We start from the raw sequence: 513,617 nt of genomic DNA, 5'->3' as shown, positions 1-513,617 counted from the left end.
AAAGATCTAACGATTTAGCAATTTTCTTCTCAATATAAAGTAACACTAAGTTATTCAACCTCATGAGTCATTGACTTGCGTATACAAGTCTAATCTTTTCAAAGAAGAGAATGACCTTTCACATGTAGCACTAGAAACTGATATAATCACAGAGATGATACCTAGCTTGTAGGTTTCTAGGAATGCGTTTTTGTAGACACAAAGATGATCAACGAAATTCGTTAAGGAATCAGCTTTCGTTTTTTTCTCGTCTTCATACAACTTAATTGTTAGAGCAACCCACATTATGCTTTATTTCTTGTTTAATTATGCTTTTTTTAAAATTATGCTTTATTGTTAATTTCAATGATTATTTTACATTAATCGTGTATAATGTATATTTATTATACATCAAATATTCTAAATATCTTGATCTATTTATTGATATTTTTTGCAACTAGTTTCTCTCATATTTAATGAACTTTCTACTTAATTCATTGTAAAGAGATGTGCTTTGCTCGAATAAATTTTTTCTATCATTTGTGTGCGCCTTACAGGTACATATATACAGAAAGGGAAAGTAAAAGATGCCACCAAAAAGTACAGAAAGTGCTTAAGTTCAAAAAGTAAACATAACAATACAGTGATGACGCCAGAGGGGGGCAAGGGGGGCGAGCGCCCCCCTAGTAGCTACTTCTGCCCCCCTGACTGCCCCCCAGACTCGTACAATCTTTAAACATTTTTCATGTAGTATTATATATCAGTATCATAACCAATCTCATTGACAAATTGTAGTCTACTTTCCATGAATTGACTATGTGGCAGATTAATCCTCAAGCTTTCTTCTTTGAGCGTCTGGGTGTGCACGCATATTTCTGTTTTCTAATTTAGCCCATTTTGAGGTAAATTTTAGTTATACTTCTTTCTTATGATTTTTAATAATTGTGCCTAGCGAACAATAGTAGATTTGGTCGACTTGTTTTCTTCTCATTGGATCAACTTCGATTGGAAACAAAAGAAAGGTAAAACCAGTTACGTAACTTGTTTGTATTTGTCCAGGTTTGAAGTTTTCAGTTTCATATTTTGTTTTATTTAAAACTTCTTTTTTCTGAAACATTATTCTCGGCTTCCAATATTCAGAGGATGTGCTTATAACAGCTTAGTTTGCAACTACCAGGGCTTAATTTTTTGAAGGAGATAAAAAGAGTTGTGTTTTCCCTTCCTGCAAATGATAATAATAAACTTATGGAATGAAATTGATTCCCAATAAAATGTATTGTCAGAGTGCTGATCTTTAGTTAGTAATTGGTTTATACTAGTGCTCCTTTACTTATTTTGTTTCAAAGTACTGACGTGACGTCTACCATATTGACTAGGAACTGCTGAAAAATTCGTAGCCCAACCCAGAAGGAGTGCACGTGGATTGGTGAAGTTTTACTTCTTCTTCTCTTCCCCCGAGAGTGAATATACTACCTTGTACAGTGCTACAGCTTTTGCAGAAAAGTTAAAAATATCTAAATTTCCTCGCACCACTGTTCGTAGCACTACCCCTATCAGATCTAAAATGGCGTCTTTCAAGTGTTATTTAAGTTTGGAAAATAAGTACACGTAATAGTTAGACGGAGCTAAATCTGCGGAATAAGAATGATGATCTAGACATTGAAATCCTAGATTATGCAATGTCAGTTATGTTCGCAGGGGATCGATGGACAGGTGTATTCTCCTGAAGGAACAGAATTCCTTTCTTTTCATTTTCCGCAGCGTTGAACTTTGAATTTTTCTTTCAGTTTTGTAAGTAATGTAGAGATTCTGGATTAAATATCTGACCATTGAGGAGGTAGTCTACCACTCCATACTTATACCAGAAGAATGTTCCAAACAGTTTCTCAACCTACTTCTGTGTCTTGAACTTCTTGGGGTGATGGAGAAATGAGTGCTACTACTCCATTGACTGTTGTTCCGATTCAGGATCATAGTGGTACAACCATATTTCATCTATGGTTACTATTCGTCAGCGAAATTGATCAGCATTACACTCAAATTGGAAGAATACTTCTCTTAATGCCGTTACCCTTTTATTCTCCTGACATATATTTTGGGAACCCATTATGCCGAGAACTTGCGCATACCCAAGCCATTCTGAATTATGCTACCGACGAGTTCCAAAGAAATGCCCAGAATCCCTGACATAAGTTTTGCTGAGAAGGTAAAAACTGAGAAAGCGGGGTGCAGACCTCAGACTATAATAAATATAAATAGCTTAAATTATTTTTGTCACACAAAAACTGGGGTGGCCTAGGCCCTCCGGCCCCGGGCTATATCCACCACTGGCTGAAATGCTGCAAGAATAATGTCACAAATTGCATCCATGATTCCAGGAAGAGTCATTGCTTTTAATCATCCTGGATGTAAAGCATAATTTGTTGAGAAATTGCTACGTTTATACTAAGCCACTTACTTCTTCACCACTATATATAACAGAGGAGAGTCCCGTGGTGTTTCACTGATTTCCTAATTAATTTACTTCGGTGACTTTCCTTGGTGGAACAAAAATGTTATAACAGTAAGGATCTGGATGTTCGTGAAATTATCTGTTTGGGCACACATAATCACTTCAGAGGCCTGAGGAACAATAAGAATTTCATTATTAATATGAAAATTTATATTTGTACATACAGAGATATGTTTTTCTAAACTACGGTTTCATTTTTCTATCTAGTACCTACACTCCTTCTGGATTGGACTACGACATTTTCAGCATCTCCTCGTAAATTCTCTCCCTGGCTCTCTCTCTCTCTCTCTCTACATATATACATACATACATATATATATATATATATATATATATATATATATATATATATATATATATATATATATATAGAGAGAGAGAGAGAGAGAGAGAGAGAGAGAGAGAGAGAGAGAGAGAGAGAGAGAGATACGTAGCATATAGACGAATGTGTTACTTGTAGCATACGCGCGAAAGTAATTCAATTTATGTTTAGGCTTCAAAAGTTTCATTGAAAAATATTTCATGTGCAGACGTTACTTATTTGTTAGTTACAAATTTTATTTGAAATAAGTTTAATGTATAATCATATAGATCTAACATAAAAACAGCAACGAAATACACAATGTAATGTAAAATAAGTCAAACGTAATAAAAATGTTATTTTTGGTATGGCAAATAGCCGCCCCCCAAAAATGTATCTGCCCCTTCTTCCCCCCCCTAAGAACTTAAAGCTGGCGTCGTCACTGTAACAATATAGTATGGAGTTCTTGCATACTATTCATTGTTGGCGGAAAGATTTCTTCTTTTACTTTCTTTTCTCCACATCAAAGGATTACACCGAAAAGTTTATAGAAATGAAAATAAGCTTTTCATTGTTGCATTGTTATGTTCTCAATGATTTTGCATTGTAAATATTGGCTTTAAAAATTATTAACACAGTATGTTAAACTTTCAGTTAAAGAGAATTTTCCAAGAATTGTGCTCTATTTTTTAAATTATGCTTTTTGCTTTATTTCCTAAAATTATGCTTTTAAAACTAGTTTCCCAATGTGAGTGCATTTTGGCGTTCACCCAATGTCGTGATCATAGTGCTCTCAAACGGGTCGGGTTGACCCGACCCGACTCGGATCGGGTCAGTTCGGGTCGGGTTACGGGTCAGGTCAATCAGATCGGATCACGGTTCGGGTCATCGGGTCGGGTCGGGTCGGGTCGGGTCGGGTTGGTCTTCAGCCCGACCCGACCCGACCCGTTGAGAGCACTAATAACTAGTAAAAGAACTATGAAAGATTATAGCCTACAACAAAATGAACGGAAGATCAGAAATGTAAAACCAAAGTAATGTTTTCGTTCATTACTGCACACAAACTATATTTCCTTTAACATACCGACTAGACATATTTGGTAATATCAGATATTTAAAAAAAAATGAAAATTAAAATTTAATTTTGGAAACTTCTGACCTTTAAACGAAATTACCAATGGAGAATAAAGTACGTATAACTTGTTTTTCTTTCATCTCAGATATAATATGGACCCCGTTTGGTCTAATGGCTAACACGTTTGCTTTTGGTGAGCGTGATCTCGGGTTCAATTCCCGGTGAGGGTACAGTTGAACGAAAAAAGTGGTTCGGATTCCACTGTAATCAGTAGGTCCATGTCTTCTTTAGCCGTTCTGGCACAAACGAGGGACGTTAAACAAACAAATATCATATGTATAACACAGTATATAACTGTTTATTAAAAATATAATATAGACTATAGTTTACCGTTACACATTTTTTACGATTGTAGTTGTGCCCTTTTGTTTCAGTTAAAGTTTTTTTTTAAAAAAAAACAAGCTTTTTCAAGAACTTTTTCGAGTTCGTCCATCTTTCTTGATTTTGTTTGCGATTCAGATACATCCAAGGAGTTCAACTTTAGACTCGCTCATGACTTTTGGGTAATGCCCAGGAGTTGAAAATAATTACAGGCAAAAACCACGACGGGCCGAAACCACACAACTGCCTTAGTCACCTTGCAGTCCATCTCTTTGAAAATTACAGCACAAACTCAAATCTACGTCCTGTCTTGTTCCTGGCAAATCTGTCGATGACACAATCGTAATCTACGTTTGTCTCTGTGCGTATATAGAAGTGCCAGGTCGCAAAGTCGATCTGCACCCATCCGGGACAGGTACCCATGCCTTCAACCTTTTTAGTGTTGAAAATGTTCCTTCGGCTCATGCTCTATATAGGGTATTTTGTCCGAATATACCTCTTTTGTAGTATCTAAAGTTAAAAAGCATTAGACCAGACTAGGAATAGGAGGTTGGAAATTGGCTCTATTAGGTAATTTCTTAAATTTAGTTATTAGAAACATAGTATAATTATAGCTATGCTTACAACAACAATAAAATTATATTATACCAGCCTTCGTCTTGGTGGGCTTCGCCCTCCGACTCCCAATTTGCTTGGCATACGGTCTCGCACAATATAGCAAATGCTCCTACGTGCTAATGTGGCACAACATTTCGCGTTCTTCCATCTGTCTCTTTCATATAGAATTGGATTAAACTAAAACTCTGTCACGAAATTCAAACACTTCAAAAGGCATTTTAGTGAACCACCTCCATCTCTTTTCTTTCCCTTCTACGTTAAGTGGCAAAAAAAAAAAAAAAAAAAACGCTCAAATACCGTACGTGTTTAATTATTTTAAATGAAAAATCAAACTACCAACTTTCATGTTTCTAATCGTAAGGGATCCCGAGATATGGGCATCTTATAATAATAATAATAATAATAATAATAATAATAATAATAATATTATTATTATTATTATTATTATTATTATTATTATTATTATTATTATTATTATTATTATTATTATCATCCCTTTTCTTTCCTTCTAGGTAAAATATCAAAAACGCTGAAATACGTATTGAATTATTTTGAGTGAGAAGTCCTTACACCAAATATCATGTTTCTAACCTTCAAAGATTCTTAGATATTGATATCTTATTATAATAATTGCAATCCTCGTTTCGTTCTCTTTCCACCTCTTTTTCCCCATTTTACTAAAGTATCAAAAAAAAGTTGAAACGCGTGTCAAATTATTTAAAATGAGAAATCCAAATACCAAATTTCAAGTCTCCATCCTAAGGGATTCGGAGAAATGGCTACCCCCTTCCTTTCTTCGAATTCCCAAGAAATCCTTCCTTAGTGATACCCTATGTCACAAATCTTATATATTGTCCGAATTCCAAGTTTCTAGCTTGAGCGATAAATCCCTGGTCTCTTCCTAATGTTTCCGTGTTTCAACCGCAAAAGTCACGACTCTCTTTGTTGATCTAGTAGGTAGCGAACGTATCTTTCATCTTTGATGCACGAGGTTCTTTGGTTTGATTCCCAATGAGTGAGCATCGAACGCACCACAGTGGCTCAGTTCCAACTTTAAACTCTAGTTCTCGTTCTGTAAAGCATCACATTCGACAAACGACGTAAATATATATCAATCAATCTACCAACCGAAAAGTCTGAGATTCAGAGAGCTTTCCTGTAAAGAGCGCTGAAGATTCCATATTTCTCTTTATTCAAGGTAAAGATACTTGAAGTTTCGGGATTCGGGGAAGTATACTTCCCTAATTGTGGGCCCAGTCGGACATACAGAAGCATATGCGTGGATTACGTTAGAAGCCAATAAGCAGTTGTCTCAGCTCCTTTTTTGCCACTACCGTTGTGACTTGAAAACTTGGCCCCGCTGTTGTATGAACACTGTTTTCAGTATAGTTTCTTTTATTTATTTCTCGTGGGCAACTTCTTTCTCCGCATATCATACTTCAATTTCGTTCTTTAAAATATATATGTCGCCCCCTGGAAATTTGTCATCTTGGGTCCGGACCTCAGACGCCCGTTCGTGAATATGGGCTTGAGTGTATATATCATTTGAAGATGCAGATAGAAAGCACTTAAAACAACTCTGGAGGCCTGTTTCTGTGTGTGTATTTCGTTGTCAGATATCCAGATACTTAAGGGCTCAAGGAATCTTTGCAAGGGGCGGGGGATGCTGGTTCTCTTGACCTACCAGGCCAGTGACCACATCGAGAGTAGGTTTTGCACCTCGTATAGAACTTCGTATAGAGCTTCTGCCACAGTATGTTTTGCACCTCGAGGAACTCTGCGTAGAACTGGTGTTGATGATTTTAATTTTCTTATGACATCATTATGTTTGGGAAGAGGTACCTTATTGCTCACGTTGATGTTTTTTGCGTTATTATTCTCGGTATTAAGAGAGGTATTGAATACAGAGTATCTCACGTTGGAACCAACTAATTTCTTTTCCTTGTTTGCTTCGTTGACATTTACTATTACGTATTGACAGACCTCTTGAATTAACGAAATATTTGTCACATTTGGAACAAAAGGTCACATTATATTTGGTGTTTTTATCGTTTGTGTGTTCGATTCCTCTTGGTTACTTGGAAATACATCTATGGTGTCTGGTTCCGTGATTTCTTAAAGGAGCAGTTCGAGTTAAAAACAAGTTTGGTGCAATGGAAAGAGTAACAAAAAATAAGATACGTATTTTTTTATATATCTTGATAGGCCGTCTCATTCAGCTTCTATAGGCATTTGTTTTTGATGACTCGTAAATGCTGACGTCACGCGTGGGATACGCGAGGAACTCAGTGTGAGACAGCAACCACTCCCTTGTATGCAGCTGATAAACCTTTAATAGTGCAGTGGATTTAATAGATTGTGTTTTAGGTTTGTTAGCAGTCTTGTATTGTGTTGAATTCTTGAGGGACATTTTTGTTAGTTGTTTTTCCTACAGCATTAGTGTAAAAAAGAGTACAGAGAGAGCAGTAAGTACGTAGTGTTGTGCGAAGGAGTGTTTCTTCCAGACATGTTTTTATGGGGGGATTATCTCCCGGAGCTCTGAGAATGCACCCCGGAGGAGACCAGAATAATACGTCTATAATATAATAAAAATAATAGTACTGTGTGAAAATAATGTGCCTCCCGGAATTTTTCTGAAAGAAACACTTGTGTGAAGTAGAAAACACGTGTTAGTATATCGCGTGCTGTGTCTGTGAAGTAGAAATGCGTAACGCCTGCTGTGTTTTCGGATGTAATTCTCGTGCGATTAAAGCTGAGGACATAAAATATTTTTTCCTATTTTTACGTTTCTAAGTCGTAAGAAATCACCAGATCGATATAAATTATGGCTCAAGAAAATCAATAAAAAATATACCAAATAAAACCACTCGTGTTTCAAACATCTTGAAGAGCCTGCCTTCGAGAAGTCAGATTTACTGAAAGAAAAGCTGATGCCAGTGGTCGGAGGGCTAGGCCCCCAATTTTTTGAGTGACGAAATTGATTTAAGCTATTATTTAGATATTTTTGAAAGTTTTTACTAAACATGATATACCTATCTGATCTGGGTTCTGACTTCGCCTCTCCCCAGTTTTTACCGTCTAGATCCACCTCTGGCTAATGCCAGGAGAATTATTTACACGCAAACTGAGAAAGAATGCTGTTCCAAGTATATTATTGAAAGGTTTAGAATCCGAGCCATTGAACAAGCGCCGATCTATGTCCAGTTACCAACGTAAAAATATTGTACAAGCCGCAATTGACGGTTGTAGTCAAGACGAGGCATTAGAGGGTAATAGCGACGATGTCACTCATGATTCTGAAGATACTGCTTTAGAAATAACCTATACAATGTGAATTGCGGAGTGAAATATACCGGCTTGTAGAAGGAATCAGAGACGATGACTGCTTCTCAAGACATTGATTCATCGTTTAATTTTTCTGCATCAAGTACAATGATGCTGAAACGGGTGATGAGAATTGTTCCGCGGAGAGCGATGCGAATAAGAGAAATTTAATCGGTAAAGTGGTTTTCGTAATCTGGCAAACTTTACAGATGTTATTTCATTTTTGCCTCATATGTCGCGCTCCTGTACCTACCTTAAAGCACAAAATTATAGGGTCAGCGTTAAAAATTGCAACAAAACATGAAAATGAACATACTTATGTTTGGAAATCGGAGGAATGACTTAAGAAAAGGTACTTAGGTGTTGTAGCAATCTCGTCCGCCATCTATTTACATGGTATTGGTTTCGAAATTGTAATTCCTTTTTTGAAACATGAACTTATGCTTTGTAGGCTACGTTTTATAATATTATATAAACTTTTGTGCATTCTACCATCAGATAACATTTCTACATGCAGATGATATTTCTAAGTCTTTGCAATCAGTTCTGAAAAAGGAAACCGCACTTAGAACGTGCCTCTCACAAACGAAATGCTTGGCACTGTGTATCGAAGCCTGCTCTCGCTGCTTGACCATGTGTGATGTCATCACAAAATCTTTCTTCCTCTATTACTCGCTAATAGTGCTGTTGAATTTTTGTGACATTTTCGGTTTTCGGTTTTTGAGAAAACCGGTTTTCTGAAAACCGAAACCGCAAATGCGGTTTTCAAAACCGAAACCTCAAAACCGAAACCGCAAAAGCGGTTTTCAAAACCGAAACCGCAAAAGCGGTTTTCAAAACCGAAACCGCAAATGCGGTTTTCAAAACCGAAACCAATGTTTTTAATTACACCTTTTAACAATTGTGAAAGCATCTATCGATCGATACAATTGTATTGATTTATGTCTGTGTTTCAACTTTTTTTTATTTGCTCCCGTTTCCTCCCACTTTCTTACGGTTTAGAACTCCGTAAGTACTGATGTGAACTTGTGTGTTACAAATACTGACCTGGGATCATTTGCACTTTTTTTTAGTTACTTCTTTGATGACACTTCCAAGGTACTTTTCGGTTGCAAGGAAGCAAACTGGACCCCACCTGATTTTTATATATTTTGTAAAGTAGAGCACGAGGAACACGAATCTTAAGGAATTTTGACATTCCGATTTCCCGAACTCGAGATACTAGAACTTATACAGTAGTTTTACATATTATGTATAAAATTAACGAAGAAAGTTCTGTCGCTTTTTGACCTATCACCTTAGAACATCGATATGTCACCTAAGACCAGGTGTGTAGCCAGCAGGTTTCTGTAGAAGGGGCCCGTCGTTTTTGAAGGGGGGCAACTACAATCTTAAAAAAATGTGTTACAGCTAGTGTTTTTGAAGCCTGAAAAAAACTGGAAAATTTTGGTTTCCTTCCGGAAAACTAAAAACACTGTTTTAGCTTATTATTATTATTATTAATAATAATAATAATAATAGTAATAATAGTAATTTCATAAATTATATTACAGATAGTTTGTATTATGTTTAACCAAGAACTACTGCCTCCGACCAAACATTATACCTTTGTGCATAACTATTTCAATACACAGAACCGATCTATATAGGTAAACAAGAAAGTTCTATCGCTTTCTCACTCACCACCTCCGGACATTCATATGTCACCTAACACGTATCTGGAAGATCAAGAATAGATCGACAACCTTCTGCAAACGTTCTGGAGGGCCATTTATTCCATCGCGGCAGAGGTTGGTGTTCCGTGAAGTGAAGAAGTTATCAAGTGCATTTTTCACCTCTACTTGGGAATTGAGCTGGCATCCTTTAAAGTGATTGTCCAAGGAAGGGAACAGATGATAATCGGACGGTGCAATGTCCAGGGAGTATGGCGGATGCAATAGTGTTTCCTATCCAAGGCGTAAAATGGTGTCCCGGGTCATCCTAGCCACGAGGGGCTTAGCGTTGTCCTGTAACATCTCTAGAACACGGCTCAACTGCTGACAGTACACAGTTGGATTGATGCGATGACCAGCTGGTAGCAGTTCCCGATGCACAATGCCACGAGCAGTTCATCAACACACAGGAGGACTTTCTTCTGGTGTAGTACTGGTTTCGGCTGTCTTGGAACCGTTCATGGGATGCTAACCAATTATGACGGCGCCGTGGAACTTCGTACAGGACCCATTTCTCATCACATGACAACACCTTGTCCAGAAATGGCTCCTTCCTCAGACGAGACAGCAAAGAAACACAGGTGTCTGCTTGCGTTGCCTTTTGACCCGGAATCAAGTTATGTGGGACCCATCGACCCAACTTCTAGTGTTTCCTCAGTTGAAGGTGCTGCTGAATGGTTTCGCCACTCACACTGAATTGTCCCCATGCCGTAAGCGTCGGTGGACCACAAATGGGCAATTAGCGACATCACGCCAAACATTGGCGCCAGAGATGCGACAAAACGCCAATGAACCACAAAATTACTCCCCCAAAATGTTAAATCGGCTAAATGTGTGATTTAGTTACATTAAGGTGAGTCTAAAAAACACTTTTAAAAAGTACAAAAAAATTACCCCGAAGGGGACTCAAACCACCAACCTTATGATTACTAGGCAAGTGTTCTTCCTACTTCGCTACGATGGCGATGAAGGAAACGTTGCTTGTAAAGGGATAAAACGTTAAGATCTTTTTAATTTGGTCAATCACAGTGCTCCTTTAACCGTGTATATTCGACGATAACTGTTTGGAGTTAGATAAAATGTGTTCGCCATGTAATTTTGTAACAAATGACGCGTGTCTATTTACTTTATTTCATAGTTCTCGCATACTCACTTTCTAATGATCGACGACAGTTGTCATCTAAATTCATACAATTATCGCACTTATCTCAAGATTTTTCACGTCATGATGTTGAGGCAGAGGTTATTCTTGACCCTCGGAGCTCACTTTAGGAACAATTCGTCAGCAAAAAATAATATATAATAATAACCGCATGCACATGACTGGCGACAGTTCGTGTTGGTCCCTTCACGATTCTCCGCGAAGAATCTGAGAAGTGCGGACCAAGACGAAGTTCTCGCTGGTCGCTGCTACGCGGTGGTACTTCAACACCCCGACGCGAGATATATGTTTCGACTCGACGAAACCCGGCCGCCAGTTAGGGCCAACTATCGCAGACCTACGCAAAAAGCGACAGAACTTTCTTGGTTACTTTTATACATAAGACTGATTTTCTTTGAAATTGAACTTAATTTAAGATTTTCTGAAAAAATGTTTATTTATTATTCGTGACTAAAAAGACATAATTATTTTATTAACAGTTATATCTCACTTCCTGTTTTACACGAAATAGCATTTTAAAAAGCGAATGAAATCCAGACTGAAAAACTGAATAAAAACGTTGCTTTTCACCAAATTTTCCATCTGATAAAAAGTTTTCTTGAAACACTAATTACAGCATATAAATAATATAATGTACTTACGATTTAGTATAGTACCATTGTTTTATGATAGAATTTATAGTTGGGGGCGCGGTGGCTCAGTGGTAGAGCGTTCACCTCCGGTGCTTGGGGTCCCTGGTTCGATCCCAGCTCGCGCCGTGTGGACTTTGTGGTGGACAAACAACCGTGCTCATGGGTTTTCTCGGGGTTCCGTTTCCTCCCACTTTCTTCATTCCACCATTTCATTCATTTCTCATAATCACCGTCTCCTTTGGCCTAACCGGCATAGGCGTGGGACGTTAAACTCAAAGATTTCATTTCATTTCATAGAATTTATAGTACCTTGTCAAAACGTTTGTCTTCAAACTGTCAAATACAAATCGCCGTAAATTGTGTAATCTGCTGTCACAAAAAGTATACCATACTATTTTCGGATTGCTATGAGGAAGAAATACCATACTATTTTGTGATCGGTATGGTAAAATACTATTTTTCCATACTATTTTACCGTAAATTATTAATTATATGTAAACATTGTTATTTTTAAATGACTGAAGCGAAGTAATCTCACGATGATGTTTTAACATCTGGTCATTAGGGGGGCCAGGAAATCATTTGGGGGGCCTGGCCCCGTGGCTACACCCCTGCCTAAGACGTACCTGGAAGATCAAAAATAGTACCCATCAGTATCAACGGACCTTCTGAAAACGTTCGGGATGGGCATGGATTCCTTCGCGGTAGAACTTGGTTTGCCGTGAAGGAAAGAAGGTATCAAGTGCATTTTGCACCTTTACTACGGAGTTGGACTTTAGTTCTCTAATGTGAGTGTCCAAGAAATGGTTCAGGGATAATTGGACGGTGCATTGTCCAGGGAGTATGGCGGTTGCAATAGTGTTTCCCATTTAAGGCGTAGGATGGTGTCCCGGGTCACTCTAATCATGTGGGGCTTAGCGTTGTCCCGTAACGGTAGAACCCCTTAGCGATTGAGAAGTGCTGGCTCCAGGGTTTTGAGTTTTTCTTGAACACGGCTCAACTGCTGACAGTAGACAGTTGCATTAATGTTCTGCTCTGACCAGCCGGTAGCAATTCCCGATTTTTCTCCAATCCCAAAAAGCGGGTGGTTTTTCGTGATTAAGATAGCGAGGGACGAATATAGAACCTGACAATCGGGTGGTACCTGCAAAAATCGGGTAATATGACAACACTAAGCTAAATAGAAAATAAGGTATATCCCTATTTAAGATCACTACACCTGCAACCCATGAAATCCAATTTGAAATCTCATCCACTTAGACTGAGATCTTTTATATTATCATTACTCTTTCACTTTGTTTCTACTCATTACTCTTTCTTAAAAAAAAAGAAAAGAAAAAAATTAGATCGCAATACACAATTTTATTGTTGATTTGTTGCCACTCCGATAAATGTGAATGTTGTGGTTTTGCATGTGTTGACTGGTTTCTTATCGCAAGTCCCAGACACCTGCAATAGTTCATACGTGAAGGGAGCACCGATCATATTTTATTCTATATCTTTTTACTTCCCAATAACGATAGCCGTGCCTCTTTGTGAGAAACTGCAACTTATTTTTTTTATTCTGCCAATTGTAAAAGAATACTAAACAAGAATTTCCCTACACGTTAAGACATTTTAAGAAAAATATCTTCTTTCACCTCTGCAAATTTTGAGCATTTTTCCCCTACGTCGGGGGAAATTTCCCTCCATCTGGCAACTGTGAGCCGAAGATGGGAAAGATTCTTTGCTGTTTCCTCGTCGTTACTTGATAATAGTGCTCTCGAATTTTTGTGACTTCTGCAGTTTTCGGTTTTTGAGAAAATCGGTTTTCAAAACCGAAACCGCAGATGCGGTTTTCAAAACCGAAACCGCAAAAGCGGTTTTCAAAACCGAAACCGCAAATGCGGTTTTCAAAACCGAAACCGCAAATGCGGTTTTCAAAACCGAAACCGCAAATGCGGTTTTCAAAACCGAAACCGCAAAACCGGTTTTCAAAACCGAAACTGCAAATGCGGTTTTCGAAACCGAAACCGCAAAAGCGGTTTTCAAAACCGAAACCGCAAAAGCGGTTTTCAAAACCGAAACCGCAAATGCGGTTTTCAAAACCGACATTTCGGTTTTATGAAATTTCACTTTTTTCAAAAACCGGTTTTCGGTTTTTTCAAAAACCGATTTCGACAGCACTACTCGCTAACGACTAAACGTATCGCGATCAAACAAACACCATTCCTTTTAGAATTTTCAACTGTATAAATGGAAATAATTTGTAAAAAAATGCATTTCTAAGTTGAACTGCTCCTTTAATTAGTAACATGTAATTAGTTAACTGGGATGAAAGAATTTATATCATTTTCTGTTTCACCCTTTGTTGATATTAATATAAATTGTATGTTATTGTTAGAGAAATCTAAAATTTAACGAATTTTAGCTGAAAAGAGTCAAACAAGTATCACAAACCAGAAAGGACACTACATCAAACCGCTACCGAGAGGCGTTGCTGCAACGTTCCAAAGGCTAATCGGCACCTCCGCACTCAAGGCACTGAAGTTCGAGGCCAAGCCACGGCTCCCTCTCCCTATCAAGAACAGAACTTCCATCAAAACAGAATGTCAAGTAAACGAAATGTGAGTCAACTCCGTACAAAAAAAATCACGAATAGTGGGATAGCTAAACCTCCGAAGTCAGGAAAATATTTCACTTCCGGATACCAGTCTGTCCTTTTCAGCGCAGTAAGTATAGGTCATAAGAAATCGAAAAAGACCGGGACACAGGTTTTCCCTGGTCTAGGGTGGTCGTGGCTGCCATTTTCCAAAATGGCCGCCCTGTACCACAAAGTGTAGGTATAAGTCAGGTGCAAGTATCTCAAATGAGCAATATTGGTGTCTATTTATTGGTTTTTGATGACGCTGAGTCGATTGGAATAGTTTCATAACATGTAAAATACATAATGAATGACAAAGCCGCCATTTTTAAAGATGGCGGACCTATAATGCTATTTATGGAAGTAAATCAGGTAGTAAAAGTCCTACAAGTGTAAATTTGGTGTCCATTTATAGGTTTTCGAGGTCACTGAGTTGATTGGGACAGTTTTTGGAATGGTCAGATAAATTCCTTACAATCTGACATTTATCAATATAGTCTCATTAGTAAAATTGCTTCACATCTATTTTTGGTAGTAAAATGTCAAGGAAATCAATATGGTGTGGCATGACCGTATTTCCCTGGCGTATCTTTATTATTTATCAGGGTTTTTCAAGAAAATTTTTATAACTGCACATTGCTCCCTCCCAAATATATACAATGACAATGACATTTCTCAGTGTTAAAATTTCTGGAATGTAGTCATGTAGCTGGAAAGTTTGCTTCTATGCTTCATTTTTTGCATCCAAACATCTAATTACCACATGTTATTTTAGACAGTAGGATTTATATGCCCATGGGCATGGACATTTGCCCTGGATGCTGTTCATTATTCTCGGTGGTTGCCTGTATTTGTTCGCACTCTGAAGGAGTTGCCAACCTGACATTCAGAGATTTACGCGGAGTTCTGCAACGGCCATTTTACTAGTTCTAGAACTGGAGCATTGTTTTCATCTATCCCCGATGACCAATACCACAAACAAAAGAATAAGCTTGTGAAAGGAAATGGAGGTGCCATAGAAATTCTGGATAACAAAGACGCTTTATTGAAGTGGATGTTGGCAGGTCCTACACTTTTTGCAGTGTTATCCAATTCCGAGGAGAGTATATTTTTCCAAGCGCAATCAACATCATCGCGACCACTGGATCATCACGAAGATACTAATGTTCATAATGAAAGATTTCGGAAACACGTGAAAAATTTTATTGCTCCTATAAATGAACATGGAAATCCATTAGAAGGCAATGTGTTGGTATCAATTGACATTCGGCAGATAATGCCAAAAGATGAAATGAGACAGAAAATTAAAGAATTGCATGAGAAGGTACTTCAGCAGTATGAGGAATACGTAACAAATCGTCTCGATTATATTAAAATCTCGATACACGATGTCATTCCGAAAAACAATATTTCAATATTCAACACACCCGTGAAGAAGAAATGTGCCACAAACGAGAAGACAGTGAATTTGCGAAGAGATTCAAATCTCTTTTTGTAAATTGTTCATCGCATTGCAATCACGTGAAAGTGATATTTATCAGTACTTTGCTCACGAGAACCAACCATGTCCCCCCTCTCTCTCTCTCTGACAACGGAAGACTACGTCAATCTTCTAACAAACAATACGTACTGGAGTGTATTAACATCGAAGAGAAGGAGAGATTTGACGCACCTGACTTCAGTGCTACTGTTCTAGATGGTGCGGCTATAGTGCACATTCTTAAGGTCGGTAAATCTAAGACGTTTCAAGACTACTTCCACCAAGTTTTTAAACCATATATAAATTATGTGTTGAAGACCGTAACTCGAGTAGATGTCGTCTTTGATACGTACAAGTCCACTTCTCTTAAGAGCGATACCAGGCAGAGAAGAAAATGCAATAGAGGCGTTTACGTACGTGTTCGGCCATCTACTAAAGTTTCTAGAAATTTTAGTGACTTTCTGAAAGAAGGCAGTAACAAAGAACAGTTATTTACGCTTCTAACGGAGCTGCTCATCCAAGAAATATATGATGGTAAAGAAGTTGTGTGTACTGTTGGCGAGAATGTTGTGACTTGATCCTTAGTGCTAGATGTGAGTGGTATTTCACCATCATGACATAAGGAAGCAGATGGACGACTTATGTTACACGTCAAACATGCAGCTGAGCATGGTCACAGAAAAGTATGTATTCGAACTGTAGACACAGATGTTGTAATAATTGCGATCGGTGTGTTTAGCAAGATACAGCACCTTGATGAACTATGGATTGATTATGGATGTGGAAAGTTCAGGCACTATATCGCAGTTCATGATATCTGTTCCCGCCTATGTCCCCAGATCCAGAAAAATCTACCTGCATTTCATGCTTTTAGTGGGTGTGACACTGTGTCAGCATTCTGTGGAATAGGCAAACGAACGGCGTGGAAAGCATGGATGCAGTACAGAGAAATGGATTCAGCATTTCAACATATGTACGAAATGGGTTTTGAGGTAGAGGAAGAGATGCTTGCTGTTATTGAGCGGTATGTCGTTCTCTTATATGATAGAACGTCTCGCTTGAATGATGTGAACGAGTGTAGACGGATACTGTACGCGAAGAAAAATCGCGCAATAGAAAACATACCACCTACGAAGAATGCACTTATTCAGCATATAAAACGTGCTGCTTTCCAAGCAAAACCATGGCACAATTGTACAAATCATGAATATATGGCACCAGATCCAGACAGCTATGGATGGAAACGAAGTGGAGATCAGTATACCATACTCCCAACTGTGCACATGCGAAGGACACTGCTCTACAGCTGATTTTTCGTAAAATTAAGTTCAAATTGTTCACAACTTTTTCCTTTATTAACTATTGTAAATGCACTTAATAAATGTAAATGTATTTGTTTCAGTATTAAACAACTTAAAAATATTCTAATAAACTGTCACCTCTTAAACCTATAAATGGACATGAATTTTACACATGTAACGCTTTTCCTTCCTGATTTATGCTCAACTTGAGCCTTATACGTCGGCCATTTTTGAAAAATTGCTGCTTCCGGCAATCAAGCATATGTCTCGCCATTCCAAAAACTGTTCCAATCAACTCAGTGACCTCGAAAACCTATAAATGGACACCAAATTTACACTTGTAGGACTTTTACTCCCTGATTTACTTCCATAAATAGCATTATAGGTCCGCCATCTTTTAAAATGGCGGCTTTGTCATTCATTATGTATTTTACATGTTATGAAACTATTCCAATCGACTCAGCGTCATCAAAAACCAATAAATAGACACCGATGTTGCTCATTTGAGATACTTGCACCTGACTTACACCTACACTTTGTGGTACAGGGCGGCCATTTTGGAAAATGGCAGCCACGGCCACCCTAGACCAGGGAAAACCTGTGTCCCGGTCTTTTTCGATTTCTTATGACCTATACTTACTGCGCTGAAAAGGACAGACTGGTATCCGGAAGTGAAATAATTTTTCGCTAAGCTATCCCACTAGAAGTGTCACATTTCACAAACATCACCATCAGCAATAAATCCCTAAACACATAAAATTAACTAGATTTTGCGGAGTAATTCAAAAACACGTCCACAATGCTCAACAATAAAATTGTGATAAATACAAGCAAACAAATATATATAATTATGTAAGAACGGTACAAAGAACTCTGTATTAAGCATTTTACTTACTATGTTTAATAACAGAAGACAGGACTCTTAGAAATTAGGCTTGTGTTAGGTTCTTAGTACTTTTATAATATTTTATCCTGTTATAACACTTCATACATGAATTTCTTTCATAAATAATTATATTTATTTTCTTCACAATTGATCAAATTCCCTCTAAACATAGTATTAAATAATATTGCAAAAAATTACAAATTATAGAATATATAACACGTATATCAAGTAATATTCCAAATAGGTGTAACATTACATGTCTATAGCCACATATACATAATAAGAATATGGCACATCCCGATATTATTAATATATCCATTTCAGGGTATCTTGTTTGGAAAGCTAGTTGCATTAATGTAATACCTCAGATTGCATCCTCCAAATTACCGTCGTGTCATGCAGAATAACTTACTCTGGTCCTCTGGTCTCACACATTTTGCATCATACATGCAGTACATAGTTAGTATCTGTACACACACACACAATTAACAAAAATATAATTATCAAATAATATACATTACTGTGATAAGCTTAGCAACAGCACTTTCAAACTTTGGCCGAGATGATTACAGAAAAAAGATCTCCTCCAGTTCCTTACCGGTTCTAAACCTGATGCAATGTTCCCTCTTTGTACTGCCATACTGATGCGTTGCAGTAGAAAAGAGGTTGCTCTAACGTCTCCTGACGATAAATAAATGCGGTGATCGACTTCTTTTATGAAGTGAAAGCCTTCGGGACCCCATGAACCAATAGCTATAGCGACAAAATTTTATTTGTCGAGTAAATTGCTGTACTTCTTACGTTTTTCTGTTTCACGGCGAGCAGCCACATTGCCAGCTCGTGCTGAGGAAGAATGTAGATTTGAAGGGGTGAAGGTATCGGAACAAGTAAAATCCCATAGAAGCTCTTTTCCTTTCGTCCACGGTATTAGGGTCATACCATCTGGCCTCTTACTGTCTGCACGACTGCATTCCAACGGTTCGCGTATAGAAGGAACGCATACTGAAATTAGTGCCCTCGTGATAATGTCATTGACGCTGGAGTGGCGTGAATGTTTGCCCGCACTATTGGCACAGGAGAGTCCATGAAGGCCCTTCTTGTTTACGACACTTCTACAGGCAGGAGATTGTGTTGCTCGCTGCTCCCAAACGCAGTGCACTGGCAATTCGAAAACTGTCATTGGGAAGATGTAATCCTAAAGAAGGTGACGGGATAGCATGTAGCCAAGCTCCTGCTTCTGGAAATGATGTAGCTAGGAGTCTGGCCTTATCTTCTTGGTTATCGGATGACTGAAGTAGAGCTGAAAAGTGATGATTTATAAGAAGATCGTCCCAAGAGGATTGTAGTCCTCTCTTATCAAGATCAGGGGGATCTGATCCCACTATAGATGACCACTTAGCAATGCTATCGTTGACATCCGAATCCGATACTAGGCTAAGATCTTGTTGGAGAATGGTCTCGATCAATGGTTTAGCGTCATATAATTTCAATACGTTTACTTGCTTGTGGTAGTTCTCTCTTAACCTTTTCCGGACAGCATTCATTTAGATATGTAGCCAAGGTACGCATAAAAGCTCAGAATTGTGGAAGTTCAGGAATTTCCTAGGCTTTGCCCTGGGCTCGTAACGCACATCTTTGAAAATTATAGGTAGAATTGTCTTCTGAGTCTTTTGTAAGAATATTTTTGTAACAAGTGTCTTTATCCTCAAAGATATGTCGAACTTTGTTAACACTAAGCGTGGAGACAAACTGTTTGAATATAAAGATTATTTATACCGGATTAACAGGCGTAATTGTGAGAAGACTTACATGAAATATACTGTACACTCGAATGCAAAGCCACTGTTGTTCTTCTTGGAGATAAACCCATAAATCGTCAGGTATACATTCGCACGGACCGCAAAGAAGATCAATTGAAGCCAGACGTTTTGCGGATAAAATGACGAACAGTGTAATCGAGGATCCAATTCAACCACTTCCAAAGATTTACAGGAACGTTCATTTCTTTGTTGTAAGGCACAACACAGTGGCATTTAGTTTTTTTTTTTTTCGGGGTGTTATTGCTATCGTAGTGCAAACCATAGGCTTTCGTAACCATAAGCACAGAGTTGATTTGTCATATTTCACCAATGAACAGTGGAATAGCCAAGTGGAAGAGTGAAGAAAATTTCAGTCACCCAACTCACCCATTTCTTTTTATTGTATTGTATGAAATATTATTAGCAAATGTGATCAAGGGCAAGAACGACTAACAGTGTAAAGGGATGGCATTGAAAACTGAATAAAAATTGTCTAATGATCATCCCAATATATTTATATTGTTGGAGTTATTGAAGCAAAGACAACAGGAGAATGAAAGTAAAATATTGTTGTTGGAGGTAGGGAACCGGCAAAAACTGCAGAAATTGAAGTACAAATGCTTACATCAACGAATTAATACTTTGAAAGAGAGATTAAAATCTAGAGCTATAGGTTTAATGGATTACGTTAATACTGTATCCTTTTGCATACATTTGAAAAACTGAGTATGAATGTACGACAGAAAAAAGTATAAATTATTGAACATGTACGATAACATAGCTCTTCTCTATTTTTCATTTCTTTTAATCTTATCGCTTAGTTTTACACAGGTTGTTCAGTCTACATTTGGCCAATTTCGACTTACCTAAAAATTTAAAAGAATCCATGGCGCCAGGTCCGTAAGTGCTCGATGTGTTTCCCTTGGTTCCTAACAATAGCCCGACAGCGTAATTTCCACTGTAATAGGCTTCTCTGAAGAACTGGGAGGGGAATCTTGTCCCATTCCCTTTGCACAGCTTTCCAAAGTCCTTCCACAGTTGTCACACGCCGTTTTCCCAAAGCCTGCTTGAGCAATCCAAATTAACAATAGTCCATAGGACTTGCATCTGCAGATTTAACAGGTACCTCATTGAAAGGTATCACCTCCTCCATCTCCCTGTAGAATGCAAGGGACGATCGTGAGATATGTGATGAGGCCTTGTCCATATGAATGCACACCAGATTGGCGTCATTTCCGTACATTATTGGAATCTCATGCTCGTAGATCGGCTGTATGATCTGCTTCTGAAAGTGCTGCGAATTTATTTTGCAGTTCTTCGCCACCCTACGAATCTTCAGTTTACCTCGGTAACAGTAACCAGTAACGATTATGAACCCTTTTGGGAAGGATTCTTTACAGACACAGACCCACCTTCTGAAGTTCTTGGCGCTTTTCTCTCGGTACATGATGGCTCCCGGTTTGCCGCAGTCGGAAAAGTAAATCCATGCTTCATCGAGCGTTACGACGTATATCCACCTTTGTTTTGCCAGATGCCATTCGTACAGCTTCCGGGCGTTACACTTTCGTACCTTTCGATGGGCATCCGTGAGATGGCCGCGAGCTTTCATGACTTTTTCCAACTTGAGTTGATGGTGTAACGTCCGGCTCACAGTACCCAAAGACACGTCAAGACGATAAGCCATACACCTTTGTGTTGGCGGATTTTCTTGCATTGCCATTTTGCGAAGTTTCCTCTGCATGGTGGAGGTGGCCTTGGTGCATTCCCGCTTCCTAGGCAACTTTGTTGATGATCCAAATGGTGGAGCTTCGTTGCCCTTATACTTTTTAATAACATTTTTTATTCCACTTAAACTGATGTTGCAACCATTCTTCTTGCACTATTTTCTAATGACAGAAACACTAAAGTGGGCATCATAAAGAGCCGCAACGTAGCCCTCTAAAAACCGGCTTAGTTTGGGAGGCATTTTGGTCACAGAGCGGAAACCCACACACTTGGAAACAAATTTAACACTCACAACAATGATCCTGTTTCGTGCGTTATTGTCGTCCGCACGGAAAAACAATTCCGTTCCCAGAAAGCCACTGCACAACACTGCAGGACGCCATGAGCCAAGTCGGGTGAGTCCATTCTGCCCGGGAGGGGGAAGGAACGAAATCGGCCAAACGTAGGCTCAACAACCTCTGTATTTCATGCTAAAACGTTTTTACTTCCTTTTGGTGACTTACATTAGATCAATATCCTGGATAAAGCTAAAATTCCCAAGAAAAATCCCCAGCTCAAAAATTTCCCTTTGTCTTAACAGTAGGCGACACAGGAATAGGAAAAACAGGAATTCCTGTTTCGCTTACAATTTTGATAACGTTGAAATATTGATAAATATTGCTGGGAGGCTAGTAGGCGAAACAGGAAGGAATCTTTGGGCCATCCTGGATTTTGTTTTATACGTTGCTATGGTGATGTTAGCCATGGTCAAGGAAATGTTTATGGAATACAATTGTGTGAGTCGCCATGATAGTTGGATGTATAATTTTGAATTGTGATGTAAAACAAGTTATTCTCATCAAATATAGTGTTTTGAGAATTTGAGACTAGTGTATGTTTCTTGAAGTTATCGCTAATATGCGTAATAGCTAAAACACAAGTATGAACCAGCGCCGTAACTTGGATTTTTTTCGGGGGGGAAGCATTAATACGCTTATTTGGGTCCCCTAGAAAAGTTTTTTTTTCTAATTCTTGAGACCCCTCTTTCCATTTTCTCTTACTCTTCATGGGCCACAGGAGCCTGTGGGCCGTCCTGCACGGCAAGGTCTACGGGGCCGTTAGTTCCGTCCCTGGGCCCGTTCCATACATAACAAATTAATTAAGGGGACAATATTGATAAATCTCAAAGCCATACGAATAAATATTATTTCTAAAACCCCTAATGGTAAACTTTTTTTTTTTTTTTTACTTACTGAAATGGGCTCAGTAGTCATTTTTGTTCTATTGACTTTGGTGTGCTGTTTTGTTGATGTAATGTAGTGAACCTGTTTGATGCTTCATTTATAATTTCACATTCGTATCGTATATGGAGTAAGAAAATTTTGTCTTAAAATGGGTCCCCCTCGAATAGGGGTGAGCTTCCCTGAAGGGACAGTTGCCCCCCTGCCCCCACAAGTTACGGCCCTAGTATGAACTGAGGTGTTATATGTTAGATAACATTTGGTTTCCACTCCAGGAATTGGTGTAATCTGAAGAATAGTAAGATTATCCAAAGTAGTTTTCATGTTATTACATAATCAGCGATTGATTAATACCAATCAGAGAATGGAAAACAGAATGGGAGATATTGGAAGAAATGCACCGATTTCAGAATTGCCAAATTCTGAATTTCAGCTTTTTATGCAACAAATGAAAGAACTAATTGAAAGCAAATTGGAATCTCAGAATGGTCAATTATCAAGTCAAATCAAGCGATTAGAACAATCATATGGTGCAGTTAGAATAAATCACAAGTAAATTGGAATCTCATAATAGTAAATTTGATCAAATAGCAAGTAAATTGGAACAATTAGAACAAAATCACAGTGCTAGATTTGAATGATTAGAACAAAATCACAATGCCAAATTTGAACAACTATCGCAACATCTAACAAACAAGTTTAACGAAATAGAAGAGCGGGTTGATAATAACTCTGCTCAAATTCTTGAATTGCAACGAGAGTTCTTCGATTTCAAGAATAGTCACCAGAATGATAAGGAATCCAACCGGAATCTTCACACTAGAGAAGCCTAATATTACAGTAATAGGTTTGGTAATAATCGAAGTGGGATGAATGGCGGAAATTTTCATATTGGAAGTCAAGCAAATAATGAATCATATTCTACACGCAATATTGCACAAGATTGTGCGGTGCATGTGAACAAATTGACACAACGTACAGGACTACTTTAGCCTACCGCCTCTTGGCGTTAAACAGATTGAAGATCATGTCACCAACTAAAGCTCAATGTTATAAATTGATATATGTATCAACTAGTGACAATGTTTTAAACTCTTAAAATATATACTTTGTGTCGTACTGAAGAAAAGACTGAAAATAACGTTTCATTTTTCTGATCGATTCGTCTTAATAAAATAATCCTATTTTATATATAACTTTAAGGTAATACCAATTAGTGTTTGTTTCTTTTTCTTTAATTATCGTTATGTTTTATTGTAATTTTTGTTTTATTCCTTGACATATCAATTATACTTTCTGCTTTTATAATAACTGCGCCCGAACGGAAGAACAACATTAAACTTTATTCTATTGCCTGGAATATGAATTATACAGGGTGATTTTTTTAAAAACTCGCGGATTTTATTTGGAAACTGAAGTCCGATTTTCATGTAATTTGTGGCAAATGATCAAGGAAGGATGGGAGATTTATGGGACTATCTTTACTGGTAAAAATTCACCTGGAGTAATATCGACCACACCTCAAGAGAAACAACAAATATTCGCCAGTGTACCTTACAATTGGAATGAAGTTTTGGATTTTTGAAGCGAAATTGCAGAATACAAATTGTGTTAGTGGAAATATAAGTTAAGTGTTAGTGGTAACACCCATAAATCACATGCTGAATAGCTATAACTGTTTTTTTTTTTTTTTTTTTTTTTTTTTTTGCGACAAACAACGGAGAGATTTCTTAGGTGAACTAAGAAGTCGATAACTCACATCTTCCACACCACCTCCCTGCGGGGTCTGATGCTTCCCTGTCTCACTCAAAAGCGATCCTATTTCTTCCAATATATTCACTAGCGATCATATTATGTTCTTGTCTGAGCAGAACGTGATTCAAATTAGTTTCTAAATGTCTTTTGCATAGCAACAGCAGATTCTCTTCTCCAAAAACTTTTAACAATAAATTAATGCTGCTCCAAAGAGCACACTACTCTCACTGTGCCCTGTTCAAACTCACACATTAGCACAGACCTGTACAGCACAATTCCCAATACAATGGCTCAGTTTCCTGTTCCTTATTGACCTTGGTGAGGTTGCCATCTAACGAAGAAAACTCAAATCTTCACACTGCACCGCACCTCATTCCAATTGTAAGGTACACTGGCGAATATTTGCTGTTTTTCTTGAGGCGTGACCTATATTACCCCGGATGAATTTAAACAAGTAAACATAGTTCCATAAATCTCCCATCCTTCCTTGATCATTTGCCACAAGCCACATGAAAATCGGACTCCAGTGAGAAATTCTACACCCAAATGAAATCCGTGAGTTTTAAAAAATCACCCTGTACTTTCTAATTTTATAACAAGTGCGCCCGAACAAAAAGAATATAGTTACATCATATTGTGACTTTTAATGGCTCAAATGTTAATACCAATTATAATACCTAAGAAAATAATTCTATTATGGACCTAGGATAAAGAACTGAAATTTCAAATTTTGAATATGTCCTATTTCTTAGTTACTTAAGTAAAATATAATTAATTATTATGAAAAAGAATATAAGAAAGTGAGATATTTAAAAAATGTAAAGCAATTAATGAATTTGTAATTTTATTATGTAAGGGTAGTTCAAAAAGTAATAGGACTATAAGGTATAGATGTCATGTAAACTAATGTACGGTCCAGGATTCTTTCTTAAATTAAGAACAATTTAAGAATTCCCTTTGGTTCAGGAGCCATATACAACGATAACGTTGTATGTAGTATATTTCGTTAGTTATCAGTTCAGCAGTGCTCAAGCACTTGTCATCTCTGTCATCAGAGAAAATAACTTGGAACACAAAATTGTTGGTTTTTGTGGCGAAGATTGCGATACGAACTTTGGGGAAGTGAAGAGAGGAGGAAGAAATAACGTATTCACTCTTATCAAGAACAAGCTCGGTAGATCTATTAATGATATTGGTGTGGTGCTCACATTGTACATAATTCTTGTAAACAACAGTTGATGTCCTTCCTATTAAATTGGAAGCATTAGTAGTTAAAATTTATAAATACTTTCGCATCTATGCTGTACGTGTAACAGCTGAAGAATTCTGTGAATATGCTGAAATAGAATATCGTAAGGTTTTGCAGCATGGAAATAAAAGATTTCTTTCACTGATGCCAGCAATTGAGAGAATTTTGCAAATTTCTGAAGGCCTGGAAGACTTTTAACTCCTGAATAAACGAAAATATTATCTTTTCGGATAATATAGAAAAAAAAGTGCAGAAAGATAAACGAACATGTTGGTAAAGCTATGATAAATATAGATTAGCTTTTTGACGAAGTTGTCGTTACTAAAAAAAAAAAAAAAAAAAAAAAAAAAAAAAAAAAAAAATGGACTTCTAAAGTAGGAATCTGGGAAAGAGAAGGGAAAAAAACGACAAAAATCTATCTAGTGAAGAAAAATGGATGCAACTCTTCAGCCATACTAAGCAAAATGATATCCCAATATGCAATCTTCAGCTGATAGTTGGGTACATCTTTTGCTTTCCCGGAACGTCAGTTCCAGTAGAGAAAGTTTTCTCGTAGATAAATAACGCTTGGGCAAATGACAGAGGTTTGATGCATGAGTCAACAATACGTGCATTGATGCTGTGTAAAGTAAATTTTGGACTGACTGACAGTAAATTTTATAACAAAATAAACGCAAAAAGGATATATTGAGAAAGGTATAGTCAAGTAAAATGTGAATGGTTTTAAAAAGACTGTTTAATAGCACTGCTCTATTGCATGTCTGTAGCCGACAGATGGCTGGCAAGCCCTTTGGAATTAGCTTTAATTGGAGATCCCAATACTGTATAGACGTACCCGATACTGCAATAGAAAAAGTAGCAATGCAATAATCATTGTGGTGCATTTTAATCCTCCCTTTTAGTGTCCCGGTTAGTCAACAAAAAAACATGGCAAGCCTATTCTTATGCAACCAATTATCAAACACAATAACTTACACAATGAAATTGAATATTTTAACTGTAATTAAAGATATGAGATTTATTCCAAAAACAGAATAAGTCACATACATAGGTAAAGCTGTAACTTTCCACTGACAATCATTGGCAGTTGTGGATCAAGTTTACTAGTTAAAATTATCAACTGCAATTTAAAATGTTCATTAGTTACCTTTGATCTGTAAATATTTTTGTATACCTGTATTTCATTTTTGAGAATGTTTCTTTCACACAAGAGAATGCTTTATTATTTTTTTTTTTTTTTAATTGTAGAATCCACTACGGAAAAACAAAGATGGTACTTGAAGAAGCAAATCATCTTAAAGAAAGAGAAAATTTCCGTTTTCCTTAAAACTTCCTTTTTATGGGAAGAAGCCTTTCATCTCCCCTCTTCTCCCCCCCCCAAAAAAAAATAGTCGCCTTTTTTGCATCTGTATTTTGGCTTATGACTTTTATACTGATTTAATTGATTTTCCTCTGTTCTTGAATGTTTCAGAACCAGTGTCGCAGAGTAAACAGAGAGGCCATGTGAACAAACCAGAATTGATATGTAGAGATATCTGGAAAGAAGGCAATGCAACGTTGATTATGCAGTGGACGGAGCCAACTAATAAATCAACAGTGGTTTACGTAGTGCAGCTTCAGAGTGAAAACTCGTCACATGGCTGGCTGACTAGGGGAGAGGTAAGAACAAGAAGTTTACATAAATTTTAATCGTCAATATTCTAGTATATGCTTACGTATGTTCTTTACTTCAATCCATAAACAATGTGACGTATAAATATTGTATAGATTGAAATCGTATCAGACTGGAGGTCAACAAACTTTTGACTTCTAGAACTGAAAGATAAATAACGTAGAAGTTTCTTATTTAAGAGAGCACTTTGATAACAGTATAACAAATAGCCTTTTTATTTTATCAATTCGTGTCTTTGTATCTCATAAATTTTCCCGTGGGTGTCTTAAAATAGAAGAGAAATTAGTGGCAGGTTACATTGTAAGAGTTTTCTTCTTCCGGGTTCCGATCTTTCTTTTATAATCATAAAATATCGATAGCAACTTCCCTTTGAAAGACTGGTGTTACTAACGCTAACTAATGAGAGATCCCTCGTAACGTACACGTCTTCCGCGCGGGAGACATGGATTCGATTTCCGGGAGGAACTAATATGCTTTGAATCACACATTCAGCTGTAGGTTCATGTCTCAAATACGTGCTTTACTACAAGGGACGCTAAACTCAAATATAATCCAACCCAAAGTAACTAATGAAGTCATATTAATGTAGTAACGCGTTTTTATTGGGAGTTAAAACGTCTTGTAAATTCACAAACAATTGCAGTTTTGCTTTTATTAGTTCACAATAGCTTCTGTTTCTGACATCAGTATATTCTGGTTTTATTGGTTCACAATAGCTTCTGTTTCTGACATCAGTATATTCTGGTTTTATTAGTTCATAGTAGCTTTTGTTCCTGACATATTCTGCTTTTTTTTTTTTTTTTTTTTTTAGTTCACAGTAACTTGTGTTCCTGACATCAATATATGAACTGTTTGTAAGCCAAGTGGCCTACATTTAAAATTGAAACTTTTGAGAAGAAAAAATTCAACTTCAGTGCCAGTTGAAGTTAGGGGGGGGGGCGATCCAACAATATTATAGTTCATCACCTTATTATAGTTCATTTGCAAGCCTACCGTGAAAAGTTTAGAGGGGGCAAGCAAAAATTTAGGGGGGTGCCCCCCCCTACACCCTTCCTGGATACGGGCCTGGTTAGCAACCAAAACCAAAGCTTTACAAAATCATCTCAAAGAAGTGAGCATATAAAGAAGTGAGTGATGGCGTTAGTCCTCTGGATCAAAAGATCCAATGTATTTCAGTCAAAAATGTTCTTGTACGCCTTATATCTGGAGAACTACATATAGTGTAGCCGAACCCAAACTATCACGTGTTTATTCCGTAGAAAATCCGAAAACTCGATTCAGGGACCGTGCAAAAATTTTGAGGCTCCTGATCTAAAAACTAATTATTGGCCAAGATCACAGTTTGATACATTTGTTTTTATCATTCCTAAAATTCTTTTTTTTTTTTTTTTTCATTCTTTGGATAGGGCACTTGGTATCCAATTGATCGATCGAAATGTGATAAATCGAAACGGCGTTGACAGACGGAGACTAAGATGCTAAAAATGAAATTATTTTTAAATGTAAGATTGGAGTGCTAGTTAGATAGAGGATGAAAACGCAACTAGCATTTTCTCTCTGAATAATAAGTTACATTGGTGGGTAACGTTGTTAACAGTGTGTGATATATTTGCAATCGCACTAATTAAAAAAAAAATACGTTTAAAAATGCCCAAGACTATAATTTATTATATTTATTTTTTTTAAAAAAATGAAAGAAATGGTTTTACGGGAAAAATAAAAACCTATAAATAAAACGTACCAGGAAAACGTAAAACTTAACAGAGAAAACGTTAAGATCTAATAATCCTACAAGTGGGACAAACTCATATTTTTCGGAAGGGGAACTCTGTAAACATTGGAAATTTGACAATATTTGGATTCTTCTCAAGACCAGTCTCAGTGCTTCTCTTGCCAAAACAATTTAACTGTGTCCTGACAAAAGTAGATGACCCATTGCTCTTTGCCTAAAGATTGTTTTGCCAAGTTTTTAATGGCAGCCGTCACAAGTATGTAACCGTAGATGCGTGCGTGAGAGATCCCGGTTCGATTCCTGGCAGAGCTCATGTGGTTCGGATCCCTCGTTAAGCCGCAGATTCACCTCTCATATAGCCTCGCTGCTGAAAGAGACGGTAAATAAATTCAACTCAACAAGGAAATACTTTTCTCTGCAAATTATAAGTGTTTTCTGGTTAAAGAAATCGATGTGTCTTGGAAATTGTACTTACATCAATTGGATCCAGAGAAAGAAGAAACTGCTTGATTTTGTCAAAATTCTTGCACAAGGAACAGTAAATTTTCCGATCATCGTGGATTGACTGTAGAGTAAAATTTTAATAAATATCAGTAAAAGAAATAAAAGGTTAGAAAAAAGGGCTGGAGGCTATTTAAGGGAACAAAGGGATGGAGCGTTTAGAAAGGAGAAAAAAGTTGCTGGAAAATTGTTTCTATTTCCAATGGAAGCAACAGTTGACATCTCGGGTATTTCCGGAGAACTAGCTTCTGCTGTAAGGGAACCTATTACTATTGTTTCTTATTTTAACCCAGCGAAATGGGTAACTGACGCTAGTAATAAATAAATAAATAAGTAAAAAATTATGAACATGTCGTTTATTTACACACAAAAGTCCATTACCCAGCAACATTATTCAAATACAATGTAAACAAGGGAAATTTCAAATGTTTTAATAGCAGTGGAGAAAAAAAAAATCCACTCAGCACACTTGCAACGTTTAATTACATTACTATTGTTTGTGTTGAACTAAACAAAAAAAAATACAACGCCATTGAATGTTAACGTAATTACTTTTATTTGTTAATTTATAATAAATTATTCCTATTGTGTATAATTAAATTTTCAAGAACGATAAATATAATAACATTAATCATTTCACAAAGTAATACAGAAGCATTGCATATTTCGTTTGATTGTTTGTTTGTTCTATATAAAATTACCTCTGAGTAGTATTTGTACAAGTTCAACAACGTGTTAAATCTCTGTTTAAAAAATCATTAAATAGTAGGGTTGCCATTTGTCCCGGAATCGTCGCCGGGACCGTCACGAAATCGAGATCTGCGTCCCGGCGACCCGAAAATATTTCTCAGGACGCTTAAATGTCCCGGATTTCAGCGAAGAAGAAAGGAAGGGAATACCATAGTTTTTTTTGGGGGGGAGGACAGGATAGGTACATATCACGAACAGACAAAAAGTGTGAAAGAAAATATATCTTGAATGAGCTAAAGCAGACTCTGAAAGCCACGAAACATAGCAGTTCCTGAGAAATTAAAAAAAAAAAAAAAGCTTACCAGGGGGAAGAGAGTAAATCTGCTCACATTTGCTTAACTAGGGGGGAGAAGATCTACTAAAATGACTAAAAATGTGATTACGTAATACTTGAACAACTCTATTTAATGGAAAAAAGTAAATTAGTATATAACACTTCTTTTCATTTTAAGCATTTCAAAGATTCTCGTAATTTAGTAGCGTCTTAGATTTTCATTTTTGAAATATGACAACCCTCTTAAATGGAGATTCACTGAAAAACCTCCTTCCTCCAGTATTCCCTTTTCGGTTCCGTGCACGTAGCGCCCGTAGACTTAGCGCCCAGTGTTTCTGGCTCACAGAAGGAATTTTATATTGATTTTATCTCACAATCAGGGATGTCCAGTTCATTTTACCACTCTTTCCACAGGTCGTTAATTCCTGTTATTTTCTTACATCCATGTTCCGTGTACTTAGCGTCCACTAAGTAAAACTGTTATGAAGAGGGAGAGAGAAAGAGCGAGAGAGAGACAGAGAGACCAGCCAATAGCACTGATTATGACGCTTCAATGAATCATAACCTCCGGGGGAAAGGGGGAAACGCAGAAACGTAGTTATATATATATATATATATATATATATATATATATATATATATATATATATATATATATATATATATATATATGGTGCCTTCCATTTCAACTCAGGCAAAAAAATATAAAATTGTACCATCACCATCTCAAATATTGTTGAAACTTTTTTTATAGCAACTAGACATGTTTTTAAGAGACCCATATTTTTTTGTTTTGTCGAAAAAAATTTTCCCGCCAAGTAATGGGCCATCAAAGACGGGGAGTACAAGTTATGAATTGTAGAAGACATGGAAAATGGTCAACTTCGGAGCCTCACCATTCGGCTATGGAGACAGGTAGAGCTATAATTCTTGTTGTGGTATGTACATAGGGATATAAATAAACTATATTTTATTATAGTTTGGTTTGCGCATGCGTATCTTTTTGTACATAAATTAACAAATGAACGTAAATTTATCTGAAAAGTCGAAGTTTGCGAATTTTTTTCGAGCACTTCCGGTTCGAATTTTAAAATTCTGTTTTCACGGTTGGTAAGACCTGGTTACCCGCTTTCCGAAAAAAATTTTGTATCGCTTCTGTGTGCGACCGTTTTGTAGCAAAAAATTCGAGAAATTGTAAAATTTTCAAAAATCGCCATTTTTGGGCGCCATTTTCTCGAAAACACCATCTTTTAAAATTCTGAAAGTTTGTCAGATGGTTCAACTTTACATGAATAATAAACACACCAAATACCATTCTCGACCAATGCTTCATGAATTAACTGCAGCCTTTTAAAGTTAGCGAAGTTTCGTTAACTTTGATGTCACAGTTAGCAACACTGGGAACAATAAAAGTGCAATGATTTGATGATGTTTGTGGTTCACATTCATTAAATGAAGAATAAAAGGTTTTCTTGACTGTTTTTTTTTCATTATTTTGATCCAGAAGGCTCTCAAATAGTAAAATGGGCCTCCTCCTACTCCTCCGTTTTCTTACACCGAAATAATCTGAGGTGGAAATTACGATTGCGAAACGCACAAATTTCAAGTTCACTTATCTAAAATGGTCTTCGGAAACAAAATTTCACTGATTTTTTTTATTTTTTACATGGACCAATCATTTGCTTGATTGGTGTCTAATAGCATGTAACCGTGCAGGTGCTCCATAGGTGTTGGCTCACTCACAACTTGTCCAGGAGTGGATCTAGGGGGAAGAAACTTTTTTTTATTTTAAATATAAATAAAAGCGATCTCAGAGTTTGGAGCTCGTAGCTCTAAGTAGCAGTATACCCCCCTCCCCTTCCAGAAGTCCGTCCTGGATCCGCCTCTGCGTAGCACATTGTCTATAGTCACAAATGCTGACGTCCATGTTGAAGCATAAACAGCACTTCAACTTTACGTAAGTCATGATTTATTCATAATATTTCTGCTACGCACCACTGGTTATCATACATATATGTATGCAACAAAAGTTCCTTTTTGCAGATTTCTTAAATCTATACTTTGAATTGCAGAAGTTCGATTTTGGGGAAAGCATGAAGTTAGTTCATGGTGACCCATTACTGCCATAAAAACTTCGCCATTTTCCGAAAGCCAAAGATGACTTCGTTGAATACCAGTTACCGGTCGCATACTTTCCCTTTTTTTTCTTCCGGAAGTCGTCGAATTCAGTTCCAGGCAACAAAACGAGAGTAATACCCGGAGTTTGTACTTGCACTATACTCACGAATTCTTCTGCGGTTTTAGTGGGGGCGCGGTGGCTCAGTGATAGAGCGTTCATCTCCGGTGCTTGGGGTCCCTGGTTCGATCCCAGATCGTGCTGTGTGGGCTTTGTGGTGGACAAACATCGTGCTCGTGGGTTTTCTTGGGGTTATCCCGTTTCCTCCCACTTACTGCATTTCATTCATTTCTCATAATCACAGTCTCCTTTAGCCTAACCGGCAAAGAAAACGTGAGACGTAAAACTTAAAAGATTTCATTTCATTTTTTGCTTCTGCGGTTTTAATACTGTGTATCTGTATTTGCCTAAGGTTATGCCACGTTGCCACATTCTTTACACCTCCCACCCCCCTCAATACCGTCGCAGAGACCATGCATGGCCGGTTTCACTGCAAAACCACTGCTTTATTGGACCTGTCTGCATCTCGAACATCTTAAATCGATTTTTAAAGTGGGATGCAGCACCATCAGAAATCACTGACACGGTTTGGGAAATTGTAGACACTTATTTTCTCGTATTCAAACCTTTTTTCGCTTTTCTTCGAGTATTTTTAGAATCTTGTCTATGGTTATGAGTATATGAGCCGAATCGTGTGTTTTATCGTCGTTTATTACAACAAAACTGTCAGGTGTTTCATATTCCGGTGATAACTCTGAATTTCACTTTGCAGAATAACAGTCCAGTTTTCAGTGAAGTCCACATGAAGTAAAATAGAATTTGTATCTTGAAATTTTATATGGTGCTTTTCGGTAGCAATTAATTCTTGATGTAGTCATGAATTACAATTCTTACAGTTAAACAAGCAATGTACGATACGAAAACAGAAAGTGTCAGTTTTTTTAACGAGATTATTGTTTTTCCATATGGCATACGTAACACTTTCATTTTTATCAGGATCAATAATTAAAGATTCCACACTTACTCCTTCCATTCCAGGACATTCACCACATTCTTGAAGAAGACAGTTGTCATTTTCTTAGGATCATACTACTAAAGGAAATAGGTCACTCATGACAGCTTCAATACAGGCAGCACCTTTGATTTGTAGCAACGCAGTAGCAGCTAACTTAAAATTTGCACAATACACACTTCCCTCGCAGGTTGCGGACTGACCCACTTTAGTCGAATACTGTAAAATTCCGAGTGACCCATTCTTATGTTGGGATTGTTCTGTTTGGAACGCGTAAGAAAACGTTTCGATTTTTTTTAACTTTTTGCCCTTTTTCGATCACTGTAATGACATCGCACTTAATTGAGACTTTATCTGGAGCATTCCAAATCATCATTGAGGTAATAGTTCAGGCTTTTTGTAGATCATCAGAATTTATTGGATGGCCATTTCAAGTAAACTTAAAATTTGTGTTTTTCGTAATCGTAATTTCCACCTCAGATTATTTCGGTTTAAGAAAACGGAGGAGTAGGAGGAGGCCCATTTTACTATTTGAGAGCCTTCTGGATCAAAATAATGAAAAAAAAAACAGTCAAGAAAACCTTTTATTCTTCATTTAATGAATGTGAACCACAAACATCATCAAATCATTGCACTTTTATTGTTCCCAGTGTTGCTAACTGTGACATCAAAGTTAACGTAACTTCGCTAACTTTAAAAGGCTGCAGTTAATTCATGAAGCATTGGTCGAGAATGGTATTTGGTGTGTTTATTATTCATGTAAAGTTGAACCATCTGACAAACTTTCAGAATTTTAAAAGATGGTGTTTTCGAGAAAATGGCGCCCAAAAATGGCGATTTTTGAAAATTTTACAATTTCTCGAATTTTTTGCTACAAAACGGTCGCACACAGAAGCGATACAAATTTTTTTTCGGAAAGCGGGTAACCAGGTCTTACCAACCGTGAAAACAGAATTTTAAAATTCGAACCGGAAGTGCTCGAAAAAAATTCGCAAACTTCGACTTTTCAGATAAATTTACGTTCATTTGTTAATTTATGTACAAAAAGATACGCATGCGCAAACCAAACTATAATAAAATATAGTTTATTTATATCCCTATGTACATACCACAACAAGAATTATAGCTTTACCTGTCTCCATAGCCGAATGGTGAGGCTTCGAAGTTGACCATTTTCCATGTCTTCTACAATTCATAAATTGTACTCCCCGTCTTTGGTGGCCCATTACTTGGCGGGAAAATTTTTTTCGACAAAACAAAAAAATATGGGTCTCTTAAAAACATGTCTAGTTGCTATAAAAAAAGTTTCAACAATATCTGAGATGGTGATGGTACATGCTCTGCCTGAATTGAAATGGAAGGCACCATATATATATATATATATATATATATATATATATATATATATATATATGTGTGTGTGTGTGTATGTATGCATGTATGTAACTGTACTCCGTGGTATGCAATGCTCTACAATATTTAAATGTACTGTAAACTAAGGTTACATATTTAGCTTTTAATGTGAAAACTATGTAAAACAGACGTAATCTAGAATACCGCAATGAGGATAAGGCATACAGAAAACGGTGAACATATTCTCACGACTGAGAACCGGGACAAAATGTAAACTGGCGAAACACCGGGATAAGAGTCTTCATGGAGGTCACGGTGGTTCAGTGGTAGAAACACTCACATTTGGTTCATAGGATCCCTGGTTTTATCCCATCTTGCGTCAAATGGGCTTTGTGGTAGTCAGACGCTGCGTACATGGATAAACTCGGGGTTCTCTCGTTTTCTCTCACTTTCTTCATTACACCATTTCATTCATTCTCACAATCACCGTCTCCTCTATCCTACTCCTATCTCCTTAATCGTGGGATGTAAAATCCAACGATTTCATTTCATTTCAAGAGCTTCCAAACCGGGACTGTCCCGGTAAAAATCTGTCATATGGTAACTCTGACTATATAACAACATCGGGTTTGATACTAAAAAAGAAAAAAGTCATATTATCATATGGTATTACAAAGTTTCAGAAAAAAAAATCTAACAAGCTATCCGCATTAAGTCTGATACATATTTCACAGCTTTATGCGTAATATAAATCTATATAGTTAAGCAATTGATATCATACACTACAAGCACTGAAAAACAACGTAACGTTCTATAATAAAAAGAACGTTGCTTTACGAACCAATAAGTTAATCGCTCTACGAACCTTATTGTACACATTATACTCTGAAGTTACAGCCTTATGCAGTAATCAATTCCAATCAGATATTCAACGAGTATGGTGTTTCTTTGAGAATAATCCATCACTAAGTTGAACAAACGCCTTTGAAGGTTTGTCGTCTTCCATTTTACCCTCTTCTTCGGTAAGTCATATCGCTGCTCTTGTTCGATGCAGTTGAAACCATGGCCTCATCCTTTTGTAATGTCCATCCACAAGGAAGGATGGACAGGTTCAACCTTTTGGAATTTCAAATTCGAAGCTTCTATCAATTTACTCGTTCGTGTCTCTTTCTGTAATTTTGCTATATGAACGGGTATGTTGCGAGGAAACAAAAGAGGCTAGCAAAGAAATTGAATCGTAAGATCACCGTAAGATGAAAGTCGCATACTCCAGATACTACCTGATGCGTAATGTTGATCAAAATAAATTAGGAATTCTTCAGTTTCTTCTGGTACGATTTGCTGTAAGTAATCCATCACTTCTGACCCTTGTCAGAGAGAAGGAAAACAAATCCGTCCACCATTCCATAGAAATCGGACTTTCTCATTCTCCCTGTAAAAATTCGCCTATCCCAAGTGCTGCAGTATGTACTTCGTGTTCGTGTGACTTGTCTGAAACGCTTTGGCTTACGACTTCCCTCACTAGCCACGTCTGGTTGTGAGTTTAATTTACATATTCCTATATATGTTTGTTTTATCCCTCCTCGCTGGTCTAGTGGCAAGAACGCAAGCCTTTGGCGTATGAGGTTCAAGATTCGATTTCTGGTGAAAGAGCATTGAATGACCAAAGTGGTTCGGATTCCACTATAATCAGTAAATTCAAGTCTTCTTTAGCCTACCTGGCAAAACCATGGGACATAAAACTAAATACAAACCTATTTATTTATTTATTATTTTTATTTATTATTATTATTATTATTATTATTATTATTACTTATTTTTTTTATTTTTTTTATTTTTGCAAAAGGGAGGTTTTATTATGAAGTAAAACACTATTCAGAAGTATAATATTGAAATTTGCAAGAAGAAAACTTATTTCTGCGTAACAAAATTTAAAAATTAATTAGTCACAGGTAATTGTTTTACAATTCTCCATGTCTTTTTAGGTACTTTTCACTACACTAATTAGCACTTTGATAAATCGTAATGAAATGTAAACATAGTTTCGTTACAATTCTCCATGTCCAGTAGGCATTTTTGAGGTACTGTTATTAGCGCTTTTGATATTTCGAGATCAAAGGTTTGAAGGGGTCTCTGCCCCACCCAACCATTTTTCCCAGGAAAATACGAAACACATATTCCATCATTTAACGTTTATAATATCTGTGCACAATTTCATTCACTCCGGCTAACTTCTTCTTGTCTTTCGGACCTCAAATTTCTCCAAATTTTGGGTGGAGGCTTTTACCCTTAAAACAGTTTTCCCCAGAAAAGAAAAAACACGTATTCGTTTATTTCATGTGTAATATCTACCTGCCAAATTTTATCAAAGTCGGAGTGTTACACTTCGAAAATGTTACATGTCAGTACATTCATGTAGCTTGCATTTGCGGCAGAAAGTTCTTGTTTTGTGCTCCCTCTTTGCTGGAGAGAATTTCTTAGACTGTTCCTCTTCAGTATGCAGGGAAGCTTCCATTCTCCGCGATTTTTTCTCAACGTTGGCGAACTGCTAACCAGACGAAATGAAGAATTTACGGCATTTCAAACTTTTTAATGTCTGTTTCTCGTTTGAAATTACGCTTTGATGACACAATACCATAAGTGTTGAGTCCACATCAGTTATGTAAAATACTGTCATAGGCCATTTTGTTCATTGTTTTGTAATCTAACAGCGAGCCATATGATTTTTAGTGTGAACGTGTGATTTTGTTGTGTTGTAATATATGATAACTTTGAGTTTTTTCCCCGCTCTAGAAGTGATCACTTCAGGATAGTTGTGCATTGTGTTTTGCAATGGGTGATCTTACTGGATATATATTGTCAAAAGAGACAGCGCACCCAAAAAATGAGAAATTGTTCGTCTACAGTCATATTATATGTAAGAATAAAATTATATTTGCAGAGTGTGTGAAGAATCTGCAACTTCACAAATTAGGAACAGTTCATCATCAGTTATTCTAATAGCGCCGATGTTGTCATCAAAACATAAGGCAGCCCATGTAGGATCGCTTTTCTCCGGAGTTTTGCTTTTTGCATTAGCACGTGCTTTTGCATTAGCTATAGGTGCTACGCTTCAAACTTCTAACCAATCCTCTGGATAAGAAAACTACTCAACGTTTCATTTCAATATCGGTACCAGAACAAGAAACTTCAGTTGCATTTGTATATAAGTCTGCTAATATCTTATCGTCTGTCGGGAATCAATTTCTTCATTGTTTATTGATTTACCAAAAATATTCCTCCTCTACCATCAATAGTGACGTGTATTGTTAGTGATCTGTTTGTCTACCACGTACAATGATCAAAACACACTAACAATAAACAAAACTTCACATACAATCAGTGGCAAAGCCAGGATTTTTATTCGGGGGGTCAGTGTCCTACTCCGGAAAACTTTTTTGTTAATGTGGAGACTGAAAGCACAAATTTAGATTTTATTCTAGCAACTTTTTAAAATTTTGGTTCTTGGGAGTTCATATCCCGGGAAACTCCCCCTGGATACGCAACTGCATACAATGGAAAAATTAATACAGTTTGATAGACAAAAGCAACTATTATGCTTCTGACAATTGACTTATATAAGTGAATAAATAAAGAAAAGCTGCTACTAAAATAAGCAAAATTGCAAATAATTAAATCAATCAAACTAAATAATAACACATAAAGTTGCAATATGTTATATCTGACTTCATTGGGACAGATGGAAGATTATCAGAACGTTCACTCCGCTACGAGCCACAATCCCAATCTATTCTGAATCTATACTCATATTTCTTCATTAAGACTCGAGTTTAATGGACCCACTCGGCACCCAATGCTATAAATTTTAAAAACTATCACTTAACTCACGGAAATGAAAAAAAAATACTTAAATAACATAATACAAGAACACAACCAGGGAAATGTCATAGAATTTCAATACTTACTAAGCCTTAGTAATTATTAAAGAAAGTATGCGTACGAGTGCAATGGACTCACTTGGTAGTCCTAGGCAGTGGCGGCGGTTGGACGTTAAAAGTGGGGAGGCAAGACATGATCTGCATACAGTATTTGTATGTCAATGTTACTTTTCCTGGTTGCTTGTAACACTTTGTTAGACTAAAGGCTGTATAACTATTAGGAGGCTGTTATATAGACTAAAGGCTGTATAACTGTATAACTATCTTTCTCAGTTAAAATACCGTATATCTTGTTTCATATTTTGTTACGTAAATTGACAAGAGCAACACAAGATACTAACTCTTTGTACTCTTATACAACGAAGATGTAAGAAGAGATCTGATTCCTTGCTCATGAAATCAAAAAATCATAAAATCATGCATCTTAAAATTCTGTCTGGAAAATTGTGTGATCTGATTAGGGACCTATTTAATAACAAATTTGCAAAACAAATAAATAGAAAGGATAATATTAATCAAATAATCATAGTAATGGATAATAAGGCTTGTTCTGCAAAAGTTATATTGAAACTCGAAATTAATGAACAACTTATATTTTTAATTCCACGCGTGTTATTATGTGTGTTATTCCTCTTAGAAAGACAGTGAATACTACAAGCATATGCTACGACATTCAAAGAAATATTTTTGCAGCTTCCCGAAACATGTTCGTTGCCATTAGATACAGTTTTCATTTTCTTGGAATACATCAAAACTCAACAATACTTAGTCACTCCACATTCCAGTTATACAAAATAATCCTAAAACCTAGAATTATGTTGAATTTACTAAATTTAATTGTATAAGAAAACTGTATATGTACACCCCTAAACTCGTATATTACACTGCAAAATTATATATTCCTTACTGAGCTCCTTCGTGGCTAAGCGGTTAACGTACGCACCTTTGACGTGGGAGTCCTGGGTTCAATTCCCGGAGGGAGCTCACGTGGTTCGGACTCTACGTTAATCATTAAGTTCACGTCTCATATAGCTTCGCTGCTGAACAGGATGTTAAACTGAAAAAAATCAAATCAAAATATTCCTTACTATAAGAAAGAAGAAAAGAACTGTCAATTTTTCAAGAAAAGAACTGTTTTAGGAACTGTCAATTTTTGTGCAATTAAAGAATAACTTGTGAAGGACTTCTTTTCTTGCGAAATGATATCTCAATTAGATCCAGAGCGGCTTACTAACATATAGAGCCCTTGTAAGATGAAATGAAAGTACGCTCGAATTGTGTCGCTCCAACAGCTTAATTTTTGGGCCATTTTTAGTGGCATTTTTAAAACGCAATTTCTGTACTTTCTTAACTTCACGGAAAGATAACCAATACGTACTCATGGAACGGCAAATATTTTATGGCACCATTTGTATTCTATAAACCAATAATACATACAAAACTTTATATTTCCAAATGAAACTATATACATTAATGGGTCATTTCAAAAAGTGGAGGGGCAACTGCCCCCCTTTGCCCCCCCCCAATCGCCGCCCGTGGTCCTAGGGTTAAAAGTGTATCCTTGTATGGATATTTAGATAGAGGAAATACTAGTTCTTGCCGAATTTCTTTAACTACTTACGATATGTTCCATTATTTTTAAACTAGGGTTTAAAATGTGATTGATTGCGTTTAGGGCGGCTTATAACACTTGACACATGTTCATTAGAACGTTTTATTTTCATTTGATATAAAGAATTACCCAGCAAATTTTGGCATTTGAATTTTTTGACACCCTGTATTTACGATAGGAAATGGAGTTATGCAATGTGCATAAATAATTGCTGTTTTCCATGCAGTAGTATTTGCATTAAGGTGCGTGTAATTATTATTATTTAAAACTATATAAATTTTAAAATAACGCTGGCACATGAATTCACATCCATATATGAAAATCTCATAGGTGATATGGTAATGCTCTTAAGTCGTAATTAAATTGTACGTAATTACAGATGTACATGAAAAGTCAGAGTGTTAGAGCTGACGGTGATGAACAGAAGAGGAAAAAAAGAACACATTTCTTTCAACTTGCCTAAGGGGTTTTAAAAGTGACATGACAATTGTGCAGGAAGTATAGCAGGATCTTTCAAGTGAAAAATTTTTGTTCTTTAGTCGTCAAAAGAGAGGGGATGGGATAGATGATTTGAGTACGAAACTACATTTATACATATAAACTAGTTCTCTCTTTGGTCAACCCTAGCACACTGATAAGCATCAAATATTTTCTGGGCGCTAAGTATACGATATTATATGTGGGCGCTAAATCTACGGGCGCTAAGTGCACTCCACGCCCTTTTCATGTCAACTGATACGCAACACGTGGAAGATGGACACAAAGGTGGGATAGTGTTATATCATTTAACGTAATTTAAAATCTAATACCAAGAGAAAAATAAACAACCATTAGCGTTCATAACTGGTTGAATGGTTCCGTCAGACGTCACGGGACAAGTAAACACGAATTTAAAAAATCAGGACATCCAGACACTTCTACTTGTTTCACTTATGAAAAGCTTCTCGCCAACAACTTCTTTTTGACACTAGTGACTTCCATTTCAGCATCTTTTCGGAATGCTGCACAGACTTCAGTTCGAGATGGTGGGAGTGACGTCACAGCAAATGCCTCTCGAGATAACTTCTACACGGAAGGAACGTCTGCATCGATTATTCCGTGGTTCACCTCATCTAACAGCAAACATAGAGTGAAATGTGTGTCGCCTATTCCCACCTACGACACAATAACTAGCTTCCTGTAACATTAACCGACCGAAAGGGACAATGTTGCGACGCAAAACCTGAACGTAATAACCATGCAGATGGTGAAGTGAAGCGGGAAGTATGCAGTGGGAAGTAAGTCTGTGAAGGGCGTCTCATCGCTAATAACAACCACAGACACGATGGATAATATAATGTTGTCAATTGTGTTATTTTCAGCGGAACAATAGTGAAATAATTACCTCTCTCAACGAAAAACAAATCAAAGTTTAAGCCAGTTGATGCATATCAATTATGGTGTGTAATCAAGATTTGTATTCCGATTGATATTGTTTTTGTCATCTTTTTATAACATCTGTCTCGCCATACTATTTCTCTGTTCTGGCATCTTCCCACTTACCCTTACGATAATAACTTAAAGTGTTGAATTTCGGGAAATCAGACTGTGTGTGTGGGTGGGAGGGGGGCGGAAGTAGACAGAAGTGTAGACAAAAAAACTTCACATTGGAATATTTATATGGAGACTTCACTGATTTGAAAAGACCATAATTAATAAACTGTGCAAGATCAGGGATACCATTAACCATTAGTTCATCCATTAAGTATACCTACGTGTGAAATATATGTTAATTAGCCTAATATACTGTATGTGGATTACTGGAGTTAACTAGCAAGGTTCTGTAAGTAGTATAATTTTATTCATCATCTCCAGTTAGTTTTTGGTGAGGGGAAGTTTCTTTCAAAAATATTAAGTACAAGAATTCCCCCTAACGAGACAAGAAATTTTGAAAACGAGACGAGACGAGAAATCATTTCGAGAATAAAGTCAAGATGAAACGTACAGAAGTTTACGAGGCAAGACGAGAAATCTTTTTGAGAACCAAGTCGAGATGAAACTTGCATAAAGTTTACGAGACGAGAAATCTCTTCGAGAACCAAATCGACATTAAATTTGTACAGAACTTCTTACGAGGCGAGACGAAAAAAACTTTCCGAGAATCAAGACGAGACGAAACTTGTACAATATTTACGAGACGAGAAATATTTTCGAGAATTAATTTGAGATAAAATTTGTACAAAAATTTACGAAACAAGATGAGAATAAAGTTTTTGAGAATCAAGACGAGGCGAAACCTGTACAAAACTTATGAGCCGAGAAATCTTTCCGGGAATGAAGTCGAGATAAAACTTGTACAAAAGTATTATCATCTCGTATAGTCTCGTGGGCAACACAATTAAAAAACCAGGCACACTCTCTCTGTCATATCGACAAACACCATACTTGTGGTATTGCCTTTGTAATTTAAATTTACTTATCGTCTTTCTTTAGCTAATAGGGCATAGCTCTGGACATAAAACTCTACGTGTGATCCTTTCTTTGTTCGAAGATATCCAGGCGATATTCCAATTCCATCCATGTGTTGGTCAACATTACGTGAAGGATGGATATTATGACTTCAATATTTCTGCACCTTAATGCTGCGATGTCGTTCACTGGTGTTTGATAACCTGGTCCTTGACATTGTAGTATTACTGATCATCACACTATGTAGCTCCTGTCTTTTCAACTATCTAGTATTGCGCAACGGAAAACTTCTGTTTGAGAGGATCGTAAGAACATGCATCTGTAGATTATTTCATTCCTGATTCGTTGATATCAAGTGTGACACATCGGATTGGAACTTAAATACGACATACTGGAGCCAACATCCAGAAGGCAGCATGACACGTTATTGAGAGATTATTAACAAAAAATTCTTAATAGACAATAACCAAAATTTAGAATGGTATCGACATTATATTATCACCAAACTAATATTAATACAAGTAACAAATACAAAGAAGAAACAAATGGAAATAATCAACGATTTCTGATGTAATTCTTGGCTATAAACGTCTTTGATAGGTATCTTCTATGACGAGTCTCATTTATGTACAAAATTTCCATAATTGTTATTTGATTTATGAACACTAGTAGTAGAGAAGTAAAAAGTAGATTATGTGAGGTAAGTTGTTTTACATAAATTTTCCTAAAATGATCAGTAGCAACAGTATAAGCAGTTGTTGATATTATTAGTAACAAAAGTGCGATGATGAGTGATAATAAGTTTATCTTTGTTGATCCAAATGGGCTGTTAAAGTCGATAGCGAACGAAAGTATGATGATAGAACAATAACATACACATCATAAGTGAATTAGTTCTTATTCTCCTCAAATTAATAAGCAGGACTATCTCCACGAAAACACAAGTAAGTATCCATTACTCATATATGATGCGATATGCCTCTGCGGTCATATCCAAGTAATTCACTTTTACTTCATATTTATTATTAAACTTTACTTTCTATATCCATTTCAATATAATTTCAGATTCGAAGAAAACACATTTGTGTTTCTTTAGACAGCCTTAAAGAATGTCGAGAAAATCTGGAGAATAGCTACCTGTACGTAATTCATTTCTATATGTGCATATACTCGCTTCGATACCCATGAATCTTCGTGGTTTTCGTTTTAAGGTAAACCTCACCCCAGCACATCCATTATTTCCTGACCTGACCTACCCTGTAAGAGATCTATATCAGGATAGACGTATTCAGTGATAATCAAAAACGTACTATCAATTTAAAATGCATACTACAATACTTATTGAAATACGGAAGTTTATCACCTTTTATTGTATATATAATACTGATAATTTTGATAAAATTATGCGACTGGAGATTAAGGCATGTTTGAAGGCTTCGGTGGTGTTGAGGGAATGGGACCCTCAAGCCTAAAAAGTTAAGCTATCATTGTGTTCGGCATGTTTTTCTATTACAAAAACACTCAATTCTATACTCAGGCAATGTTATCTGGTTCCACACTGAAGATAGAATTTCCTCAATTATTTGTTTCGTTGCAATCCTTTATCAGCAGAAATTTTATAAATTTCGTTGAAGTTTGATAATTCCAGAATATAATACGTATTTAATTCCAAGGATCTTATAAATAGAGGATCTGCCCTTACAATAAGATTTTGAAGCCATACGTCACAGTTTCGCCACCCCTACTCTGCCCACTCCGCCCAATAGGATCACAATGTTTTGAGCGAACAAACGTGGCGGAAACGAAAGTAGCCAATCAGACGTGCCGATGCTCGGTTGTTTTTTGGCGACATTATTTAATAGGATGAAGATATATATGGGGCAGATCCTCTATTTTATAAGATCCTTGTTTAATTCAATAACAGAATGTTTTCTTCTTTTACTTCCGAGAATAAGTTTCTTAAAGAGTGTTTATGGTCTATTTATAATGATGTTTTCAGATTAACTTAGGTATATATATATAGAATTCGAGTACTACTGATAAAATTAATTAAACTTAATAGAAATTTCTAAACTTTTTACAACAAACTTTCATAACATTAAAATGAACTGTGGATTGTACATCAAGCCATAGAATTAACTGTTGTAACCCACGTAGTGGGGCACTACAACATAACCCAAAGGAAGAAATCCAATGGTATGTCTGGTGATTGTGAACACCAGTTGATGGGACCATCATACCCGATCCATCTTCATGAAATTGTTGTACCCAAATAGGCACGGAGATCTAACCTTCAATAAGGTGACGTACCATCTTGTTGGAAAATTAAATCCGGAACATTTTGAATCTGTGGCACAACAAATAACTATAACATATTACTATAGATATTGACTGTGATCGTATTTTCATCGAAGAAAAAACGTGTTTTGCTTTTATTGTGTATAAGACCTCACAATACGTTGTTCATCTTAGAGCTGTCTCTGATTGTCTCAAACGCAGCCTAGGAATTCCCGAACTCCCATATCCTAGCATTGTATCGGTTGACAACACCGTTCAAATGAAATGTGGCCTCATCTGAGAAAAGAACACGTTTCAGATATTCAACATCTTGCTCAATCTCAGGCAACGTGGCAACAGCAAAGTCATAACGAGCATTGTAATCCGTTGGTTGTAGGGATTGCAGGATCTGGACTTGGTACTAGTGCTCTCAACGGGTCGGGTCGGGTGAAGACCAACCCGAATTGACTGACCCGACCCGACCCGACTGACCCGAACCGTAATCCGACCTCATTGACCTGACCCGACAACCCGACCCGAGCTGACTCGAATAACCCGACCCGAGCTGACCCGACTGACCCGACCCGAATAGCCTGACCCGACTGACCCGACCCGAGCTGACACGATCCGAGTCGGGTCGAGTCACGGGTCGGGTCGCGTCAACCCGATCCGTTTAAGAGCACTATGGTCACGACACTGGGTGAACGCCAAAATGCACTCCCATTGGGAATTAAACCCGGACCACGTGTACCGAAGTCTTACACGTTAGATCAAGCGGTGGATTTGTATATGCATCTTAATGAATATTTGGCACTTTCGAGGTTTGGTTATTTCTTTTTATAACATACCAATGTCCGACGTGGGAGAAATTTTTTTTTTCTTGCTTTAGTTCTATGTGACGAAATTTTTATTCAAGGTCAGTGTTCTCACCTGCTTGGACGGCAGGAGGTCTTCTCGGAAGGCAGTAGCAAGAGTCTCTTGGAGGAGACAAAAGGAAATCGTTTAGCTACAATGATAAGGGTTGAGGAAACAGGAGAACACCTGTGATTTCTTCCAACCCTTCAACTTTCATTCCAAAATAGGTTCTTATGATTCCGGGACCCGTGCCACTTTGATTTTTCTTTCTTGGTAATTAAAACGTATTTTACAGCATACATAGTTGCACGTAAGAAGATACATAATATGAATTTTGTAATTTAAAATTTAAAAATACAGTATGATATTTAATTACAAAGTACTAATTTTATTTCATCACTTTCAGCCCAACAAATGAAATTCAAACAATTCGCTCCCTGGGTCTTGGTCATCAATACTGCGTCTTATTTTTTGTCTTGCAGTCAAGTCTTGGTCCTGCATTTCGTAATTTTGGTGGTCTTTCATGCTATACAAGAGCCAAGAATGCTCGCCTCATCGGTACAAATGAAGACCAAGTGTGATTTTGATTATGGTCTTTCATACTATACGGAAAGCAAGAAAATATGCTCATCGCTACTTGGTGATCACCAAAACAAGGCCAAGAGCAAGATTACTATGCACTTCGTGTTGCATATCCAATCTTTATCTTGTTCTTGTATCGATGTCCTTGGGCTTGGTGAAATAAAATGAAATATTCAGTTTAAGGTCCCTCGATTCTGCACCGAGGCTAAGGGATACGGTGACCATGAGAAATGAATGAAATGGTGGAATGAAGAAAGTGGGAGGAAACAGAACCCCGAGAAAACCCACTACACGGCGTTTCTCCACCACAAAGCCTACTTAGCACAAGCTGGGATCGAACCATGGACACCATGCACCAGAGATGAACTCTCTACCACTGAGCCACCGCAGCCCTGCTTGGGCTTGGTCGTCCATATCCAATCTTTCTTTTAGCCTTGCTTAACACGTCAGTTGCCATGTGGGTCCGATCGGACCTACTGAAGTGATCTAAGAAAATGTTCTTGTAGGTCCGATCGGACCCACAATTTCTAATTCGTCGAATTGACGTTAGAGTACTTGTATTGTTAAATCCTGTCTCTACTGTTATTGAACTGTAGTGTTTTTATTACACATGTAGATTTTGGTCTTTGATATTGATTATTAACGCCGCTAGGGGCGCTAAATACCAAGTAACAAGCATGCTTTTGTAGACCCGATCGGACCTATGTTTTGCTTTTTCAGTGACATGTTAAAAAGTTTAACAATGGATTCATTATTTATTCTAATTTATTTTCACAAGATGTCAGTGTCCCTGTCATTTGCTGAATTTTCAGAAAAGTCTAGATCACTACACTGCTATTACTAATGAGATCGAGTTCTGCGCATATTTCTTCGTTTTTCATTGCACAAAGATATTACTTATTAGCACTAAAAGCAAGATGAATATATCCACATTTCTCACTTCTGCACATGTAGTAATAAACAAATAACTTTCTAACAGAGTTGCCAGTTCAACTGTAATTTATCCTCTTGCCCATAAACAAAATAAACACACGTAGGTCCGATCGGACCCCCAACTTTTATGCACGCGGATTCACTACCATGCCTTAGATTATGTTTCAATATTAATATTATGTTTAAAAAATATGAACAAAACAAGAATAATGTAAGTAAGTACGCTTGGCACTCTACCGGTGAACAACAAAATTCACCCTTGGCAGCAACGTATTAAACAACTTCTAGTTTTGTTCTAAATCCAGACTCCATATTGGCGTAGATATTAATATTACAGTCGATTGGTAAAATCAATCTTCCACATTTACAAATTAAAGTGCACACAAGTACAAAAATAAGCATTTACCATAAAAACACTAGCTGCAAGTGTTCAAAATAGATTTATGGCTTCTATAAAATCAATTGAAAATTGCCATTTTTAATTAGGCAGCTAGTGAAAAACAGCAGCTTTCGACTCCAGCCGAGTTGACTGAGAGCCTAAACTCAGTTGACCAAAGTGAGCTGACCCGAGTGACCCGACCCGATAACCCGACCCGATTGACCCAACCCGAGAACCCGACCCGAGCGGACCCGATTGACCCAACCCGACCCGAGCTGACCCGACCCGACAACCCGACCCGAGTTGACCTGACCCGATCCGAGTCGGATCGGGTCGGGTCAACCCGACCCGTTTGAGAGCACTACTTGGTACACATGGAAAAGATGTTTGTGTAGGGTGTGGTGCACTGATGTCTGAGGATGAAGGCTCTATGGACTGACTTCTTGGGACTTCTCATGAAAGCGTCTCTCACCGTCTGAATTGCCTGTGCACTAGCCCTAGACCTGCCTGTTCTAGGGAGATCACTGACACTGTCCGTTTTCTTAAACTTCTTGATGCTTTTAACATCTGGTGGCTGTCTATAGTATACCGTCTGGAATTGTCTCTGGACTGTTTTTGGTGACTCTGTTTCGTGAAACCAGAGGATATATTGGGCTTTCTCCTGGTTTGAGTATTATGTTTCTACAAATAGTGTTCGATTCCGCTGTTGTAACGTCACTGGGTCCTGTACCAAACAAAATAACACTAAGTATGTACACAAACTTGAGTATGTTACCTGCAATCCAAGATAAAAAGTATTTGTCTATGTGTCATATTTTATGCCTCATAAATGTTTGTAATCAGGGAAAGAATTCTGGGACACCCGGTACAGTATATATGAACAATTTTGCCATATTTCTCTCTAAGTTGTGTCCTCACATGTTATAAGGTAATCCTGAGGTGGTATTGCAGAGAGAAAATGGCCACTCAGCTGGCAGCTTACACCAAGGAAGAACAAAGGGCAATTATTACGTAACAAACTGCTGTCTTCGACAATAGATCTTGCTATAGGTACGAATTGCTGGCTATCAGATCACTGCATATTGCACTGTTAACTTTGCGCATCTTTCTCAGAATAGTTTGGTATAGTCTTCCAATATAGGCCCTTTTCAGTCCCAAGACATGTTTAATATCACTTTTCCCGAGAAAGTTTGAGTCTTGAATTTCTTTTTCGTTTGCGATCCTGTGTATTACCACTTTATAATTTCTCTCTGGATTTTAGCTCATAATGAGAGACCTAAATTTCCTGTCCTTGGTTGTTGTAGTGATTGAGTAAGTGATGGAAGTTCAAACACGTTTTCTCCTTCTTCATATGGCACTCTTTTTCTATTTACTTGTTCACACTTCTGTACAATAGACCATTGTCCACGCATTCTCAGTTGAATTTAAGTCTCTGACATACCTTCAGACTAGACAAATTGGGTCAATATCTTCTGTTGTTGATTGGTGCACAATGCCAACCGAGCGGCAATGTTTTTTTGCTGCAATGATAGAAAGAAAAAAGGAGGAATTAAGACCAAATTATCATAGCATTACTACAATAGTAAACCTTACAACACGCAAGGGCAGAAGTCATTGCGCACAATCTTAAAAAAAAAAAAAAAAAAGATGTGGGGAAATTGTTTATATATATATATATATATATATATATATATATATATATATATATATATATATATATATATATATATATATATATATATATATATATATATATATATATATATATATATATATATATATATAATATTGTTCGCCTGGCTTACTTTAATTCTATTTGAGTATGGGCATTGTAGCATGTGAGTAAAAACCAGACCAAACTAGAGACATATCTGAAACTTCTCTCTCAAATATGCTCCTAAAACTTGAGCGGAAATTGTATAAATTGCAAGCAAAATTTAATTAGAGTAATGATTATTGAAGCTGATACGAAAATTAGTAAAGTCTTTGTGTTCATGTTAATTTGATTTATTAGGAAGAGGTTCATACAAAATTGAGGTTTCCAGAAATATGGATTGATCATGTGAAGGATAATGATAAAGGAATTTGGCCAAAATAAGAATGTCATATCTGTTGTGCTGCTGGTTCCTTCCCGTCAAAGATCCTGGTCTACAACTCTATCTTCGGCTGATATAAAATGTCCTCAAAAATTGTTAGCACATAAAAATCTTTCTTAAATCCTTCAAACATTATTCAAACTCGAATAACATTGAAATGATAATTTACAAATCGCATACTGCGAGGCGCGTAATACTCCTAAGATGTAACTTGTTTGACAATTTATCTTTACTCTGAAGTTACTTTTGAGATTTTACTTCGGAGACACGACTAACGTCTCTGACCGCGTCTTCTGCACTCTTCCTAAATTTTGAAGGAAACATTTTATATGACCGAAAAACATGAGATTGTAGATTTCAAAAAAATTTCCAGACGGCAACAGCCTCAGCCAGCATGTAGAGTTTCAGTTTAGAAAGAACATTCTGCTGACCAAAAAACTTTAAAATTTTTAGGGCACAAAATTCCAGATATTTTAAATTCTGCCAATCTAAGAAATTACTGGAAAAGATGAGTACAAAGATTTTACAATATTACAAACATTCGCTGATACAATTTTGAAATTAAAATGCTGATTTAGTGATAGTTATTTAACAATCGTGTTATGTAAGTCCCTTTGATGTAATATACTAGCTTGCAGTATCATGTTTCATAACAAAAACCAGAAATCACAATTAATGTAAATTAACTCCATGACATAATTTCTTTTTAAACCTTTTGCAAGATAGTAAAATTTAACAAACACAAGAGATAATATAAATAAATCATTGCATTTCTTTGATTTGAACTCAGATTCCATAACAATGCTGTCTATATATATATATATATAAAAGTGCCGGTACGCTGGACCTTAGGTTCATAATGATTAAGAAGTTGCATACCTTTCAGGGTAATAATAATAATAATATCCAGTAGCATATCACTCCAGTCTTGTAACTAAAAATTCTTACGTACATGCATATAAAGATGCTTTAAAAATTTCTGATTCTTACATCATAATTTTAATGATAATCAATATTTCTTACTGATATGTTTCCTCCTTTTATTCTCTTTCTGTAAACGGGCGAAAGTAAGCTGCTATTGTTTGCTTTCAAAAGGCATCAAGAGTTCCACAAATATTGAATTTCAGTAACAACACACATACATTGTTCACATAATGTTCTTAAGAGTACTAATCATGCTACCAAAATGCTCTACAAACTTCTACTAAATTAATGGATAAACTTTGCGAAAAAATCTATGGAGTGTTTTCACTTAATCCTCTTCCTAATAATGAATAAAGCAAATTAATTGGATACATTAAAATGAGAAGTTAGTAAAGGCTCTTCTGTGGAGAAAGTACAGAGATGCAGTCCCAACAGAATTTTTGTATTGGTTTTCAGTCCAGTTCAGTTTAGAGGAAGAAATATTCCGTTCTATTTAAAAAGGAACTAATATGGGTGTTATCCAATAATACGTGATTCAGAATCCTGCGATACTTCCGAAACAATTTTTATAATGTGTGTTTAGTTAGGGGCATGTAATTTGGAGTACTCATCAATTACCTCTATAAAAATTGTTACGGAAGTACCACAAGGTTCTGAAACTTGGATATTTGGATAGGGCACATAATAGTTCCGAAGTGAAGTCTTGACCCGACTACGGCAGGTCCCATAGTTTTGTGACTATGGATTTATAAAGTTCATTGTTTAATGTTTTCAGCAACCTATAACTCCGAAAGAAAGCATTTGTGCACCCAAATTGGTCTATACTTTTTGTCTAATCTTGGTGTCAGAAATTATCTCCCAGACGTTGTCGGTTTGTTTTGAAACACCCTGTATAACTATTTGCTTATTTGATTACAGATACTTTTCAGTGGAAAATAGGATGAAATTTGCAAGTCTCAAATCAAAGTAAAGTAGGCCAACGTAAATAAAATAAAAAATAGTATAAAATTCGACTGTGTCTCGAAAGCCAACTAGTAAATCCTATTGTTATCATTACAGTTACAATATCCAAAAGTGGCTGAAGTTCTTTTCTCACTTAGATATACTCATCTCAGGTAAGTAAATAGAAACAAATGAAAAAGAAGGAAGAAAAATGGAGGTCTTGAAAGTAAAACGTAAACTAATTCACCAGTGTTCAAAAGATGTTGTCTACAATGCATTGAGTAGAGCAGGTCGGTGGGTTAGTGGTCAAAGTAAGGGATGGGTCACAGTGGGTCACATCCTGTTGACCTACGACCCACTCCATCACTGATTTCCACCACTTCTGGTTTGAATTTAAGGATAAAGATCGAGATTAAACTTACTGTTGGAACAGTGAATCTATATTTAAAAACATACGTAGCCCTATATATATAAAATATTACACTCTGTGTTTTACCGTTTTTACTCTATGAAAATCAATGTGGAAACGGAAGTAGCAGTAGTAAATTTCTACCATACTCTGTTTTAGTAGAGAGAGAACGAGTGATGATAATATTTTTTATTGAAGCTAAATCGATTTCAAGAAAGCGCTTGTCGCAATATATTACCGTTTCCCTTGTATGGCGATGAACATTGAAAGTGGAAATTGTTTTCTGTCACTTCCTATTCAAATACAGCGTTAAATGTCGAGAGAAAAGAAACCTGAATGAAAAATGAATAAAAATGAAATAAAATCTTTAGGTTTTACGTCCCACTTTTATGCCGGCTAGTCTGAAGGAGACAGTGATGATCAGAAATGAATAAAATGGTGGAATGATGAAAGTGGGAGGAAACGGGAGAACCTCAAGAAAACCGACGCACACGGGGTTTGTCCACTAGAAAGCTCACTTGGTGCGAGCTGGGATCGAACCAAGGACCCCATGCACCAAAGGTGAACGCTCTACCATTGCGGTCCCATAGGACAACAAATGAATTTTTTTAAAAAATCGCTGTTTCTTACCGTTCTAGCTCTTATAACCAGGCTGGTAGCCAACCCAAAAACGTAGGGGTCCCGGTAGAAGTTGGGGGGGGGGCGATCCAACCAAATTATAGTTCATCACTATATTATAGTTCATTTGCCAGCCTATCGTGAAAATTTTAGGGAGCCCCGGCCCCCCTAGACCCCCCTTGGATACGGGCCTGGTGATACCTGCCGATTGACGAACAGATGGACATAGACCGTTCTAAAAAAAAAAAATCCTTTACCTATGCATAGCATAGTTTGTAAGTCTTAAAGACCTGCTTTTTAATTTTTTTTTAAAAAAAGTCTGGCATTTTCTAAAGAATGTCGATAAGTTTGATTGTCAGGTATTCGATAATTTTGATACGATAACCACACACTAAGAGAGCGGAAGAAATCCAAACAACAAATAGCGACAGAGAGTGATGCCAACCGGAAGAAAAGTCTCATTTTGTGGGACTTTTTGTTATTAGTTTTTCGAATAGGAAAAAAGGGAATTTTCGTCGAATTTGACAGCATATATGGCATTTTTCCTATTTATTTTATCGACACCAACAGCATTCTCTATGAGCGGAAAATAGGCTGACACAAAAGCATGATAGAAATACTAAATTCTTATAACAAAATGTACTTATTTTCTTTAACAATTTCAATAATCTATTTTAATTAAGGAAAATACTTATTGGGAGCTTAGAAAATAGGAATTTACGAACAATTCTATCAAATATTGAAGAAAGTAAGTGACAAACGGTAGTTTAAATTTTATATATATATATATATATATATATATATATATATATATATAATATATAATATAGGGTGTATATAGGGTGTTCATTTATTATGTTTCCAAAATCCATTGGTGAAATCCTCACACCTAACAATAAAATAAAGTTCATATAAACATAGGGCGAAAAACGCGTTGTTTGAAAGTTATGAGATGCCGGAAATCCAGAAAATTGTAACTTCGAGGCTGCCTAGCTCGAAAACTATGAGAGATATCAAAGGCTGTTAAAGAAATACTAGAGGAACTACTACACTCTATCTAAATACCTATGATTCAGAGTTGGGGATGTACAGGTGCACATGATTTTAGAGACAGGGGTGGAAGAGCGAGACCTATATCGCAACTACTTCTATAAATTGTGACTTCGGATCACTTGAACCCTTGGCCGATCTCCATCAAATCTTCAACATGGATGAGGTTCGGGTTCGGGAATATTTTTATCATTTCACTTTGACGGTGCAACTTAGCAGAGAGAGAGAGTGTATATATATATATATATATATATATATATATATATATATATATATATATATATATATATATATATAATATGTAATATTGAAATTGACCGATATTAGTGTCGAATCTATAGTTTCCGGAATCGCTGAGATGAACAGTGACACTTTCGATGCTGTTTAAATCAAATTCAGCTCCGAAACTTAAGGGTCTTTACTACAGCGAAATTAAACTACCACTAATTTTAGAGTTTTTCTGTAATATCTTCAAAACAAATAAAAATGTTCGAAAAGCAGAAACGTAGTGAACTAGACAATACGATTTTGCATGTGATACCTTCACCACAATTCACCTATCTGCTTTTGGTATGCCGCTATTTACAGAACCCGCAAAAAGTTCTAAAAGTAGCTACACTTGCAAATCGTAAGAATATAGATAAGTTGTGATAATGGTATCACATGTAAAATCGTATTGTCTAGTTCACTACGTTTCTGGTTTTCGAATATTTTTATTTGTTTTGAAGATATTACAGAAAAACTCTAAAATTAGCGGTAGTTTAATTTCGCTGTAGTGAGACCCTTAAGGGAGGGGAGGGGAGATATATATAAAAAGGATCGAAAATGACCTATATTAGTGTGGAATCCATAGTTTTCGGGGTCGCTGAAATGAACAACTACACTTCCGATGCCGTTTAAATCCAAATTCAGCCCACAATAGTAATATTTAATTTTGATCATTTTTTACCAAACACATGAGATAAGGACTTGTGCATTTAAAGTTTTTATTTCAACCCAGCGAAGCGGGTAATCAATCCTAGTATTTTGTAAATTTTGTAATTAGTGTAGCACGTGGGAAATATAACAGCAAAATGGGAATTTCTGCCCATTTTGATATGGGATTTTACAAAAGGTTTCATGTTGACATCACTGCCGACAGAGAGCATTTGTCCAGATGCATGATCATTGCCGGAGGACCATATATTCGAAAAGGACATTGTGGTAAAACTATACACGCGATCTGTATTTCTATCCTTTAAAGTCAATTTATATATTGGTTTGTTCTTGTCAGTATTATGTAATTCGCACAGAAAAAAAAACAGTACATGTTACAAAAAGATTGTTTAATTGCATGACCATTTATGGTTGCCTGTTCCTTCTATTAAAATAACTTCGTCCATAGCAGTGTCCACAAAACTAGATTAGTGGTAAATGTTATTAGAGTGTAGATGAAGCTCGAAATTTGTTTATATAATGTAACTGACAGCCTGTCATTTTCTTGGTTTGGAAACAAATAAAATGGTTTGCAAAAAGGAGGCTCAAGGCTGCCGATTCTCGGAACTTACGTTTGAAGGAAGTTAATTGAAATGTCGGTGTAATTCCAACACTAGTTACGTTGTGTGGCTGACTTGTCATTTCATTCTTTGCCATCACGCTACGCTCCGGGAGTCATAGCCTGAAGGCGGCACACGAACTGTTTTCGAGTAACGTAGGTAAACTGTAGTAATGTTCTATTACAACAAGAGCGTTTAGTCTAAAGATTAATAGTTTTAGTGCTACATGTACCGTAGTAATTTTTGTTTAAGGACCTACTTTTAAACTATGCATAAATGACGGAAGTCTTATAGAACGTCTTTGTTCGTCCGTCTGGCTGTCAGCTACTATCAAAGCATCAGTGGCGAGGAGAGAGAAAAACGATTTTCTGAAATGGCTTCAGTGATAATAGGTTTCTGGTTATTCTTATCTTGCTATTCCACCCGGAAGTGGTAGAAATATACCATTTCCGATTTCAGTATTAATCTCAATAGAGGATAAACGTTAAATATAACGAGAAACGGTATATTCATATGCAGTGCCGTACGCAAAGGCAAGTTCGTTGTTTAAAGAGCAACATATTATTGAAATATAAATATTTACATGTAATATATATATGGTTATGACATTAAGTGCTTGAACTCCTTTGATTAAACTCTGCGTATATGGATTCAGCATCGTAAGAATACATCCTTTCTCTGCTTTACTAGAAGTAGTTGAAATATATCTTAACTTCTGTTTTCAGTCTTGATTCTCATAGAAGAAAAGTGCTGGTAAATAATGAGAAACTGTTTCTTGAAATAAATTTAGTGTTCTGTGTTCAATATATTTCTGTATTGTAACCGCCAAGTGACAGAAATTTGCTCGTTCAGGATTGAGTATTGATTACTATAAGAGAAGAATGGTACAAGATAGAGAGAAACTTTTCTTTATGTAGATTCATCATTCCAAGGTCGGATGCTATCTCCATCCTTAACCCTCTACTGAAACTGAAAATAGTACAAATTTGCAACTTTCGCTTTCTACAAGGTGGTTCAAAAGTTTGGAAACACCCAAATAAATCCATACCGTTCAGAATTGGGAGGGGGGTAAAAGGAAAAAAGTGATGATAACAGACGAGAGGGAAAATCTTTTGAGATATATGGTACCATCGGACACCATCTTGAAATGACGGGAACTTTTTTAAAGGGAACCCTATCGTGTGATACATCAAATAGGACTGAAAATTTTCCAGAAATTCAATGGTGAAATGTTTTTGGTTTTACGACCAACCGTTGCAAAGTTTTAACTGATTTTATGCATTTACCTGGAAATAACACTGCGAGTAATGTGTGGCCCACTGACCAATCTTACAGCAATATTCAATGTACCGTCCCTCCTGAGCGGGAACCGGTCAAAACCCCCACAGCCAAAACACCCACACTCAAGAAATGTCAAAACGCCCACACAAACGGTCATAACCCCCACACAAATGGACAAATCTCCCAAACACACGAACGGTCATAACTCCCACAGCCAAAACCCCCACACTCAAGAAATGTCAAAACGCCCACACGATCGGTCATAACCCCCACATAAATGGACAAATCTCCCAAATACACGAATGGTCATAACCCCCACAGCCAAAACCCCCACACTGGTAATCGGTCATAACCTCCAACGGTCATAACTCCCACACAAATGGACAAAACAGCCACACATAGCAACGGTCACAATCCCCACATAAATGGACAAAACCCCCTCACAAATGGACAAAACTCCCACACAATCGGTCAAATCTCCCACACTCTGAAATGATCCTGGTTGTATGTCTTGCCCTTGTACTTTTTAATAACGTTTTTTATTCCACTTAAACCGATGTTGCAACTATTCTTCTTGCACTGTTTTGTAATGATAGAAACACTAAAGTGGGCGTCGTAAAGAGCCGCAACAAAGACGTGCAATCACGATATTTTCAGAGTGTGGGGGATTTGTCCGATTGTGTGGGGGTTTTGTCCATTTGTGTGGGGGTTTTGTCCATTTATGTGGAGATTGTGACCGTTGCTATGTGTGGGAGTTTTGTCCATTTGTGTGGGAGTTTTGACCGATCGTGTGGGCGTTTTGACATTTCTTGAGTGTGGGGGTTTTGGCTGTGGGGGTTTTGACCCTTCGTGCGTTTGGGGGATTTGTCCATTTGTGTGGGAGTTATGACCGATCGTGTGGGCGTTTTGACATTTCTTGAGTGTGGGAGTTTTGGCTGTGGGGGTTTTGACCTAGACCCTCCTGAGCAATGTATCCACTACTGCCAGTCATCCATTATCCTGCCCAGCATGCCCTCGGGAATGCTGGCACGTGCGTCAATAATCCTGCGTTGAAGGTGCTTAGTGTCCCTGATCTTGGTAGCGTACACAACGGTTTTCACGTAGCCCCACAGAAAAAAAAAATCCAATGGAGTGAGGTCTGGGGAACACAAACAATAATACATATACCATGAACAGTTTATTTATTAATTTAGTGTCCCGAAGGACAGTTCAATTTCGGGCTTAATACCTGTATTGAAGCCGCAAATAGTATAAATCTACCAGTCCCAATTCCAATATTGATATCCATAGAGTGAAAACGGTAAGAGATATCGAGAAATTTCTTCTTTAATATGAATGTAGTGTCGTAAAAATAAGTTAACTCTCGGCTTTAATTTCTCTTTTCAAACCGGAAGTTGACTCAGTGGTAGAGCGTTCACCTCTGGTGCTTGGGGTCCCGGGTTCGATCCCAGCCCCCGCCAAGTGAACTTTGTGGTGGACAAACACAGTATGCGTGGGTTTTCTCGGGGTTCTCCCGTTTCCTCCCACTTTCTTCATTCCACCATTTCATTCATTTCTCATCATCACCGTCTCCATTAGCCTAGCCGGCATAATCATGGGACGTAAAACTTAAAGATTTCCTTTCATTTTTCAAACCGGAAGTTCTAAAGAAAAAACTTTCGCTTCAGGTTAAAGTATTGCATTTCTATAGGCAAAAACTGTAAAGGACAACGAAAAAGTTGTTTTCTGATACAGATTCAGCATCCCAACGAAGGCTCCGGCGTCTTCCTTATTCACTTTAGCCACCGGAACGATAAATCCGTCACTTCCGGTTGTAAGGTACGATCCTTGTAGCTTGGAAGTTTGCCCCACTTTCACAATGTGAAACGATAGTCACGTGTTTGTGGAATCTAATCTACGTTGAACTAAATGTTCAGGAGAACATGGCGAAAAGTATATATACTCCATCTATAAACGGAATGACATATTGAATTTATTGGTTGAAGTTTAGGCCTCTTATATCAGACATGGACCCATAGTTTAAGGTAGAAACCGAACCAGTGCAATGCGTTCAAATTTTAAGGCATACACGCCGGGAACCAAATCCGGGAGCCCTTGTATTAAAGACACGCCACTAGACTAGCAGGAAAGGACGAGTTTGTTTCACGGTCTAAGCCGTTTATGTACTGAGCGGCCCAGACGGTTTTTCGTGAACCGACAAATGACGTACAGACATGACGTTCACTGTTTTAAGCCCATGAGTAACAATGAAATTCAGTCCCAAATTTCGACTAGTTAGTCAATGCGTGAGTAAAAGGAAGTGCTTTCCGTAACTAGCTAGCTCAAAACTATTTCATATCACAATAAAAAGAAAATAAATCAATGGAAATGCCCATTGATGAAGCGGAAATATGGGAGCAAGCTGAGAAAAGTCAAGGACATGATACAGTCATATTAACTCGCATGCAATCGAACCATTACGCAAAAAGTGAGAGCTCCAACATTGAGCACATGTCCACAGATCATCGTATTTAAGCTTGCAGTAGAAATTGTGAGGATAATTGAAATATCTACACAGAATTTTCCTCGGATTTCAATGGAATATTCTTGTCATGGGACAATATTTGGGTGTCTGAAACTCGCCATGTCTGAAACATCTTGCAAGGAGGCAGCAAATCTCGCTCTCTGACATAATTGGACATCTGGATTCCCACAGGATGTGCACTGCATGCGTATGAGCAGCGCTCAAGATCAGTTCCATTGCTGCGCAGAATAGATAATATTTGTTCTGAAAAAAGAAGTACTAATTCCCTATATTATTTCTGTTGATTTACGTGCGTGAACCCTAGCCTAAACCTTGCAATAAGCCTTAAGAGTGGACTGGAGCTTTTGCAAGGATGCCGTGAAAAATTGGACAAATTTAACATGGGATTTTTTCAATTTGCGTGATATCACGTCCTACACTGCTCATTTGGGGAAAATAATTAAGTAGTTTGTTCATTTAACCATATTATTCAAATTCATGAAGTATTCATAAAGTATGTGTGTGTGTAATTTGTACAAAATTAGTAATATCACTTTTTTAGTTTCCCATAAGGAAATCAAGATTTACCACTAGACTCCACTCCACATTTTAGTGAAAGTAATGAAAATTAGCAATTGAGGTGCATACCTTCATAATCTTTGATTCGTCTTTAATGAACCTATAATTTTCTCATTTCTTATAATTATTATCTACAGAGAAAATGCTAATTAAATTAAAGAGTGCACATTCTCGTAGTAATTAGTGTTTAAAGAGCTCAGCATTTTCCCGTTAGAAATGACTGTTCAGAAAATGCAGCCGGAGAAAGCAGGCTTGCGTTCGTCTTCCGTGACGGAGTAACCTCAGGGCTTAATGTACCCCTGGTTCTTCAGCCCCGCCCCAGCTGTCAGCAAAGAACAAGTTTTTGTCAAACATATCGTTCAGTCTGTTTCCGAATTAGCTGGGTGTAAAGTTTGTGGTTGGAGAGCTTAGTGAAGAGAGCTGATCTTGTTTTGTTTCGGGATAGAATGTCATTGAAAAGAGACAGACAACCCAGACCACTGCCTTCTACATCCGTCCGCTCCCTTTAGCTGCCTGCTCAATCAGCCAAAAAATGCGTGTACGTTTCATCACGAATTCGCCACTAGATGGCAGGTCCTACCATGGCATCCTACCGTTTGACAGTCAATCCTGTAGCGTTGCAGTTTGACATTTGTACGTATACAATACATGTTAATAGAAAGAATGTAAAGAAATCTAAATGGTTTGCGTAGATATAATATGCGGTAGTCATTGAAGAAGTACAAAAAAAAAAATGTTCAAATAGAAACACATTTGTTGATGTTACGGCTGAGGCACAAAAATGAAAGAATATGCACAATCATATATTGTCCTAAATAGAATATATATAATTTTAAGCTCTCGTGTGAAGGAACTCCGATGCTATAAGCAAGGGTGCTGATCCTGGGAGCGGGGGCCCCGGCCTCCCACATTGTACTTATGAATATGCGATATTTGGTATAATTTGAATGCAAATTGTCTTAAAATCCTCATATATGTCTTCTGCATCTGAATGACCCCCTCCCAAATTTACTGAGAAATCAGTGCCATTAACTATAATTATACAGGATGGTTAAAAGTAGGTATACGCCTACACCCCTGCATCGATCAGGTATATCATTCTAGCTTATAGGTTCATTTGTTTCGGCTGTTCCGAGCTTAAGATATAAGTACAAAGGCATTAAGAATAAATAATAAAGAAACTAAGTCTACCTTATGGATAGCAATAAGAAATGATATAAAAAGCAATGGGTTGATCAGTACGGGACTGTATACCTACTTTTGGGCCACCCTATATATAATAAGGAAGTTTAAACCCCAACACTAGTCATTACTAATACAAATGTGGAACACAAAGAATTGTACCTTTTTAAATACACTTTCTAGACTTTGGGCTATCGCAAACCACACCACAACATGTTATATAGATTGTTTTTGCTCTAAGCCAAATTGTACATTGTTTTACTATTAAAATTAGTGTTGCCCACGATACGAAACAGCAACTGTCTATGAGAAACGAGATGACAAAGCTGTCTAACGATATAGCAACAGCTTCTTGAGATGAAGTAGCTTAAATCTTGTCTCGAGAGCAACAATATCCAAAATATACAAGTGAGTATCGTTTCAGACAGTGAAACTACAGTAGACTTACAAGCTATGCATTGAAGACATGGAGTACATTCTTGGGACTGAATCGATTACTGAGAAACCCTTCGCAAAATCTCTTACCAGTTTTGCTATATGTAAATCAACATTGAAACTGGACGCAGTACTGAATTTCTTCAACTTCCAGTGTTACTAAACTATAGGGGTGCAGAGGTTATTTTCCTGAGACCATGAATCAATTTCCGAAAACAGTTTGTGGCTATCTATCACCGTTTTGAGTTATAAGCTTTACTGTTGAAACCGGAAGTGGTCGATTTCAACCACTTCCGGCTTAAGTAGAAGGTAGTCCAAGGAGATGGAAAATATTCCTGGGACACTGAATCGATCCCCGAAAACTGTATGTCGATAGCTCTTGCCGTTTTTGCTCTGATACCTGTCAACCGAAGGACATAGCCGTTCTGTAAGACTGCCAATACTTATACATAGTATAGTTTGGAAGTCTAATACTGGAGATCTTTTTCATTTTATAACTCCTCGTCAATATACCCCATTGTTGAACTTATCAAATGTGGAGTATACAGTTAGTTTATTGACTTAGAGAGTTTCGTATATGCAACTGCCAAATGCTTGAGGAAAAAACGGAAAATCTAGTATCCCTCATTTATAACCGACCCCTATTAATTTTCTTACATAGTTCATTATCAGATAGTATTTCATGAAATAACACTCCATTGTATTCCAACTTGCCTTTTCTTGCTTTGCAGAATGATACCCAACAATATAAGACCATTTTCTTTTCTAAACTATTGGAAAAGTGTGGTCATTCCTATGCAAACCATAAAGATTTACTCGCAAAAATGGACAGTACGTGCTGCACTCTAGCGTCGAAATTAGAAAACAAGCGTTCACGCGCGAGACAATGGTTTTTGAAAAGAATGAACAGGCAGGTAAGTGAATCGAGGAGGCGGTGACCCAGACATAGGAAACATAAATTGTCGAATAATTTGAGATTGTCAACAAAAAGAAGGAAAAGAAAATTGCCGACAGGATTATAATAATTATAATAATAATAATAATAATTATAATAACAATAATAATAATAATAATAATTTATTATTATTATTATTATTATTATTATTATTATTATTATTATTATTATTATTATTATTATTATTATTATTATTATTATTATTATTATTATTATTATTTCGGAGAAAGTAAACACAACATTTATGTAAATATTCCGCAGGAGGTACCAACATAATCCCCCCTAAGGTTTTTCGTTCAGGTAGGACAAAATCCCCCCTAAGGAAAATTATTCTAGGACAATCTCCCTAACAGCATTTGCTTATTTTTAAAAATCAGACACACTACATTTATTACATATAATTACAGATGCAAAATGCTTTCCAGCAAGGCTTACTTCTTTATATTGGAACAATTAACCCTAGTACTAAAGCCTGTTTCATCACGTTCAGAAAGATGTCCATCCACAGAAAGTATGAATATATATTTTCTGTAATACATTTCTAAAGATTTTCTAATGTGTTTTTGTGATATTATATGTGATTTTTGATAATTTTAGGTAATCAAAATCAGAGCCCTGGTTATAAAATCGATGATCAGAAATAAAAATTGTTTTAAATCATTTTTGGTTGAGATAGGCCTATTTATCAGTTCAGAAATTAAGACATCAAAAAATTGTAACATTTTTAGACTTTCTGCAATGTTTTCTCACCGGGATGACTTAATCCGTGGAGTAGTAATTTTGACCCGCTAATTCTCGAACGGAAAATTAAATAAATAAAAATGTTGACTCCATTGAAATTGAAGGACAAAAATAAAGAAAAACATGGTTTGAATGTAACAGTCATATAAGTTCATATGTAATAATCTAAGCTAAAGCTGTTCCTCACTAAGAATCAAAGTCGTCACGGTTTAAAAGACATTTGAACTTAATAGATGTCTTAATTCATACAAATGACAAAATCAATAATAATAACGTGTACTTCTCACTCCTACTTGTGTTATTGCCTTTGAAATTATCTTGAGGAAGTCGTAAATATTCTAAACATTCTTTAAAAATCTAGATTGCGGATCGGACTTTGAAACAACAGCACCCAAATAATAATAATAATAATAATAATAATAATAATAATAATAATAATAATAATAAATGAGAGAGTGAGTTACATTTACGTTGGTTCATAAATCACGCTCGTTTAATGTTTTACAAGTTCGTTTGGTGCATTATTTAGTCTATTTTGTTTTCTTCTTTGCATTTAACATTATATATGTTTTGCTAACGTGTGCATACCTGAGAATTACTAACAAATGAAATCCGGAATAAGAGTAGATACCAAATTCAATGTTGGGATAGTTTATACAAAATATTCTTTGGATACTTATATATAACATGATTTTGTAATGAAAATGATTATTTTATAGATGCGGTATAGTTAACAATTATTCATTCTGTTAATATTGTGATGTGTACAAACAATAGAGAATTTGTTCGCTTTGCTGCTAAAATTAAAGAAAAAAAGCTACCTTGATGCTGCTCTTTTCATTCAGTAAGGTTTATGTGATTATTTGAGTGTCATAAAGATTTTTAGCTGTAGATGTGATTATTTTATTGTTATTTTAGATGGCAAATGAAAACGAAGATAACTTTCTTCTAAAAAAAAAAAAAAAAAAAAAAAAAAAAAAAAGTTGCTCCTCTCAGCTAATCTTTTGTGAATTGAGAAAATACATAGAAAAATTGTCAATCTTGGGCGGGATTCGAACTACACATCTCCTGATTACCGGCAATCAGGAGGTGCGTGGTTCGAATCCCGTCCAAGACTGAGAATTTCTTATTTATTTTCTCAATTCACTATATACATAGGGTTTCTATGGAAGAAAACAATGTTTTGTGGTTAGGAATAGGCACGAGTCGAGCCAAAACTCGACTCGACTCGAATTCAACTCGAGTTTCGATTCGAGTCAAAGGTAATTTTATCGAGTCGAGTTCCAAGCCGAGTCACTGTTTTTGAGGTCGAGTTCCGAGTCGAGTCGAGTTTGATAAATGGCTCGTTCGTTCACCTCGTTTTAGCTCATTTTGATGTCATGGCCTGTTTGGACTGGAAAGCGAAACCCATGAGAAATGTAAGGAGTAATGTGGAATACTTTTAGTATTGCTCACGTGAGGGGACACTACTCGCATTCTCGTCTCGATAACAAGACAGCTTCAAATGTCATCAACACCAATATAAGTACATACTGTGATTCTTACCATCAAGGCTGAGACCTGCACAGTCGAATTTTTGAGTCCAAACAGAATCCCAAACCGGGTAGTGATGTCAATCGGCTAGACTTGGTTCAATCGATCAAACAGCTCGGTCTTGGTTCGAATGGTTATCGACACGCCTCAATTGAACCGGCTCGGTGAGGATGATCCATCAACTCTGCTTAAGTGAGCCATCGGCTCGAGCCGCCTCCGTTGAAACTAGTCAGTCGGCTCGGTTTGCCTCGGCTGAACTGAGTCGATGGCTCGAACCGGCTCGGTTGGTTTTAACCATAAGCTCGGTTCTGTTCGACTGTGGTGAGCCATCGGCTCGAGTCGGTTCGGTTGGAATGAGCCATCGGCTCGAGCTGGCTCGGTTGGGTGAGCTGTTGTCTCGGCTCACTTCTTGGGTCGGCTCGATAGTGAATGAGCTAAGCCGAGCCAGTAGAGCCGTTGACAACCTTAAACCCGGACCGAGAAGTTTTGAACGTGATTGACCGGCGCCCTACAACTTTCAGTGCTTTGTGGCTAGAACCCGAATACTTGCTCCTCCGGAACTCAAACCCAGAACCTCGTGAACGAATTTCTTGCCTCCTGAAGACTTCTCGACTACCGAGATTGATAATCAACCAGATTTTAGTATTCAGATATAAACCACCTATTTTTCATGGTTATACATGGTGCTAATAATAATAATAATAATAATAATTTGTTGCAGTATCATTGATAATAATTATATTGTCTAAGTAGGACACTTCAAGAGAGCACACTTGAAACTAACACAGAATTTAGCTCGATTTGGTTCGTTTTGGCTCGAATCGATTCGAAACTTTACCTGAATTCGAGTCGATTTTCGAGTCGAGTTGGAGAACATTTTTCGAGCCGAGTTCTCGAGTCGAGCTGAAAAATGTCTGTTTCGAGTCGAGTCGAGTTTCAAAGAAAACACGCTCGAACTCGCTCGTGCCCATCCCTATTTGTGGTTGAAATATTTCAAGTTGTGAAGGTGGATATAATGTAGTTGACCGTAATCTTGCTTTTATTATTCATATTATGTTGCAAATAATATAACAACAGCTGTATACTTTCATTGAATTGGAACTTGCACCAGAAAAAGTACTCAAACTATTTAATAAAATCTAAACCTTTGTAATAATGGATGACCAACTCTGTAAATCAAATTCATATAAGTTCATTGTCACGTGAAAATTTGTAAAAGGAACACAAGAATAAAGAGTTTGAAACCTATTATAAATAAATTATTACGTCTTTTAAGCTCATTCTTGGGCCTATGTCAGACAGAAAGTGAGCGAGCGACAGAGCGACGTTGCAGATTGGTTGCTATTTTTCAAGCTTCAAATTTTGTTACCGAGAAGAACAAATACATAAAGTACTTTCAGTAATCCGAGTTTATTTTTTTAATGTTTTATCTGTAATGACATAAAAGCAAATATGTAATGACATATTTTTTAATTATTTTAAAATTTTTGTTTTTCAGACAAATCATATCCTAAAAACGATTTGTCGCTGTGTTGCACGCTCCAGACCTCCAGTCTGGCATAGTTGTCACTTTGACAATCACACGCTTGCTCGTTTTGACTAACATTCGCCTTAGTCCTACGATTTAGTTTCGTGATCCATTTACCTGAAGGAACACATCTATAAAGAGAAGAAAACAAACGGTGATTTTCATTTTACTCTTACTATTAATTTGAAAATAACACATGATTACACAAAACGTGCACATAAGGATAGCCACATGGATCCGGATTTGAAGTAAGGATCCTCAGATCCGAATTTCAGTTACGAAACAAAGTGCTGATTTTAATTTCGGAGTCCGGAACGGTTCGATCTTGGTCGCGATCCACGAATTCAAAGCATATTCAAAAGTTATTTTAATAACTTTTAACGTGTTTCTTTATTTTAGTTACTTACATCGCGTCGCGCAGCCCGCTACCAATCCCTTATTGTTATATATAGTCTGAAGGAAATTCATTGAAACTAAAAAATTCAGTATATCAAATCACTGGCGCAAATCCCGGGAAATGAGGGGCATGTCCCCTCCAATCTTGGAACTGGAGGACTGTCTCCCCTAATAATCCGATTTGAAATGTCTTTTGGGGAGAAATGTGATGGTTTGTGTCTGATTGCCACAAAGGAAAGTGAAATGAATTTGATGTTCTTCCAGAATAAGCCTCAAAATCCGCTTTGAATCAGAATCCCGGCCGTTTGCGCTTATAGGTCCTCTGATCCGAGGCTATACAGCGACGGGACCTACAGTTTGAAGTAGGGTCCGAACCACTACTTGAGTATTCATCCGAGGCGTTGGACTTCCAGCAGAATTTAAACCTGCGACCACACACGTCGAAGGCAGGTGACAGATTCCGTATTCAATCCGTGGTAAGGATCAAACATACTGCAGAGACCTGTTTATTTTCTCGCGTGCCTTGAGCTTGGAAGTCCTTGGTTTGACCTTACAGAGTATCTCCATAGAACCTGGTTTTAGTTACATTTCGTTAGTACAAGTGTAAAAGAAATATTAAAATGCTAACTATTTATTTTTCACTGAGTATAGCGAAATAGTGGTTTGGGTACAAAACCTCGCGGCCCAAAATCTCGCCGGGCCGAAAACTCGCCTGGCCAAAACCTCGCCGCCCAAAACGTCGCGGCCAAAATCTCGCGGGGCCAAGACCTCGCCTTGCCAAACCTCGTCTTCCAAAACCTCGCGCCCCAAAAAATATCGCCATACCCAAATTCTCGCCTGACCAAAACCTCGTTGTAATGATCTCGCGACACAGAATCTCGCCTGGTCTAAATTAAGCAAGACGTAGTGTCGCCTGGGAAGAAATGTCGTCAGAATAAAACCTCTTCACCAGAGATGGAGTGGGTCAGTGGGTCAAGTTTTGAGTGGGTCAGTGGGTCGTGGGTCAACAGCATGTGACCCACTGCGACCCACCACCCACCATGACCCACTGCGACCCACCGACTCAGTATGATCTACCGACCCACTCTGCTCACTGCATTGTAGACAGTATCTTCTGAAGACTGGTAAATTTGTCTTCGTTTTACTTTCAAGACCTTCATTTCCCTTCCTTTTCCATTTGTTTCTGTCTACTTACCTGAGGTGAGTAAATCTAACCAAGTGAAAAAAGAACTTCAGGCACTTTTGGATATTGATATTTTTAATTGTAATAATAGCAATAGGACTTACACTACTACTTGGCTTTCAAGACCTGTGAGTTTTTAGAGCAGGTAACTACTGGAAAAAATACATTTTTGAATCACTGTAATATATAAATTATTTTTTAAAAATGAATGTAACTATGTGTGCCTGATCATCACGGTCAAATTGCAAAGCCAAATTAAATTACTTTTGGTATATAGTTAGGCCTTAATCCAATCTGGGATGTTATATTGCTTTCATTATAATGCATAATATCCTAAGGAGGTAGTGAGAATCCGAATTTTTGCGGGGAAAAATGAGTATCTCGCAAGCCGTTAAACTTATGGAGCTGAAATTCAGTGTATTAACTCTTTATTGAAAATAAACATCCTAGCATTTTTTGAAATTCTTCTTTATGGGCACTTTCTATATATGGAGAATTTGTAGTGAGTTGGTTTGTAAAAATGATCGAAAACGATCAATGTTAAATAAGAAAAAAATCAGAAACAAAAAAGTACAGTGCTTGGCTTCATATACCCATTGCTTTCTACTATAATAATTGCTGAAGCTGGTATTTATTATATGGAGCGCTTACAGCGCAGGGCAATCAACCCATAAAGTTGTGAGAAAAATAGGCATACAATTTGTACTGTAAGCTTAATTACACGGAAATTTTAAGTTTGGATTGTACGCATAATTATATGGAAAATTTTACACATTTTTTTCTTTTACGTTGATCTACTTACCTTGATTTGGAACTTTCAAATTTCATCCTTTTTTCCACTGAAAAGTATTGATAATTCAACAAGGAAATAATTATACTATGATAGTTTAATTGAAATTCATCGTAATTTGGCACATGGCAAACAGCAATGTGGTAATTGAAGGGGAAGAAGGAGGGAAATTCCCATTCAGCTCTGAAAACTTTCCAGGAACCTCGTTCCCTTTCGCTTTCTAGACGCACTGAGAAAAAAAATTGTAGGTGGCATACTTAAAAAGATAGGTTTAATGCGTAATTCCTGTAGTTTCTGGACTTAACGTACAACAGACGTATAACTGAAAACGCATGTTTTATAATACTTTCTGTATAAGTGTTCCATTTATACGTACTTTCTGTATGAAATAATGTAGGCGGTCAGGATCTTACATACAAATGGACGTATTTAACATATAGCTGACGAAGGTAACATAAGTATATGCATGTAATATACGGAAAACTGTTAGATGTCAGACATCCTGCAACGACATTATGTAACACCTAAGGGCAGTGCCTATGTAGCATACGGATATCGTATGCTCCGTTCTGATTTCTATAGTAAACAAGAGGACACCGTATATTTATACAATATACTGCTGTCCGGAGAAGGGATTTTTCTCTGTGCGGCGGAGGGAACTTGGTAATGGCATCAAACCTTTATGTGTAATTACAAAAATTTATAAACAAATAAGAAATCATCAGTTTATCAGACTTGATTTGATAATTTATTCACAAGATTCCCTATCGAAGGCGTGGTAGATGAAGTTTCTGTTCTCCATGAGTCGACATTACCAACTGACATGGTCGATATGGAAAAGATGTTGTATGATGATAGAAAGATGATACTTCTTGCTGAGTATTTCAAAACTGATCAAGAAAAATCGTTATCAGACTTAAGTCTAACAAGCAGATTGTCGATGAGGAGTTGATGAAATCGGGTAGAAGTATTATCAATTTCCACGACAGAATGCGAACGTGGATTTTCCCTTATGAATTTACAGATGACTGTTATTATAAATAGACTAAGTGTTCAAAGATTATCTAACTTCTTGTTCATCAATGTTAATCGCCCACCGCTAGATAAGCTCAAAGTAGACGAGCTAGTTATTTCTTGGCTGAAGGATAGACTTCATTCCGCTACGGATGATTTACCACGAAAAAGTTACCAACAGGAAATAAATCCGATTTCAGATTTGTTTTAAGGTGGAAATTTACGAGTTATGGAAAATGTATACTTGTATCACTAATGGCTTATTTGTGTTATTCAACTTTGTACCTAATTTTTAGTAAGTCTCTTCTTTGCTTTAGGTAAACTACTTTGAATAAATATTCGTAATAATTGTAATTATGCATATTTGTAACTTAAATTTAACGTGGTGTTTTAGTGATTACACAAATTACAATTATGAGCATACTTTATGGAGATGCTCTGACAAAGGGTACCCGAGCACCTTTATACACTATGAAAAACTGATTTTTCGTCTTTTGTGAGAAAAATACTGTGAACTGAGAAACCATAACCTTTTCCATATTGTACAGGGATATTTTCATGCATATAGAAGTTTCTTTTGGAATGCGTTCATAAATTAACACTTGCAAGAATACTCGTTTAGTACAAGCATATTTTAGGCATACACTAATTTCCCCCCACCTCGAACTATTTCAATTTCCTCACTAGCAAACACTTTACCATTTTATATCGTAAAGGTCAGATCCACCGTTATTGTAACAGAGTGGTGCTTGAGCGATTGACTAGAAATTCAAACTCCCATTAGTGACAATTTCACAGTCTTGTTTTATTACAAGTGTAAACTCTTTAGTCAGCACAGAAGGGGCCGTGGATCGTGTTCAGAGTTGAGTTGAGTTGATTTTGAGTTTAACGTCCCGTTCAGCAGCGAGGCTATATGAGACGTGGACCTACTGATTAACGTGAAATCCAAACCACATGAGCTCCCGCCGGGAATCGAACCCGGGCCTCCCACGCCAAAGGCCACGTTTAGCCACGGAGGAGCTATGTTCAGAATTGATGATGATGGATTTTGGTGAGTCAGAGTAGGTCACAGTGGATGAGAGTGGGTCATGGCGGGTCGTGGGTCACGGTGGGTGGTGGGTCAGTGGGTCGTGGGTCACGGTGGGTCGTGGGTCAAGTTTTCATTGATCCATGCCAACTCTGCTCTTCACGACGATTTCTTCAATGTGGAATGTTCTATATATTACTATATGTATATATTTAGTAATAACACATAATTACATTAAAATAATGACAAGAAAAATTCTAATGCATGGTTTGGAAATCTATATATATAAAAATTAAATGACTATGTTTGTTACATTATACCTCTTGAGCCATCCTACCGATCTCAATCAAATTTTCAACGTAGATGAGGTTCGAGCCTAGGATTTCACATTGTCGGCACAACAAAAGGGAGGGGGAGTGGTATATATATATATATACACAGAGCCGTAGCAAGAAATTTCAGCGCCCGGGGCGAAGTAGAATTTGGCGCCCCTACTCTCCCCACACCAAGCTCTTCCTTCCTTTTTTCTTTTTACTTATAAGAAAAGCAGCAGATATTGTTATAGTACACTGAATTTTTATTAAGCTGCAGGCGAGATTTTGGCTCACGAGGTTTTGGCCACGCGATGTTTTGGGTGGCGAGATTTTGTCCGTATCCCCGAAATATTCGACTCGCACAGCGTTTGTGTTGTTTGTTCTTACGATAACTGCCGAACACGAAAACCGATTCGAATTAAACTTTTACACATTGCTTATTATGGTTCAAAGTACAAGTCAAGTTCGTTGGGGAAGAAAATCGTACAAGGAGTAGGAGGTGAAAACGCCCCTAGAAGTGCAAAGATGTAGAAAAATGAAGGTAACCAATATTAAAAACGATTTAATGACTATTTTCTGTTATAAGAGGTTCATAAATGTGCAAACATATTACGGGGATTCCAGAACTATGTATGGTTTCGGAAAAGAAACAATCATGTTTTTCAATTGCTGTTAAATCTCAAATGAGAAGCAGCATTTGTTGAAAAAAAATAGTAGCACTATCATGAACGTGAAAGAAGAAAAATTCTGGCGACGAGAATGTATTCAATGATTTAAAAAAATGTAGAAATAATACGATCGCCATTCTTTTGTACATGGATGAAGAAAAAAGGAGAAATGTACGTAGTGTATTCTTTGGTTTGGATGTGACGTACTGAACATAATGAATACGAAATACTAATGCGGAAGTCTTTGAAATTGACGGTTTCTCACTTTTGTTTTCTACGAGCTGTCAACAAAGAGAGGGTCAGTGAGGTATTTAATTGGCACGGGACATTTCTTTCCAAATGTAATGTAATGTGTTTTTACATGCCTGGAGATAATGAGGTAAATTGATTGCGAAATCCATTCGACTAGATATTGGATTTCAAAATAATAATAATAATAATAATAATAATAATAATAATAATAATAATAATAATAATAATAATAATAATAATAAATTATTATTATTATTATTATTATTATTATTATTATTATTATTATTATTATTTTCTAATATAAAATTGGCAAAACGAAACAAATACGTCTTCTCCTCTGTATTAAAATCGAAGACAGAAAAAAAAATACATGCCGTCTTTCCAAAGCGAGCTCGAGTAAGTTTTTTTATTATCATTATTATTTCGCACCATCGCGATGCTCATCCCCTCAACAAAGATTAGCAGATATCCTAAGTGCACCCCTGCTGCGTTCAAGACCAGGGTTGATATGTTTAAAATAAGTGTTTAAAACGAGGGCTGTTGTTTTATTCAGTTTGTTTTAAACGTTTTAAACAAATTGTTTTAAACGTGTTTTTTTTTTTCGATGGTAGTTGGACTAAAACAACTAAAATATCAGATTGAAGAAGCTAATTTAATTTTCTAACAAACAACCCATCCTCCGCAGGATTTGTGCATGAAGTAAATTACAAGCAGTTATATTCTTATTATAAAAGCAATTACTGAACGAAATTCTGCACATCAGTGTGCGTATAACTAAACCAACAGAAATTCAAGTGAAGTATTTAAACATTTCTTGAATTCCAAGAATACCTGAGGTTAAACACACTTTACGCTATTCTAAGATCCAAATTCACAAATTCAAATCTTGAGTATTTTTTGGTCACTACCATTTCCATAATATTCAAGGTGAATGTTTCCATCTTTGTTGTTAATGATTTTACTCTTTGGAAAACAGTGAAAATATAAGAATTTAGTACCTCGAACAACTAGGATTCATTAATGCAATTGATTTCTAATATAAGTAAATAGTTATTTAATCATGGCGTTTAAAATATGTGTAGTGGTTGACTTAAGTGGAAGCAAACACACTTTACAGGTAAAGAAAATAACTTATAGGTTCGTGCCTCTACTTGAAGAGGATCTTTCTATTCGTGTGGGCAGCAGCAAACATATCCACAACTTCTTAAAGATCTAACGATTTAGCAATTTTCTTCTCAATATAAAATAACACTAATGACTCGTGATAGATTGAAAAACTTAAATTGCGTATACAAGTCTTTAATCTTTTCAAAGAAGAGAATGACCTTTCACATGTAGCACTAGAAACTGATTTAATCACAGATATGATACCTAGCTTGTAGGTTTCTAGGAATGCGTTTTTGTAGACACAAAGAAGATCAACAAAATTTGTTAGGAATCAGCTTTGGTTTTCTTCTCGTCTTCATACAACTTAATTGTTAGAGCAACCCACATTATGCTTTATTTCTTGTTTAATTATGCTTTTTTTTCAATTATGCTTTATTGTTAATTTCAATTATTATTTTACATTAATCGTGTATAATGTATAATATTTATTATACATTAAATATTCTAAATATCTTGATCTATTTATTGATTTTTTTTGCAACTAGTTTCTCTCATATTTAATGAACTTTCTACTTAATTCATTGTAAAGAGATGTGCTTTGCTCGAATAATTTTTTTCTATCATTTGTGTGCGCCTTACAGGTACATATATACAGAAAGGGAAAGTAAAAGATGCCACCAAAAAGTACAGAAAGTGCTTAAGTTCAAAAAGTAAACATAACAATATAGTATGGAGTTCTTGCATACTATTCATTGTTGGCAGAAAAATTTCTTCTTTTACTTTTTTCTTTTCTCCACATCAAAGGATTACACCGAAAAGTTTACAGAAATGAAAATAAGCTTTTCATTGTTGCATTGTTATGTTGTCAATGATTTTGCATTGTAAATATTGGTTTTAAAAAAATATTAACACAGTATGTTAACTTTCAGTTAAAGAGAATTTTCCAAGAATTGTGCTATATATTTTAAATTATGCTTTATGCTTTATTTTCTAAAATTATGCTTTTAAAACTAGTTTCTTCTGGACTCTTAGACAATCACAATCATGTTCAAGGTACCAACCATATGTGTAAATTGCTGTTATGCTTTATATGGTTTTTATGCTTTTGGTTTGCTCTATTAATTGTGTTTGGGAGGATTTTGAGTTCTCACTTTAATGTTTGCAGATCACTCCATAATGCTGGGTTATAGGCTCGACAATGTTGTAATTTAAAAAAGTTTTTTACTTTTTGGATGTAGAGTGGTGATTGATCTGATGATTTTGCAACATGATACAAAGCGGTTTTCCATATCAGTGATTGTCTATCAATAGTATGGAGAAAAATGTCTCTTGATAGATATATTATCTTTAGAAAATTCGTTTTCTGCATCCAATGAAGGAAAAGATTCATCCAAAATGAATTTGTGATATTTTGATGGCGGATGTCTAGTTCGTTTCCACTATATTCTATTTGTTTCCGGCTCTGGAATTCGAGACCATTTTCTGTGCACATCTCCAAACATTCTTGATAAATTTGTTCGAATATTGTTCGTTGAGAGTCATATTTACCAGACCTCATCTTGGACAGCGTTTGAACTAGTGTATCTACAAAGATCAAACCTTCTGACATGTCTTCATCTACTTGAGATAAGGCGAAACTCAAAGTTATAGAATGGCACCAGTAATCTTAATTTTAGCAGCCCGAAAACATTCCCTCGTGTACAGATTCCACTAATTTTCCGGATGGAATGATGGAGGTAAATAAATATCAGAAGTTCCAGATTTGTTTTAATACCGCATGATAATATAATGTGTTGAAAACAGATTTTATGAAAAAAAAGGAATAAATGGATATGATAATTTGTAAAAGAAAAAAAGTGATAGTGCTTAAGTGAATTATAAGAAAAAGCCTTGAAAAGTAATCAAGAGGAACCATTAATATGTTTTTCCTTTGTTATAATAACTTGTCCTAAGGGACAACGGTGATAGAAAGTAATGAGACTTTATAATTGCAAAAAAAAAAAATCATAAAGCACTTAATTTGAAATTAAAGATTGATAACATTTGGTAATATAATGGGGATTTTTTTTTTTTTTTTTTTTTTTTTAGCCAAGTGCAAAGAGATTAACCTTGGACTTCGGGTGAGAGGTTACCATATACTCATGTGAGTTTCAATTGCTACCACTTGTAAAAGTTAGCTAAGAAAGACAGTCTGAGCATAGTTTTAGTTTCCTAGCGTTTTTGTGACAAGTAACTCGTATATGCAAATAGCATCGTTAATATCATCTTGTATGTTAGAATTGTCTTTGTGTAAATAAAATTGTAATTAAGCATTTCGAGGTAAAACAGGTTCTTTTACTTAACTTCTACAAAGAAAAGATTAGAACTTACCTCTTATGCACAGATACGACAACGTGGGATACTGTTGGTCAGTAAATAATATAATCTGAAGTCATCTACCATACGTAACTAAATATAATTGATTAATCATTTTTATTAATCAATAAATAGTTGTTCGGTAGATAAACTCATAATAATAATAATAATAATAATAATAATAATAATAATAATAATAATAATAATAATAATAATAATAATAATAATTATGATTATTATTATTATACCAAATCATTTAATGGATGATATGCATTTGTTCTATGTCGCCATAATCAATGGAAATCAATTACTTAGTGTACGAAGACTTTTTTCGTCCAACACAAGTGTAATGTTTTACTGCAGTGCATGTTATTTGTAAGTATGCATATCATATTTTAGTATGACTTTCAACATTGAAGCGAATGAGAATGCCGACTGATTTTCTATTTTTCTGGTTGTTTGTCAAAAACAAAGGGAGATAACAGATAATGGACAGAGGTTAAAATGAATGTCCAGGTGGCGAGGTCAATGCAAGCATCCTACAGATTTCCGTGTATTAGATCTTCCCGTACTACAAACTAAAACGAGTGGAGCTATTTTATTCGGAACGCAACGGTATTCTGCAGTTCGTAACTTTGTTGTCGAGAGATGTTTTGGAAGTAGTTTCACTTGTAGCCACTGGCAACTCACCATTTGTCGACCTATAATAGCATCATCTGTGTGGGGGGTCAGTAGGGGGCCAAGAATTTGAGCAAGGGGGCCTGGCCCCCCTTGGCCTTCCCTTTGCTCCGCCACTGATGGTGTCCATGGTTCGATCCCAGCTTGTGCTAAGTGAGCCTTGTGGTGGAAAAAAGCCGTGAAGTGGGTTTTCTCGGGGTTCTCCTGTTTCCTCCCACTTTCTTCATTCCACCATTTCATTCATTTCTCATAGTCACCATATCCCTTAGCCTCGGTGCAGAATCGAGAGACCTTAAACTGAATATTTCATTTTATTTCACCAAGCCCAAGGACACCGATACCAGAACAAGATAAAGATTGGATATGCAAGACGAAGTGCATAGTAATCTTGCTCTTGGCCTTGTTTTGGTGATCACCAAGTAGCGATGAGCGTATTTTCTTGCTTTCCGTATAGTATGAAAGACCATAATCAAAATCACACTTGGTCTTCATTTGTACCGATGAGGCGAGCATTCTTGGCTCTTGTATAGCATGAAGATAACCAAGACTACGAAATGCAGGACCAAGACTTGACTGCAAGACAAAGGATAAGACGCAGTATTGATGACCAAGACCCAGGGAGCGAATTGATTGAATTTCATTTGTCGGGCTGAAAGTGATGAAATAAAATTAGTACTTTATAATTAATTATCATACTGTATTTTTAAATGTTAAATTACAAAATTCATATTATGTATCTTCTTACGTGCAACTATATATACTGTAAAATACGTTTTAATTACCGAGAAAGAAAAATCAAAGTGGCACGGGTCCCGGAATCATAGGAACCTATTTCGGAATGAAAGTTGAAGGGTTGAAAAAAATCACAGTTGTTCTCCCGTTTCCTCAACCCTTATCATTGTAGTTAAACGATCTCCTTTTGTCTCTGCCAAGATACTCTTGCTACTGCCTTCCGAGAAGACCCCCCTGCCGTCCGAGCAGGTGAGAACACTGACCTTGAAGAAAAATTTCGTCACATAGAACTAAAGCAAGAAAAAATCTCCCACGTCGGACATTGATATCAGTTATAAAAAGAAATAAGTAAACCTCAAAAGTGCCAAATATTCATTAAGATGCATATACAAATCCCCCGCTTGATCTAGCTAGTGGTTAACGTGTAAGACTTCGGTACACGTGGTCCGGATTTAATTCCCAATGTGAGTGCATTTTGGCGTTCACTCAGTGTCGTGACCATAGTGCTCTCAAACGGGTCGGGTTGGGTTGTCGGGTCGGGTCAACCGGGTCAGCTCGGGTCGGGTTATTGGGTCAGGTCAATCAGATCGGATCACGGTTCGGGTCAGTCGGGTCGGGTCATCGGGTCTGGTCGGTCTTCAACCCGACCCGACCCGTTGAGAGCACTACTACATACGTAAAATGTAGGATGTGCACGAGCGAGTTCGAGCGAGTTTTCATTGAACCTCGGTTCGAAAAATTTCCTCCAACTCGAATCGAGTCGAGCCAAATCGAGCCAAATGCTGTATGTAGTTTCAAGTACTTTCTTCAAGTATCCTACATAGACAATATAATTATTATCAATGATACTTACTATACTAAAAATAGTTGACAGCTGACCTCGGAAAAGGTGAAGTCAAGGAGGCAAGTACATCGTTCACGAGATTCTGGGTTTCAGTTCCGGAGGAGCAAGTATCCAGGCTCGAACCAAAAATCATTAAAAGTTAGAATGCGTCTGCGAAACATGTTCAGACTTGCTCGGCTTGGGTTCTCAACGGCTCTAGCGGATCGTCTCACAGCTCATTCACTATCGAACCTAGCCAACAGCTCACCCAACCGAGCCGCCTCGAGCCGATGACTTACCTGAGCCGAGTCGGTGCCTCATCTCAACCGAGCCGGCTCGAGCTGCTCCTCAGTTGAACCGAACCGAGCCAATTAACATCACTAGCTAGGTTGGACTTCCGCTTCGGCTCAAAAGTTAGATCGTGCAGGTCTCAGCCTTGGTGGTAAGGACTACAGTATATACCGGTGTTTACATTGGTGCTCACATTTGAGGCTGTCTCGTTATAAAAATCCATAGTCGTCCTGTTAATCGAGACGAGACGAGATACGAGCAGTGTCCCATCTTCTGAGCAACACTAAAAATGTTCCATATTACTGCTTACATTTCTTATGACTTTCGCTTTCCAGTCTAATTAGGCCATGATTTCAAAACGAGTTAAACGAGCGAGCCGTTTATCAAACTCGACTCGACTCGAAACTCGACCTCAAAACAGTGACTTGGCTCGAAAGTCGACTCGAAAAAATTACCTTTGACTCGACTCGAATTTGATTCGAGTTTCGAGCTTTAGCTCGATTCGTGCCCATCCCTAATAAAATGCACACTAGCGGAAGGCTTCATTCCTCAGGAATACTTTGGTACCAAATCATCTTTCTAGCTTAATTAGGGGCTGAGCTATTGATGTTTGTTGTAAAAATAAATGTAATTTACGTCAAAAAACTGATACTCCAAAAATTGGCTAACTTTGCCCCCTCCCTGCTCCCCCATATAAGCAAGAAGTACAAATACACGATATTACCATGTAGTGGCCTACTTCATTGCTTCATGTACCAATTTTTATGAATCTATCCCCCAAGAGGGAAATGGCTCCCAAAAAACCGTTTAAAAAGAAACAAAATAACACGATATTTGCCCTCCTCCCACCGCCACATGGTACCCCCACATAGATCAGATGCACACCAGCGGAAAGGTGCATCCTTCAGGAATAAATTGGTTCCAAAACCATCTTCCAGCCTTAGTTAGGGACTGAGCCATTGAGGTTTAAAGCCCTGATACAGCAGTTGCGTCAGATTAAGAATGCAGACAACCAGTAGAACGTTAGACAAAGAAACTACGTATTCAGTAAACAGAAATTGGGAAAATCCTGATTTCTTTCTCCGGAATTGAACATTTGGACGGATCGAGATTAGGGAAGTTCCAGAAATTTGATCTAACAGTTGAATATAGATGGCAAACAATACCTGTGAGCGTGTAAAAATGGAATATATATGCCTATTTAGATCATTGTTTTAAACAAAATAAACATTTTAAACGTGTTTTTTTGTTTAAAACAAAGTACTTTGTTTTAAACGTTAAAAACGTTTTAAACAAAAAATGTGTGTGTGTTTTTTTTAACCCTGTTCAAGACTGACAACAGTCGGAGAGGGGAGAGGAAGCCGCTTTTCACGACAGAGTGCTGTTTGACAGCTCCAAAAGAAGAAAGCCAAATTGTAGAAATTGAGTCATGCTCCAGTCCACTCCTAAAAGAAATTCGTAGATGTAGTAAAGGCTTCATGAAAACCGTTTCTGCTGTGCACTCAACCGTCTTGATACTCCTTGTCCTAACTGAAAGGATAAAAAGAAAACTAACATTTTTCTTTCGCATACAATCAAATAAAGAGAATACCCTACTAGTTTCCATTGTTTGTTTCTATTATGGCTTTGACTTCTACATTCTCTGCTTCTTTACAACTTCTCTCAAAAGGAAATCTAATCTGCTCCTCAATGCTTCCACTAACAACACATTCCAATGCTTCCTTTTGACCAACATAAGGATTCTTAGAATTTTATGAGGAAATGGAGCGAGTTGAAACATGGTTGTATTCGTAACTTTTGCTTTGTTTTATTCCATTAACTCAAAGAAAAATCAAAAAAGAAAGATGACTTTTTTTATTTTTTTTATTATTTTTTATTTTTTTAAATAAGTAAATCGTTGACATTCAATAATATAGGTGAATCTCAGTTGAAGTACAGACACGGGGATCCTTATTTGAATGACTAGGAGGTTGGTTTGAGAGTTACCAGATACGTTCCAGGAGAGTACAAGAGGGTACTAACGGAAATTACAGTGAAAAATCTGCTAACGAATATCTCTCAATAGCGGACACCTCCATAATACGGACAAACTTTCTTGTTCCAACAAAAGTGTATGTAGTGTAGAGGAGCACCGTCGCTTTTACGGACAAACTTGTTCCGGCAAAAGTGTATGTATTATAAAAGAGCACCCAGTGGTGCTATTCAGCCGGTTCGCACTGGCTCGGGCGAACCGGTCGTTAAAATGTTTCGAGTTCGCAGAACCGTTTGTTATACCGAGATAAACTTGCACACACACGCACACATCACCAAGCCAAGTGTGAAAGAAAGAAGTCAAACAAAGTATGTGTTTAAACCTGGCAGAATCCATTCTCAGAATTTGAAAATTAAACCATGCAGATCGTTTGTTCACGATTGTTCTCATAAACTTTTCGTTTGTCCAGGATTAATAAATAATTTATACCAAAAACAAAATGGGCTAACTTCGCGTAGCAGACCAATTTTCGACAATCGAAAATAAACCATGCAGATAAGTTTCTATATCTTTTGTACAGGGTGAGTCAAAAGTTTGAAAATCTGTATAAGTTTGAAAATCGACGGGAAAAGTAAAAAGTGATGATGGGAACAGAGGTTGAATGAGGGGCTGCAACTTCTGGAGTGTATGTCATTCATGGCCGCCATCTTGAAATCCACCATTTTGGATTCAAGTCACTTTTTTTTAATGGGAAAGGGGCTGTATGACACATCAAATAACACTAGCTTAAGCTCAGAAATTTAGTGGTGTAGGGTACCTGTCCCAATAATTGACAGTGTACCAGTAATTGACACTGTCGTCTTTTTTCCGACGCAACAAGACTGCGGGACTAGGTACAAGCAAATGCTGCCACCTTTTCTTTCTTTGCGGTGTCGTTAATCCTACACCATGTTAATATTTGCCTCTAAGTAATAGTTCTCCAAAGAAAACAGAAAATCGATGGATAGTGAGAAGTCAACCATTTTTTCAGCCTTCAAGTAACGGTTACGCTTAAGGTAAGTTGTTTTCGTATCCGGCGCATATCAAATGGATCATAATAAAATCTGACGAGCTAATGATCTTTTGATGTAGTTGAAGGACTAATAGATCAGACTAAACCAAAAATTTTAGCTTCTTGAAAGTTACACCAAGTTTTGAGGGGAGTGTCAATTATTGGTCACAGGTCAGCTGCTATGACCAGTAATTGACACCCCTGTCAATTACTGGTGATTTGCCTAAGTTCAATAAATACCAGGAGAAATTTGTATGCCGTGTATTTCAGTGAACTTAAGTTGACTGGTAAAGTTAAAAACATTATTTTTTATAAAATCCCAGTAGTTGACAGGGGGTGTTAATTACTAGATCAAGGGGTGTCAATTACTAGATCAAGGAGTGTCAATTGCTAGACTGATGTAGAAGAATTGTACAAACGATTTACCAAGGCACACCTTTGCGAAGGCACACCGACCTTGCTTTTTCGAAGAAAGAAAAAATCTTGAAGTGAAGTGGCCTTCTTGGTACGGGATTACGTGAGTCTAGGCCTTTTCCTTACTTTTCTTTGACTTTTTGAGCGTTAAGTGTGACTATTACGCAAGTGTTTTCCCTTAATCTACAGTATTCCTACTTGGCATGTTAGCAGATTGGTTTAAAAAAAAAAATCATATGTTTATGCATACTGTGAAAGCTTTCATGAAACTAAGAAAAATTTTTACTTTCTTTCTTTACAAGTGGAATCACATCTATTGAACAAAGTGAAATCACATTTAATAGGTATATGTCAACTTAGAGTGAATCTTTAGCTAGTTAGTGATTATTTGGATGAAACGCAGCTTCAAAGTGAGCACACCTACAAGCGAGAGGGTACAGTCTTCCTTACGTATTGGTGATAACTCAGAGGAAAACGAAAAAACAGGTGTGACACAAGTGTTAGAAATACTATCCGTGCTATCAACTTCGTCCCTTTAGATTCAGTCAGGTGATGAAAATATCAACTCTTCGGTGGAATCGACCTTCTTGAAATCGCTGTGGAATCGCCCTGTGGAATCACACGTTGTTCTGATCTGAAAGGTGGCTTACAGTACGAAAGCAGAAGTAAACCGAGCAATACTGTTGGTTGTGACATCCGACATTTGGAATAGTCATCAAAAGAAATAGGAACAAAAACTTCCAAATCAGAGTTATAGAAGGAAGGAAATTATTCCGGGAGCAGAAGAAAAAAAACAGAAACTTCAAACCGACAAAAGCACAAACCACAAAAATTTCAAAAGAGAAAGAAAGCAGTCAGTAAATCTAAAAGTGAATAACAGTACGTCGTCTGAAGAATCAAACATTCAGTTCCAACCATCTTCTGACGAGAGTCTGTTAATGGACAGTGACATTCCAACCACATCACATGAATTATGAACGTGTAATATTGAAAAAGGGAAATACTAGTTGTTTATTATAATGAACGGTTTTATATTGGTCGCATTATTGCTAATGATAAGGACAGGATTCATGTCAGATTTCTTAGAGAGATAACGGAAAACACATTTGTGTAGCCAAAAGTGACAGATATTGATAATGTGGAGATAAAATTCATATTTTACGGACCGATTACACAAATTGGCAATAGTTCTTTCATTGTGGATAATGTCATTATGTACAAGATCGAAACCTCATACCGACAGATGAAACTATCATAAATGTCTTACGGCATCACTAGGCCATTTTCGTTATTGTGCTATGCGATGCTGTTACATTAGGACATTTCAAATAAGATAATATTTCACTGATAGTATTAGAAAATATTTCACGTTTCAATTATATAATTATTAGTACTTAATTTTCTTGTCATATGTCAACTGGAAACAAGATTAGGGCTATGCTATGAATATTTGTATAATATTAGTACTAACTTCCGTTGTATGCAAAAATAGTACTATAATAGCTATATTAGCGAAAGAAATAAACATGTTTATCCAGGTGGAAACTGTTATAAATCAGCTTGAGAAGTTGGTAGAAAATTATATGGTTCATTAGAATAAGATATTAAGAGATGTCAATTACTGGGTCACAATGTGTCAATTACTGGTAAATCTCACAAATCTTGGTGTCAATTACTGGTACAATGATCAACTTTTCGTATACATATTGCAAAAAATAATAATTAGTAGTCTATTATTTTTATGATGGTCTATATAGATGAAGGAAGGATGCCTTCGTACCTCTACGAGAGATCAGTAAGTCAGGCTCATTTAAAGGGTGAAGAAACTTGCAATTTGTCAAATACTGCTCTTATACTGTCAATTATTGGGACAGTTACCCTAATTTGTTTTTTTCTTTTTCTATCTTGTTCAGTTTAGAAGTTATTAATGTTCAAAGGTGGGAAATTACCTTGATACTGAATGCTACAACACCTGTTCCACAAGTTGTCCATCCCGTGCAATGCACAACTGTAGTCGCCGCAACCACTCTGACTGCACACGGAGGAGAATGTCTCCTGAAATTTGCTTACAGACTTGTTAGATGCGTTCCTCCAGGTGTCTCAAATCACGGATTGTCTCAGCATACACTATCTGCTTAAGATGTCCCCATAGATAAAAATCATGGGGCGTTAAGTCAGGGGATCTGGGCGGCCACTCCACGGGACCACGGCGACCAATCCACTTCCCTGGAAGTTGTTCATCCAACCATTCACGAACACCAAGTCCATAGGATGGAGGGGCTCCATCGTGCTGAAAATAAGATGGGAAAATACCGTCAGCGTTCAGTGTGGCAGGGAACACAAGGTCCTGCTGCAGCATCAGATACTGTGGTGCAGTTAAGGTGTTGTAAATGAAAAATGGCCCAATGATGCGGGTGTCCCATATGCCACACCACACCTTCACCTTCGCTGGACTATGTTCTCGACTCGGGTCAACCCAGTTCGGATTTGTGACACACCAGTATCGGCAATTATGTCGATTACCCTCCCCGTTCAAAGTGAAATACGCCTCGTCGCTGAACAGTATGCCCTTGGCAAACGCAGGATCCAGTTCGTGTTGTTCAGTAGCCCACATGCAGAACTCCAACCGGCGATCAGGGTCATCCTCGTTCAGTTTATGTTGCATGTGCAGCTTGTAAGGATGCCACTGATTGGCGTGCAATATCCGGACAACGGATGATTGGCTTATTGCACATGCTAGGGACACACGACGGGTACTTCGTTTAGGACTTTTCACAAACGACGCAGCAACCGCCGTTGCAGTTTCCTTATTGGTGGCAGTCTCTGGTCGCCCATTACGTGCCTATCTTGAACAGAGCCCGTCTCCCGGAATTTGGTGATCACGCGAGGCACCGTGCTGTGCGATACCGGTTCTCTGTCTGGGTGCCGTCTGTTGTAGTCAGCTGCTGTTGTTCGGTAGCTGCGTTCCCCTGAGATAAGGATGATTTCGATCTTCTGTTCACGTGTCACACCCATTTTAGATCACCTGGAACAAAGAGAGAACTGGGTCAGTATCAAGGTAATTTCCCACCTTTGAACATTAATAACTTCTGAACTGTACAAGATAGAAAAAATAAAGAATATTACACCACTAAATTCCTGAGCTCAAGCTAGTGTTATTTGATGTGTCATACACCCCCTTCCCATTTTTAAAAAATGACTTGAATTCAAAATGGCGGATTTCAAGATGGCGGCCATGAATGACATACACTCCAAAAGTTGTGGCCCCTCATTAAACCTCTGTTCCCATCATCACTTTTTACTTTTCCCGTCGACTTTCAAACTTATGCAGGTGTCCAAGTACTTTTGATACCCTGTATTTCTATTAGCATAGCAAGTGTGTCCATTGCAAATTCCAGCTGGAAGGGAGAGCTTGTAGAATACAAATTTTTCACAGTCAAAAACAATGGACCTATTTGAAGAACATTGATCTGTACATACGAAAAGATTAATGGAGGGCGGGGGCAACGTCAAATTTTATTTTAAGTGTCTTTGTTCTTGGAAATTCTTCACCTACAGAGTTAGACGTATGATCTCTCAGAAGAAGGTATAGACGTTTATTCTTTCATCTCAAATGCTCAGATATCAAGAATGAGATCTGCGATCATAAGAGTGAAGTAGTAAGGGTATGTCATTATTAACAACTGTGGATCCATTGCTGACTTTTTGACAACCATCCATCTTGGATAATTCATTTCCAAGATATTCGAAGTGCAACATAATTTCGTCATACCATTTATATGCTGTGTAGGTCGCTTCATGTCACAAGAGAATTAAATCTATCCGTCTACTATACCTCTCAGATACACACACACACACACACACACACACATATATATATATATATATATATATATATATATATATATATATATATATATATATATATATATATATATATATATATATATATATATATATATATATATATAAGAGAGAGAGAACCGTTTGTTAAAAAATTAGAATAGCACCGTCCCTTTTCGGGCAAACTTTCTTGTTCCGCAAAAAGTGTATGTATTATAAACGAGCACCGTCCCTTTTATGGACAATCTTTCTTGTCCCGGCAAAAGTGTATGTATTATAAAAGAGCAGTATCCCTTTTACGGACATGAACAATTTTCTTTTATCCCAACAGTTTAGCATCCTCTTCATAACAAACGGAAACTATTTATAGTTTAATATGTATTTAACATACAAACAAAAAATAGTTTGTACAATTTGAAAAGAAATCTTCAATTGATTCCTTTAACTGATCCAACAATTACAAGCAAATTACAAGCGGAAACTATAGTACATGTAAAATTATACGAGAAACAATTATTTCAGACTTTTCCCCAATATAATCATACAACATACAACTGTCCATCAACCGTAACCTCTTTTTTTCTCTCCCCTTTTTCTTTCCACCGTATCTTCTAGGAATACGCGACAAAACGTACCACTTACCCTGAGGGCTACTTGTGAAAGGTTTTCTAAAAACACTTTAAATGATGATAAGCGACCAAACGTACCATTTGCCTGGAGGGCTATTTGCAAAGAGTCTTCCAATTAGCCATCAAATAATGACAGGCGTCAAAACTTACTACTTGATAGGACGGTATATAACTATATATATACCGGCCAAAATAAGGTTAAAAGTTGAACAGATTGTGGTGAGAAAAGTACCGATGTAAGACCAAGACTAAGACTAAGGGATGCAAGACCAAGGCCATGCCTAATTTCCTCATTCTGTTGATACTCCACCGAAAGTCCTATCTCCTGAACTTTTCCCCAAAGACATTACTTAAAATAGAAGAAGCACCCACTGATTTCTGTCGAAGGAAATACTTGGCGAAGCGTAGATATTGCCGACGATTCAAAATCCACGTTCGCTATTTCTGGTTTCCACTCCGGAACAGACTGAAGGATGAGTTGAAACAAATGAATATCTGTCTTATTCTTATTGGGTAATAAAGCAAACACTACCGGATTTATGTTGGTTTCTTCATACGAACTGCCAAAATCTGCATCTGTAAATCCGAGAAAACTGTTTACTAGAGCACTTGAAAGTATCATCCATGAAAAAATGATTAAAGCGTTTCAAGCTCTCTTTGCCCTTATCACCACAAAAAATTATAATTCTATTTTCTTCTCCGTCGTCAGCTAACAGAAAAGAAGTACCGTCAAGCATCTTGAGTGTTTCTTCTTCTAACACCACTTCTTTACAGTTCTTAGGCTCTTTTGTATTTCCTTGCGCCGCACATCTCTGTCTCTGTAGAGTTCTTCTCAGTAGCGAGGAGGCCTATTTTCCCGCCGCGAAAACCTTTGGTCAAAGTAAATTTTAATAACCACCACCGACCGTGTTTACAATGTCAGATTTCCTCGAAGTAAATGTCTGACATTTCAAGGTCAACTTTTTCCTTGAAGTGGTACGTTTTGTCGCGGATTAAATATCTGAAATGTTTTAATTAGTCCATAACAGGTTGTCATTTATGACAGGTCGTAAAAAATGGTACGTTTTGTCGGGACATAATCTTCTAGCACGTCCCTCATGATACAGTTCCTTCTCAGCCATGTCCAAAGCATCTACTCTTCCTCTTTTAAATTAGATCTAAAATTATTTTTTTCTCCTACTATTCCTTAAACATCCTCGTCCGTTTGACTCACTTAATATTCATCATTCCTCTCCTTGCCCATTTCGAAAACTATCTAGTCTTCTTTTCAACGCTTTAGCGAAGTGTCCATATTTCTGACCCATAGACAATGCTTTACGTACTGAATTTTGTAATCTTAACCTTCCATTGAGGGACTTACGAAATTTACTTTTATTTCTTCTAAATACTTCTTTCACCAATTCTAGATCATTGTTCTAATTTGAAATGATGGATATAGTGATATTAGTATTCCATGTTTAGTTGATTTTGGCTTAATGACGCCATACAGCATTACTGTGGTACTAGCTTCAACTGCCTCAAAACAGCAAAGAAACAGAAGGATGCTTTCCTTTTTGAGGTTATCAAAATGGACTAACGAAACCGATAGGCGTAAATGGTTTCTCCAGCTTACGCCTAGTGAACTTTGTGGTGGATAAACACCATGTGCGTGGGTTTAGTCGGGATTCTCCCGTTTCCTCCCACTTTCTTCATTCCACCATTTCATTCATTTCTCATCATCACCGTCTCCTTTAGCCTAGCCGGCATAACCGTTGGACGTAAAACTCAAAAGATTTCACTTCATTTTCATGTAAATGGTTTCTATTGGACTTTGGTTCCAGAGCAGGACAGGGTTCCGGAACGTACTTTGGACGCGGAACTAAAAGAAAGATTCTGATTTTTAAGAAAAAAAGACTGTTTTGTACACGGTACCAGAACCAAATTTCTGAAGAAAAAAATATTTTCTGAAGAAAATACATTCTGATTAGAGAACTTAAATAGTTAATTGAGTAGATTCCGGATGTCCATTGTTGTCAATGTTATCTGCTGTCTACTTTGGACCCTTCTTGAAATCAGGGTATATTTGAAAACTCTATTGAAAACATTTCTGACAATTACACCCTGTAGGGAATACACTTTACAGCTATTGACAGTTGATGAAATATGCACTTTTGGATTGTGTATGCCTGACTTCCTTTACGCTGATAAGGGTCACCATCCACAGTCTCTCGAATTCGAAATAGGGCCTCTTGAAATTCGCCTTTTTCGCGATTTTGAACAGCCCTAGCTCTGAAACTATGCACTTTTCGCCATGGGTCCATATGAACATTTTCTCTTATTTTGATGTGAGGAATCACCTCTTAAAGTTTGTCGGTTTAGTTCATTGACACCCTGTTTATAGAAAAATGCATGTGCACATATATAAAATGGAGGGGAAAAATCATAAAAAGTGCTAAAAATCAAGGAAAAGCAGGATTTATCTTCGAAAATTTTCTTACGTTTCGCGCCAAGCATGGTAGCGCTTCGCGTCTAGTCTATCGACCTCAGCCATATGTGCGGGATCGTAATCATATACTCTCGTTCCGGGCTTCGATTTTCCACGGCACGGAACTGTTGTCAGAGAAATATTTATTTATGAAATATCAACAAAATCAACTAAATTTTTTAAAAGAAAATGGCTGTGGCGGCTTTAGTGGGTAGGCCGGATAGGCACGGATGACGTCATTCGTCCCCCTTCCTTTTCAGATCCACTTTTACCCCTGGCTGTTATTGAAATATTCATTTATGAAAAAATAACAAAATCGTTGCTGCCATTTCTGAGAAATTTTGTTTTTGTCATCACCTTCAGTAAACAACTCTTATTTTTGAGGAGGAAGAAAATTCGATAAAACTATCCTGGAGAATCTTAAAAACTTAAGTTTAAAACTTGTCGCAGATAAGTTGAACAGTATGAACTGTAAACGAGTTTACATACATTGGGATGAACAGGCAAACAGGCATCAAGAAATCACTTTTTCGGTGCGAGGGGACATGGAATTTCTAAATCCTTTGTAATCTCGAATTCGAATTTTTTCACGATCGTCATTCTTTTTCCCTGCTATTGTCTGTCGAAAGTAATAAGAAATGCTAAAACTACCAATAATATAAATTAGCGCAAATAAGATAATACGGTAAATATCGAATATTTACGACACCAAAGTTGTAACTGGAAATGCAGTCGGAAAGTGATCATTAGTGAAGACCCAAGCGCAGACAGGAAATATTAAGATGGATCTTTCAGAAATAAGAATACGAAGTAGAAATTGGATCCCGTTGGCTAAGGAATGAAGTCAATGGAGAGCTATTGTGTAAGCGGCATTGAACCTCTGGGTTCTATAGGCCATAGAATAGTTAGTTATTTCACATCGATAGCTGTTGTTTCATATTTAATTTGGATGCTCACGTTGTGCAAATAGCTTAGTACATTGCTATTGTCAGTACTTTTCTCACCAGAATATACTGAATTTTACTCGTTCACCTTGTCATTTCCACATTCTTCGTTATTGCTTTATTACTACATCCATATCCCGCACACGTATCACTTAAAACACTGGAAGCAAACATTTCTCCAAGCCTTCTAAAGATGATGATACGGAATCGTGAAAGTCACGTAAAAGAAATTTTGTGTGTAAAAGAAATTGACCTTGCTGTCCATCTATGTTGGGATTAAAGTTTATTGTTTCTCCGTTTTGTGGGTGGTAGTCTTCAGCCAACATGTTTCCACTTTTGCACTTGTTAAATATACACGCAATAAATGCTGACGTTCTGTTCCTGATGTTGGCTGAAGCACCGCAAGGTTGAAATAGTCACCGATTTTCAATATGTCTTACATCATGGAGCATTACGGAAAATGCGACATAATACTTCTTGAATATGAAAGCCGACGTAGCAAAAACGATGTATTTGAGTCACGAAGAATGAAGTTCGTTACTTCTATTGATACGAATGTCGAATAAGATGTTGGAATACCCATGTCTTAAGACGATTTACTTTGAAATCACACAGACGAAGGAAGGTTCATAAATATTCTACGTCATCTGAAAGCTGCGGGATGTCACAAATACCAAGAAATCGCTGACGCAGACCCTTCTATTGCAGCAAAACCCATGGAAACAGCAGCAACAGGACTATAGGCACTTCTTGGAGAAAATACAGATATCCTGGTATTATTGACCACCCCATCACATATAATTTCGCAACATTCGACAGATTCAAAGCGAATTAGAACATATAAAAGAGTATATGCTTGTCCTTCATGCATTGACTGGTTGTGATTTTAGTTCTTCGTTCGAAAAGAAAGAAAAAACTCAGAAATTATTTCAACAGTTATTGAGCTTTGTCATCAAACATATGTCTTTAATCTCTCCTTTATCTTCCTCCAGATCCAATTGATGCTCCGAAGAAGCAAATCTTCCGGTTATATGAGGATAATCCCAAAAGTAATGTCTTCAAAGCTCTGGGGAACGCATAGAAACTGTTTGTGCGGCTATTGGGAACTCTGTTTTACTTGAGGGGGCGCGGTGGCTCAGTGGTAGAGCGTTCACCTCTGGTGCTTGGGGTCCCGGGTTCGATCCCAGCCCCCGCCAAGTGAACTTTGTGGTGGACAAACACCGTGCTCGTGGGTTTTCTCGGGGTTCTCCCGTTTCCTCCCACTTACTTCATTCCACCATTTCACTCATCTCTCATCATCACCGTCTCCTTTAGCCTAACCGGCATAACCGTGGGACGTAAAACTCAAAGATTTCATTTCATTTTCTGTTTTACTTGATTGCCCCCCCCCCACTACGTGCATCTCGCTGAGATTCTCAGTCTTGGCTTGACAGCGTTTGTAATCGAGCTCCCGTTTGGTGCTATCTCGAAGTGCGAAGTTTCTGTACTTACTCAGTTTCTTAACGTAAAAGGCGTTTAACCAATTGAAATTTATCTCTAATTGGCAAAAGTGTATGGCGAGTCGTGCATGGATGTTAAACACGTTCTCAAGTGGTGTAGGGAGTTTTCAACTGTTCGTACTGAAATTAATAACGAAGAAAAGAGCGCGACACCGTCAATTCCTGACAAGACAGTCGCGAAGGTTGAGGATACCAGTGACTAAAATCTGTTTCCTACCTTGAAAGAATATCTCTCCGAAATGTGCTTCAGCAACGACAACCAGTTGAAACGTAAGATTCAATGCTTCCTTGAACACATGGTAGAGAGAAAGGCTGACTTGGGGATGCAAATATACATCGACCGAAATGGTGATTATGTAGAAAAATAGATGATGTACAAACTTTAAAATGACGTAAATATTATTGAACATAAAAGATTCTTCGTATTTCTAAAGAGAAAAAAATAGAAGCCTGTACTTTTAGGAGTACTCTCGTATATGGGATTAAAAAGGAGCACCTTGACGCAGCAACATATTTACTTGCCTAATGCAGAGGTGGCTTTTTCGTAACCCTTACTTATCTTCGCCCGCATACCCATTGTCACCGTCACCCTCGCTCTCACTCCTCATGAGACAAAATGAGTTAGAGTGCCACTTTGGTCTAATGTACGTGTACAGAAACGAAAGAAAGTGTTCTTTCGCTAAAGTCATTACGCAAGAGAAAAAACCTCTCTCTTCAGCAGGTGTTAGAAGCACGTGTCGAACCTCTAGTTTGTTGTGTGACCCTTTTACTGCAGGCGAACCACAGACGAGACGATCGAATAGATAGTCTCGCGGCCTTTGCTTACCTCCGTCGTGAAGGAAGGAGGAGAAAATATATCACACTAAATTTACGAAGAGAACAATATAAAATCCTCATCTGTTCCTTGTAAAATGATGCATTTAGATGCTTAATTGTCACGTTTTCTATGGTTCAAGAAATTAAAATATTATAGTAGATGCATTACTCACACAGGTGTGAATTATTATTTAAGGAATAAAATAGCGTCTATATAAGAGTACATTTATTGAATAATAACAACCATTATCATCGATAACTCAAATGAATAATACAGATGGTATGTACAAAGTTACAATAGAAATTCGTGTAGTATAGTGATTGGAGTTCGACTATCAAGGAGGCAGTCCTTGAATTCCCGCGTGTGTGTGCATAAAATCATGCGTTCCCTTTACACAGAGTTATGTCATGTAATAACAAGCACAAAGCATACTCACAGTCCATAGAGTCCTCCTATGATCGTCAGCACTGAACGAGACATCTTGAAGGTCCAGAGAAAGTTGTAACCAAACAATACGCTTCGACTAATAACTGGCTGTTCGGATAACGAACCTATGATCAAATGATAATGACTGTTTAGAATTGCCAGTTTTTATACTAGTTCGTAAGTTATTTTGCAGTACACTAAAAGAAAAATATGTCTTTCTTTTTTGTCAAGAGTCACTTAGAAAATGTTTATGTAATGTGTTTTGATTATTTTGGAAATTCCATATGCACACTCGTTTCTGACAACAAGGTCATGGGACTTGTTTTTCGTTTTAATTTTGTTCTTGGATCATTTTAAAGTTATCTTCACGGAAGAAACACAGAATTTACGTGAGTATAGCAATTCTTTAACTTTTTCATCACTTATGCCATTGGAACACAATATTTGGCATTGAGCGTTTGAAAACCCAAACAATGTTCTTGAACATCTACATTATTTTAATTCCCATAAAAGTAAATAAAATTGTGTAATTATTAGTTCACAAAAAGAACATAACATTTTATTCCAATTAGGCACTAGCAAATGTTTAGAATTTAAATGCTTTTCCGTTTTACAGCTGAACATTTCATATCTTCAAACTAATATTACTTTTGTAAAGACACGTTTAAAATAAAAGTTTTTAAGGTTTTAGACCAAATAGTGTGTCCAGTTGTCGGTCAATTGTGCCTTGTGAATGTTATTGTGTGCAAGATCAAGACTAGACGGTACACGAGACAATGCAGAACTCATTCAATAGGAGCAAATATATATAGGAAGAACATAGACTGAAAGTATTTGAGAACAGGATCCTGAGAAGAATATTCGGACCCAAGAGGAACGAGAATGGGGAATGGCGGAAGCTTCATAACGAGGAACTACATAGTTTATACGGTTTATCCAACATTGTTAGGGTCGTCAAGTCTAGGAGGCTTAGGTGGGCAGGTCATGTAGCTAGAATGGAAGAAAGTAGAAACGCTTTCAAAGTCCTGACTGGTAGACCCATAGGAAAACGACCATTAGGAAGACCTAGGCGCAGATGGGAGGATAATATTAAGATGGATCTCGCAGAGATAGGAATACAAAGTAGAAACTGGATGCAATTAGCTAAGGATAGAAGTCAGTGGAGAGTTTTTGTGAACGCGGCACTGAACCTCCGGGTTCCATAGGCCATAGAGTTATATATATATATATATATATATATATATATATATATATATATATATATATATATATATATATATATATATATATATATATATATATATATATATATATCGTCGATCCAATGCCAAAACCGCGAATGTACAAATTTTGTTATTTTCACGTAAATGCAGTTTTATGTTATTTGGGATGCACAGATTCCAATACCAAAGTCCCATTTTGTGAAATATGAGTACATTAGAAGTTATCGTGAATTCCTAAAACATGTACCTAAATCTATATACTGATTTTTCGGGGTAAATTGAATATTAAAATTCTTATAGCTCAAAGTCAAATTTAGCACATTCGCGGTTTTGGCATATATATATATTAGAAAATTGCATTTTCATGGTACTTTTGGAAACCAGACAGCCTCAAATCTCACCTCGTGGTCAATTCTAGGGAAAATTACGAAGTTCAGTGCTGACTTCTATAGTGATTGTATGAAAGCTCGTGATAAAAAGGTCGTCTCAGGTTTCCAGAGCCATTTGTTTGATTGTAGACCGTGCCATGTAAATTTGTTAGGAATGAGAGATCTGGGATTTTGGCATCTATGACCATGTTAGCCCCTCACGTATGGTAAACATACTGCCCCTTGGCGAGTCATACTTCCCAGGCAATTGGAGAGAAGGAAGGGGCGGCCTGGGACTAATATATGAGGTATCATCCGGTATTTGCCTGATGTGAATGAGGAAAACCCAGGAAGATCTCACTTAGAATGGCTGGGCTGAAAAATCTTTTACATTTTTTCGACTGAGTATCCCCGTTGGAAATCCAACCCGGGACGGGATCGCTCGCATCAAAGGCGAAAGCGTTTGCGACTACGCTACGCGGAACTATCCATGTAAATATGTAGTGACGAACAACATCATATTAGTTGGTTTCCTAAAAGTTCTTTCCTTTCTTTCTACCTTTTCGTTCCACAAATTCTTTCATAATCATCACATTGTGCACTCATCATTTGTTTCCTTTGGTCTCCAGAGCAAATTTATGGAGTATTAAACTGAAGATTCCATTTCATACTATAATAATAGTCTGTTGTATTTCCAATATTACTTTTCATTTGTCACACTTGGGCACCGGTAGAACTAATTTTTGAGCGAAACATTAATATTTTCACATGTAAATTCATTATAACAAATAGTAAGGCACTTGTAAACTATTACGTGTGAATTATTTTGCTTATCCCCTTTTTCCTTCAGAAAGAAATCCAGTGATCTTTCCCTGTCCGTATCTGAAAGCACTTTGCTTATTCTCGAAAACAAAATTGCGTTATAACAAGCAGTGGGCTGCTTGGAATAGTCGTCTGCCTGCAGACAACGCATGCGAGCTGTAGGTTTCTCGATGAAGTCACTTGAACAGGTTGGATGCATTTTTCCTCTTTCCTGTGACTTCGACGAAATAATTCTTTCTTTCGTTTCTGAACTATGCGTTTGAGCAGTCCAATTTTACCGACGACAGCAGAAGGAAAAACATAATGCAATGGTGTAGTGCACTTTACAACAATTAGACATTGTTCATCTCCATCTAATCTACAAGTACATACAAACATATTAATGTCCAAGGTCTCGGAAAATGTTTGTTTACAACAATTGTTCAAAGTAACTATTATACACATCAGACAAAGATTTATTAGTATCTTGAATACTGTACATACTTGGGGAAGATTCTTGGCTCAGTTGTCAAACGATTTGGATTGGTTGTTCTCCACAACTACTGTTAAAAGATTTTGTCAACTGTTCACAATATGGTTTTACCACAAAATTCACTTCCTTCTCTTTGTTTTAATCAAAGCCACGTTCTCTTTGTACCCACCTTTGTCTTGTGGTTTCCTCAGCTATTGACAATACGTTTCTACTTCAATTCCACAGATATTTAACTTTTTTCTTTCTTTTTTCCTCTTGTCGAGTCAAGTCGAGTTACCGTCGTATGTGTTTGTCCCTATAGGAGAGTAAGGGAAACAACTTTTAACCATTGTATATTATTTAAATTGTGTGTATGTTGTGAAAGAAAAAGAATTCTTATTTGGCGTTTGGTTGTTATGTAAGGCTGTTCTCCGTATTCTTCTTTGTATTCTTGATTTGATTTATATTCTTTGTGCATCGTTCAACTGTGTTTAATTTGTTTATGATTATGTACTAGCGTCCAAAGGTATTTGAATTTCAGGATTTACTTTCTTAGTTGTGATGCTTGACTAATGTAGGGGTGAGTGTTTACATGTGGCATTTTGGTGGCTGTAGATTGTAGAACATCAATCTTGAAATTGTCTTGGAAGTTGAGTGTTGGTCTTCTTCGAAGTGATGTTTGTGAAGTTTTTCTTTATTTGATTGCTAGAATGTTTGTCAAATCGATAGCATTATTAAATACTGTAATGTCTCTTCCACATAGCTTCATCACAACGACAACGGAGAGCAACCAATCAGAATCCGTTATTCCGTTCCTTGTACTAACCTTAATGCGACTGGCAGTTACCTGCACTCATCCTCTGCAAGCGCCCAGTAGATTCTGCAACTCCACTTACGTCCAACCACAAAGTATTTCACAAAGTACTCGTCGTTTTGTCATCTATAATACCTCTCCACTATGATAGCTAGGTTCCGTTTCTTACACGATGGTAGTTGTTCCCAGTGTTCGTAGGTTTCCTTAAGGAAATTTCCCTCGACTGACACAAAATATTCCCTTTGGTTATTAATTTTTCCCTAGTTTGTTGAATATCCAATTTCTATGCGAGAAGTTATGTGATAAGATTAATTTAGCTATATTAAAGGAAGCGCCAAGCACATTTGTTTTATTCATTTGGTTTTTGCTTCTACTTTTGGCTTTTCCTTCATTTATTTTTAACAAGGAGGCGCGGTAGCTTAGTGGTAGAGCGTTCACCTTTGGTGCTTGGGTTCCTGGTTGGATCCCACCTCGTGTCAAGTGGAGTTCGTGGCGGGCAAACACAGTGCTCGTGGGTTTTCATGGGGTTCTCCCATTTCCTCCCACTTTATTCATTCCACTATTGCATTCATTTCTCATCATCACCGTCTCGTTTACCTAGTCGCCATGAACGTGGGACGTAAAACTGAAATTTTTAACAAAAAACACACACAAATACGCCCAACTAACAGTGGGTGCAAATTATCCTACTTTGAACACACACGCACATACACAAACTATTGCTACTTTATTTATTTATTTCTGAAGAACAAAGAAGAATTTAAGCATTTATATTGACCAATCAGTCAGCACAAGAATTTCCCTGGATTTTTTACATTTATCCAAAAATTCCCTTTTTCTCTTTTTGCTAAATTTGATTATGAAATTTCCCTGGATTAGCGTAATTTCCCTTAAACTATGAACACTGGTTGTTCGGCGCATCCCTTCGGCCGGCTGTATACTATATTGTGCTTAATTAAAATCTCTAATTGTTAACATTTAACAAATATATTATTACTATTATTATTATCCATGTCTATCTCACATTCCCTCTAGTGTTGTTGTGGTCGATCTCAGCCAAGATCGTTTATTCTTTATACTGTATGTCCTGGTTATTGAGAACTTTTTCTTACTATCCTGCTTGCTGAGAGTAGTTCAGGATTTGAAATTGCAAGATGGGTGTGTGGGTGTTCAATGTTTAGTTTATTCAATTCAGTATTCAGAGACTGGTATATACAAGTATTAACAAGGTACTATGATTGCAGTTTCTTGTTTCCACGTGTCTTTGATTTCAATTGCTGGGTCAGTGCACTTTCTGTTATGCGTGTTTCTTTTGCAGGTTGGTATCCGATGGTAATGCAATATCTATTAGGAAGGTTTTTTTTTTTTTTTTTTTTTTTTTTTTTTTTGTTCTTGTCTACCAAGACAATATCTGGTATATTGCATAGCGTAGTTTTATCTGTGATGATGGATCTGTCCCAGTATAGTTTGAAACTTTCCGTTTTCCATGACGGGGTAGAATTTATGCGTGTAATATGATTTCTCTGATATCAGTTTGTAGTGAGCTGCTACAGTAGTTATTTCAGATTTTGTCAACGATGGCAAGTTTTCCCACCGACATAGGAGTTTTATGACTTTTATTAGTATATTAGCATAAATTCATTAAATATCACATGTTTGTTAAACCCATTACCGCCTCCTCTCTTCACAAATGACACCCTTGAGCTGCTATGGTTCGATACATAGTATTTAAAATGCTATTGTGTCTTTCTGTATGTTCAGCTGGTGCTTGGATTTCACAATCCCTTAGCACAGCGTTTCCCAACCTTTTTCAACTTGCGGCACACTACGGGTGTAACATGGAATCTCGCGGCACACTTAGAGATATTATTATTTGTAAATATAAAAAAACAGTGGTATTTTTAGCTTTGATAAGGTAGAGGTAGGGTTGGGTGGCAGAGCAGCCATGGCTGAACCTCGCCCGCTTCAATAAAGACATGTTTCATTTTTTTTTAATTGATTACTGATCTCCTTTGCACAGAGAAGAAAGCTCGATCACTGTTTTTTTTCCCGTGGTAAATCACTATGCTTATTCTCCATTCTAATTTAAAAAAAAAAACAGAAAACAATTGCAATGAAATATTGGAATCAGGTTTTTAAAAATACGCTTTCTTTTTTGAAAACTTTATCCAAACTTTTACTAAGAAGGAAGATCATTAAATAAGGAACGAACAAATAAATCTCTTTTACTTTTAAAACACAAATGTAGGTAATTTATCGAAAGGATTGAATGATATTTTAAATTTTCAAGTTACGAAATAGTCTGCAACAATAAAGAAGTAATATTGGTCATAACAATAACAAATACTTTTTTCAACATGACATTAAAAATGTACAAAAAGTAACACGGTATGAAACTTACAATTATAAATTCATAGTAGAGGTTCATAGTAATGTGCAATACAAATATACATTTTATCCCTACGTTTTGCGATTTGATTGTTATAGAATTAATAATTTTGTTTCGATTTCCTCGCGACACACCAGCGGCCCATTCACGGCACACCGGTTGGGAAACGCTGCCTTAGCACATTTTCATTTTGTATCTTTTACAGTTGTATGTTTTTCCGTGGGTTCTTTTAGGATGTGTTCCTTGTAGTAGTAGTAGTGTTGATACGGTTTTGTCTTTTTTTATTATTTGATTTTCAGTTTAGCTTCCCTTTTCAGAGGACTAGCTCAGGAGAGTAATGCTCCCGGAAGTAGGAACAGAAAACACAGTTCTGATTGGTTGGCGTTATCTATGTCTTGCCACGTTGCATTCAAATAGCAGAATTCAGACGGTTGTTGTTGTCGGTCCTCGTGGCCGAGTGGGCACGTGCGCCTTTGGTGTACGGGGTCCCGGTTCGATTCCCGGTGGGAGAGCCTTTGTGATTTTAACTGTCCTCGATATTTCTGTGTTCGTGTCCCTGTCGCTTTAGGTAATTGGAGAAAGCAAGTTAAAAATGAGTAAAGTAAGTAAAATTAGATATAAGTAGTTTAAGTAAGTTAAAAAAAAAGTGGGCTAGCGCTATATGCTAGTAGCGGAAATCTCTTTTGGTGTGAGTTCAAACCAGGCCCACGGAAAGTTTTTTAACATTTTCTTTTACATTTTTATAACACTTTTCAAAATTAAAATAATACGAAAATAATACTCAAAAATGTGATTTACTTACTTTTGTGCAGATAAGTAGTAGTAGTAGGAACGGGTTAGAAGCCCCGCAGGGCTCGTTTTGTTGCCCTTGTACTCAATGATATAAGGCTCGTTTTGTTCCCCTTGTACTAAATGATATAGATTTTGTGACCAACTTAAAACAATTGACTAGGATAGCGCGTAAAACAGCTGGATGGAGAGTAGCGCGCGAAAAAACGTACTTCCGGGAGTATTACTCTCCCGAGCGGGTCGTCTTTTCAGCACCAAGGCTGTATGAGACATGGACTTACAGCTTAACGTGTGCTGCGAATCACATGAGCTCCGGGAATCTAATTTTGATTTCACACCCTAAAGGTTCGTACGCTAGCCACTTAGTCGGTACGAGCGGTTCCGGGTTCGATTTCCGCTGAGGGCACTCGGTCGAAAAGTGTAAAAAGCTTTTTTCAGGCCAGCCATCCTGACTGAGGTTTTCCTGGATTTTCCTCATTCACACAAAGCAAATGCCGAGGTACTATCTACCTTATAGGTCCCAGGCCGCTTCCTTCCTTCCGTTTCCGTGGATAGTGTGATAGCCGAGAAACGTCATCCTTCATATGTGACGAGCTAAATAGCCATAGATGCCGAAAGCCCAGAAATCTAAATCCTAACCACTTAGTCACGAGGGAGATCGATTTTATCTTCTATTTCTACTATATATATCCTTATGTTTCAGTGAACAGCCTTGTGTATTCCCTGTCTACCTGTTTGTTGCATTTTATCCATATGTTCTTCGTGAATTGGCTTTTGAATCATATATATAATATTCTACTATTCGCACATCTATTACAATTCATAGGTTAAGCTTAAGTGGGGTATTGCGTTTTTTAACTTTCATTCTATGCCTTTCCTTTTTTATATATATATATTGGAAGTATTTCTCTATTGAGTCTATTTTCCCAGCACATATTTTCTTAATATGTTATTCCCCTTTCTCCTTGTTCTCTTGAAATAGTTGCTCTTTCTGTAGCGCTGTGTGTATAATGAACTCAATATTTCGTTAATGTTCGTGTTAGCCTCTTGAGATTGTCAAGATCTGTCTGCGTCCAGTTTCCAGTTTATTATGTCAAAAGGTGTTTATACATACTGGAATAGCGTACAGATGGTGATCAGAAAAATGGAAACACCCGTAGTTGGCAACACGTCAGATGTATGGGTTGGCAGTGGTGTCGTGGCGCCCGCAGCGCCGGACCGCTGGTAGTGGTGTGTTACGTCAGTCTCCATACTACGTTAGGCGGAGTGGGACAGCAGTGTCCAGTGGCTGCAGCAGACGAAGGTAGTGTAAAATGGGAGACCTCTCAGATTTTCAGAGGGCAAATTGTTGGTGCGCAGTTATGTGGAGTGAATGTGACGGCAGTGGCTATTGTGTTAGGTGTGTCGCGTGGGACAGTGTCGAAGGTGATGACGGCCTACACAACACACGGGAAAACCACATCGGGGAAGCGGAACAGTGGGCGGAAGAAAATCATGAGTGGCAGGTCAAGCCGGGTATTAAAGTGCATTGTCACGCAGAACCGTCGTGCCACTGCGGAGCAAGTGACGGAGGAACTCAATCAGCATCTCCCCCACCCTGTTTCGACAATCACAGTCCGCCGCGAATTACATGACATGAACTTACGGAGTCGTGTTGCACGGGCCAAACCGCTCATCAGGGATCATAACGCTTTCGCACGGCGCAAATGGTGCCGCGACCATGCAACTTGGACCGCTGAGGACTGGAAACGTGTGATATGTTTGGATGAGTCATCCTTCACCCTATTCCTAACCACGGGCCGTGTTTATGTGTAGAGAACGCCCAAAGAAGCTTATGATCTGCAGTGTCTCCGCCCAACTGTGAAACATGGCGGCGGCTCGGTGATGCTGTGGGCCGCCATATCATGGTTTTCATTGGGTCCTGTGGTCACACTTAGCGGACGAATCACTGCCAACGATTATGTCGCAATTTTAGGAGACCACCTGCATCCTATGGTCCGGATGTTGTTCCCGGACAATGACGCCATCTTCCAGGATGATAATGCACCCATTCACACAGCTGGCGTTGTTGCAGCGTGGTTCGAGGAACATCGGGATGAAGTTCAACACCTCCACTGGCCCGCCCAATCCCCAGATCTCAACACAATTGAACATCTGTGGTCCGTCTTGGAAACACGACTCCGGCGACGATTTCCACCTCCATCCTCTCTCACAGAACTGGCCTATGCCCTGCACGAGGAATGGTGTAAAATTCCACTTGCTACCATTCACGACTTCTATGCCTCCATCCCACGTCGCATCAAGGTTGTTCTGAAGGCGAAAGGTGGCTCGACACCATATTAATCTGGTAAGTTGCAATTTCGTTCAGGTGTTTCCATTTTTCTGATCACCATCTGTATATATTAATTGCTTTGATTTTGTTTTTGGCATTCAAGTGAGTCCATAGTATAGTTTCTAATCTTCTTGTATATTTTTCGGTTATTTTCATTTTGTTTCCATATGTGGGGTATTTCTAGTGTGTGAAATTCTTAGGTTTTTGTGTTTTTTCTTCTCATCCACCTAGTTTTTCATAGTTGTTTTAATACACGTGGGGAAAATACTTTACTTTTGCAGTGTGCACTGTTTTACATTGGCTATGTCCTTGCTACATGTCATTGTTAATATTAGGTTCTCCAGCTTCGTTTTCGTTGCATTGCATATCTTTAAGTCAATTATGTAGAAGAGATGGTTTATCTTGTATGTCTTGTTGGTTTGCGTATCTTAGAGCTAGAACCTATAGACTATATTGTGTTTCTTATTGTTTTTGACGATAGGTTTAATGCTAGACGGAATCAAAAGTTACTCCGTGGTATATACCTCGTCGTGTGTTTATTTCTTCTGTTGTCATTTTCCGTCCATAATGTTACATTTGTTCATCAAGTTATTATTATTATTATTTTAAGTTTTCAGTTGCACACCACTCATCCCAAATTTCATATCATAAGCATGCATTTATTCAAGAACTTTGTTATACAAGGCAAGCGATAGCACAAGAAGCGATATCTATTAGCGTCAGGCAAGCAAGTGATAGTACAAGGAACGACATTTATTAACGTGAGGCAGGCACGTGATAGCACAATAAGTTACATCTATTAGCGCCAGGCAGGCAGGTGATAGTACAAAAAGTGACATCTAATAGCGTCAGGCAGCCAGCTATAGCACAAGAAGTTACATCTATTAGCGCCAGGCAGACAAGTGATAGCACAATAAGTTATATCTATTAGCTTCAGACAGGCAAGCGATAGCATAAGCAACATCTATTGGAATACGTTTTTTTTTTTCTTGGTATGCTTTCCGCTTAAAGGATGGATCTGTCTCCAACGCGTTGTTGCTAGTGATGAGCTAGTGCAAGAGTCTTGCATGCAAGACCAAGACCAAGGCCAAGACCACACTTGCAAGACCAAGAGTCTTGCACAGGTACCGATACTACTTAATTTTATATATATATATATATATAATATAGACAGGTAGGGGGAAAATTCATTACATCTTTCACTTGAATTTCTTGGCTTCAGTAAAAATGCCGCTGGAGTAAATGTGTTCCCAATAGTTTATGCAGTCCGTGTGAGTCGATGTGCCCCTATAGCATGTAGCTGAATATAAGTTGTTCGAGTTTTCTATAGTTATTACTCGTTTTCAAACTACGCAAGTGCCATCTTGCTCCATGTGAACTTTTTTGTGGACATACACCATGTGCATGGGTTTCCTCGGTATTTTCCCGTTTCCTCCTACTTCCTTCATTCCACTATTTCATTTATTTCTAATCATCACCTTCTCCCTTATCCTTGGTGCATAACGTAGGACGTTTAACCAGATATTCCATTTCATTTCAAAACATATTAGCGATATTCTTCTTCCAAAACTGAAAAGAAATGTAGTATTGAACATCGGTAATTCCGTACACCATAGGTGCCGACTACATGGGTATGGCCTTGGTTCCGAGGCTCAAGCATCCTTTGGAAATTTTTAATGTGTGCTCATAAAATTAGTATCGAAATAACATGTTCATGACATTGGGAAAAACTTAGTGCATATTACCGCAAGTTTGATTTCATGGGCGGATGCTTATACATTGAATAATTGTTTATCAATATAACTTATACTTCTTCAGGTATATGGCATATCGAGGATTGAGCGATATAACATTATACAACAATAAATAATCCATATTTACAAGTGAGAGGATTTCAAATAACTTATTTATAGACGTAGTTTGATGCCGTTATTTTGTATTTCCAACATAATCAAAAGCATTTATACAGGGTGTTTAAAAACAATACCGACAACGTTTGGGAGGTGATTCCTGACACCAAGATAAGACGAAAAATATAGACCAACCTGGGTGCACAAATGCTTCCTTTCGGAGTTATAAGCTACCGACAACATGAAAACTGAAGTTCAGAGGTTCATAGCTCCAAAACTATGGGACTTACCGCAGTCGGATCAAGATTTCAGTTATTAACTAATATGTGCCCTATCCAAAAGTACTTGTTTCAGAATCCTAAGGTACTCACGCAAAAAGTTTTATAGAAGCAGTTTGCCTGCGAGCACATAACTTGAAGTACTCACCAACTACGTCTATAAATATTGTTGCGGAAGTACCGCAAGATTCTGAAACATGAATATGTGGATAGAGCACATACTAGTTCCTAAATAAAGTCTTGACCCGACTCCGATAGGTTCCATAGTATTGGAGCTATATACCTTTTAAAGTTCATTTTTTCATGCTTTTGGCAGCTTATATCTCCGAAAGGAAGCATTTGTGCACCCGCGTTGGTCTATACTTTTCGTCTTGCCTAAGTGTTAGGAATCATCTTCTGAATGTTGTCGGTGTGTTTTGAAACACCCTGTATCAATTGAGTTTACACAAAGAACATAGTTGAGTCGTTTTCAGTTTTCACTCAAATTATTCTAAAATATTAACATATTTGATTATAATCATTGTTATTTTATTTTTTCTCTCTCTTTTTGGCCAATATTGCTAAACATATCACCACCATCATCATAGCTATTTTGCCATTATTGGCAGTTCACTTGCTGCAACCGAGAAGCTTTGATGTACAGTGGGCCTCAGCTAGTCTCTTCGCATTGACGCAGTATTTTTTTGTTTTAATACCTTCCTTCAACTAGTCTCATTCTCCCCTCCCTCTCTTTCCTTCCACCATACCCTCTAGCACTTCCCTCATAATACAGTTCTTCTTCAGCCAATGTTCCAACCAGCTCCTCTTCTTCCTCTTAATTACGTCTAAAATTCTTCTTTGTTTCCCTATTCGTACTATTTTAAACACCTCATTCGTTTTCTGTTCAACCTAGCTAATTCTCTCATTTTTCTCCATGCCCATGTTTCGAAAGCTTCCAATTTTTTTAATCACTTTTCTGTAATGTATACACGACTCCAAAAGTGCATTACCACCTGCAATTCTTCTTTCCCTGCAATGCAGGCAACCCAAAAAGCCCGGCGGTTGGGTTGGTTGCAAATTAGAAAGGTGTTGGACCAAACCTCAATTTTGCAACAAATATATCAGTGTGGCAAACTGCAAATAAGAGAATGAAACAAATTGTTAAGAATGACAATTTTATTATCGTGACGGACTTGGACGACCTCAAAACATACAAAATGATCTTACTTAAACAGTTCAAACAAAATGAATATAACTAATCAACAGCTCATACAAAATTATTTTTTTATTTTTGTTACTTTTTATACTTCCGAGCAACGAAGAATAGAGGAAAATCGTGAAGATTCGAATTCGAGATTTCAACCAAGTCACACATTTCATGGCCCATTGATATCAAAAAAGGTATTTTTCGATATCTGTTTGTCTGTTTGTCCTGATGTACACTCGCCTAGAGGCTATACCCTTCAACGTACCTCAACCAAATTTTAAACTTATAGTTTTTGTGCTTCTCCAGAGGTATTTCGAATTTTCTTCCTACTCCTAATAATAAGGTGTGATTTACTTAGAGCATATTGGCAAAAATAAAAATAAAACAAATACGATTTCTCAAAAACAGTGTTAACAATTTTACGTATACAGGGTGTTTCAAAACAACACCGATAACGTTTGAGAGGTGATTCCTGACACCAAGATAAGACAAAAAGTATAGACCAACCTGAGTGCACAAATGCTTCCTTTCGGATTTATAGGCTGCCGAAAACATGAAAAATGATCTTTAAATGTCCATAACTTCAAAACTATGGGACCTACCGTAGTCAGGTCAAGATTTCACTTAGGAACTATGTAGTATGTGCCCTATCCAAAAATACATGTTTCAGAATCATGCGGTACTTCGGCATCAGTTTTTATTGAGGTAATTGGTGGGTATTTCAAATTATATACCTCTAGCCAAACTCCCTCTATAAAAATTGTTGTGTATCTTAGGATTCTGAACCAAGGATTTTTGGATAACGCACATATTAGGTCCTACGTGAACTCTTGACCCGACTACAATAGGCCCCATAGTTTTGGAGCTATGGACCTTTAATATTCATATTTTTTATGTTTTCGGCAGTCCATAACTACGAAAGGAAGCGTTTGTGAACCCAGGTTGATCTAAACATTTTATCTTATCTTGGTGTCGGGAATCACCTCCCAAACGTTGTCGGTGTTGCTTTGAAACACCCTGTATATATCATAAATCATTTTTCGAAAAACAACCCCTTCATATGGTATAAGTCATTTCTGTGGGACAAATCGTCAAGGCGGTAGTTTATCCTTAGACAGACGATTTTCACTATTGTTTTTGGAGAATTTCCTCAAAAGCGACTCAGGTAATTTTATTATTTCATAAATAATAAAAAAAACAGTAGTAACCTGACAACATGACGTAACTCATTTGTCGTGAAAGATGTACAAGGGTTAGTTTCTTCTTGCGGATGACGTTTTTTAGACTACCTTTTCAAAATGACAGACGATTTTGGTGATATTACATAAATAAATATGTCATTATTATTTCCCTAATGTTGAATAAATCACTTTGATAAGATTATCTATAAGGAGCAGTTTGCTCTTGGTGTACGATTTTTTTAAACAATTTTGTAAATACCGCTCATGCGATTTTGTTATTATTTTATAAACAAATAGTTCATTAATAACCCTATCACACTGTACAAGTAATTTTTTATGCAAAAATTTACAAGGGTAGTTTACTTTAGGAATGAATTTCCTTTGGGAGTTTTCCGAAAATGTCTTACAATTTTGTTCGTTTTTCACGAGAAAATGTTTCACTAATAATGCAGCACAACCAGTGCCGGACTGGCCACTTTGACTACTTGGCGATTGCCAATGGTGAAGTAAATAATATTCCGGACCGTACTGAAGATTGTGCTATTCAATGTAACCTAATCGAATCTTTTGGTAATGTAACTTGATCTAAAGTTATGGCGTCCGACAAAACATATTCAATTAGTTTTTGTTTTGTTTCACTTTGAATATTGTTATGATTTCATTTGTAATTCGTATTTCGTTTGAATTCTATAGCTATATTAATTTGGTTTATAAAATCCATACCTCATATATATATTTATATATATATATATATATATATATATATATATATATATATATATATATATATATATATATGAATCTAGTAGAATATATTCGTACTTCTGAATTCTATGCAATTGCTTCTATGCATCTATACAAATAGTGTTTATCAAGTTTATGTTAAATATGCCCGAATAAAAGAAACATGTTACGTTGTATTTTAACTCACACCAACTTTATTGTTAACGAGTATAAATGGCATTGAGTTAAAGAATTTATTTATAACCTAAAAGTGATTAACAAACTTATCAAATTTCTTTGAATATGTTCTCGTCGGTAATTTTATAGAATTAAAATAAAATTGATTATTGAATAAATACATGATGGTCCGATTTCGGTTACCTAGTTGTGAGTTGGCAACACCGCCAAGAAATGGGAGAGGGGAGAGTGAGATGCATGTCAGCCGTTAGCAGGTGGACTTGGATTCCGTTTACAATGGAGCGTTGGCTGGTAGAGTAGCGCGTGTTTTATGTGGAACAATTTATAAAGCAGGAGTTCATTGTTCTCGTACAGCGAACATTCAGACATGAGTTTGGTGACGATAAAATACGAGGTAAGGTTCTATCAGTAAAAACCATACGCAGGTGAGTGTCACAGTGGCGCACTAGTGGTAATGTGGGTGACAAAATATACACACGTAAGAAAACAGTACGTACACCTGAAAACATCGCACGTGTGCGGGAGGCAATTCTTGCCCGTCCAAAACGTTCAGCACGACGACATTCCCTTACAGTGAATCTTCCTTGGAGCAGTGTTGGTCGAATGTTGCGAAATGATTTGAAGTTTCACCCATACAAAATAAGGGTGGTGCAGGAATTGTCAGATAAAAGAATGCGAGTGCAGTGTTACCAAGCAATATTGAAATTAATTAACCAGAACCATAAAATTCGTGATTCAATTCTCATTATGATGAAGCGAACTTCTTTTTAAAAGGATATGTGAACAAGCAAAACTTCAGATACTGGACACCTGAGAACCCATGCGAGTTTCTTGAGAAGCCACTCCACAGTAAACAAAAAACAAAAAAAAACTTGTGTGGTGTGGAGGCTATGGGTGTGGTCGGGCCGCACTTTTTTGAGGATGAACATGGGCAACCTGTTGCATTCATGGCGATCAGATACACAAACATGTTGCAAAATTTCCTGCTCCCAACGCTACGTCAGAAAAAGGTGAATATAGGGTCTGTATGGTTTCAACAAGATGGTGCAACAGCCCACACAGCACGGCAATCGATGGCAACTCACAGGGCCATGTTTCTTTGAAAATTGATATCCAGATTTGGGGATATTCCATGGCCTCCCAGATCCCCGGACTTGACTGCCCCTGATTTTTTCTTGTGGAAGCATGTAAAGGACTGTTTAGACATCGGTTGCATACACTGGAGGAACTGAAACACAGAATTCAGAAAGAAATATCCGCCATCACTCTATATCTCTTACACAGAGTGACCCGTTGCATTCAGAAGGGTGGAGGACACTTAGATGATGTGATGTTCCAAAAATAACACCTCACCTAAAAATCGAACTGAGTGTTGTAATTATTGATAGGCATTACATTCATGTCTATAAAACTGTTTTTTATTTCAAAATAAAATAGGGAAACCGAAAATGGATTACCCTGTATAAGAATAATATTGAGATAAAATGAAAATGATATATTATTTTATGACTTGTAATTTTTATATATACGAGGGCTATTCAAAAGGTAAGGTAACTATTGTATATGAAATGTCTAACGGTCGAAGATTCTTTAATTGTGATCAATTTAAAGAATTCCCATAGTTCGGGAGCCATTATACAACGGTAATGTATATTTGTGTATGTATTTTCTAAATATTTTTAGTATTTATGGGGAAAAGTGCAATTTTAAAGGCACAAGTAATTAAGAAGAAGAAAAAGAAGAAACATATAAAGAAATAATTTAAATGTTTGTATCATATCGAGTTTTCTTAATTTCGTTGCTGTAACGACTTGTTTATCTGTTTGATGTTGTTATGGTAACTATATATTTAAAAAAGAACGAAGTGCCATCTTGTATATACTGAATGTATAATGTTTTAATGTGACAAACAAGATATATGTTGAAAGTGAATATATATATTCAAAAATATATAATTGTGTTGTTTGATTCAAGAGAATCTCGTGAACTGTATAAATATACATTTCAAATCAGGGAATGTAACGTTACAAGCTCTTCATAATATTTTAAATATTCGTGTACTCTGTGTTTTGCTTGTGAACTGTCAAGAGCTTTTTAAAAATTGGACATTATAATAGGGTGACCAGACGTACTGATTTTCGCAGTACAGTACTGTATTTCAAAGATTTGTTTGCGAAGACTCCTAGAAAATCGTGAAATATCCTTCTTTTTAAAAATATCCTGCGAAATGTCCTGAGTTATCTTATTTCCAATATTTTAATATTTTATTCTTCATACACAACATTTTGAATCGCAGGCACTTTTTTCCTGAATGATGAACCGCTGTGCTTTTTAACATTCCTCACAAAATAGGAAAAGAGAACAATCAACAAATCATTCTTTTGCAGTGCATTGCTTTTACTGAGAAGAGTTTGTTGTGATATCGATGAGGTAGGAAAGGTTTCTTTTTCATGTTACGACAGTGATGCTAACGAGGTTAAATAAAAGTTCCCTCGTGCAAATCTAAATTTTTCCCTCATTCTTTAAAATAATCCCACGCTCCGAAAATCGATTTAAAAAAGAGGTGAGCGCTACGCGAAGTTTCATTGCACGTTCATAAAAATAAACCTCTTTGTCATCCATCAAAGAATTTGAAGTTGTTTTGAATTCCTTCAATACCTTTGGTCAGTACTTTTATTTTTGGTAAAAACGAATGATTAATTTAAGGTTAATGTTAAATGAAATAAGAACATGCGTATTGGCGACGCAGTAAAATATTATATACTATTATATTTGTGTCCTACTTTTCGCTTGTTAGAATCTTGTCACCCTATATTATAAAGAAGAAAATTTGGACACACTGTTTATTAGAAAAATATGCTGATTGTAAGAGTAGCCAAGGTACTTGTGGGTTACAGGAGTTATATCAATAGGACTATTTGTTTGTTTTTATAGAAGCTTCACTTAATAAGTTGTGTCAGACAACGAAAAAAATTGACAAAACACAAAAACAGAAAAAAAAACATGGTAGAATTTGTTTGCATACAGTCTGTCAGCTCATGTGGAAATGTGTCGGAATATTTTGTATAGGCTATTTCTCTCTTGGAAACCTTATTTTTGATACGAGAGTACTTAAATAAAAGTACAGGCTACCGCAGTAAACTTTCTCGCACTAATTCCTTAAATTAAATCAAGTTCTGTTTAGTGCCGGACTGGCGAGATTGAGGGCTCTTGGCACGGTTCTTAAAGGCCCCTCACCCATATATATATATAAACTTATCGTTACGGACTAGAAGTCTGAAGTTTTACTACCTTACGGGGCGGTACTGATATGAGCAAGAGGGGCCCGAGAAGACTTCTTTCGGGAAGACGAACTTAGGCTTCCGCAACCTTTTTCGTAGGGAGACAAGAAACATTTGCGATCACGAAAATTCGACCAAGGCCTACACATCTTTCGCGTCGTTATCTCTGCAGGGCCTCTTGGGCCTCTGGCCATTGGCAATCGCCAAGTAGCCAACGTGGCCAGTCCAGCACTGGTTGTACTGCATTATTAGTGAAACATTTTCTCGTGAAAAACGAACAAAATTGTAAGACATTTTCGGAAAACTCCCAAAGAAAATTCATTCCTAAAGTAAACTACCCTTGTAAATTATTGCATAAGAAATTACTTGTACAGTCTGATAGGGTTATTAATAAACTATTTGTTTATAAAATAACAACAAAATTGCATGAGCGGTATTTACAAAATTGTTAAAAAAAAAATCGTACACCAAGAGCAAACTGCCCCTTATAGATAATCTTATCAAAGTGATTTATTCAACATTAGGGAAATAATAGTAAAATATTTATTTATGTAATATGACCAAAATCGTCTGTCATTTTGAGGAAGTAGTCTAAGAAAAGTCATCCACAAGAAGAAACTAACCCTTGTACATCTTTCACGACAAATGAGTTACGTCATGTTGTCAGGTTACTACTGTTTTTTTTATTATTTATGAAATAATAAAATTACCTGAGTCGCTTTTGAGGAAATTCTCCAAAAACAATAGTGAAAATCGTCTGTCTAAGGATAAACTACCGCCTTGACGATTTGTCCCACAGAAATGACTTATACCATATGAAGGGGTTGTTTTTCGAAAAATTGATTTATGATATATACAGGGTGTTTCAAAACAACACCGACAACGTTTGGGAGGTGATTCCCGACACTAAGATAAGATAAAAAGTATAGACTAACCTGGGTTCACAAACACTTCCTTTCGTAGTTATGGACTGCCGAAAACATAAAAAATATGAATATTAAAGGTCCATAGCTCCAAAACTATGGGGCCTATTGTAGTCGGGTCAAGAGTTCACGTAGGACCTAATATGTGCGTTATCCAAAAATCCTTGGTTCAGAATCCTAAGATACACAACAGTTTTTATAGAGGGAGTTTGGCTAGAGGTATATAATTTGAAATACCCACCAATTACCTCAATAAAAACTGATGCCGAAGTACCGCATGATTCTGAAACATGTATTTTTGGATAGGGCACATACTACATAGTTCCTAAGTGAAATCTTGACCTGACTACGGTAGGTCCCATAGTTTTGAAGTTATGGACATTTAAAGATCATTTTTCATGTTTTCGGCAGCCTATAAATCCGAAAGGAAGCATTTGTGCACTCAGGTTGGTCTATACTTTTTGTCTTATCTTGGTGTCAGGAATCACCTCTCAAACGTTATCGGTGTTGTTTTGAAACACCCTGTATACGTAAAATTGTTAACGCTGTTTTTGAGAAAATCTTTTTTGTTTTATTTTTATTTTTACCAATATGCTCTAAGTAAATCACACCTTATTATTAGGAGTAGGAAGAAAATTCGAAATACCTCTGGAGAAGCACAAAAACTATAAGTTTAAAATTTGGTTGAGGTACGTTGAAGGGTATAGCCTCTAGGCGAGTGTACATCAGGACAAACAGACAAACAGATATCGAAAAATACCTTTTTTGATATCAATGGGCCATGAAATGTGTGACTTGGTTGAAATCTCGAATTCGAATCATCTTCACGATTTTCCTCTATTCTTCGCTGCTCAAAAGTATAAAAAAGTAACAAAAATAAAAAAAATCCTTTTGGATGAGCTATTGATTAGTTATATCAGTTAATAATTGTAGATTGACATCATAATTTGCAGCGTAGTGTAAAGTTGACTGAAAAATTATTACTTGTCTTTGCACATATGGATTTTACTAAGTTATTTCAATTTCTTTTAAGAAAGAGCCTGAAACACTCAGTTGAAAGTACTCTTTTCATCATTTTTATTATTATTATTTCTAACAACATGCAAATGTATACAGTTCTAATAACTTATAACGATTAAAGATATTATTATTATTATTATTATTATTATTATTATTATTATTATTATTATTATTATTATTATTATTATTATTATTATTATTATTATTATTATTCCGGAATTCCGGAAATTTTACGTTCTTTTACGGGGAAGGAAATAAAAATCACCAGTTAGGAACAGGGTTTTTCGTTCACAAACGAATATTACCAGCAATTAAACGGGTTGAATTTGTTACTGACAGACTTTCTTTTATTACTCTTAAGGGACGGTGGTGTGATATTATTGTTTTAAATGTACATGCTCCAACTGAAGATAAAGGTGACGATATAAAAGATAGTTTTTACGAAGAAGTGGAACGGATATTTGACCAACTCCCGCAATACCATATGAAGATTCTATTAGGGGATTTCAATGCGAAGGTAGGACGAGAGGATATTTTCAAACCGATTATAGGGAACGAAAGTTTGCATAAGGAAAGTAATGATAACGGTGTTAGACTCGTGAACTTTGCAACATCCAAAAACCTAATCGTGAAGAGTACAAAATTCCTACATCGCGACGTTCATAAATACACTTGGACATCACCAGACGGAAAAACACATAATCAAATTGATCACGTTTTAGTAGATAGAAGAAGACAATCTAGCATAATTGACGTCCGGTCGTTTAGAGGGGCTGATTGTGACACTGATCACTACCTGGTAGCAGCGATAATACGGGAGAGATTATCGTTGAATAAAGGTAATACTCAATGTCCGAAAACGGAGAGACTTAATTTAAAGAAATTAGAAGAGAGCCAGGTAAGAGAGGAATACCAGATTGAAGTTTCGAATAGATTCTCGGTTTTAGAAGACTCGGAGTGCACTAGTGTTGAGGATACTTGGATTGAAATTAGAGATAGCATTAAAAGTTCAGCAATAGAAAAACTGGGATACGCGGAAATACGTAGGAACAAACCATGGTTCGACCAAGAATGCATTAAACTAGTAGAGAAGAGAAAACAGGCAAAATTACGGTGGCTACAAAATCCGAATGAAATAACTACACAAAATTTCGCAGATATCAGGCGGGAAACTTCCAAAACTTTTAGAACAAAGAAACGGGATTTTTTGAAAGCTAAAATTAAGGAACTTGAAGATAATAGTAAAAATAAAAATATTCGGGACATGTATAAGGGGATCAGCGAATTTAAGAAAGGCTATCAACCTCGTGCTTATATATTAAAGAAATCTGACGGAACAGTTCTCACTGATACGGATAGCCTCTTAAATAAATGGAAAGATTTCTTTGACGATTTGCTGAACACGCAGCCAAAAACTAATGTGCGTGGAGAAAAGGAGATACACACCGCAGAACCGTATATTCCAGAACCCAATCGAATAGAAGTGGAAGCCGCTATAAAGAAATTAAAGAAACACAAATCTCCGGGTGTAGATGAAATTCCGGCTGAGTTAATTTTAGCTGGAGGCGAAAAATTGTGGAACAAGATACACAAACTCATTCTCCTTATCTGGAACAAGGAAGAATTGCCACAAGAGTGGAAAGAGTCAATCATTGTTCCAATTCACAAGAAAGGCGACAAAACTGACTGTAATAATTATCGAGGCATTTCTCTTCTGTCAACATCCTATAAAATCCTTTCAAATATTCTGTTAGCAAGATTGACCCCATACGCAGATGAAATTATTGGAGATTATCAATGCGGATTTAGACGAAATCGATCAACTATCGACCAAATATTTACCATTCGCCAAATACTCGAAAGGAAGTGGGAATACAATACCCCGGTACATCAACTATTTATTGATTTTAGAAAGGCTTACGACTCGGTTAGGAGAGAAACATTATACAACGTTCTTACAGAGCTTGGAATACCGAGAAAGCTAATTAGATTAATTAAGATATGTTTAAGTGAATCCCAAAGTAAAGTCCGGGTAGGAAAATTTTTGTCGACGAGCTTTCACGTCGAAAATGGCCTGAAACAAGGAGATGCGTTGTCGCCATTATTATTTAACTTTGTGCTGGAATACGCCATAAGGAAAATCAAAGATAGCAACCAGGGCCTAGAGTTGAACAGCATTCACCAGGTTATGGCATATGCTGATGATGTAAATTTAATAGGGGATGATAGGAGAACAGTAGAAATAAATGCAGAGATCTTATTAAACGCTTGCAGGGACATGGGTTTAGAAGTAAATGCAGAGAAAACTAAATACATGGAAGTGCGTCGGGACCGTAATACGGCAAATTGTGGAGGCGTTAAAATATTAAATAATACTTTTGATAAAGTGGATACTTTCAAATATTTAGGATCGATATTAACAGACGAAAATCATATTCAGGAAGAAATTAAATGTCGACTAAAAGCAGGGAATTCGTGTTACTATTCGGTTCAAAATCTCTTTTCGTCGCGAATTCTGTTGAAGAACTTGAAGCTTAAAATATATAAAACGATAATCATGCCTGTTGTTCTGTATGGTTTCGAAACATGGTCGCTTACTCTGAGGGAAGAACATAGACTGAAAGTATTTGAGAACAGGATCCTGAGAAGAATATTCGGACCCAAGAGGAACGAGAATGGGGAATGGCGAAAGCTTCATAACGAGGAACTACATAGTTTATACAGTTTACCCAACATTGTTAGGGTTGTCAAGTCTAGGAGGCTTAGGTGGGCAGGTCATGTAGCTAGAATGGAAGAAAGTAGAAACGCTTTCAAAGTCTTGACCGGTAGACCCATAGGAAAACGACCATTAGGAAGACCTAGGCGCAGATGGGAGGATAATATTACGATGGATCTCGCAGAGATAGGAATACAAAGTAGAAACTGGATCCAATTAGCTAAGGATAGAAGTCAGTGGAGAGCTTTTGTGAACGCGGCACTGAACCTCCGGGTTCCATAGGCCATAGAGTTAGTTAGTTAGTTAGTTAGTTATTATTATTATTATTATTATTATTATTATTATTATTATTAAGCTGCTGCTTACAGCATTGAACATATAAAGATCATACTAAATTACTTCTAAAGGAAGAATGTTATTAAATTACACGTATACAAGATACTGCTTAAAGATTTAATAAGATTTCTGTTTCGTTTTAATCCTACATATGTAAATATTCTGTAAAAATATGTATGTATCATATTGTTACAGAATATAGATATGTTAATGATGTTTTTAGCTGCTCTAACATATAATTGACTTTTCTTGCATAGCATATCAAGTGTTTTCCAAAATAGTTTATATATATAATATGAGGTGTGTTCAAAGAGTATCGAACCTCATTTTTTCCTGCGTAAACTAATGAAGCGCGGAAGACTTTCTTCAGTGTAGAGGGGTGACGCGAAGTCGTGAATGTTTTCCTGCCCGCAGAAAGCGTTAGTCACTGGCAGTCGGCCAACGACTGAAGACTTGTAGAGAGCGGTCGTCAAATTTCATTTTTTTTGTAAACTGACACAAAAGCTTGAACAGCGATATTACACCAAATTTTGCCAAAAGCTTGGCAAACCCAAGCTGAAACTATTCAATCGGATCGGTACATTCAATTTTCGAACGAGAATTTGGGCATGAGAAGAGTGTCCGCGAAATTTGATTCAGTCTTTCATCCAAGCACAACATTCTCATGTGTGGTCAGGCTCTCTACTCACCCGACATGGCTCCATGTGACTTCCGGTTATTTTCCAAACTGATAATGGCACTAAAAGGGGCCTGATTTGAGTCAAGAGAAGACATCATGCGGAATGCGACTGCACGCTTTCTCACCATTCCAAAAACTGCGTTCCGGAAGTGTTTCCAACAATGGTTGGAGTGCTGGAAGAAGTGTGTGCATTACCAAGGAGACTACTTTAAAGCTGATTAGCGTTTCGGATTTTCAAATCAATAACTGTATTTTTTCCAACCAAAGGTACAATACTTTTTCAACACACCTCGTATATATATATATATATATATATATATATATATATATATATATATATAGTAAGAAGTAGATCTTGTAAACGTATAAAGGCATATCGTAAGAAGATCATGTACGCTTTTTTTTTGGTAAAAAGCAATCTGTCTTCATTTGATGTTTTTTCTTCTATTTTTTTCAGACTGGACATACACGAAATCCTGTCGCTCGATTAAATTATGGCACAAAGTACAGATTTCGAGTAACAGCTGTGGTCGAGGATGGGATTGTTGGAGAGCCTGCGATCAGTGAATGGATTGAAACACTTTCAGGTAATCGCTTCTGATTATTTATCCATCACTAATAAATGATTTGTTGTTAGTTCTTGTAATTGTTTTGAGGTACATATTAAATTTGAGTTGATTTTGAGTTTAGCGTCACTTTTCAGCAGCGAGGCAATATGAGACGTAGATCTACTGATTAACGTTGAATCCGAACCACATGAGCTCCCGCCGGGAATCGAACCCGGGCCTCCCAGAGGTACATATTGAAATCTGCGTAAATATGAGGGAAGAAACTATTGTGGGAGTTTCAGAAATGAAAGGATATTAGAAATGTACTTATAAAGTTTACTACAGTAAACCCACGTTAACACGAATTCCAAGGGACTGAAAAATTAGGAGTTCGTGTTAAAAAATTTGTGTTAACCGGGGATCCAAATTTTATTATTCGAATACATTTTCTCCATACATACGCACTACAGTATACAGATTATACATACCACTAAAGTATATTATGTATGTCATAGAAAACCCTAGAGATGGTATCGAGACGAGACTGAGTAGTCCCGGTCTCGTCTCAATTTCGAAAATCACGTCTCAGTTCCCAATTCGAGACGAGACTAAGACTATTCTTCGTCTTGATACCATCCACAGAATGGTATCGAGACGAGACTGAGATACAGTTTCGGGCTCCTCTCGATTTCGAAAAACACGGCCCGGTCTCAAATTCAAGACGAGATCAAGATCTAGACTAGTTTCGGTCTCGGTACCATCCTCTGAAAAGTAAAAACACTACAGTAAGTTTATTATGCTATCTTTGAAGATTAAACAAAAAAGTTTACATTGCTACTACGTCCATCAATCCTCTTTATAACATCAGTTTGCAACAACACAGAAAATTCACTTGAGGATAAAAGGTTTTACATTTCAATAATACTGTAATACTGATTATAGCTGTATTGCAGCTTGAAAAAATGTACTCACTGATCATTTTCTGGTGAAAAATTCCTGGATATTCCGCTGTCGCAGACGGGAATGAAAATGTCTGGTAACCTCACGGCCAACTGTACTCATGGCTTCCGTCTGCCAAGCACCTGCATGTTCAGCGCTTGACGGAGGACAGAATCAAACCTCATAAGAGAGGAAAGATACCCGTTTCTGGTTTTTCTCTTATTTACAAGGCAATTTTCGTGTGTATAAACACTTTATTACAAAAACTGATCTTGAGTGAAATCTAAAATAAGAAAAATGATCTGAAAAAAGAAAACAAAGGATTGAAAGTTCGTGTTAAATGGAAACATTTACTGACTCAAGGGACTAAAAATTAGTTCGTAATTCGTGCTAACCGAAATTCGTGTTAACCAATAAAACTTCCTATAAGATAACGTACAGCGATGGCGGGACCGAAATTTTGTTCGTCCTAACCGAGTGTTCGGCTTAAGCGAGTTCGTGTTAACGAGGTTATACTGTATATTGAAAGATGGGAAGAGAAGTACCTTTCTTGTCTTTCTTCTTTTCCTTTCACTTTAGAATATAATCTGCCCAATTTAGACCGTTATACTTTAATGCCATGATTTTGGAAGAAAACTTTGGCAACCTAATTGTTCTTATCATACAAGGGTTCTTGTCAAAATTGGAATTGGGAGTGCCACCAGAGAAATTTACAATTATTCATAACTAGCAGAATGCCAGTTCTTCACACGGGGAGAATACTTTTCACTTTCGACATAAAGTGTACCAAAACTTTCACTAATCAACTTAGGGACTCCAAAAACCACGAATTCAGCACTATGAATATCGGTCATTTTTCAGTTATTTTTACATGTCGCCTATTCCCCCTTAGGAGTACCAATGGGGTGAATTTGGATTTAAACGGCATCGGAAGTGTCACTGTTCGTCTCAAGGACACCGAAAGCTTTGGATTCGACACTAATATCGGTCATTTTCGATCATTTATATACATATATATAATCATCTCTTCCTCCCCTAACATAAATTGCACCGTCAAGGTGAAATGATACAAATCGTCCCAAGCCCGACGATATTTGTTAAAAATTTGATAGAGATCGATCTTGTGATTCAAGAGTTATTAAGCCATAAACATAGTCACTTTCATATTTATTTATTTATATACATAGATAATTAAGAATATATTTGTCATCTTGTAGTAAGTAAGCCAATTCCAAAGCAGAAAAATACAAATCCTAAGTATCGAATAGTGAATTTACAGCTGGCAATAATAGAGTGACCTAATCTGTTTGGAATCAATAAATAAAAACGAAAGATTTTCTTAAAAATTACAGCAGAACTTGAGCAAAGAGAAGGAATTAGGGCGTAAGGCCCTTCGCACACTACGACACTTCGTGTGTCGAAGACGCGTGACATTTTTTTTTTTTTCTGTGGCAGGCTTGTCGCGGGGTAATGAATTCCCATTTGTTACAATGGATGTGCACGGGACCTTCGCACACTACACGCCACGCGTGACACTGTCGCAGGCTTGTCACGGGAACCTGCCACCTGACACAGGCAGGTCTTCGCCTACTACGCGACTTCGTGTGACAAAGACACGCCACAGCGCCACTATTTATCTTTTCTCCAACCAGATATTCATTCTGAAAGATGAGCTCAGTGGAAGCTTTCGATGCAAATGCTTTCATTGAAGAAATGCAGGCACAACCTAGTATACGGAACTCCAGCAGTGATTTCTATATCAACAGAATTGAAAAGACGAAAGCATTGGAAAAGTGTGTTGTGCATTCCATAGTGTATTCATGGATATGCCATCGAAAGAGAAGAATTGTATTGGTAGTACGCTGGATGTTGCCATTTTCGAAAATTCTGTACCAAGCCAATGAATTGTTTGGTGAAAATTCCAACATAAAACTACATTGTTTATCGCTTCTCTTTACTATTCCCGCTACACGTGAAGTAAGATCTAGCGTCTGTCGCATCGCAGGTGTGTGTCGAATATCAGCGACGCAACGACACAGCCTGTTGCGCGTCTTCGACACCCGAAGTGTCGTAGTCTGCGAAGGCTCTAAGTATTAAGGGAGGGGAAACTCTTTTTTCTGAAACTTCGCGCAAGTTTTCTCCTCGACTGAGATCTCTGTCAATGTCTTTATTCTGGCTGATCTCCGGTGGCTCCATTGTTGGGGTGTCACTCGTAGATTATCCTCCCAAAAGTTTGTCTGTCTGCTTCTTTTCTGGTTCCCAAAGTACATAAAGCACCCACAAAAGGTGAAGGACTTACAGACAATATTATGCTCATGGATTTCTAATTTGTGATTTCCGATTAGTAGAGTTACTTTTAAGCTAAGACCTCTCAATGTACTTTCAGTTTCCACAACTTTTAATTTTTCAGACTTCTCTCAATTTATTAAATTCGACTTTGTTTTCTACCATTTTCTCCCAGATATTTCAAATCAAAAGTATTACTCAATATTGTCTCACTCAAGTTCCATTATGAAGTTACTTTCATTTTACTTCATATTTAAAATATACCGTGAAACATGTTTATTTTAATCACTTAATTACTTGATTCTGTGTTTTATTTTTTTTAATTCGTCCACTTGAACTCTAAAAAGAAAATGGTCACTTCAATATATTTAGCGTAATTATGTTACAAACGCAATTTGAATACAACCTCAGATTTCTGTTCCATAATAAATCTTACACACCTGCATTCCAGCTTCTTTTTAGTTCGCGACTCTTTAAAATGTACCGTAAACTGGGGTTATTTGGAAAATCTGGGGCTATTTGGAAAACACATTTTTTGTGTTATATGGTATAATAATGAGAGAACTATGACAGATGCGCCATTTTTCTCCAGACCAATGAAAAGTCGGCATCTAAAAGAAACAATATGGGTGTTCATAAGTGATGTGTCTGATTTATAGACTGGTCTAAAAATTCTCACAGCAATTGGTACTTTATTGTGTTTTTTTTTATTATTATTATTTTCTGTAAATTGTCCCTGTGTTTCTGTAATGAAAAGTGATTTTTACCTGATTGTGCTAAATATCATTGCTTTCAGAAGTTCCCTAATGAGACGAATTAGTTTTACATTTCCACTTCCTTGCTAGGACAATCTGTGGCCCTTTTTTTATTTTCTTCCTTTTTTCTACTAAAAATTATGATATTGATCAGGGGATAGACAACGATGACATTATGGAAGTTTCGCTTGAACCTACCCACCGCAGAGAGCAAGTTGTTTTTCCATATGACTTTGCAGCAAAGAATTTCAATATGTGAATTTTTGTCCTTATCGTACTGTGTTACATTATTATTATTATTATTATTATTATTATTATTATTATTATTATTATTATTATTATTATTGGGTGATATCAATAAAACGGAGAAGTTACTCATTACGCCCAATTTTGAAGTAGTTACTCGCATTGGTATCAATAAAAAGAGAACTGAGCACTAGTCGTCTCGGCTGACCTTGAAGAAGCCCCGCCCTTTTGAAGTAACCACACCTCTATTCTCGAGCCGAGTAACTACTGCGCGTTTGATATCAATAAAAATCAAAGACTCTTCTGTGATGCTAGTAACTTCTCCAAATTTGTGGAGCAAGCTAAATAGGTGACTCCTTGCGAAATATGGCAGAGTATATGATTGTTTTACTAGGTAGAAAAACTTATAAACTGCATAGAAATGTTGGAAATGGAGATTACAAAAAGCATTATAAGTTTATGAAAGAAAATGTAGAGTGGTTAGCACAACATTTTTAAAGGAGAATCAACCGAAATTCCGGGTGGTGGACTACGTAATGATGAAAAGATGCGGGTTTTCTTCAAGGGCGCCGATCCTGTGGGGGCCCGGGCCCCCCAAAGCTCATGTGGGCCCCCTATTGTATTTATGAATATACAATATTTGGCATAATTAGAGTGCAATTTGTCTTAAAATCCTGATATATATACCTTCTTCATCTGAATTCCCCCCCCCCAATTTACAGAGAAATCGGTGCCCTTGGTTTTCTTGCGTTACGTGAGTGATCCGGGATTCCAGGTCAGAATGTCAGGGGATTCTGGTGTGGCTCAAAGTACTGTCTATGTCTACCTGAAAATGGATTGTTTCCGGAAGTGTGCGTAATATGCAAACAGCAAAGGCAGAGTGGCAAGAACAATATACATTTCCGGGTGCTATCGGAGCACTTGACTACACACAAGTGGCATTAAAGAAACCTAGTATTTTGGAGAGTAATACGTTAATAGGAAGAGCTATTTCGTGGCTAAGCGGTTAGCGTACATGCCTTTGGCATAGGAGACCCGCGTTCGATTCCCGGCAGGAGCTCATGTGGTTCGGATTCCACGTTAATCAGTGGGTTCTGTCTCATATAGGCACACTACTGAAAAGGACGTTAAACTAATAATCAACTCAACTCAACGTTGATAGAAAGGGTGTATATATGAGAATGTATTTTGTTTATGTCAAGGCGAAAGGGGACACGTATGGTGTAGCAAACGCAATCAGATGGACGTGATTTATGACGTGGGTGGCTGGACTTTTTTAAAAAGAAAACAAAGGAGCCAAGTGTCTGATTTCGTTCTTAAAGCCAAACAATCTACAAAGACCTTGGACAACACGTGATATGCGCTTGTCGCGTTAATCTTGATATTGCTGGATTCCAATCAACATCCATCAGCTCAAATAGGTTCATTCCCATCGTTTCAGTATTACTTTCTTCTTTCCCATTTTTTTTTTTTTAATTTTTTTCTCCTTTTTTATTTTTGTTTTATTCTCGCTCGAATATTAAAGATTCTCTTTTGAATTTGTGTCTCAGTCGTAGATGTATTTGATATTTCGTTGCATTTCACTGTAATTACTTTCAAAGTTTCGGCTTTCCTTCGTTTACTTTCTGGTAGCTGTGACTTTGAAAGTACCACTGGAAACTCTTTTACAATATCCATAAATGCACTTTGATTGAAGCTGTCGTTGCTACTTGCCAGTTTCATGGCTTTTAAGATACTACGCCATAGGTTAAAAACAACGAAATGACTGCGCGATGAATGGTAGAAAAGAGTAATCACTTCTTTTATTGATACGACTCAGTGCTACGTGCAGAGGAAGCGCGAGTAAACGTTCATATATCTGGAGCAGACTAGACCTGAGTAGTGGCTTGTTTTATTGATACGAAATTGAGGGAGGAGATTACTCCAGCTGTAGTTACTCCGATTCTCGAGCAGGACTTCTCAGGAGTAGTTACTTATTTTTATTGATATCACCCATTATTATTATAACAGTACCATATTATATTTTTGCAAAGAGTTAACGTAAATGTACACTTGTAAAAATGGTATCAGTTAAGTTTGTAAACCAATGTAAGGCAATTACTGATCTGATACATACATAAATTTCATAAAATTACGTAGGGTATGTTCAGTGGCGTATTTAGGGAGGTGGCTTCCGGGCTTAAGCCCCCCCCCCCGAAATCTTACTTAGTATAGTAAAGTAAAGTAAATATCTTGCAGAATTTTCACATTTCCAGGCAAACTTCCCCCCCCCCCCCGAAAGTTAGCAAAGCCCCTCCCGAAACAAAATCGTAAATACGCCACTGGGTATGTTTTAGTGTGTTAAAGAAGTGTTAAGAGCTTATGCGAGTATTGGCATTTGCCAAAATTTCCCTTGCATTGTTTGAAAAACTACCGATTATAAAAGCATATTGCAAAAAGAATTTTTTATTGGTTCTGTAGACCTTCAGGAAGACAAGCTTACCACTATAGTTAGTTTAGATTGTTTCAACAATTTATTGTGTTTAACCAAAAGGTTCAAAAAAGTCTCTTTTTTTTATTTAAAACAGCGTAGGAACACATTGTTATGAAAGAAACATAGGCATATTGCATATCAATCTTCTCAGAACGTGTGATCTTCCAAGTGGTTCTTTCCAAATAGTCACATCTTTCAAACAACTGTTACTACAATGAAAAAACATGCCTTTTGCAAGTAGTCCCAAAAACGGAGCTACTTGGAAACTGCACAGTTTGTCTCCTAGGAGGCTTGAGTAAAATTTTGTTACGGCTGCCGGAAAAGGTAACATGGACTAAACTCTAGAAATATCACAAGAAGAAAAAATAATTGCAATAATAACAAGGGGTAGTATGAAAAAGAAAAAAAAACTTTCCAAATAACCTTAGTGTACGGTATCAACTAATAATTCTAAATTTCTAACTTCATCTTAATTAATTCTGACTTTTTTTCAACCAGAATTGAAACAATTAATAAAAATAGAATTACATATCGCGATTTTAATAGTTCTCTAATTTTCACATCAAAATGAATTTACATTGAAAGCACTCAGTTTTTTAAAAAATATTCTTCAGTTTAATGAATCTTTTCAGAAGCTGGAATTAACCAGCACCGGCGACTCAGTGGGTTTTTTAAAGAGTGTATATATATCGCATGCTCTGTACAAGAGTGTTACAACTCAAAAAATGGAAATTTTGAGTTATCATCGCTCAAAAGTGAATATATAAATAGAAGCGAGTTCTACCTGGTTGTATTTTTGCATGAACATAACTAAACAAATTAACTCCTAGATGACAGAAATACCAGTATTCCAGGCAACGATTTTGATAGAACAAACTTCAAAAGTCATGCTACCACAAATGAGTATTTTTGGCTTGTAACAGTCTTCCACCAGGTGTGCGATATATTGTAGATTCACTTATTACATTTATCGTGTATTTGATTTCTTGATTCGAAACAAAACTTTTATTAATTGTTTCAATTGTTGTTAATTTCTGTAGCAGTTATTTTTCTTATTCTTTTATTTTCATTAATATTTTGTATATTATTATTTTATAATTCAATATGTTTATGTATTTTTATGTATATTCTTTAGTATATTGGATACATCCAATATATTAATTTTCTTCTTTAAAATAAAAAAATAAAATTAAAAAAATAAGTCATTGTGTTTTCGGATGAAGAACAAACTTTAAAGTTGCCCTTACACCACATTGTCTGTCTTTAGAAATATATACAGGGTGAGCCCTTTTTTCTAGAAATTCCTTTGTAACTTTTAAACTAACAAATTAGAAACACTCAAATTTTATATGATGTGACTATGGACAGATGAAAGTCGATTGACATACTATGCAATAACACCAGATTGACGTTGTTTCCAACCCAACATAAAGTTGAATCTCTTTAAATGGTATTATTATACATTTCAAATCTACTTGTTTTATGGATTGGATTGCAGTTTAGCGTCCCGTTCAGCAACGAAGTTATGCAACACGTGGACCTTCAGCTTAACGTGGAATCCAGACCACATGAGGCTCGAATCGGATATCAAATCCAAGTCTTTCCACGCCAAAGGCGCGTACGCTATCCACATTACCACGAAGGAGCACTCGAACCCAAACGAAAATTTACAAATGTGGTCTTGTAAGTTTTTTTTTTAATTATTATTATTGACATCTTGATTTCAAATATGTAATAATCTGAAGTAATGCCATTGGAAATAATATAATATGTTGGGTTGGTAACTCTGTTATTCTGGTGAACTCCCTCGGGGATGCCGTGCATGCTTTTGGTCCAGAAAACCCGAGTTTGATTCCCAGCGGGAGATTATGTAGTTCAGATTCCTTGTTAAGCTGAAAAGGGTCAACGTTTCATATAGCCTTGCTGCTGAAAAGCACGCTAAACTCAAATCAAAACCAAATCGAAAACTTATTATTTTGATATTGCAGTGTATATTAAACAATTTCTCCGGGTCCAATTTTGGATCATACAAAATTTTAGCGTTTTTTAAAACTTATTAGTGTAAAAGAAAGATAAATTGTTCTGTTTATGTGCAAGTTCTAAGGAGTTTTAAAGGAGAATTACACAAACTATACTGTTCTTATGATCTTTTTAAAAAATGAAAGAAGAAAGTAAAAAAAAAATCTAATGAAAAATGAAAAAATAGAACTATAATTTGTGTAAGAAAAATTAAATTATGAAAAATAGTAAAATCGTTTGTGACAAATGAAAGTACCTCCATATATACTGTATGGCACAGAAGTACGTGTATATGTTGTAATAAATAACACTAAAATATACTCATGAATAGTTAATTTGTATTATACTGGAATTAAATAATATAACGAATATTAATAAATATGAGTAAAATATAAATGAATTGCAAATTATCTCGAAAGCAGTCTTTTACAAGATAACTTAAGTGAAGTACTATGAATCTGAGTCCAACAGTGTTGCCAACAACCTATGAAGAAAATAGGCTAGATGGCTTTCAGAAATAAGCTTTTTTACGCAAAAAAAAAAAATGGCTAGATTTTGAACTGCTAACCTATAATGCACATTGTAGATTTTAAACTTTTTTTTCTATGTGTAGGATTATAAGTGGGTTATAGTAAAATTTGAAATGTTGAGTGTTATTCGCTGAAGACTAACAAACAATATACATGGCTTTAAATTATAATAAAATCTATCAACAATTCACCCTATTTGTAAAAGTCAACAACCATATTATCATTTGAATTGAAATAAGTTATCATCGATGACGTCGCAGCTAGCCGAGGAGCTGGAACTGCATGCACCATCGTTGGATTGTGGATTAGCAGCGTTTATGTAGACCGCCATTGTCTCAATTTTCAGTAGTACTTTCGGCAGGTCATACTTCTTACAAACACTTCTTATTTCTTCGTACACTGACACGAATCATCATGATTACATTGAGAGTCTTCAAGCTGATCAGATATCCTATTTCTTTCCTTTAACCCTTAACTGGTGACGTTATGCTTTTGTAACATAACTGGTGAGATGGGGTGACAAACCCAATTTTAATTTTTTCTTGAAAATTCAAGGTGGCAACGAAAAGTTGTTTGGTGTATTTTGGGAAACACTTTATTGACTACCTAGTTACACGAGATATACCAAGAGTGGTATACCGCTATTAATATATTTTGAAACTACATAAAACTTTTCAACATGATTTTTTTCCCTGAAATTTTCATATGGCGCAGAAGAAGATATAACATTTTCCGCAAACAGGAGTTAGGCATCGGTAACAAGCGTTCTTCATCTTCTTGTCTTTCTTTCTTGGGCACTTTCCACATCGCACTTGTTTGTCAAACTCGCTCGGACGTTCTGCAGGAACCTTTGTTCTCAAAATGCGGAAAATAGTCATACGCAGTTCTCTTGGTAAGCGGCTATTCAGAAGTCTTGCATTCAAATGTGGTCGTATTAGATCTTCGGCCAAAGTTTTGATGAAAATTAACCTTGTCTGTGAAGGATTTCCAGCAAATGAGCTGAATAGAACATAGCTGTTGATTAGACTGCAGAAAAGTGTAGAATATGGCAAGCGGCCAACGCCGTGTGCGACGACTAGTGAAATAAACGGAGCATTTTTCATCAAGAGCGTTTACTCCTCCCTTGGTTTGATTATAAAATTCAATTATTTCAGGCTTCCCTGTTTCTATGTCTTCTGCCTTGCTGTGATGCATTGAGGAAATCAGGAGAACTGCTTTGTTACGTTTTGAAACATACGAGAGAAGTGTGATATCACCTGTGAATCCATACAATGAGGACCCTTCTTCTCTAGTTTTGAAGGGAAGGAATTCTTTTGGTATTTCCTTTTGATTTTTCTTTAGAGTTCCTACGTAAGTTAAGTCTCTCTTCAGAAGCTCTGTCACTAACTCAATGGAAGTGAACAAATTATCAGCGGTTACGTTGCGATTGCTGCCAATAATTGGAGTCACTAAGCGGAGTAAAGATTGAGTTGGTTTATGGAGTTTGGTCTCGACAGAAGATAGGCCTTTTCCATCACTGTCCGTTCCTGAATAAATGAATGCATTACTGCAGTAATGTGTTTTAGCGTCGTTCACTATCATAATCTTTATTCCATATTTACAAGGCTTGCTGGGAATATACACTTTAAATTTGCAGCGGCCTCTGAATCCCACCAACATTTCGGCCACACAAGCATATTCATAAATAGAGTAACATCTCTGACAATTTTCTATAAATTTTTCAAACACCCAGGAAAATAGGGCTGTTCTGTCAGTTTTCTTGCGTTCAATTCTGCATGCAGCATCATCAAATGGAAGACACTGAAGAACTACTAGAAACCTCTTTTGTGACATTGTGCAGCGAAAGATATCTCTTCCTGTACCGTCTGTTGCAAATAGTGCAGTAATATCTTCATGATTAGCTTTAAAAATTGCACAAAGAAAGAGTAGTCCAAGGTAAGCCTTCAACTCTTGCAGAGTCATGTCTATGTAGTCAGATCGCTTCTCATCAGAAAAGTCCTGCCTCACAGCTAACAACTTCTGGTTTGTTTGACGAACTATCTCTTCCAAGATGTCATCTGTAAACAGCAATTCCCACGCTACTCGTTCAGTGCATCCTGTACCAAGAGATTTGGATTGCTGAGTTAATCCAGGAAGGTGGAAGATAATATTATGTCGCCTCGTCCGCACGTATTTCTTTGGTTCGATGGGTGTCCACCTAAACCGGTTCTTCCCAAAGTACGTTTCTTCTGAAACTTTTTTCTTTTTTCGAGACGGTGACGCTTCTTCATCCTCCTTTGCCTCTTTTTCAGTTTCACTTGAAATTCTGGGTTCACTTTCAATGATTTCGTCTTGGTTCCCTTCAATAACGTCATCTTCATGATCACTTAGATGTTGCAAGGACACACTTTCACCCTTTCGCCACTGAAATCACTTTCCATATCCTCTAACATTTCAACAGCCCACTCCGAAAAACACGGCTCGTCTACGTTCATTTTGTTTCTTGTAGAACTCATTTTCTTTAAGAATAAGAAACATGCGATTTCAAAAACTAGTACGTAAATGGTGAGGTAGGGTTACACAAACCCCAGAGGAAAAGGAGAAAACAACAATCAAGACCGGCTTGCTTGGAACAGCACGTGCACACATCTGAATTGTTGCAGGGGTACTGAATGAAAGGTACTGAATCGATCAGGGTGTTAAGCTGTTTTTTTTCACTTCGCTGTATAACAAGAAAATATGTACACTATCAGTGTTTTCACTTTCTCAAAACTCAAAAATACCGTACTAAAATACAGAGCGGAAGTGAACAACAAAGTAAACATTAATAAAAACCAAGAGAATTGCTAACATAAACTTTTCAGCTCAGAAGAGTAATATTGATCTTGCTTCAGTCGATAGTTATGGAAATATTGATAATTTATTTCCTAGTGGACTTATTGATTCTAGTGAATATATGGCGTCTCGTGAGAGATATGTCAATACTTTGTATTTACTAATGATGTTTTTTCTGGATTATTTTCCGTTAAATGAGTAAATTTATTGATATGGTTTTCTTTAAATGCTGGTTTAAGTGTCTTATGTATGTGATGTTAATTACTTTTCCATACCATATTAATCTTTTGTTAAATACAGAGACGTAAAATCAGCATTATACTTATATTTCGTTTTTCAATGGCAGAAATAACACTGGAAACAGATATCGACAATTTTGTAGTTTACCTATTCAACAGCTATTTAGTTATATTTGTATTATATGTTTATTTATTTATTTTTAGGCGATGGTAACGATTCCGTTGTAGAGAACATCCAAATGGTGAGTGAATCTTTGATTGATGGAAAGTTCGGGGCAGTTTTCAAATTCGATGCTCCAAACGGTAAGTGTAGTGATTAGTAATTATGTCTAGGTAATATATATATATGTTACCTAGACATAAGTCTCACAACGTGGTGTTTTAGTGGGTCAATGTAAAATATCTTAGCAATATGAAATCCTTCAATATCTCTACCATGTAGACGGTTAATTTATAGATTTAGGATCGTTACAAAGGCACAGCATCTCCACCAGCTGAACAAAACCGGAGGGTCGCAGGTCTCATGGAGGGAGTCGAAAGCAGGAGAGGTAGTCAAAGGACGAGGAAAGAGAGTCGCAACAAAACGGCGTGAGATCTGCGTGACGGAGTGAGATATAGCAAGTGATATCAAACTCCGTCACGCAAATCTCGCGCCGTTGGTTGTGACTCTTTCCTCGTCCTTCGACTACCTCTCCTGCTTTCGACTCCCTCCATGAGACCAGCGACCCTCCGCTTTTGTTCAGCTTCCTTCCTTCTGGATTCCGCTTCATCATCATTACGTCAGAGGCATGATGTTCCTTCTCCAGGAAGCTTCTCAGTTTCCTCATTGTTGATCAGTGATAAAAAATCTCCAGAATGCCTACGTCCGCGACGCTGGCAGTTTTAACATTTCCGAAATTGTGTCTGTGTTAACAATTATTTACAAAATGTAGTTACATAAAATTTCCTTAATTCTTTCCCAGTAATGACTATTTCAGATTCTTTTCTCTTTCAGATTCTATCTGTTACAATAATGTGCCGCATCATGTCTTCCTTGATGCCAAAGTTATATAATCATTACATAAATCTAACTTCACAACTTGTAGCTTGTGAAATGTTTTTGTTATTTAATATTTCTTAACCTCATTCTGCTAAAAATAATTCAATGGAAAATAATCAAATAGAAAATTAAATGAAATAAATATTGAAAATACAGGCTCTGGGCTACAATATATATATATATATATATATATATATATATATATATATATATATATATATATATATATATATATAATATTAAATCAGTAATGGAACGGGTCACGAATTTGAGCAGTGACCCGAAAGACCCAGAGGCAGTGAGACCCGTAACCCACTAGATCTACTGACCCCAACAGGCACATGACCTGGTCTGACCCACAGACCTATGAACCAGTGTAACCCGCGACCCGGATGACCCAGAGACTGTCAAACCCATAACCTACTATATCCGGAGACCGCAACAGGCACATGACCTGGTTTGACTTACATAGACCTGTGACCCGTGGTCCAGGAGACGCAGAGGAGTCAGACTCGTAATTCACTAGCTCCAGTGACCCGAACAGTCAGATGACCCACTCTGAACCAGTGTGACACTTGACTCGAAAGACTCAAGGTGTTAAAAACATTTTCCATTTATCAGGGCTAAAAGGAAGTGAGGAATGCTCATCTGGAGTGCTACATTTCACATCTTCGAATCCGAAAAGTATAAATTTGACATCAATATCTTTCGCATTCTATTACTTTTACATGCCAACCTTTTCCCTTCGAGGAAAGGTTTCAGTGTCTTACCCTCCTCCCCTCAGTATATTGTTCAGATGGTACTTTATTCGTATACTAAATTCATTTAAAAATCCCCCAGGAGTCCATGTTGCATCGTACGGTCCACTATACGTTTCTTTTCTGAGTCAAAAATGTCTCTTGTTCTTCACCTCAACCATAGGTTGATGGGCAACATGGAAATTTTAAACTTTTCTCTCGCTTGGGAGAGCTGTTTTATACTTTGATAAGGCCTCTTCTTCGTAACTGCATCTAGATATTCTATTCTTAGTCTTCCTCTTTCAGGTTTTCCTTCTGCCTTTCCCTCTATCAGCAGTGATCCAATCGGAGTGTCGAATAAAATGGCCAAGCATGCTGTTTCTTCTTTTTCCTATTATCTTCATGATATGTCGTCCTTCATTAGCTTCCTTTAGTACGTCTTCATTCCTTTTCCTTACGGTCCATGATATGCGCAGCATTCTGCGCCAACACCACATTTCAAATGCTTCCAGCTTGTATATTCCAGCTTTTCTCAGTGTCCACGTCTCTGATCCGTACAGCGCCACACCAGTGTCTTAATAAATCGTTTGCGGACGTCCAGCGACACATTTCTTCATGTTAGTAATCCTCTTTTCCTATTGAATGCTTGTTTAGCCTATACTATTGTGGAACTTACGTATTTTTCACTTCTTCCGTCCTTTTTCTTTTTTTAGAAAAAAAAAAAACTTCTTCCGTCCGAGGATATTAGACTTCCTAAATAGGGGAAGGTCTTAAATTTTCTCTCCATCTAGCCATACGTTTGCCCCTTCCTGTCCTGCTCTTGTGCAATTTATCTCTTTCGTTTTCTTCTTATTTATCTTCATTTTGCATGTTTTTTCCAGTTGGTCGTTCAAGTTTGAAAGTGCTTCCTGCAAGTCCTTTTCTTCTTCGCTATTAATGCTATGTCATCAACAAACATTATTGTCCTGAAAACCTGACCATTTATTTTTACACTTCCTCGTTTTTATCTAAGAATTCTTTCATAGCCTCTTCTATATAGACGTTGAACAGGAGAGGTGAAAGTCCACATCCTTGTCTCACTCCTTTACTTATTCTAGCTTCCTTCTGATCTTTTCCTATAACAGCTGTCTGGTTCCTGTAAAGTTGGTATATTATTCTTCTGTTTCTCTAATCTACTTTCAGATTCTTCAACGCTCTGAATATGATATTCCAATTTACGTTGTCAAAAGCTTTCTCTATATCTACAAATGCTATCACAATTAGTTTGTTTATTCTGATGTGCTGTTCCATGATCAACCGGATACTCAGTATTGCTTCCCTTGTTCCTCTTTCCCTCCTCAATCCAAACTGCTCCTCTGATAACCGTTCTTCGATCTTCCCCTCTATTTGTTGTGTGATAATTTTGCACAGTATTTTTGATGCATGGGAAAGCAAAACTTAACGTTCTGTGTCCTTCGCATTTACGTGCGCCTTTTCTCTTCGGGATAGATACCAATATGCTTTTCTCGAAGTTTCTTGGTATTTTTCCCGAGATGTACATTTAATTAATAAGATTAATAGTTTCTTCTTTGCTGCTATTCCGAGATTCTTAATCACTTCCGTTGGTATTTGATCTATTCCTGGGGCTTTACCATGTTGCATTTTCTCCAAAGCATTGTCAAATTCGCACTGTAAAATTGATGGTCCTAATTTATTTTCATCGACGTCTTTTTCCTTCTCTATCTCTTCTTCGTTCACTCTGTCTCCTTTGCCTAGTTCTTCATTGTATTCTTTCCATCTTCTTGTTTTCTGCTCCTCTTCTATTAGCGTTGTTCCATCCTTGTCTATGATAATGTCTGTGCGTTTTTTGTCTCACAGAACTGTTTTCTTACCTTTCTATATGCCGTTTCTGTATTGCCTTTGACTATATTTTCCTCAATTTCTTTGCATAAATTGTTTATCCAGTTTTCTCTGGCCTTCTTTACTTCTCTATTGATGTGACTTCTGCAACTTTGTATTCCTCTTCTTTGTTTCTTATCTTGAACTGTCTTCTTTGCTCCATCATTTCCAATATTTCTGCTGTTATCCAGGGTTTATGTTGGGTTCTCGTTTCCCTTCCTATGTGCTCGTCGGCAGCTTTTGTAATCCCTGCTTTCGTGGCTTCCCATTTCGAGTCGGTGTCATCACCTGCTAAAGCTACCTTCGACGTCTCTTTGTCGCATTTGCAAATTCTCTTTTCATGTTTTCATCTCTTCTTAGCTTGATCATGTCCCATCTTTTGTTTTATGCTACCACTCGTTTCTTCTTTAGTCGGAGTTCGCTCTTCATCAAAACTAAATTATGGTCTGAGTCAACGTCTGCTCTTGGGTAACTCTTACTGTTCTTCACTTGATTTCTAAATGCTTGTCGGACCTGTATATAGTCTATTTGATATATTTCTTTGTCTACTGGTCTTGTCCATGTGTATCTTCTTCTTAGTGATTGTTCGAAATGAGTTTTCGTTACAGTCAGATTATGGCTTTTGCAGAACTCAATTTAACGTCTACCTCTCGCATTCCTTTATCCTAGGCCAAAATTCCCAGTTACGTTCTCTTTTTTTGCCTTCGCCGACTACTGCGTTCCAGTCACCCAGGATGATTAAATTGTCCTGTTTTTCAACTTTCATCAATACTTCTTCTATTTCCTTATAGATTTCTTCTACTTCCTCATCTGTGTAAATTGATGTAGGCAAATATACTTGGGTTATCGCCATATTTCTCGATTCGGTTCCTATCTTCAACATTATTATCCTTTCATTGTATTTCCAACTGCCTATAAGTTTGTGCTATCTTCTTATTCAAGACAAAACCGACTCCTCCTGTACCGTTTACAGCTCCTGGGTAAATCATTCTGAAGTCCCCGCTCCACATGTCTCCTCTATCAGGCCATCTAACTTCGCTGATTCCCAAGATATCTGTCTTCATGCGTTCCATATGTCTAAATGTATATAAATATATTACAGTAACAATTGAATTTTATATTACAGTAACAACAGAATTTTATATTTACTAGAAGCAACTAGGCGATCGAGACGTATGTTTCTGAATGCATAAGCAAACAGAGCAAGAGTTTGTTATTAATTTGGACTTACAAGTTTGAAACTATTTTTAAGCCGCGAACTGTACAATAATATCTATAACTTAGATTTCCTATATACACGGTGGGTCGCGGAAAGCGACAATTCATTTCATAATTTTGATGGTAATTTTGTCTAATTACAGGAGTGCGTAACGTTATTTTACAGTTGTATAAAATTCTATTTGACAAGTATAACAGGATGCATGATTTCCGATATGTGCACTAGTCAGCGAAAAACAGTTCGTTTCATATTTTTGAGGCTAAATTTTTTCGAAACACAGGTGGTGTTCAAAATTATTTTAAAGATGTATAAAATTCTACTTGAGAAATACAATAATATTCACTACTTAGATTTTCGATATTTTGATTACGCACTCCATGTTGCTGGTTCAGTTTGTAATTTTGAATGGAATTTTCCCGAAACACAGGATGTATAAATATGCACAATATTCGTAGATTGTTTTTAGCTACTTAGGCTTTGGATTTATTGATTACGCACACAAAAAGGTCAACTTGGAGTGCGGAACACACAGGTATACATTTTTTAAAAAGTATACAAAAATGTACAAAATTTGTACAAAATTATGAGCTGATTTAGTTTCTGATTTGGAAATTATGCGCTCCAAGTTGACGGATCTTTTCATTCACGATCTCGGTAGAGATAATCACTGGAGCTGTCAATTACAAAAACAGAATTCAAAAATCCGCTTTGTTCGATAATTATCATGTAAAGTAACGGGCTAAGTACTAAGAAGACAATGTGCGAAGTAACGGACTACGTACTATCATAATAAGACAACCTTGTATCGTGCGAATCAACGGACTACGTACTAACAAGACAAGCTTGTATCGTAAGAAGTAACGGATTACGTACTAACAAGACAACCTTGTATCGTAAGGAGTAACGGACTACGTACTAACAAGACAACCTTGTATCGTGAGAACTAACGGACTACGTATTAACAAAACAACCTTGTAAATCCTGCTTGCATTATCCTAGTAAGAAATATATATATATATTAGAATTACGAAACTGTAACACAAATATATAATCTTAAAATATATGTATGTACTGGTTTGGTCCGTTGGAGTTTTATTAGTAATGGAATTACAAATTGGAGTTGGATGAATGAACTATGCCAACCCACAAAGAGCTATGCCGAGGTATGAGAAAATCAAAGGAGACAGTGAGAAAACAAAACAAAACAAAACACAAAGACACAAACACAAGTAAGAGACAGGGACAATAGTGGGTTCTATTAGACTGTAAGGCAGAGGTGAATGAGAGTTAGAATATATATACCTGTATACAGGGATAAAAGTGGATTTGAAAAGGCAGGAGGACGCATAACGTCACGCCCTTCCTCATGCCTACCTTTGCCAATTGTAATTTTTTTAGTAAGTGTGGGGCGCCAAAGATACTTTTCGAAGTGGGGTAACAGCGTCCCCCTGAGTTCCCCCTCACTTTTATCCCTGCATGTATATAAATAAAACATGAATCTTAAATCTATACTGCAGTTAAATTGTTAGATATATAGGTTAATCAATCTGAATCTTCTTCGGCTTATGTCTACATCCAAACACCGCCGAGTTATTCTTAACTAACTTTGTCATCATCATTTCAGGTAAAGTCTGTTCTTACATGGTTCATTGGCATTATCAAGATAAAGGAGACACAATTGAACTAAATATAGTAAGTGCCCAATTCTTTCTGTGTATTTTGTTAATAAGAAAAATTTGATATAAACAGGGTTTTTGTATGTGCTAGTCAGCGAATGTATTTGGGTAAATAAATTGAGCTGTTTTACACGGGAAGGTCCCACAAGTTGTCCCTCAAATCTGATTGCCACATGGCACATCTGATAGAGCATGATGAGAAATGAAAACCATCAAAATTTAAGGTAATATGGACGAGACGGATAGGAGCTCGGGGCTTCAAAATTTGAATATCCAAAAAATTATATAATCTAATTATGTATGTTTAAAGTAAATATCTTGAAAACCGTTAAAGCAATCCAAACAAAAGTTGCACAATATAATGATAGTAAAATTCCCTATCGAAAAATGTAAACAGTGTTACCATAGGTGAAGCAGTGTTGCCAAGTCAGCATAAAATATTTTGTTTGAGATAGTACCATATACAAGTGTGCACAGATTTAAAATGCACTATTATCACTAAAAATAACAGTGAAGTGTAGTGGTACAGTGTTGCACACTGTTGGAGCTACATATGCTGAAAATGTTCAATGGAGAAGTCTTATATGTAGCAACAGGTGGTAATAAAGGAATCTGGGTCACATAGTACGAATTTAGTTCAAATGCATCTAGCAAAATGTCAACAGTGTCACAGAATATTGATGCATTTGAAAAACGAGATCGAGTGATGCCATTTTTACGTCTTCTGTCAGCTCCGAAGCTATATAGGACGGGACCTATAGTGTAAAGTGGGATCCAAACCACTATGAAAGAGAAAGATAACAATGAAATATAAGGAGAAAAGTACAACAAAAACATGTCTGAGGCGGGATTGAAACCCACGATTCCTAATATCGGTTGTCTAGCCTTCTAGATCACACACTATCCGGGCCGACTAAAAACGAAATGAGGTAATAATAAAATAATTATATCTCCAATGTGAATAATGATAATATTACAGTGTACAGTAATATTATCATATGATGTTTAGGGAAAAAAAAAGGAAAAGAATATGTCACTTAACACGAAAAACATTAACAAGAAGATACTCTTCCAAATATTGATAAGATAATCTGGAGAACCAGTTTACAGAATTAGAAAACACGTGTTCCTTTCCTCGTGTATATCATTTTGTTTTCGCGACTTGTCTGCTTATTCATTGGGGTTACAGAAATATAATGCAAAACCATAACTTTTTTTCTAATACATTCCTTTATACCATCAGTTGCCATACCATGACTTCTCCATTGTAAATTTTCAGCACACGTAGCTCGAACAGTGTGCACCACTGTACCACTACACTTCACTATTATGTTTAGTGATAATAGTGCATTTTAAATCTGTACACACTTGTAATGGTGCTATTTCAAACAAAATATTTTAATGCTGAGTTGGCAACACTGCTTCACTTATGGCAACACTGTTTGTGGCTTTCGGTACAACATTTTGTTTTCATTATATAGTGCAACTTTTGTTTTGATTGTTTTAACGGTTTTCAAGATATTTACTTTAAACCCACATAATTCCATAATACAATTTTTTGGATATTCAAATTTTGAAGCCTGTAACTCCTATCCTTCTGGTACATACCACGTTAAATTTTCCTCATGTTCATTTCTCATGATCCTCTATCGGATGTGCTATGTGGCAATCAGATTTTAGCTACAACTTGTGGGACCTTCCCATGTTAAATAGACGTAATATATTGTTCGTATGGGAAATATGTAGGGGAGTTGCATGAAACTTTCGCTGTGAGAAATATTTCGGTGGTGAATTAATATTTTACTTGTAGTTACAAATGGCTACTTTATTGGTTGAAGCAAAAAATGACTCTAGGGGGAATCGAACCCGGGACCCTTTGCACGTGAATTGCAGATACTCCTCACTCTCCCATGCCAACACTTGATAACTTTGTGTTAAATTTTGCATGTTTCACAATCCTACCATGCACGCGCAAGGGATTCCCCAAAGGAACGTAGGGAGTCCCGGATAATCTGCCAAATGAAAATTGGTCTAAATGGATATGAATTGATAAGGTTTCTACCAGCTAACAATAATTCGTTTGTATTAAGTCAATATCTGGAACAAATACAAAATGGCGGACACCTTCATGCCCGTTGTGTGTGGTTGCATAATCACCAGGTACGGATGCTGGTCAACAGTGACGTTCTGAGTATTAAGTGTAGCGAATTTGTACTCAAATGCTCTAGAAAGACGTCTGGAGTGTCGGTACAGCACAACAGATGATGCAGGATGATTCACATGTGTGGAAACACTTAACGAAAAATGCCCAGAAATGCACTCATACTCAGTAAACGTGAGTTCAAAACGTCAGAAATGTAAGGATTAGCGTCAAGAACATGAAAGAAATTGCCAATTCACCAATAATATTCCATCAAACCGATGCAATATGATGTGCACGGTTGCATACCAATAAGGATGCAACAACTGAAGCCAAGTTGAAATTGTGCAAGAGGACTCACTAAGAAACTGGCTAAACTAAAGGAATGTCACTGGTGGGATCGCATGATCGATATTGAAACGGCCAATGAGTGTGTTGATATCGACATGTAGAAAATGAACAAATGTCAACATGTCCCACTACTGCTGCACACTGTCCCACGTGCGAAAAATAGGAAAATAAATACTCGGGTCTTGAATCTAAGGCCGTTGGCTCCCAGTAGGATTGGAAACTGCGAGCACGCGAGCGAAAGCGAGCGCTCTAGCCCTGAGGCTCGAGGAAGCCTCACTTTCTCTTTATTAATTTCTTTGAGGAGTACCCATTTTGTTTGGCAAGCGCTCTTGTACAGCCTCCCGACATGTTTATCTGTTTCATTTTGTTACTCCTACTGAACAGTTGTAAACAGAGTTTTAAGACATTTCTTCCTATTTCTCATGTCGTTTTATTTTCCATATGTAGTTTTCCAGCTGTAGTGTTACATGTGCCAAATTGGTTCATTTTCGTATTTGTTGAGTTGAGTTGATTTTAACGTCCCTTTCAGCAGCGAGGCTATGAGACGTGAACCTACTGATTAACGTGGAATCCGAACCACATGAGCTCCCGCCGGGAATCGAACCCGGGCCTCCCACGCCAAAATCGCGTACGCTAACTGCTTAGCCACAGAGGAGCTCTATTTTCGTATTTGTCTTGGTATGTGCACTGTGTGTAAGATACGAATTTCTGGAGGTATTTTCCTATATTTTGAGTACGTCATATGTCTTAGAATACGTGGGACATGATACAAATTTGTTATCTTCACGCTATATCAGAATTTGAACCATGGATTAAGAGATTTCTATTCATATGTGTCGACTGTGGGACAATGTCCCAAACAAAGAGGGACATTGATACAATCGTGTTCTACTTACGTTGTACCGAAAAGTGCATCAGATATAATAGCAGAATGTACAACGTTATTTTCCTAGTTTTCGCACGTGAGACGGTGTCCCAGCAGTAACGGGACATGTTGACATTTGTCCATTAGCTACATGTCGATATCAACACACACATTGGCCACATTTCAATATCGATCATGCGATCCCACTAGTGACATTCCTTTAGTTTACCCAGTTTCTTAGTGAGTCCCCTTGCACAATTTCAACTTGGCTTCAGTTGTTGCATCCTTATTGGTATGCAACCGTGCACATCATATTGCATCGGATTGATGGAATATTATTGGTGAATTGGCAATGGCTTTCTGTTCTTGATGCTATTCCTTACATTTCTGACGCTTTGAACTCACGTTTACTGAGTATGAGTGCAATTTTTATGGGCATTTTCCGTTAAGTGTTTCCAGACAAGTGAATCATCTTTCTTCACCTGTTGTGCTCTACCGACACTTCAGAAGTCCTTCTAGAGCATTTGAGTACAAATTCGCTACACTTAATACTCAAAACGTCACTGTTGGCCAGCATCCGTACTTGGCGATTATGCAACCACACACAACGGGCATGAAGGTGTCCGCCATTTTGTTTTTATTCCAGATATTGACTTAATACAAACGAATTACTGTTACCTGGTAGAAAACCTATCAATTCATAACCATTTAGATCAATTTTCATTTGACAGATTATCCGGGACTCCCTACGTTCGTTTGGGAAATCCCTTGCGCGTGCATGGTAGGATTGTGAAACATGCAAAATTCAATACAGCAGGTATGACTTCTTCAGTGAATTTTTTACCCGCCCTCTTTACGTTGGATAGTTTCCGAACTATTGGCGTCCGAAAGTCATTTTCCCACGTTTTCGGCACCTTGTAGATCCGAAACTATGCCCGATAGCCGAAAGTTCAAGAGAACATTTTTTCTTGTCTCAGTGGCAGGAGTCTCTTCCCAAGAGTTGTAACACTGTAACACTTATTTTGCAACACCCGATATATATATATATATATATATATATATATATATATATATATTAAATCGTGCTTTGAATTTTAGGTGGTGCACAATATATGACCTCGTTTTTTCATTATTATTAATAATATTAGTATTAATAGTTAGTACAAACAATATTAGCAATTTCTTCATGGTATACTTCTAACATGCAATGGAGAAGCTCATTTTGTATGATTTTTGACATATCCTTAAAAATTGTTGAGTTTTCTAATGACTCTTGAGAGCGCTGTCAAGTTCAGCGCTGAAATTAATTAATCTACTAAATACGCATGGATTTGAAGAAGAGTCTATTTCATCATGTTCTCTTAAAGCCAGTTCGAAGACGCCGCAAAACCGAATTGGTGATTATATTGAGCACGTAACTGTTTTGCGTCACTTTTTGATTGTAATTGTCAATGGACCGCCTATAACCAGCATCTCGTTGAGCAGCAAATATCCACATTTCCCAACACAGTGAGGGAAATCACACCGGAATCATTAACGTGTTTTTATATGAGCTAACAAATTTTCTTTTTTCTTTCTTTCTTTTTTTCTTTTTGTTTATGCAGATGCTGGATATCCACAATACCTTTTTTACTCTATGCATCTTTCGCCGCCCGAACAACAAACACGAAAAACAAAACAAAGCATTTTAAACTTCACATCCACATAACCACTTATGTTGTTCGTACAAGTTGAGATTAAACTTCCTTGTAAATATTTGTTTCTGACTTCTAATTATTTGCGTTAAGTTGAGAGTCTGAATTGGCCCTCCGGTGTTTTTCACAAGTAGCTTTGCTTCTAAAGTTCTTTTTGAAAACGGCTCATTCAACAGAGACGTTACAGAATTCATTGTCACTTCACGTATATCAGGGACAGACACGTATTACGCAATTACAACAACCATCCCAATGAACAACAAAGACCGGCACACGCACCCACACGAGAATAGAAAGTACGAACAGATTCGACAATTTGATCGTGAACGTACTCCCGTCCGACTCCAAATACATGATTTTTTCCGGTGTGATTTGTTTTGCGCCAAAGAGAGGCGCTAGCCCCTATTTAATCAGCCAAAGGCACGAGTCATAGTAAGCGGAAGAGGAAAGTGAAGAAAGACAAGGATTTCCTACATTGGACATTGGTCAGTCAAGTTGAGGACAGGTATTGCAGTCCCCTTTAAAATCTCACCCCTTTCCCCCATGAACCTTCTTGTTATAAAAAGTGCTCTCCAATTCTCTCATTCACCCACACATATGAAAAAGAAAACATTCTCTTTATGCTGCCAAATTTATACTCATTCAAACACGATTGTATTAACTACTGACACCCTCAATCTGTCTTCAGTCTTTATGGGGTCGCTTTTACTGTTTCCATAGCTGCCTTGACCTTACTTGGTTGACAGAACCAATAGTTATGACCACTTGGCAATCTCGCATTTAGGCAAGGCGCAAGTTTTTTTTTTTTTTTTCTCCTATGTGTACGACTTGGAGGAACGGACCATATCCCTGCAGGCGAGAACCGTGTCAACCAATATTGCAGGGGGAAAGATGATGGAGAATTTCCAGTTTCAAAGCGTTGTTTTGGAAAAGTTGTTTTTGTTGGTAGACTTGCTTGCAAAAGATCTGCAAACATATAGATTCCTGTGAGGTACTATAAGGATCCTCGCACCTCGCAACCCCCACAGTAGCCCAGCTCGGGAGCTTGTCAAACTCCCAAGCAGAAAGCTATTAGCCAGCCCCATTGCAAACGCACTTCTTTAAGGAAAGACGATGTTGACAATAAAACGAAAAGTGATTTAGCATAAATAAAAAAATGAAAATATTGGAAGGAGATTTGTACAAACATGCAAACATTAAGAGAAACCGCCACTGATACATATAATATTGGGGGGGGGGGTGAAAGGTAACTCCGCTGAAAAACTTTCAGAGGTGGCTTGATATGCAGGGAAAACCGCTGAAAAACTTACATGAAATAAAAGAAAGTTCTAATAAACATGGATCGAAAAAAGTTTCATTTCAGAGTTATGAACAGCCGAATATTCGAAAAGTCGCGTTTCAAAACGCCCTGACTTAGAAAGTATAGAGCCTATTCCAAGCGGTTTAACAAATTACACAGGAACTAGTATGCGCTCTATCTAAATATCCATGTTTCAAAATTCACCGATACCAGCGAAACGAACGCACCATTAGTACTTAGAGTATCTCTACATCTCAACTTCCTTTTTACAGTTCGTTTCGCGATAAGGGACGATGGTAATGGATCTCTCTCTCTCTCTCTCTCTCTCTATATATATATATATATATATATATATATATATATATATATATATATATATATATAGAGAGAGAGAGAGAGAGAGAGGGAGAGGATTTAAAACAACACCGACAACGTGGAAGGTGGTTCCTGACACCAAGATATAATATTGGTCCACATCATATATATATATATATATATATATATATATATATATATATATATATATATATATATATATATATATATATATATATATATATATATAATTTTTTTTTTGAGTGAATTCGAATGATATTTCTTTCTTTGATTTCCCCAAATATGCAAAAGAGTTTTAAAAAATATATTAAGGGACATTTAGTGTCAGTGTCTTAAATTTATTTTTGAACTTAAATCGGTATTCTAGAGGAAATACTGATTGCATATTTTATTATTTTTTACGTATTCTTTATATCAAAATCTTGAATTCTTTCTTTCTTTCAGACTAAAAGGAATTCTCTAGAATTTGCTATGAAACCCTTACAATTTGGTGCTATCTATGCCCTGCACATCAAGCCAGAACCAGTCGTAGGAATGAGTATCTGGACAAATTATACGTACGTAACTCCAACGTGTCTACAATTCTACAACTACAATCTTCAATATTGCCGTAAGTATATGGTTCCTGTTCTGTTATTTGCATGTGGTATCATGACTAGCGTCATCTAAGCAATATTTCTCGAGTGGTGATATTTATCACCAATTAGGGATAGCCGGAACCGGTTCCTGGTGGAATAGTTTCTCGGCTCTGAATGGTTCCGGTTCTAGACGATCCAGTTCCGGAATCGAGTTTTTGGATCCAGGTCTGGAACCGGTTTCTGATATCCGGATCTGAATTTAAGTACGATGTCGTCTCGCAAGGAGGAACGTGTGAACGTGATCGAACAGGATTTTTTTGTATGTAAGTTACAACTGATTTTATTTTTCGCAAACGAGTTCTGAAACAAATGGTGTAATACAAAATCACTACTGAACATAAATAGCTTGTCTCATTTGGCTAAACAAACTGGGTAACTGGCAAACTCATTGCCTAAACACCCACTGGTGGACCAAATTTTTTTCTCGGTCCCGGGTTCGATTACCGGTGGGGGCACTCGGTCGAAAAAGTGTAAAAGCTTTTCAAGGCCAGCCACCCTGAATGAGGTTTTCCTGGGTTTTCCTCATTCACACCAGGCAAATGCCGGAGTGGTTCCTAACTTATAAGTCCCAGGCCGTTTCCTTCCTTCTCTTTCCCCGGATTGTGTGATCGCCGAGGGACGTCATCCCTCAAAACGTGAAGGGCTAAATCGCCTTAGATGCCGAAAGCCCAGAAATCTAAATCCAAAATCCTAAATCCCCAAATTTTTTTCTGGGGTCACAAGCGGGTCTGTGCGGGGAGGGCAGAAGCGCGTGGTCCTCTTTGCAGTGTTTTGAAGGTCAACTTTGTGCCTCCTTTACGACTCTTTGACGGGGAGTTCGGATCCAGGTCTAGAACCGGTTCTGAAAACCAAATCTCCAAGAACCGGTTTCTTGCGGAACCGGAACTTTGTGGCCATCCCTAATCACCATGATGATCTAGCTGTGACCAGATTATTTAAAGACAATCTACAATATTACTCAGGTATAACGGTGAATATTTGAACATCAGATACACCTAGATATACCAAACGATAGATCTAATCGAGCTGAATATAATGACTTGCTTGAGTGCAAATCTTAGTAATTTTGAGGGAAATCAAGCGCAACTATAGTGATCGCAAGCAGTTTCGAAGCTTGACCTAAATCTACCGATTTTTTCGTCCAGTGGAGCGCGACGGTGTGTTCCGATCGTCAGGTCCTCTCTCTCGCATGCTATACGAAGAACATCTCCCGAGGATACAATGTTATCGGATCACAGCTAAGTTATTTTTGTTATAACTTTATATTTTTGCTATTACTATTGTCACCATTTAGTTCGAATAATTGATACTGTTGGTATTATAGTTCTTTAAGTTTTTTTTTTTTTTTATCGCTCGATTACCGTGTCTTCAAAGTTTGGCAACATTGTTGGTGCATTTCTGCTGTTCCATGCTTTTTCAAGTGTGCATTCGAAAGTCAGTTCCATGAATCGTGCCGAATACTTCCGATGAAGCAGAGCAGTTCCATGATTGGTGTAGACCACAGGCTTCAGGAGATGTTAGCGGTCAGTAGAGCTATAACATTTAAGCCACTTATGAAGATGAAACTGTTTCTTAAGTATACTCTCATCATGCTTTTCATTATAACACTTGCAACACCCAGAATGGTTAACGAAATGTAGCACAAAATGTTGATTAACTCTAAAACGTACAATTTTGTTTAATACTGTGCAAAGGTGAGACATATCGTGCATACAGGGTGTCTCAAAAATTACCTGATATAGGGTAACTTATCAGAGTTACAACAAAACGTAAGAGAAGAAACCGTCTCCAAATATGTTGTTTTCAATCTAAAGTGAAGGATTTTTTTTAAATGAACGAGCAGTTTGGGCTGTACACTCTTTATGTGCCCAATTTAAAATGAAAATGCAATGTTGACATTTACATGAATCCATAACATAAATGAATGAAGTTACTGTTTGATATGAGGGCTGGCCATGAACACGTTAGCGTAAAAGACAGTAACTTCATTCACTAATGTTGGGGAACCAAGTAAATGGCAACGGTACATTTTTATTTAACATTGGGCGCATAAAGAGTGTACAGCCAAAGCAACTCCTCCGATTTAAAAAAGTCCTTCACTTTAGATTGAAAACATCATATTTGGAGACGGTTTCCCCTCTTACGTTTTGTTGTAACTCGGCTAATAACAGTTACCCTATGACAGTGGACTTTTGAGACACCCTGTATATATCAACCAATAGACGACATCGAACTGAATAAAGTGACATATAGTATGCGCCAAAATTTACAGTACTGGAATGAAAAGATTAACAAAATTACATTATTGTCGTCATCTGTGAATTTTTCTCCTAAGAAGAAATTAACATACACACTACATACATACATGCACACTATTAGCGTGTTGATTTACCATGGTTTGCGTAATGTAAGTGTTCAAAGTGTGCACCACCTCGATGTAGACAGTGTTCATATCGTTCACACAGATTCTTAAACATATCCTGAAACAAAGGTTGCTGCAGACTCCTGCAAAAGATGATGATTTGCTCACGTAATGCAGGCACAGTTGTTGGTGGATCTTCACAGTTCAACACACTCTCCTCCTTTTAATTACGGAGCCTTTTTAAAACATAAAGCCTGGGATACGGCGCCAATTTTGAACAAGATGTAGGGTTATTTTAAATGGCTGTGGATCAGACCCTAAACTCACGAAACTTGAAGCGTTTTACGGGGAATACATGAAAGTCCATAATTTGTGTGGTTGACGCAGATCGAATGTAATCAAGGATTAGGGGGTGAGGGAAAATAGAATATTTACAATTTTTCTAATAAAAATTTTGGCTTCTGCCCCCCACTCTGTCATTTTACAAGTTGAAGATGCGCATATAATGTACATTAAAATATTCTTTGGGATATTCTCAATAAAATATAACAGTAGTGTTACCATAGGATACACACAGCGTAATTAGGAAATTCGTCAAAATTATAATGTGTCTACGCCACTGATAAGGAATGAAAGGACAAAATGCAGGGCTATTTTCAAATGATCGTAGCTCAGGTTCTAATAGCAGTAGACTCACGAAAGTTGAAGCATTTTACGGAGAATATATGAAAGTTTCATAATCAGTTTGCTTTTCTCTCGGACACTGTAATCAAGGATTAGGAGTGGGGGGAAAATAGAATTTTTATAATTTTTCTAATAAATGTTTTGAGCTCCGGCCCCGTGCCCGCACTACAAGTTGCTGCTCAGACACAACAGCTGTTTGTCTCAGACACAAGATGCTGGAATATTTCCTCTGATAAAGTCAAATTGAAGAAATCCAGTGAAGTAGAGTTTGCTGTGTTGCATCTATTAGTCAGTCCTGTATGTTCGCAAAGTGGCTGTAAATTTGGAGCAGCCCGAACTCCAGTGGGAATGCTCCAGGCAACAGTGGGTTGAGAGAGAAAAGTTGGATTTGGAAGGGAGGAAGGGGAAGATAAAGGAGTAGATGAAGGTGAGGGAGGCCTTGATGAATCTGATGGGTCTTCTGAACCTAGAACATCTCTCGATGTCATTTCTACTTTTGAACACAAGAAACACCAAAGTCTCTAACTAACTAACGCTATGGTCTACGGAACCCGGAGGGTCAATGCCATGCTCACAAAACAAGTGAAAATAACAAAAGCAAAGCTTCAAGTGTTAGGGTCCGTACAGATAGATTCTACTGTATGTTAAAATGCGTACAGGAAAGAACGAGCTCACAACACTCAGTTCAGACTGATCAACACAGAAATGGAAAGAGGAACAACGATCTTTGCCTCTTATGAAACAAGGACTGTAGGAGCCCAGAAACCCAAACACACTCTCCTTATCACTCTATGTACACTCGTGTCCAAAATTATTGTCTCATATCTATAAATATGTTGTTATAGGAATATAACTTGATAACGAATTCGCCGCTATTTCTTATAATGTTAGTATGTGTATAATCGACAAAGACATGTATATAGCAAATTTCATGTCAAAAGAGCAATAAATAAAAACAGTAAAACGAAAATAAAACTTTCTTGTCCATTTACCAACATTTTGTTTTACTCATTCCAATTTTCTTATTTATAATTGTTTTTCTATGAAATTTACCACAAATATATACATTTCCCGATTATACACACAGTATCAGTATTAAAAGTACACTACAAAATCATTATAAAATTATATTCTTACAAGAAGACAATTATAGATATGCGACGATCATTTTGGACATGAGTGTACCACGTGTAGAAATAAATCTATCTTTCTCAGCCAGGCCAACACCTGTCCCCCACCCACCCTTTATTTCTAATGACGCCACTGGCACCAAGATTAGAACGGAAACGTCCCCTGATTGATTATTTATGTTTTCTTTCACAAAAATTAACTTCCTGTTAAACCTCTGAGAGCAAAACTATGCACTTCAAAACTTTAAATGCGTTATAAAGAGCCTGTATGACAAATACAGTCACGTTAGTACACTTTTAAAACAAAATAACAACGTAATTTCTGTATTTAGCAGTTAGCTAGTATGTCTCCAGAGTAAAATACATGCAAGTGCACATATTTGATACCCAGAAACTTAAAAATAATTATTGTTAGTGGGGGAAACTGCAAGGTATCTATAAATAGTTACTTCGTGTCCCAAGCCTTATTTTAAGGTATCTAAATATAGTTACTTCGTATCCTAAAGGTACAGTTCTTGGCGGATCTTCACAATTGAACACACTCTCCTTTAACTTTCCCGTCTTATTAAACTCCTCTCGGAATTGTTCTGCTACCTTTTTCAAACTCGGTCCATCTTCACGACCACTTCCTGTATGAGCGGAAATAATGCTTAACTATGAATACTTTTTCTTCCGTCAAGAGACCCATTTCCAACAACAACACAACACACTAGTGCGAACACGTGCGGCTGGATTTATGCCCCGTCGACAAACGCAACCACATGTTCGAGATGCACTAGTTTCAGTACTGTATATTTTGGCGCATACGGTACTTGCGGGTAAAATGCTCATGCATAATTCGAGTTGAGTTGAGTTGATTTTGAGTTTAACGTCCCGTTCAGCAGCGAGGCTATATGAGACGTGAACCTACTAATTAACGTGGACTCCGAACCACTTAAGCTCCCGCCGGGAATCGAACCCGGGTCTCCCGCGCCTCATGCATAATTCGAGAAAATTGCTATAAAAATCTATTTTTAAAGCGCTAAGAAGATATTTTGCCGTTACCAATGTAACTGCTAATAGAGATATTAATAATAGAGGTACTATTATATATATGAGATACTAATATAATTTTTTTGCAATCGATTCAGCTTCTCATAAGTAAGTTCCATTTCCTCCGTTAACTCTCCATTCAAACTCGAAGTGGTTCAGATAAACTATTTCCGGTTTCAACATTTATCATCATAGAACAAAAACAGTAATATATAGCGACAAACAGTTTTCTGCAACCGATATATCGCCTCATATATATATATATATATATATTATATCGAAGCTCTAATTCATTCGCAGGGGTGACAGTTTTAATTCATCAAATGATTCTAAACTAGTGTGCAAGTAAAATTATCACATTATTTTGTTACAAATAGCTTTACATAAATTTATGTTGTTCATAAATAAATAAATATATCATTACAATTACGGTTTCAATACTGACTTCTTCATAGCAAATATTGTAAGAGATGTCGAGATACCGGTACTTTTTTTTTTTTTTTTGGCAATCGATTCAGCGTCCCAAAAGTAGTTATTAATTTATCTCTTAATCCTCTATTTAAACCAGAAGTGGTTCAGATTAATGATTTCAAGTTTCAACCTTTATCGCCATAGGACAAAAAACAAGTTTGGATAGCGAGTAATGGCTTTTTGACATAGATTCATCATCCGAGGAACAGATTTTATTTTTTTTATCTTGTTAATCTATTACAACCAGTAGTTATAAATACACTACTTCGAGTTAGTTGAAAGTCTACCCTAGTGCCACACTGTAAAACGTAACCTCTATTATTATTATTATTATTATTATTATTATTATTATTATTATTATTATTATTATTATTATTATTATTATACAGCTGGTATGATTTTTGGCATCTTCATTTATTAGCAGTATACCAATAAACTTGTACTACCCCAATCCGATTACTCGTTATAATTTTGAAGGGGAGGAGATGGCGCAAAATAAGTCGTATTTTAAAGAGATTTAGGGTAACTTAGTTGGAACACTAATAATTTTTCTGGACAATGTATAATTTTACAATAACACTTATGGAAAGGGTGTTACCATAGGCAAAATTTCTTGTGCTTAAATCTAAATTTGCCTTTGGATAGATACGTCAGGTGAATTCAAAAGTGTCATTCAATGGTCGCAGGAAGGGGTTCCCTAAGGATACTACAGTGAAATCTCTATAAAATGGCCAATGTTTATTTCATAAAAAATGCCGACTTACGCAAGCAGCTAACTTATAAAGTAATAACACTTCGTTGCTTTGTTTGCATGTTTTCCTAGATACACGGCTAATTAAGCTTGCGAACATCTTAAAAGAGTTTGTTATTTGTATTGGTACCATATTCGCAAATATTGGAACTAAATATTTGAGATTCTAAGGAAATAGAGATTGCTCTTTATTGAATGTTATATTGAGAAAATAATTGCGTTATTAAGAGCTAATGGTAATATTTTGTTTTAATTTTCAGCTCCACCTAAGCCTTCCAATGTGACTGTAGAAGAGAAAAGGTATGATAATGGATTGATTGACATTATGGTAACGTGGGCGATGCCTGAATTTGTGGCAAGTCAAAATGACTCAACCAAACTGCTGGTTTTCTTGGATTACAAGAATGGAACTTCCGAAGAGAAGACTATCAACAAAACTATTGATGTGGTAAGAATTCGTAAAACTTTCTTATCTTAATATCACCCTTTGGCGAATCCTATCATTGTTTTGGTATTTAAACGATATAATTTCGGTTGTGTTACATTCGAACTTCTAACTGCTTGAGATTTTCCAACATATTGTTGTATCATACATAATGCTGGCAATTGTGAATTATGTTTGTTAAACTTGAATTCAAACGTTCTTCTTTCAGTACGTTGGTAACCCTGATGTATGATTACTGTGTACTACTAACTTAACATCAAGAGATTAAATATTTTTAGAGTAACTATAGTTATTAATAAGAGATAACAATAAAATAACAATTGAGAAAGAATATTGAACACTCCGACACAAATCGTGTCTTTCAAATTGGCAATAAATAGTAAATAAAAATATGTGAAACATTTTAAGGTTATATTTCGTGGAGGTGTCGTGTCCTTGATTTATTAAAGTTCGGGAGAGAAAAAAACCATGAATTACACAACTGAAACGAACACCAAATTGGTCGGTTACAAACCATTCCGAAGATATGAAAAACTGTTAAATTTTATATTTTGCATAAAACGACATATTTATGAGAACTTTTAAAAATATATTTTGATTTGTACTTCGCTTCTATGATATTACAATACTTTTTGGTAGGTGTGGTTACAATAAGTTCTCGGAAGTCTTTAGTTTTAAGGAGTGTTGCAAACTTCATCATTATTTACCGTAACTCCAGAACAGTCTGAGATATCAAGTTGTTGTAAACAGCACTACGATGTTCACATCTATTGAAAGCATGTAAGTGATTTGGTTGAGGTATTTATCTACGCAGATTTTCGAAGTAAAAACTTTTGAAAAAAGTCAAATTTTCAATCCCTTGTATTTGTTCTATTCATTCGAAATCGATTATATATCATAGGATTAGATACTAAAGCACTTTGGATTACATTGCCGAGCTCATCTTATTTGCACTGCTACTGCTATAGGCTAGAGGTCACCTAAGTGTATATGTTTGTGATACTATATGTCCTTAGTTTGCAACACTGAATAACAACTCTAATATATTTTTTCGTTTAACATGAGATTTAAAATGTCTAATAATCTGACGTAGTGTCATTTGAAAAATATAACTGTATGTAGGGTTGGCAATATTGTTAACCTGGTAGTATTGCAGAGTACGAAGGGGACCCAAAAGAAACTGGATTGAAAGAGCGCTGCCGTTCCTAGGCGTAGTAGAGAGTTCTCCTGCTAGGTGGGTCTAGTAGAGACCTTCCCAGATCAGTTGGCCAAGCGGCGTCTGTGTAGGAGGTTAACGTTTGATCGTATTATTGTTTTTCTCAACTGTTCTCGTTTGCCACCTGCGGAATCGTTATGGCAGATTCAAAGGAATAAGAAGTGTGTTTGCTTCCTACTTGGAAAATCGGTAACGAAAACTTACCAAATGCTTCAACAGGCTTTCAAGAAGGATATTATGGACAGCACACAATTTTTTGAGTGGTTTGGGCGCTTTAAGTGTGGTGAGATGAGTGTTAAAGATCATGCTCGTTCTGGGTGCTCTTCACCATTTCGAAACTACGAAAACATCGAATAAATCTGCCCCAAAATTAGCGAGGATCGTCGTTTTATGATCCATGGTATTTCAAAACAGGCAGGAGTGAGTTGCAGCTCGTGCCAGCGTAAGGTTTTGCAAATGAGACATGTTGCCGCTAAGTTTGTTTCTCGCCTGCTCACACAGGATCAAATCATTCGTCTGAATTTTAGCCAGGACTTGAAAAGTCAGATTGAAAGTGATCCAAACTTTTTGACCAACATGATGACATTTTCCGGGAATTAAACAAAATCTAAAAGGAAAATGTTTTGATGGTGTAGAGGCTGTAAAAAGAACTTCGCAGAGCGCATTGTACGATATAAAAGTTCCAGAATTGCAGAGGTGCTTCAAACAGTGGGAAAGAAGATGGGAGAAATGAATCGCATTTAATGGAGAGTACTTTGAAGGAGACTGAAAGAATTTTGTAAAAAATGTAATAAATTATTTTTTTAGAACGAAAGTCCGGTTTCTTTGGGTCCTCCCTCGTATGTCAAATAATATCTGCATGGTACAAAATTTCATCGTTTTTTTTTTCTATTAGTTGAAAACTGACAAGAGCTTATCAAGAGAAATGGTCCACCTGTATAATATGAAGTAATAAGGCATCATTGTGTAGTACTAGTTTATTTTATTTTATTTTTTTTTTAAAAAAAGTTTCCCAGAAGGCCTGTAAATGAATTCGAAAAGTAACGGTCAATGCATACAGTTGCATTATACTTAAACCCCTTTTGCAAATGTAGTCCTCGCCATTTTCTTTCTACTACGGAACACTGAATCAAGTCGAAAACCTCACTAAAAATGAGGGATAATATCACAAATTATGATGCATTTCCATGCTCAATCATGCAGCCATGTTTACTTTCTGTTGTCCAAACTGTTTTTTCTACCTCGGTTATTTCGCGAGAAATTTCCCGAAAAAACAATCTTGAACGAAATATAATGAAAATTGGAAATTTTAATTTTTTCTATCTTTTTTTTTTTTTTTTTTTTTTAACACACATACATTACATTTCATCCATCTAACTTAGTACACTTACAGTTTAATATAGTGGAACTATGCTTGACTGCTTAAAACAGGAATCGTAAATCGTTATCATAAAAACTGCTGGACAAATATCATTTATTATTCTCACCTTAATAGTAATAACAGCACTAATTAAGTGATCATATATTCGCTGTGATATGTTTTTCTCCTCCAGACATTGGATGAGATCTTTCTAAAGTGGGGGAGATATTCATCCGGTGTTTTTACGTCCTGGCACGTACAGAGGCGTCGTTGCTATCTTCTAATGACCAGAAATATTAAAGCCGACAAAAGAAGATACAGATTAGTATAGAGGCAGACAACGATAGTAAATGACACGCTTTTCAGCGTGACACAGTTATAGAGAACTTTTAATCATATCGCTTTGAAGCATTTAAATTTTACGTTTTAGCGATTCCTGATCTTATAAAACAGTTTATCAAAGCTTAGAAAAAATACTGTAGTTTGATATAGCCGACTTGTGATCCGACTCAGTGCTGTTGGAAGACATTGTCAAGATAACATAGATTTGCACCACCTTTTTCGAATTACAGTTCATTGAAGTTCACTCTAGTTCTGAATTGTGGCATTAATACTTCGGGTAATATGTTTAGGTAATTGTTAACATCAAATCATGCGGAAGAAAATCAGTCTTACAACTCCTTTACATGAGATTTCACCCTATTCTGTGATGCCTAGTGGGTTTAATTGAATTTGAATAGTCAAATGAAGAATTTGTTAGCCTAATAACCGTAGTTATGCCTGTTCAAGTGGCCTGAGAAGTTGCGAAAGTCCTCATCTGACCTTATCAAGTAGGTGGTTACACATGATGTCGCAAAATTAGAATCGTAGGTCTGGATCGTTCTCCAGCAAGGTTTGGGTACAAAACCTCGCGGCCAGAACCTCGCGGCGACAACCTCGCGGACCAAAACCTCGCCTGGTCGAAACCTCGCCTCCCAAAACCTCGCGTCCCAAAATCTCGCCAGGCCGAAACCTCGCCTGGCCAAAACCTCGCCGCCCAAAACCTCGCGGGACAAAATCCCACCAGGCCAAAACCTCGCCGCCCAAAACCTCGCGGGCCAAAATCTCGCGGGGCCAAAACCTCGCGGGCCAAAATCTCGCCGGGCCAAAACCTCGCGCCCCAAAATATCGCCATACCCAAAATCTCGCCTGACCAAAATGTAAATGTTCCAACAGATGATAAGGATGACGGTATAAAAGACGCTGTTTCAGAAGAAGTATCACGGGTATTTGACCAAGTCCCGCGGTACCATATGAAAATTATATTTCTGTATTAGAAGATTTCAATGTGAAGGTAGGGCGACAGGATGTTTTTAAACTGGTTATAGGGAAAGAAAGTCTGCATAAGGAAAGTAATGACAACTAACGAGGTTAGTTTCGTGAACTTTGGAACATCCAAAAACTTAAAATTTTAACAAAAATCTAATAATATTTATGAAAGTATGAAATAATATATGAGTTTTTACGACGTCCCTTGATTATGTCCTATAGGTTAAAGGAGACGTAGATGACCAGGATGAAGGAAATGATCGAATAAAGAAAGTGGGAGGAAACGGGAATAACCCGAGAAAGCCCACGCACACGATGTTTTGTATATTATTATTATTATTATTATTATTATTATTATTATTATTATTATTTGTAATGTGGAATTGCATATTAGGAAACACATTGGGTAAATTTTAAAGAAAAGTTTCATTCGCGGCGAGGTTTCGGCCCGGCGAGATTTTGGGCGGCGAGGTTTTGGCCCGGCGAGATTTTGTCCCGCGAGGTTTTGGGCGGCGAGGTTTTGGCCACGCGAGGTTTTGGCCCGGCGAGATTTTGTCCCGCGAGGTTTTGGGCGGCGAGATTTTGTCCCGCGAGGTTTGGGCGGCGAGGTTTTGGCCACGCGAGGTTTTGGGCGGCGAGGTTTTGACCACGCGAGGTTTTGGCCCGGCGAGATTTTGTCCCGCGAGGTTTTGGCCGGCGAGATTTTGGGCGGCGATGTTTCGGCCGCGAGATTTTGTCCGTATACCCTCCAGCAAACCATGCAACATGTCTTGGACGCAACTTTTCAGTAAGCTTTGCATCAGTGTTCCCAGTTTGGGGAAAAAGTCATGAATCTATAGGAGATTCGATTTCCAAGATACCGAAAAGCAGTATTTTTTTCGATTGCTGATTTTTTCTTATTTTTAAATGGTGATTTAGAGACTTACAAATCATGCGACTTTTGTGCTGTGAACTTGTCCTTCTGTAATTAAGCACTTTTAGCTCGAACCAATTTTGATTTATGTTTCTTTGCTCTCATTTATGTTTGTTTTAACCTCTTCCACTACGATTTATTTTCTGAATTTCCTGCCCCTCCTTCCGTTGCATCAAATTTCTTGAAGTATAAGTTATAAACGTGTATTATAGATGGTTTATCATTATATAACTTTCAAAACATCAATATACTAATCCTACGTGATGCTACAATAGTTTAAATTTTATGACGAGTATAGCTCGTCATTGTGCGATTTGGCACCGGGAGGCCATGACGAGCTAGACTAGTCATTTCAGTGCAAGCTAATCAGCTGAGCCGACGAGTACTTCGGCAATGGTACAATTTGACCTATCCCTCTATAGTTCCTTTTCTGTTAGTCCTTGCCCTCTAATAGAAAAATATTCAAACTTTGAATGTCCTTTCCTTTGCGGAGCTTCCGTTGAGAGCCTTAAGTGATATAGCAGTAACGATAGCAAGCCAATTAGCTGTAGAAGTGAGAGTTTAAGCGAAATAGTTGTGAAATCCTGGGAGTCTGGGGAATTCACTTAATATTTTTGAAAAAAAAAATCGCCTCGCTAATAACTTACTGGAGTAACATTATTGTCCTAAATTTGGAAATAAATTCATATGTAATCTATGGATGAATTAGTAGTTAGCGTCCAGTATTCCTTATCTTACATAGTTCAAAATTATCGATGTTCAAATGTGTAAACTCTCTGTGTCGAAACATTCTAGTACAAGAAGGTTTCTTTTTACGGTCCTGCCCCTCTCCCCTTACTTACACATTCGACTGTTATGATTTCGCACTCTGAATATGTTCATGAAAAATTTGAAACTAAATTTCACATTCCAACTGAAAGCGCTTAATTACAGTACGACAAGTTCGCAGCACAAAAATCGCATGATTTGTAAGTCCCTAAATCGACATTTAAAAATCAGCAATAAATCTTGGGAGTCGAATCCCGTATGTATTTATATATTTATTGACTTTTCCCCGAAACTGGGAATGATGATGCAACGCTTACTGAAAAGTTGCATCCAAGACATGTTACAAGGTTTTCTGGAGAAGACCCAGACTGACGATTGCAAAAAATATCGGTAAAATTGTCTGCAGCAAAATCTGCTACTGCTTCAAGATATGAACAAAATTTCACAAAACAATGTCAAATGAACGCCAAATTCAAAGATTGGATATGTCTTGTAAACAAAGACATGACCAGACAATATTGTTTCTGTGCGTAATAGCAGTAATAGTAGCAGATCCTTACCCTGTTGAAAACATAAGACATACAAATCATATCTAACTTTGTGGTGGACAAACACCGTGTGCGTGGGTTTTCTCGGGGTTCTCCCGTTTCCTCCCACTATCTTCATTCCACCATTTCATTCATTATTCATCATTACCGTCTCCTTTAGCCTAACCGGCATAACCGTGTGACGTAAAACTCAAAGATTTCATTCATTTTTTTCACAAATCATATCTGAAAGTTTAAAACAACACATGTAGACAAGGAATTCCATGATTAACTTTTCGCCTAAAATTGGAGTATTTTCATCTTTTATATTGCGACTTTCTTGTGACAGCATTTTACCCACTGCGATGCAGTGGCGTTCATGTTAAGAACCTCATTTTCTTCTGTCATTGATATTGTGGGACAGTGATGTACAAACTACGGCCTGCGAACCAGATGCGGCCCCTTGAAAGTATCTATCCAGCTCGCGACATGATTTCTAATCTGACGAACGAAAAGAAGAATCGCATTATTTCGCAGCAGTTACATTACAATCAGAGTGATTTAACTTCATTTCCGAGAATCAGTGCATCCCAGTTCCAATCAGATTATGAAAAGCTGCAATCGTTAATAGGGTTTAGTATTACAAGAAGTTTGTAAAATGTACTGAAAAAAAGAAAATATTTTGATAAAAACATGGTAATTTGTTTTTAAGAAGTTATATTGGCTGGCTTAAATTCCTTTTTTCTTTGGCCCTCATCTAAAACAAAATTTAGGGGGCTCAGTGGTAGAGCGTTCATCTCTGATGCATGGGGTCCCTGGTTCGATCCCAGCTCGCGCCAAGTGAACTGTGTGGTGGACAAGCACCATATGGGGTGTTTCTCGGGGTTCTTCCGTTTATTCCCATTTTATTCACTCCACCCTTGCATTCATTTTTCATCGCCACTGTCTTCTTTAGCCTAACCGGCATGACCGTGGGACATAAAACTGAAAGACCTTTAAAAAAAAAAGATTTGACCATTACCGTCTTATGACGTCCAGATTTGGGTATTTCGCTACTGAATCTCTTGCATTGAAGTTATCTCTGATGCTATAAATGGTTAGATGTTTCGGTGCTTGGGAATTAAACATTTCTACCCATGATGTATGTATCCTCTCGGCATCTCAGTTTTCCGAACTTCTTCAAAATTCACTTGCAGAATTGTTCTTTACATAAGTTTTTTGTCATCATTTACAACACCTGTAAAGAAGAAAATTAAAATTAACTACATGAAGTGTACCAGTACTAATGAATTTCTGTATGCCTACTTGTGGGCCATCGGTACTAACACTTTCCCTTTCTGAAGTTTATATTTAAGCTAAAAAAAAAAAATATTTACAGAAAATAATAATTTCACCTAATCAAAAAGTGAAGTCATATCGTAGTTACCTCAATTTTGTGTGAAAAACTTTTATTATACAGGGTGTTACAAACATTTGTCACAATATTTTGGGAATAGATTCCTCACGTCAAAATAAGAAAAAAGTATATATGGGCCTGTGGTCGGAAGTGCATAGTTTCGTAGTTATAGGTTGCCGAAAACGTGAAAAATGAATTACAAAGATCCATAATTCCACTACTATAGGATCAATCGTAGTCGGGTCAAGACATCATTGAGGAACTAGTATGTGAGCTATTCAAATATCCATCTTTCAGAACCTCCGCTACTTCCACAATCATTTACAGAGAGACTGTTTGGGAGTACTTGATCACTCCCCACCTACCTCTCTAAGAATTGGTGTGCAAGTACTAGAGCTCTCTTAAACATAGACATATATATGGATAGTTCACATACAAGTTCCTCAATAATGTCTTGACCCGACTACGATAGGTCCCATAGCAGTTTGAACTGTTAAAGTTCACTTGTTTCATGTTTTCGGCATCCTATAACTCCGAAACTATCCACTTTTGAGCATCTCATTTTTTTCTTATTTGTGGTGATTTTGATGTGAGAAATCGGTTCCCAAAATATTATGACACATTCTTGTAACACCCTGTATATTTTAAAATATGGGCATTGAAGTGTCTTCTTCATTACGATATAAATAGATACGTATTTATATACTAATACATATAATTTATCTTTTGTGTTTTGTAGAACATATCAAAAGCAGACTTTAAAAACTTAACCCTCAGCGAAAAAACAGAAGTTCTAAGGATAAGGGTGAGAGCGGAATCTCCCGGTGGCTATGATGAAGATGTTGTGTTGTATAAGTTGAAGAATATGTCATTGGTATCAGGTAAGTTTTCAGTAACTCCTATCTATTCAATACATTTTCTAGATACCATTTTCTAGATCATAATTTGAGGCAAGTATGCACTTGCAGTTTACTGATAGAATGAGCAATGGCACAGTTTCTTATCAGCCAATGTCCCAACCAGTTTATCACTCTCTTTTTAAATATATCTAAAATTGTTTTCGAAAGCAGGTATTTTATTTATTTATTTATTTGTTTGTTTGTTTATTTATTGTAACAACACAACAGACATTCTGCCCATTTACAGTGTTTGTTTACATATATGGTAAACATTATTTTTTACAGGAAAACTACAGTAACTTATTGTTTCACTAATTCAGCTTATTAGATTACAATTGTATTCCTAAACATTATTTCAAACACATTGAATACCTCTATCACTTCATACTTTTTCTTCGATATTGTTGTAGTAAGAGCTCATTCTCCATAAATGGAAAAATGAAATGAAATGAAATCTTTAAGTTTTACATCCCACGGTTATGCCGGTTAGGCTAAAGGAGACGGTGATGATGAGAGAAATGGTGGAATGAAGAAAGTGGGAGGAAACGGGAGAACCCCGAGAAAACCTACGAGCACGGTGTTTGTCCACCACAAAGTTCACTTGGCGGGAGCAGGGTTTGAACCCAGGACCCCAAGCACCAGAGGTGAACGCTCTACCACTGAGCCACCGCGCCCCCCTCTCCATAAATGGAATTTCTATAGCATGTCAGTACGTGCTTTCTCACAGTATAGGGCATTCCTATTTCCCGACCTCATTTTAGACGTTGGAGCATGCAGAAATATATTAGAAGTTAGTTCTATGCAATCGATTTTATTATTTATTATAATATGCATAGAAACTAAATCATTAACAAACCTACGTTGCTCTAATGTCAGTATATTGACGTTCTTTGCTAGTTCTAGGTATAATATGTATGCGGAGTACAATCTAGTTTCTTTATACATTAATAGTTCCAAAAATTTGCATGGTAGTCTTTGAATCATTTTTGTATATTTTGTATTATGAGGAGTCCAAATAACAGTAGCGTATTCCACTTGGGATCTTATAAAGGAATGAAGGAAGGAATATAATTTCAAAATTGTCATGTGACTACGCAAGTCTTTACTTACACGAAAAACAAAGCCAAGATTCTTACATGCATTGTTTGCAATAGTTTCGATGTTATTTCCGAGAGTGCTTTTGCTTTTGCGTAGTGTCCATCTTGCCGTCCTGTAGAATGCTAATACCCCACACGAAATATTTTATTAGTCTTTTTCTTAACTCTTCATTGAATAAACCTCAAAACAGATATTTCTTCTTCGTTAGTGCTGTGCTGTGTCTGGTGATTGTTAATTAAATAGTAGTAAATTATTTCGCCATTATTGCCCTAGCTTTTAGTTCACCTCCGCATGTCATGTTCTCACTACTCAGGTATTAAAAAATAGAGATGCAAAAAAGCTGGCTTTTTTGAATCGATGGTTTTTTGCACATAAAAAGCCGGCTTTTTTGGGAAAAAAACGAGAATTTTGGAAATTTGGGCTTTTTTCATTTTCATGATTTTTCTGTTTAAATAGCTTTCTTATAGTATACTCTAAAGTTAAATAAGATTTCATGACCTGAATGCCATATTTCGCTCTGGAATTCACCATCATGATGAATGGAGCATTAAAGTAAACATAAATTACGTAGTATTTGAGGGCAATTTTAGAAGCTGTTTAACCTTATTTTAACTTCTGAATCATCGATATTTTTTCTTCTCCAGATCATTTTTTTTTCTAGTCATCCGTGTTTCATATCTTGGAGCTTAGAACTCTAGCTTCTAGCACATAATTAAACTTATGTTTTTCAATGTATCCATCAGAGCGTACTTCCACATTTCCGTTATACTGTAGCTGTGCAATGATTAAACAATAATCTTTCGGGCATAACTTTGAATACCATTTGATAGAAATAATCAGTATCGGATTTAGAAAAATATTTGGGAGGGGTGTTTCTGAATAATGTTTGGTTTTTCTAAAAATTCCTAATTTTTATTTAAGAGGAGCTTAAGTTTATGAGTACAGGCATAACAAATATTTCTTTTCTTTGTATATTCAGCTATAATCTTCCAGATATAACCTTGAAGACCATTTTATACTGATAATCAGTGGCGGATTTAGAAAAGTATTTTGGGAGGGGCTTTTTTATTAATGCTTAGTTTTTCTAAAACTTCCTATTTTTTTTTTTATTTGAGGACAGCTTGAAGTTTATGAGTAAAGGCAAAACTAATATTTAGTTTGTTTTAGAAATTCCGTAATTTCGGGGTAGATGCTTCAATCCGAAAGACATCCCCACCCCTAACCCATTTTGCAAATTTATCACTGCTGGTAATTAGTAATAACAAAGATTTAAAAACGATTAGAAAGGAAGTCGGCCAGGACACACAGTACACGCACTATCTCTACATTCACAGATGGGATTAAGAAAACTTTTGTCAAAATGGTCGAATGCGAGGTTGAATCTCGCGCGAAAGAAGCGCGAAAGCTAACCACTCACTCATGTTTGTTGTGCTTAACTTAAATGTATTCTCTCTTTCTCTTTCTCTATGGCCACAAAAGCTCTCCATTGACTTCTGTCCTTATCCAATTCAATCCAGTTTCTACTCTGTATTTCTATTTCTTTTCCTGTATTCCTGTATCCATCTTAATATTGTCCTCCCATCTGGGCCTAGGTTTTCCTAATGGACGTTTCCCGATTGGATTTCCAGTTAAAACTTTGAAAGCGTTCCTACTTTCCTCCATTATGGCTACATGACCTACCCACCTGATCCTCCTAGACTTGATGACTCTAACGATGTTTGGTAAACCGTATAAATTATGTAGTTCCTCCTTATGAAGTTTCCGCCATTCCCCATTCCCGTTCCTCTTGGGTCCAAATATTCGTCTCAGAATTTTATTCTCAAATAATTTCAGTCTACGTTCTTCCCTCAGCGCAAACGACCATGTTTCACAACCACAAAGCATAACAGGTATGATTATCATTTTATATATTTTAAGCTTTACGACAAAATATTTTGAACTGAATAATAACAAGAATTTCCTGATTTCAGTCGACATTTAATTTCTTTGTGGGTATGATTTTGGTCTGGCAATACTGATTCAAAATTTTTGAAAATATCCACTATGTCGAAAGTATTAATTGATATTTTAACGCACTCATAATTTGCCATTAATCATTTCCTTGCAAGCGTTTAATAAAGCCTCTGCATTTCTTTCGATTGATCTCCTATTAGATTTACATCATCAGTATACACCATAACCTGGTAAACACCATTCAACTCTAGGCCCTGGTTCCTATCTTTGATTTTTCTTATAGCGTACTCCAGAACACAGCTGAATAATAACGGCAATAACGCATATCCTTGTTTCAGGCCAATCTTGACATGGAAGCTCGTATTTTTCTACTTGGAGTATACTCTGGGATTCATTTAAACACTTAGTAAATCTAGCTTTTTCGGTATTCCAAATTCTGTAAGAATGTTGTACAATGTTTCCCTCCTAACCGAGTTGTAAGCCTTTCTAAAATCAATAAACAGTCGATGTACTGGGTAATATATTCCCATATCTTTTCGAGTATTTGTCGAATGGTAAATATCTGATCGATTTCGACTAAATACACACTGATAATCTCCAATAATTTCATCTCCGTATGGGGTCAATCTCATTAATATAATGTTGAGAAATGCCTCGATAATTATTACAATCAATTTTGTCTCCTTTCTTGTGAATTGGAACAGTGATTGATTCTTCTACTCTTTTTAAATGTATTCCATAGTTTTTGTTTTTGGTAAAAAAAAAAAAAAGTTTCGTAACGATATGTTGAATTTTCTTGTTAAAAATTCAGAAACCTTCAGGACTGGGTAAACCGTGATGGTGGTTGTATATTCTACAGCCTAGGAAACCATACGCTCAGATAAACCGTCTATTACGTATATGATCCATGAACAGAAAATTCGATACTTTCCCGATTCTGCACAAGCTTAAGGAACAGTCAGTGCATTACAGATTTTGGAGCTTTACCGATTTTCCAGATCCGAAGCACCTGATAGGTGGTAACAGATTATTACGTTTGTGGTCAATCAGTGAAAAATTTGTTCGAAATATTCACACAATGTATATGAAAGTTAAAACTTAACTGAAAAATTTCAAGAATGTACAGAGCTACCCGAAACGAAGCTCTTGATGTGCATATTTCTCTCATGTTTTTTCTTTATTTTGCTTCAAAAAGATGGTGTGTGATATTTTGAAGTAAAAATACTACATACAATTTTGCTAGTTATTTATGTATCATTTTTAAAGTACTTATTGTATGTAAGAGGTTAAAATATTATTACATATATTGGTTAATCCTTTGAAATTCATGATGTAAAAATGTTAAGAATTAAAAAAAAATCTTTTTGAAATTCATGGTTTATTTTCGAGGTTTCATATTATTATCTGCATCAACCACTAATTAAATGAGTTTTTTGTTGTAGAGAAGCGAAACAAAGTCTGCATTATCAGTTTAAAGCAAAATTTTCAAAAAAGCCCAAAATTTTCCAAGCAAAAAAACAAAGCAGAAAAACCGACTTTTTTTTCCAAAAAAGCCGGTTTTTTTCCGAGCCCTTGCATCTCTATTAAAAAATATACCTACCGCTTCGTTCTAATCACCATTACTTTTCTTCCTGACGTTTATTTACATTCTGTATTCTTCGCAACTTTTCCTAAATTCTTTAACGTGTTAGAAATTTTCTTTTCAAATTCTTGCGAATTATAAACCGGTCGATATTTTCTTCATCTAGCGACTATAGAAGCAAGGGTTTGGAAAAAAGGCAGTCTTTTCGACAAGAGCTAATGGTTTTTTCCATGGTTTTTTTGGGGGGGAATTTTTTAAAATTATTTTAGTTTCAGTGGAATGATAACAGTACATTTCATTTGTCTTTTTCCACTATAACATAAATCAGGAATCAAGGAAAATCAATCATTCAATAGGGAAGAAGAAGTGTATATGGGTGGATGCAAGACGTTTTCTAGTTCCAACGAATTGTTTATCAAGCTATCAGATGAACGATCAACAAAACGTTTAGTAATGTTAGCAGTTGACAATTTGAAGAATACCGTCCATTTCGTGGAACAAAATTATCATTCAAAATTTATAAATATATTAAAATTTGATTTTAACTTTCTCTCTCTCTCTCTCCATATATATATATATATATATATATGTGTGTGTGTGTGTGTGTGTGTGTGTATGTGTATGTAACAGTTATTAAGGCCGTTAAAATTTGAGGGGGAGGAAGATTAAAACATTATCTACAAGTTCTTTACTTCAAACATTCCGGCAATTTACATTATATAACAGTAAAGAAATTGTATGAATAACAGAGTTTTACTAAAGTGTAAAAATAGCTTCATACACTAGATTCCCGTTTCTGGCCCCGTAGTCGCTAACGCTCTCGTCTTTGATGCGAATGGCTCTGGGTTCGATTCCCGTTGAAGACACTTGGTCGAAAAAGCTTTTTCAGGCCAGCCATCCTGAGAAAAGTTTTCCTGGATATTCCTCATTCACACCAGCCAAATGCCGAGATTGTACCTAACATAAAGACCCCAATTCTTTCTTTCTTCCCTTTGATCGAATAGTGTGGTCACCGAGGGACGTCATCCCTCATATGTGATAGGCTAACATGATCATAGATGTCGAAAGCCCAAAAATCTACTTCCTAAATCCTCCAAAATAGCCGTTTATGATTAATGTTGTAAGCTGAACTTATGTTAGGTTCTAACACAGTAGAATATCTGAAGCTCACAATTAAGTAAACGAAAAAAGTTTTTTTTTTTTTTTAAATGGGTTTCTTGGTTTTTGGTACTATTTTCTTCCCTGGTAGGTGAAATTACGCAAACAGTAAAACACATGTTTATATCAAGTGTATACCATCCAGGGATGGCCAGACGGATCCGGATCTCGGATCCGGATCCGAAATTTCGGATATTGGATCCGGATCCGGATATCCGGATCTTGGATCCGGATCAGGAATTTTGGATATTGGATCCGGATCCGGAATTTCGGATCTTGGATCCGGAATTTCGGATTTTGGATCCGGATCAGGATATCCGGTTCCTGGATCCGGATCCGAAATTTCGGATCTTGGATCCGGATCCGAAATTTCGGATCTTGGATCCCGATCCGAAGTTTCGAATCTTGGATCCGGATCCGGATCCGAAGTTTTGTATCTTGAATCCGGATCCGGAATTTTGGATCTTGGATCCGAATCCGAAGTTTCGAATATTGGATCCGGATATTCGGTTCCTCTATCCACACCCGAAATTTCGAAGTTCAGATTTGGACTCCTGATTTGAATATTTTAGGCCTTAGATTGAGACCCAGAACTAAAATATCCATATGTATAAAATTGACTAGGTGAATTTTATCTAACTCAGTGGGAAGACAATTCAATTTAAATGACAAAAGATTACATGAAAATCTCATTTTCACATTTTTCGGGGTTAAACCACTGTTGCGCACACCCCATCATTTAGTCTTTAGTATATCTTTAAACGTACTACAAGTATGCCACTTTCATCTCAAGTCAGTAATTGTATAGATCTGCCTTTTGTTATATATTAATCGAGTTGGGATTAAAACTCGATTGTTTGTGAGACCTATGATAATATTTTCAGAATGAGTTATAACGTTGAAAAACTGCATAGTAATGCTGCATATTTTCTTTGTGCCACATTGGAATTTAATGTAGTCTATCTTATACAGTCGGCTTTTATGATTAATCCAATGATCTAAACTCCTGCAGCATTACGCTAAAATCATGGATGTCTTTGAATTTTCGTCATTATTTCTATTTTTTATTACGAGCAAAATAAATATCATAAGCGGCATTTTACATAATACATATAGACGCAGTTCAGTCAGTTGATTGCTTAAAGTTTATAGCAAAGCTATTACATTTCTAAGACGCTGGCGGCTTTAGGACAAAATCCATGGCTTTCTCATAAAATCTTAAATCTCTCTATATAAAAAGGGCAAAGTCCTGAGTGAGTGAGTGACAGATCACCGTACAGGCCAAATCGCTTAAGCTACAAACGTGAAATTTGGACAGTTTATAGGCTTTGTGACGTAGGATATTACTAAGGAAGGACTTTGGGAAATTCGACGAGGAAGGGGGGAAATGGGGTGGAAAATAATGATGATTCTTGACGTTAGATACTTCAAATTTGGTATTTGGGTTTCTCATTGAAAATAATTTGATACTTGTTAAAGTGCTTTTTGATATTTAAATTAGAAGGGGCAGGGAAGATGTAGAAAGTAAAAGAACGGGTGATAATTGCAATTATTGCAATTAGTATAATAATATGCCTATATCTTGGAAACTTAAAGGGTTAGAAACATGGAATTTGGTATTTGGACTTCTCACTTAAAATAATTAGATACGTATTTCAACGTTTTTTTTTGTTTTTTTTTGTTTTTTTTTTTTTTTGATATGTGGCCCAGAAGGGAAGAAAAAGGGCAAGAAGAAAATTAAGTGGAGATTAGAATTATTGTATTAATATGTTCAATCATTTAAGGTTAGAGACTTGAAATTTGGTATTTGCATTTCTCATTGAAAATAATTTGACATGTGTTTCAGTGTTTTTTGACGTTTTAGTAAAAAGGAAAAGAGAAGAGATGGAAAAGAAAGAGGGTGGGGATTGTAATTATTATAATAACATGTCGATATCTGGGAACCTCTGAAGGTTAGGAGCATAGAATTTGGTATTTGGACTTTACATTTGAAATAATTAGGCATGTACTTAAGCGTTTTTTGATGTATGTCTTAGAGGGGAAGAAAAGGGACGGGGATATCTCGGAATCCTGGAATGTTAGAGAAATGAAACTTGTTATTTGAACAAAAATTCGTTATGAAATGAAATCTTTGAGTTTTACGTCCCACGCTTATGCCGGTTAGGCTAAAGGAGACGGTGATTATGATAAATAAATGAAATGAAGAAAGTGGGAGGAAACGGGAAAACCCCGAGAAAACCCACGAGCACGATGTTTGTCCACCACAAAGTCCACACGGCGCGAGCTGGGATCGAACCAGGGACCCCAAGCACCGGAGGTGAACGCTCTACCACTGAGCCACCGCGCCCCCTTAAAAATTCGTTATGTTTGCAGGCGTATGATGTGCGAGGCCATAGACCGAGCAAATGTGTGGGCTGGGGGGAAAGCCCCCATGTACTCGCACTGAAATTCGGTATGTCTCGGGATACCGGAATGTTATTACATACAATTTGATATTTGAACTGAGATTCGGTATGGTTGTAGGTTTACGAGGTACGAGGTCATAGGCCGATCAAATGAGATATCAGAGGGTCTAAGGGCAAATCCCCAGACATTTCTTTTTAAATTGATTATGATTAGAGGCTTTAGTGGTGCGAGGCCCTAGTAGCGGGGGTCTAGTGGCGAAGCCCCCAACTAGCCGAGGTCTATTAAGTACATAAATGTATTTGCGTAATGACTGGAAATTGCATGTATGCCTGTGGACAAAATTGCATAAGTAGCCACGAGAAATGACAATCCTTTAAGATAAAAATTTTAAAAAGCTACCAAAATGTACTCTTGAATGAGTTGTATATTATGTTTGCGCAGGGCCGAATCCAGAACGGACTTTTGGAGGGGGCGGATGGATTCTTAGGGGGCGGTTGGGGATGCTAGCAGTGAAAAATTACTTAGATGATCTGAAATTGCCACAAATTACTACTAAAGTACACTGTTAATGGTGGCGCTGGGTAGAGGCGAACGACTTTTCGCCCTCCCCCTGAATCCGCCTATGTGTTTACATGAATGATATAGCTCCTTATACAACCTATGCAGAGTTAATAGTAGTGGATTACTAATTACAAAGATACGTGTTACTGCTCGAGGCTCCATATGGTATTTTATATACACATACAGTACATTAATACATTGATTTTGATACATTAATTGCCATTTAGAACTTCATCTCTACTACAATTCTTAATTCTAACTGGAGTGGTACGGTCACAGAGAAACGTATTTTTAAAGAAAGAAAAAAATCTCATCAAGAGCAAGAAAAGGAAGTTGCTCCTTAATTTGATTTGATCTATATTTTATGGGCTGTTCTATTAGCAATGGCCTAGCCCATCACGACTAGGAAATGGCCTCATTCAGTGACCACAATAACTCAGAAAGAATTAGAAAAGTAAGCAGCCTGAGTCTAATGAAGAAGCTTGGGCTTGAGACTAAGGTTTCATCCCAGCATTTTACTAGTGTTACAGAAAACAAAGGACAAATTTCCATCAGGACGACCGCTTTAAAAAAGATTTACTACCTTTTCGGTCAAATATTTCTACTAGAATCGAATCTGACAATGAGATTGCTCTCACCTAAGTCGACAGTTTTACTCAATCAAATTTGGAGTAATTGTGACATATTAAGCCACGAAAACCAAATATCAACAGAATGAAGAGAACGCAAGGCTGTCACACGATCAGATACCAAAAGTGTCTTAAAATCTTATTTTAAGCATAGGAATGAAAATCACTTTGTCAATAATTTCAAAACTTTTGCTGATTCGGAACACCCGAATTTTCTGACACGGAGTTTCGAATCCGGATCCAAGATCCGGTTTTTCAGGTCTGGATCCAAGATCCGAAATTTCGGATCCGGATCCAAGATCCGTTTTTTCGGATCCGGATCCAAGATCCGTTTTTTCGGATCCGGATCCAAGATCCGAAATTTCGGATCCGGATCCAAGATCCGTTTTTCCGGATCCGGATCCAAGATCCGAAATTTCGGATCCGGATCCAAGATCCGGATTTTCGGATCCGGATCCAAGATCCGGATTTTTCGGATCCGGATCCAAGATCCGAAATCTCGGATCCGGATCCGGATCCAGTGTCCGGATATCCGGATCCAAAAATATCCGGATCTGGCCATCCCTAATACCATCCCAAGTTCTTGGTAGATGGCTAGACAACCAACATGACATCTGTGACGTGAGGTTGCATAACTTACTTACTGACTACGAAATTAATGCCAGTTCGAAAACAAATCGAGACAGCGAATCCTGAACGGAAACATGGGACTCACAGGTGTCATAAGGAGACTTACGTAAGTGTAACTCAACGATTTGAATGAAACTCTGCATACTTATAGAACATCGAAAAATAATCGACACTTATTTTATTTCGGCAGTGGTGCGGGTTTAAAGGTAGGGGTGATCTCCAAGCACAGACAAACACAATCATTTAATGTAGAAGAAAACATACTGCCTTACATACGGTGGTAGTAGGACAGCTAATTCCGAATCTGACGTCAGAGTTACGAAATTCAAAATGGCGGATCCAATATGGTGATTATAATTACAAAAAGTGTTTTGGTTTGAAATACTCTGCAGTTAGCCAAGAACAGTTATAGTTGGAGGGGTTATTGCTAGAAAGTTGCAGATCGATTTGAAACCCCTTTCTGTTCTTTAACGGGATGCTTGAATAAAGCGAGTCTCTGCACCTCTCACAGTTCGGGGTGTTTATTGAAAGTGTGTCCTCTCGCCTCTCACTATTCGGGGTGTTTATTTAAAGTGCGTCTTCTCGCCTCTCACTAAACGGGAAAAACTTCTTGAGACATTTTTCTCACATTGTCCTTCTCTACATTTACAACATAAATTTACCTCTCTGTAATAATATAATTAAGAGCAAATCACTGATTCATATCACTGATCACTGATCACAAAAGAAAATGCGAGGACATAGAAGAATTAGAAAGAGTTCGGAAATATGAGGAAATGTTCAAGGAGGTGAAATCTATGGAATTAGGAGGAAACAAGGGAGTATTATGATGGCAGTAGAAAATAAGAATGGGAAGGTAGTCAGCGAGAGAAATGAGGTCATAGGAAGGTGGAAAGAATACGTTGAAGACTTACATGAGAGTAGGGATAGACCGTGTAGCCTAAATGTTGAAGTGGAAAATGAAGTAGACGAGGATGATAAAGGATTTAGTATTCTTCGGGATGAGTTTGAAAAGGCTATATCCGAGATTAGGAATGGAAAGGCAACAGGAATAGATAACATACCAATTGAATTCATTTAAAATATAGGCGACAAGGGAAAGAAAGAATTGTGGCGACTATGCAATGAAATATATGAAACAGGAGAATGGCCAAGAGACTTTCTGAAAACGATCATGATACCGATGGCTAAGAAATCGAACCCAAAGAGATGTGAGGATTATAGAACTATTAGTCTCATATCTCATGCAGCTAAAATTCTGCTCCGAATACTGAACAGAAGGTTATATGGAAGAACAAATAAAGATGTTGAGGAAGAGCAGTTCGGGTTCAGAAGAGGCAAGGGCACAAGAGATGCTATTGGATTATTAAGGGTGATCGGTGAAAGGTTTATAGAAAAAGGGAAAGAGGTGTATGTTGTATTTATTGATCTAGAAAAGGCTTTTGACCGCGTGAATTGGGAATTGTTGTTGGGAGTTCTAACAAAGATAGGGTTGGAATGGAAAGATAGAAGACGCATAAGAAACTTATACATGAACCAACAAGTAAGTGTTAGGATAGGGGAAGAACTGACGGAAGAGAGTGCAATTGGAAGGGGAGTTCGACAAGGATGCTGCCTCTCGCCAACACTATTTAATGTCTATCTAGAAGAAATAGTGAAAAAGAGCCTACATGATGATGATGGCATTTCGGTAGGAGGTAGAATGATTAGATGTATAAGATTTGCAGACGATATGGCGCTTGTTGCGGAATCTGAAAAGAAAATCAATAAAATGTTAGAAAAAATGAGAAAGGGCTTTGAGGAATATGGGATGAAGATAAATGTTAGAAAGACAAAAGCCATGGTGATTGGAACGAAGGGGTCTGTGTCAAATATAAAAGTAGGGGGGGGGAGAAAATAGAACAAGTGAATAGTTTTCGATACCTGGGTAGTGTTCTTAGTAATGACATGAAATGCGAACGTGAAATAAAAGCAAGGATAAGAATGGCGAAAGAAGCCTTTAAAAGAAAGAAAAGTCTGTTTTGTGGGACCTTGAATAAAGAGTTGAGAAAAAGACTCATAAAATGCTTCGTGTGGAGTGTTGTATTGTATGGGGCGGAAACGTGAACATTACGTAAAGGTGACGAAAATCGACTGGAAGCCTTCGAAATGTGGGTGTGGAGAAGAATGGAAAGAATTAGTTGGGTCGAGCGGAAAACGAATGAGAGAGTGTTAGAAATGGTGGGTGAGAAAAGAACACTTTTAGATATTATTAGGAAGAGGAAGAGAAACTGGTTGGGACATTGCCTAAGAAGAGATTGTATCATGAGGGACGTCCTAGAGGGTATGGTGGCGGGAAAGAGAGGGAGGGGGCGAAAGAGACTACAATTAATGGATGATATTAAAACAGAAAGATCATACGCGAAGACAAAAAGGTTAGCGGAGGACCGTGGAGCATGGAAGCTTCTCAGCTGCAGCAAGTGACCTGCCAATAAAGGCAGAATACCTATGATGATGATGACTGATTCATAATCAGTTTTCTTTTCCCAGGTTTGATAATGTTTAGAAAAGAGGTTATTTGGAAAAAATACATCTGCGTTTGAAGCTCCCATAACATTTTGTTTCAAAGATTGTGCAGCATTTTGCGATTTGTGTACAGTTATTGCCATAATAAAATGTAAACAATGTTTATGCATCACACTTTTTTTTTACGGAATATCATTACTGTAAAACGTTTTTTTCAATAAATTCGTAATTTTAACAATTGAGGATATATGCAGTTCTGACATAGGGAGAGGCAAGGATACTCACTATAAATCAGCACCCTGTATAATGGGAGGTACAGAGACTCACTTTATTCAAGCATCCTGTTAAAATAAGAAAAGAAAGGAGTTTCAAATCGGTCTGCAACTTTCTCGCAATAACCCCTCCAACTATAACTGTTCTTGGCTAACTGCAGAGTATTTCAAACCAAAACACTTTTTGTAATTATAATCACCATATTGGATCCGCCATTTTGAATTTCGTAACTCTGGCCTCAGATTCTGTTTCTTCTACATTAAATGATTGTTTTCTATCTATGCTTGAAGACCACTCCTAATGTTCAAAGGGTGGTTTCTACCTTGAAACCCGCACCATTGCCGAAATAAAAAAAAAAAAAAAATACGTGTCGATTATTTTTCGATGCTCTACAAGTATGCAAAGTTTCATTCAAATCGGTGAGTTATACTTCCATAAGTCTCCTGGTGAGTATTGTATACGCACTTTCTTGATGACAGAATCTACTGCAGGGAAACCAAAGTGGTACTTGAAAAAGAAAATCATGAAAGGAAGGGGAAGGAAGCTAAAACTTGCCATTTCTTCTCAGAAATGCCCATTTTCTATGCAAAAAAATCTGCATCTCCATTCCCACTCCCAAAGATAAAGCCCACTTTGCATCTCTAGGGGAACACGGTGTCTCAGTAGTAGAGCGCTTACCTCTGGTGCATAGGGTCCCTGGTTCGATCCACGGCCAAGTAAGTTTGTGGTGGACAACATCGTGCCCGTGGGTTTTCTCGTGTACTCCCGTTTCCTCCCACATTCTCATGTCACCAATTCATCCACCGTCTTTCCGTTGTCTTAGTCACCCGTCTCCCTTAGCCTAAAGGGTATAAATGTGGAACGTTAAATATTTCATTTTATTTTTGCATCACTATTTGGAATAATATTGTTTCAAACCAAAATTGCAATTCTGGAACATGCATTTTCGTTATAACTCTTACATTGAGTAACTGCTAAAATCGTTCAATGTTTTCCGTTTGAACATCCGAAGTATAACATTATCTGCTACGCATAAGTACTCAATTTAGAACGTAATTTTCCTAACGCGTTCTTAATGTTAAATTTTACTTTCATTGCTCCAAAGTACAGTATTCTTGCCATTTTGTTTCTTAACTATTTCTAAAATCCTTGCTGTATTTATAAGGAATATATACCGTATTATAGTTCTGTTATTCTGTTTTTTATTAGTGAGACAGTCCTTGTCTACAACCGTTAAAAACCAATGTTAATGAAAGCAACCTAGTGACATGAATCGTAACTTCATTTCCATGTAATGAAAGGTAGGCCATAGCTCAAGGCTACAACTACGTACGAGGAATTGTTTAGCGTATTCTTTTGTTTTAACTAATTGTATTCATTCCTTTTAAATTAAGGACTTTCTTCTTTTCAAATGCATTTGCAGTGTATATTACAACCTGTCTTTCATGGTATTTTTCAATGTTTCTTTTGTTAGAGAGTGTGGTGTAGCACATAATATGGGTGCTCAGCCCCCCCCCCCCCCAAGTTAAACAAAAAGTTAGAAATGTATCATAGGAAGCAGTCTTGATTTCAAGGCGTGGCCTAGGATTCTCCATCAAGACATTTCTCCGGCCGTGCTCAACCTGGATTACCAGTATTTTAGCAGTACTGCTTTCACCCCCCCCCCCACCTCCCCGTTTATTCCAATTCCCTGAGGGGAAAATCTGAAATTATCGCTGATATGAAGGATTCCTTCCCGTCTGACTAACGACCCTGCAGCATTTTGTACCACATTTTTTATTTTATTTTATATTTAGGCAGAACAGGAATTTCTTTCTCCCTATTTTTCGTAAAAAGGGATATTTAGATTTCTGATAAATTTAATAGTAATTATTTTCCCGACAATTGCAATGCTGTCAAAACCCCTTGATTTTCGTAATCCATTTCATATATCATATCATATGCAATTTTAATTGCATTTTAAACTGCAATTTCACTATTTTCCATTGATCAGAAGCTCTGATTGTTTAGATTTTTCACTTTTAAAAAGCAAGTAAGTAGTAGTATGTAAGTTTCTGAGAACAAAACTTTCTTTCAAACGGTGTATTTTGATTTGAAGTACCTTAGAACAATATACGAATATATGGATCTATGTAATTATTGAACCACAAATTAGTCAACAAAACTTGGAGGACAACATTTGAAAATATGGAGGCAGAAATAGGATGCAATTACTATCAACTATTATTTTCTTTCCCAGAAAAGAGTGTGGTAAAACATCCAAAATCATTCATTGATTGTAAAGTCTGTTAGTCGAGTCTCCATAATCAGAAAGTACGATTTGTCGTTAAGTTGATCGATTTACATCTAATTCTCAGAGTAGAACATTCCTAGAAAATGATTCTCATAGCAGACGCTTAAAAACAGCTGTAAACAATGTTAACATTGTTACTTGTTGAGAATCTCTTCATCAATGTAGATAAATAACTATTCATGATGTAAATGCTTATATAGATATTTCTACCCGGCAGGTTTACATTGTGCGAGGGGTGTTCAATAATTATTGTTCGTGATGTAAGACTAGTGGAACAAAAATATTTTATCCTCCCATTTTCTTCATTCCACCATTTCATTTATTTCTCATCATCATCGTCTCCTATAGCCTAGCCGGCATGGAACATAAAACTTTAAAGTTTCATTTCATTTCATTTTTTCTGAAGCATTCAAAGTATATGTGTCAAAGTACAGAGCAATGCAATTGATACTGATTTCGCAGATAGAAGGTGCATCTGGATTGCGGAAATGAAGAAAACCGAAGTTCATGTCGTGCTCAAATACTTGCAGATACTTGCAGGAATTTCCCGTATTCAATTTCAATAGCTATTTACGCGTGAGGGAGACTTATTCTAGCTACGAAGAATGACAACTAACTTCACATAGATTCCATTGTTAAATGTGGGAGTGAAAATTCTGTCTAAAGAATAGTGTAGACCAGAAGAAGATATCTTTAAAAGAACTGCGCTGAACCAAATCCACTTATGTCGTTCTTATTCGTCTAATCTAGATCCAAGCAACTGTCATCATTTTTCTGTACAAAAGAAACATCTGCGTACTATAACATTAATCCCGCAAAAGTTGTTATAAGTCGATTACTAAAAAGAATTTTTAAAAAATGTCTTCGAAAGTGGTCTGAAAAATTCAGTTTCGTGCTAGTAGAGGTGCATGAAATTAAAACACGTTATATTGAAAACCTGCAGTGTAGGTAAGAGTTAATTGACTCAAAAATATAAAAGAAAATTCCTAGAACTTTGAAAAGTTTTCATGTGTTTGTGTGAGTTTGTGCAAAGAAACTTTGAACTAGAAAATAAAGTAGAAATTGTATAATGTCATTACTAAATACTCATTTTCTGTTTCACAATCTTTAATCCTATCAAGTAGCCCAATAACTCTTTAGCAAAATAAATATTCCATCAAATTTGTTTGTGTAATGCTTCGAAAGAACTTTCTTAAATTGTGATAATAATAATGTTCTCTTCCCTAATCAGCTTGCAAGGTAAAGAAACGTCTCTATATTTTATCTTAATAGAGTGAAATTCAAAGTTTTACCTTCGCTCATTATAAAGAAAAGTAGTACGTTAGAAAACCAAAACAGTCTCATTTTCCTTAATTGACGTAAATAATTGGGATTTTCAGTAAGAAGATAAATTTAGTAAGGACAATAAAAAATATCAAAATAGTATTGATGTTCGATGTTTTACCGTTGTCTATCGCGTCCCGTTTTGGGAGATTTCCTCCTTTTCTTCTCGCCTATCTATGCAAACATAAAACAGATGGGACTGTTTTTAGCTTATTGGTAGAGCGCTCACTTTTCAACCGTGAAGTCCTTGGTTCAATCCCAGCTTCCGCCAAATGGGATTTGTGGTGGACAAATGCCGTAGATATGCGGTTTTCTCGCAGTTCTGTTTTTCCCAACTTTCATCATTCCATCATTATCATCCATCTCATCACTGTCTCACTTACTCTCAGTGCAGAGATGGAGTGGATCAGTAGGTCGTGGGTCAAGTGAGTCAAGATTTCTGAGTGGGTCGTAGGTCAACAGGACATGGCCTTCTGCGACCCAGCACCCACCATGACCCACCAATCCACTTTGCTTAGTGCATTGTAGAAACATCTTCTGAGCACTGTGAATTTGTGTACGTTTTACTTTCAAGGCTTCCATTTTTCTCCCGATTCATTCGTTTCTATTTACTTATCTGACATGAGTATATGAAAAAAGAACTTCAGGCACTTTTGAATATTGATATCTGTAATTGTAATAATAACAATAGGACTTATTACTTGACTTTCGTGACACAGTCGAATTTTACACTTTTTTCCCTTTACGTTGGCCTACTTTACCTTCATTTGAGACTGCTGATAAGTATCTGCCGAAAATTTTACGTTATTTTACGGGGAAGAAAATAAAATCACCAATTAGGAACAGGGCTTTTCTTTCAGAAACGAATAATATCGGCAATTAAGCGATTTGAATTTGTTATTGATAGACTCTTTAATTACTCTTACGGGTCGGTGGTGTGATATTATTGTTTTAAATGTACATGCCTCAACCGAAAATAAGGATGACGACGTAAAAGACAGGTTTTACGAAGAAGTGGAACGGATATTTGACCAACTCCCGCGATACCATGTCGAAGTTCTATTAGTGGATTTCAATGCGAAGGTAGGACGAGATGATATTTTCAAACCGATTACAGGGAACGAAAGTCTGCATAAGGAGAGTAATGGGAACAGCGTTAGCCTTGTGAACTTTGCAACATCCAGTAACCTTATCGTGAAGAGTATAAAATTTCCACATCGCGACGTTCATAAATACACTTGGACCTCACCAGACGCAAAAACACATAATAAAATTGATTGATTTTTAGTAGATGGAAGAAGACAATCTAGCATAATTGATGTTCGGTCATTAAGATGGGCTGATTGTATCACTGATCACTACCAGGTAGCAGCGACAATAATAGAGAGATCATTCTTGAATAAAGGAAATATTCAATGTTTCAAAACGGAGAAATTCAATTTAAAGAAATTAGAAGAGAGCCAGGTAAGAGAAGAATACCAGAAGTTGAAGTTTCGAATATATTCTCGGTTTTAGAAGATTCGGAGTGCACTAGTGTTGAGGATACTTGGATTGAAATTAGAGATATCATTAAAATTTTAGCCAAAGAAAAATTGGGACACACGGAAATACTTAGGAACAAACTATGGTTCGACCAGGAATACATGAAACTAGCAGAGAAGAGAAAATATTCAAAATTACGTTGGCTAAAAAATCCGAATGAAATAACTACACAAAATTTCGTAGACATGAGGCGGGAAACTTCCAAAACTTTTAGAACAAAGAAACGCGATTTTTTGAAAGCTAAAATTAAGGAATTGGAAGATAATAGTAAAAATGAAAACATACGGGACATGTATAAGGAATCAACGAATTTAAGAAAGGCTGTCAACCTCGTGCTTATATATTAAAGAAAGCTGACGGAACAGTTCTCACTGATACAGAAAGTATCGTAAATAGATGGAAAGATTTCTTTGACGATTTGCTTAACACTCGGCCAAAAACTAATGTGAGTGGAGAATGGGAAATACACAGCGCAGAACAGTATATTCCAGAACCTAATCAAGTAGAAGTAGAAATTGCTATAAAGAAATTAAAGAAACACAAATCTCCGGTTGTAGACGAAATTCCGGCTGAGTTAATTTTAGTTGCAGGCGAAAAATTGTGGAACAAGATACACAAACTCATTCTCCTTATCTGGAACAAGGAAGAATTACCACAAGAGTGCAAAGAATCAATTCACAAGAATGGCGACAAATAGGCACGTAGTCAGGATTTCGTGAGGGGGGGGGGGATCGTCACATGAAATACTGTGGTCATCACAAAAGCGGCTCGATCACTCTAAACTATTTTACTGGAACATATATTGGTTCGTTTAGCCAGGATTTCGTAACGGGGAAGGGGGGGGGGGGGAATTGACATGAAATTCTGAAGGCCCAGGAGCTCGATCAATCTAAACTACTTTAATATCAACATATATTGGTTTGTTAGGACAGTAAAATGAGGATATGTTGGCAAGTATTTTAATAACAAACTATGAAGAAATTTCGAGCAAAATAATAATAATAAAAGAAAAAAGTATTGAAAAAGATTTTGCAATATTTACGTCCTTCTCCTGTTTATTCAAATATAACAATTTTCCTTTCGTTATGACCTCAATTATTATAAAAAGTACATACTGAATACTGTCTTGTAAACTATCTTCTGATATAAATAAAATAAAGAGTTTGTTTATGTGTTTGTCTGTCTGTCTGTCTGTGTGCGGCCTGGAGACCAGACGAGTGGACCGAGAGTTACCAAATTTTGGTCAGGGGTGCCGTGGCCCAGGCCCCAGATCAAGACGAAGCGTTTTTTTTTCAAATTTCGAAACAGTGGTGTCTGAGGGGGGCGTTTACCGGAACCGGCTTGGGAACCAGACAAATTGACCGAGAGGTACCAAATTTTAGTCACGAATATCTTGGTCCAGGCTCCAGACCAGAGTTAAACGTTTTTGTCGAAATTCGAACCAGCGGGTCTCAGGGGGGCGTTTACCGGGATATGTAAAAGTAGTAGAAAATAACCGATATTTATTTAATTAACAATCAATCAATTAACAGTTCAGAGGCCATTTTACATTGAATATCCAACAACATTAACAATGGAAAGGATTTGGGAAGGTATCGACCAGGGCCTGTTTAGTAGGTGCCATCCCGGCATTTGCTTGGTAGGACTGAGGGAAACCGTGGAAAACCTCAGTCAGGATGGTAGGCAGCACGATTCATAGCCACGACCTCCCGAATGCGAAGCCAACGCTCTAAAACTTGAGCTATTAGTGTCGAATTCATATTTTCGCGGTCGCTGAAATCAATGGTGAAACTCCAGTCGCATTAACTTCCAAATTCACGCTATTCGGCTCCGGGCCGGGGGTCACTGGAGGGGGGTGAGATACCAAGACATATAAAAGTAATCCACAATGACCGATATTAGTGTCAAATCCATAGTTTTCGCGGCCCTGAAATCAATAGTGACACTTCCATTAGCGATGATTTGCAAGAATGCGGGCCGGGAGTCCGGGGGGGGGGGGGGGGATACCGAGACATGTAAAAAATAGCCCAAAATGACCGATATTAGTATCAAATCCATAGTTTTCGCGGTCGCTGAGATCAATGGTGATACTCCCACAGGCGTTGACTTCCAAATACAGCCCTGTGTGAAGCATGTCTATATTCAACTAGTTTTAAAATATATGCGTTCCTTTCTCTGTTGAATCAAATGCTAACAGAACTTTCTTTCAACATAATTTTTTGTTTTATTATTCCGTCAACTACTGTCGATTCCAAATGACAGGTTAAAGGAGCAACAGAAAATTGTCCTTGAAATAACATGTTTGATACTGCAAGGATGCGATGACGAAAAGTTATGATTAAAAATGTCCACGCTGTTACACAACGGCACTTATGCTTTCGAAAGCTTGAAATCTCTTTGACTAGTAGCAGGAATTCTGATAATTCCATAACTTTTCTTGAAATTTCAAATTCCCTGACTCTTCCAGAATACCTCGCTTACCTCGCCACCATATTGCAAGTAATACAAATCTCATCATAAGAAAGAGTAAGCAAAAGCTTCCTGTAGTTTTCTTTTTAATTTTTAACGCTGATGCTTCATTTTGTCATTTCATTTTGTTTTATCCTTCCTTAATTTTTTCATTTCTGGTCTCGAAGGGGGGGTCCGGACCCCCCCCCCTTGGCTACGTGCCTGCGACAAAACTGACTGGCATTTCTCTTCTGTCAGCACCCTATAAAATACTTTCAAACACTCTATTAGTAAAATTGACCCCATATGCAGATGAAGTTATTGGAGATTATCAGTGCGGATTTAGACGAAATCTATCGCCTATCGACCAAATATTGACCATTCGATAAATACTGAAAAAGAAGTGGGAATACAATACGCCGGTACATCAACTATTTAGAATGGTTTACGATTCGGTTAGGAGAGAAACATTGTACAACATTCTTACAGAATTTGGAATACCGAAAAAGCTAATTAGATTAATTAAGATATGTTTAAATGAATCCCAAAGTAAAGTCCGGGTAGGGAAATTTTTGTCCACGAGCTTTCACGTCGAGAATGGCTTGAAACAAGTAGATACGTTGTCGCCATTATTATTCAACTTTGTCCTGTAATACGCTATAAGGAAAATCAAAGATAGCAATCAGGGCCTAGAGTTGAATAGCATTCACCAAGTTATGGCGTATGCTGATTATGTAAATTTAATAAGAGATGATAGAAGAACAATAGAAAGAAATGCAGACGTCTTATTAAACGCTTGCATGGACATGGGTTTAGAAGCAAATGCAGAAGAAAAAACTAAATACATGGAAGTTTGCCGGGATCGTAATACGGCAAATTGTGGATGCGTTAAAATATCAAATAATACTTTTGATAAAGTGGATACTTTTAAATATCCAGGATCAATATTACCAAACAAAAACCATATCCACGAAGAAATTAAATGTTTTAAAAAAAACAGGGAATTCATGTTATTAGTTCAAAATCTCTTGTTGTGTCGAATTCTGTGTAGGAATTTGAAGCTTAAAATATATAAAACGATAATCATGTCTATTGTTCTGTATGGTTGTGAAACATGGTCGCTTATTCTGAGGGAAGAACACGTGCAAATCCCGGGGGATGAAAGGAACATGTCCCCTCCAATCTTGAAACTGGGGGACTGTTCCCCCAACAGTCCGATCTGAAATGTGTTTTTGGGGAGAAATGTGGTGATTTGTGTCCGATTACCACAAAGGAAAGTGAGCTGAAATTGATGCCTCTTCCCAGAATAAGCCTCAAATCTGCTGCCTTCCAATGTTGAAGACAACTCTGCTCCCCTGATTCTCCATAGCATTGTTTTTCAACTTCATAAATATATTGAACATCGCTTTTAAAAATATATGGGAACTGTCTTACCCGTCCCATCCCCCCCAATGTTGAAGACAGATTTGCGCCACTGGGGAAGAATGTAGACTCAAAGTATTTGAGAACAAGATCCTGAGGCGAATGTTCAGACCCAAGAGGAACAGGAATGGGGAATTGCTGAAACTTCATAACGAGGAACTACATAATTTATACGGTTTACCTTACCAATCATTGTTGGGATCATCAAGTCTAGGTAGCTTAGATGGGCAGGTTATATAGCCAGGATGGAAGAAAATAGGAACGCTTTCAAAGTCTTAACTGGAAGACCAAACGGAAAACGACCAGTAGGAAGACCTAGGCGCAGATGGGAGGACAATATTAAGATGGATTTCACAGAAATAGGAATACGAAGTATAATCTCGATCCAGTTGGCTAAGGATAGAAGTTGATAGATAGCTTTTGTGAATGCGCCCTCCGGGTTCTATAGACCATGGAGTTAGTTAGTTTTTAATTAAATTGATATTCATCGTAATATGGCCCATGAAAAACACTTTACCATTCTCTATCGTAAAGGTCAGACCCACTGATATTGTAACAGAGTAGTGCATGGGCGATTGACCATAAAAATCCATTCTCCGATTAGTGATTTCACAGCCTTGTTTTATTACAAGTGTAAACTCTTTAGTCAGTAGAGAGGAGGGCGTGGGTCATGGATCAGAGTTGATGACGATGGGGTTTGGTGAGTCAAAGTGGGTCATGGTGGGTGGTAGGTCAGAGTAGATTACGGTGGGTCAGTAGCTCATGGGTCAAGTTTTCATTGACCCACGCCATCTCTGCCTCGGTGCATAATCCTAGGCTCCAAAATATACAGGATGTAACAAAAGGTCAGGACCATAGGCATCATCTTTATCGCTTAGTAAAGATAGGAAAGAGGAAGGAGGAAACATGTTAAAATAGGTGGTTTTCAATTTAAATTGGTGGAATTTCTCCAAATTGCACCAACCAGTTGGGCTCCACACTGGTATTGTGCTTAATGTTAAATGAAGATGCAACGTTGCTAATTCAGCGAGCTGACCAAACGGGAGTTAAAGCTACACAAAATTAACTTGGGAAACGTGCACATTGTTGTGTGACGGACCTTAGAACACCTCAAATACTTTCTTCAAGAATTATATATTTTGGATATGGGAGGGCTCAGGGGAACAGCCTGCTGAACTGGAAATGTTGCCTTTTCACTTGACAATAGGCGCGTTATCAGTGTCGAGCCCAAACGGTTGGTATAATTGGAGAAATTCCACCATTTTAGATTGAAAACCACCTATTTTCAACATCTTTACATTTTTTCACTTCCATTTTTTCTATCTTTATTTATAAAAAAGTAGCCTATGGCTCCGGACTTTTGTTACACCCAGTATATACAGGGTGGGTTACGAAGTATCTTTTCCAAAAACTAGGAAGGAAAGAAAAGAAATAAGCGAGTCATCAGCGAGCGTTTTATTTATTTATTTATTTTTTATACTTGAAACTGTCTGTGGTGGTACGTGTTTTGTTTAAGAGTTGTTTACTATACAGGTGTTCAGATGTTCCGTAAATTAACAAAGGAACAGCGTGTTTTCGTCTCACAAGCTTGGCCGAAACACAACAAAAGCACAAATGTGGTGACAACAGACTTCAGGAGGTTTTCAGCTGTGGAACCATCATCACGTCAAGCCATGAGAAACCTGAACCAATGATTCGAGGCTGTACGTACTGTGTATGATCTACCACAAAATGCACGAAATGAAGGAAATACTGAACTTGTCGCTGAAAGGTGTAAATCTAGCTCGAATGAGTCTACCGGAAAACGTGGACGGGACCTGGCAGTGGCCACATCCATCTCTTTAAGGAACAAATTAAAGAATTTGAAAATGAAATCTTACTGGCCAAAGCTTTTGCGCGCTTGGCACGAATGTGATCCGGATTGGCGTGTTTTGTGAGTGGTTTCTCGTTCGGAAGGAAGCTGACACAGACTTCCGGAGAACGACTTTCGTAGACAGATCAGCCTCATTCGAGATGCACGGTCTAAACAGACACAGTTGTGTAGTGATACCAATCCACACAAACTTGTGATAGAAGAGTTAAACGCTGATGTTACCATTTCGGATGTTGTCACAGGACTATTCTTCTTTGAAGCATACCTTAACCTTCTTAAGCTTCTGTTACCAGTAACACATACCTTCAGATGTTACAGGAAGTTGTCATTCCAGAACTTAACCATCATTACGAGAACATTCTATTCATATGGCAATACGATGGAGCACCGCCTCACTTTAGTGTTGTTATGAGGACTTTCTTGGATCAACATTTCAATGACAGATTGGCCACTCCGTTCGTATAACCTCATACCATGCGACTTTCCCATGTGGGATACTGTCGAAAACGAGGTGTTTCTCGAGTAACCGCATGATTTGGATAACTTCAAACAGCTAATTGAGCAATCATTCTAGAGATTGAATGTCAGTCTTCCGTTGTGCTATGATATGTATGAACCAGTGCTGAAGAGATGTACCTTGGGCATTGAACATGATGGGAGACAGTTTAAACAGTATGTGTAATATAATAAAGGCTGCCAAGTCACCTAGCTTCTTTCATTCTATTTCTTCACATACTGGAAAACGCAAATTTTTGCCCATCCTGTATAAATGAAATATACTTTGTATGTGATCTTTTCAGAACAAACCAGCTGTACCATTTGAAATTATTTTTAACGTAATTACCACTAGCATAGTTTCCATCGTTTCACTTTGATAATTATCAAATCATCATCATTATTATTATCGTTCTATCATTATTATTATAATTACAAACATCTAACCAAAAATTGAAGTAATTGATCGTCAGAATGTGTATTGCATTACAATGGATCCAATTTCTCATTGTTACAGCTGGTCACTGGTCACATGCGTTGTTTCCAGTTTCCATAGAAATTTCACAAATGTTGTAGCTTAAGATACAACCATTAGGACATTGACTTCGCTCAAATTTTCATTGTTACTTTATTGCTTTATTACAATATTTACAAGTCCTTTTATTTAGCCTTGTTTGTTAATATTTTTTTACTTATCGTTTTAAAGCTTTTTCATTTGCAGTTTTCAGTTAGATTTTTCTTTTTAATTTTTATTTTCTTTATCTGATTTTACGTGTAACACTTAGCAAGTATAACACTCCGATTTTCATAAAATTTGGCAGGTAGATACTACACATGAAACAGACGAATACGTATTTCTTTTTAATTTTCTGCAGAGAAACTGTTTTAGGGGGGGAAAGTCCCCACCCAAAATTTTAAAAGTTGACGTCCGAAAGGAAAGAAAAAGTGGACCAAACTGAATGAAATTGTGCACAGATATTGTAGGCGTAAAATGAGAGATATGTTTCGTATTTTCCTAGAAAAGACGGTTGGGTGGGGCACGGATTGCTCCAAACTTTTGATCACGAAATAGCAAAAGAGCGAATAAGTATACGTCAGAAGTGCTTAAAGGACATGAAGAATTGCAACGAAACTTTGTGTAGGGCCAATAAGCAAATAATAAACGAATTAATTTTGTGCGGAAAAATAATGTTGGGTCCAAGGCTACCTCCGAAAACAGTAAATGGTACCATAGAAACGCAACGAGGAGTGGACCGAAACGAATGAAATTGTGTGTAGATATTGTATATGTAAAATAAGGTAATTCATGTCTCTCAAGTGTCCCCCATCCGATTTGCTTCAAATTAGTACATTCACAGTAAACAGAAAATAAATCGATACGTTTTTGCTTATGCAGAAAAACATTGCAAGGGAATAACCCCCTGAAATATTATTATAAAATATGCTATAGGTAGGAAACGGCTAGTATTCAAATAGTGAAAATCTACCAATGCATAGATGGTTGGAAGTAGGAAATACTTGTTAGCTTATGTCCTCGGATGTTTAGAGAAGCAAATAACTCTTCATTTTATGTCTACAATATATGTGCACAGTTTCATTCAATTCGGTCCACTTCTTGTCTTTCGGGCGTCTACTTTAAGAATTTTGGGTGGGGGCTCTTGCCCACCTAAAACCGTTTTACCGGAGGAAATAAAAAAAACACGTATTCGTTATTTCATGTGTAGTATTTACCTGCCAAATTTTATGAAAATCGAAGTATTACACTTGGGAAGTGTTACATGTTAGTCAAACGGGATCACTTAATTGACAATTCTAACGTCATTTAGACAAGTCATAAATTTAGGTATATCCTGTTTCTTGTCTTGTCTTTCTATATTTACTGTCTTCCTTTTATAAAACTTCACCAATTGATAAATTTTAACTGTTCTTTGTGGATTACTATTATAAAAATATAAATAGCATATAGGAGTTGAATAAAATGATGTGAATATTCAATGATGTAATATCTGGTTTACATATGAGGCGTTCCGAGTAGTAAGGGCGAAACCAACATGTTCTGATCACCTGAAACGCCTAATGTCTCCCTCCTCCTGTAATATCAAACGTTATAGTCTTCTTCGGCGTCAGACGTATTCATGTTTGGGAGTTCTGAGGTTGTTCTGTTAGCACGTCCGTCTGTTCATTACTCCACACGATAATTCTTGAACGAGAGCGAATTTTTAAAATTATGTTTTTCCTGTAGTAGATAGCTGGAGCGATTAATTCGACCGAGTTCGTTAATGAAATCAGTCAGTTAACATTGATTCGTAACTGATTTATTGTATCTTTCAAAAGCAGTCATTCTGTAGATGCTATGCAACCTTCACAGCAGTAGTGCATTGTTGGTTGCCTATATTTAAAGGCTATGTAGCTTTTCTTACTGCAAAAAATTCTTTACAAGTACCGGTAGTTATTATACGTTTGATATATTTGTACAGAGGACAAGATTGCTAACTAATTTCGATATTTAAAAGTGACGTCATACATCTTGTTAATGTTGTCAAAGGTATTGGTTTGCCGTGAAATTTATTGCATATACACAATACTTATTGTGCTCTTATATTTTTGCAACCTTTAAATCCAGAAAATCATTCATGTCTCCCTTCCCAACATTCCCTTCATCTAATAGCACTACGTCAACAGAACAACAGTGAATACAAAACAAATGTTGTAACTCATCAGAGGCGTAGTAAATACCGTTGGAAGTCATTTGCAACTAATTGTTCCATGTAAGGGCGAGCATTGCTTTTACGCTCTAGCAGTGGCACAGAAAAACAGGAAAAGTCAAAAGAAGAAAAAGAACAAAGCTGATAAAAAAAGAGAGAAGTATTGACGATGTATGAACCAGTGAACCGACAAACAGGTCCATAACTGGGGTGTTGGGAGACGGTAAAATTCCAATTTTCTTGTAGGGAATAGAAAACCCAGCTTAAATTTTAGTATTTTGGGCCTATTGTTTCTCCGAGAGGAAGCTACAGTTTTTTCTTTCATTCTTTTTACTTATCAGCTCTGTTATTGTGAAAATTTCTGTCCTTACTGATTTTACAAGAATTTTTGCATTCGTGAGGGAGAGATGAATTTAGACATTTCTTGTGTTCTGTCGGAAGAAGCATTTACTTTATTGTGCAAATCTGACTTCTCCGATATTTGATTCTTTTAATTTCTTTTCATAAAAGTTGCAAATGATTGTGCCTTCTGTGGAACGCAATTCTTAATATTGAATTGATATTCGGTATTCGTTTTATTATAAATTTTCATTTTCCAAAAGCTGCTAAAATCGCATTAAACTGTATTAATTGTTCATTTCTTTTGTTTCTTCGTAGTTTAAGAAACATCGGTTTCAAACCCTACTGCTATTTTATGTACACACGACTCCAAAAGTGCATTACCACCTGCAGTTCTTTTCCTGCAATAGTAGGCAACACAAAAGCTCGGAAGTTCTGTTGGTTGAGAATTCGAAATATGTTGGATCAAACCTCAATTCTGTTACAAATGTATCAGTGTGGCAAACTGCAAAAAAGAGAATAAAGTAAATTGTTAAGAATGACGGTTTTATTATTGTGAGGAAATTGGATGACAAAAAAAGTAACGAAATGATCTTACTCAAGCAGTTGAAACAAGACGAATGGTAAGAAATAGATACCAGAGGAAAGCAGTTTCTTTCCTTTTTCAAAAGATCTCGGAAATAAGAAAATAGGTTATATAATCTAAAGGTTTAATATAAACGTCTAACAGCACAGGGAACGTAAAGATAGACAAACAGAATAAGGGACATCATTAGCGTAGTAGATTTGCGGGCTTCCCATGCAAGATAAACAGACGGGACCCTACTTGTAAACCATATTATTATTATTATTATTATTATTATTTATTACTATTAGTAGTAGTATTAGTATTGAAAACTTGTTTTCTTTCCCAATCTCTGATTCTGCCCAAGAGCATGTCTGCACATAGCAGTCATGTGTGCAGTTTTTGTCAATGAGCGGTCTCAAAGGCCAACCGGGATGGAAATCTCCGAGAGAGAGAGAGGAACAAAAATACTTTCTTATTATAAATTCTAGATCAAAGGTCGAAGCACTTGTTTTTGACAGGTGCTTTTTTCTTTCTTTCTTTTTCGGGAAGAGAAAAATTTTGGCAAATAAGAAATTACAGTATATAATATTGCAAATTTGCAAGTGGGTTTATTTACATTGCTATTTGTGGTAATAAAGAAATTGTCATTGGAAGACATTATTGTAAAAAATAAGTTATTCCGTCACCCATCGCAAGTCTCAGGGCCCCTCTATGCCTCGACCCCCCAAGATTGATATCGGAAATTTAGGATATGGATGTATCGATGTCGATATATTTGCGATATCGAATGTTTATTTATTTATTTATTTATTTCGACTTATTTTAGATGTCGAGGTTAAGGCTATATGTAGTCTTATCTACCACCTAAACATGACACAAAATTGAAAAATCAAAGAATATAGGTAACAATAGCAAAAGAAAAAAGTTAGAAAGTAAAAACAAAAACAAGAAACAGACGGTCACTTGAACACACACACACACACCACATAACACACACAAATATAATATAGTGCTACACGAAAGTACATACATGTTACAATATGTAATAAAAGTTGAGTTTCATATCTTTATGACAAGCTTCTCTATTGGCTCTTCTGTCTCTATTGTTATCGAAGCAGGGTTGAATGGACACAAATTATAAACTGCTCTTTTAAAAGATGCTAAAGATTTTGAATGTTGATATGTGTCAATATCGATATTAATGATATCGATATATCGCACAGGTCTAGATCCGAGAAATGATGCATGAAATATCCTGGAATCTAAAATCAAAATCTAAATATGTTTTTGCATTCCGTATCCAATGTTGAGGAGGAAGGGGGTGAATCCGAACAAACATTTTAAGCCAAAAGTTTTGTTAAAATAAAAGTAGTTATACCTCCCCTTAATAGAAAACTACTACGGTAATTTATCTTTTATCTGTTTCTGATTGTCATCAGAAATCAGCGAAAGTACACATACTTTACGTAGTATAGTAATATACTCTATATGCTTGAGAAATTCACTAAGTGACTTTCAAAATGAATACCAAACTTGGTGATCATATTAAATAATCAATTTCCATTGAAACTTAAATGTTCTGAGACACATCTAGGATCGTGCCAAAACTTTCCGCTTGGTTCGGTTGCAAATTCGGTAGTGTTCATTAAACGTACAGATCTAAAATACATTATAATAAACCTAGTAGGTAGCGTAGGTCTTACCTTCCATTCCAGACTATTAATGCAAACTGAACAAAAAACGAAAAGAAAATGAATATAGAAAAAGGACAGAAAGAATTGAATGAGTCCTATTTTACTGCTAAACTTCTATCAGAAAGAGCCTAGATTAAGAGTCAAAATTGTATCATAATGAGAAGTTACAAATGTTTAAAAGGAAAATTGAATGTTGGTTACTTATAGACGTAGCAAATCTAGCATATTTCGCATTTCATACGTGGATAAAACAAATTGAAGATTTATAGGATGAAAGCGAATTTTGTGTGAAATTAATATAAATAAAATCTCTTGAAATAACGCAAAAGAGGGCCATTTCCTAGTCATTTCTGAACATTTGTCTGTTCTGAATATCCACTCTCGATTCCACCTATTGCGGATATAACGTTGTTATTCACAATAATAGAATGAACACGCTAGAGCTGAAACGGGTCATCGCACTAACACGGTGATTCAATTGAGACTTCGTAACCTACCGAAAAAAAGAGACTGTGTATTTCCTTGACATAGAGTGTGTATTTGTGTGTATATGTGTGTGTGTGTGAGAGAGAGAGAGAGAGAGAGAAAGATAGACGAATATAAATATTAAAACTACTCTGTTGAATATTATCATTACTCTGTATGATGAAGACTGCAAAACACTGTTTATTCGGATTTTCGCCTTGTAATTTCTCCAACCAACGTTGGTAGCGAATGTTTTATAAGAAAAAACATGGTACCTGATAGGAATTCGAACCGAGATTTTCCGTTTGGAAGTCTAGGACAGTACAAATGCACCAACGATTACTCTACCCGAAACATTTAACAAAAGGTATAGTGTTTCATTCTAAGAACAATAACATGAAAAGTAGATATTACACACCAATTAAATGTCTCGGATTGTCCTAGTAGCCCCATAGTTATTATTTGCCCTTTCCCAACCGACATTTATAAATCGTCTCTATCATGATACAGGTATTTCCTTCTACATTTTTGCGGATTGCTCATTTAGTATGGGAAGTTACTCTTCGATTCTTCGCAATCACTTTGTAAAAAAAATATTTTTGTCTTGACTAGGATTCGAACCTACACTTTGAACCTATACTACTCGTGAGTCAAAGAAATTACCCCTACTCTACGCTGCCACCTGAAACTATAACTTAAATCTTACTAAGTTCAGTTCTTCCCTTTGGAACTAACTGGCTTCTTTCTGTAAGGTTGTTTTTACCAAAGTGCACGCCGAAATTTGTTCATTCGAGGACCTGGAGAAAAATTAGTACTCACTAATAAACGAAATAACATACAATCCAGGAGAAATTACAGAAATAATAACATACTATGCAGTAATTACGCCATGCAAGTTCAAACCCCATGCCGTAAACGTCGCGAACACCTAGGGACCCACTTTCTGGTAAATGTCGATCGTCACTATAGGGACGTGTCGAAGGATTGCCGCTAGTGTGCCACTGGCAACAGGGTTTCGTCGAGTCGAAAGAGAGATCTAGATTCGGGGTATTGAAGTTACCACAGCGTGAAGAGCAGTTTGGTCCGCGCTCCTTTGATTCGTCGCGGAAAATCGCGAAGGGACCAACACGAACTATCGCCAGTTATGTGCATGCGGGTATTATTATAAACTAGGTGAATATACCCATTATTCAAATGGGGACAGTATTTGGAAGTCAATGCTTTTGGGAGTATCCCCATTTCGTTTCAGCGACCGCGAAAAATATTGATTTGACACTAATATCGGTCACTTTGGGCTCTTTTTACATGTCTCGGTATCCCCCCTCGTTGCCCACCGACCGGCATGCAATGAAAGGTGAACTTGCAAGTCATCGCTAATGGAAGTGTCACCATTGTTCTAAGCGACCGCAAAAATTATGGATTTGACACAATATCGGTCATTTTCGATTACTTTTATACGTCCGGCCCGCAGCGGGGGAATATGGAAGTTAATGCGATCAGAGTTTCACCATTGATTTCAGTGACCGCGAAAACTATAAATTCGACAGTAATATCGGTCGTTTTCTACTACTTTTACATGTCGCGGTAAACATCCCCCTGAGACCCCCTAGTGTGAATTTTAACAAAAGCCTGGACCAAGGTATCCGAGACGAAAATTTGATAACTCGTTCAACTTGTCTGGTCCCGAGATCGGTCCCGGTAAACGCGTGCCTCCCCTGAGACCCCACCTGGTTCGAAATTCAAAAAAGACGCTTCGTCTTGATCTGGGGCCTGGGCCAAGGTACCTGTGACCAAATTTTGGTAACTGTCAGTCCACTTGTCTAGTCCCCAGGACGCACACAAACAAACAAACACACAGAAACAAACTCTTTATTTTATTTATATTAGATTATTTTTTCTGACGAATTGTTCATAAAGTTTGCTCCAGGGTCAAGAGTAAGTCCTGCCTTTACATCATGAAGTGAAAAAATTTGGATGAGTGCCTATAATATTTGAATTTGTATGGCAACTGTCAACGATCATATATAGGAGAACCATGAAATAAAGTAAATAGACGCGCGTCATTTTGTTAAATTACATGGCGAGCAGATTTTATCTGATCCCAAACGGTTATCGTCCAATATACAGAGTTAAAAGAGCACTCTGATTCAAAAGACCTCAACGATTTATCCCTCTACAAGCGACGATTTCTTCATCACCTCGGTGGCCAAGTCGAAAGAGCATTCACCTAGTAATCAGAGTGCTCTTTTAGCTGTGTATATTCGACGATAACCGTCTGGGATCAGATAAAATCTGCACGCCATGTAATTTTACAACAAAATGACGCGCGTCTATTTACTTTATTTCATGGTTCTCCCATATTCACTTCCAAATGATCGGTGACAGTTGCCATATAAATTCAAACAATTACACTCACTCATCCCAAGATTGTTCACTTCATAATGTAGAGGCAGCGGTTACTCTTGACCCCTGGAACTAACTTGAGGAACAATTCGTCAGAAAAAAATAATCTAATATAAATAATATAAAGAGTTTGTTTGTCTGAGTGCGGCCTGGGGACTCGACGAATGGGCTAAGAATTACCAAAATTTGGACAAGGATACCTTGGTCCAGGCTCCAGACTAAGGCGAAGCATTTTTATTAAAATCGAAGCAGGGGGTCTCAAGAACAGCGTACCGAGACCGATCTCGAGACCAGACAAGTTCAAGGAGAGTTACCAAATTATGATCACGGATACCTTGGTCCAGTCCCCAGACCAAGGCGAAGCACTTTTGTTAAAATTCGGACCAGGGGTCTCAAGGGGGCAGGCGTTTACCGGAAAATGTAAAAGTAGTAGAAAATGACCTATATTACTGTCTAATACATAATTTTCGCGGTCGCTGAAATCAATTGTGACACTTCTATTAGCGATGACTTACAAATTGTATGCCGATCGGTGGGCAACGAGAGAGATACTCTGACATGTAAACAGAGCCCAAAATGACCGATATTAGTGTTAAATCCATACTTTCCGCGGTCGTTGAAATGAATGATGATACTCCCACAGGCATTGACTTCCAAATAATGCCCCCATGCAAAGAACGGGCATATTCAGCTAGTTTATAATAAATACACGCATGCACATGACTGGCGATAGTTCGTGTTGTTCCCTTCGCGATTTTCCGCGACGAATCGAAGGAGCGCGGAGAAAAATGAAGTATTCGCTGTTACGCGGTGATAACTTCAATACCCCGACCCTAGATCTCTCAACTTGACGAAACCCTGTCGCCAGTGGCGCACTACCGACAATCCTTCGACACGTCCCTATAGTGACGATCGACATTTACCAGAAAGTGGGTCACTAGGTGTTGACGACGTTTACGGCATGGGATTTGAACTTGCACGGCGTAATTACTGCATACTATATTATTTTTGTAATTTCTCCTGGATTGTATGTTATTTCGTTTATTAGTGAGTACTAATTTGTCTGCAGGTCCTCGAATGAATGAATTTCGGCGTGCACTTTGGTGTAAATAACCTTACAGAAAGAATCCGGTTAGTTCCAAAGGGCAGAACTGAACTTAGTAAGATTTAACTTATAGTTTCAGGTGGCAGCGTAGGGTAGGGGTAACGTCTTTGACTCACGAGTAGTATAGGTTCAAAGCGTAGGTCCGAATCCTAGTGAAGAGAAAGGTCCTTTTTACCATAAAGTGATCATCAAGAATAGAAGAGTGACTTCTGATACTAAACGAGCAATCCGTAAGAATGTGGAAGCAAACACCTCTATCATGATAGAGACGATTTACAAATGTTGCTTGGGAAAGAGCAATATTAACTATGGAGGTTACTAGGACAATTCCAAACACTTAATAGGTCTGTGGTATCCACTTTTCATGTTATTGTTCTTAGGAAGAAACACTATACCTTTTGTTAAATATGTTTGGGTAGAGTAACAGTTGGTTTATTGGTAACGTCGTAGACTTCCAAACGGAACATATCGGTTCCAACTCATATCACGTACCATGTTTTTTTCTTATAAACATTCGCTACTCACGTTGGTTCGAGAAGTTAGAAGGCGAGAATCCGAATAAACAGTATTTTGCAGTCTTCACCATAAGAGTAATGACAAGTAGTTTTCATATTTATATTCCTCTCTCTCTCTCTCTCTCTCTCTCTCTCTCTCTCTCCATCCTTTTTGACGTTTCCTTATCATGTCTTGCATCTATCTCTTCTCTCTCTCTTACACACAAATACACACTCTATGTCAAAGAAATAAGTAAAGTCTCTTTTTCTTCCTGTGGATTATTGAGTCTTAATGCAATTGAGTTGATTTTGAGTTCAACGTCCCGTTCAGCAACGAGGCTATATGAGACTTGGACCTACTAATTAACGTGGAATCAGAACATCATTGAACCCGAATCTCCCATGTCAAAGGTGAGTCTCAATCGAATCACAATGTCAGTGCGATGACCCGTTTCAGCTCAACGTATTCATTCCAGCATTGCGAATTACAACGTTATATCTGCAATAGGTGGAATCGGGAGTAGATATTCGGAACAGACAAATGTTCAGAAATGACTAGGAAATGGCCCGCTTTTGCGTTATTTCAAGAGTGATTTTATTTATATTAATTTTACACAAAAATCGTTTCCATCCTATAAATCTTCAATTTGTTTTACCCACGTATGAAATGCGAAATATGCTAGATTTGCTACGTCTATAAGTAACCAACATCCAATTTTCCTTTTAAACATTTGTAACTTTTCATTATGATATAATTTTGACTTTTAACCTAGGCTCTTTCTGATAGAAAGTTAGCAGTAAAATAGGACTCATTCAATTTTTCTCTGTCCTTTTTCTATATTTTTTTATTTTTTGTTTTTTCTTCAGTTTGCATTAATAGTCTGGATTGGAAAGTAAGACCTACGCTACCTACTAGCTTTATTATAATATATTTCAGATCTGTACGTTTAACGAACACTACCGAATTTGCAAGCGAACCACGCGGAGAGGCAGGGTATGTGTTAAACTTTTGGCATGATCCTAGATGTGTCTCGGAACATTTCAGTTTCAATGGAAATTGAGTACTTAATATGATCACCAAGTTTGGTATTCATTTAAAAGTCACTTAGTGAATTTTTCAAGCATCTTCTACGTATTTATTTGAATAGTTCTGACAAAAATTTAAAAAAGTTATTTCTATATTAATATTGGATTTCTACAAACGGAACTTTATGTTAGGTTCTCCTCTTACTACGTTTAAATCCAATATTTTTATCTGTGCTCTCTTTCGTTTTTCTTCTTCTATCTCCTCTCTCTCTGTCTTACCCGTACCTCTAACAGATATCTATTGGTTTCAATTTTTCATTCAGATATGTTTCTCTCAACATCAACATATGAATCTCGTTTTCGTCTAATTTTTAGTCTTTCACTATATTAACATTAATATATTGAAATTAGAATTATACTCATGTTGTTACTGATTTTAATATGGGAGAGAGGAAAGGAGGAGAGAGAGGGAGGTCTCTCTACCAAACACGATTGTGGGATAAGAAGGTATATATTGGATAGCCTAGCTGCAACGTGTTAGCTGTCCCTTTTCTATGCCGAGTGTTTACGTTCAGTAATCACAATGAATATAGTCAATCAGAAGTGTTTCGTAACGAAGAAATAACAACATGAATTGTTAAATCTCTTTTACAAAACTGTCGAGATCTGAGAGTCAACAAACTTTACACTTTCTGGTACCGATTACCTGGAAACCCATGTAGACAGAATTACCCGGGATATGGGTCTTAAATATTGAAGTGACAATCTCAGCAAAATGCAGACGTCCTTTACTGTGAGAAAAATGGGAGATTTAATTCCTTTTTTCTAGTTCTATTAATCTTGTAGTTCTGAGTCTGTGTCAATATTACTGACAGAAATAAATGAATTACAATTAATTTGTAGAACATTCCACTTTATGATCACAAGAATTTCATCTTCCGGTTTGCTTAGTTGTGAAAAATTATCGAGTATATTGCTATACTACTATGTAAAATATGTGTACTGTTGTCGCTGATTTCTGATAACAATCATAAACAGAGGTAAAAGATAAATTACAGTAATGGTTTTCTATTAAGGTAGAAGTATAACTACTATTATTTTAAGAGAACTTTTGGCTTGAAATGTTTGTTCGGATTCATCCTATTTGCCATCAACGTTGGATACGAAATGCAAGAATATATTTAGATTTTGAATATCGATTCTAGTATATTTCAAGCATCATTTCTTAGATCTAATCCTGTCCGATATATTGATATCGTCGATATCGATATTAACACATATCAACTTTCCATGTCGCAAAAATATCAATATCGATGTATCCATATCCTAAATTTCCGATATCAATCTTGGGGGGTCGAGGCATAGGGGGCCCTAAGACTTGCGATGGGTGAATAAATAACTTAATTTTTACAATAATGTCTTCCAATGACAATTTCTTTATTACCACAAATAGCAATGTAAATAAATCCACTTGTAAATTTGCTGTTTTATGCTGTAATTACTTATTCGCCAAAACTTTTCTCTTCCCGAAATAGAAAGAAAGAAAAAAAATCACCTGTCAAAAGCAAGTTCTTCCAACTTTGACTTAGAATTAATCATAAGAAAGTATTTTTGTTCCTCTCTCTCTCGGAGATTTCCATCCCATTTGGCCTTTGAGACCGCTCATTGACAAAAACTGCACACATGACTGCTATGTGCAGACATGCTCTTGGGCAGAATCAGAGATTGGGAAAGGAAACAAGTTTTCAATAATAATAATAATAATAATAATAATAATAGTAATAATAATAGTAATAATAATAATAATAATAATAGGGTTTACAAGTAGGGTCCCGTCTGTTTATCTTGCATGAGAGGCCTGCAAATCTACTATGCTAATGGTGTCCCTTATTCTGTTTGTCTCCCTTTATCTTTCCTGTACTGTTGAACGTTTATATTAAATCTTTACATTATGTAACCTATTTTCTTATTTCACAGTTTTTTTTAAAAAAAGGAACTGCTTTCCTCTGATATCCATTTCTTACCATTCTACCCTTCGTCTTGTTTGAACTGCTTAAGTAAGATTATTTTGTAACTTTTTTTGTCATCCATTTCTCTCACAGTAATAGACCTTTTTAACAATTTACTTTATTCTCCTTTTTGCAGTTTGCCACACTGATACATTTGTAACAGAATTGAGGATTGATCCAACGCCTTTCGAATTCTCAACCAACACAACTTCCGAGCTTTTTGGGTTGCCTATTATTGCAGGAAAAGGAGAATTGCAGGTGGTAATGCACTTTTGGAATCGTGTATACAAGATGTTAGAGAATTCAAGTACCTTTTTAGATTTGAGTATCATAGTGTAATGTTAGTTGTGGAATCGGTAACACTGCTTTCTTGGTCATAGACAGCAATCTGGTATGCATATATTTTAATCACGCTCGACTCTAGCCATAGGAGCTATATGCACGGTTCTGATTGGTTGGAGTTATCCGTTTCTCTCCAAGTAACATGCATATAACACAAATCAAACGTTGGTTGCTGTACGTCGTCGTAGTCGAGTGTGCTAGCCAGCTGGCTAGTAATGAAAGTCGTGTTTGGCGTTGGTTCAAACCGGGGCCAATGAAAGTTCCTTTTTATTTTTTAAAAATTCTCGCAACACTTTTTTCATTAAAATAAGATGAAAATAATACTCATTTGCCCTTGTACGTAACGCATAAATTGTGCTTTTTCCACCATTTACCTAGAGATTTCCGATAAACCTTATAAAGAATGACGTTATAAACCTACAGGAGAACAAGAAGTGGGGCCTTTGCCGAGCGAGGGATTGTAGGGGATAGTGGGGACTTAGAAAGGAGCGCACACAACTTTATTTCTTCTAAAAATATTTATGTACGTTACGAAACATAGCTGAACAAGCGTCAGCGAGCGAAGGTGATTTGAAGCCACGGAGGGCTCGTTGTATTCCACCTTTGCCCCCATGATAATAGCACATGAGATTACGTCACACTCTTGTGGTGCAACTTCGATGTAAATCTAACCTTACCCACTTCCTTGTGACCCACTTCCTTAAAAACAGTTGGCTAGGGTAGCGCGTGAAAAAAATATGCGTCTGTTATCCCTATCGGTTATACCAACCCGTAAGAAAAATTCCATTCCGTGGGATTTTTTAACATTAATTTCTCCAATACGCATAAAGGGAATTTTTGTATGAATTGTTAGCACATATGAGATTTTCCATACGTTTGCTTCTTTGACACCAACCAAATCCCTCTGGGCGGAAAATAGAAAAATGATTCTTCAATAAACATGAAGCAAGTGATAATTTCAAATTTTGTTACTGTAAAATACATGCTAGTATGGAGGTGATTTATAAATTGACTTGATAATCTCAGAATCAAAAAAAAGCCCCATAAAACTTGTTAATAAATCAGGTAGTTAAAAAATATCAAACGAGAAGCAACCATCCTCCAAAAAGGTCCACACGAAATTATTTGAGAATGAAGTTTGTCTTATCTAGTTTCGTTTACTTAGTGTACTCTCGAAAGTAAACTTATTAGTGATATCTCCTTATTCTGTTAAAGATTTAGATTTCTTTTTATTTTTTATTTTTTTTTGTTAAGACAAAAGGTTGCAATGCTGATTTCAGGAAAAACAATTCATTCAACCAAGAAATACCAGTTGTGGATAGATCTGAAGTGTGAAAGTGGCTTGCTGAGCTAGAAATCTGACTAATTATTGAGAGTGTATTTGAAGATCATGGAGACAGGATGGATTTAGAATCTTAGATTTCTGAGCTTTCGGCATCTAAAGCGATTTAGCCCGTCACGTTTTGAGGGATGACGTCCCTCCGCGAGCACACTATCCGGGGAAAGGGTAGGAAGAAAGGATTGGGGAAGGAAGGAAGCGACCTGGGACCTATACCACCCCGGCATTTACCTGGTGTGAATGAGGAAAACCCAGGAAAACCTCATCAGGGTGGCTGGCCTGAAAGTGTTGTACACTTTTTTGACCGAGTGGCCCCACCGGAAATCGAACCCGGAGCATACCATGGAGATAGTAAGACGTCCCGTTCAGGTGCTGTTTACCCGTTTCGTTATATTCCATCAAAGATTACGTACAAAAGTATGATGGAAATACTAATTTCTAACAACAAAATGTACTTGTTCTCGTCATTTTTAATTCTCTCTCTCTCTCTCTCTCTCTCTCTATATATATATATATATATAATATTAATGACTTATTCATAAACTATTTGATTAAGACAAAAGGTCTGAATTCACTCATATACAATATTGAACAAAATGAATGGCATAGAGTAACTTCACTTCTCATATTTTATGAATTCTCAAAATTTTGTAGGCCGTGGGAATTTCAGAGCAAAATGGTAATTTCTGTTTTCTAGAGATGGGATTTTAAACCGTTTCAGGGTTGTATCACTGATCAAGGTCACGTCGAACATTTCAGTTGTGAAGTCATGGTTGCAGTTACTCAGTTTGGCAGGAAAATGGTAAATTGGACAGAATGGTAAGTTTGGCAGGAAAATGGGCAAATTGGGCAGTAAAATTTGGAAGGAAAATGGCAAGTTTGGGTATAGAATGGTATGTTTGGTGACATGATGGTAAATTTGGGAGTTACACCCAGGTCCTTGGGGAAGATGGGTATTGTTGGAGGAATCGTGAAACCACTTACATCAGCCATGACTTCAATGCTAAAATGCTCCATGTGACTTTGAACGCAGAGGCACCAGACATAGCTTCGAAACCAGGGATGCCAGGCAGTGGTGTCTGTGACCATGAAAGCAGTGTTACTAATACTAACCCTAAAATTACATTGACATTGCTCTTTGTGATACTGAAACCTGGGGGTACAGGAACTTCTCGGACTCCTTGTATTAGAATGTATTTAACTATCAGTGTGTTCAGCAGCGCCGTAACTTTCATTCTTCCCCCCCCCCCCAGAAAAATGTATTTTTTAGCCCCCTAGAAAAAGTTTGTTGGAACCCCACAAAATTCGAAAGTACGCCCCTTCTTTTCATCTTTTTCTTACTCTTTGTGGACCTCCCGGAGTGTGTGGGCCCTTCCGCACGGCAAGGTCTGCGGGATCGTTAGCTACGCCCTTAAGCCCGTTCTATACATGACAAATTAATTAAGGGGACAATATTGACAAATATCAAAGCTATACGAATAAATATTATTTCTAGGGCCCCTAATAATACACATTTTTTACTGAAATGGACCCACGACTCATTTTTGTTTTATTTACCTTTTGTGTATTGTTTTGTTTTTGTAATGTAGTGAACCTGTTTGTTGCTTCATTTATAATTTCATGTTCGTAGCGTATATGGAGTAAGAAAATTTTGTCTTAAAGTGGGCCCACCTCGAATTGTGGGGAGCTTTCTCCGGGGGCCCCCCACAAGTTACGGCCCTGGTGTTCAGAACTAAAGTTATTGTGGCGAGGCAAGCAAAAACAGCGCTTTCACAATTTGACCTCTTCGAAATTAAGAGAAGTCTCTCATTTTGCATTAGTAGGGCTACCGTCTGCCCGCTTCAGTACAGTTCTTCGGTCTACCCCGCTTGATGTAGTGCAGAGGATTCCTAACACACCACTAACAACGGCCAGGCGCTACACTACAAGCGTTCCCACTATTTTATAACGATCTGTGTATAATATGTGAAATTCATTTTGTAAATATTACATTGTTCACCTCATTTTGACCTCTTTCTACTCCTTTGAAACTTCTATAGCGAAATAAACTACTTTCGTTTGTGTATTCGTGTTATGAATATGCAAAGAGCCTATTGACTAGCTAATTACTACGTGATAATGTTACGAGTGAAAAAGGCAGTTAACATGAAGGCACAAAAACCATAGTTAGCATTTCATCTTTTGACACGCCATTTTTAAATGTGACATCTGCATATGCATTTCTCTTGTTTCCAGTGTTTCCTTTGTGATTAGGAATCCAAAAAATGTATTTAAATACCAACCTAATGTATTGCTCTTGGGTATAACTTCAATGTTTTTCGGTGTAACATTTTATATAAATGCAAATAAGTAAGGTTTTAGAGTTACGCAGATTGTGATCCTCTTATTTATGCGTGGTATTTGTTTCCTTACTTGAAACGTTACAGTGTAAAGGTTAGTCATAAATCTTTATTCAACATTCGTACATGTACTTATGCTTTGACTCAAACTAAATAATCAATGATGTGTTGTGAGGTACGCTGAACAAATCACTGTTATTCGTTCATTGCGTGACTAATTGCCAAAGCTGCTTTCCATTCATTCTTCGATTTTCTCATCCATTTATTACGAAATTCGAATCGTTGTTCGTGTCTTGAAACTTGTAATTACTTTTGGGCAGTACTTTCCTTGAGTCATCAGATACAGTTTGTTAACCCATTTGTATTTCCATCTGCAAATTTTGGCATATTTCACGTAGTTATTTGCGTTTCAAACTCATGCCTTCTTCATAACTTAAGGTTATAAATTGTTGTGTTAAGAGCCCATTACACTTTTAGTTTTGCTGTGCAGTCTAACTGTGATAAAGACAAGAAAAAAGAAAAAGAAAAGAAATAAAGTAAGAAAGCTGAACATTCAACTAAAAGGACAAGAGTCATCACAAATAGAGCATACAATTTGCTACTTATCCAAGAATTCTTAGGCGTGCCGTACACTATATGATAGATCCTAGGAAATCTCTTACGATTTTTTCTAGAGTTAAGATCTCGACGTGTATAACATCAGATCGCATGTTCTAAATGATCCTATAAGATTTCTCTTCTTTGGAGCACGCTCTATTTCGGCAAGAAAATCCGTAAAATTTCGCTTTAAGCGACATCAGGTGAGAGAAAGTGAAAACAAATAGAAATAGAACCTTTGCGCTCTAATGACGCGAAATGAGCAAAACAAGTCCATTTTTTTTTTCGAATTGAGTTTTTTATACGTATAGATGTCGCATGGTATTCTCTTTCAAATGGCGATAAAAAAAGCATCAAAAATCGTTGAAACATTGTCCTATGACCTCTGAAAGAATTTTTTAGAGCATAACGTTTGTATGTCTGGGCATACAACTTTAGTTTCCTTATATTTTTGCAAATATGGGACATAGAGATTTTGATGGTACAATTGTGAGGCATGTTTTTTTGATTCGTTGTACATGAGTTATGACAAATTTAGACGATGGCAAGTAAAAAAATTCCGCAGGCCAATATGACGACCATTTCAAAATGGCGGCTGAGCTATACATAAAAGTTTTCGTATCACGATTATTTTTCATCAGATTTAGATGATCTTTTCTTTAAATTGCAAGTCTACATTGGAATAATATTTTTGGTTATTACACTTACCCCATACCGTAGACGTCGGAGGACCACCGATGGGCAACTAGAGATACCTCGCCAAAAATTGGCGGCCCCGCAGCGACGATCCACGGTGGCTCCATTTCCGTTTTGAAAATTACACCACCAGCGGCAGAGACGCGACGAAACGCCAATTAACAACAAAATTACTCCCCAAAAATATGCTAAATCGCCTATATGAGTAATTTATTACATTAAGGAGAGTCTAAAAAAAAAAACATTTTTAAAAAGTAAAAAAATTCGTGCCCCAGATAGGCGCGAAGCACCAACCTTTGGATTACTAGGCGCATACTCTTCCGACTTGGCCGCGGAGGCGCTGGAGAAAACGTCGCTTGTAAAGGCATAAATCGTTGAGGTGTTTCTAATTTAGCTAATCAGAGTGCTTCTGTAACCGTGTATATTCGATGATAACCGTTTGAGATTAGATAAAATCCGTTCCCCATGTAATTTTATAACAAGATGACGCGCGTCTACTAACTTTATTTTATGGTTCTTCCATATTCACTCTCAAATAATCAGCTACAGTTGTCATCTAAATTCATACAATTATACGCACTCATTTAAGGCAGGGGTTATTCGTGACCCTCGTAGCTCACTTTAGGAACAATTAATCAGGAAAAATAATATATAACAATAACCGCATGCACATGACTGGCGATAGTTCGTGTTGGTCCCTTCGCGATTCTCCGCGACGAATCGAAGAAGCGCGGACCAAAATGAAGTCCTCGCTGCTACGCTGTGGTAACTTCAATACTCCGACTCTAGATACCTCTTTCGACTCAACAAAACTCTGCCGCCAGTGGCACACAAGTGAGCCACTAGATGTTGGCGACGTTTACGGCATGGGATATTGCGATATCTGTAGTGACTTTCCAGTTTTAAAAGAAAAACGTTATTTTTTACTCCCAAAAATGGGGACAATAGATGGCGCTATGTAATGTGCTCCAAGTCATTGATGATTTAAAATATAATTATCAACATTTACATTATATTGTTTTTTAAATGCTTAAATTTACATTTACATTATATTGTTTAAATTTAAAGGAATATTAAAGTATTAAACCTACCTTAGTAGGTATAATAATATTTAGGTTAATTCATATTTATAATCTTGTGTATATAAACGCTTCCTATATCATTGTTGCTGTAGCGACTTAAGATTAAAGTTCTTGATTTAGTAACAAGGACTTTAGCAGAAAGTGATTCGTATAGTGGAGTGCATTGTGAGAGAAATTTTCCAATATCAGAAAGTTGTTGAGCCCAAAACTCTGATAATCGTGATACGAAAACTTTTATGTACACTGTAGCTTAGCCGCCATTTTGAAATGGTCGCCATATTGACCTGCGGAATTCTTTTACTTGCCAACGTCTAAATTTGTCATAACTCATGTACAACGAATCAGAAAAACTGCCTCACAATTGTACCATCAAAATATCTATGTCCCATATTTGCAAAAATATAAGGGAACTAAAGTTCTATGTCCGGACATCAAACGTTGTGCTCTAAAAAAAAAAAAAAAAAAAAAAAATCTTTCAGAGGTCATAGGACAATGTTTCATTTATTATTTCTCGTAAATGATAACGATTTTAAACACCAAGAAGACGTTGATCGTTGGGACTTAGAAAGAAGAGAAACTTAAAATCAGAAAATTACGATGGATCAAAAGGCAGTTCCTTTAAAAATTCCGAAGTTATCCACTGACTATAATTTGTGCATAATTTGTCAAACCAGTACCAAGGAAAAAATAATTGAAAATCCATCTCACATGAAAAATTGCTAAACTATATCAGAGAACTCGCTCAGTACTGTGACGAACAGTGTGTGGCTGCAGCTGGAAGGTTCCAAGGAATCTCACATGACACGCTACTTGAGCGAAATGCTTCATGGCATAGGAGTTGCTTCCAAGCCATCACCAACCGCAGTAAACTTTACCGTTTAAGCCAAGGTTTGAAAAAGAGAACCTTTCTTCTCTGTCCGAGCCAATGGAATTAGACACACCCAGCACTTCCAGGTTAACACGTTCTTGGTGTGTTCCATTTAGTAAAAGTGAGTGCTTCTTTTGCAATGGATCCCATACCCGAGAAAATCCTCTCAGAAAACTATCATGTGATCAGTCTCAGAAAAACCTTAGTGATGCAATAAAGAAAAGTGGAAACGAAACACTACAAATAAAAATTAATACAACCGTGATCCAAGAAGATGGGCATACCATAAATGTGCGATATCATCTCCCATGTTGGACTAAGATCGTAAGCTATGTGTTAAGAACAGCATCAGATTCAACTGTGAGACTTAAGGATGCAATCAGTGGGGGCGCGGTGGCTCAGTGGTAGAGCGTTCACCTCTGGTGCTTGGGGTCCCGGGTTCGATCCCAGCCCCCGCCAAGTGAACTTTGTGGTGGACAAACACCGTGCTCGTGGGTTTTCTCGGGGTTCTCCCGTTTCCTCCCACTTTCTTCATTCCACCATTTCACTCATCTCTCATTATCACCGTCTCCTTTAGCCTAACCGGCATAACCGTGGGACGTAAAACTCAAAGATTTCATTTTTAAGGATGCAATCAGTAACTATGAACTCGGAATCGTTTACCACGTTACTGATTCAACCAGAATTAACAACGTTCCTATGAAGATGCTTTTGTCACATGAAGAAACTAAATCTGAAATGACGGTGTATTTAGCACATAAGATGGTAGCATGATGCGATAAGAACAATCTAAAAACTATTGTTGCGCGGAGTAACAAAGTGGCTTATTCACACTGTAATGTAAAGCGCATACGAAGATCATACTTCACGCTGTTGATGCAACAATGCTTCTATTAACATCTACTCATCTTCTACCGATGTTGTAATTCTTGCTCTACGGCGCCACCCTATGCTTTGTCCTGACGCTTCGTGTGTTGTTGGAACTGCTCAGAAGAAATGAAGAATGTATGGTGCTCTAGGATCAGAAAAAGTCAATGCCCTTCCAGGATTCCATGCCTTTACTGGCTGTGGTACAACTGGTGGATTTGCGGGAAAAGGCAAAATCTCTTACTGGAAAACTTTTCAAACGTGCGATTCCATACGTTTCAGTGCTTTTACGGAAATGGGATTTTGAAATGGTTGCCATATTGACCTGCGGATTTTTTTCACTTGGCAACATCTAAATTTGTCATAGCTAATGTATACCAAAACAGAGAAAATATGTCTTACAATTGTACCACTTGCTCCCGGACTATAAATTCTGTCTTATTATGTTATTCTAATTAGCACACTATGTTTTATTAAATAGCTCAGCGAACAAAATATGATTCCAAAATTTGTTTCCGCTTTCAAAAAAAGACAATTCTAAAGAAAGAAGCACTAAATATATACGATTATACTTAAGAATACTTCAATGTAACATTATTCAGCAGAAGGATGAAAGTTTCCCGTGTCTTTTGACAATAATTCTGTTTTAAAACCCAAAAGCTGGAAGTTAATTGTACTTAGAAAGGTGTTTCGCACCAAGCGTCTTAAAATTGAGGGTCATGAAGTGGCTCCGCTGAGATCCGAACGAGACAATTGTGTTTGCATTTGATATGTTATAATTAGACAAATCCCAAAGTTACATGTGCCACCGGGCGGAATATGAGTTACAGCAAATTTTGTAACGTAAAAGCTTAAAAAAAAATAAAAAAAAAACAGGCAAAATAGTATGAACCAGGTCATTTGTTTGGAAACGGTTAGGTAAATGGAGAACTCGGCGAAACGTATACCGTTATTTTCAAGGGTACATTTTTTGGGATAAAAAAAGTTTGCCCCAGGGTCCCCGCAAGGTCCCAGACGGGGTCCAACTCAAAAGTTTCAAATGGTAAGGAGGGTTAAGTAGCACATCGTTTGAAAGCTGTTGTGAATAAAAGAAGACGGGGCAAGTCTCAACTTACTACGACAACCCTGTGCAAAATGGCGGCGGGTCAAATTGTAAACAAAATCTTAATTAAAAAATCTATGACCTTGAATCCAAGATAACCGCTTAAAACCTATGTCGAATTGATAGGCATACCGAACTGCTGAAACTAGGGAAACCAAATTTGGCAAGAACTTTGATCAGTAGGTGACGAAAAATACGAAATATTCAAAAACGCGACATCTTGAGTTCAAAATGCCGCACTATATATCGAAGGCATGTCCAGCTCAAGCCACTGGAGTTGAAGAAGTCTAATGTGGTATTTACGTTTATGGTCAATAGTATATACTACAGAATATCAAAGACGTATCATTTGTAATCCAATATGGCTGCCAGCGTGAAAAATTAGTTGGTATATAAAAATGATATTTCTTGGAATATTGTGACCAAATCAACAACGTTTGACTCAGCTCGATGTACAGAAATGATTTACATGCGATTTGGTACTGCTCGCCAATCTTGTAAATGAACGTTTTCTATATACTTGTTATTGCTTGAAATATTGTGATCAAACCAACGAATGATATACAAATGTAACCATCACGAACACGTTACAATAGCGCCCCCAACCTGACTGGTGCCCATGAACTTCGTATGATAAAATTAGAAAAGTTCCGAAGGTGTTCAACTTTTGTTTAGCAGTATGAATAGAAAGTCAGTTGTGTGTTCATAGCATATTCGTTGTATTCACGTAAATGATATCGAGAGAACAGTGACAAACATGCATTGGGAATAAAACATATACATACGTGTTGTTACGGAATGAAATAATAGTTGAAGTGAATCGAAATTCAATTGTTCTTTAGTTAGTTTTCCTATTGTTTTTAAACACATAATAGATAAAAATAGATATTTAGATTTGCACTGTTATGAATGAGTTCAATAACAAGCTGATATTGAACAGATGAAAAGTAAGTGCAACTTACAAGGCATTCTAACTTAATATAAAATACGTTAACCCTTAAGTGGTAACATCCAAAAAATAAGCTATAAGAGTAACATCCGCCTGAGAGACGGACACGCACAATTCAGACGCTTGAAGTCAAAGTGGTGTAAGTCAGTTTTCAATAAGGTTTAGTTACACCCAGAAAATTGATTCTACGTAACAAAATTAATAAACTGGATAAGAAGCACATCATAGTTCACTTGTAAATGTACCCATGAGTTCAATGCAACATGCTTCTCCGCTGAGAATTTCTAAACATATACCTTATAGAGTTTTATCAACACATATATACACCCCAATAGAATATGCCGTTTGGCAATTAGAAATGAACTTACTGAAAACATTGGACATTGCTGTTGTGGGATTCTTTCTTTTCCTTCGTTGACGAATAGATGAATCATTAAACCCAACACCCGCCGGCAAAACTTCACACATTTTGAGAGACATGGTTGCATGAAAAGCATGAAGTCCAGTGCAGTCAATTGATAAAAGTGACACCAAGGTCTCACGCCCCGACTTGAAAATGGATCACAAAGTCATTAAACAAATAAGCGTTCCAATTTTAGTCTTAATCAGTACTCTTATAACTTGAGAAGGAGTTATGTAACATTCTTCTCATCACTTCCATTGTACACTAATGCAGTTCATAGTTTCATTAGTACGGAATAAATTCCAGATGTCCCCTGGATTTGGAAAATTGTGTAACTAATTCGCGGGTCCTAACCATGACAATTTAATTTTTATCACGTCATTCTTAGGTGTTTTAGTACCCAAATTTGGCTTCTTGCAACTCTATCTGATTGAACTACTGTATTTTTTGCAATAAACACTATCAGTTTCTGTTGTACTTTCGTATTATTCTGATCACTTTTCTGATGATTGCTGTATCCCTTATCAGATATGTTATTGGCATCGTTAAAATCCATTTATGGATTGCTTTCATGAACTTTCCGATAAATGATCTTGTTTAGGAACATACGAGTTATCGGATCCGTAATCATAATTAGTTTCTGATCTATAGCCATCTCTAACTGCTCTATAGCCATTTGTAGTATAGCCCTACTCCTTTGAGGCATACGTTTGCTATTTGACATCTTAAAATATTCAGATTTTCGAAACGAAAGAAAACCAAATATTAATAGTTGTCAGTATAAAGTAATAGCCGTCCCTTAGACGGATAAAATATATTTCCTTTACAGTAATATTCGCTTGCAAGACGGATTGGAATAACTTTAAACACTTCGAAGTTTGCAACAATGAGCTAGACACGCGACCACCTGCTGAAAACAGCACAGTCAACCCACAACTAAAGCATAGGTGAAGTATCAGATCATACCTCGAATATGAGTACCAACTCTGAAGAAGAAAATATCGTACATCCGCCTGGGAGACGGATATTACCGACTAAGGGTTAAATTGTACAAATGAAACAAAGATGATACGATGTACTTAACAACTTAACTTACTGTTCAGCGTTCACCCCAAATTTGGTTTCCATAGCTTTTGCAGTTTGGAGTGCCTATCCTTTCCACATAGGTTTAACCGGTCATCTTGGATTCAAGATGGTCGTGGACCTTCCAATAAAGTTTTCGTTTACATTGTGACCCTCTGTCATTTTGTACAGGGTTATCGTAGAGTCGAGACTTGTTCTATCTTCTTTCATTTAACAACAGCTTTCAAACTATGAGATACTTAACCCAATTCAGCATTTGAAACTTTTAAGTTGGACACTGTGGAGGCCCTGGGACAAGAGGTTTTAACTTAAATCGTCATCATCATCAGGTATTCTGCCTTTATTGGCAGGTCACTTGCCGCAGCTGAGAAGCTTTCATGCTCCACGGTCCTCCGCTAACCTTTTCGTCTTCGCGTATGATCTTTCTGTTTCAATATTATCCATTAATTGTAGTCTCCTTCGCCCCCTCTTTACGGCCACCATACCTTCTAGGACGTCCCTCATGATACAATCTCTTCTTAGGCAATGTCCCAACCAGTTTCTCTTCCTCTTCCTAATAATATCTAAAAGTGTTCTTTTCACACCCACCATTTCTAACACTCTCTCATTCGTTTTCCGCTCTACCCAACTAATTCTTTCCATTCTTCTCCACACCCACATTTCGAAGGCTTCCAGACGATTTTCGTCACCTTTACGTAATGTCCACGTTTCCCCCCGTACAGTACAACACTCCACACGAAGCATTTTATGAGTCTTTTTCTCAACTCTTTATTCAAGGTCCCACAAAACAGACTTAAATCGTTGTACTTCGAAAATAATAGGGTCTACCACACGTCCTTTCCTGTTTTCGCATTTGTTTCACCTTTCCCGACTTATACCATGACCATGGACTTTTCAAATGTTTTTGTTTACATTTTGACCAGCCGCCATTTTGCACAGGGTTGTCGTAGATAGTCGAGACTTGCCCCATATTCTTTCATTTTACAACAGCTTTCAAACGATGTGCTACTTAACCCACCTTACTATTGGACTCCGTCTGGGACCCTGGAGCAAACTTTTTTTTACCCCAAAAGGTGTGTCCTTGAAAATAATGGAATATGCGTTGGCCGAGTTCTCCATTTACCCAACCGTTTCCGAACGAATAACCCGGTTCAAACTATTTTGCCTGGTAATTTTTTGTAGCTTTTACTTTACAAAATATGTTGTAACTCACGATATCCCGCCCGGTGGCACGTATAACTTTGGGATTCGTCTAGTTATAACATATCAAATCCAAACACAACTGTCTCGTTGGGATCTCAGCCGAACAACTTCGTGACCCTCCCTTGTTAGGGACAATGAAATAGTAAACGAACTCGTGGATAAAAATAATAACAGTTCATTTGAATCGGACTCCGAATTCTCAGTACTTCAAGATCAATGATCCAATTTACGTGCTACCATGGGATAAGAAGGGAAGCAATACTGAAATATGGGATCCCGATAGTTCATCTGTAGTGCCATCAGCTGAATCACACAAGGCAGTTGAGAAGTAGGTGCTGTACTGTATAGTGAAATATAAAAGGAAGAAAGCTTGTCCTGATTCATGGTAGAAAAATGTGCAGGTTAACAGGTAAAGAGTACGTTAATAGACATGGGAAATTTATTCCTAAAATATTGTCTAAAGGAGTTGACTTTGATAAGTGTCGATTTAAATATTCGTTGAAAATAAATGAACAAGAACATCACATAACATGAGAGCAATTTTATTTGCTAGGAGATTCCAAAGACAAAAGGATTTTATTTGTGTGTGTCTTAGAATACATCCGTGCACTCATGTGAAAGGCAAGGTCCAACCATTTCATTACACTCTATTTAAGGATGGAAACAATTACAGTTTGTAAAAAGTTTTTTTTTTTTTTTTTTTGTAGTATTTTATAAATTAGCCAAAAACTTTATTTACTGTGCATGTAGTGTATACTGAAGAACAGAACAAAAGTTACAATGAATACCAATGTAAATTGGATGTATTAGTGGTTACATTAAAAAAAATAAAGTAGAATTTATGTGATTCAATTCAAGAAAAGAACTTCAGACAGTACCTCCCGTAAAAGCCATGTTCATGGACGTAGGAATTTCGGAAGACCAACTCATCTTAAAGTCCCTCAACTGTACAACAACCCACTTCCAATATCAGCAGCCAAGAAAGCTAATGTTATGTCTGTTAAATACTGGAGTAATCCGTCAGGAGTATTATCACTTCTTCAACAACTTGCATCATCGTCTCAAGTGGAAGATATGGGGGGCGCGGTGACTCAGTGGTAGAGCGTTCACCTCCGGTGCTTGGGGTCCCTGGTTCGATCCCAGCTCGCGCCATGTGGACCTTGTGGTTGACAAACAACGTGCTCGTGGGTTTTCTTGAGGTTATCCCGTTTCCTCCCACTTTCTTCATTCCACCATTTCACTCATCTCTCATCATCACCGTCTCCTTTAGCCTAACCGGAATAACCGTGGGACGTAAAACTTACAGATTTCAAGAGGAAGATACTTTGCTTTACTTGACAGAAGGTGACAGTGACGAAGAATGTTAAACAATTCATTCAAAATAGTGACTAATACTATTTATATTCATACACACATTATAACCCTCTTTTAGAATTACTTGGTGTCCGTTTAATAGATGATACTATTATGGTTTGAGATTCTTTGAAAGCATTTCTTTCTTATAACATTAACGTTAAGGCTGCCTCGTATCAATTTTTAAACCCTTATATGGGTTCAAGCCAAGAACAAGAACGTACAATGTGTGTGGTACTTTTAGGTTTCGAGCAGTTACCGTTTCGGTTTACGTTTACAGTAGGTTTACCTCAGTCAGTGATGCTAACCCATGGGAAAAATCCCATTTTTAATTTTTCGGAAAGAGATAATGAGAATTTTCGTCGAAATTCCCAGCATATAGGTATTGGGAATTTTCATATATATATAATTCGTGCCAACAAACTTCTCTAGGGGCGGAAAATAGACATAATCAGAAATCAATAGGCATGAAAGTAATGTTGATTGTCAAATTTTAATAAGATTTTATAAAGTCACAAAAGTTCATCTTACTGACAAAATAGTTTGTAGAGTGTATAGAAACAAAGTTACTCAAAAATTAACCGCCCAGGAACGAAAATTGTATTCCGGTGTTTTAAGATAGAAGAAAAGAAAATGAACGAATGGAAGTAAAACATAAAATGAGAGGTCAACAATTTTCAAAATGTTCCAGCAAAATGTATAAAGAACATTTTTTTTTCTAGCATCATCGGGCTTAGTATGAGCAAAGGTGTGATCAAGACACTGTAATTCTGACAACCAAGTATACTTGTTTTCGATTAAGGAAATAGTTATTCCCAAACTTTATGCGTAGAAGACCGATTAGTTTCATCTTTTATTATTACCTTGTAATTAGTATAATATGGAAAATTCAGTATTAAAATGAGACCTTTTGACTCGCGATATGGGATTTTGACTTTTCATGTTAGTATCACTGATCTCAGTTAATTGCGCAGTTTACCGTTGCAAGGACGACCTTGTTGCTCAGTCCAAACAACGACATGAAAATCTGCATAAATTACGCAGTTTGCACAGTTATCATTCAGTTACGATGTCACAGAAGATAAACTGCACATTAAGACTGAAAGCGTATGGGCCCCTTTAAGCTGTTGAAGACCTACACTTTTTCTTCATTTTTTAGCTCCTCGATTTCTATTGGAAATTATTTTTATCTTCTCTTTTAAATGAGCTGCAATTCTAGATTTCCTTAGTTTCTACTTTGACTCTAGTTAAATGTCTCTTGCTTTTTCAAATTGAATTTGCGTTATAAATAAATTTATTTCCCATAAGTAGAAGCTTTGCTTTGTTATAATTAAATATAAACTAATTATTTGCTGAGTAAAACTATATCTTTTCAATAAAATTCAACACGCGTTACAGTTTCGCCAACTAACTCTTTAGCTTCATCAGACACTATATGATACAGGATAACGGTACAATCGTATATACATACAAAGCTATCTTTCTTCTGATTGGCTACTGGCAGCAGCAAATCCCTTTCAATTATACTTATTTGAAAATTTCTATATAGGTCTTGTTGAATTTTAATGAAAATATATAGTTTTGCTCAGCAAATAATTAGTTTATATTTAAATAAATTTAATTTTTCGTAAATTAAATTTCATTATTATTTCGCTAGTAGACCTCATAAGATTGTAATGTTGTTAGGATCACGGTACCTAGGTTCGATTCCCTGTGGGAGCTCTAATAGTTTGGATCGTAAATTAAGCTATAGGTCCACGTCTCATATAGCCTTGCTGCTGAACGGACGCTAAATTCCAAATCAACTAACCAACACTAAAATAAGTACCGATAGTTCATGTCAAAAAGAGAGATAGTGGAACATAATTTTCCATATAAATTAATAGGCTCAAATGTGGCAGGTATTAAATTTGTGAAGCAATAGAATCAAATGGTTATCTTAGATTGGCCTCTAAGAGTGGACTGGCCCGCCGGGTAACGGAGCACATATCCGTGTGCCCTCCTCTTTATAGTCCCTCTCCTTAATTTCTGTTTGATATCAAAAATGAGATTAATAAATTTATGTGAAATATTCAATATATACATTATTTTAGTGGAATAATTCGTGTATCTTGAGAATCTTCGTGAGTGAAAACTTTTTAAAGATTCGTTTGAGGTTGACTAACCTGATGGTGATAGATTGTCTGGCTCAAACCACTTGACGTTTAACGCGTACCCTCTTTTCTTGCAATACCCAATGAAAGTTTGGGAGAGATATTTGAACTCAAAAATGGCTTTGTTAATCGAATGTTTAGGGGGGAAAAAATCGTGTCTAAATAATTAGGGGAGAAAAGCATGATTCTACGTACAGTAGTGGTTCATTATTTTATTGTAAAATTGTTTCATCATATACAAGACAATCTAAACCAGTGTTTATTCTTTCAGCTTCTCAGTTTGAAGCGGTTACTTTGTTCTCCTATCTGTGTTTTACGAAAGAAACGTTTCGCGTTATACTTCTACACGAAGGAAAATGAAATCCGACAACGTAGCTTTTACGCGCCATTGGCTTTCGCCAAACGTCAAGAGGTTTGAACTGGACAAGTAGAGTTTAGCATCCCTTTCAAGAGCGAGATGAGACGTGGACCTACATCTTAATGTGGGATCCAAAGCACATAAGCTCTCGCCAGGCCACGGCTGTCCCATCGCCGAAGACACGTACTAAGAAATTCTAGCTGTTGTAAGATTACAGCTTTATTGGGATCCCGCGACTGCTTTCTATAATGAAACATAAATAGGGCTGCCATACGTCCGTATTTTGTACGGACTGTGTATTTTTGGGTCCTTGTCCGTGTCCGTATCACACAAAGCATGAAATAGGAAAATTTCCGAGTCGGTAGTCACTAAAATCTCGGAAGAAAAGAATTGTGTTTTCATCATAGGGTATATAACTTATATTTCAGTTACTATTAGTAAAGTAGATTGTAAAGTAGATTGTTTTTTTTAATGTCTTATTTTTTCATTCCACGGTTCTTTTGGTTAGATTTAATATACGTAATTTAATAGCATGGTTTTATTATATTTGTATTAATGAAAAAAATATAAAACATGTCAGTTTCCAATAGTGTTTCAAGTATTACAGTACACAATTGTGTGATAACCTAAAAAGGCGATTTTTAGGTAAGAAATTTCAAAATATTTGTTTTGTATTTGGGCACCGTATCTTTGATGGGTTGTCATTTTAAGGTTTGTCCGTATTTTAGATCAAAAAATTGTGGCAACCCTAAACATAAACTAAAACAACTATTATGTCTGATTTTTTTTTTTCAAAATCATCTCTCGTTATGCTTAATACAGTTGTAATGTGAGATGCCTATAGCAAGAGGCATCAATAAATTAACCCCCCCCCCCTGTCTGAGTAGTGTTATAGCGCCTTTCCATTATCTGCCCTACGGCCCTTTTCATGGAGCCAGTCCACTCCTGTTCATTCTTAGAAAAAAATGGTTTCGTAATTATATCTCAACACTAAAAAAAGATCAAGCGGTCTGTGTTTCATAAATTTCCTTTAATAATAACAAGTTACGTAGTAGTGCAAAGCGAAACAACGGATGTTGATATTGTATGGAGGAGTGATCACTTAACGCTGAAGTGCTCCCGCCTTCCTGAATTTTCCTTGATTGATATTAGATTGCACTTTGAGATATTATTTATAAAATTCTACAGAAATCTTGTTAACGGAAGGTGTTTTGTTTTCTTCTCATTTCAGAGCCTCATAAGGATGTAAACAACCAACCAATGGTACTAATTCTCTCCCTGTTAGCTTCGATAATACTCGTTGTCCTGGTGGGCTGTATGTCATATCGCCTACATAGAAAGAGAAAAAGAAATCGAGCTCTTTGTCGTTATTTCGAGGTAAGTAACAGAGTTAATTAACAAAAAACTATAATATCCAGTGGCGTCATTCAAATCATTTACCAACCGGTTCTGTGATCAGTATTTAATAGCTGGTTCTATGATTTGTATTCAACAGCTAGTGCCACCATTAATGTTTAACAACCACTGCTATCACTAGTGAAATTAATTCTTAAGTTTTGCGTCCCGCGAGTACGTCGGCTAAGCTAAAGGAGACGGTCATGATGAGAAATGAAGAAAATGGTAGAATGAAGATGTCAGAGGAAACGGGAAAACTCCAAGAAATCCCACGCACACGATGTTGTCCACCACAAAGTTCACGTGACGCGAGCTGCGATCGAACCAAGGACCGTATGCAACAGAGGTGAATGCTCTACCACCGAACCGCCGCGGCCTACCTTCACTAGTAGTTAATAACTGGTTCTATAACTAGTATTAAACAACCAGTTTTATAAGTAGTATTTAACAGCTGGTTCTATGATTAGTATTTAACAACCGGTTCTGTGATTAGTTATGTTCTCTGATTAGTATTTTTAACAACTGGTTCTATGAAGAGTATTTTAACAACCTGCTTTATGATTATTATTTAACAACCGGTTCTATGATTAGTAGCTAACAATCGGTTTATGATCAGTATAGTAAGTTAACCTAATATTATTACTAGGGTAGAGTGGGGACAACCGGGACAATTTTCCGTTCAGATTTTTTAAACCTACAATTTTGCTTCAATTGAGAAACCAAAAGTGGCATATTAAAGATGGATCGTTTTGGAAGACTCTACAATTTTTGGAGGTCAATAGAAAAATATTTCATTAAAAATTTGTTTAAGTTACTTCGACAGTGCATTTTGTTCCATTCCATTTGTACACATTGCAGGTCAACTGGGACAATGTATAATTATATATATATATATATATATATATATATATATATATATATATATAGAGAGAGAGAGAGAGAGAGAGAGAGAGAGAGAGAGAGAGAGAGAGAGAGAGAGCAGAGTTGGCGTGGGTCAATGAAAACTTGACCCATCACCCACCGTGACCCACCATCCACCATGAACCAAACTCATCCACTTTGACCTACTCTGACTCACCAAAATCCATCGTCATCAACTCTGAGCACGATCCACGGCCTCTTCTGAACTGACTAAAGAGTTTACACTTGTAATAAAACAAGACTGTGAAATTGTCACTAATCGGAGTTTGAATTTCTAGTCAATCGCTCAAGCATCACTCTGTTACAATAAGGTGGGTCTGACCTTTACGATATAAAATGGTAAAGTGTTTGTCAGTGAGGAAATTGAAATAATTCGAGGTGGGGGGAAATTAGTGTGTGGCTAAAATATACTTGTACTAAGAGAGTATTCTTGTAAGTGTTAATTCCTGAACGCATTACACAAGAAACTTCTATTCGCAGGAAAATACCCCTGTACAATATGGAAAAGGTTATGGTTTCTCAGTTCACAGTATTTTTCTCACAAAAGACTTGAAAAATCAGTTGTTCATATGGTATAAAGATGCTCGGGTACCCTATGTAAGAGCATCTCCATAAAGTATGCTCATAATTGTAATTTGTGTAATCACTAAAACACCACGTTAAATTTAAGTTACAAATATGCATAATTGCAATTATTATGAATATGTATTCAAAAGTAGTTTCCCTAAAGCCAAGAAGAGACTTACTAAAAAGTAGGGGCAAAGTTGAATAACACAAATAAGCCATTAGTAATACAAGTATACATTTTCCGTAACTCGTACTTTTCCGCCTTAAAACAAATCTGAAATCGGATTTATTTCCTGTTGGTAACATTTTGGCGGTAAATCATCTGCAGTGAAATGATGTCCATCCTTCAGCCAAGAAATAACTAGCTCGTCTACTTTGAGCATGTCTAGCGGTGGGCCATTAACATTGATGAACAACAAGTTAGACAATGTTTGAGCACGTAGTCTATTTCTAATATCAGTCATCTGTAAATTCATAAGGGGAAATCCCCGTTCGCACTCTGTCGTGGAAATTGATAATACTTCTACCCGATTTCTGCAACTTCTCATCGAAAATCTGCTTGTTAGACTTAAGTCTGATAACGATTTTTCTTGGTCAGGTTTGAAATACTCAGCAAGAAGTATCATCTCTCTATCACCATACAACATCTTTTCCATATCGACCATGTCAGTTGGGAATGTCGACCCATGTAGAACAGAAACTTCATCTACCACGCTGGGAATCTTGTGAATAAATTATCAATTAAAGCCTGATAAACTGATGATTTCTTATTTGTTTATAAATTTAATTTTTGTAATTACACATGAAGGTTTGTTATCATTACCAAGTTCGCTCCCCCATCTAGAAAGCGAAAGGGAACGAGGTTTCTGGAAAGTATTCAGAGGTGAATGGGAATTTCCCTCCTTCTTCAACTTCAATTACCATACTGCTGTTTGCCATGTGCCAAATTACGATGAATTTCAATTAAAATTATCATAGTATAATTATTTCCTTGTTGAATTATCAATACTTTTCAGTGGAAAAAAGGATGAAATTTCAAAGTTCCAAATCAAAGTAAGTAGACCAACGTAAAGGGAAAAAAAGTAAAATTTTCCATACAATTATGCATACAATCCAAACTTAAAATTTCCGTGTAATTAAGCTTACAGTACAAATTTTATGCCTATTTTTCTCACAACTTTATGGGTTGATTGCCCTGTGCTGTGGGCGCTCCATATAATAAACATAAGCTTCAGCAATTATTATAGCAGAAAGCAAGCACTGTATTTTTTGTTTCTGATTTTTTTTTTCTTAAATAACATCGATCGTTTTCGATCATTTTTACAAACCAACTCACTACCAATTTTCCATATATAGAAAGTGTCCCCCTCCCCCGACATAAAGGAGAATTTAAAAAAATGCTAGGACACATTCTGTTTATTTTCAATAAAGAGTTAATACACTGAATTTCAGTTCCGTAAGTTTAACGGCTTGCGAGATATTCATTTTTTCCTCGCAAAAATTCGGATCCTCACTACCTCCTTAGGATATTATGCATTATAATAAAAGCAATTTGGATTAAGGCCTAACTATATACCAAAAATAATTTCATTTGATTTTGCAATTTGACCGTGATGATCAGGCACACATAGTTACATTCATTTTTTTTTATATAAATAATTTATATACTACAGTGATTCAAAAGTTCAGTTAGCTCTAAAAACCCACAGGTCTCGAAAGCCAAGTTGTAGTGTAAGTCCTATTGCTATTATTACTATTAAAAATATCAATATCCAAAAGTGCCTGAAGTTCTTTTTTCACTTGGTTAGATATACTCACCTCAGGTAAGTAGACAGAAACAAGTGGAAAAGAAAGGGAAATGAAGGTCTTGAAAGTAAAACGGAGACAAATTTACCAGTCTTCAGAAGATACTCTCTACAATGTAGTGAGCAGAGAGGGTCGGTAGATCATACTGAGTCGGTGGGTCGCAGTGGGTGGTGGGTCACAGTGGCTCACATGCTGTTGACCCACTGACCCACTCAGAAAACTTGACCCACTCCATCTCTGAGAGGGTGATTCATACGAACGTACCAAGCCTATATCGCAGCTAATACTTCACGTAGAGCCTTAATACGAAAAATTGCATTACCAAATCGTATGTGTAGAATGCAATAAAAATAGTAGCGAGACCAGTGGCGTCTCGTGAATACCTCCAACGGGGGCAACTTCAAAATTTGAAATGGAAAGTGGTATAACTGTTGGAATCGTTCGAAAAGACATTAAATGTCATGCAACTTTTGGAGAACAAACTTTGTCATATCCTTTCCCATTTAGCCGCTAGAGGCGTTGTTGCAGACTTGTATCACACTGCCCATAGCAGGCCTTTATCTCAGCTAATAATGCACATAAAGCCATCAAACAAACAATTGAACTACCAAATCGTATGTGTAGAATGCAATAAAAATAGTAACGACACCATTGGCGTATCGTGAATATCTCCAACGGGGATCATCTGCAAAATTTGACATGGAAACAGGGGGTTGGTTGTGCCTCCATTGAAACAAGCGCACAATCCTCGTTGGCAGCAACACGGTCGCATTACTAGGTGAAAGTCAGATGGTGCGAGGGTGTCCCCAGTCACACCAGGCGAATGCCGGGAGGGTACGTGCAAATCATGCCCTGGCAAACAACCGCCGACGCCTTTGCAGGAATAACTCGGGGCCTAAGCCAAGGGTAGCCCAGACCCACAATGACGTGGATGCGCGATGTATCTTGTGTGCGTACGTACAATATGAAATATTTCCCAAATCCGGGAGCATGTGTTGTGGGCTTGTTTGTCGTTGTTTCGAACAGCACATTCATTTATTGTTGCCAGTGATGGTGTGCTGGTACTTGTTATCGCTAGTGTTGGAGGTCACGCCTCTCTACCCTTGCACTCACAGCTGAGAGGTATCGAAAAAATTGCAAAGTCCCAATCATCTCCTCCATCTGGACACATATCATGCTTTGTCAATTGTTATTTAAACTTGGGAAGATTTAAATAACAAATTGATAGGCAACGTGGTCGGTTACGTACAAGCTATCAAAGTATCAAAATTGGCTTAATTATTTTTTCTCTTTTGTACTATTTATACTTATTGCGAGGGATAGCTCACTACTTTGACGTTGGGTGCGAAGCACATCCCGTAACCTACAACCTCGCGTTAATGAAGGAATAGAATTTACAAAACAAAATGATTACTCAAACAGTAATTACGTTTAACTATTCATATTTTCACTTTAAGATTGTTACTATATTTAGTATTACACTTTATCACAACTTAATAACCTTCAAAATATGTAAGAACACTACGTAAGAAAAATAATAATGTTTACAACATTTACACAATATACGGCCGTTAAAATAATATCAGATGTTAACTTTTGATAATTTCAACTAACTATTCCTCTTTCTCTCTTTTACATTAATAATAGGTTGTGCACATTTATTTGTATGTAAGTGGCTCGTTAAGAATGAGTTGTGCGTAAGTAATTGCGCGCTGTTACTTTTTTTTTTTTTTTTCTAAAATGGCACTTTACTAGCTGGCGTGCTTATTGAACATGTTATATTATTCTTTCACTATGACTTTTCAAACAATATTCCTCTGGCGATCCTAACACTGGATTCTTCCTCTGATATCAGAAATGCAATTTCATAGCATAGCCCGGATACCCGTGAGGTCTAGAAGGCTAAACAACTGACATATTAGAGATCGCGGGTTCCAATCGCGCCAAAAATTTAATTTCATAATTATATGCTTTTCGTAATCATCCGTCTCCTTTAGCCTAAAAAGCACAACCGTGGTGTTTATTGATTTCGTTTTTTTAAAAAAGAAGTTACTGAATTAGCTAGGTATGTGTAGAACTTATATCTTACAATAAGAAAGCAGGCTTTGGTAAATGAACTTCGGGGCCATTTTTCTTGATGTGATAGTGCGCATTTAAAGTATTAATATTACAAACTGGGAGAGCGCAATAGCCAAAAATAGAAGAGAAAAAGCGTCTTAAAATTTTCGACTCGCCGCATATATCGTACGACGCGTAAAGCTATCAAGTGTTGGCATGGGAGAGTGAAGAGTATCTGCAATTCACGTGCAAAGGGTCCCGGTTTCGATTCCTCCCAGAGTCATTTTTTGCTTCAACCAATAAAGTAGCCATTTGTAACTACAAATAAAATATTAATTCACCACCGAAATATTTATCACAGCGAAATTTTCATGCAACTCCCCTACATATTTCCCATACGAACGATAAATTTAGTCTATTTAACATGGGAAGGTCCCACAAGTTGTAGCTAAAATCTGATTGCCACATAGCACATCTGATAGAGAATAATGAGAAATGAACATGAGGAAAATTTAACGTGCTATGTACCAGAAGGATAGGAGTTACGGGGCTTCAAAATTTGAATATCCAAAAAATTGTATTATGGAATTATGTACGTTTAAAGTAAATATCTTGCACGATATAATGAAAACAAAATGCTCTACCGAAAACCGCAAACAGTGTTGCCATAAGTGAAGCAGTGTTGCCAACTCAGCATTAAAATATTTTGTTTGAAATAGCACCATTACAAGTGTGCACAGATTTAAAATGCACTATTATCACTAAACACAACAGTGAAGTGTAGTGGTACAGTGGTGCACACTGTTCGAGCTACATGTGCTGAAAATTTACAATGGAGAAGTCATATGTGGCAACTGATGGTAATAAAGTAATGTATTAGAAAAAAAGTGATGGTTTTGCATTATATTTCTGTAGCCCCAATGAATAAGCAGACAACTCGCGAAAACAAAATGATACACACGAGGAAAGGAACACGTGTTTTCTAATTCTGTAAACTGGTTCTCCAGATTATCTTATCAATATTTGGAAAAGTACTTTCTTAGTTTGTATCTTTCGTGTTAAGTGACATATTCTTTTACTTCCTCTCCTCCATACCATATAACTATGTTTATACACTATAATATTACCATATTCACATTGGAAATAATATAATTATTTTATTACTGTTTCATTTCGTTTTTAGTCGGCCCGGAAAGCCGTGTGGTCTAGAAGGCTAGACAACTGACATATTAGGGATCGCGGGTTCCAATCCCGTCTCGGACATGTTTTTGTCGTACTTATAACCTTACATTTCATTCTTATCTTTCTCTTTCATAATGGTTCGGATCCCACTTTACACTATAGGTCCCGTCCTATATATCTTCGGAACTGACACAGGACGTAAAAGTGGTATCGCTCAATTTCGTTTTTCAAATGTGTCAATATTTTGTGACACTGTTGACATTTTGCTGTTATACTATCGGTGTTATGCATTTGAACTAAATTCATAGTATGAGACCCATATTCCTTTATTACCTCTTGCTGCCACATATCAAATTTCTCCAGTGTACATTTTCAGTACACGTAGCTCCAACAGTGTGCAACACTGTACCACTACACATCACTGTTATGTTTAGAGATAATAGTAGATTTTAAATCTGTGCACATTTGTGTATAGTGGTATTTCAAAGAAAATATTTTTATGCTGAGTTTGCAACTCTGTTTCACCTATGGCAACACTGTTTGTGGTTTTCGATAGGGCATTTTGTACTCTTTATATTGTACAACTTTTGCTTTGATTGCTTTAACAGTTTCCAAGATATTTACTTTAAACATACATAATTCAATGATGCAATTTTGCGGATATTCAAATTGTGAAGCCCCGTAGCTCCTATCCTTCTGTCCATAGCACCTTAAATTTTGCTGATTTTCATTTCTCATGATGCTCTATCAGATGTGCTTTGTGGCAATCACATTTCAGCGACAACTTGTGGGACCCTCCCGTGTCAGTGGTAGAGCACTCACCTTTGACGCGTGGGATTCTTTCTTCGATCTCGGCTCCTGCCAAGTGGGCTTTATGGTGCACTAACATTGTGTGTTCAAGTTTCCTCGGGTTCTCCCATTGTCTGCCTTTCATCATTATGCCATTATCATCAATCTTATCATACCATCCCCCTTAACCTCGGTGCAGAATTGTGGAACATGAAACTCAGAGGCGGATGTAGTCTGGCGTCCGGGAGCCTAGGCCCTCCCCTGTTCATTGAGTAACAAAAATAATTTTAAACTGTTATTTATGTATTTTTGAAACTTTGTAGTAAGCGTTGCCTTTTCATTCTTTATTGGTTTTTTTTTTTTGAAACATTAGATATAGTTTCAGTTTTTCTGTTATGCAACACGTAAAACAATATTTGAGGTCCACAATGTCAACGTCTAACGTAGCCATAATATCCATCCGAAACGATTTAAACTGGAAACTTTTGCAGAACCCATGGAAAGTTGTAAACTTATGGTATACCTCTCATAATCTGGATTCTGGCTACTTCCCCCTCCGCTTTTACCTTTTAGATCCGCCACTGGTTACACTTACCAAAAAGTAAATTTCATTTAAAAAAAAATATCCCGAACATTCTATATTTCATCAGAACAACTGGCTAAATTACTAGTAATAAGATAATTTCCAGATCCTAAAAGAATAAAAATAAGACGGTTCTTAGATGTTAGAGTAATGTTAAGTATCAGTAGCCGAAAAAGTTGACACTGTACTTATGTTGGCAGTTTTTGTGTGTATTTCATTATCTGTAAAGTATATGATACGATTTTTACGATATTTTATATTTGAAAAAAATGCAAAAATTGTGTTACGATAAAATTTTGAAAGAAGAAAAATTGTATTTAAACCTATTGATCAAAAATAAACATAGTAACATAACATGCGGTTCAATCGAGCTAAGCTTTCTCCATTAGATTCCGGACATTTTTCTTTTTCTTTCTTTCTTTTTTATGTGTTGCACATGTGTGTATAACTGAAGGGTTAAAGCAAAGCTAATCATGATAGTGCACTTAAATAAATTGGAAATGTAAATATTCTTTCTTTCTTTTGTTTTAAAAGAACTTGTCTAAAAATATGTTGCTTTTTATGGAATATATTTGTTTTTAATAAGTAGAGCAACCCACATTATGCTTTATTTTTCGTTTAATTATGCCTTATTTTTTTGCAAATTATGCTTTATTACGCTTTATTGTTAATTTCAATCATTGGTTTACATTAATCGTGTATAATGTGTAATATTTACTATATATTAAATACTAGCAGCGTTCACCCCGCTTCGCTGCGGTCACCCCGGAACGCAATAAACTTTGTTACTTAGATAATTTTTACTTTTTCGCTTTCAAGTGATATGATAAAAACCATAGAAGATTGCAGTAAATGTTAACATTATATCGCCTGTCATTTATGTTAACCCGCCCCGCTTCGCTGCGGTCACCCCCGAACGCAATAAACTTTGTTACTTAGATAATTTTTACTTTTTCGCTTTCAAGTGATATGATAAAAACCATTATAACGCCTGTCATGTATGTTAACCCGCCGAGTGACACGGTCATGCGGGTTGCATATAAATACGTTTATTTTTATACCTATGATGAACTAACAAAGGATTTGTACGTAATGGACACCTGAATGGTCAATTATCTCAAGACACTGGTAATTGAAAATTAAAGTGATATGATAAAAACCATCTAGGGTCCAAATCCTAATAACCCCCCAAAAATAAAAGAAATTGGTTCAGCCGTATTAGCGTGATGAGCGGACAAAGGATTTGTACGTTCTCTTTTATATATATAGATTCTAAATACCTTCATCTATTTATTAATATTTTATGCAACCAGTTTCTTTCGTAACCGAACTTTCTACTTAATGCACTGTAAAGGGATATGCTTTACTCGAGTCGTTTTTTCTCTCTCTCTCTCTCTCTCTCTCTCTCTCTCTCTATCACTTATGTGCGCCGTAGAGGTGCATATATACAGAAAGGGAAAGTAAAAGATGTCACCAAAAAGTACAGAAAGTGCTCAAGTTCAAAAGGTACACATAACAATACAGTGTGGAGTTCTTGTGTACTATTCATTGTTGGCGGAAAGTTTTCTTTTCCTTTTTTCTTTTCTCCACATCAAAGGATTACACCGAAATGTTTACAAAAATAAAAATAAGCTTTTCATTCTTGAATTGTTATATTCTCAATGAATTTGCAATGTAAATATTGGTTTTAAAAATATTATTACCGTATGTTAAACTTGCAGTTAAACAGAATTTTCCAAGAATTGTGCTATATATTTTAAATTATGCTTTTAAAATGTGTTTCTTCTGGACCTTAGACAACCATAACCATGTTCAAGGTACCAACCATATGTGTAAATTGCTGTTATGCTTTTTATGTTTTTGGGGTTGCCCTATTAATAAGTAAATGCATAAAAGGCCGCCTATTTATATTATTATTATTATTACTTTACAATTAGCATAATATCTACTAAAGAATATGAAAAAATCGAGATCATGGAAAGTTTCCACGAAAATGCGTATTTAACTCTAAAAATAAATGTAAAATGTTATTAATGTACATTGATCTTAGAACGTTTCATCTAAAGCACTTCAATGTTTGAAGAAATAAGGGAAAGATTGGGGCAGAAATTTTCCGCGAGTGTCTATGTCACTTCTGGTGTTTAAAGATGTCTGCTATTATCCAGCATTCAAAGTGTATTTTCATTGAGAAGTGAAAGCGATTTTTCTGTACTTACAAAGAATAGATTTGAGACAAAATTCTACGAATTTACCAGTTGTTGATACTCTCATCAGTGGCGGATCTAGGCCGCGGTCGGAGGGCTAGCCCCTCCAGTTTTTTGAGATACAAAAATAATTGAAGCTGTTATTTATATATATATTTTAAATTTATAGTTACTCATGATATGCCTATCATGGTTTAGGTTCTGTTTTTTACCTTTTAGATCCGCCTCTGACTCTAATAGCTGCTGATATTTGTTCATACATGTTTGGGAACCCACCCTTCGTAACGCAGGCAATGGATGGACTGAGGGTCACGCGTTCGTCGTCAGAAACTCCGTACATGTTCAGAAAATAAGCTGAAGTACCCAATCAGTTAGTAATCAATGTATTATTGAACAGAGTTGTGTGAAAGTGCACCATGGAGAATACACGATTACGAATGATTTCTTTTAGTTGAAATGGGACATTCTACACATCTAGCCACGGAAGAAATCAACAGTGCGTTTGAGCCAGGACTGGTTGGTTTGAAAAATTTCGTACCTATGACACAAATTGAAAAATAAGCACCGTGGCCATCAACAAACAGCAGGTGCTGATGAGCTCCTCAAGGATACTGTGGTACTGAACACTCGGAAAGACTGCTTGTACAATTCAGGGGTATAGAAGCAAAATCTGCTAAATCCATTTTTCAATTTTGTCAGGAAACGAAACAAAAGTGACTCCCTTATGTTTCAGAATTGTTGAACAATTGTCTTTCTTTAGTGCACTCTAAAAGCGGTATTGTTATATTCAACCATAATTATAGTTAGCTAATATAGTTTTGCTAATATAGCGCCAGCAAAAATTATGATTGGGAGTACAATATTATATTGTTAAAAAAACTCTAGCTGGGTCAACAAAAATTATGGTTGTCCTAGACATATTTATGATATTAACAACTATCCCAATTATTGTACTTGCAACTATACAGCTGTTATAGTTGGAAATACCATATAGAATGGTTGTCGAGACCATCACAAGATTTATTATGGCTGTCCCAACAATATAAGACGCGTTGCTTTGACCATACTCAAAATGTCGAAATGGCTGCTGTAACGTATGCACTTCCTATTGTAACGATCTATTTGTTGCTGCGCTTACCATAAACTTAGAACTCAAAAAGTATCTTTAAGCAAGTATTGTCCCTTTAAACACACTGTAATGCTGCAAGAACAAGCAAAAAAGACAGTGCGTCAATACCTCTGAGGTTATCATTTTTTTTTAAATTGCAGTACTCTTTGTATCCATACCAAAAATATCTTATAAGTAGCGGTGATAGACTAGTCAGATTATAATCTAAGTTGGTCGTACTCTTTTGTTATAAGCAAAGCTTTATGAGATATATTTTTTAAAGAAAATTATAAAACGGAAGATAAAACGTGTTATATTTATTGTAATCCTTTAAGAAAGAAACGTTATGAAGTGAACTTTTGGAAAGCATTTACAACAGGAGCGTCATTTCAGACTTTGCTTGAGGAGCGCAAAAGCACTGTAGTCATAAGATTTTAATGTTTCGTACTAGTATATTAATAGACAATCGATTACAGTATATGTATTCTTCAAACTCTTGGAGGGGGCAATTGCCCCCTCCTGCCCCCTTAAATGACGCCCCTGATTTACAAGAGTAACTGTGCTGCCATCTCATGTGCTTATTTGTACTGCAAACATGGCTTATAGTACATGCCAGTATGTACTCATTTACGTGCCAGAAAATGCATAAACTTCCGTAAATAAACTTTCCTTCACATTTCTCTATTAGTTCGTGTAGAGTCAATCTTCTTAATAACTGTCTTGCTATTCCTTTGGACATATTCACAATTGGTAAGAATTCATTCTTGAAATTGCAAATGGCGTCTTTGTTCGTGTTTCACGTTGGTCAGCGCATGCGCGACACGAAATGACACACACAACCACTATATTGTTCACGCAACTATGTGTGTGCTTGCAACTATAAAAGCAACAACAATATGGTATGTTTTATGTACCACAAAAGAATTTCCTCACATTATGACAGTCGTCACCTCTCACAATTGTGTATGTATTATTAAATAAAATTTGTATTTTTATTTTTGTTTCACTTTGTATGTATTTTTTTTCTCGTGTTCTGTTTGGAGTCTGGACAGAGAAGAAAATATCTTGAAAAACCAAAGCAGTGGTCATCTCACTGAAGATCCGAGGACCCTTGCTGTCACCATGCTAATTTATTGTTCTCGGGTGGCGGAGAAACCAACCATTTTAACGGACACACAAACACACCCACACAGAGAGAGAAGAAAATTCAAAATTAACAGAAGAGAGAGAAAGACAAAATTTTAAAAACTAAATCAGTTGCTACAGGAAGCGTGCAGCGAGAACACAAGAAATAACGATTTATTCACAACGTCTTTGCACACATATGTATATTTTTATTCATCGTTATTATACAAATATGTTCAGAAAATAAATACTCATAGTTAGTGTCGCAGCAACGAAGGTGCTGATATACCAAGTTCCTGCATAACTCGAACTCTCTCTCATATTAAAATGGACAGTTTATGTAAGTATAAGATGGTACTCTGTGTCTTCTCCACAAAGCGAGGGCAAGGTCCAGCTGAATGCTCTAACCCAAAACTCCAAGTGGAACATGAGGATTCTACGTGTCGTGTAAAATTAAAACACAAGGTAGGATCTATACATGCTTTACATTGGCTTTGCATTCATATTAACCTTTCTTGGCACAAATACTACAAGACGCCCAAAGGGACGCCAAACCATTCGTATTATATGGGTCAGTTTGAAAGTGTCCAAATTATTGTAATGAAACTTTTGTTGTCATTTTCACATTACTCCCTTTTCTTGCACATTTGTTCAAATGTTGACTGCTACTGACTCAACAGTCATTTGCCCGCGATTAAAGTAACAAAAGAACATAAATGTTTGAGAAATTTTTAGTGGCAAACTTCCCAAAAACGCTACTCATTTTTTTAAATTTAAAGTTTGATCATGCAGTGATAAACTTATTTAAAGTACACCTTTTTGTATGTGTATTAAAGAAAATCCGGAAGTAAATTATAAAAAGTTTCAAGTGCAGTAAAATCATTGTATCTTCATCACTACAAAAACTAACTTTATTTTTTTAAATATTATTTTACTTTATTTTATAAAAAAGGTTAAAAACATAAGTTATTATACATACTCCTTGTTAACTAACATAATCTATAAAAAAAATCAAAATGTAACTCACTTACGATAAATTATTTAAATAATAACTTCCAAATATAATTGGTTACTATTAAATTATTTAGTCCGCTAAAATAAAAGGTATCTCAAGGGACAGGAATAGATTTTTTTAAAACAAAAAATATTTGTTTTGTTATTAATAAACTACTACTACATTTTCATTATGTTGGAAAGAAAGTATTACAAATAATTTTTGGTTATTGTACGAAGTAAAGAAAATGGAATACATATAACGGAATGTTTGTAAGCAAACATAAAGTATTACGTTTAATTCTAAAATCATATTTAAACTTTAGTCTTTCTATAGGTAAACTAAACTAGGCGTCAACAACCTAAAGTAATGTAAAATATAAATATTGGCCAAAAAAATCAATCTCTAAAAATAAATTTGTAATTTAATTTCCTGTGTATTAATTTATAGTAATGTATATTTATGTTAAGTGTAAATCATCTATGTAAAATGTGTAAATACAACTATGGTATTTTCATATTAGTATTAACTAGTATTATCTGTCATAAATATAAAGCAAATTATAAAACTAAATTTTATATACTCTAAAAATATATCATTCACTATACTTTCTTTTCCTTATCAATCTTCTTTCGAGTAACTCTCAAAATTAAAGGTCATGACCCGTATTTAACCAATATTCTATCTTACTATTTTTCAATTACTTTTCTAAAAGTTTTCCGTCATTTAAGTAACTAATCAAACTAATCAATCAGCTTCTTCATAAATTCAATTCTGGTATTATCAATACAATTTTTGTATACAATAAAAAACTATTCAAATTTATCAAATGGAATTATAATAATTAACTTGTAATGTAAAATCTTATTACAAACTTGAATTTTAATTAAAAAATCATAATTTGGTTTAAAATGCCGTTTGTATTAATATTACATATCAGTATTATGTAACTTTGCAAACATTCAAAATTTAAAAAACTATTTCAAAATCCATGTAGTAAATTCATTTTTTAAAATTAAAAACCTTTACAGTAAAAGTTTAATAAAATTTTTTTAATGCAAATGTCTTCATCAAATGTTGTTTCCTGTTGCTGTTTTTCTTATCTAAATTAAAAATTTTATCAATATTATCCAAATTCAATGTTATATTTTCTATTCAATCAAGTTCAAATTACCTCTAATCTCAATTTAAGCAAAATAACCAAACTCTGAGTATTGCTACATAGGGATCTAGCTGAGCTGACTTTCAATTAAAACATTATTTTTTTAAGTAACCTGGTAATTCTTTGTTAATTAATTAATTAATTCTTCGTTAATCAATCTATAATTTTTCTGGCTACCCATTTTCCTTTTTGTATAAATTATACAACACAATAAAAGCCAGTGCAACTATTCCCTAAAAGTCAAAATTAAAAAAACATTTTCCTTTTTCAGCCATGCAGCATGTGTCATATGAAAAAAAAATCGGGAGCAAAGCATTTTCTTTGGCGCTCACAATTTTTTTTTATTATTATTCCACTTTTAAAACTTTCCTTTCTCCAAAGCCCTGAAATCCGTTCGGAGAGGGGTTGGTCTAAAAGTAAAGTAAAAGGGAAAGTCATATTCAAGCGGCCCAGCAAACAAATCCTTGCAGCTTATTGCGTTTACAGCTGAACCGAGGTTCGACTCCAGTCGGACTCAAACTTCGGTAAAGCTAATCACGAACAATGTACACCGTGAAAAATGGCGCCCGAACAGGGACCCAAATAATGTTTAGCGTAAAAAACAGTACATCAAACTTGTACACGAATAATGTTTACCGCAACAAAATGTCACATCGAAATTGGGATTCGTGTTTTCGAAACAAAAATGGCGTTGCAACCATTGACCCGCTTTACTTAAATTAAATTATTTCACATCAAATTAAAATATTTTCCCTTCCTAATTACGAAGTTGTGGAGTGTAGCAACACTCATGGCATTAAATTTCCATTTCCAATAGTTTAAAATTTTCCTATTTATAGCGAACACAACAGTTTCAACAGAACAACCCAAAACAACTTAACTTAAAATAAAAAAAAGAAGAGAAAAAAACGTTTTATCTGCTGCATAATTTTTGCTTCGCATCCTCTTGGTATTTAAAGCACAAAAGGGAGAAAAACTCAAGTCAAAAAAAAGACTTCACAAATGACGGTTTACACACTAGCCTTTCTAAAAACGACAGAGGGTGAACCCTCTGAACGTCGTTAAAAAAAGTAAACTAAAGAGTATTAACTACAGCTTAAAAATGGTTTGTTTTCTTTCTGCCTTTTGCTTGAACTTAAATGAATTGAGTAACAGAGGAAAAGAAACAAAAATAAAAAGAATACCGAAAAAACAGGTAAAAAAAGTAAGTACAGTCAACTCAATAAGCAAATTTATCTTAATATAGGTATTCATACTTTGAGCCAAGTAAATCAGTATTAGTATATATCTATTAGTGACATTTCTATATTCGTATATTTAGTAGTATTTTAGACTAAGATTTACGTTTATTCTTCGTATTATAAATTTATTAGTTTCATGTTTTTATAGTCATAAGTTTTATACTACGTTAAAAAGCAAATATTTACTACTAGGATTTATTAATTTATATATATGTAAGGTAACAAATCTTTAATATTTGTAAATATTCATAAAAGAATCAGAAAAAGAGAGGGAAACAAGTACATGTCAGAGAGATTTCCAAACAGAAAACACCACCTAACAGAGGCGAAGACGGCCAAATCTCCGACAACAACCAAAGCCATGTAAATTATTAGATGCCTGTGACTCCAGGGTTCGAGTTTACGATCAAATAAAGTGCCAAAGGAATAAGCCGCTACTTGTCGTATGAAAAACTTGCGCCAAGAAGAGAAATTTCATAATAATGTAAATCGATTTAAAAAAAATAGAAGAAACCATATAAAAAAACTATCTGGTCGAGGTGAGCAGTGCTCTTGTAGCAACAAAAACAGCGCGCCCTCCCAAAGTTAAAATTCATATCAGTGCAACATTCCTCTCACAAAAAAGAGAAAGAAAAAAAACACATAATTCAGGCTTAAAAACAGAAATTAAAAATAATTGCAAAAAGCAATCTGAAAACGGAAAAATGTAAATCATGTAAGATTAATACAGCATAACAAGAGTTATAAGCTAAAGTATCAATAAAAAAGTTAACCTCGCAAAAAAAAGAACAAAAGCTCCAATAGCATCCTCCGGACATACCAGGACGCATCTCAAAAAAACAAAAAAAAATATATAATACAACACCACATCAATGGGTAAATACCAAAAAGCCAATTACGTTGCATTCAAAATATGTTAAAGTTCCGTTAAAAAAAATAATAATTTCTTGCAATATATTTATATGTATATAAAGGCGTCCAAAATATACTAGCAAACATAAATAGCACTCTTGTGGCTCGTCCAACTTTAATCGGACTCGAAACCCTACAATATGTTACGCTTTAACAAAAAGAAGTTCTCTGCTAACACTTAAACAAAAAATGGTTGAAGCAACATCAGAGCCAGGATTTTCATAAAAAACATTTCTGCAACAGTTGTAGTCGGTGACTCATTGTCATTTACAGACTCCGTTGAAATAAAGCAGATCTTCCGTTTCACTTCATCTCGTGCTTCATCTTAGGAGGGGGGTAATTATGACAGTCGTCACCTCTCACAATTGTGTATGTATTATTAAATAAAATTTGTATTTTTATTTTTGTTTCACTTTGTATGTATTTTTTTTCTCGTGTTCTGTTTGGAGTCTGGACAGAGAAGAAAATATCTTGAAAAACCAAAGCAGTGGTCATCTCACTGAAGATCCGAGGACCCTTGCTGTCACCATGCTAATTTATTGTTCTCGGGTGGCGGAAAAACCAACCATTTTAACGGACACACAAACACACCCACACAGAGAGAGAAGAAAATTCAAAATTAACAAAAGAGAGAGAAAGACAAAATTTTAAAAACTAAATCAGTTGCTACAGGAAGCGTGCAGCGAGAACACAAGAAATAACGATTTCTTCACAACGTCTTTGCACACATATGTATATTTTTATTCATCGTTATTATACAAATATGTTCAGAAAATAAATACTCATAATTAGTGTCGCAGCAACGAAGGTGCTGATATACCAAGTTCCTGCATAACTCGAACTCTCTCTCATATTAAAATGGACAGTTTATGTAAGTATAAGATGGCACTCTGTGTCTTCTCCACAAAGCGAGGGCAAGGTCCAGCTGAATGCTCTAACCCAAAACTCCAAGTGGAACATGAGGATTCTACGTGTCGTGTAAAATTAAAACACAAGGTAGGATCTATACATGCTTTACATTGGCTTTGCATTCATATTAACCTTTCTTGGCACAAATACTACAAGACGCCCAAAGGGACGCCAAACCATTCGTATTATATGGGTCAGTTTGAAAGTGTCCAAATTATTGTAATGAAACTTTTGTTGTCATTTTCACATTACTCCCTTTTCTTGCACATTTGTTCAAATGTTGACTGCTACTGACTCAACAGTCATTTGCCCGCGATTAAAGTAACAAAAGAACATAAATGTTTGAGAAATTTTTAGTGGCAAACTTCCCAAAAACGCTACTCATTTTTTTAATTTAAAGTTTGATCATGCAGTGATAAACTTATTTAAAGTACACCTTTTTGTATGTGTATTAAAAAAATCCGGAAGTAAATTACAAAAAGTTTCAAGTGCAGTAAAATCATTGTAATTAACGTGTAATGTAAAATCTTATTACAAACTAGAATTTTAATTAAAAAATCATAATTTGGTTTAAAATGCCGTTTGTATTAATATTACATATCAGTATTATGTAACTTTGCAAACATTCAAAATTTAAAAAAACTATTTCAAAATCCATGTAGTAAATTCATTTTTTAAAAAATTAAAAACCTTTACAGTAAAAGTTTAATAATTTTTTTTAATGCAAATGTCTTCATCAAATGTTGTTACCTGTTGCTGTTTTTCTTATCTAAATTATCTAATTTTATCTAATTTCTTATCTAATTTTATCAATATTATCCAAATTCAATGTTATCTTTTCTATTCAGTCAAGTTCAAATTACCTCTAATCTCAATTTAAGCAAAATAACCAAAATTCTGAGTATTGCTACATAGGGATCTAGCTGAGCTGACTTTCAATTAAAACATTTTTTTTAAGTAACATGGTAATTCTTTGTTAATTAATTAATTAATTAACTTAATTAATTAATTAATTCTTCGTTAATCAATCTATAATTTTTCTGGCTACCCATTTTCCTTTTTGTATAAATTATACAACACAATAAAAGCCAGTGCAACTATTCCCTAAAAGTCAAAATTAAAAAAACATTTTCCTTTTTCAGCCATGCAGCATGTGTCATATGAAAAAAAATCGGGAGCAAAGCATTTTCTTTATAAAACTAAATTTTATATACTCTAAAAATATATCATTCACTATACTTTCTTTTCCTTATCAATCTTCTTTCGAGTAACTCTCAAAATTAAAGGTCATAACCCGTATTTAAGCAATATTCTATCTTACTATTTTTCAATTACTTTTCTAAAAGTTTTCCGTCATTTAAGTAACTAATCAAACTAATCAATCAGCTTCTAAGTTAAAACACTCGGTTATACTACAATCCCAAATGAGCTCCAAAGTAAAACTTGCGTTAAAAACACTTATTAAGAAGCTCAACGCAACCTTCCTTCGTATTTGATGTATAAACTTCCTGCAGGACTTAACGCGCCGAGCTAAGAGTTCAAACTCGCTTGCAGCAGCGAACTTCCTCAAGGTCCACCAATATTTTAAGTTTATTCCTACCCAATATGGTAGAGTAAAATAAAAAGAAAAGTCATATTCAAGCGGCCCAGCAAACAAATCCTTGCAGCTTATTGCGTTTACAGCTGAACCGAGGTTCGACTCCAGTCGGACTCAAACTTCGGTAAAGCTAATCACAAACAATGTACACCGTGAAAACATGATTCTGGTGACAGGACGTAATGTTATTATTGTTTATGAAACAAGAAATATGTTTCCAACGGCAAGGTGACCAGAACGTTTACTTTCAAAAACGGGACGCATACGAATCGGCGACGGGGGTGGAGGTGAGGGTGACTTCCACATTGCATTTTGGGACTCAGCAGTTTTTTCAATTTACAAAATACACAAGTAAGAATGATAACACAGGGTTTCTAACTTAAGTACTACCCAACAATACTTATAACTACTTCAACACTCAGAATTCCCACTCAGTTCCCACTTGAACCACAGAACACTCAATTCTAATTTGAATATTCAGAAGTTTTAAGCACGACTGAACCTTCCCAATGAGTGTTGGTACGGAAGAGTGTAGAATTAGCATTGACCATTTATATTTTGAATAATAATTACGGGACACGTGGGTCATGTTTGCATAAAAGCGGGACATTTAGGCGTCCCGTTTGAGAATCAGAAAAAACGGGACAACGGTTGAAAATAAGGGACTGTCCCGGATAAAACGGGATGTCTGGTCACCTTCAACGGACATACCATGTTTAACTATATTTTTGTGGTTCTCATAACTACTAGTTTTTAGAGTGTGATATATGTCACTCTACTGCATTAAGTAGTGACCACTAAACAAAAAAAAAATGTTCAAAAATTCTGAAACATAAGGGAGTAACTTCTGTTTCGTCCCATGACAAAATTAGAAAATGGATTTAGGAGGTTTTGCTTCTATACCCCTGAATTGCAGGTCTGTTAAGCATACACCATACCATTGTCGTTTGGCGGCTCTGTGTAATCAATAAGGTGAAAATTTTGCTCATCAGTACCACATGAGCTTATACCGGCCAATAAGCATCGTTGTCTGGAAGTGTGCAGTTCTCTCAGTGTAGAGAATGAAATTTCGAATATCAGAAATTCTATTATTATTATACGCTGCCATAGCCTCCTTACTTGTTTGAAAGCGGCGTCTTCGAAGCTTTTTCTTGAGTTTTCGGAAGAAGGCAGTCACACGAAACCAAACCTGAAGAATAAGCTGAGTGCGGTATAATACGAACTTCATTTTCCTGTAGAAAATCCAAAGTTTTCGATGTTGTGTGTGGCCGTGCATTGTCGTCATGAAGAAGAAAGTGAGACAGTGGGGCCTTTCGATGAGCAGATCTCCAAGTTTGAAAGACACTCGGAAAGCAATAAGTAATGCATTACTCTACTATCACTATACATCGATCATTTAACTGTATAGTTGCTAGATGCAAGGTCTTAGAGAAAAAAAATGTCACCATAACTTTTCCCACGTTCCGTGCTCGTTTAACTTTCGAAGGTGGAGTTTCATTTTGAATAACACCACACTGTCGACTTTTTTTTTTTTTTTTTTTTTTGGGATCATGTAAATACGTTTCGTCACCTGTGATGATATTATAAACGTCTTTGCTCTGTTCCTGCGATTTTTTTTTAAGCATATAGCGGCACAACTCGACGCGGTCATCTTTTTGTTCAGGCGTAATTACATGTGGAACCCAGCGACTACAACGCTTGAAAACGCCGAGATAATATTTTATTATGGCCTGAGCAGCAGTTGATCCAATCTTCAAGGTTGACTGTATTTTCTTGTATGTGATATAGCGATCCTCTTTCACAAGATATCTTACTGCTGCAGCATTTTTCATTCGAACTGTGGTGCGCCCAGAACGAAGCTCGTCTGTCAGGCTTTGTCGGCCGCGTTTAAGTTCCGCAAACCAATTAAAAACGATTGTGCGTGAAGGGCAAGAGTCTCCAGAACGCTTTTTTAAACGATCATGACACTGCTCGTGTGTTAAACCGTACTTAAAATCGTAAAAGATCATTGCGTGAAAATCACGTTGCTCGAGCTCCATTGTTGCCAACTGACATGCTCAAACTAATCTACACTTCAATCCCTATAATTTTCAAACAAACAAACCTGCAGCCTTGCAGTTAAATCATCCACCACTAGAGGCCACACGCTTTTAAACATGATACGTTTCAATATGGCAACGCTATTTCAATTTTAGTATCTGAAAGCTTTCGGCATGCCCTTCGTATTTACAATCATACAGGAATAAATCACTAAACTCCTGTTATTCTATCTCCGTGGAAAGTTCACAAATAATAATATCAGAACTATGTCGTTTGTATAGAAGTAGTATCGTAAGACCTCATATTGGTTACGATAGAGAACACGTAGATGTTAAGTTACATTAAACAGCACATCACTGTTCAGTAGTAGCCAATAATAGCATAGATATTTCTCTTTTGTAAGAGTCATAATATTTCCACTTCTTACCATTTCATGGCTTTTTTAATGTATGTAATTAAACTGCAGGGTTTGGACAAAGGAGAGGAGATCCAAAACGATATAGCATCCGGTGAGGACAAAAATCCTGATGATGAATTTGAACTCAGCTTCGATCAACTTCTTCTTGGCGATATCTTGGGAGAGGGAGCTTTTGGCATTGTTCGGGAAGGTCAGATTCGAAGCTTAAATAGTCAATCACTCACACTGTGGGAAACAGTCGCAGTTAAGATGCTACGCGGTAAGTAACAGCAAACTACTTTTGTAATGTAATCATTAGAATAATCATAAAGCATAAAAAGATTAATATTTATAAAAGCCTACCTGTGGATGATTTCTTTTCTTGTGAAACTAAAGATACTGCTATATATGATATAACTCAATATATGATGTATATAACTCAGTATTTAGTGTTTTTTTCTTTTTTTTTAAGCAAATAACAAGCTTTATTATAAGCCTTTCAAACTATGCTCTGCATAAGTATCGGAACTTTTACAAAGGATGTCTCATAAAGGATGTAACTTTTGAAATGCGCGCCATTTCTGTTGTAGTAAGTTGGCACCACTGAACGTTACACAATACTCATCTATCGTCTTTGTGCTTGTCATGAAGCATCGAATAGCACATATGTTTTCTGTATGGGTAGGAATGTAGCGCTTCACAATGAAACAGTGTATTGTCATAGTGAAAATTTATTTTATCTATCTATTAAAATGCTACAAAAGCTATAAAAACGCCTGAACTCCAACCTCTAACTTTGGATTTCAAACCTTTGACTTACGGTTATTTGTGATTTCACGTTTAACAAAGACAATATTTTAAATTATGTGTACTTTAAATAAATTATTATTTAAATACATCTTTTTTATATACAGTTCATGTTTTAAAGCTATTGTTCAAAACCTTTGTATTTTAATAAGCCTTCTCCAAAATCAATGCAAATAAATTGTACTGCCATCTTTGGAGTCCTTTCAAACTGTATGTTTGTGGCTAATCCTTTCGACAATGAGATCCCGGAAACTACAGGCTCTAGAAAGAAGATGTTTTCACTGATCGATTGCAAATTTCATTAAGATTGTCTAGTTGCAATTGAATATTTAAAAAAAAAAAAGCCACCATTTCTTTATTACATTTTTACGGTTACACTGGAAGTGTTGAAATTAAAAAAAAAAAAAAACTAAATAACCATATCCTATGCGTTATACATTCCAACACCACATTGTTGTATATAGGGGGTTGTGTATGTCTCAGGCGTTTGTTTCATGGCCAAATAATAATGAAAAAGGAAGGATAACCATTTCTCCAGTCAAAGATGAACCTTTATTTTTGGAGTGTTTTGCCCAATGAACACCATATATAAGTGACATTATAATTAATTGTGTATTTAATGTATTTGCTTATTACATACTGCATGCAAGAAGAAAGAAAACACTGGTCATATATGAATTAGAAACTCCAACCGAAATGTTCAAATCTTGCAAACGGTGCGAGATATTATAAAAATAATCGAAAACATCTCCCATTTGTGGTACCCCTTGCCGATATTTTTTTAAAATCAAGACGTCTGTCACTTGTGCCTGTAAAGGGACATGTACAGATGTTATGAGGAATGACAAGGAGATTCATGCTCATATGTGAATGATGCACTTTGTAGAGAGCGTAGGTTCAGCTAGTTAGATGTAAAGAAGGTTATTGAGAGACTGTTTGCAAACTACATAGAATGTTCGGTCAACGTCATCACAATCGACTTATTCGGTGCATTACGAATAAGAATATCAATTAGAGTGAAGTTCCATACCTGATGCAATAGTCACGTTAGAAAAATAATGGCAAAATAAAACAGCTCTAAAATACCAACGATGAAATTGGAACTTCGTTTCACCAACATTCTCAGAAAAATATTTCCTCAATCCTCAGTCATTGTGTGCCACGTTAAAGTTCGCGTTTCACTCAACCTCGCTTTCAAAAAGGAATGCTACAATTTTAAACTATCCTGCCAGTTATAATGAAGTTTAAACAATGTACTTTTGTTTCTAACAACTTTCACTTGCAAGTCAATACAAGAGAACAGAAAATGTACCCGAAATATTTCTATACGTTCCTAAAGTACTTTTAGATGTTTGCTACGACTCTTGTGTGTCAACACTATCGTATAGTAGTGATTAACAGTAGTTCGCCTTCACACCTGTTTCGCCATCACCCTGAGTGATCCATTAATATGTTTTGACCCAATTTTTCCCATGCTCATCACTAACTTGTCCCAGAGCAAAAAGAATCAAAAGAATCAAAATGGGTGTGAAGAATAGGTATTCTTAATGACATTTTTCAACCAAGATTACGATAAAACTGTAGTAGTTCGATGACTAACATATCACAATTGTCTGCTTTCTTGTTTCCAAAAAAAAAAAAAAAAAAAAATCAGAACACTGTTTTGAAGAAAATCCAGCAGTCCAGTTCAAGAGAACTCAAAGCTTTGTCGAAATCGGGATACTGAATGGGATGCCTAATTTTGGGGGCCAGTAAACTCACCTGCTTTTACTTTGGCTACATTCAACACAGAGAATTTTTCACGTAAGTATATTCGGGTCCACCTTTGTCTATTGGAGAAAAGAAAGTGAAGTGATGATAACAAAATGATGTCTCGAGTTCACCAACAGATTATTTACTACGTTCCTTCAACCAGACTGCACTTGTATACGGACAGGTCAAATCTTTTTCTCATAGTGACTATTTTGGTCATGACTATCCCCTTCACAAAGAAAATAGCAATGCGTTGTATAACCAGATTGCAGTTCTAATTACAGGTTCTCCAATGATTTTAACATTACCACAAATTTGCTACTTCTAGATATAACATCGAATTTTATTCAACAATAATTCCATACTACTGTATGCTTGTTTCATTACAGAGCATAAGCTAGTAGTACACGCAGATAAATATAGCATTGTAAAGCAGCACCATTTTGATGTTAGTTTTCGAGGCATCAATGAAAAATCACTATTCCTGCGATATGTTTCTGTCCCATAGCGTCAAATAGACAATTCACATAATTGTATCAACACATTGAGTTCAAAACAAACACACCCAGCCTAGTAAATTCCACCGTTTCAAATGCGAATCCAAAAGTTCAGCATCCCAGCCCCCGCCAAGTGAGCTTTGTGGTGGACAAACACCGCGTGCGTGGGTTTTCTCGGGGTTCTCCCGTTTCCTCCCACTTTTTTCATTCCACCATTTCATTCATTACTCATCATCACCGTCTCCTTTAGCCCAATCCGGCATAACCGTGGGACGTAAAACTCCAAGATTTCATTTCATTTCATTTTTTTTTCCCAAAAGTTCAGCCTTAGAAAGTCTCAAGTCACTAACAAGATCATTGAAATCATTTTGCGTCAGATATGGCGTGATTGCTCTTCCATATGCGGTATCAGAGCTTCCGTTCTCCATGTCATCACTAACATCAATCTGGATTTCACCTTCTATTGACCGGTTCCTGAGGGAATTGCAACTGGTATTATGAACTGTGCTCAACAGGTCTAATAGATGATTTAATGTTGGGATAATGGGTTTCTCCTATCCTTGCCCTTCTCTTCTATTATGAACACAGAAGTAGTGATCATCCACTTGATTGGTCGGCTCCCTCCAAACCATCGAAGCAGTAACATGCATTGAAATATTACTTTTATTCTTTAATCCAGTGGTTCTCAACCTTCTTTGACTGACGACACAATTTACTGGACGTCTAGAACATCGCGACACGCTTGTTTGATATTTTTATTGTAAATAATACTAATACTACTACTAATAATAATAATATCTATTATAATAGTGAAACCTATTAGTTTTATAATGACTCTATATAGCACCGAGCATTATTGCTGCCACTGGAGGTGTTGACTGCTACAGTATGTCTCCATTTTAACTAATTATTATTAAATTATTCATGATTTTTAAATTTTAAATTTTCGGTTCATACTTCAGGGAACAGTGGGTCGCGACTTATCGGTTGAGAACCACTGATTTAGTCAATCACTAAGACGACGAAATGGAGAGTTTACATAGACAATATTCGCTACCCATCCTCATTTCTGATCATTTTAATTTGCAGGCAAAATACAGGTTATACGCTTTCACTAGTAGGGGTGTCATAGATCATCTGCAAGATTTAATTGTGTACTCTTCACGGACATAGCAAAAGTCATTGAATAAAAAGCGATCATATCTTCCTCACATTCCGTGGACGTTTGATTTTCCGAGATCTGGAATTTCCTTAATAGACCCAGGATTCCAGTTCGCGATATTACCCACTTTTCGTCAATTGTAACGACTTCAGATAACAGTTTTAATTTCCTGCTATCGAACTTGTCTAGCATGAACTTGCGTTCTTTGTATCAATCTTTTTGCATCTCTGTCAATAAGTGTGACATCCAACAGACAGCTATTGTTTTACCTTGGTCCTATATGTTCAACGCTCGCGATTCAATTTTCAGTTATCTCCTCCAATTACTGATAACTTGGAGACTCTATCTTATTCATTTTACCATAACAGTAATATTCTTAAAGAGCCCTTCTGTTGTAGATTCTTCACTTCTAGTTTCATGGAACAGGGATTGGCATTTTCTGTGAAATCCTATAAACCAATTGTAAGCGACTTGGTTTGAAGTTAGAGTTCCCAGATACTTATTACAAAGTTTATAACAACTATTGAAGCTTGATCTACATTTGAAATTATATATATCATCACATAAAACTGTTCTTTGCTCAGCACCATGGTGATTGTGTCGCTGGTGTTCACTTACTGTTCCCCACAAGTATCAGGATGTCCGAGCATGTACAGATTCGTCGAATGTTCGGCTCCAAATGCAATTTAATAGTGTTTTTTTACTGTTTTGCGACATCAATCCTAAACCGCTTTTGAGGTTATCTTCTCCCGTTGGGTGTTCTAATGTTATTAGTCAGCCTTAGTTCACATGACACACTATTAAACGCATCTAAATATTAATTGTTTTCCTTCATTTTTCTAAATATTTCTTATTTGCTTTCTTTGTTTCTTTTTTAGATAATGCGACAGCAGAAGATAAGAAGCAACTATTGCAAGAAATTGAGATGATGAAATCTGTTGGACGTCACCCTCACATTGTTTCCATTATAGGGTGTTCCACAAAACCAAACCAATTATTCTTGGTAGTGGAACATTGTGCTCGAGGGGATTTGATGAATTATCTTCGACAGGTAGAGTAATTCGCTTCCCTGTACTTCTATCTTTACCCAATATTCTACACATAATAAGGCGTTATTGAAGGGAAATAGCGATCTTTGCATGTTTACAAAATTTGCAGATATCATCATTACAAATAATATTTTTCATTACTTTGTGATTTTAGAAGTTTGATGAAGATGTGAATTACTTCTCCAATTTATATTATATACGCTTGCATATGAGAGGCAAACATTAAGGCTATACGGTTATCACTGGTTTCTCCCTTCTTAGGTGAATTTTCCAAAACATATCCATTATACAGTATGGCGCTAAATTCGTTGTACAAAAGCAGAGGAGTGATTCATTAGAGTAAAACAAACAAAAAAGCTCTAATAAACATAGGGCGAAAACCTCGTCGTTTACGTGCTATAGGCTGCTGAAGGCGTGGGAAAACAAACTTCAGAGTTGAATATAGCACAAACTACTAGAGATGCAAAAAAGCCGGCTTTTTTGAATCGATGGTTTTTTTCACATAAAAAGCCGGCTTTTTTGGAAAAAAAAAAACGAGAATTTTGGAAATTTTGACTTTTTTCATTTTCATGATTTTTCTATCTAAATATCTTTCTTATAGAATATTCTATACTTAGATAAGAATTCCATGACCTAAATGCCATATTTCGCTCTAAAATTCACCATCAAGATGGATGGAGCACATGTTTTACGAATTAAAGCTAACATGAAGAATGTAGTATTTGAGGGCAATTTTAGAGGCTATTTAACTTTATTTTAACTTTTGAGTTATCGATATTTTTTCTTCTCGATATCATTTCAGTTTGTCGTCTGTTTCATTTCTAAGAGCTTAGTACTCTAGCTTCTAACGCAGAAGTTAAACTTACGTTTTTCTATATATCCGTCAAAGCGTACGTTTTTCAATATATCCGTCTAACCGTACTTCCACATTTCTGTTATACTGTAGCTGTGCAACGATTTAGCAATAATTTTCCGGATACAACCTTGAATACTAATTTATACAAATAATCAGTAGCGGATTTAGAAACGTACTTTGGGACGGGTTTCTCTGATTGTTTCATTTTCTAAAATCTCCTAATTTTATTTGGGAGGAGTTTGAAGTTTATGAGTACAGGCATAACTAATACTGTATTTCGTTTCGTTTATATATTTAGCGATAATCTTCCGGATACAACCTTGAAGATCATTTTATACTGAGAATCAGTGGTGGATTTAGAAAAGTATTTTGGGAGGGTTTTTTTTCTTACTAATGTTTAGTTTTTCTAAACATTCGTAATTTTTATTTGACGGGAGCTTAAAGTTAATGAGTAAAGGCATAACTAATAGATATTTCGTTTGTTTTAGACATTCCGTAATTTTGGGGAACAGGCTTCAGTCCGAAAGACCGCCCCCCCCTAACCCTCGCAAAACCGTCACTGCTGGTAATTAGTAATAATAACGATTTAAAAACAATAAGAAATGAAATCAGCCAACTCACAGTACACGCACTATTTCTACTTCATAGATGGAATGAAGAAAAGTTTTGTCAGAATGGTCGAATGCTGAGTTGAATTCCGGACTTCTCGATAGAAGCGCAAAAGCCCCAGTCAATCATGTTTGTTGTGCAGTTGTATTTATCTTAACTTAAATATATTCCGTAGTCCTTTTTTTGTGTGTGTTGGTGGGGTGGGGACAGTTCCATAATGATATGAAGGGTATGAGCCAAGAAAATGGTAACTAACAAATTTTCAATTGCTGAGTTACGCAGTAGGGGTGTTCGGAATTGAGATTTCAATTCCGGAATTCGGAATGTTGATAATTCCGGAATTTTTCGGAATCTCGGAATTTTCGGAATCTCGGAATTCCGGAATTTTCGGAATTCCGAGATTCCGAAATTTAGTATCGTGTTCTGGATTCCGGAATTCCGATCTTCCGAAATTTCAGATCTTGTTTCGAGATTCCGGAATTCTGAACTTCCGATATTAGCGATGAAGTTCCGGAATTCCGATTTTCCGAAATCAAATCTTTTAGAGGCTTTATATTTTAGTATAGATATGTGGGAAATACCAACTGAAAATGTTCGTTGTGTAACAACAGTAGTGCCAATATTGTAAAGGCCATTGTTGACTTGAGCGATTTACAACATTTGAGTTGTTTCGGCCATACTTTGAATAGTAGAGTAAACAAAGCCCTTGAGCTACAGGGACCTTCGGAAACTGACAAATTATGAGTCAAAGCAGGAAAATGAGACATGCGCTGCAAGAAGAGTAAGATGCATTAGGCCTTCTGCGTAAAATACTTCCGTCATGCACGCCAACAAGATGATTGTTTACTTTCCTTTTGACGCTGGTAGTTTTTACACGCCAAGAAGAAATAGCAAAAGTTCTGTCTCAAACAATATATAAAAATCTTATCCTTCAGAACGAAGAAACAGAATTATTAACTATGATTATTAATTAGAATTGTTAACTATTATCGTCCTTACAAATGCTTTGTGACAGTATGTCAGCAGAAACATCTGCTACAGCATCGGACATATGGCCATCATATGAACACATTTCAAAAGATTTTCAAGTCGAAGAATCTCAACTGATAGACGATATATCATAACAAGATGAAGCAAGTACGCAGGAAACACATCTTTCATTCTATGACTTTTTGACTGAAGAGGGAGATAGTGAACAGATCTTAGAAGCAGCCTCAAAGAAGATGAAAGAAGCATGAAAATGGAAATTTTGTATCTTCTGAAATCGCGATTCGAGAAGGATGAAAGAAGCAGAATTCTGTAGAAAATTTGTGCTTTCTTAGATCTCAGGTTTAAAGAAGATAATTTGGGTGAAACTATTGAGATAACAAAAGGTAGAGTACTGTATAAGTTGAGACTTATTCCAGCAGGAAATCCTAAAAAAGATAATCAAGGGAATGTTGGTACTAAAAGATTAGACAGTTGCCTAAAACGAAGGACATTTGGTGACAGGATAAAGAAGGCAGTCACATAGAATAATTGAACCTGTACCTAAGCCTTAGGGATGCAGATTTGGAGGAAGAACCACTACTTTGGTGGAATAATCATTCCCACCATCTTTCAAGATTAACAAAATTAGCGAGAAAATATTTGTGTACACAAATAATCTTACCGCTGAGCATGCTGGGCAGTTAATATTTCTGTCCATGAACAAAGTTACTGTCCCAAAAACATTTTAAAATACTATTAAATATAAGCTAAATTTTCTCATTGTTTCACATCTCTGGCTTAGTATAACAGGGGATTCATAAATCAACACGAAGTACAGAGTCCGATATAATTATTCTAACATAAACATGTTTACTAGATTTATCATTTCTATAGGTATGCAAAGAAAGTAGACAAAATTACAACTGCTACAAAATAAATTTGAGTCTTCTACTAAATATATAAACTCATGAAAAGCATCGGATACTTATTTCCACTACCAGAAACGATGAAAATAGTTTGTTTACATCTGGATATCAGCATTCAACAGAGAACAGCTAGTAATTAGTTATGTTCCCCTTTCTATGGATTACTACGATAATTTTTTAACATGACTGTACTTTTTTGTGCTGACTGCAGAGTTCATATTTCTCCACTCTGAAGAAGTTCTTTCAGATGGTCCTTACTTCTAATGTGATGTTTCCTAACACGATCTTCGAGCTCGTTCCAGATGTTCTCTGTAGGATTTAAATCTGGTGATTTGGTCGGTATCTTCAAAGTGTGAGGAGTGTTATACACCATCCAAAGCCTCATAATTTCCGCAGTATACTTTGGATCATTGTCCTGATGGAAGTAATAACCATTTCCCAATTCTAGCTTCTGTGCACTCTTCTTAAGATTGTTTTCAAGAATTCTCTTGTATTCAAACTTTTCCATGATTCCATCTGTGAGCACCAGTTCCCCAACGCCTGATGAAGCCATACATCCCCATACCATCACACTGTTGCCTCCATGTTTCACTGTAGCTACCATGTTCATAGCTGTATTTGATAGCCTTCACACTGTAACACGTCCATCACCCTTGTATAAGCAGGATTTGTTTTTATCCGACCAGAGAACGTGATCCCAGAATTCTGTTGGCTTCCCCTATACAGGTTAACAAATTTTAGACTCTTTTTCTGATTCACACAATTGACATATGGTTTCCTCGTAGGAAAACTGGCATTGTAACCGGCACTATGTAAAACCCGTCCAACTGTTCCTGTGTGCATCACAGTGCCAGAATATTGTTCAAGGCTTCCTCTAATCTCAGATGCCGGATTCTGCTTGTTTGGCTCCTGTCTCTAGTAGTAAGTTTAGAAGGAGCGGCGTATCTCGGCTTATTCACAACACTATTAGTCTGTTTGAAGCGCTGAATGATGGAGAACACCATGATTTTGCTTCTGTTGACTGTACTATCAATTTCGGACAGGGGTTTGTGTTGTTTGTACAGATTAATTACAACATTTCTCTCTTCGACTGTTGTCTCCTTACCTTTACACCCCATGTCACTTATGAATGCTTTGCTTTACACTACAATTGCGAGCTGCTGTTGCGAGGCACAGTATGAAATCAACGACTGTGTGGTGGGGGCATAAAACATGTATCCAGTCATGCGTCTACTCGTTTGGAGACGTTATGTCGTCCTATAAGTGAGACCGCAGGAGAAATATAGTAGACTCTACATATTGTGTGCTAAATACATGCATTATGATATTTTAAATATAGTTTCAGAGACACATAATGGTAACGTTTATATGTTTACAAATTCAACACTACTAAGCAAATATGATGAATGTTGTTTATAATTCATACAATGTAAATAAAGTATTAATTATATTATTCCAATACTTCTGTCGGTCTCTGTATCTGTTTTTTTCTTATTTTCAAAGGTACGGTAAATTTAAGCTATTGAGAAGGGCATAGTTACCAGTGTCATTATCACTGCATAGATGTATCTGTATATTATTCAAATAACATTCCCTTTGATTTCATAATGTTAATACATTATTTCAATATAATATTTCAATTAATATATTTCTCAAGTTTCATAATATTTCGTATTTAAAATGTTGTTTGTACAGCATAACATTTTCTTAGTTTTCTAATGTTACGTATTAAATATGCGTAATATATATTGTTATTATGTTATTTGTATAACATTTCCTTATGTTTCATCATGATAAGTACTTTTTATTTTAATTTGTAGTTAATGTACATTTCCAATCTGCCTTTTACATATGTCCTAGTAAAACTAACCAGACTGAAAACGCTATGAAAGGATAAAAGAATTTTCAAAAGTAACATTTTGTAGTAGAAATAATTTACAGATACAATCAGGTTTAATGGCATCCATCAGATATATAGGATATTATTTCTAATTTTTAAAACATTTATTCTTTTGAAAATTGTCGCGAACATAACTATCCTCTCACGAGTCGGGATCGAAGAACTGATTTTATACATCAGAGTCCGACGAAATAAAGGTTGTTCTATAACCGCGAGTACCGTGTTCAGAAAAGTATTAAAATGTTGTACAATGATAGTATTGGATTTGAGGTAATGTGTATTTTTTTAGTTTTTGTAAATTAATTGTAATAATGTATATTCTAATCTATGAAAATTTATACGAAATTTATATTGCATTAACCAACATCTTTAAACATAATAAGATATTTTTTGTTTGTTTATTTTATTGATCTTATGAACAGTTATCCTAACTTATAAGAGTAAGAATCCGCTATTATGTAAAGCTCTGATAGAAAAAATTACGGTAGAAACTAAAATTATAGGTTTCCTTTAAATTAAAGAAATTTAAAAGCTAGATTGATTGTATATTTTTCCACTGCTTTTACAAATATTAAATACAGTTATTACAAATATATTACATTGTATTTCCAATCTTCCGCAGTTCAGATCTATCATATTTTTATTTCTTCTTTATATTGACGCAAAATACATTTGACATTAAGGAAAGTTTTCATTTTGTGTATTAAAAAAGGTATATGGTATAATTGAATTAATTTTTGTGCCATGCTATCTACAAAAATTACATAATTATGGTATAGCATTATACAAAACCTACGTTATAAAAAACTATTTGCTATCAGCTAGTTACGGGACCGACTACGTATGTGAGCTCCAAACCACATGTTTTCGTTGAAAAGTTGTTTTCCTAATACAAGAAAATAAAAACTAAGAAAACTATGAGGGAGAAGAGCTAGATGCTTTGTCTTATAAAAATGGATGTATGTTTGTTCCAGCATAATTCTGGAACACCTGAAGCAATTTCAACCAAACTTGGTACATATATGACTAAACTAACTAACTAATTCTATGGCCTATGGAACCCGGAGGTTCAATGCCGCATTCACAAAAGCTCTCCACTGACTTCTATCCTTAGCTAACTGCATCCAGTTTCTACTTTGTATTCCTATCTCTGCGAGATCCATCTTAATATTGCCCTCCCATCTGCGCCTAGGTCTTCCTAATGGTCGTTTTCCGATTGGTCTTTCAGTCAAGATTTTGAAAGCGTTTCTACTTTCTACCATTCTAGCTACATGACCTGACCACCTAAGCCTCCTAGACTTGACGACCCTAACAATGTTGGGTAAACCGTATAAATTATGTAGTTCCTCGTTATGAAGTTTCCTCCATTCCCCATTCCCATTCCTCTTGGGTCCGAATATTTGTCTCACGATCTTGTTCTCAAATACTTTCAGTCTATGTTCTTCCCTCAGTGTAAGCGACCATGTTTCGCAACCATACAGAACAACAGGGATGATTATCGATTTATATATTTTAAGCTTCAAATTCCTCCACAGAATTCGCGAGGACAAGAGATTTTGCGCCGAATAGTAACACGAATTCCCTGCTTTTAGTCGACATTTAATGTCTTCGTGAATATGATTTTCCTCGGTTAATATTGATCCTAGATATTTGAAACTATCCACTTTATCAAAAGTATTATTTAATATTTTAACGCATCCACAATTTTCCGTATTACGGTCCCGACACACTTCCATGTATTTAGTTTTCTCTGCATTTACTTCTAAATCCATGTCCCTGTAAGCGTTTAATAAGATCTCTGCATTTCTTTCTATTGTTCTCCTATCATCCTCTATTAAATTTACATCATCAGCATATGCCATAACCTGGTGAATACCGTCTGTAGGCCCTGGTTGCTATCTTTGATTTTCCTTATAGCGTATTCCAGAACAAAGTTAAATAATAATGGCGACAGCGCATCTCCTTGTTTCAGGCCATTTTCGACGTGAAAGCTCGTGGACAAAAATTTTCCTACCCGGACTTTACTTTGGGATTCATTTAAACATATCTTAATTAATCTAATTAGCTTTCTCGGTATTCCAAGTTCTGTAAGAACGTTGTATAATATTTCTCTCCTAATCGAGTCGTATGCCTTTCTAAAATCTAAAATCTCTTCATGCGCAGAACGAGCATTTCAGCTACGTATCCAGAACCTGGCTTCTAAACATTAAGGAGTACGAGGGTGAATATCGGCTCAAGTGTGCAAGTAAATATATAGGTAATGAATACGAAACTCGCAATCTATGGTTTCACCCTGTTTCTAAGTTTTTCATTTTCTATATATCATTTTGAAGCCACGCAGGGAAGAAACTGGTCGATACTCTATCCGTATTGCACTAGTGACCCAGCTAGCAACGATGTATAAACATGTTAGAGCCTGCCCTTGGATAGAACATTAGAACAAGACAAGAACCAGTAAATGAAGTCTTTACACTTTGTTCAATGAGTCCTTCTGCTCAGCTCTTTTCGTTCTGCAGAAAGACGGAGTATTGCCGCCACTGACAATGAGTGAAAAAGAGTAAGTTTCATCATTACATTGTCTGAGTGTTGATGTCTATCTCATAATCATGTTATTTGAAGATTTCAGATGCTGACATTTCAGCATTCCGAGATTCTGATATGCTGGATCGGCGTACCGTTATTGGGAATTTCGAATTTCAAAGATTCAGAAGTGCTGAACCGAAGTCCTCATATTCTGGAATTCATAAATTTCTAGCTGAAGTTTTGAGATTCCGGAATTCCGAGTTTTGGAAATTCCGAAATTTCTGACTGAAGTTCCGGAATTCCGAGATTCCTGAATTCCGATATTTCGAGGTGAACTTCCTGGATTCCGAAATTCCGAGATTACGGAATTCCGAAATTACGGAATTCCGAGATTTCGGAATTCCGGAATAACTAAATTTTTAATTCCGATTCCGGAATTTAGATTTTCATTCCGAAGTATTCCGGAATCCGGAACACCCCTATTACGCAGCATCAGATAGGCAGCAACGCATACCGCTTCGTTTAATCCCTCATGTATAGACTTATGTGAAAAATCAGCTTTCCGACTTTCAAAATGGATTGTGCAGCAGAAAATTTCTAATTTCTTAAAATAGTAAAATTATGGGTTACCATGTTCTTATCTCACACCCTTCATGTTCAATCCCTCTTGTTAAAAATACAGAAAACTTGAGGACTGAATAAACCGTGATGGTGCTTATATAAAACTGTAGAATTTCAAGAATATACAAAACCAAAAGCTCTAGGTGTGCAGCCTTTAAGTGTATCATATAAATCTAAGTATTTTTCTTATGTTTTAATTTTATTTTGTTCCAAAAAGAGGGTATGGAATATTTTGAAGTAAAAATACTACATAGAATTTTGCTACTTATTTGAGTATTTTTTAAAAGAAGTATTTACTTTTAGGGTTGGCTGGTTTACACCAGCTGTTTTTCTTCTTTTTTTTAAAATAAACAACTGGTTTAAACCGAAAAAAAATAAAAGGTACGAAAAATGCGAATCGTGTGAACTTCATGGTGACGTTTCCATACATCAAACCATCTGCATTAGTTTTATTTCCTCTTTACCTTTTAATCAAGGTGTCCCATGTTCAATTCTCGGTCGAACCACAACCCTTCTTTCATGCGTAAACAAAGTAGCGGTTCGGATGTCACTTTAAGCGAAAGTCTTCTTCTTGATAACCTCGGTATTACGTAAGGATGTTAAGCCTGAACATACGAAACGAAACTAAATTGTATATTTCTGCATGCCTGAATGCCTGTTGTTTTATAAAGAAGCCAAGGTTGCTTAAATATACTGATATAAATTGACAAAATTTATCGATTGCCTACGTAGCTTCCAACATTAGCTTGGATTGTATTTTCAATGATATGTACGCACTAAATTTGTAATTTAATACCTCAGTTTTAGCGTACTGATTATGATACGTTGACCTTTAAATTTTACATGCAAAGCAATAACAGGATTTTTTCCGTTATTGTTTTACATTTAGAGTAATGACGGGATTTTCCCGATGGCTAGGGCGGGAGTTTCTCAATTTAAGAAATTTACTGACCGGACTTCTTTAAGCTTATGTGACCTCTTCCAGCATAACCCCGTTGTTGCATAATAACACCAATGCGAAACAAACTTATTTCTGTCAATATGTAATATAAATACATAAAGCAAAATATCTAAACCCAAAAAAAAACTGGTTTAAACCAAAAAATCCTAGTTTAAACTCCCCCAAAAAAACGGGTTTTTGGCATTTTCAAAAACAACCATGGCTCTTGCCAACCCTGCTTACTTTTGTATGTAGGAGGTTAAAAAAAATCTTATTATATACATTGGTTAATCCTGTGGAATTCATAATGTAAATATGTTGAGAAGTAAAACTGTTTGAAATATCTTTTCGAAATTCATGGTTTATTTTCGAGGTTTTATATTATTATCGGCATCAACCACTAATTAAATGACTTTTTGTGTTGTAGAGAAGCGAAACAAAATCTGGTTTATCAATTTAAAGCAGTCAAAAAAAAAAAAAACAATACATTCAACTTAGAGGTGCAATGCACTCTAATGAACGCAACTAAATGAACATAGCCTTTAACAGAAATTATATTATACAATACGTAGTTTTTGTTTTGAAACGGTTGATGAGAAACACGCGAATGATATTTGAGATAGAACTAGCCCTAAAAAGAGGATTCATTCAACTGTTCATAGTGTCGATCCCGTTCTTCCGCAAGCGTCGAACAAACTAGCTCATTCACTCATGTGCAATGACTCTAGCGCACGCACAATGCAACAAAAAATGAAAGGGCGTAGCAAAAGAGCAAAACAAATATCAAGTTGCCGAAGTTCTCTTGTTTTTTATAAAGATACTGGAGAGTTGAGATGATTTTGAGTTGAACGTCCCTTTCAGCAGCGAGGCTGTATGAGACGGGACCTACCGATTAACGTGGAATCCGAAGCACATAAGCTCCCGGCGAGAATGAGCTCAGCCAGGAAGAAGCTAAAAAAAGATACTGGAGAGAATGGCAGACGGGTACGTACATTACGAAACATAAATAAATTAAACGACAGTACCCAGTAACGACAGTAGTAACAGATCATCATTAAAAGCGGTGTGATGCCATTAATATGAGCAGAGCAGCATCGGAATTTATTTATTTTGTTACCTATCGGCTTGTGTTGTACGTATTTTTACATTGTACCAACATGACGTTTCCAGTAAATTCTTGTACAACTTCTTTACTAGTATTGAGGTCCTGGGTTCGATCCCAGCCCCCGCCAAGTGAACTTTGTGGTGGACAAACACCGTGTGCGTGGGTTTTCTCGGGGATCTCCCGTTTCCTCCCACTTTCTTCATTCCACCATTTCATTCATTACTCATCATCACCGTCTCCTTTAGCCTAACCGGCATAATCGTGGGACGTAAAACAAAGATTTCATTTTCTTTACTAATAGTTTTCAGGAGGTATGCAATCACGCACAGTAGTAATTACCTCATCCGCCATCTTTTAATCTGCCTGTATGAGTACTGACCTGCCACGTAGTATTATTTCTCTTCAATAAGGCGTCCTTTACATGCTCTCGTCCACTCAATTTACGTCAAAAATATCCTAGAATCGCTAACGCCCTTTGGGGAATCCCTTGCGCCGCCATTGCACAAATGTAAAAACTGCAAATTTGGATATAGCAGGTTAGGATCCTTTGACGATATCATGCCGCATCACGTCTACGCTCAGTAATTTGTGCAATATTTTACTCTGAAGTTTGTTTTCCCACGATTTCGGCAGCCTATAACACGTAAACGACGCGGTTTTCGCCCTATGTTTATTAGAACTTTTTTGTTTGTTTTACTCGAAGAAATCACTCCTCTGCTTTTGTACAACGAATTTAGCGCCATACTGTATCTTTCGACGTGAATTCTTATTCGATTAGGACATTTCTACAACAATTTAAATCTCTTGAAGCTCCCAATATGTGTAATTACTTGAAACTAGTATTAACTTAAACATTTCGGATTTACATATATCCTATTTTGTAGTCTTAATACTGGTAATACTATCTGTTTTACGAACACGTGTGTAGAATATTACAGAAATTACACAGAGTATGAACTTACAGTTATACTACTTGTGTTACAGAAGGTACACTATACAGATCATGTATTTTTTGTGTATACGTAAGAATTCAGCTCGTTTTAATATTATGATTATTATAATATTTAAGTCAGTACTTTTGGTACCAATTATATTAGAATTTTGTTGGGTAAAACACTAGATGAGCTCGAGAATATAGATTGTATATAAGTCTTAGTCTTCTTGAAAGTTTTGAAATCAGCGATCATTTAAAAAAAAAAAAAAAAAAAAAAAAAAAAAAAAAAAAACTTAAAATATTCATGATTCTTCTCTTGAATATAACATACTTCCTACGAATGTCTCAAATACACATGTACATTCTTTCCCCGAGCCCTAAATATAGTTGAGTGATACATATAAATATTCGCTTAAAGTAGTTTTTATTTAATATAAACAAGGTTATATCTTCCAACTTCTATCTGTTTCCATTGTTTCTATTGTTTATAAATTTAGTGTAATGTAACCCAATATTATATTCTGTAATACTTGAGTCCCTGTACAACTATTAGAATATATTCAGGATATACTCACCAGCATAAATGGGTGTGTAGACCTTATCAGTGCTTTATCAATGACTTCAGAACGATTTGACCAGTTTTAATACAGCTTTCTTTAAGATGAAAAAAAAAAATATAATCCTCTATACAGTAACAAAACTATACTCCAATTGGATAATTTGTTTGCAAGTTATTGACAAAGGAATATGTAGGGGATTTGTACCCGTTTTTGCTAGTGATTGTACAATCGCGTTCGAAGTTATGCTCTTAAATATATTTTTCACAATAAATTCGGAATTAATACAGTTTTCTGTGAATTACAGTCTCGTGCACTTTAATTGTACTCTAATTCAATGATTCACACACAACCATTTAACAAAAGAAGTTTCGTAGTAAAGAACGTCTATTTAACTGCGATTTTACAAAGAAAAACATATATAAATACATCTTATAAGGTCAAAAGTTAAGTTTATTTTTCTTTTTTAACGACAAAAATTGACGCATCTTAACAACAATTAGTTAAATTAACCACTTATTGCATCCTGTTACAGTAAGCAGTTTTAGTAGTTTCTCCTGCTATCCTTGGTAGGTTAAAATCCTTCACTGGCAAACCATTTAAAAACTCATCTTGCACTTTTTTGTAGGCCAAAAAATCTTAAAATGGAGAAGTCTCAAATAATTTATCAGAATTCTTATTCTTTAAAAAAATCCTTGAAGTTGAGTACGATTTCCTGTAAAAACTTGGAAGCAGTAACTTCTTACCTTTAGGTTTTTGAGGAACAAGAATTTTATTTATTAGATTTGTGAACCCATGATTCGTCAATTTTGTGCCTAAAAAGTGCAAAAGGGCATTTTAAGTTGTAAAATGTAGGCAGGCGAAACTGCTGCTAGGAAAATTAATGTAACAGGAATCAATAAGTGGTAAATTAATTAATTATTACAAATTTATTTTTTAAAATTATATCTCTATTTAATATAGGCTTGGAAACAAATGTTTTCCGGAACTGGTGATGATGATGATTTGTTAGATAAAAAAGATAGTTCGAAGTCAGGACAAATTAAATATGCCGAACTAATGCCTGTTGGTAAGTTCCTACAGCAATTAATAATTATTATGTATATATAATATTTTGTAAATACTGGCATGTTTATGAGTATCTGCTTGCTTCTTTTCATTTAGTTACAACTACCCTGTTCATTTTATTATTTTTTTTACGTACTGCAGACTCTTAAACTTCAATATATAAATAATGTCAAATTTTTCATTAATACTTTTCATATAACTCTGTATCAAGTTTTCTCAAAAATAAGCGTAATATACGAACATAAAAATTCACCTCTCTTTCAAAGTATCCTTTTCCTTCTTCGCAAACAGGTTTGGAGCATTTAAAAACATACGTTCTTCATTCATAAGAGGCCTTTCTTGTTAGTTTATACAGCCAAAAGCAAAAGTGCTTTTCGACACTTTTTCTCTTATCAGCAAATTCGGAATAAGCGGACCAATTTACTTTTTAAATTATGCACACAGAAGCTTATTCTCTTCTATACCAAGAAAATTCTATTCAGCTTGATCAATATGTCCTGTAATTACTGATAAAATGAATCTGAGGTAGGAAATATCTATTGATTTCAACTGTATAAAACTATGTTATCTAGTAATGTGAGCACGAAGCTTACAAGAAGAAAATTAGTGTTTAAGTTTTTGACCCCGTCCATCTATCAAACTGTCATCGTCGGAAATGGCGTGGAACTAACAGGACGGCTTCATTTTTTATTCATGTATCACCTCTCATCCGTATTTTCTTGCATGTCCTCTCAGCCGCGAATACCGCTACCGGACTCCCGGGTGGTTGGTGGGAGTGTTGGGGAGTGGATAATCTGTGGACGTCTTCCTCCAATTGGAGTGGACGTGCACCCATCCCGGACTGCTGTTGTGTAAGTCCAGTGTTTGTTTTGTCCGGTGTTCAAGTCTGAAAATATAAAAGATACAAAAAAAAAAAAAAAAAAAAAAACTATTAAAACAAAAAAGTAAAAAATAAATCACACATTTTGTTCTCTTCTGGGCTAGTGGGGCTGCCTTTTTGGTTCAAGAGCTTGTTTATTTTATTTCCAGTCTTGTTTGTTTTCTTAGATTGTTTCTTTTAGGTTGCTTCTTTCTTAGGAGCTATGCGTTTCTGTCTACGGGAATGGTCTTCTTACACCCCGATTCCCCTTGACCGCGTCGACCCCACGCTGATCCTACGGTGGGGGCATGCTTATGGGGTAGCCAAGGAAATAGCATAAGTTCTCGCAAGCGCCTCGTATGAAGTTGCGGAGTTCATGTTCATTTTCTCTTTATAAATGTATATTTAATATCAACTTTTTAAGGAGACTAAAAATATAAACTCGGTCCGGACTCACCCTCTCCCAAAAAAGCCTAAACCAAACAAGAACGAGACAAGCTGTGAAGCTGTAGCTAGTGTGGAAAAGATAAGTATCGTGATGCCTGTAGTCCGATATCTTGTAATTAAAGATAAAGATGCTGATAGTGCCAATGCTGAAACAAATCGTCCGAGTGCTGTTAAGGGCTTGTCCTCTTTCCTCATCAATAAAGTTACTACCTATAACACCGGACAGGTTAAAGATATCAAGAAATTATGGAATGGCACTTTATTGGTGGAACCGGTCAAGGAGAAGGAAATACAGAAGCTACTCAAATTGAATACTATTAGACCAGGTAGCGTGTTGGTAGAATGTCATCGTATACTGAACGTCTTTCGCGGTGTGATATCAAGTTGGAACTTCCTAAACGTCACAGAGAAGGAGGTTAAATCTGAATTAAATGTTGTCGAGTACTTCTTGCATCAAAAGTAAGAAGTCAGGTGAACTCATTGTTGCTCTGTCACTAATTCTTACTTTCAGTATTCCAAAACTTCCGGACTACATGAAAACTGATTATTATCGACTTAAGGTCCGTCCGTATATTCCCAGTTCTTGCGCTGTTGTAAATGTCAACACTTCGGGCACACCAGCACGTGGTGTAATACGAGTGCTGCTCTTTGTGCGAATTGTGGCCAGGGTAGTCATGATGTGGAACCCTGTAGAACGACGAAACTCTTTTGTGTGAACTGCAAGAGCGAACATTCTGCTTGGTCGCGGGACTGTCCAGCCTTTCAGCGTGAGAAACGTATACAAGAGCTAATGGTTATTCAGAAGATCTCTGCTGCTGATGTGAAGCGTCGCTTGAAACAAAGCATACCTTCCTCGCTTTCTGTGCCCTTTGCTGCTGTTGCAGCTACTTCTTGTAAATCTGTGGCAACCCAAACATTGATGTTCAAAACCAAACTGATCTTGTTCTGACAAAAGTCCAGAAATTCCGACCCTAGTTGTATCAACTAGCGAACTTCGCAAAACCCCACGTATTTCTATTAGTGGTGATCTTCGGCGAACACCACCTCATCGCCACTCGCCTTATATGGCTTAAAATTTAACCAATGTATGAGCCAATTTAATGATGCAGTTCTTTCCACGAAAAGACTAAAATCTACACATGTTCGTAAGCCACTTGCAGTTCCTTTGAAATCTGACATGGCAGAAGACGAACTAATGGATACTGAGTGGTCTGTACCACCTGTGGAAAGGTTCGCATGAAGCGTTAATTTCTGACTTTTTTGCTTTCTTCTACTGTTTATTTTTGTTGTTTTTTATTGTTAATATTATTACTGTTTATTGTTCTTGTTATATATTTTTTCTATTATTATTCTTACTACTATTTCTTATTATTCTCATCAGTGACGCATTTAAGAGCTCGGCGCACCTAGGCACTTTTGCAGTCGATGCCCCCAATAATTACATGTTTCTCCATCCTTTCATCCCTAACTTAAAACATAACTAAATACCAGTATATTGAAGGGTCGAGGAGACCACGCTGGCAGAGGAAGATGATGCCAGAGCATGCTGTATCGTTACTGAATAGATTCGGAGCGCTTCTAAATGAAAGTTTTATTTATTTATTTATTTATTTATTACTGCATAGTTTCAAAATGCAGCGCTTCTATCAAATATAAAAGTGCTCTGTTTACTATTGATTTTTTTTTTATTTTTCACACGAAAAAAAAAAATTAAATATTATTTAATTTTTAAATCTTGCGCCATTCAAACCTTTGCGCTCTAGGCACGAGCCTAGTTGTCCTAATGAGAAATGTGGCACTGATTCACATATATTTGTTATCGTCATATATTTATTATTTTATTTCTTCTTTTAGACTTATATTTATCTTTTTACAGAAGTCTTTTCGTTGTTTTAGGTATGTTTGTTTTTAAATTTGAGTCGTGTTGATTGTGACGGGGACAAATAGCCTCGATGCTGACGTCCCCATTAAAACTCAATCAAACAATTAGGAATTAGCGTGACTGTTTATTATTAGGAATTTGAGTGTTATTGGGGACGTCAGCATCGAGGCCATTTGTCGCCGTCACAACGCTATCAAACAATTAGGAATTAGCGTGGCTGTTTACTGTTAGGAATTAGCGTTCGTGACGGGACAAAAATAGCCTCGATACTGACGTCCCCATTAAAATTCAATCAATCAATCAAGGTTTTTGAAATCATCATAGACCATTTTCAATATAGTTTGTTTCTTCTTTCCTGTTTATACTGGGTTTTCTGAAAGAAATTTGTCTTAGAAATGTTACGAGACAATTTTGTTTGTCTTGTTTCTGGTAGATTTTCAAAACAGCAGATACATCCTTGAGGGAAAAACGACATTTAATTTCCCCAGTGATAATTTTATAGCTGAAGCTTTTTATATCTTATTAAAACAAATAATCGAATTACCAACATACGTTAATCATAGTCGTCATTTACACACTTCTGTAGCTTAACAAAGCTTTGAGAACTGAATATCATCATAGGTATTCTGCAATTATTGGCAGGTTACTTGATGCAACTAATCCATTCCAAGTGGTCGGGGGAAAAAGAAAAATTGCCGCTCGATCTTTTCAAAAAAATATATTTGTTTCATTAATGTTTATACTATATCAGGGTACTTCAAAACCACGATTAATTATTTTTAAAAACGTCTCATACGTTTTCTCGCAGCTTCTGCCGCCATTTTGTGTTTTCTCGATTTCAGGCGTTTACGTTGTTTTGAATATCTCAGCATGTATTTGTTCTAGCAAATTGAAACTTGCTGGGCGTGTCCAACTTGTGCAGAGCTAAAACTGTTTTCTTAACACTTTTGCGTGAAGCCACTTGAAAGGGGTGAAATCAGGGCCTACAGTAGCAACATTTTTGAACATTGAAGACATGTTTGAGAAGAGGAAACAACTGACGTAGAGATATGAATTTTTGTATGCATGTAGTCCGGGGTCATAAGTTTATACTCAAAAATTTGCAGACCTGTAGCTGCTCCCAAAGACCTGAAAAATATCGTAAAGTTGGGGAATTATGCAAATTTGGCATATTTCACTGTCCAATATCTCCAATGGTCGTGGATAAAAAATCTGAAATTTTGGGAATAGTTACTCTTTTAGCATACCATAACACACAAAAAAGCGCGCTTTGTGTTTTTGAGCAGAAGAGGTCAAAGTATTAAGGAATGACGTCATACTCTAGGAGGTGTTTTATTCACAAATTCAACTGGAAATTAATTCGTTGTTGTGAAGTAAAATAAAGTAGGATGAATGGCTAGTCCAGTTAAGGCTCTCAATTTCGTTTCTTTCCTTTAGTTGTGACTCATTGTCTTTTCACCTACAGCAGCACTGATGAAGAATGCCGCTATGAGTAGAAGGCGAGAAAAGTCAAAATGCACACTTGGTAAAAAGTCCGGAAGTACTCATTATTGTTTGCTATATCAATAATATTCAAACATGGTTATGCTTGTTTGAACTGTCAACTTATGCACGATAATGTTGTCCTTTCGTTTGATCTATATTCCCCAGTCAGTGAACACTCACTCACTGTAAACACTGCCATCTTTAGACGACGACAAAGAATTTATAGAAATCGTCACCCTTTACGTTTATTCCTTTTAGTCACCGTTCTAATTATCACAAAGCAATGGATCATATATGGTTGCAAAGCTTGAAAGACATAAAATCTAAGTATATAACATATATGCCCATCGTGATAAATTTCTAGAAGGAGAGGGAAAAAAAAGCTTTTTATTTTAAAAATGTATATTTTTAGAAATCATGGGAAGTTTGCAACACTGACAGTTACTGCATATCAACCAAACAATACCAACAGATGTCCTTGATACTAATCTCAACCATAGACAACAATGACACAAATCGGTGCAATACAAGCTGAGAAAAAAAGGATAACCAATATTACTTTCTGACCTCTCTGTACCAAAGTGCATAAGGTTACATTCACTTTCATGTTTGTAGTCATCTTCTGCTATTATATAGGACGAAGAGTTATATATCATTGGAAATCAAACGAAAATTCGAACGAGGTAACACTTATACTAATCAAGCACAAGCTGTGGAAGAAGCGCAAAACCCAAATTTTAAGGACAAAACGTGATTTTTATATAATTTGTTTAAAATTTGCAACACTGACAATTATCGTATGTTAGCAAAACTCCACCACCGTTGCACTATCATTATTATTAATTTACTTTAAAAATGGCGTACATTTTTCGCAATGGACTAAACTTTTATGACACGTAGTTCTTTCTACACCACGTAAATATAGCACAAAAATTATATATTGGCTGTATTAGAAAGTAGCAGAAATTGGTAGTCTCCTTTACATGACGAAACCGTAATTCACACACTTAAAATCACTCTCAACGACAATAGTTATTTGAATGTAGTTTTGTTTTTAACTGTCTTGTTTATAACTAGAATGCAATTTTCCTACTAGTATTCTTCAAATCAAACTTAATGTTTACGTTAGACACTATTATGCATTTAAAGAACGTTTTTGTAATTAGTCCATTCAGACTTATTTTATTAGAAATCAATAAGATTATCATTATCTCGTTCATCTTCATGGTCGTCATGATTTGGTTGTGCATTCACACATCCAATTCCTCGACACTGACATAAATTCGAGCACACTTTTCGACAACTGCATTCCTACTTTCCGACAACTGCACATACGTTCAGAGCTCTTTTTACAGTTACAGGGTATTAAATGCATGACATTACAGGTAGCGGGTTCCTTGGTCATTCTTGCTGGTACAAGAATACCTCGTAATGTTTTCCACCCATATTCAGTCGCTCGCATATCATTTCCAGGCCACAATTAAACGTCATGCTCGCTCTCAATATATGAGGTTTTGCAGCATCACTGTTGGGTCAATATTGCTAATTGTATTTCGTTCTGAATGGGACTGTGACTTACTGCACGGATGTATGTTTGATACTGGAATTCATTCAATGAGGTTACTATTGCTGGAAAATCGTAGAGTGTTAATAGAAATGATGTGCCAGTTTCAATCAGAGATTATACACTAGCATTATCAGGGTTGAAAACTTCAAGTGATCGGCAATAAATCTTCCCGTTTTTGAAGTAATCGCAATGCCTTTTTCTTTCCGTGTTGATACAAAACCCATGATGTGTCGCATCCAGTTAAAGCATGGCAGCTGAACAAAACAGCATATTTACCCATTTATCTTGCAATTTTTAGTACTGAATTCTTTTGTCACTTGTCCACGTCCTGGCTTTCGGAATGTGATATAGTGATTATTACCTTGTGCAAGCAAAAGGATTAAAGTGTCAACATCCTCGCGAATTACTACGACGTGCCTACAAGTATTTAAAGACTAGGTTACGTCAGTTTTGGCTATAAGTGCGTCAGCATCACGTCTTGCTTGCTGAGTTTAAATTCCAGATTTTGTCAAATCAACCATCAACTCACGGGTGAAACAATCCTTATTTTTGAAATTACTAAAGAATTTATCTTTCTTTAGTTGATAATATGCTTTCATTTGTGAATAACACCAAAGCTGAGTGAACCTTTGACTTACATCGTTCTCACTCAGCAGCTTTTGTACAGCTTTAGCCATTGCTTTAGCCAAAAATAGCTGTTGCTTTCGTTCCATAGTTTGTGAGTACATAGGACACATACGAGTTGAATACGGCAAAGTATGTTCCATATTGTGGCCAAACAACATGATGTAGAAGCCAGCCTCTATCTATAATATACACAATATTTTCAATTTCAGTTTTAGAATCTGTCCGATATTCAAACAAGTCATACAAAAGCAGACTCTTTCGTTTTCCTCATAGACGTTTCTGTGAAGAGGGAAAGAGGATAGGGTGCAAGCATAACACTGTCGGAGTTGCTCTTCGGACTTAGCATGGTGTTTACAGCCAGTACTTCATCATGGATGCGTACTGCATTGTGCATTGCGGATAGTGGGATGACTTGACCTTTTTGCTTAAGTTTCATATTTCCAAAACTATGTCCAAATATTCCTTCTATAACAGGCAATCCAAATTCCTTAGCTTTATCACAGTTGGCCATTTCATTACCTACCATGCCAGTGCTTAGGGACGCGAGCTCCGGATAAGAAGGGAATAGAGAATGCTGGCAAAACCAACTCAAGAATTTCTCTACATGTAATATATCACGCGATTGATTGCTTTGGTACAGTTGCCGACCAGTGTGGATTTCATGCCTAATAACAAATTGCTTAATAATTTTTCAAGACATTCTCGTAAGTGACATGCTGCTGGCTTACTTGACAACCACCTACCTTACCTTTTCAGTCATGACTATTTCATGGGTCAGTCCACCACTGCTTTTCACTGCTATTATTAAAACCTGCTCTATCGTCATATCAGATTATATACCATTATACAATATATCTTTCCTGCGAATAGTGAAGTACCCGTCTCATGTAAATAGCTGGAACTCATGAGGATCCATTTCATCCTCATACCGCAACATTTCTTGTAAGTACAGATGTGCGTATTTGGCACACAAAAGATGCACAGCTGTATGGAAGTATGGTAACATTCTCGTATGCAGTGAAGATAAAAGATTGCAATCTCCAGTTCTTTCGCCACGAATGACAAGATGCATAATTTCTACAAGCTGAAAGTACAGAGGAAATAACTTTGAGGTACGGCTTTTTTTCTGCAGCGGTGTCTATGAATAACTTCAGGTCATTTGCAATCTTGATTATATTTGAGCGTTGAACAACTACATCAGCATCGATATTTCTTCAGTCATTAGGGGAATACAACCATCTCGCAATTGAAGTACAAACTCCTCAGTGGGGTCTAATTCGTTAAATATACATAATGCATTTGCTAACTGTGATAAAAAAAAAAAAAAAAAAAAAATGAGCTCGCATAAGAATGGCCTGACATCATCTGTGGAATGGACTTACTAGCATACACACAAGACCAAAGTTCTTCAATGTCACTACCTTCCATTATATATGCAACTGCTTCCATAAATTACATTAATGTGTGGAAAACCCCAAGTCTAACAACCACTGACGGTAATACACCAGAATTTTTACATGCTGCTACAATGTCACATGCTTTAGCGTACAAAGGTTGATCGAACATGACTAAGCACATTTTTTGCTTGTTTCCTGCACATTCTTTGTTGACAAACACAAGCACCGAGTATATAGCATCCATGCTTGTTGGCTTAAGATTCATGAAAGGCAGAATCATTACTTTAGATGTTTGGTAGTTACTGTTGTTCCTTATCATCAGCTACCTGAATCCATTCCAATTCGGGAAAATTGATGTCTTTAACCACTTGAGTATCACACATATTACATCTTACAGAAGGTGGGTTTGAGTTTGGATATTCAGAACACGAAGGGGTCTTATATCTTCAATAATTAAATCCGAAAGGCCATCACCTTTGCGTGTATACGTTAAAACTGGTATCTTGCATTCATTCTTTAACAGTGTATATTCTTTGAGCCGAGATATTGCTCAATGATACACGAGCGATTGAATGTGGATGGAAAACGTTAGGAGACATTCTTGTACCAGCAAGAATGAAAAAGAAACCCGCTCTGAGTAATGTCGTGCATTTAATATCATATAACTGTTAAAAGAGCTGTTATTGTATGTTTGGTTGTTTGAAAGCTGGAATTGTGTGCTCTAATTTATGTCGTCGGTGTCGGAGAATTGGATGTATGAATGCACAACCAAATGATGAAGACCATGGTGATGAACGAGATAATGATAATCTCATTGATTTCTAATAAAATAAATCTGAATGGACTACTTACAAAAATGCTCTTAAAGTGCACACTAACATCTAATGTAAACATTAAATTTGATTTGAAGAATACTAATAGGAAAATTGGAATCTAGTTATTAACAAAACATTAAAAACAAAATTACATTCAACTGACTATTGTAGTTGAGTGATTTTAAGTGTGGAAATTACGGTGTTCCCATGCAAAGGAATCTGCAATTACTGTTACTTTCTAATACTGTCAATAAATAGGGTCTAATTTGTGTGCTATATTTACGTAGTGTCATAAAATCTTACTCCATTGGGAAAAATGTACGCCATTTTTAAAGTAAATTAATAATAATGATAGTGCAACGGTGGTGGAGTTTTGTTAACATACGATAATTGTCAGTGTTGCAAATTTACAACAATTTGCATGAAAATCATGTTTTGTCCTTAAAATTTGGGTTTTGCGCTTCTTGCGATTGGGCTTGATTGGTATAAGTGTTGCCTCCGTTCAAATTTACATTTCTTAAGATTTCCAATGGTATATAACTTTTCGTCCTATGTAATAACAGAAGGTGACTACAAACATGAAAGTGAATGTAACCTTATGCACTTTGGTACAGAGAGGTCAGAAAGTAATATTGGTTATCCTTTTTTTTCTCAGCTTGTATTGCACCGATTTGTGTCATTGTTGTCTATGGTTGAGATTAGTATCAAGGACATCTGTTGGTATTGTTTGGTTGATATGCAGTAACTGTCAGTGTTGCAAACTTCCCATGATTTCTAAAAATATACATTTTTAAAATAAAAAGCTTTTTTTTCCCTCTCCTTCTAGAAATTTATCACGATGGGCATATATGTTATATACTTAGATTTTATGTCTTTCAAGCTTTGCAACCATATATGATCCATTGCTTTGTGATAATTAGAGCGGTGACTAAAAGGAATAAACGTAAAGGGTGACGATTTCTATAAATTCTTTGTCGTCGTCTAAAGATGGCGGACATTTTTCAAAATTGCGGGAAAAGCTACAGTGGGATTTTAGGGGACTTTTAGTATGTTATTCCTGACACATTTCCCTACTTAAATACCAATTTTCAGCTTGTTACTAATTTGTTCCTTTCTGAACCTTATCTTTACTGGACTATATAGGAAGTCAGAGTATCTTACATCATGAGAATGTTAATTGATGTGTGCAAGTAAATATCTGCTTAATGAAGCCACAATTACGTGATATTTGTAATTCCAGTTGTTAATTATGTCTTCACTTTTTTTTTTCTTAATTGACGAGTTTCCACATAGCTTTTGAAACATGGAAGCAAGAAACTAGGCCTTCATATGCCTTTATTGGCTTTATAGATCCACCTAACAGTTAGGGTAAAAAGGCTGGAATCTTCCTTCAGGCAGAACATGAAGTCAAAACAAGTTAATCAACGTTAGTGAATCTGGCTTTTAGTACTACTGCACTGTCTGTTGTAACGAAAAGCTCATTCCAAATATACATTTTATATGCAATATTATATGCCAATTTTAACACACACTCTTAGATTCGCTCCAAATTGAGGAGCTGCGGTGGCTCAGTGGTAGAGCGTACATCTCTGGTACATGGGGTCCCTAGTTCGATCCCAGCTCGCGTCAAGTGAACTTTGTGGTGGACAAACACCGTGTGCGTGGATTTCCTCGGGGTACTCCCGTTTCCTCTCACTTTATTCATTCCACCATTTCATTCATTTCTCATCATCACCGTCTCCTTTAGCCCAGCCGGCATAACCGTGGGATGTAAAACTCAAAGATTTCATTTTATTTTTGTTCCAAATTGACTTCATATACTAACTATTTTGACGAGAGATCCTACATTTTAGATTTTTTTTAATCTCTAATATTTTCTTTCTTAGGACATTTCCAAGGGTTTTGACAGTCATTCTTTAAAATATAGGTAATAACTTTATGATCTAACTAGGTTTTCTTCCAGAAAATAAAAGCAATAATAAATTAATAAAATAGTAAAAGTAGTAAAAATAAATAAAGCAAGAATAATAACTGAATAATCCAATCAAATTTGTTCGAAAGGAACAAAGATTTAATGTAAGTGAACTGGATTGCGACAATGTTTTGTTATATAGTGATTTATTTTTCATTTCCCGAAAAGATAAACACAATATATAATACTAAAAATATCTAAGACTCCTAATACTGCTAAATTGAATTCATTTTAAAATATTTCAAAGAAGTTTTAATATGATAGTAAAAGGATATCCGTTCTCCGCACGGGAAGAATGAGTTTCATTTTGGACATAAAGTGGACCAAAACTATCACTAATCAACTTAGGGACACCAAGAACTATGAATTTGATGCCAATATCGGTCATTTTCAATTATTTTTACATGCCACCGTCTTCCCTTAGGGGTATTAATGGGGGCTGAATTTGAATTTCAACGGTATCGGAAGTGTCACTGTTCATCTCAGCGACCCCGTAAACTATGGATTCGACACTAATATCGGTCATTTTCGATCATTGTTTTACTCCCTCGCCAAAGTTACACCGTCAAAGTGAAAGCTAGAAATCATCTCAGGCTTGAATCTTATCTATGTTGAAAATTTGATCGAGATCGGTCGGGTGGTTCAAGAGTTATTGAGTCACAAACATAGTCACTTTCATTTTTATATGTATAGATAGATGTGAACATAAAATTCCTAAAAATTATGAACGTCGGAAGACGAATTCACATCCGAATAAGTATCTCAGAAAATGTATTTTAAAAAATAATAATGTAGGAAAAAGCACGACTTTTTTATTCAAGAGCAAACCTAGTTATTCGTAATATCAAGTTTGAATTAAACGTGATTATTTTTTATCTGTTCTAAAACAATGTACTCCAATAAATTTCTTTGGAAATTGTATTATCAAAGATGAGAATTATTTTGTTCGTTGAATTCTCCAGAGTATTTTATACTTTCCTTTTAAAAACTGCAAAACTGAAGGATAAAATTTTAGAATGTAAATTTTTAGTACTTACGAAATGCTATAACCTGCAGACAAAAATTAATATTAAAATTTGACAACGAAACTTCTTCGTGCTAATAATATTTTTTTTTATAATATAAAGATAAATGATAGTATTAAAATTTTACAATAACTTTCTATAGACTTTTCAAAATGCTATAACATATAGATAATATTTAGATAACCGAATTACTCTAGTAATTTTGTTACTCACAAGTACATTATGCTACAGTGTAAGTTATGAAAGATAATATTTAAGCTTACAACTTTTCATTATTTTCAAAATGCTATAATCTAATGATGAATGATAATATTAACATTTTACAACTTAAATTTATGGTACTTACAAAATCTGTAATTTGTTATTTTACAATTTAACTTCTTACAATTTTAAATTTTACAATTTAACTTCTTAGTATTTACAAAATACTACAATCTGAAGAAAATATTAACATTTTTACAACTTCTTTATACTTACAAAATATGATAATCTAAGAGTGAAAGAAAATATTAAAATTTTACAATTTATCTTTAAGTACTTAAAAAATACTATAATCTAAAGATAAAAGATAATATCAGTGTTCAACAAGGTAATATTTTGATACGTACAGAATGCTATAGTCTAAAATAGCCGGGGTATCCAAGGAGTTCCTGGTCTTTGAGTTATTCAATGAGGATCTTCTTAAACAGGGTGAGTTTTAAACTATAGCATTTTGTAAGTACAAATATGTAGTAAAACATAATACGAGAAATCTTCTATAACCCTGTGAATTACCGTAATGCTGAATAATACACGGTTGATAACTAAACATCCTGTACAGAAACTAGTCTTGACGTGTTCCAACAATATTAGCCACCATCGACAAATGTAATTTAGTTGATTTGGATGTATAGCCGTGTACTTTAATAGTTAAATTTTAAAATATGGATAATGTGCTTAATATTTCTATAGAAAGAGGTTGTTTAAAAAATTTGAAATCGTTCAATGATTAAAAGGAATGATTGGCGAGTTTAGAAAATCCAAAAAATAGGTTATCATTTGGCTGATCAATTTAAAGATGGTGGAACAACTCCTAGAAAAGTATCTCTTTAATGAACGCCTAAGTATAGCTATAAATGATGTTAGCATCGCTACTGTAGAAAACTTTTTGCATAAAGACGGCCAAATTATTATTTACGACAATAATGACAGTATAAACATTGGTATGTAACAAGTTGATGAGATTAAGTATGATTATTTGGAAGTCAGCAAGATTTCAGTTCGTTGGGATTGGAGCAAAAGCTAAACAGATCCGATATTTGTCATCATGAGGTCTTGGCTCGTTAATGTAAATTTAAACCAAGTAACAACTGATGACATATGAACCCCATACTTAATTTCGGAAACCAAGTATCAGATAGAAAGTAAAACCAAGTTCTTAAATTTAGCTTACATGTGATCATTTTACTATTTATCTTTTGAGTATAAATCGGTCTTCTTTTGTAGGCTCGAAAATATGCATTTTTTAAAATGCCTTTCATAGACTCATAACTATTAGTTAACTACGTTGAACAAAGTACAATTTCGTGCATTAATTTATTCATCATTATGAAACACTACTCGATATACAATTTTCTCATTAGAAATGTGAGAGAGAAAGAGTTTGCCTTTTATATTTTTGTAAGCTTCATTTGATATAAGACTGGGCAGGTGATTTCTGCTCCTGCTGGATTAAGTTTCGATCTTCTACCGGCAGGTAGCACTACTTGGAGTATCGGAAGTGCCGATGTAGAGAGAAGACCAGACGTTGTTGTTAATGCGCTCTATGGGTTGGAAAGAGGTGAGTCTTAAGAAAATTTCAAACGTCTTCTAATAAAACAGCGGGTACAAAACTAATACTAATAATAAAAGTATATTTAAAGACTAACAACACTGGAGTCTGTATTTTTACAATATTACCTATTTATAATTTTGCATGAACCCTTTTGTGTCATTTACTTTTAGAATTAATTATTTTATTAACGACGTTTGTTAATTTCTTTTTTGATCTTATGTTTGCTCAGCACAACTTTATGTGGTACCAAAACATCATATTGTTCTTTCCTTGCATAACACTAATGTTATTAAGATATAGGATTACTATAAATGAAATAAACATTTTTTTAGTATTGCACAGGACCAGGAGTGTTAAATAGACCATGTGTATAAGTAAGGAGTATGAATGAAAGATGAACGATATTAGGTCATTGTTACTTCGGTATTAAGAGCCTGACATACTGAAAATAATACCAAATTTATCAATTTTCTTTTGCTTGTTTTTCATAAGTGGACGAAGATAATGAAATGCAATTTATCTGAATAATAGATAGTTACTCTACAACAGAAAATATGGACCTGGAGAATTTTCAGTGTTGCCATCCATAGAAATTACAATGTTGCCAGAATAACGTTTCCCTCAAAATCTAACAAGTTAAGACAGCGACTAGAGGTACGAACTCAACTGCATTTGATTACGTATCATGTTGTTTTGGTGTCCTGTGAACTAAATTTTAAATAATAGTTGTATTTAGTTTGTAATAAACAAAATAGTTTCAACATACAGCTATTAAAATTAAATAATGGTGTTATTTAAAAAGTAGTTCACAGGATACCAAGGCAATATGATACGTAATCAAATGCAGTTGAGTTCGTTACTCTAGTCGCTACCGTAACTTAGATTTGTGGAGTTGTTATTCTGGTTACCACAGGACATTCTTCACGTTCATATTTTCTGTTGTAGGCTAATATTACCTATGATTGTGGTAAGTTGCATTTCATTATCCCCTTTCACTTATGAAAAACAAGCACAAGAAAAATGGCAAATTTTGTATTATTTTAAGTATGTCCGGCTCTTAACTGTTGATTAGTTAAACAAGATGGTCCTATCCTTCATGGAGAAAAAACTTATTGTATGATTAAGTTGGCATAAGTAAACTCTGTTAGAGGTCTGCTGTAGCATTTAATAGTAAAATATTGTAAATCATTATCAACAAAACAGAGTATATCTCTTAGTTTCTTGTAAGTATAAACAAAACAAAATAATTTGTAACTGCTTCTGCTGATAATAACTAACATGCTTCAATGGGAAATGAATAGGATTATGTATTGATATCTGCCATGGAATAAATGGTACACGTGCAGAACGTCGTTAACTTTTTCATATATACCAACTTCACAGCTTCAAAACATTTAATGCGAAACCGTATGAAGTACTTGTTTTTAACTGTAATAGTCCAATTTATGTGCCGTTTTAAAAGTGTCTATTTCATTTCCAATAAGTTTTAGTTGTGTAAGTACTAAGTTCAGGCTCGTACTAATACACAACTTGCTTGGTGGGAGCTAACAAATAAATGGAATTAAAAATATATTTTAACAAAAATGTATGTTGTACTAATAATGTATGCTGTAAGAATGAATATCAAATACAGTAAACCTATTTGAATAAAAAAAATTGAGTTGTGAAATAAAACCGTACATTTGCGGGATGGAACATAAATTTTATGGATTGAATATGTGAAGTAATGGATGTGTGCAAAACTGTAATAGCTGACCATCATAAGAAACGGAGGGAAAGGAATTCAGAAGGAAAACCGTGTTGAATGAATACATACAATTAACTTATATATTTTGCCTTACAAGCGCTTACTCTAGATGGGTCATTCATTACAGTTTCATAGCATTGTATATATAAGTAGGAAATGTAAATTCATTTGAAAGGACTTCATATTATAACAGCTTAATATCTCTAAGAATTCATACCAACGAAGGTACTCTGTCAGCTTACATATAATATTTGAAAAAAAAAATAACAAACCAGCTGTGTTTGATGGAGTATTTCTTTGTATATAACATTATATTCGGAAATCAACAAAGAAACACTTCAATAGTATATTTTTATTGTTTCATTTTCTCTTAGATATGATACGATGTAATTCATTAATTTATCTGAAACCTATTGCAGATGGCCTAGATGATGAACCTCCTAAAAAGGAGCCACTAACGTCCACAGATTTATTGTCGTTTGCTCGTCAAATAGCAATGGGAATGGTAAGTAATGCTGTGAATATTTGTTACATGTCCTACTCATAATACGATGATATAAACCTAAGTAAAGTATAAATTTCTGCGAAGTAATAATGTCTGACTAAAAGAAAGAAAAGATATATTCTACTATAATTACAATTCGAACACAGCCTGCGTTCTTTTACTGGATGGGGTTTAAGAATACCTCACAAGTAAGGTTGCCAACCGTCCGGTATTTTACCGGACACTTCGCTTTTGACCTTGTCCTGTACGATCTTAAAAACAGACGTTAAATGTTTGGTAATGTTTCCTCTTACTAGTCCTATTCTCTGTTTTATTCAGATTATTTTGGAGTAAGGAAAGGAATTGTATGTCGACGAACGTGATTAAAGCAGAGCTTATAGTTCGCTTTGATATCGACCAGTCGTGCGCGGAATTTGCTGAAGAGTTGAAGGCAGGAAAATTTACTGAACTTATCAAAACTGCTAAAGGTCAACAAAAGTACATTTTCAAGAGAGCAGTTAGCACTGCTTCATTCTCAGCTACATCTTCCAATTAAATAATACATCCAGATCCAGTAAAAGCATGTAGACATTATGAGCCCCAGCGAAGCTTGTAAGACTTACTTTTCAAGTAGATTTTGTGCATACCATAATTCTATTGCCAATTTGCTGTTCTGTTTTAAATATGATGTAATTGATGGAAGACTACAAAGATTATATAAGCCGAGCCGACTCAACCAAAACTGGAATAAGAAAGTTTAATAAATGCTTCAAAAGTAACTAAAGTTATTAAATTTGAACTTCGAATCACTCAATTATATGTGAAGTAACCACTTTAAGCTTGTTCACATTTTTGGCGAACGATGATGTCACAATCTTAAGAGTATACATACTCCAGGAGGGCGCCCGGTATTTCAATTTTCAAAAGTTGGCAACCCTACTCACAAGTATAAATCATGAATTTATGTTTACCTCCAGTAATAGAAAAAATGTTCTAGGTGCTATTAACGGATCTTTATATCTCTACCAGGGGCGGATTCACGAGGAACTTCTTGAGGGGGGGGGGGGGTTGCAATACGACTACTTAGAATTACTTTTAAGAGCTTCAAACTCTGGGATGGGTTTTATTTATATATAAAATAAGAAAGTTTCCTCTTCTGGGGGGGACGATTGCCCCCTGGATCCGCCCCTGATCTCTATCTCCACTTTTGGTTGTCATATGATAATTTCTGTTCTTAGAATCATCAGTCAGTTAGAACACTTATAGAATGATTATTGTTGCTGGTTTGAATTGATTCATAATCGTACTAATATTTTATACACTGGAGGTCTTTTCTTCTTCTGCTGCTTGTTTTTGTTTTCATTAAGTAAAAATAATAATAATATCACCTTCTGTCATACATGAGCGTTTTACAAATTCATACAACTAACACAATCCACATACTAATAACACAAATAACAAAAGCCAGCAATGATGTTCAATAATAGTAGGTCAATATATCAAAAACTTAAAATATTTCTTTCATAAATATTTCTCTTAGAATTCAAAGTTCAGGAAAAGCATTGGTTTGGCTCGAATTATTGGAGTTTAATATCCCTTTTCATTGTAACATTGAAACAGGATTGAAGTCCATTTTAGTCAGTATATACCTGAGCGTCAAGGTGGGGGGCGTATAGCCTCCCTTGGATCCGCGCCTGTATATATATATATATATATATATATATATATATATATATATTATAATGCTATGTCTTAGTTTTCTATGATAACTATATCATGTATCGAATATGATATTGCAAAGAATTTGCTATTCATTGTAGTAATTGAGGTTGATGGACTGATATGGAACATATGGCATAGACTATAATGTGTAATAATAAACATAATGCTTGTAGTAGCTTGTGGGAATTCTTTTCGATGGGTCAAAGCGAATGTATTTCCACGCGCGGAGCGTAGGCAATTATATAAGAACAAGGAATGGATTTGTTCTCAATGTACTACGCAGGGAGTAAATGAAACAAAAGTGATGGACCAACTGGTTCTGACCAGTTGAATTGGAATTTCTGAAAGAAAAAATGTTGACATATGTGAAGTTGATGGCGAGATCGATAGTTCGAAATTAATGGGGGAAACGAACCGTAAGGTGCTAGGGTTCTTATCACCCCGATATATCGCTAACTGAGGGAGCTCTCGAAAAATTTAAAGTAAATGATTGTACGTGTATAGTACGCACGAGAGGAGACTAAACAGATTGAAAGACTTTGAAGATTGGAATTTAAAAAAAAGAAAGTGTTAATGAACCTGAGATTATTTCTTTTGAAAAAAAAACTAATGAACTGTAAGCAGGAAGATAGAAGAAATGATATACAGGAAGTTTAATTATTAGTGAGTAATGTAAAAGAGATCAAAACTGAAATTGTAAATGTGCTTACTGATGTCAATGCAGATATTGTATCATCAGGGGTGTTAGATAGAAAGGCATCAAAATGTATAGAAAATGAGTTCTTATTGGAATTAGAAGTTGATACTATTAAACTCATTGTCAATGTTAAACTTATACAAACGAATTGGATATATTAAATGATATCATAAAAGTTTTCCATTCGTTCCATAAAAGAATGATCAATCCTACCCAGGTAAAGCGTAACTCGTGTTTAACACACGTTTATCTTGACATTGCGAATGTATGTGTTGTGTTCTAAGATTTCGTAATATACAGAAATACGCAATCGACTTGTGAAATTAGGTTTTTATTTTTCGTGATGTGAGGAATGTTAGGATGTGCTCGTGGGTAACTAGCCGTTACTCATTACAGGAATTGTTAGGTACTACTGGATGAACCTGAACTTTTGTGAATACTACACTTGTAAAGCTGATCGATTGAAAATGTAGGATAGGGAATTCGTATAATTATCGTGTTGCGCGCTATGATTGCTATTGTCGTGGTTCAGGTTATGAGTCATTCTGTGAATTTAATAGAATAATGTGGATGCTAAAGAGGCTGGAATATTGACCTGTGATTGATTAATAGATCCATGCTCCAGTCTGGTTAGGCGACATTTCGTTGTTTCGTTTTGAAAATAAATGAGGCTGTGTAGCCGTTGGATGGATGCTATAGATAAACCTAAAGTTGGAAGAAAAATTTCATCACCAGCATTGGCTCCTCCTCTTACTTGGACTGCCCTTGCTAGTAAAGGTTAATATTATTTCTTTTTTATTTCCTCATTAGTTGCCCTAGTGAGTTGAGTTTTGTTGAGTTCCATATTATTTAATGCTTCTGTTTATTTAAATAAGTGCAAAAACTTAAGAAAAGAACCTAGCAGATATTTGAAATAAATTTTGGAAATGTTATTATTTGAGTTAATGAATTCGGTTTCTTAATTGGCCTCCATCAGTATTAGTATATTTTTCGTTTGTTTATCGTTGATCTCATAATTTCTTTATTTAGGAATTATAGAATTTATTCGAATTGACCGGTAGCTGAAATAATAACATTCGATGATTAATTAGAAAGGTAATATGTAGGTAATTGATTATTGAAGGAGGATATTTTGAAGGTAACGATTGTTTGATTTCTCGTTCCATAGATGATGATGATGATAATGATGATATCATGAAGATTGCTCAGTGTAGCTGGTGAATACTTTTTCTGTCAAGTTGTTCTCTTTTATTTATTCTTATTCCTTCGTTTCAAATTGATAAATTCATTTATTCATTTTCAAATTAAAATACATGGAATATTAATTATATTATACGGTTCTCGGATGCAGGTTGGGAATCAATCGTGAAAAGTCGTGAATCTTCCTTTTTTTTCTTGTAGGTCTGGCTAACAAAACTTAAAAAATGAATTGTATATATTTAGCTGGTAATTTCAAAAGGGAAGTCTTTCAATTGAGTAAATAATATATCTTTAACTAAAACTGTAAAAAATATGTTACGAAAACATGTAACTTATTGTTTGAATAGAAAACATGGTTATGGTGTGAATAATCGCTTGAAATAAAGGTTGTCAATAGACTACGGAGTTTACATTAATGTTTCGGATCTTTTCATAATAAAATAGTATGAATGCTATTATTACAAAATAGAATTTTATTATGTTTTTTTGTAATCATTTAGCTTATACCTTCTTAATAATAGCGTAACGATCGAAGCCTTTAGTTCTCTTGCATTTAATTCAATCTAATATATAAACTTCCTGAAATTAAGTATATATATTTGTGTCCAAATCTTTTGTCATATGTCTTTAGAAATTACATAAATAGAAATAACTCTTTTTTTTCTTATGATAAAAAATGTCACATGTCTTCTTGGAAATATGCAGAAAAAGAAAACTCATATTTCTAAAAAAAAAAAAAAAATCAGCAAAAAATTAAGAAATAAGCAAATCATAATTAAAAAATAAATCTCGGAATCTTTCACCGTCAAATTCTAAGTTTTATTTTTCGTAAACGTGGCAAACGCGCATCGAAATTTGCAAAGAGAGAGAGGAAATTTTATGCTTTATTAGAAATACAACATAAATCTCTCATAATGTTAGTTACTATACATATGGCATAGCGCTGATAATCATAGATATTAAACATTTTACACGTAAACAAACGACTAAATAAAAATAAGCCACAAAATATGCGAAGCGACCAGGCACTTTGTGTTAGTGATTTCCTTATACAGTAAAACCTATTTTCTACGGACTAGGTTTCGAAGTGCAGTATTTAGAAAGTTTTCAGACATCCTATGAGAGGCTAGACATATTTTTAGCAAAACAGCCAGTGATGTGCAAACCGAAGTAAACACAACGGATATAATGCTTTAATTGAGAATTATCTGGAAAGTTTGATAGGAGAAGAGGAGGTGGAGGAAGAAGAGAAATATGGTCTTGAGTTGGAAGAAGAGTGTAGGCTAAATACTTATGAAAATTCTGTGGAAAGTTTAAAGGAATTGCAACAATTTACCCCACGGAAAAATGACACTGATATGTTTACCTAAGTACTGTGGTTTCTTATGCTAAAGCCTCTGCAGGAAGTTGAGCAGACAAGCAGCGATGTGTACAAAAAAATTACTATTAGAAAAAGTTAACGTGTGTACAATGTTTTTCTGTTCATTTTAAGTTTTGCGTGCATTAATTTGTAGTAGAAATAAATACTATAAAATGACTAAGGTATTTTACGTAATTTTACGTACAGCATCTTATTTTATCTCAGTGTGTCCATTATATATATGGATTTTTTTTTTGATAGATCTATCTATGTTAACCGGAAACCTATCTTTAACGGAAATTTTTGCGAGTTTCGTTTGATTCCGCTGACGACAGGTTTTACTGTATATGTTTATTAAGTTAGCGAATCCTAACTTACCTTCGTAGAGTAGTTGGTTAGCGTGTACTCGCTAGATATTTTTAATTTTTCTACCATCATCAGTTCGAATTCCGTAGCCTACAATAACTTTTTTATTTAGAATAGCTTGATTCTGTCAATTCGTTAAACAACAATGTCTTGTTCTAATAATATTCCTTAGTATTATGTTCTTCATTCTCGTTTATTTAAATATTTCCAAATAGTTCAAAATTATGCTTTTAAAAAATGTTAAAATTGTTAAGAATTTTATAAAAAGAGGAAATTTATAAGTATTTGAAATGTTAATTAACATATGACTAAACTTTAATGAAATGTTAGTAAAATTACTCCAAATAGTTTCTGCAAGCAGTATGTAGAAAATTGAATATATAAATTTCGTGTTGCTTTACGTCATGGTCATCCTATTGGCAACGGCAATAGCATTATATAGCTTTATATATACCAAATTAATATTTTGTTTCACAGTATTTAAATTGAGAAATTAGTATGGGTATCTTGAACAAGCTCTTTTACCTCAGTGACAAGTAAGTGTTTCTTACTTCGTTACTGTAAAGAATCCACATACAAATGCGTGATTAGTAACAAAGTTTTATCCATCTTCCATAATTGGCCATTCCTTTTTGTGCAATGCCAATCTATCTGTTTATCTTCAGTCAAAATTTATTTGGATAATTGATATTATGTGCGTGTCTGTTTCTTTCTCCCTCATATCTGTGTAGGAGAAATAGTGCTAATACACTATTATGAAAATTCTATTGTTTCGAGGAGATTAATGAATATTATTGACCAACAGGTACAAGTATCTATGAACTAAATGCAGTCGTGTTGTATACAATCAGAGTACTAAGATAATAAACTTCGCGTTCAAATGCTGAAGTAGGATTTTCATACATTCATACTTAACGTGCTATGTGCATTTATTATTTCATTTCTGAGTACCCATTTTCCAATGCTGGATTATTATTAGTAGTAATAGTAGCAGTATAAGCGTCGCGTATGATATCTAATTCAATAGATGTGCCGTTTCAATAATGTCCTCATCAGTTGAATGTTGAAAAGTTTTTGTGATGGTGGATACACAGAAGTGTGATTGTTTTCTGTGCATTATTCTCTTTGTGGCTTATACATTGAAATCACTGGTGTGTCTGGCATGGGAACAGGACGACTCGCACTTCAAAAAAAAAAAAAAAAAAAAAAAAATGTGTAGGAGAGAAAGTGGATGAAGGCTGAAAATACTTTTATATGAAAGAAGTAAACAAATAGGAAGAACAAATTATTGTTATCTTTGTTTTTAAGTAGTAGTATTATATTGCGTATCTACTTACGTGAAACTTGAATTCCGAATGCTATGATATATTGGAATAGAACAAAAGAAGTAAAGAAAGACTACAATTAATAGGTAGTATTAAAGCGAAGCAGTTACCGAAGTTACCTAATAACTTTTGTGTATGGACTCAAAATTTGGAGTAAATGACCTACCAGTATAGTAGAATATTATGATAAACGCCAATAGTAAGAAAAAAAAACGCAAAAGTTGTCGGATCACAATTTTGTGGTAGTTGAAGTGGAATCCCACTGAAAATTATAGTAAGGACGGAAAGTAGGAGATAACAAGTTGGATAGTAGAAAGTTTAAAGACGGGAAAATAGAAACAGATTTGTTTGAAATTTCGAAGAAAAATATATCAGTTGAAAGGAAGCAGACTAACAGTATACACGGACTAACTAGTTATGCATTATACAGCGTGGATTATAGAAGAAATTTTGGAAAACTGGGGAAGAAAAGTATGTAAAAGTAGGTCTACACTAGTGAATCTAAAAAGATATATAGAAAGTTGAATTGCGAATAAAGAAGGGAAATAGACGAAGATGTAAAGGTGACAAAATAATTTAAAAGGATGGAGAAATTTGAATAATATGTATGGAGGTAAATCCCTTTTCTCTCAGAGTTGAAACATCGTCCTGCTCCGGAGCTAAGATATATCAAATATTATTCAAGTGTTGCCCCAACTTATTTTTATTTCTCCCCTTGTAAACTTTTCTACAGAAAGACATGAGCGAGTACATCACATCATTTATCTTTTTATACAGAGGATACAAGCACATTTTATAATAGTAAAATTCGTAATTCACGATATGATTTACCCCACTTTGAACCTGCAAACAGGTTTGAAAACAGTAGAAAACACACCTCTTCGCCACTCTCAAAATACTCATGTGAGATCGTTCGGGGTAAAATGATAGCATTTTATTTCTATGGAACTCTGAGGATATGATATGGACTTTGGCAAACGATGATACGTAACTGGAGTATACTATTGAGAATCATTAAGCCTTTTAAGTACTAAAACAATGTAAAATCGTCGTGGAAAGCTGTCTAAAATCGTCCTGATGCGCCAAGACAACATGAAGGAGTTATTATTTCTAATAGTGATTTCCTGAACACTAGAACTCTGGATATATTTTCAAGTTTACGAAAATCTTGTGGAATGATGTAAGAAGTGATTTGCACTAAGGAGGAATTACATTGGAATATATAGAAAAGTTTTTTTTTCGGCTGTGCGTCTTCGTAGTTTCGGATAGGTTACAAAGTGATCAGTCACTTCCGTGTAATACATATACTATACAACTGTACGGCAAGAATAACTGAAAAGTTTGCTCCCGCCAAGTGAACTTTGTGGTGGACAAACACCGTGTGCGTGGGTTTTCTCGGGGTTCTCCCCTTTCCTCCCACTTTCTTCATTCCACCATTTCATTCATTACTCATTATCACCGTCTCCTTTAGCCTAACCGGCATAACCGTGGGACGTAAAACTCAAAATTTCATTTCATTTCATAACTGAAAAGTTACAAAACAAAATGACCCAATTGGATTCGAACCAGGTTCAAAAGTATTGAACCTCCACAAAAAGAAACAACTTAGTAGGTAACTCTATCGAAACAAAAAGTTTTTCTCCAGTTGTATGGCTAGGTAACGAACTCCTTAACAACCTTTTCTTTAACGACTTTTGTGGTCGAAAAGCGTGTGTGTTTTACCTACAACAAAGTTTTCTACATTTACCAATATACTATTTTGTTTTTAAAGTATCATCATATTGAGTAACAAAAGAGATGCTGAGTATTTCTAACATCGAACTGAGAGTTGTGTTCTGAAGTATCGTTATATTTTTCTAGTGACTTCCCCTCCTATTACTTCGAATGCATTGTTGCCAAACTGGCAGTTTTAAGGGACTTTAAAAATTCAAGCATGAAAAGTTATATTTTGGAGAAGTGTACCTATTTTTGAGCTACTTTGCGAACAGAAAATTCAGAGTATAAATTGGCCAAATAATTTCTAGTCATGTTTATATAAAGAATGGCATACCTTAGGGATTTCCTTTGGAACTCTTTCTTCTTCCTCTATGTTATTTATTTATTTTTCCTTGAGAAAATTATTCAAATATTTTGTGTATGATAACTATTTACTACAAAAAGATTTAGATATTGTTAATATATGGTATAAAAGTAACTTATTAAAAATAAATTTTGAAAAAACTAAATATGTCATATATTATCAAAACCCAGTACTAGTTAGCAAATATGTAGTTAATGGTATAACATTGCACAAAGCTGAACATGTTAAAAATTTAGTCATAGTGTTCGACAGAAATGTGAAGTTTAGCTATCATATTAATAATACAGTCCAAGTGACTAGAAGAATAATTGGGTTAGTTTTCAAACAATGCCCTGAGTTTAAAACTACCAGCTTATATATATATTTGTGTAAGATACTTGCAAGATCAAGACTAAATTTTGATGTAGTTATTTGGAATAGGATGTGTACAACATTAGCAAACAAAATTGAGTCAATCCTATATTATAAAATGTTACATGTCATAAAATGAATAGAGATTAGTAAGCACGTAGTACGAATACTGGAATCAATTTTGGGGATTACAGATATTAAATGACAGAAGACAACGTATAGAAACAGAAAAAGATTTTATTCAGAAAATACTAGACAATAGATATCATAGTGAATACTGCCTACATAATGTAAGGGTATCAATGTATAATATGACAAATAGATCAACATTAATTCCCTTGAGTCCAAAATCTGTAATTTAAGGAGGAATAGCCAATTCTTTTAATATAATTCGAGATAACAATTTTTAATTACTAGAAAAGCAAAAATTTTTAAGCTCGATGAACATCATTTGTAGTATTTTTGACGATGGTATCTATTTTCAGGCTAAAAAAATATTTGGTATTAATTTGACAAGAAATTATTATTAATCCGATACTATGTTATTTTATTACTTTTTGTTATTGTTTCAGTAAATAATATATGTTGAACGCTACGTTGTATGCAATATATGTTTACTTTTGTCTGTTAAGGTGCTGCATTTTATTATTATTATTATTATTATTATTATTATTATTATTATTATTATTATTTGACTTACTGGAAAGTACTTGGATTCGAGATTGACAAAAGCTACTGTATGTAGTTTTATTTTATTGAATTTAACGTAGAATTTGTATCATGTTGTATGTTAAATTTTAGTGATGAATTAATCTTGCCTAAAATGATGAATTTATAAATTGTTTTATGAGGGACATATGGCAATGTATGTAAACAGTTAAAACAACCAAAATGAAATAAATTACTCCTTACTGTGTTTGTTTATCCTAGTTTATACTATTTTGCATTTTAAAATGACTTGCGTTTATAAATGTAAGACGAATTGTTTCTAACCTGTGTTGCATAATTTTCTATTACTTTGTTCATGTCTGTCTTGATTTTCTCATGATTTGCCATTTATATTCTACGTTTTCTTCTTATGTTGTTATTCTCTGTAAAACACTTCGCACATTATTGTACGCAACGTATGATTTATAATCTTATATTTGCAGTTTCGTGTTGAAAAGTATCATGTCATTTCGTTTTGTCTTCTTTCCAGGAATACCTATCAGGTAATCGTGTAGTACACAGGGATTTGGCAGCCCGAAATGTTCTAGTCTGTGAAAACAAATTAGTGAAAATTGCTGACTTTGGTTTGAGTCGTGATGTATATGAACAAAATGTTTACAAGAAGACTGGTTTAGGCAAAGTGCCCATTAAGTGGATGGCTATTGAGTCCCTCTCACGCCAAATTTATACCACACGAAGTGACGTGTAAGTATCCACACAGATTGATTTATTAAGTGACTTTTATTTATCTTAATGCGGGTTATACCCAATAGTTTCGCCATACATTGAAAATTCAACAAAATAATCATAAAACTTCTTTCAGCAAAAAATCTTAACCAACTTCAACACAGCATCCGTTGAGCTGTTTCATGATCTAGCTTCAAAGATTAGCATCAGATCTTAAAGAAATTTACATGAAACCACCGGGAAGATATATTCTTTGAAACAGTCAGCATCATCAAAACAGATGCAACAATGTCGAAATTATGCGTTAACGTACCCAATATATATATATATATATATATATATATATATATATATATATATATATATATAATTCGTAAGGATCTCTACCTTTCAGTGTGAGCACATGTTATTCAGGCAACATGTGTTATTGTTTACAAGCATCAGCACAACAGACGATTCATATAAAACCAGGAAGGCACGAAGCCAGCACGACGGGAACCGAGTAGGAAAGAGGCACCCAGAAATGACCTATAAAAATGGACCTTGACCACTGATCACTTAACCTGCTCCTAAGATCGCCCTAGACGAAGGAGTCTACCTTGCCTAAATCCCTGGAGGCTGCCATGAGCTAAGGGGATTCCTAACCACTACCCGAACCTCTAGAGGCTGCCATGAGCTAAGGAAGTTACAAAAAATGTACATATCCTGAAGTCGTTGCAAGACTCCTTGGAGGTAGCTATGAGCTAAAGGGTTCCCGTATAAAATATTTCCTTCCTTCATCTCACTGGTCATAAGAAAGATTTTAAGATATTGTAGATAAAAGACTATTTTGTAATAATATTTATAAAATAAATTAGTTGAAGGGCTAGAATCCCGGACTATCATTGTCTCTACCCACATAAACATTACAATATATGTAAAGGATTGAATTGAGAACCACTTCCTCTTTTGTTTTTACGTCTGTTAAAAGAACATTAAGGGTATATGTTAGCTTTGATTGCCTGATATAAATATTATTGGTTCTAGTTCTAACTGAAGGAACATGGAAATATAATGAAGATATAAAGTTTGAACAGTCGATTTCAATTTGAACTATTTTTTGGAGTAGTACGAGATTGGCAATATTACGCCTTTGTTCTTATGAGTAAATATTAAAATTGTCTATCAGCGTACTATTACTTTCAAAGGGGGGATAAATTTCAGTTATTTTATGTATCAAATACCTTAGAAATTTTGATTGAACTCTTTCAATTTGTTGGCGATATTTTTGTTTGGCGAGGAATCCAAATCACGACAGCATATTCCAACTTAGTGCGTACATATGAATAATACATTTTCAAGAGTGTTGCAATATTTCTGAAATCCTTACAACTTCTAATTATGAATCCTATTACTTTAAACGCATCATGAATAACATTTTCGGTGTATTTAATGAACGTTAATTTAAGGTAAAATGTAATACCCAGATCTTTAACTATATTAAGTCTACCTATAGAACTATTAGTAAGCTTATAATCATATTGAAGAGTTCTTTGTTTTTGCTAATGATAATACATTACATTTGTGTATATTTACTCCAAGTTGATTAACTGAACACCAGTTCACAATACTTTCTAGGTCGTGTTGTAAATCAAGACAATCATACACAAATTTTATCTTGGCGTATATCTTGGCGTAGAAATAGAAACGGATCTAAGTTGAAGCCTTGTGGAACTCTTGATAACGCAAAGTACTCGTCTGATTTAAATTCTTCATTCACGACTATGTGATTACGTTCACTCAGATATGATGGAAAAAAAATGGTGAAGGCCGAAGAAAAATTATTATAAAGATTTAATTGTTTAACAGTATTTTATGACTTAATCTGTCGAAAGCCTTCTCAAAGTATATATATATATATATATATATATATATATATATATATATATATATATATATATATATATAAAATATTATTACGTCAACTTGGAATCCTCCATCTAATGAGTTAGCTATAAAGTCAGTGACTATTGCTTGATTACTTATATCGTGTAGTATATGTTTCTTTGCCTGTGTCTGAAATTCCTGTTTACCAACTTTGGTATTGAATTCCCCCATTATTATTCCAATATTATTCTGTGCTTTATTGCATATCTCCTCTAGTTTGTCGTAGAATGATTCTTTTTGCTATTTCTTCCTTTCCTTTGGTTCGTGCATATACTGAACTTACTCACATGTTCCTGAACGAGCCATCCTTCTAATCTAATTTCCCAAATCCTTTCATTGAACCTCCTTTACTTCCCTTAGCATACATATTCCAAAATATTACTTTCTTTTTTATTGCTTTCGTAACAAGAGAAGTTTTATGTTGTAACCATATCTCACGTTTCAAAATATATTCGTATGACCTGGACTTATACGAATAAGTTGAAATATATGAAAGTGGAGATGAAATAATTTCTCTTTCAGAAGCAGAATATTCGTAAAAGCTGAAATATGTGTGTTCTCTTATTTTTAATTACGAGCTCATGTAACGAATTTCACATCTTAACTTCAGGGAATCCTTACATTAAGCATTTTCTGCATAAATAGTGGGAAATCTCTTAATATTATAGAAAATGTCCCCCTTTCTCTCTTTAGAATAGGAATTTTCGCAGACGCTGAAACATGAATAAAGTTACTTTTAATTAAGAATATATATAATAAATTTAACATCTACAACTCCACATTTCGATACCTTGTCTGTCTCTCTTTAGGAGCGGAATCAAATGCGCTGAAACACACATTCCCTGTATTATTATTATTATTATTATTATTATTATTATTATTATTATTATTATTATTATTATTATTATTATTATTATTATTATTATTTATGAGTTTATATACCAACTTGCACTTTACTACTACTCTTTTATATAATACGTAGCGTAGGTTATTATTGAAGGTTTGAGAATTCAATCCTGCATCTGAAATCCCAGATAGTCAGACAAAAAATACATATGACCAACTAGTAAACAAGAGGGAGGGCATAAAGTATGCAGCGTTTATGAAGGGATGTGTAAGGTAAACAAGTTTGGAAGCTACTGGTGTAGTACATTTCCTTGTATTCAATGTACGAAAAGGGATGAAAAATAAAATACAAATACAAATATTTGTATATCAAAGAGCTAATATTCAATTAAAATTATTTTCATACCATGGTGTTCATTTCTTAAGAAAGGAACGTTGGAGATATTTTGTCCAAAAAAAAAAAGTGACAGAGAGCACCATATAAATGAGAATCAAACTGTATTTAATGTGTTATATGAGAAAATATAATTTTAATACGTATATACAAATATATATATAAATTACAATAATAAAAACAATTACATTTAAAAAGTATATATATATATATGATAATTCGACAAAAACCGGTTAGATCAAAGCGCTTCTAAGTTAAGTAAGGATATCAAACCCTTCTAAATTTTAAATATTTAAATTACTACTTTATTGATTCAAGTTTTTTTTAAAGATTACGTAATTTTTTAAAAATTAAATTTGCTCTGAAGGTTCAGTTTTTGAGAATGGATTACAAGCATATTGGAAACAGAACTTCGCTAAATAAATATCTAGTACTAGAACGCCTCGGTTATCATAGTATGAAGTACAAGCACAAATTACTAAAGCTATATGTAAAAACGAATGTATTCACTTCATGTTAACACGTTACGCTGAAAACTAATATAACAGCAGCATGTTACCTTGGAACAAATAGTCTTCAAGCAGTTGCGTTAAATACTAAGTTCAACACCTAAGTTTTTCATAAATAGTAGACGGTCGTATTATTACGTACATACTTCGGCTAACTTCAAATAAAAGTTTTCTGTTCTAACATTATGGGACTTCTGTAGTTAAAGGTATTATTTTCACTCTTAAATTTGTAAATTAATTGTAAAATTAATTAATTAAAATTAAGTTTACTGTTTTTAAATGTTTTCACTCATAAAATCTGTCTATACCCAGAAAAAGAATGGTGTGTAAGTGAGGGCTCTAATAAAAAAGACACAGAGAAAAACGTGAACATGTCTTAAAATGACATTTTATCAGGTGTAAACTTGAGAGTGAGAAAAAAATCTGACTCCCAATATCACATCTCTTAGTACTGCGTTGTCTCTGATTGAAGGCCTCAGACTACGCTAGAATATATACTGAAAATACAGAGTAACTTTATAAATTTTTTCTTTCTTTCCAGGTGGTCTTTTGGTGTCCTCTTGTGGGAAATAGTGACATTAGGGGGCAGTCCCTATCCTGGAATTCCAGCCAACCAAGTGTATCCTCTTCTCAAATCTGGATACAGGATGGAAAAGCCTAACAATTGCAGCCAAGAACTGTAAGCAACATTTTGTTAGCTCTCTTTATTGTATTATTGATTAACTTTACATCATCCCTTCATGGTAGAGAGAATCACACAGCGACCGTATAAATTAAACTAAACAAAAATAACATCTGATCAAAATAAACACTATTACTACAGTTTCGGCAATATATTATTCTCTTTGTCAGATACGTTAGCAGCCTTCATCAAGGTAATGAAACGAATGTCTGCTGAAGGTAATGAAACAGTTACGGCAATCTGTATGTATCGACTGTAATACAGATTATTAATAAGTGATTGAAACAGTTTCGGTAATCTGTATATATCAACTGTAATACAGGTTAGTAATAAGTGATTGAAACAGTTTCGGCAATCTGTATATATCGACTGTAATACAGATTAGTAATAAGTGAACAGATTAGTAATAAGTGATTGCTTTAGTCAGATTTTTTCTTTAAGTTATTCGTAGATTCAAAGTCAGAATAAACAGTATTTAGATATGAATATTAACCGTAGAAGTACTCGATTTATACATTAAAATGTTCAATCCAATATCTCATAACATGAAATATAATGTAATAGAAAAACTTTTGTCAACATAATCTTGAAGCATTGAGGTGCTTCATGATCTGTCTCCAGAGATTGCCATCAGATCGTAAAGAAATTGATATGGGACAACAGGGAAGGCATACTCTTTCAAAAAGAAAAGAAAAAAATCAAAATCGGTACATCTACGTCAAACTTACGTATGAACATACTCACAACATGTATACATTCATATATGCACTAAACATTATAACCACTCGCTACTTTTTGAATGAAGTCACTGGGCTAACATAAGATACACGAGAGATAAAAGAACTGCTTCCAGACGGTTACAGAGATTTTACTTGATCAGTCGGTGTATTGCTTGTTCGTAGAATGGGGAAGGCTGTAGGAAAAGTTTGGTAGAAACCAGATTGTGATGGCCAGACAGTTGGGAACGAATATCTTGGAAATAGCGGTACTAGTCGGGTGTTCGTGACCTGCCGTAATTATTGTTTTCCAAAGGTGGAAAAGAGACAGTGAAACCAGCACCAAACTACAAGAAAACTACAAGACATGGGACGACCACACCTCATTAAAGATATTGTACGTCATAGACTATTGAGGTAGCTACAACAAGATAGGGCACAAACTGTGGCACAATTAACACCAGACTTTAATCGACTTCAACAGCGCACAAAACACGAGTGTATATAAACACACAGTTCATCGTATACTTCTAGATATTGGCCTCTGCAGTGGACGTCCTACAAATGCGCTTATGTTAACCACACAGCACCATCGATACCAACTGAAATGGCTACGGGACCTATCGTCATTAAAAGATCGCAAAACAATGGCACAATGTTGTATGGATATTTCTTAATAGACATAAACGGAAAGAGAAATATTCATGTTCAATCCAGACATCTTATTAACCAATTGCTCTTTTTTATTAATTTATTTGGCTTTAATTCTAAAAATAAAAATGATAGATTTATGTCTAAAAATTAACTGGCTATTTTACGAGGACGAGATCAGTCTTTGTAGCTGATTCTCAGACTCTTGCAGCTTTGAAGAAGAGCTTAGGTTAAATCGAAATGAATAACATCGAATAAACATGCTAAATTGTTTAACGTTAACTTGCGTTGCATATTGCATGAATTGAGTATCTTGGATCTTTTCTGATTACCGTAATCCAGAAGATGGAAAGGAGGACATCGAATAGAAGCGTGGAAATTGATGACAGAAGAATTCAAGAAGCCTAAATAATATTTACAAAGGAAGAAAAGGGGTATTTTGATTTTCTATAAACTTTTCCATTTGACGTTGGTTCACGAGTGAATTATTCCGGTCACCTAGCCTCGGATGTAGTGTGTTTCGTAAAAAGCTTTAAAGAACACTGAGATTGGAATCCTGCCGACAACTTCCAGTAGAAGACCAACATTCCATCATAGCACCCGGCTCAATACTCACAAGTAAACCTTACGTTTGGGTGAATCGAGTTGCTGACTTAGACACATATGAAAAAGTAGTACTAAATGTGGTCAGTATTTCAGTGAAGTTTTAGATGCGAAGCTCCAGGGGTTTAGGAGATACAGCTACCAGAACATCACATGGAAGTACAGAATAGTCTTCATACAGTTGGAGGTAAAAGCTCTGTAAGACCTCTTGTAACGACAAAAGGTGAATAACAAATATATGGGTACATATTAGGACTAGGGGGAAGTCATATAGTAAGGGTATACCTGACGGCGGCCATCTTGAAATCCGCCATTTTGAATTAAGGTTAAGTTTTTAAAATAGGAATAGGGTCATGTGATACATGATTTAAGGCGCAAATTCAATCAGAAGAACAATGGTGACGTTAATTTTGATTTACGCGCAATTGGTAAAAAGTTACAGGGAAATTAAATATTATTGCAGCATATGTATTAGTCCTTTATCCCACCTTGTAAATTTTGTGTTAATGATAATAATTAAATAAAAAGCAGATGGATAAATATTAGGTGTATGGTAAGAGTTGTCTTGATGGCGACCATATTCAAATCCGCAATTTTGAATCAGACAAAAGTTTTAAACAAAACGCATAACAGTGACACCTTATTAATAGCAAATTTTACCATAACTCCAACGGTATAACCATTTTTGCTTTATCATTAACCAGCACAAAATTAAATGGATCGCTCCTTACGACTACTGCTTTGACGGAATTGTTAACGACAAATGTGTCAAGTGTAACTCGTTTGCCTTTGTCAGGTGTGCTCACTGTGAGCAGAGCATTTGTTCAAGTCATGCACTCTTTTCTGAACTACATACTGATTGTACTAATTCAGGACTTTCTGGAAGAAAGACCGAAGTTCAATTATGACTCAATTCCACTTTGGTCATTTTTCCTTAAATTAGCAACTTGTTTATGCGATAAAAATGCTGGTTAATGATAAAGCAAAAATGGTTATACCGTTGGAGTTATGGTAAAATTTGCTATTAATAAGGTGTCACTGTTATGCGTTTTGTTTAAAACTTTTGTCTGATTCAAAATGACGGATTTGAACATGGCCGCCATCAAGACAACTCTTACCATACACCTAATATTTATCCACCTGCTTTTTATTTAATTATTATCATTAACACAAAATTTACAAGGTGGGGTAAAGGACTAATACATATACTGCAATAATATTTAGTTTCCCTGTAACTTTTTACCAATTGCACGTAAATCAAAATTAACGTCACCATTGTTCTGCTGATTAAATTTGCGCCTTAAATCATGTATCACATGACCCTATTCCTATTTTAAAAACTTAACCTTAATTCAAAATGGCGGATTTCAAGATGGCCGCCGTCAGGTATACCCTTACTATATGACTTCCCCCTAATCCTAATATGTACCCATATATTTGTTATTCACCTTTTGTCGTTACAAGATGTCTTACAGAGCTTTTACCTCCAACTGTATGAAGACTATTCTGTACTTCCATGTGATGTTCTGGTAGCTGTATCTCCTAAACCCCTGGAGCTTCGCACCTAAAACTTCACTGAAATACTGACCACATTTAGTACTACTTTCTCATATGTGTCTCAGTCAGCAACTCGATTCACCCAAACGTAAGGTTTACTTGTCAGATGCTAAACAGATTTTCTTAACAATGAAGACAGCAAATCCCTTTGTAAATCAACTGCCAGAGAGCTCAATCCAGGACATCCAAGTGTCCCAGAACAATGCTACAAAAGTTGACATGGGTTCGACAGTGTCTCACGGTTGACGTGTTTTCACGGATAGAAGCATTTCTTCAGTGATAGCTCTGTTTGCTTTGGAACAATTTCACCGTCGTCAAACCTCAGATACTCCAGTTTTCTATTGTGTATTCGTTTAGACACCATAACCGACTAGTATTCATGAGATTCGTCAATGTAAAAATTAATTTCGCAAATTAATTAACTTTTCAGAAATACAAATTTTAACGACATAAAATTCCAACCTGGTCAAATAAATACCTACGCGCACGTTGGATAGTTAATTCATAGATTTTGTACTTACAAAATTGAAAACGTATTTGCAAAGTTATTTCAGATATTACTTTAAACTCCTTTTTCCATAGTGAATTGTTTACATTAAAGAAGTCAATTTCCCTTCTCATCTCTTCTGACAAACCGAGAAGTCGAATTCATGTGTGTGCCTGCATTTTTAGACAAAGGTAACTCATGCAACAATATATGTAAGAAATATTCGTCTGTTACTATTATTTAGCAAAATTTGGATGTTTTAAGTCATACTTTTGTATTAAGTGAAATTTGAATGTTGTAATTTGTTTGTTTTTTTTTTTTTTCTACTTTTAGCTATGAAATAATGTTAGCGTGTTGGCAAGATAAGCCTTGCGATCGACCAACGTTTACGCAGCTTCGTGTACGCCTTGAATCTTTATTAGAGCGATGTTCCTCTCAACCTTACCTCAATCTTGATATCAGCTGTGATGATGTCATATCCTTCATTCCACATGAGTCTTCTGCGTAAGTATCTTATAGAAAAATAGTAGTCAAGAGAAAGAAAAATTGTTAGCCTAATGGTGGCTATCTCAGTGTCGCTGTGATCGTATACTCGTGCGTTATAAAAGTAGCATTAAAGAAAAAAGTGCTTATTATTCACAGCAACTTGTAGTACTTTCACATGTTTATCCTGACCGATTAATAGAAGATTGGATTCTCGATGAAAGTAGTAGTAGTAGAAGTTCTATATTACAACTACCATGCAGGGCCATTTCTTTCATAGCGTAACTCCTGTCCAAGAAAGTGGAAGTTCGATTAATCATTATTTCACGCTTAAGATTGTAAATATATTTTTATGCTAACGTCCTTAGGTAGAATCTGTAGCATATTGAAATATGATTATGGAAAGGTTTCAAGAAAGTTACTAAAATTACATTTTTTCAAGTTAAAATAAAAATGAATCCTGTACATATAACTAAATTTAGCTTATAATTGTTTATATTTTAACTATTTCCTGTAACGAACCCATGATTATATCTGAAATAGTCAGATATTCCTGTATTTACATTTCAAGATCAGTTAATTATTTTCGGTACTTGAAAGCTACCTTCTGCGGAGCAATATTGAAGGGTTGGTGTTGGTTTTAGGCTTAAAACATTCTTGCAAGGTCCTGAGTTGCAATTTTCTCTTTATTGTACTGTACTTTCGTTAACTTAAATTCAGGAGTGCAGTGCTTCAGTATTATTGTTCTCACCTCTTGTGCGGGGAATTCCTAGCTCGATCCCGACCACCTAGTTTGTAGTAGACAACATTGTATCTTGGGTTTTCTCGAGATTTTCCCATTTCCTCCCACATTCTCATTTCACCATTTATTTCATTTTATATATTTATTATAATCTTTCACTGTCATTAATCATCCGTCTCCTTCAGCCTCAACGGCCCAATAATGGAGCATTAAACTAAAGATTACATTTCATTTCGTTAAGATTATGTCATTCAGTATTGTTCTGTAAAAAATAATGTTTAACCTACCGAAATTAGCTCTACATTAATATAAATACAGAAATACCCGTGAGTACTTAAAAGATTATTCTCGATAACATTAAGTGACTGTATTTCGTAAGGTTTTTATTTTAATGTTCTTGTTCTGGGGTTTTAAAAAATTGCCTATGCGATCTAAAAGTCCAATATGTTCTAGTTTAAACAAATACACATCAAATCATTTAAAAAAAACTCAGCTTCAACACTGTGTAATTTCCTGAGGAGTAGGTCCTTTAATTGTAAGGTTAGGATATGGATACGTTTTGCGAGGTTCTGTTATTGTAAAACAAACTGAAGTTACTATACTGTCTTCCTTTCTGTTAATTATAACCTTCGTTTTTGATTACGACACATTCCACTTCTTTGATTCTGGAAAATACAAAAGAAAAAGAAGTTAGTTTAGTTGTTGTTTGCAGAATATTGCATTAGTATCTGATTAGTATTGCAATTATGCATAATTGTTACACCAGTGCTGACAAAATATTTATACATAGTTACCAAAATAATGGGAACACCTTAACAAAATAAAATTTATCTGCTTAACATGGCGTTGAATCTCTTTAGACTTTCTTTTTTGCTTTTAAATAAGTTGTTTTATTGTTGTTCCTATTCTTTGAGTTATTTTCTCGTTATGTTTTATATTTTTATTATTCCTTTAACTTTTCACATGTACTTTAATTCTTATAGATTTTTTTTTAAAGTATACTATTACAATCAGCCTATATTCCATTTACACTTTTTAGGAGACGTATTTTTTATCATTCTTTTTATATCCATGTGACAATGAGATGGCGCCTAATCTTGTTGGAAACTCACTAGAATCTTTGTTCAGTTTTGTGGAAATTGCAAGTTATTCCCCAATTATTGTTTCCATTCAAAAAAATACGAATAACAACCTTTACCCATGGAAAACACAACGGCCTACTGGCAGAGAGTTCATTTGGTTCGATCCCAGGTCAAAAGAGTTTGTGGAAAGAAGTACTTGTCTGAGTTTTTCCATGGTTCTTTTGTTTCTTCTCATTCTCATTCCACCAATTAATTCTTCGTTGATAGGTCAAAAGAGTTCGTGAAAAAAAAAGAAAACATTGTGTCTGTTAGTTTTCCCATAGTTCTTCCGTTTCTTATCATTCTTATTGCACCAATTAATTCTTCGTTTATCACTCACGTCCATTACTATCCGTTTCCTTTACTCTGGGATCAAGTGGATAACCGTCACGTTGAAGGAAAAATTCATTTTAGTTCATTTTCAAACCTTTACCCGAGAAATGGCACAGAAGACGTTCACCCTGTGTGTCACGCACACTATCGATAGTTTTGCATACACTAGATACAGGCACGTATTTATATATTGTTCGCCCCTGTACTCTAAATAATTTCCCGTCCCCCGAAAACGACCAAAATTAGAGTTGAATTCATAGTTTTTGGGGTCTCTGAGATGAATAGTGACAGTTTTAATCCAATTCATCTTCAAGGTCATACTCCACTCCCCAAGGAGGAAGCGAGATCTTAAAAGTAATCGAAAAGACAGATATTAGTGTTGAATTCATAGTTCTCGAGGTCGCTGAAATTAGCGGTATTAGTTTTCATGATGTTCAAGTTCATCCTCATCCCTTGGGGTGGAGTGGAAGAGCATGACTTTTTAAAAATAATAAGATAAGCTAATTAGTAACTACTGTAATTCGAGCGAATTAAACACACTAACATATTTTCTTGCGCTTGCGCTGGACTCTGCGGATTGCTAGTTTTAAATATTACTTTATTGTGAATCTTCAAAAAAAAATCCAAAATTTTGCCACCCGCTAAATTCTGCCGCCTTGTGCTCGAGCACAGAATAGAACTTACCTAAATACGGGCCTGACTATATGCAAATATTGTGACAGTCTACCTTTCCATTCATCACAAAGCACAGAATAAAATCTCGTTCATAGTACCTGCATGGGATGGCTTAATTCCATTCCCTGTAAGTTGTTTTTATGACTCTGCAATTTTTGTCTTTCTTTCCTTGTAGGTTATTTGATAGCCAGTTTATTATTGATATATTTTGTTTTCCAGCGAAAGTGAACATAACAGCGAAGACGAGTCTGAGCCGCTAACGCCTACGGATAAACACCCGCCTGGAAGAGAATCTGTACCCTATCTTCAACCTATCAAGAAAAATCCATTGAACGACACTAACATAACACTTCACCATTCGCTCTACCATTCACAAGATTCTCAAATGTCCAAAGATCTCTCCAGTTACATGAAATCAGGTGGGTCTTTGTTTATTTTCCCAGTTAATTATTTCGAGAGTAATGGTGTGAATCATAGGCCTCGTTTCTGACTAACGGAAGTGATTCTTTATACGAATGAAAATAAATATGGAGGAAAATACTTCACTTAGAAGTGTGTCAAAATGTTGGTGGCATGTTTAAATATCTGATACTTCGAAAGAAATTGATGTACGGACGGCATTTAAATGCCTAACATTGGAAGTCGTATCCATAAAATGAATTCCTATTCACTGATTTGTCACTACGTAAGCGGTGCATGAGAGAAGTAGAACTTTATTTGTTATATACATGTTATTTCGTTTGATAAAAAGAATTAAATCCTGAAGTTCGTCCATCTTGATTTTCAGAGGAGCAGACAGCACTTACACATTTGTTTTAATCACATTTTCACTGAGAGTAGAGCCAGTTTGCGTAATACGTAAATGACTTTCAAAATAATAATAATAATGTCCTTTTTAAAAAATATTTCTGCTCTGAATGACGCCCCATTTTTATTAGCAAGTATAAATACGGCTCTGTATATACAGTTAGAGATTTCTTACGACCAACTTCGGTTACAACTGGCTAGTCGTAAATTGGACAGATGGTAGCCTAATATACAGCACAGAATAAAATACCATTTTGACTAGTTGTCGGCCAATGGTTTAGACTGCTGTTACACTTGATCAGAGTTTGCACAAAATGTGGTCGTACGAACTTTCATGAATTAAACAAACTAATTGATGTTCATAGACGCGGTTATATACACAAAATAGTTTATATTTCTATAATCTTATAGAAACTTTTCAATATTACTGATATACCTGTGATAATTAGACTTCTTAACTATGTTATGCATAAGTGTCGGTAGTCTTGTAGAATGGCCATGTCCATTAGTCTCTCTGTCTGTCGACAGTATCAAAACAAAAGCTGTAAAAGATATCGAAAAGGGGTTTTCTACAATCGATTCAACATCCCAAGAAAAGGTTACATCTTCCCCGTTAACCCTCTATTCAAACTGGAAGTGGTTAAAATAGCCATTTCCGGTTTCAACGTTTCTCGCCGTAGACAAAAACCGTAATAGATAGCGACAACTGGTTTTTTTTTTTTTTCAGTTGATTCATCGTTTCAAGGGAATATATGGTCGGCATCCACAATACTCTATAGAAATCGAAAATGGTTTATACTTACTAGTACTTCCAATTCAATACTGATGTCCATAGAGCGAAAACAATGATATCGAAGAGCAATTTATTGCAATCGATTCGGCATCCTAAGAATAAGTTTTATCTTCTACATTAACACTTTATTCAAACCGGAAGTGGTAGAGACCAACCATTTCCAGTTTCAACTTTCATCGCTGTTGAACAGAAACAGAAATAAATAGCAGCAAACGTTTTCTTGGACTCAATTTAGCGTCTTAAGCTGGATCGCTAGTCAACTTTACAGTAAACTAGATGGCAGAGCACATTACGACACATACACATCATCACCACGCGCAGAAGTACGAAAATCGGAAGTGGTTGGTCTCTAATAGTTATTTCCAATACTTATTTGCATAGAGCGAAAACGGTAAGGAATATTAAAAGACTGTTTTTGACACAGATGCAGTGTCCTATGAATGAGTTATTTTTCTAGAATTTTATTTATCTATTGAAACCGGAAATGATGAAAATCTACGATATTCCGGTTACAACACAGAATGGATAAAATGAAAATAGTTGGCGACAAGCAGTTTCTGTATATGGATTCAGTATCAAGGGTGTATTTCGCCTTTGATTTTATTACTTTACTGCAACCGGAAATGATAGACATCAGTACCACTTCCGGATTTAATGCTAGCTTTAATAGACCAAAAACTGTGAGAGATAACGAGTAATGGCTTTTTGATATGGATTCAATGTTTAAGGAACAGGTTCTCTGTTTGATCTTATTACTCTACTGCAACCAGTACTTATAGATGTACTACTTTAAATTCGAGTGTTGAATTTGCATAGTTTGCAAGTCTACGGTAATTTCTCATTGTAAAACGAAATTCATTTTTATTATATTATTACTGTTATTTCTTCTTCTTCTATTATTATTATTATTATTATTATTATTAGTAGTAGTAGTAGTAGTAGTAGTAGTATTAATAGTAGTAGTAGTAGTAGTAGTAGTATTAATAGTAGTAGTAGTAGTAGTAGTAGTAGTAGTAGTGGTAGTAGTAGTAGTAGAAGAAGAAGAAGAAGAAGAATGGGAGGAGGAGGGGTATTCTCGTTTCTGGTAGAAGGGAATTGGCTGTAGTAGCTCATGCTAGCCAATCAGGAATCAGGGAAGTTCTTCTTTGTTCTTTATATTAGATCTGTCTCTACCTGTGTATTCACAGTGTCTGATGAAGAAAAAGTGAATTGTTGGCGAAACTGTTACATGTTATTTTTTTTATTTATTTATTACAATACACGCATTGTTTCGCTCAGCAAGTAGTTTAAATTAGATTTAAGTCTGTTAAAAGCAAAATTTGTATAATGGAAAATATTACAGTTGTTTAAAAATGCATTGTAGATATAACAAATATTCATTTTCTAATATGTCTATACTATGTCTACTTTCTTTTCTTTTCTAGGTTATGATATTAAACGGACACCGATTTCAGAGCCACCATTACATGCTCAATATTTTGAACTCACAACAGGTCCTCAATCTCCGTTCTAAATGTGCTCAAAATTAATCTTTCGTAAACAATGAGGTAGAAATCTGTGTATTACGACATTTGGTTTCAACTAAAAGTACAAACGCTCTCATCAGGGACCAACATCCATAATTTTTGTTCTCAACCAAAGAAGAACATGTAAGACTGTATTAATTCCAGGGTTGCCAGATTTTGTGGTAGTTCCGTAGCAAATGTACTTCTTTATTATTACATCTGAGTTACCAGTATTTGCTTTTTTTTTTTTTTTTTTTTAATTGTTACCCAGATCAAGAAATGGTTGTTGAATTATTACGTATAATTAATACTGATAATGAATACGTTACTGTATTAGTTATAATTAATACGTGTAAAGTTATTACGTTATTTTATTTTAATCAATTTTATCAGCCAGTTACGATTATTTTATTTGGTGTTATATTTAAATGACTTTAGTACAGTAACTGATATAATAATGGTATGGGTACAAGTATAACTACTACTTTTGTCAGAAGGATATTTACTTCGGATTGTAGAAGTCATGATTTATATAGCTATATCTTTTGATTCCACATTCAAAGTTTTTGGGCGTTTAGAATAGCGAGTATAAAAAAAAATCTTTCAACTTATCATTGAAGTCTTCAGTTAAAAAAATCATGCAGTGTTTCAAACCTATATGCGTGGCCCCGTGTAGCGTAGTCGCTAACGCTCTGGCCTTCAGTGTGAGCGGTCCCGGGTTCGATTCCCGGTGGGGGCACTCGGTCGAAAAAGTGTAAGCTTTTTCAGGCCAGCCATCCTGAATGAGTTTTTCCTGGGTTTTCCTCATTCACACTAGGCAAATGCCGGGGTGGTACAGTCCGCAACAAAAAACCTGCAACATAAGCATGTAAGTTTAATGTGAAACTACGTCTAACAGCCCAGGGAATCAACATAATGTATTAGTGGTACGAATCACGCCAGGAAAAACCTCAGCGTCCTCCCCTGCACACTTATTTTGGAGCAAAAGACTTCGTCGTTTCACAATAAACTTACATGCTGATGTTGCAGATTTTTTGCTGCGGACTGTACCTAACATACAGGTCCCAGACCGCTTCCTTCCTTCCTCAATCCTTTGTTCCTCAATAGTGTGCTCGCCGAGGGACGTCATCCCGTAAACATGCCGGAGTAACATGGCTATAGATGCCGAAAGTCCAGAAATCTAAAATCCTAAATCCTAAATCAAACCTATATTGCAGTGCCTCTTTAGACATAGAAACGGAATTAAAATAGACGATAAAGAACAAGTATAGGACGAACAAATATTGACCAATCTCACTGGTAGGCAATTTTGAGATTAATATTCCTACGGGAAACTCGCCAAAGTGAACTGGTGTTATTCCGAAGCAGCAATACTATTTGACTTCAATGTTTCCCAGTTCTGAACTACTAGCATACCTTCTACATTCAGAAAAGAATTGTAAAGCTGCAGTCCCACTCTTTTGTGTAACTGACTTCTGTTCAAATTTTAATATTGGATTCTTGGTTTTAATAAGAAACATTTCCATCACTCTCCTTTCTATATTGTTGTTTATCTTGAATAAAATGAATATCATTAATGTCATATGAATTTATTCGTACTTCGGTAATCTTTAGATTGATTTCACATGTAGTTTCCCACTCTTTCATATCCTGAGCCAAAGTTTTATTTTTCATGTACTTGTTCTTCCATCCATCTTGTGTTATATGGTCCATCTATTTCCATCGCGTCTTCCTTTAGCTATTTCTCCTTCTCTGATTCTTTCCATAGCTACTAACGAGATTCCTCCATGTCTCATAATGTATTCGATCATCTTATCTCTTCTCTTCGAAATATTTTCCAGTATATTCCTTTATTCTCGTACGAATTATTATACTTTAAATGTTGAAATATATCAAAAGTCGATTGTTTGATTTTGCATCCCTTGAGTCTTTCTTTATTTTAGTTGATATATTCGTTTTTGTTGTCCTTAAGTTTCTTTGTATGAGCAAAAAAAAACTTTGTACATCTCACTGTTATATAAAATAAGGAAAATTTTATAGTCAGTTAAGTTTTTTCTTGTTCTGTGTAGTGTTCATTTCTAACTGATGGTGAAAGTTACTTAACCCATAATTTAGAGAATAGCGGGATATGCCAAGTTATTTGTCCCTGTGGAGAAACTTTAATACACGAGCAACAAAACGAGGATGTGAAAAGCTAACATTGACCTTTGGTTTGTCTCAGTATTAAAGGCGTAATATTCTGACGACATCAATGAATTAGTTCAAAATAAATAAATAAATAAATAAATAAATAAATAAATAAATAACAAAATAAAAATGATGAGTGGAGAGTTACTTCTTACTAAGAATCTGGGATTAAGGGCCAGTTAAAGAAAAACTGAAACGCAGTTGTAGATGCTTTTGCTGAGTATAGGGAGTATGTCATTGATGCAAAACTTGGCAATATTGAAGTTGAATAAAATGGCAGTCATGGAAAGGCACCAGATTCTTTTGATGAGTTTCCCGTGAGATTCTTTCCCTTTTATAAAATAAAAATGGCTTCTTTGTGGAACTGATCAATATTCGTTTTTCTTTTATTTTTTGTCTCCTTTTTCCGTTTCTTCTTGTCTAAGGACGAACCATGTATAAATGTGAAATTTTGCGTATATTTTACAAGCAGCAAATTTTAGATTTTAAAAAAGTAAACTGTTTTTTCTCGAAAATTGTGCAGGAGGATTTACTCCCACTTATGTCATTATATTCAGTTTAATGAGCTCTATTGCTTGTTGTATGTCTTATCTTTGGACATTTTCACCCGTTAAACCTAATAATACTGTTGAATTTTATTTTATTTATTTATTTTTAACTAAAGATTTGACTGATAAATACAAAGATACTTTTATAATTGATTTAGAACTGCCATTCGTACGCAATATAGTAAACAAAAATAATTAAAACAGTTGATAAATCGTGGATATTGAAAAAAAGAACTGTTTGTATTACTAGTTTGTTCGATATTCCCGTTATACAATAACTTAAGTGACTTCCCGAATTTCTAAAATTATGTAATGTAACTTGCTTAAATTTGTCAATGGACGGTTATTCATAAAATATAGACGCTTAATAATTCCAAAAATTATGTAATTTAACTTTCTTAAATTTCTGAATGGACGGCTATTTATGAAATATAGATGCTTATTAGGTGCATTTATGATACTTATATTGCATAATAGAATTTTTTTACAAAGATCCCCCTCCCCTCTCACGCTGAGATCAATCCACAAGAACACTTGAAAAGATATTTATAGTAAACTAGAGTCCATAAGTTGAATTACGAAGATTGAACTTTTTCGTACTACAGTGTTATTCCATTATTAATCCAAACTGTTTACTATTTGTGTGAAAATTGGTCAAAATTGTGTCAAAAATACTTCAATTATTAAGTTTGGTGTTTTATAAGCGAAAATATACTTATATGCTTTCTCCAGCTCATGGAGTGGAAAATAGGAAATAATCAACTGAAGCCTAACTTTAAGAAAAACAATTTTATAACAACTAGAGGACAGAAATTCGTCAAGGATGAGTTAATATTCTCTTGAAATTGAAAACTTTTTTAATGAAAGTACAGTCATTTGGCTTTACATAAAACATAAACAATTACAGTAATTAGGAGTAAGATATCCACCGATATTTTAGAGTCTAGAATTCGTCCAGAATTGTCAGATCCTTATTAACCTATTTTAAAATAACTCTTAATTTCTTACCGAAAGCACGGGACTGGATAGCTGGACAGGAACAAACTTAAAATTTTGGAAAGCAGAAGAAGAGAAAGAATTGAATCTCTAGAGCTATGAGTATAAAATTAGCCTGTAAGTCGTTCACCTCTTGCAAGACAAAACATCCATTTAGTCAAGCAGGATCATTGACTTGCAATCATTGAAGTAAATATCCTATATTTATTTGTCTATAAAGGTTAGATGAACTTAGTTTAATGGATATAAAGTTGTAAGTCGCTTACTGACAAAAGTTTAATGGATATAAATTTATATATGGTGTCTCAAAAGTCGCTTACCGACAAACAGAAGGTTAATATTGGTTAATAAATTTGACACTTATTACGAACAACTACTAATATTATAACACTTTCAACTTCACCTATTTATTAAATATATTAATACCTTCGCCTACATCTTAAATTGTTTCAATTTCTAATTGTGCTTGTATTGGTTTTTGCTTTCCATATTTCATTTCCATTGCACTCCTACAAAAGGTGCTCAAAATATCTTACATTCACTTCGATATACTTTTCTCAATATTGTTGGACATTATTCTCAACATTGTTATATTGTTAAGTTCTACTTCAAGAGTCAGTTTAAATGATCCAAATCTCTAGGCTTGTGTGGAAGAACATTATACTTAATGATTCCCCAAAGTCAAAAGTCGCAAAGGATGATATAAGAACTAGAGAAGCAACTTGTTCTATTTCGACATCTGATCTGTTTTATAAAACTTTTATTCAGGAATCCTTGTACAACGTGAAAGAAGTCATTCTTGTTACCAGATTACATTTATGTTCTCATCGTGCAACATCTCAAGGTACATAGCTCTCGTTACAATGTTGTTAAATATATATATATAATATGGCTCTACATTTTTCCTTCTCCCTCTTCTCCGAATATCCGCCCTCACTTCACATCATTAAAGTTATGCTCAGTAAATAATAATTTTTCTGTCAATAATAATTCATTTTTTGTAAGTTTGCAGTGGAACCGATGGTGCCCATCATAGGTAGGTTTCACTGTAATTGCAAGGAACATAAACAGACAAATGAAAGAAACCGGGGGGAGATAGTAACAAAACTTAGAGGTTTTGCCTATTTATACACCATGAGACGATTAAAAAAAAAAATCAGCTAATTTAGAAGACACATAGCACTTAAATAATACTTATTCGGAGCTTATTTAGGCATTTGGAACTCTAAACATGAATATGCATATGCATACTGCTCAAAACAATTGTCAATAATTTTAAAAAATGAGCATACCTTCAAGGCATTTTCGGCAAATCATGGAGTTAACCTAAAAATGTCAAAATTTTTGTGTGAGCTTAGTCCCACAAATAGCATCTTTACCACACTACCCATCACAGAAAATTAACCAAAAAAAAAAAAAAAAAAAAAAAAAATGGCCCACCGTGTCTGTGTCCAACATATTGAACATGCTAATACTTGTGTCTATAAAGACCATGCTATTGTAGAAATAAAATTCACGTATTATCTAACGTCTTCCCTGAACTTTAAACTCAAAGACAATGTGAATATAATTTAACAAATAATAGTAATAATAACAGTTTAACATTTCACTTATACTATGCGAGTCACAGCTAAACTGTAAAAAAAAAATTTCGCTTCTTCTTTTTCTTCTTCCAAAGTATTAACAACATAATTGTCACAGCATGTAACGAATAAACTTTCGTCAAGTTCTAACATTATGCTTGAAATAAATGAACACATCTAAAATTATTTCCCTCTGAATTAACCTGAAATTTCTGAGCGTCCAATATATTGGACGCTATGCACTAATGGATTAAAAACTATTCTGAAAACACAAGAAGTTTGGCGTAGTCATCCGATCATAATCTTCTGATGAACTGTGTAACAAACGTGATCGATACGATTTCAGTTGCAATTATTTTAGAATACGATGTATACTGGTTCGTGAAATAGCGAACTCAGGTTATCTTTCCACGAATCTAGTAGGAGTTTAAATAACTGATTAAAAAACAGTTGTTTTCGTCAGATGCAGTTGTTTTGGGTCTTCCATCTCTCAGTAAATCATGTACGTTTTCAGTTACGTTTTTCTGTTTATTATCGTTATTTTTATTTTTCAGTTACAAATAGCTTGGCTGTTTGCACGAAAGTATTTCAATATTTCTCTTGAAATAACTACATTTATTCTTATATTTTCCACCAACAGTTTAGAACTAATATTTACTGTATATACTAATGAAAGGAGGAAACAACTGATTTTTTCTTTTTATCTTACACACCAAATCTTCTATAGGTGCGAATTCTAATGCAAAGAGTGAAAAAATGACTGACTGGACCATGACTCGAACCCGGAACTTCCGGGATACCATGCCGATGTATTAACTACTACGCTATCCGTCTCTTTAGCCTTGTTAGCATAATCGTGGGACGTAAAACTCAAATATTTCAAAAAATTTCTTCCCAGAACAGCCGCTTATTTTCGAGGTCGGTGCTCTCATCTCGAACCACGTGGGTTATCCATATATACTAACGAAATAAAAAAAAAATCGATTTCCTCCTTTCATTAGTATATATGAAATCACAAACGTCATAAGGTGGTCGGATATGGACACAGGATTGTCCAATCACAGCAAGAGTCTGTGATACAACCCATCTGATCCGAGATGAAAGCAAGGACCTCGAGAGTGAGTGGTTGTTCTGGGAAGCGGAGTGGGTGGCGTAATGGTTAACGCATCGGCACAGTATCCCGGAGGTCCCGGATTCGAGTTTCGGTCCAGTCAGGCACTTTTTTACTCTTTGCGTTAATATTTATTGCTCTGTTGTGAATTTATGAACCACGCTTTGTATCCACAGAATTCAGATATTAACCATTACACAGATCTGTTAATTACCTTATGTTGTTGACAATTGATACCGACTCTGCAAAAACAAAACATGCACATCAATAAATAATAAAGTTTTCAGAGCGTCCGTCACATTTGACGAGCTCGTATTCCAGTTATAATTTATAGTCGGTAACGCAATTTTTGTACACAGTTAGATTGAATTCATAAAGTTGCATTCTATAAACTCGAACTTTTATATGACATATCGCCTATTTGTTTCAAGAGTGACATAACTCAAAATTCCTAACTTTTCAGGAGAAGCGTTTGAAAGTTTTGAAACGCATTAAAAAAAACTCGGAGCAAGAACTACACAAGTGCTCTCTAACGCCGTTTTGGAAACACATCTGTGAAATTTTTACCAGAGATTGACATCAAGATTAGCTTTCATTCTCTGCCCATAAGTCAATAAGGGCTATTTTTGAGTTATGTTACTCTTGAAATAAACAGGCGATATATGTCTCAACAATACAAGTTAATTAAACTATGTTGTAAGTGTCGCTTATCTGGTATTTCTTCAGCATTTAAGAATCTAAGAAACTTGAGTAGATTCAGATCCTATTAAACATAGCATGAACATCATATTAAAAGTTGGAGGGCGTATTAGCTAAGTGAGAGTAACAATAGATCAAAGGTTCTTCTGTGTGATTTCAATATAATTACTAATTGGTTTATTAACTTTTTTTTACATGCAATGGTATAAACTACATTTTACTGCTACCATTAATGTCCATTTGCGAGAACGAAACCTGTATTTAAGTTGTATCTTCTTGCGAAATAGTTCAATAGTATAAACGTAAAACAAGTGATACTTAATATTTTCAAATATTTGTTAGTTAATTGTACCTGAAACGAAATGTTACGGACATCATAAATTCTGGCAGCCTCCTTCTACTTTGGAATTCTACCTCCAAAATAAATTTAAAACAAAATGTACTTAACAGAGAAAAAAATAGTGTATTTAGTCACTTTATATCCCGTACTAAACCAAAGACTATGTTAGAGGAATAAGACAAATTGTTGCATTGAAAGATTAATTTCTTGTGCCCTATTGTTAAAAATATTGTGATGTAAAAAAGGGATTGTAAAAGAATAGGACGTTTTGTAGTTGCCAATTGAAAGTGCCTACATATCAAAACAAGTAAAAGAGGACTGAGATTTTAAGTATTTTTATACAAATTACAAATTGCCAAAAATTTAGTGACAAATTAGTAATATATATATTTATACAATTATTTTTTAAAAATTTTCGAGGCACAAACTTGTAGATCTGAAATGTAAAAGTACATTTTTCATTCTTCCAGTATATTAATAATTTTGAGTAAAGACATAATAGTAATAATAATAATAATAATAATAATAATATAATGTATTAATGAAAAATATTTCTTAAAAATATTAAATAATTAAATATAAGAAATACTGGCAATGACTTGAAATTAATAATTAATGTTTGTCTTATGTATCATTTTCTGAAATATCTTTGTATTGCCTAATAAATTTTTATGTTGTGTGATAATTATTAGCGCTTTTCATACTATAACAGTAGCATTACGTATTTGGTTTCTTAAATTCTAACCTTTCTGTTTTCCAAAACGAAAAGATTTACTTTTAAAAATTCTTTTCTTATTTTTTTGAGACTATGATCCATATTGTTGCTGCTGAAAATCACTTGTCTTTGTAGTCTTTACGTCTACTGCTAGAAGTGTCTTGATTATGATCATTAATATTATTTTCGTTTTGCTATCGTAAATGTGAGTAAGCAGGTACAAAGTAAGCTAATACTCAATTTAGTTTGTGATGCACAATTATAATTAAAATAAGTTGTACAGTTACCAGCAAGAATATATACGTAACACATTCAATAGCTCCAGACTGAATAGATGATTTTGATAGGAATTTTCTGTGATGTAGAGACAACTTTATTGTGTCGAATTCTGTACTTAAGTTGACCATTTCGTTCAAAAATAATGGAATGAATATACAATTGTACTTATAATTGTACAAATACGATCATATAAGTTATACTTGCAGCAAAAGCATTTTAGAGACACAATTTAACACTGTATTGTATTACCGAAAAGACAAACAAGAGATTTCTAAATTCAATGAATTAACGTAAATTTCATGATTTAGTTTGAGATAAAGTTTATATCACTACTTTATTTAGAAGTACAGTTAAGAATTTGTGAAAAGTAACAAAAACGCGCTGCACAAAGCGGAGAAAGAATTCAGTTTTAGCTTTCGTCAAAGAAGTGACAGAATTTAATGCCAATCTGTATTTATTTTTAAATTCGTTTTATTATTATTATTTCTTTAAAATGTGGTCTGATTGGGCTGCAAGTGAGAAAGAAAAATTAATTATTCATATCCATAGTTACTTAACTGTAGGCTTGGCTTCTTTTAATACTAAGACATCTTTAAGAAAACTTATCTGGAATATCTCTAACGATACGACACTCCAAATATGGATTAAAATAAAATGTATAATATATCCAGAACTCAAATTTTGACTAAACGTTTTGAAAATGTTTTGAATTATAGAAGTAACAAAAATACTTAAAAACTAACTTTTCTTGAAACATCTTTCAAAATATTGTAATACTGAACTAAGTATGATACACTTATCAATAACGGATACCATTAATATTGAAATAGATTCGTAAGAAAGTATGAGATTGTTCCTGATCATGTGGATGCCCAAATAATATTGGAATTGAAATACATTCTTTAGTAATACATTAAACTATACAGCTTGCGTCATAAATTTTCACCTACTTTCACTCTTACTTGAATATTTAAGTTGGAAACAATTCTTTTAAAAATTGTATTTTATTATGTATTTATTTAAAAGTAGTTTTATCCTGATCAACCATTTCGCAAATTTAGTCTCATTGGAATTCCATATCCCAGGGCTTTCTAATTTAAAAAAAAGTTCTTAAAATCCATTATGGTCTATCATAAGTAACTAAAAAAAAAAAATAAATGTGATCAGTTGTCATAGTACAATTCTCTGATACAGATGATATTTGATGACTCTCTGACAGTTTGATCATTACAAAACCATGTTACACGCCATATTACTTACTGAGAAGGGCCTAATAAGCTTAATGTTCTTTAGGTAAACTCAGAACACATGTGAAAAATTGTATTAGCATGCTAAAAAGCCTAAATCATGCGCACCTGACCTTTGTTCAGCAAGCTAAATCTGCTCTTATTTATTTTGTATTTATACCTATATAGCAGTTATGTTGGATCAAAATTCTTCTGCTCATGTGTCACATACTTTGAGAAAAACTTCATATATACAAATATGTTTCTCTTATTTTAAAAAATGTATATGAGTATTCATAGTAAATTAGACGTATATTCATCTATTCAAAGCCTTCCATTAAGCTGTATATTAAAACTATTATGTACAGGTGCGAAAGTTTTTATAAATATGATGAGTGTTCAACGTAAAACAAGATTGTAATTCAAATTGTACTTCGAATTGACTGATTGTGGTTGAACGTCTGTTTTCAGCACTAAGGTTGTGCTACTTAAAGTAGGATCTCAATCATTACTTGGGTTTATATCTGAAATTGAGTACTCTTACCGAGAATTAAATCAGAGACCACACGTATATACCACTTGGGCGAAGGCGTATTTGCTATCATACTTTCAAATTGGATAATTTATTGTGATACAAATAGTCGATAACAAAGGAAATATTTTTATATTTAAAAAAGAAAATGAATGAGAATTTTACTTCCCACTAAAAAGTGAGCTTCAGCATACAAGTTTAACAAGCATGGAAAACATGAATGTCTTAAAATAAAACAAAAATAATATTGTTACCGGTAGCTTTACATTTTTATCATTACTTTCTAATGCTTACAAAACATCTCAAATTCGCCTTGCAAACATCACATGTACCAATGATCAATATAAATGTACACTTAGGTACGTTTTCAAAATAAATGTTGAAGATGTTCTACTACTTCAACTAGTTTTTGTGAGGTGAATTATGAAAATGATTAAAAGAAAAAGGAACTGTACTGCAACTGTCATAACTATGCGTCAGCAGCAGATTAAAACTCGACTTTTTTTTTTTTTTTAAGTACGTATGCCTACAGTAGTTAATAATAGTTCTTTTTAATAAAAATATTTAAAATGATTGTTGTATACTAAAACACGTAAGAACTAAAAGCTGTCTTAAATATGTTAATTGAACTAACTAAAACATCATTAGGTGAACTGTTATGCCATTATGATTTTAAACTTTTTCATTTTTTTAATGTCAGTAATAAATATCAAGTGTTTAAACAACATACCTTTATAATTGGCTTTAATTTGAATAACAATGAACTCAAAACTGTAATGTTACAACATGTTGTGTGTGTGTGTGTGTATTTAGCACAGCTCAACATTAAAAATAAAGCAACGAATTCTTACACAAAGCTAGTAATTAAAAATAAAACAGTTCTTACAGATGGCAAACCAAAGCCATTATTATTGACTTCATGAGCATCTCCACGAAACTTTCGTTGAGTATATAAAGTGTTTGTATTTACAAAATAATAAAGCGTTACGTATGAAGTCAGAAATTTTCAATGCAACAAGTAAGGAACAGTTCATAAGATTTTATAAGAATTAGAGAACTGCTGTTCTTTGTTTTCATAATCTTATGAAAAAAAAAAGGATACAATGGTAAGGATAGCCAGTGAAGGCATTTGTCACTGTGTGAACCTACTGCATATTAAATTCTTTTCCAAAATAAGTACCAACGACATATTTATTTTCACGAAATATAATTAATTGTAATCAGTGCATTTTTGTTCATTTGGTACTTTTGTGATAAAATACATAGGCATCTTCCTATTGTCTTTGGCAAACAAGAAAAAGGAAAACTTAAGAAATCAATCTATTTCTGAAAAGTAATGATTTATTATTTTTGAAAATGAAAAAAAAAAAAAAAAGATAGTGTGTATATATACAGATTTTTTTTACATGTTTAATATTTTATTTGACGCTGGTTTCATGTAAATAAAAGGAAGTTATTAATAGCTTCAAAACAATTAAAAATGTATATGAATTGTAATTTATGAGACTTACGAATCTTAAACACGTACAAAGCTTGAACATGGCGATTAAATAGTGAAAAATATTGAAGTATTTTTATCCTCTTGCCATAAATGGTTCCAGTGTTTCCGAGTTGAATATGACAAAGTTCGAAACTATAGATTATTCTTTTCGTAGTTTTATTGGAATGGTAATTTATGATTAACCATAATTATGTTTGTTTGTTTGTTTTCTCTCTCTTTGAAGTTGGAAAACATTTCACACTTAAAAAGCAGGGATTTTTATATGTTTTTTTAATTATTATTATTATTATTTGTAAGTAAATCAAAATTTGTTTATTGAGTTGTTGTTACAGTTAGAAAGAAAAATATATTTATGTGAAGTTTGTTATATGTAATGTCTGACATTTTTTGTCATTGTTTTCTTTCTATTCCATCTCCTTTTTACATTTTATTCTTTGTGATGTATTTTATTTCTTTTTCATTTCATTATTTCTATCTAAATATTTACTAGTAAAACATTGAAATGCATCATTTAAAATTAAAATACAATTTCTATGTTTATAAAGTTTCCCTTAATTAAGAAAACCTTTTAGTTTATTGATAGAGACTGATGTGAAAGATAATTCTAATTAAGAGAAATTTAAGACTTAAAATCTTGTATCTTAATTTCTTATTTTCGTTTAATGGAATACGAATTGTATAAGTATATTATGTATTGTTAACCGGTAATTAGATTTGTGGATTTTAGTGCTTTTTTTTTCATTTGAAGTAAAGAGTGAAAGAAAGCTTTCATGTAAGATTGGTTCCTTTATTTATTATTTCAGAATTAAGTGAGATATTAGAATGAAGGAATCAGCATTTTGTATGATATTCGGTATACATAAAAGCTGAGTATTTCAAATTCAGATATACTTTTCTTCAATTGGTGATTTCTCTTTCAATATGTCACTGATCTTAGTCTCATTAGCTCCCCTTTTCAATGAGTTCTCTCATGAGCTAGAGTATTTTAAAAGCCAGAGAGTGCGAGTTGAATTTCGACTGAAAAAAATATCAATTAGAGCATAATAAATATAAAAGTTCTCTATTATTATAACTGCATGTACGTTGTTTTCACATACAGTAAAATTATACATATTCCCATGTTGAAGTTTCCTCTTATTTCTTTTCGTACTTCTCAAAATTATAGATAATGTTGAGCATTAGATGTTGAAATCAACTGCAGAAATATTAAACATCAACTTCAGTAGGATTAAATTCATTTTACAAATAAATAAATAAATAAATAAATAAAAATGTCAATAAACATCATTTTTAAGTCCTGCAAGAGAAATCTCATCCTGTTACAGAGTCGAAAAATATTCAATATGGTATGCTAATATATCAGTTATTCCTTCCATCCTGTTTCTGTAGGATTGTAAAGCTAGCAATAAAAATTTTTGTACTTCTTTATCATCAGTCGAAAGATTTAATACTTTCCTAAATTTTTCTCGGGACTAACTTAATCGATCACAAATTTCCATTTATGAACTTAGTCAACAAAGTTGTGTGACTGATTTAAATGGACAATTAACAGACGTGAGAAACAAAGATTATAAATACCGAGCACCGATTTTCTTTTTTTGAATAAGATAGTGAAAGCTGAAATTCACAAATCTAGTCAGTTAGCAATAATTTCAAGAATGAGGCCACGAAATAATATTATTGAGTATCTTCTCTTCCATTTACAGATACTCTCCTGAGTGAATAGAGAATTAGAGTTGATAAATCTAGTCTCAGTCTAGATAATTATTATTCTTTGTATCCTCGATTACCACGATGTTGTTATGTTTTTTGTAATTATTTCTGTTGTGTATATATTATTAGTATATTTGTAAGTATATATTTACATATAGGGGACGCATGTATGTACATTATTTTATATGTAAATGTCATTTTTATGTTGAACTTCAATAAATATAAGAAAGTTATTATATACCATCCAACTAGAAGCACAAGTTTTTGTAAAGAAAATGTAATTTATTTATGTAACTTCCTTTTTCGTAGTGTTGCATTAGATTAAACTGCTTATTGAGTCCATCAATTATCACAAATTTAACCTATTTCTGTCACTATCTCAGTTGTTGCATTTATCTAGTTCCATTGTTAAAGCCGTGAGATGTTTGTTTAAAGATTTGTCAATGTTCTATGTATCTTGGGGCTGTGCCATATTATATCTTTAATTTCATTTCATTTTGGCGAATTGTATTAATAGCCACACAAAACAGTGTGTTGAAAACATGGATTGGCAGAATGATTGTCGAGTTGAATCTTGAAATGTTTTGATTTCATTAAGTGTCTTATCTCTTATTTTGGTCTTGAATGTAGTTCAGTTATGAATGTTGTTCAATATCCAGACCAATCTTTAGATGTTGATGCCGGAAGCACTCAATATTCCACTATATCTTCCTTTTCAGTCATGTGTAGTATTTTCTCGAAAAGTACTGTTCGTCCTTGCTGATATCAAAACATTTGAGCACTTAATCAGAAATCAAAGTGCGAAAATGAATATACGCTGTATTGCAAATATAACTTGTTGTTTCATAATATTAACATATCATAAACTTAAAATGTCTAATTAGTCATGCTTTTGAAGTCTGTGTTCCTGATGTAGTAGAACGGTTTGGAGTAATACGTAAGAAATAATGCTAACTCCTAAGTCAACGTAAGAATAAAATTAAATAATATGAATTTCATATACTGAAGTTATAACATCTAAAGATCTATAAATTAATCTATATTAATTTTAGTGAATTAATATGATGTAGCAGGAAAAATTTAAAAATCTAGGAATATACATGTCTCAAAAGTCTCTTGACGTAGGGTAACTCTGTTATTATCAGAGTTACAACAAAATAGGGAAAAACCGTCTCCAAATATGATTTTTTCAATCTGAAGTGAAGGAATTTTTTAAATCGGACGAGCCGTTTGGGCTATACACTCTTTCGCGCTCAATGTTAAATGAAAATGCTACCTGGACCCATAAGTGAATGAAGTTACTGTCTTTTACACGAACGTGTCGATGGCCAGCTCCCATTTCAAACGTGCCCCCATTCAGCATACTCTTACGTTAGCGTAAAAGACAGTAACTTCATTCACTTATGTTGGTCCAGGTAAGTGGCAACGTTCCATTTTCATTTAACATTGGGTGCATAAAGAGTGTACAGCCCAAACGGCTCGTTTGGTTTAAAAAATCCCTTCTTTTTAGATTGATAACATCATATTTGGAAACCTTTTCCCCTCTTGCATTTTGTTTAGCTGTGATAATAACAGAGTTACCCTATGTCAGAAGACTTTTGAGACCATGTATTATCCGAAACAATTACCTTACTTTAAAAAAAAAAAAAAAAAAAAAAAAAAAACTGCGTAGTAATCATACACATAGGCATATTTACGTAATAGCTTAATCAATTGGGCACTATTGCCAAAACATACATTTTCAAAAACTGTCCAGTTACTGTGTTGATATTACGGAAATGGAACAGTGATGTTACGCAGTACTTCGTTGGCATTGAATATTAGAAGGAGAAAATATTAAATCTATGTGGAAGTAAGTTTACCGTAATTTTGAGAAAGTTAGTAATGATATGCAAAATTTTTGCTGGGATTACCGTCTTCAAATTAAGGACATACCGTGATTTGAAACTGTGTTAGACAGTTCTTGAGATCACGAGTCTTAGACTGCTAGAATATAAGTTTCAAATGTAAAAATCTGCGAAGAGGTAAGTCACATTATTTCTTGAGTTTCGTTTTCTCCGCGAAAAAAAAAAAAAAAAAAAATTAAAAGAAAACAAATACGTAGTTCTCTCTTGAAAAAACTGACCTCTTGCAATATGCCTCATATGGCTAATTAAAATAACTTTCGTGACATCATCTGTTTCCAAATTTTCCTAGAGAAGCGCTCACTTATTCCATACTTAGAGCACTTCGTTTACGCTTTAACTTAATCCTTACTCTGAATCAGATTATATGAAAACATTTTTAATTGTAGCGTGCGGATGATACACATGCTTGAATGATTTTTTTTTCCTCAAACCTCTGCTAAAGTGAACATACACTTCTACGCCGTCCTCGTTTCGTACAGTAAAAATGGTCTAGAAAAGGATAGACAAGTTATACAGTAGATTTAGTCTCTTACTTAATAATAGAGCGCAAGAAAGTACTCCTTATGTTCTTTCGCTAAATACTTCACCAGAGAGGAAAAGGAAGAAAAAAATAAAGAACAAGTGGCTGTGTAGTTTGTCAATAGGAAGTAGTAGTTGAAGGACTTGTGATAATGGTATCTAAAATGAAGATCAGAAAACATATAGATCATCTTAACACTCATATCAAATAAACTAAGTGTAGGGACACGAAATGTATAATGCCAAATTCTCTAACTTTCCAGACTTTTAACATTCTCTTAGGGTTTCTAGACTTTACATCTCAATTATCGTAGTCCTATTTATGGACTGTTCCAAATTAAATGTATACAGTTCGCGATTGATTTCTATTTCTGTTTACAACATATTTTATGACTAGCTGTGGACCACAAAAATCAAACTACTATAATAAATCAACGCCTCTATAAATTCCACATAAGTGTCTTCTTATATCAGGACCTGTGGTGTTAAAATTAATCTAACTTTCGCTATTAGAACAATTTCATTATTTGAATTTTAGCAGTAATAATTTCAACGAAATGCTTAATGCCAATGCCTTCGTTGTTCTATTAAGCCAGTGGTTCTCAACCTAATTCCTATCACGACCCCCATTTTTATCACTCTTACCAGCGAACCCCTTATATCCTCTGGTTTATAATAAACTTGTGTGTGATTTTTAATATACCTATTGCGGAGATCTCACGATTTTCATCTAATTCTATAATAGTAGAATCCATTTCTAGTATATAGTGGATACAGTAATTTCCCTCAAAGCGACTGGATTAAAACCAAATTTGATCAGTTCATTCATATTACAAATTAGAGATGCAAGGGCTCGGAAAAAAACCGGCTTTTTTGGAAAAAAACTCGGTTTTTTCTGCTTTGCTTTTTTGCTTGGGAAATTTTGGGCTTTTTTCAAAATTCTGCTTTAAATCGATAAAGCAGACTTTGTTTCGCTTCTCTATAACACAGAAAGTCATTTAATTAGTGGTTGATGCCGATAATAATATAAAACCTCGAAAGTAAACCATGAATTTCGAAAAGATATTTTAAACAATTTTACTTCAACATTTTTACATTATGAATTCCAAAGGATTAACCAATGTATATAATAAACACATTATAACCTCCTATATACAAAAGTAAGCAGAGTTGGCAAGAACCATGGTTGTTTCTGAAAATGCCAAAAACCCGTTTTGGGGCGGCAGTTTAAACCAGGCTTTTTTGGGGTTTAAACCAGGTTTTTTGATTTAGATATTTTGCTTTATGTATTTGTATTACATATTCACAGAAATAAGTTTGTTTCGCCTTGGTGTTATTATTCAACAACGGGGTTATGCTGGAAGAGGTCCCATAAGCTTAAAGAAGTCCGGTCAGTAAATTTCTTAAATTGAGAAACTCCCGCCCTAGCCATCGGGAAAATCCCGTCATTCTTTTAAATGTAAAACAATAACGGGAAAATCCTGTAAAATTTAATTTGCATGTAAAATTTAAAGGTCAACGTATTATAATCAGTACGCTAAAACTGAGTGACACACAATCATAGTCAACGTCTTGCGAATAAAATCAGAAAAATAAACACACTGCTGAACAAGACTGCACTTATTTAATATAAAAACACATTTACACGTGACGTTTCGAGTGTACGTCTGATGAGGATCTTGGATAGAAGATCGAAACGTCACGTGTAAATGTGTTTTTATGTTAAATAAGTGCAGTCTTGTTCAGCAGTGTGTTTATTTTTCTAAAACTGAGGTATTAAATTACAAATTTAGTATGTAGGTATCATTGAAAGTCCAATCCAAGCTAATGTTGGAAGCTAAGTAGGCAATCGATAAATTTTACCAATTTTAATCAATATATTTAAGCAGCCTTCGCTTCTTTATAAAACAACAGGCATGCAGAAATATATAATTTGGTTTCGTTTTGTATGTTTAGGCTTAACATCCTTACGTAATACCGAGGTTATCAAGGAGAAGACTTTCGCTTAAAGTGACATCCGAAAGAGTACTTGGTTTACACATGAAAGAAGGGTTGTGGTTTGACCGACAATTGAACATGGGACACCTTGATTAAAAGGTGAAAATGAAATAAGACTAATGCAGATGGTTTGACATGTGAAACGTCACTATGAAGTTCACACGATTCGCATTTTTGTTCTTTTAATTTTTTTAGTTTAAACCAGTTATTTTTTTAAAAAAAACAGCTGGTGTAAACGAGCCAACCCTAAGAGTAAAAACTTCTTTCAAAAAATACACAAATAACTAGCAAAATTGTATGTAGTATTTTTACTTCAAAATATTCCATACCCTCTTTTTGAAACAAAATAAAATTAAAATAAAACATAAGAGAAATACTTAGATTTGTATGATACAATTAAAGGCAGCACATGGTTCTGTATATTCTTGAAATTCTACAGTCAAGTTTTTTATAACCACCATCAAGGGCGCCCATCAGGGGGGTTAAGGGGGCGCTTGCTAGAGGAAAATGTACTTCAGAATATTGAAAATCCAATAGGATTTTTACATTAGTTACAGCAAAATTTGAAACTATTTTTGAAACGTCGCTTATACTTCCCCTCCTTAGAAACCACAACATGGGCGCCCTTGACCACCATCACGCTTTACCCAGTCCTCAAGTTTTCTGAATTTTTAACAAGAGGGATTCAACAACAACAACAAAAAAAAAAAAAAAAAAAGACTACGGAATATATTTAAGTTAAGCTAAATACAACTGCACAACAAACGTGACTGAGTGGTTGGCTTTTGCGCTTCTATCGGGAAGTCCGGGATTCAACCCAGCATTCGACCATTCTGACAAAGCCTTCCTTCATTCCATCTGAGAATGTAGAAATAGTGCGTGTACTGGCCGACTAGGAGTGTAGGAGTTGGCCGACTTCCTTTCTTATTGTTTTTAAATCGTTATTATTACTAATTACCAGCAGTGACGGTTTTGCGAAGGTTAGATGATCGGTCTTTCGGACTGAAGCCTGTTCTCCAAAATTGTGGAATGTCTAAAACGAACGAAATATCTATTAGTTATGCCTTTACTCATAAACTTTAAGCTTCCGTCAAATAAAAATTACGAATGTTTAGAAAAACTAAACATTAGTAGTAAGAAAACCCCTCCCAAAACACTTTTTTAAATTCGCCACTGATTCTCAGTATAAAATGATCTTCAAGGTTGTATCCGGAAGATTATTGCTAAACATATAAACGAAACGAAATATGAGTTATGCCTGTACTCATAAACTTCAAGCACCTCCCAAATAAAATTAGGACTTTTTAGAAAACGAAACAATCAGAGAAACCCCTCCCAAAGTACTTTTCTAAATCCGCTATTGATTATTTGTATAAATTGGTATTCAAGGTTGTATCTGGAAAATTATTGCTAAATCATTGCACAACTACAGTATAACAGAAATGTGCAAATACGGTTTGACGGACATATTGAAAAACGTATGCTTTGACGGATATATAGAAAAACGTAAGTTTAACTTTCGTGCTAGAAGCTGGAGTACTAAGCTCTTAGAAATGAAACACGGATGACAAACTAAAATGATCTAGAGAAGGAAAAAAATGTCGATAACTCAAAGGTTAAAATAAAGTTAAATAACCTGTAAAATTGCCCTCAAATACTACATTCTTCATGTTAGCTTTAATTCGTAAAATATGTGCTCCATCCATCTTGATGGTGTATTACAGAGCTAAATATGGCATTCAGGTCGTGGAAATCTTATCTAACTATAGAATATACTATAAGAAAGCTATTTGAATAGAAAAATCATGAAAATGAAAAAAGCCAAAATTTCCAAAATTCTCGGTTTTTTTCCAAAAAAGCCGGCTTTTTATGTGAAAAAAACCATCGATTCAAAAAAGCCGGCTTTTTTGCATCTCTATTACAAATATTGACTCCGGTCCATCATATTTTTTCAAAATAACTACCATTGGCCAGAATAGTTTTTCTTCTATTGTAAGCATTAAAACAAAGAAAAGAAATCGCTTGTCAGTTTAAAATTACTTGATATTGTGCGTCACGGAGATTAAACCGGACATTGCCGCACTAGTGAAATCAGGTATCTCATTAGCTTTCAATTTTAATTGTATTTCAATATGCAGGTTTTGTTGCATTTGCATTATTCTGGCATTTCAATATGCAGTTCTCATTAGTTTCATAACGTATCTCTTTCATTTAAATTGACTTTTAAACAACTCTGCACCTGTTGAAAATGTTTAATAGACCTATTTTTTGTTGTTCTTAACAGTAGGTATAAAACTAAAAAATATGCCTTTCAGAACGAAATTCAAAATGATATTTAAAAATATTTTCCGGTATTACTCCCAGGTTGGGAAACTTTGTATTAAGCTCCTGGCTTTTTTTAAATACCTATAATCAGTACGATTTTGTTTTGGGGGTTTTTACTAACTTTAGTCCTGGAAATGTGAAAATTCTGCAAGATATATCATTTACTTTAATATAGTAAATAAAATGTCGGGGGGGATTAAGCCCAGAAGACCCCTTAAATACGCCACTGCCTATAATACTTGTTCGATTTTAATATATGTAAATATTTAATAGGATCCTTTCCTTGAAAATCAGTGTTGCTACAAAATGTTTGATTTTTCTTTTGACTGAAAACGTTTCTAACAAAAATGCTCTGAGAGTTGTAGCAAAGCGTTGCATGTACATAATGTCTCTTTATGCCGTAATAATCAAGAACTTTCTTATCATTAATAGACGTGCAGAAATATTGTCTTGATCATATCTTTATCATCTCTTCTGGGCTTACTTAACATAGGGTTTTATTTTCGTATTAAGATTTACACATTATTATCCCTATGTTGCGCAAATTATTTATTTTTTCGAGAAAAAAATATTTAGATGTTTTTCTTACCGCATTCGCGTATCCAAAACGAACTAATAACAAATTTTGACTCACACATTTACTATATGCCGTCAGGAGAATTGTGTATTTGAATTATGAACTTGATTTGTTTAATTTTTCATTGAAATACAATACAGAATTTCTTTTAGACAAATTACAAACTTTCAAAATACAAGTTACAAACTTAACACATATAGTATTGTGCAGATTTTTATAACATGCTTTAGTAAACAATATGTATTTTTTAAGGTATGCTGAAACACGGTACATTTAATCTGGAATTACTAACATCTTTCATGAATAAAATGAAGTCATACCTATTGTGTATGGAATGACAGGAAACAATTTTTCATTGAAGTGAAACACAATGTCGTAAGACATGTTATCAGCAACTTGGCGAATTCTACAGGAAGAACTCCAATACAATCTTGTCCTTGGTATACGAATAATGGACATGAATATTACTGTTCCTATACATATTTCTAATTCTAACTTAGTTAGTTTTAAAGGTTTATTGAGGTAATTCTGGTTAGAATGTAAATTGCTTTCACGAAAGACTAACTCCAGAATATCAGGACTAAAAACATTTGAAAATATTCAACTGGAGATTTGAATTCACTTGGAGAAGACAAACACGATTTCTATTATGGTGCTTGAAGAGGTGAATCATTTCTTGTTATTATTTTCCATTGGGGCTGATAACTAGCAGCAGTTGTAGAATGACTGGCATTGGCATTTACTGTTTCATCTGAAAAAAAAAAAAAAAAAAAACTAACGATTCAATCAATTTACTAATCTGAAAGTGTCGATTTCAATGAAATCAAAGAAAAGTACTCGAGTACAATAATTTTGAACATATCTTCTGATTCATTTGAAGTTTCAGATTTAGGACGCCATTCTTCATCATCTGAAACCAGAACTCCTTCTAAATTATCATCGCTTACCTGTAGCTGCTCATCCTCACTGTCATCAGGCGGTATATATGGCTGAACGAGTCGTTTCTCCGAAAATATATTCTTGCTCATCTGTAAATTTAACATAAAGCTTTTACAGTCTTCAAGAATCTTTATCGAGCAATAAATCAGTAAATAATACAAATGGGGTAACCGAAAGGAAAGATAGACAAAGAGAGAGAGAGATTTTCAAAATAACATAAATTCGAAATCAATAGAGGAAGATATCGGAAATGACGTTCTTGCCTTTAGTAATTTTTTTTTCGTGTTCAACTTCGGATTATTTTCATTCATAAGTTGGCAACATTGAAAGCATATGCGGCACGCAACAATGCTTTCCATGAGCTGACAATAAATTTTCAGATCTAAGATAACAAAATTAAAGCAAAGAGGGTAAGAAACGAACATTTCAAACTTTCTATTAGGCCTATCGAAGAAATTTTTGATTCTTAGTAAAAGGGGTTCGTAGTTGCTCAATGTTAATCAGAATATACAATTACATTTCGGACGATAAAATAAAAAATGAAATTAGTATGATAAGATACAATCACTTAAAATAAACAAGAGACACTTACCTTCTAGAAAAATATTTTTTCAATGAAAAATTCCCTGTTTTCGACTCATCTTGCTTCAAAAATAAACAAAGCAATGCATCCACGCACGCTGTGTCCGCGCCCGCAACAGAAACTGCTGAAAAACATCTACTTCCGCAACAGATGTAATTATGAGTGTTCAGAACAGATGGCACGGCATAAAGGAAACAACCTGAAACAGGAGTGGCACACTCTACGGTATGACCTTCAAAGTATCACGCTCAACATGGTTTGTTAATTTGGATTAACACGGCGCAATATAGGGTTATTATTATTATTATTATTATTATTATTATTATTATTATTATTATTATTATTATTATTATTATTATTATTATTTAACAGGATAAATGTACATTGATACCATTGAAACAAACCAAAATATCTTCTGCACGTTTTTCGCTGGTATAGAACAGATTACATTGAGCTAATTCACACATTCTTCACAGATACTGATTATTGATAAGATATACTTTTAAACGGATTTTTCTTCATGAGTTTTGTTGATCACATGTTTAATACTTATTCATCATAGAAGTATACCCTTCCTTTCAAGTTCTATAGTCCGTCTCCTTTAGCCTAATCGCCATAAACGTGGGACGTAAAACTAAAGATTTCATTTCATTTTCTAGTTTTATAGTTAAACATTTTAACGGTTGCAAAATGTTTCACTTACATTTTTACGTTGTATTCAGCTGAACTTCAGCACCATTTTGGACAAAAGTAGCCAACCGATTTTGTAAGTAATAAATAAATCACTTGCAAATTCTTCCTCTTGGTTAGTAATTCAAACAATATTTGGTATCTATCTATATCATAGAATTAAATAAATAAATAAACAGTTTTTGAAGTTTGCATTTTGACAGCTCCAGAGTTGAATAATTAGAGAGTGCTAATTAGTAAATGTTGAAAGCTTTGTTACTAACTGTACAGTTTTCGCTGTGTGAAAATTAGCTGAAACAAACGAGCATCATTTTTCAACACTATCAAATAATGCGAACTCAGTGCTCAAGTAATAGAAACCTATTGGTTTAACTAAATGGTTGAATATATTTCTTTCCAATAGGCGTCCCTATTTATTATTATATTAAGATTTTTTTTAAAACTAAGCTTAAGTTTTCTCAAGCTCACAAGCGCTAGCGGAAGTGGCAACAAATATGGCTGCCTTTACTGGTTCCGAACGTGCTAGCTGGTTTTCTTGGTTTGAAGAATCCGAGTCTGCAACAACTGTGCAACGTAATTTTCGTACAAAGTATGATAAAGATGCTCCTAGTAGGCCTACTATTTATCAGTGGCATAAGCGTTTTGTTAAAAGTGGATGTTCGCTAAGACACAACAAATCTTCAGGTCGTCCCCGTACGTCTGAAGACGACGTAGAGCAAGTGAGACTTCAGATGGAATGTGGTCGCATCACCAATGGAAGCCCCATTGAACCTCTTTAGGAATTAGGTTAATATATATTATATATAATATCGCTACAAAATGACATCAAAACTATGTCAGTAAGCTAAATAAATAAATCAATTTGAGTTTTCAAAGTTGATACACCCTGTATATATGCATCGTTTCCACTGTCCACTGATTTATTCATCTTTCAAGCAATTCACGAAAGAAGCACAAACTTGTACAGGTATCAGAGTGGTTTCGTACATACAAAAATGTGTTAACAGCCTTAAAAAAAAAAAAAAAAAAAAAAGTATGATTCACACACACACAGACTTGCCTTTCAAATATCCAAAGAATGTAGGATATCGGGGAATTACGTAAATAAAATGTAACAGTGGACAGAAGATCCCAACCATGCTGGTTGCCTGCTTCCACTTACATCCATTAATCTTTTATTCCTTGTACCTTATTTTACCACAACTTTGCTTAAGAGCCTGACTTACTAAAAATAATACAACACATATCATTTTAATTTTTCTTGTTTTTCATAAATGAAAGGAGATAATGAAATGCAACTTAGCACAATCATAGATATTATTCTACAACAGAAAATATGAACCTGAGGAATTTTTAGTGTTGCCATCTATAGAAATTACAGTGTGACGAGAATAACATTTCTCCCAAAGTCTAAGTTAAGGCAGCGACTAGAGGAACGAACTCAACTGCATTTGATTAAGTATCATGTTTTGGTGTCCTGTGAACTATTTTTTAAATAATAGTTGTATTTAGTTTGTAATAAATAAAATAGTTTTAACAGTTATTCAAATTAAATAATAATGTTATTTAAAAAGTAGTTCACAGGATACCAAAACAACATGATACGTAATCAAATGCAGCTGAATTCGTTCTTCTAGTCGCTGCCTTAACTTGGATTTTGGGAGAAATGTTATTCTGGCAACACTGTAATTTCTTGGATAGCAACACTGAAAATTGTTCAGGTTGACATTTTCTGTTGTAGAATAACATTATCTATGATAGTAGTAAGTTGCATTTCATTATCTCCTTTCACTTATGAAAAACAAGAAGAAGAAAGATGGTAAATTTTGTATTACTTTTAGTAAGTCAGGCTCTTAATCTTGGATGATATTCTACAATGATGTACTAAGGGTCACAGTTAAATCTGAGTAAATCTTCTTTTAGTAACGTTGCTGCCTTTGAAAGCTTATACATGAATCTGTTTCCTATTTAAAAATGGCTTCTTCCGCGCGCACTGTTAAACTTTAATTTATTACGTATTATTAAAAGATAAATCCAAAAGTCTGACAACGACAGCCTTTCACAACCATTCAAAAAAAGTTAGCATTGCTTAGTGTCATTAAAGAAATAGTACCATGTATAAATAAATGTAGGTAAATTGTTTTCTAGTGTGTATAAATTTTAAATATATTCGAGATCTTCGTGAATAGATATGTTCATATGTATAAAAACACTTTATAAATATAACATCGAACGCATGTACATTACATCTTGATGTTTTTAGCTATAAGACAAGATTTATACAAATTGTACATATATGCGTGTGGTAAAAAAATTTAAAACAATATCCTGGATCTATAGATTGAAATGTTTTTGAAATTGTATAGTGTTCTCGTTTTCATTATGTTTGCTTTTCATTTGTCTTCCTATGTCGTACTTTTTTTTCTGTCTCCACATCACAATATCTTCTATAGTGTTAACGTTTGCACTTGTTGACTGCTCACAGTGTATTTGCATTTATTTTATATCCATAAAGGTCTTTTTTTTTTTTTTTTTTTTTTTTTATGTGCAGCTCATGACAACAGAGTGAAAGCTTAACTTGTTCTATAATACTTTTAATTGTATTCCACCCATTGTCATATTCTTAACGTTTATTTTTGGAAGACGCTGTAGATCTTGATTATGTACATGTTCTCAAATTAAGCTTGTGTACTTAAAGAAAAATGCACACTGAAATCATTATATCAATCAGTGTACGAAATACTATTATGTTATATTGTAATTTAAAGTGAGTACAAATAAAAATATTATACGTTGAGTTCTTGTTAATGTACGTATCAACTAAACTGAGCATATGTATTGCACAGTGGCGGTTATCTCATGTATGTAAGATAACCAGTGCATACCCAAAGATAAAACCCACACAACATTATTGTTTATTTTATTTTATTTCAATCGATTTCCAAAATCGCTCTTTGGCTTCCCTTCCTTGACATTGAAACTGAATAGTTGTTGGAAGTCTTCATACTGTCGCTAGAAAGCAGCAGAATAGCATATGCCTGTTCTCTAACCCAGTGGTTCTCAAACTTTCCGATAGCGCAGACCCTTGTTCATTCGGGAAGTGATCTGCAGACCCCCTTGCAATGCTATCTGAAATTTCACATCGTATTAAAAGAAATATACTAATTAGAATTACCACTGACAAGAAAACGATCAAGAAAAATAATGCAATAAGTAATTTATCCTAAAGATACATGATTGTTTCTTAATGAACGAAATTTCAATTGAAAATAGGGCAACTTTCAAGTCTTAAAATTTTTTTTTTATTTTTCTTTCTTTTTTTAAATAATAATAATAATAATAATAATAATAATAATATAATAAACAGCGTTCTCAAATGTGGGTTCACTAATGTGAGGAATGAAATTCTTTGTATTTTTCCATAGTTGCGTTCAAAACTGGAATAATTTTTTGTCACTATTAATCTTATGTTCGATTCCACATTGAGACGATTTCGCTTTAAAGTTTTAATATTGCAACTAGAGCAAAAAAAAAAAAAAAGTATGCTCACATAAGTAAGTGATAGGGAAAGGAACCAAATGTCGCAATGTCTTTTTACACAAGTCTTCATACGCACGCACAAACCAATTTGAGTCAAGAGTTACTCGCATTGGCGGATCTAGGAACATATTTTGGGAGGGGTTTCTCACTTTTTTTTTTTAGAAATCACAGAATTAAGGGAGGTTTGATGTTTATACGCATAGGAATGACTAACATTTACTTCTTTTTTATTATTTTTTTTTTTTTAAATCTGGAATTGGTGGTAGTGGTGGGAGCCTTCCGCCACTTGAAGATGAAATCCATGAAATTCCGAGGCGGCGTGCAGTTAATGTAGGGCCCCTACAACTGCTCTGCTTTTGAGAAAGTGACCTAACAAAAAAGGAATTTCTCTCACTTGAAGTTCTATTTTATCACAACACATTTCAATTTTTAGGCGTCGCGGACCCCCTGGCTAGGTCACACGGACCCAACTTTGAGAATTACTGCTTTAGCGTCACCCTATGGTATTGCTTGCGGATATGGAAGCAATTCTTCGTTTTGCTTACCTGTGCCGAAAGTTAAAACTGAAAGACTGTCAAAAAGTGTCAAATTCTCTTATCATTGGAGAAAATATATAGTATATAAAACTAGTCAAAAAATCGTTTATAAATTGTATTGACGTGTGTCTGTTTTACTGCGATATTAGGTTGTTTAATAGTAAAACAACATACCTGAATCTTATGCAATATAGGAGGAAGATATGTAATAACAGTTTCTGATTATTGTAGCGGAAGCAAGAAGTCTGTAAAATGGAGACTAAGCCAGGAGCTAGAGGTGATTGTGACTGCATGATTTCTGATCTTGGCGATCTATTTTGCTTCTCGAGCATACGAAAGTAAAAATAACGTCTTAAACAAAGTGAAAACATACAGTATATTCGACTTTTTAATATTACAATTCACGGTTATATATTTTTATATATTATATATATTATATATATTATATATAAGTTATGTAAGTTATATATTAGTATATATAGCTTATATATATAAGTTATATAAGTTATATATTTTTTTCTCAAATGATAAGAATATTCGGAACAATGGAGGACATAACAACATTAATAATGTACACAAAGCTTTTAAAAATGCACTGTCTTCCTCAATGATATCTGCAAGCAGTAATGGATTTTTTTTTTTTTTTTGAAAATATAAACCTAATTTATATGCTTGATGGTGGAAAAAAAGAAAAAAAAGAATGAAGTGAAACCTTTCAGCTTAAAGTTCCATTATTATACCCTTTAGGTTAAGGAAGATAGATGATTAAGGCAAGTAAATTATGGAAGAATTGGTGGAATGGTTATGTGGGAGAAACGGAAGTACCCCGAGAAATCCCACGGGCACGATGTTGTCCACTACAAACTTACTTGGCCGAAGGACTCCACACATCAAAGTAACAATAAACCATCCATCTCCTCTCCCTCCCCCCCAAAAAAAGAATATCAACAACACAAGGAGCACGTTCGTAAAAACATACATTGTAAAACGTTTCATTGGTGTGTGTTCCTTGGATAAACATTAACAAGTTTTCAACGGTCAAAATGAGAGTACAGATTCTTCAAATAAAGGAAATTACGCACAACTGCTAACTCTAACAAATATGATCCGTTATTACGCAGCAAATTAGAATATTCTAATGTGTTCAATGGAGTATTTAATATAACTTCGAATGATCTAATAGAACATATTTGTAACAATTTTGTTTCGTATATAAAGCAAGAAATTTCTGAAACTAGTTTTGTTTCGTTAATCCTGGATGAAGTTACCGATGTAAGTAATCATTCTCAGCTCTCTTGTGTATTTCGTTGCGCAGGGTCGTGTGGCACATCTGAGGGAAGATTTATGGGTTTCGTTAACGTTGCTGATAATCTTCAGCTGAAGCCCTTAACAACACTATCTGCCACGTAGTTAATGAATACAAGTATGTTCAAAAGTTAGTAACACAAAGTTATGATGGTGCGTCGGTTTTTCCGAGCCATTTGAATGGGCTTCAGGCGAAAAATCTTGACCTACTATGATTTTTGTTCATTGCTTCGCTCGCAAATCATTCTTCTTAACATGAAAAAGCAGCATTTTTTCAAGTCCACAAAGAGGAGGCATGCACTGGATACTGAAATTAGGAGTCATTTGCCCAAAGTGTCTGCTACATGCTGGAACTATAATACTCGTTTAATTGGTACTGTATCAGAATTTCGTAAGGACATTATTTCATTATTTGAAAGAAAGAACAGATTCAGATGAAAAATGGGGTTATAAAGCATTAATTGTTGCTCGTGGGATTTTAGTTTCACTATAAAAAATCTTTTTAAAGCGTTTTTCTGACCAGAACAAAATGAATTATTTAATAACTATACGATTTTTGTTACAGTTTCAAGGACCTAACGTCCTCTTCATCAGACATTGAGAAAAGACAAATGACAGCAAATCTTATATCTTCCTTAGCCGTTAGTTCATCTTGTTCTAATATAATAATTGAACATAATTCATTTTGTTCTGGTCAGAGAAATGTTTTAAAATGTTATTGTGATTATCCAGAACTATGGAGTATATTTATAAAAAATCTTGCAGAAGAAGATCTGTGACATTGATGATTGTATTAGTAAAATAAAAGAATTGAAAGCTGAACTGGAAGAATAATGAACAATTTGAAGAATATTGGGAGAAGACAATACAGGAAGCAAATACATTTATGAACCAGAGAGAAAGAAGTTAAGATTACATGATGATCTTGACATCAAGATGTCACATAAACGCCTCTTTTGTGAAATTATTGATATAGTCGTTCAACAGCTCGACAGTAGATTAGATTCTCTACGGCTCATGGAACTCAAGCAAGTTAATATAGATGAAAACAAAAGAATGTTCCCTGAAATAGGTCTGGAATTACTTAAACAGTCCTATCTTAATGTGTTTGACTTTCTTGCTCTTCTGTTACCATTAATGGCGACATACGTTTCTGGTGACTTACGGAAGAGTAAGTGAACTACTTAAGTCAAACAATCTGCAGGAATCATACAAAGAGATGTTGAAACTGAGAGTTTAATTTATTCATTCCTGCTACAAGTGCATCAGTGGAAACGAGGTTTTCCGCGTTAAAGCGAATAAAGAACTATGTTCGCAATTCGCAAGGCCAGTACAGACCTAAAAGTTCAGCACTACTTTGTATTGGAAAGGATCTACTTTCGGAGCAACAGAAAGACCAAAACTTTTATGGTCCAGTTCATTAATGATTTTTGACAAGAAATCCAGAAGGGTTGAGACTCGCTTCAAGTAGTTCTACTTTCAGACAGCTGTTTCTAATGTACTAGTAGTAATAATAGTAGTACTGTACTACTAGTAGAGCATACTGTACTAATAGTAGAGTACTATTAGGAGTAGTGTAATTGTAGTAGCCAGAGTCTTAGTTATTATTTGCAGCAGTGGCTTTAATTCAAACGTTAAATGTTTTTAGAGCTTGCAGAAAATAGACTAACAAGCTTCATACGATTCCCTACCCAAAGTAAAATTTCACCACACATCACTGGTATTGTTGTTAACTACGGAAACAACAACGAATAAAAAGAAAGAACTGAGACTTTTCCTTCTATTAATACAAGACCCAACAATAATATCACGTATTGTTACATTGTTGCCCAAGCAATATCAGCAATAATGGGTTCGATGCCCGATAACATGCATCAGTTCATTGTTAGTGTTCGATCTTTTGAGCGTTTATGTAGTTTTATCAGTGGATGTGACGGTCAAGGAAACAAGTTAAGACAACATAGTGGTCAGTGTAAACGTGAGACTTTCACCATTAAGAAAAGAAGAAAAAACAAACAAAGAAAAGAGAATTTTGTAAAAGAATATCCTGATTCATTTAAATCTCAATTTCCTGTAATTAAATATCAGAGATTAACATAAAATCTGAAATTAATATCATGCTATTGCACTGAAACCTGTCTATGTTAGCCATTATAAACCTGAAATTAATATCATGCTATTGCACTGAAACCTGTCTATGTTAGCCATTATAAACCTGAAATTAATATAATGCATTGCAGTGAAACCTATCTATGTTAGCAACTATCGTTTCCACTGAAAAGCGACCAACCTAAATGTATTTTGAAATAAAGTATTTCTAATCAGTAATTAATTCATATCTAATTATTAATTTCTACTTTATAAATCATGCCCCTAGAATAAGACCGTAATTCTAAAAGTCAGTTTTACAAGTAAGCCAAAAAGAAAGAAACAAGTTTGTATCTAAAGAAATTTCGTTATATTTTCTGTTTTTTGGGAATTGTGACCTTATTTTAATATCTATGGTATTAATTATTGTAGAGAAAAACCTTTCTTAAATACACACAAATTAAAAATTTATAACATTAAACATTTATAACAATTTAAAACCTATTTTCTCTCAACGTCAGTCATATTCACCATAATAATATATATTGTGAAAAGTAGCTGAAATGCTCGCTCTTCGTACGACGAGAATAGGTTTATGGAAAATGCTTGAACTCCTTTGCCCCTTATGATACGAATGTCAATGAAAGTGCGATTATAAAAATCCATAAGATACTCTATTTTTTGAAATAATTTTGAACTCTCCTACCTCCTTAGAATAAGCTCCTTAATCAAGTGACATGGTTAAAATCTTTAGGCAGGAATTAACTATGTTCCAATATTTATTTTAAACGACTAATCCGTTTTCGGTTATATGTGATTAAGAAAAAAAACTCTTATTGCAATATGCCTGAAGAACAGTGTTCGTAGGTTCCGTGAAGAAAATTTCCCTCAACCGACACAAAATATTCCCTTATCAAATTTTCCCTAGTTTGTTGAGTGTCCAGTTCCTCTGACAGAAGTTACGTTATAAGATTAATTTAGCTGTATTAAAGGTAGTACCAACTACATTTGTTTTATTCATTTGCTTTTTGCTTCTCCAACAATGGGTGCAAGTTATGCTACTTCGAACAGATACATGCACACACACACACGCACAAACTATTGCTATTTTATTGTTTTATTTCTTAAAAAAAAAAAAAAAAAAAAAGGATTTAAACATTTATATTAGTCAATCAGTTAGTGTGAGAATTTCCCTAGATTTTCATGTTTTTATCCAAAAATTCCCTTTTTGCTAAATTTACCTACGAAATTTCCCTTGATTAGGGAAATTTCCCTCAAACTACGAACACTGCGGAAGAAATGTGTAAATTGCATCTCCCCCTTTAAAATCGGATTTTTTTTTTTTTTTATGTCACGATTCTGCTTATTTGTAATGAGGAATTTAAATACAGATTTTCATTTTCCGAACTTGAGAGCTCATACGATGTTCTATTTTCCGTATCAGTTTTGAACCTCACACTCCTTTAGGATACACCCTTTAATCAAAGTGGTGATTGAATCCTAGTTCGAGGTAGTTGTTAATTATGTTCCAAAATTCATTTCGAAGTTTTCAACCATTTTCCCATGATGTAGTGACAAACAATAGGCAACATCGCGTTCAATGTGGAGGAAAAAATAATAGAAAATGACTTTCCTCTTAAATGGGGATTTTAATGGAGATATACACATGTCCGCTTATCTTCAATGTGAAGTTTATATGCTTGAGTTTCATCTCCCTAACTTCACGGATTTATGTGATACTGTATTCTAGGCAAAACATTTGAATCCCCGTTACTTTCCTTAGCAACGTACTAAAAAAAAAAAAAAGTCCTTTCTTCTTCATTGCTCTCATAACAAAATGAGTTTACTGTCCAGCTCTCATGTTTATATGGCCTGAATTTCCAATTATTCACTTTCACTTTACCATATAATCTTACGTTCCTTCCTCCTCCCTTTCCAGGAGCGGAAATTTTCGAATATGCTGAAATATGCGTTTTCCTTATTTTTATTTAAGAGTTTACGCAATGAATTTTACATTTCCAACTTACGTAAATCCTTACATTAAGTATTTTATAAATAAGTAATAGAAAATCTTAATATTATATAAATTGCTCTCCTCAACCTCTTTAGAAGCGATATTTTCGCAGACGCTGAGATAGATATTTATTTTTATTTAAGAGTTTATATACCGATTTTCAATGGCCAATTTATGAATAAAAAAAAAGGAATTTCAGATTGGAATGTGCTGTAGTTACTCGTTCTTGTCACGCATGTTCCACGATACTTCTTAAAAAAAAAAAAAAAAAAAAAAAAACTATATAAGACTGAAAAGTTCCCTTTTGCACCATAAGAGCCTTATGCCACTTTTGAGTACCTGCTTACATTGTTTCCTGCTTAGTTTTGATTACCTGTTTCAGAATTGATATATTTATTCTACTACTGTTTCCTGTAGCCTTCCCTTAGCTTTGAGTAATTATTGATGTAGAACTGTTTCGAATTCCAAATGTCTTGACTCCAAACTTCTGTGGCTGGTGGCGGAACTTTGACTACAGATACACAAGAAAGAGATTGAGTTATCCATCCACAAGACCATAAACATTTATCTTAGAGGATGTGACAGGCAGCGCCACCACATCGTCTCATACTTTCTGCAACATCTTTGCTTCTACCCTCGGCTTTCCCGGCAGGTAGCAGCACAGGGACCGGCCAAGGGGCTATATACATTCAAGACAAGGAGAGAGCCGCCGTCTTCACGTTGGAGCCACGAGGACAGCAGCAGAGGCAGAACCCCGCACCGGAGGCCAGGGTAGAAGTAGCTGAAGCATCGCATGCAAGAGAGTGAAACAACGAGTGTGTCAAGAACACTAGATTCAGTATTTAATGGAAACTATATGTTTGAAGTGCAACGTGTGGCTGAATCTCACGATAAGTATTCAACCTTCTTTTTTGTACCTGTATAGTCTATCCGTCATCTGTAAATAATTTTGTAAAATATATATGAAATATTTAAAAATCTCGATTATCATTTAAAAAAAATTAGAAACCATCTCACCACTCCACGCGCCATCTGCGCAACCAAGGTAAAGTGCACCCTCACATTTGCTCCAGCGCAAATGCGACGGTGACAAGGATAAGGATGCAGGTGCCAGGTTACGTATCTAGCACTAGACACTCTTCAACGAGAGTAAGGTATTTGTCCTAGGACCGGAATTATCCATCTTAGAGGATGAATAACAAACATTTAAATTTTGTTTTATTTTATTTTTTATTTATTATATTTTTTGTAACTTTTACTCATTCAATGGAAAGAACTTTCAAATTTTTCTTTTGCCGAAACTTGATACGCTAATGCACCCCTCCCCAAATCATGTCATCGAATCTATGACGCCATTCCAAGTGACAGGATATCGTGGCTGACGAAAGCCAATAGGAGCGATTATCTTCAAGTGCAGCCAGTACTACTTACCTATGTCTGCAAAACCATCCTCTATACATGGAATCCCTAGTTCGATCCCACCTCGCGTCGTGTGGTGGACAAACACTGTGCGTGGGTTTTCTTGAAGTTCAGCCGTTTCCGTCCTACTTTCTTCTTTCTTATCTCCTACTTTCCCGTCATTTCGTTCATTATCAACATCACCGTTTCCTTTAGCTTCGGAACGTAAACGTGGAACATTAAACTTTTAAAATTGCCATTACATAATTTCTTTGCAACAGATTATATCTTAACTACAATACATTAGAAGTCGTCAATAGTAACTTTTTCAGACCACCTGCCCAAGTAGTCAATATAGATGTAGGGGAGACCGGGGCTGGTTGAAACAGTTTTTACATTTTTCTACATAAGTTTTATAACATTTATCTGAAATTCACAAAAAGTGCATCAAATAAAACCTTGAAATCTCATATAGTATTACGTAAAGTTTTATTCTTTTATCGGTTCACATTACGGAGTAACACACGATTTTCGTCAGGTCTGCGAGTGTTGCAAGCAACCCCGTTCACGGGGCAGGTTGAAACACACCATGGGGTTGATTGAAACAAGGGAATACATTATTCCTTTTTGTACTTTATACTTTATAAAATGTGATTGTCTATCATATAATGTAAATTATACACGTTTTCACAAAGTGTGAAGCAGATCAAAACTATTTTCATAACCATACAGAAAATATGTTTGTGATAATGATAAACATAGCATTGCAATACAACATATAATTAAATTACTTGTTATGCAATTACGCGAAAACTGCATCTCTAATTATTGTCGGAATTGCAGTTTTGGGATTCGAAAGGAACTGCTTCATCAGTGCACATTTCGTGAGCTCAAAGGTGGCATGATATACACTTGACCCATTTTACCTGACGTTAGCTGTTAGAATATGTATCATAACAACAACTATATATATATATATATATATATATATATATATATATTCATCTTCTGAACTGAAAATGGGCAGAGGGAAAGATAAGAGTATAGTAACTCCTGCTTTACAAAAATCAATTACTGGAATTAAAAATGAGATTGAAGGTTATCCAACAAAACAAGAACAGGGTGTTCAATGGAACATCTTGTGTGCTCAACCAACAATTTGTGTTTCAACCAACCGCTTGCTGTCCGTCATGATAAGGATGCAAATACTTTCACACACAATTCGCTAAATAAGAATGTAAGCAATGCAAATTGTACACGATACTTCAAATCACCTGCTTTATACTATTTCTATTTCCTATTTCTATTTCCATAAGATTGTTATTCTGAAGTAATAAAAGAAAAACAAAATTTCTTAAAAGTTACTCACCACCTTCGAAAACAAATGTTTCAAGATAAACTGTGAACGATAATTGCGATCTCCATGAAACTCTAATACAATGAAGACAGTTGGTTAATGCTGCAAGGCCCCTTTCTTCATAATTTTTCGCTACTGTTTCAACCAAGACGTGTTTGCAACATTCCCAGTCTCCCCTAACCCCTAATAAAAGTTTTTGGAATACAAGAGCAAGTAATGAAACGTACAAAATAATAATAATAATAATAATAATAATAATAATAATAATAATAATAATAATAATAATAATAATAATAATAATAATGAAAATATGCAATATTTTAATTACTTTCTCAGGGAAGAAAATTGGAACAAGATCTACATGTATAACCAAGTTAATGAAGCTTTCAATTTCTTCATTGATACCATAACATTATATTCTAATGTAGCATTTCCTGTTGTAAAATGTGTAACATCACCGAAACAATCAAAATTCTGGGTGACATAAGAGATCAGAATAGCAAATAAAGAAATGAGACTTCTTTACAAGGCTAAAACACAAGGAAGTCTATCACCATGTACAGAGATATATTACAAAAGATTCTAGAACATATACAGAGTGTTTCAAAACAACACGACAACGTTTGTGAGGTTATTCCTGACACCAAGATGAGACAAAAAGTATAGACCAACTTGAGTGCACAAATGCTTCTTTCGGAGTTAAAGCCTGCCGAAGACATGAAAAAATGAAGTTTAAAGGTCCATAGCTCCAAAACTATGGGACTTACCTAAGTCGGGTCAAGTCTTTACTTAGGAACTAATATGTGCGCTATCCAAATAACCATGTTTCAGAATCCTAAGGTACTCACGCAAGTTTTTATAGAAGCAGTTTGGCTACGGGCATATAATTTGAAATGCTCACTAACTACCTCTATAAAAATTGTGCACAAGTACCGCAGGATTCTGAAGTTTTGATCCAACTACGGTAGGTCCCCTAGTGTTGGAGCTGTGGATCTTTAAAGTTCATTTTTCCATGTTTTCGGCAGCTTATAACTTCAAAAGGGAAGCATTTGTGCACCCAAGTTGGTCTATACTTTTTGTCTTATCTTGGAGCCAGGAATCACCTACCAAACGTTGTCGGTGTTGTTTTGAAACACCCTGTATATAAAGGTACAGTGAAACCTCTGAATAACGGACAGCAATGGGACATGAATTTTTGTCCGTTACTGAAAGGTGTCCGTTACAGAGAGGTTACAGAAATTTAACTTCTTACAACAGTAATTGTATGCAGTAATACACAGTAAATGTATTACATATGAGCGTAAATACGTAAAATTCAATATGAAAATACTCTATGTAGTACGTATTTGAATTACTGGGAGGGATGAAGGAGAAATTCATTTCTCTTAAATAATATTATAGCTGGGGATGTGTTAATATAGTCATATATTACAAAATATACATGGGAAGGGAAAGCAGGAAGGAAAACGTTTTTAATTTATTTCAAATTCTCAGAACCTTCTCAAAAGATGCGTTAAGAACCAACTAACCGGATAAAATCGTTTGTTTAGCGAAAAATGCATAAGGATAATAAAACTGAAAAGAAATCTTTGAGTTTTACGTCCCACGGTTATGCCGACTAGGCTAAAGGAGACGGTGATGATGAGTAATGAATGAAACGGTGGAATGAAGAAAGTATAAGGAAACGGGAGAACCCCGAGAAAACCAACGCACACGGTGTTTGTCCACCGCAAAGTTCAGCTGGCGGGGGCTGGGATCGAACCCGGGACCCCAAACACCAGAGGTGAACGCTCTACCACTGAGCCACCGCGGCCCCAGATAATAAAACTGATTAGCAAGTGTCCTCTGAGAATCCTCAGTACGGTTGAGGAAGAAATACGTGTAAGTGTGTGTGTGTGTGTGTGTGTGTGTGTGTGTGTGTGTGTGTGTGTGTGTGTGTGTGTGCCTGTGCGTGCGGGTATCTGCGGTGCGGTATCTTCGCTGGTGAAATGGATGAAAAGCCAAGTTATTGGGAGTGCATATGTTTATTGACCCAGCCTACATCACAAAGAATATCCTATTAGAGAAAGTGAAAAAGGAACCCGGGAAAACTCGAACTCAAACTTGTTCCAGTTCCTAAGTAAAAGATAAAATGTTGGTTTTCCAAAAACAAAAAAAAAAAAAAAAGTAAGAAAGGAAACTGCTTCTTGAAAATGTTACTGTAAAGCAAACAATGTCTGTTTTCTTATCTATGAAATTGAAAAGATGCAGGGCCCAGAGGAAAAAGGACTAAATTTGTAGGGAAGGGAAGACCTTTCGCATAGAATTATTGGTCATACGACTAACCCTGAATGAGTGTTATGGCTTATTGATTTTTTTCTTGGATTTCCACCTGAATGCAGTTCACTGCATGCAGAAAAAAAGAATAATTTCTAGTTCAGCTTGAAGCTGTTCTGTTTGATGATTCACCAAGTTTAGACTCATGATAGATATATTGAGAGGAAAATATTTTTCTGTCTACTGTAATATATCGTAGAACCGAGAATAATTCCTGTCCGTTATGAAGAGGTTATTGAAACGTTTGGGTAGAAAAAGGACTGTCTGCGTCCGTATCTGAGAGTGTCCGTAAAACGGAGGGTTTTGTTCCGTAACTGAACATATTCTTTTGCCGGGACAGAAAAATCTGTCCGTTAAGGGAGGTTTCACTGTATTCTGAAAGCAGCAAAAAGAATACACAACGACACAATCATTAAAAAATCAGATAACAAGTCGAAAGCGTTGTGGACACTAGTGCAGAGCAAGTTAAATGTAATGCTCGTGATGTTGATGATAATTTAGAGATAATTAAAAATGGCAACAGTATAAAAGATTCTCGTATAATAGCTGACCTATTTAATAAGTTATTACAGCAACTTATCACAAACGTACAACAATGGGCTGGCATTGCCCACTTCGAAAATATTCTCAAAAATTTATAATAATACACTGTATCTACATCCAATTACTAATACAGAAATAATAAAAGTAGTAACTAACTAACTCTATGGCTTATGGAACCCGGAGGTTTAATACCGCGTTCACAAAAGCTCTCCACTGACTTCTATGCTTAGCCCACTGGATCCAGTTTCTACTTTGTATTCCTCTCTCGGAGATCCATCTTAATATTGTCCTCCCATCTGCACCCTGGTCTTCCTAAAGGTCGTTTGATGTTGAAAGCGTTTCTACTTTCTTCCATCCTAGTTACATAACCTGCCCACCTAAGTCTCCTATACTTGACGACCCTAACAGTGTTTGGTAAAACGTATAAATTATGTAGTTTCTAGTTGTGAAGTTTCCGCCATTCCCCATTCCCGTTTCTCTTGAGTCCGAATATTCGTCTCAGGATCTTGTTCTCAAATACTTTCAGTCTATGTTCTTCTCTCAGAGTAAGTGACCATGTTTCGCAATCATACAGAACAACAGGCATGATTATCGTTTTATATATTTTAAGCTTCAATTCCTCGGCAGAATTCGCGACGACAAGTGATTTTGAACTGAATAATAACACGAATTACCTGCTCTTAGTCGACATTTAATTTCTTCGTGAATATGATTTTCGTCTGTTAGTATGGAACCTAGATATTTGAAAGTATCCACTTTATCAAAAGTATTATTTAATATTTTGACGCATCTATAATTTGCCGTATTACGGTCCCGACACACTTCCATGTATTTACTTTTATCTGCATTTACTTCTAAACCCATGTCCCTGCAAGCGTGTAATAAGATCTCTGCATTTCTTTCTATTGTTCTCCTGTCATCCCCTATTAAATTTACATCATCAGCATATGCCATAACCTGATGAATACCGTTCAACTCTAGGCCCTGGTTGCTATCTTTGATTTTCCTTATAGCGTATTCCAGCACAAAGTTAAATAATAGTGGCGACAACGCATCTCCTTCTTTCAGCAATTCTCGACGTGAAAAGTCGGGGACAAAAATTTTCCTACCGGACTTTACTTTGGGATTCATTAGACTTTACTTTGGGATATCTTAATTAAACTGATTAGCTTTCTCGGTATTCCAAGTTCTGTAAGAACGTTGTATAATGTTTCTCTCCTAACCGAGTCGTAAGCCTTTCTAAAATCAATAAATAGTTGATGTACCGGGGTATTGTATTCCCACTTTTTTTCGAGTATTTGGCGAATGGTAAATATTTGGTTAATAGTTGATCGATTTCGTCTAAATCCGCACTGATAATCTCCAATAATTTCATCTGCGTATGGGGTCAATCTTGCTTATAGAATATTTAAAAGTATTTTATAGGATGTTGACAGAAGAGAAATGCCTCGATAATTATTAAAGTCAGTTTTGTCGCCTTTCTTGTGAATTGGAACAATGATTGATTCTTTCCACTCTTGTGGCAATTCTTCCTTGTTCCAGATAAGGAGAATGAGTTTGTGTATCTTGTTCCACAATTTTTCGCCTCCAGCTAAAATTAACTCAGTCGGAATTTCATCTACACCCGGAGATTTGTGTTTCTTTAATTTCTTTATAGCGGTTTCTACTTCTATTCGGTTGGGTTCTGGAATATACGGTTCTGCGGTGTGTACCTCCTTTTCTCCACGCACACTAGTTTTTGGTTGCGTGTTAAGCAAATCGTCAAATAAATCTTTCCATCTATTTAAGATGCTATCCGTATCAGTGAGAACTGTACCGTCAGATTTCTTTAATATATAAGCACAAGGTTGATAGCCATTCTTAAATTCGCTGATCCCATTATTCATATCCAGGATGTTTTTATTTTTACTATTATCTTCAAGTTCCTTAACTTTAGCTTTCAAAAAATCGCATATCTTTGTTCTAAAAGTTTTGGAAGTTTTGCATCTGATATCTGCGAAGTTTCGTGTAGTTATTTCATTCGGATTTTGTAGCCAGCGTAAATTTGCCTGTTTTCTCTTCTCTGTTAGTTTAATGCATTCCTGGTCGAAGCATGGTTTGTTCCTACGTATTTCTGCGTGTCCCAATTTTTCTTTTGCTGAAATTTTAATGTTTTTAATTTCAATCCAAGTATCCTCAACTCTAGTGCACTCCGAATCTTCTAAAGCCGAGAATCTATTCGAAACTTCAATCTGGTATTCCTCTCTTACCTGGTTCTCATCCAATTTCTTTAAATTAAATCCCTCCGTTTTCGGACATTGAATGTTATCTTTATTCAACGATAATCTCTCTCGTATTATCGGTGCTACCATGTAGTGATCAGTGTCACAATCAGCCCCTCTAAACGATTGGACATCAATTATGCTAGATGGCGTTCTTCTATCTACTAAAACGTGATCAATTTGATTATGTGTTTTTCCGTCTTGTGATGTCCAAGTGTATTTATGAGCGTCGCGATGTGGGAATTTTGTACTCTTCACGATTAGGTTTTTGAATGTTGCAAAGTTCACGAGTCTAACACCGTTGTCATTACTTTCCTTATGCAGACTTTCGTTCCCTATAATCGGTTTGAAAATATCCTCTCGTCCTACCTTCGCATTGAAATCCCCTAATAGAATTTTCATATGGTATCTCGGGAGTTGGTCATATATCCGTTCCACTTCTTCGTAAAAACTGTCTTTTATATCGTAATCTTTATTTTCAGTTGGGGAATGTACATTTAAAACAATAATATCACACCACCGACACTTAAGAGTAATAAAAGAAAGTCTGTTAGTAAGAAATTCAACCAACTTAATTGCTGGAATATTCGTTTGTGAATGAAAAACCCTGTTCCTTATTGGTGATTTTTATTTCCTTCCCCGTAAAAGAACGTAAAATTTCCGGAATTCACAGATCCATTTCCGTCCCACCTAATTTCCTGAATTCCTTCTAGGTCCATCCTGTATTTCTCTAACTCACTCGTTACGGATTTTAACGCGCTTGCCCTATAAAGACTTCTAATATTTCATGTTCCAAAGTTCATGTCCATTTTGTTTTGCTGAGGTCGTGCCAAGTTATCAGTCCTTTTCTGAGGCTTTTGTGAATGTTTCTGAACAAGTGCTTTTTTTTAATACAGGATGAGGTGGTTAGCCTTACCCAAATCCCCAAGCTGGAGGACCACTCCTTGTCGTCTGTCCGCGACTGCTTATTCAGTATATTCGCTGCTAACCTCTATACCTAAAGGCCTTCTCCTCGATCCACAACGTGAGGATGCACCATGCCGTGGTGACGGGAATCCACGTTACACGGAATAAAAGTAGTAAAGAGAATGAAAATAAGGGGTCACCTGACGTATATGGCATATTGCCAAGTATTTTAAATAAAAGCATTAAATATATTGCTGATCTCCTGTGTTTCCCTATAAATTGCAGTTTTTATTATACTAGGGAATTCTCCATTTAACAATGACATAAAGTAAAATCAATATATAAAATGGCGACAGATCAGAGCTTGAAAATTGTAGGCCTATTTCATTTCTCTCAACTTACTCAAAAATTGTAGAAACCAGTTCGGGCAGCATTCTTTTTACTTAAACATGATCCTATAATACACAAGCAGCATGGCTTCTTGAAAGGAAAATCAACGGAAACTGCAATATATAATTTCCTAGAAATTGTGCATAAAAGTTTGGATAGTAAGTAAGGAGAAACGTACAGGTGTTTTCCTTGATCTTTCCAAAGCATTTGACTTACTGTCACATTGAAATCTTCTTTCAAAGCTACAAGATTATATGATAATAGGCATTGCGTCCAAATGGTTTAAATACTATTTGGAAAATCGGCAGCAAGTAGTAGAAATTACATACAGTAACATAGAAACAAACCAAACTATATACTACATATCGGGGAAACAAGAAGTATGATGTGGAGTGCCATAAGGATCCGAATTAGGGCCATTATTATTTTTGATATCCATTAACGACTTACTAAAATGTAACATTTCCCAAGTGTAACACCCCGATTTTGATAAAATTTGATAGGTAGATAAGCCTACTACACATGAAATAAACGAATACATGTTTTTTTTATACTTTTCTGTGGAAAAGCTTTTTTAGGGGGCAAGAGCCCTCACCCGAAATTTTGAAAGTTGACTCCCGAAAGGCAGAAGAAGTGGACCGAAGCCAACAAAATTGTGCACAGATATTGTAGACGTAAAATGAGGGAATACGTGTTTTGTATTTTCCTGGAAAAAACAGTTGGGTGCGGCACAGGCCCTTCCAAACCTTTGATTACGTAATATCAATAAGTATACGTCAGAAGTGCCTAAAGGATATGGTGAATTGCAACAAAGCTTGTGTAGAGACAATTCGCAAAACATAAACAAATACGTGTTTTTTACTTTCTGCGGAGAAAGGATTTTAGGGGGCAAAGGGCCCCGCCCAAAAGTGTGAAAGTTGACGGTCGAAAGGCTAGAAGAAGTGAACAGAAGTAAACGAAATTGTGCACAAATATTGTAGATGTAAAATGAGAGAATACGTGTTTCGTATTTGCCTGTAAAAAACAGTTTTGTGCAGCACAGACCCTTCCAAACAGTTGATTACGAAATATTAAAGTGCTAATAATATACGTCACAAGTGCCTAAATGACATGGAGAATTGCAACGAAACTGTGTTTAGAGACAATACACAAAAAAAAAAAAAAAAAAGAAAATAAGCGAACACATGTTTTTAGTTTGTGCGGGAAAACTGTGTGGAGGCCAAGGCCCCCTCCTAAAAAAAAAGTAAATATTATCTCAGAAGCGGAGAAAAGAGTTGACCAAAGCGAATGATATTGTGCATAGATATTGTGCATGTAAAATAAGGCAATACGTGTTTCGCAAATGTCCCCATCCGATTAGCTTTAAATTTGGCACATCAACAATAAGCAAAAAAGTCGACACGTTTTTCCTTATGCGGAAAAACATTGTAAGGGAATAACCCCTCCTGTCTATTGCTCATCCATCTATTGGTAAAAATTCACTGTTTTAACACTAGCCGTTTCCTATATGTAGCGTATTTTATAATATTTCGGGGGTTCCTTTAAACCTTACAATGTTTTTTCGCATAAACAGAAATACGTGACGATCATGAGCGGAGTCAGGAATTGTCTCCTGGGGGGGGGGCAGTCCTTTTGTCTGCTGGGGGAACACGGTAAATACAAATGAGATTTGAAGGATCTTATAGGTGGCATTTTTATTTTTTTGTCAAAAAGTTGGGGGCCAATGCCCCTATGCCCCCATTTCTTGATAACTTATTATTGTTATAACCGTAATTATTACATTTGCTTGATAACTTATTAACCTACTGTTAATTATACTCATACGCTATGCTCATAACACTGGTCAGCATTTTGAAAAAAGTTTTGGTTGTTTACAAATTAATAGGTGATCCTAAATGATTTTTGGGCGCTGATTACAGAAATGACATCCATTTATGCGTGTCACATCAGGTTTTCTTACAATTTGCAATTTTTATTTCGAACACTACCATCATTTCAATATACGTATATAGTATTATATAATTTCGTAAGCCACGAATAATACTGCTGAACAATTCAATAAAACAATTTAAACAAATAAACTAGATTGCTTTGGTTACACTAAACAATGCTATACATACATAATACTATCATAAAACTTATTTCCTACGGTATAATGTTGAATACACTTACTTGCGCTGGTTCTCAAGTTCATTGAGAAGCCACTTATTTCTTTTTAAATGCACGCCTCTTTGTTTTCCTACAATTTCTGTCGTAACTATCACGATCCCTCTTCATCATCCAACAATAGTCTGCCAACATTGTGATATTCCATCTGCTTTGATATCTGTTCTCCATTTCAGAAATATCTTTGTGAAATCTTTCCCCTTGTACTTCGCTGACTTCACCAAGATTGGCAGGAAAAAAGTCGAGATGAGAATGTAGAAAATGTATCTAGAAGTTCATGTTACACCCAAGTGCGCGAAAATGGGTCAACATTCTTCTACAATTGTTACATAGTCAGAGTGTTTCTTGTTTCCGTGAAAGTTACCTACAACATTTTTGAAACTCAACCAGGCGTTCTTTTCCAATTCGGTCATTGACTTTTCAAATGTGTAATCTACTAAGAGCTTTCTAATTTGTAGCCCTGTAAAAATACCTTCCGAAAGTTTTGCTGCACTCAGTTATGGATAAGTTTTAGCTATATATTGAAAACACTGTTCATTCTTGTCCACAGCTTTCACAAATTGCTTCATAAATCCCAGTTTCAGATGAAGTGGTAGAAGTAGCACTTTATTGCGATCAATTAGTGGAGTGTGCATTACACTTTTTCTTACCTGTAGGCAAATCACAGCGCTGAGGCCACTCTTTCACATTCCAGTGCTTGTCTTTGGCCCTGCCATCTCATTCACATAAAAAGCATGGGTATTTTGTATATCCTGGCTGCATTCCTATTAGAAGACCTATGACTTTCAAGTCCCCGAAAACAGACCAACCGTGTTCTTCATATTTTAACTTAGAAAGTATTAATTTCGAGATATTGTGCGTTTCTTTCCGTGTAACAGAGTATGCTACAGGAATTGATTAAAGTTTGTTTCCATTATGCAGAAGAACTCGCTGGATTTCGGAGCATCTATGAAGAGTCTCCAATCGGATGCGTTATAAATAGCACCCAATGCATCCACAACAGCTGGAACGTTATTGCAGAACACTAACCCGTCTTCTTCAGAGAAATAAGGAAGAAATTCTCTCTCTTGGTGTCTATACTATGAGTAATGTGTCCCACTGGCCAAAAGGTTTTCCAAACGAAGTGCAGACTCAAGAACTTCTGCACTCTCCTTTGGTAGATTCAAATCTCGAACAAGATCATTAAGTTCTGATTGTTTGAACGGCTGCGGAATTGTGCAAGGATAGTTGCTATCATCCTCGCATGGAATATCTGCTTCACTACTACTAGATGATGATAAAACATCCATAGAGGGTGTTGGATTGAGAATCGGTAGATTTTCACCATGAGGAACGGGTCGAATTGCTGAAGCTATGTTATCCGGTAGAATACTCTTCTTGTTCTTTGCATTGTATCCTCTAACATTTATTGCACAGGAATAACAGTAATCATGATGGTTTCGAGACTCCCTTTACACCATAGGTATTCCGAACTGCATTTATTTCTTTTTACGGTTTGCCCAGGATTTGGGTCTCTACACATATTCTGCACACACTGTGAGGTGCCCACGATTTATCTTGATCGCCTAATTTGATACCAAAATAAGCCAAGTACACTTTCTTTATGAAACTTGTAATAGGGAGTCTCTGTTTGAGTACAGTGTAACTGCCACACACACAACAGAAAATATCAGGGTCATTCAAACATTTACGCGATGTCATTTTCTAACAATTGAGTCACTGCACTAACCAGAAAGACACAACACTACCAAAATAAGTACCACCACAATAGTGATATGTAAAGATGTTGACTCTAGCATGTTGATTGGTGGGTCCCTTTCCTTTGTTTAATGTTATATGATAAAAGGTAGAGAGGGGTGATAAGACCATGTAGAGTTGTTTGTTGGGAAATAACAGATGGACAAGGTTAGAAAGGATGTGAGAAAAAAGGACTTTTTTTTTTTTACTAAATTACTAGTCTGTGTGGTCCTAGTCCTGTGGGAAAGTAAACCTAACAATGAAAATCCAATTATTTCAATCACCCACGATGTTTTTTGTGTATGTGTGTGAATGTGTGTGTGTCATCTTAATGCTTTATATAGAAGGAGCATTTGTCAGAAAGAAATTATGCACACTGGCTACTGTAAAAAAAAATTGGAGAAATCATTTTTGTTTAAGAGAGAGAGAAAGGATGTACATATATATATATATATATATATATATATATATATATATATATATATATATATATATATATATATATATATATATGTTTGAGGGGGAAAGAAAGGTTAAAAACAGGGCAGGTGGATGTTACTTTGAAAGCGAGCCACCTACGAAAAGTGTATAAGATTGACATAATTTGTGTGCCTTTTAGGAAAAGAGAAAATCCTTGTTTGCTTTAAGCGCTGGAAGGCCAGGTGTTTTGTTATGCGAAATGTATTTTAAATCCTAGATTGACTCTATTGTGGCTTTTTCGTGAAAGAAGTGATTTTTAGTGTTGGAAGGATGGTAGATTGAAAAAAATCCCCCCCCCCCCCCAGTGTGGCTGAGTTGAAGGGAGAAAGTGAAGTTGGAGAACCTTTTTTGTTGAATTATATATTGTTAAGCTTGATTTGATCATATGAAAATGATAAAAAGTAATAAATATAGAATGTAAAGTCTTGTGTTTATACAACAAGTTATCTGTGCTAAAAATATATTGCAAGTGAAAATGGAATTGTTTATTTAGTAGCTTTGTTCTATGTGTATTTTGCATCGTTTTTAAGAAGTAATGTTTTTTAAGATTTTTTTTTTTTTTTTTTTAGCAAGGTATTTTGAAATGAAGTGTAATCTTTGAGTTTTAGGTTGTGTAAAAGCTCTTGAAAAAACAATATGAAGAAAGTAGCAGGAATGTTGAAAAAATTCGCACACACGTTGCTTGTGAAGTATAAAGCTCACTTGGCGGGGCTGGGATCGAAACACGGATTTGAAGTAGCAGAGGTGAACGCTATGTCAATGACTTACTGGGATACTGGTTTGTGTGAATGTTACTGGGAAAGTGATATACTGTTTTTATAACAATTATTGTTTTAATATTGAGGATAAATATTGGGATACAAATCACATGAAGTTTGTTGGGAAACGAACATGGTTTCTTCACTTTAGAGTTCCATATATGAGTGAAAATAAATTCCATGTCTTTTATAACGACTTGTTTTTGTAAAATTTGTTTGATTTACTAATGTGTATGTTACATGTACGTTTGGTGATTGTACGAGTATATTTAAAAAGGAATTTGTATAAGAAGCTCATGTGAGCGGTAATTGAACCAGTTTTGCATATAAAAGGGAAACATGATGTTGTACGGTAGAAACTCGCATGGTTGATGATTAAACATAGAATCGTGAAACATGAGAGATGATCACTGTTTTACGGACATACTATTTTTTGCGTAAGATTGCCTTTTCCGTTAAAGTTGTATACATTTTATAAAAGAAAATAGAATATGTCGCTTTTGTATAACGTTTATGCAATAAGGCTAAAGAAAACGATAATGATGGAGTGAATGATGTTCGCTATAAGTTTACTTGGACCTGGTTTCGAACTATTGCTCTCATGAATCATTGGTAAGTAGTGTATCATTGATGGAAGACATAGAAATAATTTTATAGAAGATCTAAGCGCTTGAGGATCAAACTATTGCTCCCATGGAGCATAGGTTACTGTTGTACTTTAAACGATTGTAGTTGCGGGGTCTTCTCGCTGAGAATAAATAAATAACTGTGAAGGAAAAGGAAGTGCTTTCTTTACTCTTTGGGTAAAGAAAGAGGATAAAAAAGTCTATTGTATTTAGAGAAATTGTACAACGCGTGCGGTCTCGCTGTCCATTTACACAAAAGGAACGCGATGGATATTTTTCTTTTTACTGCATACAATTGGATGGATTGACAAACACTGTCTTTTAAAAGAGGAAGGGGCATTGGAACTAGCTAAAGCTATCATTTTTATAAATTTCTCTTACTTAATTTTGAGGGGATGTCTTTTCTATGTTAAGCAAATTTTAAAGAAAGGGGAAGAGAGTTTTAACTCAAAGATAGCGTGGTTTGTGATATACATAAAAACCAAGTTTTACAGAAGAGAACTACTGTGATTTTTGCAGATTGTGAAGACGGATATAGCTGTGTGTCTTTGTAAACGCGTTGCTGTATTTCCGATTATATGATTCTTATATTTGAAAGGTAAGTGTATATATCTATATCTATATCTATATCTATATCTATCTATCTATCTATCTATATATATATATATATATATATGTGTGTGTGTGTGTGTGTGTGTGTATGTGTGTGTGGATATAAAAGTACACTTTCTTTTAAATGATTAGATGTTAAACATTTTTAGTACCACGAGATTTAATTTATATTATTACTGAAAAATGCTAACTTTAACATCAAACTTATTGATATTACTTGAGTTTTTAGACAAATGAGGTAAAAGTACTGCAGACAAACTTTGTTAGATTAATTCTGATATTAATTCATGGATTACATATGAACATTATTGAAATTGTAACAGTTGGTAATAATTAGTTTTTTTTCTTACCATTCAATATTTTTGTAGAATTTAATGATTTTTATTGTAGCATTTTTCCTTTAAGTATAATAAAAAAAAAATTTTTTTTTTTTTAATTTTTTAGATTACTTCAGCGGAACGAAAATTTGGATTTCAACAGGTTTAAAATCAACAGGTAAGGAAACAGGATTTTTGTTTTTTATCATTATTATTATTTTGATGGAAGATCATAGAATAAAAGTATTTGAAAATAATATGTAGATAGACAAGTCATTTAGTTAGAATGTTTGTATCAATAACTGGAATCAAACCGGGGATTTGAAGATAAATGTTGAACCATATTTTATATACTAACTTTGGAAGGACTTACGAAATTTATTGAGTTAAGTTTAACAGTGCTTTGAGCAGCGAGGTTACACGAGACGCGGACCTAAACTGGAATTTAAGCTTTTGTCGAGGATTGAACTTGAGTTTTCTTGTATTGCTTTTACGTTTTGTGCAACAGTTAGGCTATATGACACAGGACCTACCGATTAGCATGGGATCCGACCCACATGAGCTCCCACCGGGAATGGAACGTAGGTTTAAATGTAAAAGACCTGCACGCCAACCGATAGTTTACGAGCGAAACTATACTTTTATTGTTTTACAGTGGATTTAGACTGAGTAATGAATTATTATAGGTTAGAATTAGATTTTGTAGACTATTGCTAATTACAATTATTTAATTTGTTGCGTATGAGGGTTGACGTTTGTTGTTGCGGTTTATAGTAACCGGGGAAAATAATAGAAAAGATAGGAAGTGGAATATGTTTGTTGGACATTCACTTGGTGGGAATGGATTTAGGGAACCAGTTAATTTAGTTTTATCTCGTAGAAATGGTAAATGCTTTTACATTAGAACCGTGTATTGGGTTAGTATCTTGTACAGAACAAAAATAAATAAATAAATAAACAAATAAATAAATAAGAAAAATTCGGTAAATTTAAACAGAGTCAACTTAGAGTAGAGACATTTATAAGTGAAAAGAATCATTTATGATGGACCAAGGGATTGAATCTTGTTGAGATAGAATTTACCAATATTTTCCCCTCCTATGGTCTTCCTGTGTGTGTGGATTTGGTTGTATTAACACAGTGATTGAATTAGACCTTTAAATAAGATGGTATTCATTAGTTTACGTAGCACGATCTTAAGAAATTTTTAAGAACGATATTTTTTTCACCCTTGTAAATAATTAAAAGTGTTCTATAATTTGATATCGTAACATTATTTTGGTTGCTTTGCGTATTTATGCTTTTAGTAATGATATAATATTTTTGGAAAAATGAAATCTTTGAGTTTATTAGCCATTTAACAGCGAGGGTATATGAGACGGGACTTAGTGATTAACGTGGAATTTGAATCACATGAGCTTGCGCCGGGAATGAAATCCGGATGCCCCACGCTAAACGTGAGTACGCTAACCGCTTAGCCACAAGGAGTTGCGAAATCTTTGAGTTTTACGTCCCACGATTATAATGGTTAGGCTAATATATATCATAATGATTTTAAGATAAGATAATGAAAGTGGCAGAGCCTCAGAGAAAACCCACAATCACAGTGTTTGTCTACCGCAAAACTAACTTTGCAGGGGCTGCTATTAACCAAGGACCGGGGGTGAACGTTAAACCACTGTGTAGGCATATTATAGTGTAAGGTAAATGAACGAGGTGCTCAATACTGTCATTAAGCACGCACAAACGAAATATAAATCCCCTGATCAATAGCAAAATTTTATTTATTTTGACTAGCACAGTATTGCAGAAAATAAGAATTACTTCTTTTCTAAAATGAAATGAAATCCTTCAATTTAACGTCCCAATAATATTTTCGTTACGCTAAGGGGGATGAATTATTAAGACATGTGAAAATGTGAGGAAACGGGAGTACCCCGAAAAAACCCACGAACACGATATTGTTCATCACAAACTTACAGGCCATGATCAAACCAGGGACTCCTATGCACCAGAGGTAAGCGGTTTACCACTGAGCCACTGTGCCTCCTTTAGCAATATTATTGGATTAGGAATGTAGTCAGAAATTTAGAAAGTAAATTGATCAACACATAGAAGACAAAATATCGTATAAAATGAATATATCAATAAATGTGGGTATGAAAAGGAATGGTGAAATGAGACTAAAAAATTATACTTAGGATTGTAGGATTTTAGATTTCTGGGCTTTTGACATCTAAGCTTATTTAGCCCTTAACGTTTTGAAAAATAATGTTTGTTGCCGCGCGCACAATCTGGAAAAAGCAAAGAAAGGAAGAAATTAGTATAGCCCCTAAATAGTAGGCAACCCAATGTGCTTTAGTGTGCTGTAGGATTATCTAATCTGAAGGATAACACCAACTAGATAGAAAACATCTGAATACAATATAAATTAGCTTAACCCTTTTAAATTATGTCTTTTTGAGGTATTTTGTAGACTTTCACTTAATTATCTATTTCGTCAAGACTATTTATCGCAGGATAATTGTTCATACCCCGTTTTATTTCTAGTAAAGCAGTGTTTCCAACTGCGTCTGTAAAATTTCCCTAAAGTGTACCAAATGCGGGAAATTTCCGCTCAAGGTGGGAAAAGGCGATTTTCTTTTTTTAAAAAAAAACCCTTTTTATAGCGAATATCTCCCCTTTGGTATAGGATACGATCATGCGAATGCTACTAAAAAAAACTTTGCTTTATGGTGAAGAGAATGAGATACAAAGAGTGGCTCTCGGATGAATAGTTTTGATGCTACAGCCGATTTACACATTTTCCCTTGATAATACCTTTTTAGTGAATTTCTATACTATCATCATCATCATCAAGGCAGATTGTTGATGATGATAAGACTGTTCATTGTAAGAACATGAATTGTACCTCGTTTTCTTTGCCATGAACAATATTTCAAACGGTACTACTCGCATGTCTCTAACATGTACCATAGTGGAGAAAATTCGTAAAAAAGGGAATTTTTGTCAAAAAATCCCTTTTCCCCCGATTTTGGGCCCCTCCACTATGGTACATGCTAGGGACATGCGAGTGGTTCCGTTTGAAAGACTGGTTCATGCCAAAGAAAACGAGGTACGTGTCATGACTTTAGAATAAATAGTGATAATACTGTAGATACTTTACTAAAATAATTGACTAAAAATGTGTAAAAAATGAAAAAATAAAAAATCGAGATTTTTTGGACACACGTCTGTTGACTCTAGCAACATTAGTCCTACCTCATCTTCTTCAACGTAAAGCAGCCTTTCAAATGGTATCACTCAAATTTCGCTATCGTCTACCTGTGAAGATAAAAATGGGGAAAAGGGATTTTTTCTTTAAAAATCTCCTTTTTCCATTTTGGACGAGATTTTCCTGCTTCTGGTACACGCTAGGGAAATTTGAGTGATACATTTCAAAAGCCTGTCTCATAACAAAACCAACGAGGTACAAACCATGATTCTAGGGTAAATAGTAATGTGTCAGGGATTTTTTGAAAAAAAAAAAAAACTTCTCAAATATACCCTTTTTAAAAACCCATCGTCCATTTTTGTGACGTCACAGCCCCCAGACAGAGCACGCGAGGCTGCAAAATGCTCATAAAAGATGTTCTATGATGCTTCCATATTTGAATGAATGCAAAAAAACCCGGTCTAAAAAGCTTTACTAGAGACTTATAAAGCAAATTCTGAAGGTCGACGCCATGGCACAGGTGTTGTGCCATCATAATTTAAAATGGTTAATGCCTTTGAAAAATTAAATAAAAATGCTTTTAGTTTATTTGAATAGTCTAACATACGTTATGATAAATACATTTGAAAATAACGTTCGTCATATGCAAAACATGTTTTTTTTCGTAAAGAAATAATTTGTTCGTTAAAAAATAGATTGTTGCTGTTTGAATAACACAGACTTTATGAGGCAAAAACTTCTATTAGATGTTCTTGTTCAGTTGAGCTGGGTTTGTCGTTGTTGTTGAGCTACGAGGCTATATCTTGTAGATTGTCACAAAAATATGGTTCGTGAGGAATAATCCGAACCAGATGAGCTTCCGCTGAAAGTCGAACGCAGGTCCCATACATGAAAGCAACGTACGTTAATCGGTTAGGCATGAAGTAGCTTTATATTACAAGACTGATAATATATACATGGTATTTAAATTACTTAGACTTCAAGTTATAATTTATTGAAAATGGTAGTTGCTTAAAATAACAGAAAACTATCAGTATTAGAGCTATACCATTGGTAAAATGTTAGTTTATAATATAAAAAAAAGGAAAAGTTGAGTTTTTGATTTTTAAAGGGTGAATCGATAATTAACATAGGATTAGAACTTACATTACACTATTGTTGGGAACTGGATTTGGTGCTTTACGATATTTGGTTACACATATTGATGTTTAAGTTAGATTGTATAGGTTTGTAAATTCATATTATTGATAATCTCGTATCTTTTATTTTCTAGAAGAACATGGCAGCTCAACAATCGGTATTGGAACCACAACCCTCAACCTCCGCAGCATTTCACGCTGACGAAAGGTTCGACAGCATGGACAATCTCTTAAATGCTATGGAAAATAATAAAAATAAAAATAAAAGGGATGTGCAGAAAAGGAAGACGAATGCAAAGATCACAAGAAGATGAAAAGTAAGCAAACGAAATCACGATATCCGCAAGTAACAGTGGTGGTGCGTCCAGCTGCAAATCGTATAGCAGTGGGAATAGTGGATAATGAACTTTCAGAGTATTTACACGATGGATGCGACGAAGTGTTAAATAATATAATAGACAAATTCGAAAGACTGGAAAAAAGATTTTTTAAATAAAACAAAAGTGAAAAGAAAAAATGTAATATATATATATATATATATATATATATATATATATATATATATATATATATATATATATATATATATATATATTTGGTCTAGGAATTAATTTGTGCGGTTGGTACGCACACATTGAAGCTGTAGTACAAACACAAAATACATAAATACCTTAAGAAAAATATTGTCCATCGCTAGCCACCACTTTCGCCCATCTGTCAGGCAATGTACGGATTCCGTGGCGAAAGAAGTCCTCATCCTTGGAAGCGATCCAGTCAGAGACCCATGTTTCGATATCTTCTGAAGAAGTAAACCGCTGTCCAATCAAATCGTTGTTCATGCAATCGAACAAGTAGTAGTCCGAAGGAGCAACGTCTGGTGAAGACCTTGCATCGTTTGGCCTAATCCTCGTTTCGCCTAACCAATTATCTGACATTTTTATGACAGATAAAAGATAAGGTTTATGTCCGCCATTTTAGGCGAAATAAGATACTCGTTTGGCCTAATCCTCGTTTTGCCTAAAATGGTGGACTTTAAAAATATCGCGGAGATAAAACTGGAGGGAAATTTTTCGAAACAAAAAATATTCCCTACTATGTGAAGAACTGAGAAATACAAATTAGTTTTACCATAGCTAATTTGTAATAGGACAATTTGCTTTCGGAAAAATGTTTCGTCAATTGTACTGTACAGTTACTTTTCCGTTCCATTTTGAGAATATTAATGCCCCCACAGGGTGTATAGTGACTATATTTGAGACGAGAGAAACACAAAAAGTCACACCTGTTATTAATTTCATTTAAAGGTGAGTGCTGTTCAAAAGTAACTTTTTGTTTGCAGTTTGTTTCCAAATATCTGATATTGTCAAATGGTACTGCTAATCGGTACGTTAAAGGAAATATAGTTTGTGTGTTTCTTCTTATGTAGGTGCAAAAGTTATTTTACTGTAGGTTTTGCTGATCTTTCAGACTATTTCATTCCAGTTTCAACGCTTTTTTGAAACTGTTAATGCATTATAAGAGATCCTATTGTGATTCTATTGTAATTACAATTTGTACGAAATTTGTAACTATTTCGAGCTAGATCTGACAAAAGATCCCTAAATTTGCTCATAACTTAACAACGGACAATTGTGATCGCAATGAGTGATTTGTGACAAATCGCTCCGCTGACAAATTGCTCTTTGGATAATTCCATAATTCAAACATCTCAATGTGTTACTGACAAAGAAGAAAAATATATATCATTTCTTATTATTACTTTTGAAATTACAACTTTTGAGTTGAATTTCCACTCATTTCACATACTACCGGGAATGTCCATAGCATAAGTCTCTGAGATGCACAATGAGATTGAAATCCGGGCTTCTCGGTGGTTGTTTCAGCAGGAAGAAGTTGAATGCTCCTCCAAATAGATGGTGGCCAACCGGGATCTGTTTCGAGGGTGGTTGTCCTGCTGGTACACTCCATTTCCACTCGTATGACAGAAATAAAGATATAGTTGGCTCTTGTGATCTTTCGTACTTCGATACAATACAGGTGAATAGTAGATACTGAAGGTCCAAAACATTGTTTACAGAAAAACACTATAAATCAACATGGTCTCCGTTATCTTGTACAATTCCAACCTGACATGATTTCGTTGGGCTGGCACCAAATTATAGATCACTATCGGCGTGATGAGATTGAAATCGAGACTCATCGCACCAGTGTTTGCTGGTTTAAACCAGCTGAAAAAAAAAACTGGTTTAAACCAAAAACGAAAAATGTTAGTAAAATCTTGATGAACACACATTTCTGGGTTATCACGTTTCACTCCCGTATATTATTCGTATTATATTCAGACCTAAATTTCCTATTCATTACTCAGAAAGATTATACTACAAAAGCAACTTTTGTATTTTTTTATAAGTTTATGAATGCTTCTTTTGTGATTTTTTTAATAGTTTGTTATTATTGTTATGCAATTTCAATCAAAGAAAAATTCTAAATATTGTTTCGTTTTAATAATGTTTACTATTGATAAAATACATCGAAATGCTGTAGTTTTTTTGGGGGGAGAGGAGGGTTCATACAAATCCCACGAAAGGCATTTATTGAAATCAGAAGTATCTTTGGTATTTATTTATGTATAAATGGGTCAGAGCCAAAGTGGACTCAAATAATTCCTATCTTTATTCACTTTTCTTACAGATATGCAAATTAAGTCTATTTCTTCTTCTTCTCGTTCTTCTTCTCGCTTCTATTATTTCCAAATAGTATTCCGTAGAAAAAGTCATTTTAACTAGTTGAAAATTGAGATTGAAATATGTGCCAATTACCAAAACTTGTTAAATCCATCATGGCAACAGATGCAAAACCAGTTAAATCCCTCTTCCATATTCAGTTTCATAAACTGTTAAATCCCAAACCTGCAAATAACCTCTTGAGAAAAGCAGAATCAAACCCGGTTAATTACATATTTCAAACAATTTCAGGTTTCGTACTGTATAGGATTAGTTTAGTAATCTGAATATTTATTGCAACTCTTCGTAAATCGTTCGAAATTTTATTTGGCAGAATTTGAAGTGTGTGCTTTCATTATTTTTTTTTATTTTTGGACTGAAAATTGAAAAAAAAAGAAAATGAAATCTTTAACGTCCCACGGTTAGGCTAAAGGAGACGGTGATGATGAGAAATGAATGAAATGGTGGAATAAAGAAAGTGGGAGGAAAGGGGAGAACCCCGAGAAAACCCACGAGCACGGTGTTTGTCCACCACAAACTCCACATGGCGCGAGCTGGAATCACCCTATGTTAGTCCATAAAAGGTTACAAACTCTTTCAAAATATAGTCATTCAGTTTAGAACTGTGTACGGATAGGTATAATTAACTCCGCTTGTAGTTACGAAGGGTTTGACGATTGAAAGCAGCTCAAAGCTCACGTTTTACAAAGAGGTTTTTGAGGAATAGAAAACCGAGAAAATGGTAATGCACCAGAGGACGATGACGATATGGATTTCGATTTAGTAGATGATGATGGAGAGGAGGTTACATAATTCAATTTTTTGCACATTTGGATCCATTATTTTCAATTTAGAACAAAATTAATGTAGCATTTATGTATCCATATTTATTTGTGCCAATCTTGTGCAATGTATAGTTGATAATACATCTCCCCCAATATTTTAGTAGGCGTAATACTGATTTCTAACTCTGACTCCCTTTCTTTTTGATAGGTTTTGCATCTTGAGCCTCAACAAAAATGACCGCTCGTCCAGATGCAAAAGCTGTTATTTCCATTTACATACGCAAAACCTGTTAAATCTAACTATTTTCTTCAATAACGCAATTCACAGACTAGTGTGATTATACAGCTTTCAACAGACCAACACTCACATTATTCTTAATTTTTTAATATTCTCTAGTTTCTAATGTTATTTTACAATTATGACGTGTTTAAACAGTTTTTTCTCGATTTGTCACAAATTTTAAAATGTGAATTTAACGGGTTTTGCTATTCTCCTACTCATATATATTCGTATATATGCATGGTCCTAGTAAATACATAAAGGAGTTTTGGTAATCCTAACTCCTCGAAAATAGTTAATATAATATTAATCTATATATTTTGCATTTCTTAATTATTTATATACTAGGGAATTTTCTCTTATATAATTTCCCTCTAGTTGAATTTCCACGATTTTTTTTATTGTCTGCCATTTTAGGCGTAATATGGATTAGGCCAAACGAGGATCCTTTTTTCGCCTAAAATGGCGGACACAAATCTTATCATTTATCTGTCATAAAAGTGTCAGATAATTGGTTAGGCGAAACGAGGATTAGGCCAAACGTGGCGACACGTCTGGTGAATACGGCGGGTGGGGTAAAACTTCCCATCCGACATTTTCTAAATAGGTTTTGACCGGTTTTGCGACATGTGGGCGAGCGTTATCATGTTGAACAATAAGTTTATCATGTCTGTTCTCCCATTCTGGTCGTGTTCTGGCCAGAGCTTGCTTCAAACGCATTAATTGTCGTCGATAACGTTCTCCATTCATAGTTTCACCCGGTTGCAGCAGCTCATAGTACACCACACCTTTCATATCCCACCATATGCACAGCATAACCTTTGCACAGTGAATATCTCGTTTTGGTTGTGATGGACCTGGTTCACCTGGTTTCACCCAGGCCTTTTTTCGTTTAGGGTTCTCGTAATGGATCCACTTCTCATCACCCGTAATAATTCGATGTAGAAACCCCTTTCTGCTCTGTCGTTGAAGCAGCAATTTGCAAATGGTTTTTCGTCTTTCAACGTCTCTGTCTTTCAATTCATGTGGAACCCAATGTGACATCTTTTGAATCATTCCCATGGCTTTCAAGCGTTTGGAGACTGTTGTTTGATCAACGCCTAATGCTGCTGCAAGTTGTTCCTGCGTTTGACACGAATCCTGCTCGAGCAATGCTGTCAATTCTTCGTCTTGAAATTTTTTTGGCTGTCCAGCTCGCTCTTGGTCTGCCAAGCCGAAATCACCACTTCTAAACCGTGCAAACCACTTCTGACACGTTCGCTCAGCTAGAGCATGGTCACCATACACTTCCACCAAAATACGATGACTTTCAGTCGCACTTTTCTGCATGTTAAAGTAATGCAGCAGGACACCCCGCAAAAACACTTTATCAGGCACAAATTGCGCCATGTTCACTTAACTACAAACTGGTGTTGTTGACGCTTTAATCCACTGCCCTATACTACGAACGATACGCGATGACAGGGGTTTGCAACACATGTGTGGATACACGGAACTGTGGGACGCTCCGTTCGTTGCGCCATCTCTTGTCCACCCGCACGAATTAATTCCTAGACCAAATATAATAAATTTTTAACCTCTTTATATACAAAAGTACTTGTTTTAAAGAAAAAATGTACATAAATAACTAGCAAAATGGCATGTAGTATTTTTACTTCACAATATCACACACCCTCTTTTTGAGACAAAATAAAGTAAAACATGAGACAAATACATTTATATGATACTCTTAAAAGCTGCACATCAAGAGCTTCGTTTCGGGAGGTCTTGTACATTCTTGAAATTTTTCAGTTAAGTTCTACTTTCACATACGTTCTACATTGTATGTTAAGTTCTACATTGTATAAATACTTCGAATAAATTTTTCATTCATTGATCACATACGTAATAATCTGTTACCACCTATCAAGTGTTTCGGATCTCCAAAATCGGTAAGTCTCCGAATTCTGTAATCCACTGCCCTATACTACGAACGATACGCGATGACAGGGGTTTGCAACACATGTGTGGATACACGGAACTGTGGGACGCTCCGTTCGTTGCGCCATCTCTTGTCCACCCGCACGAATTAATTCCTAGACCAAATATATATATATGAAAATAAATAAGTTTGTTTCGGATGAAGGAAAAAGTGAAGTGTGTTTCTTCCTTTTTTTTATTATAATATGTGGGCGAGTGTTCTTTTTAAAATTTGTGGTATACATTAGTGATTATTAAATGAAGCAACTCTTGAAGAAAAAACGTGCTTTTTAACAACAGCGAAGCTATTTGAGACTTACACCTACAGATTAACATGGGATCCAAACCACTTAAATTGTCCTTGTTTTTTGTTTTTCAGCAATAAAGCTATATGAGACATACACCTACAAATTAACGTGAGATCCGAGGCACTTAAATTGTGCCTTGTTTTTGCTGTTTTCAAGAATAAGGCTATTTGAGATGTGGACTTAACAGTTTAACGCATAATCGAAACCATATTCTCTACCTTGAAAATAGATTGTCTGATACATTAAGAAAAAGTTGAAAATATTTTTTATTTTATAACTTCTAATCAGAAAGTGATAGTACCCATTTTTTTGAAATTTTAAAAATCTTGTAATAGAAGCCACGAACATCCGGAGAAGAACCAGAGGGTGAAATGTGACCAATTATAATGAACAGCTGCTTGTTCCTTTCTTACAGAACTTTCTTTCTTTCTTTCTTTCTTTCTTTCTTTCTTTCTTTCTTTCTTTCTTTCTTTCTTTCTTTCTTTCTTTCTTTCTTTCTTTCTTTCTTTCTTTCTTTCTTTTCTTTTCTTTTCTTTTTTTTCTTTTTTTTTTTTTTTGATAATTTGATAATACGTAAAATGTTGTGATTATTTACCAATTCGCTTCCTGCTGAACCTCTGCTTATCTTTTCTTTCGTTTGTTAACAAACTCCTTGTTAAGTTTTCGATTGCGATCCTACTAAAAAGTTTGTTTGATTCCTAGTGGAATCTGATGATAACAGCTTAGCTATATGAGACGTGAATCTACAACATAGTATTCGAACCCAACCGCAAATTAAGGGCGGATTTATCATTCCGAAGTTATTATTATTATTATTGCTGTGCTGATTTCGCATCCATTTTAGCATTGAAGGAATATAATATTCGATTTATAGGAAATTTTGTATTTTCAGCTGACATGAAGAATTGTTGCTAATGTACGCGAAATGCTTAGTTAATGAAATGGAGCGAAGGAAAAGGTGATTTACATTATTCAGTTAGAATTTTAGTACTGCAAATTGAATTCAGACATAAAATAGGATTAAGATTTTTCGCTTGTTATAGCTAAGATGAATACCCTCTTAAAGGAGACGAAAAACAATTGTAGAAACCGATTAGGACCGTCCATGTTACGTAAAACTGTAAACATTTGGGTAAGCTAAATGAAGAAGTATTGTCTGGTTACTAATTGCTGATGGTGGTAACGGAAATATCCTTTGTTGACATTGAGAACGGTTTATGTTTGTTAATTTCATGAGTAAAGGTCTTTGGGAGTCTCAAAAGAAGTTTTAGCTGGAAGCTTCGCGAGTTGTAGTTGAATAGCCCCTCATTTCCTCCGCCCCTCTATGACTCGGTTTTCAGTGTTTGGGTGTTCTTTTTTTTTTAAAAAAAAAAAAGAGAGAGAGAGAGAGAGAGAGAAGTATAAGGCTGGGGGGATTTTCCAGCACCTAAGCTATTATATTGAGCTATTATACCAATGGTTCGTTCTTTTCAGGAAAAGGGAAAGTGAAAAAGTCTTAGAGAATATTCTTTTCGAGTAGGAAATATTTATACTTGGTGCGACTTTGTGAAATTCTGAATGTCTACTACGCATTTTTACATGATTTCTAGAAGATTTGAGGGTAATCTTATCTTTGAAACGTATTTGACATTGCTTTTTAGTAAAACTATAATAATCATATTATTACTCTCTGAAATACAGCATCCAAGAACTGTGTTCTTTGATTTCTATCATATTGTTGTTATTTTACAATATATTGGCAAACTTTCTGACAGGCTTTCACTGTAATTTTAGAGATTCAATTAGTATTGGAAATTATACATAGAAAATAGCTTGTTGTACAAAGAAAGCACATGGAACACAAGCTGTCTTATCACACTTGTTGTGTTATTAGAAAAAAATCCTTATGAATCCTCTTCGTTTCACGAATAAGTTTTCCGTTAAAGGAAACGGAGGCATATGATAGATGAAAAAAGCCAGGCGCTTCGTGTTGCACGAACACAAAATTTGATTAGTACATTTGCCCACGCAGTTGAATATTTGATGTTATGCTTTTTCTTTAATAACTAACTAAAATATTTTGGTTCCTAATATATCTGGTTTTGTGTTCCTATAATAAAAAGTAAGTGTTCTTTGTTGTTGTTGTAAACATTGGTTGAAATTTCATGGAGAAATCGTATACCGTTAAGAATACTAATACTGTTGAAATGAATTTGAGTTTGATCTTTACTTAGCGTCGTGAGCCATAGCTTGAGAGTCATTAAATTTTATAGAGGTAGGTTAACACAATGCTTTGATCATGCGTTTGTTGTTACACTAAATATTTTATGGTTCTAAAAATACTGGCTTCAATAAAACGATATGATAAGCAATAACCCAAAGCAAACGAGTGATGAGTATGCGATTCAAGAAGCAGTGAAACTTCGTTACTTGTGAGTAAATTACTTGAAATTGTTTCGTTCTTTGAAAAAAATAACCGTCTTTTAATGATCGAATCTATTAATTTGAATAAATGTGGGTGTAAAGAAGAATGGGGATCTCTGAAACAAAGTGTGATCTTTTTAATGACAACAGTGAAAAAAATATATAAGTAGTAGTTAAACAACAAAATGAGATATAAGTTTCATGTCATACAATTATACTGCCTAGGTTAGCAATTCACTGCTTAAGACAAATTATTGGTGATGAAGGATAAATAAAGAGGAAAATCCACGGGCATATTGCAACACAACAGATAATTTTACGCGCTGTACGTATTAAAGTATAAGATATAAGTATAATTCATAGCAAATATATTGGGTAAGAGTCAGTATGAACGTCAGCGGATTATTTTTTATATATAAGTATATATATGCTACTATTTTTATACTTTGTTTCTATTTAAAGTATATGATGTGAGGAATGACTACGTGATTCATGCTCATATGCAGTGTGACCACCGAGCAAAAATATTTCGTACCAATCTATGTAGAAAAAAGTACTATATCTTGGGAAAAAAAAGTACTAAAATTTATCTGCTCCTGTTTCACCCTATTTATGACATTTTATGACATTAATGTCTTATTAGAAGGTTTCCGGCAACTCCCGTTACCTGTGAGTGGAGGAGTGAACCTCCCAAATTCTTCAAAGGACCCCCAACATTATTTTTTTTACAGTCAAAATTCGATACGAGCTGTGCAAACCATTTACACCTTCCAATTTTGACTTTACACCCCCGAAACTAAAAATCCTGGCGGAATCCCTGCTTAATTTTCGTGTTAGAACTCACTATAAAGGCATTAAAGTAACACAACTATAACAAATATAGATTATGTCGTGACAAAACAAGAAACACCATAAAATGGGCTTATTGGGAAAATCAAGTTTTAATTCATTTATTGTCTACTGTTTAATAGCCTATTTAAACGGATCACCAAATATGCAATATTGATTACTGCGGTCAGTTATTAGTTGAAGGAGGCGACCGGACGGCACATATGTCTCACTTCCACTCTTGTAAGTACCACTGTTGAAAAAAAAAAAAAAAACAGGCAGGAAAAAAAATACCAACAACAGTGAAATTTTTGTACATTATCAAATTTTCATGAGATTAATTTTTCTCTCCCAAATGTATTTATGAGGAAAGAAGAGGAGGAGAAAAGTATTAGATTTGTTGGTGAACGTACTAGAACACTAAAATATTATAAAAGGTACTAGATCTAGAACGATAGTACTAGCGCTGGTCACACTGCTCATATGTGAATGATGCGCTATGTAGAGAGCGCAAGTTCAGCTATTAAAATCCTACAACAGCAATTAAGAGCAGAGCAGAGCAGAGCAGAGATTTCTTGGCGGTTTTTGTGGTTGATTTAAGTACCGGGCTTGGGCCCTTGCCTTCCATTTTTGTTGTTGACTGTCGTTTGTTTTGCGTGCGTATTTGTTGTGAGAGAGGACGCAACTGTCGCGCTCCTCTTTTGCTGTTCCTATGTCAGTTTAGTGGTTGTGCGTTTTAGGGGTGCGGCATCTTGTAAGTTCGTCTTCTTGGGTTGGCCGTTCCTATGGTGGCTATGTGTTGGTGTGGTGAGGCTCTGATTGTCCTCCAGAAGTTGGCTGATCTGTGAATTCTGTAGTCATGTAGAAATGGGAGTTCCAAATCTTCATGTATTTGCTCGAGGCGAGTGTCTCTCGAGTGTCCAGTGATAGCCCTGGCTACTCTGTTCTGGATGACTTGTAGTTGGCAGAGGTGCGTTTTTGCTGCGTGTTGCCATGCAGGGTGGGCATACATCAGGATGGGACGAATGCTCATCTGATATATATGGCGTTTGGTTTTCAGGGTGAGGGATGGGGAGAGGAGTAGCGGTAGCAAGGCTTGATGGCGTTGACTGGCTTTCTTGGCGATGGAATGTATGTGGTGAGCAAATGTAAGTTTCCTGTCCAGTATTATTCCGAGGTATTTGGCATCATCTCGGTTCTGGAGGGGTGTTCCAGCCATGGTGATCCTGACGTGAACCCTTCTTCTATTTCTTGTGAAGTTTACTACTGAGGTCTTCTGTTCGCTGACTTTGATCTTCCACTCTTCAGACCATCGGTGGAGAAGTTCGGCGTGTCGTCTGAGGTATAGTTCAGCGTATCTGATGTTTCCATGGCTGGCAAAGATTGCCGTGTCGTCTGCGAATGTTGCTACCGCTGTGTTGGGGGTTGTGGGAATGTCCGCCGTGTACATGGCGTAGAGGGTTGGGGATAGGCAGGATCCTTGGGGGACTCCTGCTAGGATAGGTCTGGAGGGTGTTAGGTGTCCTGCATGGGCAACACGAAAGGTTCTTCCTTGAAGAAAGGATTTGATGATTCTCAGAAGGTAGTGCGGAGTGCCCTGGAGCATCATCTTGTGAAAGAGGCCTTCGTGCCACACCTTGTCGAATGCTTTTTCTATGTCGAGAAAAAGCCCCAAGGTGTGGCCTCCCTCGTTGAATCTGTCACATATCTTCTCTACCACCCGTACCAGCTGCTGATCCGCGCAGTGTCCTTTCCTGAAGCCGAACTGGTGGTCCGGGATGATGTCATGATCTTCTATGAATTGCTGAAGTCTGCTCTGCAGTACTCTTTCAAACACCTTGCTGGTATGCGAGAGCAGGCTGATAGGGCGGTAGTTGGCCGGGTTTGATCTTTTCTTTCCTGGTTTGGCCAGCATTATGACTTTTGCTTCTTTCCAGGCTTCTGGGTAGTGTCCGGTTCTCATAATGGCGTTGCACAACTTACAGAGTAGGACCAGGGCCTTTCTCGGGAGGTGCTTCAGTGCTTGCGGCGTCACTCGGTCTTGACCTGGAGCCCGGTGTGCATCGATCCTCTTGATGATTGCTTGTATCTCCCGCGGTGTTGTGAGGGCTTCTGGAGGAGGTGGGTCTTCTATTCGGGAGAGGTGGTAGGATCTATGTACTGCTGCAGTGGTGGTTGCTGGCGTGTTGGTAGCGTTGATCTGGAAGGTGGTTTCCAGGGTCTGGGCGAAAAGTTCTGCCTGTTCTTCCGGTTCGTGTATTGTTCCTTGTGGAGTTTGAAGTGTGAGTGTTCTGGAGTTTGCTTCTGGTCTTGTGATGTTTTTCACTAACTTCCAGAATTGCCTGCTGGGTGCATCTAGCTCCTGGAGGTGGAGGTTCCAGTTTCTGATTTTGATTCGAAGGAGCCTTTTCCTGACTCTGGATACTAGGTGGTTCCAAAGTGTTTTGAACTGGGGAATTCTGGTACGTTGCCACTGCTTCCGGGCCCAACGCTTCAAGTGGATCAAGGCTGAGGTGCGTCGTTCTTCTGGAGTGGTCTGGTGTGATGGATGAGTCGTTGTTGAGGTGGTTGAGGCGATGGCTATGGCTGAGTTGATGGCTGCGGTCAGGGACGCAGTGGTGGCCTCTATGTCTTCCGTTGTTTCAATTATCCGGCGTGGATCTAACATGTCGCTGAGCAAGGATCTGTAGTGGTCCCAGTCTGTTGTGCGCAGAGTTGGAAGGGTTCGAGTTGTGAAGTGGTAGCTGATTGCGATCGTTTGTAGAACGGGTAGATGATCCGAGTCGAGGCCGTGGATAACCTGAGGTACACCTAGGATTGCCAGGTTCGCTGTCAGTACCATATCCAGTACATCAGGCATCCCGCCGTTTCTGGGATAATGCGTGGGTTCCGTTGGAGCCGTGGGAGTGAAGTCTATGGTGGTGAGAGCGTGGTGGAGGATCCTTCCGTTTGCGTTTGACACATTGGAGTTCCACGCCGGATGTTTACTGTTGAGGTCTCCCCCTAGTAGAATCCGGTGTCCGAGCTGTCGCAGGGCTTGCAGATCTGTTGCGTTGAGGTTGTTGTTGTGAGGCTTGTAGGCTGCTATTATTATTATCGGTCCATTAGCTGAGTGGAGGGTGATCCCTGTAGCTTCCAGGGATTGTAGAGGTGGTAGAGGGAGAGGGTCGTACGGGATACTGTCTTTGATTAGAATTGCTGTTCCTCCAAGGGGTCGGTCGGGACGGTCGGTACGGATGGTGGAGTAGTTGCGGATTTTTAGGGTAAGGTGTGGTTTTAGGTGGGTCTCTGACAATAGGGCTATGTCCACTTCTTCTCTACGGAGAAAGTCCTCCAGGTTGTTCTTCTTCTTTTGGATTCCTTCTGCGTTCCAGTGCAGCACTTTGACTTGTCTGTTGATTCTTCTTTTAGTCGGTGCCATCGTCAAGGATGGACGCGACTACCTCAAACATGATGGTGATTTTGCTTAGTGGGTCTGTCGTTTCTTTCACCTTCCGGAGTCCTACTCGCAGCTTTTCTAGCATTGAACGAAGATTGAGGCCCGAGAAGAGTTCTCGGATCTCTTTGAATGTGTCTGCCAATGATGGTTCAGTGCGTTTGTCCTCGGTGTCTTCTTCTCTGGATTGGGAGTTGTCCTGGGTTGTTTGATTTTTCTTTGTTTCTTGGTTGGGGGGCCTCCTGGTTTTCTGGTTGGTGTTGTTCTTGTCTTCCGGCGTGACTGCTCCTGCGTAAGATGAAGCGTTGTTTCTTCTGCGGCTGGTATCAGATTTTGAGGGAGGGTCCGACTTAGCTGGTGGTTGGGTTGGCTGTTTCCTCTTGGCTTTGGCCGCCTTGAGCATGGGACAGCCCATGTAGTTGGCGGGGTGTTCGCCTCCGCAGTTACAACATTTTGCCGGAGTGTCCCTCGTTTTCTTCGGACATTCCGTGGAGAGATGGGATTCTTCGCATTTGATGCAGCGAGGGGTCGCCCTGCATGTTTGCGTGGTGTGCCCTACTCGTTGGCATCGGTAGCATTGGAGAATTGACTGACCCTTGTAGGGTTCCACTGCCACTCTGTAACTAAGAAGGTACTTGAGATCGTAAATCTTGTTGTTCGTTGGGTCCTTGGGTAAAGTAACAAGGAATAGCGGAAACAGGGGCCTGTTGCCAGACGGGTCACTGCGTCCCCTCATCTGGACCACATTGGTTGGGGTGAACCCCTGGTCCTTCAAGTCCTGTAGTATGTCAGCCGTTGGAGTGTCGAGTGGCATCTTCCGGATGACTACTTTGATTGGGCGTGTTTGTTTCGGAAGTTCTGTGGCAAATGATTGTCCGGTCTGGATGCAGAAGGCTTCCATCATTTCAAAGTCGCGCCAGGTGGTGCAGTGGATTTTTATGTATGCACTCGGTTGCAGAATTTTGTAGGGATCCTTGCAGTTTGCGGTTAGCGTTTTTATGAAAGTATGTCTTTTCTGGACGTCATATATGAAGAGGGGGGGTATCTTCCTGCTGCGGACGGTGTCCTCCGGATTTTCTTCTTCATATTCGGTGGGTGTTTGACCACCCCCAGCGTTGGATGGGTCGTTGGTGGTGTCCAGCGCCGAGAAAGAGTTCCTGAATTCAACAGGTGGCGTAATGCTACTTTCTGGTCTTCGTTTCGCTTTCTTCTTGGGGTGTTGGAACTCTCCTGCGCTATCGGTAGGGTCGTATTCTTCATCACTGGACCCTGCCATCTCGATGGACTGATCTTGGATCTGGGGGGCATCCGCGTGGACGGTTGCACTGTCAGCTGTTTCGTTCATGTGAGGGGTAGAAGTGGTTTGAGCCGTGAGGGCGTGGAGTTCCTCGAGACTCATAGGAACCAATTTAGCCTGACGGGTTGTTCTGCGGCGTTGAACAGAGCCTAAGTTACTAAAACTCATAGCTTTTAGTTGTTTCGCAAGGCTTGTTTCCGGTCCTGCGGGTGGTTTCCTGACGGGAGGCACTTGGTTGGTATGTGGATCACTGCTTCTTGGGGGGGGGGCGACCTGAGTGTTTTGTTTCATTTCTTGGCTGACGTCTAAACGCTGTCTAGGAACGTATTGGATGAGCTCCTAGCGGCCAGTTTTTCTTTTAGCCGTATTGCTGGGATCTTTTATTATTTATGGGAACAGGACCTAATTTTTATTTTTCCCCAGCCTATGAGCCGGGCTCCCGCTCCAGCGGGCAACTGAGCTAGTTGACGATGGTCCTGCTCTTTTGTGTGTGCTGCTAGCGAATGCTGGCTTCTGATTGGCTCTCGCACCTGCGTCTCTCCGACCAATCAGAAGCAGGTTCTTGGTTTCTGTCGTCTCGGGGCCACGCAACTTGCTGAACAAAACTGTTCTTGTTCGTCGAAATGGCGGTTATAGTGCTGCCGTGCGTTGTTGCTAACTACCAACTCTACTGCTAGCTACGCATGCAACATGCACACTGCACCGCACTTTCACAGTCACTAGAGTTCGTCACAGCACTTAAATGTTCGCAAACACTGTAATAAATGTTTATTTCAATGTTTATTTAAGATGTGGGGAATAACAGTTTATATTTTCACGAAAACACGAAAAGATGTCAGGAGCACAGGCACTCGCGTGACGCGCACTACAGCTTCGTATCTCAGTATGATTCCAATTAAGAGCGACTGAGCTCCAACCTATAACTTTAGCTTTCAACCCTTTGATTTACGGTTATTTGTGATTTCACGTTTATAACAAAGACAATTAATTTAGAAAGGTGTATTTTAAATAAATTACTTAAAGAGATCTTTTTCACAAAGTTTATCCTTTTAAATTATTGTCCAAACCTTTGCATTTTAAGAAGCCTTCTCCGAAATAAATGCAAATGAATTGGGCTGCCATCTCTGGTGTTTTTTAAACTATATATTTGTGGACGTTTATATGTTTGTGGCAAATCCTTTCGACAGTGAGATTTTGGAAACTACAGGCTCTAGAAAGATGGCGTTTTCACTGATCGATTGCAAATTTTGTGTAGATTGTCTAGTTCTAACTCAATATTATGATTATTTATATTATTTTTAACGGGTAAATGTATTATTTATATTACATTTTTACGGGTACACGGGAAGTGTTGGAGTTAACAAAAAACTAAAGCATCATATCCTACCTATTATACATTCCAACACCATATAATTGTATATAGGGGCTGTATATCTCTCAGGTGTTTGTTTCGGTCAAATTATAATTACAAAAGAAGGATAACCATTTCTCCAGTCTAAGTTGAATCTTTATTGTTTGGAGTGTTTTGCCCAATGATCACCATATATCACTGACATTATAATTGATTATATGTGTAATGTATTAGATTATTTTAAAATGTATAAAACGATAATCATGCCTGTTGTTCTGTATGGTTGCGAAATATGGTCTCTTACTCGGAACGAAGAAAATAGATTGAAAGTATTTGAGAACAAGATCCTGAGATGAATATTCGGACTCAAGAGAAACGTGAATAGGGAATGGCGGATTCTTCATAACGAGGAACTACATAATTTATACAGTTTATCCAACATTGTTAGGGTCATCAAGTCTAGGAGGCTCCAGTGGGCAGGTCATGTAGCCAGGATGGAAGAAAGAACGAACGCTTTCAAAATCTTAACAGGAAGACCAGCCGGAAAACTACCATTAGGAAGACTTAGGCGCAGATGGGAGGACAATATTAAGATATATCTCGCAGAAATAGGAATACAGAGTAGAAACTGGATCCAATTGGGTAAGGATAGAAATCAGTGGAGAGCTTTTGTGAACGCGGCATTGAACCTCCGGGTTCCATAGGCCATAGAGTTACTTAGTTTATGTATTTACTTATTACATACTACATGCAAGAAGAAATAAAACACAGATCATACATCAATTAAAAACTGCAACCGGAAGTATTACGAGACATTGAAAAAGTAATGGAAAAAAACCTCCCCTTTAGGGTATCTCTTACCGATTTTTACCAAGACTTCTTTCACTTGTGTCTGGAAAGGGACATTTACAGATGTGAGGAATAACAAGGAGATTCATGCGCACATATGAATGATGCGCTGTGTAAAGAAGTCTCAATTATATTAAAATATATTAAAGTATATTAAATTATATTAAAATGCAAGAAACAAAATTTATATGTTTGTCTCGAATCCTTTCGACAATGAGATCTCGGAAACCACAAGTGCTAGAAGCGTACCGTTTTCACTGGTCGATTCCAAATTTTGTGTAGATTGTCCAGTTCTAATTGAATATTAAAAAACATGGCTGTTATTTCTTTATTACATTTTTAGGGGTACACTGAAGTGTTGAAATTTGAACAAAGCACCATATCCTACGAGTTATACATTCCAACACAACATAGTTGCATATAGGGGTTTGTTCCATATCACTCAGGCGTTTGTTCCATAGCTAAATGATAACAGCGAAAGATAACCATTTCTCCAGTCTAACATATAAGATGAATCTTTATTGTTTCGAGTGTTTTGCCCAATGAACACCATATATCACTGACATTGTAGTTTATTGTGTATATAATGTATTTCCTTATTACACACTGCATGCAAGAAGAAAGGAAACACTGATCAGATCATGCATGAATTAGAAATTACAACCGGAAGTAGGCTCAAATCTTGAAACGGTGCGAGATATTGAAAAAAAATAATCGAAAAAAAATCCCTCCTTCATGGTACACCTTGCCGATTTTTATCAAGACATTATCACTTGTGTCTGTAAAGGGACATGTATAGAGGTTGTGAGGAATGGCAGAAAGATTCATGCTCATATGTGAATGATGTACTATGTAGAGAGCGCAGGTTCAGCTATTATAGCATTTAATCTTTAGGATTGGGTGTCGCATGTTTTGCGTTTCGTTAGGGTTTGTAAATTTTGCGTAGACCGTTACGGAACGAATTGTGCGTAACGAAGCAGGATTAGATTTACATTTGTGCCAGCTGCCTGGATTCGTCGTTCATCGAAACATGGCGATCGTGAAGTTATGTTGGTTGTCAAGAGAGAAAAGACACATCTGGTTTACGTATAATTTAGAAGTTACAACTGAATATAATACTGCTAAACAATTGTTAGTAATTCCAAAGAATATTCTGTTGGAAAAGCTCATTCGCTTGGACGGCTTGTAGGTGAGTACAAGTTCATGCGGTATGTTTTTGAGTTTATCATGCAGCGTACTAATTGAACTATTGGGGAAGTGCAATGCATAATATGTACTTTAGTTTACAAGACTACTCACAGACTTAACAGGAAAAATGCGTGGTAATAGTATACATAAGAACCCCCTGTCTTCCGTGCGCGAGGATACTTTATATTATATATTTATACGTTACCAAATTAAATCACTGCGTTGTTTTCATTATATGTGCTTAACATTCTATTTTTACTTTCTAGAATAAATTTTGTTGATTTCGATTCGAAAAATGTTAAATATTTTTAAATTTATATCATGATGCAGACCAAAATCCTTGTTGCATATAATGTAATGCGCAATAGCATATAAAGTACAAGGGCAAATAGGTACGTTCTTTTTTATTTTCGTATCAGTGGATAAGTAAATGAAAGTGGGTTTGTTACCCCCTTTCTAAGTTCGTAGATACTCAATGAATAATTCCTAAAAGTATGAGCGTCCAGATTCTTCTGGAACTCAGACGGTCTTACGTATACTATATCCAAATGCGTTAATGACACAACGAGACACAGTGGAAGTTAAACTTGAGGGCACCACCAGAAATAGTTGAAAATAAAAATGTAGTTATACCGACATGTAGTTATACCTATTTGCTACCGGTGAAGTTAAGAGGGTTCAGCACAGAAAACATTGTTGTAGGTCGATCAATCCAATTTTGAGACACTTTTCGAATAAGAAATGTTCAAAATTAAAATCACCTTCCTCACTGATGTAGTATCGTAGCACGTATGCCTGTGACTTCGCCGTATTCCTTTTGCACAAGATGTGCACAGGTCTACAGGTATTATCTATATTAGATACAGGTGAATCAGAGGGGGCGCAGCAGCAAAACTATGATATTTTTCTGCAAAAATTGTCATTTCTTTTGGCATTTATTCCGAAGTTGGGCGTCCGCTTTCGCCACGTTTTTTCGCTGTTATCTCCTTTGCACACTTTCTGCAATTTGTTCCTAGGTTCATTAATCCGTGCTCTTCGCAAACTTTTAAAAGATTTTATTCGTTATCAACGTATTTCTTCAGAAATGTTAAAACTGTTACTTCATTGCCCTTGTACATTCACCATGTTGATAACATAAATGCTCATTTCTTTCCCACAATGCAACTGTTTTGTTACCTTGCGCCAAGTAGTTCCCTCCGCTCGCCGTATAGTCCCATGTTTACAACCGCTTATATATAACAAATAAACAGATTTTTCGAGACTCTCATATATTATCAAGCACACAAACGATCAAATTATCCATATCTTTCCTGTAAATTTTAAAAATTTTGCTGGAAACGGACGCCCAACTTTGGAATTTAACCCTTTCTTTTAATGCTGTACAAACTATCCCACTACCGACGTTCTTTTGTAATAGTTACAGGACATACTTATTTTTGGAATTGAGGGCCAGAACTTTTTGCTTAAGATTCGTACTTTCTTGATTTTTTTTTTTTTTTTTTGTAATTTTGATGGTTTAGGTTAGGTCGTGCAGTTTCACTATACGGATCCATAGTGTAAGAAGTAGTAGGAGGAGCAACGGGTTAGAAGCTACGCAAGGTTTTGTTCTCGACATGAAATGGGCAAATTAAAGACTTGCCCATTTTTTCTGTACATTTTACAATCTATGGAACCGTATAGTAAAACTGCACCGGTTAGGTTATGTTAGTTTTTTTCTTTTTAGGCCAGAATTGTTTGCTTAATATTCGTACTTCTCATATTTTCTATGCTATTGATGGTTTACACTAGGTTAGGTTAGTACTTACTAGAGGTGCAAAAAAAAAAAAAAAAAAAAAAAAAAAACGGATTTTTTGAATTGATGGATTTTTGCACATAAAAAGCCGTTTCTTTTTTTTGGGGGGGGAGGGGAACGAGCATTTTGGAAATTTTGGCTTTTTTCATTTTTATGATTTTTCTATTTACATAGCTTTCTTATAGTATACTCTAAAGTTAAATAAGAATCCATGACATAAATACCATATATCGCTCTGGAATTCACCATCATGATGGATAAAGCATATGTTTTATGAGTTAAAGTAAACATACAGAACGTAGTAATTGAGGGCAATTGTAGAGGATATTTAACGTTATTAAAACTTCTGAGTTATCGATATTTTTTTTTTCTTTACGTCATTTCTTTTTAGTCATCTGTGTTTCATTTCCTAGAGATTAGTAGGCCTACTCTAGCTTGTAGCACGTAAGTTAAACTTATGTTTTTCAATGTATCCGTCAGAGCGTACGTTTATTAGTATATCTGTCCGAGGATACTTCACATTTTTGTTATAGTGTAGTTGTGCAATGACTTAGCAATGATCTTCCGAATACAACCTTGAATACAGTTTTATAGAAATAATCAGTAGCGCATTCAGAAAAATATTTTGGGAGGTGTTTCTCTGTTTAATGTTTGTTTTTTCTAAAATTTCCTAATTTTTATTTGGGAGGAGCTTGAAGTTTATGAGTATAGGCATAACTAATATTTCGTTTTGTTTGTATTCAGCAATAATCTTCCGGATACAACCTTGAAGACCATTTTATACTGATAATCAGGGCGGATTTAGAAAAGTATTTTGGGAGGGTTTTTCCGTATTAATGTTTAGTTTTTCTAAGAATACTTAATTTTTATTTGAGGAGAGCTTGAAGTTTATGAGTAAAGGCATAACAAATATTTCGATTGTTTTAGAACTTTCGTAATTTCTGGATACAGGCTTCAATCTGTAACACATCCCAACCCTAACCCCCTACGCAAATCCGTCACTGCTGGTAATTAGTAATAACAACAATTTAAAAACGATAAAGGAAGTCGGCCAGGGTTCACAGTACACGCACTATCTCGACATTCACAGAGGGAATTAAGAAAAACTTTTGTCAAAATGCTCGAATTCGGGGTTGAATCCCGGACGTCCCGATAGAAGTGCAAAAACTAACCACTCACTCATGGCTATTGTGCAATTGTGCTTAACTTAAATATACTCTCTCTCTATGACTTACGGAATCCGAAGGTTCAATGCCGCGTTTACAAAAGCTCTCCACTGACTTCTATCCTTAGCCAACTGGATCCAGTTTTTACTTCATATTCCTATTTCTGCGAGATCCATCTTAATATTGTCCTCCCATCTGCCCCTAGGTTTTCCTAATGGACGTTTTCCGATGGGATTTCCAGCTAAAACTTTGAAAGCGTTCCTACCTTCTTCCATTCTGGCTGCATGACCTGCCCACCTGAGTCTCCTAGACTTTATTACCGTAACGATGTTTAGTAAACCGTATAAATTATGCAGTTCTTCGTTATGAAGTTTCCCCATTCCCGTTCCTACTGTGTCCGAATATTCGTCTCAGGATTTTATTTTCAAATACTTTGCGTTTTTCCCTCATCGCAAGTGACCCTGTTTCATAGCATACAGAACAACAGGCATGATTATCGTTTTATATATTTTAAGCTTTAAATTCCTCGACAGAATTCGCGACGACAAAATATTTTGTACTGAATAATAACACGAATTTCCTGATTTCAGTCGACATTTAATTTCTTTGTGGATATGATTTTGGTCTAGTAATATTGATCCCACCACTTTGTCGAAAGTATTTAATATTTTAATGCATCCACAATTTGCCGTATTACGATTCCGGTGAACTTCCAGTAACTTTTAAGCCATGAAAGAGATATACCTCTGAATCCTAAATTTTCTAGCTTTTGAAGCAATATGTTATATTTGAGTGTATCAAATGCTTTCTTTAAATCAATAAACAATCCTGCTGCAAGTTTATTGTTATCCAAACAATCTTGAATTTCTACTACTATATCAGTTTAAGGTACTTGATTTTTTCCTAAACCATTTTGATATTTATAAAAATAATTTATAGACTCTGTACACACTTCTCAATTAATTTGGAAACGCAGCTTAATACTGATATTGGCCTATAATTATTCGGATTTAACTTATCTCCATGTTTATAAATTGGAATGACTTTGGCAGTTTTACATTGCATTGGAAATTCGCCTAGAGTAAAGGAGAGATTTACTAATTCAGATAAAGTATGGCTTATGGTGTCCTTGCAATTTATTTAAAATTCATTATGTAATCCATCTTTTGTCTGATTTCTTTTTTTCTTTAGCGAACTAATAATTCTAATAATTTCCATGTGGGCAACTGGCGTAAAAAAGAATAAACGGTTGTATGGTATACCCGTATTCAAAGCTGTATTTTCCATTAAGGGTATCTTTGGTGCTAGTGTTTTACCAACATTTGCAAAATGATCATTCAACACATGTGGTATACGTTCATTATCAACTAAGGTATTTCCTATTTTTAATTGTATACAATCTATATCATTATTTATCTTATTAGTTAATATTTCTTTAACAGCACCCCAAAATTTCCTACTGTCAGACTAAGATTCCTGTATTTTTTTTGATAATACTCACTCTTCAGTTGCCGCCTCGACTTTGTTACCTTATTTCTAAGTTTTCTATGCTCATTACGTATATCTGTATTATCTGGGAATTTTTAAATTAAAGAGTAATATTTATCTCTTATTTTTACTAAACTTAACAATTCCTCGTTTATCCAAGGAGACTTAGGTTTAAACCCTTTTCTACAGACCTTATGCGTACTTTTATATTAAGATATTTCAGTCCCATCTGACATATACTTTATCAGTTTACCGTATTGTTCATCAATACAATTAGTAGTTAAAGAAAGTTTTGTATTCCTAAAATAATTATTTAGTTTATTATAATATATTTTAGGTAAACGTATTATAAATGTTCCATATTGTATACATAATATTATACTCGTTGAAATATGATGTTACATATTAATCTATTATGGTCACTTATATCAGCTAATATATTATTAACAGAAACCACTTCATTTAAATCGTTTACTAATACATGATCTATCAGGGTTCTACTGTTATCAGTCAGCCTGGTCGAATATTTAATATTTGCCTGAAAGAGACCATAATTTCCACAAAACTGTACATATTTCAAAGTTTCAGTTAAATCTCTGTTTAATGTGTCAATATTAAAGTCCCATACCATTAGAATGGATGAATTTTTACACAATCTCCATGTCATCTAACAGTTCATTAACCATATTCTTGTTTGGATTATATATACTAAAAAACATTAAATTTTTCGACATAAATTTTATCTGTATTCTAGTATACTATACGCTTTATATATAATTGTCTACAAATTAATTCATTACTGATATAAACAAGTATTCCTCCACCACGATTATAGTCCCTAAACACATAGAACTTTTTATAGTTAATATTATAGTATTCAATTTCACCACAATACAACCATGTCTCAACAATAATTATAACTTTTACAATATGTATTCTATGTAACAGTAGTTCTAATTCATTAATTTTATTTCGTATACTTCTAGCATTTAAATATAAAAGTGAAAAAGTTGTTTGAATCAATATAGTGTTTAGCGTACTGTTCTATGTTGTCAAAACTATATTCATACAGATTGATACGTAAATCTACGTGTTCATCCATATTTAGCTTTCTTTACGATTCCCAGTGACTGTCTTCCCGATTTTTGTTTTGTTTTTCTTGTTTTCTAAGTGATCTTAATTTGTGGTTTAAATATCAGTTCTAAGTAAGACTTATCCATAGTCAATTTGGGATACTTCTCTTTCATACAACATTTTGTATGTTACGCATTCCTTTTCGTTGGAAGCCGTACACTTTTTTTATTTCTTTTTTGGCAAGGTATACAAACTTTGGGCTTACCTTTTTCCGAACAATGTTTTTGTTCATGATTTTTTTGTCCACAAATTTTACAAGTTGGTTTGTCATCCTTGCAGAACCTTTGGGTATGTCCTAAATCAAGACAACGAAGGCATCTAGGAATTGAAACGAAATTTTTGATTGTTAGGGCTTCGTATAGATGATCCTATTTGTATGAAGTAGTTTCTTATAGATTTCATTGGGTGTTTCAATTACCAAATGGCACTTGGTGTCATTCTTTGGTCCTGTTCTGAATTTCGGCTTTACTTCTTTCTTTACCAATTCCACATCGTTACCTTCCAAGTTTTGCTCAATAATTGTAGAATATCCATACAATGCATTTGGAAGTTAAAATTTAAAAGTTTCAAGAATGTGCAGAACCACCCGAAACCAAGTTCTTGATGTGCAGCCTTTAAGATTATCATATAAATGTATTTCTCTCATGTTTTATTTTATTTTGTTTCAAAAAGAGGGTGTGTGATATTTTGAAGTAAAAATACTACATACAATTTTGCTAGTTGTGTATCATTTTTTTAAAATAAAAGTGCGTACTTTTGTGTATAAGAGGTTAAAAAATTATTACATCTATTGGTTAATCCTTAGGAATTCATAATGTAAATATGTTAAGAATTGTAAAAAAATCTTTTCGAAATTCATGGTTTATTTTAGGTTTTATGTTATTACCTACATCAAGCACTAATTAAATGAGATTTTGTGTTGTAGAGAAGCGAAACAAAGTCTGCTTCATCAGTCTAAAGCAAAATTTTGAAAAAAGCCCAAAATTTCCCAAGCAAAAAAGCGAAGCAGAATAACAGCTTTTTTCCAAAAAAGTCGGTTTTTTTGCGAGCCCTTGCATCTCTAGTACTTAGTAATTCCATGTCAGTTCATCCAGGGCACTTTCATAAAATTTCTGTCGCGTGTTAGTATTACAAGGATCGTAACCTGTGTGAAGTTTTTCCTTTTTAGACCAAATAGGGTTTGGAGTTAGAAACAATCAAATTTTGAGAAAATAGCACGTCTATATAGTTTCCGATATTCTGCTTTGAGACTGCACTGTAAATTGAACATGTTATAGCTCAAGACCTAACATAGCTGCGTGAAAATTTTCTCAGAGAAGCGCCAAGGTTTGTAAATTAAAAATAAAATCTATATATATAAAAGAGAACGTACAAATCCTTTGTCCGCTCATCACGCTAATACGGCTGAACCAATTTCTTTTATTTTTGGGGGGTTATTAGGATTTGGACCCTAGATGGTTTTTATCATATCACTTTAATTTTCAATTACCAGTGTCTTGAGATAATTGACCATTCAGGTGTCCATTACGTACAAATCCTTTGTCCGCTCATCACGCTAATACGGCTGAACCAATTTCTTTTATTTTTGGGGGGTTATTAGGATTTGGACCCTAGATGGTTTTTATCATATCACTTTAATTTTCAATTACCAGTGTCTTGAGATAATTGACCATTCAGGTGTCCATTACGTACAAATCCTTTGTTAGTTCATCATAGGTATAAAAATAAACGTATGTATATGCAACCCGCATGACCGTGTCACTCGGCGGGTTAACATAAATGACAGGCGTTATAATGGTTTTTATCATATCACTTGAAAGCGAAAAAGTAAAAATTATCTAAGTAACAAAGTTTATTGCGTTCGGGGGTGACCGCAGCGAAGCGGGGCGGGTTAACATAAATGACAGGCGATATAATGTTAACATTTACTGCAATCTTCTATGGTTTTTATCATATCACTTGAAAGCGAAAAAGTAAAAATTATCTAAGTAACAAAGTTTATTGCGTTCCGGGGTGACCGCAGCGAAGCGGGGTGAACGCTGCTAGTAAATAAATAAAAAAAATCAAGATACCCAACTCCTGTCTTCTCAACGAAAAATATAACATCTTGGGTTGACAACACTGTTAGCCTTGTGGTATCACAGAGTATGCTAAACAATGTACTCATACTCGTACTCATACAATTGATATGCTTTTTCTTTTTCTTTTTTTGGTCCATTAGTTTAAAACTTACAAAAGCATATCAAGGCAAATGGTCCATCTTGTATAATAGATGGTCGACATATCGAGAAAGTGCGTAATTTATACTGTTTACTTAAAACATCGATAGGATTATTAAGTCTTACGAGGCTCAGATCGATAGTTCATGTAGCTTGAATGGAAAAAAGGAAGAACATCTTCAAAATTTTAACTGGAAACCCAATCGGAAAAAGGACCAGATGGGAAGACTTTAATGTAAATCTTGCAGAAATAGTAGTACAAAATAGGAACTTGATCCAGTTGGCTAAGGACAAAAGTCAAGGGACGGCTTTGGTGAATGCGGCAGTGAACCTTCGGACAACATAGGTTGTTTTCATTGTGTGGAGAGCTTGTTTTAGATAAATTGACCTGTAAATAATTTGTATTCATAAAGAGTTGTTAAAAACTCAGGGTTTTAAAAAAAAAGGCCAGTGGCTTTTATTAAATTTTGTACGTACATTTAAAGCCGTATTCCTACTCAAAATATCGCAAGCTTTCATGTTCTGTTGAGCACATTTTGAATGAAACTATGAAATTCCCTTGTCGCAAAAAGGGAATCCTTGAAGATCCATCCGTATTTCGTGAGACATACCTTGCACTTGGTATTGTCACTCGCTTATATTTCGCATTCTAAAAAGGAGGAATTAGACAATTTTGTAGAGAAACAAAGAGGTTAACATACAATAAGAGTAAAAACCCCTATTTTACTAGGAATTCAAGGGCCAAACATCCTCACAGTTTTTTTTCTTTCTTTCTTTCTTTCAAAACATATCAAGTAGATATTAGGATAATATTTCAAGTCAAGAGCCAAAGATGAAACATAGAGAGTTTATTAACCCTTTTGGCACAAACACTGTGTCATGCGCACATATAAGCAATTATTATCCTCTAGATTCCATATGCTTATTTCAGAGGGATATTTTGTCTTATGTCCAGAGGGTATAATGTTGTAACGTGATGCATTTTGCGTTCGACAACATACGGTGATAACGTCATTTGAAGTTTGGGCTTGAAATGAAGCCACATATTTAGGGGTAGCGTAGAAAGTGGAAGGAAAAAGAACTTATCAATATTATTTGTTGGTATTTAAGGTACAGTTGATGCGCATATATTAAGAAATGAACATAGCATTTTGTCTCTCTCGCCATTCCCATTCTTACATCCAGAAAATTTTATTCAGTTACTTTTGAGCTAACTAAGGGAAGCAGCTCTATTAGCAGCTGTTGGTTAGGGTTTGTTGCTTTGTTATTAGCGAGTGGTCTTTGGATGGTGTAACTTTGAGTGTAATGTGTGATATATATTAGAAGAATGAGTTTTGTTACTGGGTTCGATTCTTCGATAGTATCTCATTTATATTGTCAAACATGATTGGAAGATATTTTCCCCCTTGTGACTATTCTAGATATTGCAACGAATCTTAGCATATGTATTTTGTGTAGGTCATATTATTTTTCAAAGTCAATTATATTTTGCTATCTGTAGCCAAAACCGCTCCATTTTTTTTTTTTTTTTTTTTTTTAAGTAAATTTCCCTTTTATCGTGCATTATAAACACACACGCATTGTGCCATTTGAAAGCTTGACCATTCTGAAATGTACTATGTATTTCTCTCGCTCTTGAAACAACATGAGGCTCATTCACGTCAAATCACCCAGAAAAATTCCGAAATGTCACCCACCGATTCAGATTTTAATGGAACTTCATGTACTTGTTAACACTACTATGGTATGAAGACCTGTAAAATTTTTCTTCCGAAATCCTAATAGTTTGTGAGAAATACGAGACCAAAGTTTCAGAATTTCAGACATCCCGGTCGTTCTCGAGGCCATCTAGTATTTCGTAGAGCTTAATACAAAAATTCATATCTCAGTATCTATGCAGTGTATCACTTGGAAATTTCTACCCGAAGTTTATACAGATGGTGATCAGAAAAATGGAAACACCTGTAATTGGCAACACGTCAAATGTATGGGTTGTCAGTGGTGTCGTGGCGCCCGCAGCGCCGCACCGCTGCTGGTGGTGTGTTAGGTCGGTCTCCATACTACGTCAGGCGCAGTGGAACAGCAGTGTCCAGTGGCTGCAGCAGACGGAGGTAGTGTAAAATGGGAGACCTTTCAGATTTTCAAAGAGGGCAAATTGTTGGTGCGCGGTTATTTGGAGTGAGTGTGACAGCAGTGGGTACTGTGTTAAGTGTGTCGCGTGGGACAGTGTCGAAGGTGATGACGGCCTACAACAACAAACGGGAAAACCACATCGGGGAAGCGGAACAGTGGGCGGAAGAAAATCATGAGTGAGAGGTCACGCCGGTTATTAAAGCGCATTGTCACGCAGAACCGTCGTGCCACTGCGGAGCAAGTGATGGAGGAACTCAATCAGCACCTACCCCACCCTGTTTCGAGTCACAGTCCGCCGCGAATTACATGACATGAACTTACGGGGTCGTGTTGCACGGGTCAAACCGCTCATCAGGGACCATAATGCTTTCGCACGCCGCAAATGGTGCCGCGACCATGCAACTTGGACATTTGAGGACTGGAAACGTGTGATATGGTCGGATGAGTCATCCTTCACCCTATTCCCAACCACGGGCCGTGTTTGTGTGGAGAACGCCCAAAGAAGCTTGTGATCTGCAGTGTCTCCGCCCAACTGTGAAACATGGCGGCGGCTCGGTGATGCTGTGGTCCGCCATATCATGGTTTTCATTGGGTCCTGTGGTCACACTTAGCGGACGAATCACTGCCAACGATTATGTCGCAATTTTAGGAGACCACTTGCATCCTATGGTCCGGATGTTGTTCCCGGACAATGACGCCATCTTCCAGGATGATAATGCACCCATTCACACAGCTGGCGTTGTTGCAGCGTAATTTGAGGAACATCGGGATGAAGTTCAACATCTCCCCTGGCCCGCCCAATCCCCAGATCTCAACATAATTGAACATCTGTGGTCCGTCTTGGAAACACGACTCCGGCGACGATTTCCACCTCCATCCTCTCTCACAGAACTGGCCGATGCCCTGCACGATGAATGGTGTAAAATTCCACTTGCTACCATTCACTACTTCTATGAATCCATCCCACGTCGCATCAAGGCTGTTCTGAAGGCAAAAGGTGGCTCGACACCATATTAATCTGTTAAGTTGCAATTTCGTTCAGGTGTTTCCATTTTTCTGATCACCATCTGTATAAGTCTGTAGAGCTAATAACAAAAAACACCATCAAAATTGATGTATATTAAGGGTAAAAAACGCACCCTTGCACTTCAAAATAGTTAATTTTTTGTGTAAATTTCTAATTTTACGTAATGCGCATTATTGCTGTGAGGCGGACCAATTATCTTGCCGCTCTTTTTTTAAAAATTGAACCTTAAGGTATGTTCTAAGAGACTGTAAAATGAAATTAGTGGGTTTTTTTGAATGCTTCGGTTAGTAATTCTCGTTTAACCCTTCAAGGTCAACGCGCCAGCTTTTCGTGTCATCTGGAAAGTGTTGTTGCCATTGCTGCAAGCAAGGTATTTGCACATCATTTCTCGATTCACTCACACAGGTCTCAAGTAATCACTAAGTATACGTGTTGTTTGTGTTGAAGTGTGTCGGGGTTCAGAGAAGCGAGATAACCAGGTTAGAAACATTCACTTTCAAAATTTTATATATTTAAAAAAAATCTGTTTGCCGAACTATTAATATAATCAAAGTGAATTTAATGTTGAAATTAAATTAATTTTCCAAATCTACAGTCCATTATCTTTCAAATAACGTAGAAAAGAAGGCTATATGACAATGGGGTGGGGGGTGGGGGCAGTACCATATTATTTTTCGATTAGGAAGACGTACTTTTATGAACTTAATTTACAAATAGGAACAACAGGACCAATACAAAGTACAGATCAAAACTCAATTTCGTACTTTTTATCAGCATTTATGACAGTTACATTTTAGTCTTCAAAATGAAATAAAAATAATAATTGAACTTTTTCACTACATTAAATTGAAAATTTGTAACCAAATAAATATGCAAAACTCCTTGTGCATGAAATCAATTTCTTACCTCAGCATATGCCAATCACAGTGATTGGATTTCACTATTTGAGACTGAAGGAACTTGCTACTTCGTTTAAGCAAAACGCAGTCTGTATTGTTCCTCCACAAACTGAACCTCCTTATCTGAAAAATAATATACTCTTCGTGTACCTTTAGTAAAGGGGGAGCACACAACAAATAATATTGGATATCGGAACATGGCACACGTCGTCTTTTCCTGCAGAAGGCCAGTAAAAGAATGGAGCCGGTCCAAAAGGGTGCATATACTTGACTTCAACATCATTTTCCTCTTCATCTTTACCTAACGCTAACCCAAAAAGCCAATGGTTATCGTAAACACATGCAAGATACGAATTAGTGATGATGTCCGCGATGTTCATTCGAGAAGATGTCTTTTCTTCAGTAAAATGAAAAATGGAACTGAAATCTGGATCAGCACTGATTCGCTTTGTTGCAATCGAGGTTTGGCTTAGAGAAGAGAACTGATGATATGATCTGTTCCAGGAATTGGTTTTGCACCAGAAAAACGATTTTGTAGTTTTTTGCGTGTATCTATAAGAGTTTCTTTTTTCATCAAGCTGAAATTTATATGTTCAATGTGAGATCCTCAGAAGGTAAAAATTTTTTCTGGCGTATTTAAAAAATCAGAACATCTTTGAAGGCTTACTTTAGTAAGCAGACGTTTAATTGTCCCACCAATACCATCACATGGGGATTTACCATGACTTGTAGCAAAAAAATGACCATGATGCACTTAAGGAGAAATCCTCATAATGGTAACACAAGTTCATAAAGTTTATACAATTCTTGTATTGCGCAGCGCATCCATCACTAAAGCAATTTACATTTTTGGCATATGGAAATTGCTCTTTCAGAATAGAAGTTATTTGTTTCTGAGTCTCATAAACAAATGCGACATCGTGTTCCAAGTCATCTGATATCACACACAAACTAGAAACAGTCAGGTCTGCAGATCCAGGAAGATGTGTATATAGTACTGCTGGGTGTAGGGTACAGGAATCAGTAGACCAGTGATACCCTTGAACTTCGTCTTGAATTATGTAGGAATAATTTTCACTGAAGTCCATCAGAACGACGGCTGTCTCTGGCTCAAGACTTTGCTTTCTGGCCTTTAAGAAATGTGACTGTGCTTTGGAAATAAATGAATGTGGCACAAGTTTTATAAGCTTTCGTATCAAAATTGTCACATACTCGTCCTATGTGACAGTACTTTTCACCAATTCTGTTCTGTCCGTTGATACCCACTGGTAATATGTTACTTCCTCCCCAGGATCAAAATCCTCGAATTTTGCAATCAGAAGCTGCCTCAAATTTTCACTGGAGGGACACTCGGAACAATGCCTCAGCATGCAATCCCGACTGTACACAGAACAAACCAGATGACGGATCAAGTCTTGATATGTCTCTTCTATATGACATGCATGCAGTAGGAGAATAACGTTTCGATGTATTGTACACACGCACACGAAATGTGTCCCAGCAGAACCTGCTAATACACACCACGTAGAACTTAGCATGCAAAATTTAGAAAATCAAATTTTAATGTTGGGATGTTGATGCTTAAATGAGGGGTATAATTCTTTTAAATTTCCAAGTAATAATCGCTTCTCCATGTGTGTACATTTTTTGAAATACTCACTGTTTTTCCAGGTAGAATTCTGGAATATTCATTATCAACGTAGAAATTCTTTACTATTTGAATTGTATCTTCACTCAGCTGTTTTCCCTTTCTCAGTTCAGGAATAGCTAAAATTCCTTTATTCTTCAGAACTTCCCTTGCTTGCTGGACGGCATATTCACTCACATTAAATTCATCGACAATCTCTTTCCTGCTCCAAGATGGCACTAAAGTTAACAGTTCCCCTACTTTTTCTCTTCTAGTGATTTTACCTTGGAGTTTGGCCTTTATTAAATCAAGAAGTTTATCCATATCATAAGCCTTTTGTTTTCACATCTTTTGAAATTTTACAAGAATCTTGTTTAGAGATAAGCTCTTTTCCCACAACTTTGCTTATTTTACTTTTCAGAGCAGAACTTGCTGAGTCATGCTTTCTTTTAGCATATGCAGGCTTGCTGTGTGACGGAATGGCATGGAATTTTAGAGGTGACCCCTAATGCTGTAAGTGAAACATTAAGATGCTCTATAGTTTCGTTTTTTGCGACAGATTCTTCCAAAACATACATCGTGTTCACTAAATCCGTCCACGTCTTTGCATTCAAAGGAAATCCCAAGTTTGTTTCTGCAATTACCGCATATCTTTTGCCCAGGAATAGCCTTTACATCGTCAATGTTTTTATTAATTTCATTAGCAAAATCAACACTTACTTTTCGCAAAGCCTTAATGATTGGTTTTTTGTGGCAATTAAATGGATCAAAACAGCTTGTCTGATAATGTTCATACTTCTTCAAGTAATATGTTTTATGATGCTCACAAACACTAGTTAACAAATCAGAACTGATTCCACTCCTTTGGGGTATAGTTGTTTTTGTGGCATTTACTTTTAGTTTCCTTTCCTACACCGCACTGTTCTAATTCACTTCGCGACAACGTTGTAGGCCAAATTATCACTTGACAGGATGAACAACACTGTCTTGCAGCAACCCCAATAAGTATTCAGCCTTAAGCACTCAACACGACAAAAACATCTGCACAGAAACACAGCTGAAACCGAAATGAACAAGTTACTGTACGGCCACAATGCAGAATCAGGCAATATTAGACATGTTCCTACTCGCATTGCTCAGACAAGATTTTTCACGTCAGCTAGGTAGTTCAAGATACAACTTGTATGTTCGCGTTAACTAAACGATTTTCAATCCGTAACTAGTCCTGCATTAGATTTGATAGTTTTATTATACATCGTGTACATTCACAGCTAAAAGTTCTGAGATGAAGAAATGAAATTTACTCCCCTCCCGAGGGCGTGGTGGCTCAGTGGTAGAGCGTTCACCTACGGTGCTTGGGATCACTGGTTCGATCCCAGCTCGCGCCGTGTGGACTTTGTGGTGGACAAACACCGTGTTCATGGGTTTTCTCGGGGTTCTCCAGTTTCCTCCCACTTTCTTCATTCCACCATTTCATTCATTTCTCATAATCACCGTCTCCTTTAGTCTAACCGGCATAAACGTGGGACGTAAAACTGAAACATTTCATTTCATTTTTACTCCCCTCCCACAGTTGCAAATTCGGTCAATCTCACTTCGTCTCAAATACTGCACAATAACTCTAAAAATAACAGTGAGTTTAGAACTTCAGATGAAGAAGGTATTTTATTCGGGTGCTCATGAAACGAACATTTGTCCTTGTGTAAAGGATGTCTCAAGAGTCCCTTGACATAGAGTAACTCGGTTATTATCAGAGTTACAACAAAATGTGAGAGGGAAAATCATCTCCAAATATGATCTTTTCAATCTAAAGTGAAGGATTTTTTTAAATCGAACTAGTCGTTTGAACTGTACACACTTTATGTACCCAATGTTAAATGAAAATGCAACATTGCCATTTACCTGGACCTACAACATAAGTGAATGAAGTTACTGTCTTTTACGCTAACGTGTCGATGGCCAGCCTCCATTTAAAACATGACCCCTATTCACCATACTTCTACAAAATTGATCCACCTCCCCCAGCCCCTCTATTAATGGCAACGTTGCATTTTCGTTTAACATTGGGCGCATAAAGAGTGCACACAGCCCAAACGGCTAGTCCGATTAAAAAAAAAAAAATCCTTCACTTTAGATAGAAAACATCATATTTGGAAACTGTTTTTCCTCTTACATTTTGTTGTAACTATGATAATAACAGTTACCCTATGTCATGGGACTTTTAAGACACCCTGTATATTTAACAACTACGAACGTAAAATCTTTGACACTATAGATACATATATCAACAAATTTATTAAATAAATATATATATACTCTTCAAGTCATACAAAACTTTGCATTATGACACAGCTTGTATGGTTAGGTCAAGTTTGGTTGGCAGGACTTTTATCTGACACTGGCTTCCAATTGGCTGTTATATTACCTTCATTTCTATTTTGTTTGAAAGATAATGAACTGTAGATTTGGAAAATTAATTCAATTTTAACATTAAATTCACTTTGATTATATTAATAGGTCAGCAAACAGAAAAAAAAAACCTATAAAATCTCGAGAATGAATGTTTCTAGCCTGGTTATCCCGCTTCTCTGAACCCCGACACACTTCAACACAAACAACACGTATACTTAGTGATTACTTGAGACCGGTGTGAGTGAATCGAGCAATGATGTGCAAATGCCTTGCTTGCATCAATGGCAATAACACTTTACAGATGACATGAAAAGCTGGCGCGTTGACCTTGAAGGGTTAAACGAGAAATACTAACCGAAGCATTCAAAAAAAACACTAATTTTATTTTATAGTCTCTTAGAACATACCTTAAGGTTCAATTAAAAAAAAATGCGGCAGTGTAATTGGTCCGCCTCACAGCGATAATGCGCATTATGTAAAATTAGAAATTTACACAAAAAATTAACTATTTTGAAGTGCAAGGGTGCGTTTTTCACCCTTAATGTACAGCAATTTTTTTTTTTTGTTTGTTTGTTTTTTTTTTATCTACAGACTTATATAAACCTCGAATAGAAATTTCCAAGTGATACATTGCTTAGATACTGAGATATGAATTTTTGTATTAAGCTCTACGAAATATTAGATAGCCTCGAGAACGACCGGGATGCCTAAAATTCTGAAACTTTGGTCTCGTATTTCTCACAAACTATTAGGATTTCGGAAGAAAAATTGTACAGGTCTTTCATACTTTAGTAGTGTTAACAAGTACACGAAGTTTCATTAAAATCTGAATTGGTGGGTAACGTGGCTTGGGTGATTTGACGTGGAATGAGGCATGATGAGTCAGTCTTTTCCCACTACAAGCAGGTCTTTCCTCCCATCTGTTATGTGGAGCGTGCAAAACGAGCACAGAGCTGATAGGCTCCACCATCCCACCGACCACAGGGAGGTAGGTAGAAAGCACTTCTTTTTTTTACTCCTGTTAAAAGTGTCACTACAATGTACGTCAGGGCAGGCGTTCAAAGGGTTGATCTCTGAGGTAGGCTGACGTAAGAAAAGGCGAAGTCAAAAGACGTAAACACTAACATAAAACATTTTCACTTATGCTGTTTCCAAATCTCATGATCATCAATCAGATCTACAGACTCCATATTAAAATAACTAACATTATTGTTTGACCGCTCTCGACAGGGTTCTAGAACGCAAGTCCCCCTTCCCATTTAGTTGTAGTAAAGACAGAAATCAACGTGTTCTGTGGGGCTCTAACCCGCCTTTTCTCGCTGACGCTCCTTCGGCAATACTATGTAAATTAAATATTAAACTTTGGTACAGGAAGGAACCAACCTATCTGCTAACCTATATTCTGGACCTGGATTCTAAAACCTTCCCACCGCTCTCCATTTGTATACAGGAATAAATGTCCAAATTGTTTATTTTATTAATTTTCATTTTTCGTATTAACTGGGAAGGCACCTACCTGACATTGTGACTGTATATGAAGCTGCTCTTGATTGTATCTCTATTATAACACGAATCTTTTAGTGCGTGTTTGAAGTACTATACTAAGTTAACTAACTCTCGTTTATTTTGTGCTCTAATGGGATGGTTATATTCCGGGTATGATTTCGAACACTAATGAAGACTTTGACAGCCAGACACTAATGAAGAATTTCAGCTTCACAAATATTTTTGCATTTTGTTTAGCTTAATTTCTTTTTCTGAAAAAGCACTAAAACCAGCAATAAACTTTGGAAATATAGGTGCGTACTGCACACACTACCCTTAATCTTGGTACTAATATAAAACAATGTAAAACGCTACTCTTTACACATGCTTCAAGAAATTTACACTATTTCCTTCATTGCAGTTGTTTTCTTCTTTTTTAATCATCGAGAAACTGCTCCAACTTATACCCCATGTAGTTATCTGAAAAATGTTGTGTTGCCTGTACAATTAAAAGTCTCAGTGGTTTTCGCATAGAGAAGTGTTAGTTAATCGTAACAAAATTGTATTCAGATTAATCGTCCAATTGTAACTGTAGATCGTTTACATTTACTGTTGACAATAGGGACAGCATTTGGTGTAGAAGTAAAGTTTTAGATTTTACCAGATTCGATCGGAACATTCTTTTTGTTTAGCCAACTTGTACGAGGATGGATTGGAAAGTTCGTGGCCTGACTAGAAAGGAAGCAGTTATTTTACGTTTGTATACGTTAGCTGCGTAGCTATATCCGTTGGTAGTCACTGTGTCAATTTTCATTTCTTTATTGTGTCAGGTGAGGGGTTTATAAGACACTAAATCGGCGAAAGTGACGGAAATTTGTGACATGAAAAAGATCGAGCATCGAGCTATCATTACGATCCGCATAAAAAGAACTTAACACCACAGGAAATTCATATAGACATTGTAAAATCATTAGGAGACTCCGCACCCTCGTATTCCATGGTGAAAAAGTGGGTAGCTGAATTTAAACGTGGCAGAAACAGCTTTGAAGATGACCTCCGCATTGGCTGGCCTTCAACGTCGACCACCACAATAAAATTTGTGACCGGATTTAGAATGACCGCGAATCAAAATCCGAGAGATAGCTGCAGGGTTGGCTGGTTTAAACAAGCTGTTTTTTTTTTAAAGAAAAGTTTAAACAAAAAAAAAAAAAATGTTCGTAAAAGTGTAAGCGTTCGTAAAATCTTGAACACAAATTTGTGGGTTATTACGTTTCACTCCTGTATATTATTCGTATTATATTCAAACCTAAATTCCCCAATCATTACTCAAAGAGATTATACTAAAAAAGCAACTTTTTTATAAATGTTTCTTTCGTGATTTTCTTCTAGTTTTTTAATATTGTTATGCAATTGCAATCAAAGAAAATATTGTGGGCACACAATATTTGTAAAATTTCGTATTATGAAGAGTTTTACTGCAATATGCAACAATTAATTATATTATATAATTATCACTAATACAGATGATCAGAAACTTAGATACGTATAATAAAAAAAAATCAAAGAAAAATTCTAAATATTGTTTCGTTTTAATGTTTACTATTGATAAAATATATCGAAATGCTGTACATTTTTTGGGAGAGGGGAGGAAAAGTTATACCAGGGTGTCTATCGGTCACGAAAGTCATGAAGAAGTCATGAAATCAGAAAACGGTGATGAAAGTCAAGAAAAAGTCACGAAATTTAGCTTTTGGGTCACGATTTATTTTTTATCTGTACAAACATAAGTATAGACTGGAAAATATTTTGTTCTATAAAACGTCAAAATTCACCACCAAATATGTGTATGGTCGGCTTTAGACACTAGCAAAGCACGCTTCTATCACATGCATGAAAATAAGGCCTAATTCGGACCCAAATTTTCTCTTGAGAATGTGGAATTTTATTGTTTGGTAGAGAAAAGGTCACGAAAAAGGTACGAAATTTCATTTTGGAATTAGGGGCCATGGTGGCTCAGTGGTAGAGCGTTCACCTCTGGTGCTTGGGGTCCCGGGTTCGATTCCAGCCCCCGCCAAGTGAACTTTGTGGTGGACAAACACCGTGTGCGTGAGTTTTCTCGGGGTTCTTCCGTTTCCTTTCACTTTCTTCATTCCACCATTTCATTCATTAATCATCATCACCGTCTCCTTTAGCCTAACCGGCATAACAGTGGGACGTAAAACTGAAAGATTTCATTTTATTTTTAATTTTGGAATTACAGTAGACACCCTGCATACAAAACTTATGAGAGGCATATATTGAAATCAGTAGTATCCTTGGTATCTATTTATGTATAAATGGGTCAGAGCCAAAGTAGACTCAAATAATTCGTATTTTTCTTACTGATATGCAAATTAAGTCTTGTACTTCTTTAACTTGGACTAATAAAAGTGTGTGAATTAACTTGACTAAATTAGTTCTTCTGTACTCTGCAGTATTTTGAAATTGTCCATATGTAATACTGTATAATGGTTTTACTTGTGCAACTTTTATCTTTTTGTCCTTCTGAAATGACTCTTGATAATTATATAAACAAGTATGTAAAGATCAGTACAATGTATTTTTTTTTTTTTTTTTTTATCACGAGTCCTTCGTGAGTGAGTCGGCAGACGTATCGTATTTGTGGCCAATTAGTCCTGGTTTCGAATTCAAATGGAGGACAATTTCTCTCGGATGTAAGACGAGAAGCGGTTTGGAATCCACTTTAAGCTTATGTGATCCCTTCCAGTATAACCCAGTTATTGCATAATAACACCAAGGCGAAACAAACTTATTTCTGTTCATATGTGATATAAATACATAGAGCAAATTATTTAAACCAAAAAAAAAGTTTAAAAAAAAAAGTTTTTTCAATAAAAGCCAAGGTTTTTGCCAACCCTTGATAGCCGAGACTGAGTATTTCCTATGAGCGAGCACAAAGTAGTCTCATAAACGAATTAAGTTTTTCTAAGGTGTCCGCGAGATGAATACCTAAGTTGCTTTCATTTAAACACAAACGCAATCGACTCTCCCTTTCGCGTGTTCGTTTGGAACTGTTTGAAAGTGATTCGAAGGAGTTCATTGGCAGATTTGTGACTGTGAATGAGACATAGATACACCATCGTACACCGGAATCAAAATACCTGGATCTCCTGTTCCAAAGAAAGCCAAAGAAGTTTTATTTGCAAACAAGATTATGGCATTATCGTGATTGGTTTCGTGGAAAAGGGAAAGACTGTCAAATCTGAAAACTACTGCATTCTTCTGCGATATTTTCGTGAGGAAATCAGAATTAAAAGGCCAGGATCCTCCGAAGAAAAGTGTTATTTCACCAGGCTAATCCGCGCGTTCTTCACGTCCCTTGTATTCATGGCAGAATGAGAAATTCATTCCTGTGGTTTGGAACTGTTGCCGTACCCGCTATATTCGCCTGATTTGGCCTCCTCGGGCTTCCACTTGTTTAGAAACCTGACAAGTTGTTGAGTTGAAGCGTTTTTTCTTTTTTGTTTTGCTTTTTTCAGATACAGAGGTGAAAAGCGCTGTACTGGGATATTTTGCAAGGCTCCAGGACCATTTTTTAAAACTGGTGTAGAACAGTACCGGAGAGGTGGCTTAAATGTATCTCGGTCAAGGAGGATTATGTGGAAAAATAAAATATAACTTATCCAAATATGTTCTCATTTTGTAGGTCAGGCCATGAACTTTCCAATCCACCCTTGTATATAGATATAGCGCTAAAATTTCCTCTTCATTTGATATTTGATCTTTGTTGAATATGATAAAATGTGTTGAAAACAAATTGCTTCGCAGAACATTCATTACCTTTTTCTCTGTCTTTACAGTTACTGTAGAATCTTGGAACAATGGCGACTCGTCGGGCACGAATCAAGGCAGTAGCTAACTTGCCTGTCAGAAGAAAAACTGGAGAACCAACAGCCAGTGTCAGCACGGGAATTGCATCTGAGCCAGAACCTGAGGTGAAAGTGGTGAAAACGGAAGAGGACAATACAAATAATAGTCAGAGCCAATCGGCCTCAGTAAGTGAAAAACAAGAGAACAACAGCCTAACTGAGGGAACTGGCAAAGCAGCAGCTGAATATGAAACATCAACGTCATCGTTTCAAGATAAGGAAATAGCATGTAGTGTTAGTAAAGAAGAGAAGATTGACGAATCTTCTTCAAGCAAAGTAAATGCGGAAAGTCTCAATTCGAAGGAACAAGCCACTTCGTCACATGAAACAGACAAATTAAAGTTAACAGGAAGACGCGGTAGAATAAAACTAAAGCCAAATATCGGTGTCAGTACTTCAAATGCTAGAAGAATCCAAGAGGCAGATGATAAATCAGTACCTTCTAGTGGCTCAAGTGAGCAGAGTAATAAAACTTCCGATGTGGAGAAGCCAAAATATTGCCAAAGTGATAAATCAGAGTCTGCTCTCTTACCTTCTGCTTCAGAAACTTGTGACCGCATTACTTCACCAGATGAAATCAGAACATACACAAGTAATGTTACTAAGGCACTTGATTATCAAAATGATAGTACAAAAGGGTTGGATGAACACCAGAACGTAGGCATACCTGGAATAACAAGAATCCCGACAGGGACTGCTGTTAAATCTTGTGAAGCCGGGCAAGAGGTGCTGCCAGAATCAACGTCTGTTGGCGAAGAGGGTATGCAGCGTATTCCTCAGCAGGTGATCTCCGAGGTTGAAGCGGATCTTCCATTGGAAGAGGCTGGACAAGCGGAGAAAGAGAACAATGAGCAGCCAGCGAGTCAGACGACGCCCGTGAGACATCGTTCAAGATTTGCCAGACCGGCGCCAAAGTTGATTGATGTTGGGGGCCGGAGAAGCAGTTTTGGAGGAAGTGGTGTCAGTGCTAGTGAGTCGGAAGATGAGGCAAGGAAGGTACCGCCTTCTTCCAGTTCAAAAAGGTAAGTGGAGGAACTTAATGTCGGAGTTGTTCATAATATTGGCAGTTTTCAAAGATTTCAAAGCCGAATCCAAGATTACTTATCTGAAAATCCTAATCTTTAGATTTGTTCACAAGAAATTCAAATTATTGTTTAGTATTATTATATTACGTTGTATTTAACATTACAAATAATACTTCCCACAATGCCTGTCATACCGATTTTACTAATTTTTGGTAAAATTAGTATAATTTGTCAACACTTCTTGCTATAGTTGCGCTGAAAACTACTAAAATCTCAGCTGTCCTTCAGAAAATTTGTAATCTTGCATTAAGTAGAATTGCAGCAAACATAAATTATATGTTTTTGTTTTTGTAATTGTTGAAAGTTAAAAAATTTTAAAAATTTTAAAAATGTTAAAAATTTTATTTACAATTAATAATACAGATTCAAAAAAATTAAATTCTTCTTCTTCCTGGTAAACTTTAGTCAAAAAAATTAATTTTGAAAAAATTAATTGTATTGAAATAATTATGTCAATTTCTTCTTGGATGAAATTTCAATTATCATTGGATACAATGCACACAAAGGCCAATCCAGGACCTCTCTCATTAAAGGTAACAAAATTCCAGATTCAGTTTACAGACGTCGGAGGCCAGTCTAGGACCTCTTCCATTAAATGCAACAAATCCAGATTATCCACTAACGTTTGAGGCCAGTCCAGGACCTAACCTTCTTCAGACCTAAATTTTACCTATTAAAACTTCCGAACTATCAAGTTTAATTTATTTCTACCTTTTTTAGTAAAGATTTCCTTCCTGTATTTGTACTCTCTGATCAAGTCAAGAAATTATTAAAGCAGCTAATATTCCAACAAATAAATTAATAACTTCCTTAAATCCAGAAAAAAATATCGTTTCCAATAATTATATTACTTATATTCCGATGCCTGCGATTCGAAAACTAATTCTGAGCAAATTATTTCCTCTCTAATTATTTTTAATCAAAAAAATATTAATTTTTTTCCTTTAACTTCACGCGTAATAATTCCAAGAAAATAATTTTTGAAATCGCAGATTCTGGTGACCAAACCTGAAAAAGACAACATTCATATAACTGAGGTTTTGGGTCCAAACCCTCCACCTCGCTTCCCCTGGATTTTCAGTTGGAACAGGGACAACCGTAATGAATCCTTATTCTTTGAGAATTAAGCAAGCCAATTACTCTCAATTTTGGAGGCAATAACACAACCCACACAAGACGTCACAAACATTGGACTTAAACAGGAACTAACTTAGTACAAAGTTTTAACACTCACCTCATTTTTTCCTTAGTATTATATTACCTCTCAGGAATAATTCCTGGCTTCCACTGGCTTTGGACTACTCCATGCAAACAAGAATAATTTTCATTTATGAGGAGAAAATAGCACAAAGAGAAATCACCGGGCCTGGGGACCACCGGAGTCCGAAATCAGACCCACTTAAAATCCCAAGAGGGAAAAGAATTAGTTACCTCTCATGCATACAGTTCCATTACTAATTAAAAAAAAAATTAATAGCTATAACAAACAAACAGCAATTAACAGAAGCACACGAAAAATAGCTTACTTCTCACAATTCCAATACGTAATATTTTAACTCGAACAACACTTCACTCCTCATAGCACAAATTATTCTTGTTTTGCACTGTTCTTCAAATAATAATAATATTTCGTCGAAAAATCCAATAATCTTTATCAACTGACTGGATTCCTATTTCACTGCAACTCCATTTTGACAAGCATGGAAAGCGAGACCACATAGAAACATGCAAGCACACAAAGCGAGGTCACAAGCAATCCAACAAGTACAAAATTCGTAACGAGCACAGCAATCCCCAGCCATGATTCAATCCACAGGGCAGCTTCCTTCCAAGTTACCACACAAAGGTGGGAGCTTGGAGAAGTCAGCTGCGGTCATGCGCAAAGAACCAAAGGTCACCACTAGTAATCCTAACTCGACCGTAAGGGCGCACGGGAGAAAATAACTCGACCGTAAGGTCGCACGGGAGAAAGGAAATCTTTTTACATTTTATATTTTTTTCTTTTTTCTTTGGTAATGTAAATTAACAGTAGTTAATTTCCTTAGTGTTTTAAATACATAATACAAACAGCAACAAAGAATATTACTTTTTTTGAAAAGTGTAACGGTACGTTACAAAGTTCAAGATATTGAAACATGATTGTTACAGACGCAAATGCAGTTAAAAGGGATTGTGCTGCTATTTTACTTGCAGTAAAATTTACAGAATATGAAGGTTCATATTTTGTCACTTACTCATAGTTAGTTTCCTTTTGTTGCACTCTACCGGTTAAAATAGGTGGAACTTTTTTGGAATGCTTTTTGTGTAAAGCTGTCTTATCACGATATCTTTACGTCAAGAAATTTTCGAAACGAAAGTATATCCAGCAATAACCAATATCTGATAGACGTATTTCACATCATTAATTTGTGATACTTCGTGTAAATTCTAATTTGCTATGCTTCAGAAGTTGAGATTTTTCGTTTACCTGATGTTTCGGAAATTGTCGGAAACGGAGGGTGACCACTAAAGGACTTCCCAAGATGAGACGTCTCTTGAAGAAACGAAAGTAGCGAATAAAATTTTAAAAAATAGTATAGAAACTGTATGGCAAGAATAACGGAAAAATTGGAAAAAACACCCATTGGGATTAGAACCAGATTCAGAAACACTGAAACCGAGCAAAGAGAAACAACCCACATGGCCGTTTAAGCAATTGAAGAGCTGCCCTTCATTTGTATCTATAGGTAACGAACTTCTTAGCAAACCAGATTTTTTTCGATTTCTTTTTTTTTGGGGGGGGGGGGAGACGGAGGGATAGAAGTGAGTATCAAAGAGATAGCTTTGAGATCTTGTCTTAAAAAAGATCTCAAAGCTATCTTTCATTAAGTAAGAAATAGAAGTTGAATATTTCAAACAGCAAATGGTCAGCTGTGTTTTGTTACTCCTCCTGGATTCACCGTTATCAAAGCAGATTTTAAAGAACTTGAGAAAATTCACAATTAAGTGGGATTTTTAATAATTGGTGGCTGTTTCTTGTTTGAATTCTCCTTTTTAGAGAAAGTAGGTATAGGGTTTCCTTGCCGTTCATGCTTCATAATCAAGAGGTTAAAAATCCCACGGCTAGTTAACTAATGTTTTCAAGGTTTTCTTCTGAATGCCGTTAGGCGAATATAGACCATAGGGCATCTCTTTCTCCATTTCCTTTTTCCATTACTATTATAGTAACGCTATTTGCTATTATAATAATTCTTGTGTGATTTAAACTCCCAGGACACTTGGGAAGTGTGTTAATAAATAATTAAAGATAATATTTTCCTAAACACAGGACGGACGATGAGACATCTGACAGCGGAAGCAGCAGACCAGGCTCTGTCCAGCCGAGCAAAGAGCCGTCCTCGAGCGAACTTAAATTAAGGTAATGTTACAAGTGTAAGTACTATCAACTACAGTCATATTTCAAATCTTTATCCTTCTTATATTTTAGTTTGTTCGGCACAGTAATACATAAGTCTAGGTAAGCAAATGGAGTTACAAATGTTGATACTGAATTTGTTGTTTATGAAAGACTTTCTGTTCAAATTGCGTAAGATCCTTCGCTAAGCTACTCCCACTTTCGTTGTATTTTAATGAAAATACAAAGAAATATAGGAAACCTTAGGAACATAGGAAATGAGTTTGGTACTACTAGTAAGATAACGTTTATATATATATTTCTGCATTATACAAGGTGTTACAAACATGTGTCACAATATTTTGGAAACAAATTCCTCACATCAAAATAAGAAAAAAAGGTTCATATGGACCTGTGCTCAAAAGTGGATAGTTTCGAAGTTATAGGGTGCCGAAAACGTGAAACAAGTGAATTTCAGAAGTTCCACTACTATGGGACCTATCGTAGTTGGGTCAAGACATCTCTGAGGAACTGGTATGTAAACTATCCAAATATCCATGTTCAGGAAAGCCCCAGTACTTGCACACCAACTTTTAGAGAGGTAAATGGAGAGTAATTGATTACTGCCAAACAGCCTCTCTAAAAATGATTAACGCCAGTACCAGAGATTCTGAAAGATGGAAAGAAGGATGGCAAAGTTTTTCACGTTTCGGCTCCCTATAACTACGAAACTATGCACTTATGCGAGTTGGGTTCAAACCAGGGACTCCATGCACCAGAGATCTGCCAGCGCTAATACGTGCACAGAATAGGAGAACGTGTTATTTGCATAATCTAAACCGACGTGCTATTTGCATGTCGAAACCCTATCGTATAGTGTAGAAATTTCAGTGCCTAATAAATGTAACCTCATAAGCTGCGTATCTAAATTTTTGGTCTATAAGAAGAGGTTTGGAAACAGATATTACTTCAGTAGGATTTTGTTGATACTGCGTGGCTCACTTTCTACATTTTTCATATTCTTTATTGTTTCTAAGTTATCTCTAAAATTTTTAAAATAGTGGAGAGGGATCCTTGGCGAAGAGCTTTAATACTGAATTTACGAAAATTGCTTGCCTTGAGCTTTAGTTTTGCGTCCCCTTCAGGAGCAAGGCAATATGAGGCATGGACCTACAGCTTAACGTGGAATACGAACTACCTGAGCTCCCGTCGGGAATCGAACCCACGTCTCCTACGCCAAAGACATGAACTCTAACCGCTTAGCTGTGAGGGAGCTCTATGTAAATTGTAGCTTTTGTGTTTTCTATTATAAATTTTTTCGTACAAAGTTCAGAATACTGATACCAACTGAAAGTTAGTAATATTTATTGTGTTTTATGCAAAAAAAAGTCGTCAAAAAACAAAGAGCTCGAAATTATTCCCAGTTAGTGATCATGTAAAGTAATTGTTGAAAAGTATACTGAGCTTCACCTGAATTTTCAAAAACCTGTTCAGTATGTGTAACTGGAGAAGTGAATATATTCATTTGAACTCAGGAATACGTCTAAATATTTATTAATGTCGAAATTTTCAATGAAAACACACCTTTGTCAGCGGCTTATTTATTTACGTAAAACACACACGCTGCTATTTAACCACATTTCATGCCGTTTGGTTCTTTCAGTGTATAAAACTACATATTTGTTTAGGATAATTTGGAAACTAATATTTGGACTGCGTCCTTCCTGAATGAGTGCTTCAAAAAGCGCATAGCGAAACACCCTTACCATTACTCCCTACAATAATTACGAAACTGTGTTTTCTTCTCTGACTGTACACACACTCAACATAAATAAACGAATAGTTTTCCACATCGTCAATAATCTCAATAAATTAGCAAACTAAACCAGCTTCATGATAACAGATTCACAGTTACAATCCATTTTACACATGTGTAAATTTCGGTACCAGTCTTTGCCTCGGAATTCTTACTATTTCATTTTTTCATCGTTGATCATAAAGTAGTTGAGTTAGTTTCCTCATTTCATGAAAGTCGTTTTTTGTGATAATATTTTATATTGGATTGAACTGATATGTTAATGTTGTTATACAATGTGTGGCGAGTTCTCATAACTCTTCTATGGTCGCCTTTCAGCTCGTCAAGTCGCGTAAGACGCCCTACAAATAAGGAAAAGGAGAGTCGATTAGCAGAGGCACGAAGGCAGTACCGACGAAGATTTGAGCATGGTGTTCCAGATCGCAGCAGAATTACTATGTTCGATCTTATTTATTATAATCCATCTACAAATCCCATGAAGTAAGTACTGTGCCATAGACTAGTTTTCTTCTCTCTCTTATAACAAGTGTTTTAATTTACTATTGTAGCATTTATAATGATCATTGTAATACAATGTTTTCGTATGGACTCCTTTACCATAGTCGTAGTTTTTGGTAATATGACAGAATTCCCGTTAAGCCCTTGCGGACCAGTGACATTCATGTGGATGTCATTAAAATGTATCCCTTATTAAGTGTGGTAGTAATCCTGCAGATGCTGAAATTTGTTACTGTAAGGCAAGTAAGTTGTACTATTTCTTCTTAGGTGACAGCACCTTACTGATAAAAAAAAAAATAAAAAAAAAAAAAAATGTTTCAGTAGATGGCAGACCTAAGTGAGCATTCAATTACAACACGCATGTGTTTGTTTTGACGATAAAACAATTAGCAACTAGGAGATCGGAAAAGGAAAACTTTGTATTTGATCTCCAGTCAGTATTTCCACACTGAGCAGCATAAAATCCTTTCAGAACGTCAAAATTTCCCTTTTTTAAGTCCAAATGCAAATAATTGTTATATATATATATATCAGTGATGTGAATGCTCTCCTCACTCGCGCACTATGCCCTATATAACAGTCTAGACCGTCTTTTAACAGTAAATGAAACCGGCACATAGGAAAATGACAGCTGGAACTCAAAGTGTTAATAATAACAAAACATATTTCGCAATTCTTTTGGAATTTAATGTAAATTAAGCGCCAATTTTCGTTCGGGGAATAAGGAATGAGTAACTTCTTATGTGTTCTATATAACTTGAATAAAGAGGAATAAAACTAAACACCTTGACTTTTTTAAAAAAAAAAAAAAAAAAAAAAAAAAAAAAAAAGCTTAATAAAATCTTTCATTGTGCTTGCTTGAACATGAAACTGTCCAATTGCAGAGCAAACAACATGCAGGCAAACAGTAAAGATTAGCTGACCTGTTCGTTTATTTTTATCTTTTCTATATAAAATGCTATCAAAGAAAGTAATAGCTTTGTCACGTTCTAGTCTATTAGCACTATTGAAAGACAGGATGTTTTGGTTTATACAAGGCTCTAGCTTTTCGCCAGAAATAGCAGTTTTCTAATAGAATAGACGTGGGATTGTTCTCCGTTCTTAGTACCGTTATTCTGTCTATATCTAATCCTATTATTAAATTATATATGAAATTTGTTTTAGTTTACTTCAGAAATAATATAAATGAATGACAAGCAGTTGATCATTTATATGAAACTAGAAGTGTAACACAAAAACATTTATTCACAATAAGAACAAATAGATCTATAACACAATATCAGACTCATTATATAGCAACAAAACTTTATTACAATGAATTTTGATTCGGATAAAAGACGAGAGTAATATGAAAATCTACGAACGTTTAATTTTACAATGGGTAGAAAATATGAAAAAAATAAATAAATAAATAATAAAAAAAACAATATTACGGAAGTAATTTCCAGCTTAATTTTTTTATATTAATCAGCTGACTTACAGAAACTTGGTCACACATAAACATCTGTTTGTGTGCATTTATCTCATCTAGTAATACAGGGCGGCAGCGTTCATAGCGTAATTTGACTTGCGTAATACAATGACGTACTGCATGAATGTGCGCCAGCTCGTGCCGCATTCGTGTGCTAATGAGCTGCCATTTAGAGTGTGACAGTGATATGGAGCGGTGGAGTGCACAGCATCGTGCCTTTGCTGTTGAAAGTTATTTCAAGAATAACGACTCTGTTATTGCTACCCAGCGTCTATTTCGGTAACATTTCAACTTGGGACGTCATGGGAAAGTTCCAGACAGACGGACCATTGTGAGGTGGGTACGTGCATTTCGAACAACAGGTTCTGTTTGCTATGGCAAACCGGGAAGAAGTGAAAGAATTGTGCGGACACCAGAAGCCGTGGAAAATGTTCGTGCTGCAATATTGCGTAGCCCAAAGAGATCTGCTCGTCGTCATTCGCAAACTGTGCATATGTCCCATCGCTCGTTCAGGAGAATATTGCACGATGATCTGCATTTTCACCCATATAAGCTGCAGATTGTTCAGGAAATTAGGCCTCGTGATTGGGTTTCACGAGAAACATTCTGTTTAATCATGCGTGATCTCCTTCGCCAAAATCCACAAATGTTGCACACCATCCTGATGTCAGATGAAGCTCATTTCGAGTTATGTGGTTCGTTGAATAAACAGAATATGCGTTATTGGAGTGATATAAACTCGCATAAACTGCACATCAAGCCCTTGCACAGTTCTCGTGTCACAGTGTGGTGTGGAGTTGCTTCCTTTGGGATTATTGGCCCTTACTTCTTTGAGGATGAAAGTGGTGTGGCTGTTAACTGTCACCAGTGAACGCTACCTTTCTTCCCCAATTAAGTATGGTCGATGTGGATGTGGAACAATTATGGTTTCAACAAGACGGAGCGACCTCGCATAAGCCAGAATTTGCATGGATTTCTTGCGACAGACATTTCCAGGTAGAGTAATTTCCCGTTTTGGTGACATTTCCTGGCCGCGTCGCTCACCTGATCTTTCATGAGCAGACTTTTTCCTTTGGGGCTACCTGAAGCAAGAAGTATTCCGAACACGTTGTGCCACCATTCCTGAGTTGAAGGATCGCATCAGAATTGCCGTCGGCAATGTCCCAAGGAATACGTTACGCCGAGTTATGGAAAGCTTCCAACGCCGCCTAGATTAATGTGTTGTGCAGAGGGGACATCATTTGACAGGAGTCATATTCAAAAAGTAATTCACGCAATGGACAATGACTTACACATTAGTAAATGGCATACCTTTAATTATTAATTGACATAACAGGTAATAAATAAATTACAGTTACTGCCTGATGGTGTGTTTTTAATATCCTACTATGAACGCTGCCGCACCCTGTATTTAAGTTAATATTGCGAGTTACACTGTCCGGAGCAGGATGATGAGACTTGTGGAAATCCGAAGTCCTATCATCCTTGGAATACCAGGTATGTTGAATATCATAGGAAATCAGAAACTCCGATTACCGTTACACAAGGATGAACAACAATGTGAATAAAGGAAATTTGGATGTATTCAATTCTCATAGAGTAATCTTATTTTTTCCCCCTTCGGTGTTTTGTAAAAATAATTGTCTTGCTACACTGTTATTTTGTAATTGTTACATTCTCTCTAAATTTGTATATATATAGGGTGGGTCAAAATAAGTGTTACAAGTCAATATCTCGCGAACTATACATCAAATAAGAAAAATGGTAAGAGTCAATATACAATATAGAGGGACCTAAAAGATGAGTAAAATACGAGGTTCTCCCCGCCTCTCGTTTCGGGGCAGGGGGTGAACGTAAAATTTTTAAGTGGGAACACAGGTCGAGTGATACCTCGTTCGAAAGAGCTCGGTAAGTTGAACAATTTTTGATATGGGGTACCTTTTTAAAGATGGCCTCCCAAAATGCTCCTGTATCATAAAATTTCCAGTACTTATAAATCAGAAACGGTTGAGTAGAAAAAGATGAAACAAGTAAAAGGCCATAGGCAACGTGGAATTTTGTTGTCACGGTGTCCCTAGGGTCCCCATCATGGGCCCCGGGACCAACTTGAAAATTTCAAATAGGATATAGGTCGAATGATACCTTGTTTGATAGATAGTGGAAAACCAATCAGCTTAGTACAAAATTTGTTTTGATTTCGGGCCAAGCCGGTTTCAAAATAGCCGCCGAAACTTTTGTACTAAGCTGTTTGGTATTCCACGATCTATCAAAGAAGGTATCGCTCGCCCTATCTTGCCATTTGACAATTCTACGTTCACTCCTCCCTCCAAAATGGGAGGCGGGGAACTTCGTGTTTTACCCATATTTTAGGCCGTCTGTATTGTACATTGACTCTTAACACTTTTCTTATTTAATGCATTGTTCGTGAAATTCTTGTAGCACTCAAATTGCTTCCATATTGGCTTGTAACACTCAATTTGAACACTGCGATTTGTATCTGAACGTGGAACCATTTTCGGCGGCCATTTTGAAACAGGCTTGCCCGAAATCAAAACAAATTTCGTACTAAGCTGTTTGGTTTTCCACGATCTATCAAACAAGGTATCATTCGACCTATATTCCCATTTGAAATTTTCAAGTTGGTCCCGGGGCCCCATGATGGGCGCCGTGGGGACACCGCGACAACACTATTCCACGTTGCCTATGGTTTCTTCCTTTTTTTTTTTTTTTTTTTTCTACTCAACCGTTTCTGATTTATAAGCACTGGAAATTTTATCTGATAAAGGATCATTTTTGGGGCCGTCTTGAAAACGGTGCCCCATATCAAAAGTTGTTTCCTCCAAAAATATTGTTTAATTTTCCAAGCTCTTTCAAACGATGTATCACTCGACCTATGTTCCTATTTTAAAGTTTCACGTACACCTCCTCCCCCCAAAATGGATGGGCGGGGGGAACCTCGTGTTTGACCCATTTTTAGGCCCCTCTGTATTGTACATTGACTCTTAACATTTTTCTTATTTGATGTATAGTTCGCGAGATATTGGCTTGTAACACTGATTTTGACTCACCCTGTATATATTAGCCCTCGACTAGCTGGGGTCTCTGGTTCCAGATCCTCGCATTCGCTCGACCTACAGCCTCATACTTCTCATATTCCTAACATACCTCTAATCTTAAGGAATTACGAAATATGGCCTTATAACAGTTGCAACCCCACCCGTGTTTCTCCCCTTTAAAGGGGAACATCAAAAACGCTGAAACACATCTTTAATTATTCTAAATGAAAACTCAGTACCAAATTTCTTGTCTCTAACCTAACGGAATTTCGATACATGGCCATCTTATTTTAACAATTGCAACTCCTACTTTTTTCACCTGTCTGTTTTCTTCCTTTCTAGAGGAATAATAATTAAAGAAAGACACTAAAACACATTTTTAATTATTTTAAATGAAAGATCTAAATACTAAATTCCATGTTTCTAGCCTAAGATTCAATAGTAGCATTGGATTAGTGTATGATTCTGTAAAATCTTGCGGGGGGACTTGTGGGGTGGAATTAAATGAGAAATTGCTTCAATCCGTTCGTGCTTCATAGATGCGGTATGAGGAAGCTATGAAGAAAAAACATAGTGAAGAAAATGAGGTTGAGTCGAAAAAGCATGAGCGTAAACGCATCGCTGATTGAGTGATTATACTGGAAAAGAAGCAGGCAAAGTTATCAAAACAGCTGATCTGGAAATAGAATCTATCAACGTGTAAATTGCCACCTTGAGAAAGTTTCTTCCGTAACGCAGTGAAAACTGTTGTTTATTGTCATCAAAATATGTCATGTTACTTTCCGTTATTAATTTTTTTGTTCATATAAAGAATATATAAAAATAAAGAGAAAGGCAGAGGATGGATGTTGTGGTAGGCTTTTTGTGTATTTTTCCTTTCGTTTTTTTTAAAAAAAAGAAAATTATATACAACTTTTAGGTGACGAAGATTTCATAATCTTAGAAGCTCAAATATACACTAGAAACTCAAGAAATTCAATTTGGAAAATGTGCTGTACAAACCTGGAAAAGTCAAGGAAAATTAAAATAAAAAAGAAAAATCTCTGGTAACACTTCTTTATGTGTTTTTGTCAGCTTCCTAAGACTTCTGAAACCAATTGTTTGGAGTCCTACGCACCCATTTTTGAACAACGTGTTCAACTTCATGAGTATCTGTAAACTGACGATCACGCAGAGGTTTTGTCATTGCTCTGACCAGGTGGTAATCGCTGGGAGCCAAGTCTGAAGAGTAGAGGGTGTGGCAGCACTGTAAACTCTAGTTGATCAATGGCAGCAGTGGTTTCCTGGCTAGTTTGAGAACGTTGCATTATCATGTTGCAGAAGCACTCTTTCGTCAAATTTCCTGGACGCTTCCTTTGAATGCGACGACGTAAGTGTCTGAGGGTCTCCACATACAATGCACTGTTAATCGTGGTTCCACCTTCCAGTTAGTTTATCAGGATATTGCCTTTCCTGTCCCACAATGTAGCGATAAGTTTCCGAGCTGAAGATGTTCGAAATCTCTTTGGCGATGGACTGTTATGATATTTTGACTGCATTGGTTGTTGCTTCATCGTTGGCTCATAGTAATGGAGCCAGGTCTAATCACCAGTCCCAAGCTTAAACATGAAATCTTTCAGATCATGATCAAGTTTCTTGCACACGTCTACAGGATATTGTTTTTGCTCTGCAGACAAGCATTTTGGAGCTTATCCTTGCGCTGACCTTTCTCAACTGTAAGTGGTTGTACACAATGCGCTACAGAGTAATCCTTTGGCAGCATGTGTTCTTTTGAATGGTCCCCTCTGCCACGATGATGATGGCTGGAGTTGTCACTGTCACTTTCCTTGCAGAACTACTGATCTTTTTCGTCAAGGTGCTTCCCACTTTTCAACCTTCTACCCAGTTGTACACCGCGATGGTGCATGTTCTCAATACAAATCACCTTTGGATTTCAGCAGCGGCCACACCCTTTTTCCACAGGTAGCACGACGTCCAGCGCTGTCTTCCATAATCACTTTTCATGTTGACCATTAGAAACACCCACAGGGGTTCAAGAAATGAGCAGCACAGGGCACTGCTGTCGTCTCCGTTGCTATGATTCTCCTAATTGGTAGATGTAAGTTCTAGGTGCCTATGACTGCTTTCCCAACTTCAGTGGTCCATTGCACCTGGAACGAGAAAAGAAAGTATAAATCATTACAGCACGCCCTTTGTACACAGGTGTCCAAAACAAGCATAATGACTGTTCGAGTACATAGGGCACGAAGAACGTAAAGAAGTCACACCAAATGCAACCACTATAACAACATATCACACTTAAAGGCCACACTAACACGGAACAGGCCAAACTTGAAGGAAAACATGGCAGAAGGGGTCACACAACACACTCAAAACTTGGTACCAAAATACTCATACCACGAAAATACTGAGAGAGGCACTGGCGGCATCGAAAACAGGTTACTATAAGATAAGGTCACTCCGAACAACCATACATGTCTGGCAACGACGTTCCATGCTCAAAATCAGGTTATGGAAGAGTTCTTGGGGTAGCAAATTCCACTCCTCATGAAGAGTAGTGCACCTGGTGTGTCCTGGAGGCGGCTGGTGGGTTCCAACACATCTTCGTAATGCGTCCCATTTGTTTAATCAGGTTTAGGTCAGGAGGTAGCACTGGCCACTCAATATGTTGGATGTCTTCCGTCCTTTCACCAGTTTGGCTCGACGGAGACGAGCATTGTCATGCATAAGCAGAAACAGTGGACCAAGTGCGCCTCTCAAAAGCCGCACATGGGCATGCAGAACCTCGTCTCTGTACCTCTGGCCGTTGATGGACCAGCCTCGAAGATGTGCAGGTCAGTACGACCATTCATCATAATGCCTGCCCAAATCAGTACTTTACTACCGCCATACCGATGCCCTTCCACGATGTTCTAAGCGAGTTCCCTGTTCGTGCCAGATCAGAGTGCGATGGGAATCGCTTTGGGAACTGAATCTGCACTCATCTGTGAAAAATACGGGACCCTGTTCGTTGGGGTCTACTGGTGATATTCTCGACAACACCGTAAGCGGGTCCTTTTGTGTGTCTGAGTCGGTGGAACGCATGTTGCTGGTCGTCGGTCATACAGACTACTGGCACTCAGTCTCCGGTACACAGTATGGCGTGACACTTTCACCCCTGAGGCAGCTGCAAGCTCCGTTGGCAGTTCTCTTGCAGGCATGGTCCGGTTCTGACGCGCAGTTACGGACAAGTTTCGGTCCTGTTGTGGAGTTGTCACTCGTGAGTGTCCTCCACCGGACCCACAGCTGGTGTCTCCTTTGTCGATAAACTGTTTCGACAACTTAGACACGACACTTTGTGGCACATTGATGGTTCGTATTACTGCTGTCTGTGTGTCACCTTTTTCCAAGCGCCCGATGATCCGGCCTTTGGTAAATGCATCCAAATGACGTCTTTGTGAAATATTCAATTAACCTATTTCCACGTTCAACTTAGCAGTACCCTCCACTCTTTGCACACACGAAATGCGCCTATTTCGAATCCAAGCACTAGTGTTTGCTTTATTCCCATAGGAGGTCAGGCAGACGTTTGCCACATCCGGTTCAATGCTCCTCATAAACAATACATGCCATCCACCACAATTTCTGTGTTCGCGATTGCTTTCCCGGACTTTACATGCAACTTCTTAAGTTTTGGACACCTGTGTATTTATCGATCTGAAAAAAGAAAGAAGTTTTTGTAAACTGCACAAAACACATTGAAAGTGATTCGTAATCAATTTCCCTCGAGGGAAGTGTTACATAATTACACTTATAAATCTTTAAAAAAAAAGTTTTATATAAGATATAAATATAAATATCAAACTGTTCGCTTTTCTGTGAGATTGATAAATATATCATCATCTTCATAGGTGATATATTTATCAATCTCACGGAAAGGGAACAGTTTAATATTTATTTTATATAAATATTAAACTAAGTATTAATAAATATTCCGTAAGATCAATATCATCACCTATGATGATGATGTTGAATATATCACATAATACATGGAAGTCTGTTAACAACCCAAATTTCCGTTCTCATGAGGACTTTGTCGAGTCTAGAACCAAATCCATCGGACGACCTAAATGGCCTCACTTTTCAGGTCTCCTTCATATTCCCAATGAATCAATGAAAATGATCATCAAAGTGTATTAGGAAATTCTTTCACGCATATTTTACAAGTTTAATAAAGATATAATAGACGAAATCCACTTGGAGGACCAGAATATTGGTTGGGAAGCCGGGCTAAGGGTTTTTTTTTTTTTTTTTTTTTTTAGTGGCTCCATCCTTGATAATAAGTAAAATTTACTGTATACGGCGTCCACGCCGTTGACTCCCTAACCCTCTATATTAATCGTTGTCTTTGAGTGTTTCTTGAAGCATATTTCCACGGGGACCTAAAACAGTGCAGTTGAACAAAAATTGTTGTGTAGGGCTCATCTTTTAGCTGGTCGTGTCTCCGTGTAGTCGTCTTACATTTAATTCCCCCCGTCAGCAAAACTTTGCACATGGACCATGAAGTATATTCCTTCGCGGAAACCTCCTAGGAATTCATATCCATTTTAAGTGTGTTTGGCTTAGCTTCTAGTGACAACCTAGCACAAGCTTGTGCCTGTTTTTCGTGCGTGTCTTTTTGATGGTATACAAGTTTGCAATCAGTCATATTTATGGCATGTAAGTTTGCAGGCATATTATAAATCTGTATGCAGTTGGTGAATAGATGCCAAGACGAGAGAATAGAAGGTATTGAAAACAGTGAAATTTTAATTTTTGAACTATTTGTACTAAGCGACAATAATGTCATTTTAGGCTTTACTTTCCACCAATGTAAGTAGTTCCACTTTTTCATTAGTATATTGCTATACTTCTAATTAATATTTATTATGCATATCTAAAACTCAGAGGTAATTGTCCTTTTGTCTCCCTGTATGACGCCGTTGGTAGTTGGAGGTATGCATGTGGGCATAAGCCTAATGGAAAAAGACTGTAGAAAGCATTAGGGTTCTATTTTCACGAAAAATGTTAATTTAACCGTTGTATCAAATTGACTACATATTCTTAATCTGTATGTTGTTTTGTTTCCCACGTAAAAAGCTATTTATATTTATCCTAAGTATTTTTTCGAACGTAAGACCAGTGCCGCATTTAGGAGCTCGTCGCCCCTAGGAACTTTTGCTGTTGGCGCCCCCATTAATTAAATGTTTCACCACCCCTTCATCCCTAACTTAAAACTTAATTCAATTATGCTTAATTAGTGAATTAACAATTTATCACAGTTAAATATCACTCACCAGATACTACAGCTACAACTACGTAACGAAAATAACAAATGGGAAATATTTCCTAAATTATTTTTAGATTTCATGCGCTATCATTAAACATATTAGAATAGCAGCAAAGGATTGTTCATGAAATAGTATATTTGCTGATCTTTTTATATAACTTTCACAGGAAAAAAAATATTCAATTTTTAAATTTTGCGTTTTATGCACTGGCCTAATTGGCCTATTGGGAAATGCGGCATTGGGTAAGACAACATAGAGTTTTCTCTTTTGCTCAATAGATGGCAGCACAAGCATATCATCAATTACATGACACATACCGTGCTAAGCGTATGAAAATATCCTCCTCTTTCGTATCCAGTGATAAGATTAAAATTTGGAAACAAAGATTTTTGTGTAATAGTTTAAATATCTACTTGTAGATCTACTACCAATTTATTAATCATCAGCTTACGCAGTATGTTTACCACTTTTATGTTAAGGATGAGAAACAAAGCCATTTTGTTTTTAACTTTTCAGTCACCCTCGTATATTACCGACCCCGTGGTCGGTGGTTTTCTTTTTTTGGAGAGTACAAGGACTAGCTTGTACTTAGATATCATTTACAACTGGAAAAACACATTGTTACAGTGTTGCCAACTTTATCCATTTTTAGTGTCTAGCCATTTGTTCTTAGTAGTTAAACGTCCTTTTAAATTAAAATTTCCATGACAGTAATATAATTTGAAACCAACTAGCTTGCTATTCTAATGGTTTTCTTGCAATCAGGGTGCCTGCTGGCCTGGGAAACGTTGAAAATCTGGAGTTGGTTTGGAATTTAACCTGACAAGTGGATTTTTCCCAAAGTCACCAATTTATATACTTACTTGTGATAAATTCTAAAGAAATTGCACGAAGAAAATTAATTTATGTCAATATAGCCAACAGTAAAAGAAGTTACTGTTTGAAATGGGGGATGACCATCGACACATTAGCCTAAAAGACAGTAACTTCATTCATTTATGTTGTGGATTCAGGTAAATGGCAACGTTGCATTTTCATTTAACATGGGGAGCATAAAGAATGTACAGCCCAAACGGCTCGTCCGAATTTTTTAAAAAAATCCTTCACTTTAGATTGAAGTAAAATTTCCAAGTCTGGAAAATTTTGGCCATACATATATATATATATATATATATATATATATATATATATATATATCACATAAATATAGCTTTAAACAGTCTGTTTCAGCAGAACTATTGGTTATTATTGGCTACGAACGCTATACAGTTTAGCGCTACAAATGATATTCTTGAAACCTACGCAACAAAATTTATTCATAAACATGTCATTTTGTTAATCTCTATATAATCTACCAATTGATACGTAGCTTATCTTTGAATAATATTTTAGCTAAATAGAAAATAAAATTGAAGATTTCATCATAATTTTTGGGCTCTATCTTATTAACCACACTACGTACAGTCGTTTTTCTACTGTCATAATGGAAAGCTTCATGACGGTATTCACCGGTATCAGTTTCTTCTTAAGAGGTGGAGTGGTTTTCGTTCAGCATCAAGTTTTAGGTTTGCAAAATAATTTGTTTTCCTCAATTTTTTGAAAAATTACGCATAAGCTTTTAACGCTAACATGGCCGTAGTTGCCGAAAACCCAGGAATCTAATTCCTAATCCTAATTCCTTGTTCTACTCAGTGAGATCTATTGTCACGGACGCTATTTAACATCGTTATTAAACTTTTATCCTTGATTGTACTTTTAGTTTATTATTTTTCAAATGACTTTCAAAGAACTTTTTAAAAAAAGGTTAGATATTTCAAAATTCGGTTGTAATTAATTAATAAATTCTTTATCTGTGAAAACTGCAATGTATTTCTGTCTTTGAAATCGTTGCCGAGCACTGAAGTTAGTTACCTGCTAGAAGTCATCGTGTAAGTTTACGCATTGACAAATATGATGAAAGCAGTAAATTCATGGGTGCACGTTCCTAAGTTTTACCACAAGTACAAAAAGTCCATAAACTTAACTCGTGTTGAGAATTGCAGTTGCGCAAAAGTTTTTGTACTCTATATACATCAATAATCTGAAGTATGTACCGTTTCATATTTCAATGCCTAGCCATGAGTCAGTGCTTGAAATGTTTCAATAAACGCGACTAAACATAAAACTACACTCATTAATAAGAACGTTCCTCCAAAACTTTATTTTTTATTTCAATAAATAAAATGCTCATAAGTATTGGTGTCCAAATTATCAGTGTCTAAGTTTCTAAAAAGAAGTTAATTATTGCTATAAATACGATACCTCTCGCGTACTTTCCGTTCTATAAAAAATCGTAAATAAAACATAGCCTCACTATCAATTGGTATGTGTTGAGTCCTTCGATTTTTTTCCTTTTTACGTAAAACGCCAATATTCTAGAATTTGTCTCGCGTATTTCTTTTTCTTTTTTACTTTTTTTTTATTTATGATAATAGTGAACTCAATGTTTTGAAAAAAATATGTGTTCTTAACTTTGTTCTATTCATTTACTTCAGTTTTATGTATTCGTATAGGGAGTACGCAAACTTGAGTTAAAGAAAAGTATGCTATGAATTTATCTTTAAAATTCTTTAGAAAATGGTAATGTCAGTTATAACAGATTATTATAAGATTATTCTAGGTACATATTTTTTCTTTTATCAGATTTACATAAACTGCGGGCCATATTGTGTATTTTACTTTTTGTTTTATTCTAGGAAAACTGAAACCAGCCCAAGGGGAGTGTCTACAGAAAAGATAGTGAACAGCAGACTACGTGAAGATAATGATACCAATCCGTAAGTTTATCTTTAAAATGATTTCATTAGCTGTATACAAGCCTTGTTCAAGGTTGATCGAGACTTTGTTGTACAGAAAAGATAGAATTTCCAACAATAACCAAACTGTCAGTTTTCAGAGTACTTTCCTTTGTGTGTCCAATCACTGCTGCTGCAGTAGTCGGTGCAGGACAACTTTCGGCAGTTCTCCATTTGTATTGATTTTCTTTTTCTTTGAAGTGCACTCTTAAGCGACTCAATGATATAATTAGTGGGGGTTGAATCTGAAGTATAAGGTTTATGGGACAAGACCGTATAACATACTTCTGTCAAAATTGCTTCTATTATGTTGTCAGTGTGGGCCCTACATTGTCGTGAAAAAGAATAATTCCAATCACCTCAGGTCGTAAATGATATAAATTGTTTTCTTATGGTATCCTCAGGAATGCAATAATACTCAGTGATATCATTGGAAGGCGACTTTTATTATTATATTTAATAGAACTCCTTTGTTTCGTTATATGTGATGATTGATTGTAAAAATTCACCAGTGTTAGCTATCGGGAATACATCTTGCACAGACTGCCAACAGTAAATGATTATGGATGATTATTTCAAGATTGTTGACATTGGTATTCACCGCAGTCCCATTGCCATAAACTGTTACTCATCAGTTCACGAAAAAAATGTATTCAGTACAAGGAAAATGCAGAAGTGTTGCAATATTGTGGTACACAACATACGTACTTGTATATTAAGGCAGATATTACAGTACAATGAAAGCATTTTACACTCGATTTGGACTGTCTGCAGCCATCTTCCTGCCAGTTCTTCGATTCCACGTTGATACTACGTCGTGTCATTAGAGGAAAAGAACTCAATCACTGCTGTTTTCATCTCCTGGTAATTGATGATGTACCGTGATTTAAGAAAGCGTGCCCTTAGACCGAATGAGGTAGTAATCTGAAGGAGCAAGGTCAGGAGTATATGCCGGGTGTGGCATCAGTTTGATGCCGTCAAGTTCCTGAATTTTTTATTGCGTTTTTCGAGCTGAGCGTTGTTTTGCGTTGCTCTGTTGCAACAAGGTGCGCTTTTGGTTTACCAATGCAGAATATTTTTGGCGTAGTACAGCATATATCCACTTCAACTGTTCGGGAATATATCCACTTCAACTGTTCGGGAGTAAAAATAGGTATTGATGGCGAGACTGTTGGGAACGAACTTGAAGTGAATTATCCCTCGAAGTTCCACCACACAAACAGCATGACTTTAAGCTTGTAGCAGCCTTGTTTGACGACTGTTTTTGGAAGTTGGCCCTTATTCTACTATTTTTACACATTTATATTTCGAGAAAAAAAAGCTACTTTTCGTCGCGTGTGACAATCCGCTTTAGAGAACACATGACGCAAATTTTTTTTAGCAGTTATCGGAACACATCTATTCTCCTCTGGACCTGAGCTACGGTCAGCTCATTTGGCACAGTGTGAAAGCTCCTGATGGTTTTGTATGAAGATGAAACACTACAGTGGACTGGGAAATGACGAATTGGGTTTGATAGTTGTGTTGTGTTAGTGGATGAATTTTCCTTAATGCCGTGTCGTATAACCTTAGAGTCTAATACTATAGAGCTGTCGGACCTTGGCTGATCTCCAACATTTTTACAATCTGATCGAAATTTCTGAAAGCAACTAGTTGCTGTGCTGTGGTTCGCTGCACCCTTGCGCATAACAAATGTTTTGGGTTATTGCTTCAGCGTTATGCGTGAGTTCGAACTCATACAGTAACAGTTCACATATCAGACATTCTTGAGCACTCATCATCACTGCCACTAAAAACTGACGGAATGGCAAACGTCGTGTTAAGAAATCCCTATACCACACTCCTGCCGTTTGGTTGGTGAAAATATTGCAAGACTTATGACTAACCCTTGTATTTGAAGTATTCATTGGCGTAATTGTGGTCCAGTGAACGTTTCCATGTGGTTCACCTAATAATTTTTGATCCTTCACTAAACTTACTGTTCATGCACTCTTGCATGTAATATCGTTTCTATTCCATATTGTTAAAGTTTTAGCTGTTGTAATATTCTTATTTCTTAATACATTGGAATATATGCATTATACCATAGCTACATTGCTCACTGCAATGGTAGCTTTAACTGTTGCGTATGCGTCAGTCATACCGAGCACAGGAATACTCGCGAAGGAATAAGTTACGTTTTCCCCACATCGTGATGTAGATTTTTTATTTATTTTGTTAAACCCAAGGTCTTCGTCAGGCTAGAATGACCTTGGTAGATACATACTAAAAAGTACTTGCAGTGGCGTTTTTTAAGTAAAAGAAAAAAGGATAAAACATAACAAGAAATTCATGAACAGAATACTTTCTTATTAAAACTACAAATGTAAGGAGTCTCTTCATTGTTGTAAGCACGAGATGCTGACAAACGATAGGACTTTTTTTCTTTCTTGTTTCCTTGTAACATCCTGTTGATGAGTAATTCAGGGATTGAATTATGTGTTTACCTTCAGTGTCCAGGTTTTTCGTAATTCGAATTCTCTTAAACTGTTCCAAATTCTTATTAGTAATAATTGAGTTAGTTTTGGATTAATATGTTGTGTACTCGGCGAAAGAAGAATTTATGTGTGTATATATATACGTTAGTCTACCAATGTAAATGTCTGAACTAGATCTGATAAATTAACATGCATAAGACTTTGCTTGCCTTTTGAAATTCACTTTGAACCTATCGTAAATATTAAATAAAGCTGATATTTGCTCGCGATATGGAATTAACCTCATTTGCCAAAGCTTTTTCGACCATGTCAACTTGGTGTTCTTAGAGTTAACCTAAGTGTGATTACGAAAAACCTGATTTCAATTCTTCTCTCTCTCTCTCTCTCTCTCTCTCTCTCTCTCTCTCTCTCTCTCTCTCTCTCTCTCTCTATATATATATATATATATATATATATATATATATATATATATATATATATATATCTTTTGATAGTTCATTGTCCACATAAGTGTATAAGTGGATACCCTCTGCATCAGAGACTATGCTGTCATGAATCATTAGTTCTGTTTTATGTTCATGTCCATTTGTATATACTTCATGATTCATCAATTCATCATCGTATACACAGTAGTAGTAGTAGTTGTTAAACAAAGATGATGCTAACCTAACCTGATAATTTGCGAAGCCCTCTTGGAAAAGGCATTATTCTTGTAGGTGATAGCAATAATAATAATAATAATAATAATAATAGAATATAAAAATAATGATAAAATGTTTTAGCATCATGACAGTTATAACCCAGAAGGATGAAGAATGGAGAACAAAACCATAAACATTAAAAAACAATAAAAGAGTTACAATCGGAATTTGATACGTGTTGTTCAAGCAATATACTAAATGTAAATTAGGCTAAATTCGTTGAATCCGAAATAACCGAGTAGATCCCGGGAGTTCTTCACTGGAATATTGTCTTAACAAGAACTTGGAAATTCATATCTATGATATTTTATAGAAGCAAAAATTTAGATTATTGGGACGAAACTGAAATGATTGATAGTTAAATGAAATGACCGTTGCGCTAAGAAGTAATACATAAATTGGCTTGGAAAATAAGAAGTTTAATTGTTTAATTTCAAATCTAAAATTTAAATAATACAATTACTTTAATGGGAGATAAAGTTATTTCTACTTGTCAGGTTATACAAATGGAAGAAAAACCTCAAAATCTTTTGTGGGTGTACTTTAAATTGAAAGCATATTGGCCTACACTAATAGTTTGTGAAACAAAATGAGAAAAAGCAATTCATATGCTCTTAGTAACTTTTAACTTTAGTTTACGGTCTGGTAAGTTATATTTCGCTCTTGTAATGTCGAGAAGCACACTCTTCTATATTTTGAGGCTAATATCAAAACTATGCAAGTAAGTATTGATAGTCTTTTAGCTTCGAGAAATAGGCTTCTCGAGAGAGAGAGAGAAGAAAATGTCCGTATCCAAAATAAGATATCAGGAGATATAGAGGGCACTTTTTTTATTTTCTTTAGGTTACAAAATTGTATTTACCGTATATTAGTCACAAAATGTAAAATTGTGCAGAGAATTACTAGTTAGCTTGTTATTTATTAATATTGTTTTTGTTTAGAAATCCTCCTATTCCTTAAGTTACACACTTTCCAGCGAAACCGGCAATGAGCAACATAGACAGACATTTTTTACTGAACATGAATGCAACTAAATGAGAGCTTTATTTTAGGTCTGTGGAAGAGAGGTTAGCAGAAGAAGCCGTTGACGATCCAGGAGAAGATAACCAATTGGAGCCGAGGAACAATGAAGAGGAGGAGGAGTCAATGATTGCTATGCCTGCTCCACGAGTAAAGGTTGGACCCGACGGGCAGATCGTTCTAGATGAACAGAGTTTGGTAAGCTGCTTTTTCTGTAATTTAATTGGTACGAAGACTGCGGTTATCAAAATATCGCCTGCGATTCTTTCCGTGTAATGTTGCTAGTGATACATATGACTGTAGAGTGGTATCACGAAAAATTATTGATCAATGCTTTAGTACTAGGTTCCAGTACCTTCATTTAGACACAAAAGCGCGATTGCAAATATAAATCAGACAAGTAACTCCTTTTTTAAGGTCAAAAACATAAAATAGTATGTCAGTGTTCGCAAATGACGCATTCTGTATCAAATGTACACCGTGTCAATTTTTAAACTTGATGATTATTTCAATATTCCGTGATATCATCTCCATCTGGTCCAAATAGTTACAAATGAAACTCTAGAATCTTCTTTAACTCTTGATTAATATTATAACCGAAAACAGTGAATTTTCCATTCTGTTACAGCTGGCTAGTTCAGATAAACGACAAAAAACTTCACTGAAACTGAAAGTTCCTGAAGTTTTCTGATTAATTAATATTTTCAAATTACTGAATTCTTCCAAAAAAATACTAAACGCGGAAACACCTCACATTAGCATATATCTATCGACATTCAAAGTCACAGTCGCCAAATCATGTACGCTATTCTCTCATAAGTAAATACGTGGAAAAGCTAAACGAATGCGAACAACCAGTGAGAATGAAGTAAGTGGTGCTGTGAGCATGTAGTTTAAGAAAGAGAACCATAGCGCACAGACGTAACTGTGAGAAGCTGACAAAATTTATTCGGATTACATAATTTGGAGTTGCGAGTTGCAATTTATTCCCCAAAGGAACTTAGGGACTTCCTATAACCTGGCAAGTAATCTCTATGTTCCTTTGGGGAATACCTTGCACACATCTTGCGGAGGTTTGAAACACATTTTTTAATCGAGCAGGTATGACTTCGAATGTCATGTTCTAAACTGCACTCTCTATGTTGCATTGTTTTTGAATTACAGTCCTCTGAAGTTTATTTTCCCACGCTTTCAGCTCCTTATGTAGCCGAAACTATCCCTCACTGACCAAAGTTCCAAAGGATTTTTTTGCTGGTTTCAGTGTCGGGAATAAACTCCCAAAGTTTGTTCAAATAGTTTCTTAACATCCTGTGTATATAAATCTTTATGTAATTTTGTAAATAATTATTCCACACTGACATCACACATTTTCGATATTAAAACACTCAATATATATATATATTTAAAAAAAAAAAATATATGCCAGTAGGTTAGAGGAAGAAATCCAACGACGTGCCTGAAACATCAAAAATTTGATGTTAAAAATCGGAATATAAAGAGAAAACTGAAGATCACTAACATCGTTAAATTTTCCAATACGCGGCATAGTCATATGGTTACATAAACGCTCAGTGTGCTAGACGCTCAGGTTTCAAATCTCGTGTATGCAATTATTTTTTTAAGTACAATGCTGTTGTTTGAAACAGAAACGATGTTCAACAACAGCACGGAACATAATATTCATGTAAAAAGATAATAGTGTTAAGACATTTATAGTTGAAACGAAGGGATAGCACGTGATCGTATTTTCTAACATGGTACTCACCTAGATGCTTTGCACCTACTTCTCTGTGTTCGTTTTTTTTTTTTTTTTTTTTTTTTTTTTTTTCATTTCAACCCTGCTTTTCTCCTATTTCATCATAGCGCGTAGAATAGAAAGTGAGAACTCTTCTGTAGTTTAGCGAAATCACCGCTTCGTGGCGCTAGTGCATAAATCGCTCCCTGTAAAAGCCGGAGTGTTACCAGTAAATAAGCACGTTATGGACGAATTTAATGTTAAGAAATTAAAAGAAAAAGGAGAGAATTCGTACACAATACAATTATAAAATAATAAACATAAATTTTAAAAGTAGTTTACTTACCCAAAACTTCTAAAATCCTTATGTAGATACAACCTTGGAGAGTTTCCGAACAGTCTTCGCTCTACTGGATGACGTAAGTTCCCGACGAATCTCTCTGGCACGAAAAAAGAAACGGCAACGGATGTAATGAAATATAAGTTTCGGAATAGTTTCCATTACATGTGAGGTACTGCAACCCAGTCCTACAGGAACAGCGATGTCTGGCAACTCATCCAAACATTCAAAAAACACATCGCCCCACATTAAACGTGGAGAACGAAGTTTCTGTGTAATAGTGTTCTCCAGTTCCAAAAGTAGCCTATAAAACTCGTGAGACGGATGTTTAAGAAAAGAGACCCCAATATCAGTACTAAATTCTCTAATTTTCGTCAGTAGTGCAGCTTAATTTGAAGTAATTTGGTCCGACTTCTGTTGCAAGGATTGCATACATTGTAAACATTGGGTAATTTTCGAAGCCTGCCTGATTAAATAACCGCCTAGATAGTATATTATACACTCATGTGGAAGACATGTGTCTCGAATTTCATCCACTATTTTGGTTTCTCAGGCAAAGTCCCGAGGCCGACAAGCATCAATCTTGATTTTTCGCTCAATACATTTTTCTGCACATTGCCGAAGGTTTTGATTTTGTTCTTCATTCTGTTTTGCCAAGGATCGCATTTTCGTTACTAAAGACGATAAAGGCGTGTCAATCTGTGGCTTACAATTTCCAGCTTTAGTAAGAGCATTTTTAATGGGGACATAAATGGACTGCAACATGTGCAACTGAAGGAAGTCTATTGTTGAAGGGTGATCGTCACAACTTAAACTGCGCAAAATGCCGAAATGTCTTTCAAGAGGATCTTGATTAAATTTTGCAGTAAGAATGTAACGAAATCCACGGCTCCATTCTGCTACCTCCAGTGTGCTTTTCAATGTTACTCTTAACGATTCAAGAGTACGTTCCGATGCGAAAGTATTTCCAAGAGAATTTATCACATTCATCATTTCGAGCAACGTTTTATGTGATTCAGAATTTCGGTATAAAGCTGTGCTAGGAAGCGACGAATTCAAAGCATCTGCCAAATTGTTTGTATCCCGTGTGAACATTTCTGTTGATTCACTATCTTCAAACCCAGTTGTACAAATATCACGGAAGAATTGTATACTTTTGGCCATAGTAGCACTGAAAAGCTGAAATGCTAATCTTGCGTTCATCCTCTGAAAACTGGAAGGTTCTAAATGAGATGGACTTAGTTTTGGGCAGACCCGTAATCCAGCAAATGATGGTGACGTATCAGCATCATATACTTTTCTATATATATCAAAGTAAATAAGTTGGTTCTTGTACAGTGCAGTATTTTTGTCGTGAAAGTGGTTTCGAATGCACTTCAATATATGAACAGCATCAGAAAACGCCCAAAGTCGCCTACTGTTTTCTGATGGATGACGTATGCTACAATTTATATTAGATTTTTTTTCCACTGATGCCTAAACATGTCCAAGCCCTTTTATTTGATTGGCTACCATCTGATACAAAACCCATTATTTGTATACCTGCATTTTCCATATTAATTACAATTTGAAGCAATATTTTCGCTAATATATCACCCGGAGTTGAATTTTTGCTGGCATAAATGGCGACAGGTTGAATCCAATTTTGCAATAGTGGAACAAACGTAAACACAAGTGCATGATTTGCTAATTGGTACTTTGTTTCTTCTGGTGTCTCTTCTCCTAAATCAACAAATCCATCAAATTTAAGCTCGTTTGCATTGCACTGTTGTTAGAGATTTTTACCGCCTGCACTTTATTATCTCTGCTATTATAGGAGTCCCTTTCCTTCGGTGCTTTCCTTTTATTCACATTTTTAGTGCTGAAATAAGAGGGCAAATTGGGAAATAAGTGGGGTACAGCATCAGATCGGAAACCCCATTTTTTCTGGGAAGTTCTACTATCTTTCCCTGTATTTGAAACTTATCGACCTTTACAATTAAATCTTCAGAGAAGTGAAGATCGCATACGCATCTTTTCTCTGTCAGCGGGAGATCTTTTCGTGGAATTGCCTTTGCCCACTTCTGAAACAAGACTTTGTTCCGTGGAGGTTTAAAATAGTGTCTTCTTTCACTACATTTATTGTGACCATACCCTGACTTGCAGCCCGGCACGAAACAGCTGGGCATCCTAATTAACTTTACAACTGCACAATACAACGTAACACAACACTACGGTGTAGAATATTTCAATGGATTCACAGGCACACACAAATACCCAACACAAATAGGGGACAATCTATGAAGAACAGAAATACTTAATAGGCTTCATCACTGTTTGTTCAAAGTTAGGAAAATAATTCCTCTCTCAACTCAAACTTTCACAGAAACAATAAAAACAATAAAAAACTTCTTTGCTTACACCGAGTAACTTGTGTAAAATAATAATAATAATAATAAATAAGCACGCTCGGCAACAATTCTTAAAAACACCTCACAACTAGTTATAGAAACAAACGCGGGATTTTCTGGGAGCTCTACTGAAGTTGGGAGCTAATGCGATACCAGCGCTGAAGTTTCGAGGTTTCGCCGCTGTTAATGCTTTTTAAATGGAAAGCTTGCGGAGAGCGCACACTTATTAGATTCTATCCGCTATGATTTAATGAAGCGTTTGGCGAAAGATCTTACGGAGTACCTCTTTTAGTGTTCTGTGAATGAACCCGAGACCAAGGGGTCTGGGGAATCTCAACAGTACCGAGATCATTCAAGCCACCCGAACTGATAGTGTGGCAACACCGCACGAAACACTAAAGAATCGATTGTTGGGGATAAGTCTTACATTTCTAGATTCTTTTGCGCGATTACCCGTGACACCAGCTTTCACCGAGAACGTTCCTGTGGTATAGGAGAGATTGAAATAGGGAGCCGAACGTAGAGCGATGGATTCAGTGATTTGAGTTGCTTGTGTTCGGACATCGTGACGGCCGTATGCGTGTTTGTAGACTTGTAGCTGAGCAGGAAATATCCAGCATGTGATAGCCATACAAGATCCACATTTAGCATTGTGAAATGAGACAATAAGATGCATTTCCTGTTCGTTTTCGTTTAGGGAAGTATGATTAATGCGTTGTACATTCATGTCCAAAACTATTGTCGCGTGTCTATAAATATGTTGTTGTAGGAATATAATTTGATAACGAATTCGCCCGGAATTTCTTATAATGTTAGTATATGTATAATCGGCAAAGACATGTATGTAGCAAATTTCATGTCAAAAGAGCTTTAAATAAGAACAATAAAACAAAAATAAAACTTTCTTGTCCATTTAGCAACATTTTGTTTTATTCATTCTAATTTTCGTATTTATAATTCTTCCTATGAAAGGATGAGGGTCCATAAGGGCGTTTTTTGGCTCTGAAAATCTCTAAAAAATGAAATGAGTACTACAACAATTCTAACTACCGGTGTTAAATATATAACATACCTACGTAACGATGCAATAAATATTTGTTTCACGCTATTCATATTTACGTTTATTTTAGAGTTCTAAACTCGAATAGTTGAAGGGTTTTTGCAAAAATTGCTGATTTTTCGTTAGTCTCGTGCTTGTTAAACTATGAGCGCAACGTTAATATACTTTCTTATTTATATAATATACTAAGCATGTAACAACACATAAAATATGTAAGTGACAAAGTGTATCATGATTGCGCTCATAGCAAAAACCAAGAAAAAGCATATCAGTAGGTAGTTGCTGCACTGACGTCATGTTGCAGAAAATTGCCTGTGAAGACCAAACGAAACCGCATTTGATCACACGGAAGGTGCATTTGTGAGAGAAAGAAGGTCCATGCAGTGATTATAGCAGAACAGAAACCACTGTAGTAACTATATGCGAAGTTGTAGAGATGTGTGTGTGGTACAAAATATTGAAGAGTCAAGAGAGACCTATTTCAAATTACCACATTTCTTACAAAGCAAGAAACAGCATACCGCAAATGAATCAAATGAGTCACGACTGGTTACATGTATTATTTGGGGGATCGAAGCTGTCAATGGTTTAATCAAACGATGCAAAACTCTAGGACAAGTAATGCCGAACACAGAGATACCCATGATCGGCGAGTTTGTTCGAATTTTCGACCTTCTCGTATCTCAACTGATACGGAAGACGAGATCATCACCGAATGAATTCTAACCTTGGTGAACCAACCTAATCATTTACAAACACTAGTAGAATTCGAAAACTGGGAAAACGCAAGAGTACTTGGCACAAGATGTCCGCTGACACTTCAACGAACTTTCAAAGATTGACCATTCAGGAGTTGCGCGACATGACGCTTGGGGTATCAAATTAAGCAAGCCAAGTTTTACACAGAGGGATTTGAATGAATTGGGTCTTTCCTTATGAACTATTTGTTCACAAAGAGAGGGAGATGATATTGTTCGTGTCCAACTACAATCTCATCACACGTCTTTCAAAACGCATGAATTCAGTACCACAATGATGTTTCACCTCCAATTCGTGGCTGGTATTGCGAATGCAAGGTTGGTGCAGGGGTAGTTGGGTGTTGTGCACATATAGCGCTGTATTATGGTATTTGGGTTATCAAAGATATTTACAAGCACTAGGTCTTCTTTACTTCCACAAGCCTCCTATATCATGAATGCTGACGTTTCTCATTGGTCTGAAAGTGGAAAAAACTGTGAAGACGGCTCGGACTACTTACTGCGTAGGTTTTCACATAGTTTGGTTATTGTACAAGCCACAGCGATTTTTTACATTTTTGTGATTTGTTGCATTAAGAATGTTTCAGTGTATTCAGCTAGGTTATTATAAACTTTTGGCTGTAATTTGTGTGTATTTCTTTTTACTAACGATCCTACTTTATAAATTCACAACTCATAATATTTAACTTCTTAGAGAAAAACACTTATGGGTCCTCATCCTTTACCACAAATATACATTTCCCGATTATATACATAGTATCAGTATTAAAAGTTCCCTGCAAAATCATTATCAAATTATATTCTTACGAGAAGACAGTTATAGATATGCGATGTACATTCGTAATCTTCTGTCCTGTGTGAATATCTTGTGGGTGCCATCCACTAGCAGGATAACACGTGTTCTCATACTACCAGAACAAATCAGCGTGCTCTACTCGGTGTACGCCTTGCCAGACCTCCAAATCCAAGCCCTGTTGAACACATGTGGGACATAGTAGAACGAGATGCGACTGTCAGCCGGACTGCGGTAACGACCATTGCTTAGTTACGCCGAGATCTACAGTGAGCATGGGATACCGTGCTGTAGACACATTCAGCATTTGTATGACCGAATTAACCTTCTAACATTGGTTATTGTTACTTGTAGTCAAATATACTAACTAACGGTTCATGACCTGAGACACCTACAAACGAAAATTGAAAACAAGTGCTCTTAATATTAAGGCCAACATTATATGTACCTCCAAATATGTGTAGAATTTATTAGCGCTCTATGAAAAACATTCTTTATGTTGGTGTATTGATTTAAAAGATAAAGTGACGTTATGATGGTATTATAAAAGTTACATGTATATTTCTTTGTCATGTATCTTCTATGTCGAAGAAATTATTCAGACTTTGTATATAACGTAAGATTCCTTCGATAAAATCTAATAATGTTCGTTCACAGGTGATCGAAACAACGGATGCAAAGAAGGGACGAGCGGATATGGAGAAAACACCTGTTGTATTTGAGGGCAGCTCGGCGTTTACTAATTACGGAACATGGAGTAAAAAAAGAAAATCGGCCGATTGGTCTAGCACAGGTAGGTCACACTGATACTTGCATTTATATCAGCATTTACGAACGCTTCGTTGATGTTAGATGGTAAATATTCTCGCTTTTGATGCGGGATACTCGGGCAGGATTGCTGATTGGCAAATATACAAAAGCTAGACTTTTTAGATCTATTGAAATTTATCACGAAGTTAATAATATTTATGTAGTAATAGGCTATCGTTATATTAGACGTATCTTAAATAATTAGCGGGTTAAATGAAATCGACATAGGAACACACTGAAAAATTTTATTTAACATTCAGCTTTGATTTCTGTAAAATCCTTCCACAACCTAACTTCCGGCTCTCCCCTGGTACCTCGGTGGCTGAGATAGTGGAAAACAAGTAGGTAGAACTACCTATTTGTCTCAAATTTATAGCCGTGTTACTTAAGTTTTATTTACAATGTGGGTTACGCGAGCACTGAAATTTATCCTCCTCCAGCGCACCCCACCCCCTCAAAAAAAAAAAAAAAAAAAAATCCAGCAGTATTTTATAGACTTCAATGAAAGTTTGACTTCAGATGAAATGCAGTTTTGAGGATGGCTGTATAATTAAAAGAAAAATTAAATTAGGAATAATTCGAAAGTTGGTCACCTGGTTGAAGTTTGTCGAAAAATTTGTAATATATGTGCACAAGAGTAAGTCTCATAGTTTTTCCAGCGGTTGCATATGTGCATCCGTGTATGGTGTGTGTGTCATATGACCGAAGCATTCAAGCTATAAAGGTCACTAGCACGCTTATAGATAGTGGTGCTGCGCTTTGTGTGTGCTTTGATAATCGTTTTAACCAAGTGTAATTCGGGAAGTTTTGCTGCATGAGTTCGAACTAAACCGTAACGCGACAGAAGCAACCCGAAACTTGTGCAAAAGTGATGAGGTAGTTGATCACAACAGAACGATATTATGTATGTCAAGAAATTTCGCTAGATTTGCTAGAACCTCGCCTTTTTATGAAAGTAGGTCATATCATCAATTCTTTGATTATAATTGGAGTGGATTATGTCATTGTGTGTTAGAAGTACCGTGCACTCATAGTAGGTTGCCAAAATGTAAGGAGAAAGTAAGATTTTACGATTTTTAGATTGAAAAAAGGAAGATGTGCAATATTCAGAATTTACATATAACAATACATATATATATATACCTAGTTATGCTTTGTAATGTAGAATAATTGTAATTGGAAACTGGGACAACAATAATTGCAACACACAATACATAAAAAAGCGTATTACAATTCCCGACGGGGTCTCATGTGATTCGGATCCCACGTTAACCTTTAGGGTTTCGTCTGATATAGCTTTAGTGCTAAAAAGGACGCTAAACCAATTAAGCGTATTACACAATCTTTGTTCCCTTTTAATTGTATTTTATTGATTACTTGCATGTCTTAACAGTTCCAAATCCTTTTTCATTATTCAAAAAATCTTTGCAGAACATATCGAAATTTACAACCAGTTTGATTTCTGCTGTTATTAGTTCACAGTAGCTTCTGTTTCTGATACCAGTACATCACGGTTCATCGAAACTGCGATGTGATGGAGGCAGTGTTCATAGACGAAGGCTAAGATGCTAGAAACTTAATTATTCTCGTAAGATGGGGTAAGACTGCAACCTGCAGCATTTTCACTCTGAATACTGTTACATTATTAGTTTGCATTGTTAACAGTGTGTGAGAACTTAGTACTTCTAATTAAAAAAACAACAACATAACACTTTTAAAATGTCCAGGGTTATCATACGTATAACGTAAAATTTACCACAAAGACGTAAAACGTACAGGGAAAACGTTAAGTTGTGGTAACCCTAATTGATAGACAGGTAATAAACAGAAATTGACTAATTGACTCCTCCTGCAGCAAGATAACACGAAACCTTATCTCTCTTCAACGATCCGGAATAAGCTGTAGCTGGTTTGAGAAATTGAACTGATGCCACATTCAGCGTATAGTCCGGTTCTCGAACCTTTCAGCTATTACATGTTCCGATCATGGCTCACTTCCTGCGCTTTCAATGCTTCAGCAACTAAAAGGGTGTAAAAGAGATTGTAACCGAAATAACAATAAGCTAATTTACCTTAGTAACTAAAGTAGGGGAAAGGAAGAACTCCGAAGTAATGGCAAAATAAGTTTTAATGTACATTCGGTGATAAAGTAAATTCTCTATTAGTGCTGTCGAATTTTTGTGACATTTGCGGTTTTCGGTTTTTGAGAAAACCGAACCGAAACCGCAAAAGCGGTTTTCAAAACCGAAACTGCAAATGCGGTTTTTGAAACCGAAACCGCAAATGCGGTTTGCGGATTTCCAAACGGGATCTGCGAAAGCTCTTTTCGAAAGCGAAAGCCGCCCGAAACCGTGTTTGCGGTTTTATAAGTTAAACTATGTTTGTCCTTTTCAAAGCAGAAACAATGCTGTTTTTAATTACACCTTTTAATAATTGTGAAAGCATCTATCAATCGAAACAATTGTATTGATTTATGTGTGTGTTTTAACTTTTTTTTTTCCAAGACGATTATGGTAATATGTGCAGCACTGTGCGAAAGGGATAGTTCGTTGGTTGTACAAGTCACAGCTAAATAGAAAATAAGGTATATCCCTATTTAAGATCACTACACATGCAACTCATGAAATTCAATTTGAAACCTCATCCACTTAGACTGAGATCTTTTATATTTGTATCGCTACCTGTATGAATCAGTGTCTTATAAACTTGTTGTTGATATCTCAACTAAGAAATGATATCAAATGCCTAAATTGATGGTAATACCAGTACCAGATGTCCATGTGAGGCACTGAACAGAATGATTCTTCCGTGATAAATCTAGTTTACGACGGTAGCAGTGCCAGTGGACTGCAGTCTGCAAATTCGACAAATCTGTTAATGTACAATACACGTTCCGTCGCCTGCCTGGCTTTCTAGCCTTGTTTATAAATTTATAGTTTGGTTCATTAGCCTTTGTGAAACGTTAGTGTCAAAATGAAACTTAATATTTAATTCAAGAAAATACATCGTAGACTTCGTCCTTGTTCTATGTTCTACTTTTTTTCTGAATGTAACATTAACCCTACATTTGCTCAGCAGAAATAAAATATATATGAGATTGTGTACAGAAGCAGTAGACTGTCTGTTGCACTGGAAAGCTTTGTGCTTATAAAATCTGATACCAAATTTTCACTCACAAAGAATAATATCCTGTTACTAGGGTGTGAGGGTAAGGTTGTGTTAATGGTTGAATGTTGTAGTCCGGCAGCCAGATCCCCTATTGTGGTTTTTTCGGCTCAGTTGAGGGCAGGAAATGCAACTTCGGGTGAATATTATATGGACCATGGGAAGTTCAAAAATGAACGTTGCCCGCCTGGAAAGAGCAGCTGTCCCAAGATGGCCGCCCAAATTCAAGATGGTCGCCTTGAAGCAGCCTCATTCTCAGTACCCTACATAACAATGTAACGGCGATAGATAGAAAGGTTTTCCTTCTTTGTGAAGATGTTGAATAGTTTATGGGAAGTTCAAACAGGAACGTTCTCCATCTGGGAAGAGCAGTTGCTCCATGATGGCCTCCGTAAAACAGCCATAAACAACATAATTCTTAATGATACTCGTGGTTCTTTTAAACACATCCTTTTATTATATTAACGCGCATTAAAAATATGGCGCAATCTTTTTCATATGATCATAAGTAATGTGTATGAAATCACTTGTAATGTAAATGCATGTACCTCCATATTGAACGTATTTATATTTGTGTTTTCTTTTTTATATATATTAGATGAAATGAGTGACATCTATATCATATGTGGAGAAAGGGGAGGATCCCTAAGACAAATGCGTTCTTCATCTTCCTGGGAAATTATGCAACGCTGCAAAGATACAAAGCCACAGCGTAATCCTTGAGACTACTTCCCAGACGTTGCTAACAAACCCATTGTTTATCACCGACAATGTTACCAAAGATTCATACATTAGCAGAAGCTTGAAAAAATTAAAAAAGTCAGTAGCTTCACGTGATGTACCAGCAGCGGATCTACATAAATCATGCACCCAAACAACATTGTCCAGTGCTGGTACTTCGTCATCTACAACATCTGATATACTACCACCTCAGTGCATATTCCGTAATAATAATAATAAAAAAAATAAATAAAATAAAATAAAAAAAAGACAAATATGCAAAAGGATTGAACTTCCAAAAGATTAAATAATTGTGAAGTAACCAGAGCAAGTGAAAACATCAAGGAAGCAGCAATGAGGCATATAAAAGAAAGAAAGAAAAAAATCCTGTTAACCCGACGCAAGTTGTATATTAAAGACCTCATGTGAAGGTAAATACCAGAATTCCTGTTATAGAAATTTTACCAGAATTCTTGAGCCCGCCATCGAATCTGAAATCGCACAGAAAAGTGGAATTGGAAGTATTGAAGCGCAGGCAATGGAAAAAGTGTATTGTTTCTGTGAGAACCACATTGAGAATCCGAAAACAGTTCGTTTTGAAGTATTACATGAGATCCTGCTGAAAGAATTCAGAAGTCATGAACTGGATTTCAGACCCTCCTTTGAGAAGAATCTTGTGCGTCACATTTCAAACAAATTTCCTGAGTTAATGTTCATCGATATCGAAAAAAGAGAAACTGTGATCTCTCCCATCACGCTGGAAATGGAAGATGTCATCCGTGAGAATTACAAATTAAGAAAAGAGCAGGAGAGATTTGAAGGCCTAAGTGAGGATGATATCAAACTGCAAACCGTTGCAAAGTTACTGCCGAAACACATATTGAAAAACGCTTTGTCCATACAGCAATGGCCCCCCAAAACTGAAGATCTAAAACTCAGTGAAGTTTCGACGTATGTGCCAGAAGATATTCGATACCATTACTAGGTTCCATTTCAAACAAATAGATGTTGTTTATGATGTTTATGCCTGCCCTACCATAAAAGACTGAACGACAGAGAAGAGTACAGTCACAGCCAGCCTCGTTACAGTACAGTGCTATCCTACCGTCTTACGTTGTGCGGTCATGGAGTCAGTTCCTACAATGCTTAGAAAACAAAATGGCATTGGTCACCTTCCTTACAAAGGAATTGGAGAAGGAGACTTACAGGAAACAACTCGGCGTAACCCGCGGTGAAGAATGCGTCTGCATGACTTCCAATGACTCCCATTCTGTTCCGGAGTTGTTCTGCACACATAAGGAGACTGACACTAAAATGTTGCTGCATGTTGCCGTCCAACGATGACACAGACGTATTTGTAATCGCTTTGTTTTACAATCTTACCACACAGAAACATGGATATATATATATATATATATATATATATATATATATATATATATATTATTACTTCAAGAAAGAAAAATTACCCTCAGATAATTGCATTTCAAGCCATTGTGGACCAAGTCAAGAAATCAATCCGTGCAGACATAGCTGTGAATGATTTTCTTTCTGCTTTGCCTGGAGTGCATTCACTTTCAGGAGGTAACACGGTTTCAGCCTTCTCCGGAAAAGGAAAAGTTTCCATTCTTAAGTTGGTTCTTGAATCAAAAGAACACACTATTATATGTAAGAATCTGGGAACAAGCTGGGTCATAGCCGAAGAACTAACAGCTTCTATCAAGTCACTAGTATGTGAATTATGTGGAAAAGATGGCAGATGTAAATTCGTTAAGATATGAACTGTATTGTACAAAGGGTGGAGAAATAAACCCAGAAAATCTTCTATCCTGTCAATCATCCCTTCAACTTCACATTGCTCGAGCTAACTATCAATGCGGCATCTGGAGAAACGCTCTGGTTCCAAAGCCTACAATCCCACCACCCCAGGTCATGAATGGACTCTGAGTAACAACACCCTGCGAATACAGTGACTAGGATGTAAAGCAGCGCCAGATGAAATACTACAATTCATTTGTTGCTACTGTAAAATTGTACCCAAGATACTTACTGCTGTTCCTAAGCTAGTTTACCTTGCACAAATTTATGTAAAGTTCAGTATAATAACATGGCAATTAACAGTAGTGATGATGCATAGAGGTTTTCCATCACTTGCATCAGGAAAATGTCTTTCTTTGTATGATTTTATAATTATTTCCTATTGAAATTGTATTTGCAGTTTCAGATCTGTTATTGTTATTAAATTTTACATTCTGTAAATTTCAAAGTGCAAACTTTTTCATTGACTGACTTTATAAAATAAAATATGTAACTGGAATAGTTATAATTAAAAACCAAAATGATTTAGCAAGTTACATTACCACATTTACCCCATAACTTTACCAATTGAAATGTAATGTAACAGAACAAAAAACAACCTCATATCTAAGAAATAGAATAAGAAAAACTTATGCATACGGAAAAAGATTTAATTTACTTAAATATTAAAACTGAATTTTGAATATTTCAAAAGGAAGGAAAAGACAATTCCATGTGTTTCTGTTAGCGTTAAAGAGCGGTAATGAGAAACCCATGGCTGCTTGATGGCGGCCTTCTTGGATTTGGGGAACATCTTGGAGCAGCTGCTCTTCCCAGATGGTCAACATTTTTAAACTTCCCATGGGCCATACAATATTCATCCGAAGTTGCATTCCTGCCTCCAACTGAGCCGAAAATTGACCCTGGTTACCCGACTATTACTTTTTGAACAGTAACAAAGAAAGCCGAAACAGTGTTGCCAGATGATTCGCATTAAATTTCCCTATTCTAGCATCAGAAATTACCTTTTTTACATACGAATTCCCTACGCTTAAATCTATTATTATTATTATTATTATTATTATTATTATTATTATTATTATTATTATTATTATTATTTCAATAACTACTACTACAATTGTAAGTAAAGTTTCAAATAACATTGTCCTTAAAAATATGATATCTCTCTCTCTCTCTCTCTCTTTCTAATAATAATAAAAAAAAAAAACACCCACGCACACAGCACGGCATTTCTACAGTAGAACCAACAGGCATTAAGTAGTCTTAACACTGACGCAATCGAGTCTTTGAAGTTTGTAATAAATAGATTCCTTTTTAAATAATAATAATAATAATAATACTCTTTCTCCTTCTTTTTAAAAATAGTACTGCAACTTTTTCTTTTGTTAACAAAAAAGCACCACCTCCCTTTCTTAAAAAAAAGAAAGAAAAAGAAAATCTAGATCGCAATACACGATTTTATTGGAGATTTTTTGCCACTTCGATAAATGTGAATGTTATGGTTTTGCATGTGTTGACTGGTTTCTTATTGCAAGTCCCAGACACCTGCAATAGTTTATAAGTGAAGGAAACACCGATCATGTTTTATTTTGTTTTTTTTCGATAACGATAGCCGTCTCTCTTTGTGAAAAATTGCAACTTATTTTTTTAATCTGCCAATCGTAAAAGTATACTCAACAAGAATTTCCCTACACTTTAAGACGTTTTAAGAAAAGATAATTTCTTTCCCCTCTGGAAATTTTGAGCATTTCTTCCCTACGGCAAGAGAAATTTCCCTCCATCTGGCGACTGTATAGTGCTGTCGAATTTTTGAGACATTTGCTGTTTTTGAGGAAACCGGTTTTCTGAAAACCGAAACCGCAAAAGCAGTTTTCAGTTTTTAAAACTGACATTTCAGTTTTATGAAATTTCACTTTTTTCAAAAACCGTTTTTTTCAAAAACTGATTTTGACAGCACTATTCTCTATATCTGCCCTCATCACAACATATCGACTTCCGGTGGAAGTCAGAGTTGCCAAATCCAAACATTCACACAAAGGTACACAAACTAGATTGGGTCTGTTAAGATGGATACGATTAGTGCCCGAAAGGACTATCCCTTAAGAATTCCAAAAATAAGGGTAATAATACCTGATACAAAAGATGTAAAATGCTTTGTCATACATCTAATATACAAACACAAATACAGAATATAATACACAAACACAACCTAGAATGAACAAACTACAAGTACTTACCATAGAATTAAAGATATTACAAGATATACTGTATTTAAAATAATAATAGTCTCGTCTCCAGTTTGCAAAGTACGTCTAACCCAATATGACACTCTTCACTAAGGTGATTGACCACAAATTCGTTATACCGTTTGTCTTCCCTATGAAGTCTACAAGGACCACGTTGTTGGCCGATTGTAGCCGAGTACACGGGACATCATGAGTTGCTTTAATCCAAGCCGCTGTACTTACAAGTGACACCAGGCTCCCGCTATCCAATGGAACTGCTGACTCCATTTGGTTAACCTCAACCTTCATTTGGGCGTGTGTGTGGAACACCTTTTTTTCATCATCATCTTCTTTGTCTTCTATTTCACTTCTCAGATCGAGTCGTATTCCAACTGTGTACCACAAATAATATATTGGTACACAGTGGTGGAAGCCATAATATATTATGGCTTCTAGACTTCTAGACTTCCATCTAATTTTCCTTGTATTAAGTAGGGTATTTATTTTGATTTGTTGTTGACAATATTGATTCTGATTGTTTTGATTCGAGTGAGACACATTTTGGTATCCATATTGTTTTATTATGGTTTCTTCAAATTGGTGACCTTGTCTGGTCATTCTTCATCAGGAGTATACTGTTGACTTGCATCGCCATGTTTCTGCTCATTCTTCGAAGCGTTTCGTTTCCGATATTTGCCCTTTCTTATTTCTAGTAGCTTCTCCATCACTATGATTTTTCTTGGTTTATTTTTTCTTAGCGATTTGATTTACCAGCATCGGACGTTAACCTTTATACTGTTACTGGACTCTTTGTCATTGTAACTTTTCTGTTCTTTCGATTAGTGATAATTCTGAAGGTGATTGGGATGTCTGCAAAGTCAATTTTCATAATAATTGATATGGTAATTCTTTTGCTACGTCTATCAGTAACATTACTCTGGTACCATAGGTAATAACTCTTGCAACGTTTGAAAATGTGCGAATTCAAAATCTTTTGCAGTATTATGTATGCTTGGGTTAAAATGACTATTCTTACAGACAACTAACCTATTGGATTTATGCTGGCTGATAAAAATGTTTTAACGATACTTTTTTTTTTTTTTAATGCATAGAAACATTTAAAAAGACTTTAGCCACGCATTAACTGAGCCCTATAATAACAGCGGCAATAACGGTAACAATTGATTCGAGTTAATCCTTACGACATTAGCTTCTCTTAACCCTTTATTTGGCAGTTTGCTCTCAAGCAACATTGCATTCTATTGCGTTATCCGCAGGAATTAAAACTTCCGTGATCATTTAATTGGCGTTATTGCGTTCATACAATATTCATATACATGATTTGAGAGTCGCTTCTTATACTTCTAATCTTTGTCAACAGGGGACAGTCAAATTTAGTATTGCAGAAACTTTATCTCCTACGTTTCGTGAAAGTTCTTTATATTTTAGTTGTGGTTTTCTTGCTCAATAGCTACACATAAGATCTGTTTTATGGCAATGTTGCTTTGAAATAAACACCCTGTATTTTGTAACCAAAGTACAAAAATACTTCAAAATTACGAGATTATGATCAGGAAGACATGGTTCAACCGTAAAACTAAATATTTTAATGGTAATGCTATAAATGCTTGCCAATTAAAGGGTTAAACATTGTATGAACGATAGTGCAGTAGGAACGTCAGCTCCGTCATCAAATGAGGTAAATCATTCAACCTATTAGTAACCGTTTTTCTAAAATTATACTACTTCCAAAAATTGTACTTCCATATGGTTCATTTACTGCACCCTGTTGAGTTACACTATTTGCAATTTAGGTTAGGTAAGGTCATAGTTGCGTGATTAAACATCCTTAATTGTTGAGAATTATTTGGTACATGTACATGCATATGATTACCGTCATATTCAGTTTCGGATAGGATGCGCGCGCACTTCGATTGTCGCTGCTTAATTTACTTGCACTTGAATTCACTTCTTGCACTTCATTAGTTTTCCTTTTCGTTTTTGTTGATTTGTTCTTGAAGTCTTTACTTCATCTATTTTCTGGACAACACTGTGTTTTAATGGTAAATTCCAATCGTTCTTCGTCACTGCTTGCTTCACATACATTATGACGTAGCGATTGTGACGAGTTGAGGCTTGCTGTATGGCAGTTTGATTTACGTTTACATTGACTTACTTCTTGTCCTTTTACGGTGTCTTAACTGTGCTTTCATATATATATATATATACAGATAATGATCAGAAAAATGGAAACACCTGTAGTTGGCAACACGTCAGATGTATGGGTTGGCAGTGGTGTCGTGGCGCCCGCAGCGCCGGACCGCTGGTGTTGGTGTGTTAGGTCGGTCTCCATACTACGTCAGGCGCAGTGGAACAGCAGTGTCTAGTGGCTGCAGCAGACGGAGGTAGTGTAAAATGGGAGACCTCTCAGAGTTTTAAAGAGGGCAAATTGTTGGTGCGCGGTTATGTGGAGTGAGCGTGACGGCAGTGGCTACTGTGTTAGGTGTATCGCGTGGGACAGTGTCGATGGTGATGACGGCCTACACAACACACGGGAAAACCACATCGGGGAAGCGGAACAGTGGGCGGAAGAAAATCATGAGTGACAGGTCACGCCGGGTATTAAAGCGCATTGTCACGCAGAACCTTCGTGCCACTGCGGAGCAAGTGACGGAGGAACTCAATCAGTACCTCCCCCACCCTGTTTCGACAATCACAGTCCGCCGCGAAATACATGACATGAACTTACGGGTTCGTGTTGCACGGGCCAAACCGCTCATCAGGGACCATAACGCTTTCGCACACTGCAAATGGTGCCGTGACCATGCAACTTGGACATTTGAGGACTGGAAACGTGTGATATGGTCGGATGAGTCATCCTTCACCCTATTCCCAACCACGGGCCGTGTTTACATGTGGAGAACGCCCAAAGAAGCTTATGATCTGCAGTGTCTCCGCCCAACTGTGAAACATGGCGGCGGCTCGGTGATGCTGTGGGCCGCCATATCATGGTTATCATTGGGTCCTGTGGTCACACTTAGCGGACGAATCACTGCCAACGATTATGTCGCAATTTTAGGAGACCACCTGCATCCTATGGTCCGGATGTTGTTCCCGGACAATGACGCCATCTTCCAGGATGATAATGCACCCATTCACACAGTTGGCGTTGTTGCAGCGTGGTTTGAGGAACATCGGGATGAAGTTCAACACCTCCCCTAGCCCGCCCAATCCCCAGATCTCAACATAATTGAACATCTGTGATCTGTCTTGGAAACACGACTCCGGCGACGATTTCCACCTCCATCCTCTCTCACAGAACTGGCCGATGTCCTACACGAGGAATGGTGAAAAATTCCACTTGCTACCATTCACGACCTCTATGCCTCCATCCCACGTCGCATCAAGGCTATTCTGAAGGCGAAAGGTGGCCCGACACCATATTAATCTGTTAAGTTGCAATTTCGTTCAGGTGTTTCCATTTTTCTGATCACCGTCTGTATATATATATATATATATATATATATATATATATATATATATATATATGTGTGTGTGTGTGTGTGTGTGTGTGTGTGTGTGTGTGTGTGTGTGTGTGTGTGTGTGTTTGTTTGTTTGTTTGTTTGTTTGTTTTAATGACCTGTTATACGTAAAATTTCTCTTCTTCTTCATTCTTCTTCTTCAAGCTGTTCTTTTATTTTAATCACTTTCTCGTTCATTTCCCCCCTTACCGTGTTAATTTCTTGTTATACTTCGCGTAACTCATCCATTTCTTCTTTCACTACCTTTATTTCTTGAAACTTTACGCATATCTTAGAAGACTGAATTTTGACTGTCTTTGATTTTGTTAACTCCTGGCGTTGCTTGCGTTAGGTCCTGTTTTAATTCTTGTCGCACTGCTAATACAGATCGGTGAACTATTTTTATATCGTGTCATCCTCCTTGTCGTCGATCCGCTCGTAACGGTGACAAAACGGTTACCTTTGAGGCCTATTTTATCTTGGGAAAGAGCGAGGAATTCGCTGGTGCTAAATCCGGTGAGTAGGGAGGCTGGTAGAGGAGGGGAATGTTCGTTTCTGCGAATCGTTTTGTCACCGTAGAAGACATCCAAACCAACGCGACGGTTGAACTTCGGAACATACCAAAACAGGACTTTCAACGTTGTTTCCAGCAATGGCAGGAGCAATAGAATAAGCGTGTGTATTCTCAGGGACTCTCTTTTGAAGGCGATTAAGTGAATGAGTACCTATATTGTAGTAATAAATAGTTACAACGAAATTCCGGGAACTTTTTTTTACTGTCCCAGGTATGGTTATACGTTGACTGCTATGTATAAATTTGTTTATGTAAGTTGCAATGGTTTCAGTTTAACTTTAAAATTAAAAGTTTTTTTGTTCTTTATTTTTCAGAAACGATCCGCTTCTACAAAGCTTTAAACACAATTGGCACAGACTTCTCTCTGATGCAGACACTGTTTCCTTCAAGGTCTCGTCATGATCTCAAAAGTAAATTTAAGAAAGAAGAAAAAGTTAATGGTGCCTTAATTGAAAGGGCTCTACAGAATCCATTGGATTTTGATTTGACGGAGCTCAGCAAAGAATTAGGTGAGTGAATTTTTATATATAATTAAAAGTTCTAAAAATAACAGTCAATATTCATTCTGGCAAATAAGCTGAAATTACGAAACTCGTGATAGAATGTTTTTCCTTTCCTTATGTTACTATAATTGATAATTTCACTAAATGTAAACAGGACACTCAGTAGAATCCCTATTGTTGCAATGTTAACAAGAAGATCTGCACTTTTTGGACGATAAATGGCACAGAAATCTTAGAGTTATTAACATCATTGGGCTTTATTTCTGGGTATTCAATGTTGGAAGAAGTAGGGGAAAGCCCAATTCAAAGACATCAAACGTAATACAGTAACTGACGTACAGAGACATGTGTCGTATTGAACTAAATTCGAAACTATTTTAACAACTCTGGCACATCCAGAATTTGTTCGCAGTTGGACCTGGAAAATGAATCGTGTCTTTACAAGTCTGTGATGAAATAAACTGTCAAGCGTGTTATTATTATTATTATTACTGAATATAAATAGTTCGAGAAAGACTTATAAGTTTTATTCTTAGTGTATTGTGCTATATCGGTAGCATCATGGACATGAGGAATGAGCGATAGAAAAGACTCGAAGCTTGTGAAGTATAGTACGGAGCTAAATGGATAAAATGAGCTGTGTGGGCCGAAATTCAAATTCTACCATATTATCAGCGGTTAACGAAAAATATGATGTCCAAAAATGAGACATGCGTCAATCGACAGATCTTATTGAACTGAACAAAATGGACGCATGGCTGTAACAGCTCATGTGTAGTTTTTTTTTTTTTTTTTAACGGAGTGGGGTCATTGTGGCTCAGTGGTAGAGCGCTTATTTCTGGTGCGTGGCGTCCCTGGTTCAATCCCTGGCCAAGTTAGTTGCGGACAAGATCTCCACATACTACTTTCATAGCCACACTGCTAAACAGCACGCTAAACTCAGATCTGACTACTACGGCGATTTCAAAGTAAAAGATTCATTTCATTTAAATTTTAATTTCTGTGTAACTAAGATATTGTCCAAGGGAAAAACATTAGTCTATTGAGCAAGTCGTGCTGGACAAAATAACATGCTTGTGGGTAAATTATCATGCGGAGTTTTTGAGAAAATTAAAAGAAGAAAGAAATAACTTTTGAAGATCAAAAAAACATGTCGTTTGTTGCCAATAATATTTCATAGTTTTTATTTTGCTGGAAAAAAATCGTATGTACTCTATATGTAGAAAATACACTATTAACTAGGAATTGCACATACTACTTGCAAGGAAGTGTTCATAAAATTTCGGGAAAAAAGAGCAATAGTAGAGATAATTAGAAATAAATAATAATAAAAAACTGGTTAATGTATTATTTCAGAAGATGTGATATAAAAAAGGTTGATTGTCATTTACTTTTTTACTACCTGATTGCTTTTCTTCGCACGGAAGAAATAGTTCAAAGGTGTATATGAAATTTGTAAATTTTATTTCACGTAAGATTATCGAATGCATTTCTGTAATCTTTGAAGAGTACATGGAAGTCAATATTCTATTCATAAAATTTTTGCAAGATCTATGTCACTGGAAATATTTGGTGTATTGTGCTTCTTCTAGTTCTGGATCTAATTTTTCTACTTCTTTTATTCTATTGAATAGAGAATATTCTTGATTGAGTAGGGTGTTCTCTCTGTAGTTATGGTAGTTAGACTTATCGCCATTTTTGTGAATAGGGAAGATAACTTCGCATTCCAACCTTACCAGTATTTATTCCCTTCTCCATATTTCTCCAATGTATATAGATTTTACATTTTAGTTAGTCTCCTTCTTCTTTAACTATCACGCCTCTGTTGTGTCTTTTTGTGGTGCTTTATTCTCTTTCAGCATGTGGATGGCTGTCTATTTTCCCTCTAATGGGTTCCTTATTACTCTTTTGTGTCCTCGGTGATTTCATTGCATTCTTCATTTTCTATGTTTTGCTCTTCCAAAAGCCCTCTAAACTATTCGACACATCTATCCATGCACTGTTCTCTTGATTCTATTACCTTGCTCCTTTTATATTTGCAAATGTGCAGCTTTGTTCTTGATAACTTTATACATTTTCCTTTTATATTGTGGGGGGCGCGGTGGCTCAGTGGTAGAGCGTTCACCTCTGGTGCTTGGGGTCCCGGGTTCGATCCCAGCCCCCGCCAAGTGAACTTTGTGGTGGACAAACACCGTGCTCGTGGGTTTTCTCGGGGTACTCCCGTTTCCTCCCACTTACTTCATTCCACCATTTCACTCATCTCTCATAATCACCGTCTCCTTTAGCCTAACCGGCATAACCGTGGGACGTAAAACTTAAAGATTTCATTTCATTTTTTCCTTTTATATTGTTCCATCCTTCACTCTTCTATGTCCTTTACTTTGTTTTCCATCCACTCTTCTTTTTCTCTTATTTTAGTTGCTTGTTTTCTTCTCTCTTCATATTCTTGATAGTACATTCTTTTTTTCCGTTATAGTACTTTCTTCCAGCTTCGTTCATTTTCTTTATGGCTTCTTTGCATTTTTCATCGAAACCCTCCTTTCTTTATCACATGTACGATACATTTCTCCATTCTATTCTATATTTCATCAATATTTTCTGTACTTTGAGTGTTCTTAAGATTCAAATTCATCTTTTTCTCATATGCTTTTCTATTGATACTTTCTTTTAGTTTATTACTGTTCCACTTAGTTCTCTTTTTCTTTCTTCTAATTGCTCTGTTGGGTAATCTTTGTCGAACTATCACTCTTACCAAATAATGGTCACCGTGGGCCTCCCAATATATCCCTATGTCTGTTGTTGAAATTGCGTGCTTATGGTTTATTATTATATGATCAATTTGGTAGAGGTTTGTAGTGTCATGTTTAAAAATTTGTCATCCAGTTCGACCGTAATGCTAACACATACAAAATTATATTCATTTTTATCAGTATAGATTGAAGAGAGATATTATTATTATTTATTTATTTAGAACGAGAAGAGCAAGCGAAGAAGGAAGAAAGGGAAAGAAAACGGCAAGAGAAGAAAGCAAAGGAGAACGCATCAGCAGAGAAAGCTGCCAAAGGAGAAAGAAAATCAGGTCCTAAAACAGAGAGAGGCCTCCGTGGTAAGAGTAAGTATTGAAGATCGTAACATGTCAATGTGAAGTAAATTCATAGCATTTTAGTAATGTAATTTGAGCACATATTTGATATAACGTGCATTTCAATTTTCTAGTCACATATCACCGGGATTTTGGTTGCGTCTACTTCTATAGTTCGCGTCTTGTCTCTTATAAGATATCAGTTCGAATCCCAACAAAGAGTGACTAGTTTCTTGTGCTTTTTAAACGCGGTAGGTATCTTCTGTAAAAGGAACAATGATAGAAGTTGAAAAGTAGCATTAATAAATTAGAGTAGACCGTTTATGCTATTAGTGGAAATACTCATGTCGATCCACTTACGATGTAGATGATGATAATTTTGTGAAAATGAACAACGATAGGAAATCTCGTGTAAGTAGTTGTGGACAAATTCCTTTCTTCTAATATGCGGCATTTTTTGTCCTATTAATATTTATATCTGGCCTTTTTTCGTTTGTCCTTTCGAAAAAGTGTCGTGGTTCGACTTCGACCTAAAATACAAGAAGTTAGGTTTGAATTACGGAAGGAGGAATGTACCTATTTCTTCTTTGTTCGAAAGCTGCAGCACGGTTTCACTATACTACATTTTTACGAGAACAAGAGAAGTAATAATAAGTAATAATAATAAAAATCATGCATGTGCAAAAAGTATTGGGAGATATCTACTCTAGTCCTGTACTTTTGAGCGCGGTAGGTCAGTATGCAGTGAACAGTGGAAAGAGCAGGTTGTGTTGCAGTTTACCTTTCTGCTAGAAAATGTAGTGCAAAATAAACGCTGCGATAGAAAAAACATCGAAATGTGAAGTGCATGCAGTGGTACGCTTTCCGTGGGTATAACAACTTTTGACAGGTGAAATTCATCGCTAACTGTAACGTTTATGGATCAAACATGATGAGTGGAAGTGTTGCACGTCAGTATCGCGAATTTAAAGATGGACGAACTAATATACACGATAAGGAAAGAAATGACCACCCATCTGTACTCAGTGATGAACTCCTCAGAAAACCCGTCGTGACTATGGTTACAGTACATGTCTTTGGTGCGAGAGACCCAGGTTTGATTCCAGGTGAGCTCATGTGCTTCGTGTCCCACGTTAAGCGATAGCATGTAACCTTTCCGCTGAACAGGACGCTAAACTCTAATCAACCAATCGAAATCGTCTGGAAAAACAGACAAAAAGGTCCGTGCAATTGGTCGGTTCCCGATATCAGAACTTACATCATGGTTTCCACAAATTTTTATATTGTATACGAGGTAGTGGCAGAAAAGTTGGGCTACCGCAAGTTCTGTGCCATTTGGGTACTAAGTCTTTCTTATGAGGAACTTATCATAACGGATAGACTATGCTGTGAACTTTCACTCCCGACGTGGCGCGAAGAACAGTTGAACAGAATTGTGACCGGCGATAAGATGTAGTTGTCGTGCGTGTACGCCGAAAACCAGCTGTAATCTTTGGAGTGGGGTCTTATCCACTTACCAAAGAAACCTAAACGTTGTGTGCCAGGTAGGTTATGGCACAAATATTCTTGTATCCCAAAGGAGTATTGCTAGTAAAGTTCATGAATCAAGGTTCAACAATCACTTTAAACGTCTACTGTAAGACATGATAAAATTCAAACGAGTCAATCTGAACATGCGTTGAGGCGTATTGACTTCCGGTGGGGTGCTCGTGAGAATGTTCGCCCATACAAACGCACTCAACAACATTGCAACAGTTCCGCAAATAGTTGTCTATTGGCCTGGAAAACCTAGATTTAACCTAAAATGTACTTTCGTATCGAGAAAACCTTGAAAAAACCTGGAATGTAGCCAGAAACTTACATTTTTCTTAGTTACCAAAAGCAATTTATTTCTAATTTTATACAATTACTTTCGGTAAATTTTAAAGAAATTGCACGGAAGCAAGACTTTTGTAAGTAAGGGTCCATCCCACAAAGTGTTATAGTTTCCTGTGACTCTGTTCCAGCGGCGCAAATCTGTCTTCAACATTGGGGAGAACGGGTAAGACCGTTCCCATTATTTTTAAAGCAATGTTCAGAATATTTATGAAGTTAATAAACAATGCTATGGAGGATAAGGGGACCAGAGTTGTCTTCAACATTGGGAGGCGGGCAGATTTGAGGCTTATTCTAAAGTAGGGGAAATGAGACTCATATTACGATAGATGGATCTAATTTCTGAGGTAAACCTGCTGTTAGGGTTGCCATTCGTCCCGGAAAATCCGGGACCTTCACGAAATCGAAATCTGGGTTCCGAAAATATTTCTCAAGGCGCTTAAATGTCCCGGATTTCAGCGAACAAAAAAGGAAGGGAATATTAGAGTTTGTTTTTTTTACAGTATTAGGTATATAATTATTCTCTACAACTTCCGAGTATGGCAATTCAAAAGTTAAAAAAAAATAAATAAATAAATAAATAAACTTGAATACATAAAATACGGATTTAAATAAGTTCACGATTTAACTAACAGAAATAAAGTAAAAAGTCAACGAAAGAAGTTCTTTAAAGAAAACAAACACCATTGAATTAACCGTTAATTGCCATTGAATTAACCGTTCTAAAAAACTCGAACAGACAAAACGTGTGAAAGGAAACATACCTTGAATGAGCTAAAACAGACTTTGAAAGCCACGAAACGTAACTGATCCTGAGACATGAAAAAAAATGCTTATCTGGGGAGGGTGTAGATCATCTGCTTATGTTAACTTAACTAGGGGGGAGAAGATCTACCAAAATGACTAAAAATGTGATTGCGTAATACTTGAACAACTCTATATAATAGAAAGAAGTAAATTAGTATATAACACTTCTTTTCATTTTAAGCATTTCAAATATTCTCGTAATTTAGTAGTGTTCCGCCCGGATTTTCATTTTTGAAATATGGCAACCCTACCTGTTATATATTATAGAGCAAGGGACATCAATTTCATCTCACTTTCCTTTGTGGCAATCGGACACAAATCATGACATTTCTCCTCAAAAAACTTATTTCAAATCGGATTATTGGGGGGATAGTCTTCCCAGTTCCAAGATTGGAGGAGACATGTCCCCCTCATCCCCTCGGGATTTGCACCAGTGCTCTGTTCCAACAAAGAAGAGCACAGAGAGAGAGAGAGAAAGAGAGAAATGAAAAAAGTTTATTGAAGCTGTGACATTGCATCCAATGCTTTATAATACTAGTCATAAAGATTAGTGAGAACCAAGTTAAAAGATGAATTATGGACTAAAATAATAGGCTAGTTGAATTATGTTAAAGGTAAGTACAATTCTCACTTCTCAGGGGGGTTGGCCACAAGGTTTGAAAAAACCCGGGTATTTTTGAAAAAACCAACCCACCTGGGCCCATATGGTTTTTTCGGGTTTAATTAAGTTTTTTCGAAATATTTAAATGTCTTTGGGGTAAAAGTGTTAAAATGTGATTTATATATTAAGATTGGCATTCTCGCAACTTGCAACAATTCTCTGTTCACTACTGTTTTGAAAAAATGGCCGCCATTTTGAAATTTTATATTGAATCGCCGAGAAAATCTATACAGCAAATTTAGAATGCCTCTTGCTTCTACCCTCAAAATTTCAACTTAAAAGTCCGAAAATTGCACCCTGTAGCGTGGATACACGCTAGTTGAAAAATGACCGCCGTTTTGAAATTTTACGCTTGATCGCCGCCAAAATACATATACAGCTAATTTAGTGTCTCTTGCTTCTCTCTGAAAATGTGTTTTTAAAAGAGCGAAAATCGCGCTTTGTACCGTGGATACCCGCTATTAAAAAAAAAAAAAAAATGTCATTTTGAAATTTTACGTTGGTATGCCGCCAAAATCTATGCAGGAAATTTAGTGTATCTCGTGTTTATACCCGGAAAATTTAAACTTAAAAGACCGAAAGTTGTAGCCTGTAATGTGTGTGTGTGGTAGTGGCAGACAAACGAACAAATGTAGATCGAATCATTCCAGGAGCCTCAGTAACGTTCGCCAAATACAGTATGAGTACCAAATATATTAATTTAAAACAAAGGTATAATTCATGTATTATAAAATAAATGTTTCAAAATATTTTATATGGCAAATATTTTCCATCGTAAAGTAAATTGTTTTATTGTTGAGGTTCACTTCCGATACTTTGCTCGTTCAATTACGGGAATTTCCCTAGCACTAACAAGATGGTTCTTTCTCGAAAATGAATTTAAAACAATTAACAAAGAAATAATTCCTATTTTATAAGATAAATGTATTAAATGAAATTAAATATCTTCCAGCTTAAAATAAATAGTTTTATTGTTGAAGTATTCATTTCCAATGCTTTGTGCATTCAATTGCGGGAATTTCCCGAGCACTTTCTCATAACGGGTTTTCCCCGAAAATGCAATTTTCATTTCGACACTTCCACTAGTACGGAAGTTTAAATTCAGCACCTGAAATAGTAGGGTTACATAGCCTTCGGAACTCCGAGTGTTAAGCTTCTTAAATCTGACAATTTTTACGCTGTTGCTGATGTTGATTCTCCAGAATGCTTATTTAAAGAGTAGCAACTGATGACTGAACTAAACTGCTGTTGTTGGAAAACAAACTTTTACTGAAGATTATTTGTGTTACCATCTAATATATGAAATAATACTATTAGCTTGTAATGTATTTCCATATTTACTGGTGGTACAGGCACCTATGCCCTTAAACTCGTCAAATGTATGAGGGATAACGCCTCATGGCGTCGCCGAGCACAGTATTCACGGAAAGTATTTTCTAAAATATAAAATTGAGTATTTTACTTCAAATAGGCTATAAACACAATCCATACATTAATTTTTTCTTATAATTATCTCAAGCTAAGGTAAGCTTTTTTATTCATTCAGTGCATTCAGAACTTTTATATAGGTCTAAGATTGAATGTTGTTGTATACTCTAACATGAAAGCATCTAATTCGCCCAAGGGAAGTCCAAAATCTGATAAAAATCACTTTCAATGTGATCACCTTAGTTGTACCGATAATATACTACCAAAAAGCTCAAAAACCCAGGTGGGTTTTAAAGGGTTTTTTCGGGCTGGGCCCACTTGGGCAAACCCTGGTTGGCCATGGCCCAGTGGTAGAACGTTATTCACCTCTGATGCATGCGGTCCCTGGTTCGATCCCAACTCGCGCCAAATGAACTTTGTGGTGGACAAACACCATGTGCGTGGGTTTTCTCGGGCCTCTCCCGTTTGTTCCCACTTTCTTCATTCCACCATTTCATTCATTTCTCATCATTGCCGTCTCCTTTATCCTAGCCGGCATAACCGTGGGAGGTAAAACTTAAAAGATTCCATTTCTCTTCTCAGTGGACTACTTAGAAACTCCATGCTGTGAATAAATTTGTTCGTTGTGGTTTAAGCGATGTACTTATTTTTGGTTTTCTTGCTATCGATCAAAGGCATCGTTGATGGACGGAAAGAGGGGCAGTTGCTTTTCCTTTGCCAGATAATCATGTGGGGTCACGGTGGCTCAGTGGTAGAGCGCTTATTTCTGGTGCGTGGGGTTTCTGGTTCGATTCCCGGCCAAGTAAGTTTGTGGTGAACAACATGATGTTCGTGGGTTTTCTCGGGTAACTTCCGTTTCTTTCTGTTCTCATTGCACCAATTCTTCCATCATTCACTTTCCTTAATCATCCCTTTCCGTTAGTGAAACAGGCATGATCAAGGGACGTTAAACTGAAAGATTTCATTTAATTTCCTGTTCACCTCTGGTGCTTGGGGTCCCGGGTTCGATCCCAGCCCCCGCCAAGTGAACTTTGTGGTGGACAAACACCGTGTGCGTGGGTTTTCTCGGGGTTCTCCCGTTTCCTCCCACTTTCTTCATTCCACCATTTCATTCATTACTCATCATCACAGTCTCCTTTAGCCTAACCGGCATAACCGTGGGACGTAAAACTCAAAGATTTCATTTCATTTCATTTTTTTCATTTAATTTCCAAATAATCATGTGAGGGCTATGTAAAATTAAAAAGAAATATTAAAATTTACTGGATTTAGACTTACATGTCTTTTGAGATCATTATAAATCCATAAGAGTAAAGAAGTATGATCGATCAATCGATCACAGTAGTGAAGTACTCTATGTCGTGCAATATAAAATAGTATATTCTGTACTAAATTAAATTGGAAAATCGAATAGGTAAACAACAAGAATATTGCTCTTACATCATTTCTTATGAAAATTGTACCCTATTTTAACAACTCCCTCGTGACTGCATGGATATCCGTAGCAGTAGCCGAGTGGACACACGGACGTTCAACTTCGGATCACAAAACGCAATGCATTCTGAGTGCAAGTCCCATTGAAGAACGAAAGCTTTTATAAAGTCTAGTTAAACAAAACAAAAAAAATAATTGTTTATGAATTGTTTTGTGTTCGTGCCCCTGCCGGATAGAAAGCTCCTTCGTGGCTAAGCGATTAGCGTACGCGCCTTTGGCGTGAGAGACCCGAGTTCGATTCCCAGTGGGAGCTCATGTAGTTCGGATTCCATTAGTCAGTAGGTCCCGTCTCATATAGCCTCGCTGCTGAAAGGGACTTAAAATCAACTCAACTCAACCTGCCGGATAGAGTATAGAATAGGATTAATTACAAAGATTAGCGAATGTACCTACAGTGTGAGAAACAGAGCTTCAATGCTGGTGGGAGCTTTTGTGGTTCGGATTCCACTTGAGATGTCGGTGCACGTCTCATATGGCCTCACTGCTAAACAGGACACTAAACTCAGATCTGACTACTACTTCAGTATACAGAGTATAAATGTGGGACATTCAACACGTTATTTCATTTCCTTTTTTAAATCATATTATCTCAGCCATATAGCCTACACTGTTTTTGTCCTAGTGATTCGCCCTACCGCCACCTTTATAAGCTGATTCATACCCCCATAGCAGAACATGCTGTGATCTGCGATGTGATCGCAGAAAATTTGTCGCACCTGTGCAGAAAAAATGCCAGAGGAAAAAATATAGCCAACAGAAAAGTATAAAAACATGCTTGCTATGTGTAGATGTCTTAAATGCATGGACGACTCGCATAAATGTAGTTTGAACTGTTTTTTGTCGCGTAAAGCGTATTTTTAACAATCACAAGTGTTTCTTCTGCAGAAAATTTTTGAAGAATTCCTGCGGAAAATTTTTGACTTACAAAAGCTCATCGCAGAAAGACAAAGTTAATTGCCATCGGTATTCATACACACACATTACATATGTATCTTTTGATGTTTCAAGTAGGCCTAAAGTAATGGATTCATATGTTGATTTGGCAATATTTGTAATACATAAATGCCTTTTGCGAACGTGTACTATAAATTTTACCAGTTAGTATCAAGATTATAACAAAATATCTTCTTTATCCTGACGTGAACAGTAGCATATTGACGTCTTACATATATATTGCAAAAAAGTATTTCTGAAATTCAATGAGAGAAACTGATTCCCACAGACTTTCTGTGAGCGTTTTTCAATGTAACAAATTACTATTCTTTCCGACTTTCGCTCATCGTGCCACTTTACAAGCGAGGTACGAATTCTCTTTCTCCATTACTACTTGACCGTCCAATATGCGGTGAATGCACACAAGCCTCTCTCTCTCTTAGATTGGCTGCCCACATTGCGACCAATTAGCGGCCGGCCTAACATAGTATTTTTGTTATTTACATAATTATTGTACGAGCGCAAAGTACAAAAGTAACCTGGGTAGCTAGGATTGTTTCTTTCAGTTCAGACTTCTGAATATTATCTTTGGACCAAGCCTAGCCTGACCATACTAAAAAGTAATTTTCTTCTGTTAATACAGAATATTTTTATTCTGTAATTCGTAACTTATCTGTATGTATTTTGCTAGTCGTTTCTTCTTTTATTATTATTATTATTATTATTTTAACTTTGTATTTTCCTACTTCCAGTGAATTAATAATGATCCATTGTAGAAGTAAATTTTATAAAAATAAAGTAACTGGCCATTCCCCATCCAAGAAGAATATACAGTAACATGTAATCAAATAAATTAACATATCCTTAGAGTTTAAATTGATAATTTTTTATAACTTTCTCATGTAGTAAAAACAAAATGTAAAAAAGTTACTGCTACCAAGGAATATGAATCACATGGTACTTAAACGTGAGAACTATGCTTGTTTTTGCTAATTACAGTGCGCTTCAAGATTCTTTTAAATGCTGGTATCATTCCCAGGCGACATATTTATTTACAGAAGGAATTTCAAATTTTATAAAGATGTTATGACACGTTTTTCAATTTAAATCGCAACTATGTCAAAAAGTAATGTAATATTATAGATTTGAATATGTGTAATATAAGTTCTATATCTATGTTTGCGTGTTACTAACAACCGAACAGTTTTTTTTTCTTCGAATTGCCCTCGTATTTACGTATGTAGATAACGAGGATATTGAAATATGAGGGTTGTAGTCAGACCTATTAAAATGTAATGATTTTATTTTTCAGAATCCCGAAACAAGTGTGTATGTTTCAGTGGAAAAAATGATGATCCTATCGAAGGAAACACTGCAAACACAGAAGTTTGTATCCAGCACGCAAGAAGAATACGAGATGTTGATAGAAAGAAGAAACAGAAAATGGATGCTTTTTTTCAGGAGTGTATATCGTCTGAATTACGACTGGACAGGGAAAATCCAATAGGTTTTAACTTTCAAAATGAACAGGAATTCTACATGGCTAATAAAGGTAATTTGAAAGAGGCATATTGGGAAGAAGAAGAATAAACAGATGAACATAGATGTAGTATTTTAAGCATTTTTTTCTAGTAACTTGTAATTGTGTGGTAAAAAAAAAAATAATAATAGTAAGTATATTTTCGGTCATTTTCAATTTTCAACTCAAAATTTAAATGAATACGCAAACCTTTCACTTGCACCACGTTATTCCTCATTAAAGGTTTTCTATGCGAATAGAAGTCGTTAGTAGTAGTTGTACACTGACTGAGCAAAACTCATGGGATACCCACTTAATATCTGGTCGGGTCCTTCTGGCTCTGTGGAGCGCAGCGACACAGCGTAGAACGGAGTCTGCAAGTCCTTGGTACACGTCCGGAGCAGTCAACAGCGCACAGTCTGCAGTGGCAGCCAATTGTGGCCTGTTTGTGGGTTGAGGATCCAATGCCTGGAGCCTGAGTTCCAAGGCATCCTAGATATGCTCAATGGGCTTCATATCAGGGTTTCTGGGTGTCCAGTTCAGTCGTTGGATCTCACCTGTATGCTCATCGAACCAGTCAGGGATGATATTGGCGCGATAAAGGCCCCGAATTGTTCTGTTGAAAGACCGCAATGTTGACAGGGTGTTGCAACATCACAAACGGGTAATGGTCTCCGAGCAGCTGACGATATCGGGGTCCAGTCAATGTGTCTTCCAGAACAACCATGCCAGGAAAATGCACCCCACACCATGACTGATACCCCACCGGCCTGGACCACGCCCTCTTGGCATGCGGGATCCATCGCTTCATGCGGTCTGCGCCACACATGGTGCCTGCCATTGGCATGGTATAGTTGATAACGTGACTTGTCGGACCATATGATGTTACGCCACTGTTGCAGTGTTCATCCGTGGTAATTGATGCCAAATGCACGCCGGAGTGTCCGATGACGCTGGGTTAGCAATAGCACACGTGTAGGCGACTGCCCCCATACCCGAGGACACGTATGTTCCGATGGATTGTCCACTGGGAGACGTTTCTAGCACGACCAGTGTTGAATTGGACCGTGATTTGTTGCACAATTACTCTCCTGTCTGTTGACCACTCGTCCCAGATGTCGCCCGGTCATTGAGGGCCTCTGGACGCCCGGTATGGTGTCTGTTATGGACTATGACACCTTCATTCACCCATTCTCGGTACACCCTCGACACGGTTGAACGTGAGAAGCCGAATTCCTGCACCACCTCCGAAATCGAATGTCCCATGCGTCGGGCACCCACCACCATGCCACGTTCTAGTGCCGTCAACTCACGACGACGTTGCATTTTACTGTATCACTTACAGCCAATTCCCACAACATCTTATACACAACTGAAGCCGTTGCGGAGCCCTGCAGGTGGCGTTGAGCACACGTGGTGTCCATCCGCGAATCAGTGACCTGCTATCTCATAAGTTTTGCTCAGTCAGTGTAAACCATAATGGGAGTGTTTTAATTGAGTGCGTGCGTATTTCTTTTTTCCTTTCAGTCATGAGATGAATTCCCTTCGCCTGCTGCATGTGACGAGATACGAAGTTGACGTAATGACTGAATATGTTCGTGTAATGATCAATTTTTTCTTCAAATGCTCACCAATAGTTAAGGCAAAATAGTCGATTGTCCTTCTTTGGGACGGTTTAACTTGTTAGTTATTTGACTAATCATGTACTAGGTTATAGACAAAGATTGGAATAATATTATTAATAATTTTATCATCAATAATTAAATTAGTAAATACATTAAAATGAATTTTTATTAGGTAGAATACTAGCATCTGGCTAGCTGGGGGCTGCGCCCCCAGATCTCTGCGTTTGCTCCGCCTACATTTGCGAATCTCATACGTATCACTTTTTCAGCAACAGTAACTTTCGTGCATTAGCTCTTGGGGGCTTTGCCTCCAGACCCTCGCGTTTGTTTGACCTACGGTCTCGCACCTCTTAAACCCACAATTCTGTCAACCTTCAAGTTTCTTTTCCTATTGCAACTGTCTAAAAGATGAAACTTTTTATCCCAAGAAGACGGCCATTAAAGTAACATGGAAATTTCTTCATCCCTCTTTTAAGCCCCTTAAAAACTAAAAATATTCACTTTTGGCAGTTTTCCTATGAGTTAGTCCCGGAAGGCTACAATCATGCCAAATTTCATCATTCTAATCCTGCCGGAAGTGCCTAAACATTTTGGGATGTAGATGTCCCATATAAATAACATGGGAAAGATTTTTCATTCCCCATAAAACCACGCTACATTTGGAAATTTTTATTTTTGATGATTTACTTAGGTGACGCTAACGAAAACGTACAAGCACACCGAATTTCAGGTTTTTATTCCAAGTACCTAAAATATGAGATTATAGGTCCAAAAATGACCCATTTCAATAACATGGGGAATTTATTCATCCCTCCGTTAGACTCCCTAAAAAATAAAAATATGCACTTTTGGCAATTTTCCTGTGGATTAGTTCCGAAGAGATACAATCATGCCAAATTTAATCATTGTAGCTCTACAGGAAGTGCCTGATAATTTTGAGGTGTAGAACATGTCTCATATAAATAACATGGGGAAGATTTTTCAGTTCCCCATAAAACTGCTGTAAAGTTGGATTTTTTATTTTTTATTTTTAGTCATTTTGTTAAATAATCCTAACGTACACGCATACCAAATTTCGTTTTTATTCCAATTATATATATAAAGGTTACAAAGTATTACAAATTTTGCCAAACGAAGTGCAAATATGTTTTTGGCAATAGTGATTTCCCAGGTCGATGTCGTTTTAGCTGCATACAATTTTATACCAGAGAGATATGAACGAAGAAGCAGCAGTTTTTTTATTGATTTTTTTAATCGTGTCCATGAAGTTCGATATAAAGTTTACCTGTAAATAGAAATGAAATGAAATCTTTGAGTTTTACGTCCCACGGTTATGCCGGTTAGGCTAAAGGAGACGGTGATGATGAGTAATGAATGAAATGGTGAATGAAGAAAGTGGGAGGAAACGGGAGAACCCCGAGAAAACCCACGCACACGGTGTTTGTCCACCACAAAGTTCACTTGACGGGGGCTGGGATCGAACCCGGGACCCTTAGCACCAGAGGTGAACACGTGAACTGAGCCACCGCGGCCCCTACCTGTAAATAGAGAGTACTTATTGATGTAAATAGTGCACTTTTAAGTCATCTAAAAATTAATGGGAACTAGAAATATTGTATGCAGAGTTTCCGCTATTTTCCTAACTACTGATACGCACAGATTTTTATAAGTGATTAACTACCACTGACATACAATAACTTATTATGTGATTAGCTATGTATTTAACAATTTAAGTTTAAAAAATATCCCGAAGAAATACAATCGATAATTTGGAATATTGATGATAAGCATTTGAAGAACTTGTTCATCATATTGAAGAAAGAAAAAGACAAACAAAACGAATTAGGGATAGCTTAAACTGGAGTGACCGCAAAAGTGGGTAGATGATGGGCCATGATGTACATGCGCAGGGCCGCTTTTTCACTTAGGCACTCTAGGCACGTATCTAAGGCGCAAAATTGGAGGGCGAAAAAAGAGAAAAAATTAAAATACGCTGGTGCGGAAAATGTCATTTCCGTTCCTGATGAGCTGTTTGATTACAAACAAACTAGAACTCGGCGGCTAATGTAAATGTGATACGTATAATTTTACTTTTCTTAATTGAAAATAGAGATTTATATTACTTGATAAATAAGAATACTTAAGGATAGTTATCTGAGGATAATGGGGGAGGGGGGGTGGAAAACAAACTATTCACTGTCCTAATAGGAAAAATCCGTGTTTTCTGCTTTAGCAGACAAAAGCCGATACTGGAAGTGATTCCTTGTGCACTTATTAATTATAATAATTTACGAGACACCTATAAATGCAAACTCCGTCCATTTAAAACCACTAGCTAGTCACTAAGCCGTAAAGTAAGAAACGAACAAGAGTGGCCAAACCATGCCATTATCCTTTCCTTGCGGGTGCCGGTTTGCAAGTCTGGGACACGGTGGGTCCATAGATGGCGGATGATGGAAAGATTAACTAAAGGGCAAAAACAAAGAAAGGGGAAAGAGTAAGACAGTTAAGGGAAAATCCCTCCCGAACTAAAACTGGCAAGGTAATAACTGACGGAAGGGGGTGCTCTAGAAATAGTGCGGGGGCGTAACAGTTTGAAGTGCCTAGGGTGCCGGGGAGGTTAAGTACGGCCCTGTACATGCGCATCTACATTCTATGATGGTCACAACTTCGAATTAAATGCTCTTTAACGATACAGTTTGCTGCTGTATTCTGAATAAACTGCACAGAGAGCAAGAAAACGATAGGAAACCTAGCGTTGATAGGAGACAGTATGAAGGGCAAACAAGACGTAGTCAATAGTTCTTCATATACATTTCTTGTGAATTCATGACTAATCGTACACTGTCGACATTTGTTTTATTTCATTCCGTGTAACTCGTTCCCTCCGCTTTCTTGCTGAACTTTTTCTTGAGCTCTGATCGTAAAAGACCTGGGGCTTCGGTGGCTCAGTGGTAGAGCGTTCACTTCTGGTGCGTGGGGTCCCTGTTTCGATCCGTGGCCAAGTAAGTTTTTAGTGGACAACATCGTGTTCTTGGGTTTTCTCAGAGTACTCCCGTTTCTTCCCACATTCTCATTCCACCAATTGTTCCATCATTCACTTGCCTTAATCATCGTCTTCCTTAGTCTAAAGGACATCAATCTTGGGACGTTATACTAAAAAAAATAAAAATAATACCACTGCTGGATGATCGTTCGAGCTCGTGAGCGTCACATCGTACACAATCAGTGGTGGAGAAGGAAATGTACTAAAGTGTATTCAACGTAAGAAGCACACCTGAGATAAACAAAACAGTTTGTATCACACCGCGTCAAGCACGTGCTTCACGGCGAGATTTCTGCTTCGGTCAGCTGTTCTTTTTCCGTGCATTCCTCGATCTCAAAAGCAAGATATATATCTCGGTTATAAAGCAAGCATAGCTAGAAGGTAATTTCGGGGGAGGGGTGTCCGAGGTTCCTCCGGAAAATTTTTGGGCGAAAAACGCGATTTTAGGCTTAATTTTAACAAATTCTCCAAATTTCGGGAAGGGGGTCCGGAACCACCACCTGGCTACGCTACTGAATGGAATTAAGTAATAGCGCTAAGTAAATGTTATTATCAACTTACAGAAACAAAAGATAAAATAATTATAAATTCACGTTAATCTGAGGTTTCTTCTGAATCGCTCAACGCAGTAACTTGCAGGTCATCATCAGAAGATTAGCAGATTCATTGTTTATGTTAATTACAAGGCGATCCACCAAGGTGTCAGAAAATCCGTCCAGATACCACATTTTCTCTTCTTCCTTCAGCACATGACGAATATTGTTTTTACACATATCTGGTGTCACTTGAGTCCAAGGCAGTTTCAAGCAGCAGCCGAACGTCACGTAACTTAAACGTGGTATTGTTTCTGGCTACAAAACCCTTAACAAACGCCCACACAGTTTCTATCGGGTTCAGATTGCTGTGCTGTGGTCTCTCAATCATTCTCCCAGTCTGTTTTGCGATGCTGTCTACTACATATAGGTTTTCGTTGTTGAGCAATGTTTTGCGCTTTATTCAGTAGTTTCACTTTAACATCGGACTCTGAGAAAGGCACTTTCTTTGCTGTTAACCACTTAATTATTTCTTGTTTTCGCCATGAGGAGTTTGGAAGTCGTTCGAGCCTTACGCTATGGTATGAAGCATTATCCATTACAGTAACACACCCGGAATCAAGTTTAGGCAATATTGTCTCAAACCATTCACGAAAAACGTCACCATTCATGTCATCATGGTAATCACCACCGGCTTAGATTCAAAGATATGAGCACCACCATCTATAAATCCACTATCACTGCCTATATGAACAACTATTAGTCTTTTTCCTTTGCCCGTAGGATTTTTTAGACTGGTTGATTTTCCAGACAAAAACGCCTGTTTTTTTAGAACATACAGTTGTGTCTACCCATACACTGGATGTAGTGTGACCTTCGTTCACCCAGGTTTCGTCTAAGTAATATATGGTTCTATTTTCCGCTCTGTGTTTACGAATACTTCTCAAATATCGTCGCCGCCATAATGCAAGTCTTCCCTATCTAAAATAACATTCACTTTATTTCTCTTGAGAAACTGAAAACCAATATCCAACAACAATGTGTAGAACGTAGTTCGTTTGAAACTAGGCAACATATGGTCACTATTTACAGAACTCAAAATTTTGTTTAGTGTAGGTGGTTCATTTCTTAGAAAGAAATCATTCACTTTGCTCCGAATAGCATATTTCACAAAGTCATCCACCTTCACTAATTCTGTTTTCTGTCTGTTCCTCTTTTTACCCGGAACAACCCTGTTTCTTTGAACTCTACGTACGTTCACAACACTCGACTCAGAGACACCAGTATATTCTGCCGTTAATTTCACTATGTCATTCACTAACACAGTAGGATTGTTTTCCAGCAGTTTATTGAACACGTTTAAAACAATTCGTTTTTCCCCGCTCTTCAATGGTTTTCCTTTTGGATGTTTCATCACTTGACACTGAACAGAAGCACTACATGTAGCCGCCATGTTTTCAAATTGTAAGGTGACTTTTGAGGGCGGGACTTTTGCAATCTCTGTTGCAATGACTGTTGCAATCTCTGCGTTTCTTAAGGACAGCCATTACACTTTTTTAAAAACGGTTTTTCTTTATTATGGTTGTTAAGAACAATTCAAAATATATTAAATTTGTACCGAAACATGCGATTTTTACCTTCTGTTATCGAGGAAAAACAATCGTCACAGTGTTGCTAACATGCAAACCGATAAGTATCTATAACAACAAATGTTAAACACTTGAGAGAGAGAGGTAAATGTAGTAGAGAATAAACATTTATATAATATATATTTTGTCAGTAATTTGTAGTAGGATATTTTGCTCTGTGAATTAATATTTTTTTCGTCTCGTCTAACAAATGGGTGAAGAAAATTATACGAAACAACGTGAAAAAATAGTTCCTCTCTTTAACCAATTACAAATAAGCAATTACGTCAATCATGGAACTATATTTATAACTCCAGCCAAGTACATTTCATTGTAGTACGTCATTTGTTTATCCCAGGTGTGTTTCTTACATTGAATACACTTTAGCTAGGCAAGTGTTTCAAATGTTTGGCGTGGGTAGGATTGCCAGATTTAGTAATCGAAATACCGGAACACTAATTTCAGGCTATAAATAAGGTCAGGGTTCCTATTCATTTGGTCAGAATCAATTAATTACTTGTCTTTCCCAGGTTACTAATCACAATTTTCCAGTTCATTATACACACACTTAACACAAATGAAGCACCATAAGGGATGTATAAAGAATGTTAAAAGGTAACATAAGAAGAGCTGCCTGGCGTCCCTTACTCCAAACTCCAATTTGTTCTGTTTAACAAGTCCTAAATATTGAGCGAATTACCACACTCTCTCTCCCATTTATGATTGAGGAGATATTTTTTTCTTTATCGCGTCATCATCTGAGTCGGAAACATTATCCTAAAAGAAATACAAATTTAGAAAGAAAAAGTACATTTACTGTAAATTCAGAGCTATAAACAAAAAGCAAATCTCTTTAAAAACTTACGTAGTTTCTCCAAAAGTTCGGCAAAAGAAAAATCTAGTATCAAAATTAAGCAAGAGACATACCGATGGCTTTAAGTATTTGAACTACCACTTCTTGTGCTAGACTAAGTTGTTACGGAATTTTAACCTGAAAATTTGACTTCACTCTGCACCGACAAAGACTTCACTCTACGCCCACTTGACTGGATAAAACACTTGTTTGTATAATTGTTCGTCAGAACACAGAAAACAGGGCGAAATAGACAGATTAATGCGACTAACATGCAGCGACTGAGAGCAGTACCACCACTGTTTATTAAAATTTCAACAATGACGCAGTCCTGTACAGTCGATGGGAGTGTAAAATAACTAGTAGTTGAAGTCTGTCATCGGGAAACATTGTTCCATTGAAAGTGATATTCAAGAAATTATTGCCATAACGTATGTCCCCTCTTGAATATTTTAAAATCCTTTTCTCCCCTGTGAAAGCTAAACAAACCATAAGACAAAAGAATGGATGTGATTTTCAAACTCTTTGTTTGTTTAGTAAAATTAATTAGCTACACAAATCTTTCTAAAATATTCAGTTTTTAGGTGAGACATACTATTTCTTTCAGGTTTCTTTTTCTGAAGAAGAATCTGAAGAACGAAAACTGGGACAAACAGGCGTCCCGAAAGCGTCTTTCGGGACAGGTAATTCATTGAAAACCGGGACGTCTGGCAACCCTAGCCGTGGGCAACCTTCTGCATTTCCGTTAAGAGTCAGATGCTAGTTCTATGGGTTATAGTGCTTTTGAATTTCTCGATCAGTGTCTTTTATCACATCGAGTCTCACGGTAAATGGCTTCTGGAAAGCCAGCAAGCAGAATGGGACAATATACCCTTGCTGCAGCTGTAACTCATTCTGCAATATCGTATAATAGCTCATATTGGTGGCCATCCCATCGAGCATGATCAATAGTGGTGGGATAGAATATCTCATGTAAGCAACAACTTGAGTGTGTTCGGATGGAAACAGATCAGCCTCAGTATATCACCAGATTCACATTCTTCTTTGATATTATTATTATTATTATTTAACGGTAATATGGACTCTGTTTACCCTTTTTAGGACGAGAACAGGGAGTGGATAAAGAAATGGAAGAAGAAACTGCAACTGGGATAGATGTCAAAGGAGATGGAAATCCGGGACCGAAAACTGGAAGAAACCTCCGAGGAAAAAGTAAGCTTTCATCCTTTCTACTGTACTTTGACCATTATGACAGGATACTATTCGTTGAAAATTGTAGACTTTCATGTCTCGGACTGGCATTAAGGTTAAAATATTATCGTGTTCTACTTTAACTTTTATTTAAATTATTTACTCCTAGAAAAAGTCTATGAATACAAATTCATAATAGTCCACACTGATTCAGTTATGCAGCTCTCACCTCTGGTGCGTGGAGCCCCTGGTTCGATCCCAGGTGGTGCCACATGGGCTTTTTGGTGGAGAAAACGTATGTGTGGGTTTTCCTCCGAGTTCTTCTGTTTCTTCTCACTTTCTTCATTCCAATACTTTGTTCATTATCATCAGAAAAAATCATAATAGCAAGAAACACGAAGAAAATAATCTTTGTATCGGTATTCCAGTGTTTCCAAAAGTCACAACTTCGAGAAACTTCTCGCATAATGTGGTCTAAATTACAATACTCACCTTGCTACTGATCTATATCCACTTTCCGTAGCTAAGATTTCTATGACTTCTGAACTGTTACCTACATCAAACCAATTAAAAGAATAGTGTAAAGAATTTCAATTATTAGAGAAGGCAAATGTATAAGAAAAGAAAAAATATGCCTCTATCTCGCAAATCTAAATTCTTCGCTAGAATTCTCTCCTGATTACTTGCATTGTTACTCCACCTTGTCTTATCGCTTTCCTGTATTCATTTTTATTAGTGTTTTCAGAATGTGAAATGCTGTAATTGACAAATCGTGAAATTATAATTGGCCCACTATTGTGATAAAATGGCGTCCTGTGCGTACTATAACACACTATGCTCTTAAATTCCCTACTAGTGTGCAAGAAAAGCGGTACCAAATTTAAGGAGAATATAAAAACTGTTACCAAATATGCCGTTTATTGAAATAACCAAAATAAATCTGAAAATTTGGCAACTAAAATAACAACGGTGAGTTATTAAATCTTGCATTATTCTGGTATATAAAAACCACTGGGTGTAACAGTCTATCTTGAGAGCGTGAGCCAATCCAGCGCCATCTGTCAGCGACCGGCTGAACTACGTCCAGCCTAGCGACAAACACGAGGTCACCATGTCTCTAACAGGCGTCTCAGGAGCTTTCTAGATCTAGTGACTCTCACGTTTTTTATTCACGTGACTTTCCAGTTTGCCTCACGACGCTGGGTGGACGCCGGAAATTGGGAAGCATCGGCCAGGAATCGAACCAACGCTCTAACCACTAGACTACAGTGTCCCCTAATTCTGTTACATAACATACTAATATTCATTACAATACGATGAAAATAAGTTAACAATCAAAGTATAGCCTCTTGTGCTGGATTGCCTGCAGCCATCTTCCTTTCAGTTCGTCGATACCATGTATTGTCCTTAGAGGCAAAGAAGTAAGTCATTACTGTTTCCACGTCCTATTAGTGAAGCATTATGATTTCGGGAAGTACGGCATGGACCGAAACAGATAGTAATCCGAAGAGGTAAGGACAGTACTATATGCCCCGTGTGGCATCAGTTTGATGCATCAAGTTCCTGGCTTTTGTGCTGCGTTTTTCGAACCGAGTATGGTTTTTCGTTATTCTGTTGCAGCAAGGCGCGCTTTTTGTTTTTGGATTTCCAATGCAGGATATTTTCATCGTAGTGCAGCATACATCCGCTCCAACTGCTCGGAATAAATGTTAGCACCGATTGTATGACTGTTAGCAACGAACTTGAAGTGAATTACCCCCTCGTAATTCCATCCCATACAGAGAATGAATTAACACTCGAAACGGCCCTGTTTGACGACCAGTTCTGGAAGTTGGTCCATGCTGAACTACTATTTTTGCCTATGTAAATTTCTAAAAAAAACACTTGCTTTTCGTCGCATTTCACAACCCATTTCTGAAAACAACATGTAAATTTTGCAGTAGTTCTTGGCACACATCTACTCTTCCCTGGACCTGAACTGGGTTCAACTAATATGGCACAATGCAGCAGCTTGTGATGGTTTTCCTGAGATCGTGGAGGTGAAGTACTACAGTAGACTGGGGCATGCAGAGTTTGACAATTGTGTATTTGTGGATGGATTTTCCTCAATGGCGTTCGTATGACTTCAGAATCGGTTACTTTGGGGCGGGCGGACCTTGCCTGATCTTCAACTTTTTTACAACCTGCATGAAATTTTTGGAACCAATAAACTGCTGTGCTATGGTTTATTGCACCTTCCCCTTTTACATTTGTTTTGGGTTATTGCTGGAGTGTTATACCCGAGTTGGAACTCATACAGTTACAGTTCATGGATCAGACGTTGTTGAGCACCCATCGTTACTTCTGCTAAAAACTGATTGAAGATACTGACGGAGTGGAGGCTTCCGTCCTAAGTAGTCTGCATGCCACATTACTTTTGGGCCAGCCTGACGTTCTGCTTTCGGTCGATCACAACGTATACATGTCTCTGCTATTTGGATTGTAGAAATATTGCAAGATATGACAGTTTTGTAACAAGCTGTAGAATTGTACAAAGTATAGCCTTACATTTTCTGCGTTATTCAATCAAAATCAAAAAATATGTTAAACCAGTTAAACCATTCAGGTCTTGTTTCAACAACATAATAGTGCCTTCCTACAAATTTAGGGATATTCGGAGATCTTGGTCACTGTTCCTTTCTTCTGCCTTTTATTCTTTAGCTTCTGTTTGCATGTTTTTGTGCTACGAGTGTTTACGCGTTCATGTGCTTTCGCTTCTTGGTTCCTCTTTACGTGGCTCGCTGTTCTTTTGTTCTAACGTGCTTCTGTTTTACCATACACAAACATTAGAGTAAAAGATTAAAAGAGTGAAGAGAAAATGAAGCAAGAAAAAATTCCTTATTCTTAACAGTGGAATGGAATGAAAACTCACCCTAAGCAAGAAATGGGAGGTAATTACAGTCGAAAAAGAGAAAAAAGGGTAAGAAGAATTAGAAGAACAGAGAGAACTGAGGGAAAGAGGCAACAAAAGGAGACAGATGAGTACATACACAACAGAAGTGAAACTAATAAAGGAAAAATCCAACAGCAGGAAACGAAGGAGAATTAGATGAGTACATATGCAAACAGGCAGAACTGGAAGAAAAACAGGCAGAACAAAGTTCAAAAAATCCATGAATGATATCTTTGGGTTTTCAGAAGGAAGAATAGTATGAATGGAAGACACTGTTATGATGCTGAAACATTAGAATTTCAGCAGAAAATCAAATCACGTATTAGGTTTGTTTAAACAGTTAAAGCATCTAAAAGATAACAATTTAAGAGGAAGAAATAGATCATAAAGAATAGCTGACTTACACAACATTTATGATGTACACGAAATTTATGTACTGGAGGTGAAGGTGTACTTCACGAAACTTCCAAAAGAAAGTATTCATGGGGACGACAGTAAATCTGTTTACGCTAATGCTGCAGTTTTACCAAGGAATGAAAATATAGTAGTGTAACAGGAATTTGGGCTAATAAGATTTATTTTCATCGTGAAAGAAATTACAATTTCCGATCGCCAGTTAATTAGGCAGAGATCAAAAAAGTAAATTAAAAAGTAATTTGTAAATGTTTCCTTTTATTTACTGCATTTAATATTTAATGCATTATTAACTGTTCTGTTTCGGTGTTCGCTGACACGTTCCTTAGCAGATCCAGACAAGTTATGCGCGACCCACCTGACTTCTCGGAATTTCCTCTTGTGCTGTTTTCGTTGTAGTTCCCGTTAATGTGACGTTCGGATTTTTCTGTTGTTCCAGAATAAATAAATTGTGTTATTGCTTTTAATGAGTACTTATACTTTTAATGAGTAATGAAAATTATCAATGAACTGAACATTAATAGTTAGCTTCTACTTTTGTTTAGTCATTTTGAGTTTCTTTAAACAGTCGATAACCGCTACTTAACATTTATTTTCAGGAACAAAGAGCAGGCCTATTTCTTCTAGTGAGAAAGAGAGTGATGCTGCAAAAGATAGTAGTACAGAACCAGAAGATAGTCGCCCGAAAAGAAGACAGGCTAGAAGGCGTCGAAAAAATAACGAAGATGAGGCCATAACTGAGACAGGAAAGAATAATCCAGCAGATATTAACTGTCTTGTAGGAAATGAGCTGAACGTAAATAATGAAAGTAGCGTAACTGTAGCTGAAGATACAGGGGACAACGCTGGTACAAGTACTGTTAACATTGAAAATTGTGTTTTAAATCAAGATTTGTCAAATAAACAGGCGTCTGAAGAACCTCTTATTCAAAACAGTGATCTGCAAGAACAAAGTATTGCATGTGTTAGTGGCCATGATTCCATTAAGGAAACTGGTGAGAAAGACTCCTGTATTGAATCCGCAGTGAACGAAATAAATGATCCAAACAGTACTGCTGATGAGACTGGTACGGAAGAGCCTCCAGCAGACTTTGCTGACAGTGAGGAAGAGAGTGACGATGAGTTGAAATTCCTTTCTCAGCAGCGGCCTACGCGATCTGGTAGACTTCCGAAACGAAAATCAATGTTCGAGTGCAACTTCGAGCCAATTCGAAAACGCCGTGCTTCTGGTGCCTCTTCCACGACTTCAGAATCTAAACCACGCAAACGTCCAAGAAGTCGATCCCGCAGCAGAAGCCGAAGCAGAAATAGCATGAAATCAACCCCACCACCTCCCCCTTGGGAAGAGTTCTCTACATATTCCTCTGGCCAAGACAATGATACTAGTAGTAGCAGTAGTGATGATGAGGATGGAGATGATGGTCGCGATAGCAGTACTTCAATAGTAATCGCGCACTCAAATGATATAGTTCCATCTGATAGAGAAACAGCAGTCAGTGCGGTGAGCATGGTACCAGAAATCGCTAATCTGTCCGAAGTCGAACCTGGTTCTTTGGTTGTTGTAGCCACACCTGCACCTCATTTGCCTCAGAAACACATCTATCAAATATTTTTGGTGTCTCCTTCCGGGCGGACAACACCTGGGCCTCCTACTTCATCTCTTCCACCAAATCCAGCCCCTTCTGTATCCCAGTCGCCGCCAACGTTCTCAGGTAGTAACTTCGTGTACTATAAGTCGTCCACTGTCAGTAGACAGACTACAGAACAAGTGGTTCACGAATCATCAGGAAATTGTGCTTCGAGATGGACATCTGAAACCACAACCACCACTACTACAGTAAAGGAAGAACATATTTCTTGTTCGCAAGCACCAGATATGAATCAGTGTATTGGGAACAGCTATAGCAAAACTCCAGAACATATACTGTCAGATGTTATGGAAAGTGAATATCCCTGTGTGTCAAGGACGTGATGCGAAGATGTATTAGTGTTATCAAAATATTTTCTTGAACATTCGTTTTTGTGTTTTTGTTCACGCGCATAGTAACAACGCTTCCGGTTACTATAGACGGTTATCTGTAAACATGTATAGTGTAAAAATTGCGATTATCTGTATTGAAAAATTCATACTTATTTAATTTCTGATTTTCCAAGTTCTCTTTGCTTGAATTTGTAGAGATTATTTATGGAGATTATTATTTATACGTATATGTACTGTAAGTAGTTCTTATTTTTATTATCATTTTAAGTGCTGAAAGACACTTAGGAATGTATTACTTAGAAAAAAAACGAAACGATTAAACAGTTTGTAAGAATAACTGTAAGTAAAATATTGTAATTTAGTTATTCAATAAGAAAATAATTAGACTGAACATTTATAAATTATATCTAATTTGAACTTTTTTTTTTTTTTTTTTAACTTTGGGACATGGATTTTAGATACCGATTAGCAAAATTTATAAATCATAATATTGTTTTGCAATAAGGATTAAGACATACTTAAAATGAATTCAGGTGATAAATGTGATTTGTTTTGCAACTTAAGGTAACATTTTTTTATTTATTAGAATTTTGCTGTAGAGTAAACTTATCTCCATATATAGAGACAAGTTTTTTTCTTCTTTGTTTTGGTTTTGGTTAATATCAGCTTTACAGAGACGAAAATGATATACGAATGACGTGGTGTAAAACCTAATTGGAATATATACTATAACCAATTTCAGTTTTGGCGTTGTTCGATTGGTTTCCGTAATTGTACATGTGTTACAGAAATAATTCCTGCCTAGTCTATTAACTTTAGTAGGTTAGACTACTCTACGATGTTGAGTTAATAAACAGTACGCTTCTTACCAGTTCTAACAGTGTTCTTAAAATGGCCTGTCGTAATGTATGCCAAAACTTTGTAACCTTTGATGCTTACGATATATATGCATAGATATATATTTTTTCATATTTAAAGCCATTGACATTAAATAGGAAATGTTGATGAAATTGTCTTCTTGATATTCCATATTTGAACCATGTTCTTGTGAAATATAGGTTTCATATGGTAACTTTTTGTGCCCAAAGTAAAAGAACGTACATACTAAATGAATGAATTTTAACTTCTAATGTGTATTCATTTTGGTCTATTAGAAACAAACTTTCTTGCCTGATTCTTTTATTAACCATATTGAGTATGGAAAGTGGTGTTTATATTCAGGATGTCCTAATAAGAGTAGTAACGATTTGTAAACGTTGCAAAGGGTGAATATGAAACATTGTTGCCAATGTATTGCAGTCAAGCTCAGCATTATAAATACAACAATCGTATTTTCTTCATAAATATTATTTCAGTTTAGAAAAGCCGAGTAAACCATTCTTAGTGACGATTCTAAATTTTAAGGTCTTGCTTCTTTTAATGATGCAGCGTGTGGAAATTATTTGGATACACTTGCCTTGTACAAATTTGCCACAAATAATAAAATTTACGGTATTAATATCAGGCAAACGAATTGCCTATTTGATTTAGCTACTGTTCGGTCATGAGCGAGGACCAAATGTAGTGTAGTACAAAGCCGCTTTTCGAAGGATATTGTAGGATTCTAATAATTTAAGTAACTGCAGAAGTGAATGGTGAAGAACTTCCATAATATCCATACTTGGCGTAGCCAGTGGCATTCTGAACAGATCGGTGTGTTTGGTAATAAATCTAGCAATATAACAAACGTTAAAAATTATTCCGTATGCGTCAATAACATAGTCTTTTGCTTGGTGGCAAATTTCATTTACAATACCTGGAAAATATATCTGTCTGACGTTCGACTTGTATTTGAGACATTATGCATTGTTAAAGACTTTGTTTATAATTATTAAAATCAAATTTAGACATGAATTGTAAAAATTAAAAAAAAAATACTACGAGGGATAGTCGGAAAATAATTTCCTAAGCTGCCGATTTGTGGAAGAAGAAAAAACATGAACAGGAGGAGACGTTATTCTTGTGTTTCTACACAATTTCCGCCACTGTCGTACTCTTTGCGTACTGCTTCAGAGGTTTCAGTGTTCGCTGTTCGTAATACTTCTTCTAAATACGGACGAATGTGCATACAGCAAGATCCACTTCTTCGTCGCTGCTGCCAAGGACGGTGGTCCTGTAATCTAGCTCTTGGAGGCCAAATAGTGTAGTATAGAACGGCTTATACTACGTACTGTAAGGATTCTTTTTGCATTATTGTCTGTGCACCTGCCAAATGCCGAATTCAAACTACGGCACGTTATTGTTAGGTGTCGTCATTCAAAACCTCGATGTTGTTTCAGGACGCAAAACACACACATACGCATTAACCTATTTGTCGTATCCTTCTTAATGCCTTCTTCAAAGCAGAAGAGCAGTATTAGTAGTAGGGGACGTCAGCTTGAAATTGTAGGGCAGTTAGTCCAGGCGATTCCAACCGATCTTCGCAAGATGGGTGATAGTTGCTGCCACTTAATGGAGTCCCGCGTTATCATGTAAGGTAACTCTTGCTATCAGAAGGTGTCTCTTCCTTCATATGATTCTTCAGTCGGTTCGATGCCTGGCAGTTCATTTCATGAACAGATCTGCTCTTCTTTCTTTTCAGACATTACTGTTCGGTTTCTGCTATATATATATATATATATATATATATATATATATATAAACAGTAGCACATTGCAAAGCTCAAATGTATGAGAGTTCTTGGGGGGAAAATATGGGTATTTTTTTTTTCGACTATCTCTTGTATTCAAAGTAGGTAATTTATTTTCCATTGGTGCTTATATTTGTATATATTTTTTTTTTATTTTTATATAAATGTAATTATGCCATATATGTAAGTGAGAAACTAAGAGAGAGAAACAAAGTTAGATATAAATTTCAAACTTATTGTACAGTTTATTTATAGCAGGCGTAAGCGTTACATATAGTTTAGTTATATTTTGTTTTGGTATTTTTTTTTAAGTGATCCAAATAAAATTCCAATGATTGGCATTAATGTAAAGTTGTTGTGTGTAACTTATTACCTATGTTATTTGATTTTTTGTAATTTATATGAAAATAAAAATGAATTTTGTTTCTATTTCTTTTGTGTTTTCGTTATATCTTTTTATTGGTGAGAACCAAGATTAAGCTCCATAATATATTTGCACTTTATAAGCTCCATAATATAATTGCACGCCTGAATTTTTCAAAGTTCCTTAAAATTGCCACTTTGGCAACAACGAATTCGAAGTAATAGAAGAAGTAGTAACAGGATAAAAATAACGTGACTTCCGAACACAGCTAACAATTCGCTGTTTCAAATACTCCGCTCCTCCTGTTAATTAATGTAACATTTTTAGAATAGAGTAGTAGTACCTTGACAAATCCAGAAAACTTTGTTGTTGAAGAACACACACACACTTTTGTTTGTTTTTGTAGGGATTCAGTACTTTTGAACTTTGTTCGAATCCCACTGGGTGATTTTATTTATTATTAGAGCAACCCACATTATGCTTTTTGTTTAATTATGGTTTATTGTTACAAAAGTTGAATAAAGAGTAATGGCACGACTGTTATAATTCACAAATGGCTGTATTAACGGTGAACATACATGCTACATACCTTCAATGTACTCACCCTCCATGTCCACGACCTTCTGCCACACGTTGGAAGGCGCCGTACTCCGTCAGCACTTTCTTCTCTGGTGATGTCTTGCAGCGACCGCCCTACGGCATTGAGAATGGCTTGTCTGGTTTTGTATCATTGTTCACGAAGTGGTTTCTTCATCTTGGCAAAAAGGTCGTAATCTTAGAGAGACATCCGGCGAATACGATGGATGTTCCAGAATCTCCCATTGCCAGGCACGTAAGAGATTAGTCACAACATTGGCTGTGTGACAGCGTGTATTGTCATGCAAGATGATAAGGGTTCTTTCGTACCAAAAGATTAGGGCATTTTCTCCGAAGTGCGAGACGCAGATGGTGTTGCAAAAAACTGCAGTAATATGGCGCATTCACAGTCTGCCCTTCTGGTACAGCATGGCGTCCAGAACGTTGGCGATGTTCCACGTTCTCCCTGCCTTCACGAAACACTTTAACCCTTCGCGCAGTCCCGGATAACATTTTCGTGCACTATGACCACGGGCCACTTCAATTTTGATTCACGAGCGCTGTTCCTCTTTAGTGAACATCATTTAGAGCACATCCACTCGCGATACCAATTTTACGCCACTGCCCTCATTGACTGACTGACACTACAGCATTCCCACTCACCACAGTTCCTCAGCTGACATTCCCTTCGCAGGCGCTGCCACCTTGCGGTTCTCCGTCACTTAAATGGCGTGTGCAGGCAGGGCTGACAGTACTTTTTATCCATCCCATGTAATTTCAATCATTATTTTACATTAATCGTGTATAATGTATAATATTTAATATACATTAAATATTCTAAATATCTTGATGCATTTATTAATATTTTATGCAATCAGTTTCTTTCATATTTAATGCACTGTAAACAGATATGCTTTACTCGAGTCGTTTTTTCACTTGTGTGAGCCTTAGAAATGCATATATACAGAAAGGGAAACTAAAAGATGCCACCAAAAAGTACAGAATGTGTTGAAGTTGAAGAGGTACACATAACAATATAGTGTGGAGTTCTTGTGCACTTTTTGTACATACCGAATCATCATACATAACTGTGCAGTTACACTTAGAAGAAAACTATTGTTTATTCATTGTTGGCGGAAAGTTTTCTCCTTCATTTCCTTTTTTCTTTTCTCCGCTTCAAAGGATTACACCGAAAAGTTTACAGAAATAAAAATGAGCTTTTCATTGTTGCATTGTTATGTTCTCAAAGATTTTGCATTGTATTTTTTTTTTTTTCAGTAATACAGTATGTTAAACTTGCAGTTAACAGAATTTTCCAAGAGTTGTACTATATGTTTTAAGTTATGCTTCGTGCTTTATTTTCTAAAAGTGTGCTTTATTATGCTTTTAAAATTAGCTTCTTTTGGACCCTTACAACCACAACCTTGTTCAAGGTACCAAACCATATCTGTAAATTGCTGTTATGCTTTTTAAGCTTTTGGGTTGCCCTATTTATTATTATTTATTATTATAACTTTTCTGCTGTTATTGACGTACAGATTTTTATTACGTGTGTTACATGGGGATGATTGACATTTTTCTATAACATAGGCGTGAAACCTTATCTTTATTTCCCAGTGTAATTCCTCCTCAGTGCAAGTCACTGCTTACATCAATTCATAAGAGTATCGTAAACCTGAAAAAAATAAATAAATAAATCCGCACTTTTAGTATTCAAGGAATTATCATCAGCCATAATAGCTTCACCACTACTAGAGCATAGTTTATTATTATTATTATTAAACTATCGAGCACAAAAATGGTTTGAGGATACTCAATTTAGTGTGTCAACATTTTATTTATTCAGAATTAGCTTTTACACCTATATACTTGTTTTTAAACAGCTTTCCACGCAGATCGCACTATTTTTTTTCAATTAAACGCCTTAATAGTTTCCAGTAGTCTGCTCCAGTCACTGTATTATCGTTTGGTAGAGATTCTATGATAAGAACGGCATCAGAGTTTTATAAAACACCAGCAATCCCCTTATCCCGAACCATAAAGTAATAATGTAGTATAAGAAGTTTCAGCTGCTCTTCCCGCTGAAACTGTGGCGCCGCCACTCAAGGAAGTTGGGTATTACGAACTACTAAAAACAAGAACGAATCAAATCGTTCAGAGCGCGTGAGTCTGATAGAATTAGCCAATGATACACTTAGTACTGCCAGTAGGAGACGATGCAGTTAGTTACCACTCTAGCCGGTAGTGTCGCAGAATCACTTTTGTTGCATTGTGGGAACGATTTGAATGTCCATTAATAATATAGGGAGTGGTTCATCAGGGTAATCAGTGTCCCGAACGATCTTACATGAAGTATTTTGGGAGTGGGAATGGGGTGGATTCTCAGGTTCAAAACGGTGGATGTAAGTTATATCCTGGATTTCGAATTTTTAATAAAATTTGCTTATATCCTCGTTATGAAGATAAATGATGTGCTCACAAGCAAGCACTCTTTCACGTTTTCTTTCAGAAAAGTTTGTCCGGGGATAAAGCAAAATGAGATAGGGCTGCACTAGGGCATATTTGATGTAGTTCCGGAAAAGGGCGATCTTTCAATTCCGAGGAGAGTAGGGAAAGAACACTATACTCGCTACCGATTGTGTTCAGCATTCAGACATTTAAGAACCTGTATGGCCGATATTTTTCTTATCTTCTGCCACAAATCTGTGCGCTCAGCACTTTGTCAAAGAGTATTGTAACCTCTTATACGAAATCCCAATAGTTTGACCCCGTGTTTTGGCCGCTCTCGCATTGTTTCCGGGAGCGGTGCCTACACGGGGGAGACAGGGCGACACTGGTGCCAAGCTCGCTGCCGGTACTTTAACTGCCATATGGCAGCGGGTGCATAGCGGTGTCAACAACCTACCGGCAGAGGTGCGGTCGGGGGGCATTCTCTGAAATGGGCGACTAACTCGTGCCATTGGATCCGGGAGAGTACGTGTGACCCCATCACGTCCTCAGTGGGGTAGGTAGCTTCGGCTGCCGTACCTACCGGCGGGGATGAGCCTTCGGGTATCCCCCAGATTGGCAACTAAGCCGTGCCCTTGGGTCCGGGAGATAAGGCTGCGTGGTACCCCAATACGCTAAAATGTGTGGGTAGCTGGTGTACCCAAGGTGTGGGCGGATCCAGCGCCCTACCGGGAGGAAGGTGTAGGTACTGCCCTCAAAGAGTGTGTAATGCGTTCTCTTGGGTCCGGGATGGGATACCTAGTATCCTAACGCATACTCGTACCCCAGGAGCGCTGAGGAAGTGGGTCACTTCTTCGTCCCAGTAGTGTGAGCTGGGTGCAGGAGCCACGACCCTACCAGGGGAGCCGCCGCTCCCAAATGGCCATTGTCTTTAAAGGTAGACAGTCTACATCAGCCATTGGGTCTGGTAATGTACGGTTAACCTCTTCCGTAAGAAGAGGTAGTTCCGTATTGTTTGGACGGCCCTACCGAAGGAAGGGTGTGGGTGTCCCTTCTAATGGTGGCTTACACGTACCATTGGGATTCGGACAAGTAGCTTAACTACAACGTGTACGTGGTACCTAAACACGTTAAAGATAGGTAGCTCCGTATTGTTTGGGCGGACCTACCAGGGGAGACACGGCTCCCAAATGACAATGTCTGCCTTTGAGCAAACGGTCTACATCAGTCATTGGCTCTGGTAATGTACGGTGTACCTCTACCGTAATTAGAGGAAGTCCCGTATTGCTTGGACAACCCTACCGGGGGGGAGTGTCGGATTCCAGCCTGCGGGGGGACCAAACGGAGGTGGGGGAGGGGCCAATCCCAGGAACCTGGGTAACGGCTCTAATCCTGCTAAAGGGAGGAAGCTCCGTGGTACATGGGCCGGCACCAAACTCAAATGGAGACTTAACACGTACCATTGGGTCCGGAATGAGATACGGGAGTATCTTGACGTGTGCGTGGTACCTCTACACGACAAAGCGGTTGCCAGTTGAACGATAGAGGTAGGCAGGGCCGGGATTGAACAAGCCCCCTCGGGCGTTGCCTGGGCCCCCTGATTGGGTTGGACTCTGCCGGGCTGTGGTCACACCGTGGGATTCGGTAGCTTGTGAGAGCCAATCCTAGGAATCTGGGTAACGGTGAACACGGGCGGGAGGTGAGCTTGCCTTATAACGCTCGGGCGCCATGCCTGCAGAGCATGGTAGGACTGACTCGCTAGCAGTCTGCCTCAACCAGTAGGTCTACTGGTAGGCACTCAGGACTTCGGTCTGGCCGCGCAGTGGGCGTTTCCCACTCCCTCAGTGAATGGGGATTACATCGCTTAGGCGAGTCAGAATTAAGGGGCAAATTCTGACGGTGCACTTTGTGCATGTGAAATCAATAGCGTATTGAGCAACTACGGGCGGGGTGCGACACATTTTAGCGGTACCCATCCATTAAATAGACCAAACGGTCGCGGGCATGCTCTCCATACATGCAACTAAGCGTGGCACAGTAGACCACTAGCATCAAAGTTTCTATAACACAAAAAGGACTTTGATTTTGCAATACCATGTGATGGACGATATCAATGTTTTCTGGATCAGCATTGTTGAAGGTGAACCGGAGCGAAGTTCATTATCAATGGACATCTGACACTTCTGAAAATCTACAATTTAATTTTTCACAGTAGCATTAGAAGTTGTAGGGTTCCTCAACTGTCGACACATATCAAGATGGATTCTTTGGGGTTTCCTTCTTGTAGAGACACTCGATAAATGCTCTTTTTCTCACCTGCTCTTCCTTGGCTATACCTGTTTACAGAACCATTCTGTCCATTTGCTAGACCTGGAGAAAAAGTAAATTGTGGGGCCAATGATTTAGATGAGAATTCCGTATCCATCATGAATAAATTATTTTGTGCTAACTTGGACTATGCATATAAATTATAGTGATACTTCACTGAATATTTAAAACAAGGGAACAGCACACCGTAATCTAACACAGTTCTTGGTATACGTTAAACAGCATTCGCTGCCTTTTATATGGCATGAAATCCATTAGAATTCAAACAAAATTCATTCTTTATAGGAGCAGCTCATATGCACTTTTATGTTTCCAAGCTATCCTGTGTCTAAGGCTGGGAAGTTATAGAATAGATATATGCTTCCATCGTATCTATTGAAAGATATCATACCAAAATGTGTAAGATTTATATATCTAGAAATATTTTTTAAATATGGAGTCAGTGTATCAAGAATATATTACTCTCTCTCCTTAAGAGTATATTCATAACGAAAATGGCAGAAATTTATCATTTGTGGTTTCAACGTTGATCACTATAAAATAACTGCAACAGCAAAAAGCTGTTTAATGCAACGAATTCAGCGTCACAAAAATATAATTTGTTCTCATTTTTATCTCAATTTAAACTTAACGAGTATAACGTTTTAAACACGATAGCTAGTAGTAGTTCCTTTGTATGGATTCACTATCGTAGGAATCTGTTTCCGCCCTTATTTTTAGAAAAGAAAAAATTGGAAGCTGTGCAAATCTTCAGAACTTCCGGTTTCAATTCTGACCTCCTTGGATAAAGAACTCTAAAGGTTGATTCATTTATATTGTGCCGAAGTCAATATGTAACTACCTCGCATGAGCAATACGAATAGGGTGGGTCGAAAAAACTTTTTTTTTTGAAATTTGAAAATGGGTAGTGCGCAAAAGTTGCTACCCGTGGCATAGACTTTGCACGAACAATTTGGGATTTTTCGGACCACCCCATACCCTGCCGCATCCACCTTGAAAATCTTAAGATTTTGGTAATACGGCAACCCACTTAATTCTACAGAAACGTCGACTGTGGCGGCTTCTTTTCTGTCTATAATAGAAGGCAAGAAATGTTCAGAGCATAAATTTAGTCTCATTGACATTAGGACTTGTTTTTAGAATACCCTAAATATGCAGCTCTCTGCTTGTTTTGCGTTCAGAACCAATGCAAAACAACCCAGAGCTCACGACGAGGACGTGGCTGCACTGAGAGCTCCACTCATACACACACCCTAATTAAATAATCTCTGTCCATCAATACAGCTTTTAATTGTAATTTTTAGAGAGTTCAGTCCTTCGATTCAAATGTGATTCATTTGTTTTCTCGATTCTAGTGTCGCCTTAATTGTCGTCTCTCTATTCTTGAAACCATAGTCTTTGGATGCTGCTACTGTCACTAATTTTATAGTTCGCTCGACGGCTTGCATATAGCAAGGAAATATCACTGCAGATTCGTCTACCATCGCGCAGGTTCGAATATTGTCCTCTATTTCTGTATCTGATAACGTCCTGGTAATGGGAGGCTCTGTACATCGGTCGAAAATTAGTCGGTCATTTCGTGGTAGCAGTCCGCTTCAAACCTTAACCGGGGAACAACAAATTCACGAATCTTTTTCGGTGTTTTCTGCATCTTTGCACGAGTTTCCTTGATCTGTGTCCAAGCTACTGTCCTTATTTCATTGCTGGGGTCAGAAATCTTCACAGGAAGCAAATTTTTCAGGATGTGCAAAGAATTAATTTGTTTGAATGACTCTATGGACTATTTTTCTATATCCATGAGTAAAAACTTTGAGAAGCAGATGATATTTCATAGATGTCTGACTCCTTGTGTGCATGAAGGCTGTAGACGAATTCCAAACCATACCGGTGCATAGACATGAATGACATATTCTACAAGAAGTTTAAAATTGTTGCTTGGATTGATGGTGCTGACATAAAGTCCTAGTATTTTGCAATGTTGGGTAAGTTACTTGTAAAAATGTAACGCGTTACAAGTTACTTTACTTTCCCTTATAATGTAACGCATTACTAACGCGTTAGTTGTTCCCAAAAAGTAACTGTTACCCTACTTCGAAAGTAACGCGTTACTTTTAGGTCCGAACTGTGAATATGTGGAAAAAATCTTATTGCTTCAATTTTTCGTACTACTACTACTACTACTACTACTATATTATTATTATTATTATTATTATTATTATTATTATTATTATTATTATTATTATTATTATTATTTACGAGTACTTATTTGAACAAAAGCTAGAAAATGCAGGATACAATATTCTTTCCTAACAGATATAAAACCAGTCAGAACCAGACAATTCGTTATTTGTTAAAGTCCAGTGTATCTTTTCAGCGCCGAGATTGTATGGGACGTACATTACGCGGTTTAAGGTGGAACCCAGAGTGCACCAGACGCGGGTTTTAGGGCGCAGGTTGTCGCCATGATATTTTCTGAACAACAATTGTTATTGTTATGACATTCTGAATCGCTTGATGTAGATGCAAGAACAAATTCTTACTTGACAGCTATATGAACATTTTCATATAATGTAACATTGACTAAACTGCCATTAGTGGCGGATCCCAGAAAAGGAAACTTTCTTATTATATATATATAACTCATCCCAGTGTTTGAAGCTATTAACAGTAGTTCTAAGTAGCAGTATGACAACCCCCGTCCAGAAGTTGGTCCTGGATCCGCCCCTGGATGCCATACTGGGCACGAGCGAGTTCGAGCAAATTTTCTTTGAAACTCGACTCGACTAGAAACAGATATCTTTGAGCTCGACCCGAGAACGGCTCGGAAAATTTCCTCCAGCTCGACTCGAATTCGGGTCGAGTTTCAAGTCAATCGAGTCAAATCCTGTGTGTAGTTTCGAGTACTCTCTTAAAGTATCATACATAAACAACATAATTATTATCAATGATACTACTATTACTACTACATTTATTATTAATAATATTAATAATAAAATATTAATTATAACAATACTGTGTATAGATAAGTGGTTTTTATATTGAATACTAAAAAATCTAGTTGATTGCCAACGTCGGTAGCCGCGAAGTCTAGGAGTCAAGGACATTGTTCACAAGCTTCTGAATTTGGGCTGAGGGTCTAGGTTGAGTATTCGGGTTCGAACTAAACATTATTAAAAGTTATAGGGCGCTGGCCAAATATCTTCAACACTACTCGGCCCGGGTTTAGAATTGTCAACTCCTCGGAACAGCTCGCTCACAGCTCATTCATTCTCGACCCGAATCGAGAAGTGAGCCGAGTCAACAGCTCAGCGAACCCAGCCGGATAGAGCCCTCGGCTCATTTGAAACGAACTGAGCAGATGGCTCATCCCAACCAAGCCTGCTCGAGTCGATAGTTCACCCCAAGCGAGCCGGCTCGAGCAACTAAACTCGTTATTTAAAAATCTCTTGTGGTATCGTTATCGAGACGAGACGAAATGCAACCAATGTCCCCTCTCGTGATCAACATTGAAAGTGTTCCATATTATTTCTCATGGCTTTCGCTTTCCAGTGTAGTCAAGCCATGATTTCAAAACAAGGTGAACAAGCGAGCTATTTATCAAACTCGACTCGACTCCAAACTCGACGTCAAAAACAGTTAATCGGCTCGGAACTCGACTCAAGAATATTACCTTTGACTCGACTCGAAACTCGACTTGAATTCGAGTCGAGTCGCGTTTTAGCTTGACTTGTGCCCATCCTTATGCGTTAGAAAAAGTGGTTGCTTATTATTCTGCTAAACTAATTATATAATAACAATGTTATGTAAAATTAAAAATACAGAATATAGAGAAGCATTAAACTACAACTAATAAAATGAAAACACGTGAACTGGGGTTGTAACGGATGAACGATACACATATAATCTTTAAATAGCCCCCACTACCCACAGTCCTGCGAGAACGGACGTCACCCCACTTCCCCCTTTAGAATATAAGAATTTTAAAAGGAGAGAGAAAGGAGAATTCCACTCCCCCACGGCTGAGAATAATGACGACGTGAAGAGTGAGGTTCAATACTGGAAAAGGCTTATACTGTATGCAAAATATCACTATTAAGATAATCAGAAGAATTTCTACAACTACTTGTAAATGTAAAAAGTTTTCTAACAAAATGGAAAATTTTATTATAACAAATCCGAAACGTGTTATATAAATAGTAATATAGAAAACATTCAACAATTTTAACAAGCAATAATATCATTAATCGAAATCGCCGTTAGCAAGTAACATTTTTCCCAAAAGGATTTTTTTTCCAAATGACAAAGATTTCTGAAGTATTATTATAACCAATCGTAAATCCAAATATAGAATTTAGAAACCTATACAACAATATCATCAAAATGTATGGAACTCGAAGTTACTGCAAAGTGGCTTTCTTTGGAATGAAAATGTGGGAGGAAATGATTTCTTAAATATGGGTCAATATGCATGAATTACGAGCAACAGCTGAACTGTAATTCTATAAAATCCTTTTTTTTTCTTCCTTTTTCAAAGCGGACCTAAGACATAAATCATTCATTTGAAGTCTCCACTAGCCTTAATATTTTCCGTAATTTCAATATATTAAACTTCCTGACTAGCGACTTTACTTTAGTTTTATCAAGGAAAACAAGAATCAACATGTTTTAACTGAAGGCATAACTCTGCCTACACAAAACCAGTAACATGAACTATTCAGTTAACTATTTTTACTTTCTTACTTTTCCTTTCGCAATATTTTTAGAAATAAGTGCTTCCAAATATATTGAGTAATAATAATGTCTTCTAAATAATAACCATAGTCAGGAACTGTTACAGTTCTTAAAAGAAGTTAACTAAACTATACGATTATACGGAAAAATATTAATTTAATGACCCATTCTCTATTTCGAAGGACCTAACACCCTTACCTCATTTTATACACTGCAAAGCGCTTTCGTCTTCGAGCGAGAACCTCGGCTGCAACGTGACGTCATCCCGATCGCCACGACTCGCGCAAACCAACCAAAGGTTATGCAGTGCTTCCAACTCCAAGAGAAATAACCGACTTAACAGTAAACTGGAGTTTCATCTCACAAAATTTTCCTTTTACAAAATTTCATTTTATTATGAAACTTGGGTGGGTTACAGGGTGAATCAAAACTTGTCAGTAAGTCTCTACGTGCTTTCTAAAGGTGGTTAGTTGTTCCAAATTCTATAATCAACGGGATTCTAGGATACGCAAAATGATCTGAAAGAAATCCAATATTACATACCACAAACATTACATCAATAAAGTAGGCCTGCTCATCAGAACACGGTTTATTCATATTAACCCCTTACTGTATAAGATTATCGTTAATCAAGGCACCCAGTTATGATAAATATTTCCCGCCGGGGCACTTCAAATACTTCACTTTTAAATTCTGTCCACCTTCATCCTAAGCCTTTAACAAAAAGTATTCTCTCAAACGTTCGAACGGTAAAATATTTTCGTTCTCCATCTTTATAAAAACAATACCAAACAAAATAAAATAGACTACCGGTACCATTGCACTCCTAATTTTCTCACTGGACGTATTGATTTGGAGCTGTCAAAATCTATGACAAAGTCTTCCAGGTGCTTGTAATCAGTACACCTGATTTTCCTTAGGCTATCCTCATATTTCAAAAACAGCAAGTAGCACAATGATCTTATCTGTTTCTGTGTGTGTCGGTCACTGATATACGTAGTTCATGCTGTATTGATCTATTGTGAGAAATTCACTTACAGGAAAGAAACATTTGTTTCCAAAAAAATATACGTATATTGTAGTTACTCAACTGAAATGTAACGCGAGAAAAGTAACACAAACCAGTTACGTTACTAAAAAATTGTAACGCGTTACCGTTACAGTTACTTTGGGGAAAATGTAACGCGTTACTTGCGTTACGTTACTTCCCAAGACTGGTATTTTGCAAGCAAATGTTGGCCACCGTGACTACACTACGGGACTTGGTTTCTTATTGGCTAGATCTAAGGAGCATATTCCTGATGGTTTGGAATTCGTCTACAGCCTTCATGCACACAAGGATTCAGACATCTATGGAATATCATCTGCTTCTCAAAGTTTTTACTCATGGATATAGAAAAATAGTCCATACAGTCATTCAAACAAATTAATTCTTTGCACATCCTGAAAAATTTGCTTCCTGTGAAGATTTCTGACCCCAGCAATGAAATAAGGACAGTAGCTTGGACACAGATCAAGGAAACTCGTGCAAAGATGCAGAAAACACCGAAAAAGATTCGTGAATTTGTTGTTCCCCGGTTAAGATTTGAAGCGGACTGCTACCACGAAATGACCGTCTAGTTTTCGACCGATGTACAGAGCCTCCCATTACCAGGACGTTATCAGATACAGAAATAGAGGACAATATTCAAACCTGGTAGACGAATCTGCAGTGATATTTCCTTGCTATATGCAAGCCGTCGAGCGAACTATAAAATTAGTGACAGTAGCAGCATCCAAAGAATCGAGAAAACAAATGAATCAAATTTGATTCGAACGACTTAACACTAAAAATTCCAATTAAAAGCTGTATTGATGGACAGAGACTATGTAGTAAGGGTGTGTGTGTGAGTGAAGCTCTCAGTGCAGCTACGTCCTCGTCGTGAGCTCTGGGTTGTTTTGCGTTGGTTCTGAACGCAAAACAAGCAGAGAGCTGCATATTTAGGGTATTCTAAAAACAAGTCCTAATGTCAATGAGACTAAATTTATGCTCTGAACATTTCTTGCCTTCTATTATAGACAGAAAAGAAGCCGCCACAGTCGACGTTTCTGTAGAGTTAAGCGGGTTGCCGCATTACCAAAATCTTAAATTTTCAAGGTGGATGCGGCAGGGTATGGGGCAGGGTATGGGAAAAAGTTTTTTCGACCCACCCTAATGAGCAACCCATCGCTGAGAGATTGGCACGAGACATGCAACAGTAACTCGTTAGTCACACACTATAGCAATGTGACGAGCATAGTCTAATACCGCCGAAACTGAACAGATTCTGAGGGGTTCATTGTGGCGATCTCCGACACAAAGTTCATACGGCGTCATGCATCGTAGAAATATGTCAAATGCGTGATTTTCGTGTAGATCATGCCACTGTGAATCATATTATCGGAAATATGCTGTACTACTATGAGCAAAATAAATGACGCGTCTCTTTATTTTGAAGATTTTTGAAAATATCTCTGTTTTCTTTATATGTTCGAAATTTTGGAAGGTTTCCCCAGTAGGACAGGTTAATAACAAACCCGTTTTTAATATTTGTATTAGATATTAGCTTAAAATAAATAAATTAGAAGAAAAAAACATTAAATCGACAGAAATCTCGAGAATTACCAACTCTGCTAAAGTGGGAAATTTTCAAGAACGCGAGGGAATTCTGCAGTTCAACACGAAGCAGCGGCATCTATGTTATTGAGAGAAATGTGGATTAAATCTACAGACGAAACTTTTAACGGCACATTTCTAATATGTCTTACTACATGCATTATCAGCGAACTCCAAATATATGAATCTATGCTAAGTATTAACGTAAAGATAGAGCAAAAAGTGGAAATTATCTATGGAAAAGGACGAATTGGTAGCGCGACCGTAACGAAAAATTGTCTTTACCGGAACAGGCTTACTTCACGTAAGAAAACAAATAGCTCAGTTAATTAAAGCAACTAGTCTGTATGCCGAAGGTAGTGGGTTCGAATCTCCATCGAAGTGCCGTTGTCACTTTTATCAGTATGGTTATTTATTTTTATTTTTTATGTGGGAAAGAATCAAATTGTAACATATGTGTAAAACTCATGACGATACCAAAAAAAAAGTCGTTGTCGCACTTGCATTAGCGTCCCTAATTTTGTTTGCAAACAGTTTCGTAATTATTTCCCCTGTGCTCACTGCTCACTATACGTTATGTTCGCTGGCGCATAACGAATGTTTCCCAGTAAATGTTAATTCTAATTTGGAGAATTTTATAGTTTCACAATATTTCTCACTAGATAGTCTTCTATCTATTTGTTTGGATGTTTTGATAACAGATTTCCCTATTAAATGTTTAATTTTCCCTAGATGTTTAATTACGGAAAAGTTTTACAATGTATTTGTATTAAATTGAAATTGTTTTGAATTTACCACATGAGATAAGTAGCTCGAAGGAGGAAAAATCAAGTAATTGATATTCTACGTAAAAGCAACCTATTGTAGAATGATACTTCTTACCTTCAGCACATAATCTTTACGCTAGAGAGTCAGACAAAGAAAAATCCTGGTTTTTTCTCCCTATGACTACCCATCTTAAACCTCTACATTCCATTGTTCGTCTCACAAAATTTCGGTGCTTCAGAAACATTCATATAATAATAATAATAATAATAATAAAATAATAATAATAATAATCCTGAATATGCCATCCTTACATAATGTAAGGATAGCTTAATTTCTTAGTTTAAATCTTAGATACCTTAGTTTAAAATGCTTTCTTTAGTAATTATTTGAGCAACCATGTAGGAGGGGGTACGACGTTTTATTTTGCCCCTCTCGTTTTCGTATCCTTCTAACAGAAAGTAATTTCTGATAAGCAGGGCAAACAAAATGAATAAGAAATATATTTACAGCATCCTCCCCCCTTTCATGATTGAATATCACGTAGCATTTTTTTATTCTAACAAAGATGGCCCTGTGTGGTTAGGGGTAGGTAACTAAAGAAATACCTAATATATAGCGCCCCTTGATTGTAATATTACAGCTTCTTTATTTGTACGAGGGAGCCCCTACAAGGGTGGCAAAAAGAATAGGAAAAGTGTCTATTGATTCCAGTGGCGGCTCCAGCACAAACTTCTGGGGGGAGTGAAAGATTCTTTTTATGATTTAAAGCTGTCACAAATTACCACTTAACTAAACTAAACATAATAGTGGGGTGAACCGGAACCCAGTCAGTTTAAATTGATGTAAAAGTTTAATTTTTGGCTTCATATTAAAGTTTCGGTTTCAAATGAGAATTTCAGTCCAAGTGGTCAATGATCAAATCTCGTGGGGCTCTTCAGTGTAGGCTAATACGACCTTCTTATGAGAAAAGGCAAAAATATTAAAATGTTTATAACTTTCGAATTTTTCGTCTATTTTAAAGAAATGTTGGGCTTCATATTAAAGTAGGGGGCTCGGGTCCCTTATGGGAAAAGGCAAAAATATGAAAATGCTTATAACTTTCGAATTTTTTGTCTATTTTAAAGAAATTATTGGCTTCATATTAAAGTCTTGGCTTCAAATGACAATTTCACTCCGTGTGGACAATGATCAAATTTCGGAGGGCTCTTCGGTGTAGGGGTTTCAGTTTCTTTATGGGACAAGATTCTCGTAGTTGATATTGCAAAATTGTTTTGTATACATGAGTGGAAACTTGCACCATTTGGTTAATTTTACCTCATATTTTGCAGATTCAAATTCCAAGCACTAGTTACTTCTCAAAGCTAAAAGAAAGCACTTACTACATAGATGTATTAAAATGAAATGTCTTTTATGAGAGGTTGTCATGGAGCAGACGAACGAACAGGCACCCAAACATTGGTTGAGTCGGACGGTTGAAACTCGTTAAGCTCACTTCAATTATTATTATTATTATTATTAATAATAATAATAATAATAATAATAATAATAATAATAGAGCATTCATCTTTGGTGCATGGGGTCCGCGGCTCGATTCCACTTCGCGCCAAGTGAAATTTGAGGTGGACAAATACCGTGTGCATGGGTATGGGTTTTCTTGGGATTTTCCATTTTCCTCCCACTTTCTTCATTTCACCATTTCATTCATCATCATTCTTCCTTAGCGTAGGTGCATAATCGTGCAACTAGATATTCCATTTAATTTAATTTCAATAATAATAATAAACAATTAATTCAACTGAAAGGACTGTAATTTATGTTGACGGCAATTATCATAAATATGCAACTATTATAAAAACAATGCTTTGAGTAGAAAGATAATCCTTTCCAAGTGTTAACGAATGCGCACGAGATAAGACATGTCTCGAGGAAGAGACGAGACGCGCTTTGTGACATCCAAAATAAGACGTGACAAATGTTTTGGACACGAGATAGCTTTTAAAATGTCTCATCTTGTCTGGAATGTCTCGAAAACAGTCTAAGTTTTAAAATTATTTTTCAAGATCTATTCTCTCAAAAGTAGCTCTCTGCCTTAAAATTAAGGAAATAAATTCAACTCCAAGAATAAACTACTACTCATATATTTTTCAGGTCAATTGACTTATACCATGTTGCAAGGTTAAATATTTATTTATGAAGTGTGTACGAAATTTGCCAGTGTCTTTTCTGAGAAAATTGTCGAGAAAAAGTCACCTCCAAGAATAAACTACCCCTCGTAAATTTTTCTAACAGAAATATCTGATACTGCAATATAGGGTTGTTAATTAAATATTGATTAATGAAAAATAAACAAAATTGTTAAACCCATTTTGGAGAAAATAGCTTTTTTCGATTTTCGGCTGTTAGTAAACCACGCTTATTTTAGGCGGTAGGAAAAAATTGGAAAATCTCCTGTAGGAATACTGTGTAAACCCTAAGTTTAAAATTTGGTGTAGATACGTTGAACGGTATGGCTTCTGGGCGAGTGCAAAGAAAAGTGTACCGAACGGACGGGCCGGAAGGACGGGTATCGAAAAATCACATTTTCGGTATGTAGATGCTATGGAGTATGTAAATCTGTTGAAATCTGAATTTGATATACTATTTTCACAATCACCATATTTTCTTCTCTCTTTTGTCGCTCGAAAAAGAAAAGCCTGAGTTTACCACAAAAAGCTAGGAAGTTTACCAAAAAATATTCAATTACAGGGCCACCACACTAAACTTTTTAAATTCAATTTCTTAACTGTGTTAGGCCGCAGTTGTTACTGAAGTGTGTATTTGGATAATACGAATAAAATTATCGTATTATTCAAATACATCGAACGTCAGATTATCGAATAAAAAACTTCGATTGAAGAAAATCCACACTACAAAACTAAGTCACAATTTGAGCATATTTTCATTAGACATATAATACAACAATTAATGCAATAATTGTTTATGAAATATGAAAAAATCAAATTAGTCATTTTTGAGAAAGTCGTTCAAAAAGAACATGTCAGGAGCACCCTACCTCTTGTGAATTGTTTCGAACAATGAGTTAAGATATACTTTTGGTTATTAATGAAATATTTATTTGCGAAATTTGAACAAAATCGCCTGTCGTTCGAGAAAATTGTCGGGAAAAACCTTGACCCCCAAAATAAACTATCCGTCGTAATTGTTTTTCATAGAAATGACATACTAAAATATAGGGTTATTAATGAAATACTTATTTATGAATTATTAATAAAATTATCCGAGTATTTTTTGACAATATCATGAGGGAAAAATAACTCCCCGAATAAACTATCTCTTGAGGATTCTTTCAGGGTAAGCGAGTTATTCCATATTATTAGGTTTTTAATGAAATATTTATTTCTGAGTACGAACAAAATTGCTTGACTCATTTTTGAGAAAACCATGGAGGAAAAACACCCCCAAGAGTAAACTACCCCTCGCATATATTTTTCAGGACAAACGAGTTTTGCCATATTGTTAGGTTATTAACGAAATATGTATTTTTGAAATATGAATAAACTCTTTTGCGTCGTTTTTGAGAAAATCGCCCAGACAACACACTCCACCAAGAATAAACTACCCCTCGCATTTTTTAGGACAAACGAGTTATGCCATATTATTAAGTTATTAATGAAATATTTATTTATGAAGTATGACCGAAAACACTTGAGTCCATTTTGAGAAAATCACTGAGAAAAAACTCATCCCTAAGTATAAACTACCCCTTGTAGATTTTTCACAGATAAATGCCTTATACCACAAAATAGGATTGCTAATTAAATGTTGATTTATAAAAAAGAAAGAAAACAAGATCGTTAGAGCCAGTTATGAGAAAATATCTTTTTTCTATTTTCGTCGTACAGGAAACTACCCTTGTTTTGGGAGTAGGAGGGAAATAAAAGAAACTATAGGAAACACTATGAAAATCTTAAACTAAAATTTCGTGCAGATAAGTTTCACGGTATGGCCTCTAGACGAGTGCACAGAAAAGTGTAGCGAACGGACGGACGAACCCCAGATGGACATTTATCGAAAAATAACTTTTTCGGTGTTAGGGGCTCTGATACGTGTAAATTCGTTGAAATCTCAAATTTGATTTTTTTTCGAACACCATACTTTCTTCTCTCATTTGTCACTTCAAAGTAAAAGGAACTCAGAACTACGGATAAGAAACACCTACTTTTACACATAGACATTTATTGATTTAAAACTGCTTTAGTTTGTGTCATTTCACTTCCAATTGAAAGGTTTTACAATGACTAACGGCATACCAATGACGAGACGGAAATTTTCAGCAAGTAAATGCATTGAAAAGTCTAGACTGCATTACACCTATCAGCCTGTTTTTACTTTTGCAATTGTTGACAGCTGTAATTTCGTCCAAACGCTACATGAAATAATTCTTGGTTGACGTCACTACTTGTGTTACTATTTTAGTATTATTCTCTTCAGACTTGGTTGAAGTTTTGTCTTAACGGTTATACATTTTTTCTTTCTTATTTCATCGTTACACATAAGAATAAAATGTTGTGCTGAGTGGATAGATTCGAACCTACGAACATTGAGTTTTCATTCTTTCAACACTTTACCAATGGACCAAGCTTTGTCTTCACGTTAACGCACGGTTACAGGGTTTATTACGATTTAAATAAAATGGCTGGTTGTTAGAGTTTCCTGCTTACAAATTTCGATAAAAATTTTCATTGCTTCGTAGATACGTAATGTTTAGATACACATTTTAGGAGAGTGCATTTTGGTGTATATAATAATTTCATGCCAGATAAAAGCTAAATAAGTTTTGATAAAATGTTTCATATGTAGTTCTCAATAATAGACTTGCTGTTCGGGGTGAAGTTCCAAGGTTCAGCATTGACTAGCAGTTTTTGCTATTAATATTGGCAGTGGACAAAAGTTAGCCCGTGTTGAAGCTTTTTGCTCCTAATTTAATTATTTTACTTTATTATTTAACGAATATATTGAAAATTGTCAGCAGGCACGTATGCAGTAATTTGTTTCGGGAGGGGTCCGACTTCAATATTAGGATAAATTATAATAAAATTTTAAAAATAATCCCCAAAATTAGGCTAAATTTACAGAAAAGTTGGGATTTCAGAGGGGGGTCCGGACCCCCTGGACCCACCCCTAAATGCGTCCTTGTTTGACAGTAACGTTTCCTCATTTTGAAACCCTCAAAAACTTCGGATATGTAAAGGAAAACAGTTTTTTTCGATAAAATATCACTTCAAGGAGACGCGGCAGTTTTATTGCACATTGTGGTATCCAACGTTCACAAGGGCAAGAATTCCTTCTCTTTGGTCTGCCATTGTGCTCTATCGAAAGGTTACGTTTGTAAAATATTACTCCAACGGACAAGCGTGATTGGTAGATAGGAATACTGAACACAACTCCACAGAAATGCATGCTGAACTTACGTTTATAGCTACCCTTTGTTGATTTGCCCTCAAGGTCAATCGAGTGGTAATTCAGTTCCGTCTCTGTTCTTAAGCCATGTTCGTATTACTTCGAACAGTTTTGAGAATGAAAAGCATGCTTCGTAATATAACAGACTTCTTTTGCGTAAGAAATCGAAACTCAGTTGCTTAGAGCAACTAGTCTGTACGAATTAGGTTGTTAGTTCGATCTCAATATGAGTAAGGGTTTTTATTACTATTGTTTTTCTCTTTTTTATGTGCGGAAAAATCAAATTGTGACATCGCGATATCAAATGTAATTGGTTAGGTAATTTTTGTCTTAGCTAAACTTTAAATATCAGTAACCGTCGAAATAATTTCACTAACCGATCAGTTACTGAACATTTCAAACACGTCAAACCAGTGGCATAACATGAAGGTTAACCTCTCCTCCGCAGTCTTTAGTTATGCGTCCGTACATTCATGGGCGTACCAAAGGCCGGGCGACTTCCCGCGGCGCCAGAGAAAGAGGGGCGCCAAAACGAGCCTCAAAAAGTAAATTTTATAGCGTGTTTTCTACTGACTTTTTTGGTTTATATTCTTGTTAAGTAGTGGCAATTACATAACCATGTAAGAGGAGAGTTTCATAGTACTAAGGGGGCTGTATCGAAAAATGGAGAGATGGCATGTAGAATAAAGAGTGGCGGGGGAGTAAGCATTGTTTGTTTGCTTGAGTTCAGCGTTCTACGGTTATGCCTTAATGGCTAAAGGAGAAAAAATGAAATCTTTGAGTTTTACGTCCCACGGTTATGCCGGTTAGGCTAAAGGAGACAATGATGATGAGTAATGAATGAAATGGTGGAATGAAGAAAGTGGGAGGAAACGGGAGAACACCGAGAAAACCCACGCACACGGTGTTAGGCCAAAGGAGATGTGGATTCTAATTATAGTGGAATCCGAACCACTTTTATTGTTCAACAGTAATCCACCGGGAATTGGACCCGGTACCACAGAAGGTAGGCGTGCTAGCCACAAGACCAAACGGGGGGCGGAGTTCATATTGTTTATAACGGGTCATATCCTTTGTGAAGTTTTCCTAGGTAATGAATGTCTTTTTGAAAAATGGGTTTAAAATATTAAAAACACTATGGTAAAATGTAAAATATAGGCTAGTACCAGGGGGAGGGCGCCAAAAAGTCACTTTGCCCTGGTGAAAATTTGGCCTGGTCCGGCCCTGCGTACTTTCTGTATATTTTTTGGCCTTGCAGCTTGTGCGGTCCCCACGCCACAGGGTTGCGGGGGCGGTATTTACGCCTATGCTTCGAACGTAATTCAATAACTGCTTAAGAAATTCTACCATCAGCGTGGAAACGGGAATATATATTATTCTAATAGGCCCATAGAACTTTCACTCAGAACGCTAGATGAAATAAGGTAGAAGAGGGATCTGATGTTTCCTAAGTAAGTTCCTTTCAGAAAGTTTCCTATTTCTTTAACGGCGATGTAAATAAACATACCGGATACTCATCGTTATTAGCCCGACACCAAACCATCCTAGACAAATCCCTCTAGAACAATGATCGGCAAAAGTTTATTCTGCCTAATTTTATAAGCGACTCAAGGGTGAAACACTTGTTAACGAAAGCAATGCTGTGTATACACTTCCTTGTTTCTGACAAAATATAAAGTGCTTTGTAACCTTTAGACACTTTTCCTATTCTTTTTGTCACCCTTGGTTGTGTAGGGTGGCCTCGAACAAATAAAGAAGATGTAATATTACAGTCAAGGGGCTCAATAAATATATTAGGTATTTCTTTTGTTACCTAAAAATAACGGCCTAAAGTCGTCTTCGGTAGAAAAAAAATGCTACGTGATATTCCATTCACGAAGGAGGAAAGGATACCCTAAATATATTTCTTATTCATTTTGTCTGCCCTACTTGTCAGAAATTATATACTTTTTGTTGGGATGGTGCTTAAAAGAGAAGGGGGAAATAAAACGTCGTGCCTACTCATACATCTTAAATTTTGTTACGTGGTTGCTCAAATTATTACTAAAGAAAGCACTTTAAACTAAGATGTCTAAAGTTACTACATTATGTAAGGATGGCATATTCAGGAATAATAATAATAATAATAATAATAATAATAATAATAATAATAATAATAATAATAATAATAATAATAATAATATGAATGTCTTTGGAGAGCCGAAATTATGTGACACGAATCATTACATGTAGAGCTTTAAGATGAGTGGTCATAGGAGAGGAAAAAACAGGATTTTTCTCTGTATGACTCTCTAACGTAAATATTATGTGCTGAAGGTAAGAAGAAGAATCATTCTACAACAGGTTGCTTTTACGTAGAATATCAGTTACTTCAGTTCTCCTCCTTCGGGCTACTTACCTCATGTGGTAAATTCAAAACAATTTCAATTTAATACAAATACATTGTAAAACTTTTCCGTAATTATATATATAGGAAAATCTGTTATCAAAGTGTCCAAAAAATAGATAGAAGACTATCAAGTGAGAAACATTGTGAAACTTTATAAAATTCCCCAAAGTAGAATTAACATTTACTGGGAAACATTCGTTATGCGCCAGCGAACATAACGTATAGTGAGCAGTGAGCACAGGGGAAATAATTACGAAACTGTTTGCAAACAAAATTAGGGACGCTAATGCAAGTGCGACAACGACTTTTTTTTGGTATCGTCATGAGTTTTACACATATGTTACAATTTGATTCTTTCCCACATAAAAAATAAAAATAAATAACCATACTGATAAAAGTGACAACGGCACTTCGATGGAGATTCGAACCCACTACCTTCGGCATACAGACTAGTTGCTTTAATTAACTGAGCTATTTGTTTTCTTACGTGAAGTAAGCCTGTTCCGGTAAAGACAATTTTTCGTTACGGTCGCGCTACCAATTCGTCCTTTTCCATAGATAATTTCCACTTTTTGCTCTATCTTTACGTTAATACTTAGCATAGATTCATATATTTGGAGTTCGCTGATAATGCATGTAGTAAGACATATTAGAAATGTGCCGTTAAAAGTTTCGTCTGTAGATTTAATCCACATTTCTCTCAATAACATAGATGCCGCTGCTTCGTGTTGAACTGCAGAATTCCCTCGCGTTCTTGAAAATTTCCCACTTTAGCAGAGTTGGTAATTCTCGAGATTTCTGTCGATTTAATGTTTTTTGCTTCTAATTTATTTATTTTAAGCTAATATCTAATACAAATATTAAAAACGGGTTTGTTATTAACCTGTCCTGTTGGGTAAACCTTCCGAAATTTAGAACATATAAAGAAAACAGAGATACTTTCAAAAAACTTCAAAATAAAGAGACGCGTCATTTATTTTGCTCATAGTAGTACAGACTTCTGGGCTTCTACACTGACGCAAGCAGCTAGAAACTGATCGGTAGAAGTTTGTTACCCATGATTAGTCGTGGATTTACCTCAGATTGTGGTAAAGTTCGTGCCTTACAGTAGTCTTGGTGCTATATGTAAACATTCCTAAGCTACGTGATACCTTTGTTTAATGAATAAGAAGCTTTTGTAAACGTAAGAGAAGCTCTTATGGAGCTGTCTCGTAATTTCATCATTTTGTCAATTAAAGAAATAAGAAACTGTCACTTTAATGTGACATATGGATGTTTGAAAATAGTCTAACCGTAGGAGGCGTGAAAGAGATGTCAAATAACTTAGTTTCATGTATTTAGGGTAAGAATGGCTGTGGATGGAGAGAACCCTTTGATGGGGAGTAACGAACGTAACATAGACACAGCTGTGCTGTAATTTTGGGTGGCCCAGGTTTTTGGAGGGGCGAAGTGTGCTCTCCTGTGGAGTAAAAGACCTTGTTTAATTGGGAGTGTGACTTCTACCGCATGGAAACTGAAAAATATGTGAATAAAAAGAAATAGGAATCATTATTCTAAGGACAAAGAATTTAAGAAAGAGATAGTTACGTGTCACTTTTTAAAAGTTAATGTATTGCTTCATACTGAGAGACCGCACATAGCATTGGAGGGAATTGTGTTGTTATTTTGAGGAAAGAACCACTTTAAATTGGCGTGGGACTTGTTAGGCATTTTGTTAAGACCTTGCCACATACGTAGAGGGGAGAAAAAGACTGACCCTTCCTACCTGAGTTTCAAAGAGGAAAAAGACTGAATAAAATTTTTTACGCAAGGCAATTTTACCTTTTGTGCTTTTGGAAGAAGTCTTCAAACAAGATTTCTTTAGGTATTTCCGCATAAATGATTTTATCCTTTTAAAAACTAGAGTAATGAATTATTTATTTATGAATATTAATGAGATGATAATGAATATTAAAGAGATGCTAAAGAAAGGATTACAAAGAATGGATTTTAGTGTTTTTTTCGTATATTTAGAGGTATATTGCGGATATATGTAATATAGAGCACTACATATTGTACATAAATGTATGAGATAATGTGGAAGGAAATGGGCGCAACTCTAAGAAACGTATTTTATGTAATGATATTGAATTTTCAGTAGCTGATATGGGATTTTAGCATAGAATATCATGTTTTGGATACTGTATGGGTCTAATGGTGTACGAAGCTTAGACGAATGACAAATTGCATGTATATATGATTAGTTTGTAAGTGGGTACATGTATGTGTAGCTGATATGGGATTTTAACATAGAATATCATGTTTTGGATACTGTAGGGGTCTAATGGTGTACGAAGCTTAGACGAATGACAAATTGAATGTATATATGATTAGTTTGTAAGTGGGTACATGTATGTGTAGCTGATATGTGATTTTAACATAGATTATCATGTTTTGGATAGTGTATGGGTCTAATGGCGTACGAAGCTTAGACGAATGACAAATTGCATGTATATATGAATAGTTTGTAAGGGGGTTCATGTATGTATGTATGTATATTGGTTTTGATATCGGGACAGGAATATATGTATCATATTGTAGACATATTATCTTTTGTTTGCATGTAAGTGTTTTAAGCATGTGTTGTTGGGTTGCATAGCTTTAGGGGCTATACTAGGCTGGATGCAAACACCTAAAGTGTTTCTATTGTAGGGTTATATATTGTGACTTTTTTTATTGAGGTAGCCTTATTTTATCGTATTGTAGAGCTGTATATGTTGTTGTGGTGATATGCTATGTGAATGCAAACACATGAACTGATTATATTGTAGACTTATATTCAGATTGTTTATGTATATAGATTACCTTGAATACCATGTTAGAATGTATATATTGTGATTTTTTACGTATGTAGATGCTTGTTAGACATGTTCTAGTGGTATTTGAAGCACAAAAGATATCACTGTGGTATAAATCATTTACATATAGATATATTTTAACTACAGTATTCTAATGACATTTATTGGTACCTTTACTTACTTCTAAGATGTTCTTTACTTTGTAGAAGACATTATGTCATCATTATGGTTTCCAACTTAGGGTCATTTATTGTAGGAACATAAAAATATGATAAATACGTATACATAACCTTATATGAAGCATACGTATTCTTCCTTTATCTTATATAGAATACAGATACTTCGTATTATATCAATATTTGTTGGAGGAATAAAACATAATATCGTAAATTGTAACGCTTTATTGTATTTTTATAGTCTACAATATTCTATTTTCCAATATTGGCATATTGATATACATATATAGATATATTTAAATAAGATATTTACATTATATATACGTAGAAGTACCAACAGATAGGAAAACTTATGGACATACTTGACGATTTATGACCATGTTATGACATCATGCTACCTTTAGACAGTCTACTATTTACATATACACAGAATACCAATTATTTAACACACTTAATACTTTGATAACCATATGGCAATGTTCTATAGTCAGTAATACTGTTATGATTTAATCGTCGTCTTTTATTTTGAACTTTCTGATGTGTTTTAGTTTCAGACTTGGATACGATGACAAACCCAGGCTTACGAACAATTCTTCCTGGATTGTGTAACTGTTTTTTCTCAGCTTTATCCCGAACTAGTTGATAAAAATGATCAAAGTTAATTTCTTGTCGTGTACGATGATTTAAAGTTATTCCTCTAATTTTAAATACATAATCTACTTTCCCTGTTTGAACTTCTTTCATTCTATAGGCATAATTTTTTGGCCCTAAACCTATAAATGCATCAATTTCCCAGCCATCAGGAACTTCATTAGTTAACTGACCTAAATAGGAACCCAAACAAAGTGGAGGCTTTTCTATTTCGTTGCTGCACAAACATAATGCTGTCTGTGTCGCAATACAATACACGCTCAGGATCTATAGCTGTTACTAATTCGTAAAGTTTTAGACGCGCCCAAGAGGTGATGAAGGCTGCAAGGACAACATTGGAAAATTTCCACGGTTTGTTTTTGTTTTCAATGTTTTTATATGATGCTCTCCAATAGGCAATACAGTTTATACCTCATATTGCGGTGCCCATAGATAACTTAAAAATTTTTCTGGAGTATCTACAATTACAGATTGAGATAAATCTGTTCTTTGTTCCCCATTTTCCATACAACGAATTGAGAAATATTTTGGAAATATATCTTAGACCAGGATTTGATTGAATGTTATTTTCTGTTAACTGAATGCATTCATGATCATAATAGTCTGCAATATATTTCTCTTGATCTTGTTTACTTTTGCACCAGCTAGGAAATCCTGAAGACTCCTGTTTCATTTTTAAGAAGGAATTGACATAATCTTTAAACAGATTATCTTCTGATCCAGATAATTTGAATTCCCAAATTTCGATAATTTGTAGAATTTTGTATCCGAGATCTAAAGCTACATGAAGTTCAGGAGTACAGTATGTACCAGTAAGGACACGTTCGGTATCATTATGCATGCAATTGTTGGCACTTTGTTCCATACACGTACGGCATAACCCAAACAAAAGGCGATCATTACATGTATATGGTAAAATTGGAAAATATAAGTCTTTGGGAGGTAAGATAATACATTTAACTAATCCATGAATACTTTGCACTTGTGGAAAGTCAGGCCCCTTGTATATTATAGGTTTACCTATAGGCAATGGCTTACGTGCCATCACCCAGGGGCAAAGACTGGTAACATCATAATATGCCACAAACTCTTCGCTGGTACATTCGTACAAGGCATTAAAACATTCTGTACGTCCCCCATGAAAACTATCTTTAGGTACCAAATGATCAACAAGATCATGACACTGTGTTTGAATAAACTGTTGTAATTTTTTGTCATTTTTTACCATGAGATCCCATTCACATTCCCACATTTCAATGACATTAAGATTTAATTTTTTAAGAAATGCTATTTTTGTGGTGGTGTTTTCATACCGATCTTGTAGTGATGTACCTTGCTTAGAGGTAGAATCTAGGGACACGTGTCGTAGTGTAGGATAACAGTTTAAACATCCGTGATAGTAACATCCATGAAATTCGTAAACTGTATTTGTTTTAGTTTGAAATCCATCAACCTTATACCTCCCAAATCGTTTTTCCAAGCCATTTCCAGAATGAAGAATTTTATTACCAGTAGTACGTTCTAAGTATCGCAGCCAGTACATTGCCTTCAAACTTTGACGATCACGATGGTCAAACCCATAAGGTGGAATAATTGGAATAATTTCTTTGGGTAAATATAAGGAACGATATGTTAGTATTGCCAAACTAGCAATAGTTGACGCGACGATAAAACATTGGATACCATTTGTTTTGTCTTCAATTAAGTTTGAAAATTTAATGACAGCCTCTGCTAAAATTTTAACATCATTCCGACAATATTGAATCATTTCCTTTTGGAGATTATACTCCTCATTACTTGCAGCACGTTCTTTGTGCCATATGATAAGTTGCTCTCGATCTTCAGTGCTCCGTGAATCAGGATCAAAATATTTTAGATCAGGAATTTTGCCTATATAATTCTGGTTTTCTAATGTATTAAACAAGTACGGGAAATCTCCCTTTTGTAAATTTGCAGAAAGACCTAACGTCTTAGGTAATTTAGATAATTTAACTCCCATATACAAATATGTGTCACGGAAGTAAATCTTTTGTCCTAAACGCATTTCAATAATTTTTTGCCCTGACATTATTACTTCAGGTGTAAAATGATGGTTTATGATCAAAGTTTTAGCACAGAATTGCATATCATAATTACTGCCATTATGGGAAAGCACAATGATTTTTTTAAACATTGGTCGAGTTATTAATACATGATTAACAAATTCTTCAATGTTGTGAAAATCAAACGAACGGAATCCATTTTTATCGCCGCATACAAAGCATGTATCATCAAGCTTCATGTTCTTACACTTGTAACAAGCATGAATACAATTTACGAAATTTACACGATGTTCTTGTTCTCCTTGTTCATTTTTAGGAAGCAACATTGTTTCTACATCAAAGATAATGTACAAAAAGGTATCTACATGCTGCATCATAGCCGTTTGAACAAAACAAATATGGTCATCGCTTACATATGAGTAACATGTTTTACAATAACGTTCACCACATTCATGTTGAGACCTGCGTGAACGCATGTCAATTATATCACCACATTGGACACAAATTTTCTTTGTTTCGCATAAACTCTTTCCGGAAACATTTATTGTTTTATGATTGTCAAAACATTCATCCTTAGAAAACAGTCTATGACAATCAATGCACTCGAGTTTAATATTATTATCATTATTACAAACATTGTGATACTTTTCACACATTGGACATTTGAAGTTACACTTATGATTTTCGGTACGATAATAAGCTTCCAAACAATACTGACAATACTTTTTCTTGTTTAATAGCGTTGTAATACTAGTAATTAATTCATAGTGTCCTTCACTGTACAAAATTAAAATTTTCTTTGATGCATGTATTCCAGGATAAATTACATTATAGTTTCGAGTTAAACGATTTTTTTCGTAAACAACAATTTGATAATGAGGCGCTAGCTTATTTTGAAACTTTTTTACATCATCAATAGTACATCCATCATGGATTTCAATGTCAACTTTAGCACTGACACACAAATCCTTTGCTTGTTTCATCAATCGTTCAGGATGATTTTTCAATTGATATACATAGTTATAACGATGATGAGCCCTACCCATTCCAAGGACAATACTTTTAGGAAGACAATACACATCCTTTTGTACAGGAATAGTACATTGATGCATGTGTGTTACAAGATCAACATATTTTGCTGAACCCATTGTTCGTCCCCTACCTTTACGTGAATCAACAATATGAATTTTGAAATTTACTTTATCACCTAATAAATAATTTTCATTACTATTTAAAACATTTTCAATTTTACGAAATAAAATGTCGGAGCTTAAATTTGACTTTTGACGCCACGAAATGTATATTGGTTTATTAATTGTGGAAGCAGAACTTTCTATTGTTATACCAACATACATATCATCATCGGCATCATTTAAAACATGATCCTTTACAAATTCAAATAACAACTGAATATATTTTTCAGGATCATCTATTCCGCTAGTGTGCATACGTTCAATTGTAACTTCCTTTCCCGTAAGTCCAAAATAAGTATAATGTTTGGTTCTATTATTAACAATACGAAAATATTCATTTGTTTTACCACTCCCATACATGGTAGGTTGTGATACATTAGTAGTATTAGGACTTGGAAAGTTTATAAAATTTTCCATGAAAACGCTAAAATCATTTGTAGTTAAACTATTAGCTTTTCCTTCAGACACAAGTTCCATAAACTTCTCACGAGCTAAATTTTTTATATTATCTTGACGAAAGAAGCCTACATGATATAAATCAATAATATCTTTTGCAGACTTACATTTTTTCAAAACAACATGAGGATCACAACCAAAATGCATAAACAACGCCTGCAATAACTTGGAATAAGCTTCATTGCTTACCCATGCACCCGTAGCATGACATTGTGTTATCACTTCCCATGTAAATAAAACTTCGTTTGGATTTTCATATCCACGTGCTTCTTGTGCTGACAACATGGTACAGATGACAGACTGTCCTTCCATTGTATGATTGACACACTAAATATGTAATTGCAATTTGAATTTTTTGTCTTATACAGTAAATATTTTACACAATGATGTACACAGAACTTTGATATTTGTTTTCACAGTTTTTTAAATGACAAGGTTTCGTAAGTAGACTTTTATGATATGATTCACAATGTGTTGACCAAAGATACACTTTTTAAGAATTTTACACTTACCAGTAAGTATAATAATAAAACTTTCCCGAACTTGTTTCAGTTCACAACAGATTTAGTTGTAAGTTTACCGACAGCACACTTGAAAGCTTGTCGGGAATTGCACTAACACTTGCCGTTAACTACAATGATAAAACTTCCCGTAACTTTTTTTCAGTTTAGTATCGATGCACTACCACTTGTCACTCACTAAGTATATTTTTAGTTCACCGAAGATATACTTTTAAGTTTATCGGTTAATCCTTTAGCACTTTCCGATAATTGTAATTTACAAATTGCCGTAATGAGATTGTTTTACACTAATTACAACACGCAGAGTACAAAGAGGAAGTGTGTTTACTTTTTATTGATTTTTTATTATCAACATTAATAAATGAAAATTCCAAGAACTTCACACAAAGATTCCCGAAGATTGCCGAAGTTTTCCGAAGTTTCCCGAAGTTTTCCGAACATTGCCGAACCTAACCGAAGATGAAGATAAGAGTTTATCCACAATTCCTGTACATGTTGGTTAATGTACCACACGAATGGTTCCGAAAATTGCCGAACTTAACCGAAGATGGACATAAAAATGTATCAACAATTCCTGTACACGTTTAGTAAATGTAACTTGCAAAAGTCTTGTAACTTTAAAGATCAGCAAAGATATATTTCAAAGTTTATTATTAGATGTAACTTTATAACAAAATTGGTATTTTAAAATAAATGATTTAACAACAGAGAGTATACCAATGATTGGCTTTACTTTAACAGTAGTAATTTTATAGTGCGCGGCGCGGCTTGCTGCGCTGGATTTATAGTTTTAAAATTTAATCTCGTACCCAAACGCACTTAGTTTTTGTAATCTCGTACCCAAACGCATTTAGTTTTGTAATCTCATACCCAAACGCAGTTAGCTTTGTAATCTCGTACGCAGGTGCTTTAACATATTTTAAATTAGTAACAGTAATATTACATAATGTGATATAATTTGTAAATGCACTATTAAAGTTTGCAACACTTCAAATAATTATAACTACTTGTTTTGTATGCTTGTCCACTGTGTTATCGGTCTAAAAAATTCCTTTGTTAGTAGTGCTAAGAATTTGTTTTGTTTGCATTGCTACAGGTGTTTAAACTGGTTTAAACCGGTTTAAACTAGTTTATTGTTTTTGTTATACAATTATTCAGTTCTGCAAGAACTTCGTTGTTAATTTTTTATTTGTTTGCTTCCAGCGTAAGCTCTGAACAATCTTTGATTGTGAAAATATAAAAATTCCTGTGCAAACTCCTTATTTATTTAACCTTTCGTAATAAATTACTCGAACACTACGTGTGAGCATACCAAAGATAATTTGAAAATATTAAAAAATGCAGTGAATTTAGAATTAATTCCGATAGAAACGCAAAGTAACATAGTTACAAATATTTTATTCGTTCGCTTCATTAACAGCTCAGAGGAATTACATTCCAAAAATATTAAAATTAACAAAACATAAACATAAGAAAGTTATTTTAGCATGACACAAGATGATTAAACTTAAAATTTATTACATGAAGCTCTTTGATTGTTAAATGGAGAAGTAAAATTTAAGTCAGTGTTGCAATTGAGTACAGAAACTATCAGTAAAAGTACAAGTTCCCAAAAGTAAAGTGTACAAACAAAACTTAAAACACAATGTTGCAATCTAAATTGGAAAAAAAATTAAAAATACAACTTACAAACAAAATGTAGAAACCCAAAATAAAATTGCAGAAGCAAAACATTTTGTAGTAGTATAGCGTGTCGTTATTTTGATAACATGAGTTTGCACCAACTTTGGTGAGATTTGCGGACAAAGTTGGGGAGATCTACGTGCTATACTACTACATAATGTTTTGTATGTTTTATGTTTGTATTTTTATTTTCCTTTGTGTATTTTCGATTGCAACATTGTTTTAATCTTATTTTGTATTTTTGTTTTCAGTTTTGCATTTTTTAAAATTTGTTTCCTACTTGTTATTTTCATTTTGCAATTTAGATTACAACATTGTGTACTTTTAAAATTTTTATTCCTGCATTTTTAGTTTTCAGTTCGCATTTTATATTTCTTCAGTTGTAATTTTTATTTTGTTTTGGAATTTGTAATGTAGCATTGTGTTTTAAAGTTGTACTTTTAATTTTCTTTTGCAATTTGGATTGCAACATTATGTTTTAAGTTTTGTTTCTGTATTTTTTATTTTTTTAGTTTGCATGTTTCAATTTTTTAAACTTGTACTTATAATTTTCTTTTACAAGTTTGGATTGCAACATTGTGTTTTAAGTTTTGTTTCTGCACTTTACTTTTGGGAACTTGTACTTTTAATTTAGATTGTAGCGTTGTTTAATTTTGTTTCTGTATTTTCATGTTAGTTTCAATTTTTAAATTTGTAGTATTAATTTTGCTTCTGCAATTTTATTTTGGGTTTCTACATTTTGTTTGTAAGTTGTATTTTTAATTTTTTTCCAATTTAGATTGCAACATTGTGTTTTAAGTTTTGTTTCTACACTTTACTTTTGGGAACTTGTACTTTTACTGATAGTTTCTGTACTCAATTGCAACACTGACTTAAATTTTACTTCTCCATTTAACAATCAAAGAGCTTCATGTAATAAATTTTAAGTTTAATCATCTTGTGTCATGCTAAAATAACTTTCTTATGTTTATGTTTTGTTAATTTTAATATTTTTGGAATGTAATTCCTCTGAGCTGTTAATGAAGCGAACGAATAAAATATTTGTAACTATGTTACTTTGCGTTTCTATCGGAATTAATTCTAAATTCACTGCATTTTTTAATATTTTCAAATTATCTTTGGTATGCTCACACGTAGTGTTCGAGTAATTTATTACGAAAGGTTAAATAAATAAGGAGTTTGCACAGGAATTTTTATATTTTCACAATCAAAGATTGTTCAGAGCTTACGCTGGAAGCAAACAAATAAAAAATTAACAACGAAGTTCTTGCAGAACTGAATAATTGTATAACAAAAACAATAAACTAGTTTAAACCGGTTTAAACCAGTTTAAACACCTGTAGCAATGCAAACAAAACAAATTCTTAGCACTACTAACAAAGGAATTTTTAGACCGATAACACAGTGGAAAAGCATACAAAACAAGTAGTTATAATTATTTGAAGTGTTGCAAACTTTAATAGTGCATTTACAAATTATATCACATTATGTAATATTACTGTTACTAATTTAAAATATGTTAAAGCACCTGCGTACGAGATTACAAAGCTAACTGCGTTTGGGTATGAGATTACAAAACTAAATGCGTTTGGGTACGAGATTACAAAAACTAAGTGCGTTTGGGTACGAGATTAAATTTTAAAACTATAAATCCAGCGCAGCAAGCCGCGCCGCGCACTATAAAATTACTACTGTTAAAGTAAAGCCAATCATTGGTATACTCTCTGTTGTTAAATCATTTATTTTAAAATACCAATTTTGTTATAAAGTTACATCTAATAATAAACTTTGAAATATATCTTTGCTGATCTTTAAAGTTACAAGACTTTTGCAAGTTACATTTACTAAACGTGTACAGGAATTGTTGATACATTTTTATGTCCATCTTCGGTTAAGTTCGGCAATTTTCGGAACCATTCGTGTGGTACATTAACCAACATGTACAGGAATTGTGGATAAACTCTTATCTTCATCTTCGGTTAGGTTCGGCAATGTTCGGAAAACTTCGGGAAACTTCGGAAAACTTCGGCAATCTTCGGGAATCTTTGTGTGAAGTTCTTGGAATTTTCATTTATTAATGTTGATAATAAACAATCAATAAAAAGTAAACACACTTCCTCTTTGTACTCTGCGTGTTGTAATTAGTGTAAAACAATCTCATTACGGCAATTTGTAAATTACAATTATCGGAAAGTGCTAAAGGATTAACCGATAAACTTAAAAGTATATCTTCGGTGAACTAAAAATATACTTAGTGAGTGACAAGTGGTAGTGCATCGATACTAAACTGAAAAAAAGTTACGGGAAGTTTTATCATTGTAGTTAACGGCAAGTGTTAGTGCAATTCCCGACAAGCTTTCAAGTGTGCTGTCGGTAAACTTACAACTAAATCTGTTGTGAACTGAAACAAGTTCGGGAAAGTTTTATTATTATACTTACTGGTAAGTGTAAAATTCTTAAAAAGTGTATCTTTGGTCAACACATTGTGAATCATATCATAAAAGTCTACTTACGAAACCTTGTCATTTAAAAAACTGTGAAAACAAATATCAAAGTTCTGTGTACATCATTGTGTAAAATATTTACTGTATAAGACAAAAAATTCAAATTGCAATTACATATTTAGTGTGTCAATCATACAATGGAAGGACAGTCTGTCATCTGTACCATGTTGTCAGCACAAGAAGCACGTGGATATGAAAATCCAAACGAAGTTTTATTTACATGGGAAGTGATAACACAATGTCATGCTACGGGTGCATGGGTAAGCAATGAAGCTTATTCCAAGTTATTGCAGGCGTTGTTTATGCATTTTGGTTGTGATCCTCATGTTGTTTTGAAAAAATGTAAGTCTGCAAAAGATATTATTGATTTATATCATGTAGGCTTCTTTCGTCAAGATAATATAAAAAATTTAGCTCGTGAGAAGTTTATGGAACTTGTGTCTGAAGGAAAAGCTAATAGTTTAACTACAAATGATTTTAGCGTTTTCATGGAAAATTTTATAAACTTTCCAAGTCCTAATACTACTAATGTATCACAACCTACCATGTATGGGAGTGGTAAAACAAATGAATATTTTCGTATTGTTAATAATAGAACCAAACATTATACTTATTTTGGACTTACGGGAAAGGAAGTTACAATTGAACGTATGCACACTAGCGGAATAGATGATCCTGAAAAATATATTCAGTTGTTATTTGAATTTGTAAAGGATCATGTTTTAAATGATGCCGATGATGATATGTATGTTGGTATAACAATAGAAAGTTCTGCTTCCACAATTAATAAACCAATATACATTTCGTGGCGTCAAAAGTCAAATTTAAGCTCCGACATTTTATTTCGTAAAATTGAAAATGTTTTAAATAGTAATGAAAATTATTTATTAGGTGATAAAGTAAATTTCAAAATTCATATTGTTGATTCACGTAAAGGTAGGGGACGAACAATGGGTTCAGCAAAATATGTTGATCTTGTAACACACATGCATCAATGTACTATTCCTGTACAAAAGGATGTGTATTGTCTTCCTAAAAGTATTGTCCTTGGAATGGGTAGGGCTCATCATCGTTATAACTATGTATATCAATTGAAAAATCATCCTGAACGATTGATGAAACAAGCAAAGGATTTGTGTGTCAGTGCTAAAGTTGACATTGAAATCCATGATGGATGTACTATTGATGATGTAAAAAAGTTTCAAAATAAGCTAGCGCCTCATTATCAAATTGTTGTTTACGAAAAAAATCGTTTAACTCGAAACTATAATGTAATTTATCCTGGAATACATGCATCAAAGAAAATTTTAATTTTGTACAGTGAAGGACACTATGAATTAATTACTAGTATTACAACGCTATTAAACAAGAAAAAGTATTGTCAGTATTGTTTGGAAGCTTATTATCGTACCGAAAATCATAAGTGTAACTTCAAATGTCCAATGTGTGAAAAGTATCACAGTGTTTGTAATAATGATAATAATATTAAACTCGAGTGCATTGATTGTCATAGACTGTTTTCTAAGGATGAATGTTTTGACAATCATAAAACAATAAATGTTTCCGGAAAGAGTTTATGCGAAACAAAGAAAATTTGTGTCCAATGTGGTGATATAATTGACATGCGTTCACGCAGGTCTCAACATGAATGTGGTGAACGTTATTGTAAAACATGTTACTCATATGTAAGCGATGACCATATTTGTTTTGTTCAAACGGCTATGATGCAGCATGTAGATACCTTTTTGTACATTATCTTTGATGTAGAAACAATGTTGCTTCCTAAAAATGAACAAGGAGAACAAGAACATCGTGTAAATTTCGTAAATTGTATTCATGCTTGTTACAAGTGTAAGAACATGAAGCTTGATGATACATGCTTTGTATGCGGCGATAAAAATGGATTCCGTTCGTTTGATTTTCACAACATTGAAGAATTTGTTAATCATGTATTAATAACTCGACCAATGTTTAAAAAAATCATTGTGCTTTCCCATAATGGCAGTAATTATGATATGCAATTCTGTGCTAAAACTTTGATCATAAACCATCATTTTACACCTGAAGTAATAATGTCAGGGCAAAAAATTATTGAAATGCGTTTAGGACAAAAGATTTACTTCCGTGACACATATTTGTATATGGGAGTTAAATTATCTAAATTACCTAAGACGTTAGGTCTTTCTGCAAATTTACAAAAGGGAGATTTCCCGTACTTGTTTAATACATTAGAAAACCAGAATTATATAGGCAAAATTCCTGATCTAAAATATTTTGATCCTGATTCACGGAGCACTGAAGATCGAGAGCAACTTATCATATGGCACAAAGAACGTGCTGCAAGTAATGAGGAGTATAATCTCCAAAAGGAAATGATTCAATATTGTCGGAATGATGTTAAAATTTTAGCAGAGGCTGTCATTAAATTTTCAAACTTAATTGAAGACAAAACAAATGGTATCCAATGTTTTATCGTCGCGTCAACTATTGCTAGTTTGGCAATACTAACATATCGTTCCTTATATTTACCCAAAGAAATTATTCCAATTATTCCACCTTATGGGTTTGACCATCGTGATCGTCAAAGTTTGAAGGCAATGTACTGGCTGCGATACTTAGAACGTACTACTGGTAATAAAATTCTTCATTCTGGAAATGGCTTGGAAAAACGATTTGGGAGGTATAAGGTTGATGGATTTCAAACTAAAACAAATACAGTTTACGAATTTCATGGATGTTACTATCACGGATGTTTAAACTGTTATCCTACACTACGACACGTGTCCCTAGATTCTACCTCTAAGCAAGGTACATCACTACAAGATCGGTATGAAAACACCACCACAAAAATAGCATTTCTTAAAAAATTAAATCTTAATGTCATTGAAATGTGGGAATGTGAATGGGATCTCATGGTAAAAAATGACAAAAAATTACAACAGTTTATTCAAACACAGTGTCATGATCTTGTTGATCATTTGGTACCTAAAGATAGTTTTCATGGGGGACGTACAGAATGTTTTAATGCCTTGTACGAATGTACCAGCGAAGAGTTTGTGGCATATTATGATGTTACCAGTCTTTGCCCCTGGGTGATGGCACGTAAGCCATTGCCTATAGGTAAACCTATAATATACAAGGGGCCTGACTTTCCACAAGTGCAAAGTATTCATGGATTAGTTAAATGTATTATCTTACCTCCCAAAGGCTTATATTTTCCAATTTTACCATATACATGTAATGATCGCCTTTTGTTTGGGTTATGCCGTACGTGTATGGAACAAAGTGCCAACAATTGCATGCATAATGATACCGAACGTGTCCTTACTGGTACATACTGTACTCCTGAACTTCATGTAGCTTTAGATCTCGGATACAAAATTCTACAAATTATCGAAATTTGGGAATTCAAATTATCTGGATCAGAAGATAATCTGTTTAAAGATTATGTCAATTCCTTCTTAAAAATGAAACAGGAGTCTTCAGGATTTCCTAGCTGGTGCAAAAGTAAACAAGATCAAGAGAAATATATTGCAGACTATTATGATCATGAATGCATTCAGTTAACAGAAAATAACATTCAATCAAATCCTGGTCTAAGATATATTTCCAAAATATTTCTCAATTCGTTGTATGGAAAATGGGGAACAAAGAACAGATTTATCTCAATCTGTAATTGTAGATGCTCCAGAAAAATTTTTAAGTTATCTATGGGCACCGCAATATGAGGTATAAACTGTATTGCCTATTGGAGAGCATCATATAAAAACATTGAAAACAAAAACAAACCGTGGAAATTTTCCAATGTTGTCCTTGCAGCCTTCATCACCTCTTGGGCGCGTCTAAAACTTTACGAATTAGTAACAACTATAGATCCTGAACGTGTATTGTATTGCGACACAGACAGCATTATGTTTGTGCAGCAACGAAATAGAAAAGCCTCCACTTTGTTTGGGTTCCTATTTAGGTCAGTTAACTAATGAAGTTCCTGATGGCTGGGAAATTGATGCATTTATAGGTTTAGGGCCAAAAAATTATGCCTATAGAATGAAAGAAGTTCAAACAGGGAAAGTAGATTATGTATTTAAAATTAGAGGAATAACTTTAAATCATCGTACACGACAAGAAATTAACTTTGATCATTTTTATCAACTAGTTCGGGATAAAGCTGAGAAAAAACAGTTACACAATCCAGGAAGAATTGTTCGTAAGCCTGGGTTTGTCATCGTATCCAAGTCTGAAACTAAAACACATCAGAAAGTTCAAAATAAAAGACGACGATTAAATCATAACAGTATTACTGACTATAGAACATTGCCATATGGTTATCAAAGTATTAAGTGTGTTAAATAATTGGTATTCTGTGTATATGTAAATAGTAGACTGTCTAAAGGTAGCATGATGTCATAACATGGTCATAAATCGTCAAGTATGTCCATAAGTTTTCCTATCTGTTGGTACTTCTACGTATATATAATGTAAATATCTTATTTAAATATATCTATATATGTATATCAATATGCCAATATTGGAAAATAGAATATTGTAGACTATAAAAATACAATAAAGCGTTACAATTTACGATATTATGTTTTATTCCTCCAACAAATATTGATATAATACGAAGTATCTGTATTCTATATAAGATAAAGGAAGAATACGTATGCTTCATATAAGGTTATGTATACGTATTTATCATATTTTTATGTTCCTACAATAAATGACCCTAAGTTGGAAACCATAATGATGACATAATGTCTTCTACAAAGTAAAGAGCATCTTAGAAGTAAGTAAAGGTACCAATAAATGTCATTAGAATACTGTAGTGAAAATATATCTATATGTAAATGATTTATACCACAGTGATATCCTTTGTGCTTCAAATACCACTAGAACATGTCTAACAAGCATCTACATACGTAAAAAATCACAATATATACATTCTAACATGGTATTCAAGGTAATCTATATACATAAACAATCAGAATATAAGTCTACAATATAATCAGTTCATGTGTTTGCATTCACATAGCATATCACCACAACAACATATACAGCTCTACAATACGATAAAATAAGACTACCTCAATAAAAAGTCACAATATATAACCCTACAATAGAAACACTTTAGGTGTTTGCATCCAGCCTAGTATAGCCCCTAAAGCTATGTAACCCAACAACACATGCTTAAAACACTTACATGCAAACAAAAGATAATATGTCTACAATATGATACATATATTCCTGTCCCGATATCAAAACCAATATACATACATACATACATGAACCCCCTTACAAACTATTCATATATACATGCAATTTGTCATTCGTCTAAGCTTCGTACACCATTAGACCCATACAGTATCCAAAAGACAATATTCTATGTTAAAATCACATATCAGCTACACATACATGTACCCACTTACAAACTATTCATATATACATGCAATTTGTCATTCGTCTAAGCTTCGTACGCCATTAGACCCATACACTATCCAAAACATGATAATCTATGTTAAAATCCCATATCAGCTACACATACATGTATCCACTTACAAACTAATCATATATACATTCAATTTGTCATTCGTCTAAGCTTCGTACACCATTAGACCCCTACAGTATCCAAAACATGATATTCTATGTTAAAATCCCATATCAGCTACACATACATGTACCCACTTACAAACTAATCATATATACATGCAATTTGTCATTCGTCTAAGCTTCGTACACCATTAGACCCATACAGTATCCAAAACATGATATTCTATGCTAAAATCCCATATCAGCTACTGAAAATTCAATATCATTACATAAAATACGTTTCTTAGAGTTGCGCCCATTTCCTTCCACATTATCTCATACATTTATGTACAATATGTAGTGCTCTATATTACATATATCCGCAATATACCTCTAAATATACGAAAAAAACACTAAAATCCATTCTTTGTAATCCTTTCTTTAGCATCTCTTTAATATTCATTATCATCTCATTAATATTCATAAATAAATAATTCATTACTCTAGTTTTTAAAAGGATAAAATCATTTATGCGGAAATACCTAAAGAAATCTTGTTTGAAGACTTCTTCCAAAAGCACAAAAGGTAAAATTGCCTTGCGTAAAAAATTTCATTCAGTCTTTTTCCTCTTTGAAACTCAGGTAGGAAGGGTCAGTCTTTTTCTCCCCTCTACGTATGTGGCAAGGTCTTAACAAAATGCCTAACAAGTCCCACGCCAATTTAAAGTGGTTCTTTCCTCAAAATAACAACACAATTCCCTCCAATGCTATGTGCGGTCTCTCAGTATGAAGCAATACATTAACTTTTAAAAAGTGACACGTAACTATCTCTTTCTTAAATTCTCTGTCCTTAGAATAATGATTCCTATTTCTTTTTATTCACATATTTTTCAGTTTCCATGCGGTAGAAGTCACACTCCCAATTAAACAAGGTCTTTTACTCCACAGGAGAGCACACTTCGCCCCTCCAAAAACCTGGGCCACCCAAAATTACAGCACAGCTGTGTCTATGTTACGTTCGTTACTCCCCATCAAAGGGTTCTCTCCATCCACAGCCATTCTTACCCTAAATACATGAAACTAAGTTATTTGACATCTCTTTCACGCCTCCTACGGTTAGACTATTTTCAAACATCCATATGTCACATTAAAGTGACATTTTCTTATTTCTTTAATTGACACAAGGTTCAAATTACGAGACAGCTCCATAAGAGCTTCTCTTACGTTTACAAAAGCTTCTTATTCATTAAACAAAGGTATCACGTAGCTTAGGAATGTTTACATATAGCACCAAGACTACTCCTTACATACAGACCTGTTGACGCCAAGGGCCGAAGCACGTTCTTCCTCCAGTGCGCAGATTGTTTCTCAATAGGATTCATCATTGTGGCCGGTTTCTCGTAGAGGGGCAAACTGCATTTCTAAAAGGTGGAGCAAAACATCAAAATCAATGCTATGTTCTACCAGACTCAAGTCCTGACTGAAATATATCAGCATTGAATCTCAGCATGTATAAGATGCGTTAACTAGGCAAAACTACACCAAGACAAAGTATCCAGCCAAACGGCAAAAACATAGCTGGAATTCTATCACCATATGGAACAGGAAATGGAATTTCAGCAATTCCTTTCTCTGATATCCCTATCAAGACTGCAGATGCCAGCTCAATGGACTACTGACTGGCTGTATCCCAGTAGCCTGAACACTTTGCTATTACAGTTGTTTTAGAGAAAGAGGCTCAGTTATGCTATGTTCTGCTAATCCTGATTTTTCTAGTTGCTGTTGTTTGATGTAATCGGAATGTTCTTTCCGTTGAATGTCAATTGTGCGTCCAATCTGTCCATTATAGGCTTTTCCACATTCATATGGAATACGGTACACTCCCGGTGTCCTAAGTCCTGAATCATCTTGCACTGGACGTAGCAAGGCCCTGAGTTTGGCAGGACTTTGTGGGTAGCTTCTACCCCATATTTTCGTAAAATTCTGCTGTTTTCCTATGACATCGTCAATAAAGGTAACATTTCTGCCAAAAGATAGAAAAAATAAGAATCACATTGATAACCTTAATGCCAAAAGGCGGAACAAATTATATATTCTACACGTTACTACTCAGCCCTTTATATTCTCATCCTTTTCCTTTTATAACCATATAAAAATAAGGTGGTCATATATGCTTTGCATTACTCAAGAAAAAGCAAGCAATGGGAATTGGGGATTTCAAGATTGAAGAGCAGATCATTAACAAGATTAGATATGCACATGATACGGTTATTATAGCTAGAACCGAAAAAGGACTACAGGAGATGAGTGACAAAATAGTTGACACTGGGGAGCTATATGGAATAGAAATCAACATTAAAAAATCGAAACTCATGAGAATATCCCTTGGAAACGCACCAACTATATTGGCGTAAGGTCGATAATTTCAGGTACGTATCTGGGAAGTATTTTGAAGAGAGACGCTTACAGTACCAAACAGATCAGGTCAGGAATTTCTATAGCCAAAACTAGCAGTCTTAATATTGGACTAAGGAAGATGTTCAAGTGCTATACATAGAGCACTGGACTGTATGGTTCAGAGAGTTGGACATTACGGAAGTTAGAGAAGAAGTATTTAGAGAGCTTCGAAATGTGGTGTTGGAGGAATATGAAGAAGATAAAAGGACAGAGAGAAACAGTAGCAAATGAGGATGTTTTGAAACAGATAGGAGAGAAGAGGACGCGATTAAATTAGACACGTCTTGCGAAGAAATTGTATTCTTCATACCACCATAGGAGGAAAGATGGAAGGAAAACGAGAAGTAGGGAGAAGAAGAACACAAGTGATCGATGATTTGAAAAGAAGAAAATATTGGGAGTTAAAAGAGGAAGCTGGAAAATCGGGAAACATGGAAGACATATTTCCAGGCCCAAACAAAAATTAAGAAGAAGAAGAAACCTCATTAGTCCCAGGACCTGCCGAAAGCAGAATCTTATATATAAAAGAGAACGTACAAATCCTTTGTTCCCTCATCACGCTAATACGGCTGAACCAATTTCTTTCATTTTTGGGGGGTTATTAGGATTTGGACCCTAGATGGTTTTTATCATATCACTTTAATTTTTAATTACCAGTGTCTTGAGATAATTGACCATTCAAGTGTCCATAACGTACAAATCCTTTGTTAGTTCATCATAGGTAAAAATAAACGTATTTATATGCAACCCGCATGACCGTGTCACTCGGCGGGTTAACATAAATGACAGGCGATATAATGTTAACATTAGTGCAATCTACTATGGTTTTTATCATATCACTTGAAAGCGAAAAAGTAAAAATTATCTAAGTAACAAAGTTTATTGCGTTCCGGGGTGACCGCAGCGAAGCGGGGCGGGTTAACATAAATGACAGGCGATATAATGTTAACATTTACTGCAATCTTCTATGGTTTTTATCATATCACTTGAAAGCGAAAAAGTAAAAATTATCTAAGTAACAAAGTTTATTGCGTTCCGGGGTGACCGCAGCGAAGCGGGGTGAACGCTGCTAGTACTTAATAATAATAAAAATAATAATAATAATAATAATAATAATAATAATAATAATAATAATAATAATAATAATAATAATAATAATAATAATAAGAAGAAGAAGAAGAAGAAGAAGAAGAAGAAGGTACGATGACATCTCTCATTTAATGCAGTATTTTATTCATAAAAGTTTCTCCAGACAAGGCAGTGCTAAAATGGAATCTTCCCCATTCCCCTAAAGTACGCTTGGAAGGAACACTGATTAGGTGCATGTCTGATTATGATATATGTACTTCTAAAACCAAACATGTACAGCAGCACTTCATATTTTGATTAGAGGTTAGAGGCCAGCTATATAAGAATTTCACGTTTTTTTTATTACTACTATTGATTTGAAAATATAATTTCTCGAACTCAGGGAGAAAACTATTAAACACTCCCCAAATGACGTTCCTGGGAGGATCATGCAGTCCCACCCAATTGTGCAGAAACAATGTAAGAATCTCTCTAGTTCGAACTCTAGACTTGTAACATATCCCTTACATAGAATATTACTGGGTACGCTTATGCAAGAAAAATAAAATCTCAGCGAGTAAATCCGTTAAAATCTATAGTTAGACTTTCTATTATCACTAAACTGCTTATACTTTCTTGTTTCTTCTCTCCTATCATCGCTCGAAAGCAGTGGCGCAAATCTGTCTTCAACATTGGGGGAGACGGGTAAGACTGTTCCCATATTTTTTTAAGCGATGTCCAAAAAGTTGAAAAATGCTGTCAGGGGAGCAGAGTTATCTTCAACATTTGAGGCTTATTCTGGAGCACATCAATTTCATCTCACTTTCCTTTGTGGCAATCGGACCCAAATCACATTTGTCGCCAAAAAACACATTTCAAATCAGATTATTGGGAGAGACAGTCCGCCCAGTTCCAAGATTGGAGGGGACATGCCCCCCTCACCCCCCGGGATTTGCGCCAGTGTTCGAAAGTAAAAAGTATCAAAAGAAGTTTTGTTTGGCTTATTCTGACTAAAGAAGTATTTACTCTCGATCTCTGCCTAATTTAATTTCTTGAACAATTTCCTTTCACACGTGCTTCCATGCTATAATTTCATCAATGTTTTGTTTATTTCTTGTATTCATTAGCCTACATTTAAGAACGAAGAAAATATCAACAAGTAAATTTGTTTCCTTTCAAATGTCAAACCAACGGCATATGTAGCCACGTGTAATTCAAATGTGTAGGCATTTTGGGACATTGTTGTGAAATCAAACTATAAAGCCACACAAAAATTACAGATGCGTAATAACATCATATTATGACATTAAAGTGTAAATAATATAATTACCCTGTTTTTGTATTTCTTCAACTTGTTCTCTTTTACTTTAACGAATTCTTGAACAAATATTAACTCCATGAGCTATTATATGAGATACACAGGGTGTTTATCATGGACGCTGATCTGGTGGAGGCCAAGGAGCCAACCCCCAAAGTTAGCTTGGGGTCCTACAGGATCTGGATACCTTTACTTGGATCTTTGCTTTGATATCTGACAAATAAAACATATTTGAAACGCCTTCAAAGTTAGACAGAAATGGCGCCACTGGGTTTATAGTATTCTTTTGGTTCAAAGATTATATTGTTACCAAAGGCATTATACCCACTTTACTGCATGCCACCAATTTAGTTCAGTTTCGGAAAATATTTGGCATGCGCATTAATCAAGTCAAGGACTACTTTCACGCCAAGTTTGGTTAACATTTGATGAATGCTGTGTATTGCGTATGATACAGGGGTAAAAGTGACGGGGGGTTGTCGTCCTCCACTTCCAAAAAATATCTACGACGTCCCTTTACTTCCTAAAAAATTACAATGGGCAAAGGTAGGCATTAGGACGGCGTGACGTCATGCATCCCCCTACCTTTTCAGATCCACTTTTACCCCTGGTATGATATACTGTCCTTATGATTCATTCCTTTTCAGAGAAATCAAACGAAGATCAAAAACTGAATCTTGAGATCACAGAGATTTGGAATGCAGCTAGCAAGACGTTTTGGGGGGAAGTGGGGGAGACAGGAGGGAGAATGACTTTTTCATGGGCCTGGCTTTTTTAGATAAAGTAAGAGTAAATCAAAAGTGTTCTTTCAAAACATGATAGCGTTAATAACTCCCGTCATACATGCAAACGATCGCACACATATTATTAGAATCATGATGGTGGGCCCTATAAGATTTCAATCTTACTTTAGTACGTCCGTTACTCCACGCGCTAAGTTTTGATCGAATTTTTGGATTCTGTTTCCTGTAATAGATAGCTGGAGTGACTATCTCGTCCGAGTGTGTCGACGTAGTCTGTTAACATCTTCCGCGTTATAGTCACTTTAACGGGCATTATCTATTTCTTTTTTATTTATTTTTTTTAAATATAGAAACAAAGATGTATAATTTAAGAATATTAGAAGTTACATATCACGCCTTTAGATGGCAGCAAACATTTCCCAACAAGACATCTACCGAAAGAAATTACAATTTCTAAAAATGATCCTCTTTACTGCCTTTTGCAAAGTTTGAAATTGTATTTCATTATGTCAGTTTATTGAAGTATAAGTTTTAACACTGCGAGAAGTTAGAATTACGTGTATTAGGAATATATCAGTAGACTATTTGTAAGACTATCAGTATACTACAAACAAATTACTTATGGTAGTCCATTGGTTTGACTTTGTGTTTATATGGTAATAATAATAATAATAATAATAATAATAATAATAATAATAATAATAATAATAATAATAATAATAATAATAATAATAGTTATTATTATTATTATTATTATTATTATTATTATTATTATTATTATTATTATTATTATTATTATTATTATTATTATAATCCAATATAAAATAAGGTCAAACACAGTGGTGTTATGCAGTACTATATTTTAGTAATAAATTAGGCAAATAAAAGTAACAAAGTATAAAGGTAACCAAGAAAGTTCTGTCGCTTCTTGCGGAGGTTTGTGTTCAATTGGCCCTCACACCATCAGTTGAATGCGAATGGAGATAATAGTGCAGGAGTCATACTACTGACGACTGTTGCACAAAGGTGTATGGAGAATTTATTTTCAAAATTTGTTTCCTATCTGTCTAAGAATAGTTTTAGCTTGGGTACGCATTTCTGGTATGGGGAGTTTTCTTCCAATATGGCCGACCAGCTAAAGTGCAACGTTGGTGGAAAATAGCCTATACCTCCGAAACTATTGCTTTTAGCACAAAATTTCATAGGACCAGAGTTGATCAGCTCATTATTTTAAATTAGATACGTCATTTTTACAAGAATTACATAAAGTTTTATATTGACAATGAATATAATTTATTTTTTGAAACAATTAATTAAACCTGGTAAGAAAACTAAATATGTGAGGTTAATTATTTGATTTGTTTTATGTTTTAGGATTTTATAAAGCTACATCTGTTAAAAGACAAATGAATAAAGATCATAAGAAAGCATAACTTACTCCAGCACCAAAGCGACAGAAGAAAACCAGCAATTTTGAAATGTGTTATACAGGGTGTTTCAAAACAACACCGACAACGTTTGGTACGTGATTCCTGACACCAAGATAAGACAAAAAGAATAGACCAACCTGGGTGCACAAATGCTTCCTTTCGAACTTATAGGCTGCCGAAAACATGAAAAAATGAACTTCAAAGGTCCATAGCTCCAAAACTATAGGACCTATCGTAGTTGGGTCAAGACATCACTTAGGAACTAATATGTGCTCTATCCAAAAATCCATGTTTCAGAATCCTAAGGTATTAACACAGCAATATTTATAGAATGAGTTTGGCTACGGGCATGTAATTTGAAGTAGGCCTTTCACCAACTACTTCTACAAAAGTTGTTGCGGGAGTGCCGCAGGATTCTGAAACTTAGATATTTGAACAGGGCACATATAGTTCCTAAGTGAAGTCTTGACCCGACTGCAGTAGGTCCCACAGTTTTGGAGCTATGGACCTTTAAGTTTCAATTTTTTCATGTTTTCGGCAGCCTATAACTCCTAAAGGAAGCATTTGTGCACCCAGGTTGGTCTATACTTTTTCTCTTATCTTGATGTCAGGAATAGCCTCCCAAACGTTGTCGGTGTTGTTTTGAAACACCCTGTATATAAGACCCCATTTTATGTCTCTACTTCACAGGCAATTCATGGAACATGCAAATCTAAATTTTTAGTAACATATTTGAATCTCGTTGGTTTATGCAGTAGCTACGACACTGTTTAAAGAATATATCATTCTTTTGTAGCAGGAGCTGTGAAACTAACGCTGGATCACTGTGTCTCATTGCCAACACACTAGCCAGAGGTGTTCCGTTTTGAGCAACTACGGATAACTTTGACCATCAAGAGGGTACAAAATCAAGCATTGGTAACTTGCATAACAATCTTAGTACTATTTTAGAATATACAACATTATAATATAGTAATTCAGAGTTTAGATTTGAATAGTTTTACATTTGGTAAACACAACAAAAACTGAATGATGTTTTGATCTGCCAAAAGCTCATTCCATTTAACAACCCTTAAAGAGAAAACATTGATCATAATTTATGTCTAGTAACTACCCCAGGCACACAAACATCAGTTTCAACATCAAAAATAGATTGTACATGGTCAATGGCATGATTTTTATTTAATTATGACTTATTTACACTAGCAGCTTCTGAGATAATTGCTCTTCCTTGTAGAGCGCTTTTAATTCACTTATTACTGAAAAGAAGTTTCCAAAGACTTTCATCATCTGCTCCCATTATTCCTTTTCTAGCCACCAATCAAGCATCTATATACACAAGCATGGTAAATTTTCAGGACTTTTTGATACAGGTAAATCAAGAGTGCGGAACTCTGTGGAGTGAGGAAGGAGTATACCATTTAGCCAAGGAACTACATTTGCAGTTCCCTGCTAAGTTTGAAAATATCTTTTTTTGAACTGGGTTCATTTCATACAACTAAAATCATAATAAGCTATCTTGGGCTATATCTTAAAGATAGTATTAATGAAAACGGAAATATTTGGTCCTAAAGTGATCGAAAGCGCATTACAAAGTAATCATTACTGTAGAGGAGTTCGATTTATGAACATAATAGTAGAAGCTGTACAACGAATCCAATTTCAACAGTTATTCATGAAATCTAAAATTGAGAAGTACCAGCACTTTTTGACCAATTCAATATTCTGGAGACTGTTCAAGAACAAGAATCGTATCATAATACAAAGAAGAAAACTGAAGATGTGAGTTGTCTTCTACAGGACTTCCATGCTGACTTTCTTACCTTAATCAAACAGGGCGAATAAAAGTCCAATCGTTTCGTTATTGTAACGTTTCTTCTGAATACATTATTCCCTATATTGAGAGACATCATTAGAGCTGATAGTGATTGGAACTGAGATCTCTATTTATGTGCATTCGGCAGAGCTCTGCCTTTGGTAAAGTCAATTATCGAAGATGGGGCTCAGTTTACTATGAAGACTGAAATTTCCTGATATAGTAGTCTTTAAAAAAGATGCGAATTTGTTGTTCAACATGGAGAAAGGAAGTTGAGCAATGTAAGTATAAACCAGGCCTTGGAGATGTGCTACAACCAACCACCTAAAGGGTAGTGTGGTATTATAGAAATGACCCGGAGGAAAGAGACTGTAGCATTACATGATTTAATCAACCATGAGACGTCCTCAATAAGTATGCTTCATAGATGAATCTGTGGAATTGAAAAAAGTGATGAACATGACCTACATGACGATAGATCCACTTTCGTTAAGAAGAGGCCATCAGAGTAAAGAAAAGACGAAAATTATTGATGTGAAAAGCGGAAACATCTAATGCTGAGGGAAAAATTATTTCAAGATATCGTGGCTACTCAATTAATACTTTTAACATTTGAGCTAACAGCAACGTCATTCTTTTTGGCCAAAGATAGTAACCAGATAAAATCAAATCAAATCAGAATCAGTAAAAGAGCTTGAAATAAAAGTAAAAACAACGTCCCTATTTCATCCAAACACACCCCGTATAGTATTTGATTTTATACTTCACGCTTGCACTATAGCTGCTACTGCTGTAAATTCACCTCTCTAAACCATCCAAAAATTTTGATATTGTCTTTGATATTTACAAAGATGATAGTATAAAAGCTGTAAAAAGATGAGACGAATTGGAAAGGACCCAATTAACATAACAATCTCAAGCAGTGTTACACCTTTGCCTAAAGACAGATCCATTTTGGGCTTCGATTCAAAACAAAACACAATTTCAACAGTTCTGTAGAATATTTTATTCAACAAAAGAACAGACTCCCAAGTAAAATAGTTTATTTTAGTGGTATTGATGGAGAAGAAGCTCACAAATTAGAAGAAATCAATGTGATAGAAGAACATCATCCGTGTAGAACCCTTGAAGAAGCCGATGAAGGAATATTTCTTCACATAAATCACAGTGTAAGCACTGGAACGTTAAGAATGTGCTAATAGCATCATTAGACACAGATGTGTTTGTTTGTGCTGTTTATTATTTTCATAAAGAGTTTCTACCGAATGGCGTGAACGAATTTTGGACCTTTTCTGGGAATGGACAATCTACAAGATATATCCCAATATACGATGTATGTCAAACTGTTTCAATACGAATTTTTGAAGTACTTACTGCGATACATTCTGTGGGTGGATGTGATACAATCAGGCAATTTGGTACAAAACAAGCAGCTTTAAAATAGGTAGAAGACTATTCATACTTTATTAAAGACCTCGGAAAAGATGGTCTGTCATGCTCAATAACTGAAAATGTGAGAAGTTTTTTTTGACAAGGATGTTGTCTAAATACAATAGGAAAATACGTAGATAACTTAAGAGTCATAAAATATAAGTAGCATCAAATGAAAACTTTAGATTTCACAAAGCTTCCACCAATATCATGTAGTACGGCACTATATATCAAGAGGACATATTTACAAGCTAACTGGTGGTACAGTCTGTTAACAGATCTACAAGATATACGCAATCTTGGTGAATATGGATGTGTGGAACTTGAAGCAGGGTGTATTCCTCAAATTACCACAGAACAACTTCCTAATGACTTCCCTTACATTTCTACTTGTCAGACTTGTGTACTGCGGTCAGACTTGTATACTGCGAAACACTTGTATGTGTAGAAAGAATGTAATAGCCTGTTCCAAATTCTATACTTGTGAATTTTTAAAGTGTCACAATGATTCGAAATGGCCTCTATTATATTACATATAGAGAGATGGGGCTTCACTAATAACCATTTACTGCTGTTACTTTTTAATAGGCCTAATTATAATCACTCCTACGTTTAAGATTATATAAATTATCAAAATGTATATTTTATCTTGGTAATGCTGCAAAGAATACAGTGTTTTCATTATTAAAGCTTTTTTAATAACCTTTAAAACTATTTTTTTTCTTTTGAAACTGTTCGCACATTATCCAAAAATATGTACTGATCAATTTTGGTCCTTTGGGATTTTGAGTTGAAAGCAATAGTTTCGGAGATATAGGTTATTTTTCACCAACGTTAAACATTGACTGGCGGCCATATTGGCAGCCATTTTGGGAGAAACCTCCCCATACCAGAAACGCGTATCCAAGCTAAATACTACCCTTAGACATACAGGAAACAAGTTTTGAAGAGAAATTCTCTACACCCCCGTGCAACAGTCGTCAGTAGTATGGCTCCTAGACTATAAGGCGAAGGTCAGTTCTTAGTGTGGGCATAGCGAATAGAAGAAGAAGTGTGATCACTCCTCGTAGTTCAGTGGGTCGTAGCTAAGATGGCGGCGCTGTGTCCTCAATGTAGCTGTCGAACCCATATGTAGTAGAAGGAAATAATTTCTTTTTTAATCTACTCATCAAGTAACAGAAAGCTTCAATAATCTACTTGCATATTACATATAATTTTATATTAACAAGGTGCTATGTGGAATGATCAATGGCGTACTTAAGGGGGGATTCCGGGCTCAAGCCTCCCCAGGAAATTTTAATTGCTATAATAAAGTAAATTAAATATCTTGCAGAATTTTCACATTTCCAGTAATAAAGTTAGCAAAGCCCTCCGAAACAAAATCGTAAATACGCCACTGGGAATGATAAACAATTATAAAGACAAACAAAATTAAACCTAATAATTAATAACGACAATAAGTCACTTACCACAATTAGTTTCCAGCCACCTTGGAAAGTTTTCGATTAGACTTCACAAAGCTTCGACTTTTTAGTTGTTTCCGAATTTCTTTTGTGAGAAAGAAGACTCTACACTTCATATAATGGAACAACAATTGAGGCAATATGTCCACAGTGTGGTCAAGACAACATCCCAATCCAGTAGTATTTTCTACAAAAATATTGTCTATGTTATCGAGACACTCGTAAAAAATGTAAAAGCATCGGCAACATGCAACTTCTCCTGAATTTTACTTTCTAATTGTAGGAAAATACGATAGATACTTTCTGAGGGATAAGTTAAAAGTGGGTCGTTGTAAGATCCGCTTCTTTTATCCTAGTAAAAGATTAATCAAGTTTTGTTGGTGGAGCTTCACTGCGGAGGGATATGTTGCAAAGTACACCCGAGATGAATTTTGAAGAGTGTTTAATAATATAGCCAACTAAGTGATAGACCAAGCACGACTTAACAGCACCGTTTCCTTCACCTTCTATTACTCCACTTTCCCAGTCAAAGAACTGTGTTCCGTGTTGTCAGAAGACATTTTGTTCTTTAATGGAAGCTTCAACTGCAGATTTAGTAGATTTGTTTATTTGTTCTATTTCATTGGCTAAAAGTCGCATTTGATTAACGAAAGACGTAAGAGGGCTTCACTTTTTGACTCACTTCTTCCTCGGTCCACCGAACAGTTTATTTCTTTTCAGAAAATACGAAACACGCATTCCCTCATCTTACTTCTACAACGTCTGTGCACAATTTCATTTACTTCGATCCACTTCTTCTTGCCTTTCGGACATCAAATTTCAAAACTTTGGGTGCGGCTTTTGCCCCTAAAACCGTTTCTTCGCAGAAAATAAAAAACTCGTATTCGTTTATCTTTTGATTACTGTTCCTACACAAAGTTTTGTCCCAATTTTTATTTTAGGCATTTCTGACATGCTGTTATTAGCATTTTTGATATATCATGATCAAAGGTTTAGAGGGGTCCGTGAACCACTTAACCGTTTTATCCAGAAAAATACGAAATATGTATTCCTCATTTTACATCTACAACATCTGTGCTCAATTTCGTTCAGTTGCGTCCACTTCTTTTTGCCTTTCAGGCATCAAATTTCAAAATTTTGGGTGCGGCTTTTGCCCCTAAAACCGTTTTTCCGCAGAAAATAAAAAACTCGTATTCATTTATTTTTTGCTTATTGTCCCTACACAAAGTTTTGTCCCAATTCTTCATGTCCTTTAGGCAATTCTGACATACTGTTATTAGCATTTTTTATATTTCTTGATCAGATTTGGAGGGGTCCATGCCCCACACAACCGTTTCTTCCCGAAAATACGAAACACGTATTCCCTCAATTTACTTCTACAATATCTGTGCACAATTTCGTTCACTTTGGTCCATTTGTTTTCGCCTTTCAAGCGTCAACTTCCAAAACATTTGGTGGGGCTTTTGCCCCCTAAACCATTTTCCCCAGAAAATAAAAAACACGTATTCGTTTATTTCATGTGTAGTGTCTACCTGCCAAATTTTTATCAAAATCGAAGTGTTACACTTGGGAAGTGTTACTTGTTAGTCACGCGTTTCGCAAAATGGGACAAATAGAGCATCCAAGATGTCAATGCGAAGAAATAGGCGCACCAGAACATCACGTATTATAGTGTACATTACTGGAAGAACGGCTAGAGAGAAGAGATCAATTAAAAAGGAAAGAAATAAACGAAATTATAGCTAATGAGGACTATAGAATATTAAGCAAAATAACAAATAACTAATTAGAAGTAATAAGTTGACAATATACTAGGACAAATGATTAAAGTTGTAAACAAAACGGAGAAACACCGAAATAGAAATGATGTTTATAATAGCGTAGCTGAATGAACGGAAGAGTGGCTGTGAATCTTTCTGGACCGAAGGACTCCTCCAGGAACGTCGGCATTCCGCGTGTCCTAGAAAAAACTGTATGCTCGCACTGGGTATATCCCCGGGTAAAACCGGATTGAACTCTGGATATATCGAGAGAGAGTGTGCGTGTGTCGGGAACGATTTCGGAAAGTGTGTTTTGTGTAAATAGTAAATTTATAAATGAAAAAATGTGTCGGAGCGGAAGCAGAATCCACTATCCGCATTGCCGTATTCAAATGACATGCGAATCTCACAAGGAACATACATGAATGTTCCTTGTATGTTCCGGATATCCGGAACATCCGTCCGGACATCCGGATCAAACCTAGTCCATTCGATAAACATAACAAAAACATGCTCATGCACTAAAAGTTAGGTGCCATGGGTGAATAAGTCCCTGGAGCCCATTAATCCGGTTGGCATAAAAAAATTGTAGACTGACAGTGTAAAAGATATTACTTCAACACTTTGCATTGGAAAATCATGCTTTATAGTTCATTCTCTTCAGCTTGAAACAAGTTCTCTAGATGTGCTACGTATTGGTGACCATAACGTATTTGAAAACGAGAAATTGGGAAACATTCCCTCCAAAAATACCTCCTATCAAATTTGGCCCCCTCTGGAGTGGCCCCAGATAAAAGCACGCAATCCAAATGTATCTTGAAAAATACTACAGGGGTTAAAAATGAGTGTACGAAGTTTCGTTTTGATAGACGGAATAGATATGAAGGGAAAGGTTGTATACCACTATGCTATGTATATACAAAACCGAACCGATGACTTGAGCTACACAATTTAAAGAGAACATAATATAAAAAGTATAAACGCAATATTATTTATTGAGGTATCAAGAATTGTACATTTGCTTTGGGAAAGGATGTACATTGCGAGCCATGCATGCGCTGTTTTTGTCAAATGTGTCCAAACTCTCGAGCTCGGGCTCGCGAGCCCACTCGTGCTCAACTGATCTCGGTCTCAATAATTGAGCGCGAGACCGATCCTCAATTATAAAAGTGAACGCGAGTCCGAGTGAGACTGAGGCCAGTCAAGAGAAGTAAGTGCGAGCGCGAGCCCAGTTTGGGGAAGTGATAGCGAGCGCGAGTGAGCCCTAGTCCAGTTAAGAGAAGTGATCACTAGCGCGAGTTCAGTCTAGAAAAGTGAAAGCGAGTTCAAGTGAACGCAAGCCCACTTAGAATTAAGGGCAAGAATGAAGGAGTTGAGTGCAAGCCCCTGTAATCACATGCCCAGTTTGGGGAAATGATCGCGAGTCTGGTTGAGAGAAGTGATCACGACCTCGGGCTCGGTTGAGGGAAGTTAGCACGAGCCCAAGTGAGTGCGAGCTCAGTTGAGAGAAGTGAGCTGGAGTCCGAGTGAGCGCAAGCCCAAGTGAGCGTGGGTCCGAGTGAGCATCAGCCCACTCGGGAGAATTGAGTGCGAGCCCGTATGAGAGCGAGTCCACTTTGGGGAAGTTATCCCGAGCCCAGTTGAGAGAAGTGATCGCGAGCTCGAGCCCGGTTGAGGGAAGTGTGTGCAAGCTCGAGTGAGAGCGAGCCCAATTGAGGTAAGTGATCGCGAGCACAGTTGAAAGAAGTGTGCTCGAGCGCAAGCGAGCCTAGTGCAAAATGTTCATCTATGATTTTGTCCATCCTGTATTTGCATGCGCTATTGTTGTTCTTGCGCGATTTGTCCTTGCGTTGTTTTTGTCCATGCGCTGTTTTTGTCCTGGCACTTTTTTGTCCATGTGCTGTTTTTCTCTTTATATTTATTTAACTACAAAGAGTGCCTGTCAATTATGCAATCTGGAACACAGTACAGACATTTGGGTTGTCAAACTTAAGCTGAATTCTGCTTAACTTTGTTGACTTCTACTGTAATTGTTCCTGACTCATCTTTCCTAAAAATGTCTATAAAAATTGTAAACAGTCTGTGGAAGTTGACTTGTAAGACAGAGTAAGCGTAAGACAGAAAAAGACTTCTATAGGTCATATTTTTTAAAGCACTAAAGTCCACTGAATGTCACATCAGCTGTGCTGCAAACAAGTATAACTGACCACGTTTATCAAAAAATACTAAAATATACTTTACGAATAATCATTAATATCAACATGATAATTCTATGTTGTGCGGATATTTTGTTTTATTCTTTTTGCATCATATTATTTGCACTCATTCGTTTCAAAAGTGTTTTAAAGTGTTTAACAAGGAAAATTTGCAAAAGAATGATGATATCGTTTATAAACATGTAAACATTTTTTAGAAAAAGAAAACAAATAATATTTTAATTTTTAAATATGTATATACAGTTTTTAATTTTTTAATTATATATACATTTTTTATTTTTCAATAAAAATTTTTTAAAGTT

General features: G+C 36.0%; 2 protein-coding genes across 2 annotated transcripts; both read left to right on the top strand.

Moving 5' to 3' along the window:
* The first annotated feature begins 27,177 nt into the window (after positions 1-27,177).
* On the top strand, positions 27,178-319,967 carry LOC145673452 (tyrosine-protein kinase receptor torso-like). The gene is made up of 18 exons (XM_081743164.1): positions 27,178-27,393; positions 116,245-116,374; positions 128,841-128,939; positions 135,134-135,201; positions 142,316-142,481; positions 149,200-149,387; positions 157,612-157,753; positions 212,736-212,881; positions 234,564-234,774; positions 239,591-239,763; positions 252,665-252,770; positions 266,581-266,664; positions 268,825-268,910; positions 279,189-279,403; positions 283,602-283,739; positions 288,090-288,260; positions 291,330-291,529; positions 294,135-319,967. Exons 1-18 carry the CDS (start codon positions 27,298-27,300, stop codon positions 294,221-294,223), a joined length of 2,508 nt encoding a protein of 835 aa, XP_081599290.1. The 5' UTR covers positions 27,178-27,297; the 3' UTR covers positions 294,224-319,967.
* Positions 319,968-364,119: 44,152 nt separating this feature from the next.
* On the top strand, positions 364,120-458,755 carry LOC145673451 (uncharacterized). The gene is made up of 12 exons (XM_081743163.1): positions 364,120-364,294; positions 385,536-386,626; positions 389,997-390,086; positions 392,197-392,358; positions 404,948-405,028; positions 409,277-409,442; positions 416,978-417,113; positions 429,468-429,662; positions 432,628-432,768; positions 441,249-441,488; positions 450,242-450,352; positions 454,277-458,755. Exons 2-12 carry the CDS (start codon positions 385,557-385,559, stop codon positions 455,647-455,649), a joined length of 3,765 nt encoding a protein of 1,254 aa, XP_081599289.1. The 5' UTR covers positions 364,120-364,294; positions 385,536-385,556; the 3' UTR covers positions 455,650-458,755.
* The last annotated feature ends 54,862 nt before the right edge of the window (positions 458,756-513,617 follow it).

Source organism: Thermobia domestica, chromosome 16 (assembly GCF_964235325.1).
Source record: "Thermobia domestica chromosome 16, izTheDome1.hap1.1, whole genome shotgun sequence".
NCBI lineage: Eukaryota > Metazoa > Arthropoda > Insecta > Zygentoma > Lepismatidae > Thermobia > Thermobia domestica.
The sequence above is the reverse complement of the archived record's forward strand: the minus strand, read 5'-3'. Positions and strand labels throughout refer to the sequence as shown.

Coding starts and splice junctions, on each gene's coding strand:
- LOC145673452 (XM_081743164.1), top strand. CDS start 27,298: ATGCAGTGGACGGAGCCAACTAATAAATCAACAGTGGTTTACGTAGTG. Junction 142,482..149,199: donor CTACAATCTTCAATATTGCC/GTAAGTATATGG, acceptor TTTAATTTTCAG/CTCCACCTAAGCCTTCCAAT. Junction 291,530..294,134: donor CTCCAGTTACATGAAATCAG/GTGGGTCTTTGT, acceptor TTTCTTTTCTAG/GTTATGATATTAAACGGACA.
- LOC145673451 (XM_081743163.1), top strand. CDS start 385,557: ATGGCGACTCGTCGGGCACGAATCAAGGCAGTAGCTAACTTGCCTGTC. Junction 392,359..404,947: donor CCATCTACAAATCCCATGAA/GTAAGTACTGTG, acceptor GTTTTATTCTAG/GAAAACTGAAACCAGCCCAA. Junction 432,769..441,248: donor GAGAGGCCTCCGTGGTAAGA/GTAAGTATTGAA, acceptor TTTATTTTTCAG/AATCCCGAAACAAGTGTGTA.